General features: G+C 41.1%; 7 protein-coding genes across 22 annotated transcripts; 5 read left to right on the forward strand and 2 right to left on the reverse strand.

Annotated features, from left to right (window-relative positions):
- Nucleotides 1-507: 507 nt before the first annotated feature.
- ucp1 (uncoupling protein 1) lies at nt 508-86,767 on the forward strand. Of its 6 annotated transcripts, none has more exons than XM_060851297.1 (9): nt 509-924; nt 8,502-8,571; nt 73,731-73,855; nt 74,785-74,942; nt 75,147-75,363; nt 75,730-75,927; nt 76,852-76,953; nt 84,047-84,227; nt 86,386-86,762. In XM_060851297.1, exons 4-9 carry the CDS (start codon nt 74,817-74,819, stop codon nt 86,498-86,500), a joined length of 939 nt encoding a protein of 312 aa, XP_060707280.1. In that variant the 5' UTR covers nt 509-924; nt 8,502-8,571; nt 73,731-73,855; nt 74,785-74,816; the 3' UTR covers nt 86,501-86,762. The 6 variants fall into 6 exon arrangements, with proteins under 6 accessions (XP_060707283.1, XP_060707280.1, XP_060707281.1 ...); XM_060851298.1 differs by having other exon boundaries at nt 8,502-8,546; nt 73,725-73,855; XM_060851300.1 differs by lacking the exon at nt 73,731-73,855 and having other exon boundaries at nt 508-924; nt 8,502-8,546.
- On the forward strand, nt 48,723-49,457 carry LOC132833287 (basic salivary proline-rich protein 3-like). The gene has a single exon (XM_060851451.1). The coding sequence runs from the start codon at nt 48,723-48,725 to the stop codon at nt 49,455-49,457; it is 735 nt and encodes a 244-aa protein (XP_060707434.1).
- Nucleotides 86,768-105,731: 18,964 nt separating the features above from the next.
- elmod2 (ELMO/CED-12 domain containing 2) lies at nt 105,732-134,339 on the reverse strand. 6 transcript variants are annotated; one of them, XM_060851378.1, is made up of 9 exons: nt 134,255-134,339; nt 131,193-131,340; nt 127,103-127,131; nt 122,938-123,035; nt 115,875-116,004; nt 114,929-115,062; nt 113,964-114,032; nt 109,821-109,954; nt 105,732-107,443 (listed from the first exon to the last, which is right to left on the reverse strand). In XM_060851378.1, the coding sequence occupies exons 2-9, from the start codon at nt 131,335-131,337 to the stop codon at nt 107,292-107,294; spliced, it is 891 nt and encodes a 296-aa protein (XP_060707361.1). In that variant the 5' UTR covers nt 131,338-131,340; nt 134,255-134,339; the 3' UTR covers nt 105,732-107,291. The 6 variants fall into 6 exon arrangements, with proteins under 6 accessions (XP_060707361.1, XP_060707362.1, XP_060707360.1 ...); XM_060851379.1 differs by lacking the exon at nt 134,255-134,339 and adding an exon at nt 134,198-134,223; XM_060851377.1 differs by lacking the exon at nt 134,255-134,339 and adding an exon at nt 133,931-134,223.
- A 269-nt stretch (nt 134,340-134,608) lies between these two features.
- LOC132833415 (zinc finger protein 214-like) lies at nt 134,609-139,777 on the forward strand. 2 transcript variants are annotated; one of them, XM_060851659.1, is made up of 2 exons: nt 134,609-134,665; nt 138,727-139,777. In XM_060851659.1, exon 2 carries the CDS (start codon nt 138,910-138,912, stop codon nt 139,666-139,668), a length of 759 nt encoding a protein of 252 aa, XP_060707642.1. In that variant the 5' UTR covers nt 134,609-134,665; nt 138,727-138,909; the 3' UTR covers nt 139,669-139,777. The 2 variants fall into 2 exon arrangements, 1 of the variants encoding a protein (XP_060707642.1); XR_009647078.1 differs by having other exon boundaries at nt 134,636-135,076.
- A 25,350-nt stretch (nt 139,778-165,127) lies between these two features.
- On the forward strand, nt 165,128-409,645 carry LOC132833376 (alpha-1,3-mannosyl-glycoprotein 4-beta-N-acetylglucosaminyltransferase B-like). The gene is made up of 15 exons (XM_060851600.1): nt 165,128-165,911; nt 242,443-242,631; nt 279,624-279,764; nt 302,193-302,326; nt 317,203-317,249; nt 318,672-318,785; nt 328,209-328,284; nt 365,428-365,542; nt 371,651-371,781; nt 386,341-386,448; nt 393,763-393,956; nt 396,397-396,475; nt 397,159-397,246; nt 406,462-406,574; nt 408,970-409,645. The coding sequence occupies exons 1-15, from the start codon at nt 165,821-165,823 to the stop codon at nt 408,991-408,993; spliced, it is 1,644 nt and encodes a 547-aa protein (XP_060707583.1). The 5' UTR covers nt 165,128-165,820; the 3' UTR covers nt 408,994-409,645.
- A 24,046-nt stretch (nt 409,646-433,691) lies between these two features.
- LOC132833456 (calnexin-like) lies at nt 433,692-501,146 on the forward strand. Of its 3 annotated transcripts, none has more exons than XM_060851766.1 (15): nt 433,692-433,759; nt 442,640-442,811; nt 444,117-444,190; nt 444,333-444,391; nt 450,250-450,391; nt 455,498-455,579; nt 474,520-474,712; nt 477,271-477,460; nt 477,644-477,757; nt 478,200-478,356; nt 480,118-480,333; nt 482,931-483,050; nt 485,395-485,521; nt 493,117-493,232; nt 499,934-501,146. In XM_060851766.1, exons 2-15 carry the CDS (start codon nt 442,653-442,655, stop codon nt 500,012-500,014), a joined length of 1,830 nt encoding a protein of 609 aa, XP_060707749.1. In that variant the 5' UTR covers nt 433,692-433,759; nt 442,640-442,652; the 3' UTR covers nt 500,015-501,146. The 3 variants fall into 3 exon arrangements, with proteins under 3 accessions (XP_060707749.1, XP_060707748.1, XP_060707750.1); XM_060851765.1 differs by lacking the exon at nt 433,692-433,759 and adding an exon at nt 433,776-433,915; XM_060851767.1 differs by lacking the exon at nt 433,692-433,759 and adding an exon at nt 433,925-433,997.
- A 30,156-nt stretch (nt 501,147-531,302) lies between these two features.
- Nucleotides 531,303-540,181, reverse strand: LOC132833352 (short coiled-coil protein). Of its 3 annotated transcripts, none has more exons than XM_060851548.1 (4): nt 539,999-540,181; nt 535,103-535,174; nt 532,338-532,421; nt 531,303-532,011 (listed from the first exon to the last, which is right to left on the reverse strand). In XM_060851548.1, the coding sequence occupies exons 1-4, from the start codon at nt 540,063-540,065 to the stop codon at nt 531,869-531,871; spliced, it is 366 nt and encodes a 121-aa protein (XP_060707531.1). In that variant the 5' UTR covers nt 540,066-540,181; the 3' UTR covers nt 531,303-531,868. The 3 variants fall into 3 exon arrangements, with proteins under 3 accessions (XP_060707531.1, XP_060707532.1, XP_060707533.1); XM_060851549.1 differs by lacking the exon at nt 539,999-540,181 and adding an exon at nt 539,025-539,130; XM_060851550.1 differs by lacking the exon at nt 539,999-540,181 and adding an exon at nt 538,834-538,920.
- Nucleotides 540,182-576,716: the final 36,535 nt, after the last annotated feature.

Here is a 576,716-nt window from a genome sequence, read left to right on the forward strand (position 1 = left end):
TCCCTTAGAGGCCATGGCCAATTCAGCAGTGATCCATATTTCCATGCAGGAAAGGGAAGTTCTAAGTTTTGGTATTACATCTGTTTTAGGCCCTTATGTGACACAACTGAGTTAAATTTCAACCTCAATGACTTTGTTTATTTCAAAACAATTTCGATAAAATGCTGCAAGATATATGAAGGACTGATTCACTACTGCTGATTATTATATTGTGAATAGTAGCATCTCCCTGATGAATACAGGGAGATCATGTGTTGTACTAGACCAAGGAGAGGCTATGACTGATGCTTGGTCTTTGCTGACTTTAACTAATCTGTTCAGGGTGTGGCAAAAAACAACCAAGGTTTCTATTCCTGTTTTGCGTACAATAGTTCATCCCCTATTTCCTCTTCACTTTTTAATGAATCCTCATGTAGATATTGGGCAAAAAAACATCTGATTTGGCGTTGAGTCTCTTTACAAGTTCCACAATCTCCCAGCACACCCCATGTAACTTCATACAATTTACAGGACTTCACTGAGGAAATGGGGAAAAGGTATTGTTGGTGGAAGTGTTCCTAGCAACAGTCAATACTCTTCAGGAAAAGGATTAAAAAGAGGGCATTGGAGGAAGAGTTGAAGGATACAACAAACATCTTGGTTTCTAGGATCGAAGGATTGAATATAAGACTGGCTCCCAGCTCCGATTAATCAGTCATTGATTTGGGATTGAGTGACAGAACAGAAGGGTTACTGCTTGTGGTCTTTGCCCAATGATACTGGGAGAGAGAGAGGGAGCCACTGCTCCTAGTTCCTACACTTCAACCCCATATAGATAGGTGGAAGTAGAGGAAGTGAAGAAGGGTGGAAAAATACCCCTGATCCAACATTACTTGAAAGCAATAATCTCCCATCATGCTATCAAGAGATTGGTGAAACTCATAGGTAAGTAAAGCTAAATGAATTAGATTGGATGTGGCATTCCTGGCTTGCTTCTGTGATTTCTATGTAAAAATTATGTCAGCGTACATTTTCATCCGCCATTGCTGTTTGTCCAATAGTTCTCCCACAAATGTCCATGGCAATATATCGGGGCAAAAACAGAAAGTCAGAACTCCCATCAATTACAACTGCAGTTGCAATATGCAAACGATAAACTATTGCAGACCAATTCAGTCAAATGGCCGTGTTGATAACAGATTGCCAATGTCTCACTTAGCTGGATCTGACAACAAATGACTGCAAACTCAGTCACAACCTCCTATCATATGATCTTTATTAGTGTAGTAAGATGAGGTCAACAGTCCTCAGACTAAACAGTAACAGTCTTTATTAAAGATATTTGTTAACAAAGTGTAGCAAGATAGGGCATTGTCTGAAACCCTTAGACTCCAGTTCCATATGATCTGAGGTCACATTGCTTCCTTTTGCACATGCTCAGCAGCTTTGCTTGAAAGAGACTGTATAATTAACCCTTTACACCACAAGTAGTGAATCTTGCCGTTGATAAATTGTAACATAAATAATTTGTTTATTGTTCACTGAGTAAGACGGAACAATTAAGATTTGTGTTTAATCAGTCAATTCTCAGTTGTTACTTCCTAATCCAAAAGCTTTCTAAAAGCTTACCAAAAATTCAAGGCTTAGCTCTTATTGATTTTTAGAGGGTGACATGTTCTCCAATGCACTTTATTGGTATTCAGAGTATGTTGAGGCACCATAATGAGGTAATGTGAATGATTCAATGTACAATCTTCCTGCTTCATTGCATTTGTAAAATTCTTCTCTCAGTCATTTATTTCTCTGTGCATCCCTACAGTGTCATCAGTTTATTTTTAACTCCATGACATCAGCATTGTTCAATCAAAAGGCACTCAGCTGGATTCCATTGTGAATTATTGCAGCTCATTCAACTGGCTGTGACTGCTGTTGAAAATGTTTTAATATTACGGAATGTTTGAAAATGAATTTAATATTAAACTTTACTTAGAAACATCTATATAACTGAAAATATAAGGTAGAATTTTATTGGTCCCCAAATGGCAGGATACGGACACAAATGGAGGTTGCTGGTAAAATTACAGGTAGCTAGCCTGGGACAGCTCCTCACACAATCCTACCCTCAGACATTTCCCAGCGGTGGCCCACAAGTGTAATCACCAGCCTGAGGACTTTTTTAATCTAATGGGACTGCCAGTATTTCCCAGTGTGGAACCATCTTCAGGCCATTGGCAGTCCACCAGTTTCTTGGAGGTATGTTCCTGAGACTGTCCAGGGTCATCACAGGTTGGGATCACCATGTGTCCCACAGGACTATGAACAAGAAAGTAGGCAGTCCTTATAGACCCCTCCCTCCCAACTTGGTCACACCCTAAAGTGGTTTGTCTTGTGATCAGCAGGGTTTTCACTGGCCATCCGAATTTGAATTTGTTCTTACCTGCTACAACGACACCTCCATCGTGATGGCAGTATAGTGGCTAAGTGTTAGCACTGCTGCCTCACAGCATCCGGGTCCAGATTCAATCCTACCCTTGAGTTGGAGAGACAGATAGAAGTGATGAGGAATTTGCAACAGCATCAGGATGTGATGGATGGCAGTGGGAAGGTCTCCGATACAGTCACATAGATGGGTTAACTCCAGGAAGGGTAAGAGAGGTAGGCAGCTAGTGCAGGAGTCTTTTGTGGATATACCCATTTCAGACAGGTATGCTGTTTGGGAAAATGTAGAGGGTGATGAATTCTCAGGGGAATGTAGCACGAACAGCCAAGACTGACTGGCTCCAATGCAATGAGGGGTACATCGCCTTCCAAGGGATCAATTGTGTTAGGGATTCTGTAGTCAGAGGTACAGACAGATGTTTCTGTGGCCAGCAGAGCAAAAGCAGAATGGTGTGTTGTTTGCCTGATGCCAGGATCAAGGTTGTCTCAGAGAGGGTGCAGAATGTTCTCACAGGGGAGAGGGGCCAGCAGGAGGTCATTGTCCACATTGGAACCAACAATATAGGAAGGGAAAAGGTTGAGATTCTGAAGGAAGATTACAGAGAGTTAGGCAGAAATTTAAAAAGGACGTCCTCAAGGGTAGTAATATCTGGATTACTCCCAGTGCTACGAGCTAATGAGGGCAGGAATAGGAGGATAGAGCAGATGAATGCGTGGCTGAGGAGCTGGTATATGGGAGAAGGATTCACATTTTTGGATCAATGGAATCTCTTTTGGGGTAGAAGTGACCTGTACAAGAAGGACGGATTGCACCTAAATTGGAAGGGGACTAATATACTGGCAGGGAACTGCTTGGGAGAATTTAAACTAGTAAGGTGGGGTGAGTCCCAGGGAGACGGTGAGGAAAGAGATCAATCTGAGACTGGTACAGTTGAGAACAGAAGTGAGTCAAACAGTCAGGGCAGGCAGGGACAAGGTAGGACTAATAAATTAAACTGCATTTATTTCAATGCAAGGGGCCTAACAGGAAGGCAGATGAACTCAGGGCATGGTTAGGAACATGGGACAGGGATATCATAGCAATTACGGAAACATGGCTCAGGGATGGGCAGCTGCAAATGTGTTGCTGGTTAAAGCACAGCAGGTCAGGCATCATCAAGGAACAGGAAATTCAACGTTTCGGGCATAAGCCCTTCATCAAGAATGAGGAAAGTGTGTCCAGCAGGCTAAGATAAAAGGTAGGGAGGAGGGACTTGGGGGAGGGGTGATGGAGATGTGATAGATGGAAGGAGGTCAAGGTGAGGGTGATAGGTCAAAGTGGGGTGGGGGCGGAGAGGTCAGGAAGAAGATTGCAGGTTAGGAGGGCGGTGCTGAGTTCGAGGGAATCGACTGAGACAAGGTGGGGGGAGGGGAAATGAGGAAACTGGAGAAATCTGAGTTCATCCCTGGTGGTTGGAGGGCTCCCAGGCGGAAGATGAGGCGCTCTTCCTCCAACCGTCGTGTTGTTATGTTCTGGTGATGGAGGAGTCCAAGGACCTGCATGTCCTTGGTGGAGTGGGAGGGGGAGTTAAAGTGTTGAGCCATGGGGTGGTTGGTCCGGGCGTCCCAGAGGTGTTCCCTAAAGCGTTCCGCAAGTAAGTGGCCCGTCTCCCCAATATAGAGGAGGTCACATCGGGTGCAGCGGATGCAATAGATGATGTGTGTGAAGGTGCAGGTGAATTTGTGGCGGATATGGAAGGATCCTTTGGGGCCTTGGAGAGAGGTAAGGGAGAAGGTGTGGGCGCAAGTTTTGCATTTCCTGCGGTTGCAGGGGAAGGTGCCGGGAGTGGAGGTTGGGTTGGTGGGGGGGTGTGGACCTGACGAGGGAGTCACGGAGAGAGTGGTCTTTTTGGAACGCTGATAGGGGAGGGGAGGGAAATATATCCCTGGTGGTGGGGTCCGTTTGGAGGTGGCGGAAATGACGGCTGATGATACGCTGTATACGGAGGTTGGTGGGGTGGTAGGTGAGAACCAGTGGGGTTCTGTCCTGGTGGCGGTTGGAGGGGCAGGGCTCAAGGGCGGAGGAGCGGGAAGTCGAGGAGATGCGGTGGAGGGCATCGTCAATCACGTCTGGGGGGAATCTGCGGTCTTTGAAGAAGGAGGCCATCTGGGCTGTACGATATTGGAACTGGTCCTCCTGGGAGCAGATGCCCTGGAGACGAAGGAATTGGGAATATGGGATGGCGTTTTTACAGGGGGTAGGGTGGGAGGAGGTGTAGTCTAGGTAGCTGTGGGAGTCAGTCGGTTTATAGTAGATGTCTGTGTTGATTCGGTCGCCCGAGATAGAAATGGAAAGGTCTAGGAAGGGGAGGGAGGAGTCTGAGATGGTCCATGTGAATTTGAGGTCAGGGTGGAAGGTGTTGGTAAAGTGGATGAACTGTTCAACCTCCTCGTGGGAGCACGAGGCAGCGCCAATGCAGTCATCGATGTAGCGGAGGAAAAGGTGGGGGTGGTGCCAGTGTAGTTGCGGAAGATGGACTGTTCCACATATCCTACGAAGAGACAGGCATAGCTGGGGCCCATGCGGGTGCCCATGGCTACTCCTTTAATTTGGAGGAAGTGGGCGGATTGGAAAAAAAAGTTGTTCAGGGTGAGGACCAGTTCAGTCAGTCGAAAGAGGGTGTCGGTGGAAGGGTACTGGTTGGTATGGCGGGAAAGGAAGAAGCGGAGGGCTTTGAGTCTTCATGATGGGGGATGGAGGTGTACAGGGACTGGATGTCCATTGTGAAGATAAGGCATTGGGGACCGGGGAAGCGAAAATCATGGAGGAGGTGGAGGGCGTGGGTGGTGTCCCGAACGTAGGTGAGGAGTTCTTGGACTAAGGGGGACAGAACCGTGTTGAGGTACGCGGAGATGAGTTCGGTGGGGCAGGAGCAGGCTGAGACAATGGGTCGGCCGGGGCAGTCAGGTTTGTGGATTTTGGGCAGGAGGTAGAAACGGGTGGTGTGGGGGTGTGGGACTATAAGGTTGGAGGCGGTGGATGGGAGACCCCCTGAGGTGATGAGGTTATGGATGGACGGTTCTGTCCCCATATCAGGAGGGCAAAAAGGGGACATGAGCTAACATTGGCAAATAGAATTAAGGAGAATCCATAGGGTTTTTACAAATACATCAAGAACAAAAGGGTAACTAGGAGAGAATAGGGCCCCTCAAAGATCAGCAAGGCGGCCTTTGTGTGGAACCACAGAAAATGGGGGAGATACTAAATAAATATTTTGCAACAGTATTTACTGGAAAAGGATATGGAAGATATAGACTGTTGGGAAATAGATGGTGACATCTTGCAAAATGTCCAGATTACAGAGGAGGAAGTGCTGGATGTTTTGAAATGGTTAAAGGTGGATAAATCCCCAGGACCTGATCAGGTGTACCCGAGAACTCTGTGGGAAGCTAGAGAAGTGATTGCTGGGCCTCTTGCTGAGATATTTGTATCATCGATAGTCACAGGTGAGGTGCAGGAAGACTGGAGGTTGGCAAATGTGGTGCCACTGTTTAAGAAGAACGGTAAGGACAAGCCAGGGAACTATAGACCGGTGAGTCTGACCTTAGTGGTGGGCAAGTTGTTGGAGGGAATCCTGAGGGACAGGATGTACATGTATTTGGAAAGGCAAGGACTGATTCGGGATAGTCAACATGGCTTTGTGCGTGGGAAATCATGTCTCACAAACTTGATTGAATTTTTTGAAGAAGTAACAAAGAAGATTGATGAGGGCAAAGTGGTTGATGAGTGGCAGAGGGCAGAGTGGCTAATCAGTCTCCCATGGGGAACCTTGTTGAACACCTTGCTGAGTCCATATAGATCACATCTAGATTAGATTACTTAATCTAATCTAGATGTGATCTATATGGACTCAGTAAGGTGTTCAACAAGGTTCCCCATGGGAGACTGATTAGCAAGGTTAGACCTCATGGAATAAAGGGAGAACTAGCCATTTGGATACAGAACTGGCTCAAAGGTAGAAGACAGAGAGTGGTGGTGGAGGGTTGTTTTTCAGACTGGAGGCCTGTGACCAGTGGAGTACCACAAGGATTGGTGCTGGGTCCTCTACTTTTTGTCATTTACATAAATGATTTGGATGCGATATTAAGAGGCACAGTTAGTAAGTTTGCAGATGACACCAAAATTGGGGGTGTAGTGGACAGCGAAGAGGATTACCTCCGATTACAACAGGATCTGGACCAGATGGGCCAATGGGCTGAGAAGTGGCAGATGGAGTTTAATTCAGATAAATGCGAGGTGCTGCATTTTGGGAAAGCAAACCTTAGCAGGACTTATACACTTAATGGTAAGGTCCTGGGGAGTGTTGCTGAGCAAAGAAACTTTGGAGTGCAGGTTCATAGCTCCTTGAAAGTGGAATTGCAGGTAGATAGGATAGTGAAGAAGGTGTTTGGTATATTTTCCTTTATTGGTCAGAGTATTGAGAACAGGAGTTGGGAGGTCATGTTGTGGCTGTACAGGACATTGGTTAGGCCACTGTTGGAATATTGCATGCAATTCTGGTCACCTTCCTATCGGAAAGATGTTGTGAAACTTGAAAGGGTTCAGAAAAGATTTACAAGGATGTTGCCAGGGTTGGAGGATCTAAGCTACAGGGAGAGGCTGAACAGGCTGGGGCTGTTTTCCCTGGAGCGTCGGAGACTGAGGGGTGACCTTATAGAGGTTTACAAAATTATGAGGGGCATGGATAGGATAAGTAGACAAAGTCTTTTCTCTGGGATTGGGGAGTCCAGAACTAGAGAGCATAGGTATAGGGTGAGAGGGGTAAGATAAAAAAGAGACCTAAGGGGCAACATTTTCACACAGAGGGTGGTATATGTATGGAATGGGCTGCCAGAGGATATATTGGAGGCTGGTACAATTGCAACATTTAAGGGGCATTTGGATGGGTATATGAATAGGAAGGGTTTGGAGGGACATGGGCCGGGTGCTGGCATGTAGGACTAGATTGGGTTGGGATATCTGGTCGGTGTGGACAAGTTGGACCAAAAGTTCTGTTTCCATGCTGTACATCTCTGTGACCCTATGATTGTGTAGAGTTTTTCCATTCTTTCTGTATCCGTGTGGGTTTGCTCCTGTAGTCCAAAAATATATAGGTTAGGTGGATTGGCCACGCCAAATTGGCCATACTGCCCAGGGATGTGTAGGTTAAGTAGATTAGCCATGGTGTATGCAGAATTACAGGGATAAGGTATGGGCATGGGATGCTCTTCAGATGGTCAGTGTGGACTCAATGGACCAAATCGCCTGCTTTCACACTGCAGGGATTCTATGATGGTTCCAACATCTTCCCATGGCTTCAGGGTTCTCAGCCCTCTGATTCAGCCTGCACCATCAGAATAGTGGGCACACATGATCCAATGAGGAGGCTGTCTGTGGTAAAGTTATTGAGCTGGTCTCACTGCCAGTAAGGGCAATCTCACAACCTCAGTTCATTCTGATATCAGGGTCCAAAGCCTTCCCGTCTCTGGAATCTGCTACATGTCACAATTAAAAGTGGTCATACATTGATATACCAAAACAATCTTAGCAATACCTTTTCAAATTGCTGCTTAGTCATTAAAATCATTGCAGATTGGTTACCACTGCTTGCTTTCCACATCTCAATGAATTTCCAGTTTCTATAATAGGTTGTTGATCAAATGATTATCTAGTAAATTAAGTATTTAATTTAAAAAAGCCTAATGCACATTTCAATTTATTAAATAGTTAGGAAAAAACACATCAACAATCATAAACCACACAAAGTGCCTGACCATTCTCTTTTCATCATTATCAGGTAGGAGCCATCTTAAAACTTATTAAATTGCTCAATTTTCTGCAAATGTGTTGAGCAGTCATCATGATTATGCACTAAGGCAGGAAGAAGAGATATGACAAGTTATTGGCCAATTTACTTTATTCTCCTGTTAGCTTTGCAAAACTTATATCCCACCCTTCATTGCCTTGTGAATTTCATTAAGTTGTTCTATTTTCATGTTAGTTGTCCGTTTGACTGTTGTAATTAACAAAGTGAATATCCTTTTAACAATGTGCTTGGTTTCAGTGACTATCAATGAACCTCTCTGACACAGAAAGTGAACAGCTAAAGGTACGGAATCAGCTTCCTTCATATTGTGAGTGTTGTTGGAGTAAAACAGTGAGTGGGAGAGAGACAATAACGGGTTCAAAGTGGAACGATCACAGAGGTATTAGGCAGGATAGCGAGTGGAGTACCAAAGGAAGGAAATGGACCAGTTAGGTGAGAATAAGGACTGGGGTTTCCAGGCTGATCAGTTGAGCTGAGCACTGATGGAGCCAAGTGGGGCTGCAAGTGAAGTATGGGTGGCATTCTTTGTATAGTACAAATGCATTTGCAGATGGAATAGTCTCCCGCCGTTCATCAAAATCATGGCTAATTCAATTGTAACTTCAAATCCGCATTCCTGCCTACCCTGATAACCTTTCACCTCCGTGTATATCAAGAATATATTTCCCTCTGTCTTAACATACTCAAGGTCACCACACCACTTTTCAGGAAGAAATCCAAAACATATGACCCTCTGAGAGAACAAAATGCACCACATCTCTGTTTTGAATGGATGACGCGTATTTTAAAATAGTGACCTCTAGTTCTCGATTTTCCCTATCCATTCTGTCAAGGTTCCATTGGATCTTATTTGTTTCTTCCTGCTCTTTAAAACTTTAGTGGATACAGGCCTATTCTATTTGACCTTTCCTTGTAGCACAATCCATCCATTCCGGGTATTCATCCAATAAACCTTCTCTGACTGCATACTGTATCTTTCATTGAACTGTGCATAGCCTCATTGGTCTCATCCAAATCATTTATAAATTGTAAAATTGAGATCTCAGCATCCTTTACTGTGACATATCTCTTATTACAACTTTCCAACCTGAAAAAGACCCATTTGGATTACTCTCTGCTTCCTATTAGCCAAACAATCTGTGACAATATACTATTAGCACCACTAACCCATGAGCTTTTATTTTCCACAATAACCCTGGATGTGGCAACTACTCAAATACCTTCTGGAAATTTAAGTCCTCTACACCAAACAATTGTTCCATATTCACAGCGTCTCATCTTCTTCAAAGAACTCCAATAGTTTGGTCAAACATTGAGTCAAAGAGTCACAGCATGGAAACAGACCCTTCGGTCCAACCAGTCCATGCCAAACATAATCCCAAACTAAACTAGACCCATCTGGCCATGTCCCTCAAAACCTTTCCTATTTGTGTACTTATCCAAATGTTTTTAAACATTGTAATTGTGCTCTCATCCACACTTCCTCAGGAAGTTCATTCCACGTTGAACTACCCTCTGCGTAAAAAAATTGCCACTCATTTCTTTATAAAAATCTCTCTCCTCACACCTTAAAAATGTACCCCCTAGTTGTGAAATTAACCATCCTAGGGAAAAGACTCTGTTTGATGCCAAACTAGTGGGATCACCCCTGAATCAAGGGAGCTTTGGAAAATTAAAATCAATGCATCAACTATCTCACTTCTTTTAGGACCCTAGGATGGAGTATATTAGGATTCTTTTCCATCTGCAGCTCCAGCAATTTAATCAGTGCCACTAATTTATTCAGGACCATTTCTCTGATCATTGTGGTTTTCACGATTTCTTCCCTTCTTTCCATTTCCAGATTTATTGCTGCTTCTGAGCGATTATGAGGGATAATACAAAATTACTGTTTCATTCGCCATTTCCTTATGTTCTATTATAAATTCCCCAGTCTCATTTTGATATTCTACCTAGGGACACCTTTGCTATGAGATCATTAATTAATCCTATTTCATTGCACAATACTGGGTTGAGTTAAGCATGCTCTCTGGTTGGCTCTAGAACATGCAGTTCTAAGAAAATGTCCAGAAAACATTCCATGAAACTCTCATCTGGACTACTTTTCTCCACTTAACTTTTTCAGTCTATGCGCAGATCAAAATCTCACATGATAATTGCCCTGTTATCCACACAAGCTCTCATGTTTCTTTCTTTATGCACAGCCCTACCCTGTGGTCACTATTTGTACACCACTCCACAAGGGATATCTTGCATTTATCTTTTTTCATTTCTAGCCAAACTGTTTCCACACCTTGACTCCCTAAACATAGATTATCAGTCTCAATTATCATTAACAAACAGAGCCACCAATTCCTGGTTCCCCATAATTCCTAGATGTTCTGTACCCTTGAAGATTCCAGTCTTCAGTTATGTCCTTGCAATGGCCACCAGTTTGTATCTATTCATTTCTATTCGCATTCTGAGCTCATCTGTTTTATTTTGAATGCTACATGCACTCAGATAATCTTTAGTTTTATTCTTTTACTGTATTTGTAAATTCTAGACAAAGTTGTTGGTTGACTCTTACTGTGATCCTCTCCGTCCCTTTTTGTCACAGTTTGCTTATCATTTGTCATGTTAAAATCTTTTAGATTAGATTAGATTACTTACTGTGTGGAAACAGGCCCTTCGGCCCAACAAGTCCACACCGACCCGCCGATGCGCAACCCACCCATACCCCTACATTTACCCCTTACCTAACACTACGGGCAATTTAGCATGGCCAATTCACCTGACCCGCACATCTTTGGACTGTGGGAGGAAACTGGAGCACCCGGAGGAAACCCACGCAGACACAGGGAGAATGTGCAAACTCCACACAGTCAGTTGCCTGAGTCGGGAATTGTACCCGGGTCTCTGGCACTGTGAGGCAGCAGTGCTAACCACTGTGCCACCGTGACCTCGATTTATAGGAGTGCTGTTGATTTTGGTTATCAATGTGCCAAACTTATTGCATTTTGACCAAAAAGCAGACATAACAACAAGGTTAATGCAACAACCCAATTGGGCAAGGGAAAGGGCAAAACTAAAGGCCAAAGAAACATTGAGATTAGACAAGAGACACTTGCAGGATGGTTTAAAACTTTCTTAACTATCAGCTTTATGTATAAACTAGCATAATGTTCACCTTGACATAACTCTTAGTTCAACATGAACATCATCTCAGGAGATCTGTTGCTCTTATATACAAAGAAAGGCAGTCGAACCCCCATAATGACAATACACAGAAAAGACCAGTTTGTCTTTACTTTGAAGTCAAGATGTTGATCACGATGGATGAAAGGAAATCTAGTTGTTAAACCACATGAGTAGAAATTAACACATTTTATAAATGCTGAGATGCTGAAATACTGCTTGTGGTATTTGTGAGCCACAATGAGAAATTCTTGGTGAATTTCCAACAATTTGAAATTGCATTCAATGATAAGGGTGCTAATTTCTCGTTTTCAATGTGTTGATTGCTGTGTGGTATATTCCATGTGCATGGATAAAAAAAAAGCTGTATTTCAAAATGTAGGTAAAAATATTAGCTCCAAATTAGCAGTAAGGTAGTAGGCATCATTATTGCATGTAATTGACAGCCACTTTTCACATTCACTTATATGAAGGTAAATGTGACATTTATTGATACACTTTTTCCTTAAAGAGTGCATATAGTATTTTTTGAACACGGATCAAAATAGATATTACAGAGTGACAGATTTGTCATGTCCTTAAAATACTTATCAATTATTCTCATTCTTAGGGTTAATGAAAATGTTAGCCTTGTTCAATCATGAGTAACTGAGCTATTTATAGTTTTCTAAATCATCATTGCTGCTGAACAGTCACATCAGCCCTGAAAAAGATTAAAATGTGGAATGAGAATTCCCAAAGAACATTTGTAAATTAGATTTATTAAAAACATTTTTTAAATTTAGAGTTGCATTCTTTCACCGAACCTCATGACAATGTTTCCACTCATCAGTTCATTTTCTGTGCAACTGTTGAAACTTAATTTATGTTCAAATTTTATTGTCTCCTACTTTGCTGTCTGAGAGAATTCTTCAATCTGACTTGCTGATCAGCCCACATCAAACTATACAGTCTTAGAGTCATCCAGCACAGAGTGGATCCATTGGTTCAACACGTCCATGCCAACCAGGAGTCCCAAACCTAACCAGTTCCATTTGCCTGAGTTTGGCCCATATCTCTCTAAATCTTTCCTGTTCATGTATCTTTACAAATGTCTTTTAAATGTTGTAACTGTACCTGCATCTATCACTGGCGGTTCATTCCACACACGAACCACCTTCTGTGTGAAAAGGTTGGCCCTCAGATCCCTGTTCAATCTTTCTCCTCTCACTTAAAACTATAACCTCTAGTTTTGAACTCTATTACCCTGGGAAAAGACACTTGCCCTTCACCTTAACTATGTCCCTCATGATTTTATAAACTTCTACCTGGTGACTCCTCAACCTCCTACGTTTCAGGGATAAAAGTTCCAGTCTATCCAGCCTCTCCTTACAATTCAAACCTCCAGTCCTTGTCAATCCTTTCTGTGCACTTTCCAATTTGATAATACCCTATTTTACAAGGTGACCTATTTAACTCTTCAAAATTAATGTGATCCCATATTCCAGCAGATAAAAATAGCAATAAACAAGCTATAGCAAATAGCAATAGGAACATTCAGTATAAGAAATAGTATACAAGATTTTTAAAAATGTTTCAATTTTATGAATTCATAAAGATTGTAGTCAAACTCTACACAAGACTCAGTAAAGCCCCTTTGCCCACACACACACACACACACACACACACACACACACACACACACACACACACACACACACACACACACACAACGTACCAGCCCTCTTCCAAATCATCATCCCTGTTACATACTCAGTCACTCTGCAGCCCCTCTCCTCACACGCAAACAGTCACCAGCCCCTTTGTACAAAACCTCGTTCTGCAAACTTACACAGCATTATCTCTCTTTCTCACACATGCTCCGCAGCTTCCTTACCCAATACTCCCTGCCTTGCTCTGCGCCCTAGACCCTAGCCCACTCCACCACACCTCCACCATCCCAAACCCAACATCTAGTTTGGCAATCTCACACTCCCTCAACCCCTGGTCTCATTCCACTGAGCCCTATATAGCAATTATGCCACCCCTCATTTGGCCCCTGGTCTCACTATCCCACTATGTTGGACCAGCATTTTCACTGTTGAGGCCCTCCAAACCCATCCTTGCAGTGTCCTTCCCCCAGCCTTGCTGCCCCATCTGCCAAGCAGCTCTACCTGCTGAGCCTTGGCCCCACCAGTTTCACATTAACATCCTCCTCCAACAACACTCCCAATTCTATGAACACAAAAGTCTTTGTGCCTGTATGCACCCTAGCCTGCCTTAGTGCTCCCATATAGCACTACCTCAGTGGCTGCAGCATGGTTGGTGGAAGCCTCTTGCTTTTTATTAGATGAGGCCGTGGATGGCCTTGAGAGATGTCCTCCAGGAGCTCTAGGTAGTTACACTCTGGGTTAGGTGTCTGAGATGGAACATCTAGGGCAGTGGCAAATTTGTAATGGCTGGGGAAGGAAAGACAACATGAGAGAATGGAGCAGGTTCCATTGAGCTTCTGCCACTGCCTCTGGCTTGCACATCAGTAATGTGGCAGAGAATAATATTGCTGCTGAACTTCAGTGAGATCCTGCATGCCCTTCGTGCTGCACAAATCAAAAGCTACAAGATGGGGTGATGTCATGGATCACCTGATCTCTGACTGATGCTTTCACTGCCACACCAGTACCTGAAGAAGCACCAGACACAGTCTCAGTGATGGCTCTGTAAGTGCTGCTGTAGAGTTGGCCATCACTTTTATGCAGAAAAGGATGAATTTCAAACTCCATGCAACACCCTGTGCCCTATTGGAACTGGGCCTTTCAAATGGTCTTCAACTGTGATTGAAGCTGCCTTTCAGGATCATGAATGCACAAGGCATCTCCATGTGCACTGCCATCAATGCTCTCTTTTGGGCGACTCTACTAACTTGCAATTGCTGCCACAGAGCCCATCTGCCATCTCATCCTCTGGGGAGCTGGACAGGAAGTATTCTTTCCCTTTGACCTTGCTGTAGCCCAAGCACCATGTGCAGTTCCTGACGCTGAGCTGCATGCTGTGCCAGCAGCTGAGCTGTTAGCTGCAAATGTCAGATCATGTGGCGTTGCACCATTGATCATGACTGGCATAAGGTTCCTCTCCCTCTTCCTCCTGAGGGCTCTGCAGCAGAAAGCAAACAGGAGTGTGGAGGGATGAGGGAAGTGGGTGGATGGTAAAGCAAGAGATCCACAGTCACACAAACTAAGCTGGTACATAATTCCAGATATCAGGTTGAGAGTGAGAAAGGAGTTGAGTAAGGGCATAAAACAGGGGCAGGTAACTGTCACAAATACTCTCAGTGATCCTGGATGCTGTGGATTCTGTAGCAGTGAGCTCAATGAGACAGAGCAGCTCCTGTGCCCAGCTTAGTAGATGGCATTGTGCCTACCCCTACAGATTCTCTGCTCCTTCCTGTCAGGGCCACCTTGACTTTCAAGAGTAAGAACAGAATGTTAGCTAGGAGAAAGTGAGGATTGCAGATACTGGAGATCAGAGTCAAGAGTGTGGTGCTGGAAAAGCACAGCAGCTCAGGTAGCATCCGAGGAACAGGAGAATCAATGTTCCAGGCTTAAGTTTCCTGATGAAAGGCTTATGCCTGAAATGTCGATTCTCCTGCTCCTCAGATGCTGCCTGACCTGCTGTGCTTTTCCAGCACCACACTCTTGACTCTGATCTCCAGCATCTGCAGTTGTCACTTTCTCCTCCCTGAGAACAGAATGTTACATTGTGTTTGGGGGATGTGCCTGCCCTCACTAACCAGTTGGTCTGTGCGGATTGTGAGAAGTGAGCAAAGTGAACGAATGTGAATATTAGGCATGAGTTGCTGCATAGTTAATTCAGTAGCTGGAGTTTGGTGCATTGAGCAGTGTGAGATGTTAGTAGTTTTATGAGTATGAGAAGGAATGTGATGATGCACTTATGACTTTCACCACATAAGTAAGGTCATCAAACTTCTTCCTCTGTTGCTGTGAGGTTCTTGGGTCCTGACTGTACGCATTGACCTCCCTGGTCATCCCTTCTCTTTGGATCCTTCTGCTTGATACTAATGTGTCTCTCAGGAAAACTGGGACCTCTCTCTCTCCTCTCATGTTCCATTTCCCTTGTGCAGCAACAGCAAGCAGTAGTAGTCTCCTAGAAGGATGCAGAGAAATATCCTTTTGGAGACTAGCTGGAACATGTGATAAGTTCAAACATCCTTAGGTCACCCGTTGACTGTGCAGCTGGTTAGTAGAAGAGGTCACACCAAGATGCACATTGAAATCATTTTAATGAGGAGGCTGCACAGAATTTGCGTACTGCCTGCCCAATTGGACTGGATATTGGTAGGTTGTGACTCATGATGCTCTCGTCCAAACTCAGAAGCAGCCTAATTTTTAACCCATTATGTTGCATTTCCTAACAGGCACCACAGGATTGTGTAAAAATATCATGACCAGGCCCGGGATGCTTTTAGAAGATGAGTATGGACCACCAGGCTATTGAAAACTGATGAACATTTACTAACTATTTACACTAGCTACAGAGACATAGAAATATAGAAAATAGATACAGGAGGAGGCCATTCAGCCCTTCAAACCTGCACCAGAATTCAATATGTTCATGGCTCACTATGCAATCTCAGTATCCCGCTTTCTCTCCATACCCCAATTCCTTTAGCAACAAGAGCCACGTCAGTTCCCTCTTGAATATATCTAATAAACTGACCCCAACAACTTCTCGTGGGAGAGAATTCCACAGGTTCAAAACTCTGAAGAAATTCTTCCTCATCTCAGTCCTGAATGGCTCACCCCTTATTCTTAGATTGTGACTCCTAGTTCTGGACTTCCCAACATCAGGAACATTATTCCCTCATCTGGCCTGTCCGATACCTCCAGGATTCTATATGTTTCTACGAGATCCCCTCTCATTCTTTTAAATTCCAGTGAGTACAATGGTTCAGTAGAGCTTCATTAGAACTTTCTTCACTCAAATCCATGTGACCTGACATCACACTCAGGAGAGACTATGTTGTCCTTGCTGCTACGTTGATCCTCCTCCATCTGTTAAATCAGCCAGCCTGTTTGCTGGGCCATTCTATCAGTTGATTGCTTAGTCCTCTTTGTTTGATCACTTGCTGGCTAGTCCATCCACTTGCTCATCTCCCCCACTAGCCTTGCAGTTCTTACGGCAACATGGTGACCTCAGTGTTCTCCAGTGAAGCACTGTCCTTAATTGATTTAAAATACAACAGAAAATACTGGAAATGTTCAGCAGATCAGCAGCATTTGTGGAGAGAGAAACACAGCTAATATTTTAGGCCATTGGCCATTTTATTAGCCTTTAACTGATTTTGTTGACTGAATCCCAGGTCTTTATTCAATTGAGATTGCCGATATATAAAGGAATTTCTGATTATTGCATGCTATTTAGTTAACTTTGTCAACTTTCTTCCCAGTTGGTTTAATTAATTTGCCGCATCATTACCACATTCTTGAATAAATTTGTTTGGTGGAGCCAGTCAAGTCAATAGAAATAAAAATTGGTTTACTGACAGACTCACTATTGCCTAATTAACTCGATCATATAGAGTCACGTTTTAACCTCACCTGTACAATTAGTTCCAGTTAAATATTCAAATCTCTGAAATCACACATTGTTCAGAGGGTATTGGCCCACCAGTATGTGTGGAGGCTATATGCAACAACAACAACTTACATTTGTAGAATCCCCTGACAATGATAAGACATCCCGAGGCATTTCATAGGACAGTTCTCAAACAAGATTTGATACTGAAACGCAGAAGGTGATATTAGGACAGGTGACCAAATTCTTGCTCAGAGGAGGACCTTAAAGGAATCGTTGTAGAAGGTTTTAAGATAATAAAAGGCTGAGAAGCTAGCAGGGATAGCCACTTACGCTGTATTGATTAAAATCAGAGATGCTTGCAAGATAAGAATTGGATAGTTATAGATGTCTTGGAGGATTGTAGACTGGATAACGCTACAGAGCTCAAAAAGGGTGAGGCCATAGAGTGATTTGAAAAAAAAATTGGAATTTTAAAATTAAGTTACGGCCAGATCTGGAGCTAGTAAACATAAGGTGGATCGAACTTTGAGCATATAGGCAGTAGAGTTTTATTTGATATTTATTTATTTGATAGACCACAGAATAGTACAGCACAGTACAGGCCCTTCAGCCCATGATATTTTGCCGGCCTTTTATCCTACTCTAAGATCAAACTAACTTACATATCCTTCATTTTACTATCATCCATGTGCCTGTCCAAGAGTTGCTGAAATGTCCGTAATGTATCTGACTCTACTACCACCACTGGCAGTTCCATGTACCCACCACTCTCTGTGTAAAGAACTGACCTCTGACATCTCCCCTAAATTTTCCTCCAATCACCTTAAAATTATGATAGCCTCGTGATAGCCATTTCTGCCCTGGGAAAAAAGTCTCTGGACTATACTCTCTATCTTTGCCTCCCATCATCTTGTACACCTCTATTTAGTCACTTCTCATCCTTCTTCGTTCCAATGAGAAAAGCCTTAGCTCCCTCAATCTTTCTTCATAAGACATGCCCTCCAGCCCAGGCAGCATCTGGGTAAATCTCCACTGTACCCTTTCTAAAGCTTCCACATCCTTCCTATAATGAGGCAGTCAGAACTGAACACAATATTCCAAGTGTGGTCTAACCAGGGCTCTATACAGCTACAGCATAGCCTCGCAGCTCTTAAACACAATCCCTCTGCTAATGAAAGCCAACACACCATACACCTTATTAACAACTCTTTCAGCTTGGTTGGCAACTGTGAAGGATCAATAGACATGGACCCTAAGATCCCTCTGTTCCTCCACACTGCCAAGAATCCTGCATTTAACCCTGAATTCTGCGTTCAAATTCAACCTTTCAAAATGAATCACTTCACACTTTTCCAGGTCGAACTCCATCTACCACTTACCAGCCCAGTTCTGCATCCTATCAATGTCCCGTTGCAACCTACAACAGCCCTCCACGCTATCCACCACTCCACCAAACTTCGTGCAATTGGCAAACTTACTAACCCACCCTTCCACTTCATCATCCAAGTCATTTATAAAAATCACAAAGAGCAGAGGTCCCAGAACAGATCCCTGCAGAACACCACTGGTCACCAAGCTCCAGGCTGAATATGGCCTAATTTCCAAATACTACCATCCTCTGTCTTCTATGGACCAACCAATTCTGTATTCAGACAGCTAAGTTTACCTGTATCCCATGCCTCCTTACTTTCTGAATGAGGCTACAATGAGGAACTTTATCAAAGGCCTTGCTAAAATCTGCACACCAGATCTCTGCTCTACCTTCATTAACGTGTTTTGTCACACTGTCAAAGAATCCAATATGGCTTGTGAGGCATGACCTTCCCCTTACAAAGCCTTGCTGACTGTCTCTAATCAGACTATGGTTTTCCAAGTAATCATAAATCCTGTCTCTCAGAATCCTCTCCAATAATTTGCTCACCACAGACATAAGACTAACTGATCTGTAATTCTCAGGATTATCCCTAATCCCTTTCTTGAACAAGGGAATAACATTTGCCACCTTCCAATCATCTGGAACTACTCCAGTGGACAGTGAGGACACAAAGATCATTGCCAAATGTGCAGCAATCTCTTTCCTCACTTCCTGTCATAACCTAGGGTATATCCCCTCTGGCCCAGAGGATTTATCTATCCTTATGTTTATCAACATTTTCAGTACATCCTCCTTCTTAACATCAACCTGTTCAAACATATCAGCTTGTTTCATAAGGTCTGCACAAACAACAAGGTCCCTCTCAGCAGAGAATACTGAAGCAAAGTATTCATTAAGGACCTCCCCTACCTCCTCCGACTCCAGGCACAAGTTCCCTCCACTATCCCTGATCGGCCCTCCCCTCACTCTGGCCATTCTCTTGCTCCTCATGTAACTGTAGAATGCCTTAGGGTTTTCCTTAATCCTACCCGCTAAAGCTTTTTCATGCCCCTTCAAGTTCTACTATGTCCATTCTTCAGTTCCTTCCTGGCTACCTTGTAACCCTCTAGAACCCTGTCTGATCCTTGCAAATGTCTTTTTGCTTATGTTACTGTTAAATGAATGTAGAATTTAGGGTGATACTAGAAATTTTACTTATGCTAGGATAACTTGAACTGATCATAAATCATCATTATCTAATGTGGTGAGTACATCATGCTTCTATTGATAAATTAGGCAGGAGCTTCAACTTAAATTCTGGGTATGTCCATTCCCTTCACTCTTATGTATCAAAGTGATTCTTGGACTTGAAGGTTAATGAGTACAATGATGTGTGCTGTTCATGTATCCATGGCTCTAATTTCCCTGTCTTTATGGCAATACCATCAACCCACATCGTCCACTAACACTTGTCCAAGGAATGTTTGGGTTACAATAATAGAACTAATCAGATGACCATATCGATGTCAGTATGAGTGCTGTGCATGACTTTGATTCACTTGTTATTTTGCACTTTGTGCCACTGATTCATTTTGAAACCTTTTGTTGTTGGCGCAGCAATTTACCAATTCCCTATTTTGACCAACTAAAGTAAAAATGAGTTCATGCCTGTGTGAAAATAGCATGCACAGAAACAAAGAATGAACATATTAATGTAAACCTTTACAAATCCTCTAGAAGGGAATGTCAATGGTATTTAAACATCCCAATCCCTAACATTGCTGATACCAAGTAATAAACAGAGTATTGCTTGACAGAACCAAAGGAGTAAAGGTTTTGTCAAATAAATAATTTTTAACGGAGTCACAGAGGCAATATGAGAACTGATGACCAAAAGAGAAATAAAGGAAACAGGAATAAACACAAAGTGGAACTATCTCATGGGAAAGGCAACATTTGACAATTTAGCCTTATTCTTTAATAAAGTAGGAGGGTATTTGTGAAAGTATACAGATGACATATTGCTTAGCTCTGAACTTTTCCATGGGCCCAATCAAAACAAAGTCCCTTCAGTGTGAAGCTGGTGGCTGCAAACATAAGACAGCTCTCCGTTACAAAAATTCTAAAGGAAAACACTTAAATCGCCTTTCTCAATCAAGTAAAACTCTCTGACTCTCACAGCTGATTGATTCAGGAGATGGCTATCAGGACAAGGCTTTGATGTTTGTGGGTGATGATTTGCAGCCCTCTGATTGTGTGCAAGAGGAAAGGTATGATTGATTTTCCAGCTCCTCCACATCCCGGTCCTCATGTGTGCTCAAGGAGTAGGCAGAGACACTGACAGATACAGCAACGGTGTGCAAGGCAGCAGAGCACTGCCACAGGAAATTCAATAACATTATCAAACCAGAGAAGGTAAGATACACAGCAAACTCTCCCTTTCTTCACTGTCCACTGAAACTGTGTGACCCAGAGGTAAAACAGACGGATCCGTGATCTTTCAGCAAAACCACCCAAAACACTTGGATGAGTTGAGTGGAGAATGAGTCAGAACTCCCTCTGGAACTGATGGATTAAGCATCACCATGACCACAATGGAGGCTCAGGTGGGGTGGGGGAGATGTTGGTTCAGAACCAGTGGGAATACCTATCCTTTTCCTATTTATAAATTGTTCAGACCAGGCCAGAGGAAAGTTGTCAGCATCCTATCCCACTATATGGGGCTTCACAACACTTCACAAACGCAGCCATTCTGACCTTTGTATTTTTTCCATACAGGTATCATGTATTAGATAAGATTAGATGACTTACAGTGTGGAAACAGGCTCTTCGGCCCAACAAGTCCACACCGACCTGCCGAAGCGCAACCCATCCAGCCCCATTCCCCTACATTTACCCCTGCCCCTAACACTACGGGCAATTTAGCGTGGTCAATTCACCTAACCTGCACATTTTTGGACTGTGGGAGGAAACCGGAGCACCCGGAGGAAACCCACGGAGACACAGGGAGAATGTGCAAACTCGACACAGTCAATCGCCTGAGGGAGGAATTGAACCCGGGTCTCTGGCACTCTGAGTGCAGCAGTGCTCACCGCTGTGCCACCATGCTGCCCACAAAGGTGTAGGTGAAAGCGGGTGGAGATAGGGAGGAAGACAGGTGTAAGGTGCATTGTTTCTCTGTGTGTTCCACTGATCTTACATCAAAGTTATGTCAGAATCAGGATAAATCTTGTAAATGTTCCAGGCCTCTGCCAAACAGCGGGTTACTCTCTTTAAGGTTTTCTGTCTGTCCCAACTTCCTGGAAAGGTGTAGTGAGAAATCTGAATAATTGTTTCGTTCTTGGCTCTAAAATACCTGTACTCGTTTATTTTTATTGGCACAAGCTTTATAACGACTGGTTAATTATTGTATGCAGGGAAACATTGTCTGAAAAATATATGTGTGATTAGGGCAATTTTCAATGCCAACTAACTGTGCCAGAAAATGGAGTAATGCAGGTCAAGTTGTCTATTCTATTATCTTTCGATCTCAACTGTGTACAGGAGGCTGGGTAGATCAGAAATCACCCCTGGCCTGCTCTTTAATGCTCTCTGGCTGTTGGTCCTAGCTGGTACAGATGACACATAGCCATCTTAAACAATTATAATTAGTGCCTTGGCAGCAAAGTATCTTTATATAAGGCAGATGATCTTTTGAGTAACAACAAAATAACCTTTTTCAATGATCCCGTGATGAATGGTAAATTGAAATTGTCATGCTCGGAGTGTTGTAACTTGTTCTTCTTAAGTTTACATTCTGATGTTGCATGATCATATTGAGATCTGTGTTGAGCTGATCCTTAATTTGCTCTGATGCGCCACCTGCTGTCTCATAAAGAATTGCTGTGAAGATGCTGGTGTTGGACTGGGGTGGACAAAGTTAAAAATCACACAACACCAGCTTATAGACGGACATGTTTATTTGGAAGCACTAGCTTTCGGAACACTGCTCCTTCATCAGATGGTTGTGGTGTATAAGATCGTAAGACACTGAATTTATAGCAAAAGTTTACAGTGTGATGTAACTGAAATTGCATCTTGACAAAGACCTGGATTGTTTGTTATGTCTCTCATCTTTTAGAATGAACTGAAACCAACATGATAATTCTAAAAGATGAGAGACTGAACAAATAATCTAGGTCTTTTTCAATATATAATTTCAGCTACATCATACTGTAAACTTCTGCTATAAATCAATGTCTTACGATCTTATACTTCACAACCATCTGATGAAGGAGCAGCGCTCTGAAAACCAGTGCTTCCAAGGAAACCTGTTGGACTACAACCTGGTGTTGTGTGATTTTTAACTCCATAAAGAATTGACAGGTATCATGCATTTGATAGGATGTGATTCAGAATTTGATTATATGATTTTTAATGGCACTAAGGATTTGAAAGATGATTCATGACCTTGTTGCAAAATTATCATTGCATATCAAAAGTAAATTATTAGATGAATTGGAGATGTTTCAATCACATGACAAAGCTCTAGAGGTAACACGGTGGATCAGTGGTTAGCACTGCTGCCTCACAGCGCCAGGGACCTGGGTTTGATTCCAGCCTCAGGCGACTGTCTGTGTGGAGTTTGCACATTCTCCCTGTGTCTGTGTGGGTTTCCTCCAGGTGCTCTGGTTTCCTCCCACAGTCCAAAGATGTGCAAGTCAGGTGAATTGGCCATGCTAAATTGCCCGTAGTGTTAAGTGCATTAGTCAGAGGGAAATGGGTCTGGGTGGGTTACTCTTCAGAAGTTCAGTGTGAACTTGTTGGGCCAAAGGGCCTATTTCCACACTGTAGGGAATCTAATCTAATCATTGTACGATTTGCAAATGAACAATTATCCCCAATATTTGAAGATAATCAAATGTGAAACCATAGCTGGCATTCCTTTCAATTCTTCATTCTGAAGGGTATATGTATAGCTTTCCCTCCAAAGATCTAGCTTGGGAAACATACTTACTGTAAAGAACACGGGGCGGCACGGTGGCACAGTGGTTAGCACTGCTGCCTCACAGCGCCTGTAGACCCGGGTTCAATTCCCGACTCAAGCGACTGACTGTGTGGAGTTTGCACGTTCTCCCCGTGTCTGCGTGGGTTTCCTCCGGGTGCTCCGGTTTCCTCCCACAGTAACAAAGATGTGCGGGTCAGGTGAATTGGCCAAGCTAAATTGCCCGTAGTGTTAGGTAGGGGGTAAATGTAGGGGTATGGGTGGGTTGCGCTTCGGCGGGTCGGTGTGGACTTGTTGGGCCGAAGGGCCTGTTTCCACACTGTAAGTCTAATCTAATCTAATCTAAACACATCAAAGATCAAGCTAGATGTATCTTATAAAGCCAGGACTGTCAAGTTTTTAGCTTTTCAGACATATGATGTGATTTAGGCTGGGACATTACATTTAAGTTACAATACTTTGTTAAAATTTTGCTTGCAACTAAAATTGAAGAAGGAATGAAATACATAATTAACTTGAAAGGATGGAATTTGGAACAATGTCTGTCTTCAAATATTGGAGGGAGTTGTTTAGCCTTTCATGTCAATAATTGTGGATTTTTGTGTCAGCATTTTGTTAAGGATTCCATATCTATGGGACAATAAGGGTGTGATTCATGATGTTATTAAATGGCGAACCACCTGGTTAAACCCGGGACAAAAAAAAAGAGACAGTGGTATAACTGTTGCATTTCATGTCCAGAAGCAGGAAATAGGCAAGTTCTTGGTCAAGTGGGAAGTTCTGCTGAAGGGCAAATCAAGGCCTATCCACTTGAAGATTATTGACCAATGATATGACAGGCCGGGTCTCATCAATAATAGCATTGATTAAACTAAAACATTATTTAGCAAGTTAACCATATTATTGTTGACCAGTCTCAACTTCTTAAACTATAGAATTTAAATTGAAATAAAATGAGATTTCCTGTAAGCATCATTTCATGTGTCAACTTAACAACTGGGAAAGAAATTAAAGTAGCAAAACTTACTTTTCTTCCTCTTGTTGAATTGTTAATCAATTTGACCTCCATGATCACCATTTCTCTGAATTGGCCCAATCAGATACCAACATGCAAGTTCACCTTGGCTTTCCAAAACTTTTACCTGATAGATAACGACAATCCAGTACTGTAAGAATGCCCTCTACAAACAGATCATCTCAATGCAGTCATAATTCATGAAATTCAAACCACACCCACTGTGGTGAAATAGATTGATGCAATCAATGGAGTCAACAATCTCAAATGGTTGTACTCAGACTGCTTTGACACAATCAGCAATTTAAATGACAATGCAATAATGCATCTTCAGGATAATGCAAAGCCATTCATTGATCCTTAAAGGAATGCAGCATATGCGTTCAGGAGAAGCTACAAATGGAACTGACTGAGATGGAGTGACATAGTATCACTCAGAAGGCTGATGGTCATACAGATTGGTGCAGCTCCATGACTTACATCTTAAAGAAAGACAACACACAATACCGTGCTTTTCACTTCCATTCAAACTTTCACTTAAGAATTGTCCACATAAAATATAGGTACTGGAAGAGTTAAATCCTTGATTTTCTGGAGTGAGGTTCTTTTGCAAAATGTTGCTATCCTCACAATATTTATGATGCTTTTCAGATGGTATTGTGTCTGATGGTTACTATTTGGGCAGTGCGTTAGTATGTGCAATGACTGAGGAGAAGGTAGAAGTTGAGTCATGTTCAAACCAAAAGCAGTACGTTTCTCATCCTGCAAAACACATGCACCTAGGCCTTTCTTGTGACTTTCCCGGCATCATGACGTTGCAGTAAAAAAAAGGTTTTGTTGACAAGACCTGCAAAGAAGACTCAAGAGTACTAGTGGTTATCTTGCCAAACACAATGAACATCCTTCTTGAGCAAATCTCTCGGAGAACATAGAGCACTACAGGAACAAGCCCTTCGAAGCACCATGTGTGTGCTGACAATGATGTCATTCTAAACTAATCCCATCTGCCTGCACATGGTCTGTATTCTTCAAATCCTTGTTTGTTCCTGTCTAACTGCCTCTTAAACATTGTGACCATATCTGCTCCAATCACCTCCCTGGCAATGGGTTCCTCCCACCCTTTGCATAAAAAAAGCTTTACTCACACATCTCCTTTAAATTTCCCCTCTCAACTATTTTTTTGTTCACAGGTTGAGGGCTACATTGACTAGGTAAGCATTTATTACTCATCTTAGAGGGCAATTAAGAGTCAACCATATTGCTGTGGGTCTGGAGTCACATGTAGTTCAGACCAGGTAAAGATAGTGGTGCTATGGCCATACATGTAGCTCTATTTAACAATTTAAAACCAAAAGACACCCACTAAATAAGAGCTTATCACAGCAAATGTATGAGCTGTAGGTATTAACACGTACTAACAGCCTTCGCTACTTTTTGAAAATAGGACTTACTACTCCTGTGATAGAATCTTCTTATCACACATATTTACAGGAAACAAGAAGAAATGTATTCTTAAAAAGATTATACAGAAAGCACCCTGTTTTGTTCCCCTGGGATTGTGTTAGTAAGAAAATTGAACAGACCTTTGAAGCATTTGCCAAACATTCGTCAACAGACTAGCAGTTGAAAACTATATTGTTCACCGAACAGCTTCTAATCAGAGTCGAGAGTGTGGTGCTGGAGAAACATAGGTCAGGCAGCATCCAAGGAGCAGGAGAATCGACGTTTCAGACATTCCCAATGAAGTGCTTATGCTCAAAACGCCGATGGAGCAGGAGAATTGACTTTTTGGGCATCAGCACTTCATCGGGAATGTCTGAAACGTCGACTCTCCTGCTCCTTGGATGCTGCCTGACCTATGTTTTTCCAGCACCACTCTCTTGACTCTGATCTCCAGTATCTCCAGTCCTCAATTTCTCCTAGCTTCTAAACAGATATTGTTGTGTGTCCGAGTAGCTAATTTTGTCACCTTTAATTTATTGTAGCAATGTTAAATCTGATTTAGGTTGTCCTTGTATATTGATAATTGAGCACTAGAGGGCCACCTGATGGTTGGTTGGCTGGCTGGTTTGCTGCCAACAGTGTGGGTACATTTCCTGCACCAGCTGAGGTTTAATTATATTAGATTAGATTACTTACAGTGTGGAAACAGGCCCTTCATTCCCACAAATCTATCCCTCCGAAGAGCAACCCACCCAGACTCATTCCCCTACATTTACTCCTTCACCTAACACTATGGGCAATTTAGCATGGCCAATTCACCTAACGTGCACATCTTTGGACTGTGGGAGGAAACCAGAGCACCCAGAGGGAACCCACGCAGACACAGGGAGAATGTGCAAACTCCACACAGACAGTTACCTGAGGCAGGAATTGAACCCGGGTCTCTGGCACTGTGAGGCAGCAGTGCTAGCCACTGTGCCACCGTGCCGCTACCCTTGTCTAAGACATGGTGACCCTAAGGTTTAACCAACCATCTATCTCTAACAAGAGAGCAGCTGTATGGTCTGGTAAGACTATGGCAAACTTACCTTCACGACAAATGCATTCCTGAGTCTTTGTTCACATTGAGAGAGAATGGCCAAATTTTTGCAAACTGTGGTAAAGGAGCAATGTTTACAATTTACCTCATTGGCATTTTCTCACAAAAACTAAACCTAATCCGGCCTCTGATTCAATGTGATAGCACCCTCCCTCTTTGGGAGGGTGTGTGTGTGTGTGTGTGTGTGTGTGTGTGTGTGTGTGTGTGTGTGTGTGTGTGTGTGTGTGTGTGTGTGTGTGTGTGTGTGTGTGTGTGTGTGTGTTTCTCTTAGCTTATCAGTTGAAAGAATGCAACATCGAAACAAGGAATTTTTTGAACATTAATCTCGTTTCTCTTTCCACAGGAGCTGTTGGGTATTTCCAATATTTTGTCCCTTTATCTGAACTCCCTCAGCCAACATCCATTCCTGAGCCAACACCTAGTAAATGGTGATCTGGCTATTTATTCCATCACCATGTCTGATTTTCACCATTATCCACAAGTGAATAGTGATTACACATTAAAACTACTTTGCTGGTTGTAAAGTGTTTTAGAATATCCTGAGACCATTAAAGATACTATAAACTTGAAATTCTAAACATTTGTTGTCAATTAAGTCTCGGTATGAATAATAGAAACTGAAAGTGTGGACGATTGGACATATTCAAAACAATCCTCTGTTACTCTTAAAGGCTTTAAATGGAGGGGTTGGTGAACACGTGGAATATCCACATGGAACCTTTTCTTATATTTTTGGATGATGTAACTAGGTAGAAGGATGGGTCCTTGGGGAATTCCTTAGCGATGGCAGGGTGAGGGAGCAGGAGGTGAAGTTATGTCAAGAATGTTTGGCTCGGCAATTATAGAAGCAGGTAACCACAATTCCACTCAGCTGAATGATAGGGGTAGGTATTGAAGGAGGAGAATGTAGTTATCAATGTCGAAGACTGAAGGGAGGATGTACTCAGAACACAAGTGTGGTTTTCATAAAGTGCAATTTTGTTCTACTTCAAATTTACAACCATTCCAGTGTAAGTCCGGACCAGTGCAAGATAAATTTTGAAATGTATAAAGCATACATAAATACAAACATACAAATGAGGAGCAAGAGAAGGCCTTTTGGCCTCCTAAACATGCTTCTCCATATGATGAGGTCATCATTCATACGATTATGGTCACAACTTTACTGTCCTGTTCATACCAAATGAAACCCTGTACACCTTTTCTCTTTGACTGTCTTGTCAATCAAGAAGCTATCAAATTCAGCCTTAGAAATATTCAATGACAAACAAAGCAAGGGGATAATAATGAACAGTAGGACTCTGGGAAGCACCAAGGATCACAGAGACCTTGATGTGCACGTCCATTAGTCCCTTAAGGTAGCATAATGGTAGAGTGAATGTGAATCAGCACTCTGATGAACACATTCCATTTGCCTGAATGGGTGCAGCTCTAACAACACTCGAGAGTGTTGAAAAACTGGTATGTTCACTATAAGTGGACAACTTGGTAAGGAGCGTGTGAACAGTTGCACTAGTACTGTATCAAATTGCAACTGGATAATGAAAAGGAGGATGGGGTGGCATGTATTTTGGGCAGATGCCATAACTGAAAATGTGTTGCTGGAAAAGCGCAGCAGGTCAGCCCTGTCAATGTTGAAAGTTATCCTTATGCTTCAGGCTCACTTATGATGTGTGTATATTAAAATGAATAATGTCAGGAGCACAAATTTCCCTTTCCTTGCTATAAAGCACCTTGCTATTCATTGCCTATGATCTTTCACACATTTGAAATAAAACTAATTTCTGCAGCATTGTGTTAAACCTGATTTCATCATTCATCTACGAGCACATTACTGGATAAGAGTAAGCATTGAATTATTAATGGCTGTTCCTAACTGCTAATCCTTCGCTCTGTATGCTGCAGGAGAATTCTGAATTCTTTTAATGGACGCTCGGGCAAAACTCTGAGAGTAGTGCCTGCTGCACAATGAATCGCTTACAAATCTGGGGCAAGACAGTTCATTGGTTTGCATTTCATGCCCTACATGAAATGTGTACAGTTCACAGTAAAATTACTGCAAGATGTACATGGAAATACTGAAAAGCTCCCTATGTAAATCAAAGCCTATCAAGATCCAACTATTCTAGTTCAATTCATTTATTGGCAAATTATTTTTCTGGAATTAGAAAGACCAATTTTTCTTTGTCACTTCAAACTCCTGCTATTCTAACCTTGCTCTGACAAAGAGTCCATTGTGTGGATAATGCCACTTAATTTTCTCTAATTTAATGAATGGTTAGGAGGGGTTAAGGGAAGAGAGGAGATTCAGGCTACAGTCTGACCCAAGGCAATCATCTTGCCTAGACAGGGCTGATGGGAACTGTGAAGCCTTGTTTATGGAGTCACTCCATAATTTATGGTTTAGAGCCAAAGAGATAAGTAAAATTGGGATTGTAAGTTGAGTTTCCCACTTGCAAGTAGTACTGCATGCAAGACAATTTGACCCTTCATTGATGTCTGAACTATGAGGCGAACAGTTGGAAGTAGTCTGTACAATGAGTTAATCAAACCTGAGCCAGCAATTAATGTGTGACCAATAGCCTCAAAAATATTTGAAAGGATTGTCACTCCTGGTCTTGAAAAGAGACAGAAGAGAGAGATATTAAAATGCAGCTTACATTCCTATGATCAGCTATGAGCAAACCAGATGCTGAGAATTCTTGATGTGGACGTCAGAGCCATTTCATGGAGACGTCAGCTTTATGCTGTCTGCAAAGAACCTTCAAGTTACTCACCATGTAGCAGCATCTCAGGGCACGATATGTGGGCACACTTCATCCATGGACATTGGCATCTAATTATTGCCAACCTCTCAGGATCATTGTGGCACCGCTCCAGTTCACCTGCAAGATGTTTAGGAAGTTGAGATCTGCATTTCAGCGATTAACATTAAAAGGCTGCTGCGAGGACACTTTGCATGTGGTGCAGACATGCACCGAGCTCACCGATTAGACCAGGCTGAATTCTAGGGCTGCTCACTTGCTGTCTTAATGATGGCACAGTTCATGGCTACCTGGGTGAGTGTGTAACATGCAAATAGACATGTCTCAGAGAGTAGTCGTCAGTGAACTTCATGGAGTAGAGTATACCAGAGTAGGTTATATTTGTCATTTCTACCATATACAATTGATACAGTAAAAAACTAGACAGCATTCCTCCAGGACCAAGGTGCTACATGGACAGCACAAACTACACAATCATACAAAGCACGGTATAAAGTGTATAAGAAGTCAAATCACGCTAATTACAGTGTAATAAAAGAATGATAATTAATAGACATTGTTCTAGTAGCAATTCAAAGTTGTGCAAAGAATTTCAAATGGAAAAGAGTCCGATCACACAGTGTTAAGGAATCTGATGGCTTGGGGGAAGAAACTGTTCACAGTCTGACTGTGAGAGACCAAATGCTCCGGTATCTTCTCTCAGATGGCAGGAAGGAGAAGAGTTTGAGTGAGGAGGTGTGTGGGGTCTTCCATAATGCTCTTAGTCTTTCGGATGCAGCGTGTGGTGTAAATGTCTGTAATGGAGGGAAGAGAGACCCTAATGATCTTCTCAGCTGTCCTCACTATCCGTTGCATGGTCTTACCATCCAAGACGGGTGCAATTCCCGAACCAGGCAGTGATGCAGCAGCTCAGGGTACTCTCAATGAACCCTCCGTAGAATGTGGTAAGGATGAGAAGTGAGAGGGGGCTTCTCTCAATCTACCCAGAAAGTAAAGATGCTACTGAGCTTTCTTCACTGTGGAGCTCGTGTTGAGAGACCAGGTGAGATTCTCTGCCAGATCCACGCCAAATTTGGTGCTCTTCACGATCTCCATGGGAGAGCCGCCAATGTCCAGCGGTAAGTGGTCACTCCATGCCCTCCTGAAGTCAACCACCAACTCTTTCATTTTGTCCACTTTCAGAGACAGGTTGTTTAGTCATTGAGACAGGACGCTGAATATTTCCTCAGCTTGGGGACAATGGTAATGGCCTTGAAGCACATTGGAACTATGGTGCAGCTCAGGGAGGTGGGGATCTGTCAATAAGGGGCTGCCAGTACAATAAGTCAAAGGCAGTTTCCGATACCAGTCCAGGGGATTAGCCATGGTCAGGCATTCAGTGGGGGTGCTCTCAGTCGGGAGCTCCGTATCTTTGCAGCTTAGGGTATGGGTCATCATGGCCAGTTCTGTGTCTCCATAGTGGCCAGTCAGGAGAGTAGCACTAATATTGTCAAGGAGATTATCATAAAAACCTTGTGCTTCAGCCTTTAAGGATGGAAGTCTGCCCTGCTTACCTGGTCAGGCCTGAATGTGATTGAACTACTCTCGCAAGTCATGCAGTTCAAATAGGAATGAAAATAAATGCTGGCCTTGCTGTTAGAATTCAACAAAACCCTCTGACCCAGTAATATACAAAATGCTTTCTTTTGTAGTTTTCTTTAACGATAGTAGCTGTGAGTATAAATAGATTCTGAGAATCCTGAAGAATGTGCTGTTAGATGGTATAGTTTGTCAGTAAATCCTGCTGAATGGGATCAATGCAAGAGTCACAGAATACACTATTGGCCTTTAAGCCACACTATTAGTAGTCACTCTGCTTTAATGAACTACTGTTAGCCTTTTAACTATCTTTTTCTTTATTCGCTGAGCTACATTTGAAATCCCTATGTTTACAATCTGGCTTATTAATGTTCGTGCTCCTGTTAAGTAATGACTCAATGTAAGCAATATTGTTGGGTAAATGTGATTGATTTTCACTCATCACTGGGCATTCTGATAGAAGCTTGAAGCTCACAACATGTTTGGTAGTTTTGGGTCAGGTGAGATAAAGAAATGTTAAAAATTTTACAGGTGACCCCAGCCAACCTCCAAACTACTTTCAATGGAGACAGGACAGGGCGTGAGAGCAGTCTGCTCCAAGGAGTTGCATTGATTGTTTAGATATTGTAATGACGTTACGTGCATAATGTCTCCTGCCCAGGTTAAATTTCATCTTGAACAGATGGATTTCCTCAGTTTCAAGAATATAAATAGGCTAAGGATGATGAAGCCAAAACATAATTGCTGGAGAAACTCAGCAGATCTGGCAGCATGTGTGGAGGGAAAGCAGACTTAAGTTCCGAGTCAAGTGACCATTCTTCAGAACTGTCCTTCTTTCTGCTTTCTCCCCACAGTTGCTGGCAGAGCTGCTGAGTTTCTCCAGCAATTTCTGATTTTTGTTTTGTTTTAGATTTCCAACATCTGCAGTTTTTTTCTTCAACGTTAGGTAAAGGATGATGATGATGACTGCTGGCTTCAGCAGGATGGAGACAAAGAATGCTAATCAGGTACCGACATTCAATTTAGTGGGATGTCTACACCTCAATTTCCCACTATTTTGCAAACAGTGTAGCCCCACATCCCTACATCACCATCATCAAACATGTTCCCAACCACCGCATGTCTCATCATTCCAGTCTCCAATATGAACAGCTATGTGTCACCTGTGAGGAGTGCCAAAAAAAGTCCAAGTGAGGAGGATCGTCCATCTCCTCCTGGATAAAGGTGGAACAATAAGGGCCTCTGCCAAATTTACTATTTTGCTGTTGGCCCAGACAATGTTTTCTACCCAGAGTTAAAGACCAAAATCTACTCAAGTATGGGTAACAGATTCAAAGCACTGGTTTGAAACCCTGGGGAGACATCCCAGTGTTCTGGCCGATACTTACCTTAATCAATGACACTAAAAATAATAGTTATCTGGTCTTTACCACATCGCTGTTTGTGAACTTGCTGTGTACAACTTGGTCACTATGTTGACTACAGGTTTCCTATGTTACAGTAGTGATTATACTTTGTAAGTACTTTGTTGGCTGTAACTTTCAGAAACCATATGTTACACCATACAGATGAAAATCTTTCTTAATTTTAAACCATGTCTTTCAGAAAATTTAAATTATTTCAAGGTAACTTTTTTCTTACATGATTTCAGGGCCAGATTGAGAACTCCAGATATGAATTTTTTGGTGTTTATTTTTGAAATGGTTATATTTGTCCTATATCAGATCAATTTAGTGGGTGGCACGGTGGCACAGTGGCTAGCACTGCTGTCTCACAGTACCTGAGATCTGGGTTCAATTCCTGACTCAGGTGACTGACTGTGTGGAGTTTGCACGTTCTCCCCATATCTGCGTGGGTTTCCTCCCACAGTCCAAAGATGTGTGGGTCAGGTGAATTGGCCATGCTAAATTGCCTGTAGTGTTAGGTAAGGGGTAAATGTAGGGGTATGGGTGGGTTGCGCGTCGGTGTGGACTTGTTGGGCCGAAGGGCCTGTTTCCACACTGTAAGTAATCTAATTTAGCCTCAATTTTAACTTGCAGTAGAGTCACGCATGAGAGATACTGTCTGATTTTAGCTCGCTTTCTTCACCAAAGCCATGTTTCGAAGACAAAGGATTAATGACATCACCTTCCAAACTCCTGTCCCACATCTCTCGACCGTAATGTAAATCACATGGTCAACAGGAAGGTCGGGATTAGGGGAGAAGGTAAACTGGAAATGGTGGATGTTGAAGCACCAGTGACTGGCAGCTTGTGGTTTGGCGAGAGTGTTACCATCAATTCCCCTCTCTGCTCTTTTTGCTACTTTAATCGACTCATTCAGACATGTTATGACACACCTCTGGTAAGCTGGGACTTGAACCTGAATGTTCTTGTCCAAAGATAAGGACACTACTACTCTGCCACAAAAGTCCTTTCTCTACTCTTTGAAATGAGCAATAATGGTTCAGGCAACTCCCAGTGGGGCTGAGGTTTAAGGCCTATCTAATTACTAGTGGTAGAGGATCAACCACTATTGAGTCACAACGAGAGTAGGGAATTTTCTTAGCAATATTAAAATGCTTATTGCATTACAGCAAAAGAAACAACTTTCATTAAGTTAGACATAATTATCAGACAGTCAGGAGCCAGAGATGACAAGTCTCCAACCAAACATTATTGTATGGATGTTATTGTGTGGTCAGACTGCGTTTGTTTACTCTGGGGCAGAAGAGATTGAGAGGGGACATGAATGAATTGTATAAAATTATGAGGGGCATAGATAGGGTAGACAGAAAGAAACCTTTCCTCTTGATGGAGGGATTAATAATGAGGGGTATAGACTTAAGGTAAGGGGCAGAAAATTTACCAGATGGTGTAAGGAAAAATGTTTTCACTCAGAGGATGGCAAAAATCTGGAACTCATGACTTGTAAAGGTGGTAGAGGCAGTAATTCTCAGAACAATTAAAGATTTAGATGTACAGTTGCAAAGTTAGGGCATAAAAGGCCATGACCAAATGCTGGAAGATGGGATTAGAATGGGTATGGTTTTGACTGGCTGTGGGCCGAATGGCCTCTTTCTGTCCTGTAAATCTCTATGACTTTATGATCAGACTGGATGGAGTCCAATGCAATCTTTACCATTAAACTATTCAGAACCATTACTTTATACAACATGACAATTGTGAATCCTGGTCAGATTCTGGTCCTGATAAGTATATATACATGAAGGACATTTGTATTATTAATTGAAGTGGACAGAACTGTACTTTGAGTAAAGCAAATTCAACACAATTTGCAAAACATAGAACTGACAAGAACCAGTCACATCTGGTTCTCTCAGAAACACAGTAAATAAGTACGCTCTGTCTTTTTCAACAACACCGATCAATAAAATCTTACAGAATGTATTCCCTGACCTTTAGGTTAAATTCTTATCGATCGACACTCACAATGGAAGCAAAAATGTAGTTTACATACACTTATACTAAACTTGAAGTCCAAAAAGACATGTGTTCCAGAACTTGCTGCTCCCCCAGCCAAGCTCTTCCAGTACGGTTACAACATTGGCATCTACCTGACGATGTGGAAAATTGCCCAAGTATGTCCAGGACATTAAAAAAAGCTGGACAAATCCAACCAGACCAGTTATTGCCCCATCAATGTACTCTTGACCATCAGTAAGGTGATGGAAGGTGTCATCAACAGTGCTGTCAAGCAGCACCTGCTCAGCAATAACCTGCTCAGTGACGCCCAGTTTGGGTTCCACCAGGGCCACTCAGCTCCTGACCTCTAACAGCCTTGGTACAAACACGAACAAAAGAGCGGAATTCTAAAGGTGAGGTGTAAGTGGCTGCTCTTGACATCAAGGTGGCTTTCAACCAAGTATGTCATCAAGGAGCCCTAGCAAAACTGGAATCAATGGCTATCAAGGGGCAAACTCTCCAGTGGTTGGAGTCCTTCCTGGCACATATGAAGCTGGTCATTGCTGATTGAGGTCAGTCGTCTCAGCTCGAGGGCATCTCTGCAGGAATTCCTTAGAATAGTGTCCTGGGCCCAATCATCTTCAGATGCTTCATCAATGATCTTCACTCCATCATAAGATCAGAATTCATTCATAAGATCACCATTCATAACTCCTCAGAAAATGAAGCGGTTCAAATGCAATAAGATCTGGACAATTTCCAGGCTTGGGCTTACTTGTGGCATGCCATACAAACGCCAGGCATAATCAATAAGAGATAATCTAACTACTGCCTCTTGTTATCACCACTACTAATAATCTGGGGACTTATCATTGACCAGAAACTCAACTGGACTCATCACATAAACACAACGGCTGCAAATGAGCAATTGTGATAGGGGACTGTCTAGTCAGAGGCATAGACAGATGTTTCTGTGGCCGACAGTGAGAAATCAGAATGGTGTATTGTCTCCCTGATGTCAGAATCAAGGATATCTTGGAGAGAGTGTGGAATGTTCTCAAAGAGGAGAGGGACCAGAATGATGTCATTGTCCAATTTGGAACTAACAACATAGGAAGGAAAAAGGTGAGATTCTGAAGGGAGAATATAAGAAGTTAGGCAGGAATTTAAAAAGGAGGTCCTCGAAGGTAGTAATATCTGGATTACTCCCAGCGCTGCAAGTTAGTGAGGGTAGGAACAGGAGGATGGAGCAGATGAATGCGTGGCTGAGGAGCTGGAGCAGGGGAAAAGGGTTCACATTTTTGGATCATTGGAATCTCTTCTGGGATAGGAGTGTCCTGCATATGAAGGACAGATTGTATCTATATTGGAAATGGACTAATATACTGCAGGGACATTTTTTCGAGCTCGGGAGGATTTAAACTAATACAGTGGGGGAGTGGGGCCCAGGAAGATATTTAAGAAAAAGGGATCAGTCTGAGACTGGATAGTTGGGAAAAGGAGCAAATCAAACAGTTAGGGACGGGGACAAGGCAGAGAACAAAGTAGAACTGCTATATTTAACTGCATTTATTTCAATGCAAGAGGCCTAACAGGGAAGGCAGATGAACTCAGGGCATCAGACTGGGATGTCATAGCAATTACAGAAACATGGTTCAGGGATGGGCTGGACTGGCAGCTTAATGTTCCAGGATAGAAATGCGATGGGAAGGATAGAAAGGGGAGCAAGAGAGGAGGGTGAGTGGTGTTTTTGATAAGGGATAGCATTACTGCTGTACTTATGAAGGATATTCCTGGTAATATGACCAGGGAAGTTATTTGGGTGGAACTGAGAAATAAGAAAGGGATGATCAAATTATTGGGATTGTACTATGGTATCCCCACCCCACCCCCCGCCCCCGCCCCACAATATTCAGAGGGAAATGGAGAAACAAATTTGTCAGAAGCTATCTGTAAGAATAATAGGATGATTATGGTAGGGGATTTTAACTTTCCAAACATAGACTGTGACTGCCATAGTGTTCAGGGTTTAGACGGAGAGGAATTTGTTAAGTGTGCACAAGAAAATTTTCTGATTCAGTGTGTGGATGTACTGACAGAAGGTGCAAAACCTGACCTACTCTTGGGAAATAAGGCCGGGCAGGTGACTGGGGTGTCAGTAGGAGAGCATTTGAGTCTAGCAACCATATAGAAATATAGCAATATAGAACATATACAGCACAGTGCAGGCCCTTCGGCCCTCAGTATTACGCTGACCTGAGGAACCGATCTGAAGCCCGTCTAACCTACACTATTCCATTTTCATCCAAATATTTATCCGAAGACCATTTAAATGCCCTTAAAGTTGGTGAGTCTACCAGTTTTGCAGGCAGTGTTCCACACCCCACCTACTCTGTGAGGAAAGAAACTACCTCTGACATCTGCTCAATATCTATCACCCCTCAATTTAAAGCTATGTCCCCTCATGCTAGCCATCACTGAGGAAAAAGGCTCTCACTTTCTACCCCATCTAACCCTCTGATTATCTTATATGTCTCAGTTAAGTCACCTCTCAACCTTCTTCTCTCTAACAAAACAGCCTCAAGTCCCTCAGCCTTTCCTCATAAGACCTTCCCACCATACTAGACAGCATCCTAGTAAATCACCTCTGAACCCTTTCCAAAGCTTCCACATCCTTCTTATAATGCTGTGACCAGAACTGTACTCCAAGTGTGGCTGCACCAGAGTTTTGTACAGCTGCAACATGACCTCATAGCTCTGAAACTCAATCCCTCCACCAATAAAAGCTAACACACCATATGCCTCCTAACAATCCTATCAACCTGGGTGGCAACTTTCAGGAATCTATGTATATGGACACCGAGATCTCTCTGCTCATCTATGCTACCAAGAATCTTACTATTACCCCAGTACTCAGTATTCCTGTTGCTCCATCCAAAGTGAATCAGCTCTCACTTTTCCACATTAAACTCTAGTTGTCACCTCTCGGCACAACTCTGCAGCTTATCTATGTCCCTCTGTAACCTGCAACATCCTTCTGCACTCTCCACAACTGCATCGACCTTAGTGTCATCTGCAAATTTACTAATCCATCCTTCTACGCCCTTACCCAGGTCATTTATAAAAATGAAAAACAGCAGTGGCCATAAAACAGATCCTTGCAGTAAACCACTGGTAACTGAATTCCAGGATGAACATTTCCCATCAACCACCACCCTATGTCTTCTTTCAGCTAGCCAATTTCTGATCCAAACTATCAAATCACCCTCAATCCCATGCTTCTGAATTTTCAGCAATAGTTTCCATAATTCTATTAGTTTTAAAATAGTGATGAAAAAGAATAGACCGGATCTAAAAATTAAAGGTCTAAAATGGAGGAAGGCCAACTTTGACAGTATTAGGCAGGAACGTTCAAAAGTTGATTGGGAGCAGATGTTCACAGGTAAAGGGTGGCTGCAAAATAGGAAACCTTCAAAAATGAGATAATAAGTGTACAGAGACAATATGTTCCTTTAGGGTGAAAGACAAGGCTAGTAGGGAATGCAGGATGACTAGACAAATTGAGGTTTTGATCAAGAAAAAGAAGGAAGTATATGTCAGGTATAGACAGCAGAGATTGAGTGAATCCTTAGAAGATTATAAAGGCAGTAGGAATATACTTTAGAGTGAAATCAGGAGGGCATAAAGGGGACATGAGATAGCTTTGGCAAATAAGGTTAAGGAGAATCCAAAGGGATTTTAGAAATACATTAAGGACAAAAGGGCAACTAGGGAGAGAATAGGGCTCTTCAAAGATCAGCAAGGTGACCTATGTGTGGAACTACAGCAAATGGGGAGATATTAAACAGGTAGTTTGCATCAGTGTTTACTGTGGGGAAGGACAATGGAAGATATAGAATGTGGGGAAATAGATGGTGACATCTTGAAAAATGTATATATTACAGAGTAGGAGGTGCTGGATGTCTTAAAACACATAAACGTGGATAAATCCCCAAGATCTAATGAAGTGACCCTAGAACTCTGTGACAAGCTAGGGAAGTGATTGCTAGGCTCTTGCTGAGATATTTGCATCATCAATAGTCACAGGTGAGGTGCTGGAAGATTGGAGGTTGGCTAATGTGTTGCCACTATTTAATAAAGGTGGTAAAAGCAAGGGCACTGTAGACCAGTGAGCCTGACATTGGTGGTGGGAAAATTGTTGGAGGGCATCCTGAGGGACAAGATTTACATGCATTTGAAAAGGCAAAGTTAGATTACGTGGAATACAGTGAGAGCTAACCATTTGGATACAGAACTGGTTTGAAGGTAGAAGATAGAGGGTGGTGGCGGAGGGTTGCTTTTCAGACCCAAGGCCTGTGAACAACAGTGTGCCACAAGGATCGGTGCTGAGTCCATTTTTGTCATTTATATTAAATTATTTTGTCATTTATATTAAATTATTTGGTTGTGAACGTAGGCGATATGGTTAGTATGTTTGCAGATGACACCAAAATTGGAGGTGTAGTGGACAGTGAAGAAGGTTACCTCAGAGTACAATGGGATCTTGATCAGGTGGGCCAATGGACCGAGGAGTGGCAGATGGAGCTTAATTTAGATAAATGCAAGGTACTGCATTTTGACAAGGTAAGTCAGAGCAGGATTTATACTCTTAATGGTAAGGTACTGGGGAATGTTGCTGAACAAAGAGATCTTGGAGTGCAGGTTCATAGCTCCTTGAAAGTGGAGTTGCAGGTTGACAGGATAGTGTAGAAGGCATTTGGTATGTTTTCCTTTATTGATCAGAGTATTGAGTGTAGGAGTTGGGAAATCATGTTGCAGCTGTACAGGACTTTGGTTAGGTCACTTTGGAATATTGCATGCAGTTCTGGTCTCCTTCCCATAGGAAGGATGTTATGTACCTTGACAGAGTTCAGAAAAGATTTACAAGGATGTTGTCAGAGTTGGAGGATTTGAGCTATAGGGAGAAGCTGAATAGGCTGGTACTGTTTTCCCTGGTACATTGGAGGCTGATGGGATGACCTTACAGAGGTTTATTCAATCATGAGGGACATGGATAGGTTAAATAGACATGGTCTTTTCTCTGGGTTGCGGGGGTCCAGGAGTATTGGGTATAATATTTGATTAGATTCCCTACCATGCGGAAACAGGCCCTTCGGCCCAACATGTCCACACCGACCCTCTGAAGAGGGTTTAGGATGAAAGGGGGAAGATTTAAAAGGGACTTAAGGGGCAACTTTTTCACACTAGGGTGGTGCATGTATGGAATGAGCTGCCAGAGGAAGTGGTAGAAGCTGGTACAATTACAACATTTAAGAGGTATCTGGATGGATATATGAATAGGAAAGATTGAGAGGGATATGGGCCAAGTGCTGGCAAATGGGACCAGATTAATTTAGGATATTTGATCAGCGTGGATGAGTTGGACCGGACGGTCTATTTCCGTGTTGTACATCTCTATGACTTTATGACTCTAAAAGTAGGTCAGAGGATAGGAATACTGTGGCAAACAACTCATCACCTGACTCCTCAAAGCCTGTCCTCCATCTACAAGGCACAACTCAGGATTGTGATGGAATACTCCCTACTTGCCTTGATGGGTCTAACTCCAGCAACACTCGAAGCTTGACACCATCCGGGACAAAGCAGCCCGCTTGATTGGCACCACATCCACAAGCATCTACTCCCTCCACCAACAAAGCTCAGTCGCAGCAGTGTGCACTATCTACAAGCTGCACTGCAGAAACTCACCAAAGCTTCTCACACACCTTCCAAACCCATGATTACTTCCATCACGAAGGACAAGGGCAGCAGATACATGGGAACACCATCACCTGCAAGTTCTCCTTCAAGCCACTCACCATCCTGACTTGGAAATACATCGCCCTTCCTTCACTGTCGCTGGGCCAAAATTCTGGAATGGCATTGTGGGACGACCCACAGTAGATGGCTTGCCACAGATCCAGAAGGCAGCTCACCACCACCCTCTCAAGTGCAACTCGAGACAGGCAATAAATACTGACCAGCCAGTGACACCCACATCCCACCAAAACACATTTTTTAAAATGTCTGCTTTGGGCAAAACTAATGATCTAGGCAAAACTGCACTCAAGGAGTGTGCTAATTTTCACAAGCCTTGGCTCTCAAATTTATTTCCACTCAAATTTACTTGTATGTCACCAAACGTAAATTGATTTCTTTGCCTGTTTGCCAGGAACTCATTTAAAGCACAAGAAGGCAATTTTCAGGAGCAGGCCATTTAGCCCTTCGAGTCTGTACTGTCATTCAGTATGATCATAGCTGATCATAGAACATAGAACATTACAGCGCAGTACAGACCCTTCGGCCCTCAGTGTTGCATCTACCTGTGAAGCCATTCAAAAACCCATCTAACCTACACTATTCCATTTTCATCCATATGTTTATCCAATGAACATTTAAATGTTTATCATATGTTTAACATATGTTTATCCAATGAACATTTAAATGCCCTTAATGTTGGCAAGTCTACTACTGATGCAGGCTGGGCATTCCACGCCCCAACTACTCTCTGAGTAAAGAAACTAGCTCTGACATCTGTCCTATATCTACCACCCCTCAATTTAAAACTATGCCCCCTCATGCTAGCCACCACCATCTGAGGAAAAAGGCTCTCACTGTCCACCCTATCTAACCCTCTGATCATCCTGTATGCCTCTATTAAGTCACCTCTTAACCTTTTTCTGTCTAACAATAACAGCCTCAAGTCCCTCAGCCTTTCCTCATAAGACCTTCCCTCCATACCAGGCAGCAGCCTGGTAAATCTCCTCTGAACCCTTTCCAAAGCTTCCACATTCTTCCTATAATGTTGTGACCAGAACTGTATGTAATACTCCAAATGCAGCTGCACCAGAGTTTTCTACAGCCTCAACATGGCCTCGTGGCTCCGAAACTCAATTCCTCTAACAATAAAAGCTAACACACGGTACATCTTTCTAATAATCCAAACAATCTGGCTGACAACTTTCAGGGATCTATGCACATCGACACCAAGATCTCTCTGCTCAACCATACTACCAAGAATCTTACCATTAGCCCAGTACTCTGTATTCCTGTTGGTCCTTCCAAAGTGAATCACCTCCACTTTTCTGCTTTAAAGTCCATTTGCCACCACCCAGCCCAGCTCTGCAGCTTATCTATGTCCCTCTGTAACCTGCAACATCCTTCTGCACTGTCCACAACTCCACCGACCTCAATGTCATCCACAGATTTACTAATCCATCCTCCTCATCCAGGTCATTTATAAAAATGATAAACAGCCACGGCCCCAAAACAGACCCTTGTGGTACATCACTAGAAACTGAACTCCAGGATGAACATTTCCCATCAACCACCACCCTTTGCCTTCTTAGAGCTAGCCAATATCTGATCCAAACAGCTCAATAAACCTCAATCCCATTCCTCCATAGCCTAACTTGGGGAACCTTATCAAATGCTTTACTGAAATACATCACATCAACTGCCTTACTCTCATCTACCTGTTTGGTCACTTTTTCAAAGAACTCAATAAGGTTTGTGAGGCACGACCTACCCTTCACAAAACCATGTTGATGATCCCTAATCAAATTATTCATTTCTAGATGATTATAAATCCTATCTCTTATAATCCTTTCCAAAACTTTGCCTACAACAGAAGTAAGGCTTACTGGTCTATAATTAGTAGGATTGCCTCTACTCCTCTTCTTGAACAAGGGGACAACATGTGCCCTCCGCTAGTCTTCAGGCACTATTCCTTTAGACAATGACAACATAAAGATCAAAGCCAAAAACTCTGCAATCTCCACCCTAGCTTCCCAGAAAATACTAGGATAAATCCCTTCTGGCTCAGGGCACTTTTCTATTTTCACATTTTCCGGAATTGCTAACACCTCTTCCCTATGAATCTCAATCCCATCTAGTCTGTTCGCCTGTATCTCAGTACTCTCCTAGACAACATTGTCTTTTTCCTGTGCAAATACTGACAAAAAATATTCAGTTACCTCTTTGGACTCCACGCACAACTTCCCACTACTGTCCTTGACTGGATCACGCAGCTCAATGCCATATTCCCATTTTCCCCGGATAACCTTGATGCCTTTTTGCCGTTGTTGCTTTCGTTGTTAAAAGATTGATGGCATAATAGATAGTGAAAAGGTTTTCTAAGATTACAAAGGGATCTTAGTCATATGGGTCAATGGGCTGAAAAATGACCGATCAAGTTCAATCTGGACAAGTGCGAGGTATCACATTTTGATACAACAAATAAGGTAGGGCCTTGGGTAGTGCTGTAGAACAGAGGGACCTAGGGGTTGAGGAACATAATTCGTGGTAATTTGTATCACATATAGACATGGTGGTTGAAAAGACATTTGGCACGTTTGCCTTCATTGCTCAGTCCTTTGAGTATAGGAGTTGGGAAGTCATGTTGCGGCTATACGGGACATTTGTGAGGCCTCTTTTGGAATACTGTATCCTGTTCTGGTCACCCAGTTACAGGAAGGATATTATTAAGCTGGAGAGGGTTCGGAAGTGATTTTACAGGATGTTGCTGGGTGTAGAAGGTTTGAGCTATAAAACAAGTCTGGATGGGCTGGGACTCTCTTCAGTGGACCCACAATGCTGTTCGAGAGGAAGTTCCTGTATTTTGACCCTGCGATGCTGGAAGAAAAAGCGATTTATTTCCTAGTCAACATGGCGAGTATTTTGGTGGAGCACTTGCAGCTGGTTGTGTTTTCAAAAGTAGCTGCTGCCCCTGTGCTTCTAGATGGTAGTGGCCATTAGTTTTAAAGATTCTTTCTAAAAAGCCTTGGTGAAATTCTGTACTGCCTGTCTTGTAGATGACACACAGTGAGTCAGTGATGGAGGGAGTGGGTGTTTGAGAATGTGGTGTCAATCAAGTGGGGCTGCCTCATCCTGAAATGCATACCTGAAGCATTGTTGGAGCTGCACTCATTCAGGTGACTGGGGAGTATTCTATCACACTCCTGACTTGTAGATGAATAATGGGCTTCGGGTAATCAGGTGATGAGGTGCAGAATTCCTAGACACTGACCTGCTTTTGTAGTCACTGTATTTGTATAGCAGGTCCAGTTGAGCTTTGGTCAATGGTAACCCCCTGAATTTTGATAATGGTGGATTCAGTGATGGTACATTGTGCAATAATCCTGGCCACTGACCTTAAAATGGACAGAAGGTCATTGATAGTTGGGTTTAGGGCACCACCATGAAAAACTCCTGCAGAGATGCTCTGGGGTTGAGATGACTGACAACCACATCCATTTTCTTTGTGCAAGTTATGAGTCCAACCAGCAGAAAGTCTGTCCCCTGATTCCCATTGACTCCAGCTTTTCTGGGATTCCTTGATGCAACACTCAGTCAAATGCATCCGTAGTGTCAAGGGCAGTCATTCTCACCTCACCTCTGGACTTTAGTTCTTTTGTCCATTGTTTGAGCCAAGTAATGAAGTCAGGAACTGTATGACCCTGACAAAACCCAGACTGAACCTGAGTGATCAAGTTATTGCTCAGTAAATGCTACTTGACAGTACTGTTGATAATTTCTTCTATCATGAGTAGCCTGATGGTAAATGGCAGTTTGGGTTTGTTCTAACTTGTATGTATTGGACATTGTCCATTTTCCACATTATTGGCTAGATGTCAGTATTGTAACTGTGCTGGAATAGCTTGGCTTGGGGAATGGCATGTTCCTGAGCATAGGTTTTCAGTACTATTGCTGGAATGTTGTCATGGCCCATAGTCTTTGCAGTATTCAGTGCCTCCAACCATTTCTGGATATCAGGTGGAGTGAATTGAATCAGCTGAAGACTGGTAGCTGTAATACTTGAGGCCTCCGGAGGGTCACCCACTGGCACTGCTGGCTGAAGATCATTGTAAATACTTGAACCTTATCTTTGTACTGATATGCTCGGCTACAAATGGGATATTTGTGGAACTTCCTTCTCCAGTGAGTTGTTTAATTGTTCACCACCATTCATGACTGTTTGTGGTTGGGTTGCAGGAATTAGTTCTGTTTTTTTCTTGCAGAACTGGTTAATTGGTTAACCCCATGCATCACCTTTTGCTTATGGTGTTTGGCATACATGTCATTCTATGTTGTGGCTTCACCTTCTTTATAAGTATATCTGATACAACCCCTGGCATATCGTCTTGCTGTCTTCATTGAACCAGACTGATCCCCTGACTTGATGATAATTTTAGAGTGAGGATTGGCCATGAGGTTGCAGATTGTGATTGAATATTATTATAACGCTGATGGCTGACAGTGCCTCATAGATGCCCAGTCTTGCGTAGCTAAATCTGTTTGAAATTTGTCCCATTGCAATAATAGCACAAAATGCAGTAAAGGGTATCCTCAATGTGAAGAAAGAACGCTGTCTCCACAAGGACCTCTATTATTAGGGTTAATTACTCACAAATCTAATGACCAATTAAGTTAAATTAAATAATCTGTCAGCCAATCAAAAGATGACAAGACACCATTAGATGTTGAGATGGAAGATGTTGAAATTCTTTAGAGAATAAAATTCAATTTCCAGACTTAGACTGCAGAATGAAATACGTCTTTTCATGAAACTGCAATCTTTTGGATCTGATGAGTATGCTTTTGTCTCTGGAAACATTAATCTAGTACGAGAAAAAGACAGTGAATTTTAGATACATGCTGCACTATGTATAAAGACTAAGCAGTTTAATTGTAAGAATGAATAATTTTTATACACTTGGAATTTAATTGACTTTACAATAACTTCAGTAAGTCTGCAATAATATATATTTGTCTTTGAATGAAGTTTCTGTTTGAATAAAATTTCTTTGAATTTATGAACTGAATATTTTTGTCCCCTTTTGAATCAAACATGCTAGTTCAAAATTGAGAATTAGAACTAATTGCTGGTCAAATGGATTAATTCCAACTGGGCATCCTGTTAGACAAGACAAACACTGCGACCAATTTAAATGTATTGGAAACACAAAGGTGTTGGTGAGGTAGAATTAGCCTGCATAAGGTTTCTGAAGTTAATCTCTCACATAATTATTGCAAGAACATTATGTGGATAAGAAATAAGAGAAGACCAAGGAAAGATCTTTGGGAGACTCCAGAAGTATTGGGTTGGAAGCAGAAAGAGAAACCATTGCAAGGGGAAGGTGGGGTTGGACATGGAGCAGTATCTTACAAAAGGGTCAAGAGTAGGCTTGTTGAAAATGAATCTGATGATTGAAAATTTAAAGGAAAGTAGGGCATTACCAGAGGAGATGAGACTGCTTGTAACCTGGTTAACATGGAGGAGAATAAGTGGAGAATTAGGTTGTCAGTAACTTAGTAGGTATAGAAGTCAAGAAAGTTGGCTTTTGTGGATATAGATGAGCTTGGAGAGGGCATGAGGGTTGATAGAAGAGAAACTAGAGAAATATACAAATTTAGGGTGAGGCAAAAAAGAACCTGGAGGCACCTTTGTTTTAGATTTAGATTACTTACTTACAATGTGGAAACAGGCCCTTCGGCCCAACAAGTCCACACCGGCCCTCCAAAGACCAACCTACCCAGACCCATTTCCCTACATTTATCCCTTCACCTAACACTATAAGCAATTTAGCATGGTCAATACACCTAACCCGCACATTTTTGGACTGTGGGAGGAAACCGGAGCACCCGGAGGAAACCCACGCAAACACAGAGAGAATGTGCAAACTCCACACAGTCAGTTGCCTGAGGCGGGAATTGAACCCGGATCTCTGGCTGTTTTGCTGGACAAAGGAATGCCAGGATATAAGAAATGATCTGGCAGAAGCAGTTAAATAGTAGTTTCAATCTTGGAGACAGTCAATTAGCTCTGAGCAGAGGCTGTCAGAGGTGCAAGCAAAAAGGCAGGAGAAACGAGTTTATGCAGGGGATTTGCAATGAAGAAGAAACACTGGGATTTATCTTTGCATTTCAGGAAGATTTTGAAATACTGAGCAGTTTTGACAAAGGTAAGCAGGACTAACCAGTGTTCTTCGTCATAACAAAACTAGTTACCATAAGTATTCAAATCCTTGACTCCTTATATAAGTGGAAATGATGTATCAGGGGTATAAAAAAACCCTGGAGAGAATAAGAGTTTTACTGGAGGCACAAAAATGTTGAGGTGAGTTTGTAACTAAGCAATTTGGAAGATATAGAACTATTGTAGTGAATAGAGAGCCAAAAGGCTGTGCAGGTGGAAATTTGAAAGTGCTGTTAGTAATGACCAGGGTAAGATATGTCTCCAAGATCAAATGGAACTGGGTTGGATTGGGAAGAGAGATGTGAGTAATGAGCGATGCAGGGAGTGATTTGAGATTACTCTAACTGTAAATGAGAGGATTAGAATAAAGATTCTGTGTGAGATAGTATGTTCGCGGGAACACCTGCAAAAGTATGCCACCCTGTCTTATTCTACCCTACACTTAGTCGTCTATCACCCTGAGCACACTGATTTAACTTAGTCACTGGTGCACCACCTCAAAAATAATATTCTCATCCTTGTGTTTAGGCATACCTCATGATTCCAATTTTTAAAATATTTCTGTAACCTGTTTCAAAACTTTGAAATTGTGCTGTGACTATTTAGTATTTTATGCATCTTTCATACCTTATGGTGGCTGTTTCTGCAGTAATTTCATTGATAGCTGCTAGAATTTGTTCCTTAAACCTCCTACCTCATTTCACCGGGGCCCTCAGTAAACCTTTGGCCAAAATGCGTTGCTGCTAATATCCAATTATTTTGCTGTGCTTCAATTTTTGTCCAATTACACCTGTGTGAAGTTTTTTGTTACCTTCTGCAATGCTAGGAGGTACTACATTAAGTAAATGCAAGCTGTGACTGAAATCATTTTTAAAGTGGAGGTGTTTATCTATATTTTTACTCAGAAGCCGAAATCCCATGATGGCAGTACTGCACAATCCCAGTCGAGTGAACTTTCAAAGGAATTTACTTTGACATTACTTTTGTGCAAAACAGCCTTGATCTGCAACGCAAATATTGAGCAATAAATTGCTATTTCCAAAAGGCTGACACACAGTAGCCTCCATCAACAAACACTTTCCATCAGATATGATGCAGTTCTTCAGAGTTTACTTTGAACACTTGTTGCAAATTTGAAGAAGTAAGTATGCAGAGTTAAATTAATTAAAAATATCACAGTCTTATTTTTATCCATGTATGAAAAGGCAGCAGAGAAAATGAAAAGCCTGATCAAGTTTTTTTGAGAAAGAGGAACTTTGGTATATTCTGGTCAACAAAGGAAAACTAAATCACCGCACAGAGTAATGAAATGGAGGAGGGAGGAACTGCTTCAGTGTTCTCCCTCATGGATAATAAGATCTGGTACAAAATCGTCTTGTTTAAGAATCACAGGAGTGTTATTGCACAAACGGAGGCCATTTGGCCCATCTTGCCTTCATCCCAATTTCCTGATACTTTTCCCCATTTCCTTGCACATTATTTATATCAAAATGATCATCCAATTCCCTCTTGGATGCCTCAGTTGACTCTGCCGTCACCACACTTGTAGGCAGCGTATTCCATATACGAACTACTCACTGAGTGAAACTCTCTTCCTCACTTCATCTTTTCTAGATTACTTTAAATCTATGCCCTCTTGTTGTCATCAAATACCTACAGTATAGAAACAGGTCATTTGACCCAACAAGTCCACGTAACCTTCTGAAGAGTATCCAACCCAGACCCATTCCTCTACCCTATTACTTTACATTTCCCCTGACTAATGCACCTAACCTATACATCCTTGAAAACTACGAGCAATTTACCATGGCCAACTCACCTAACCAGCACATCATTGGATTGTGAGAGGAAATCGGAGCATCTGGAGGTAAACCACACAGACAAAGGGAGAACGTGCAAACTCCACACAGACGGTTGCCCGAAGCTGGAATCGAACCCAGGTCCCTGGTGCTGTGAGGCAGCAATACTAACCACTGAGTTACCCTGTCCTTATCCCATTCACAAGTCCTCCCTATCTACTCTATCCAGCCCACTCATAAGCTTGAAAACATGTGTCAGATTTCCTCCTGGCCTCCTTCACTCCCTGGAGGACAGTCCCAGCCTCCTTCACTCCATGGAGGACAGTCCCAGTTTCCTTCACTCCATGGAGGACAGTCCCAGTCTCCTCCTCTCCATGGAGGACAGTCCCAGTTTCCTTCACTCCATGGAGGACAGTCCCAGTCTCCTCCTCTCCATGGAGGACAGTCCCAGTTTCCTTCACTCCCTGGAGGACAGTCCCAGTTTCCTTCACTCCCTGGAGGACAGTCCCAGCCTCCTTCACTCCCTGGAGGACAGTCCCAGCCTCCTTCACTCCCTGGAGGACAGTCCCAGTCTCCTCCTCTCCATGGAGGACAGTCCCAGTTTCCTTCACTCCATGGAGGACAGTCCCAGTCTCCTCCTCTCCATGGAGGACAGTCCCAGTTTCCTTCACTCCATGGAGGACAGTCCCAGTCTCCTCCTCTCCATGGAGGACAGTCCCAGTCTCCTCCTCTCCATGGAGGACAGTCCCAGTTTCCTTCACTCCATGGAGGACAGTCCCAGTCTCCTCCTCTCCATGGAGGACAGTCCCAGCCTCCTTCACTCCATGGAGGACAGTCCCAGTCTCCTCCTCTCCATGGAGGACAGTCCCAGCCTCCTTCTCTACCTGGAGGACAGTCCCAGTCTCCTCCTCTCCATGGAGGACAGTCCCAGCCTCCTTCACTCCATGGAGTACAGTCCCAGCCTCCTTGTCTCTCTGGAGGATGAACCTAACTTGTTCAATGTATTCTTATAACTGAACTTTCTCATTCCTGAAACCATTGTTGTAAACCATGTCTGCACTTTTTCCTATGCATTCACATCCTTTGTACAATGTGGGTACTTAGATCTGTAGATAATACTCCAACTGAGCTCTAATAAGTGTCTTCTGTAGAAGTCTGGGAATTGTGCTTCATAGCAATGAAAAGGGGCAAATAAAATGGAACCTGGATCTGTCAATTTGCACCACAGTCATAGAAAAAAATGCAAATTATGTTTTGAAGGTAAACGTACCTCTACTTGACTTTGTTCTGGGTAGGGAATGCTGTCAGTTTGGGTAGCAGGTAAAAAGAAGCAAATAATATGAATGATTAAAGGAAACCAACAGGAATCTGCAAACTTCCAAATTTGATGAGAACATATTTGTTAATGAGTGAGAAACATGCCTCTCCATTAGCTGCAAGGGATTCCTGGGACAGCCATGAGTCAGACATAGTTCAGCTAACCTGAGCCATTATCACACTCAACCTTCATAGTGACCTGCTATGAATGTTGTCCTTCCATCTCAACATTCAACTTCTCACAATCTGCTGTCTCTCAGATCATCGCACCAGTAGATCACCATCTGACAAGGTTGGAGCTCTCCTTTTAATCCTCCAACCTTTTAAACAAAAATCCAAGAAACACTTTTTTTTAATCAAATTAATTTCCTTTTCAACGTTATCAACAATGATAATAGCTAATATGACTGGTAAAATTTGACTAAGATGTTAACATGCATAACCAGAATTCCAATTTGTTAATGTGTGCTAGGCTTATCATTTCCCTCGGGGTTGTAAATTTCTCATTTTGAGCCACACTTCAGGGGTTTTATCCAGGGCTGTGCTGAGGCAATGCTTTATTCCAAATGGGACATGAAATGGAGGTCCCATCTGCCTGTTCTAAATTTTCAGGGTGATGTTTCACTGTGGGCGGCACGGTGGCCTCACAGCACCTGAGACCTGGGTTCAATTCCCGACTCAGGTGACTGACTGTGTGGAGTTTGCACGTTCTCCCTGTGTCTGCGTGGGTTTCCTCCGGGTGCTCCAGTTTCCTCCCACAGTCCAAAGATGTGCAGGTCAGGTGAACTGGCCATGATAAATTGCCCGTAGTGTTAGGTAAGGGGTAAATGTAGGGGTATGGGTGGGTTGCGCTTCGGCGGGTCGGTGTGGACTTGTTGGGCCGAAGGGCCTGTTTCCACACTGTAAGTCTAATCTAATCTTGTGGCACTGTTTAAACAGAAAGGAGTAGGGCAATTCTCTGAGTGTCTGAAGGGCTTATGCTCGAAACGTCGAATTCTCTATTCCTGAGTTGCTGCCTGGCCTGCTGTGCTTTGACCAGCAACACATTTGCAGCTGTGATCTCCAGCAACTGCAGACCTCATTTTTTACTCGTTAACACTTACCCACATATCATCTGAACTGACTAGGCGTCCTGAGAATGTTGCTGAAATTATCTATGTAACGGGCAACTTTAAAAATATTTAATTGTGTGAAGTGTTTTGAACTGTTTGGATGTGATAAGCCTTTATACAAATGCAAGTGATACATATATATAAGTCAATTATCTATGTGGAATCAAATTGCATTCAAGTATATAGCTCAATAATGTTTTACATGTGTTCAAGAAGAATAATATCCTTGTCCAGTCTATCTTCTTAAAGTGCTCTGAAATCTTAAACCACTGGTAATGTTTCCTATGGCGAGAGACAGCTTTGGAGAAGAGGAAGATTGTATTTCTGTCTTGTTGCACACTATAGACATACAATGAACCAAGTTATCAACTTAAAATTTCATACTTTCCCCAACATCCAAATCACATTAGAACATAGAACAATACAGCGCAGAACAGGTCTGTCGGCCCTTGATGTTGCGCCAACCTGTGAACTAATCTAAGTCCATCCCCCTACACTATCCCATCATTACCCATGTGCTTATCTAAGGATTGTTTAAATCTCCCTAATTACATTGGCAGGCAGGGCATTCCACACCCTTATGACTCTCTGAGTAAAGAACCTACCTCTGACATCTGTCTTAAATCTATCACCCTTCAATTTGTAGCTATGCCCCCTCGTACAAGCTGACATTATCATCCTAGGAAAAAGACTTTCACTGTCTACCCTAACTAATCGTCTGATCATCTTGTTCATCTCTATCAAATCCCCTCTTAGCCTTCTTCTTTCCAATGAGAACAGACCCAAGTCTCTCAGCCTTTCCTCATAAGACCTTCCCTCCAGAGCAGGCAACATCCTGGTAAATCTCCTCTGCACCTTTCCCAATGCTTCCACATCCTTCCTATAATGGGGCGGCCAGAACTGTACACAATACTCCAAGTGTGGCTGCATTGGCGTTTTGTATAGGTGCAGCATGACATTACGGCTCAGGAACTCAATCTCTCTACTAATAACACCCAACATACCGTATGCCTTCTTAACAGCATTATCAACCTAGGTGGCAACTTTCAGGGATCTATGTACATAGACTCCAAGATCCCTCTGCATATTCTTCCCAAAGGGAATCACCTCACATTTATCGACATTGAACTCTATTTGCCACCTCTCAGCTCAGTTCTGCAGTTTATCCAAGTTCCCCCTGCAACCTGCAACATTCTTCCACATTGTCCACTACTCCACCGATTTTAGTGTCATCTGCAAACATACTAACCCATCCACCTATGCCTACATCTGAGTCATTTGTAAAAATGACAAACAGCAGTGGGTCCCAAAACAGACCCTTGTGGCGCACCACTAGTAACTGGACTCCAGACTGAATATTTTCCATCAACCATCACTCGCTGCCTTCTTACAGAAAGCTAGTTTCTAGTCCAAACTGCTAAATCACGCTTAATCCCATGCCTCTGCATTTTATCCAACAGCCTACCATGTGGAACCTTATCAAAAGCCTTGTTGAAGCCCATGTACATCACGTCAACTGCCCTACCCTCATCCACATGCTTAGCCACCTCCTCAAAAAACTCAATGAGATTTGTGAGACATGACCTGCCTTTGAAGAAACCATGTTGACTGTCTGCAATCAAATTGTTGCTTGCGAGATTATTATAAATCCTATCTCTCATAATCCTTTCCAAAACTGTTCCTACAGCAGATGCAAGGCTCACTGGTCTATAATTACTTGGGTCATCTCTACTGCCCTTCTTGTACAAGAGCACAACATTTGCAATCCTTCAGTCCTCTGGTTCTAAGCCTGGAGACAATGATGACTCAAAGGTCAAAGCCAAAGCCTCCAACACCTCCTTCCTAACTTCCCGGAGAATCCTCAGATAAATCCCATCCGGCCCAGAGGATTTATCTACTTTCGCTTATCCTAGAATTGAGAACACCTCTTCCTTACTAACCTCAATCCTTTCTAGTCTAATAGCTCTCATCTCATTCTTCTCCTCTACAAGATTCTCCTTTCCCTGAGTGAAAACTGATGAGAAATATTCATTTATCATCTGTCCGATCTCCAAACGGTCCACACACAACTTCCTACTCCTGTCTTTGACTGGCCCTATTCCTACCTTAGTCATCCTTTTATTCCTCACATACTTGTAGACTATGAATCTATAATACCAAAAGCTGTTGGAGAAATAAGATTCCAGAACAGTTTTCTTTCTATTGTTGTGTAGAAGGAATATAATTACAGAATAATTCCCTGGTTGTGACTTATTGTTACATTTCAAAAAGTAAACTTCAGATTCTCGTTAAAGCAGAACACTATCAGTTACTTCTAAGTTGGATTCCACAGCTGATTACATAGTAGGAGAGAGATTTAATATCTTTATTAAAATATATTGCATAATTAAATTAAAATTGTATTACATGCTTTGTAACTATTATATATACCATTTGTTATCATCTTTTATGACATGGACCATTTCTTATCAATAAGAATCATTAATTATGTAATTAAATATGGTGTCTGGTGCAGAACTTTACCACTACTGTTGTGAAGGAGAAAGTGAGGACTGCAGATGCTGGAGATCAGAGCTGAAAATGTGTTGCTGGAAAAGTGCAGGAGGTCAGGCAGCATCCAAGGAACAGGAGATTTGACGTTTATGCCCGAAACGTCGAATTTCCTGTTCCTTGGATGCTGCCTGACTTGCTGCATTTTTCCAGCAACACATTTTCAGCTCACTACTGTTGTGAAAGCAACATAGCTCTGGACATTATTTTATATTTTAAAAGTACACTTTATTCATAAAGTCATCTGTAAGTACATACAAATGTTCTAAGTCAGTTCTATACAGTCTTTACAGAAAACAAAAAGCAAACAGGGCGGTACGGTGGCTCAGTGGTTAGCACTGCTGCCTCACAGTGCCAGGGACCCAGGTTCAATTCCTGCCATTGGCAAATTTCTGTGTGGAGTTTGCACATTCTCCCCGTGTCTGCGTGGGTTTCCTCCCACAGTCCAAAGATGTGCAGGTCAGGTGAATTGGCCATGCTAAATTGCCCATAGTGCTAGGTGCATTAGTCAGAGGGAAATGGGTCTGGGTGGGTTACTCTTCGGAGGGTCAGTGTGGACTTGTTGGGCTGAAGGGCCTGTTTCCATACTTAGCGAATCTAATCTACTCTACAAAGTGGCACCTATAAAAAATTCATTTCTTCCCCCACTTTTACGTTCAATAGATCAGGTTTCTGAAGTGTCTTTTTTTGAAGGTAGATTATTGTGACCTAGAATCCCCTACAGGAGATCCCAGCTAGATGAGACAGGGGAGCCCACACTCTACTTTCATAGAACACAAGTACCCTGCTAGATAAAACAAATTCCTGTATTCAGTGGCTGTAACTCTGACTGCCTGCTTGCTGAGTCTGGTTCCTAGTGCCTTTACAATATCTGACCTACACAATTTCGTTGATGAGTAGAAATGCTTGCTCTGTTTATTATGGGGTATAGTTTGATACATTATATGAAATCAGAATTAGACTTGGATTGGTCTATGCATCTCAAATGCTTTGGAAGCAGCTTCACACGTGAAAAAGATAGTTGATTGAGGCACTGGAGGATAGCAAGCAACCTGGGAATCATCATAACATAGTTTGAGTTGGTGCTTTCAGATGGAAGGGGAAAGGAGATGTTTTCCCATCAACTTCTTGTAATTGCACACTTCTGGAGCAGATATGACTTGAACTTAGACCTCCAAACTCAAAGGTAGGGTCACTACCAGCACTACAAGAGCCCTTGGAAAGGAAATATATTTTCTAATCGACTTGTTCAGAGGTGTTATAATGCATCCCTCCAGCAGGTGGGACTTGAACCTAGTTCAGAGGTAGGGACACTACCACTCAAATGCCCTTAAAAGGGTAAAGGAAGCCAAGGCAGCATTGTTCATAAAATTATTGTTGGTGAATGAACTCCTTTTGTCCACTGATTCAGACACCTCTCACTTCATTAAATATAAATCTGCAGTTTCTAGGATTATAAATTCTGAGTCTATTCTTCAAAACTTCCGAATAGCTGGGTATTATTTTGAAATTCCATGCAAGACATCCACCTTCTACACCACCACTGATCTTTATGATATTTCATGAGTCTTATTGTTGTCCTTTTTGTACTAAAGACCTGATCTTTTATATTGTATTTGATAATAATGCATTAATAGTGGTAAAAGAACCTCTTTAGGAACAAATCATAAAAGCTCTAATTTTTAACAGTCCAAGCTTCTCTCTTCCACTCTGCTCCTTTGCCTTTCCTTATTTCTTATTGCACATCATCCTTCCTCTATATAGGGTCACCTAATTACGAGCAGTTAATTGCGAATGACTTTCCAAAAATCATTGGCTCGATTGTAAATATTTTATTGTGCGAGCAAATATTGTAGGTTCAAATCTCACTCAAGAATTTGGACAGTGCACTGAAAACCCAATTATTATGTGCGATATACTTTGCAACATTTCAGAGAGATATAAAAAGATGCTACATAACTGGGGCGGCATGGTGGCTCAGTGATTAGCACTGCTACCTCACAGCACCAGGGACTTTGGTTTGATTCCTGCCTTGGGTGACTGTCTGTGTGGAGTTTGCACATTCTCCCAGTGTCTGTGTGAATTTCCTCTCACAATCTGAAAGATGTGCAGGTTAGTTGAATTGGCAATGCCCATGGTGTTAGTCAGGGGTAAATGCAGGGGATGGGTTACGCTTTGGAGGGTTGGTATGGACTTGATGGGCCAAAGGGCCTGTTTCCATACTGTAGGTAATCTAATAACTGCAATTCTTTTCCTCTAGTATAGTACCTCCCCAAGAAAATTTATTTGGCAGTGAATGATTTAACATGCTATCAGAAAGAATTGTATATCTTGATTTGAGAATATTTATAATACCGAGTCAGTGCTATTGGCATTTTAAAAAAAATACTATTAACGAAGGTTACATTGCAACATACTAGTTGAATCAGGCATCGGCATTCTATTTATTGGTGCCCTCTACTTAGTAACTTCCTGAGGGCCAGTGGGAGAAACCTTACTGGCCTGGATTTCCCTCTGAAGCACTGGATATTTTGCTGTAGTTTTGGGATGATAGGTAAAGTGAAACAAGTACAGAAAATGCTGGAGAAACACAGCAAGTCTGGCAGCATCCATGGTGAGAAGTAAAGTTAACACTTCACCTCGAGCATGACTTTATTTCAGAACTGAAAGGTGTTCAAAAGTGATCTTTTTTAATATTTTTGATTTGGCAGAGGAAGAACAAGGGGTAGATGGTGTACAGGCCCAGTGCAAAAGACAGAAGAATTGTTAACGTTGGTGAAAGAGAAAAGGAGATGTAAAATCGGTGTAAATTAAGACGTGAAAGGGAAAGAGTGTTCTACCAAGAGTAAAGAAAATAAGAGGACTAGGAAGAGGATGATGGGTAGGGAGACGTGGTTGGGAGAGATAATGTTAGAAAAATAGAGAAGAGACATTATGCAGTCAGTTTCTGACATTACAGAATTCAATATTGAATCTCAAGGCTATAAAGTGCCGAAGTGCAAAATGGGGTTTTGTTCCTTGAGCTTGTTGTTGTGTGAGAAAGGAGTGGAGGCTCCGAAAGCCTGTGGTTTCAAATACACCTCCTGGACCATAACCCAGTGTTATGTGATTTTTGAATTGGTATTTGGAACATTGCATTAGGTCCAGGACAGAAACATTAGCATGACAGCAAGGTGGTTTATTAAAATGGCAACCAATTGGAAGGTCAGAGTCATTCTTATATATAGAGCAGAGCTGTTCCAAAATGCAGGTCACCCAATCTATATTTGGTCTCATCGGTGTAAAGGAGACCACATTGAGAGCAGAGGATAAAATGGACTAAAGTGAAAGAAATACAAGTGAAATGCTGCTTCACCAGGAAGATATGCTTGGGGCCTTAGGCAGTGGGAAAGCACGAGGGTGAATGGGCAAATGTTACATCTTCAGCGATTGCATGGGAAGCTGTAATAAGGGTGAGAAAGTGTTAGGAATGATGGAGGAGTCGATCAGGATGTCACAGAAGGGATGGTCCCTGCAAAATGCTGACAGTGGATAGGCGCGGAAGAGATGTTTTGGTCGTAACATCCTGCTGGAGGTGGCAGAAATGGCAAAGGATAATCTTTGAATGCGGTGACTAAAATTAAGTATAGTGAAGCAGGAATGGGTTGAAATGATGGTTCTGCCAGAGCAGACCAGTTTGTGGATTTTGTGGGAGGTGGTAGAAGTGGGTTGTACAAGGTTTGGGGGAGACTGTGGAAGATAGATCTCCACAGGAGGTGCATTCTGCAAACTACAGCCTGATGTTCAGTGGTTGGATCACGATCCATGGGAAAATTGGAGGAAATGATTGAGATTTGGCACTCAGCCTGTACAAGGTAGAGATCGCCAAGTGCTGTAAAGTGAAATGTATTATTTAAGGCTGCTTGTTGAAGTCTGCCATAAAAGCTACGATCCCTACATTTAAAGTTGGCATTTGAACCGATGAATATTTTATAATTACTGCTATGTTTAATTTATTTTACTTTTATCTCTCATCCATCACATCCAATTGAAAATGCTAAAACTGAATTCAGTTTGCACAGAAGCCAGCAAAAAGCCTTTCGCCTCAGCTGCAGACTGCACAGGCTGATCCTCTTGCATATTGTTGCAATATTTCTAACATAGATCTTCATAACCATTTCTGAAACCTTTGTGCTGGTCACAAATTGAACGTAGATCAGAGTTCATGTTAGCCATTGCCAGATAACTGATACCTGCAATGCAATATAATCTAACACAACAAAGCAATTACTGACTGAATGTGATGACAGGGCACTTATTCATCAGTTGAAACTGCTTTTGATAGATTGCCTCATCACTGAATATCTTTGATCTTCATCTTGGATCTAACTTGCTGCAACCAGAATGTACAATGCAATGTTTAGCCTTCCAGTAGTACCATTAAAAATCTTAGAGAAAATAAAGCATCCTTGTTTGTCATAATAAAACATGTTTTTTAAAAATCTGTTTTTAGCTTTATGCCAAGCAAGAATGTAGTGATTTAATGCTGCTTTTTCATCATTGTCTCAATATCTCCCTGATAGCATGGACCCCAAAGCCGCACAAAGTTTACAGCATCTCTACAGTACCGAAGCAGATGATTGGCCTATCGACCCTTTGAATCGCATCCCACCCAGGTCCTCGCCCTTAATCTCTCCTTGTAACCCTGCATTTCCTATGATTAATCTACCAAGCCTGCACACTATGGGCAATTTAGCATGACTAATCCACCTAACCTGCACACCTTTAGACTGTAGGAGGAAACCAGAGCACCCCAAGGGAACCCACGCAGACACAAGGAGAATGTGCAAATAGACAGTCACCCAAGGGTGGAATTGAACCCAGGACCCTGGTGCTGTGAGGCAGCAGTGCTAATCACTGAGCCACTGTGCTGCATAATGAAGGACTGCTGTTTTTGCCTGGTTCTGGACTTTTTCGCATGTTAGGCAAACGTGATGACCACTACACGACAGTTCTTCAACTTTACGATTTTATATAGATTAAGCCCTGAGAATTTGTGTGGTTTACCATTGCCTTTGGACTTTTACCTGAAGTATTATTCTGAAACTAAAAAAAAGGTCTTTATGAATTTACAGGCTTGAAACCACTGATTGATTTTTTTCCCAAATGACTGAGATATATTCTAAGGCATTGAAATCACAGTCAAAGACGAGTGAACATTTGTACTCCTGTACCTTCCATGTTCCAAAGCCATTGAAGTGGAGGCAGCATCACCCACCAGACAATTGCTATGAAAGAGTATGAACAGGGTTCATTTCCTACCTATTTCCTACCAGACAATCAACCTGGTATACAATTGGGTGGGGATGAATCATTAAACAAATGACTTGGACAGTGGACTCTGGCTGTAAAAGAATTTTGTCTAGATATGACCTAATGGTTTTACCTAGGATCTACAGTTGGACCTCATGATACACTAGCAATATTTAGGTTAACTAAGAAATTGCATATAGATGGCAAGATGACAACCTAGCTAAAGCATTTTGTGTTTTTAAGTACTTGTTTTTTTCTCTCTGTAGTCCAGGACAAGCAAATGGGATACAGGAGGAAAAAGATCCCTGTGTAGATATTTATCTCTCCAAATTTTGAATTATTTTTGGACTCTCCAAATGCACAAACATTTTTACAAATTCTTGAACCAACAAACTGCTATCTTGCAAATAAAGTATGAATCATCTTTAACATCTTTAAATTGATACTGAAATCATGAAAACAGCCAAACCCAGTTACTGAAATTCAAACGCCATACATCCGGTTACTGTACTGAATGTTAAATTACTTATTCCATTCTCCCACTCTGTAACGTGTGTGTGTGTGTGTGTGTGTGTGTGTGTGTGTGTGTAAAACTGGGTTAGGTCCAGCAAATCTAATTGTCTTTACATTTTGCAAAACAAAACTCAAAGAAACATCTTTCTGCTTTTCTCAATACACAAACAATTAATCACTGAATTAACAAGGAACAGGAAGAGAGGACATGTTTCCCCTCCTTACCTAATCATAAAAAAACTTTTGCTTTAAAACTTAATAATCTATTTTTTTCTCATGCTGAACTACTTGAAATATGGCCCTTAATATTTTGTCTATCTAAGCTTGATATCGCCCTACTTTCCCATATCATTTAATTTTCCCTCATCAAAACGTAAATTTTTTAATCTAAATGACTGACTGTGAATCGCACCTGCCATTTTGTTGCCCATTCTACCATCCAACATACCTGCAGTTTCCTATGCTCCTCAATTTTATTCAGTGTACCTTCAATTTCAATACTATCTGCAAATTTGGATCCCTATTCTTCTTAACTGAGAAAATTATCGATACAGAAGTGAACATAAATGATCCTAGAACAGAATCTATTTGTAGTATTATAGAAATGATAACTCCTACTCTCCTTCTCGCCAGTTTTTAATACAAATATCTAACTCTTGTCATTTCATAACCCTTAATTTTATACAATTTTGTGCATTTTTTCTTTCTTGTTATTGTTTTCCTTCATCATTTTGTTTCCTGGAGCTGATTAACTTTCAGCAGCAAATTAGATTCTCCTTCAGGTCTACAAATATGTTGCTGGATTGAAATAAGAACAAAAAGGTTTATCAGGGACTAACAAATGTGGATACAATGAATCTTGAATTGTTTTCTGTGTATCTAATGTTAACCCCGGACTCAAATTTATAAATTAATCCGTATCTGAACATATCAGCTCAGGCCCAATCTGCTGTCTCTAGTTTGTGTAATATTAGGCAAAAATTGCACCATCTGCAATTCAAACAAAAAGGTGAACTTCTGTAATGCCCTTAATGTAACAAAATACCGCGAAGTGTTAGGCAAGAAAATAATCAGTCAAAATGGGATCCGGAACCACATAAGAAGATAATTAGTAGTGATCAGAAAAGTAGATTTCAAATATTATCTTAAACAAGACAGAATGGAACTGAGGCAGAAAGATTTGGAGAGGGAAAAAAATCCAGTGCTTGGAATTTAAAACAACCAGAATGCTAGTGCTGGAGTGAAGAAAGTTACGCAAGAGACATGACTGTACAGGGCATTGGTGAGGCCACTTTTGAAATACAATAGCGGCTCGATATACGAACGACTCCGTTCATGGTTTATGAACAGGATTGTATGTAAAATTTTGCTTCGACGTACGTACGAAATTCAAGGTACGAAGGCAAAAGGTCCGTGTGCGACCACGTGGTTTCATTGTTCTGCTTTGCTACGTGCTTGTTGAACACAAAAGCTCTCGGGCCCCGCGTGATCTCACTTAGTTCGTCTTTGGCACGTGCGCTGGGAACAGCCATCCAAGCATTCTTATGCTATCCGAACAATGGGAAAAATTGATTCAGTTCACGAACCGGGTCCCAGAACGGATTAAATTCGTAAGTCGAGGCGCAACTGTACTGTGTTCCCTGCTATAGGAAAGGCGTTGATAAAAGGTTCAGAAGAAAGTTTACATGCATGTTGCTGGTGTCAAAGGATTTGAGCTATCGGAGGAGGCTGAATAAACTGGGGCTATTTTCTCTGGAGTGTCAGACCCTGAGAGGCATATAAAATTTAAAATCTGATTGAAGATTTGTAGCTCGGGTATCCGTTGTTGTGGTTCTGCTCGCCGAGCTGGAAGTTTTTGCTGCAAACGTTTCGTTCCCTGCATAGGGAACATCATCAGTGCTGTTGGAGCCTCGTGTGAAGCGCTGCTTTGATGCGCATTCATCCCCAAACTCCATCAACAGACACATTGACCTGGACACCATATACAAATCACTGCAGCTGAAACTGACACCCGGAAGCGGCAAGAACAAACCAATATAAATACCGGAAGAAACATCAAAGCAGCGCTTCACACGAGGCTCCAACAGCACTGATGATGTTCCCTAGCCAGGGAACGAAACGTTTGCAGCAAAAACTTCCAGCTCGGCGAGCAGAACCACAACAAAGGCATATAAAATCATGCGGGGCATGAATTGGGTGAATAGTCAAGGTCTTTCTCCCAGAGTAGGGAAGCCAAGACTAGAGGCTATAGGTTTAAGATGAGAAGGGAAAGGTTTAAAAGGGACCCAAGGGGTAACGTTTGCATGCAGAGGATGGTGTGTATATGGACTGAGCTGCCAGATGAGGTGCTGGAGGCTGGTACAATTACAACATTTAAAAGGCATCTGGATCAGTATATGAATAGGAAGGACTTAGATGGACTTGGGTTAAATGCTGACAAATGGGACTAGATTAATTTAGGATATTTGCTTGGCACGGAAGACTTGGACTGAGGGATCAATTTCTGTGTTGTATAACTCTTTGATTCTATAATTGGAGCAACATGAAGTTCTTGGAACTCTACTAGGCTGGAAGGAACTACAAGGAGGGTTGACGCCTTAGGGGACCGAGCACAAGCTTAGACTATTATCGGATTCACCTCTGGATGGGTGGAGATGGGCAATATTACAGGAAGGGTATTACGCAGTCAAAAAGATGGCCAGGCAACTTAGTTCATACAAGTCACTTTGTACAGTCTGATTCAATCTCAAACTGAGGCCAGGGAATGAGATTGAACAGGTTGGGAAGAAACATCGTTTGTGGCAGGCAATATTTTGAAGAGAGAGGGCTCTTCTCATTTGGTGAAAGGTTCCCAAACATGCAGCTTTCATGTGACTAGATTCTTCCATGGAACAGTCATTATATTGGACAATTTGTAATACATGTATGTATCATGCAAGTAGCAAGGACAGTGTTTTCAGAGGGCAATAGTCTGATCGCTTTTCTTGTGGAGGGGAAATGTTAAGTGGATAGAGTGATAGAATTCACAGTGAAAGTATACAGCACAACAGATGGCACTAGGAGAATATCTGAATTAAGAATTTTAAAACTAATGCCGAGGTAAATATATGGAGTTCAGGACATTGGCCTGATTGAAGATACTAGCCAAGAAGAAATAGTAATTCTAGAGCTGGTGGTGAAGTGAAACTAATGATACGTTTGATTAACCTGTAGATTGTTGAAAAAGTAGACAGACACAGGACAGAAGAGAAATTCCACAGTTTTGGGACATTGGAAAGAACAAGCCACATTGGAAGATGATGTGTGGTTCTGATAAAGATATACGGAGGAGAAGGTGTATGGAGGATGGAGTATTAGCTAGAAGAAGAAAGGAACATGCTGAAAGTGGTGCATCTGCCACATTGCCTAGTAGTGTACGACAGGCTAGACATTTTCTATTTACAGACAGCAAAACAAAATTATGGCGACACAGCAATATCCAGAACTGCTTCACTTCTGGCTCCCTTATCTTCTCAAAATTAGCAACACAGGCAATTTGCAAAGTGATTGCTGAAATTGTGTAAACTGTGCAAAGAACATTCAAACTGGTTAATGTGTAATCCTGATAAAACTCAACTTTAATACTCAAGTCCCATTATCAATTATTGTGAATGATTTGTCCTCACAGGTTCCTATTGGCTTTGGTAAGACAGTTTTAATGTTAAACTTCCACAATATTAGGTCACAATGAGCTAAAGATCACTGACAGAAGTGAAACAGGATGGATTTTAGAAGTCAGTCTCTTCCAATCTTAATCACATTTCCAATCCTGAAAGATGAGAAGGGAAAGGTTTAAAAGGGACCCAAGGGGTAACTTTTCCATGCAGAGGATGGTGTGTGTATGGACTGAGCTGCCAGATGCTGGAGGTTGGTACAATTACAACATTTAAAAGGAATCTGGATCATTATATGAATAGGAAGGACTTAGATGGACTTGGGTTAAATAATGCAGGTATTTATGTATCTACCCAGTTATAACACAAGCTAGAGTGAGGAAGGTGGAATCAAGAAATATCATCAAACTAATGCTGCCAAGCAGCAGACATTTGTTTTCCAGTTAAAGATTGAGAGATTTCTGAAAACAAAACTCTGTTTCAACATTGATACCTTCATAACAGCATGATTTGGAGATGCCGGAGTTGGACTGGGGTGTACAAAGTTAAAAATCACACAACACCAGATTATAGTCCAACAGGTTTATTTGGAAGCACTAGCTTTCAGTCGCCACTCCTTCATCAAGTGATTGTGGAGAATAAGATTATGAGACACAGAATTTATAGCAAAAGTTTACTGTGTGATGTAACTGAAATAATATATTGAAAAAGACCTATAATTCAGTGGGGGAAAGATGCATATACAGGGTGACTACTTTGCAGAACATCTATGTTCTGTCCACAAAAGAGACCCTGAACTTTTAATTGTCGAAATGCTTAGTGATGCCATGTCCCAAACTTATTTCAATGTATCAAATGCTAAGTCACCTTTTTCTCCTACCCTTTGGTCTCAATCTTGGGAATCAGCAAGACCTCTCAAACAATTGAATTCTCTTTTGGAGTTCTGATAGGCCTCAGAACTCATGTTCCAGTCTTTCATACCATAACACACCCATTGCTGCCAAAGCCCTTGTCATCCCCTCCACAATTATTGTTAAGCTCTTTGGCCCCTTCTCACAAACCACTGTAGTGTATCACATAATCCCAACCAAATCTCTGTAAAGCCTGGCTTTAAAAGAATGCAATAAGGACTAAATGCACATTAAGTAATATCGTGTGCCAGTAATAAGCATAAAATAAAACCAGTCATTTATAGTTTTCATTGAAAAATTGAGACTTCTAAAATTTAGCCTTCAAACTTTAAGCAATGATTCTATAACATGATATAAATATAGCGATTGTAATGAAGTCAGCAGCTGGACATAATAAAATATGGGTTCCCTAATTGGGGCTGTTAATCTAGTCCAATCAGGGAACCTGGCTGACAGATATAAAGAGTACTGTCAGAGATACTGCCAGTCTGAAAGCTGACTCTGAAGAGGCAGTATTAAATGCAAGGACTGTCCATGAATAAATAAAGGGTGACTTGGTGACAGGGCACCGATCTCTGTAGAGTTATTTCAATAAGACAATCAGAAACTGGACACGTTCACTTGCTGTAAAACACTGTCTCTAGCACATGCACATTATATAACACAGTAATCATTATACAAGAACATACTCTGACTTAATGTAAGCATCAACACAATGATATACTAATATTTTAATGAAACCTTTAAGGTGCACACATTCATATTTGAGAAAAGTAGAAGTTTGGAACATGCAGTCAAACTTTTTAGCTTCTTTATGGAAAGCTCTCTGAGCCAAGGGGAGACAGAGAGTTAAATCACCTAATGTCATGTTGAAATATCAATCTCATCCCATCCTCTTATGGGTTTCCTCAGACCAGGATCCAAGGCCAACTTGGAAATGATGGGAAACTAATTAAGGCAAGGAACATATTCTTTTACTCTTGATGTTGTCTTAGCAAGGGCACTGGTTTCAGGACCTTTAAGAAACTTACCAGTCACCAATGCACAGTGAAAAGAGCTTTCTCAGAAACACTAAGAAGCTGGGGAATCTTTCATTAGTGAAACTGAAGAACTCCAATCATGGTCAGGAGAGAGGCTGCTGTTTGAAGCACTTTTCACACAGAATACTATTACCACTTAAAGGCGATTGCTATCTTCTTTGAAGGAACCTGTATAGTACTTTCAGCCGTGGTTCCCTGTTGCCGTCATGGCATGGGATTATGAAACTGCACCTTGCATTTGAGACAAGGGGTAAGGACAGCACCAGCTGCAGCAACAATATCACCGGCTGCTTCCTCCTCAGTTGTACGCCATTCCTCTGGACTTGGTCCAACTGGAAGGAGGAAAGAGTCCCAACCGCTCAGTCTACAAGCAGAGGATAAGCTTTCCTGACAGGAGATTACCAATGCCAATCCCATAGAAATTTGATTTAGTATTTCTGAAGTTCAACAATTTACCAAGGCTCGTTTTGTAGATGTAACTTGTAACTGTGCACAATGAGTAATACATTTAAGCCTTTATTAACTAAAAACAGGGCCATGGTTCTGAATCTATAAAAAAAAACCACAAGATACAATCTAAAGAAGTACCTTAATTCCTCTACTATGTTTACTAAAATAACAGATGGAAGTGTGTTTGAATTTATGTAGTAGTCAAGGATAGAGCCTAACAGGCATGTGAAGCTAATCACACTAAGATTTTGAAATCATGGTGGTGTACTTTTACTGACAAATTATTATTATATGATATATACATAATCTCAGTAATGAAAGAGACAGATATTTCAAATGCAAGAAGGATTGTTATATTATATTGTCAGAAACCATGTCAAATGTCAAAACTAAGTGTGTCATGCCATCTAACTTACTTTGGTTTGGCAAGCATCAAGTTTTTTCAGTTCTGTTTTAAAGATCAACATTAACAAAATACAGGTGAGAGGTGACCTTACTTCAGAAAACTTAAAACTTAATTTGGATCTATTATAGGTCTCTGCCTTTTAGTCCATGCTGTGTAATGACTCAAAAACTAATTGACATCTGGTAAAATACTACAATACAATGTGAAAGTTGAAAAATAAATTTAGGAGTTTGTACATGTGGTAAAATATGGGGCAGAAGTATCTTGATTGATCTTGTTGACTCTACTTTTCTTAAATGGTAATGGTTATACCATCATTGAACAACATTTGAAGCTTTGAGAATTAAAGCAAAGTACAAAACGTCAGAATGAAAGATGAAAAGTAACAGGATTGCTGAATCATAAGTGAGGAATCAAAAAGAGATTTGATTCGTCATCCTTAAGAACAAGACTACTCAGATTAAGATCTGGTTTAATCTTGTATGATTGAAGTTTTTGGCTTGGTTTGTGAAATAAAATGGCTAAAAGTTGTCTGTTCCCATAATGCTTTCAGGATTAATTTTTCAATGCACAATTGATCTGTTAATGTGATTCCTCAGTTTGGGAAAACTGTAGGATATGTAATCTATCAGTGTTTACTGCTAGCCTGGAAAAATGGTTGGCTCAGACAATGTTGAGGTAAGAAATTAAACTATGGAAGAACATAATGATAACAAATAGACATCTTTTGCTTTGAAGGGAACACTTGTTTTTTCTTAGAGCTTTTGTTCATAATATCACTTTGTATGGCACAGTCAATTCTTACTGTCAAAACTTCATGACAACCAGACTATATACACGAAAGTGGGTACTGCGGTTGCTGGAGATTGGTGTCAAGATTAGAATGGTGCTGGAAAAGCACAGCAGGTCAGGCAGCATCTGAGGAGCAGGAAAGTCGACGTTTCAGGCAAAAGTCCTTCATTCGTGATGAAAGGTTTTTGCCTAAAATGTCAATTTTCCTGCTCCTTGGATGCTGCCTGACAGACTACATAGACCTCAAGTTATTCTTAACAAATTGTAGAGAGAGTCAGGATTACAAAGGAATAATGGCAAAGTTAAACCTGTATCAAGGGAAAGTTGACACAGTTAAATAATTTATTTCCTTTACTGGACTTGATACCAAATGAATAAAAAAATGGTTGTAAACCACCATTTGGTATTAGGATTAAACTTGTTCAATGTCACACTGTGAGTATCATATTTCGTTACAAGATCAACATTTTAAAAAGTTAGCTACTTAAAACGGTGTGCTTCTGATCTAAAGCTTAAATTGGCCAGCACTTTCTAATTTGTATTGTTTCATTGACAAAAACTGATTAAGCTTTGTGTGAAGCAAGTTTGAATTTACTGATCAAAATTGATGACACTTGAAGACAGAACTGAGAAATTGTTGTTAATTGGGTTTTATACTAATCGTTAAATGCTTTGAATTGATATACATGACTTATTAGTGGGCGGTTAAAGTTCATAATAACTTCACATTGACTGAAAACTCTGAGAACAGTCAACAATCCTATGCAAATGAGTTCTTCTTTCAACTTGTTGCTCATGTTTCCCATGTCGAAATCAATTACTTTATATTAGATTCCCTGGAGTATGGAAACAAGCTGACAAGTCCACACTGACCCTCCAAAGAGTAACCTACCCAGACCCATTTCCCTATATTTACCCCTAACTAATGCACCTAAAACTACGGGCAATTTAGCATGGCCAAGTCACCTGACCTGCACATCTTTGGACTTTGGAAGGAAACCCACACAGACACAGGGAGAATGTGCAAACTCCACACAGATAGTCACATGAGGCAAGGATCGAACCCAGGTCACTGGCACTGTGACACAGCAGTGCTAACCACTGAGTCATAATGCCACCCTTTATGCTTAGTCACATTAAAATTAAAGTATTAGGCAGCTCATCCATATGTTTCAATGTTACATTTGATTTGAACTGAACTTGGAATCAGAATTTATTTTAGAAAAACACTTTTATTCAATTCTGTGTAAAACAAATCTCATTCAACTCTAATTATTTGCTCATATTTTATCTGGGAAATGTAATCAGTATGGCAACAGTGTTTTGTGCCATTGTTTGTGATAAACGGAAAATATGTATTCTAAAACTTTGTTTTTATTAAGTAAATTGATTTAAAATATAGAACGGGGAACCAGATGTTGGTAGATTTGTGCATATGATAAACAGCAATTGTTTTGGAATCAGAACTTTGAATTGTTTTCCCAATAACAAATGATCTTACAGGATATTTCCACTCCAATTATAATTGAGCATTATTTTTTGATGGTAGTCAACTGAAGAAACTATTTGGAGCAAAAAATTAAAAGCAGTGTGCTCCTTTTTTTCTGTTGATTTGGCATCTACAATATTCCTATTCCTTGGATGCTGCCTAACCTGCTGTGCTTTAACCAGCAACACATTTTCAACTGTGATCTCCAGCATCTGCAGACCTCATTTTTTACCCGAATATTTCTACTGTGTCTTTTTTACTATGCAGCCCAGCAGGTTGCATTTCATCTCTGATCTGCGAAAATATAGCCCTTCAACTTAAACTATGTGATAACTTTCAACAATCATATGCAAATGAGTTCTTCTTTCAACTTGTTGCTCATGTTTCCCATGTTAAAGTCCATCACTTTATATTAGATTCCCTAGAGTATGGAAACAAGCTGACAAGTCCACAGCGACCCTCCAAAGGGTAACCTACCCAGACCCATTTCCCTATATTTACCCCTGACTAATTTTAATGTGACTAAAATTCCAGCGGTGTTATGAGATTGACTGGTGATTACATCAGGATAGCCATCGATCATATTGGCATTAAGAAGCCCGATCAAACTTTGTCAATGAAAATCAGGTGGAAACTATCCATACGTTGAAGTCAGCATTCCCTCTCATTTTCTTATCAGCTGAGCAGGCCTGCAAGATCTGGAAGTTAATGTTACAGTTGGTGTGCTGATGCACACATACCTGCATAGTTTAGAGAGAACATTGGTTAGAGTCAAACCTAGCACAAAAGAAGATGTTCAATGACCTTATTTAGATGCATTTAATTAAAACTTCAAATAAACCAACACAAATGATCGAACTCAAAAATGAAATTCTTAACACACTATACAGAAATATAAATCAAACTTTTAACTTTAGAACTCAAGATTCCAAATGGGAATAATCAAATGTCATAAACCTTCTTACCATCAGTGATCCTATCTTCAACATAAGGTCAGCTGTGAAGATCTTTGCAAATGATTCCACAGCATTCATTACCATTTGGAACACCAAAGATAATAACACAGTCCATTCCAGGTCATTATTCAAACATAGGATGTTATTGGTAAATAACATTTGTGCTAGACAAGTGGCAAACAATGACCATCTCCAATAACAGAGATTTTAAACAATTTCCCCCAATACTCAGTTGCATTACCGTAGTTGAATCTAGCATGTATCTGTTACTGTTATTATTCTAAGTGGTAGAAATTGTGTGTTGGTAAGAGTTGAAAAGTTGGAAAGTTGCTGCACTGTATATGGAACACACTGCTGTCACTCAATATATCTGTTGGAGAGAGTGAATATTTAAAGTGATGGATAGGGTGCCAACTAAGTTGACTGCTTTGTCCTGAATGCTGTTGAGCTGAGTGTTGTTGAAGTTGCATTCATCCAAGCAAGTGGAAAATATCTCAACAGGTTTCTGATTTTATGCTTTGCAAATGATTGGTAGTCTTTGAGAAGTACAGAACTACAGAATTCCCAGCTATCGTTGCTATTGTATTTATACCACCAGACCAGTTTACTTATCAACAATAAGCCCCCAGAATGGAGAAAAAGAGGAGGAGAGGGGACCTAATTGTGGTATACAAGATAATGAGAAGCATAGATAGAGTCGATAGCCAGAGACTATTTCCCAGGGCAGAAATGACTAACACGAGGGGTCATAGTTTTAAGCTGGTTGGAGGAAAGTATAGAGGGGATGTCAGAGGCGGGTTCTTTTACAGAGAGTTGTGAGAGCATTGAATGCGTTGCCAGCAGCAGTTGTGGAAGCAAGGTCATTGAGGACATTTAAGAAACTACTGGACATGCATATGGTCACAGAAATTTGAGGGTGCATACATGAGGATCAATGGTCGGCACAACATCGTGGGCTGAAGGGCCTGTTCTGTGTTGTACTGTTCTATGTTCTAATGTTGATGGTGTGGAAATCAATGACGGCAATGCCAATGAATGCCAAGGATGTTTAGTTATATTTTCTCTTTTTAATGATGAAGCAGATAGAATGGCACTAGAGAAATTCAAATTGGAGATGGTGAATTTTTAAAAATTCATTCATGGGATGAGGATGCCGCTGGCTAAGTCCATCCCTATTTGCCCAAAGGGCAGTTGACAATCAAACACATTATTATGGATCTGGATGGCAGTCTCCTTCCCTCAAGGACATGAGTGAACTTACAGTTGGCAGTGGTTTCATGGTCACCAATAGATTCTTAATCATAGATTTTTTTTTTAACTGAATTTGATTTCATCATCTGTCGTGGTGGGATTTGAACCTTGGCCCCCGGATCATTGCCTGCTTCCCTGGACATACATGATTAGAGACAAGAAAAAACTGCAGCTACTGGAATCCAAAGTAGGCAGGGAGGTGGATGGAAGAACACAGCAAGCCAGGCAGCATCAGGAGGTGGAGAAGTTGACGTTTCAGGTGTAACCCTTCTTCAGGACTGGGGGTGGGTGTAATAGATGCTGCAGATAAAGGGGGTGGACGGGGCAGGGTGGTGAAGTAAGGATAGGTGAAGACAGGCAGAGGGTATGACCTGATTGGTCAATGGGAGGAATGTATCTGGTAGGTGGCTGGGAGGGGTGAAGGGAGGGGGAAGGGCTGGGAAGGGAGTCACGGGATGAAGAAGGAGGTTATTTGAAATTAGAGAACTCAATATTGAGTCCTCTGGGCTGTAGGCTGCCTCGGTGGAAGATGAGGTGTTGTTCATCCAATTTGGGTTTGGTTCGTTGTGGCAATGGAGGAAGCCAAGGAAGGTCATGTCGGAATGGGAGTAGGAAGGGGAATTAAAATTGTGGTGACTGAGAGGTCCGGTCAGCTTCTACAGGCCTGGCTAAGATGCTCGGTGAACCATTCCCTAAGTTTACGTTCAGTCTCCCGACTGTAGAGAAGACCACATCAGGAGCACCTGATGCAGTAAACTAGGCTGTAGGAGAGGCAGGTGAACCTCTATCTCACATGGGAGGACTGTTTGGAGGTGAGGGTAGTGGTGTAACATCAGGTTTTGCATCTTTTTCGGTTGCAGGGGAAGGTACCTGATGGGGAGGAGTGGGGCAAACCAAGGACTGTCGAAGGGATGGGGAGGGGAAGATGTTCTTGGTGGTGGAGTCTATTTGGAGTTGGCGGAAGGGTTTAAGGGTGATGCGGTAGATACAGAGACTGGTGAGGTGGTAGGTGAGGACAAGGGGGACTCTGTTTTTATTGCATTTGAGGGGGGGGGTTAAAGCATTGGAGCAGGAAATGGAGGTGAGGCGGCAGAGGGCTGTTTGGATGATGGAGGGGGGAAAAGCAAGTTGTTCAATTGGTGGCCATCTAGGATAGTTTGGAATGGAATGTCTCTTTGTCCAAACAGATGCAGCAGAGGCAGAAGAATTGGGAGAACAGGATGGAGTTCTTCAGGATATTTGGTGGGAGGAGGTGTATTCCAGTTTGTTATGGGAGTCTGTAGGTTTGTAGTAAACGTCCATCCGGTGACTGTCTCTGGAAATGGAAATGGAGAGGCCAAGAAAGGGGAGGGAGGTATCCAAGTTGGACCAAGTGAACTTGAAGGCGGGGTGGAAGTTGTGGGTGAAGCTGATGAACTGTTCCAGTTCAGCCTGGGTGCAGGACGCTGCACTGCTGCAGTCATCAATATAATGGTGGAAGAGTTGGGGCACAATGCCTATGTAGGTATTGAAAAGGGATTGTTCAACATAGTCGACAAAGAGGCAGGCGTAGCTGGGGCCCAGTCAGGAGCCCATGGACATCCCCTGGATTTGGAGGAAATGGGAGAAGTTAAAGGAAAAGTTATTAAGAGTGGGGACCAGTTCAACGAGGTAGAGGAGGGTATTGGTGGAGGGGGACTGGATGGGTCTGTTGGAGAGGAAGAAGCAGAGGGCCAGGTCACCATCCTTGTATGTTATGGATGCATAATAGGACTGCACATCCATCATGAAGTTAAAGCTCTGGGGTCCAGGAAACTGGAAGTTACTTAAGAGATGGAGGGCATGGTTGGTGTTGCGGATGTTGGTGGGAAGTACCTGAACCAAGGGGGAGAAGATGGAATCGAGGTTGGACAAGATACATTTGGTGGTGCAGGAGCACGCTGAGACGATGGGTCAGCCGAGGTAGCTGGACTTGTGGGTCTTGAAGAGCACGTAGAACCGGGCAGTGCGGGGCTGGGGAGTTTGGTGGCAGTGGAGGGGAGATCACCAGAGGCAATAAGAGCATTGACAGTGCGAGTGAGTTTAGAATGATGGGTCCCTAGATATACAGGGAGAAAGTGAGGACTGGAGACTGTCTCTGGAAATGGAAATGGAGAGGCCAAGAATGGGGAGGGAGGTATCCGAGTTGGACCAACTCGGTCCCTAGATATACAGTCCAGCAATAGGCCATCATCTCCTCTTTAAAATAGAATTTCAACCAAAGAGAGAGGGAGTTTAAACTAAACTAGTTTAGAGTTGAGGAGCGGAATCTGACTGGATCCCTTGAGGACACTCCTAGTTAAGATTTGAGGGATGAAGCAACTCGGTTTGATGAAGCAGAGATGGAAACCATTTTAAAAATCTTTTCGAGCAATTAACATTAATAAATGAACGGTAGTAAAACTGAATGACGTGGCTTCAAGTCAGGTTTAAAACATCAGCTTTGCCATCTGCTTTTTGCAAACAACACGTTATTTCATATCAATGGCACCTTTTGAATCTGGGGGGGAAATCAGCAGGATAGCCCACTTCGGTGGGTTATTATTAACACCATTTGAAGTGTCTGCATTTCCAGCAGAATTGTCCACTGCAAGCAATGTTTGCGTTGGACCGCCCTTCACAAACACTGGGCTCTTCTTTAACCCTGAGGACAGTGGCCTCGCCCAGTATCAAGGTTCCCTCTCTGTCATTGGCTGTCTTGGGCCGGGCCTCCTGGATCTCTGCTTGGTTATTGGCTGTCTTGGGCCGGGCCTCCGGGATCACTCCATTACTATTGGCTTTCCCGGTTCAAAGTCGGTCAGGCGGAGTGGGAGGAAGAGGCGACCGGGCGTGAAACCAATGCACAAAAGCATATCGTTCCCCAATTGCATAACAAACTACATAATGATACTTTTTTTTGCATCTTTTTTCTTCTTGATGACTTCCTACGTGTTGTATTTTTCTCGTTGCAACTCAATTGTACAGCTGGGACAATTCCAATGACTGACAAAAGGACCATAAAAATTAAGATAACAAAATTCTGTCTTAGTGCCCTGTAAAGTTCAGTTGTTGAGAGAAATTGACAGCAGCACTTTTTTGTCGCTTGTGAAAGTCTAACAGATTAAACACCTATCCCACCTTTTACAAGATGTTGAGCAACTGCAAAGTCTTCCCACTTCGATTTGTTTTGGGTTCTCGTTTTCAATAGCAATGCTTCACAGTAAATATTTACAGATAACGTAAAACCCATAAACGAATTCATAACATCCTCATCTTTGTACGTCATTTAGCGGCTCCAAAATCCCTCTTTTCTGCTGGAGATGTGTTTTTTTTCTGGGTCACTTAGGTAAACAAAGGTGAAGGTTAGAGTTGCACATTTTAGCCGAGCTTCTCGCTTATTCGATGGAACGTTGCCACACATTTAAACTGAGGTGGTGCTGATAAGGGTAATCTGCCCACACTTCCTACCTTGGAACGCCCAGTTCTTGCTGCACTTTGGTTGTCTCACCCGAACCTGTCTTAGTTATAGACCAACACCCAGAGGGGCAAAGCCGTGGTCATTTTAAAGGAACAGCAGTTGGTCGACATGGGCGAAGAATTCCTCGGGGGATTACTCTTCACTGTGCAGTGCGAGAAAGCACCAATCCGTTGAAGGTAATGGTGAGCCATTTGAAAGTATTGATCAGAAATCTCCAACGTTTGTTGTTATTGCTTGTACTGGAATTAGAAGGATTGAACTGTGGACTTACCGCACTTCTCACAGGGACGATCGTTATATTTTGTCACAAATTCCAGTTACGTTTTAACCAATGACTAAGTAACTTGTACATGAAGACATCCTTCTGACTTAGGTACAAACGTTCCTGAATTTAATGATGTTCCTTGTTATTATTCAATGAGCAAGTTTCAGGCCGGATTCTCATTCTCTGCTGATCTCAGATTGTTGTAGGGAAGACGGTGGTGAATTGACAATGTCACTGGATGTAGGTCCAGGCTAATGCCTTAAGGGTCGCCTATAGTGCAGTGGTAGTATCCCAACCTCTGAACTAGTTTCAAGTCCCTCCATACTCCATTTTAAAAAGAAACATTGTGTTGTGTTTACAGAGGGACCTGGTCAATGAACTCTATTCCGTGAGTGCCTGCAGTGGAGAATTTATACACGGAGAGATGTTGGTAATGACTAAAACAGGCTTTGGGGTGATGCTGCACTTGGTTGAATAGCGTTGACTGGGTGTGAAGGAGAAAGTTAATAGTGTGGAACCAGGCTCCAACATTTTACTTCTAGGCCAAGAAACGGAGGTGGGAGTGGGGTCGTGGATAGAATATCTTGATGAAGAAAAGCTGATGCTGGTGAATTCCATGGGCTAATAAGCAGAGCTGGTGTTTGCCATCAATTTACCAGGATTTAAAAGATGGAAGTAAAATGGCGAGGTGCAGTGTGAAATAGAATAGTTAGGTGTCATGAATGTAAAAAGTCAATTTGTAACAATGTACCAATAATACACACACATCAGGATCATCAAAGCAACGCAGGGTAACCTGAATAGCATTGTCAACAATATGATTCCGCTATTTCTTTCTAGCACTTTGCAAAGTTTGACGGTCTGTGTTGAGGATGGTGGGCCTACAACCTTCAAGCATTCCAGTGACTCCTGGTGTGCAGATCCTGAGTGCTGGCATGGCAGCTTGCTTTGCTGACCTCATCACATTTCCCCTGGATACGTCTAAAGTCAGATTACAGGTAACGGGCGGGGAGGGAACAATCCGCTTTTTTTAAATTAAAAGAAGTAAACTTTGAAGTATATCTGCACGTTTGGTGAAAAGATTCGTTGCATGCGATTAAATTATTTTGCATGTTAAGAAATTTTGCATAAATAAAATAAATCAGAACATGCGTCCGTTTTGCTCTCATGCTTTAACTCACACACACTTGCACCTGGTTTAGATTCAAGGCGAAGCCACACGATCCTCAGAAGTCGGAGTTCCCAAAAGTATCAAATACCGCGGCGTCTGGGGGACAATCGGCACCATCGTCAGAACTGAAGGGCCCAGGAGTTTATACAATGGATTAATTGCCGGCCTCCAGAGACAGATGATCTTCGCTTCAATAAGAATCGGACTCTATGACTCTGTAAAACAACTTTATACCGGACAGGATGGTAGTACGTACCCATTGGCAGGAGGAACTGTTATTTAAAATGCATATTTTTCAGCGCACAAATCAATGCACGAACTGGGGACTAGGAGACAGTTAACACAATGAATATATTCAGAAGGCAGTTGTAGACATTAGCTTAGAATTCAGTGTACAGTAATAGAAGGAATGCAGTACCGTGTTTTGTATCTTTTGACAAGTTTAATGATTTTTTTATAGTAAGGTATGGATTATAGACAAGTGAAAGTTATGTTTCTTGTTGAATAACACAAATATTTTTACCATAAACAGTTTGGAACAAAAGATGTTTTCATATATATTACGGTCTAGGTGTAATAGCGTATGTGAAATAATGATAAATCCTTTCCTTCAGATACCGGTATGGTTGTCCGCCTGTTGGCAGGATGTACTACAGGAGCACTCGCTGTGCTAGTGGCTCAACCGACCGATGTGGTTAAAGTTCGTTTCCAGGCACAAGTGAACCTCAGGGGTGTTACAAAGAGATACCATGGCACACTTCAGGCATATAAATCAATCGCCAGAGAAGAAGGAATTCGAGGACTGTGGAAAGGTACAAGTTTGTGTGTAACATCTCTTCATGGCCCAGATCTTATGATCTCTGATCATATCCCAAAAATATGCAATAATTGCCCAGGGGGTTGGAACTTGCAGTGGGCAATTAAGCAGTGTCTGGTACCCTTCTTTGGAGACTGAAGAGTCAGCCAGTAGGATTAAAACCAATTCTAATTCCTTGGTAACTATTAATCTGGCGTACCCCCTCCCCGCATCACACACACAATGAGCCAGCACTCTCAGCTAACACCCAAACACCATCACTGGGTAGGCACTCAATCCCACCCCTCACACCCTGCAAACAGTCAAGCACCTCACCCAACCACATTCCTCCTGCCATCATCTCACCCATCTTGGCTCCGGACCCACTGATCTACAAGTTGTACTGCCTCGGGCACTTGGCACCTGCCACCTTAGCCTGTGAAAAATCCATCTGCCAATGTAATCTCACACCCGCCTGACACACCTTGCACCCTACACTGTCACCAGTCCTTCACTCTACCCCCTCACCCAGCTGCTGCCTTAGTTCCTTAGCTTCCTGTTTGTTACACTACACCCTAGCTGATGTGCCTCCCTAACTGCACAGTTGGTATTCTACTCCATCACCACTTGGCTCCTTGCACCTTAACCCTTTACCCAATGGCTACACTATTCCCTTCTGCCACTCAGCTTACACACATTTTTTCAGGAACTATCAAAGAGGGTTTGGAAACTTTTAAAAATTTTACTGAGTGAAAGGTGGGAGCTGTTGTTGTGGAAACAGGGCCTGTTCTCTGCAAAGATCCACTCTGATGCTACCTGCCTGTTTTGCAGAATCACTTCCATTGTGGTGGATCCTGCATCGTAAGTCCAGTTGGAAAAATCCTGGAAAAGGAATGCATTTCTATTACATTAATCATGCCTTGTTTGTCTCTGTTTTTAGGAACTTTACCCAATATTGCTCGAAATGCCATCGTCAACTGTTCAGAACTTGTAACCTATGACATCATTAAAGAGGCCATTTTGAGGGAAAATCTGTTGACAGGTGGGCTAACACCTTCTTGGAAAATTTTATTCCAGATCCTCTTTTTGTTGTTTTTGCTGCATTCTGTACAAAGACAAGAAAGTGCCCTCTTTGTGTTACACTGTAAGTAGCTGTGCCTTAAGCAAACTGAATCAAGCTGGAAGTGTTGGTGTAGATTTCTTGCTGTTGCCTACTTTTAGCTGCAAAGTGGGTATCATGTCGATATCTTGTCATAATAAAAACACTTGAGTGCAAAATGAGGAAGCTAGGAAGTAATTTTTGTTACTGTCATAGTGTGAAATCCATGTGGCATTCTGCTGCGTTAAGTCAACCAGATTCCAGTTTATATTTTGGATTTGAATTTAACAAAAAGAATGATATGGAAGAATCAGCAGAGCGCTGACAGAAATGAACAATAAAGGCTGCAAAAATCCTAGCAGATTGAAAGAAAATGTCAGAAAAGAGGGTCAAAGCATACTCATTTTCTTTGTTGTGAGTTAGTATCAGTGCTCAGTCCACATGAATCTTATGTTGTGCTCTGCATATAGCAAGGGAACTTTTAGCATAATTTACAGGACCATACTGAGCGAGGTGGTTGCACAGTGCTTGTGTCTCTGGACTTATCTAGGTGCCATAGGTCAATGCTCTAGGGACATGGGTTTGAAACCTGCCACAGCAGATAGTGAAATATAAATGCAATAAATAAATGTGGAATTAAAAACTAGTATAAGGAACCTTGATGTCATTGTTGACTATTGTAAAAACCCTGTTCACTGATGCCCTTCGGGAATAGAAGCCTAGCACCCTTACCTGGTTTGGCCAACATGTGATTCTACAGCAATGTGATTGATTCGTCTATGCCCACTGAAATGGCCCAGCAAACCATTCAATTGTATCTAACTGCTGCAAAGTGTAAGAAAAGCGATGAAATCAGACAGAAAAATCAGAATCTGTTGAGGTACTAGAGACAACACTGGCAAGTACACCATGTTGGCCCACAAAGTCCTCCTTATTAACATCTGGGGCCTTATGTTAATGTTGCAAGAACTATCTCAGGCAACTGTCTGACATTGTAATATTTATGGAATTTTATGTTACAAATAACCTCCCAGACACCATCATCACTATCCCTGGGTATGCATTGTCCCACCACCAGGGCAACCGTGCAGAGATGGCAACACAGCGGTATATAGTTAAGAGGAACTTGCCCTGGGAATTCTGAATATTGGCGGTGGACCTGAAGAAATTTTGTGACATCAGGTCAAGCATGGATAAAGAGACCTGCTGAGATCCATTACCATCTAAAGTCATAGCAACTAGATTGAGTCCACACTAGGCGGCGAGGGAACAAACAAGAGTGAAAAATTGATTGACCTCAATTTCATCAATTACAGATGCATCTGTCTATTACATTCTTGATGGGAGACAATGTCCCATCTTCAGATTGAAGATACCCTCCATCTTGTTGTGTGACACTAGAACTGCACAAAATGGGAGAAATTTTGAACCAATCTAGCAATTCAGAACTAGGGTGACCAGAACAGGATACAGTATTCACCAGGGTCTCACCAGGGATTTGTTGAGCTGTAGCAAAACCTTGTAGCTCTTAAACTCAATTCCCCGGTTAATGAAAGCCAAATTACCATATGCTTTCTTAACAACCCTATCCACTTGGTGGCAACTTTGAGGGATCTATGTACTTGAACACCAAGTTCTGTTCCTCCATACTGCCAAGAATCCTGTCTTTAATCCTATATTCAGCATTCGAGTTTGACCTTCCAAAATGCATCACTTCGCATTTATCCAGGTTGAACTCCATCTGCCATTTCTCAGCCTAGCTCTGCATCCAATCTATGTCATGCTGCAGCCTGCAACAGCCCATAGAATGCAGGACTACTTGCATGTTCAACAGTGGAAGCCAAATGCTACAGACATTGCTCAGTGATCTTGCAACCAACGGATCAGATCTAAGGCAATGCAGTCCTGCCACAGTACATCTCTATGACTCTATGACAACTAGACAAATAACAGGAAGCGGAAACTCCACAAATATTTCTGTCTTCACTGATAGACGAGTCCAGCACATCAAAATGAAACACGAGACTGAAATATCCTTCTTCAGCCAGAAGTGACAGCTGGTGATCTATCTCAGCCTCCTCCTCTAGTCCTTAGCATCACAGATACCAGTCTTCAGCCAATTTGGTTCAGTCCACATGGTATCGGATTGGTATCAACAAAGAGCTGAAGGCACTGGATACTGAAAAGACAAAGGGCCCTGCTGATACACTGGCAGTAATACTGAAGTCTTGTGCTTTGGAACTAACCATGCCCTTAATCACACCCCAAGGTGTATAGGAAGGCAGCTCACCCACACCTTTCCAAGGATAATTAGGGATAGATCATAAGTCAAGGCCTCCCACATCCAGTGAAAAAAAAGTTGTCTTGCCCTTTGGTGGGGGCAAGACAGAGGAGTGTATATTTTTAGCAGTGAAAAAGACATGGAAATTCAAGTTTATTCTGATTCTTAAAATAGTAGATTAGCATGGATAACACTGAATGAAATTACCTAACTCCCTATTTACTTCTAACTTTTTACTGTCTTATTTGTGTTTGACATTTACTCCATTTTCACATTGCTGCAATTATCAAATTTATTCAGTATTTATATACGCAACAAAATAAATCCCGACTCAGGCAACTGACTGTGTGGAGTCTCCACGTTCTCCCCATGTCTGCGTGGGTTTCCTCCGGGTGCTCCGGTTTCCTCTCACAGTCCAAAGATGTGTGGGTCAGGTGAATTGGTCGTGCTAAATTGCCTGTAGTGTTAGGTAATGGGTAAATGTAGGGGTATGGGTGGGTTGTGCTTCGGTGGGTCGATGTGGACTTGTTGGGCCGAAGGGCCTGTTTCCACACTGTAAGTAATCCAATCTAAAATATTATAACAACATTACCAGCCAGCTTCCCTGGCTATCACTAATATCACGTACTAATGTGCTGGCTGGAGTCAAACAAATAATATTTAGAATCATAGAGATATACAGCACAGAAATAGACCCTTTGGGCCAACTCATCCATACTGACCAGATATTCTAAATTAATCTAGTCTCATTTGCCAGCATTTGATCCATATCCCTCTAAACCCTTCTTAACCATATACCCTTCAGATGCCTTTTAAATGTTGTAATTGTACCAGCCTCCACCATTTCCTCTGGCAGCTCATTCCAAACACACACCACTGTTTGCGTGAAAAAGTTGCCACTAGGTCTCTTTTAAACCTTTCTTCTCTCACCTTTATTTTATGCCTTCTAGTTCTGGACTCCCCTCCCTCTCCCCAAAGGAAAATACCTTGTTTATTTATCCTATCCATGCCCCCCATGACTTTACAAAACCTCTATAAGGTCATCCCTCAGCCTCCGACACTTCAGAGAAAACAGCCCCAGTCTATTCAACTTCTCCTTATAGCTCAGATCCTCCAACCTTGAAATCAATTCTGAAACCTTTCAATTTTCACAACACCCTTCTTATAGTAGATCAGAATTACATGCACTATTCCAATAGTGGCCTAACCAAAGTCTTGGACAGCTGCAACATGACCTCCCAACTCCTATACTCAGTGTAATGACCAATAAAAGTAAGCAAACCAAACACCTTCTTCATTGCCCTTTCTATGTGCGACTGCACTTACAAGGAAATATGAACCTGCACTGCCAGATCTCTTTGTTCAGCAACACTCCCCAGGACCGTACTATTAAGTGCATAAGTGTCAAAGAGTGTGGTGCTGGAAAAGCACAGCCAGTCAGGCAGCATCCGAGGAGCACGAGAATCAACCACTTTGGGCATAAGCCTTTCCTTTCCTGCTCCTCGGATGGTGCCTGATTGGCTGTGCTTTTCCAGCACCACATTCTTTGACTCCGATCTCCAGCATCTGCAGTCCTCACTTTCTCCTCATTAAGTGTATAAATCCTGCTCTGATTTGCCTTTCCAAAATGCAGCATCTGACATTTTTCTAAATTAAACTCCATCTACCACTCCTCAGCTATTGGCCCATCTGATCAAGATCCCATTCTACTCTGAGGTAGCCTTCTTCATTGTCTACTACACTGCCAATTTTGGTGTCATCTGCAAACTTACAAAACATATTTCCTCTGTTCACATCCAAATGGTTTATATAAATGAAGCAAAGCAATAGACCCAGCACCGATCCTTGTGGCACACCACTGGTCACAGGCCTGCAACACCTCCTACCTTCGTCTGTCTTCTACCTTGGAACCAGTTCTGTATCCAAATAGCTAGTTCTCCCTGTATTCTATGTGAGCTAACCTTGCTAACCAGTCTACCATGAGGAACTTTGTCGAATGCCTTACTGAAGTCCATACAGATCACGTCCACCACTCTGTCCTCGTCAATCCTCTTTTTGTTACTTCTTCAAAAAACTCAATTAAGTTAGTGACTTCCCACACACAAAGCCATGTTGACTATCTCTAATTAGTCCTTGCCTTTCCAAATACATGTAAATCCTGTCCCTCACGATTCGCTGCAAAAACTTGCTCACCATTTGATGTCTCACCGGTCTATAATTCCTTGGCTTGTCCTTAGCACTTTTCTTGGCACCACATTAGCCAATCTCCAGTCTTCCGGCACCTCACCTGTGACTATCGATGATACAGATATCTCAGCAAGGGGCCCAGCAATCACTTCTCTAGCTTCCCACAGAGTTCAAGGGTACACCTGATCAGCTCCCGGGATTTATCCACTTTTATGCATTTTAAGACATCGCACCTCCTCCTCTGTAAAATGAACATTTTTCAAGATGTCTCTATTTATTTCCCCATGTTCTCTATCTTCCATATCTTTCTCCACAGTAAGCACTGATGCAAAATACTCTTAGTATCTCCCCCATCTCCTGTGGTTCCATGCATGCGTTGCCTTGCTGATCTCTAAGGAGCCCTGTTCTCTCCCTAGTTTCCCTTCTGTCCTTAATGTATTTATAAAATCCCTTTGGATTCTCCTTAACCATATTTGCTAAAGTTATCTCATGTCCTTTTTTTGCTCTCCTGATTTCCCTCTTAAGTATACTCCTACTGCTTTTATACGCTTCTCAGGATTCCCTTGATTTCTACTGTCAAGTTAACATCAGGTACAGACATGTGACTAAAAATCTCACATTGAGATAGGACTGATGTTGATTCACATGACTTTCAGAGATATGTCTTTCAAATAAAAAAACTTCCTGTTTAAATATATATGGTTGGCTCTTGTAAGCATGCATGATTTCTGGAATGTTACCAGATCAACAAATCTTGATGCACAGTGAGACTAAGAGAAACAAAGAATAAACCGGAAATCTTTTTCTCCCCTTATGTTTTACATTATTAATATTTAGGTTTCTCCTATTATTTTAAGTTTGTGTATAAAATTATTCAGGACTGAATAATGCCAACTTTCATTTCATTAAGCTTCTGCAACAAAACACAGAACTTAGTCAGAGACTTTGATTTAGCACATCGTAAAGGCACACATTTTCACTATGCTAAATTTAATCCGGAAAGTTGTTGTGGTTCTGTTCGCCGAACTGGGAATTTGTGTTGCAAACGTTTCGTCCCCTGTCTAGATGACATCCTCAGTGCTTGGGAGCCTCCTGTGAAGCGCTTCTGTGATGTTTCCTCCAGCATTTGTAGTGGCTTGTCTCTGCCGCTTCCGGTTGTCAGTTCCAGCTGTCCGCTGCAGTGGCCGGTTTATTGGGTCCAGGTCGATGTGTTTGTTGATAGAATCTGTGGATGAGTGCCATGCCTCCATGAATTCCCTGGCTGTTCTCTGTTTGGCTTGCCCTATAATAGTGGTGTTGTCCCAGTCGAATTCATGCTGCTTGTCATCTGCGTGTGTGGCTACTAAGGAAAGCTGGTCGTGTCGTTTCGTGGCTAGTTAGTGTTCATGGATGTGGAACTTTAGCTGTCTTCCTGTTTGTCCTGTGTAATGTTTTGTGCAGTCCTTGCATGGGATTTTGTACACGACATTGGTTTTGCTCATTCTGGGTATTGGGTCCTTCGTTCTGGTGAGTTGTTGTCTGAGAGTGGCTGTTGGTTTGTGTGCGGTTATGAGTCCTAGTGGTCGCAGTAGACTGGCTGTCAGTTCGGAAATGCTCCTGATGTATGGTAGTGTGGCTAGTCCTTTGGGTTGCGGCATGCCCTCATTCTGTTGTCTTTCCCTTAGGCATCTGTTGATGAAATTGCACGGGTATCCGTTTTTGGCGCGCAATTTCATCAACAGATGCCTAAGGGAAAGACAACAGAACGAGGACATGCCGCAACCCAAAGGACTAGCCACACTACCATACATCAGGAGCATTTCCGAACTGACAGCCAGACTACTGTGACCACTAGGACTCATAACAGCACACAAACCAACAGCCACTCTCAGACAACTCACCAGAATGAAGGACCCGATACCCAGCATGAGCAAAACCAATGTAGTGTACAAAATCCCATGCAAGGACTGCACAAAACACTACATAGGACAAACAGGAAGACAGCTAACGGTCTGCATCCATGAACACCAACTAGCCACGAAACGACACGACCAGCTATCCTTAGTAGCCACACACGCAGATGACAAGCAACATGAATTCGACTGGGACAACACTACTATTATAGGGCAAGCCAAACAGAGAACAGCCAGGGAATTCATGGAGGCATGGCACTCATCCACAGATTCTATCAACAAACACATCAACCTAGACCCAATATACCGGCCACTGCAGCGGACAGCTGGAACTGACAACCGGAAGCGGCAGAGACAAGCCACTATAAATGCCGGAGGAAACATCACAGAAGCGCTTCACAGGAGGCTCCCAAGCACTGAGGATGTCACCTAGAAAGGGGACGAAACGTTTGCAACACAAATTCCCAGCTCGGCGAACAGAACCACAACAACGAGCACCCGAGCTACAAATCTTCTCCCAAACTTTGTTAATCCAGAAAGCTTGATACCCCATCCAGATATACAACACCATAGTATACTCTTCCTTACACAGAAGGTACAAGTTGATTATAATCTCGTGTCTTCACTTTAACGGATGCAAACTCGAAAACTGATCAGAATTTGTTCTAATTTGTAGATAACTTTCCGTGCCACTTCCTCTCAGCCTTTGGTGCAGGGTTTTGTGCAACAGTAGCAGCTTCTCCTGTTGATGTGGTAAAGACGAGGTACATGAACTCTGCTCCTGGACACTACAAGAGTGCACTCAATTGTGCTTGGAAAATGCTGAGTAATGAAGGACCAACAGCTTTTTACAAAGGGTAAATTAATTTAATTCAGTTTAATTAACAGAAAAGTATATAAGACTATAAGACATAGGAGCAGAAATGAAGCCATTCAGTCCATCAAATCTACTCCACCATTCAGTCATGGCTGATGAGTTTCTCAGAAGAAAGTGAGGACTGCAGGTACTGAGATCAGAGCTGAAAAAGTGTTGCTGGAAAAGCGCAGCAGGTCAGGCAGCATCCAAAGAGCAGGAGAATCGACGTTTCGGGCATGAGCCCTTCTTCCTCATTCCTGAAGAAGGGCTCATGCCCGAAACGTCGATTCTCCTGCTTCTTGGATGCTGCCTGACCTGCTGCGCTTTTCCAGCAACACTTTTTCAGCTCTGATAAGTTTCCTCAACCCCATTCTCCAACTTTGTCCCCGTAAGCTTTGATGCCGTTGACAACGAGGAAGGTATCTGTATCAGTTTATCAATGACCTGGCCTTGACTGGTTTCTGTTGCAGTGAAGTCCATAGATTCACCACTCTTGGCTGAAGAAGTTTCATCTTATCTCCATTCTAAAAGATATTCCCTTTACTCTAAGGCTGTGCTCTCGGGTTCTAGTCTCTCCTACCAATGGAAACTTCTTCCCAACATTCACTCTGTCCAGGCCATTCAGTATTCTGTAAGTTTCAATTAGATCCCCCCTCATCCTTCTAAACTCCATCGAGTATAGACCCAGAGTCCTCAAACATTCATCTTACATTAAACGTCCTATATCTACATTTAATTGGTGTTTTGCTTTATCTATTGATTTTCTCCCCATGCTTCCTTACTGGAGTCAGTTTCTTAGGATCACATAGCTACTCAGTCTCAACTGATGATTCAAACAAGGGACATTGTAGCTGAACTTGGTTCTGATGCATGGTTGTAGTAGTCACAGGTGGGTAGGTTCAGGAGTAAGAAACCTGGCTAATCTCTCCCAGACTAGCGGTCATACTGACACCCAGTTGCACTAATATCCCTGTTGGCCCAGCTGAAATAAACAAGTTCAGTATAGACCAAGGATCAAAACCAAGGATATTTTGGCTCAACTACTCACCAGCTTACATAATTGAGAAATCAGGAATATATTTACATATTAAAGATTCATACTGGTATTAAGCAGAGCAGGAGATATTTCAAATCTAGAAAATCCCACTAGTCTTGCCAAAGTTCAGAATCTTAGCATGATGCTCAATAATATTAGCATGATCACGTACATGAATGAGAAACAATAAGCATCAAGTACCAAACCTCTCTTCAGCCCCCTAACGTATCATAGTATATGTCTAGCTATTGTTTTTTCTATTGTATAGAATCATAGAGTCATACAGCACGGAACCAGACCGTTCAGTTCAATTTGTCCGTGCCAACCAGATTTCTCATACTAAACTAGTCCCATTTGCCTCCATTTGGCCTATATTCCTCTAAACCTTTCCTATTCATGTACCTTCCAAGTGTCTTTTAAATATTGTAATTGTACCTGCATCTACCACTTTCTCTGGCAGTTGATTCCACAAATACACCACTCTCTATGTAAAAACATTGTCCCTCAGGTCCTTTTTAAATCTTTCCCCTCTCATCTTACATACCCTCTAGCTTTAGACTCTACTACCCTAGGAAAAGAAATCTTTGCAGTTGACATTATCTCTGCCCCTAATGACATTATAAACCTCTGTAAGGTTACCCCTCAACTTCCCAGCCAATCCAATCTGTCCTTGTAACTCAAACCGTAACATACTTGTAAATCTTTCCTGAACCCTTTCCAATTTAATAATATCTTTCCTATAGCAGGGCGACCAGAAATGAATGCAATAGTCCAAAAGTGGCCTCACCAATATCATGCGCAGTCACAACATGATGTCCCAACTCCTACACAATGCTCTGACCAATGAAGGCAAGTGTGCCAGATGCCGTCTTCACCACCCTGTCTACCTGTAACACCACTTTCAAGGAACGATGCACCTGAACCCAACGGTCTCGCTGTCCAATTTCTCAGAGGTTCTTGACTGAATCCACATTCTCTAATCAGATCACTGTGGCTTTTAGTTTAACTCGAAGTTCTTAAAATGCAACTTAGTTAACCTGTAACAGTAATATAACTGTTGTTTTCTTCTTCCACCATGTCTTAAACATTCTGGACTCACTATCAGTGTTCATTTCTATTGTAGGTTTTTTCCCTCTTATCTGCGCCTTGGCAGCTGGAATGTGATAATGTTTGTGACATATGAGCAGCTGCAAAGGGCAATGATGATAGTCAAACAAAGTTATGATCGTGCTGCATGATTCCTCGGAACACATTACTCCAAATCATAGAATGATTTCCCTACACTGCTGAGTCTGCGTTAATGACATAAGAACTGATGCCATAAACATGAATTTTCAACAAGGGATTCCTTTTTAAAAATACTATTTGGTATGAAATGAGGCTCTTTGGTCAACATGCCTTTGGTTTAATTCAATTGCATTTAAAAATCTGCTGATATTTGTTTATGGACATTTTGTAAAACACATAGGGTAAATATTTTTGGACAGTATATGAACAATCAAAATAAAGCACTTTATATTCACAGGAAAACAATCAATAATGTACTATGGAGTTTGCTTTTTAAAAATATGCTACAGAGCAACATGCATTGTGTTCCTTAAGAATGTACAAGGAGACACTGATGTAGAAATTTGATCACACTTCATCTGTTCTACAGAAACATATTGATTGTCTAAGGGTCCAATACAGTGGATGGTATGTCTGGATCATTCTGCACCAGATGTCTGCTGCCTATCCGATTGCAATGGGCTGTCACCGCATCCAGGTTATACACTGAAAGAAATCGGAAGCCTCAATGCAATTAGAGTATTATTCTTAGTACAGGAGCATTCCATGAAATTGGTTTTCCCCAGTGCCTGACATATCACATTAACAGGCACAAAGGACTGTACTACAACACTATTAAAACGACTAAGCAATTCCTTACAGATACACAACCTCTTTTTCCCAGTTATTTTTTCCATTCTACAAGTTAATTTTGGTGCCTTGCAATAAATTTGAGAGGGTGTTTGACTGCAATGTTTTATTGTGCTCATAGGTGGTCCATATATGTTTCGGGGATGTATCATTGGAGAAAATGAGGCCATATCCAAAATCTTCAGTGGGCTCATCTCATATTTAAAGAACAATATTTCAGGTGGCTTCACTTTACCAAGAAGGCTGTCACCGATTATGTTACTTCCTGCAGCTAAACTAGAATCAGAGAATGGGGAGCAGTGTTCCGAGCTATGAAGATAATTGCAGTCCTTAAGCTCAGAGCCTCAGGCTCACTAGATGTTGTAGCAAATGATCATCAGATTAGTTTGCTATACAGCAGACATAAAAATGGGTCTAGCCTTTTCTGATCACTGAATATTGATCTGATCACTGAATAGAACATAGTGTTTTATGTTCTACACATCCATCTACAAGAAGGAAGGGAGCATGTCACTGGCTTTCTTGTAAGTGACTTAGAGAATGTGGTTGGTATGATGGAATATTTTAGATATATACAAATTGCAAGATGTTGGGAAATGAGGGTTGCAATTATGCGGAGAGCACTCAGTGCAGTTTATTTTGTATGTTGAAAATAATTTAGGAGCAGGAGTAAACATTCAGCCTTTTTAGCCTGTTCCACCTTTCTATTAAATTTGGCAGTTCTGTATCTGAACTCAAGTTACCTTGGCCCTTCAGCCTTAATATCGTTGCCAAACAAAAATCAACTTCAATTTTGAAGTAGTCAATGAACCAACTGCACTTGGGAACATTCAGACAACTGCTGTCCCATGTGACGTGTTTTTTCAACATCAGGTTTGGACAGAATATCTATAATTTAAAAGCTATCCTTCCTTGTTCAGGACGCACTCACAAGAGGAAATAATTTCACTCTATCAAAACCTTTAATTATTTTAAACTTGTTAACTACATGATCCCCAACCATAAATAGAGAAGGGAATGTAAACTTAGTCTGGATAATTTGTCCCCTCAATGTGACAGTATGTGATGTAGTATTATGGTCAATATGCACAGGAACCTTCCAAGGCTGAAGTATCCTTCCTGAGACATGGTGCCAGGAATTGAACACAATACACCCCATAGTCCAATCAGAGTTCTGTGGCATAAATTCCTAGTCTGTTGTTTGAGTATCCTTGAGATAAAGGCCAAGGATCAACTAACCTTTTAAATTATATTCTTGTTCAATAACTTGTAGCATTTCCTGTGCTTGTATTTCTAAAGTTCTTTGCTCTGGCACAGTAACTATCTTTCCATTAAACAGAAAGTACTCTGATTCATAGATTCATACAACCCTATGGCCAATCAAGTCTGCACCAACATAACTACCACTAAAAGTGTGCCAATCCCAATGTCCTGCATTTGTCCCATACCCTTGAATGTTATGATATTTGAAGTGCTCATTCAAATATCTTTTAAAGATTGTAAGGTTTCCGGCCTCCACTACCTTCCCAGGCATTGGAGTCCGGATTCCCACCACCTGCTGAGTGAAAAGGTTTTTTTTTCAAATATCCTCAATCTCCTGTCTCTTAAAGCTAAAGCTGTACCCTCTTGTGATTGACTGCTCAACTGAGGGGAATAGCTGCCCTCTATTCATCTGTCTGTACCCCTCATAATCCTACACATCTTAATCATGGCCCCCCTCAGTCTTCTCTGCTCTAAAGAAGCTGTGATGTGGAGGAGCTGGTGTTGGACTGGGGTGGACAAATACCTGATGAAGGAACAATGCTCCAAAAGCTAGTACTTCCAAATAAACATGATATTACATTATTTTTTTCTTTTTTAAATTTTTTACAAAATTATAAAATTACAATAAAAATAGCACAACCATCTTATAGTATAACAACAATAACAATAAGTTAACTACTATACAAAACAAATTTTTAAAAATCAAAAAATTCACCCATACTACAATTCAATAAATAATTAAACAAAATAACTGTACAAGAAGGGTAGTAGGGATATTCCGTGTAACTACAGATCAGTGAGCCCGACGTCGGTGGTGGGAAAGTCGCTGGAGAAGGTACTGAGGGTTAGGATCTATTTATATTTAGAAAAGAATGGGCTTATCAGTGATAGGCAACATGGTTTTGTGTGAGGGAGATTGTGCCTTACCAACTTAATAGAGTTCTTCGAGGAAATGACCAAGTTGATAGATGGAAGAAGGGTTGTTGATGTCATATACATGGACTTTAGTAAGGCGTTTGATAAGGTTCCCCATGGTAGACTAATGGAGAAAGTGAAGTCACATGTGTGCAGGGCGTCCTAGCTAAGTGGATAAAGAACAACAGGAGACAGAGAGTAGTAGTTGAAGGGAGTTTCTTGAAATGGTGAAAGGTGACCAGTGGTGTTCCACAGGGGTCAGTGTTGGGCCATTGTTGTTTGTGATATACATAAATGATCTGGAAGAGGACACTGTTGGTATGATCAGCAAGTTTGCAGATGATACAGATTGGTGGAGTAGCAGAAAGCATAAGAGACTGTCAGAGAATACAGGAGGATATAGATAGACTGGAGAGTTGGTGAAAAGCTGGCAGATGGTTTTTAATCCAGGCAAATGTAAGGTGATGGATTTAGGCAAGACTAATTCTAGAGCGAATTATACAATGAACAGAAGAGCCTTGGGAAAAGTTGATGGGCAGAGAGATCTGGGAATGCAGGTCCATTGTACCCTGAAGGTTACTGCACAGGTGGATAGTGGTCAAGAAGGCAAATAGTATGCTTGCCTTCATTGGACAGGGTATTGAGTATAAGAGCTGACAAGTCATGTTAAAATTGTACAAGACATTGGTTCGGCCGCATTTAGAATACTGTGTACAGTTCTGGTTGCCACATTACCAAAAGGATGTGGACGCTTTGGAGAGGGTGCAGAGAAGGTTTACGAGGATGTTGCCTGGTATGGAAGGTGCTAGCTATGAAGAAAGGTTCAGTAGATTAGGTTTATTTTCATTAGAAAAAAGGAGATTGAGGGGAGACCTGATTGAGGTATACAAAATCTTGAAAGGTTTAGATAGAGTGGCTAGAGACAAGCTTTTTCCCAGGGTGAAGGATTCAATAATGAGAGGTCACGCTTTCAAAGTGAGAGGTGGAAAGTTTAAGGGGGATACATGCAGCAAGTACTTCACACAGAGGGTGGTGGGCGTTTGGAACGCGTTGCCAGCAGAGGTGGTAGAGGCAGGCACGGTAGATTCGTTTAAGATGCGTCTGGATAAATGCATGAGTAGGTGGGAAGTAGAGGGATACAGATGCCTAGGAATTAACCGACAGGTTTAGACAGTACACTTTGATTGGCTCAGGCTTGGAGGGCCGAAGGGCCTGTTCCTGGGCTGTAAATTTTCTTTGTTCTAAAATAAGTTGAATTAAGTTAGGTTGAATTAAATTCAATTACACCACTCAGTGCAACTCCACCGAAGCCCCCCATAATCATTTGCAGACCCGTATTTATTCAGGATTCTTCCTCTTGGGGTCCCTTGCCGCCAGACTTAGTCTTTGTGGCTATACAAAGTCCCTAATCAATATGGTCGACAACTCTGCATGTATATAGTTCAAAAAGGGCCACCATGTCTTATGAAAAAGTTCTGTTGTCTGGTGCACCATACTTGTAAGGAAGTCTCAGGTGACATGTTCCATAACTAACCTGTGCCATCCAGCCATGCCTGGCGGATTTTCCGAGATCCAGCTCATCAGAATGTTCTTCCTCGCACAATATGTAAGAATATTAAGCAGTTTCTTCCTATACTTATCTAAAGAAGGTAGATTTGGCAGGCCCAAGAAGTGGGATACCAGATCTACCTTGTCTTCTGTTCCAAAGATCGCCTCCAAAACATTTGCTATAGCGGTCCATTACCTGAGAAGCTTGTGGCATGATCACAAGCAATAGGTGAGAGTACTGATACCTATTTTGCATTTGGGATGCACAATGTTCCTTCTTTAAATTTCACAAGCCACTCTGGGGCCAATTAGGCCCTATGGAGAACCTTCAGTTGCACATAGCCTGCGTTCTATTACAGATCAAAATCTATCTCACATTTTCCCAAATGACCTCCCATACCTCTGACAAGATCTCCACTCTCAATTCTTGAGTCCCACAGAGAAGTTCAATGTCCTTTGAGATACTGCCTCTCAGTAAACGGTAGAGGGTACTAATCGTGAAAATACATGTGGACTGAAGTACTCTCCTCTCCCCATCAGACTTATAAGGATTAACTAATAGTGCGGTCTATTTCTCTATAAAGTCCCTAATCTGAAAATAACGATAAAGGTCCCTACTGAACAATTCATATTTTTGGCTCAGCAAGTTGAAAGACATCATGATCCCCCCTGAAATAAGTCGCCAAACAAGAGACTCTGAGACGCCCCTAAAACCAGAATCCATTAATCCTGGCTGAAATCCTGGCATTCCTACTGTGGGAGTAAGAAGGGAAGTTTCATATAAATTACCTTCACTTTGTCACATCATTCTCCACACTTTAACCGATGTTAATGACCATCGGGTTTCTACAATGCTCCATGACAGTCCTCATCTTGGCCATAAACAGCAAAGTAATAAGGGGACATTTTGCCTGGGAGGCCTCAACGTCCAGCTATATTGACCTTGAGTCCTGACAAGCCCAATCATTCACGTAGGATAATAGGGAACTTATTTGATATCTCTTGAAATCTGGGAAGTCTCCCCTGCCCACCCTCCCCCCATCCCCTGTGGAAGATGCCGTTTAGCAAGCTGAATAAGAGTCACCCGCAGCACCAGATGAAAGAACCAAGCCCATCGTTAAGTCTCCACAACGTTTGCCTAGGTAGCATCAGAGGGAGCATTCACATGGGATATAATAAGCGAGGAAAAACATTCATTTCAACCAGAGGCACTCTACCCAGGCAAGATATTGGTAGAACCTCGTAACGTTGAAGGTCCTATCTTCTTAAGCAAATGCCCAAAATTAGCTTTATATAATTTATCAAAGGCAGGAGTAATAAAAATGCCTAAATATAGACAACCTCCCAGTGACCACCTGAAATGGAATCAGATTCCACCTTTAAGATCAGGTACTCTCACAAGACCCCCCCACAGGCATGGCCTAAGATTTCTTAAAGTTGATTTTATACCCCAAGAAAGAGCTGAATAAATTAATATTTTGTATTAAACAAGGCACAGATACTGTCAGGTTAGATAGAAAAAGAAGTATATTATCTGCATAAAGAGCGATTTTACACCCCCCTGATTCCACCTCCGGGGCAACTCTATCGGGGTCATTCTGGATAGACCTCTGGCACACCTGGACCACGTTCAACACCCTTATAAATGTTGTTAGAGGACCTACAACCCCCAAAAAACCTGCCTGGTCCTCCTTTACAATAGAGGGCAATACCTTCTCCAAACTCAGTGCTAGCATTTTCAACACAATTTTTATATCCATGTTTAGCAGTGAGAAAGGTCTGTATGAGGCACAGGCCTCTTGAGAATAAGGGAAGTATTAGCTTCTCTTAGAGAGGACAGGAGGCAGTCCTTACTGTATGAATAATTGTACATGTCTAACATTGGCCTGGCCAACATATTTATAAGTTCCCTATAAACCTTGCTCTGAAATCCATCTGGGCCAGGTGCTTTGGCGCTTCAGAGATGCCTTGCTGCCTCCTGTATCTCTTGCATTGTCAGTGGGGCATTCAAAAGGGATGCCTGCTCCAAAGTTACACCTGGAAGGTCCAAGCTGTTAAAAAAAAAAGCACTCCATCTTTGCCAACCTGTCCTCACCAATCTCCAATCGATACAATTCAGGAAAATTTCCTAAAAGCCACGTTAATCTTTTTGGAATCACAAGAAAGACTATCAGTATCCTCTCTAATAGATGTGATAGACTGGGGGCTGCTCTTCTTCCTGGCCAGGTATCTACCCAGCTTATCACCATACTTGAATAGCCTTGGTTTTACGAAGGAGATCTCTGTCTTTGTTGTCTGAAGAGCTGTAATTCGCTGTAGCTTGGTCATAGACGGCCTGTCAAAGCATGCTGTCTCAACTGCTTCAACTGGGCCTCAAGCATACGTTGCTGCTCTCCTCTCTGTCACTGCTGGGTCGCCAGCTAAGAAATAATTATATCCCTTGCATAGGCCTTGGCAGTCTCCAAGAGCACCGATGGATTATTGGCCATACCCAAATTAATATCCAAAAAGTTTTGAACTCCCATGAAAAGCATTCCGTAAATGTGCTGTCCTTCAGGAGGAAAGGATCCATGTTCCAATTCCACAAGCCTGTCCCATTACCTCTGACCTTAACTTCCAAATACGCTACAGCATGGTCAGAAATGGCCATGCTCCCAAATCTACAGGACAATACTGAATCCAAAAAGGCCAGTGGAGCAAAAAGATATATCAATCCTTGCGTGGGTTAGAAAGGTAAAGTCCCTACCCTCAGCGTGAAGGCATCTCCACACATCCACCAGCCCCAAATCCCCACACAAGTCCACCAGTTGTGTGCATTGCAGGGAGGTGTCTGGGAGACCCTTGGGATCCAGTCCACCTTGGGGTCCAATAAGATGATTGAAGTCTCCCCCTATAATTGGTGGTGTATTCCAAGGGCCATTAACCTGGAATGTGCATTCATTAAAAGCTTAGGGGGGTGTTCCTGGGAGTAATAAACATTCAAAATACCATACTCTTCTCCGTGTATTAGAGAATTGAGGATCACAAACTGCCCATATTCATCCTGATCTCTTCTGAATAGGTATAGCTACTCCTCTGCTTTTAGAATTAAAAAATGTGGTCAAACCCTCCCTGCTGTATCTTTAACTGCTCCTTATCATCTATATGTGTTTCTAGCAACAGAGTGACATCAACCCTCCTTTCTCTAAGACTCAAAAGTATTTTCTTTCTCTTAAATCGGTGAGAGACACTTCTTACCAGGTGCACCAGTTAAATGAGCAACTGGCCATAGCCATCTGAAACAATCCGTGACCCCACACGAGGAAGAACCCTATTCATAACACACTGAGTGGAAACAGTAAAAGATTAATTAAGTCTAAAACATACAACTACAATAACTACCAAAGTAGATTTTTTGTCATTTACATAAATGATTTGGATGTGAGCATAAGAGGTACAGTTATAAGTTTACAGATTCCACCAAAATTGGAGGTGTAATGGACAGCGAAGAAGGTTACCTCAGATTACAAGGGGATCTTGATCAGATGGGCCAATGCGCCGAGGAGCGGCAGGTGGAGTTTAATTTAGATAAATGCAAGGTGCTGCATTTTGGGAAAGCAAATCTTAGCAGGACTTATACACTTAATGGTAAGGTTCTAGGGAGTGTTGCTAAACAAAGAGACTTTGGAGTGCAGGTTCATAGCTCCTTGAAAGTGGAGTTGCAGGTAGATAGGATAGTGAAGGCGGCGTTTGGTATGCTTTCCTTTATTGGTCAGAGTATTGAGTACAGGAGTTGGGACATCATGTTGCGGCTGTACAGGACATTGGTTAGGCTACTGTTGGAATATTGCGTGCAATTCTGGTTTCCTTCCTATCGGAAAGATATTGTGAAACTTGAAAGTGTTCAGAAAAGATTTACAAAGATGTTGCCAGGGTTGGAGGAATTGAACAATAGGGAGAGGCTGAACAGGCTGGGCCTGTTTTCCCTGGAGTTTCAGGAGTTGAGGGGTGACCTTATAGAGGTTTACAAAATTATGAGGGGCATGGATAGGATAAATATACAAAGTCTTTTCCCTGGGGTCGGGGAGTCCAGAACTAGAGGGCGTAGGTTTAGGGTGAGAGGGGAAAGATATAAAAGAGACCTCAGGGGCAACATTTTCACGCAGAGGGTGGTACGTGTATGGAATGAGCTGCCAGAGGAAGTGGTGGAGGCTGGTAAAATTGCAACATTTAAAAGGCATTTGGATGGGTATGTGAATAGGAAGGGTTTGGAGGGATATGGGCTGGGTGCTGGCAGGTGGGATTAGATTGGGTTGGGATATCTGGTTGGCATGGACAGGTTGGACTGAAGGGTCTGTTTCCATGCTGTACATCTCTATGACTTCTAAAAACTACTTCAGTAAACCAACACAAAACACAGGTAATAGGAGACTTTCCCACTTGCCCATAGGGGACACTCACACTACCCACTAATACCTCCATGGCTCCTTCTAGTTGAAGCGGTGCCCCAATCCAGGCAAAACAAAAGTAAATAATTCATTTATCTTATAAACAAGGAAATTAGAAGTGGGCATTCAACCCATCCCACCCAAACATTTAAATCAGTAAAAAAACTGGGGTCAAAGAAAACCCACCCAAACCAAGAAAAAGAAAAGAGGGAATAATAAAAAATGAAAGAGGGGAAAAATGACCCCCATATATTAAAGGAGCAAAACCAGGTAAACAAAGTAAACAACAGAGAAAACAAAGGAAACATGTTTGTCCATACTACTTGAACCAGCCAGACCATTATAGAGTGTCCAGGAAGTCCTTTGCCTTTTCTAATGAGTCAGAAATATGCATGGGCCCTCCGTGGCTGAAACACGACACTGTTAGGTCTCTCAGCCTCTTTACTTCAAAGGTCTTCATCTTGCAGATTACAGCTGCAGAAAAGTCCTGAAAGAACATAATTTCCAATCCCTTGTAGATCAGGGCCAGTGGATCCTTCCCCATTGTGCTGGAAGCTTTCAATACCATTTGCTCGTCTCTATAATACTGAAACTGAACTAGGTCTGGGTGAGGGTGCTGGTCCGATCAGAGCCTGCGTGCCGCGACCCAGTGAGCCCGCTCGACTTGGTACCCAGTTTCCAGTCCCAAGAACTGCGAAAACCATTGGTCAAAGAAGCTGACTGGCCGATCCCCTTCCTCTCATGCCGGCTGCCCAATAATGCGGAGATCTTTCCTTCAACCTTGATTTTCGAGGTCGTCGACCTGTTCCACTAAGGCCCGTACTTGTTTATCCAGGGCCGGGATATGACACTGAGGATTCTGCCGTGGTCTCCGATGCTTGACCTTCTGCACATGCTACCCGAGGTGCTGGATCTCCTGTTCATGCTTTTGCAGCATGCATGGCCGAGATTGGATCCAGCCCAGTCCGGGTCCCCTTCATCACTGATTCGATCTTCTCTTGGAGTTTAATGTGCAGGCTCTGATGTGCAGGTAAGTTCAAAGCAGCTTCCACAGAGATCAATGCTGTAGCTGCATGCGTGCCCGTCACTGCAGGTGGATGCCCTGCTTTTTGCGATCCACACAACTATTTTCCTTTGATCATCTTCCCTGATCACTAAAAATAATGTACACAGATTCAGGGGACTTAAAACTGATGTTTACAATAATGGCTAGTAAAGGGAAGGTAAAGACACCACTTTGCCTGGGTTGACCTATCAGATAGCAAGGCAGACCTATCAGATCGTCACCATCTTGAAATACCCCTGGTGTGATTTTTAATGCTGCTCTAAAGAAAACAATCAAAGCCTATCTAGTTTCATCTTATAGCTCAACTTTTCCATCCCAGGAAACTGTGGTGAACCTCCTCTTTACCCCCTCCAGTGCTATCACATCCTTCCCATAGTGAGGTGATTAGAACTGCACATAGTACTCCAGCTGTGGCCTAACCAACACTGTACAACTCCAGCATTACCTCTTTGATCCTATACTGTATCCCAAGTGTCCCATATGCTTTCTTTAGCAGCCTATTCACATGCTCTGATTTCAGAGCTCTGTGAATTATTACCCAAGAACACTCTGTTTCTCTAAGCTACTCAAGTGTCCTGCCATTCATGAAATATTCCCGCATCTTGTTCTTTTCTTCCAAAGTGCATTGCCTTGCTCTTATCAGGGTTAAATATCATCTACCACTAGTCTGCCCATCTGACCAATCCATCCAAATCTTCCTGTAACCTACAAACATCATCTTCGCTATTAAACTCTCTGCCAACCTTGGGGTCAGTTGCAAATTTGTTTAACATTCCCCCCACATTTTCATCTGTATCATTTATGTATATAACAAACTAAAAGGGTCACATCACTGATCCTTGTGGTACACTGCTGGACATTGGGCCTCTAGTGACTCAAACAGTTATCTATCTCATATTACAACACCAGAACCCTGATCCATCTTGCCAAGTTTCCCTGAATTCTGTGTAGTTTAAACTTTTAGTTTCCCATGTGAGACTTTGTCAAAACCTTTGCTTAAATCTATTAAAACTACATCAACTGAACTTCTCTCATCGACACACTTGATTACATTTTCAAAACATTCTAACAAAGGTATGACCTCCCTCTGACAAAACCATTCTATCTAATTAACCCATACCATTCCAAGTGGGTATTAATTCGCTCCCTTCAGAATTTTCTCCTCCCTACCACTGACATAAGACTCACTGGACTGTAACTTCTTTCTTAAAAAGTGGAACCACATTAGCTGTCCTCCAGTCCTCCGGCCAGAGAAGAATTAAAGATTTGCATCAGAGCCTCTGCAATTTCCTGCCTTGTTTCTGCAGCAGCCTGGGATGCAATTCACCCAGGACTGGGGATTTGTCTGTTTTGAAGCCCAACAGAACCTCCAGTACACATTTCACATGTCAAACTGTGCAAATTCCTCACAGTTTCTTTTCCTGAATTCCATAGCTACACTCTCCTTTTCCAGAGTGAAGACTATAGAGAAGTACTCATTCAACACCATTCCAATATCCCGTAATTCCACACACCGGTTTCTCCCTTGGACCTCAATTGGCCTTAGTCTTTCCCTGGTTAATCTCTTCCCTTTCATGTATTATTAAACTAATTTAGGATCCTCTCTAATCCTGTTTGCAGGTCGTTTTTGATTATCCCTTTTTGATCTTCTAATTTGCTTTTTTAAGATCTCTCCTGCACTTACTGTATTCCTCTGGGGCCACGGATGCAATGTATGATTTCACAATTCTTATCAAATTTGTCTGCGCATATAAAAATGATCAGATAGTCCTGGATCTCCCCCAAGAGTTACCATGAAATACTTGTTTAATGTATATGACTTACCCTTTACAAACCTATGAGGATTCTCTGATCAATTCATATTTGTCCAAGAGCTCAAGCACTCTGTCACCTAGCAACATTATTCAATAACTTCCCCACAGTAAACATTAGAATAATTTCCTAGTTTAAAACTTCTAATTTATGTAGCATCTTTAATGTGTTAAAAGTATTATTAAAAGAAAATTTGACACTGTTCCACTAATAAATAATTATAGACATGGCTGAAACTAGGTCAGATAGATTGTTTTTAAGGAATATTTTGGAAGATGTGGAGAGGGGAAAGCATAGTTTAAAGAGGGAGTTCCAGAACTCAAGGGCCAGGTGCAGGCACCTATAGAGTTCTAAATGAAATCCAGAATGCACAGGAGTCCAGAATGGGAGCAACACAGACATTTCAGAAATGTTCAGGCTGATGGAGATTAGATTAAAGCTAGTAAGTTCCTCCCTGCATTTCCAGATTTTTCCTTGTTTCTGGTGCTCTAGTTTCACCTTCCACTGTTCAGTTTTGTCATATTACTGTTAGTTAGCTGTTCACTTAAATTGTCAACTAATTCAGATGTATTATTAATTGTTAAATATAAAATGACCTGTTCCCCTGTTGGCTCAAGAACCTGTTCAAACAAATTGCAGGCATATACAAGAAATTTGACATCTTTTTGCATCTCCCAATTAATGTGAAAATTAATGTTATCCATTAGAGACAGAGCTGTGAAGAAGACATTGGCTGCAGGAGTGTGAAGGGAAGCAGGAGAGTTTGTTAACAATAGTAAAGAGAGCAATTGATGGGTAGCATATTTTGTTTGACAATGCTTGCGATGCGAGTTAATGATATATTGCTGTTTGGGAACTTTCAATGTAGGGGAATGGTATCTAGCTTAAAGTTTGATCTTAATTTCTATGCAGTGCATGTTAAGGAGGGAAGATGGGACAGAATTTCCCCTCCTAAGAACAAAGACATTTGTTAAGAATGAAAAATCAGAATCTCAATGTTGAGAAAACAATGTCTGATTTTCTTCTTAAGCTTCAAGTGGTGACTTCAGAATCTTGCTATTGAGCAGACACCACGTTACTTCAATGCAGTTTGGTCTTATTATTAGCCCAACCTACTTCATTGATGTTGTTACCAAATGTCTCCTTCCTTGAGAAGGCAGACTAGTGGTTCCCAAACTGTTCAATATCAAGTCACTCTTGAGACAAACAGTTCCACAGTACACCCATTTTTCTTTTCCAACTGAATTGATTGCTCATAAACATCACAATTAAATGCATTTACTATGGTTACAGACTTCTAGAACGGTTTGCAAAAGAGTGCATATAACAAGCTAAAGGAGGATCAAAAGCATTGGTATTTTAAATCTGGGAAAAAATACACCATCTCCAACTGCGAGCACAGACATATTTCCAAAACCAATTGCTGAAGGAAGTCTCAATTTACTCATCTCAATTTACTTGGTGCCATTGCAGCGTTTGCCAAATTCCATCTTCAAATGAAACATTCAGGTAAGGGCAAATGGCGACTTCTGTCCATGAAAATCCAAAGGTCACATAGCTTGCATTACACTGTCTCTGAACAGTTCTTACTTTATTTCTTTGGGTTCAGATGTTTCATCAACTGGATTAGCAGATGTGGAAGTGCTGGCGTTGGACTGGGGTGGACAAAGTTAAAAATCACAATACCAGGTTATCGTCCAACAGGTTTATTTGCAAGTACAAGCACTGCTCCTTTGTCAGGTAGCTAGTGGGACAGGATCATAGGACACAGAATTTATGGTAAAAGATCAAAGCGTCATACAACTGATATGATGTATTGAACAAACCTAGATTGCTGTTAAGTCTTTAATCACTTAGAATGGGCTACAGATTTTAATTCATTATGTAAATCCCAGAACTTCTTTCAAGTCACATTCCCATGATAACTTAAGGTTTTATAAAAAAAAGTGACATCAACAAGATTAGAGAAAAAAAACAAAGTATAGACCAAAGCTCAGAGATTACAGTTCCAATCTAATTAAAGATTTTCATTGAGAAAAATTAACCAAAATGCGAACGTTGGCTGAACAAAATTGCAAAATGCTCCACAATGAATCAATGCAGATAAAAAGACCAATGTTTGGAATTTTTGTCAAGGAAAAAAGGGTGTTAATACTGTTACCTCTTTTGAAGGAACCATTAAAAGTGAGGTTTACCAGACTTTATCAAAGTACAAAAAGAAACTCAATTGTGTTGCAGGTAGATAGGATAGTAAAGGAGGCGTCTGGGATGCTTTCCTTTATTGGTCAGAGTATTGAGTACAGGAGATGGAAGGACATGTTGCAGCTGTACAGGACATTGGTTAGGCTAATTTTAGAATATTGTTCGCAATTCTGGTCTCCTTTCTATCGGAAAGATGTCGCAAAACTTGAAAGGGTTCAGAAAAGATTTACAAGGATGTTGAAGGGTTGGAAGATTTGAGCTATAGGGAGAGCTATAGGCTAGGGTTGTTTTCCCTGGAGAATAGGAGGCTAAGGGGTGACCTTACAGAGGTCTATAAAATGAGGGGCATGGATAGGATAAATAGACAAAGCCTCTTCCCTGGGGTGGAGGAATTCAGAACTAGAGGGCATAGGTTTAGGGTGAGAGGGGAAAGATTTAAGAGAGACCTAAGGAGCAACATTTTCATGCAGAGGGTGGTACGTGTAGGGAATGAGCTGCCAGAGGAAATGGTGGAGGCTAGTTCCTTTGCAACATCTGGATGGGATATGGCCAGGAGTTGGCAGATGGGACTAGATTCGATTGGGACATCTGGGCATGGATGAGTTGGACCGAATAGTTTGTTTCCATGCTGTACCTCTCTGACTCTGACTTATGTAGTGAGTATTCCAGACTGGAGGAAAAAAAAGTACTCCAGGTTAACATATTAAAACTATACTATGACAGGGTGGACATTCAGGACGTTATATGCATTTACAATGGTGCGAACAAATAGGGAGTAAAATAAAAATAATCAATGATTTGAGAAGGAATCACATTGAAAATTCTGGAGTTAATCCTCCATTAATTAGATTGGAGAATAGAGTAGAGTAATGTGTCATAGAGATATAGAGCACGGAAACAGACCCTTCAGTCCAACTTGTCCATGCCGCCCAAATATCCTAAACTAAACTAGTTCCATTTGTCAGCACTTGGTCCATATCGCTCTATCCCTCCTTCCCATTAAAACACCCATCCAGATATCTTTTAAATGTCATAATTGTACCAGCCTTTGGCAGCTCATTCCATACGCACACCACCCTCTGCATGAAAAAGTTGCTCTTTATGCCCCTTTTAAATCTTTCCCCTCTCACTCTAAACCTATGCCCTCTAGTTCTGGACTTCCCCACCCCACGGGAAAGACCTTGGTTCTCAAAATGTAAGATCAAATATTGTGCTGTCAAAACCCATGAAAGTGACTTATTAAAATTAATACAGATTCTCAAATTAATCTGTGTAAAAAGGCCAGGAAAACATCTTTGGCTAAGATCATATTAGACCATAAAGCAACATTCTTGCTGACTCAATGCAAACATTAGCCTAAGTATAGAGATAAATTCATGATTGTAAGTAACATTATTGATCTAATTCACAGTGGTTAGAGCTTACTTACCTATGGTGATGTCAAATTTAAATGAATCACAATGATTATGAATTATCACAAAGTCATTGTGGGAAATTTGAACTTATACACAATTTCTGAATTGGAAGACTGTATTGAGCAGATTTGACAAATCACATTTGGTTACAATATCAACTTGTGAAAGGGATCGACAAATGGCACTCATCGATGCAGCCAAAGAAACATCAGAATTTGTCAGTCCAAATAGAATTTAACAAGGTAAAGTCATGCCATTTGGAGTGAAAATTGAATCAGCACATTTTCAATGATTAACCAAAGATATTGGTGATTGGTTATGTTCAGCTAAACCTGGGAGGAATATTTAAACAAATTGTTTGATCTCTTACAAAGAGCCAAATTGATTTTGAACTTGGTCAAAACTGAATTTGCCAAATCGAAATGTAACTTACCTGGTTCACATTATGGGAGCTGAAAATGTGTTGCTGGAAAAGTGCAGCAGGTCAGGCAGCATCCAAGGAGCAGGAGAGTAGACGTTTCGGGCATGAGCCCTTCTTCAGGAATCACATTATGGGACAAAACCAAATAGCATTTAGAGAAACAAAAAGATGATCTATCTTGGAGTTGCCCTTGCTCAAGGAAAATCAATTAATTTTGTGCGTCACCTATGATCCTCAGTACCGCATCTTAAATGTTCATACCAGGTAACCTGGGAGCTGCCATGATCCCAAGATCCTGGCGAACTCTGATGTTACCTCTTCATTTCAAGGGCCAGATGCCTTAGAAGGCTGGTTACTCAGAGTCAAGTGTTAGGGACCAAACCTAAGCCTAAAAAATGTATTGAGGTAGTCTGGACCCGAATGTTTTACTTTAAAAGGTAAGTGTAAGGCTTTGTGCCTCAGATACAATTTGATTGGTCAAACTACATGACTTTATGCAAAACACACTTTATTCTTACACAAGTTAAAATACAGAGAAAATAAAAAGAACTGGCTTAACTATAACTATCAAAATGCCTAACTATGTATATAATACTAAGCAGCTGTTCCAATATAGTAACATCCCATAAACACACACATGGCAAAGGCAAATTTAGTAAAGCAGATAATCTCATATGCAACTCTAGAGCAGGAAGAGAACCTTCGCTTTTAGCTGTAAGAGAGAGGGGGAAAAAAGCTTCCACATTCAGCTTCAAGACCTCAGAAACTGCAGAAAGCTATAACTAAAAATCCTGATTCTGAGAGTGAGAGACTCCACCCATTCAGACTGCTCCTACTGTTTCAACTTTTTACAAAAAACCCTGGGCTTCACAACCATGAGGTTTATTCTTTAACTTTGAGCAGACTGCTTGTCACCTATATCTCATTAAAGAAAAAGAACAAAATACACTTTTTAAAGCAATAGTACTGGTACACAAGGGCTTGGCTGATGACTATGTTACAGCAACCCCCTGACTAAGGACACAATTTGCCCATTTTTCTACCAGGGCGACAGTGCAGCAGATAATAGACTTCCTAAATAGGGAGGTTCCAATGCTGGGATTGGTCAGGGAAGGCCTTATAGACCAGAGAGATGTGCTGCATAATTCTAAAATGCTGTGCTCTGCACAACTGGAGCTGGCAAAAAGAGGAAATAATGGATGAAGAGCTGGAAGAGAGCAACAGTCTTCTGGTGAGGACGGTGAGGACATTGCGCTAGGTTCAAGGGTGGGGGTGTGGGGAGAGAATATCCCTTCTGCATGGCAGTGAAACATAGCATCAGAATCAAGCAACCAGTCAGGACTTAATTGGCTTGGATACAGTAAGGACTGCAGATGCTGGAAGCCAGAGTCAATAGATATGAAGCTGGAAAAACACAACAGGTCAGACAGCAGACGAGCAACTAAATCAACATTTTAGGCCGAAACCCTTCATTCAATAGATACGAGATGGATATAGTCATCATTCATTGATGTAAATTTGTTGGTGTTCTAAACCAGCCTGCTTGATCCTAGGAGCCAATTCCGTTGTTTGTATTTTTACTTTGCTTTCGCTGTTGTTGAGAAACGTTAACACTTTGAACCGTTTCAATGCTTCCAACACATGATGCTCCCAAACTGAATGCTTCATCGAGCAATAGGAAATAAATAGCAATCCCTTCCATAGGCTTCTAACATAACATGGCACTGCAGACAGGTAGCTGTACAGCTTGATTCTTGAAACTGCGGTTACATTAACCGTCAGACAGGTGATGAAGTAGCTAGCAGTTTGAACAAAGTATCTTCTGCGTAAACCAAGTGCTGTCAAACTTATTTTTATTTCCCTCCCTTTACATGTAGCATAAAGGCCTTTTCATGGCTGGCTGTGATTGCCCTGGTGCATAACTGGGATTTTAAACACAGCATCAGCAGAAATCCTGAAAAGTCCCAAAAGTGACACTGGTGCGTGCATTATAGCACAAGCATGCCACCATATAAGCACAGTGCATACATAATGAGGTGAAGAGTAAAATTGCATGAGATAACACGTGGAGAGAAATCATGTATGAAATGTTGCACAATTGACCTGGTCAAGTTTTGGTAAAATTCAACCCAATGTATCTGCAGGAGCAGTAATATCACCTGCAAATTCACCTGCACCTCCACACACATCATTTACTGCATCCGCTGCACCCGATGTGGCCTCTTCTACATTGGAAAGACAGGCTGCCTACTTGCGGAATGTTTCAGAGAACATCTCTGGGACACCCGCACCAACCAACCCAACCACCCCGTGGCTGAACACTTTAACTCTCCCTCCCACTCCCACTCCGCCAAGGACATGCAGGTCCTTGGCCTCCTCCATCGCCTGACAATGGCAACACGATATCTGGAGAAATGCGGAAGATGAGGTGCTCTAGGAACCCTCCAACCACAAGGGATGAATGCAGATTTCTCCAGCTTCCTCATTCCCCCTCCCCCCACCTTATCTCAGTCCCAACCCTCGGACTCAGCACTGCCTTCTTGACCTGCAATCTTCTTCCCAACCTCTCTGCCCCCACCCCCTCTCCGGCCTATCACCCTCACCTTAACCTCCTTCCACCTATCGCATTCCCAACACCCCTTCCCCAAGTCCCTCCTCCCTACCTTTTATCTTAGCCTGCTTGGCACACCTTCCTCATTCCTGAAGAAGGGCTTATGCCCGAAATGTTGATTCTCCTGCTCCTTGGATGCTGCCTGACCTGCTGCGCTTTTCCAGCAACACATTTTTCAGCTCTGATCTCCGGCATCTCCAGTCCTCAGTTTCTCCCAGTAATATCAGCTATATGCTAGACCACATTAATTCAGAAAATCAAAATAGACATTAACCATTCCTGTGCTGCCCCACTGAAAATTCACAAGAAATAGCAACTTGATCTGGCCACCTGAACTGCATTAGGTCAATAGCTCAGTGGCCATTCTCTAACAGACTCAGGTCTTCATGTGGTACAAATGTAGGAAGGAGATGTGGTGGCTGAAAGGTACAATGTTATAATGAAATCTGAAGAATTGATGATTTGATTAGATTAGATTCCCTACAGTGTAGAAACATGCCCTTCAGCCCAACAAGTCCACACCGACGCACCGAAGAGTAACCCAACTAAACCCATTTCCCTCTGATTAATGCACTTAACACTGTGGGATATTTAACATGGCCAATTCACCTGACCGGCACATCTCTGGACTGTGGGAGGAAACCCACGCAGACACAGGGAGAATGTGCAAACTCCACACAGGCAGTCACCAGAAGCTGGAATCAAACCTGGGACCCTGATGCTGTGAGGCAAACAGCAGACATGAATAGAGAGAAATTATGGGAATGTTCATGGATCTTCAAGCATGCTTTCCATGAAAAGCTGTTCACTTGAGTCAGTAACTGGTGCAAAATTGATTTTACATCTATGGTATTTAATGGTTTTAATGTAGCAACATTCCTCTGTGTAGACATACAATAGACTTAAAGATTAAATACTCAGTTGATCTTTCTTAAAAATACATACAAGAAGCATTTAATTGTTTCAGTTTTATACTATTTATTCAGCAAAAAGTTCATAAAATAAAGCTTCATCTCTCCCCCCACCCCCACCCATCTCACCCCCATTCTTAAATGGAAAGCCAACCAGTAGAAATCTATATAAACTTCAAACATTATAGCATACCTTTCTGGAAAAAAAGCATTTCACCAGTAAACTTCGCGACTTTCAGCTACAAATATTTTATCCAGAATAATCGGTAATAAATATAAAACTTTTCACTGTTGCTCATACAATAGAGGGATCATCAATAAAAAGCTGAAATGGTGCATGGAAAAACACTTGCGTTGCTATCCTGAGCGAGATGAGGCTCATTTTCCCTTGTGCCTCTTCAAATACTGTAGTGACCGTAACACTAAATTCTAGAATTTTTCAATAATCTGCCTTTAATCAATTTTTTTTTGGTAGAGTTAATTTTTCACTATGAAATATGACAGTGTGGCACATTACAATGCATGTGATAGTAATAGCTAGTTAATATTTAACAAAAGCACTCGAAGATTAAAAAGTGCGTAGCTCAAGAGATCCTCAGCTTAAATGTACCTGCAAGATTGTCAACAATTTGTCGTCATTAACAAGTTCCATGAAATTGACAGCCTATGGTGTTCTTTGGGGTAGATTATCTTGAGATTTACTACGAAAATAAAATTTAGAATTATTTTTATAACACAAGGCTTTTGTGAGTATACATTGTTAATTTAGAACTTTTTGGCATTTACTGTAGTCAGATTGAAACAGATTATCCCTGGAAAATTTAATAGAAATTAATCATCCATTAATGGTAAACACGTGGAATATCCTGGTGGTATAAAACAATAAGTGCCCATGAAACTCAGTAGGTCTGGCAGCATCTGTGAAAAGCAAAACAGTTATCATCGAGTCCAATGTGATCCTTTGAAATTCTGAACAGTCATACTGGTCTCGAAATATTCAGTTTGTTTCTTATTATGGTGGGGAGATTACAGTCTGGTAATCACTCAAAAGAACCCCATTTGCTATTTAACTTCAGTATGCTAAAAGCCAAAGTGCTGATTTGAATATTTGCCAATATGTTTATGAAACTACATGTCTTAGTAGGAGCAAGAACAAAGTGCAGTGAAAAACGTTAAAGGAAGAAACTCATTTCAAATGTTGTGGTCCAAATGGAAAATTTGAGTCAAATTTCACACACTTTGAATAGTTCCTTTCATAACAAAGCACCATTTCAATTACTGCTTTGTGGATGTCACAAAATAAGTTATCCAAATTTATGCCAAACACCGTGCAACCAGAAACAATTTGATGACACATTTATACTGAAAGTGGATTCATCCTGAATTTCAGTCACATAATGTTTTTAATCAGTTGCTATATACAAGTTAAAAATCTATTGAAAAATCACAGATCCACTGCATAAACTCATATCTTGCAATTAATTCCAAGTGCTACTTTATAGTCTTAATGTAAATTACTGTCTACTTTTTGAAGTTCAAGGTAAGCAATGCTTTCGGATCTTGTAAAAGCCGTTTCACCCTTTCATGAAATTGCTCTCTGTACTGATTGAATTCCATGATGCTGGATGGTCCCTCCTTGAACCAGAACTGATCAAACTCATACAATAGATAACCTAAAACAAAAAGAAAACTATTATTCAAGAAAACTGGCTGCATTGCATAATGCTTCTCTTCTACCCTGTACACCAATTTCAACCTAAAACACTATGCTCTCACTTACATTTCTAACCACTTGTCCATTATAATCTGCCCATAAACATGCATAAACTTGTTTTGCTTTGTAATCTGCATTCAGCATTTGAAAGAAGTAAAATAAGAGTTTAGGAGATATATGGACTTCAAAGAAAATGGAAATATTAATTATGGGCCGGGTGCTGGCAGTGGGACTAGATTGGGTTGGGCCATCTGGACGGCATGGACAGGTTGGACCGAAGGGTCTGTTTCCATGCTGTACATCTCCATGACTCTGTGACTCTATGTATCACTGCGGGAAAGGGAAGAAATTCGAGTTTAATCCAGCCACCTAGATTACTTCAACATTTTACATTTATATAGTACTTATGATGTAATAAAAAGTCCCAAGGCACAACATACTGACTTATAGTGTAAAATATCATGAGTAAACTGTTAAATTCCCACAGAGGTGGTATAATTTTTGGAATGTATACAAGTCAAGCCATATATCCTGTAATCGCTTTTCTAATAGCATCATCAAAATAGTTACAGCAACAATATTGGAATAAAACCCTGAAGAATTACGTTACACTTTTTACTACATTTAAAAAAAAGACAAACAAAACTGCCCATGAATTTGATTTAAGAATGCATTAACAACTACCAAATGATAATTATACAAATGCTGCAGATATTGCACAATAGATTTAAAAGATCCAGTAAATTGGCAGCCACACTCAAAACTGCTAAAATCACATAACTAAAATAGTAGAAAGAAAACCCTCATTTATGACAAAGCTAAAAAGTTAGGAAGTAATTTGCAATACAAACAACTTGCACTTTTTTTTGACTAGAAGACGCTAACTTCATCTGTAGTGAACAAATCGAGAATGGCATGTGGGCTGAAGGCCTGTAATTTTACAAAGGGACTACCCAAAGTCCTTCAACATAAAACAGTTAGATCTTTCATGGAAATGGTTTTCCTTCTTGAAAATATGCACATCACAGGAAGGACAAAACCTTTGTTTATTCCTAATTTACCGAGAAAGTGACAATGAAACACTTTCATGAAATGCTGCAGTGAATGTGGTGTAGATATATATAAGGCAATTTGTTTTCTCCTGCTGCAAATTGGTACAGTTGAATGGTTTGTTATGCCTTTTCAAATGATAGCTGCTGTGAATCTAGAGTCACATGTGACTGCTTAATAATGGGAGTTTGCCCTGTCTCAGACTTTCATGAACCAGATGGGTTTTTAATATGGTAATTTCTTGGTTAAATTAGTATTTTATTCTAGATTTTTTAAATATGAATTAAATTGCATGCAAATTTGCCTCACTGCTGTGGTGAGGTTTGAACTGATGTCTCCAAAGTATTGGCTGAACCTCTGGATTACAAGCGCAGAAACATTACCATACATTACCATCACCATCCCTCCAAGTTATTGCAATAATAGATTCTAAAAATGATAAGGCATACATTACATACAAACTATCCAAGTTTAGTCAAACAAATCTGCATTTTGACATCAAATAACTTCAGGTAAAATGTGAGCAACATTAGGCAAAGAAAGACACCTTCAATCACAGCTGGTAAAATAACCACGTAAAACGTTGCATTTCATAAGAAAATAAAAAAGAACAGAAACTATAGCTTTTTCAAAATATTTAGTCTCCCAAATGTGATTTAAAATCTGAATGAAAGACCTGATGAAAAATGTATGATGACAATTTAAGTCTATCACATTTGTTGTCATTGCAAGGAATTAAGTTTGTGATCTTCATGCAGTAAATTACCAAATTCAGCTATGCAATTTTATGAGAATGATCCAGATAAGGATTGGTGAATAAACTACTTTGCTAAGGGAAAAAGACTAAATTTAATCTCAGATGTACAAACAACATTGTGATTTGCACATTCTTGCCCTAAGAATTGGGAAATACAAATGTTCAGTTCTTCATCTGTTACTAAGGTTTGTCGGAAGGTATCAAAAGCATGATGCATTTGGCAAATGCATAGTAAATCTAAAAGCAATATGCTGCAGTCAGATATATGATATGGATAGAAATATATCTCTCAACAGTCAGTCATGTTATGTTACATTACTATACACTGTCAGATACATTACGTTTGCTTGAAATTACTATGTTAATAACAGATTTAAATTAACAGGGCATTATTTAATTTCAAATAGTTCACATCTATTTAGAGATGCACCATTGACATCTATGAAAATACTCACAGTAACGCTGCAAACAAAACATTCTTGAAAGAAATAAGCATTAAATGTGGTAGGAAACAATCGAAAGTACGTACAATAAAACTGATGGAAATGTTGCAACTGTGGAGCTCCAGGAACCAGGTTGTAAAAATGACTCTTCAGTAAGCCACTCTTCATCATACTGTAAGCCATTTCAGTAAGATTTATTCCAACTATAGCATAAGAATATCTGGAAGCACAACATTACATAGCTTTAGCTGTAAAATCAATTTAAATACCTGTACTTTTTTTTTTAAAAGGTTGCAAAGAAAAATATTCTTAAATGCTGGTATGATATCCAATTTAAAAAATCACTTTCTGCACAAAGTTAGAGTGAGAAAGGCTAACTATTAAAAGATCTTTTTGGTGTTCTGATGAAAAGTGATCAACCTGAACCATTTAACTCTGCTTCTCTATCCATAGGTGCTGCTATACTGCTGATCATTTCAGTATTTCCTGTTTTATTTCATATTGTAAAGGAGACTTTTTTAAATCTCAGTTTCATTAGTATACTTGCTATTGTTTGGAGACCTTGTATTAAATTTAAACATGTATGCTGAGTAGCTCTGTTTAAACACTGATTGATAGGAAAATAGGCCTTAAGTTATTTCATGTTCTAGCAAAACAAGTTGATTTGCTTTTGCAATCAATGGAATTAAACAAATTAAGTCAGAATGATGACAATTTTACTATACTAAGTTTCCAAGTTGAAGGAAATATTTACAAAAAAGTAAATTTCTTTCTTTAAAAGTTTGGTCCAAATCTTCTGATTTCTTCCAATCGCAATTGGGCACAATGTTATCCAGTTAGCTTTTCAGGATCCATTCCAATAGTAGTACAGTAAGGACAGTATAACGGTAGCTGAAAGAACTTTTGTCGAGGACTCTTCCATTGAGGTAGTATCGGCTGCAGTTAGAAACAGGAGAGGAGAGGTCAAACTGCTGGGAGTTTTTTTTTTAAAAACAGGCCTCCGCAGCGTTCCAGGGATGTGGAGGAGAGGATCGGCAAAACAATTCTGGGTAGGAGTGAAAGGAACAGGGTGATCATTATGGGGGACTTTAACTTCCCCAACATTTATAGCATTTCCATTCACTCTACTACGTCGGACGGATCAGTTTTTGTCCAACGTTTGGAGGGTTTCCTGACACAGTATGTCAAAGGGCTGACAAGAGGGGAGGCCACACAGGATCTGGTGCTTGGTAATGAACCAGGACAAAGTGTTTGATTTAGTGGTAGGTAAGCACTTTGGAGAAAGCGACCATAATTCGGTTACGTTTAGTTTAGCGATGGAAAGGGATCGGCACATGCGACACAGCGAGAGTTATCGATGGGGGAAGGGCAATTATAATACAATTAGGCAAGACTTAGGATGCATAAAATGGGGTAGCAAATGCAGGGGATGGGGACAATTGAAATGCAGAGTTGATTAAAGGAACAGATATTGCATAGCCTTGATAGGTATTTCCCTGTCAGGCAGGTAGTGATAAGGTAAGGGAACCGTGGCTTACTACAGAAATTGCATCTCTTGTTAAGTGGAAGGAGGAGACTTGTGTGACAATGAAACGAGATGGTTCAGATGAGGCGATGGAGAGTTACAGATCAGCTAAGAAGGATTTAAAAGGAGAGTTAAGAGGAGCAAAGAGAGGACATGAGCAGTCTTTTGCAGGTAGAATAAAGGAGAACCCTAAGACTTTCTACAGGTATGTGAGGAATAAAAGGATGACTAGAGTAGGCATACGGCCAGTCAAGACAGAAGTTGAAAGTTGAGTGTGGACCCTGTGGAGATCAGACAAGTGCTAAACAAATATTTCTCATTGGTTTTCACTCAGGGAAAGGAGAATATGGTAGAGGAGAAGAAGGAGTTACGAGATATTAGACTAGAAAGGATTCAGGTTAATAAGGAGGTGTCATCAATCCTAGGAGGAGTGAAAGTAGACAAATCCTCTGGGCCGGATGGGATTTATCAGAGGATCCTCTAGGAAGTTAGGGAGGAGATGTTGGAGCCTTTGGCTTTGATCTTTGAGCCATCATTGTCTACAGGTTTAATACCAGAGGACTGGAGGATTGCAAATGTTGTGCCCTTGTTCAAGAAGGACTGTAGAGATGACCCAGGTAATTATAGACCAGTGAGCCTTGCATCTGTTGTAGGAAAAGTTCTGGAAAGGACTATGAGAGATAAGATTTATAATCATCTCGCAAGCAATAATTTGATTGCAGACAGTCAACATGGTTTCATCAAGGACAGGTCATGTCTCTCAAACCTCCGAGTTTTTTTGAGAAGGTGACCAAGCATGTGGATGAGATTAGGACAGTTGACGTGGTGTACATGGACTTCAGTAAGGCCTTTGGTAAGGTTCCACATGGTAGGCTGTTGGAGAACATGCAGAGGCATGGGATTAAGGGTGATTTCGCAGTTTAGATTAGAAACCGGCTTTCTGTAAGGAGGCAGCAAGTGGTGGTTGATGGAAAATATTCAGCCTGGAGTCCGGTTACTCGTGGCGTGCCACAAGGATCTGTTTTGGGACCACTTCTGTTGTCATTTTTATAAATGACTTAGACACAGACATCGGTGAATGGGTTAGTAAGTTTGCAGATGACACTAAAGTTGGTGGAGTGGTGGACAGTGTGGAAGAATGTTGCAGGTTGCAGGGGGACTTGGATAAACTGCAGAATTGGGCTGAGAGGTGGCAAATAGAGTTCAATGCAGATAAATGAGAGGTGATTCACTTTGGGAAGAATAAAGGCAGAATACTGGGTCAATGGAAAGATTCTTGGTAGTGAGGATGTGCAGAGGGATCTTGGAGTCCATGTACATAAATCCCTGAAAGTTGCCACCCAGGTTGATTGTGCTGTTAAGAAAGCATATGATTGTTATGTTTTATTGGTACAAGGACTAAGTTCCAGAGCCATAATGTCATGCTGCAACTATACAAAATGGCAGTGCGGCCACATTTGGAGTATTGAGTACAGTTCTGGCCGCCCCATTACAGGAAGGATGTGGAAGCATTGGAAAAGGAGCAGAGGAGATTTACCAGGATGTTGCTTGGTCTGGAGGGAAGGTCTTTGAGGAAAGGTTGAGAGACTTGATCAGTTCTCATTGGAATGAAGGAGGCTAAGAAGGGATTTGATAGAGACATACAAGATGATCAGAGGATTAGATAGGGTAGAAGTGAAAGTGTTTTTCCTAGGATGATGACATCAGCTTGTCTGAGGGGGCATAGCTCCAAATTAAGGGGGAATAGATTTAAGACAGATGTCAGAGACAGGTTCTTTACTCAGAGTGATAAGGGTATGGAATGCCCTGCCTGCCAGCAACATTAATGAGATTTAACAATCCTTGGATTAGCACATGGATGACGATGGGATAGTGTAGGGGGATGGGCTTGGATTAGTTCAAAGGTTGGTGCAACATTGAGGGCCGACAGACCTGGTTCTGCGCTGTATTGTTCTATGTAAACCATAGAAGTGGCCTTGGCATAAATTGACACAGAAATCATGTCCCTTTTAATGGCAATAACGGGCGTATTGCACAGTGGCTTTAAAACTGTGGAATTACAAGAGAAAGGTAACGGTGAGTGGGGGGGCTAGTGGGCCCAGTGGTACCAGTGGGGTTAGATGCAGGATGTTTAGTAAGTAGCCAACAGAGTAGATGAGTCACATATAGCAACTTATCTGGCATTCGATGCGGAGGGTCGGCTTTCAGTAAGTCAGGTGTTTATTGGGGGGGGGGGGGGAGCTGATCTGGTTTGAGAAGGATTAAGGAAAGTGATCAAGGGGAAAACTGGATGGCAAGTCAGGGGTTCATTTTCATAGCTAATCAAGAGGAGGAACAGGTTTTAATTCCTTTATTTTTTCCTGGCTAACCATCAAGTTGGAACCCTCCAAAGTTTCTGAGGAGCCCAGATGCTCAGAGATTACACTGACAATTACATAGATCTTTAGATCTGGGTCATTATGTCCATCCTGGCTTTCACTTGAGAACATACCAAAAACATTTCAAAATCATACTCATTTTAAAAATTAGAGTATTTAGTGCACTTTATTTTAAAAAGTGCCGTTCACTTAAAATGTTTACAAGTAATCAGTGCTGTGAGCTTCCATTTTAGATTCTTAGATTGATTTTCCTTATTAATATGAAAATGAGAATTTAAACAGCTCTCAAAAAGATGCTATTGTGCAAACAACATACTTTCACTTACCCTATTTTGGGATGATTTGAACGTGAAAGAGTCTGGCGAGCTACTTTGGTGTAATGTTCCCCAAAGAACCTAAACATTTAATGACAAGTTAAAAATCAGACCTGCCATTAAGAATCAAAATTTGAGTTTCATTTTTCTTCCTATTAAACAACACCTTGCACATCAGAAGAGGTAGCACAAGGGTAAATCCCACTTTAAACAGTTTTGACATCAGAACAAATCACATAAAATTTGCCTTTCCCACATTTATCAAAGGCAATGAATGTACCAGATACTTTAAAAATAGACATGGAGGAGAATAAATAACTCTTCAAATTAAAAATTCTACTACTCCTTGCATCTCAGAAAGAAAGCATCCACCTTTCCAACAACAGATAGTTCCATAAACTGAGTTTCAGTTGAAGTACTTTTACAACAACAAAAAAATGTATTTAATGGCAAAAGATGAATAAGTGTACCCTAAATGTATTTATGAATTCACCCCAAGAACTATACACAATAATGATTTAGAATCACTAATTTAACAATGTCTGTGTCTTCTTGCGGTGCGGGTCTTACACCTTCTAAAATTCCAGGATTAAAACAGGTGGTCAGTGGGATTGTAGGACCAACGGGAAAGGCAGTAACATGCCCACATTTTAGCCACACCCACAGTCTCAGTTCATGTTGCATACAAAAGGTTAGCACTGGGACAATGACTGTTTAATTACTAAAGGAAAAACTGAATAGTTTTAAATAGAATCTATTCCAAGACATAACTTAAAAAATATTAAATGATCAGGTGCCTGCCGAAGTGGACAAACTGACATCATTCTTCTTGTACATAAAGTTGCAAGGCCTACTTTGCAAGCCAATCATTTCAACACATAGAACACAGATCACAGCATAGCATGTTAAGATGGAAGGGGCTATTTGATAAGTGTTTTTTTTTTAAAATGCTGATCAGATCCTATACAAAGACTTACACAAGGTTGTGTAACCCCAGCATTCCCATGCCTCTGAAGTCAGTTTTAGGATCTTCACCTTGGAACCCAATGTCACCCCATTGCTTGGTAATTCTCGACTTCAAGTGTACATGGGGCATCATCAACTGCCACAGCTAAACATTTCGAAAGAAATAAGAAAATAGCAAATGAGACAATACACTAAACAATGAAACTACAACTGGCACACTCCTTTGTACAAACTGTAATTTTTTTTTAAATGGAGGGATCTAAATAGATTAGCTTCTGTTTTACAGTTGACTAGTTATGGATGACAACAGAACAGTTCCAGGGTAACATTTATTCAACCATACCAGGCACAGCAAAAGTTTTGTTCAACTTGTTAACATTTTTAAAAAACAAATTGTTGCTTTTCATCCAAAAGGAAGTCAAGTTACTTCATGCTCACTGGTGCAAGGGAAAGAAAATTTGTGAAAATACAAATGACAGTAACTATTAAGAACATAATCCCGAAGTAAACGAGCCATGCTTCAGTTAAATTTGCTTCAAATAATGTGCTTCATATTAGTAACTATTAACTTAAAAAACGTTTTGAAAAATGTTTCCACTCTTCACTTTGCACCCATTGCAATAATTTCAATATACATAATATAGTCTTTATGCACAAATAAGCAAAATGTAACAACGTTTGTATCAGCAACACAGGACAGAAGGAGGCAATTCACAATGACAGACCACCACTTCAAAGATTCCTGGGTTAGCCTCAGCTGTGCTTAACCTTGAATTTGTGGTGAGACTAGAGGGGTAATGACGACAAACTGTGGAAGTTCGCCATTGAGGATCCTCTAAAAAGAACAATATCACTTATATTATCCTTTACCTTCCCAAAAGGAATCTTTAAGTATTGCAGTCAAACAAGGCAAAGTTGCCTGAGTAAATAGTGAGATTGAAAATTCAATAAACATACCTTCAATAGCATATCTTCATGTTGCTTGTTTGAAGATTCAAACGGTTGCTTCCGTAGGTACTCGACATCAGCAAAGAGTTTTTTAAAGCCAGAGATTTGAAGCAAGCAAATCTGTAAATTTATCTTGAAGCTAAAGAAAACATCCAAAAAGGAATATTAGCCTGTCATGAAAATTAAATTGACTCGACTCAACTATTAGCAAGAGCAATCAAAAAGCTTTATTAATTTTTTTTAACCTCTGCATTGCAGAGGGACCACATGCACTTGACAAAAATGCCTTGTGCAAGGGCCCTGAGCATAATTCAGATATTTGTCTTATACTGTTTCTTATCATGCTCTCAAGGACAAGGACTGTGAAGATTTGAGTTGATATTCTTTTCGTTCCCTTATCGTGGTCATACTGTTCTTATATTCTTCTCTTCTTGAATGTTTACAAAGTTCCGCAGAGACAAGCTGTCCCTCGCCTGCAGGCTTCAGCAAAGTTGCAAAGTGTCAGAAAGTTTTAAATTTAGTCAAGCATTGTCTTACAGATTTCAGAGTAAATGGATTTCAGAATACATGTTAATTTTGTTAATTTTCCATTACATAGCCTTTAAATGGTTTTTAAACACAAGAGCTTGTGTTTCAACGCCCCAACTAATTTCACAAAGGAATTGAAAGAGTAACAAATCATTTAAATCAGTTGCACTAGTATTTTTGACAGCAAGCTTGAATTTGAGGAGTTTTTGAAGTCAAATTCACTTTTCATCTGACCCAAATTGCAATGTCAGGAAATGTCACAAGTGGAAGTTAACAATGAAAAGACTAAAGATGCACTGTGTCATTACTACCGTTACGCAATAAGCCAAAATAGCTGGCAATAGCAAAATCAATTCATCTAACAAATCTGACTGTTCACTTTTTCGGAATTCTAAGAAGTTAAGCTTGGTTCAGTAAGTTGTAACTTGGCTTTTAAACAGCGATCTGAGTAGTAACTATGGGTGAACAGCCTGGCAATGAAAAATATGTGGAATGTTGCTATAAATTGAGATTGTTTCTAACTCCTCAACTCAGAATACTTTCCTGATTTATCATCAGATCTTCCTAAAGTGAATGTTTTAAAACCAACTTTTTAAATTAAGGTTATTTTATATCTCAGCTTCTATTTTCATATTTCATGAATTCACCAAATTTTACTTCTCAGAGTAAATCTTTAAAAAGTGATTTGAATTTAGCTCTAATTTCCAGCTTGGTTGTCTCCAAGAATCCTTCAGATTGACTGGTTGCTTGCAGTTTGATGACATCACTGTAGCTTCAATGCTGGCAATTATTAATAAATGTGACAAACAATTGTATGTTAAGAGGGATAACATTCTCACTACAGAAATTGTTGGATCTCAAAAGAGATTCCGCAAAGGAAATGGCAAATATCCATATATAGTCCTCTACTATTCAAGTAAATCTGGGCTCTACAGTGCCAAGGAGAATACATTGTTCCTGAGATGTAATACCAGATCTGAACTCAATACTACCGATGGAATCGAACCAAAACTTGGCATAATTATAATAGCTTCTATCCAATTGGATTCAACTTTCTCAAGATAAAAAATTAACACTATTTTCTTTTCCATCATATTTTGGGCTTGCCCAGCAGTTTATTGATTTACGCACAGGGACTTCAAGAAATATTTATTCTTTCAATTTATAGCTTCTTACCATTTAGAATACTCTGCTCCAAATTTCTTAGGTTCAAACTGGATGACTTCATGTTTCCATATACTAACTTCCACATCTAATGTTTTGTCCAATCACAAGCTATCAATGTCACATTGCAACTTTCTGCTCTCATCTATACTACTTGCCATGACAATCAACTCAGTGCCAGAACACTTGCATAACTTCAGGATAGTGAGGGCAGCATTTGGAATGCTTGCATTTATCTGTCAGTGTATTGAGTGTAGGGCTTGGGAGGTCATGCTGCAGTTGTACAGTTCATTGGTTAGGCTACTTTTTGAATACATTGTGCAATTCTGGTCTCCCTTCTATTGGAAGGATGTTATTGAAAGGGCTCAGAAAAGATTTACAAGGACATTGCCAGGAGGGTTTGAACTACAGGAAGAGGCTCAATAGGCGAGGGCTATTTTTCCAGGAGCATCAGAGGTTGAGGGGTGTTTATAAAATCATGAGGGGTATGGATGAGGAGAGGCCCAGGGTAAAGGACTCCAAATCTAGAGAGCATAAGTTTAAGGTGGTGGGAGAAAGCTTTAAAAGGGGCCTAAGGGGCAACCTTTTCACACAGAGGGTGGTACCTGTATGGAATGAGCTGTCAGATGAAGTGGAGAAGCTGGTATAATGTCAACATTTAAAATAAATCTGGATGGATATATGAATTGAAATGGTTTAGAGGGATATGGACCAAATGCTGGTAAATGGGACTAGATTAATTTAGGGTATCTGCTCAACATGGACGAGTTGGTCAGAAGGGTCTGCTGCACAACTATGACTTTACTTGGACTACTGCGGCAGATTGTGGAATTTAAATTTAAAAATCTGGAAGTAAAAGTCTAATGATTTTTTTTTAATAACAATCATCTAGTTCACTTATGGCTTTAGGGAAGAAAATCTACTTATCTAGAGTCATATAGCATGGAAACAAAGTCAAACAGATTTCCTCAACTGAACGAGTCCCATTTGCCTTTATTTGGCCCAGATCTCTCCGAACCTTTTCTATACTGAGTGGATGGTCCATTTTGGCCTCAGAGATCCCCACTGTCAAGGGTGTCAGTCTTCAACTAATTTGATTCACTCTGATATCAGGAAATGGTTGAAGACGGTGAATGCTGCAAGGGTTTTGGGCCCTGACAACATTCGAAAATAGTATTGAAAACTCGTGCTCCAGAACTTGCTCCAACCCTAGACAAACCATTCTAGTACAGTTTCAGTACCGCCATCTCGCTGTCAATATGAAAAATAGTCTAGATATGTTCTACACAAAAGGAAAGGCAAATTAAACCCTACAGCACCTGTATATTTTCAATCATCAGTCAGCTGATGGAAGGGATCATAACAGCGCTATGAAACAGCAGTTACACACCCATACCTGTTCATTAATGCTCCGTTTGCATTTTGCAAGGGCTACTTAATTCTTACCACATAATATCCTTGGTTCAAGCATGCACAATAGAGCTAAACTCCACAGGGAATGTGAGAATGACTGCCCTTAACACCAGGGCCACATATGATCAAGCATGGCATCAAGAAGTCCCAGATACTTGAGTCAATGAGAATTGGGGAAAACTCTGCTGGTTGGAATCATACCTAGCACAAAAGATGACTGTGGCCATTGTAAGTCAGTCATTTCCAGGGTGACTCTGCAGGTAACAGGGTAATGCCCTCAATCAGGACACCTTCACCTATTTCATCAATTGCCTTTCCTTAAGTTAGAAGTGGGGATGCTCGCTGGTACCTGCACGTTAGTATCATTCAGGACTCCTCATATACTGAAACACTACATGTCCAAAGGCAGCAATACCTGAACAATATGCAAGTTTAGGCTGACAAATGGCAAGTACCAAGCAATGACCATCGCCAAGAAAGAATCAAACCATCATCCTTTGACATTCAATGGCATCAACATTTCTGAATTTCCAAGTACCAATATCCTGAAGGTTACCATTAACTAGAAACTAACTGAACAGTCTTTCAAATACTGTGACCTGAAGAGCAGATCAGAGGCTAGGAATCCTGCAAATAACTCACCACCTGATTTCCCCAAAGGCTGTCCATGACCAGTTAGGCACAAATCAGGATAAAGAGAAGTTCTATCAACATTAAAGAAGCTTGACATCATTCAGAACAAAACAAAAATTACTGGTTACGTTCAGCAGGTCTGGCAGCATTAGTGGAGAGAAATCAGTGTTAATATTTTGGGTCCAGTGATTCTTCTTCAGAACGGATGGTAGCTAGGAAAGGATGGTTTTAATACAGGGGGGTTGGAGAGCAAACAATAGAAGGGATAGAGACCAAAGAAAGGAAAACATCTGGACAGACAAAGGAATGGTTAAAGGTCAGTCTGGGGAATGAATAGCTACTAATGAGGCTATGAGTGGCTGACAATGCGTAGGGTCTGATAGCATCCCATGTGATGACAAGACGTGGTGGTATGTGGGGGTGAAGGAAAGCTTGGGGGAAAGTTTAACTTTGAATGTTAACTGATTTCTTTCCATAAATGTTGCTAGACCTGCTGAGATTCTCCAGTAATTTCTGTTTTTGTTTCATACTGACATCTGCAGTTCTTCTGTTTTTTTTGTCTATCATTCAGAACAAAGCACCTTATCCACAAACATTCACTCCAACATTGATGCACAGCAGCAGCAGTATGCACCATCTGCAGTATTCATTGCAGAAAGGCTTCTCTGACAAACCCATGGTCATTAACACCCAGCAGGACAAGGGCAACAGATTAACCTTCAAAGTTCCCTCCAAATCAATCACCATACAGACCTGGAAATACATTACCATATATACACTGTCATGGTGCCAACGTTCTGGAGATCTCTCCCTAACAGGACTATGGGCATTGTCACAAAACTGGCTTCTTTTTTCTAAAAGCTGTAACTTATCTCAAGGATACTACGTCCTTGGTTTGTTTCGGAGGAGTAATAAACAGTTCTTGGTGCCAATTAGTCTGGTATGGCACAGAGATTAAAGGGTATTGAGAGGCTTTTTTGTTTATATGTAAGCAGATCAGACTTCAGGCCAAAGTGGTCATGTTTTAGATGTGAGTTGGATAATGAAAGGGGAATGGTCAGCTCTCCAGCTGAGCAGGTCAGTTCAGTCCAGAACTAGTTGGGAGTTCAACAATGAGCTGTGTGGAAACAAACTCTCTCTCTCTCCCTTCTACCTTCAACTTATAAGCATCTGTTCCATTCGTTTATACTGGTTTCTAAGGGGGTTTGCTTATTGGGACTGTTGCGTGCATTCGGAACAGTATAATTAAGTCTAGTTTGGATAGATGAAGTTCTGTAGGCGTTCTTTATCCTGTTCTTTGTATTTCATTGTGTAACTTTGTGCATAAAGTTTTGTCTGTTTTTAACCTAGTAGCCAATGTCGCTAACTTACTCTGGGTAATTTTCACTGTAAATTTACCGAAACAAATTGCAATGTTATGGCCTCGACTGCCTGCTTAAGAATCTTTTGAGTAGTCTAGCCTAGTCCATTACAGCATACCTAACCAAAATGGATCACAATGGTTCAAGTAGACAGGCTCATCACCACTTTCTCAATTAGAGATGGGCAATAAATCCTGGCCAAGCAAGCAAAGCACACATGCACAATGCATAAAAATAGCTTGCCAATATGAATACAAACCTACTCGTCTCATCCTCTGCACATTACTTTATCAATGATGCCTTACTCATGTCAAATGGTTGACTATTACAACATGCATTCTTAATTCTGTTAACAGTTTGTTATAAAAATTTTCCAAATGAATTCTGAAAATTCACACAAATAATATCCATAGATTTTCCCTCATTTGCCATGTTTTCTTCTCAAAGAAATAAAGTGCAACTAATTTTGTTGGTCAGGACTCTCCCTTTGAGCCCACATTGTACTAATCAAATAGAGCCACACTTGCCTAATTGCTAGGTCACTGTCCCTAATTACTGGTTCTCATTACTTTCCCACAACACGTTAAACTAATAGGTTGAGTTTCCTCGTGACTCATCCCACAACTGTACTGCTATGTAGAGAAATTGTGAATCTCTTGCAAAAACTAGATAGGTCAAAAACTCAGCATAGTTAACATATACTCCAAGGAGCCACATACTTTGACTCTTTCTCCTCCCCATCAAATACCACAGGCAGGGATGATGCCCAAGAGCTGGCGCTCTTTGGTGTCCAACCGCCTGTTAATGAATACTGTTCCCAGATGGCACAGTAACCATCATGTTCAGCGCATTATTTAAAATCAAGAGTAAATTAAAAGTTTGGTTGAATATACTGGAGCTCATTAACTGCAACAAAGTTTGTTATTGCATTAACCTTAACTTCATACTTAAATAAGGTGGCTTGGACAAGCACTGATATTAAAATATCTGAAGTTGAAATGGGAATGAAACTCTTCAGAAAACAACCCAATTCAGGTTTCACAAACTTTAAGAGAATCAGGTCCATTGTTATTTCTGACTTACATATGCCAGGGTTCATTCAGAATAAGGTTTACTTCAGAAGTGGAAACACCTGAAGTATTAATGTTTATTTTATTCTAATTCTGACTGTGTTAAAATAGTAAAATTTTAGGTCTGAGGAAATGGCAGGTGCACTACAATTGGTCTTGGTGCCTGTATTAGAGAGAGAAGATTGGATAAATTTTCATTGCTATCCAGTAATATGTGCAGCATTAGGATGTCAGATAAGCAGTTTTGTAACGTTCTCACGGCCAAATTATTTACTTTCAGTCACCACCTAGGTTCACATAATGAACAGCCACTTGGGTAATGTGTGGACAATAATCAGCATCCAAGCAATCGTACCTCAAATAATCAACTTTACAAGAGGTATTGGTAAATAGATAAATGAATGCAATAAAGCTGAGTAAATGCACATGCAGCCTATTCCTAAACTATATGCTCCATCCTTGCTTTGAGAAGTTACTCATCTTTAGTGAGGGCATTACAATGCAGCAATTAAGAAGAGCTAAAAGAGAAACAAAATCCCCACTCCTCAGTCTTAGCCGGTGACTACTGCTGAAAAATATGCATGTGGGTATTGTTTGGACTCACATATAAAGAAGTTGTTGGAAATGTCATTAGGTGAGGGAGTGTCTGTGAGGACAGAAACAGAGTTAATGTTTTGCTCAAAAGGTCACTATCCCGAAACATTAACGTGCTCTCTCCACAAATGCTGCCTGACTTAGAGTATTTCTAACGTATAAACTTCTGTTTATATTTCAGATTTCCAGCATCTGCCTAGCAACTTCTGAGCCTTTACATGTACAAAGATCCAACAGAACAGTAAAGAGTTTAAAAGTAGTAAAACAAAACAACGACCACAATATTTCAAGAATATAACACATACTTACTCTGGATCTTTCTGAATGGAAATCTTTTTTATTTCCATAATGTCCTGAATGCTGTTCTCCACATTTTCCACACTACCATCCACTGATGTCTTCAAAACCTAAACAAGAAACAATTAATGGAAACAAAATATTAGTTAGGACTAAATTATTAGAGTAAACATTGTTAATGTCTTTGGGAAATAAGCATTCAGAATTTAAATGTCAATGTTGGTGCAAATTAAAATGTGCTACTACACCTGTTCCTCTATTCAGTTACTCATTTCTGAGAAAACAACAATTATTTAACTCAGTAGAAAGATATTCCCATGGACGGCAAAAGCACCAGTGTAAACTGCAAAGTAAAATTTACTCAAATATGTTGCGCCCTGCTTCATCTTACCTTTGATTATAGTGGCCTATTGATAGGACGAGTCATAGAGATGTACAGCATGGAAACAGACCCTTCGGTCCAACCCGTCCATGCTGATCAGATATCCCAACCCAATCTAGTCCCACTGGCCCATATCCCTCCAATCCCTTCCTATTCATATACCCATCCAAATGCCTCTTAAATGTTGCAATTGTACCAGCCTTCACCACTTCCTCTGGCAGCTCATTCCAATTGTACCATCCTCTGACTGAAAAAGTTGCCCCTTAGGTCTCTTTTATATCTTTCCCCTCTCACCCTAAACCTATGTCCTCTAGTTCTGGACTCCCCAACCCCAGGGAAAAGACTTTGTCTATTTATCCTATCCATGCCCCTCAATTTTGTAAACCTCTGCAAGGTCACCCCTCAGCCTCTGACGCACCAGGGAAAACCGCCCCAGCCTGTTCAGCCTCTCCCTGTAGCTCAGATCCTCCAACCCTGGCAACATCCTTGAAAGGGTTCAGAAAAGATTTACAAGTTTCACAACATCTTTCCGATAGGAAGGAGACCAGAATTGCACGCAATATTCCAACAGTGGCCTAACCAATTTCCTGTACAGCAGCGACATGATATCCCAATACCTGTACTCAATACTCTGACCAATAAAGGAAAGCATACCAAATGCCTTCTTCACTATCCTATCTACCTGCAACTCCACTTTCAAGGAGCTATTAACCTGCACTTTACCAAAATGTTACTAAGGAATTATGATTACAGTGTTGAGAAAACATAACTTTTCTTTCCTGAAATACTGTTATCTATTGCATAACTTATTGAACATTACTGATGTAATCCTAAACGATGGTAATACTGGATAAGTTAGATCATAGAGGAAAACATGACTTGACAGTGCAAGTTTTAATTTTACAGTTTTGTAGCAGTGGCAGTCAGTCATTGAACATACTGATCCAGTAAAGAACTTAAGTAAATTGTGCGAAGTAAAATATAGCAAGCAAATAAGCTGATGACCATTCTGGAAGATCTTAACATAAACAGCAAAAAGATTCAACCCTTTTCCCAGCAATATCCTTGACAGACACACTTGCTGTGAAATCTCTCAGTTAACTCAGTTATGATTTCTTAACTAAATTGCAAGCATTTCCTTTTGGTGACTTTCTACACATTTATCAGATGTGATTATCTCCATATAGTCTCTTCTGAAGATACAAGATAGTGGCTATTTCACTGTCTTTTCCAAACTGAAATTTAAGTGAAAAACTGTTTAATCTGCTAAACAGGTTGAAGACTTGTTTCCAACTCTGAATGTCTGGATGACCACTAACTAAAATGCCTCCCTGCAGTTCTGAATTGGTTCTTCTCAATTGAAATCTGATTGTGGTCCTGGTCTGCTTTTCTGTATATCATTACAGTTCAACTTCGCAAAATAAAAACATTAACTAACTTGCCAGGTAATTTAACTACTCAAAACTAACTTTGACCTCTTAAAACTAATAACCTTCACAAAACTAAAAATAAAAAAATCCACATACTTCAACTTTAAAACTCAAACTTTCAAATGATAATAACAAATGGGATCACAACACTCAGATGAAGCTATTGCCAATTTTCTTCTCCCAATCCCTCCTATTAAAGGCATACAGCATAGAAAGAGGCCCTTCAGTCCAGCATGTCTATGCCATCCAACAGCACCAAACTACACTAATTGCACTTCCCCTGCACCTTGGCCCATAGCTTACTTTTGTCTTGGCATTTTAAGTACTCATCCAGGTGCAATGCTGCAAGAGTACTTGCATCACACCTCTCAGGCAGTGCTTTCCATATTTCCACCCTCTAAGTGAAAACATGTTTCCTCAGATCTCCTCAAAACCACCTGCTCCTCACCTTAAACATGTCTACCTTGGAGAACAGATTCCCATGATTTACCCCATCTCTGCTCCTCAATTTAATTTATCTCAATCAGATACTCCGTCAGCCACCTCTGCTCCAGGGAAAGAAAACCTCAGTCTATTCATTCCCTCCATATAACCAAGACTTTCCATCATTGACAACATTTCCCTTGTACCCTGTCCAGTGCAATCAAATCTTGATAGTGAGGTGACCAAAACTGCAAACAGAATTCCATCTGGGCTACCCACTGTTTTATAAAGTTGTAACAAGCTTCCCTGCTCTCACATTCTATACTTCAGCTAGTGAAGGTTAACATCCTGTTTGCCTTCTTCACTATATTGTCTACCTGTGCTGACACCTTCAGGGATCTATGGACTTGTACACCACAGTCTCTTTGTTCCTCAGTACTCCCTAGGAGCCTACCAATCATGGCGTATATCTGACCCTATTTAGACCTCGTAAAATTCATCACCTCACACTCATCAGGATTGAGTTCCATTTACTATTGCTCTGCCAAATTTAATCAGATGATTAATATCAGACTGCAGTCTGAGACCATCTTCCTCACCAATTTTTGTATCATCTGCGAACTTATTAATTATACCTCCAATATTCACATCCAAGTCATTAATGTATATAACAAATAGCAAGGGTCCCAGCATCAATGTCTGTGGTAGACCACAGGTCAGAAGCTTCCTATTACAAAAACAACCCTCTATCACCCTTTGCATCCTGTTTGCCAACTTGCCTTGGATCCCATGGGCTCTTATCTTTGAACAAGCCTTCTATGATGGATCTTGTCAAAGGCCTTACTGAAGCCCATGTAAACCAAATCAACTGCACTACACTCATATTCAAACACCTTTTCAAAAAACTCAATAATTTAGACAGAAAGGATCTCCCACTCACTATCCCAGATCAAATCCTGCCTTTCCAAGGATTGATTAATCCTGACTTTCAGATTTTTTTCAATAATTTCCCTACCATGATGTCAGATAAACTCGTCTGTATTAACCTGGCCTATCCTTGCTGCCCTTCTTGAATAAAGGAACTATATTAGCCATTTTCCAGTCATCTAGCACTTCACTCATGATCAGAAAAGTATTAAATATTTTCACTAGGGTTCTGAGAATGTCTTGCCTTGCCTCCTATTGCAGACTGGGAACCATCTCATCATGCCCTAGGGATTTATGCAATTGGATGCCTGCTAAAGCAACTAATAGTTCTTACAATTTTATCATGCTGTAGAACCTCACCATTCCAACTGAAATTTTCAGAGACAGTATTTTTCCTCCTTGGTGAATACAGATGAGAAATATTAATTTAAGATCTCACCTACATCCTCTGGTTTCACACACAGATTGCACTTTTGGTAGTTAATAGACACCACTCTTTCCCTGGTAATCCTATTGCTCTTAATATACTTATAAAATGCCTACACTGCGCTTAAAGTAGTATCTGTAACATTTTAACGTACTGGATTACTTCGAGCGCTACTTCATTTCGATCATCGGCTACTTCTGGCTGAATAACTTTGAGATTGTACTATATTGAGGTAACCAGTCATGTAAATCTTTAGGTATATTCCTTTAACAAAGCAGAGTTGCCTTCATGCTGAAGTGTGCACCTCTCACACAGCAGCTGAAGCAAAGACCATACTTTACTAGCAGTGTTTTAACTATCACATTCCAGTGTGAAGACAAATTTCACGCAGTTTGGCTTTTGAAATTAAACAGACATGGGGGAATAGAACAGGAGAGCTAAAACACAGGAAAAAAATTCTTGAGAGTAGATCAGATAACTATGAAGAAAAATCAGTATTCTTGTGACTCAAGCCCAGTACATCAGTAATTAAGAACAATCGATTTTATCAAGCAGTAAAAGAGAAACAATAAAGTGAATCTTACTTACTTCATTTTTGGATGATTTCAAAGAATATTCTATTTGAAAGAAATGATAAATTTAGCTTTTAAGTTAAATCAGATTTTATCAGATTTTCAGGAAATATGTTTAAAGTATGAATGCAAAACAAGTATATTAAGACAGATATAAAACGTGTACAGATGAACAATTGTTTTAATTGTTATAACTTTATAATCATAATTGCATTAAAATATGAAAATATTTTTTATCTGCAAGTTATGGTGTTAACAATATTAACTATAAATAAAGTTCTATGCATTATATGAAGAGAGTCTGGATGAAAATCTAGATAACATGGACCAGTCTTGAATTCATACCAGATAAAATTCTACAATTATCAATAACAAAATTGTGGAGTAAGTGAGATATAAATTAATGTATGGTTTTAGTCAAAGAATTTATGGAAATATTCAGTTGCACAAAGTGGATAAAAATAAAGTGAAGAACAAAAAATAATCTTATCATACATAGAGTTCTAGTTAAATCCAACTTAGCACATTGCTTGCAGACCCTGTAATCCACAATTGAAAAAGATACAAAAAACGAGAGATTAAAAGATTAGAGAATGATCTGGGACTTTTCCCTAGTGTAGGGGAACTCAAAACTAGCAGGCATATTTTTAAACTAAGAGGAGAAAGATTTAAAAGGAACCGGAGGAGCAATTCTTTTTCACAGAGGGTGCTTCATATGTGGAATGAACTGCCACAAAGTGGCAGATGCAGGTACAGTTAAAACACTTAAAAGACATGACAGATTTTTTTTTGTTTCAGCAGCAGGAAAAGTGGGAGCATTGACCAGGGCTGACAGGAAGGTGAATCACTGACTTAAAAACTTACCTCGTGAATAGGCGGAGTGCACACGGGATAGCTGACTAAGTGAGGAATTTGCTAATGCTGTTTTGGAGGGTTTAAACTAATTCGCAGGGGAATGTCAACTTAAATTTTAGTCCCAGTGTTCAGGATATTGAGAGTAGCGAGGTCAGAAATAAGGTTTCAACGTCGCAAGAGTTCACCAGCAAGCAGGAAGATGATTTGAAGTGTGTCTACTTCAATGCTAGGAGCATCTGCAAAAATGTGGGTGAACTTGCAGCATCTGGGACTTTGATGTTGTGGCCATTTCAGAGACATGGATAGAGCAAGGACAGGAATGGTCGTTACAGGTTCCGGGATTTAGATGTTACAGTAAGAACAGAGAAGATGGTAAAAGGGGGATGGGGGTGTGGCATTGTTAGTCAAAGACTGTATTACAGTGGCAGAAAGGACGTTTGAGGACTTGTCGACTGAGGTAGTATGGGCTGAGGTTAGAAACAGTAAGAGAGGTCACCCTGTTGGGAGTTTTCTATAGGCCTCCATATACTTCCAGAAATGTAGAGAAAAGGACAGCAAAGATAATTCTGGATAAAATTCTGAGTAACAGGGTAGATGTTATGAGGGGCTTTAGTATTTCCAGTCAATATTTGGAAAGTTAATAGTTATTGTCCAACATGTGCAGGGTGGTTTCCTGACACAGGATGTAGACAAGCCAGTAAGAGACAAAGCCACATTGGATTTGGTACTGGGTAATGAACCTGACTAGGTGTTAGATTTGGAGGTAGGTGAGCACTTTGGTGATAGTGACCCCAATTCGGTTACGTTTTCTTTAGCGAAGGAAATGGACAGGTAAATACCGCAGGGCAAGAGTTGTAGCTGGGGGAAAGGCAATTACGTTGCGATTAGGCAAGATTTAGCATGCATACGATGGGGAAGGAAATTGATCGGGATGGACACAATTGAAATGTGGAGCTTATTCAAGGTACAGCTACTACGTGTTGTTGATAAGTATGTAACTGTCAGGCAGGGAGAAGGTGATCAAGCAAGGGAGACATGGTTTACTAAAGAAGTTGAATCTCTTGTCAAGAGGAAGGAGGCGGCTTATGTTAGGATGAGACATGAAGACTTAATTAGGGTGCTTGAGAGTTACAAGTTAGCCAGAAAAGACCTAAAGAGAGAGCTGAGAAGTGCCAGGAGGGGACATGAGAAGTTGTTGGCAGATAGAATGAAAGAAAACTCTAAAGCTTCCTACAGGTATATCAGAAATAAAAGAATGACTGCAGAAAGATTAGGGCCAACAAGTATAGCAGTGGGAAGTTATGCGTGGAGTCCAAGGAGAGAGGGGAAGCGCTAAATGAAGATTTTTCATCAATATTCACACAGGTAAAAGACAATGTTGTCAAGGAGAGTACAGAGATACAGGCTATTAGATTAGACAGAATCGAGGTTTACAATGAGGAGGTGTTAGCATTTCTGGAAAGTATCAAAATAGATAAGTCCCCAGGCTGGATGGGATTTATCCTAGGATTCTCTGGAAAGCCAGGGAAGAGATTGCAGAGCCGTTGACTTTGATCTTTATGCGATCATCGTCTACAGGAATAGTGCCTGAAGACTGGAAGATAGCAAATGTTGTCCCTTGTTCAAGAAAGGGAGTAGAGACAAACCTGGTAGTTATAGACCAGTAAACCTTACTCTGGTTGTGGGTAATGTGTTGGAAAAGGTTATAAGAGATAAGATTTATAATCATCTAGAGGGATAGTCAACATGGCTTTGTGAAGTGTAGGTCATGCCTCACAAACTTTATTGAGTTCTTTGAGATGGTGATCAAATAGGTGGACGGTCAATGTGGTGTATATGAATTTCAGTAAGGTGTTTGAGAAGGTTCCCCACGTTGGCTATTGCAGAAAATATGGTGGTATAGGATTGAGGGTGATTTAGCGGTTAGGATTTGGAAATTGGCTAGCTGTAAGACGACAGAGGGTGGTGGTTGATGGGAAATGTTCATCCTGGAGTTCAGTTTCCAGCAGTGTACTACTGTTTGCATTTTTATAAATGATCTGGTGAGGCATAGAAGGATGAGTTAGTAAGTTTGCGGATGATGCTAAGGTCGGTCGAGTTGTGGATAGTGTAGAAGGATGCTGTAGGTTACAGAGGGACATAGATAAGCGGCAGAGCGGGGCTGAGAGGTGGCAAATGGAATTTAATGTGAAAAAGTGCGAGCTGATACACTTTGGAAGGAGTTACAGGAATAAAGAGTACTGGGCTAAAGGTAAGATTCTTGGTAGTGTGGATGAGCAGAGATAGTTCTGTGTCCATGTGCATAGATCCCTGAAAGTTGTCACCCAGGTTGACAGAGTTATTAAAAAGGCATACAGTGTGTTAACTTTTATTGGAAAAGGAATGAGTTTCAGAGCGACAAGGTCACGCTGCAGCTGTACTAAACTCTGGCTCGGCCACACTTGAGTATTGCATACAGTTCTGGTCACTGCATTATAGGAAGGATGTGGAGGCTTTGGAAAGAGCTCAGAGGAGATTTACTAGGATGTTGCCAGGTATGGAGGAAAGATCTTATGAGGAAAGGCTGAGGGACTGGAGGTTGTTTTCATTAAAGAAAGTTGAGACATGTAAGATAATCAGAGGGTTAGACAGGATTGACAGCGAGAGCCTTGTTTCTCGGATGGTGATGGCCAGCACGAAGGGACAGAACTTTAAATTGAGGGGTGATAGATATAGGACAGATGTCAGAGGTAGTTTCTTTATTCATAGAGTAGGGGCATGGAACGCACAGCCTGCAACAGTAGTAGACTTGCTAACTTTCAGGGCATTTAACTGGTCACTGGATAAACATATGGATGAAAACAGAATAGTGTAGGATAGTAGGCTTCAGATTGTTGCACCGACCTGTGGAACTCTCGAGGACCGAAGGGCCTGTACTGCATTGCGATGTTTTTTGTTCTATTAACAGAAAAGATTTAGAGGGATATGGGCCAAATGCAGGCAAATGGGACTAGTTTAGTTTGGGAACCTTGGTCAGCTTGGTGCATTGGATTCAAGGGTCTGTTTCCACGCTGTATGACAATGACTCTATAAAATCAAGGGGAAATATTACAGAGTTTGTCCAAAACAATAATAAAAGGATCAGGCAGACTAATGGTCCTAGATGCCAGTCATAAGCCTAGAACATTGCGCACTTTTTTATTGTTATGGTATCAATGTGTATTAGTGGATGCCCTACTTATAATTCAGAAATAGCTTTCCTCACTGCTCACCTATTTTCATTGTTCGCTCTGCTCCTTGAACAGTACTGGCACAAATACGTTGCAGTTCACATCTTCCAGTAAGCTTTCTTAAAATCCACTTCATCCAAGACCTCAGAAGAGTGCTGTACAGGTAATTCCAAATCAAACTAATCATATTCTGGTGAGAAAAAGAAAGATGCTCTCACTAAATGTGATTCACGTTAAGAGCTAACCCGCTTTAAGTTTAAGACCCTTCCAAGTCAAAACTATCCAAAATCAATTCCCATATTAATAAAAGCTACCACTCAGTTACTCCCTCTCAATCATGGAGCACAGGTGGTAGGAATGATTACAAACTCAAATCACAGATGTAAAAGGACAGAGTGCTTGGAATATCAACCATCCTAATAATTTTCACATTTAATATTTCCATTTTGTTTTGCTTTATGGCAAAATAACAAACCCTATTGCAAAAAAATGCATTTATAACAAGGGATCAAGTAACTAAAACTCACCATCGCAAACAAAATAGAAGTTCCTAATGTGACCATGATCTATGCTGGGTTTTGACAATACACTGCACTAAAATTTAAAGCAGAAATCTTAACGGGAACAAAACTAATGAAGCCATTCAAATCTCAGGACTTGCTTGCTGCTGGTACTGTAAACAGCAAAGTAATAGTGGGAGCTGAAAGATGGTCCAGAAAATTGGTTGGTACACAAAATAGATTTGATAAATTACATACAATGCCTTTTTTGTTCCAAATTATCTATTCTCAAAAATTAGTTTTACTACTCAAGTTGAGAGAGTAAGTCAAATTACATTCCTACTGCAAAATGCTCGAATGGCACGGTAACATACATTTGTTAGACAAGGTCATTTCTGGTCACCTTTGTCATTTGTCACTCAACATCCTCTCATCTACTATTTATGTCTTTGAAAATAATTCACCCCAAGTCAGTTATAACCGCACTTTAAAATGCCTAACTGGCCAGTTTCCATTCATTGTTGTTATGATCCTGGATGATACCAAATTTATGATCTGCTAAAAACCAATAACTTTTCTAAAAAGTAGAAAAATTTCAGATCTCAAACACTTAGTAACAGAATAAAGCCACAAGGATCCACTGTTTTCAAACAAATTAAATAAACTTGATGCTATAAAAAGTTAAAATAGCTGCACAACACACAATGTGTGATTTGGAGATGCCTCTTTGGAGAGGCATCGCCAAATCATGACTACTATCGACAACACTAACTGCCAGCTTAAGCCACAATCACCTGATGAAGCAGCAGTACTCCGAAAGCTAGTGTGCTTCTAATTAAACCTGCTGGACTATAACCTGGTGTTGTGAGATTTTTAAACACAATATATATGATATATACTCTTAACAACCAGACCTAGCCTGAAGTAAATGAGGGGAGACAGACAGTTGTCAAAGCCCTCCATGAAGCACATCAAATTGCAAATGTGGTCAAGACAGATTCCACATTTTTTTTAGCATCCCCTAGCTATTAGTGACACAGTCACCAAATTTCATTAAAAACATTTTCGCCTTTACAAAGAATTCCAATTCATCACTTTTAATGCTCTGGCTTTAAGTCTTCCTTAAAAGCCATTCCATCAGAGTACATCGATGACCACTCACACCTAGGTGGTTTAATCTCTTCTACTGGATGCCCAGAATTGCACTACAGCATCAATTCTAGCTCTTTCCAAGACAGTTTGCTTCATTAAGCTAACAAAACCTCCGTGGTCTCTCTCAACTGCATGAATCAAATAGTGCTTGTGGCTTCTTGACCCTAATCTCACATTAACTTCCATAGGCTTCTCCTGCCATAACTGCTTGGAGTCTAACAGCAACGCTCATGCTGCCTCAAGCCATTTCATTACCTCAGCACTCTCCCAGGAAAAGCACACCTAGTTAACCTGAAATCTAAAATATGCCAAGTCCATCCATCTCCATGACAACATAGCTTGTTCTGAGCTAATTGGTGCTTCAGCCCGAGGAGTTTCCTGAATATATCTGAATTAATTTAAAAACTCTCAGGTAAAAAAACTGCTCCTATGTTCCATGGTCACACCTCTTCAGAGAATCACTGTGGACTTGATAGGCCAAATGGCTTATTTCTACACTGGAGGGATTCTTTGATATTAACATGGAATGAAGGAACAAAGATTGGGTTATATTTATCCTTCATTCCTTCACTCATATTTGATTTGGTGAGCTACTATTTTTTTCAGACAGCGATTTACAATGCACAATATTGAGAGAAAGCAGAGTGTGCAAAAGTAACAACTAAAGAACCATGTGCTGTTGAAGCAGCACATTCACTATAGCTGACTCAGCGCTATACACCATTGTAATAACAGCAAAATAGACAAGGCAGCGTCCACACCATGCAGCATTCAATTATACTGAACTACCCTGGGTTTTAAAAGAAACTCTTAAAAGCTCTGCAATGCACTCCCTAGCGTTCTGCTGCAAACCTAACAGAGGTGTTTACTAATTGAACGTGAGTCATAAATTATGCTGAACGTCAAGTTAGCTTCTCGATCAACCTACACTTCTGTAATAGAAGGCCTTAGTGGAAGTAAACCATATCGGCTTTTTGCACCCAACTTAATAAACAAAACTCGGAAATAGGTTGAAAGTCAAAATAAATCAATGAAAAAACTTTGAGATGGAAAATATACTTCGAAAAACAAAATAATGTAAAGCCACGAGCAAGTGCGCGAGTCCGAGGTTACCAATAAACACGGCACCTCCATCCCACTTCTGTGCAGCATAACAAGTGGGAAAGGAAGTAAAAGATGCAGCCACTTGACTGAAGGCCGAGTGGTTCTCAATAAGAGCCCCCATAATGGAGCAAACAGAGCGGGGATTAACCAGGCAGAGAGGCAGCAACAAGTGGCCGGCCCTGGTTCCGCTGCTGGACACTCTCCGGAGAGGTGAACCGAGAGCCACTCAGTCCTCCCGCCTTAAGGCAGAAGCCTCCACATCCCTCAGCTGTACCGAGGAACTTTACTCACACCGTCACCGCTCAAAAGGAATGCTTTCCCCCCTCCCTCCCCCGCGCGATGATTCACCGTCACCAGGCCAACGGCCACAGGAAACGCGTCACCGCCCACCCTGCTCCACGAGGTGGGGCATCAAAGGCATGCAGTCGGCGGCGGCGCTGTCAACTACGGCGCGAGGCTGGTCGGAGCTCTGCGAAGGCGGGGCCGTGCGGTAAGGGGCGGGGAAATCTGAGTGTGGGCGGGCACAAGTACGTGCGGTCGAGGGGCAGGGCAGAGGTACGTATGGGCGGGACTGAGGGCGCATAGGTACGTATGAGCGGGACTGGGGGGGAGCATAGGTACGTGTGGGCGGGACTGAGGGGGGGTGGGGTCACACGGAGGCGATTGGCTAACTACCATGAACGCGCTCGCGTGCTGTGGTGACGCTATCGTGCTCGAGGAGCTCCCTAGTTGGGGTCGGCGAGTGGAGAGGTCGCTTGGGTAAAAATAAACCGTCTTTTACTGAACTCAATGATAATCGTTTTGCTTGAGTTGTAGGGATTGGAAGAACGAAAGCAGCGAGCCATGCTTGGAGGAAAAGAGCCTTTGAAGCAGATTTGAATGATAATTGTTCGTGAAACAGGGAACTGTGGTGTGCTCGGGTTAAATACATGGGTGGCCCTTTGGTCATAACATTATTCAATCTGTACACTAAACAAACATTTAAAAATTGGATTGTGAAATATTAAATACGAGCAACAAAAGCAGTACTTAACAGACAAGAAAAACCTTCAGATGCAGGAATCCAAAGTAGATAACCTGGAGGCTGGAAGAACACAGAGCCTGGCAGCATCAGGAGATGGAAAACTCAACAAAATATTACTTGCAGAATCAGAAGAGGCCCCACAAAATGTAGGTTAACTAAACTCTATATATTTTGTCAGGTCGCACAACATCAGGTTATATTCCAACACCTTCCCTCCGCTTCCCATAAAGACTGTTCCCTCCGCAAGTACCCCATTGGGTCCACACCCCCTAACAACCCACCTTCCCCTTCTTGTCCTGGCACCTTTTGCTGCCACTACAGGAATTGCAAAACCTGTGTCCAAACCTCCCAACGTTTCCCTCCCCGCCATCCAAGGCCCCAAAGGAGCTGTCCACATACATCAAAGTTTCACCTGCACTTCCACATGTCGTTTCCGGTATCCATTGCTCCCGGTGCGGTCTCTACATTGGGGAGACAGGACGCCTACATACAGAACGCTTCAGAAAACATCGGGACACTCACACCAAGCCCCATAGCCGAACACTTCAACTCCCCTCTCACTCTGCTAAGGACATGCAGGTCCTGGGCCTCTTCCATCGCCACTCCTTTACCACTGGACACCTCGATGGGACCCTCCAACCCCATGGCATCAATGTGGATTTCACCAGTTTCCTCATTTCCCCTCCCTCTACCTTACCCCAGTTCAAAGCTTCCAGCTCCGAACTTTCCTCATGACCCGCCCATCTGTCCATCTTCCTTCACACCTATCCGCTCCACCCTCCCCTCCAACCTATCACCTTTACCACATCTCCATCCATCTAATGCACTCTCAGCTACCTTCACCCCCAGCCCCATCCCTCTCCCATTTATCTCCCCACCCCTGAGGCTCCCAGCCTCATTCCTGATGAAGGGTTTTGCCCGAAATGTCAATTTTTCCTGCTGCTCGGATGCTGCCTAACCTGCTGAGCTTTTCCATCACCACACTCTTGACTCAAATCTCCAGCATCTGCAGTACTCACTTTTGCCTTATATTCCAATAGGTATGTTTGAAATCACACAAGCTTTCAGAGCATAGCCTCTTCATCAGGTGCAGGCCACCTCAGTCCAACACCAGCACCTCCACATCGTTGCTATATATTTTGAATGTAGATTGAGCATGAACAATAACAGTAAAAAGTTATTTAGTTTGGAAGGGAGAACAAAAGAACAGGATATTCAGGGTGTGACAGGGTAAATGCAGAGAGAATGTTTCCCTTCATGGGACGGTCTAGGGTTAGAGGGCATAGTCTCAGAATAAAGGGCACCAGTTTGAGACTCAGACAAGGAGGAATTTGTTCCTTTAAAGCGTCTTTCGAGCTCCTTGCTACATAGAGCTATGGGGATACAGTCTTTGTACATATTTAATAGATAAAATAGATCCTTGATCAGTAAGGGAATCCAGAGTTACAGGAAAACAGCATAAAAGTGGACGAGGTTAAAAATCACACAACACCAGGTTATAGTCCAACAGGTTTATTTGGAAGCACTAGCTTTTGGAGTGCTGCTCCTTCATCAGGTGGTTGTGGCCATTTCCTATTGAATGGTGAAGGAGCCAAAAATTATATTCCGATTTCTATTAAGAACATTCTGTTCCTTTTTCTTGTGGTCTTAAGATGCAGATGAGTTGTCCAAGTTAATATAGAGATGGCCAGAAGTAATTTTATGAAGAAGAACAATATGTTACAAAGAAACTCAAGCTTGTAGCAAGGAAAAAAATACTTATGCTATATTTTATCCACTTTCCTGTATGCCTCAGATATCTGAACATAAAATGTGGAAGAAGATTGGCACCTATGAAATCTGAACACTAAAACAGTTTTTTGTCTCTAAAAATGTACATCCATAGCTAGCCCATAAGACAAATTAAGACGTATTTGAAATTGCAAGAAAGTGATAAATTTTATTTTAAAGTGATATCCAAAACAAAATTCATTATTTTATTCAATTGCTTATAATTGCAAAGATGGATCCATTCTAATGACAAAGTTGAGGTCAGCAAAAATGGGGATTGATCTAGGTGATGATGAATTTTGTAGATGAGCTGCAATGCAAGTGTGAGGATGGTACAAGACAGACGAGTCTGGCATGCCATGACAACAGAAGTACAGGGGTACCTTCACCCTCCTGTGCTTCACACTCTGTCCTGATGGCTAGAGCCTAGAATCCCTGCTGCATCTGGAAATGACATTCGCGGCAGAATTACTGCTGATCATAACATCTTATCCAATTTTAAATTTCAACCTAGAATTGTTTTTTTTTAAGATTGTTAGGAAGTTTCAAAACTTGATAAAATTCAACTAATTCACGTAGTGTTAATAGGATCTGAACATAACTGTTACTACTCAATAGATGATTTATTATATGTGTAGAATTAATACTAATAAGAACTTAGGAAATATCTTTGTTCAGTAAGATAGAAGTTGCTTTGTACATAAATGTGCACCATCAATACCAATAAGATTGAAAACCCTAGATTGAAAACCCTACTTCTTCAGTTCCATTTATTGGCAAGATTAGATAGGTGGAGTGAAATGTAAGGAGTGCAGTTGGGGCTCGGGTCCAATTTATCTTGAAGTGGGGAAGGCTTGGTGTCCATGGGGCATAGGAATAGGGGATTCATTAGTGATTTATGGGTTTCAATTTAATAACAATCCAGCAATTAGAACAGACTTTAATTCCTCTAACTTATTTTGGGTAATTAAGCAAGAAACCCTCCAAAAGGTTTGGATTGAGATGGGACTTTTCAGAAGCTTCCAAACAGTAGGCAATTGCCCATCAGAAATTTCATATTTTGGTGCAGTACGTGGGGAATCAGATGTATTGGAAATTCCATATGGTCCTTCAGGGCAAATCCAGTCCATGCTGTTGCTATGACTATCCTCCCTGTGTAGAAAGTGAGGACTGCAGATACTAAAGTACCAGAGTTGACATATGTGGTGCTGGAAAAACACAGCAGGCCAGGCAGCATCCGAGGAGCAGGAGAATCGACGTTTCGGGCACAACCCCTTCTTCCTGTCTTCCCTGTGGGCCAACGTCTGCTCAATCACTGAACAAGGATCCTTTGCACATACATGTGTAGATATACAATAATTCATATAATTTTAAGAGGAACTTTAAACAGAACACTTATAATATTAAACCTCGATGAAGGTAATTTATACATTGCCTGCAAAGGTAGAATTTCTCTCATGATCCCCTTTGTGCTCTTGATGCTTGGTGCCACTCCTCGATTTCATGTTATTTCATTCCATGCCACAACAGCCAATCAGCAAATGTTTATTATTTACAGGATTATTATTATTTATAACAGCCAATCATTGCACTGAAAAGGTCTCCCATTGAAACCTATTTTTAAAATAAATACAATATCAAGTACCGGATCTTTTACCACAAATATTGGCATTAATCATTTTACACTTCTTTTGTTTGTCACATTTCCATTTTTAAAAAGTCTATTTTTTTCACATTGCTTCTTCATATTTTGGGCATTTAAACTTACTTAGTATGTCTTTCAGAAACATAATAAGGGAAAGTTGAATTATACAAATGCCAGGAATCAAAATGTAAAAAGGAACAAAAATAGAGTGGTTGTCATTTTTACAGAGGTCAGTATGCAGCAAAGCATATTGTAACAACTGTAGGCAGTGCACCACAGGGCAATTGCACAGCCATCATGTACCAGGAAGCAGGAGAAGAGAATTTCATAAATTTCGGTACTTAGACTGAAAATGATAGTTTTTGTAAACTCCTTTTACAGGGGTTACGCGACTCTTCAGAACCTGAATGCCATCAGCCTTTGAATGTGAAAAAAGTATTTCAACTAACCATGCAATCTGAAAATGCATCATGCCAATCATAGCAGAAAGGAATACATGTGTAGTATGTGTGGGTCAGTCTTCAACTGATTATAAGTCTTGGAGAAGGACAACGCAACCCCAATATGGAGAAACCATGGAAATGTGAATATTGTGGGAAGAGATTCAGTTACCCATCCCAGATAGAAAATCATCGACGCAGTCACACTGGGGAGAGACCATTCAGCTGTTTGGCTTGTGGGGAAGAATTTACACAGAGATCCAGCCTTTTGACACACCAACGAATTCACACTGGAGAGAGACCATTTACCTGTTGCGACTGTGGGAAAGGTTTTACTCAATCAGCCAGCCTTCGGAGACACCAGCGAGTTCATACTGGTAAAACTCCATATACCTGTTCTGTATGTGGAAAGGGATTCACCCAGTCAGCCAACTTTCAGAGACACCGACGAATTCATACTGGAGAGAAGCCTTTCACCTGCTCAGCATGTGGCAAAGGCTTCATTCAGTCATTTGAGCTTCTGACACACCAGCAAGTTCACACAGAGGAGAGACCTTTTCATTGCTCTGAATGTCAGAAGTGCTTTAAAAGTATAAAGCAACTTCTGGCCCATCAGCGCACTCACACTGGGGAGAGGCCGTTCACTTGCTCAGTCTGTGGGAAGGGATTCACTCGTTCATCCACCTTGCTGACACACCAGCAGGTTCACACTGGGGAGAAGACATTTATCTGCTCTGAGTGTGGAAAGGGATGCATTACTTCATCCCACCTACTGATACATCAGCGAGTTCACAGTGGGGAGAGGCCATTCACCTGTTTAGCCTGTGGGAAGGGATTCATTCAGTCATCACACCTGCAGAAACACCAGAGACTTCACAAGTAATTGCAGGACATGAACTCCCCTGTTAATGCTGCTGCTGATCACATCCAGGACTGTTTTAATAAGAGTTTCTCAATAACCCTTATAAATTAAATATTAATTTAAATATAACTGTGGTTAACGCATACCAAAATTTGTAATGTTTGACTGTTTGTGCATGGTCTTTTTTGTTATGTAAAACAAAATCAGTTAATTGACGTTTCGCAGATCTTCAATTGGCTCTTCTCCCTCACATCGTGAACTCAGTTCCTATTCAGTGTTGGAAGGGAGAAGATTCTGTTTATTTTCTGAAGGAATTATGCTTTGACAATTTTAAGAATCTACTTTTACCATTGGAGTAATTCTTTTTCTCAACACAAAGTTCTTACTTCATGCTGTTTGGAGGAAAGAGCAATATTTGTGAAACATCATTGTCATTGTTATGTTTGATCAAAGATTTGGTGTATGCTCAGTAGTGAGGATCTTCAGTGGAAATATAATTGACAAGGGATCCACAACCAAAAATTGTGCTAGCTACCTCAAATGCATGGTATGGTTTTTCGATGGGAGACAACTCTGAGCTGTCTGTTACAGGCAAAACTTGCCATTGCATGGAAGTAACAGAAACAGATGTGCTGAGGCTGCAATGTAATCTTAGGGACTGGGTCTGACGAGGAAGATGGGGGCTATGAAAGAAGGATCGTAAATTTTGTCAAAGGGACAACAGAAGTAACCATGTCGCGGAAATAACTTCTGGAGCTGGTGGGATCATTGCAGAGATTTTGACACTATTGGACTCTGGCTTAATTGAGGTAAAAATCATATTGCTGCTGACAAGTAGTATCAGGTGGACATGAAACTTGAAATGTGCGGGTTATGTTTGGTTCAGCAGGTCAGTTTTATAAGCATTACTTTGAATTAATGAAGCATAACATTTGCTGTTTCAATTTTCTGCCTATCAGTGTTGAGAGAATGTTTCTAAATCTTCTCCACTTGGCTACTGAAAATAAAAAAAAATGTACTGGAAAATTTGTTTTTCCTCCTGCCTGGAAGTTCCAGTAAAAGAAATACCTGTCGAGTTATATGTGCAAGCCTTATATATGGAGGAAACTATGAAAATTGAAATAATGACATGTCGTGACTGTGTACAGAATGAAACTTTCATATCGAAGCAGATATAACAGAAGTGATACTGTCTTGAATGAATGAAAGAACTCACGCTATCAATTCAAGCATTCATATTGTGAAGTCAGAAACTAACTATTGATTCTGTAATTGCCTGTACTGATAACAGTTAAGAAGTATAATGGCTGCTGCTTCCTTGGGTTTCAGAAGCATGCTTAGATTGTTATATAATTTAAAAAAGTACAAAAATCAAGGACCAACCAACGTCAGTGAACAAGGGAACAGGTAAATTTGGAGATGCTACCTTCAAACAAGAAGGAAAATGCTGAGGAAGAGCTGTGGAACCATGTCAGATAAAATGAAAATGCGCATATGAACTTGTGTTCAAAGAAATGCCCAACAAAAGCTTCACATAACTTGAGTCAACGTGTGTCAGTCAAAGAGAATTTGGGGAAACATCATTCATCCTACTGGAAAAATGCTGCTAGATGTGAAGTAGAAGTTTGTCAAAAATAAATTGCTCAAATTAGAATGAAAAAAATTACAGAAATGTAATGCATGTTGGAGCAGAAAAATCATGATGCAGAATATCTGTGTAAGTGATTTTATGATATCAAAGATATTTCACAAAGTTACGTTCAAGTTTTCTATTAGTTTTCTATGAATAATTCTTAGTTGTGCAAAGTATTGTTATATATCACTATGGATACTATAATACTTCATGCTCAAAGTTCCCATTAGTATTAGTTATGCGCATGTATGCATGAAGCATTTTTGAATAATATAGTAAAAGTCAATTTAAAAATTCTAATTTTGCAACATTGAAAAATTACAATAAGTTTGAAAAACATTTCAAAAATTTAAAATTGAAATTTAATGGAGCGAATCTTCCAGTCAGCAACCGGCTTATGTGATTCTTGCTGACAGCAAGAAAAGACAGTTATGAATTACAAACTTTTGGTAACTGCAGTTGTAATCCAGACCTGGGTGCAGCAGGGCTCACAGAATTTAGGTGCCAGGACAGAAGAATGTGGAGTGCGGAAGAGGTGAGGTAACATCCCTTTTCCCTTTCCCACAGCAACTGTGTGTACTGTTCAATGATATATGCCACAAAGTGAGAAATTTAAGGATGCAAGTGTATAAGTTTGGGGGTGTGGGAGGCAAGAGTGGGTAGTCAGGTTGGAATGGTAATTAGGGATGGGGACGTTTGATAAATGGAAGTGGTGTGAACTCTGTTATTAATGACTGATCTATGCCAGGACTTTCCAGTGAATTATTTGAGTAAATATTCATGTTGGTAGTACTTAACAAAACCAAAACATCCAGTACAAAATTAAATATTGGGGAAATTTTCATTGGGACCGTAAAGCTATGTTTATTTGTTATGGACCAGAACAGATCCCCTCAAAACATTGAGAAAGTAGCCCAAAACCTAACTTTGTTAGTTGTTTTAAGCAGGTGTAATGTGAGGAAGGATGCAGCTGGTCAAACCATTTAGTTTTAAACAAAACAGGATTTATTTATAGGATTACCAGATGAAACACAAATAAACTAGAACAGAATAAAAAATAACTTAAATTATCCAAAACGCAACAGACTATCCCAATTTAGTGACGCTGTTCCCAACACTTGCAACAATGCACATAAACACCTCTTGGCACAAAAGGCAAAATCAAATGCAGGGTCTTCAAGGAGAGAAGTCAGGGGGGAAGGTGGGTCAGCATGGACCTGCTTCTCTTGGGTCCAGCAGCTTCACAATTGACTGACTGCCAAAAAAAATCAAACCCGAGAATAGCTGAGCTGGGAGAATTGGCCAGTCCCCTTTCATTGTACAAGTGTTTTGTTTTAAAATCATGAAAGCCTTTTGCCTGAGGGAGTATCTGTTAGCTGTAATCAAATTGGCCCTAAAACCCATCTAAGCCAGACTTTTCGGAATCACTGCTTTTATGAACTCTCTGGAAAAAAAACAAGGACAACAGAACCTTGTTAAAGGAGCAACATCGTCACACAATCTTCTCAGGCAGTTAGTACATATGCCACCTTAGGGCTACCATCAGATTCAGATGTACAACAGCATACGTACATCTTAAAGTACATTCCTGTTGGTATCTGCAGATGAGACCTTTTAAGTTACCATGCCTTCCAGGACTTTGCAACTCCCAGCATCTCTCCTAAACTATTACAGATGTCATTACTCTAACTAGTAATGTTAGTTATTATATTTTGGATTAAATTGACCCCAGTATCTCATATAAGTTGCCCCTACACAACCCAAAACTTTAAGTCCAATGCCTCCAAAAATCACCACTAATAACATGACCCCCATCCTGAATATTTCACCAACAGTTCAAATTCAGAGTCACTTCAGAAATTTCTTCCCAAACCAAATTTGCATATTTCATAGATTCTGTTCCCCTCCAACATAATAATTTTCCTACAGATTAGTGAGAGACAATATCTTTTTTATCCAAATAGTAATTCTTACACAACTTGCATGTCAAAGCACGTACAAGCTGTCTTCATGTTGGTGCATGCATGAAATTCCTAATTAGGCAATCGCTGCAATCTGACAGAATATCCATTAGGGCAACAAAGCTCCATTGAGCAATCATTTAGGGGGAGAAAAAGCACAGGTGATGTCAAGAGAACAGCTCCTGATCAGAACAGCAGGTACAGAAGATCTTCCTGTACACATGAAGGTACATTGTTGAATCACAGTCAATGGGAAATCAATGCATTAACAGAAACTTTAACATTATTAGTTTCAATGAAACATGTTTGGAAAAGGTTACACTTTATTAAATAAGACATAACTGGGTTTTAATGGTGTATAACATTCCTAATTAAACAGCACCCCTGCCACAAAGTGAATTTTAATTTTGTAAAATTTCTCCCTCACTAAGAACGTTCTCATTTGTTTGAAAGCTTGATGTTTTGGTTTCATCTTAATTTTAAGATAAATTTATTTTAATACTTTAAGTTTGAATTTATGGAGAATGGTAATTAGTGTTTCCAACATCCCTTATTTGCTTCAATGTGGTAGGCTGCTTGCCCTGCTTGAAACACCAGAGTTTACACCACATTTTAACTTCCACCTAGAAAGGGGCAATACATGTTGTCAAGCACTTGCTACATCTTCGCAGGCAGTTTTCAAGGACAGTGGTGATCACACTTTCTTCGCTGCTGACCAAAGATCATTGCCCAGAATTTGCTGTCCAATTTGTGCTGCACTTTTGCAAACTGCTATACATTGTTATCTCAGTGACAGACTTGCAATTCACATTCATGTAAATGATGGTTGTGTGGAGTATAGAGCAACCAAAAGGAGAGCAGGTAGAGTTTAATACCTAGTGTAGGCTGCAAAGACCGAATTAAAAACCTGAAGGTACCATGTTTACAACTATATGGGCTTTTCTTGGGAACAGGTCCAGGTCAATGGCCCCCATCGTAATCCAATTGTTTCAGGATGTGTTAGGGTCTGGTCAGACTGCCAGGACACCACACAGTCGGGTCAGGTAAGGTAAGGTTGGCTTGAGGCAAATCTTCAGGATATTGCTGCACTGGCTGGCCTCTCCCAGCTCTCTGTGCCATCTTCACTTCATCCTTAACCTGTCGCTTCAGGAGGTTGGGCTAGCGAGCAACCCAGGACCAGGCTCAGCCTCTGGTCCAGGATATGCCTCCAACATCCAGACACTGCTGGTTGTCACTACCACAAACTTCACTTCTACTCACTCATGGTAACAATTGATAATTACTGGAAGATGAGTGTTTACTAGTCCTCTCTGCCATCCTACAACAGAACACGGTCTCCAGTCGTCTTGGACTTACTTTGTCATTGGGTCCAAACCTCACTCTGTCATGGTGTACAATGATCACCCCATGTTAAAAGAATCTATGTGCAGGTATCTTCTATCCCAACCCGTCTCTGCATGCTCACCATAAACCCACACAAATTAATTTTAGAATCTTGAAGGTCAGGACCCTAGTGGACCAGAGCATCTCACCCATTTTCAGATTTTCATCATTGAAGTTTTATTTTAGTTTTTCTTTCTGTGTCTTATCACTCTCTATTAATGCTATTTTTCTTTCCCTACAGTACTTTGAATAATCTATTATACTCTTCCTGGTTTAGACTCAGTAGGGAATCTTCAGTCTGTTTGGCATTTCTACCTTATAATTGCCTACCTTATTTGAATGTTACATTGCAAGTGAAGGTATTGGACTTTTCTGTTCTCTGCAATTATCATGACATGAGAATGTGAAAAGTGTAATTTACTGCCTACACCATCTGTTCTGACCACAAAATCTGGGCTTGTAGCCAAACATATATCAGCATTTATGTATGTATTTATAATATATGGGTATGCATATATTTGATGCTGATCTCTCCCATCTTTAGTAGTTTTCCTGACTCTGTTTTATCCTGGGTGGTTTTTTTTGCGGTTATGAAAGTTTGGAATATACCTGATGACTTTTAGGCAGCTGATTTTAGGGATCTATAGTGACTGACTTAATACTGTACATCTATCTTTGGTAGCGAAGTGGCAACTTTTAAGTTAAGACGACATTAATTTAGATACATGTGAGATGTTGCATTTTGGGAAAGCAAATCTTAGCAGGACTTATACACTGAATGGTAAGGTCCTAGGAAGTGGTGCTGAACGAAGAGACCTTGAAGTGTAGGTTCATAGCTCCTTCAAAGTAGAGTCGCAGGTAGTGAAGAAGGCGTTTGGAAGTTTTTCCTTTAATGGTCAGAGCATTGAGTACAGGAGTTGGGAGGTCATGTTGCTGCTGTACAGGGCGATGGTTAGGCCACTTTTGGAATATCACTTGCAATTCTGGTCTCCTTCCTATCAGAAGAATGTTGTGAAACTTGAAAGAGTTGCCAGGGTCGGAGAATTTGAGCTAGAGGGAGAGGCTGAATAGGCTGGGATGTTTCCCTGGGGTTTTGGAGGCTGAGGGGTGACCTTATAGAGATTTATAAAATCATGAGGGGCATGGATAGGAGTATTAGACAAGGTTTTTTTTCCCTGGGATTGGAGAGTCGAGAACTCGAGGGCGTAGGTTAGGATGAGAAGGGAAAAATATAAAAGGGACCTAAGGGACAGTGCATCATCCTCCGCCATTTCCGTCACCTACAAACAGACCCCACCACCAGAGATATATTTCCCTTCTCACTCCATCTGCTTTTCATAAAGATCATTCCCTTCGCAACTCTCGTCATGTCCATGTGCTCCACCAACCCACTTCCCCTGCCATTGCAGGAATTCCAAAACCTGTGCCTACACCACCTCACCCCCACCATCATACAAGCCCCAAAGAAGCCTTCCACATCCATCAAGAGTTTTATCTGCACCTCCACACGTCATTTACCGAATATATGTTAATGATATAGAAGATGTTATCAGCAATAACATTAGCAAATTTGCTGATGATACAAAGCTGGGTGGCAGGGTGAAATGTGATGAGGATGTTAGGAGATTACAGGGTGACCAGGACAGGTTAGGTGAGTGGGCAGATGCATAGCAGATGAAGTTTAATGTGGATAAATGTATGGTTATCCACTTTGATGGCAAGAACAGGAAGGCAGATTACTACCTCAATGGAATTAATTTAGGAAAAGGGGCAGTATAGAGAGATCTGGGTGTTCTTGTACACCAGTCAATGAAGGCAAGCATGCAGGTACAGCAGGTAGTGAAGAAGGCTAATAGCATGCTGGCTTTCATAACAAGAGGGATTGAGTATAGAAGCAAAGAGGTGCTTCTGCAGCTGTACAGGGTCATGGTGAGACCACACCTGGAGTACTGTGTGCAGTTCTGGTCTCCAAATTTGAGGAAAAACATTCTGGCTATTGAGGGAGTGCAGCGTAAGTTCACGAGGTCAATTCCTGGAATGGAGGGATTACCTTACACTGAAAGACTGAAGCGACTAGGCTTGTATACCCTTGAGTTTAGAAGACTGAGAGGGGATATGATTGAGACATATAAGATTATGAAAGGATTGGACACTCTGGCAGCAGGAAACATGTTTCCGCTGATGGGTGAGTGCCGAACCAAAGGACACAGCTTAAAAATATGGGGCAGACCATTTAGGACAGAGATGAGGAGAAACTTCTTCACCCAGAGAGTGGTGGCTGTGTGGAATGCTCTGCCCCAGAGGGCAGTGGAGCCCCAGTCTCTGGATCATTTAAGAAAGAGTTGGATAGAGATCTCAAAGATAGTGGAATCAAGGGTTATGGAGATAAGGCAGGAAGCGGATACTGATTAGGAATGATCAGCCATTATCATATTGAATGGCGGTGCAGGCTCGAAGGGCTGAATGGCCTACTCCTGCACCTATTGTCTATTGTCTATGTAGTCTCCTGTACATTGGGGAGACAGGATGCCTGCTTGCAGAGCACTTCAGAGAGCATCTCTGGGACACCTGCACCACCAACCCCATGGCTGAACATTTCAACTCCCCTTCCCACTCTGCCAAGTACATGCAGGTCCTGGGCCTCCTCCATTGTCACACCCTAACCACCTGACGCCTGGAGGAGGAATGCCTCAACTTTTGCCTTGGGACCCTCCAACCCCAGGGCATCAATGTGGACTTCACCAGTTTCCTCATTTCTCTTCCCCCCCATCTTATCCTGGTTCTAACCTTCCAGCTCAGTACTGCCCTCATGACCTGTGCATCTTCCTTCCCACCTATCCGCTCCGCCCTTCTCTTTGACCTATCACCATTACCCCACCTCCATCTACCTATCGTACTATAAGCTACCTTCCACCATCCCCCCTAGCTCCACCTTCCTCCCATTTATCTCTCCACCCCCTCGACTCACGAGCCTCATTCCTGAGGAAGGGCTCTTGCCTGAAATGTCGATTCTCCTGCTTCTTGGATGCTGCCTGACCTGCTGTGCTTTTCCAGTACCACACTCTCAACTCTGATCTCCAGCATCTGCGGTCCTCACTTTCTCCTAGCCAGCATTTATTGCCCATTCCAAATTGTCCTCGAGAAGATGGTGGTGAGCCTTTTTCTTGAACCACTGCAGTCCTTGGGGTGTAAGTACACGCACAGTTCTGTCAGGAAAGGACCTTCAGAATCTGAGAAAATTAGACAAAATAGATTTGAGTTAATTATAGGCTAAATGCTATTCTTAATGCCCAATTTTGGCCTTAGCAAAAAAAAAAGCAACTGTGATGATGGTGCTGAATTGGAGATTCAGGGGCTTGGAATGCTCTTGTCAATTTCACACAGGATTCACTCCATGTTCATTGCAGTCTGTGATGCCACCTAGTGGACCCTGAAAAGTACAATATTGTTGATGTAATGGTGGAGTGGTGGAGGGAGAATAAAGAAAGTTGTATAGTGAGGCCACAAGCATGAGATGAGTCATGCAGACAACTACCTAGAGGTTATGAAGTGGGGAGAGTGAGGTTTAGAAAACTGTACGGTAATTGTTGATGCACTTGGTGTTTTTTCATATGCGTATATCTCAAACCACAGGAGAAACATTACCAGTGATGCCTTTATAGAATTCTCCAAATGCAGTGACAAAAAAAAGGTCCAACAGCAGAAAATCTACATATTCCTGACACAAGACTCCCAAAACAACTCCTTTACCCAAGAGTTCACTTGTGGCAGGAGATTCACAGGAGGATGGGGTAAATGCTTTAGCAATGTCACAAACCATCCCTGAAGAAGTCAAGCATGTGAGTCTCTGACTTGTACTGACTGAAAGAGTAGGTTCATTTCAGAAAGCACCAAACATTGCAGGATTTCATGCAGAGATGGACTGTAGGCATTGGAGAGAACACGCAAACCTCCAAACAATTTAACTACTTGATCCTTAAAGTACCACCTACCTCACATGAAAGAGTGTGCAGTTCACATAGCAGATTTGTCAGCCAACTTAGAACTCACTGAACCGGATGTAACAATAGACAATAGGTGTAGGAGTAGGCCATTCTGCCCTTTGAGGCAGCATCACCATTCATTATGATCATGGCTGATCATCCTCAATCTGTCTCCTGTTCCTGCCTTATCCCCATTTTTTGTTTTTGAGGAGGCATACTCTCAGATCCCCCAAAAAATGTTTGCATAAAGAAAGGTCATGGAGTAAATGGTAGTTTCACAGGACTAGTAATCAAGAACTCCGGTCTAATGTCCTGAGGACGTGGGGTTGAATCCTACAAGACAGGTGGTGAAATTTCAATAAAGGTTTGTGCGAAGATTTGTAGCTCGGGTGCTCGTTGTTGTGGTTCTGTTCGCTGAGCTGGAAGTTTTTGTTGCAAACGTTTCGTCCCCTGGCTAGGAGACATCATCAGTGCTCTGGAGCCTACATGAACATCAACTAGCCACGAAACGACACGACCAGCTATCCCTAGTAGCCACACACTCAGACAACAAGCAACATAAATTCGACTGGGAAAACACTACTATCATAGGGCAAGCCAGACAGAGAACAGCCAGGGAATTCCTAGAGGCATGGCATTCATCCACAAACTCCATCAACAAACACATCAACCTGGACCCAATATACCAACCACTACAGCGGACAGCTGAAACTGACACCCGGAAGCGGCAAGGACAGACCACTATAAATACCGGAAGAAACATCAAAGAAGTGCTTCGCAGGAGGCTCCAGAGCACTGATGATGTCTCCTAGCCAGGGGACGAAACATTTGCAACAAAAACTTCCAGCTCGGCAAACAGAACCACAACAAATTTCAATAAAAGCTAGGCTAATAGCAAACTTGTAGCTACTGTTGATTACGATTAAAAACCCATCTAGTTCACTAATGTCTTTTTCATTGCAGAAATATACTTTATTCATTAAAAATATGTATATGCACAGGTACCATAGCAGTTCTGTTACAGTCTTTGCATATAAGAAAAAACAAAATGGAATTTGACATTCTTTGCAGTTGCAAAACCCCCCACCAACCCAACCTCCACTCCCGGCACCTTCCCCTGCAATGCAGGAAATGTAAAACTTGCGCCCACACCTCCTCCCTCACTTCCCTCCAAGGCCCCAAGGGATCCTTCCATATCCGCCACAAGTTCACCTGTACCTCCACACACATCATCTATTACATCCGCTGCACCCGATGTGGCCTCCTCTATATTGTGGAGACGGGCCGCTTACTTGCAGAATGCTTCAGAGAATACCTCAGGGACGCCTGGACCAACCAACCCAACCACCCCGTGGCTCAACACTTTAACTCTTCTACCGAGGACATGCAGGTCCTTGGACTCCTCCACCAGCAGAACATAACAACACGACGGCTGGAGGAGGAGCGCCTCATCTTCCACCTGGGAACCCTCCAACCACAAGGAATGAACTCAGATTTCTCCAGTTTCCTCATTTCCCCTCCCCCCACCTTGTCTCAGTCGGTTCCCTCAACTCAGCACCGCCCTCCTAACCTGCAATCTTCTTCCTGACCTCTCCGCCCCCACCCCACTCCGGCCTATCACCCTCACCTTGACCTCCTTCCACCTATCCCACCTCCATCGCCCCTCCCCCTAGTCCCTCCTCCCTACCTTTTATCTTAGCCTGCTTGGCACACTCTCCTCATTCCTGATGAAGGGCTTATGCCCAAAACGTCGAATTTCCTATTCCTTGGATGCTGCCTAACCTGCTGTGCTTTAACCAGCAACATATTTTCAGCAAGGCATTTCCTACTCAATCTCGACACTTTTTGCATACATTTTGAGGCCAAGTGAGGTTCTGATAACTGAACAGATCATCATTGTACTTTGGCAGAAAGATCTTAGACAGTGGATGGGAAATCTGCCATTCTTATCAGGTCTCGCTTACATGTGACTCCAGAGCTACGGCTACGTGGTTGGATTTTAACACTCTGGATATTTAGAGGTGCAATGAATGTAGATCCAATAAGTTGTGTCTGTAACTCATTAACAAATAATAAAAATGGACAAAGTGCATATTTGGATATCTACATGCATCTTTTCTAAACATTGTGATGGGAATCCATGAATATCATGAAGATTTAATTTAATTTGTTCAAATTGTGATTCATAATTTTATGGTTTTTTTAACATCTTAATTTGAAACAAAGCTTAAGAAAGGGACCAACAGCTGTGTTAACAAATTTATGGTACAGACTTCACTGAAAGCTGCCCACAGATGTTTTCAGGCTTTTGCGAAGATACCTGTTGTGGATTCAATGACCTATGCAGGGTTGGTGACAGCAAAATTTCAAATCGATTAAAGAATCCTCACTTTTTTAAAAAGCATCAATCCCATTTGTAGCAGCAGAGAGTCTCCAGGCATGACCTGATAAGAAACACCTAATTAGCAACCTGCCTCCAGGATCACTATTCTAATCTGGCCGAAGAGGCAGGAATCACCAGCCAAAAGTTAAGGTGGCTGGTAGTGTTCATTGTGACAGTGGTGAGTGTTGCTGAATAGGGAGCAAGTATTCCATGACCATTAACTTTAATGATTAATTCAATGATAAAAGAAATATGGAACTGATGGCATCTGAAGACTTCTGTTTAACCTAAGTTCTCTCCTGGACAGTAGACACAATGAGAGAACATTACAATGTCAGACCAGTGCCCACAATGATCCAAGTCTTGTTTTCACCATGTAAAGGTTGGATTAGCTGTAACTGTCAGAACACTGAGAAATTCCACTGTACTTTTACCTTTTGTAAACTGCTGGTAGATGGAAGCTTCAAGAGTCCTGTTTGTCCTTAAAAACACTAGATTATCTGGTGATAAGGCTCCAGTTGCATTCTCTCCATTGCTGGATGGGTTCCTGACATTGCAGTCAGTCCATTTCCATGGAAAGCAAACAAAGGCAAGACCACATTTGCAAAGGAGATTGACGAATTCTCTTCAGATTTTTGTTGGTCACTAACTCTCTGCATACTTTCAAAAGAACAGGAAAGTTCCCTCAGTCAGATGTGAGTTAGACTGAAATCATGTTCAGAAAGTGAAAAAGAAATTGAAAAGTCAAGATGATGTCTTGAGTATGTAATTAAAAGGCAAGTATCCAACTTAATGACTTTATGTAGATTTCAGTGCAGTCTCCAGTGAAGTAGACTCTGTAGAGGATCAGAACAAGGTGGATCAAAACTGCTTAATTTCTATGTGCAACCGCACTTGTGAATGGATTGGAAGTTTTTGTCCAAATTACTCCATAATAAGAATAAACACACCATTATTTTCTTTGAAAAAAAGCAGGCGTCTAGCTTTGCTGTATATGGGGCAAAGATCTCCAAATCAGATACATATTAAGCCTGAAATTTTCCAGTTAAAAGCATGAGACACATATAAAACAGACAATGCCAGTAAGAAAAATCATGTAGATTTAAGTAAATGATGACCATAGGAATGGATCATGTTCATTAAAGCAGATAAATGCCCAATGTCATACATGCAAATACTTAAAAGTGCCTCTGTGGTCTGACGTATGCTCTACCTGTCCTTTTTATTGGCATGCATTATGCATCGTTCTTGGTTAAAAGGTAATTGAATTACATTCTCTCCTAATACTGCTGAAATGTCCGCTTCCCTCTTAGCCCAGACTTTCCTAAATTGGTTACCTGGTCTGTATAGACCTAACTAATCAGAGGTAGCGTGCACACGTGAATGCTGTAGTCGGCCTTAGTACTGGCATCCGAGGGAAGAATCAATAGTAATTCAATTGCCTGATTTGTTGTTCTGTAATGCTTGCTGGAAATGCACATGTTGCTTTGAGTCCACAGCCAAATCGTGTCTCTCTGTATGTTGATCAGGTAGACCTAAGGGCCGAGTCCATGCTTGGTCTCACCTGATCTCCAAATACAAACTCTTAAAGTCTTTTGCCAAAAATGAGGAACATTGCTATGCAATAATTCCTCACAGCTCAAGCAAAATTGACATACCACACAAACTGAACTATAAGGTGTTAAATAATCCTATGGATTTTTACTCTTTTTCGATAAAACACCCAACCCACATACGAATATTCTGAAACTGTATCCTTCTATTTGCTAGATATCTTAGTGAGTGTAAAGATATGAAACACAGAAGTTATACCTACATCATCAGTCCAGAGTTTTTGCTATATCTTTCAGTTGGCTCATGCTACTTGGATCAATAATTCCTGGAAGTCAGGTTCTTCTTCCACATCATTAATGCTCAGCATTGAAGTTGTAATTATGTTTTGCGAGTAAGATTAGCATAAAAGAACTACTAGATGTTTACATTTGCACACAATGGAAAATCAAGGCGGCCTTGTAGAATAATCAAGCCTCTTCGACAATTTGATATTCCATCATGCCCAGCACTGGAGTGATGCTATTGGAGGAGCATAAACACTGTGCAATCAATCCCAAGTAAAAGGTGGCCTGTTTGTATTAAGGCCACCTGTGCCACCAAGATGATGAATTTTTGACTGTGGGTGACTTCAAAACAATACATCGTCTACATTAATGTAAAGGAGCATGGAGGAAGCTGTAAGTGCCTTTGCCAAAGACCCTTAAATTGTGAGCAGTCAATAACCTTGAAGAAAGCTACCCAAAAGAAAGGAAATGACATCACTTGGTGCTTTTTGGAAACTTGGCTGATGGTGAGAAAGGTATTACCTGTGAGATCTGTTTTGTATGCCTGGTCTGTCTGTGCTACCGCACGCTGCCCTTAAAGTGGGGGTGGAGGATACAGACTATCATCCATGTCCTGCTGGAATGTGCCTTTGCAAAGAAAGTCTGGAGAAAGATGCAAGGCTTCGGTTGAGCTTCATCTTGAGCAGCCTCCGTGACACAGGACTCTGTGCTGTATGGGCTGTTCCCCAAGAAGCACCGAGACAAACATCAACTGTGCCTGGAGGACCATCAACTTGGTGAAAGACGCTCTTTGATCTACCCAAAACTTGTTGGTCTTCCAGAACAAGGAGTTAACCCTGACTAAATGTTGCTGTTCCAGGGTCCAGGACTATGCGCTGAGGGATGCAGTAAAGCTTGGGGCTGCCAAGGCAAAGAGGGGAAAAACCAATGTCTGAGGAAATACCATTATCTGAGGCCTTTTTGCCAAAGTCAAATGGGGCTCTGTTCAGTTATCAGGTGCCTCAGTTATACATAGATATAATATTATTCAAATAAAGATGCATTTGGTTTGTTTATTGGATAGAATCAAACTCCAATGTTTGTTTTCTTCATATACAGAACCAAGCTGCTTTAATAAATTTGTATGTGTATATATACTTTTATGAATAAAGTATATTGTTGAAATTAAAAAAAAAACAAAAGCAAGGGGTTGACCTTGACCGAGTATTGCAGACTGGCACATTCCAGGTTGAGGGCTGTGTTGAGGGATGCACGGAAAGTTGGGGCAGCTGCCACCAAAGTGCAGTGGGGAAAGACCACCCTCTTTCTGCCGGAGTACAATGGGGGTTCTTTTAGTTATTGCATCCTCCTGATGCCTCAAATATATGTAAAAATATTCTTGTACAATTAAGAAATGACTGTCAGATAGAGCTAAACTCCAATGGTTGTTTCTTCATATGCTGCTATACAGAATTGAACTACTTTAGTGACAAAAATATTAAAATATTTTTACGGATAAAGTATATTTTTGAAATTTAAAAAAAACCCAAAAGGATTTAGCAGACTCTGTGATATTGATTTCCGTTATTACTATGTCAATGCCATGCTGGCGCTGTCCATGGAGAACATTTGGCATCCAACAACAGCAAAGACAAAGCAGCCAAACAAAGTGAGGAATTTTTGCAGAAAATCTGGAAGTTCTTTCTTTTTAATCAATTTACAGAGTGTATGAGAACAACTAGGTCAAGCACAGGTTAGGTTAGATATTAAAATATCATTAGCATTTATTTGTTTTAAGGTTATTTTTAAAATATGGAGTTTTTATAATGAAATATAAGGAATGGTATTCCATATTTCTAAGGTTGGTTTTTCAGGGTCGGTGAGGTTGTTTATAAATAGAACATAGAACATTACAGCACAGTACAGGCTCTTTAGCCCTCACTGTTGCGCTGATCTGTGGAACCAATCTGAAGCCTATCTATCCTACACTATTCCATTTTCATCCATATGCCTATCCAATGACCACATAAATGCTCTTAAAGTTGGCGAGTCTACTACTGTTGCAGGCAATGTGTTCCACACCCCTACTACTCCATGTTCTATGTACTCGCTGAGTAAAGAAACTACCTTTGTCATCTGTCCTATATCTATCACCCCTTAATTTAAAGCTATGTCCCCTCATGCTAGCCATCGTCATCAAATGAAAAAGACTCTCATTGTCCAGCCTATCTAACACTCTGATTACCTTGTCAAGATTACTCAATCTTACAGACATCAACCCACCTTCACTCCAGAGAAAGCAGGTTCAGCCTAATCAATCCTCAGATGACACTAAAATAGGTTGTATTGTGGAATGAGGAAGGCATTTGAACAAATACATGGGTAAGAAAGGTTTAGAAGGATATGGGCCCGAGTGCAAGGAAATGGGGTTAGCGCGGATGGATATTTTATTGGCATGGACCAGTTTGGGCTGAAGGGCCTGTCTACGTGCCGTAGGACTCTATGACAAACCACTCATTCCAGATATCAATCTCATAACCCTCCTCCAATTCACCTCCATTGCTTTTACATTCTTTCTTCCTCAAGTATCTTGATCAAATGGATCAATGGGCTGAAAAATTGCAGATGCAGTTCAATTTGAATAAATACGAGGTATTGCATTTTAGTACAACTGACAATGGTAGGATTTATTTAATTAATGGTAAGACCTTGGATAGTGTTGTAGAACAGAGGGAACTAGGGGCTTAGATACAAAAGTCTTTGAAGTTTGTGTCACATATAGGCAGGCTGGTTAAAAAGTTGTTTGGCATACTTGCCTTCATTGCTCAGTCTTTTGAGTACAGGAGCTGGGAAATCATGTTGAGGTTGTACAGGTCATTGATGAGGACTCTTCTGGAATACTGTGTCCAGTTAGAACATAGAACAGTACAGCACAGAACAGGCCCTTTAGCCCACGATGTTGTGCCGACCATTGATCCTTATGTAAGGTAAACCTAATGTACGAACCCTCAACTTTCTGTGACCATATGCATGTCCAACAGTCTCTTAAATATCACCAATGACCTCGCTTCCACAACTGCTGCTAGCAACGCATTCCATGCACTCTCAATTCTCTGCCTCCGACATCCCCTCTATACTTTCCGCCAAACAACTTAAAACTATGACCCCTCGTGTTAACAATTTCTGCCCTAGGAAAAAGTCTCTGGCTATCAACTCTATCTATGCCTCTCATCATCTTGTACACCTCAATTAGGTCCCCTCTCTTCCTTCTTTTTTTTCAATGAACAAGTCCGGGCTCAGTCAACTTCTCTTCATAAGATAAGCCCTCCATTCCAGGCAACTTCCTGATAAACCTCCTCTGAACCCTCTCCAAAACATCCACATCTTTCCTATAATAGGGCGACCTGAACTGGACACAGTATTCCAAGTGCGGTCTAACCAAAGTTTTATAGAGCTGCAACAGGATCTCACGGCTCTTAAACTCAATCCCCCTGTAAATGAAAGCCAAAACACCATATGCTTTCTTAAAAACCCTGTCCACTTGGGTGGCAATTTTAAGGGATCTATGTACCTGCACACCAAGATCCTGCTGTTCCTCCACAGTGCCAAGAATCCTGTCTTTAATCCTGTACTCAACTTTCAAATTCAACCTTCCAAAATGCATCACTTCGCATTTATCCAGGTTGAACTCCATCTGCCACCTCTCAGCCCATCTCTGCATCCTGTCAATGTCACGCTTCAGCCTACAATAGTCCTCTATATTGTCAACAACACCTCCCAACCTTTGTGTCATCTGCAAACTTGCTAACCCATCCTTCAATCTCCTCATCCAAGTCATTAATAAAAAAAGAGTAGAGGCCCAAGAACAGAGACCTATGGAATACCACTCACCTCTGACTTCCAGGCAGAATATTTTCCTTCCACTACCACTCGCTGTCTTCCGTCGACCAGCCAATTCAGTATCCAGACAGCTAAATTTCCCTGTATCCCATTCCTCCTGACCTTCTGAACGAGCCTACCATGGGGAACCTTATGAAATGCCTTGGTGAAGTCCATATACACCACATCCACCACTCGACCCTCATCAACTTGTCTAGTAACATCCTCAAAGAACAGTTCTGGCCATCCAGTTAAACAAAAGATATTGGGAGAGGCTTCAGAAGAGATTCACCAGAATGTTGTCAGGTATGGAAGGTCTGAGTTATAAAGAAAGGCTGGATAGGCTTGGACCTTTTTCACTGGAGGGTAGGAGGTTGAGAGGCAACCTTATAGGAGTCTATAAAATAAGGAAGGGTATAGATAGAATTAATGGTAATTTTCTTTTCCCCAGGATATGGGATTTCAAGACAAGAGAGACACATTTTAAGATGAGAGGAGACAGATTTAAAAAGGACATGGGGGCAATGTCTTTCTTAAAACATAGGGTGGTTCGTGTGTGGAATGAACTTTCTGAAGATTTGGGTACAATTACAATGTTTAAAATACATTTGTATAAATACATGAATAGAAAATGTTTGGAGGAATATGGGGCAGGAGTAGGCAAGGTGGGACTAAGGTAGGATTATGTTCAGCATGGACTGATTGGACCAAAGGCTCTGTTTCCATGCTATATGACTCTATGACTCCATAAAGACAACAAAACTGCAGTCTCATCAAAGCTCTCATCTGTCTAATGAAGGAGAATATCCTTATTTTTTACATGCAATTACTGTTGCAATATGGTATGGTATTCCATTAGCCTCCTTCATTACTTGCTGTAATAACTTTGTCACTCCTGCATGTGAACACAGATCACTTTGTAATTCAGAATTCTGCAGTTATTGTCCACTTAAATAATACTCTGCTTTTTTAAATTCTGCCTGTCACAGTGAACAGCTTTACATTTTCCCAAATAATACTTCATCTGCCAGAATTTTGCTCATCCACTCAACCTCTGTTTGCATAAGTTTAGGGTGAGGGGGCAAGATTTAAGATTTAAGGGGCAACTTTTTCACAGAAAAGGGTGATGCATGTATGGAGTGACCTGCTCGAGGAAGTGGTGGAGGCTGGTACAATTACAACATTTTAAAAAGGCATCTGGACGGGTAAATGGGACTGGATTAATTTAGTTTATCTGGTTGGCAAGGATGAGTTGGACCGAAGGGCCTGATTCTGTACTGTACATCTCTGTGACTCTATAAAGATGTAACATCTCTGAATTTCAGTTTATATAATAGTCAGGAAACGGAATAATACATGTGTGTGTTTTGGGATCTTTCAAATTCAAATCTACATTTAGATAGCTTTTTATTGTTTTTGTATTTGTGCACAGTAGATTTCTGGCTCGTGTAATTACATTTCAGTTAATGGTCACCAAATTAACTAAAACAAAAAAAACTTAGCAATCAAAATTTTGTTCTGGGATCTGACTTGTCAAGCAGTACCATCGGCTAGAATCATAACATATAATAATCCAGAGATTATTACCCTAGATGCCCTGTTCTTCAATTTGGTGTTTCTTTGCTAGTCATTTCCTTTCCTCAGTCTTTGGTACCAATATGATCTTCCTCCTACTCCCATGTTCCTGTCCAACCTTGAACGAATGTCAACCCTGGCACAAGGCAGTAAATGTTTCTTTTGCTTTTCTTCTTTGTTTACATAGCTTCCTGTTCCAAAATGTCACAGTCAGTTAGTTAGTCGATCCTGCAGCCATGAATCTCATCCAAACAAACAGAAGTAACCTCAAACCTGTTGGATAATTGCAAAAAACTAAGGCTCCAGCACTCTTACCCTGAGTCCCCCTTTCTGTCATACTTTTAGTTACCCTTAACACTGACCACATCAGAATACCCCACTTTATGAATGTGACCACATTCTAGGACAATCTATCCCTCCTTCCCTTATATGCCTCACATCGCCAAGGACCTAAGTTCAATTTTACCCTTGGGAGATTGTCTGTGTGGAGTTTGCACATTCTCCCCATGTCTGCGTGCTCTAGTTTCCTCTTACAGTCCAAAGATATGCAGTTTAGGTGGTTTGTCCATTCTAAATTGCTTATAGTGTCCAGGGATTTGTAGGTTAGGTGGATGAGCCATGGGAAATGCAGGGTTACAAGGATAGAGTAGGTCTGGGTGGGATGCTCTTTCGAAAGTCGGTGAGTATTGATGGGTCAAATGGCCTGCTTCCACACTGTAGGGATTCTTATTGGTTGTAGTGATTGTAATTCAGCATCCAGCTCAAATTCTAAGGTGAAGCAGCTCGAGTTTTATATACCTTACTTAGATTTATTTGTCCTGAATCACACTGGCTTCTAGGAGCTCCCGCAGATTGCAGCTGTGACACATTACCAATTCTGCTATTCTTAACGTGTTTTAATTAATTACGTATTTAATTATTTTCCATAATCCAGTAGTAGACTTTTGTGTCACAACAGAGTTGTGATGTTATATACAGACTGTAGTGCTGGAAATGAAGACCAACAGGAGATGGTAGAGCAGTTTATGAAAAAGAAACATGGATAAGGAAGGAAAATTAAAATAACTGGTGGGCTCCAATGGTTACAATGAAGTGCATTAAAAAAAAGGAGCAAAGGCTTGGACTATAATCTTCCAAATGTTAATGTTGATTTGGTAGTGATGTCAGAGGATGGTCAGGGTTGACGACATAATGCCGTAAATGCAAAAAAAAGGAAATAAAGCAATAAAACAGGGAACTACAGAATAATTGGTCAAAACACTGATCATGAATAAGCTTCTGGCCACATAGATTCACAGGTCACCCAGAACATTGGGGGTTAATTAAGAAAAGCTGGCTTGGATTTGTCTGTTTAAACTGGCACTTGAAAAGAATAACTGAGTTCTCCAAGGTGATAATACTAAAACCATATTTCAAAATAAGGTATTTCATTGGCTCCCAAGCTAATGGAATGTATTGCTAAAGGAAAGGCAGTGGGCATGGCAGATAATAATAAATAACATCATACACAAATGAAAACTCAAACTTCAGACGAAAATCAACCATGGTGGCTTAGCACACTTAAGAGTTGTACTTTGTTCAACAAGCCCTAGCTTTAACATTTTTTTTAACTTAAATGAGAATAGAGCTTAAAATATCAAGGTTAAAGCAAAATTACTAGTCCTGTGCTAACTGCACCTGCAACAGCCATACCGTGTGGAGACAGGACAAGCATCTCCAATAGAAACTTTACTGTTTCTGTATTTAGCTACACACATGCAGAGACCAGAAGTTGTTATCGACAGTACATAATCTTGATTATTGACTTGATCATTGACTATTTTTCCCTAATTACAAAGGCAAATTCCAAGTCTACCATAATGGATTCTAATTTCCTTCTCAGCATTTAGCAATAAGGCTTTGCTTATTGTCACTGGATATGCTCTCTAAAAAATGAAGAATGTTCAGTAAATATCTTGCTTTTTCAAAATGTTCTCTTCCTAAAACAATAAACAAAATTGTCTTTGACTCAAATAGTCTATGTTTTGCATGTTCATTTTATTTCAAAACAGATTTGGATCATTATCTTGAGAGATAACAGTAGTCAGAACAAGGGAAATGTGCACATGTGGATGTTCAGGTGCTGTTTACCTCCATCCCCTCTTACCCGCCCATTGATTGTTTCAATTTAACTTAAGTTCATTTAATGGCCTTGTTAATTATTAAACAAATAACTTTTAGGTCAGTTAGTACGCTGATAAAATGTATAAATATGTACAAATAAAACAATGGTAATTTTAGGCCTGGCGAAGCATCAACACCAATCTCCTATGAAATGGAGACCTGCGCCCATCTACCACTATGGGGTGTTTGCAAGAACCCAGGTGCCTCTTCACAGAATGCAAAGGCAAAACCACAGATTGAGATTCAAATGTTCTCTGATATTAAATCTCCTAATCTCCTGTTTTTCAGCATGAGAGAAGGTGATCAACCACTTACGGGAATTACTACAAGCAACATGAAAAGGTGTTGGAGTGTGACAATTGGCTTCACTGCTCATGAGCTTGAGAAATAATAGCAGTCAGAACAAGGGAATGTGCATGTGTGATTGTCATGTATGACCTGTACTGGGTGAGTATAGCTGTTAAGATGTCTTGCACTACCTTAATAGAACCTTAGTAAGTTTGTATCTGCAGTACTGTATACAGTTTTGATCCCCTTACCTTATAAAGGATGTATGTGTCACAGATGGGTGTAATGGAGGTTCACCAGATTAATCCCTCGGATGGCAAGACTGCCCTGTGAGATTGAGGAGACTGAGCCTATATTCATGAGTGTTTAGAAGAATAAAAGGTGATGCAACTAAAACTTATGGTTCCCCTCCTTGGATTAGATTCCCTACAATATGGAAACAGGCCCTTCGGCCCAACAAGTCCACTCCGACCCTCTGAAGAGTAACCCATCCAGACCTATTCTGTTTGATTGATGCACCTAACACTATGGGCAATTTAGCATGGCCAATTCACCTAACTTGCACATCTTTGTACTGTGGGAGGAAACCCACACAGACACAGGGAGAATGTGCAAACTCCACAGAGACAGTTGCCCGAAGTTGCAATCAAACCTGGGACCCTGGTGCTGTGAGGCAGCAGTGCTAGCCACTGAGCCACCATGCTGCCCAATTAGTTTAGATTCCCTACAGTGTGGAAACAGGCCCTTCGGCCCAACAAGTCTGCACCGACTCTCCGAAGAGCAACCCACCCAGACCCATTCCCCTACAACTAACACTATGGACAATTTAGCATGGCCAATTCACCTAACCTGCACATCTTTGGATTGTGGGAGGAAACTCACGCAGACACGGGGAGAATGTGCAAACTCCCCACAGACAGTCGCCCGAGGTGGGAATTGAACCCGGGTCCCTGACGCTGTGAGGCAGTAGTGCTAACCACTGTACTGCCCTCCTTGTGGAGTTGAGGATCAGGGAACACAATTTCAGAGTCAGGGGCAAGTTATTTAGGACTGAGAGGAAGAGGAACCTCTTCACTCAGAGGGTACTGAATCTTTGGAATTTTCTACCCTGGATGGTTTTTGAACCTTAGCCATTGCATTTGTTCAATGCAGAATCTGCTTGATTTCTAGGTATCAAAGAAAACTAAGGGATAGTAAATGATCAGCCATGATTTTGAATGGTGGAGTAGGCACAAGAGGTTGAATGGCTTATTCCTCCTTTACTGTTCAACCATAGTAGTACTCACAATTGTATATATCACACCACTGACTTCTCACAAAGACTACCTGTCCATATTGTCAACATAATTGCTGTTGCTGTGAAACCATAATTTTGTTAACTATTACTGGAAGGAATTGTTTACTTTCCCTTGTAGTGTCACCTTTGATTTTCTTTGTAAATGTAAAATACCTTTTGTCATTTTAATAAACATTAATGCATTAATTCCAACACTTTTTAATGTAACATAACACATTTCCAAGGTATACTTTTTTAATATAAATTTGCTACAAGTAACCTAAATAAATTGTTAAAAGGTTTCACCCCAGGGATTTAACACAATCTGAGCTTGACACTACAGGACAGTACTCACTGAGCAATTTTGTACACTGCTCTGATTGTCACCGTAACTGCAGGGAATGTACTCACTGCCTATGTAGTGTTGCATCTGTTGGAGATGCTGTTTTTGTACTGGAGGATAAATTGTCTGCTGGCTCTGCTAGTCTTAAACGTTTCCATGGCACTGTTGCAAAGACTAAAGGAGTTCTCCCCAGTGTGGTAGCCAATATTTATCCAGCAGTCAGGAGCACAAAACAAGATTATCTGATCACCATGAGATTGCTGCCTCGGAGCCTCCCATGTACCAATGGGCTGTACAGTTTCCTACTTTACAGTAGTTCAAAAGTTTGCATGTAAAGTGCTTGGAGATAATCTGAGGCTTGTATAAATTCAGAAGTGATATATTTGACTCAGTAAAGGGTTGATTTCGCTCAGTTAGCTGGATTTCTTGTTTAATTCCTATTACCACCTGCGGTTGTCATGAAATTCTCCTTCTCTGACCCTCAGGTCTAATGGTCCGATAAGATTACAGCTACTTCACCTTTATCCAACGCCAAGCAATAACTTTCTCTTCTAACCTGTTGATTATTTCCTCCACATTTTAATTAATAATATCTTCAGCATTGTATTTATTTTTTAAAACCACAATATCCCTGTAAGTTCTTTAGAACTACTGTGGGGTCAGAAAGAAAATGCAAATCAATCTTTCTGGTACCAAAACACATCTCAGTAGGAAGGTAGGGAAAACATTCAAACACCAAATGTACCTGGGAGATGTCAACTTAAAAGTGATATATAGACAAAACACTCAATGTTAGAAATTTGAAACAAACAAAAACTCAGTAGATCTAGTAGCATTTTGTGAAGAGAGAAACAGAGTCAACATTTTAAGTCTGGTATGACTTGTTTTTCAGAACAAAACAACTCTTTTTCTTTCCACTGATGCTAACAGAGCTGCTGAGTTTCTGCAGCATTCACTGTGTTTGTATTACAAATGTGAACTGGTTGGGCAGCATTTTAAAAACCCTTTTCATGCAAAGCAGGCACCATTGTGTAAGTTGGTATCGATTGTCCATCCCTAATTGCCCAAGGGCAGTTAAGAATTGAGTACATTGCAAAGGATTTGGAGTCACAAGTAAGCCAGCAGATATCCTACTCTGAAGGATTTTAGAAAATCAGACTTCTGTTTTTTTAAAGAACAATTGACAGTGGTTACACGGCCACTATGAAGCTAGCTCTACATTCTAGTCTTTCTTACTGTTTGGGTGAATTCAAATTTCACCATGATATGGGGTTTGAACTCATGTCCCTAAAACATTTTGCTGGGCTTGGACACAACGGTGGCTCAGGGGTTAGCACTGCTGCCTCACAGTGCAAGGGCCCCGGGTTTGTTACTAGCCTTGGGTAGCTGTCAATGTAGAGTTTGTATGTCATTCCCATGTCTGTGTGAGTTTCCTCCCACAGTCCAAAGATGTGCAGGTTAGGTGGGTTGGGAATGCTGTCGTGTCCAAGATGTGCAGGCTAGCCAAGGTAAATTGGGGTTCCGGGGATAGGGTGGGGTACTATTCGAGGTCGGTGCGGACTGGATGGGCTGAATGGCCTCTTGCCGCATTTTACGGATGCTATGATTCTATGCTTGGCTAGCTTTAGTGACATTACCACTGCTACCAGGTCCCCCTCCTCTGCATTTGACATAAACTGAATTATGTTGCGTTGGCAAATCCGAATTCCTCATCGTGTTATTTCTGCTGCCAGTGAACACGTTCATTCAGCAATAGAGGCAGCGAGGACCACAACTGATAGGATCATTTTGTTGCGTTTTAAAAAAAACATGAAACAGGTGTAAATTAACTGTGTGCCCACAAACTCTATATAAGGGCTCTTGTGGGGCTGTGGTACTGACCCGACCTTTGACCCCCTACTCCGGAGATGTGTCATAATATTTCTGAACAGATTGGTTGGAAAAATACGTCCACAGAAACATCGTGGGAATTAACCATAAATTGCTGTAGAAGTCTACCTTCTCATCAGCTGCGACAAACGTTGCACTACAGAAGGATGCCACTAGATGGGTTGAAATTAATTTCATCCCTACTCATAAGTAGATATTTTAACGTTCAGAAGCATCTACTGACAGTATTTGGGTCAGCTCCTCACTCGATCAAAAAGCTCACCCCTGTAACTGCCATAGTAAGTATAAGAATAGAGATACCCAAGAAAACATCTTTCCTAAATAATTTAAGTATTCAAATGTAACATAAAATCATCACTTTCACAAATTCCGTGAGTTATTTTTATCGTCGTTATAATCGCAAGCACATCACAATTAAAAATACAAAAATGACCAATGTACACATTAGTTTTGCAACAGGAATTGAAAGATTGTGTAAAGGAATGGGCCGAATAAAATTCGTGCAGCTAAAGACAGCAGACCACTTTTGGTTAATGCTTTATTTTGTGATTGGCATTGTTGGAAAATGAGGGGCAGAAAGTAAAAATAGAAAACAGATCTAGGGTAGAGCGAAGGAACAATATCTGAAAAAGCTGTAAGCAGCTGCACCACAACAATACACAGGGAGGAAAGCTCAAAATACACATACAAGGACCAAACCTCACCAGCGTATACACACAGGGAACAAACCTCACATTCACACAAAGGGAGCAAACTCTAATATAAGCACAGGCAGTAAACCCCAAAATACACACAAGCAACAAACCTCACATTTACACATACACACGGAGTAAACCCTACAAACACAAAGGACAAACCCGACGTCTCCATAGAGCAATGCCTGAGATCCGCTCAGGGGCAACACGCGGAGACACACAGGAAGAACGGTATCCGAGATCGAAACACCCGGGAAGCAACACCTGAGTAACACAAGAGTGCAGCCCCTGTTGATGTCTGAGAGAGAAGTGAAAGAAAATAAAGGAACTGGATGCGTGTGTGCGAGAGGGGAGACCAGCTGCTTCAGCGACAACAACTCAAGAGGAAGGAAGGGTAGTGGCGGTCAGGGCGGAGACCCACGGGGTTAATAACAGAGACTCGTTGAAACCATGACAATCGTCTGAGCTGAGAGAGACATTCGGTAGGGACTAAGCCAGGGATCTCTGAGCGTGTCATTGAACTCAGCAGCAACTCAAAGAGGGGAGCTGCCGGAGAAGAAAGAGATAGAAAAAAAATGATTGGGGAAATCCCGGAAGAGAAAAGAGTGGAGATTAATTAAAAACGTAAATCCGGGAAAGGGAACTTTTGAACAAGCTGACAACTGCACGCATGAAGGAAGAGAGAGAATACATTTCCAAGGTGGAACAGTGCTCACATTAGATTCTGTGGCAGTGGACAATAGCTGAAGATTGAGTGAGAGGAGCAAATCAAAAGCAGGACTCTTGGAGAGAGAGAGAGAGACAGTGCTGACCTGGATTAATCTCACAAAGCCCTGACCTCAAACGACACGATACCCAGCACCAGCAAACACCTGTCCGCTTTGTCATCTCTTTCTGACATGAGATGAAGTTCAGGAATGAACGTATTTTAACAGTGCTCGTCCTGGGTACATTTCTTTCTATGTCCTGGTTCGTCGCCCGGCTGAATATGCAAGGTATGTGTGGCATTTCTGTCTGGACACTACAGTGACTAACCGGTAGCAGGTTGAAGTTGCTCCCCTGTAGAATCGGGACGCTACTTGACTGTAGTTGGTACTCTTTGTTTTGGAGTGAGGAACAACTCTTCTATCCTGCATATTTATTTTACGTGTTTCTGGAATCACAAACGTTTCTGGAATCGCAAACCCGCCAATATTCATTGATTCAGATAGTAATAAGCGAAGAGCCCAGATTAAAAAAATGCTGAGTTTAAATAAACATCGTTGGAATTACACTTCTCAGGGAAAGAGTTTGACTTTTTTTCCGACCAAAAACTTTATAAAATTTTTAAACTAAAAAGGCCATTACAATACATCGAACTTGAATATTATGGAAAATGCAATAAAACAAAACTTTTCATGTACAATTTGTATTGAGTGGAACATGCTGTATAACTTTTGATATTGGCAATTTTCATTCCTTGTCGAGCGTACAGACCAAAGTTTCCAGTCCCTTGATATACAATGGTGGAAACACCTCAGGCAGTGACCTTATTATTAGGTTGGATTTACATTGCCTGCTTTGAAAATTCAAACTTGTTTTGAAAATTGGCCCCAAATATCTTAGGTCTCTGTGCCTTCTACTCTTCAAAGTCATGATTGTGTACTGTTGTGTTCACTTGAGTGAATTACATCAGCATGAAGTCAAGCCATCAACAATTTCGTTAGACCAGATTGAGTGTAGGTCCTAAGTGTTATTATTTCTCTCCCTCTAGGTGTACTGCTCATGTTTTCCACTAACCATCTGCCTTTTTTAAAAATTGTGAATTGCCTATCCTCAGGGACATAGTTAATGCTTTCAATAATTTGAGTAAGAGTTACACTTTTTCATGCAAAAACTGCTTTGCATTGGAGATTAATACTCTATAGCCATCTGATTGAAGTCTAATGAATAAATGACCGAATATTTCTACATAGATGGAATGCCAGAAGTTTGAAATCTATTCCACATGTAATAACTGATACTTTGTCAATTGTTCCCTTTAAACCTGAGATTGGTAAACTTCTGTTCAGTGACATAGAGCCAAATGCAGATTCATGTTTAACTCAAAGATCAATCATTGTCTTATTGAATATAAACAGACCTGAGGGTCTATTGCTGTGTCTATGTGAGATTTTGTTTGAATTTGGATTGGATCAGGATTTTTGGGGCCATATTTTCAAATAATGCAAAATGGGTTAATTTTAACATGTTGATAATTAAAACAATGTGTATTCACAAACATTTATGTTAGAAAAGTGAAGGCAGTATAATGCAAATGGCATTTCTATTCTTCCAAAACATGTAATGAAAAGTGACAGTTTTCGTGCTCAATAAATGTCTCTTTGATAGGCATGAATAGTTTGGTCAGGATGATTTGGCATCCTGTAATTTGCTAAAGTTACACAAAGAGAAACAAGAGTAGACAAATCAGGTTCAGCAAGATTAGTCAGATTTTTAACAGAAGGAGAAAGAAGCTGCAAAGTCATAGCTAAATCCAAAAGCAGAATGTAAGAGAGTACGTAGGAATATGGGAACAACCCCTCAAGGCTCTTCACCATTCAATGAGATCAAGGCTAATCCGTGGCCTAATTCCATTTACTTGCCTTTAACACACATCCCTTAATACCATTGCTTAACAAATATTGATCTATCTCAGATTTTAAATTAACAACTGATCTAGCATTCACTGCCATTTGTGAAAGAGAGTTTCAATTGTCTACTACCAAGTGAGTAGAATTCTCTCCTGAATTATCTGGTCCTAATTCTTAGGCTCTGCCTAGTTCTGAAGAAGGGCTTATGCCCAAAACATCGAATCTCCTGTTCCTTGGATGCTGCCTGACCTGCTGCGCTTTTCCAGCAACACATTTTCAGCTCTGCCTAGTTCTACAATGCCCAACTAGTGGGAATAGAATAGTACACTATAATAATAGACCCTTCGGCACCATACCTATGCTGACCATGGTGTCATTCCAAATTAATTCCATCTGCCTGCACATGAACGATTTCCTTATTCCCTGTCTGTAAATTGTTTATCTTTTTCTACTTCACCTTTTCCTGTTAATACCTTGAAGACTTCCCCAATCTATTTTGAGTTGAAATCTTCCATGATTCCATGCTAGCTCTTCCAGATTAATTCAAAAGTTTCAAGATGTTCAGTTACCTCATCGATGATTATTGATTCCAAAAATTACCCCACCACAGATATTAGACAAACTGGTCTATGATTTCCTGGTTGTCCTCCTTTTTTTGTCCTCCTTAAAAAGCAAAGCAATGTGAAATTTTCCAAACCAGTGGGACAACCCCTGTGTCTAGGGACCTCTGAAAGATTATAGTTAGGGCATTTACAATGTGCTCTTCCTTTAATACCCTCAGGTGAAAACTGTCAGGTCCTACAGATCTGTCACTCTTTAATTCCATTAATTTCCTCATTACCAATATTTTACTTCTATTAATTTTATTCAATTCCTTTCTGTGATCCACTATTAATTTCCTTGTGACTTTCAGCAAGGTATCTTCCTTTCTTACTGTAAATATTGAGGTGAAATAATTATTCAACATTTCTGCCATTTCCCCATAGTCTTTGATATTTCCAGTTCCCACATTCAGTCTTTAGTGGACCAACATTGCTCCCGACAACCTGCTTTCAATTTATGTAGCTGTAAAATTTCTTGTTGTTGATTTTGATGTCCTTTGCAAGTTTCCTCACGTAATCCCTTTTCGTAGCTCTTATAAGCTGCTTTGTGGCCCTTTACTGTTCTTTGTATCTTTCCCATTCAGCTGGAACTGTGCTTTTTTTTCATTTTGTAAACCTTTTTTAGTTGTTTTTTTATGCTGTCTCTTTATCTCTTTAGCTATCCAAGCCAATGCCTTTTTTTTGTGAAGCAGAGCTTTTCTTCCTCATGGGTATAAACTCAATTTTTATTGCATTAAATGTTTCTTTCAACATGCTCCATTGCTTTTCAGTTGTTTTATCCATTAGCAGATTTTCACAGTTTATTGTGGACAGTTACTCTCATCCCATTAAAATAGGCCTTGCCTAAACTTTAGTAGCTGGTTTGTGCTTTTCACTTTCAAATGCTACATTGAACTCACTCATGTTATGATCGCTATTTGACAAATATTTATGCACGATTAGGTCACTAATTAAATCTGGCGCATTACTCGTTACTAAATCCAATATTGCTTGTCCCTTGCAATATGGCCATATTGCAAAAGGAAACTATCTCTGACACACTCCAGAAATTTACTACCTTTCTGATAGTTGCTTGTCCGCCTCTTCCAATCTATGTTAAAGTTAAAATCTTCCATTAATTGTACTTTTGCTTTGCTATATACTTGCCTTAATTTCTGCGGTCATACAACTAGCACTTCAGAGCCGCTACCAGGGTTCTGTACACAACACATGTTCTGGTTTTAAATCTTCCCCATTCCTCAGTTCCTCTTTTTTTTCACTAAATGCTTTACCCTTATAATATCCTCAATCACCATTGAAGTTTTTTTTCTAATCAGTAAGACTACTTCACATTCTCTGCAATTTTCTCTGTCTGTCCTTTAAACCGTATAAGCCTGTATGTTCATTTCCCAGTCCCAACCATCCTGCAGCCATGTCTCAGTAATGGCTACTATCTCCAGTTTGAAATTGTGCCAATGGCTCATTTCACTTATTCCTTACACTCTGTATTTAGAATATAGAACATAGAACTTTACATCCTTCCTATAATGCGGTGACCAGAACTGCACGCAATATTCCTGGTGCGGCCTTACCAGTGTCTTGTACAGCTGAAATATGACCTCATGGCTCCAAAATTCAATCCCCCTACCAATAAATGCTAACACATCATATGCCTTCTTAACAACCCTATCAACCTGGGTGGCAACTTTTAGGGATTTATGTACCTGGACACAGAGATCTCTCTGTTCATCTACACCGCCAATAATTTTACCATTAACCCAGTACTCTGCATTCCTGTTATTTCTTCCAAAGTAAACTACCTCACACCTTTCTGCATTAAACTCCATTTGCTGTTACTTAGCCTAGCTCTGCAGCTTATCTATGTCCCTTTGTAACCCACAACATCCTTCGGCACTGTCTACAACTCTGTCTGTCTTAGTGTTATCTGCAAATTTACTATACCATCCTTCTACACCCACATCCAGATCATTTATAAAAATGACAAACAGCAGTGGCCCCAAAACAGATCCTTGTGGCACACCACTCATAACTGAGCTCCAGGATGAACATTTCCCCTCAATCACCACCTTCTTTCAGCTAGCCATTTTCTGATCCAAACTGCTAAATCATCTTCAATCCGCAAACTCCTTATTTTGTGCAATAGCCTACCATGTGGAACCTTATCAAATGCCTTACTGAAGTCCACATACACCACATTAACCACCTTACCTTCATCCACCTGTTTTGTCACCTTCGCGAAGAACTCAATAAGGTTAGTGAGGCATGACTTACCCTTCACAAAGCCGTGTTGACTATCCCTAATCAAATTATTCCTTTCCAGATGATTATAAATCCTATCTCTTATAAGCTTTTCCAACACCTTACCCACTACGAAAATAACTCCCCTTCTTTGTGTGCAGCATTCTTATTTGGGCTGTAAACTGCAACCGTTCCTCAGCACTCATGCTTTGTTTGCCTATTTATTATTTCTTTATTTCCAATTTAATCAATGCACTTCTTATAGTTTTGCCATTACCTGCTGTACCTGAAGTATGATTCCTGACTGTTTCTTTACACTCTGTCATGTTATTTAATTTTGAGACCTTATTAATTGCAACCCCACCGCTTTTCCAGAGCCCTCCCTGCCTAGGTAAAAGTCCTTGTGACCACCCTACTTAGTATTTCTACAAAGATATTGGTTCCAGATTGGTTCAGGTGAAGCCTGTCCCAATGACACAATGCATTCCTGTCCCATTACTGATACCAGTGTCCCATGAAATGGAACCTCCCTTTCCCACACCTTTCCTTTAGCATTGTGTTTACTTACCAATTTTTAAAATCTGTATGCCAATTTGCAAGTGGCTCTTGTAGTAGTCCAGCGATTATAACATTTGAGGTTCTGCTTTTTAATTTTGTTCCTAATTCCTGATATTCCCCAAACAGGATTTCTTGCCTCTGTTGTCCACCCCAAAATGGACCACAATAATTGAATTGTTCTCCCTTCCATTCCAATATCCTTTCACGCCTATTTGAGATGTCCCTTACCTTGGCACCAAGCAGGCAATGCACCATGTGAGAGACTTGGTCCTCTTACAAAGAGTACAAAGAGTCCCCTTCTTTTTCTGGCTTGGTTGAACCTTCTACTTCCTAAATTCCCTGCATATCCTATTTTAGTTTGCCTACAGTACCCCTAATTATAGAATCTCCTAACTTTTTTTGCTCACCATGCTTTTGAATGGCCTCTTATTGATCTAGAGAAAAGTATGCTTGCTATTTTTGTATTATGTAAAGTAAGTTATAATCATTTAATTCAGTGAGCCCAGTTGTATATGAAAACAAAATACTGCAGATGCTGAAAATCTGAAAAAAGCACAGAAAATGTTGGTGAAACTCAGCAGGTGTGACAGGATCTGTGGAGAGAGAGAAAAACAAAGTTAACATTTCAAGATCAGTATACACCTCTTCTTCAGAACTGAAAGAGTTGGAAAAGTGTTTTTCTTTAATTACCTATGACAGAAACACAGGAAGGGAAAAGGGAATGGCTGATGTAAAGGCCCAGTACAAACACAAAGGATTGTTAATGTTGGTGAAAAACAAAAAGTGATACGTAAAATGGTGTCAGTTGAGGTTTTTAAGGGAGAGAATGTGTCCATTCTACTGAGAACAAAGTAAACAAGATCTTGTGGTGGGATGGGGGAGAGAATAATGGGGAAGAAAGATGGACAACAGACAGCATTTCATCAGTCTCTGAGGTTACACAATTCAATATCAAATCCTGGAGGCTGTAAAGTGTTTCATCAGAAAATTGGGTATTTGGTCTTCCAGCTTGCATTGTACTTAACAGTACAGAAAGAAGCCATTTGGCCCATCAAGTCTACATTGACCCTCTGGAGAGCATCCCACCCAGACCCAGGCTTCCACTTATCCCTGTAACCTACATTTCAAATGGCTAATCCACCTAGCCTACACAACCCTCGACACTATGGGATAACTTAGCATGGCCAATCCACCTAACCTGCATATCTTTGGACTGTGGGAAGAAACCCAGCAGAAACCCATGCAGAGATGGGGAGAACGTCTGTGTGGAGTTTGCACAGTCATCCAAGGCTAGAATCAAACCCAGGTCTCTTGTATTGTGAGGCAGCAGTGTGCAACACTGAGCCACCATGCAGGCTCAAGATAAAACGTTAGCATCAGAGCAAGGAAGTTCATTGAACTGGCTAACAACTGTTAGACCAGGGTCAGTCCTATGGACAGAGAAGAGACATTCTACAAAGCAGTCACTCAGTCTGCATTTGGTCTTGCCAATATAAAGGAGACCATAATGTGAATAGTAAATAAAGGTGACTAGATTAAAGAAATACATATGAAATGCTGCTTTAACTGGAAGGTATGTTTGAGCAATGAGGAGACAAGTGGATGAGTGTTACATCTTCTGCAATGGCATGTGAGGATGCTGTCGGGGAATGAGGAAGTGTAAGAAATGGACCAAGGTGTAACAATGCCCTCTCCCCCAGCTTTATCTAATTTATGTCTTGTTTGCTTCGTTCTTAGTAGAGTCGATACACGGTCTCTCTTTTTATACCTTAATTTACACCCATTTTACAGCTCTGAAGCCAACATCAGCAACCCAGTGTTTTGGGCCCCCACACCAGCTGCTCCCTTTGCTCCTCCTCTGCCTCTGTCAAAAACATTGACCAAAATACTTTCTATCCCATTTCAGCTCTGATGACGAGTCATACTGGATTTGAAACAGCATCTCCACAGATGCTGCCAGTTCTACTGAGTTTCTCCAGCAGTCACGGTGTCTCAGCCAAATTAAAAATATTCTTATGTGATTGCTTACTTTGAAGCAAAGCAGCTCAAGAAAGACCACATGATACTTCATTTCAGTATACCATTGAAAAGCCTGAAGAAGTAAATAATTAAAATGCATAAAAATTAAGTTCACATCATACTGTGATAATAGTGTCAAATGTACGGAGTACATTGCTCTATAGTTAAATAGTGGTCACTTGGAGTACTCTCAAAAACATAAAGCACAATTCATTTTCCTACACTGTGGTACTTTGGAGAGTATTGAGAAAATACCCTATACTTGTAATAGTGGTTTTGGAGGTTAATTGGAGAGCACCGTAATGCATTGAGCTGCTGATTGTACAGATAAAGGCTACATTTGCCTGGATTGGCACTCTGCCAATACATTAAAATGAAGTAAAATTCAGAATCACTACATTCTGCAAAATTTAAAACTCAACTTGTCTTGCCACATAAACACAATGGCCACAAGTGTAAGTCAGAGGATAGGAATACTGTGGCGAGTAACTCACCTCCAGACTTCCCAGAGCCTATCCACCATCTATAAGGCACAAGTCAGGATCGATAGAAAACTCCCACTTGTCTGGATAGATGCAGATCCAAACACAAACGCTTGACACCATTCAGAACAAAGCAGCCCACTTGATTGGCACTACGTCTGCAAATATTCACTCCTTCCACACTGTGATTATGCTACTCCTTTAACAAGATTATATTGTCCTTGGCATTTTTTTCAGGGAGGTCGTAATAGCAGCGATTCTGAAAAGCTTAGGTTTGAAAGGTCTTAGGCCAATTTGATCACAGCTAACAGACACTGCCTCAGGCAAAAGGCTTTCAAGTTTTAAAAAACTCTGGTACAATGAAAGGGGTGTGGCTAGTTCTCCCAGCTCAGCTTTTCTTTGGTTTGTTTTTTTTATATATAGCAATCTGGCTGTTCATTGAAAGCAGTCAGTTTGAGGCTGCTGGTCCAAGAAACAGTGACATAGAAGAAGGTGTTGCATACTGAATGCCTCTGCCAACTCTTTCTCTCTCTCTCTCTCTTTCTTTCTTTCTTTCTTTCTCCTGTAAGACCCTGTATTTGATTTTATCTTTTTTGCCAAGCAGTGTTGCTGGAGATTGTTGCAAGTATTTGGAACAGCATCATTAAGTTGGGATAATCTGTTGTGTTTTTGGATAGATTAGACTTACAGTGTGGAAACAGGCCCTTCGGCCCAACAAGTCCACACCCTCCCGCCGAAGCGCAACCCACCCATACCCTTACATTTACCCCTTACCTAACACTACGGGCAATTTAGCATGGCCAATTCACCTGATCCGCACATCTTTGTGACTGTGGGAGGAAACCGGAGCACCCGGAGGAAACCCACGCAGACACGGGGAGAACGTGCAAACTCCACACAGTCAGTCGCCTGAGTCGGGAATTGAACCCAGGTCGCTGGTGCTGTGAGGCAGCAGTGCTAACCACTGTGCCACCGTGCCGCCCAAAAGTTAAGTTATTCTGTATTCTGTTCTCTTTTGTTTGTGTTTTATTCAGTAATCTTGCAAAAAACTCTGATTTGTTTAAAACTAAGTGGTCAGGCCAGCTGCGTCACTCCTGGACTATCCACGTTACACCTGCTTAAAACAACTAGCAAAGCTAGGGACTGGGCTACTTTCTTGAGGGGGTCTGGCATGGTCCATAACACACCACTGATGTTCAGTAGCAGCACTGTGCACTATCTACAAGATGCACTGTAGAACTTCACCAAAGATCATTAGCTAGCACCTTCCAAACCCACAATCACTTCCGTTTAGAAGGAGAAAGGCAGCAAATACATGAGAACACCACCACCTGTAAGTTCCCCACCAAGACACTCACCATCCTGATTTGGAAATATATCACCATTTCTTCATTGTCGCTGGGTCAAAATCCTATATTTCCTCTCTCATGCCATTGTGGGTCAGTCTACAGTATATGGACTGCAGCAAATAGTAATGGCCAATAAATGCTGGCCAGCCAATGATGCCCATGTCCCACAAATGAATTTTTAAAAATTGCAAGTGTGTATTTACTATTTTGTTACATATTCCCACAGAAGAAAACTTCACCCTGCTATTCAAAGGGATTGATTGGCTATATAATGCACCAAAGTGATATTGCTATTAAATATCTAAGTATCAAGATGGACAAATATTACTCAGAATCTTGTGCATTCAGCTTTGCTTAAATGCAGGTGACCTGCACTTATCTGCAAAATAGTCCCCTCCTTCCAAAAAAAAAGTATTACATAGATTTTTCTCAATTTCATGTGGGTAATAATCTGGCAGGATAACGAGAAGTGTAAAATAAACGCAAACTGTGAAGGAAAAATAGGTAGAAAAAATAGACCCAAACATTTTCTATTGTCCTAGTGGTTTAGTTTGGCCCCTGCTCCAAGACTACTGGATCCTTTTCCAAAACAGAAATCACAACAAAACCAAGAATAAAATTTCAATGTTAGGTCACAAGATAGAAAAAAAATGGCAAAAGGATTCTATAAATGATGCAGTCTTTTTACTCATTAAGAAGCTTCCTCATCTCTGTAGAGTAACATGCCCAGAACTTTGGCCCATGATTGCATGAGTTACCTTTAAGATATGCAGAACAATGCTGTCTTCTTGTTTCAGTAATGAGATAAATATTAAGCACATGTTTGTATAGATTTCCTTGCCAGGAAAGGTCTCCAAAATGTCCAGTGAGGGTAAGAAAGAAGAATGATTCTGATGAAAGGTCAGCAACCTGAGAAATTAAAGCCAACAAGAGACCTGTGTTGCATCTCCTGAAGAAATCTTCTCAGATCTTTTGCCACTTGAATAGTTTTGGGGCACCAGTGGGCTGTACCCTGGAATTAAACCCTAGGGGCAGAGATTCTGCTTCCCAGGAGCTTTTGATTCATCAGAGGCTGTCAGCTTCAACCTCTGCAGTACCTCAGAGGAAATCATAGCTTCAGCTGGAACTGCAGCCTGGAATTGCTAAGGAGTTCCAGAGATGAGAATTGCAACAGCCCTGGCCTGTATCCACATCTTGATCAGGTATCAAGGGACCTTCTGCCATCTCCTGATCCTTTAAGTAAACAGGAGCCAGCATAAGGCCATATGTCTGCAGGTGAGCTTGCACATGTTTTATTCAGTGTTCTTTAAGGCTGGGGCCTCCACTGGCAGCAAGTTGGGGATGTTGACCATAGAACCTTCCCGTCCAGACTTGAATTCTTTTCGAGGCTGGAAGGTGGCAGGGTTAAATTATGCTATCAACCTGCCAATTAAATGCCCTTCCTGCTAACCTGCCTCATCACTTCTGTTGCTGCTTGATATGTTGAATATTTCCACGATTTATTTTTGGTTTTGTTTCTGGTTCTCTTGATTTTAGTTCTGCTTTGAAGGGTATCTAAATACCATCACTTTTGTTCTACATTAGACATTAGCTACATCTGAGTAGATTTCTACTGCACAGTTTAACCACAAGGTAGTCAACCTTGGTTTTCTGAAACTGTGTAAAACTGGGAATAGCAAGTTTCTCCAGCATTTTGTTTCCATTCCAGTTAATTTGCTCTCCTGAGTTTATTATTACATAAAGTGAAGATTTACCCCAAAATATATTCACTTGATGCTGAAGGGACGATAGATATCCTCCCACTTTTGTAAATTCTGCTTCTCTGTAACTTTCCTGACAAAACTCTTGAATGAGGATCTATTTAGATCATGATACCTCCATAGTGGGTTCATCAGCATCTTATTAGGTATTCATTAACTAAGTTTACTTAAGCTTAACTTCATTGAATCTAATCCATTGCAACCAGGCTGTTGTAATTAACTTATGACTACTAAGAATGTCACAAATTGACAGTATTCGTTTGGCAGGATTCTCCATATTCCAGGTGGGAGAGTTATCACTAAAGCCCTTTGTGAATTCGACACACAATTTAAAAGGACAGTCACTTAGGAGCTTGATCATTACTTGACCCATTGGGGTGAAAAGTACCAAATCTTTCACTGTCACTTTGAGTTTTTTTTTGTGTCTATGATGATGGATAGAGGAGCATTTAGTGATAGCTCTTGAAGCGGTTTACAGGATCACAGAAGTGTAATAGAGCAGAATGAGACCATTGTGCCCAATGTGTCTCTTCAAATGAGCATTAATACCAACTTTTTCCTCATACCCTTGCCCAGTATTTCTATCCAAATAATCATTCAATGCCTTCTTCAATGCCTCAATTGAACCCTCAGCCGCATTCATAACCCTAACTACTCACTGTGTGAAAAGGCTTTTCATATCTCACATTTGCAAAGCACTTTAAGTCTGCAACCTTTGGTTCATGGTCCTTTTTTGAACAGAAACTGTTTCTCTCTATTTACTTTCTCTAGCACATTTGTGTTCTCTTCTTGATGTTTCAAATTAGGGACCTTTCACAAGTAAAATGAACATGTTCACCACTACACTGGAGAAGTGTATTTCTTCTTATTCTTCACCCAGAAGTACTAATCACACACAGCTGAGTGACTTTCCCAACACCTACATCAGCATGTCTTTTGTAAACTACTAACCACCACCATCTCCAATTTATTATTTTTCAAATCATCAATTTTTTTGTTCTGATTTAACCTATTTTTCCCAATCATCCTGTTCATAGATGTTTTTAGACATCTCTGGAGCAAATGAGATTTGAACCCAGGTCTCTCGGTCCAGAGTCGGGACATTACCACTGCCCCACAAGAGTTCTTCAGTTACATAGATATTGAAATAATCTGTATTGTCCTGATCTTGAGTCATGGCTGTAGCAACAAATTGGCACAAAGCCAGAAGAAATGGGTAAACCCAAAGTCTGTTAACTTTGTGCTATTTCTGTGGGTGTTCTGAAAACTCTCCATCAGAATTCTTGCAGAATTTCAAGGTAAAATATTTAGTTGTTACATATGAGAGAAGTGGAGCAGCAGATCTTTGTGAATGTTCCCCCTTTGTATAGTCAGGGTTAATAACAATTAACATTGGATCCAACAGTCCAAAAATAGATGAAGAATGTAACTCTTGTGTTTTCGCTTTTTACCTTGTCCTCAGATTGGATAGGTAAAAACAATGACTGCAGATGCTGGAAACCAGATTCTGGATTAGTGGTGCTGGACGAGCACAGCAGTTCAGGCAGCATCCAGCGAGTAGCGAAATCAACGTTTCAGGCAAAAGCCCTTCATCAGGAATTAAGGCAGTGAGCTGGAAGCATGGAGAGATAAGCTAGAGGGGGGGTGGTGTGGGGAGAGAGTAGCATAGAGTACAATGTTGAAAATGTGTTGCTGGTTAAAGCACAGCAGGTCAGGCTGTATCCAAGGAATAGGAAATTCGACGTTTCGGGCATAAGCCCTTCATCAGGAAACGTCGAATTTCCTATTCCTTGGATGCTGCCTGACCTGCTGTGCTTTAACCAGCAACACATTTTCAACTGTGATCTCCAGCATCTGCAGACCTCATTTTTTACTCATAGAGTACAATGGGTGAGTGGGGGAGGAGAGGAAAGTGATAGGTCAGGGAGGAGAGGGTGGAGTGGATAGGTGGAAAAGAAGATAGGCAGGTAGGACAAGTCATGGTGACAGTGCTGAGCTGGAAGTTTGAAACTAGGATGAGGTGGGGGAAGGGGAAATGAGGAAGCTGTTGAAGTCCACATTGATGCCCTGGGATTGAAGTGTTCCGAGGCGGAAGATGAGGCGTTCTTCCTCCAGGCGTCTGGTGGTGAGGGAGCGGCGGTGAAGGAGGCCCAGGACCTCCATGTCATCGGCAGAGTGGGAGGGGGAGTTGAAATGTTGGACCACGGGGCGGTCTGGTTGATTGGTGTGGGTATCTCGGAGATGTTCCCTAAAGTGCTCAGCTAGGACGCGTCCAGTCTCCCCAATGTAGAGGAGACCGCATCGGGAGCAACGGATACAATAAATGATATTAGTGGATGTGCAGGTGAAACTTTGATGAATGTGGAAGGCTCCTTTAGGGCCTTGGATAGAGGTGAGGGAGCAGGTATGGGCACAGGTTTTATAGTTCCTGCGGTGGCAGGGGAAAGTGCCAGGATGGGAGGGTGGGTCATAGGGGGGCATGGACCTGACCAGGTAGTCACGGAGGGAACGGTCTTTGCGGAAGGCGAAAAGGGGTGGGGAGGGAAATATATCCCTGGTGGTGGGGTCTTTTTGGATGTGGCGGAAATGTCGACGGATGATTTGGTTTATGCGAAGGTTGGTAGGGTGGAAGGTGAGCACCAGGGGCGTTCTGTCCTTGTTACGGTTGGAGGGATGTGGTCTGAGGGCGGAGGTGCGGGATGTGGATGAGATGCGTTGGAGGGCAGCCAGCAAGAAGCCAACAAGGTGTTTCAGAAGAAACAGGATTGGAAACACACAGCCTGCATGCGTCAGGAACTTTAAGATGAAGGATGAAAAGGAATGGCTTGTGACTAGGTCTAAATGAAAAGGTTGGTCAGGCCAGCCCAAGAAATCACAATATCCTGAAAAACAGGGTCCAGAATTAGGATGAGTTGGCATAAGACTGAGTGCAAGCACAAGGAAGGGATAAAGAGAAGATAGCACCAAGTGTTTTGTGATCATGGATTTGATTTCATTCATATTTCTGCAAAAGCAAAGTTTCACCCCACCCCCCCTCTAGCTTATCTCTCCATGCTTCCAGCTCACTGCCTTTATTCCTGATGAAGGGCTTTTGCCCGAAACGTCGATTTCGCTGCTTGTTGGATGCTGCCTGAACTGCTGTGCTCTTCCAGCACCACTGATCCAGACTCAGATTGGATAGTCCATTGAATCTGCAGAGTCATTTTTGGTTTACTTAGGTGCAGAATAACATGTCTCACCTCAGAATGTTTAAATGTTTTAAATGATCAAAATATGTTTGGAAGCTCAGGCATCCCAAAGTACTTTACAAACTACAAAGAATTTTTGAGATGTTGTAATACTGATAGGATTAATTAAAAACTGGTTTTGATCTCATTTTTCCTGTTTCTCTCTGTTGTTGATTGCACCCACCTTTTTGGAGCACAGAAGTGTAGAAACTAGGAGCATGAGTAGGCCATTCAGCCCTTCAGGACTTCTCCACCATTCAGTATGATCATGCTAATGCCATGTCCCTGAGTTTTCTCCATATCGTTTGATACCTTTTAATATCTAAAAAATGATTGATCTCTTTCTTGAATATATTTAACAACTTGACTTCCACAACTATCTGTGGCAGACAATTCCATAGGTTCACTATACTTTGAGAGAGAAAATGTGGCCTCATTTCAGTCCTAAATGGCCTCGCCTATATCCTGTGCCCCATGATTCTCGATGCCCCAACCAGAAACACATCCTTCCTGCATCTAATCTGTCCAGCCCTGTTTAGACTTTTATACGGTTCAATCATATTCCCTCACATACTTCTAAATCCAATCTCTTCTAGACCTAGCTAAACCAATTTTCCTCCTAGGACAATCATACAGTCCCCAGCATTGGCCTAGTGAACTCAGTCTACGACAAGTATATCCTTTCTTATGTAGGATGACCAAAACGGCAGGTAATACTTGAAGTGTAGTCTCACCAAGGCCCTTTTCATTTTGTCATCCCAACTAATTCTCATTTCATCCACTGGCTCAGATTTTCTCTTTTAGGCATAGTAGATCCTTCAGCTTTTGTGCAGGTTCATGTCTCCTGAAGCCCTCCGTATATGAGGATGCCAACACACCAGGCTGTATGAGCTGCTGCTCATGATGACAGTTCCTGCCACGTCCTCGTTAGGTGCAGAAAATGACACTTATTTAGCACTTCCTGGTCTGACTAGAAGAGTGTCCTGTAGTTAACAGGATTTTGATTTGCATGTTGGCAGGTGGTTCAGGTTGCATTATTACAGAGACTTTGAGGACAATAAGATGCTTGATCTCACTCTTTCAAGATTCAAAGCTGTTTTGTTAAGTGTCATAGAGGTGGTGCTTATCTCACTCCTCACCATTAACCTTTTCAGATCCATGTACACCAAGCTCTTGTACTGATTCTGCTAGAGAATATCGGATCCACATCTGCTATTGCGGCTGTATCCCAGACACCCCTTAGGATAGACTCATATTCATATAGAACAGAAACAGACCCTTCAACATAACTCATCCATGCCAACCCAGGTTTCCTAAACTGACCTATTGTCTAATTTACCTGCATTTACTCCACATCCCTTTAAACCTTTCCTATTCATGTATCTGTCCAAATGCCTTTTAAATGTTGTAATTGTACTTGAATCTGCCACTTCTTCTGACAGTTCATTCTATACATGCACCACCCTCTGTGTGAACAAGCTGCTCCTCAGGTTCCTTTAAATTGTGTTTCAAAATTGCGGGTGGGGTGCGAATGAGGGTGTGCTGTGCTTTGCCTAAAGCGTGTTCTTGAGAGGAATGTTAATATCTGGTGGAAGCCCATCTTCCTTAAGTGCTCCCTGACTCTCATTTCTCCCATCCCATTCTGCTTTTCTTCCTTCTGTGTGACAGTGGCACATAAGAATATGATCATTGAAAATGTTATACCTGCTTGTGATAACTATGATGGAAAAATAGCAGCATGAAAATTGCATAGTTGCACAGTGTCACAAGCAGTCAGATTTGTCAGCCAAATGTGAACAAAACAAAATAATTGCACAATGTTATCTCAAGCTGTGAAAATACCCTTTGAAATTTTATGCAGTCTTCAGGCTCACAAACTACCAATGGCTGAGCCTTGTAATTCTCAATGTGCATAGCCTGACTACTTTGCAAGTGCAAAATCAGGAAGATCGAAGCTGCAGTGCCTTTGGCCTTCATTATCATATGTGTTAATGAGACCACGAGAGACTGAGCAGGTTTGACCTAGAAAACACTAGGGAATTTTAAAGGTTCAAGTTTGGAAAACTAGCATAAATAACTTCTGTTTAACGTTGCTGCCGCAAAGGTAAGTGTTCCCAACAAGGCACTGAAATTCTGCCAAGTTTCCAAGTTGGGCAGCACGGTGGCTCAGCGATTAACACTGCTGCCTCACAGCACCAGGGACCCGAGTTCAATTCCAGCCTCAGGCAACTATCTGTGTGATGTTTGCACATTCTCCCCTTATCTGCATGGGTTTCCTTCTACAGTCCAAAGATATGCAGGATAGGTGAATTGGCCATGCTAAATTGTTCATATTGTTCAGGGATGTGTAGGCTAAAGTTATTAGTCAGGGGAAATGTAGAGTAGTAGGGGTTGGGGAATGGGTCTGGATGGGATACTCTTAGGAGGGTCGATGTGGACTTGTTATGCCAAATGGCCTGTTTCCACACGATTTGGAGATGCCGGTGTTGGACTGGGGTGTACAAAGTTAAAAATCACACAACACCAGGTTATAGTCCAACAGGTTTAATTGGAAGCACACTAGCTTTCAGAGTGTCGCTTCGAAAGCTAGTGCTTCCAATTAAACCTGTTGGACTATAATCTGGTGTTGTGTGCTTTTTTAACTCTGTTTCCACATGGTAGGGATTCTATGATTCTACTGTCTGCAATCTATTTGCATTAACGTCTATCTTCTGTAGCTAATCCGTTGTCTGACTGATGTAAATTAAAGGCAGAACTGTTTATATTCTGATACACTAGGATCAGGGTATCTGATAGCTCATGGAACCCTGGAAGTCGAGATCTTCATCCATGACTGGGTCCCTGTTTAGAAGTCAGCATGATTCCTGATTAACAGGCTTGATCAGTCAGTTGGTGATGGAGGCTAGCAGAGAAGGCTGAAAGATCAGATTGGCTTGGTCTTGAATCTGTGACAAGGCAGTATCCAATTCAAAGTAATACTACAGTGGTGATACCGATGTGATGTCAACATCATATTCCAACTCTGCACGCATTTCCCTGTCTTAACCCTGTCCATCTCAATTGATGTTAATCAGATTGAAAGGTCTCCCTGATGCTATTTGAAGGGATCATAAACAACAGTATAGTATTTAAGTGACTGGAGCAAAGCTGGTGAAAGACTGCTGATCTCCAGTTGAGATTATCTCTGACTTTGGTGAATATTCTCAAGTAGGTTCAGCAGGTAATCAGGAGGGTTACTGGAATCTTGGTCCTTATTTTAAGGATGTTACAGTACTCTGTAGAGCAGGGAAGTCTTACTGCAACTTTACAAGATACTGGCGAGACCACATCTGAAGTACTGAGTCGTTTTGGTCCCCTTATTTAAGGAAAGGTATTATTTTGTTGGAGACAGCTTAGAGAAGATTCATTAGGATGATCCCAGTATGGAGGGATTGTCTTATGAGCAAAGGCTCAGCAGGTTTGGACTTTTCTCACTGAAGTTTAGAAGAATGAGAGGAGGTGATCTCACTGAAATGTGTAGAATTCTTGAAGAGCTTGACAGGGTAAATCTTGAAAAGATGTTTCTTCTCTGGAGAGAGTCTAGGATCAGAGGACATTGTCTCAGAATAAAGAGGTGCCAATTTAAGACAGATGAGGAAGAATTTTGTGTCTCAGAGGATTGAGTGTCTTTGAAACTCCTTGCTACCGAAAGCTGTGGGGGAAGAGGCCTGTGCCTGTTTAAGGTTGAGATGGATAGATTCTTGATCAATACGCAAATCAAAGGTTATGAGGAAAGGGCAGGTCAGTGGACATGAAGAATGTTGGATCAGCCAGAATTTTATGGAATGGTGAGTGGGCTTGAGGGGCTGGATAGCTAACTTCTTTTACTATTTCTTATAGTGTTATAGTCTTACCTTTGAGCCTATATGACCTCAGTCTACAGCTCAGTTGGTGGGGATCAGGGCTGAGAGGCAGCAGCAAGAACATTGGCAGAGTGGCATGGATGAGAGTAGGAATGCTGCTATCATGGCAGAAAATAACAGGCCTGTTTCATGGAGCTACCACCACTGTCCCAGGTTAGTGCCTCAGCAATCCTGATGCACTGTTGTAGAAGAGAGGAAGGGTTTGTGTGTTACTTTGGAAGCTGGTGTGAAAAGTAGCATCCAGCTTCCAATTAAGCAACATTCTTGTAGATCTAACCCCATAAAGTTGGTATAGGTTCAAAATGAAATTGAATGCGTGACCCAAGACAACATAATCAAAGTGAGTTGCAGTGACTGGAGTTCACCCATAGTAATAGTGCCAAAACCAGATGGTACCCATTGGTTGTGTGTAGATTATTGAAAAGTCATTGCAATTACAAAGTCTGATTTATATCAATTCCACACTTGGAAGATTGTATTGAGAAGGTGGGATAAGAAGCCCAATTCCTGATGAAGGGCTTGTGCCCGAAACATCGAATTTCCTGTTCCTTGGATGCTGCCTGACCTGCTGCGCTTTAACCAGCAACACATTTTCAGCTCTGATCTCCAGCATCTGCAGACCTCACTTTTTACTCTAAGTAACTTATATTCCTAAATTGGAGTTTTGCAGAGGATACTGATCTTTATCTGAAACAGCAAAGACAATTTCAGCTTTCATAACAATAAATGGACTGTATCAACTTAAAGTCATGTCATTTGATATGAAAAATGTACCAGCCACATTTCAAAGACTAACCAATAAAGTTATTTCTGGATTATCCAATTGTGTGGTATTCATTGGCGACTTGGTGAGTTTTAGTCACACGTGGAAGGATCATTTGTAGCACTTATTGGGATTATTTGATCAACTTTTCAAGGTAGACTTGGTGATAAATATGACTAAGAATGAATTTGCCAAAGCTCAATTCACGTTCCTGGGCCCTTTTATTGGACATGGACAGGTGGACCCATGGAATGTGAAAACAAAGGTAATTGGAGACTTACCCATACCATTGACAAAGAGAGCAGTGCTACATTCCTGGGATTCATTGGGTTTTATCGGAAATTCATGCCAAATTTTAGCAATGTGGCTGTTCCACTCACTGACTTATTGAAGAAGTGCAGAAAATTTCAGTGGGTGAAGGAATGTCAGAAGGCATTTGACAGTTTGAAAGCTGTGTTAACCACTGCCCCAGTATTAGTCACACATAACTATGTAAAGTCATTCAATTATGATACGATACAAGGCCTTTGATATGAGTGATATAGGTGTTGGTACTGTGTTCTTACAAGATGATAATGAAAGATAGAAAGACCTATTGAATATTTCATCAACAGAAATATTCCACAATTGAGGAGACCTTGTGCTTGGAGTTGGCATTACAACATTTTAAAATTTATATTGCCAGTAATGTGACTGAGACAATTATATTAGATTACTTACAATGTGGAAACAGGCCCTTCGGCCCAACAAGTCTACACCGACCCACCGAAGCGCAACCCACCCATACCCCTATACCTAACACTAGGGGCAATTTATCATGGCCAATTCACCTAACCTGCACATCTTTGGACTGTGGGAGGAAACAGGAGCACCGGGAGGAAACTCACGCAGACACGGGGAGAATGTGCAAACTCCACACAGTGAGTCGCCTGAGGCGGGAATTGAACCCGGATCTCTGGCGCTGTGAGGCAGCAGTGCTAACCACTGTGACGCCCACATTGATCATAACCCATTAAAGTTTTTGGAGAAATTTAAGAACAAAAATTCCAGACTGTTTAGATGTAGCTTATTATTGTACCCATTAAGTTTGAAAATTATACACATGGTAGGACAGGAAAATATAATTGTTGATGCGTTGTCAAGACTGGAATGAAGAAGGATGGAGGCATTCGGTGGCAGGAGTAAACAGACTGAAATAGAATGTAATAGTGAACGTTTATATGCCTAGAGGCAATGTAATATATATGTTGTAGTGTACTAACAGTAAGACTAAGGCGTTTAAAATAAAGCCATATTTGTATATTGATGGTTCTTTTCTTAAGGAGGAGGTGTGATGATGATGTCCTTGGTTTTTTTGAAGAAAGATCCTAAAGGCAGAGGTGCTGAAGAATCTAATTTAGAGGAGTGGCCAATTCTCTCAGTTCAGGTTTTTCTACTTTGCTTTTTGCTGTAGTGGTTACAAGATATGTGAGTCTAGGGGAATTCCAGGTTGAAAGTTGAGTAAAGAATTCCTCTGACTTTCTTCTGAAATCTCTCTCTTGGATGCTGTTCCCTCCTGCCTGTAAGAATCTGTTTGAATTTAAAAGCAAATTACTGCGGATGCTGGAATCTGAAACCAAAAGAGAAAATGCTGGAAAATCTCAGCAGGTCTGGCAGCATCAATAAGGAGAGAAAAGAGCTGACGGTTTTGAGTCTAACTGAGTTAAAGCAAAAAAAGGGAGAAATTGGGAGGTATTTATACTAGGCTGAGAGAAGGTGAGTCATGGCTCCAGAAGCAAAGGTAGCAATAAAGAGGTGATAATGACAGTACATGGAGAGATTATAGGGAGATTAGAAGCTGTGAATGACCAAGGCTGAAGCCAGTGCTGTGTGACAAAATATGTGGGGGATGGGGGGAGGGGTGAAACAGAGGCAAAATGGAAAACAGGGGAGAAGGGTAGCAAAGGGGGAAAGAGGAGAGGGAAAGAAAAAGGTGATGAGAGAGTGGAGAGCGAGAGAAAGAGAGTCAAGAAATAAGAGGTACAGAACAGTGAAAAAAATAAATTAAATAAATGAAATTAAATTACGGAGCAGAATGAAAACAGAGGGGTCGAGATAGGATAATCAACTGAAATTGTTGAATTCAGTGTTAAGACCAGCAGGCTGTGATGTGTCTAGTTGGAAGATGAGATGCTGTTCCTCCAGTTTGCGTTGAGCTTCACTGGAACATTGCAGCAGGCCAAGGACAGACATGTGGGCATGGGAACAGGATTGTGTGTTGAAGTGGCAAGCCATGGGAAGGTCCGGGACCTGACTGCGTACAGACCCAAGGTGCTCAGCAAAGCCATCACCCAGTCGGCATTTTGTGTCTCCGATATAGAGGCGACCACATTGGGAGCAACGAATGCAATAAACCAAATTGAAAGAGGTACAAGTGAAATGCTGCTTAATCTGAAATGAGTGTTTGGAGCCTTGGTTGGTGAGCATGGAAGAGGTTGCATCAGGACATTATTCAAAAGGGCCACAACACACTGCAGCACACCTGAACTACAAAAAGAGGAAGAACACCTATACAAGGTATTCATCAAAAACGGATACCCACGCAATTTCATGAACAGATGCCTCAGGGAAAGACAACGAAATGAGGACATGCCACAACCCAAAGGACTGGCCACACTCCCATACATCAGGAGCATTTCTGAACTGACAGCCAGACTGCTGCGACCACTAGGACTCATAACAGCACACAAACCAACAGCCACTCTCAGACAACAACTCACCAGGACAAAGGACCCGATACCCAGCATGAGCAAAACCAACGTGGTTTACAAAATCCCATGCAAGGACTGCACAAAACACTACATAGGACAAACAGGAAGACAGCTAACAACCCGCATCCATGAACACCAACTGGCCACGAAATGACACGACCAGCTATCCCTAGTAGCCATACACTCAGAAGACAAACAACATGAATTCGATTGGGACAAAACCACCATTACAGGACAGGCCAAACAGAGAACAGCCAGGGAATTCCTAGAAGCATGGCACTCATCCACGAATTCGATCAACAGACACATCGACATAGACCCTATATACTGGCCACTGCAGCGGACAGCTACTGACAACCGGAAGCGGCAGATTCAAACCAGTATAAATGCCGGAGGAATCAGCACAGAAGTGCTTCACAGGAGGCTCCCAAGCACTGAAGATGTCACCTAGAAGGGGGACGAAACGTTTGCAAGAAAAACTTCCAGCTCGGCGAACAGAACCACAACAACGAGCACCCGAGCTACAAATCTTCTCACAAACTTTTATAAGTGTAATTTCATTGAGAGGATGCAAAGAAACTGAGCAAACACTGAAGTTAAGGTTGTATTAATACTTGGATCGAGTGGGGAAGTTTCAATGTAAATTGTGCCACAGAGTGCTTGATGTTTAAAATTTTTGGTTTGTTAAAATACTGGTTCACAAAATCCTTTTAGGTAACTGTTTTGCCTTGTTTGAATCAGGATCTCGATTCAGTGTGTTTTGTGGGTTGTGTAGTGGGACAGATTTTATTTTTACATTGAAATTGTATAACATTACATCCTTTTTAAAATGATCAAACTTGTAACCTTAAAACAAATTGAGTGCCTTGAGCCCTGATTTGTTTGAAATTCCACAATGTTTTAAACAAAAAACAGTTAGGTTAGTGGTCATGCTTTAGCCAGCTGAGATTATTGTATTAAAATATCTTTACTGCTGTGTTTTTAATGCAGAGTGTTCACAAAAACAGTGCATTTTGAGTTTAATGTTTTGTTAAGATTCAAGAGAACATCAGAACTTGAGGCTGAGCTGTTTAAATTCTGTTAATTATTGTTAAGACTTCATTGGCCCCCTTCATATTGCAAATTGGAATGTTGACCTCTACCAAAATTGCTACTCTAATTCCGACTGTTTTATTTGCAAAGTTTCATTTGGAGAACATATTTTAAAATGTTCAACATTTGTTTCCCACAAACATTTGAGATTTAAATCTGAACTGAAACTGCCTCTTCAATTGCGAAAGCGCAGGAAACATTTTATTGTTTTCTTGCTGTTCCAGACTTTTGGAATACTTACCCTGACAGCATTTACATTAGCAAAGTATCAATTTATTAAAGGAAAATAATTTTTGAATAACCTGAATGAGATACCGGATTTTAGGACCATTGATTGTTGTTTATAATTGCCTGAATTGTTCAAGCAGTACAATTTAGTAGTTTATGAATTGTATAAAACTTGATAGTATCATAGATAGTGAACAGAGTAACAGACTTCAAGAATTCAAAGAATGTTGAAATAGGCAAATACAATTTAGTGTTGTTAAATGTGTGACTATCTTCGTACTGATACCCACCTTGGCAAGGAAGGAATGAGAGAAGAAATGCAAAGATGCTTTCAGCAGCTAACATTGTCTCTAGAGTTTCTCCATTCACAGGTAAAGCATACCTTCGCACCACCACCCACCCCTCCACAACCTGATCCAACAGATTCAATCAGGGATGACATCCTGCTCCTCAGATGCCACCTGACCTGCTGTGCTCTTCCAGCACCACATTCTCGACTCTGATCTCCAGCATCTGCAGTCCTCACTTTCATCTATAAACACAAGTCAAGTGTAAAGTGGAATACCCAGATGGATGTACCCTCACCACTGACGTAGCTCGACACTGTCCAAGCCAAAGCAGCCTGCTTAATCCATATCCAACTACATCAAACTATGTGTCTATGCCATTTCGACTGCAGTGGTTTAGAAAGGTGGCTCAGCACCCATCTGGAGGGCAATTATCACCTGAGCAATAAACTTGCCAGCATCCCAACGATGAATAAAATATAAAAACCTACTTGCAGCACAATGAACAGTTGCACATTAACCATATATTGATCCCCATGCCTGTTTTTGGGGTTATCAGACTTAACCTCTTCATTTGTCACAGTGCTATTAATCTATTTAATTCAAGAAATCTTGCAGAGCCAAAGGACATTCTGTACTATTTCGAAGGAACTCATTAAAAGAATAAGAATTTTATTCACTCCAGCACACTACATTATTCTTTAATTTGTACATAATGTATTAATTCTGTTCACAGTTTATGGGAGCAAGTTTTCACACTGTGTGTGAGAAAAGTATGTGGTCACAGCCTGATTCATACATGTTCTTTGTAACTTTACAACATAAATATGCTTATTTGAATTATAAAATGGAATTCAGTTAATTCAACACTATCTATTTCATTAAACTGCTGTAACTTCTAAGGTTTTCATAAAATCTATTTTATCTCTCATAATTAAAATTCTTCTCGGACTAAGCCTCATTCTCTGCAACTGGATCCTCAGTTTCCTGACCTAAAAGCCGCAATCAATGAAGATTTGGGACAATATTTCATCCTCACTAACACTCAACACTGAAGTGCCCCAGGGGTGTGTTCTCAGCCCCCTTCTGTACTCACTGTATACCTATGACTGTGTCACCAAATACCTGACTAATGCTTTTTACAAGCTTGCTGATGACACCACCATAGTCTATTGAATCTCAGATGGCGACAAAGCAGACTACAGATGGGAGGTGGAAGACCTGGAAAAATGGTGCACTGAGAACAACCTAGCTCTCAATGCCAGCAAAACCAAGAAACTCATTATTGACTTTTGGTGGGATGTTACTCATGCCCCCCTACTCATTAACAGCACAGAGGTGGAATGAGTGGAGTGTGTCAAGCTCCTGGGAGTGGCAATCCATAACAAGCTTTCTTGGACTTTCATGTGGACGCACTGGTTACAAAGGCCCAATAACGTCTCTTCTTTCTCAGCAGCTGAGGAAATTTGGCATGATGGCGAATACCCTTGCCAACCTGTGTAGGTGCGCCATCAAGAGCATTCTGCCTGGACGTGTCACTACCTGGTAAGGCAACTGCACCATTCAAGATCGGAGACAGTTACAGACAGTGGTGAACTCGGCCCAGGCAATCACAAAGGCCAACCTCCCATCTATAGAATTCATCTACCACGTCCACTGTCAAGGAAAGGCCGCCAGCATTCTCAAAGATCCATCTCATCCTGGCATTGTTTTTCTACAACCTCTACCATCAGGGAGGAGGTACAGAAGCCTGAACACATGCACCAGCCAGTTTCATAACAGTTTCTACCCTACTGTTGTTAGAATACTGAATGGACTCTCAAACTCTTAGCATTCGCCTGTCCTGTGCTTTTGTTTATGCCGCTGTTTACAAATTATTTACTATCTATGCACTTAACTCTGATCTGCCTGTATAGCTCACAAGACAAAGCTTTTCACTGTGCCTTGGTATACGTGACAATATATTCAATTCAATTCGCCCCACTGGCTATGCCAGCACCTATTTCCCACATCTAGTTGCCCTTGAGAATGTGGGCATGAGCTATTTTCTTGAACTGCTGCAGTCTATTTGGTGTTGGTACATTCACAATCCCTTCAGGGAAGGAGTTCCATGATTTTAACCTAGCGACACTGAAGGAAGGTGATATATTTTCAAGTGAGAATGATGAGTGACTTGGAGGGGAACTTGCAGGCGCTGGTGTTCCCATGTGTCTGCTGCCCTTATCCTTCCTGATGGTAGTGATTGTGAGTTTAGAAGATGCTGTCTAAATAGCAATTTTACATACAGGTTGTAGACTGGAGCTGTGGATAATGATTAATAGAAGTTCCAATTTCCTTCCAACACATGTCTGTCTAGGAATTTCTCTTCTGCTTTTACGGCCAGTCTTTGTACATGTTAGAAGGATTTACAAGTCGATACTTAATCTGTTTGGCTGCATTGTTAACACACATTCCCTTACCCATCAAGTCGTGAAATGGGACTGCACCCTTGCGTATGGCTCAGAGGCAGGATTCAATACATTGAATCACAAGACTTCCTTCCTTCCTTCTTTGTTTACTTTTTTGTTAAATTTTCAGTTTAAAGACTTATAATTATGAATAATTGAGAAACAAGTAAAATGAGATGCCATTGTTCATTCTTTGCCATAAGATTAAAAGTCTCTCTTCCCATTTTACCTCTAGTTCTCTGAAAGATATAAATGAAAGGCAATGGTTTATGATGATGAACTTTTATATTCATTTTACATGTTACAGTGCAGTATGCAATAAGTACTTTCATTATTGGGGTGAATCTTTAAGAATACCTACCCAGAGAACGGAGTATGCTCAGTCATGGAGTAAGTTAAATATAGATATCAATAGGTTTTTGGAGATGAATGACATTAAGCAATATGGAGGTAATGTGAGAAAAAGGCATGAAGGAGATGATCAACCACAGTCTAGAAAGGCAAGGCATATTTAAAGGGCTGAATAGCCTACTGCTGTTCCCATGTTCTTAAAATGGAATGTATTGTAACTGTACCCCAAATTTCCTTATCTGATTCAACTGAATGCCTATGTATCCCTGGCCAGAATCCAACATAGGTTATAAGAAAATGGCAAGGATGCATTTGTGATTCCGAGATTTCCAGTCAGCTTTGTAAGAGGCAAAAGCCTCCACCCACTCCTTAAAAGGCCAATAATGTGAGGGACACCACAGTATTTGTTTTGGAGTTGTCATCCCCTCATCAATCAAGGCCCGAGTTGGGACTGGAGACTAATATTCAGGGTGGAATAATGATCTCCATAGTCTCAAGTGACTGCCACAGAGAGGGAGACAACTCTGGATTGGGAAAAAAAAATGTTGCTTTGGCAACGATTGAATGACTAGGATCTTGCATGTAAAGGCCACAATGACCCCTTCCAATTGCAGGCTTGTGCTGAAATTTTGGGTCCATTGATCATATATATTTCATTGGTTATGGGTGCTTGATGGTACTCCAATTAGCCTAGCAGATTGGTGCTAGAGGATCTACTATTGGCAATTTTATCATAACTGCTGAGATTAATTTTACGTGTTACAGTTCAGCATGCAATAAGTACTTTCATTTTTTATGGTATATCTTTAAGAATACCTTCCTAGAGAACTGTGTATACTCAATCATTGAGTAAGTTGGCACAGTGGCTCAGTGGTTAACACTGCTGCCTCACAGCGCCAGGGACTCAGGTTCGATTCCTGCCTTGAGCCATGATCTCTCCATGCCTGCATGGGTTTCCTCCGGGTGTTCCAGTTTCCTCCCACAATCCAAAGATGTGCATGTCAGGTGAATTGGCCATGCTAACTTGCTCATAGTGTTGGGTGCATTAGTCGGGGTAAATGTAGGGTAGGGGAATGGGTCAGTGTGGACTTGTTGGGTTAAATGGCCTGTTTCCACACTGTAGGTAATCTAATCTAATTCACTTGGCTTTTAGGGATTCTTGATTCCTTTCAGTTACTTTAAAAAAGCAACTTGTTGGATGTCTTAAAATGTTTGATAAGTGATCATTGAATTATATGGTGCATGTCTTGTAAATTCCTTTTCCCAAATACTCATTCATCCGTTCCCATTTAGATGCATCTAACCACGAACTAGGCTCACTTCCATACAACCACCCATCAACTGGACATTTACAATGTTCTCTGTTACTTTAAGCAGCACATTCAGAATCACCAAATAAATAACTGTGGTTACTTTTTAACATGGTGTGATTGAAATATTGACAGATCTTTAGTGTGGCCACATTTTGTGATAAAATTGTTGTTAGCAATTCTGAAGGCTGCGAGAGAGAAAAAGTGACAATTTTAAAACAGAAAGCCTCAATGCAAAGACATGAACCAGAGTTTACGGTATGAGAGAGGTTTGTTCTGAGTGGTACTCCAGGATCTCTTTCAAAATACATAGTAGCTGATCTTCCCCAAAGATGATGATAGCCAGGGTCAGTATTTGCACAGAGCTTGCAGTAACTGAGCATATACATCTGAGCATATACATTCTTTCGTCAGCTGACAAGGTAATTGTATTGTGGTTTGAGGTTGTTAAAAAATATACTCTCTATAAACCTGTTCACATGTGCTGCTCACCCTTGATAAGCAATCTCAAACTGTAATCAGAAAGTTGAGGACTTACATGACTAAGTGAGATTTCCTTTCTTTGGCATTTGTTTCAAGCCAGTAAGACTGCTCCACAATTTTTTCTCACTAACATTTTGTATAAGGTGTACACTATCTCACAATGCCTGTACAATATTCAATAAGTATTTTTTTTATTCTTTCACAGGATGCGAATGACGTACCAATGACCTACTTGCTGCTCACCCTAATTGCCTGTAAACATGTTACTTTCAGTACACCCCATATAGGTTTCGCAAATTGAATCCCCTATCCACTTTCTCCAAAGCAGCCAATATCACAGTAAAATAAAGTATTTTTTAACGACTATTTTCTCAGCTCACGAAATGAAACAACATTTTTCTTTTCCATCCTGAAAAGATTAGGAATCCAGCCATATTAGAACATCAGTCTGGAAAATTGATGTGTGAAGCACTCTAAAGTTGACTAACTTCATATTTAGGTGTTGGATCAGCTAAGAATGGGCACTTAACATACATAAAATCTGATGAAATGCCTTTTAATGTTTTACTTGTTTTGAAGTCATTCTTGACTTCAGCGTGTTTCATCATTGTATTTAAATCCAGTATTTGGCTTTAACGCGATGTTAGTTGTAGAATGCGAACCTTCCTTACCTGTTCTGGTGATAATGTGATTCCAGCCCCATTGTGGCTATTGCACTATTTTCTTATAACGCAAGATTGCATGAGAACGAAAAATCATGTTATACCAGAACCACCTCTACTTAAAGTTGGCAATTGTTGTACCCTGAGTCCATAACTAGTTCTGCTGGACAGTCAACTTCACAATTACTTTGTCTCTTCTTTTCGATGTAACATTATCTTTTAATTATGACCTAGTATGAGAAAGAAGGGTGTAACCATCTCTTAGAAGGATTGTTGATTTAAAGTTTCTTCAGATTACTCTGTTCAATATTTTATCATCTATACTTAATGACTCAATAAGCTTGATTTTTAATTTTAAGTTGTACAACAATTTTTGAGAGGATTTGTAGCCCAGGTTGAGGTTCAGGTTGTAAGTTTGCTCACTGAGCTGGCAGGTTTGTTTTCAGGTGTTTCATCACCATGCTAGGTAACATCAGTGAGCCTCCGGTGAAACGCTGGTGTTCTGTCCCGCTCTCTATTTATGTGCCTTGGTCTCTTAAGGTGGGTGATATCATTTCCGATACTTTTTCTCGGAGGTTGGTATATAGGGTCCAAGTTGTTTATTTATTGATGGAGTTCCAGTTTGAATGCCAGGCCATTAGAAATTCAATGTGTGTCTCTGTTTAACCTGTCCTAGGATATGTGTTGTCCCAGTTGAAGTGGTGTCCTTCTTCATCTGTATTTAAAGATACTAGTGATAGTGGGTCATGTCTTTTGGTGGCTAGTTGGTGTTCATGTATCCTGGTGGCTAGTTTTCTGTCTGACTGTCCAATGTAGTATTTGTTACAGTCCTTGCATGGTATTTTGTAAATGACATTCATTTTGCTGGTTGGTATAGGATCCTTTAGGTTCATCAGTAGCTGTTTCAGTGTGTTGGCAGCTTTGTGGGCTACCATGATGCCATGGGGTTGAAGTAACCTTGTAGTCATCTCCAAGATGTCTTTGATGTATGATAGTGTGGCTAGAGTTTCTAGGCATGTTGTGTCTATTTGTTTGGGTTTGTTGTTTTTAAGAATTGGTGGGCTACCTGTTCTTCTTGAATATGCTGTATAGGTATTTTTCTTCTGCTTGTAGTTCCTGGGTGCTGCAGAGTATTGTAGCCAATTTAAATAATGTCCTGATGCAGCTCCATTTGTGGTGTTGGGATGATTGCTTCTGTAGTTGAGTATTTGGTTTGTGTGTATTGCTTTCCTGTAGATGCTGGTCTGCATTAACTGTTTATTCCATTGTGACATCTAGGGTGGAGAGTCTGTTGTTGTTCTCCTCCTCTTTTATGAAATTTATGCCAATAAGGATGTTGTAGGTTTCCTCTATTTTGTTCCATTTTGTGATGACAAAGGTCTCATCTACGTAGTAGACCCAAAGTTCAGATTGAATCATGAGGCTGGCTGTTTGTTCAAGTCTCTGCATTACTGCGTCTGCTAAGAAGCTTGATACTGGTGATCCCATGGGTGTTCTGTTGATTTATTTGTCGGTCTTGTCATTGAAGGTGAAGTGGGTAGTGAGGCACAGGTCTATTAACTTGAGGATGCTGTCCTTGCTGTTGGAATTGGTGCTGTCAGGTGTTTGTGTCCTTGGTTTATCTCGTAGTGCGGTCAGTGCTTCTTTGGCCAGATTGATGTTAATTGATGAGAATAGGGCGTTTACGTCAAAGGAGACCATTATTTTGTCCTTTTCTATCTTCGTGTCTTTGATATTCAGGAATTCTAGCTGTGGAGTTGGGTCTATCATCACCTGTTGGTGGGTGTCAGTATCTGGCAGAAGTGAGTTCACCTTTTCAATGTACTGCTTTGTTTTGGATGGCGGTCATACACCCTTTCTCTGCAGGTAGGATTATGAGGTTTTTGTCTTTTCTGAGTCCTTCTAGGGCTTTCCTTTCCTGTGTGTTGAGAATGTCTCCTTCCTGCTTAGTGTTGGTGCACCTGTCTGTCTGATGGTCTGGTGGGTTTCTTCTGTGAGTCCATTGTCTTTCTGCTAAGAAGCCCTTTTTGTCCATATCTCTGTAGTTGTAGTTCATCCCTCTTACTAGGACAGCCTTTTCTGTGTCTAGCCACCAAAAGACATGACCCACTATCATTAATATCCTTACATACAGACGAAGGACAACACATCCATCTTAGGACAAGTTAAACAGAGAATTCTTAGAGGCCTGGCAGTCAAACCAGAACTCCATTAATACACAGATTGATTCGGACCCCATTTACGAACCTCTGAAAAAAAGAACCAGAAATGATATCACTCACGGTAAGAGACCAAGTCACATAAATAGAAAGCCGGACAGAACACCAGTGCTTCATCGGAGACTTACCATGCATAGTGACAAAACACCTGAAAACAAACCTGCCAGTTTAGTGAGTAAACTTACAACCTTAAATTGTACTTTAACCTTTATTAACAGCAATTTCTCAAATTCCACACTACTACCACATGAGAAATAATGGAGATGCCCAAAGGATTTCTTCATAATATCAATAAAATGTTACAAATCTGTTTTTGAATTTTTCAAACTATTTTTCAATAAGAAGGTGGATCTCATTGAAACAAAAGAAGCCTGGAAGTCTTTTTCTGAAACATTTGCATTGTTTTCCTTTTGCATTTCCTGTGGTTTCAGGAACAGTGCTCTCTGAAATGTCAAAGGTAAAGTCACTAGAGACCCACTTTCCCTGGCCAATATCCCTCTAAACCCTTCCAGTCAGAGACCCTTCCAGATGCCTTGTAAATGTTGCAATTTTATCTATCTCCACCTACCTCTGGCAGTTCATTCCACACATGCATCACCCTCTATGTGAAAGGTTAGCCCTCAGGTCCTTTTTAAACAAAAACCAAAATTGTTGGAAAAGCTCAGCTGGTCTGGCAGCATCTGTGGAAAGAAATCAGAGTTATGTTTCGGGTCCAGTGACCCTTCTTCAGAACTCCGCAGATGTAAATGGGCAGGAACTGGTCAAGGGGAGGAAAAACGGTGTTGAAATAGGAAGAGATGAGTTCTGTGTAGCAGAAATCTTTCCTCTTCCAAATGTTTTAAATTTACCTTTTAGATCTTTTAAATCTTTCCCCTCTCACCTCTAATTTTGGACCTCACCCACCCTAGGAAAAAGATTGGCTATTCACCCTATCCATGCCCCTTGTGATTTTATATGTCTCTATCAGGTCACCTCTCAGCCACTGATACTCCAGGGGAAAAAGCCCCAGCCTGTTTATCCTATCCCTATAGCTCTAATCCTTCAGTCCTGGCAACATCCACGTAAATCTTTTCTGTGCCCTCTCCAGTTTAATATCCTCCAATGGAAGTGTGACTAGAATTGAACGCAGTATTCTAAAAATGACCTAACAAATGTCTTGTATAGCCATAATATGGCATCCCAACTGCTATATTCAATGCTATCACCAGTGAAATCAAGTGTGCCAAATGCCTTGTTCTGTTCGGAATGAGTCTAGTAAGAGACAACTGGTAGTGGTCACCACGCTTTAGGCAAGGTTGAGAAGATGGGATATGCATTGTAATCTCAGCAGAGACAAAAACTAAAACCACACTGTTATCATCACTTTGCACTGCAAACCAACCAACCAGCCAACTGAGCTAATTGGCATTACCCAACATAAAAATGATTTGTGTTGATTGATCTACACTCCCACGAATGTGATTAAGAGAGCTGAACAGCCAACTTTGATATGCAACAGTTACTAAGGAAAGCAAATGGAATGTAGACCTTCACTGCAGGTGGATCTGAGTACAGAAGTAAATATGTCTTATGGGAATTGTATAGACTTTTGGTGAGACCTCACCTGTGTACAAAGTTTGGTGGTTCTTATCCAAGGAAGAATATAGTTGCCATTGAGAAACTGCAATAGAGGTCCATCCGCACAAGTGTGAAACATTTTAGGAGCTCAAATACAAGAGGAAAGTATACTGTAAATGGCCAAACCCTTAGGAGCATTGACATACAGAGCGTTCTTGGGGTCCAAGTCCATAGTTCCGTGAAAGTGGCTATGCCCGTAGTAAAGAAGGCAAGCTAGCCTCCATCGGTCAGGACATTGAGAATATAATTGGAATGTCATGGTACAGTTGTATAGGACTTTGGGCAGGCCACATTTAGAGTAGTATACGCAGTTGTGGTTGCCGCACTACAGAAATGATGTGGAGGTTTGAGAGGGTCCAGAATAAGTTTACCAGGATGATGCCTGGATTGAAGTGTATTAGCCTTAAGGAGACGTTGGACGAATTTGAATTGTTTTTGCTCAAGTGTCTGAGGAGCGAAAGTATATAAAATTACAAGAGGCATGGATCGGTTGGATAGTTGGAGTCTCTTTCCCAGGGTGGAAATGTCAAATACTAGGGGGCGTAGGTTTAAGGCGAGAGGGAAAAGTTTCAAGGAGATGTGTGAGGCAAGTCTTTCTCAGAGGTTGGTAGATGGTTTGAATGAACTGTCAGGGAAAGTAGTAGAAGCAGATATATTTACAAACTTTAAGAGGTATTTAGACAGACACATGAACAGGCAAGGAATAGAGAGATATACACCATATGCAGGCAGATGGGATTATTTTATAATAGCATCATGGTCAGCACAGACAGGGTAGGCCAAAGGGCCTATTCCTTGTGCTGTACTGTTCTATGTGTGTGTTCTATTCATTGTTCACAATATTTTCTTCTCTATATTGGGTAGACAAAGTACAGGCTGGGTGACCACTTTGCAGAACATCTACATTCTGTCTGTAAAGATGATTTTGTTTCCTGTTGCCTGCCACTTCAATACACCACCATGTTCCCATGCAAACATTTCAGCCTCAGGCCTGCTGCGGTGCTCCAGCAAAACTCATCTCAAGCTGCAGGAACAACATCTCATATGCCGAGGTACCCTATAGCATTGAGGTTTAACAAGTTCAAAGTTGCACGTCCCTTCATTACCCCTCCTCTCCCCAAATCCACCCCCCCCTCTACCCCAGCTCCCATTATGCATTGTTTGATCTCAGCACAGCCAAGCTGTTTTCAACCGTTCCTATTTCATGTTAACACCACACCCTAGCATTTATTTTTTCTCTCTCTCTCTCCCCCCTCTATTCATTCCTGCACCCCTCCCTCACACATCAAAATGCACCCTATGTCATCAAAGATTTCATCCGTTCCCAGTCATTTTCATTCTGATGAAGGGTTACTGAGCTTGGAATACTAATTCTGTTTTCTCTTTACGGATGCTACCAGACCTGCTGAGTTTATCTAACACATTCTGTTTTAGTTTCAGATTTCCAGCATCTGCAGTTCTTTGTTTTGTTACACCAACATAGTACATTGAATAAATTGAATTTGCTTGCCATATTGACTTGCATCTATCACCTGTTTGTTATATATGTGTGCAGCACCTTATGCTGTTAGTTACGAGCTAGTGCAAACAAAAATAGAGGCAGTGGTAACCTTGGCACACAATGCCAGTGCTATATTTATGTCACACGTTGGTGGAAGATATGCATGATTCAGATGATAGCAACTGGTTCCTGCTAATCCTGAATAAGCCAAGGCAGTTGGCTTGATGAGGAAGGTACGCTAAGGTCTGCAAACACAATCTGCTGCTTCCTGACCTCTGTTGCTTACTTTACTTGAGCCAAATATTACTTCAAATGATGAAATGCTGTTTCTGCATCCCTGTGAAACAAAATGGCCATAGAATAGTAAAAGAAGTAAACTAATTGTCACAAAGACTCCTTAATGGCAAACAGACAATACAAATAGCCTGAACATCAAACTATATTGCTCTTTAGATGCCTGATGTAGACTACAATCTTCTAGAAACTGTGGCTAATCCCTTCATTTTGGTGGCTGTTTGAACCAGCAATGTGTTGGCATAAATGCTGGAAAAATATATTTGTTGAAAAAAATGTAACTTTAAAGTAATTAATTACATTACTGGCGAATTATCTGATGCTTCCCATTCAAAGACCTTGCTTGGAAATTTGGCTTGAGGGGTAAAAGGGTGAGATGGATTTCTGCCCTCTTACTGCAAAACTGCTGTACACAAGCAATGACAGTCAACTCTTAGGGGCTTATGAGAAGATTGTATTTTGTTCCTATCATAGCAAATCATAACACCAGCAATAACTCCCCCTCTGAAGTAACTACCGACACATTTTCTCCCCAAAACCAACCAATAATAAGTATGACAAGTTAACACCCAACTCCAATTCTCCAACATTCTCATGAACACCCAGTCTCCACTGATTTGAGGCTTGCAGCTCCTGAAACGTTCTTTAACATTGTAGCTTGATGACCCTGAGCTTAGTTTATTACATGGGGAATTACTTTCAATTTGTGTTGATATAAGCTATGCAGGATCCAAATTTGTATCCTATTCATGACAGTTTTGCATGTTTGTAGCAAGATTTTAACTTCTTATGTGGCTTATTCCTGCCTGGAATGCTGGGTTAAAATCTGCCTACAGACATTTGTGAAGACTATTATGATGTACCATCTGATAGTCTGGGTACAACACAATGACTGCTTGAAATGGCACTTCTGAAAAGTTATGATGTTGGCTAGGCAGGGTCTTTCCTGAATCTGCATTGATAGCCATTATTAAAGTTATTATTGTGCATGACATATTTTACATCTGATATTAGATCCAATCACTTAACATGGGATTAAAGAAGGAATTATTGGTCTACAATCACCTAAGTCAACTTCGTTTATGGAAAAATGGCAACCGAGTTCCCATATTTGGTACCTTTTCAGAGGTACTTCTGTGAACCTGAATGCACAGGCCACAGAAGGAGTATCAGAACATTTCTTTTGAGTAACATACCTCTGGATCAGAATAGGAGTGTGCATTTTATTGATCCTATTGGATGTGTTTCTGCTTGTTTTAACAGCAATAGTAATGAGGTGGGAGCAGTGTTGAGTAAAGTGTGATGGTGAGATGGGAGGAACCCAAGGCAGTCATGGTGGAATTAGCCTTAAGACAATCTAATATAATAAAGCACAGGAACAGGCCCTTCGTCCCACCCAGGCTACACCGATTCCCAAGTTTTATTTTGACTGACTACTTCTTGCTGATGTTCAGTATCTATCTTTCTGTCCATGTTCATGTGTCTATCAAGATATGCCATAAACATTGCTAATATGCCTACATCCCCCACCTCCACTGGCATTGCATTGCATTCCAAGTGCTCACCACTACCTGTGAGAAAGTTTTTGCCTGCACTTCTCCCCTAAATTTTCTCCCTCTCCCCTTAAATTTGTGCTGTCTTGTAGTTGACCTTTCCACCCTTGGAAAAAGCCTCTGACTATCCACCCTATCTATGTCTCTCAATTTTGTATCTCTATCAGGTCACCTCTCAGCCTCTATCTTTACAGTGATAATAATCCAAGTTTGCCCAACCTCTCCTCAAAACTGAAACCCTCCAGATCAGGCAACATCCTGGCAAACCTTCTCTGCACCTTCTTCAAAGCATCCATGTCCTTCTGGTAGTGTGGCAATCAGAACTGCATGCAAAATTCCAAATGTGGCCTAACTAAAGTTTTATATACCTATGCTAACTTTTATATTTGATTCCCTAGCCAATGAAGACAAGCATACTGTATGCCTTCTTGACACCTTATCCACCCGTGTTGCCACCTACAGGGATCTGTGGACCTGTATACCTATGCATAAACTAAGTATACAATGGTATTTAACCAATGGCAAAATTTTCACTCATCTGGTGAGAATTTTCCTCCAACAGGATGTTCTACTTGATGCAGGTTTTTGTATGAGGCACTTCATGTTTTATTTCATTAATGTAAGAAACTGGGTGTAATTTCTGTGTTATTGAAGAATCCAACAGATATTCATAACATATTCTGTTAAACAGAGTCAAAAAATCAAATTTTTTTTTTCATTGCACTCCTCATCTGGACAAGGAGACAAGAAACAAATCTGAAAGAAAGTGACAACAATTTATATAGAATGGGAAGAGGATACTGATTGGTTGGGTCATCATTGACATGGATTTACATCAAGAACAGTTAATTGTCAATCTCAGTTCTCAGACAAGTAATTGCCTCATTGGGGTTTTCCATGGGAATACAGCAGAGACTTGCTGTTTGCATGACTTTTGTTTAGTTTTCCACGGTAAAGATGCAATGGACATAGGACATTCCTCTTGCCTACGTAAAACAGTTCCTGAGTATTAATATGCATAGCTTCGTGCACATGCAAAAGCATCATGTTGCAAGTTCAACTAATGATCTTAAATTGATTTCTGGTGTAATTCTTAGTACAAAGTAGGTTAGTTAAAGGATAATTTCTGACAGCAGAATCACCATTAAAGGTGGATACATTGTTCTTAAGTTTGCAAATATTGGCAGATTCAACATGATCGTGTTTCTTGCTCCATTTACATGGGTAGAGGCCGAGCGTATTCAACCTGCCTGTGTGCACAAGCCTCAGAATAGTATTCCAGCAGGATTATATTGGTTACATTAATAGAAAGGTTTTCAACACAGGACTGTGAATTCTGTTGTTGAAAGATAAGTTGAATTTATGTACAACAAGAACAAATGCATCAACTATGCTCAAATGTCTTTCCTGCTAATCTCTGTTCATGTTAAAATGTGGTATTTTATTTCCCCCCAACCTTTTCAGAAAATGTAGAATTGCCAAACACCAGAAAGCAAAATTACCAGTGACAGTCTTGGTTTATATTTTTTGTGTGGGATGGGGGATGGTAGAGTGGTAAGAACAATAAACTTTTGATTTGTACTACTGTTATAAGTTATTTTGTGTGTGAGGATGCTGTAGAACTAGAATGGGGAACCGGGTTTCTTTTTATCTTGTGACCTCAGTTGTGGTTTTACCGCTTGATAATCGGATAATCACAGGGACAGCCATGGCATCTGTTGCTGTACGCCCTCACAGTTGACTCATCATCAATTGAGACTCTGCAGTAAGTGCACTACATGCAAAAAAAATTATATTGCTTTTTTTGGCCTTTTGGTTAATATTTAAGTCATCCATCTAACAGCCACTTTGTAACCTATCAGAGATTTTATAAAGAATTAAAATAGTTTAATTTTCTATACTCTTAAAAATGAGAGAGAGTAGCCAAGCAGGCTAAGATAAAAGGTAGGGAGGAGGGACTTGGGGGAGGGGCGATGGAGGTGGGATAGGTGGAAGGAGGTCAAGGCGAGGGTGATAGGCCGGAGTGGGGTGGGGGCGGAGAGGTCAGGAAGGAGATTGCAGGTTAGGAGGGCGGTGCTGAGTTGAGGGAACCGACTGAGACAAGGTGGGGGGAGGGGAAAATGAGGAAACTGGAGAAATCTGAATTCATACCTTGTGATTGGAGGGTTCCCAGGCGGAAGATGAGGCGCTCCTCCTCCAGCCGTCGTGTTGTTATGTTCTGCCGTTGGAGGAGTCCAAGGACCTGCATGTCCTCGGTGGAGTGGGAGGGAGAGTTAACACTTCTACCGAGGACATGCAGGTCCTTGGACTCCTCCACCGGCAGAACATAACAACACGACTGGCTGGAGGAGGAGCGCCTCATCCTCCACCTGGGAACCCTCCAACCACAAGGTATGAATTCAGATTTCTCCAGTTTCCTCATTTCCCCTCCCCCCACCTTGTCTCAGTCGGTTCCCTCAACTCAGCACCGCCCTCCTAACCTGCAATCTCCTTCCTGACCTCTCCGCCCCCACCCCACTCCGGCCTATCACCCTCACCTTGACCTCCTTCCACCTATCCCACCTCCATCGCCCCTCCCCCAAGTCCCTCCTCCCTACCTTTTATCTTAGCCTGCTTGGCTACTCTCTCTCATTCCTGATGAAGGGCTTATGCTCGAAACGTCGAATTCCCTATTCCTGAGATGCTGCCTGGCCTGCTGTGCTTTGACCAGCAACACATTTTCAGCTGTGATCTCCAGCATCTGCAGACCTCATTTTATACTCTTAAAAATACAGGTTCAGCGATTATGTCCAAAACCCTGCTTCAGCAAAATGGTGGTTGAAAACTGGAACTCTCTCATTCAAAAACTGGTTGTGGTGAGGTCAAATGAAAATTTAAGAACTGCAATTTCCCAATTTTTGTGAGCCAAACATTTTAAGGGATACAGACATGGAGTTAATTTTCAAATCAGCCCTTGTTTAATTGAATGGTCAAATCGCGGGGTCGAATAACATGCACTTGTTTTTAATAAACTTTCCTTTTTTCCACTAGAAAATACCTATTAGCTTTAAGTTGTCATGCTTATTTGCATTTTACATACTTAATATAATATATAATATTCTCAGGTTGTATACCCAACCTTTCAAATCTGCCAACAAGCCTTCCAATCTAGTCTCCAACCCCACTACAGTATTGGAGCAACTCTATTCGAAATGACTAACTACATCCTTCGTGATTGTGATCATAGTGCATTATTCCATCTTATTGTTCCTACACATACTCATGTACAGTTGACTGCACCACTTTCCTCCAATACATCTCCTCTGATGTTCAGCTAGGTGGGTTTTCCCATCATTTCTCATCTTATTGCTGTCCCTTGAATACATCACCTCAAAACATGACATCAAGTTTCACACAGCAAGCTAAATATCATTTATACATGTCAGCACCACTCTCCAATTCTGTTCAGAGTTGTCCAAAATGAGCAATATTTCCTCTGACTAAATGATTGAGAGACATTGTCTTTGATATGCCACAAACTCTGTTCCCTAACCATTGATGCTGAACGAAGCAACTTTGCTGCTTATTTGAGTCTGAACTTAACTTCTGGCTCCATCTCCCTTTGTGACAATAAAAGCTGATTTGTACCTCAGTAAAATTTCTCAAATCCATATATATTGCATTTAATTTCATTCTGAAATCTTCTCCTATGTTACCTTCAACTGGATTTGACTGACTAGTTCAATTTCTTCTGACTAGTTTCCCATCTTCCACCTCTAACTTTATTCAAAACTGTGTTGCTCATATTCTAACTTCCATCAAGTTCTGTTCCAGTGTGCTCACTGATCTGCAATGACTCCTATAATATTTGTGGGACAGAAACAATAATGTCTCAGTGAGAAACATTTAGCGCTACAATTGTTCAAGCAATTAACTTGAATTCCTTTATTATCTCTTTCTAGCAGATTCCATTTGTTGCCCCATCTGTGTATGTTATCCTTAGACTAAATGCACAATGCAATGTTCTATATACATCAGTCTACTATCACAAATTATTTTAAAATTCTTACCTTTGTTTTTAAGTCAGTCCATGACTTCACCTCTCATTATCTTTCTAACACCTTCCAATTAAAGATCTGTTTGAGAACTCCAACTGATTCTTTTAGCCTCTAGTATATCCACCAATTCCTTTGTCCCAAAATTGGCTGATGCTACTTTGTGTTTGAGGCACTAACATCAAAATTCCTCCCACAAATCCCACTAGCTCTGTGTCTCTGTCACCTCCATTAACATGCTCCTTAAAATCACTTTCTTTGAACAGGTATTTCATCACACTTTGTAAAATCTCTGTCTTTGGTTCAGTGCCAAATTATATCTGATTACTTTCCTATGAAGCACCTTGGGATATTTTGCAACTTTATAGGTATTATATAAATGCAAGTTCTTATCGTAAATGTTATTGGTTGATTTGGCAAGCTCTCAATGATTATTTATATATATATATATCAGTGGTTAGCACTGCTGCCTTACAGCACCAGGGTCCCAGGTTCAATTCCAGCATCAGGCAACTGTCTGTGTGGAGTTTGCACATTCTCCCCATGTCTGCATGGGTTTCTTCTGGGTGCTATGGTTTCCTCCCACAGTCCAAAGATGTGCCGGTCAGGTGAATTGGCTATGCTAAATTGCCCATTGTGTTAGGTGCATTGGTCAGAGGGAAATGCATCTGGGTGGGTTACTTTTCGGAAGACTGGTTGGGCCAAGGGGCCTGTTTCCATGCTGTAGGGTATCTAGTCTAATCTAATATAGTAAAGGGCCCTGTAATTATATTACAACTGTGGCGATGTTGTAAAAAATAATTTCAGTGTATTTTGAAGAAGCCAAATTGGATTGATCATGTAAACATGTGAGCTGTAATTAGCTAAGAATTCAATTTAGAACCTTCCTGATTTCAGCACCACACCCAATTGTACATTAAGCATTTGAGGATGATTCATAACTAGTGGTTATTCAGTTAATCTCCACTGAAAAAGCATACTGGAACACATGCAAGCAATCCATTATTCCAAATACTATGAGGGTGGCTCAGTGGTTAGCACTGCTGCGTCACAGCACCAGGGATCCAGGTGCTCCAGTTTCCCCCCACAATCCAAAGATGTGCAGGTTAGGTGAATTGGCCATGCAAAATTGACCATAGTATTCAGGGATGTGTAGGTCAGGTGCATTAATCAAGGGTAAATGTAGGGTCATAGGGTCTGGGTTACTCTTTGGAAGGTCAGTGTGGACTTGTTGGGTCAAATGGCCTGTTTCCACACTAGGGATTTGACGAAATCTATGTTGACATTTGACTGAGGGAAACCAGCAATGTGTAGAACTTTTTTAATACAAATTTTCCATTAGATTCCAAGATTCCTGCAGGAGTGAACCTATATGATTTGTCTGGTCCTGTTTGCAGTTCACCAGTGAGTCCTGCTACCAATAGTACAATTGGCGATCCCAAGTTAAAGCAAGATTGGGTTTGGTTGGACAAATATTATACATATTAAATGACTATTTCACTAATATATAATTTTGGTGTCACCTTGAAACCATATCCCAATCCTTAATGGCTATCTTCAGTTCAGGAGGGCTAAGGAATTTGAGGGAAGAGCATTAAAAAAAAAATCAACTTATACAATGTTATGATTCATTTAATAGCAACTGGACCAAATTGGCTCTTTGGATGCATTTAAAGTTGCCAAACAAAGTTGATGCACAAATGTTTATATATTTGTCACATAATGGAATGTGTACTTATCGGGAAATGTTGTGTCTCTTGCAAAACTTCACAGTTTCTCTTCCCATGATAAAATAAATTGATTTGCAACCACTTATTTACAATCAATTATTTTCACTGAAACAATACCTCTTTATTTGTGATTGGACTGTGTAGTACAAATTTGTTATTAACCTATACACTAGTGCAGTGTTTGAAAAACAAAATAGGATATTAATCATGTGCAGGTTTAATGGTTTGGCACTTATGATTCAAAGTTTTACATGCTACGAATGTACATCAGGGATGTGGGCTTGAAGGATAAACCAAATTTGCAGCTTGCAGCATTTTTCTTACAGCTTGTGCACCATTGCAAACAATTGCGTGAATTGTGAATTGGAGTTGCAAACCCAAGACCATTATGTTTTCCTGTTGTGCACAGCTTTACCTTCGGAATGTAAGGATGTGAAAATAAGATTAAATGTTTGGAATTTGAGGGGAAAGAAAAGTACACAAAAGGAGATAAAAGGTGGAAAGCTATAAAGGACAGGCACTGTCTCAGGCTATACTGTGCAACTTGGCCCTAGCAAAATTTGAGTGTAAACATTTCATCTTTTTTTTACCATTTATGTTCTTCCAACCCACTTCCTTCACAGTTTCAACAGATTGCTTCATTATTTGGAAAATTCTGACTTGCACTTGTTCCATTGATATAAACTTTACACCTGGATGCCTGATTCAGTGACCCAAGTTAAATAGAGCTCTGTAATTAAATGTTTCTGTTGATTATCAAAAGCTTTTGACATTTAGAGTTAGATGTCTCCAATGTCAGTGCATACTTGTACTTGCACAATTCACATATGCCGTGATTTTGCATATTTCCTGTATGGTAGAATTTTTAGCTTCTTCCAAAAATGAAATGAGTTTTTAACCATTATATTCATTATGCAAGACACCACTGTCATATCTCTACCTGTAGTCTGATTGCTTAATATCGATCCTTTCATGGCAATTGCATGCAATGAACAGCCTTCCCTACCTTGTGCAGCTTCATTTTTCACATTTGAGACTAAACAGTATATACTCATGTTGTTTTACAGTGCTCTGTATATGCAACATACCAAACATCCATAGCCTCTGTGCTTACTGATCTATATTGACTCGCAGTCCATTATTACCTCAATTTTAAATTCCAGTCCTTAGATTCAAATCCTTGAATGACCTCACCCTCCATGACTGCGTATCAACTCCCACCTCAACAATTCTCTCTGAAATCTCTGTTTCTTCTTCTTTAGTCTTTTGAGCTTCCTGTATTCCCTCCAGACTCCCTGGGTAGCCAACTAAGACAAAAGATCTGAACTTCCTTTGAAACTTTCACTCCTGTCCATCTCCCATTCTTCGATTAAGGTGTTCTTCACAACCTACTGCATGCCAAAATATAAATTATAGGTCCAAATATTTCCTCCTTTAGCTCAGTTCGCTGTCTGATTATATTTTTGTGAAATGCCTTGGGCTGTTTACAGTATTAATGGTATCATACAAATGCACATTGCCGTTGTCATCCTCACCCAAATATCTTTGCTGCCACCCAGCGTAAGACTGATATTTCCCTTCCAAAGTTCAGGGAAACTAAAAGCCAATTCTTGCCCTTTCATTGCCACTTGAGCTGAGGTAAGGTCCTCCAGCAGAGACAAGGGTGAATCAAAACACACTCCCCAACTCTTCATAACTCTGATTTGTGTCACATTGACCCATTGAGTAACGGGGGGAGTTCCCAAATATATTCATTGAATTTGCACTCAACATAGTTTTAGAAGCTCAAGATTCTCATGTAAATCTGAGAACTAAATTGATTCAGTTGATAGAATATGCAGAAAGTCAGAGAGATGTACACGGAAACAGACCCTTCGGTCCAACTCATCCGTGCCAACCAGATATCCTTACCTAATCTAGTCCCACTTGCCAGCACCCAGCCCTTATCCCTCCAAACCCTACCTATTCATATATCCATCCAGGTGCCTTTTAAATGTTGCACTTGTACTAGCCTCCACCACTTCCCCTAGCAGTTCATTCCATACAGGTACCACCCTCTGTGTGAAAAAGTTGCCCTTTAGGTCTTTTCTTTATCTTTCCACTCTCACCCTAAACCTATGCCCTCTAGTTCTGGACTCTCTTACCCCAGGGAAAAGACTTGGTCTATTTATCCTATCCATGCCCCTCATGATTTTATAAACCTCTATAAGGTCACCCCTTAGCCTCCGACGCTCCAGGGAAAACAATCCCAGCTGATTCAACCTTTCCCTATAGCTCAAACCCTGCAACCCTGGCAACATCCTTGTGAATCTTTTCTGAACTCTGTCAAGTTTCACAACATCCTTCTGATAAGAAGGAGACCAGAATTGCATGCAATATTCCAAAAGTGGCCTAACTAATATTCTGTATAGCCACAACATCACCTCCCAATTCCTGTACTCAATACTCTGACCAATAAAGGAAAGCATACCAAATGCCTTCTTCATTATCCTATCTACCTGTGACTGCACTTTCAAGGAGCTATTAACCTTCAGTACAGGTCTCTTTGTTCAGATCTACCTGGGCTACAGAGTTGACAAGACCATTGTACCGTTGGAAGATAAAGTGAGGGTGATTAAAAGTGCCCTGGCTCCCACATCTGTACCGAAGCTTAGGTCTTTTCTTGGGCTGGTGAATTCTCCCAGAAAATTTATACATAACCTGGCCTCCATCCTGTCACCTTTGCATTAACTTCTAGAAAAAGGCCAGCCTTGGAAGTTGTCACATAACCAAGCCATAGTTTTCAGAGAAGTGAAAAAACAGCTATATCCTTTATGGTATTGGCACACTATAATCCTAAGCGAGATCTGGTATTGGCATATAATGCCTCCCTGCATCACACTGGGATAGTGTTGGTATGTAAGTGGCCTAATAGAGAGGAATGCGTATAATTACAAGTTGAAACACCACCCGGGAGGCCAAGTAACCTATGCGGACACACTCAGCTGCCTCCTGCTGGCAGATACACCACCAGTGATACTCTCACTGATAGAATCCATAATACTTTTAAATTTTCTGGACACACATCCAGTCACAGCTGAAAATATCAGATGTTGGATGCCGAGAGATCCAGTCCTGGCAAAACTGAAACTAGTGGACATCACAGAATAGGGGACATCAAAGGGCCATCACAACCAGAAATGAAACCTTTTTAGACCCGTGGAGAATAGCATACTATTATGGGGAGCAAGAGTCACTGCCAGATACTGACTGAACTCCAATAGGGTCATTGAGGGGTTTCCAAAATGAAGATGTTGCCTATAGGTTATGTCTGGTGGCCAGAATTGGATGCAGAAATAGCCACATTGGTGGGGCAGTGCCCAGAGTGCTGACAAGGACAAAAATTATCACCAGCAGCTCCCCTACATTTGTGAGAATGGCTGGGTAAATGCTGGCCTCAGTTACATGTCGACTATGCATGTCCTTTCATAGGCTCAATGTGCTTGGTCATTGTGGACATCCACTCAAAATGGTTGGACGTGCTTAAAGTTCATTCGTCAACCCTGGGTTGATAAAAACTGTGATAGAAAAACTGTGCACATCTTTTGCAATAAGCAGACTCTGGGAGTGCTGGTCACAGATAACAGACCATCGTTTACCAGCAGGGAATTTGAGTATTTCCTAACGTCTGCAACATATAAGGACAGCTCTATACCATCCATCATCCAATGGTCTGAGAGAACAGCAGTCAAAACTTCAAAAAAACGGCTTATAGCTTCACTTGACACCAAATTGCCCTGTTCCTATTTGATTGTAGGACCACCCCTCATGAAAATACAGGGATAGCTCCAGTAGAGTTGTTAATGGGGAATGTATACATTATCTCTATAGCTACCTACTTTGATATGTTAGGATGCAAACTATTAGGCCCATGGGATATAATGGCCTTAGATCCATGAGTGTCCTCAATACTTCTCCCTAATCATAGGTATTGTACTTGTCACTTTTGCCCTTTGATAATTAAGTATTTTTGGAATCATACCAATATCCTCTACCTGATGACTGAGCAAAGTATTCAGCTGTTCTGCAATTTGCTGATTCGCCATTATTATCTCTCTGACCTCAGTCTCAAAGAAGCTTATGTTCACTTTGGCCACTCCCTACTTTTTCAGATATTTAGATAAGTTCTTACTTTCTGTTTGGATATTATTGAGTTTATTCTCAAAGTTTATTTTCTACCTCTTTATTTTAATTTGGTAATCTTTTTTGTTTTTTAAAACTGTCACAAGCTTACCATTCATCTTTGATTAGATTAGATTCCTTACAGTGCGGAAACAGGCCCTTCGGCCCAACCAGTCCACACCAACCCTCCGAAGAGTAACCTACCCAGACCCATTTCCCTCTGACTAATGCATCTAGCACTGTGGGCAATTTAGCATGGCCAAATCACCTGACCTGTACATCTATGGACTGTGTGAGGAAATCCACGCAGACACGGGGAGAATGTGCAAACTCCACACAGACAGTCACCTAAGGCTGGAATCAAACCTGGAACCTTGGTGCTGTGAGGCAGCAGTGCTAACCACTGAGCCACCGTGCTGCCCCTAAAGAGTATCCCACCCAAACCCACTACTCTGCATTTACCCCTGACGAATGCACATAACCTACACATCCCTAAACACTATGGGCAATTTTATAGGCCAACTCACCAAAGTTGCAAATCTTTGGATTACGGGAAGAAACCGGAGCACCCACAGTAAACCCACACAGATACAGGGATAATGTGCAAACTCCACACAGACAGTTGTCCAAGGCTGGAATCAAACCCTGGTCTATGGTGCTGTGAGGCAGCAGTGCTAACCACTGAGCCATTGTGCAATGGTGTAAGTTTCCTCTTTCTACTGCATTTATTGCTTTCTTTAATTACCTCTGAGCTGTTTCTCTGCTTAATTTTCTCGCCATGTTCATCACTTTTGATTCACACATTTCCTATCTCCTCAGTTCTGATCTGTTGATGGTATAATTTGAGCCTGTTAATGACATGTGCTATCCACATTGTGACATATAGAAGTGTGCGCAGAATGATAGTGACATTGCAGTCATAAGAATTCTCCTACTGTTAATGTTAGATGGAGCCTTAATTGTTGAAGACAAAGGAGATCTATGGGCTACCCATTTTTATTTATTTATAAATCACACATATGTAACCCAGCAAAATTATCTGTGTTAAAATGTACCTTGTGATAGTACTGATTTGTTCCTTTTATAGGTTATCTTTCTCTTCCAAACAAAATCACAGAGGTGTAGCACACTTTCCCTTTGTGAAGCCTTCTGTCTAACTGGTGTTTGTTTACAGTGAGTAGTGTGGGCAGAATGAGAGAAACTTGAGTGATGCCTTTATCATGATTGAGCAGAAATTGTTACTCAGTAAATAAGGAAGTGATTTTAAAATGACTCAATTCAGATTGTGTGATTAATTTGTGATACTTTCAGCACAAAGTAAGTGCACGTTATGCCTTGTAAGCAATGAGCTGCACCATTAATTGTGTATTTGTCAAAAGAAAAATCTGCAGGCATAAAAATGTAGCAAGTGAGATTCAGGGATACTGTTCTGACTTAGATTGCAGTGGTGATGCTCCAAGAACTGTCAACGGTGAAAGAATAGAGTATTCAGAATATGTACTGTGTTTTTAAAATTTATTCACAGCATGACAGCATCACTGGCTACAAATGTGTTGCTGGTCAAAGCACAGCAGGCCAGGCAGCATCTCAGGAATAGAGAATTCGACGTTTCGAGCATAAGCCCTTCATCAGGAATAAGAGAGAGAGAGAGAGCCAAGCAGGCTAAGATAAAGGGTAGGGAGGAGGGACTAGGGGGAGGGGCGATGGAGGTGGGATAGGTGGAAGGAGGTCAAGGTGAGGGTGATAGGCCGGAGTGGGGTGGGGGCGGAGAGGTCAGGAAGAGGATTGCAGGTTAGGAGGGCGGTGCTGAGTTGAGGGAACCGACTGAGACAAGGTGGGGGGAGGGGAAATGAGGAAACTGGAGAAATCTGAATTCATACCTTGTGGTTGAAGGGTTCCCAGGCGGAACATACCTTGTGGTTGAAGGGTTCCCAGGCGGAACATACCTTGTGGTTGCATCACTGGCTAAACCAGCAGTTATTGCTCATCCTAATTGCGCAGAGGGCAGTTTCAGAGTCAACCACATTGCCGTGGGTCTGGAATCATATGTAGGCCAGACCAGGTAGGGACAGCAATTTCCTTCCATAAAGGACATTAGTGGGTGAGATGAATTTTTCCTGACAATTAGCAACAGATTCATGGTCATCATTAGACTCTTCATTCAGATTTTCTTTTTATTGAATTAATATTCTACCATAAAACAAACGAGGGCAGGACTTATATAATTTATGGTAGGGCTCTGGAAACTACTGTAGGACAGAGAGAGCTAGGAGTTCGGGTATATAATTCTTTGAACAGGTAGACAGGGTGGTGAAGAAGGCATTTTGCACACTTGCCTTTATTGCTCAGACCTCTGTTGACATTGTTCAGGCCTCTTCTGGAATACTGTGTGCAGTTCTTATCAACTCGACTATAAGGAAGGATATTACTAAATTGGAGAGGGTTCAGAAAAGATTTGCCAGGATGTTGCTGGATATGGAGGGATTGAATTATAAAAGTAGACTGGGACATTTTTCACAGGAGCATAGGAGGTTGAGGGGTGACCGTGAGAATGTGTATTGGTTATGAGCAGGTAGGGAAAGAGTTATGTTTTGAGTTTTGTGAAACAAGTGGTTCAGCTGAGCAGCAGATAAAAACTTGCAATTAACAATGGGGTGCTGGTGGCAAGGGTAGTGGGTTAACAAGGTGGAAAATCATTCATAATGCAGAGCCATTTAACAATATTGGAAGCATTCAGTATGTAATTGGTGAAAAATATTCATTATGTGAAGCCAGTTAAGGTTAAGAACGTTCATTGTGTAACGGCTTAACCTTTATGTTGATGATCGCTGATTGTAACGGTCACCCAATCAATACGTACGTTGCCTTAACTGGATGCTCCTCCCTGTAAAATTACTATATAATTAATTAAGAAACTGCTATTCCAGAGAAGACTGTGAACTCATGTCTCTGTGCACGTGGGTAATCGTTCTCTCTCCCTCCAGGGCCCAGAATAAAGATGAAGGGAGTAAAGCTATATTGTGTCTCTGAGCATTTTGTTTTGACTGAGGGGAGAACAGGACGACAACCGTACAGAGGTTTATAAAATCACAAGGGTCATAGATAAGGTGAACAGTAAAGTGTTTTCCCAAAGCTGAGGCGTTCAAAACAAGGGGCCATGTTTTTAAGGTGAGAGGAGAAAGTTTTAAAAAGGACACAAGGGGCAATCTTACACAGACAGTAGTTTGTGTGTAGAATGAACTGCCAGAGGAAGTGGTGCATGCAGGTTCAGTTACAACATTTAAAAGACATTTGGATAAGTACATGACTAGGAAAAGTTTGGAGGGAAATGAGCTAAATGAAGGCAAGTGGGACTAGTTTAGTTTGGGAACATGTCGGGGTGGATGAATTGGACTGAAGGATCTGTTTCCATATTGTAAAACATTAGACTCTTATCTGCCATGGCGGTTTTGAGCCCCCCCCAGAACATTAGTTTGATTAGATTAGATTAGATTAGATTACTTACAGTGTGGAAACAGGCCCTTCGGCCCAACAAGTCCACACCGACCCGCCGAAGCGCAACCCACCCATACCCCTACATATACCCCTTACCTAACACTACGGGCAATTTAGCATGGCCGTCTCTGGATTAACAGTCCAGAGATAATACCATGAGGCTATTACCTCCCCTTGTTACTTATTTTTTCTTTTAAGGATTTTGCAATGAGACACTGCATTTAAGTTATAGTTAGGCAGAATAATTGGATAAAAACGAGATCACATAGCGGGAACAAGGTGCCGTGTGTTTTAATTCAAACTGATTTAAATTGAGGATGTATATTACCAACAATGCAGTGAGTAGTGCATTACCACAAGTAGTGAACATAGTATATAGTGAGATGCTACAAACAATAGTCAGATATATAGAACAAATGGAGAAAATGCTGGAGATACCAAGCAGGTCTGGCAGCATCTGTGGACAGAGAAGAGTCAGACTGGACTTGAAATGTTAACTCTGTTTCTTTCTCCACAGATGCTGCAGAAATGTAGATTCATTAAAAATAAACTTCCTGATGTGGTAAAGGTGGTTAAGGGAAGAAATGTTAGAAAGCAGGTGAGGTAAAATCTCCTATCTTATGGTTGGACCTTTAACAACTGACTGAACAAGGAATACAAACAATGAAATTGCACATAATGTATCACTTCCTTGCTAAATGATTGCTATGAACTTCCTAGCAAGGCCAGTCTCACTGACACATGGTAAGCTGGGCACAAAGACCATAAGGCATGGTGAGTAACGCTTACTTTCTTTTCCAGGTTTGCCACATAGCTTTCGGTTAAACATGGAGCTAGATTGATGGTAGCAATCAGAGCTGAAAATGTTGTGGTTCTGTTCGCCGAGCTGGAAGTTTTTGCTGCAAACGTTTCGTTCCCTGGCTAGGAGGCTCCAATAGCACTGATGATGTTCCCTAGCCAGGGAACGAAATGTTTGCAGCAAAAACTTCCAGCTCGGCGAACAGAACCACAACAACGGACACCCGAGCTACAAATCTTCAACCAGACTTTAGAGCTGAAAATGTGCTTATGCCCGAAACGTCGATTCTCCTGCTCCTTGGATGCTGCCTGACCTGCTGCGCTTTTCCAGCAACACATTTTCAGCTCTGATCTCCAGCATCTGCAGTCCTCACTTTCTCCTCGGTAGCAATCAGAGGTCAACGTAAAGAATGCACAAAAGGTTGGAAGGAATGAAAAAGAATCTGTGAGTAGCAGGCAGGGAGACAATAGGTGAGAGGATTTTCAGAGGGAGGGATGGGCCAAAGTTAGAATTTTAAATTGGAGGCTTGGTGCAAATTAAATTAACTCAGTAAGGAGAGTATAGGTGAGCAAGACTTGTGTTCTTTCTTCTGTTCTTGTCTGAAAAAGAGACCAGTGATGAATTGTCCATTAAACATATCTAAGATAAGGTGCTATATAAATGCAAATTATTTATTCTACAATCAAAGTAACATATTATTCCTCAATGCTGACATTTCAAAAGCATTCACAGAGTATGAAACACTCCATTACCTCAGATAAAACCTTCCTGTAGGTCATGTTGTTTTCCTGTTATACAAATTGTTTTTTTCCTGTGTGCACTTGAGTACAAGCATGCTAAATGCAAGTAAAACAAAAATTGAAGGCTTTATTTATGTACTTAAAGGATGTTTGGATCTAGGTTTGTTTGATAAAATACATAGATACAATTTTTTTTAAAATGCTAGCAATGGAAACAAAATCTCTGAAAGTACTCTAGAGAATGAGGCAAAATACGATGGGTTGAATCTTAAGATCTTTGGGTCAAGTCCAAGTTGTGTTGAAGTTTTTCGAGGGGTTTTCTTTGTCACAAGGTCTAGTGAGTTTTCTCGCCCAACCTGGCCTCATTATTTTCCTGGTATCCCTCATGTCTGATTTCTGCCTCATCTTAGCAGCACCATATGTCACCACTTAGTGGATAATCCAGAATTCACCAGCATCACTGTACCATTTGCAAATTGTGCACCTGGACAAGTGCTGTCAGTATGAAGGTACCCTGCAATGTTCCTGACATTAATATGGACATGGAAGACAGAAAGAAATTGGTGCCCCATTGTATGGCAGGGGTATGGGTGGAAGAGATACTGACAAGGGATTGTACTGTACCTCAGGACGAGCAATGGACCAGCATTGTTCTAGTTACTGCTGAAAATGTGTTGCTGGTTAAAGCACAGCAGGTCAGGCAGCATCCAAGGAACAGGAAATTCGACGTTTCAGGCCAGACCCCTTCATCAGGAATCCCTGCAGCATTGCAGGATGTAGGCAAATATCCTTCTCCATTCCACCAGGGTATGTGCCACCACTTTGTCTCCAATACCTCACACTCACTCTATCTCTGCTCTTGCACCCACCTCCCACCAAGGTTCATGTTCTGATATTCTCACCATTGCCTGTGACATCTTCCTTCATACTCTCACTCACTCCAACCCCCAACACTGCATGCACTCTGTGCTGCCAACTCACAGGCTCACACCACTTCTACATCTACTAGTAGTTGTGGCTGCAAGGGCCTGATGAAGGGCCTTATGCCCGAAACGTTGATTCCCCTGCTCCTCGGATGCTGCGTCACCTGCTATGCTTTTCTAGTATCACACTCTCTGCTCTCCAGCATTTGCACTCCTCACCTTCTCTTTGTAGTGGCACTGCAATCCACTTTCAATTTCTGTTGTATCTGCCTTACTGTCTTTCCAGGAGACTAGTCAGATCAGTGGTAGCAGCCGTTCTATTAGGTTCCCACTCTTTATGAGTAGAGAATCCTGTCTTAGACCACTGTGAGCAGAGCCTCAACTGGTATCAGAGACTGCTTCAACTTACTGTGCCTAGATCCCCTTCATGAAGGCTGTATCCCCATGACTTGACTGGAGACTGCTAACAACTGTGACAATCATCCTGGTTTTACTTCTGGGAAAAAAGCAAGGCTAGACAGAAGTGTTGTGAGCCTGGTATTATGGAAGTTATTCTGGCAATTATGTAGTTAACTTAGTATTGCTATGTATGCCTGGGATCATGTTACAGGATTCCAGTAACAGATAATGGTAGTGCTTTGTGATAGGTTAATTAAATCACTGGGAGATGAGCTAATGCTGAAGATGATAGTGTTGTAATGTGATAGATTAAGTGTGATGGAGGGAACCAGTGTGGCTGACGATGATTAATTTAGAAAGGCAAAGCGAGCCAGCATGATTGGCTATGCTAATATCCCATAAAAGCGGGACCAACAAATTGTATAAACTGAAGAAGAACAAAGAGCTTGGGAGGAGTCAGGGAACACATTTTGCTGGCTCCCACAGCTTTGATTTTGCAAGATTAAAGTTTAATTTCGTGAAGGATTTTTTTATGTTGCCTGGTAAATTTTGATAGAACATTGAATAATTCTTTCACAACAGTAACTGTAGCTGAGAGTGCAAAGTTCAAAAAAGGCAAGACAAGGCATTGCAATGTAGGACCAAAGTGAATAGCACTATGTCAGAGTGAAGAAACTGGAAATATAAGCTGGTCCAGTCCATGAGCTGGGTATGTGCGTCTGAGTGCAAAGTGTAATACTGCAGATTTACGGTGGTGAACAATTGCAGAACAATTGCAGCCCGTGATGCAGCATTGAAATACAAAAGTGCTCTGTAAGTGGATTGGAGATGTGCTCTGAGGTTGACATTTATCAGATGCCAATGTCTGTGAGTTGAGAATATGAGATGTCCAAAAGTGAGAGGAGTAGAAATTTTGGGGGAGAGGGGTTGAAGGGGCTGGAAAGATGAATGAATTGAAGATCGTAAAGATCAGATATTTTAAAAAATTTTAAACATAAGGATGTAAATTTTAACTGCAGTCACCGTGGGTTTTGCCAGGATTTTTGCTGTGGATTTTAGACCCTGAGCTTGGGACTAGAGCCTGGGAGCCAAGCTTCTACACTCACCATTCTATTGTGGATGGTGAGTGTTACATCATGTCTCTCAGCTAGTATGCACTAGTCCTTTAAGATTCATGTTGATGCTATCTTCACTGAATCATAGCAGGAATCTGATTGTACAAAGATCTCAGCGTCCATCTTACTGGGACCACTTGCCGCATGACATGCTACAGATGGTCACTGACTTACTCAGTACTAGCCCAGTCAAAAAAGTGCCTGCAATTGTAACATATATTGTAGTGGTTCTGTTCGCCAACATGGAAGTTTTGGTTGCAAACGTTTCGTCCCCTGGCTAGGAGACATCATCAGTGCTCTGGAGCCTCCTGCGAAGCGCTTCTTTGATGTTTCTTCCGGCATTTATAGTGGTCTGTTCTTGCCGCTTCCGGGTGTCAGTTTCAGCTGTCCGCTGTAGTGATTGGTATATTGGGTCCAGGTCGATGTGTCTGTTGATGGAGTTTGTGGATGAATGCCATGCCTCTAGGAATTCCCTGGCTGTTCTCTGTCTGGCTTGCCCTATGATAGTAGTGTTTTCCCAGTCGAATTCATGTTGCTTGTTGTCTGAGTGTGTGGCTACTAGGGATAGCTGGTCGTGTCGTTTCGTGGCTAGTTGGTGTTCATGTATGCGGATTGTTAGCTGTCTTCCTGTTTGTCCTATATAGTGTTTTGTGCAGTCCTTGCATGGTATTTTATAAACTACATTAGTTTTGCTCATGTTGGGTATCGGGTCCTTTGTTCTAGTAAGTTGTTGTCTGAGCGTGGCTGTTCGTTTGTGTGCCGTTATGAGTCCTAGGGGTCGCAGTAGTCTGGCTGTCAGTTCTGAAACGCTCCTGATGTATGGTAGTGTGGCTAGTCCTTTTGGTTGTGGCATGTCCTCGTTCCGTGGTCTATCTCTTAGGCATCTGTTGATAGTTATCTGTTGATATCAACAGATGCCTAAGAGATAGACCACGGAACGAGGACATGCCACAACCAAAAGGACTAGCCACACTACCATACATCAGGAGCGTTTCAGAACTGACAGCCAGACTACTGCGACCCTTAGGACTCATAACGGCACACAAACCAACAGCCACGCTCAGACAACAACTTACTAGAACAAAGGAGCCAATACCCAACATGAGCAAAACTAATGTAGTTTATAAAATACCATGCAAGGACTGCACAAAACACTATATAGGACAAACAGGAAGACAGCTAACAATCCGCATACATGAACACCAACTAGCCACGAAACAACACGACCAGCTATCCCTAGTAGCCACACCCTCAGACAACAAGCAACATGAATTCGACTGGGAAAACACTACTATCATAGGGCAAGCCAGACAGAGAACAGCCAGGGAATTCCTAGAGGCATGGCATTCATCCACAACCTCCATCAACAGACACATCGACCTGGACCCAATATACCAATCACTACAGCGGACAGCTGAAACTGACACCCGGAAGCGGCAAGGACAGACCACTATAAATGCCGGAAGAAACATCAAAGAAGCGCTTCGCAGGAGGCTCCAGAGCACTGATGATGTCTCCTAGCTAGGGGACGAAACGTTTGCAACCAAAACTTCCAGCTCGGCGAACAGAACCACTACAACAAGCACCAGAGCTACAAATCTTCGCACAAACTTTGTAACATATATTGATACCAGGAGCTGTAATGAACATCTATTGAATCTTTCAGTATTATGCTGCTCTTATGGAAGCCAACATAAGTGTCACCTCATCAGGTCCAAATACCTAGCTGAAGATAAAGAGCTCATCCATCTGTTAATAACACGTTGTGAGGGCAGAACAGATCAGGGCAAACGTCGATTGTTGTTTATAAAAGAAATGACTTCCAGATTCCAGTTCTCGCCTCAATGAGTGAGCTTCCAATGTTGCTGACTCAGAGGGCCAACACCTTCAGCCACTAGAAAAGGTGGGGTCTGTGGATTTAGATCAAAGGCACCTCAAAATGGAGGCACCCTTGGAGACAAAGGTATTGATTAAAATTTCAGAGGAACCAAGTGGGCAGACCCCTCAGTTTATAGAGTCAAGGAAAATTACTGCACATTATGTCATCACCAGTCTGAATATGAGCTGTCCAGCCTATTCTCACCTTCCAGCAAATTCCAGTGAGTTTTCCTGCTGTGTAAGGAACATGAACTGTAATGGAGAGATTTAAATCTGATGTTGCTGGAAAGATGAGATAAATTTGGGAGGTGACAACAGCAAGGATCCGAAAGAGAAAGGGATGTAGGAATTAAAGTGATCAGTTATAACACTGATATGGTTTTTGATGACGGTCACCATCTTTCTGGGGAAAGTGAAAAATTGATAATGTTACTTGCATTGAGGTCAGTACACAATTTTAGTTGTTCAGCAATTTAATGCAATAAAATTAAGAGAATTAAAACTTGGTCTTTGAGAAGGCAAGGGGTGAGATAGGAATGCCAGAAAAAGCAGAAATCAGTGCAGGCCCCATGGAATTTCGGCACCAGTCCTTACTGAATTTTTCTATTTACAGTGTTTCAGTTACTTTTTCATCCATCTGCATATTTCATTGCAGGTTCCTTGATGACTCGATGAATGAATGCAATGTTAAAGCAAGGCCTGGCCTATTTTTTAAGGTGGTTGTAAAATAAGCGATGATCTGATTTGACCGAAATAAGAAATTTGCAGTGGAGTGTAAACGTAGGCCAGGAGTGAACATGGTTTCTGGTGGTGATGGTAGAAGGTGAGACCAGTAGGTTGGGTGCAGAGTGCAAGTATCCTGATTTCAAAGGGTTCTGTTATATCAGTAGCAATGAAGGGATCAGGTGTGATGGATTATTATGCACTACCTAATAATGTAATATGTGACAATGACTTTCATTCAGTGGATATTTTCCACTACCTCACTGCATTCTCCTGGATAGAATGCTGAGATGCAGGTGCTTGTAAACATCCAGTGTAGAATTCAAATGTTCATATGTCATTGCCCTAGACAGGCAATTCAAATCTAGTTAGTGTTTATTAGACATGCACATACAGAAACACACATGAGCCTCCTGAGGCTCTGGTATGCATACAAATTGACAGAGTTGCTTCTGTGTTTAGTCTCTGAATAGGCGCCTTGACTCCTTGGATGAGCTCTCTATTCCACCACTCTCCTCTGTGCTGTGGCCCGTAGCTGATGAAAAAGCAGCAACTTCTGCTGTTTTCTTCCTGGTTTTAGTGGTGTTGCACCTCTTGCTTTTTATCAGAGGTGTGAGATGAAGTGTTACAAGCTGCTCCTGTGCCATGCTGAAGGCTAACAACAAGGAAGTGTAACTGCAGGTGAATGAAGAACAAGGCCAGTGGAGTGATCTAACAGAACTGGAATCTTATCGGAGTCTGAATGACCTAGGATGTGGAGGGATTTGTGGCAGAATCGTGCAGAAATCCAGTGAGGCCTATCTTGATGTCAAGAGCTACTTGCTCTGCATCTTTTATTCATCTGCCCAGTGGCAAGACAAGTTTCTCACTGAGCAGTGGTGTCTGATTCCTGATGAAGGGCTTATGCCCGAAACGTCGAATTTCCTATTCCTTGGATGCTGCCTGACCTGCTGTGCTTTAACCAGCAACGCATTTTCAACTCTTTTCAATTAATGTTGATTGTTGATCTTTACACACTTATTGATGGTGCAACTCACCTCATTAATATTCATTATCCAGTCTTGCTGAATGATCTTAAACTAGACACTAATAAAGCTCAATGTGGAGTAGGAGCCTGGTGACTTCAGTTGGCTGCTGTCTGCGAGGAACCTGCATGTCGCTCAGGGCACAATCTGGACACATCATACAGGCCTCATCTACAGACACCGACATCCGGCATTTTCCAACCTGTCAGAATCCTCAAGGCTTCTCTTCGATCCACTTGCAGGAGGCACAGAACATGCATTGTACTGGCAACAGTTAGTGAAAGGCTACTGCAAGGCCACTTTACTCTCAGGGACAGATATTCTTCTAAGAGTATGAAGGCCTCATGGGGAATATCAGCAAGGCTGCCTCCTACACCAGCTCAGACATTGAAACCTCAGTGGGAATGTCATGTTTAGAAGATTTGAAAGTACCAGCTGGTCAGGCAATTCACTAGGTCAGTAACTGGCTGAGGACGAAATGTCTCAGGCTACTGGCCTCCGAAGATCCAGCTACCTGCTCAGTCCCAGGCAGGAGAGGACCCTGCTGTGTTGGGATTCGGGGACTTTGTACAAATGCACTTTAGAGGAAGAGGAGTGGCCGACAGCAGGCAATGGCTGTCATTGCTGCAACAGTGCAGCTACACAATTGGAGACCTAGTTGCCCCAAGTGTAGAATTGCCTGGCCTCCTCCATGGACAATTTGACAGCTGCCATGGAGAACTGCAACCAGTACCCTCAGGATCAACCAGGTTTCACTGCTTCACCCAGCTATTGGTCCTCTTGACATTTCCTCAAGATGACAGGATAGTGCCAAGAGGAACCCAGCTGAAGGATGAACTATGTCCCTCAGAGGTCCTCCCTCATGACACTCTAAAGGTGACTGGGTCCTCCATCTCACTCTGGCTAGCCCCTCCCAGCCTTGCAGATTGAAGCAGAGGAGAGTCCACAAATCACTGGCAGGATGACCCTCAGAATGTCTGGGTTATCTACACACAAGTGTCACCAGGACACACAAATAAATCTCTCGAACCAATAAACTCTTTGGCTGTGCAGGTTTCATTCACCCCAACTGCAGAACCCGGGACAAGACTTGGACATGGTGGGAGGGATATTTGCATGATTATTCATTTTTGGATAAATGTGCTTGTCTTTGTACTGATCCAATTTGTTTGAGTACAGGTCATTCTGCTATAATGCGAATTTTGTTAATGTGATTGATGAATAAGGGGCAACTGTTTCTATAATGCGAACTTTTAAGATGTGTGTTGGCTGTAATGTCATTACACCGCCAATGCTTCATGCACTGTTTCTAAAGCGCAATTTTTCTATAATGCGGGGTTGCACAAGAACATGAACCATTGCGTTATAGAAGAAATACCCGTATCTGTGTAGCTCTGAACTGTGCCAACATGATATTGAACTTCATTTCTCTATAGAATGTACCAGGGATCTGTTTATGCTGAGAACTTGCTGCAGCACGTGAAAACAAGATGAACATGGCCTTCACAAAATAAGTTTTGCTGACACCATTACCCCTCATGATCATACACCCCTATTCTTTCCTTGGCCTCTGTGTGCAAAAATGTTGGTGTGAATGAGGTGTTTGTCATTGTTTAGGAGAGGGAACTGTACAATACAAAAGGAGACACAGCGTTAAGATCATCAAGGATTAGGCACACCGCAGGTCTGTGTCTTGTACAGTACTGTTCTGGTTGCAATGTTCTTTTTTTCTAAAAGCCTCACACCAATGCCTCACGCTTACCCTGCCCACTCTGGGTGTGGCCACAGCATCTTCAATTTCTAACACGTTGGAAGGTAACAATGAAAGCTTTTCACCCAGTGGCTTCCAACCTCCACCTCTACATGTTGGTGAGGCTTCAAACATCCAGATGAGCCTCAGCATGTCCCTTCTTGATCGTCCTTCTCGTAATCCCAAAGGCATCTCCCCAGGTTCCCGTCCACATGAGCTTGTAACTGCTCACTATATATAGCCCCAACTCCTGGTATACGAGGTGACGTATACTTTGCTCTTTGCTCAAGGTGCCCCAGACTTTGGATGAAGCCATCTCCTACATTCGCCTGTTCCCATCCATGTTTTATGGTATATACCCCCCCTTACAAATAATGTTGCCCCCTTCAAAATGGCCAGTATCCGCTCCTTTAGCCTACAGCCCCAATCTCCAAGAGGTGGCTTCTGGCAGAGCCAATTGTTTCTCTGCAGAGGCCATGGACATTCCACCAAAAAGCTCTATCCAACTGACACTAACTTTTATTTGGCTAAGATTCAGTCCCACTGGTTTAGCACTGACAAGTGCTGTGAACAGTAGCCTCTCTAGTAGCCATGCTACACCTCTTCACTCACCAAAGGCTTCCATGCTTGCCAGTTACAATAAAGAAATATTCCTTGCTGTACCCTTGCCATGGTGACCCTGATGTATTAAACTAAAATTTATTGTCTCTTAGAATATTTAAATGCCTTTTATGACAGACATTCCCTGACCACTTCAAGCACAGCTGGATAAAAGCCAGAAGAGGGTGGGATCCTTGACCAAATGTCACTTGAGGAGATTTACTGTCTGCACACACACAAATCTACCTCCTGGGATAAATTCCCTGAGAGATAAGAGTGCAATCTGTTGATCCAAGGCTGCCTTTGTTTCTTAACTTTGATAGTATAATTTGTTACTTCTTTTCTATTTTTTGCCTTTTCATTTCCTTAGCAATTAGTTTGCTGTGTATTCAGGGTTGCCTTGTAACCAAAGGGGATTTGTTGAGCTGGTGAACTCAATAAACTCTTCTATTTGCACCATCAGCTTTGTTTCTTGATTTTAGTTAGAAGGATACAGCGCAGTACAGGCCCTTCGGCCCTCGATGTTGCGCCGACCGAGTCCTACCTAACCTATACTAGCCCAATAACTTCCAAATGCCTATCCAATGCCCGCTTAAATGAACATAAAGAAGGAGAGTTCACCACTGATACGGGCAGGGCATTCCATGAACTCACAACCCGCTGTGTGAAGAATCTACCCCTAACATCTGTCCTATACCTACCACCCCTTAATTTAAAGCTATGTCCCCTAGTAACACCTGACTCCATTAGCGGTAAAAGGTTCTTAGTATCTACCCTATCTAAACCCCTAATCATCTTATACACTTCTATCAGATCTCCCCTAAACCTTCTCTTCTCCAATGAGAACAACCCCAAGTGCCTCAGCCTTTCCTCATACGATCTTCCTACCATTCCAGGCAACATCCTGGTAAACCTCCTCTGCACTCGTTCTAAAGCTTCCACATCCTTCCTATAGTATGGCGACCAAAACTGCACACAATACTCCAGATGAGGCCTCACCAGAGTCTTATACAACTGCAACATGACCTCAGGACTCCGGAACTCAATTCCTCTGCCAATAAAGCCCAGTACACCATATGCCTTCCTCACAGCACTATTTACCTGGGTGGCAACCTTCTGAGATCTCTGTACATAGACACCAAGATCCCTCTGCTCATCCACACTACCAAGTAGCCTACCATTAGCCCAGTAATCCATCATCTTGTTATTCCTACCAAAGTGAACGACTTCGCACTTAGCTACATTGAATTCCATTTGCCACATTTCCGCCCAGCTCTGCAACTTATCTATATCCCGCTGTAACCTACCACTTCCTTCCTCACTATCCACAACTCCACCGACTTTCGTGTCATCCGCAAACTTGCTTACCCAGCTTTCAAGTCCTTCCTCTAGATCATTTATAAAGATAACAAAAAGCAATGGTCCCAAAACAGATCCTTGTGGTACACCGCTAGATCCTAGTTGAATAGCATCTTGAATTTCAGTTGGTATTAATCCAAATCTCAGTGAAAAATATAATACTTTCCTCCCAAGTTTCATCAATTAATTATTTTGTTTTTGTTTTTGGGTGGGACTTACCAAGGTTAGAGATGTTAATTCAGAATAATAAAAATATTTCTAATTTTCTATGTCTATTTTCAACATCAAGCAATACAAGTTCTAGTAAAACAATTTTTTTTTGATTAATCACTGTTGACCAGACCTTTGGACTAACTCAGCCACTCATCTGTAAGCATGCTGGAATATGTTATATCTGATTGAGAGGGCAGAACTGCTCTCTGTTTAATTTCTCATCCAAAAGAAAGTATTTACAACTATGCAGATCTCCCTCAATATTATATTGTAACCATATCCTGGATCATGTATTCAAATCCTGAAGATGACTGAATTTATAAGATTAGATTCCCTACAGTGTGGAAACAGGCCCTTCAGCCCAACCAGTGCACACCGACCCTCCAAAGAGTAACCTACCCAGACCAATTTCCCTCTGACTAATGCATCTAGCGCTATGGACAATTTACCTGAGCTGCACATCTTTGTACTGTGGAAGGAAAACCACACAGACACAGGGAGAATATGCAAACTCCACACAGTCACCCGAGGCTAGAATTGAACCTGGGACCCTGGTGGTGTGAGGCAGCAGCGCTAACCACTGAGCTACCTTGATTTATAGCTTGGAAGAAGCTGTTGAGTGCAGACTGATCATTAATACGTGAATCTGATTTAGATTACTTACAGTGTGGAAACAGGCCCTTCAGCCCAACAAGTCCACACCACCCCTTCGAAGACCCATTCCCCTACATATACCCCTTCACCTAACACTACGGGCAATTTAGCATGGCCAGTTCACCTAACCTGCACATCTTTGGACTGTGGGAGGAAACCAGAACTCCCAGAGGAAACTCACGCAGACACGAGGAGAATGTGCAAACCCGGGTGGGAATTGAACCCAGGTCTCTGGCGTTGTGAGGCAGCAGTGCAAACCACTGTGCCACCATGAATTGGCCATGCTAAATTACCCATAGTGTTAGGTGAAGGGGTAAATGTAGGGGAATGGATCTGGGTGGGTTGCTCTTCAGAGGGTCGGTGTGGACTTGTTGTGGACTGTATTTATCTGGTGCTGTGAAGCAGCAAGGTTCACTGATGTATGCAATCGATTTCAGACTGAAATCTATGTGTTTGAAAACCATGTCTTATTCTAGGCATTTTGCATTCACATAGAGCAATGAGAGAATAATTTTCCTCTATTTTTCTTTAAAGGTGGGAATAGTGGATCAAAAAAACATTAGTTTCAGTGCAAAAATTATTGCAGCACTGAAGCTTGAAAAGTGATGAATAAAACGAAAACTATACAGTAAGGTTCCGCGTACCTGGTGCTCTGGGTACGGGGTTTACAAACTGGACAGGTGGAACACTATTGTAGCTGGTACCAAAATGACATCTTGGAAATAATCAGCTGTCAGTAGGATGGCGAGATCTTACACCACAAGGACAAATTTTGTTAAAATGGACTTTCTCTTGCAAAATTTTCAACAAAGTTTATTTTTAGATATAATAATGGAAGTAACCCCCGAGAATATTAAATAGTGGGAACATTTCACTTACGTAATCTTTCACATTGGTACATGCTCAGAATAGGTAGTTGATATTATTGAATATCCTGAACTTTTATTGGTGCAGTTACAATCCTTTATCCATAGGTAAAGCAAATATATTCTTTATTAAAGATTTTTGCCATGGGATAATTTCAATATCCTACAGTCATATAGCATGGATCAGACCCTTGGGTTCAACTGGTCTATGTCGACCATGTTCCCAAACTAAACTAGTCCCACCCGCCTGCTCCATTCAAACGTTTCCTATTCATGTACTTATCCAAGTATCTTTTAAACATCATAACTGTATGTGAACCCACCATGTCCTCTGACGGTTCATTCCACATAATAATCACACTGTGTAAAAATAAATTGTCCTTCATGTCCTTGTTAAATCTTTCTCCTGTCACCACAATAATATGCCCCTGGGTTTGAACAGCCCCACCTGGTGATTTTATAAACTTCCCTAAGGTCACACGTCAAAAAGTATAAGCCTATTTTTATGGCTCAAACTCTCAATTGCAGGCAATATCCTGACAAATCTTTTCTGAACCCTCTCCAGTTTAATCATATCTTTCCTATAACAGCGCAACCAGAACCAGGACATTGTACTCCAGAAGACATAAATATGTACATATACATGTGACATCACCACAGGAAATGATGTCACCAACCCAAGGAAACATAAACACATAAATAGAAAGTGGATCATTAACGCCAGTGCTTCACTGGAGGCTCACTGATGGGGTTACCTAGTATGGTGATGAAACGTCTGAAGACGAACCTTCCAGCTCAGTGAGCAAACTTCTATTCATAGTGTACATATACGTTAACCATTTTCATTAAATTGCACCATGGCTACTTTTTATATCACTTTGCATTTACATAGCATTTTTCACAATGACCAGGCATGTCAAAGTGCGGACCAATAGCGAAATACATTTAAAGTGTAGTTACTGTTGTAAAGTAGGAATAATGGCAACCAATGTATGCACAACAGCTTTTACAAACAGTAACAACGGATAAATTTTTGTGGTGTCAATCGAAGGATGAATATTGGCAGAAATCAAGGAGAACTCTCTTGCTTTGTTCAGAGTTGTGCTTTGTAATATTTTGCATGCACCTGAGAAGGCAGATGGTGGCCTGGTTTCAACATTTTATCTGAAAGAAAGTGCTTTCAACTGTACAGACTCCTTTTGCACTGTCTGTCTATGTTGTCAGCCTTTATTTTGGGTGGAGTTGGATTTCAGCCTGGAACTCAGTCTCAGAGGCAAGAATGCTACCAATTGAGCCATGATCCACATTGTTTTGTGGACATGGGCGAGACTCTCTGATGGTTTGTTGCCTCCCGGGTGCCAGGGTCCGAGACGTCTCGGACCGTGTCTTCAGAATCCTTAAGGGGGAGGGTGTGCAGCCAGAAGTCGTGGTACACATTGGCACCAACGACATAGGTAGGAAGAGGGGTGGGGAGGTCTTTCAAGAGCTCAGGGAGTTAGGCTGGAAGCTAAAAGTTAGGACAGACAGAGTCGTCATCTCTGGGTTGTTGCCGGTGCCACGTGACAGTGAGGCAAGGAATAGGGAGAGAGTGCAGTTGAACACGTGGCTGCAAGGATGGTGTAGGAGGGAGGGCTTCAGGTATTTGGACAATTGGACTGCAACAGGACAGGTTGCACCTGAACCAGAAGGGCACCAATATCCTGGGGGGTAGGTTTGCTAGCACTCTTCGGGAGTGTTTAACCTAATTTGGCAGGGGGATGGGATCCGGACTTGTAGTCCAGCAAGTAAGCTAGCTGTTTGTCAGGATGTCCAAGAATGTAGGGAGGCTGTGGAGAAGGTAGCACTGACAGGGAATACTTGCGGACACAGAGATGGGCTCAAGTGCATATACTTCAACGCAAGGAGTATCAGAAATAAGGTGGGTGAACTTAAGGCGTGGATCGGTACCTGGGACTACGATGTTGTGGCCATCACGGAAACGTGGATAGATGAGGGACAGGAATGGTTGTTGGAGGTTCCTGGTTACAGATGTTTCAGTAAGATTAGGGAAGGTGGTAAAAAAGGAGGGGGGTGGCATTGCTAATTAGAAATGGTATAACGGCTGCAGAAAAGAAGTTTGAGGGGGATCTGCCTTTGGAAGTAGTATGGGCTGAAGTCAGAAATAGGAAAGGTGCAGTCACCTTGTTGGGTGTTTACTATAGGCCCCCCAATAGCAGCAGAGATGTGGAGAAACAGATTGGGAAACAGATTTTGGAAAGGTGCAGAAACCACAGGGTCGTAGTCATGGGCGACTTCAACTTCCCAAATATTGATTGGAAGCTCTTTAGATCAAGTAGATTGGATGGGGCGGTGTTTGTGCAGTGTGTCCAGGAAGCTTTTCTAACTCAGTATGTAGATTGTCCAACCAGAGGGGAGGCCATATTGGATTTGGTACTCGGTAATGAACCGGGACAAGTGATGGGCTTGTTAGTGGGTGAACATTTTGGTGATGCTGACCACAATTCTGTGACTTTCACCTTGGTTATGGAGAGAGATAGGTGCGCATGACAGGGTAGATTCTACAATTGGGGGAAGGGAAATTACGATGCTGTAAGACAGGATTTGAGGAGCATAAGTTGGGAGCATAGGCTGTCAGGGAAGGATGTGGTGGAAATGTGGAACTTTTCCAAGGAGCAGATACGACGTGTCCTTGATATGTATGTACCTATCAGGCAGGAAAGAAATGGTCGTATGAGGGAGCCTTGGTTGACGAAGGAGGTTGAATGTCTAGTAAAGAGGAAGAAGGAGGCTTACATAAGGTTGAGGAAACAGGGTTCAGACAGGGCAGTGGAGGGATACAGGATAGCCAGAAGGGACCTGAAGAACATAGAACATAGAACATAGAAAAATACAGCACAGTACAGGCCCTTCGGCCCTCGATGTTGCGCCGACCAAATCCTACCTAACCTACACTAGCCCAATAACTTCCATATGCCTATCCAATGCCCGCTTAAATGACCATAAAGAGGGAGAGTTCACCACTGCTACTGGCAGGGCATTCCATGAACTCACAACCCGCTGCGTAAAGAATCTACCCCTAACATCTGTCCTATACCTACCACCCCTTAATTTAAAGCTGTGTCCCCTAGTAACAGCTGACTCCATTAGCGGTAAAAGGTTCTCAGTGTCTACCCTATCTAAACCCCTAATCATCTTATACACCTCTATCAAATCTCCCCTAAACCTTCTTTTCTCCAATGAGAACAGGCCCAAGGGCCTCAGCCTTTCCTCATACGATCTTCCTACCATGCCAGGCAACATCCTGGTAAACCTCCTCTGCACTCGTTCCAATGCCTCCACACCCTTCCTATAGTATGGCGACCAAAACTGCACACAATACTCCAGATGAGGCCGCACCAGAGTCTTATACAACTGCAACATGACCTCAGGACTCCGGAACTCAATTCCTCTACCAATAAAGCCCAGTACACCATATGCCTTCCTCACAGCACTATTTACCTGGGTGGCAACTTTCAGAGATCTGTGTACATGGACACCAAGATCCCTCTGCTCATCCACACTACCAAGTAGGCTACCATTAGCCCAGTAATCCATCTTCTTGTTACTCCTACCAAAGTGAATGACTTCACACTTAGCTACATTGAATTCCATCTGCCACCTTTCTGCCCAGCTCTGCAACCTATCTATATCCCGCTGTAACCTGCCACATGCTTCTTCACTGTCCACAACTCCACCGACCTTTGTGTCATCCGCAAACTTGCTCACCCAGCTTTCAAGCCCCTCCTCTAGATCATTTATAAAGATGACAAACAGCAACGGTCCCAAAACAGATCCCTGTGGTACACCGCTAGTAACTGCACTCCAAGATGAACCTAGTCCATCAACTACTACCCTGTGTCTCCTTCCAGCCAGCCAATTCCTAATCCAAACCTCTAATGCACCCTCAATGCCATACCTCCATAGTTTTTGCATTAGCCTACCATGGGGTACCTTATCGAACGCCTTGCTAAAATCCATATACATCACATCTACTGCTTTACCCTCATCCACCTCCTTAGTCACCTTCTCAAAGAACTCAATAAGGTTTGTGAGGCACGACTTGCCCTTCACAAAACCATGCTGACTATCCTTGATCACATTATTCCTATCCAGATGTTCATAAATCTTATCCCTTACAATTCTCTCTAAGACTTTGCCCACAACAGAAGTGAGACTCACTGGCCTATAGTTACTCGGGCTGTCCCTACTCCCCTTCTTGAACAAGGGGACCACATTCGCTATCCTCCAGTCTTCTGGTACTATTCCCGTTGACAATGACGACATAAAAATCAAGGCCAATGGCTCAGCTATCTCTTCCCTAGCTTCCCAGAGGATCCTAGGGTAAATGCCATCAGGCCCAGGAGACTTATCTATTTTCATCCTTTCCAGTATTCCCAAAACCTCCTCCCTACATACTTCAAGGCCATCCATTCTAATCACTTGTGACTCAATATTCACACCAGCAACAGAGTCCCGTTCCTGAGTGAATACTGACGAAAAGTATTGATTTAGTGTCTCACCAATCTCCTCCGCCTCCACGCACAACTTCCCACTACTATCCTTGACTGGACCGATACCTACCCTAGTCATCCTTTTATTCCTGACATACCTATAGAAAGCCTTTGGGTTTTCCCTAATCCTACCAACTAAGGACTTTTCATGTCCCCTTCTCGCTGCTCTTAGCTCTCTCTTCAGATCCTTCCTGGCTACCTTATAACTCTCAATCGCCCCAACTGAACCTTCACGCCTCATCCTTACATAGGCCGCCCTCTTCCCTTTCACAAGGGATTCCAATTCCCTATTAAACCACGGCTCCCTCACAAGACCCTTTACTCCCTGCCTGACTGGTACATACTTATCAAGGACACTCAATACGTGTTCCTTGAACAATCTCCACATATCATTAGTGTTCTTCTCCTGAAGCCTGTTTTTCCAATCCACGCATCCTAAGTCATGCCTCACCGCATCATAATTTCCCTGTCCCCAGCTATAGCTCTTGCCCTGCAGTGCACACTTATCCCTCTCCATCACTAAAGTAAAAGTCACCGAGTTGTGGTCACTGTCCCCGAAGTGCTCACCTACCTCCAAGTCTAACACCTGGCCTGGTTCATTACCTAGAACCAAATCCAGTATAGCCTCACCTCTTGTTGGCCTGTCTACATATTGTGTCAGGAAACCCTCCTGCACACATTGGACAAACACCAACCCATTTAATGAACTCGAGCTATAGATTTCCCAGTCAATATCTGGGAAGTTAAAGTCCCCCATAACAACCACCCTGCTACTTTCACTCTTCTCCTGAATCATCCTCGCAATACTATCCTCTACTTCTCTCGGACTATTGGGAGGCCTGTAGAAAACACCTAACAGGGTGACCTCACCTTTCCTATTTCTAACCTCAGCCCAAACTACCTCATATGGCAAGTCTTCCTCCATCGTCCTTTCCACCGCTGTAATGCTATCCTTGACAAGCAATGCCACACCTCCCCCTCTTTTACCCCCATGTCTGACCCTACTAAAACATTTAAACCCTGGAACCTGCAACAGCCATTCCTGTCCCTGTTCTACCCACGTCTCTGTAATGGCCACAACATCGAAGTCCCAGGTACAAACCCACGCTGCAAGTTCACCTACCTTATTTCTTATACTTCTGGCATTGAAGTATGCACACTTCAAGCCACCTTTCTGTTTACAGGCACCCTCCTTCGAAATCGATGCCTTGTTCCTAACCTCCCTACACTCAAGGTCCTGTACCCTGAAGCTACAGTCCAGGTTCCCATGCCCCTGCAGAGTTAGTTTAAACCCTCCCAAAGAGCACTAGCAAACCTCCCCCCAAGGATACTGGTGCCCCTCAGGTTCGGGTGTAGACCATCCTGTTTATAGAGGTCCCACCTTCCCCAGAAAGAACCCCAGTTGTCCAGAAACCGGAATCCCTCCCTCCTGCACCATGCCTGTAGCCACGCATTTAACTGCTCTCTCTCCCTATTCCTTGACTCTCTATCACGTGGCACGGGTAACAAACCAGAGACAACAACTCTGTTTGTTCTAGCTCTGAGCTTCCAACCTAGCTCCCTGAAAGCCTGCCTGACATCCTCACCCCTCTTCCTACCTATGTCGTTGGTGCCAACGTGGACCACGATCTGGGGCTGCTCCCCCTCCCCCTTAAGGACCCGGAAAACACGATCAGAGACATCACGTACCCTTGCACCTGGGAGGCAACATACCAATCGTGAGTCTCTGTCGCCCCCACAAAACCGCCTATCTGTACCCCTCACTATTGAGTCCCCAAGAACTATCGCTCTACCTTTCTCCACCCTTCCCTTCTGAGCAACGGGGCCAGGCTCCGTGCCAGAGGCCTGAACCTCGTTGCTTACCCCCGATAAGCCATCCCCCCCACAAGTATCCAAAACGGTATACTTGTTCTTGAGGGGAATGACCACAGAGGGTCCCTGCACTGGCTGGTTCCTCCCACTCCCCCTCACTGTCACCCATCTGTCTATAACTTTCGGTGTAACTACTTCCCTAAAGCTCTGATCTATGATGAAGGGCTTATGCTCGAAACGTCGAATTCTCTATTCCTGAGATGCTGCCTGGCCTGCTGAGCTTTGACCAGCAACACATTTGCAGCTGTGATCTCCAGCATCTGCAGACCTCATTTTTTACTATGGATGCACTTCTTGCAAGTGTAATCAGCAGGGATGCTAATGGCTTCCCTCACCTCATACATGTTGCAAGAGGAACATTGCACTGCCTGCACTACCATCCCTCTAAAAAGTAAGCTTTAAAACTAAATCTAAAGAAACAAACAAGCAAAATGCAGCACTTACCTGCTTGCCACAACGGGTCTTATTATTAGGTTAGAGGAGGAGGGCGGGTGGGAGGCTCTACCCCTGTAGTGCCTCGGGTTCCTCGCCTGCGCGCTTATATAAGAAAAAAACCCTACCCAGGTAACCTAGCGCGGCACCAGCTTCCGGGTCCGCTAGGCGCTTAAAAAAAACTTTAAAACTTTTAGCTGTTTGAAAAAAAACACGAACTGGACTTACCCCGCGACTTCAAAAACACCACCAGACAGCCGTTACTTGGTCCACCGAGAGAGTGGATTAGGAGAGCTAAGAGAGGGCATGAAAAATCCTTGGCGGATAGGATCAAGGATAACCCCAAGGCATTTTATGCGGATGTGAGAAACATGAGAATGACGAGAACAAGGGTAGGTCCGATCAAGGACAGTAGTGGAAGATTGTGTATTGAGTCAGAAGAGATAGGAGAGGTCTTGAATGAGTACTTTTCTTCAGTATTTACGAACGAGAGGGACCGTATTGTTGGAGAGGAGAGTGTGAAACGGACTGGTAAGCTAGAAGAGATACTTGTTAGGAAGGAAGATGTGTTGGACATTTTGAACAACTTGAGGATAGACAAGTCCCCCGGGCCTGACGGGATATATCCTAGGATTATGTGGGAAGCAAGAGAGGAAATTGCAGTATCGTTGGCAATGATCTTTTCGTCTTCACTGTCAATGGGGGTGGTACCAGGGGACTGGAGAGTAGCGAATGTTGTGCCCCTGTTCAAAAAAGGGAATAGGGATAACCCCGGGAATTACAGGCCAGTTAGTCTTACTTCTGTGGTAGGCAAAGTAATGGAAAGGGTACTGAGGGATAGGATTTATGAGTATCTGGAAAGACATTGCTTGATTAGGGACAGCCAGCACGGATTTGTGAGGGGTATGTTTCCTTACAAGTCTTATTGAATTCTTTGAGGAGGTGACCAAGCATGTGGATGAGGGTAGAGCAGTGGATGTAGTGTACATGGATTTTAGTAAGGCATTTGATAAGGTTCCCCATGGTAGGCTTATGCGGAAAGTCAGGAGGCATGGGATAGAGGGAAATTTGGCCAATTGGATAGAAAACTGGCTAACCGGTCGAAGTCAGAGAGTGGTGGTAGATGGTAAATATTCAGCCTGGAGCCCAGTTACAAGTGGAGTTCCGCAGGGATCAGTTCTGGGTCCTCTGCTGTTTGTAATTTTTTATTAATGACTTGGATGAGGAATTCGAAGGGTGGGTCAGTAAATTTGCAGATGATACGAAGATTGGTGGAGTTGTGGACAGTGAGGAGGGCTGTTGTCGGCTGCAAAGGGACTTAGATATGATGCAGAGCTGGGCTGAGGAGTGGCAGATGGAGTTCAACCCTGCCAAGTGTGAGGTTGTCCATTTTGGAAGAACAAATAAGAATGCGGAATACAGGGTTAACGGTAGGGTTCTTAGTCAGGTGGAGGAGCAGAGGGATCTTGGGGTCTATGTACATAGATCTTTGAAAGTTACCACTCAGGTGGATAGAGCTTGTAAGAAGGCCTACGGTGTATTAGCGTTCATTAGCAGAGGGATTGAATTCAAGAGTCGTGAAGTGATGTTGCAGCTGTACAGGACTTTGGTTAGGCCACATTTGGAGTACTGTGTGCAGTTCTGGTCGCCTCACTTTAGGAAAGATGTGGAAGCTTTGGAGAGGGTGCAGAGAAGATTTACCAGGATGTTGCCTGGAATGGAGAATAGGTCGTACGAGGACAGGTTGAGAGTTCTCGGCTTTTTCTCGTTGGAACGGCGAAGGATGAGGGGTGACCTGATAGAGGTTTATAAGGTGATCAGAGGAATAGATAGAGTAGACAGTCAGAAACTTTTTCGCCGGGTACATCAGAGTGTTACAAGGGGACATAAATTTAAGGTGAAGGGTGGAAGGTATAGGGGAGATGTCAGGGGTGGGTTCTTTACCCAGAGAGTGGTGGGGGCATGGAATGCGCTGCCCGTGGGAGTGGTAGAGTCAGAATCATTGGCGACCTTTAAGCGGCAATTGGATAGGTACATGGATGGGTGCTTAATCTAGGATAGATGTTTGGCACAACATCGTGGGCCGAAGGGCCTGTTCTGTGCTGTATTGTTCTATGTTCTATGTTCTATGATTCGTGATTCATGTTTAATAGGGTGACGCAAACGATAATGAGTCAGCAGTTTTCTTTACACCTCTCCCAGTTTTTATTACCACTGTAATCAATATCTTGTCTAACATCTCAAAACACTTCACAAACAATGTATTCCTTTTGATATAGAAACATAGAAACTAGGAACAGGAACAGCTTAATAGACCATAAGATCCTGCTCTGCTGTTATGTACAATTATGGCTGATCTTCTATTTTGACTCCATATTCCCATTTTCTATCCAACCCATTGATGCCTTTAGTATCTAAAAAATGACCAGTCCCTTTCTCAAATATATTCAGTCACCTGGGTTTCTGTGATGCAAATTAGTCAACTTCTCCTTCTATAATAGATCTGCCTTCCCTGGTATCAGCCTATGAAGCTTCACTGCACTCCTACTATGGTAAATATACCCTTTCTTAGGTAGTGAGATCAAAACTACACACAGTATTCCAGGTACAGTCTCACCAAGGCCTTTTATAAACGCAATAAGGCATCATTACATCTGAACTCTAATCTTCTTACAATGAAGGCCAACATACCATCTGCCTGCTGTCATAAAGCTGATCCTTTTTTCTAAAAGCTGTTCTTTTTCTCAAGGATACTGTGTCCTTGATTTTTTTTCAGAGCGGTTGTAAAATAGTCCTGGCTCCAAATTGGCTGGGTTTGGTCAGAGGTAAAAGGGTATTAAGAGGTCTCTTTGATTATACATCAATAGATGAGACTTTAGGCCAAAGCTTTTATTGTTTAGAAGTGACCTGTATAATGAAAGGGGAGTGGCCGGTTCTGGAAACTGAAGTTAAGGTATGATCTGTTCAGCTGTGGAGCTGTGTGGAAACAGGCTGCTAAACTCTGTCTCCTTCTGCCCTTCTAACTTTGACCTGTAAGCTTTTGTCTCATTTTTACTCTGTTTAAGGGGTTTGTTTATTTGGGACTGCTGTGTATATTTGGAACAGCATAATTAAGTCTAGTTTGGACAGACTAAGTTCTGTAGGTGTTCTTTATTCTGTCCTTTGTGTTTGTGTTTCATTCCATAATTTTGTGAATACATTTTTGTCTGTTTTAAAACCTGGTAGTCAACCTAGCTAACTCAAACGGCTAATTCTCACTGGACAGAAACCAAATTGCAAAGTTATGGTCTGGGCTGCCTGTTTCAGAATGTTTTGAGTGGTCTGGCGTAATTCATAACACTCCCTAATTACTTATTGCATCTTCCTGTTTATTTCACTGGTATGCAAGGACATTCAGATCCCTTTGTACACCCACGCTTTCATATATCACCATGTAAATAATACTTTACCATTCTATTTTTCACACTGGAGTGTATAAATGTACATTTATCCATGTTTACTGCATATGCCATATATTAGCCCACAGACTCGATTTGTCTTGGTTATGCTGAAGCTTCCTGACATTCTCCTGACCATTCACAATCCCTGGCATTAGGGAAACAACATACTGTCCTGGAGTCACTTTTAGAGCCACAGAAAAGTTGTCTGTTCCCCATAATAATGAATCCCCTCTCACTATGGTGCTGTCACTCTCCTTCCTCCCCTACCAGCTCACCACCACCACCACAACCACGGTGCCCCCCCCCCCCCCCCCCCCACACGTGTCCATACAGCAGGACTACCCATGGTGTCATAGACCTGACTACCACTACTATTCAGTGAGAAGTCATCTCTTCCAATCGTCTCCAAAATGCTGTAACGATTAGAGACAGCCACAGGGCTTCCTGCACTACCTGTGTTCCTCTAGTCTGCTGGCATGTGATGTTTGGGTATTGTTATGCAAAATTATTGTGTCAAACATTTTGCATTGGCAAAATCCTATATGTAGCCATGAGTAATGAATATTAGCCTGTTATTCTGACCATTAATATTACGTCCAATTTTCTCAGTAAACTGTATACTTGCACAACCATCAAGCAACCCTAAAAATACTGTGCAGGCTGATTAAAGTTACTGTATGCCTGGCCATGCAAAATAAAAGGAGCCCTTACAGGGAAATGGTGAGGCTACACGCAGCAGAAAAAAATACATTGATTAGTTTTAAAAAGAAATGCACAGACCTTGCCAAAATGTTCACAAGACAACTTTATGGCAATTGCATACAGCCCTATGTTTTATGTGAATTTCCAGATTGGTCCTTTTTGCATTATTATCCTATTTTATTAGAATAGGACAAAGGCACAGTGGCTCAGTGGTTAGCATTGCTGCCTTACAGTGCCAGGGACCCAGGTTTGATTCTAGCCTTAGACAACTGTCTGTGTGGAGTTTGTACATTCTCCATGTATCTGTGTGGGTTTCCTCCTGCAGTCCAGGTAGAATTAGCCATGCTAAATTGCCTGTAGAGTTAGGTGCATTAGTCAGAGGAAAATGGGTTGGGGTGGTTTGCTTCTTGGAAGGTCGGTGTGGACTTGTTAGGCTGAAGGGCCTGTTTCCACACTGTAGAGGAATCTAATCTAAAATCATTACTTTTCTACTAGTAACTGGAAAAACCACAGACTTGTTTTATTTGTTCACAAATAAGGGTTCTGGCTTACCGCCACTTCTCATGGGTATTTATGTCTGAATAATAAAAGCTAGCTTAGTCAGCGATGCCCAAATCCTCACGAACAAATTTGAAAGATCATAGGAACAGCATTAAACCAAGTTTTCCATTCAATAGATTGTGGCTGATTATTATCAGAACTCTATTTACCCTCCTTGGTTTCATACCGCTTAGTAAATTTGCCCATCAGAAATCTGTTAATTCAGTTTTGAAATTATTGAAAATATCAATTTAGAGTTCTCTCAAGCGTGACATGTATATATAATTCAATGTTGCAATAAATGAAAATCACCTGTAATTGATCAGCAGTGGTTACTTGACAAAGTTTTGTTTTCTGTATTTAACTGAACCCATAGCTATGGCCGTACTCGTCAAAGCGCAGAATTGCATGTTTTTTCATCTAGATTGTCGAAATTTATTTGAAACTTTTTCCAGTGGCTATTTCTCATATTTTGTCCTTACACCATTTCCTGATGTGTGGTGTGCCCATGTCTATAATTTTACTATAAGTCGTTAACAATGCCTACAGTCTAGAAACAATTACATTCCATAGAATGTTCTTTCAGAAACAAAAGGTGACAAAATAAAATACCAACAACCACCATGGAAAATTTAATTAGTGTTCCACCATTGGGGATTTTTGTAAAATCAGGGCTTCTGCTATAACTGGAGATCAGAAAAGGCAGCTTGGGTCCATTCCTTCAGGATAAATTTCCTTGTGTTGCATTTGGACAGTAGCTATGGATGAAAATGCATTGGTGAGATTCTGCAAATTGAGATTGCTAATTTTTCAGCTCAAGTGTTTGACAAAATGTTGGCGTACATAATCACTCATTGTATCAAACATTCAATGATAGCTTTATTAATAATGAAGGACCATGACTGTGAAAAGACACTTTAATAGCATGTTTGTGAACAATAACCTCTTAACTGAACTGCTGAAATCCAAAACCATAATAATGTTGCACACTATGACATGGAATGTCTTCTGAGGAAGATGCATTTCAATTTCAGCCACCTAGCATAAGATGATCTCTGAAACTCATTTTGTTTGTTCAGGAAACAGCATGATGGGCAAGGGATTATACTATGGAATAGTAAGATAGAATGGCTGTAAAATTGGGCTCTATCCAGACCATTGTTATCTGTCACAAAAGCTAGAGTCACAAAATTGGTGGATGACCTCTCCCCAGCCAGTTCTGCCATGCCTTTCATAGCATACAGTGTTTTGGAAAGGAACTAGTGCAGGTATGCCGTGCATGCACCAGAAGCATGCAGAGTAGGTAGATCAAAAATTTGCCACTGAACATTTGTTCGGCTCCTTGGAGATGACTTTCGGCTAATTGAAGGACCATGTCGCTTTTCCAGGGATTCAGAATTCCCAATGTTACTTGGAGCTATCAGTTTAATCCAGGAGACTCTGAGTTGCAAAGCAATGAGGAAATGTACTGCACCGTTCATTTTTAAAAACCTATTCTTTCATGGAGATTGGCTGTGCTAGATAAACCAGGATTATTTGTCCAGCCCTGAAAGGCTCTTGAGAAGCTGGTGGTGAACTGCAGACACTACTTCTGGAGCGGTTATATTCAATGATCCAGTTTCCACTGCTTGCTGGGAAAGAGAGTCTATCAACCTACTGAGAGATCATGTAAAACAGACATTACCAAATCAACTCTCCCAATTTTCATTTCATCTGAATTCACTCCGGTATGGTGTTACAATGTGGAGGTCAATCACCTCTGCTAATGAAATCTAACACCCCAGAAAAGCTCACCTTACCTCGTAATCTGCTGAAAGTATGAGTGAGTGAAATAAAATCCCTGATTTCCACTGCTTAAAGAAAGCTACAAATTTATTTTCCTAATTCTAACAGTGAACATTAAACAAAAGCTATTAACAAATCCTCGCCCTTTTTTCTTAACTAATAACTATCTGACCCCAACTCTATAAAAATGCTGCCCCAATAACACAATTATTAAACATTAAATTAACTTAATCTCTCAAAGTCCATGCAGTCTCATATGCAGTCTTCCTTCTTGTCTTCCAAATCTGCTGTCTTCTCCCTGGAACGTCGTCTTACTTTTTACAGCGGGTGGCTTTGTATAAAATATCTTGGTACCTTTAATAGATTATGCTTTCTGAGAGATTTCTTTTGAGATGTCATGTGCTCTCATGTTCAATGGGTAGTTAGCTCTGACTCATTTTCAAAATGCCCTTGCCTTTTTATACCCCCAATATTGTACCCTCCCATTGGCTCGTTGTTGTCAATACAGGTTGTTCTGCTATAACGCAGCAATTGCGTTCCTCTGCAAGCCCGTGCTATAGGAGATCACTATACCCATTTAGTAGAAAGTTTGCAATATCCAATCACTGTCCACAATTCATCAATTGTGTTATAGCCAATTTGTTTTAATGAAACGTGTGTTATACCAGAGTGACCTGTACAATAAATTCAAATTCAATTGTATTTTGGTAACCTGGTCATAATTTAAATGAATTGGTTAAATTCAAATCCAGTTGCTTTAACATCAAAACACAACCCCAAGCTGATTGTTACGTATTATCTATTCTCACTCAGCACTCTTTCCACCAGTCATCCAATCACAGACACATCCTCTCAGAATCTCTCAGCTTAGAAAAGGCACCTCTCTCTTAAAGTGACCATACACTCTTTTGACTTTATAACAATAGTACCAGGACGGGTGTTAAATGGGCTGTTAACTCAAGATCACCCATTTTACTTTCACACTTTTTTATTCCAATTCACTTTTACCCATGCTTCCTAAGGAACAGTGATTACACTTTAAAAGTACCTCATAGTCTGTAAAACATTGGAAGCACCCTGAAGCCAAGAAAGGTGTTATTTAAATGCAAGCATTTATTTTTATGTTATCAAAATTCAAATGAGGCTGAACTGGGGAGATGATTTGGGTATGCTGCCATTTCTACCAAATGCTTGGTGGTCTCCCCTGTAACTCTATCCCAGCACCACCTGCTGCCAGCTGCCTTGCCCTCATGCCAAGACCAAACCTGCAGAGTCCCATTGGTACAGACTAATTTTGTGAAATTTTACAGCCCCATCCAACCCACACTAAAACACATCTCGCTTCAAAAGTCAGAATGGAAATGTGATAAACGGAAAATAAAGTCATTAATTTGAAATGCAGAGGTATTACAGTAGCCTTTCTTATTTTTTTCAGAAGGTGATTATGAAATGATTGCGCATCAACAAGAACTTTTGGAACTGGGTAACAGAATGCATAAGGCCGAAAAAGAAAGTCTGAAACATTCGGAGGAATTGAAACTTGTCTTGAACAAGATAAAGCAAAAAATAGCTGTGGAGAAAAAGACACTGAATAATACATCTAGGAATTTCTCCAATTTTTCAGGTAAAATTCATAAGACATGCTTATTTCCTATTTGTTGCATATTAAGTGCTAAATGACATTAGTTTGATTTTGCAAAGTTTCTACACTGGGAAAAGGATGTGATAATGATATTATTCCAACCTGTTCACCTAAAGACTGAGGCTTTTGCAACAAATAACTACAAAGTCAAAGAGTTACAGAAGGCAAAGGCAAAATGCTGGAGACTGAAATATCAGGAAATGGTGGAACTGACCAGAAGGCCAACTGTACCACTTTAGATTGTTCGCATTCTGCTGTAGATACTGAATCTGTTAGTGTCCTCAACATTTCTGATTGTAGTTCAAGAGGTAATTACACTTGTTTCTAGAACATGTTGAGTCCTAGTTGGGCAACACCTTGATTTTAAATTTCTCACCCTTGTTTTTGAACTCCTGCATGGCTTAGTGAATTCCAATCTTTGTCCTGCTCCTGTGAAGCACTTCAGGGAGAAAAACTACCCAAGGAGTGCCATTTAAAATAACATCTTGTTATTTTGTTTCAACCACTTCCTGCGATAACGAGTTCTTGTATTCAGATAATACTAGCATTCCCACCCTAGATAATGGAAAACCATTGACTGAGCTTTCTTTTTATCATTATTCCACAAATCCTACAGGAAAATGTTTGTGAAGCTTTGAGTACATTCAGCCTCAGTTCAATAAGAATTTCTAGGTAGGCAATGTGAATGCATTGGTGGTCATCTTTCAAGTGGGCAGCACGGTGGCACAGCGGTTAGCACTGCTGCCTCACAGCGCCAGAGACCTGGGTTCAATTCCCGCCTCAGGCGACTAACTGTGTGGAGTTTGCACGTTCTTCCCGTGTCTGCGTGGGTTTCCTCCGGGTGCTCCGGTTTCCTCCCACAGTCCAAAGATGTGCATGTTGCCCGTAGTGTTAGATTAGGGGTATGGGTGGGTTGCGCTTCGGTGGGTTGGTGTGGACTTGTTGGGCCGAATGGCCTGTTTCCACACTGTAAGTAATCTAATCTAATCTAAGATTCTACCGACTCTGGAGCAATTCCTAAGGATTGGAGGGTAGCTAATGCAACCCCCAACGATTACAAAAAACAGATGGAGAGAAAACAGGGAAATATAGACCAGTTAGCCTGACATTAATAATAGGAAAAAATACTGGAGTCCATCGTGAAAGATTTAGTAGCACAGTACTTGGAACACAGTGACAGGATCAGACAAAATCAGCATGGACTGAAACATTTGACAAGTCTACTGGAACTTTTCAGGCACGTAACTGGTAGAGTTGACAAGGAGAAGCCAGTGGGTGTGATTTGCTTGGATGTTAAGAAGGCTTTTGATAAGTTCCAAAAGAGAGATTAACATGTAAAATTGAAGTGTGTAGAATTGGGGGTAATGTATTGACATGGGTAAAGAACTAGTTGGCAAACAAGAAACCAAGGGAAAGAATAAATAGGTAATTTTCCAAGTGACAGGCATTGACTAGGGGTATACCGCAGGAATCAGGACTTGGATGCCAGTTATTCGCAATATATATTACTGATTTAGGTAGGGTGACTAAATTTAATATCTCCAAGTTTACAGATGACATAAAGCTCTGTTGGAGGGTGAACTGAGGAGATTGCAGAGGTATTTCAATACGTTTTGGATAAGCTGAGTGAATGGGAAAATTCATGACAGGTTAAGTATAATGTGGAATAAGTGTGAGGTCATCGACTTCTGTAGCAAAAACAGGAATGCAGATTATTAACAAAATGATGATAGATTGCAACAAGACCTGAGTAGCCTTGAACAGTCACTGAAAGTTCCACACAATAAGCATGTAGGTGCAGCAGTCAAGAAGGTGAAAAGGCAAATTGTCCAATGGCCTAAGAAAGACCCTAACAATTGGGAACAGGAGTAGGCTGTTCAATTCCTTTAGCCTGCTTCATTATTGAGTCGGATCGTGGCTGATCTGATCTTCCTCATGTCCACTTTCCTGCACTTTCTGTGTAATATATTGAGAGGATTCGAATACAGGAGCAGGGATGTCCTGCTGCACTTGTACAGGGCCTTCGCGAGACCACACCTGGAGTATTGTGTGGATTTTTGGTCTCCTCATCTGAGGAAGGATGTTCTGGCCATGGAGGGAGTGCAATGAAAATTTGCCAGACTGATTCCTGGAATGGCAGAATTGATATACAAAGAGAGACTGGATCAGTTAGGACTACAAACTTGTAAGGAGATCTCAGCTATCTGTAAGAATAATAGGGTAGTTATGGTAGGGGATTTTAACTTTCCAAACATCGACTGGGACTGCCATAATGTTAAAGGTTTAGATGGAGAGGAATTTCTTAAGTGCGTACAAAACAATTTTCTGATTCAATATGTGGACGTACCTACTAGAGAAGGTGCAAAACGTGACCTACTCTTGGGAAATAAGGCAGGGCAGGTGACTGAGGTGTCAGTAGGGGAGCACTTTGGAGCCATCGACCATAATTCTATTCGTTTTAAGATAGTAATGGAAAAGGATAGACCAGATCTAAAAGTTGAAGTTCTAATTTGGAGAAAGGACAATTTTGACAGTTTTAGGCAAGAACTTTTGAAAGTGATTGGAGGCAGATGTTCACAGGTAAAGGGACGGCTGGAAAATGGGAAGCCTTCAGAAATGAGATAACAAGAATCCAGAGAAAGTATATTCCTGTCAGGGTGAAAGGGAAGGCTGGTAGGTATGGGGAATGCTGGATGACTAAGGAAATTGAAGGTTTGATTAAGAAAAAGAAGGAAGCATATGTCAGGTACAGACAGGATAGATCGAGTGAATCCTTAGAAGACTATAAAGAAAGTAGGAGTATACTTAAGAGGGAAATCAGGAGGGCAAAACGGGGACATGAGATAGCTTTGGCAAATAGAATTAAGGAGAATCCAAAGAGTTTTTACAAATATATTAATGACAAAAGGGTAACAAGAGAGAGAATAGGGCCCCTCAAAGATCAGCAAAGCGCCTTTGTGTGGAGCCACAGAAAATGGGGGAGATACTAAATGAATATTTTTCATCAGTATTTACTGTGGAAAAGGATATGGAAGATATAGACTGTAGGTAACTAGATGGTGACATCTTGCAAAATGTCCAGATTACAGATGAGGAAGTGCTGGATGTCTTGAAACGGTTAAAGGTGGATAAATCCCCAGGACCTGATCAGGTGTACCCGAGAACTCTGTGGGAAGCTAGAGAAGTGATTACTGGACCTCTTGCTGAGATAATTGAATCATCGATAGTCACAGGTGAGGTGACGGAAGACTGGAGTTTGGCAAACGTGGTGCCACTGTTTAAGAAAGGCAGTAAAGATAAGCCAGGGAACTATAGACCAGTGAGCCTGACCTCGGTGGTGGGCAAGTTGTTGGAGAGAATCCTGAGGGACAGGATGTACATGTATTTGGAAAGGCAAGGACTGATTCGGGATAGTCAGCATGGTTTTGTGCGTGGGAAATCATGTCTCACAAACTTAATTGAGTTTTTGAAGAAGTAACAAAGAAGGCTGCTGAGGGCAGAGCAGTAGATGTGATCTATATGGACTTCAGTAAGGCGTTCGACAAGGTTCCTCATGGGAGACTGATTAGCAAGCTTAGATCTCATGGAATACATGGAGAACTAGCCGTTTGGATACAGAATTGGCTCAAAGGTAGAAGACAGAGGGTGGTGGTGAAGGGTTGTTTTTTCAGACTGGAGGTCTGTGACCAGTGGAATGCCACAGGATCAATACTGGGCCCTCTACTTTTTGTCATTTACAAAAATGATTTGGATGCGAGCATAAGAGGTACAGTTAGTAAGTTTGCAGATGACACCAAAATTGGAGGTGTAGTAGACAACGAAGAGGGTTACCTCAGATTACAACAGGATCTGGACCACATGGGCCAATGGGTTGAGAAGTGGCAATTGGAGTTTAATTCAGATAAATGTGAAGTGCTGCATTTTGGGAAAGCAAATCTTAGCAGGACTTATAGGGAGTGTTGCTGAACAAAGAGACCTTGGAGTGCTGGTTCATAGCTCTTTGAAAGTGGAGGTAGATAGGATAGTGAAGAAGGCGTTTGGTATGCTTTCCTTTATTGGTCAGAGTATTGAATACAGGAGTTGGGAGGTCATGTTGCGGCTGTACAGGACATTGGTTAGGCCAGTGTTGGAATATTGTGTGTAATTCTGGTCTCCTTCCTATCAGAAAAATGTTGTGAAACTTGAAAGGATTCAGAAAAGATTTACAAGGATGTTGCCAGGGTTGGAGGATCTGAGCTACAGGGAGAGACTGAACAGGCTGGGGCTGTTCTCCCTGGCGTGTCGGAGGATGAGGGGTAACCTTACAGAGGTTTACAAAAATATGACGGGCATGGATAGGATAAATAGACAAAGTCTTTTCCCTGGGGTCGGGGAGTCTAGAACTAAAGGGCATAGGTTTAGGGTGAGAGGGGAAAGATATAAAAGAGATCTAAGGGGCAACTTTTTCATGCAGAGGGTGGTACAATTGGAATGAGCTGCCAACAGAAGTGGTGGAGGCTGGTGCAATTGCAACATTTAAGAGGCATTTGGGTGGGTATATGATTAGGAAGGGTTTGGAGGGATATGGGCCAGGTGCTGGCAAGTGGTACTAGATTGGGTTGGGATATCTGGTCGGCAGGGACAGTTTGGACCGAAGGGTCTGTTTCTATGCTGTACATCTCTATGACTCTATGTACACTGGAGTTTAGAAAAATGAGGGTGTGAATCTCATGGAAATCTATGCATTCTAACAGGATGAGACAGGGTAAACATGGAAGGATGTTTCTGATGACTGGGGTGTCCAGATTCAAGGGTCACTGTCCAAGGATACAGGGTAGGCCATTTAGGACTAAGATGAGGAGAAATGTCTTCACCCAGAGGAATTCTGAGTTTAAGCCAAAGCATTGAGTGTTTTCAAGAAGGAGTTAGAAATAGATCTTAGTGCGAAAGGGATCAAAGTGAGAAAGCAGGAACATAGTACAGAATCGAAAAGTGTGGCACTGGAAAAGCACAGCAGGTCAGGCAACATCCAAAGAGCAGGAGAGTTCATTTCAGGCATAAAGCCCATTATCAGGAAAGAGTTGTACAGAGTATTTGATCAGCCATGATCACACTGAATGGTGAAACAGGCTCAAAGGGCCAAATGGCCTGGTCCTGCTCCTAATTTCTACATTGAAATATAGTGAGGAATTTATAACATTGGGACTCACATAGACAAACACCTATACCCTCAGGAAAATTAGTTATAAAAAAATTTATTTGTGTAATGCCTTTTCTCAATTTTAAGCTGTCTCAAAATATTCATGGCTGATTAACCAATGCTTTAAACTAGGAAAGTGGCAAAGGTCCACAAACAACCACAAAATAAATGACTAATTACACTATTTTAGAAAGTTATTTAATGGTTAATTGATCATTAAGGCATTAGGAGAATACCACTGCTCTTTTTGAATGGCATCTTGAGGAAAATAGAAAGATTTTCATTTAAATAGTGCCTAACATAACCACCAAGAAGTCTCAAAGTACTCTACAGGTAATGAAGTACTTCTGAAGTGTAATACTCCTGTAGTGTTGGAAGCGTGGCAGTCAATTTACCTGTACCAAGCTCCTAAAGTCATAGAAGTATTAATGATGGGATAATCTATTTCTTTTAAGAATGTTAACAATTATTGACCAAAGCACCACATTCCTGCCCTTGTTTAAAATAGTTCCATGAGATCTTACACATCCACCTGAATGGGCAGATGGTGTTTTGGTTGAACACCTCATCTCACACCCACAGTGCTGCACAGGTGTGCGACTCCAGGTATTTGTGCTCAGGTTTTGGAGCCAGGCTTGAACTCGGAACCCTGTAATGGAAGAGCAAGACTGCTACCAACTGAACTAAGGCATCTGCTTAAGTCAGTAGATGACATCACAGTTTAACATGCCAACCAAAACACTGTGCCTCTAATGATAAACACACACTCGGAGTTACTGAAATGAAATATTAATTTAGGTTCAGAACTTATGTCCTGGCATAGAGCTTGAACTCAGCCTTTCTGACACAGGGGCAAGAGTGCTACTGTTGAAATCAGGTTGGCACCTGGATCCTAATTTGGGGCGGCACGGTGGCACAGTGGTTAGCACTGCTGCTTCACAGCGCCAGGGACCTGGGTTCAATTCCCACCTCAGGCGACTGACTGTGTGGAGTTTGCACGTTCTCCCCGTGTCTGCGTGGGTTTCCTCCGGGTGCTCCGGTTTCCTCCCACCGTCATAAAGATGTGCGGGTTAGGTGAATTGGCCATGCTAAATTGCCCGTAGTGTTAGGTAAGGGGTATGGGTGGGTTGCGCTTCGGCGGGTCGGTGTGGACTTGTTGGGCCGAAGGGCCTGTTTCCACACTGTAAATCTAATCTAATCAAAAAAAAAAACCGGATGAGAGCATACACTGATATAAATAATGCTAAAGTTCTATTGCTGCATAGCTTTCATCCAGATTTCAGCTGGACAGTGTGTTTTTCATTCAAACATTTATTTGTAATAGAAACTGGACAGGACCCACTTGGTTTTATTGGGTCTTTGGTGATGTTTTTGGCAGTTTTCCTTTCGTTCTGGCATTGTATGATTTCCAGCAAGATATTAAAACTATTTGGGTTATGTTATTGGGTACAAAATGAAGAAGCATTGAAATGAGGTTCAGTGGAACTAGCAAAGGGAGGGATGGTCCATCCAGCTAGATAAAAAAATCTATATATAAAGTAGAGAAGGAGATGGTCCAAATGACAAAAAAAATTACCTTGAAACAAGGGCAGAACTGGGAAAATGCTTGAATGTAGAATCATACCATGTGCGAGGAGATTAGATGCTCTATTGAACCTGCGTGGGCTCATTGAAGGAGCTGTCTAATTAATTGCACTCCTTCTGCTCCTTCCCTATAATCATTCAAATTAATCCAAAAGAAAATGTCAACAATTCAATGAGGAGGCAGTGATACTGCATGTTACACCTATTGGAAAGAGCTGACCAAGAATGAAGGGTCAGGAACACTCATAAAAGACTGGGCGGTGGTGGGGGAATGATGGCATATTAAAATTAATAGGCTCTTCTGTTGGTTGGCAATTTATTTTTAGAAGTTTTCTTCTAAGCTGTGTTGACTACTCCAATTTTATTGCAGATAGACATGATACTCTACCAAATGGCAGTGCTGAGGATTTCCATCTACATCGAAGATTTAACTCGTTCCTTCAATAATCAAACTTTTACCTCAATTTTTATATGCACAATTTCAAAAGCACAATGAGCTACACAAAACTGGTTGCAAACCAAGCATAAAATTGTCATCAGTCACCAGTGACAGCATGGATAATCCTAAAGGCTGTAAAGGTGCTTCAGTAAGTTCCTTAATTTACACTTACCACAAATATTTAGGTTTCAATATATTCCCTGAAATAGTTAATAGTCAAGGAACAAATCACTTCCAAAAATTGGTTTGTCAAGAAATGCATCAGAGGTAGAATTGGCTCCTTCTATTGTGAACTGTGAAAGAATTGACAAGTATTTGAAACATTTTTACAAAGTTACCTTCTGTAAACAGAAATTTGATTCCTGCCCTTCCCTGCTGTATACTGAAAACACTTGCTGCATTAATAAGTTATATTTAACTATAAAGATGAGTCAAAGTTGCTGCACATATAGCTAGGGAGACATCTGAGGTGACCTGCTTAAGCATAAGGCTAAAATTAGGTAGAAACCAAAAGAACTGTGGGTGCTGTAAATCAGAAGCGAAGATGGGAACTGCTGGAAAAGCTCAGCCAAACTGGCAACTCCAGTTCTGAGGAAGGGTCACTCAACCCAAAACGTTAACTCTGATTTATCTTCACAGATGCTGCCGGACCTGCTGAGCTTTTGCAGCGATTTCTGTTTTTGTTTAAACTTAAGTAGACGTAGCCAGTCTGGGAGGGTGGATACCGGGTGCTTCATGGATGCCACCAGTGGCTCCTTTTGAAGGAATTTTCTTCACTTTCATTATCCAGGCCCAAATTAAACCTTAAAGCTTAAAGCATATCTCACAAATACCAATTAGCAACATGATATGTTTGATTCAATCAATATTCTTTCAGGCAATCATCTGCTGGCCATAGCTACAGTGATGACTTGTGTTTGGCTGGGAAAATGGAGTCTCCATAAGAAACTGTCTTATTTTTCTTTCATGTTTGGCCTGTTTAGTTTGGTTTCCCAAAAAGACTATTTTGTATAGTGAACAGCCATCCAGCACTGGGAAGATTGTTCCTAATAGAGCTGTAAGTAATTAACTGGCTCCACTAAAGCATTCTAGCATTTGTTTTTGCTTCACAAATAGGCTTGGAGATCCTCTCAACCACCGACTTAAAAGTGGATTACTGTGCAGTTCGATTGGGTCAAATCTTTATATTATAATAATTTTTAAAAGTCTGAAATTAAGAGTCTAGTGATGACTATAAAACCATTGTCAATTGTGTGAGAAACCCATCTAGTTCACTAATACCCTTTAGGGAAGGAAACTGCCATTCTTACCATCTGGACTTTATATGACTCTAGATTCATAACAATGTTAACTGCCCTGTGGGGTGGGCAAAGACTGGCTTATCTAGTGACACCCTCATTCCATAAATAAATAATAAATTATTTGTTTAGTTAAAGACTCTTAGCCTCATTTGACAGCTTTGGATTTGGAAAACCTATTTAAGCAATCTTGACCTGTACATTACGTTGTGAATCCCAATTTGATTATCCTTCTGCAGGTGTATATATTGCAGAAATGAAGGCAATACATTTCTAGGAGACCTAGCTCATAACGGAGCACCGAAGGAATTGCAGATCCTTCTGCAGCCACCCAGGGTGAAAGTCCTAAATAGTTTAATTGAATACCTTACTAGATTCATAAGGTGGCTATAGTTTATCACAGAAGCAGGAGTATCTGACTAATTTCCAGTACGATTCTTCCCTTTATGCCATCCTCCAATGTTAACACAAGCTTACTGCACAATTTCTGGTCAAGTCAACATTTGGTACATTTGCTGGGTGGAAGTCTCAACCTAGCACATTTCTGATGGTAGGTCATGGTTCTCAGATCTCCTCAAAATACCAAAGTAAAGAAACCCATATACGACATTTGTCAAAATATATGGTGCTAGAAAAGCACAGCCGGTCAGGCAGCATCCAAAGAGCAGGAGAATCAATGTTTCGACCATAGGCTCTTCATCACGAATGTCAAATGGCAACCGTTTTGAGTTGGGAATGGTGTCACTAATGTAGAAAGCAGTATGACTCTTAGTATAGGGTTAAGCCATACTGTTGACAGTAGTCGCAATGGGAGGCATTAATAGTTGCCACCTTTTAACCAGCCCACGCTAAAAATGGGATTTTGAGAATGTTCAAGATTTGGGATGAAGGAAAATCACATACGTTGTGCCCACATTATTTTATGAAATGCTCCTTCTTCTTGCCTTTGTTACAGACCAGGCCAGACCCCCCTCAAAATATTTTAAGAAGGTGGCCTCGACCCTAACGTTTTCTTATTTTAAAGGCAGATGTGAAGTGGATATTCCACATGTGATTCAGCTGGTCAAACCACTTGGCTTAAAGGGAGACAAAATTTGTTTAAAAGGTACAGTTGAAACATGAATAAAAGAAAATGGAATTTAGAATAACTTTACTGAGAAACGTAACCGACTTGATGCAGCAGCTATTACTCATTAACTGTTGCAGTACAGTAACATCCTATATACGCACCCCTTGGCAAAAAGGCAAATTCAAACACAGATTCTTACAGGCAGGAGGGAACAATATCCAAAGAGAGATTTCAGTAGAAAGTTAGAGGAGATTTTTTACTGAAGCTTGTAACTCCCCTGAACATTCGTATTGTGACTACCACAGCTAAAACAAATTAGAAAAAATCCGAACTGGGAGAAGTGGCCACTCCCTTTCCATTGTTGAACTAGACTGTTTGGCACCTCTGACTTTACAACCTTTCTTCAAAAGCACCAGGGACATAATAACCTTTTTAAAGTGGCAGCATTGTCACACGTAATACTGTCTTTTTTGCTTTCTGTACAATGAAAAATAGGTCACCATTTCATAAAGGCCAAGGTCTCAAAATTCAAAGAGTCAACTTTACTGGCAATGGTATAGCAAGGTTGAATTCCTGAAAGTCATAGGATAGGTCATTACTAAAATCAGGATGGGCAAACCATGCAGAGGACTTTCAGAAACCCAAAACCCCTTATTGTCAGTGGGAATGAGGGTGGTTTCAGGCTGTTCTGCAATGCAGGCTGAAAGTAAATTTTTATTTCAGCTCCTAAAGTAATTCAAAGCTATGATTTTAAAAGTATTGAAACTCTTTGCAGTTGAAAAGTGGACATTTGGAATTTACCAGTAAAAAATGAGGTCTGCAGATGCTGGAGATCACACCTGGTGTTGCTGGTCAAAGCACAGCAGGCCAGGCAGCATCTCAGGAATAGAGAATTCGACGTTTCGAGCATAAGCCCTTCATCAGGAATGAGAGAGAGTAGCCAAGCAGGCTAAGATAAAAGGTAGGGAGGAGGGACTTGGGGGAGGGGCGATGGAGGTGGGATAGGTGGAAGGAGGTCAAGGTGAGGGTGATAGGCCGGAGTGGGGTGGGGGCGGAGAGGTCAGGAAGAAGATTGCAGGTTAGGAGGGCGGTGCTGAGTTGAGGGAACCGACTGAGACAAGGTGGGGGGAGGGGAAATGAGGAAACTGGAGAAATCTGAATTCATACCTTGTGGTTGGAGGGTTCCCAGGCGGAAGATGAGGCGCTCCTCCTCCAGCCGTCGTGTTGTTATGTTCTGCCGGTGGAGGAGTCCAAGGACCTGCATGTCCTCGGTGGAGTGGGAGGGAGAGTTAAAGTGTTGAGCCACGGGGTGGTTGGGTTGGTTGGTCCGGGCATCCCTGAGGTGTTCTCTGAAGCGTTCCGCAAGTAAGCGGCCTGTCTCACCAATATAGAGGAGGCCACATCGGGTGCAGCGGATGCAATAGATGATGTGTGTGGAGGTACAGGTGAACTTGTGGCGGATATGGAAGGATCCCTTGGGGCCTTGGAGGGAAGTGAGTGTGGAGGTGTGGGCGCAAGTTTTACATTTCCTGCGGTTGCAGGGGAAGGTGCCGGGGGTGGAGGTTGGGTTGGTGGGGGGTGTGGATCTGACGAGGGAGTCACGAAGGGAGTGGTCCTTCCCCCTCACTCTCTTGAGGAAATTGGTAAGATTGGATGCCAGCAAGCGTAAATACAAACTATTCAGCTATTCTCATAGAGTCATATAGCACGGGAACAACCCCTTTGGTCTAACCGGTCCAACCAGTCCATGCCGAACATAATCCCAAACTAAATAGTCCCACCTGCCTGCTCCTGACCCATATCCTTCTAAAACTTTCCTATTCATGTAATTATCCAAATGTCTTTTAAATGTTGTAATTGTACTCACACCCATCACTTCTGCAGAAGGTTCATTCCACACTTGAACCACCCTCTTGCCTCTTATGTCTTTTTACATAGCTCTTCTTTCACCTTAAAATAAACCCTCTCACCTTGAAATTCTTCATCTTAGGGAAAAGACAACTACCATCAACTCTATCTATACCTCTTATTATTTTATAAACTTCTACCATGTCACCTCTCAACCTCCTACCCTCCATTGAATAAAGTCCCAGACTATCCAGCTTTTCTTTATGGACTGTGATGGATGCTGAACAAATTTTAGGAGGAGATAGGACGATTTTTTAAATTTGCAGTGAGTTAAGGGGCTATGTGAAACAGGCAGGAAACTGGAGTCGAAGCCAAGATAAGATCAGCCATGATAAGTATTAATGGCGCAACAGGCTCAAGTGGCTGAATTCCCTATTTCTGCTGCTAGTTCTTATATTCTTTTGTCAAGTTGCTGCTTTATGCCTGAGCACTATTTCACTATTTTCATCCTTCTGTTAGCCCCTGTACAGACCCAAGTTTCAGCAATTGTCAGTAAATTCTACACACTCCTTTTTATCAATCTGTAAGTAATAAATTGGACTGCACAACACCTAAGGACCAGTTAATTACTGAAAATCAAGGTTATTTATATGTTGAAATGGCTCTATAGGCATTTTAACTGGGAGCTGACTGGAGCAGCCAATCAGGCTGAAGCAGAATACTGCTGGTAAGAATTAAGAAAAAAGGGGCCTTTTCAGGCAGTAAAATATTTCCATTGTGAGGCCAGAGAGGCGAGAGTACAGGATACAGGAGCTCCCATAGATGAGGCGGTGACATAATGGTAATATCACTGGACTAATAATCCAGAGGCTCCAGACTAATGTTCCAGAAACTTTTGCTTTTATTCACTTGTGGGGTGTGAGTGCTGCTGACTGGGCCAGCATTTATTGCTTATCCCCAATTGCCCTTGAGAAAGTAGTGATGAGCTGCCTTCTTTATCTGCAGCCCATGTGTCGTAGATAGACCTATAATGTCCTTAGGGAGGGAATTCCAGGATTTTGACCCAACAACAGTCAAAGGAATGGCAAAATACTTCAAGTCAGGATGGTGAGTGGCTTTGAGAGGATCTTGTAGGTGCTGCTGTTCCCATGTATCTGGAGTCCTTATCTTTCTAGATGAAAGTGGTCTTGTGTTTGAAATGAGCAGTCGAAGGATATTTGGCAAATTTCTGCACTGCATCTTGTAGAAAGTACATACTGCTTCTATTGAGCATTGGCGATGGAGGAAATGAATGTAGCGCCAGACGAGTGGGCTTGCTTTGTCCTGGATGGTGTCAGTTTCTTGAATGCTGTTGGAGCTGTTCTTGCAACCACTTTATTTATGGTGAGTCCAATTGAGTTTCAGGTTTGTGGTAATCTCCAGGATATTGATAGTGGGGGATTCAGTGATGGTAACATAACTGAATGTCAAGGGGCAGTGGTTAGATTGTCTCTTACCTGGTACTTGTGTGGTGCAAATGTTGCATGGGTTTGAAACCCACCGTGGCAGATGATGAAATTAGAATTCAATAAAGTCTGGAATTAAATGCTAATCCACTTGTGACTATGTTGTGAAAGCTCATTTAGTTCTTTAATGTTCTTTAGGAAAGGAAACCTAGCTTCCTTACGTGGTCTGGCCGACACAAGACTCAGTACCTCACAGGCCAGGGATCCGGGTTCAGTTCCACTCTCGGGCAGCTGTCTGTGTTGAGTTTACACATTCTCTCTTTGTCTGCTTGCATTTTCTCTGGGTGCTCAGGTTTCCTCCCAGTGTCCAAAGATGTGCAGTTTAGGTGGATTGGCTGTGCTAAATTGCCACCAGTATCCAGGAATTTGCAGGCTAGGTGGATTAGCCATGCAGGGTTACAGGATAGAGTAGGGTGATGTGTCTGGGTGAGATGCTCTTCGGAGAGTTGTCGTGGATGTGATGGACCGAATCACCAGCTTCCACACTATAGGGATTCTGTGATTCTATGAAAAGTGGTGGACTTGTAACTGCCCTCTGAAATGGCCTAGCAAATCACATTGTTCCAGCACAGTTAGGGATAGGCAGAAAACCCATATCCCATGGAAGGAGACCAAAAAAAATTGTGGTCTCCCTTAATCCATTCCATCCTGCCACCATTTTTTCCTCAGTAGACACCCTAAACCTATTTATGTGAACTTATCAGGAAGATCTGATGTTCCCCTGCCACTTTGTATTCATTCAATGCAGGCAGTGGATAGGTATCATGTTCAATGAAAGTTTCTGCTAAGCTAGAAATTAACTTTTATGCAAAGGTAGGTTAGTAATTTAGTGAGTTTGCAATTATTGTATAGATAGGATTTGATACCAGAAACCTTTGCAGGACAGTGATCGTGCATAGACACAGAGAGAGACAGAGAGACCCAGCCTCTCCTGATGGCTGAAATCCTGCAACCCTAGCAACATCCTTGTAAATGTTTTCTGAACCATTTCAAATTTCACAACATCTTTGCGATATTAGGGAGAGACCAGAATTGAATGCAATATTTAAAAAGTGGCCCAAACAATGTCCTATACAATTTCAACGTGATCTTCCAACTCCATTACTCAATGCAATAAAGACAAGCTAATATAATAAAACCATCAGTAGCCACGAGACAAATTTGGAAGAACAGATCAGGCCACCTAGCCCAGTGAGATAGTCTTATGGAAGAATATTTGCCAAAGCAAGTTCAGAAAAGATGCATGTAGTTATGAAAGACTCCATCGAGTTAAAACAATATGATCAAAACATTACATAGCCGAGAGTTCATACTGTTGCATGATATTCTTTGCTTCATATTTGGCATCAAAGTTGGAAAGGAATCATACCAATCCAACTTAGAAATAAATTACTATTCCTTCATTATTACTTGGCAAATACCTTGGAACTGCTTACCCAAAAGTGCTGTGGGGCTACCTTCATCACATTGACTGGAGCAGTTCACCACCAGCTCATATAGGGCAATAACTGCTGGCTTTGCAAATGATGCCTACATCCCATGATCTTATGAAAATAATATTAACGATGAAAGCATGTTAGTAATAGTGTAGGTAGCAGCACAGTCTTGAGAACAATGGAGTTACTGTTAGATTGTGGTAGCAGCAGATTCTTTAACAATCGATTGGTGATTGAAGAATGAGACAGTAACATCAGGCAGTAACATACTCTTCAACAGTACACTAAATAGTATTATACCTAGCACTGGTACACTTGACACTTAACAGGCTATTTAGCACAGTCAGTGAGTTCACTTTGTCTGTGATACAATTGTAATAGTTAACTTCACAGCAATACGTTTAGAAGTAAAATCAAAGCAGAACAATTTATCAGTTCAAAATGTGGTTATCATGACTTTTTTTAACCTTTGCTCTCATTGGTGTTCGGGTCTGTTGACACCAATGCAAGTTTCGTACAGCCAATCTCCCTGTGCAATTCTGTATTTCTGTTTTCCTTATAAAGTTCAGAATCAGAAACAAATACCCATGAAACATCTATTGGTTTGGATAGCCTGCAATTTCCGACAGGAATCCTTGCATATTGATTTCTCATGTTAATGTTGGCTTCTATCATTATGTTAGTTGAGGAACCGTGGGGAGGAGATGAGCGTTATCCATTTCAGATTGCTGTCATGATAAGATGACTAATGTTATAAAAATAGAAAGTGCTGGAAAAACTGAGCAGGTCTGGCAGCATCCGTTGTCAGAGAAAGAGAGTTAAACTTTTGATGCAGGTATTACTAGGAGGTGTTAATGGCAGAATATAGGTCGGTTCTGTTTCTTTCAATGGATGTGAATATCACTGGCGTAGCCAACATTTTTTGTTGACCAGTCCTAATTACCATTAAACTGAAGGGTTGCTAGACCTCCTTAAAGACCAGTTAGTAGACAATGGTGTTGCTGTTGAACTGGAGTAGATTTCCTTCCTTAAAAGACATTAGTGAATCAGATGGGCTTTCAGCAATCAATGGTAGTTGACATGGTCACCATCACTGAGACTGGGTTTATTGACTGAATTCAAGTTCAACCAGCTTCAGTACTGGGATTTAGTCAGGAATTTTCAATCTAAAACCCTTGCAGTGATGTAAATTAATAGTTCTAAAGTAAATTCCTAGTTCCAAGTAACACAAATTTACCAATCTATATGTATTTCATTCTCCAAATAAAAATCACTTCCTACTTCCTTTAAAATCAAAACCAAACTAATGCCTTTCGACGCTTGCTCACACTTTTGTAAAACTCACACAATACAAATACACTCACATTATCACTCCAGGAGGCCCTCAGTCACTGAAATTGTGAGCAGAGCAATGTCACCATTACCTTTCTGTTAAATAATATAGCCAGCAGTATTTGTCATTTTATTTGTAATCAGCAGTTAGAAAATACAAGAAAATGCAAGATGTCGTCATTTAACAAATGCAGTAACGACATATTGTGTGCGATTTATGACCTTTTCAACTGTAACATTTCACTTTATGCTTATGTGCTTGTTCTCCTCTGTTGACAGCCACACCATTAATGAAAACTATTTATCAAACATTGGACCTTTTAGTTTTATAATTGGAAATTAAAGAGAACTAATTGAGATACCATGATGGTAAAGAATGTGGCTGGATTCACCACCATAGAGAATGCTTTGGTTGACCATGATAGCATGCCACTGAGGGCATGGTTCTCTCATTATATTCATATTTAACATCAGCTTTGGCTTAGCTAGGACACAGGTAATGGGTGTGTCCTTGTGCTTTCCATTGAACTTTCTGAGGGTAAAACTACTAACATTTACAAGGTGAGAAAAATTATTTCTTACTGTTAAAGTATCCTTTCCCTAAAACTGAAACTATCTTCAGGTTTTATTGTGCAGTTGACCTCATGCCTAATATATTACATACAATAGCTTTCTTTTCATGTTGCTCAGTGCCTCAGTTAACAAGGTTACCTAGTACCTGCACACTTCTGATAGAGGCATAATTGTAAAATGGATGTCCTTATTACTGAGTCTAATGTGTGCAAATATTTTTGGGATGCCCATGATTAGAGTATCCCACCATCCCTTATAAAGTTGATGGCAGAAGTTTGCATCTTTCAGAATCATTGGATCCCTACAGTGTGGAAGCAGGCCATTTGGCCCATTGAGAGAAAGTGGCAACTGTAGATGCTGGAGATCAGAGTCAAAAAGCATGCTGCTGGAAAAGCACAGCAGGTCAGACAGCATCCAAGGAGCAGGAGAGTTGACATTTTACGCATAAGCCCTTCATTGGCAATGTGGGAGTACGGCCCAAAGGGGCCAAGAGATAAATAGGACCGGGGTGGGGCAGTGGAGAAGGTAACAAGGAATGCGATAGGTAGATGCAGGTGGAGGGTGATGGTGATTGGTCGGATCAGACAATGTAGAGGAGACCATGTCAAAAGTATTGGACAGAGTAGATGAGGTATTTGGATGTGCAGGAAAATCTTTGCTGGATGTGGACGATCCTTTTGGGTCTTGGAAGCTGAGGGGCGAGATGTAGGCACAGGTTTTACACCTCTTTCGGCGGCAAGGGAAGGTGCAGACATGGAGAGTGGGTTGGTGGGGTGCATGCACCTAATGAGGGCATCACAGAGGGAATGGTCTCTACGAAGTGCTCATAGGAGTGGGGAGAGAAATATATTTCTGGTGGTGGGGTCTGACTGTAAGTGGCAGAAATGGTGGAGGATGATGCATTTTATCTGGAAATTGGTGGGGTGGAAGGTGTGGACCAGGGGTTCCTTTCTTGTTACAGTTGGAGGGTAGGATTTGAGGGCGGAAGTGTGGGAAGTGGAGCAGATGGACTGGAGGGCATTATTGACCACATAGCTTGTGGAGGAGGGTGGAATTGTGGTCCTTGAAGTAGGAGGCCATCTGGAATGTTCTAGAGTGGAATTGCTCCCATCTGTCCATCTTCCTTCCCACCTATCACCATCAACCCCCACATGCATCTACCAATTGCCTTCCTAGCTACCTTCTCCCCCAGCTGCACCCCCTCCTATTTGTCTCTTAGCCCCCTTGGGCCCACCACCCCACATTCCTGATGAAGGGCTAATGCCTGAAACATCAACTCTCCACCTCAGATGCTGCCTGTCCACAATGACCCTCCAAAGAGCATTCCACCCAGACCCACCCCTCCCACCCTATCTCTGTAACCCTGCAATCCACCAAGCTTGAACATCCATGGATACTATGGGTAATTTATCATGGCCAATCCACCTAACTTGCACAATTTTGGACTATGGACTATGGGAGGAAGCCGGAGTACCCAAAGGAAACTCATGCAGACATGGGAAGAATGTGCAAACTCAACACAGGAGGTTGGAATTGAACCAAGGTCTCTGGCACTGTGAGGCAGCAGCGTTAACCATTGGGCCGTGATACTTCCCTTGCCTAAAGCCTACACAGGGTCCTGGATTTTTGTTCCAGGATCACAGACGCAGAGTGAGGACATTTCCTGTTTTCATAAACACAGCAAGGGTGAAAAGGGCCTGGAAATTCTGTTTTTTATTCTGGAATGGTGGGGTCCAGCTGGGTGACCTTAGAACAATAGTAGAGGAAGTTAGCTCAGTGGAAGGCCTGCCTCCATGCAGAGGGGCTGTATCAATATTTTTAAAAAACTTTTCAAAAAATCACTCATCCACCTTGATCTCCATATATTTAGCCAATGACCATTTAAATGCCCTTAAAGTCTACTACTGTTGCAGGCAGGGCTTTCCATGCCCTTACTAAGCTGTGAGTAAAGAACTTACCTCTGACATCTGTCCTATATCTATCACCCCTCAATTTAAAGATATGCCCCCTCGTGCTAGCCATCACCATCTGAGGAAAAAGGCTTTCACTGTTGACCCTATCTAATCCTCTGATCATCTTGTATGTCTCTATTAAGTCACCTCTTAACCTTCTCTTTAAAAAAAACAGCCTCAAGTCCTTCAGCCTTTCCTCATAAGACCATCCCTCTATACCAGGCAACATCCTGGTAAGTTTCCTCTACCAAGGTATCGTTACTTTCTTTACTTAAGGGTGGGACAGACTGTTAGTCTCATATATCTTCTTTCAGCCATCTTGTGTTTTAATGTTATGCTGGGCTATTCTTATTGTCAGCCATTTAGTGTGGGCAGACATAGGCCACTTTATTGGTCATGTCTTCAACTACCAACCTTATCAATGCAAATTGGATTTGACTGTCTTTGTGACTACAGTCACTTTCTAATTGTCTACATGTAGTTTAACTGAAATGTCTGATTTTGGAACCAATACTACAGGAGAATTCAGATTACTCTGTCTTGGTTCGATCAATTTATTTCCCAATATGTATTAAATTTTCTATTATTCTGTCCTGTTTTTCTGGTTTTAATCAATATGAGTTTTGTTATATTGGGTCTGAATCACCGATATTTGCATCCTGTTCAGCTAATGTGGTACATCCAATTGTATACTTAAAAATGTCTTTACATTTTCTGAGCAATCTCATACATCTCTTTATTGATCTTACTCCAGATGCAAAAATACCATGAATAGTTCTCCAATATCACTGATTTTGTAAACCTAATAGTAGGAAGTTCACTTTGAGAATTGTCAATTTCTCTTTGACTCTTATTCTTATTTCTCATGTCCACCCCCTACTACATTCAATACTTGATACTGTACATCATCGGCAGGTCTATGAGAAGGCCTCCACTTCTACATCAGCTCTCCACTCTTAAGATTATAACACTCTGGAATTGCTTCGGCCTGTACTTCAGTATGAACTGACTATGCTAGTTTATTTAATTCAGGATCTGCCTTTTGTGCTTCATTTATGGATATCATACTAAACACCTGGATTATCTTCACCTTTTATGAAAGCTTCAGCTATCCTTTCACTTGCTTGGGATGTCATATTAATCCTTATTGAAAAATGTTGTTTAGTCATTTCCCTGGTTACTACACATGAAGAAAAACCACCAGGAGTCTGTTCCTGTAATTGTTGTTTCTTGAACCTCCTTTGGCATTCTGTAGTAATGGACCAAACTATTACTTTTAGATAAAAACCGAAAGAACTGCAGATACTGAAAATCGGAAACGAAAACAGAAACTGCTGGAAAAGCTCAGCAGGTCTGGCAGCATCTGTGGAGAGAAATCAGTTAACATTTTGGATCCAGTGACCCTTCCTCAGAAGGACCCTTCCTCTGAGGAAAGGTGACTGGATCCAAAACATTAACTTTGATTTCTCTCCACAGATGCTGCCAGACCTGCTAAGTTTTCCAGCAATTTTTTGTTTTTGCCACTACTTTTATTCTTGCCAACTTGTTACCCAGAAGTAAGTCTACTTCCTCAAGCAGTACAGTTTTTTACAACACTGACAATTACTGCTCCTGATAACAAATCATGTCCCAGTTGTACATTATATAATGGAACTGGAATATATTCTGCACAAACCTCATTTATTAATCGCTCAGCTCCCATTGAATTCTCTGGAGGGAAAATCAAAGCTTTCTCCAGTAAAAGTGATCCTGTTCCACTGTATCTCTCATTATAGTTATAGGTTTAGCTATCTCACCTGAAGGAAAAATAATCACTTTTCCTTTTGACAAAAATCCTGCATACCTCCCATCTACCCCACATCCTACTTTACAAAGGACAGAATTCACCTCCAGCCATTTTGTTATAATTAGACCTTCGGCCTGCTCTATGCTGTTGACTTTTTGTGTTCCCTTCTCCAACTCATTTTTACTAATTCTTGGCAGTCCCATGGGCTTACCTTTCAACTTCCAACATTCCAAATGCTCATGGCCCAACTGATTACAACTGACGCAGTTAAACTTCTGAACTTCTCTTTCACCCTCAACCGTTTCCTCCTTAATCTTAGGAGGAGTCCTTGGGAAATTTCCTACTATCCCTGGCCAACTGCCTTCCTTTTGCTCTCCCTCTTTCTTTAGTACTCACATTTCTGGAATTACAGTAAAAAAAGGTTCATGAATCAGTTCATAAGCATTTGCCGTTTTAGCTGCTTGTCTTGCCATTGCTATATATCACCCTTCCACGTGTGTTCTGATTATAGAAGGTAAGGAAATTTTAAATGCTTCTAAAATAATAATTTCTCTGAGAGCATTGTAATTATTCTTAATCTTTAATGCTGTCATCCACCCATCAACATAATTTTATTTAACTCTCTCAATCTTAGTGTATGTTTGTCCAGGCTGTTTCTGTAAGTATCAAAACCTCTGCCTCTATTTCTGGGACCAATTCATAAGTGCTTAGAGTGACCTTTTCACCTAATAATTTCAAGAACACTCCCCTGATGAGGATTCATAAATCTCTTGCACTTCACTAATTAATTTACTTTGTATGGGCAAGGTCCAATCTGCTTTTGGCCTCCTGACTTGTATTGCTACTTTCTCAAACAACATCCAAAGTGCTTCCATGTCCTTCTCTTCAAATGTTGGCAAAGGCTGCACAATCTTATACATCTCTGAACTGAACTGTGGTTTATGACTAGAAATTTCCTCTTCCCACACCTTTGGTTTAACTTTCCTAAGCTGCAACATTTTCATTTTAAATTCTTGATCTTTCTCTTCATCTTCCCTTCTTTCCTGCTCTCTTTCTCTATTTTTCCTCCCTTCTTTCTTTTTCTTTTTTTGCCCTGTGGAATTCTAGTTTTTAAGTTCTGAATGTTTTTGGAATTCTCTCTCTCTAATATTCGCATTTCCAAAACTGCAAATTAAGGTTCACTGATTCATTTGATGTTCTGCCTGTACCACCAGGCCTCTCTGTTTCAATGAAGCCTGTTTCATTATTAAATCTATAAAATCTGCTTTCTTAGTTTTCTCTGGCAACTTTATTAGCAGTTTGCTGGATAACTCTACTCATTTAACTTTAGTTGCACACCCAACTGTATGAAAGAACCTTCTGTTACTTTCAAAAAATCTTCTTTAATTTCCAGTTTTATCTTAGGTCTGAACATAAATTGGGTGCTGATTACCCATTCTAGGTATCAAAAATCCAATTCCGGACCTACTGTCGGCGTTTCAAGTTCCTGGACCATTCTCCAGTTATGTTACAATATGGAGTCAGCCAGCCAAACTACCTCTGTCCTCGCAATACAGTAAAATTAAAACATCCAAAACCCTCAGAAATGGCCTACTATTTCCTTGCCAGATTTTTTGAATAACCAATCCTAGACTCTGCAAATAAACAAATTTGGACCCCGCGTCTGGGGCTTAAACAAAAGCCGTAGCAATTTGTTAACAATACAGTAATTTTAGCAGAGCAAAATTGAACAACAGTTATCTAGTTGTTATCTAAATCTGATAAATTTTGTTTTCAACCTCATTCACATGAAGACAGAACATAAACACAGTTAAGGAATAAACAAGTTGTTTTTTTGGTTGACTTTCTGAAGATGTCAATCAGGGTCACCTTTTTGCGCAGAGGAAGTCATTGATACTGTTGCGATACGGTGGTGGACCCACCTACTAATTAAACCAAACACACAGAAAAGCTCATCTCGTCTTCTAATCTGGTTAGGTATAAGTGACAGAGAACTACCAAATTCCATAACTTAACAAAAAATATCAATTTTATTCTTTAACTCTAAAGTGAACATTAAACAACAGCTATTTATAACTCTAAGCCTCCTTTCTCTTAAAGGTTTGTTATCTATCTCCCACTTTATAACGATATATTGATCCAATAAAGCCCCGATTAAATTTCCAGCAAGTCAGTTTTCAAAGCCAGAGAGTGGTTATCGTCCTGGTGTCGATCTTCCTTTGTTTGTAGATCTTCCCGGGTTGTCTTCAATCTTCTGCACATATTTTTCATATGAGAAAGGTACTTTTGACAAAGGGTATTTTTGGGCAGTCTGTCTGACAATGGCAGGTGGTATTCTTTTTGGCTAACTGTCCAAAGTGCCTGCTTTTTATACACCAACCATCAGATTGTCTCATTGGCTCAATGTTGTCAAAACAGTAAAATTCAAATTCGATCGGGTTTTAGTGTCTTTGGGCATAATTTATATTCTAACTGCTGTGAAAACAATTGAGATATCTTGGTTTCAGCCAAAGGATATATCTTAAAGTTACACCTTTCAATTCTCCAGTACACCTGTCACCTGCCACATGTCAGGTGCTTGCCAGCTTTCACTCTCTCTTTAAGGTACATACACACCTTCAACTTCATAACAATACTGTAACTTAGCTCCTATTCTCTGAACTTCCAAGAAATTATAATGGGAGGGCAAGGCAGGGAACTTTCAAATCATCATGATGTAGCATCAAGCTCCTTCTCACAAAAAAATGTTCAAAACCCCATTCAGACACTGTTCCCTCCCTGTCAGACAGAATATTTCCCCATAAGGTCCCAGTTACCATTCAACATCTGCTGGAACATACAATCTTTTCCAGACTGGTTGGGTCCAATACCCAGGTAATGACCTTGATAATGGCCAACATCCGCTCTCCGTTTAAACATTATTCTCTTATTCTCTTTGAGTCAAGAACCAACCTGCACTTAACTTCCAGGCCTAGCCTCACAAACAAACAATAGCTTGTTTGGTCTTTTTCTTTTAACAAATGCAAACTACTGCTCATTTTCTAAAAGCCATTTTCTGCTCATGCCTCCAAAACAAAATTGATAAAAGAATAAAATAAAAAATAATAACAAGTTGGTGAATGCTCTAACAAAGGAAGAAGACATTGGTCACAGGCCCATACCCTGCACAGGACCCAGGTAAGCAGGCTGATTACGGCCTGGCTATCCTATAGTGTTAATGCTCTATCTTTGCTGCACCTCCTTAGCACAGCTGCTAGTGAACAACTTTTCAACAAATACACTTTTGCACACAGCGAGAACCAAACATTAGGGACAAGGGACAAGCAAGGACTAAAGTGTCTCCAAGACCCAATGCCACGTGTATATGTTGTTCGCCCGCTCCCAGATGGTGAAATGGGCATTTTATCCTCTTATGAATAGGTGATGTGAAGATACTTTTAGCACTTACAAAGAGAAACTCACAACCACATCAAAGTTAAATACAGAAATATTTATGCACAAACTGAGAGATGTTATTTTGACTCATGTCGCCCAAGGTGCCCACAGCCCATTTTAATTTTGCATGCCCTCTCACACTGTCTTTGCGTACTCCCTAGTCCAACAGCTGGGTTGAAGGGAACCTGCTGGCCCTGGAAGATTGATGAGGTGACTCTGGGAGAATCTTGGGTATAGATGGACCAGACATGCCAACGTCAGTTTAATCCACCTTGGCTTCAATTTTCAAAGGTCAGAGGGGTCAGTCAGGATGGAGGTGGGAGGCTTTGCCCCTCTTCTTCCAAGAGGAGATTTCTGCAGGACCTCTGTGCAGTTCCACCTCTGGTTGGGTGTGTTCTGGTACTATCCCTTTTTCTTGTGAAGAAGGAACGACTGGACTGGAGTCAAAGTTGCCCATTCCTTTATCACTATGCTTTCAGTCCTAAGGACCATAGCTGGAGCGATAGAGTAGAGGTTTCTGTGCCTCTCCAGCAGACCCTGTCCCTGGAGACAACCAGATGGTTGCATATATCACAGCACTGTGGTAGCTTCTGAGCACTGGGGGCCATTCCTCCCACATTTCTGTCTGCTGTTCCTGTTTCTCCTGCGCATTCGGACAAAGTCCCTAATTACTGACAGCACAGGGTCTTCTGCTTGGGTCTGAGCAGGTCCCTGGTCTCTGTCAGTCGTCCCAGTGCCAATGGTCTGGGGCATTTCTTCCTGGGTCAGCTGTAGAGCTGTGAGGTGCTATTTACCCAAACTCTCTGTGCCTAACGTTCCTCTGAGGTGTCAGTGTTTTGGCTGATTGGGGGGCTGCAGGAAACGGCCTGGTTATTACTTTCTCTGGGGCCTCTATAATCTTGTCCTCATATGTCCAAGGCAGATCTTTTGCAGGAGCTGGGCCAATCAGAGAAAAAGTTGTGGCCACTGATTAGACGTGGTACACAATGATTGAGAGTGAGAACAATGTTAAAGTGAGAGCTGCAGTGGAAGGAAGAGTGGTACTTACTTGTTTGCTGGGATGTGAATGTTTGGGAATTCCCCTTCAGGAGTGATCTAACCATCTCCTGCAAGGCCAGGATTCTGTCCTCATAGAGGGCAGAATATGGTTGTCAGACAGCCTTCTACCCATACAGGCTCTGTCTGCCATGCCTGGAATGAGAGGAAAGGACGGAATGAGTGAGATTACAATGGGTGGCAAGGCTTAGCGCTGGTGCATGTACAGGAAAGGTGGCGAGGTATACTCAGTAACTGAGAAGGCAGAACAGAGAGCACGCAGGGTTAATGGTGTGGGTATAAATCAACTAGTTAACAGCAGTCTATATGGATTCAGAAAGAATCTGCCTGAGCAACCACTCCAACTTCTTTGAAGAAATGACAAGCCAAATCTATTATAAAGCTACACACCTTTGACAAAGTTACATCCAAAAGGTTATTAATAAATTTTTAGACATGTCTTGGCAATGGATAAGTAACTGCCTGAAGGTTGGGAGAGAACAAATATGCATAAACAGACCTCTGGCAAAGTGGGGATTTTTAGGTCTTGACGCTGAAGTAACTAAATCATTTTTCTGTACGAGCAGGATTCTGAAGTGCAATGGAAAATGGTCAAATTATCAGAAGATACCAACTGAGTGGGAAGAGAAGCGTTGTTTTGGAACAGTTCTCACGGAAGTGACAAAATGAATTGGGCACAGTATAAACATAATCGAAACAATTGGCAAACTAAATTAAACGCAGTCGACTATACAGTGCTAAAGTACGAAAAAAAACTTAATGTATATTCCATGAATTATGTTGAACAAGGGTGATCCCAGGTACTTTTCTGTGTACATCTGAACATATCCAAGTAATCCAGAGCAACAGTTGATAAAGCCATAAGGTCTTGAACTATATGTACAGCTAAAACAACAGAATACAAGTTAAAACAGATCATGAAAAAACTTGATGACCTGGGCACATCTAGAGTTCTTTACATGGTTCTGGTTGCTAAGATGTTTAGTGGTGACATTTTAGAATCTTTACCTAGTTAAATTCAGCAAGAATAAATTCCATTTTCATCTGTAATTATTCTGCTGCTATGAAAAGCCAATTACGTGGTTTTGGTGACTGATGAAATGATATAGTAATTATGTCAATTTGCTGTTCCAGACTAATGACGTGTATAATGATCCAACTTACCTAAAGAAGGAAGGTCAGAGATTTTCAGTTGTTGTTTGAAGTCAGTAATTAATAGTGTGACTGTCATCCCTCAGCTTTGCTTACATTATTGGTGAATACAAAGAATCTGTCAGGAACAACTTTGGGATCATAGACACTCCTTTCAAAAGTGGCAGCTACACCTCCTTCACATTGTAGCTTGTGTCTGAAGACAAGTTGACTGTCAGTGGCAATAGGAACATTGGAGCAGGACAAGGCTATTCAGTCCATCCAAAAAGGTGACACCTCAGCTCAGACAATGCATTAAAGGTGTGGGGTTAAAGTCTGTCTGTATTCCAATTCAGTCAGACTAGTTCTATTTCCAACATAGGAAGTTATAAAATAGTACCCGCACAACAATCGCCAGACACGGGTAAATACTCCCAGTCGGGGAACACTTTAGCGGTCAGAGCATTCGGTTTCGGATCTTCAGGTGACCATCCTCCAAGGTGGACTTTGGGATACGCAACAACACGGAGTGGCTGAGCAGAGGCTGATAGCCAAGTTCAGAATCGTTGGGGATAGACTCAACCGGGATCTTGAGTTCATACTGTACAGGTGACCCCACTAGCTATACACCCTCTCATATACACACACTCACACAGACCCTCTCTCATACACACACTCTCTCACATATACACACCCATACAGCCCCCACACTCACACCCACACACACATCCTCCTCCAAGCTTAAACGCCATTACATTTACACACATACTTTAACAAGCATGCACACATACAAACACACTGTCATACACACACACACACACACACACACACACACACACACACACACACACACACACACACACACACACACACACACACACTTATAAGTCTAAGAGGTGAATTTTCATGTAAAGAATTATATTTGCAGATTTATTGTATTTTGCTCAAAAAGTGCACAACCTGTAGGTAGTCAATCCATGTAATGTTTTATAAATTTCCACTTCAGAAATAGAAACAGGAAAGTATCAAGTATGGCTTCTGAACAACTCTACCTATCTATTCTATTGCCTTCAGGGATCTGTGGACATGCTCTTCAAAGTCACTCTGTGTCTTCATTTCTCAGACAGCCATCTTTCCTAATTTTGTCTTTATTAATTTCAGCCCTAAACTTCTTATGTTCCTTTCAGCTTTCTGCAATTCTAAGTGTCATTGGCTTTGTCTTTGACGTTCCTAGTGGCCTAGATTTGAGAGTTGCACTTTTTTTCTAAGTGGAACCCTCCCTATATCCTGTCTGAATACCTCCTCCTGTTCTAGCGTTGTCTTATCTACAATTAGCTGTTTTCATGCCACTCTGAGCAAATCATAGCCCAGCTACAGATCAACCAAAATAAAAGCTCTGAAAGCATTTCAATAATTCCACACCCTTTATAGCTTTAATCTGATTTTATCCCATTTAATATTAGGGTTGTTGAAATTCTGTTTTAAATATTATTATTGCTACCTATTTAACTTTTCTATCTCCTTCTATTACTGTTTGAGGATCTGTATTACTTTCCAAGAAGTGTTAAACCATTTCATTTGATCCTATTTACTGGCAGTTAATTCATGCACATCCCTTCAATATTATTTCACTGAAACTTGTAATCCTAACTTGAGAACTTCCCTTCTTGTTATCAAACCCAATAACACCCTTGATCACATTATGGTTTCTATTGCTCAGAGGTTCATCTTCTGTTAGAATGTTCTGGTTCGTTAGTCATGCTCAATCTGGTACACATTGTTTCTTTAGTGATCTTAAAACATGTTTCAAGATTCCTACCCTCAATGAATTATTAAATTTCATAGCACTTTATTATTTGATTGTCCTCCCAATGTGTGAATAGTATACTCCCCTAACGTAACCCACATTTTAAAACATATTTATTCACAGGATTGGGGGCTGATGGCTAACTCGCATGTGTTGCCCATCGATAATTAACATTGAGAAGATGATGGCAAAATATCTTTATGAACTGCTGAAGTCCATGGTGGGGTGTGAAATGATCATTTAGGGTTGGCAGAGGATTAGTGCAATGTTCGAAGATGTGTTTTTGTTAAGATAATTATTTCTCTAAGTGATTGTACAAAATTAATTAGCCCATTGTCTATTTTGCTGTGGTACCATAAACATTTGTAAGGAGGAATATTTTGTCAATAATCATTTTACTGCTGAAATCCCATTGGTAACATTGTTCAGTACTTAATGCAGCCTGTACTGTTGAGAAGTGTAGCATTCAGAGTAATTTAGTTAGGTGGGAACCAAAATGTTCGTTTCCTTATGTTGGGTTGAGTTGCAGAGATTAAGTTAATGGTAGATCAGGTTTCTCTCTATCCTGTGCATATTTACCCTTGTAATGCATTCATACGCCAAGAAGACTAATAATATTAAAATTATGTCCTACTTTCAAGATTACACCATCAGCACATGTGACTCTCATAACACCCAAGTTCACACTCATTTAAAGATGGACAACAGTCAGTGTTGTGTAATTATGTCTGAGGTTTGAAGTTTACTTTGTTAAATTCTACAAGGATGGTGAGCAGGAGAATGGCAACTTGCATGGAGTCAGGGGGAGTAGGCCATGGAGCGTGGAATAGGATCTGTAACATGGAGGAGTCGAAGAGGGTTACACGGGAGGACAGAGGATAGGGTCAAGAGCAGGACCATAGGTGTGACAGAGGAAAAGTTGTCAACACCAGAGGCTGCAACACAGCAGCACCAACAGGAGAGGCTGGTCAGGATGTAGTCATTTAGAGAAGCCATTACAAAAACAGGATGCAGATGTTAGAAAGGCAATGCCAGAGACTGCTGAGGCTGTCTCCATAAGGTGTCACCGAAATCTGTGGCATTGTGCAGTAAACTTGCTATTATTTTTTTAGATTAGATTAGATTACTTACAGTGTGGAAACAGGCCCTTCGGCCCAACAAGTCCACACCGACCTGCCGAAGCGCAACCCACCCATACCCCCACATTTACCCCTTTACCTAACATTATGGGCAATTTAGCATGGCCAATTAACCTGACCTGCACATCTTTGGACTGTGGGAGGAAACCGGAGCACCCGGAGGAAACCCACGCAGACACTGGGAGAATGTGCAAACTCCACACAGTCAGTTGCCTGAGTCAGGAATTGAACCCAGGTCTCTGGCGCTGTGAGGTAGCAGTGCTAATCACTGTGCCACCGTGCCGCCCACTAGGATTTCACCTCACTGGGATAGCATTGCTAAAAATCAGGCTCCACTAATCCTGGAGTCATCGCAAAAGTTAAAGATTTTAAGAAGTATGCAGAATTCTCCTATTTACTGGACTTGTAGACCCAGGTGAACAAGAAACATGGACCAGGTTTTTGTATTTCACAAGAATGACAATTTATTACAAATAAATATTCCTTATACACACATACAAATAGGCAATCTTCTCTTTGCTTTCACTTGGTTGCAGAAGGCACAGGGTGACTGGTTTGAACTTATAAAATAACGCTGACTTATCAATTAGAAGTCACAGCTTACAGCAACTACAGAAGGAAAAGTCGGTTAGTTTTCTTCAGGCTTCAGTTGGCTGGCACTACAGAGAACAGAAACAACTTGTGAGCCTGTGGAGACCTGATGGCTTCTCCCCATTCACCCACAGCCCCAACATGGGAACTAACCAACAACCATACAAGTTGCTGGCAGGGTAAAGCCCCCAATCTTGACAGTGGGCCACTAGCCCACAAAACTCGAAACGTCGAATTCTCTATTCCTGAGATGCTGCCTGGCCTGCTGTGCTTTGACCAGCAACACATTTGCAGCTGTGATCTCCAGCATCTGCAGACCTCATTTTTTACACAAAATAACCCACTCCAGCTAAATCTCCACAAAACAAACTATCCACCACTGCTTGAGCAAGTCCTTCTGCAAACAACATGCATTCATTTCCAAGGGAAATTTGTGACTCATGACTCATGAGGGCGGCACGGTGGCACAGTGGTTAGCATTGCTGCCTCACAGCGCCTGAGACCCGGGTTCAATTCCCGACTCAGGCGACTAACTGTGTGGAGTTTGCATGTTCTCCCCGTGTCTGCGTGGGTTTTCTCCGGGTGCTCCGGTTTCCTCCCACAGTCCAAAGATGTGCGGGTCAGGTGAATTGGCCATGCTAAATTGCCCGTAGTGTTAGGTAAGGGGTTAATGTAGGGGTATGGGTGGGTTGCGCTTCGGCAGGTCGGTGTGGACTTGTTGGGCCGAAGGGCCTGTTTCCACACTGTAAGTAATCTAAACCCTCACCTCCCAGACGTTTATCAGGTCCCAGCCAAAGCTGACAGCAGGATCCATCAATAAGTACTTGCTCCAAGTGCATGATTGCTCATGCCTCCAATGTACATCACTAACAATTTGAATTTTAAATGGAATTATGAGAAAATTGGTTCCCAACCATAAGACTATAAGCTATAGGAGCAGAATGAGGCCATTTAGTCCACTGAGTTTGCTCTACCATTGAGTCATGGCAAATGTGTTTGTCAACCTCATTTTTCTGCCTTCTCCATGTAAGCTTTGATCCACTTACTAATCAAGAACCTATCTACCTCTGTTTTAAATATATTCAATGACTTAGCCTCCATGGCCTTCTGTGGCTATAAATTCCACAGATTAACCACCCTCTGGCTGAAGAAGTTCCTCCTCATCTCCATTTCAGAGTCATCCTTTCATCCAGAGGCTGTGCTGTCAGTCTTAGTCTCTCCTCCTAGTGGAAATACCTTCTCCTCAACTCTCTATCCAGGCTGCTCAGTATTCTGTAAGCTTCAATGAGATCCCCTCTCAATCTCCATTGAGTATGGCCCCAGCGTTCTCAATCATTCTTAACAAGAGCAGAAGGGCTACGGGGAGAACGCTAGTAAGTGGAGTTGAAATGCCAATCAGCCATGATTGAATGGCGGAGTGGACTCGATGGGCCGAATGGCCTTACTTCCACTCCTATGTCTTATGGTCTTATGGTCTTAAGTGCAGCCTACTTCAGGTTCCACTCTTGGGAAGGCATGAGCACAGATAAACTGCCACCAGTTAATGTTCCTAAACTACAGACAGAAACCAAGCCTTCAAAAATCTGATTTCTAAAAGGAGAATTCTTTAAAAATTATTACATCTCAACAATGCAAGAAAGTTTAGCTTGACCCAAAAAGAATTAAGACTCAAGCTATATAATATCATGTCTTATCTGCTCCCTATTATGTCTGTAATTAAGTTTGGACTTTTTCAAAAGGCGACCAACAAGCTAATATATTGCAAATCTTCCTGTAATCGAATCATTATTTGGGGTTGGGCAGTCTAAATAATGTCAGTAATCTTTTTTAAATTCAACCTCTGGTAATCCAAAACAAGAGGCTATTACAGTGATAAAAGGAAGTAATACAAGAAGAAAACAAGTTAAATTACAAGGAAGTTCTCATTACTTAGTAAGATAAGGTAGATACAATCTGCTAACATCTATGAAGTTACAAAGAGATTGATGTTGAAGACATTTTGGGAGCCCTGAAGTTATCCAGCCCCACTTATGTTTTCCATTCGTCTCATATACATTAAATATTATTTTGAGAAATTAAACCTGCTGTTATGCCTATATGTCACTAGATTTCACTCTTCTCCTATGAAAAATTTCCTCCTATCAACATGCTAAAATATTCAGAATCAGTCAGCAATAGTAACCACGTTGTGATCGACTAAATCTAAGATAGCTACAACAGATAGATGTCTTGAGAGTCAAATGATAGTTATATAAACTTCTGACTGTAACAATTTGAATCTAAAAGGCCTGTTCTGCCAAAAAGCCTGTGAAAATAATGTTTTTCTCTGCGTGAACATGTTTTATTGCTTGGATTGATATCTCCCATTATTGCCATAATTACTCTTAGAGATATCTTGACTGAGTTAACTTTTCACAATTAAACTTGGGAAAATGCAAGGGTTCATCTGTGGCAAGGCATGGCCCCAGACCGCTCATCATTGCCAGCTGCAGTGATGCTTTATCTCTCCAAAAGTGGAAATGTACTTGTAATGCTTGGTGTTGAATTTGAGATGTCAAACTGCCACGATGTAGCCGGAGGTGATTAACAAAAACAGGTGCCTTGCAAGCCCTTGGTTAAAACCGTTCCAACACAGGAAGGAAACAGTTATGTCTTAGATTGTGCGACACAAATAGTCTGTCTTTTAAGATAAATGATACTTTCTGATTTGCACCTGAAGTCGTAAACACTTAGCAGCTAAGTGGTTTTTATATTAAAGAAAATGGAATGAAGGAAAGAATGAGAAGTCTTCCTTAATCAATGAGCTTTTGGGAGTCTTTTAGGCTGAGGACCATCATAGATACTATTGGTTCCTGACATCTGGGTCTCATGCAGTTGTACACAACCTCAAAGTACACTTGCTGGTTTACCTATGCCTGAAAGCCAGGAAGATCCTCAAAAACTAAAGGCAGCACAAGCAACTGGGAAAATTAAGAAGGAATTTAAATGCGGAATTAGGAAGGCTGAAAAGGATCATGAATTGTCTTTAGCAAACAGAGTCAAGGAGAATCCCAAGGCTTTTTATGCATATATTAGAAGAAAGGGGATAGCAAGGGAAAAAGTATGCCCACTCAAGGACAATGGAGGGTAGTTGTGTGTGGAGCCACAGGAAGTGGGAGAGATCTTAAATGAGCATTTTGTACTGGTATTCAAGGAGAAGGACATGAACTGCTGTTGAGGTCAGGGATGTGTGTGAATACTCCAGAGAATGTCAATGTATTGAAGGAGAATGTTTTGGGTGTCCTAAGTTGTAGTAAAGTAGACAAGGCCCCAGGGCTAGACGGATCTATCCCAGGTTACTACAAGAGGCAAGGGAAGCTGGGGCTTCAGCAAATACTTCACCAGCCTGACTGAATTTTTTGAAGAGGTGACAAACATAATTGATGAGGGAAGGGCTGTGAATATGGTTTATGTGGACTTTAGTAAGGTATTTGATAAAGTCTCACATGGCACATTTGTAAAAAAACTAAAATAACATGCAATTTGGGGTGGGCTGGCTAGATAGAGCTCCCTCACCACCGGACACCTGGAGGAAGAACACCTCATCTTCCTCCTCGGAACACTTCAACCCCAGGGCACCAATGTGGATTTCACCAGTTTCCTCATCTCTACTTCCCCATCTCACCCCAGCTTCAATCGTTCAGCTCAACACTGCCCTCATGACCTGTCCTACCTGCCTATCTTCCTTTCCACCTATCCACTCCACCCTCTTCTCTGACCTGTCACCTCCATCCCCACCCCCATTCACCTATTGTACTCTGTGCTACTTTCTCCCACCCCCACCCTCCACACCCCCTCTCATTTATCTCTCCACTCTGCAGGCACCCTGCCTCTATTCCTGATGAAGGGCTTTTGCTTGCTTTCATTGGCCGGGGCAGGGAGTATAAACCATGTTGCAGCTACATAAAACCGTTGTTAGGCCGCATTTGGAGTATTGTGTGCAGTTTTGGATGCAACACTACCAGAAAGACGAGGAAGCTTTGGAGAGAGTGCAAAGCAGGTTCACCAGGATGTTGCCTGGTCTCGAGGGCATTAGCTATGATGTAAGGTTAAAAAGACTAGGATTTTTTCACTAGAAAGATGGCAGCCGAGAGGAGACCTGATAGAGGTCTACAATTTTATGAGAGGCATAGATAGGATGGACAGTCAGAGGTTTTTTCCCAGGGTTGAAGTTTCAATTACAAGGGTGCGCATGTTCAAGGTGAGAGCGTGGAAGTTTAAGGGAGATGTGCGTTGGAAGTTTTTCATGCAGAGAGTGTTAGGAGCTGGAACGTGCTGCCAGAAGATCTGGTTGAAGGAGGAACATTGGTGAAACTTAAGAGGCAACTGGATGGTTACATGAATAGGGAGGGAACAGGAGGATATGGACCAAATAAGGGCAGAAGATTTGTTTTTTGATTTAGTTTGGGCACAATGATCAGCACAGTCTTGGAAGGCTGAACAACTTGTTCCTGTTCTGTACTTCTCTTTCGTTCTTTTGGATTCCTTTTCCATTCTGCAAAATGAGAACCAGCTTTGAACGTGTGCCAGGCAAGATTGACTTCCTTGTCAGAAATGAGCTTAACAAAGCAAGTGCTTCCATACAAACAGCATTGGCTGAAGAACTCAATTTGCCTGTCAATTATAGGCACAACTAAGACTACTGGTAATGAAATACTAGAAACCTTTGGGAATTGCAGACTGAGAAATAGGATGGCATTGTGCCTTATTTTCAGGCATAAAGCAGGCACCTTTGCAAACAATGGGCTAGATGACAGCACTCATTAAGAGCTGAAGTGCATTGCCAAACAGATTGGCTCAGGTTTTCTTTTGTGTAGCCATCAGTTTCATTTTTGCCTCCCCATCATTCCAAGGTACCATAGACTACCCTTCTATTAAATTGCATTAATTTGGCCTCTCACCTCAGCTAGCAACAGTCTGACTGGGAAGGAATTCTGTTTTATCAATGTACAACTATGGGCTGTGTATCATGCACTCAGTTTTCTGGCAGCTATCACAATTCATTTCCACTAGTCCTCTTTTCTCATCAAAGTACAAAGAAAATCTACAGCCCAGGAACAGGCACATTGGCCCTTCAAGCCCGAGCTGATTCAAATCCACTGTCTAAACCTATCACCCATTTCCTAAGGATCTGCATCCCTCTGCTCCCCCCCCAACTCATGCATCTGTCCAGACCCACCTTAAGTGGATTTACTCTACTGACTCTACTACCTCTGCTGGCAACGCATTCCAGGCACCTACCACCCTCTATGTAAAGTACTTTCTACGTATATCCCCCTTAAACTTTTTGCCTCTCACTTTGAAAGTGTGACCTCTCGTTATTGAATCCCTCACCCTGAGAAAAAGATTATCTCTATGCACCCTGTCTATACCCTTCATGATTTTGTCGACCTCAATCAGGTCCCCCCTCTACCTCTTTTTTTTAGTGAAAACAATCCTAAGCTACTCAACCTCTCTTCATAGCTAGCACCTTCTATACCAGGCAACATTCTTGTAAATCTTCTCTGCACCCTCTCCAAAGCATCCACATCCTTTTGGTAATGTGGCAACCAGAACTGTGCACATTATGCTAAATGGGGCCGAAGCAAAGTCTTGTACAATTTAAAATGACCTGCCAGCTCTTATACTCAATACCCTGTCCGATGAAGGCAAGCATACTATCTGCCTTCCTGACTATTCTATCCACCTGTGCAGCCACCTTCAGGGTACAATGGACCTGAACTCCCAGATCTCTCTACTCACCAACTTTTCCCACGGCTCTTCTGTTTACTGTATAGTTCGCTCTAGAATTAGACCTTCCAAAATGCATCCTTCCCCTTTACGGACGGCACGGTGGCTCAGTGTTTAGCACTGCTGCCTCACAGCACCAGGGACCTGGGTTCGATTCCAGCCTCCAGTCTGTATGGAGTTTGCACATTTTCCCCATGTCTGCGTGGATTTTCTCCAAGTGCTCCAGTTTCCTCCCACAATCCAAAGTTGTGCAGGTTATGATGGATTGGCCATACTAAATTGCTCATCGTGTTCATGAGTGTGTAGATGAGATGCATTAGTCAGGGGTAAATGTAGAGTAATAGGATAGTGGAATGGGTCTGGGTGAGTTACTCTTCGGAGGGTTAGTGTGGACCTGTTTCACAACTGTGGGGATTCTATGATGAACTCCATCTGCCACATCTCTGCCCAATTCTCCAGTTTATCTATATTCTTTGACAGTCCCCTATGCTTTATGCTAATCCAATAATCTTCATGTCTTCTGCAAACGTGCTGATCAGACCACCAATGCCCTTTTTCAGATCATTTATGGAAATCACAAACAACACGTGGCTCCAACACTGATCCCTGTTGAACACCTACTGGTCACCTTTCTCCATTTCGATAAACTCCCTTCAACTATTACTCTTTGTCTCCTGTTGGTCAACCAGTTCTTTATGAACCTAGCTAGGACACCCTGCACACCATGTGACTTCACTTTCTCCATTAATTTACCATGGTGAACCTTATCAAATACTTACTAAAGTCTATGTATATGTTGGTAAGGCACAATCTACCCCGCACAAAACCATGTTGCCTAATACTGATATGCCTATTCATTTCCAAATATAAATAGATTTTATCCATCAGTACCTTCTCCAGCAGCTTTCCCACCACTGATGTCAGGCCCATTGATCTGTGGTTACCTAGAATATCCCTACAACCCTTCTTGTACAAAGGGACAACATTAGCAATCCTCTAGTCCTCTGGCACTTCACCTGTGTTTAAGGATGCTACAAAAATATCTGTCAGAGCCCCAGCTATTTCCTCTCCCGCTTCCCTCAGCAACCTGGGATGGATCCCATCTGGACCTTGGTATTTGTCCATCTTAATGTCCTTTAGCCTACATCAGTGAACACTGATGCAAAGCAATCATTGAGAATCTAACCCATTTTCTCAGATTCGACACACAACCTTCCTTCCTTATCCTTTAGAGGAGCAACTCTTTCTCTAGTTACCCTTCTGCTTCTTATATATGAATAGAAGGCCTTGGAATTCTCCTTAAGTTGATGTTTTTGCAGGCTTGACTCCTCTCAGGAACCTGGGCACCAGTGTTACAACATGCCTAACCTGAGAGCAATGCTGCCTTAAGGATTGTCATTGGATAACTGCTATGTTCATATGAACATGTACATCACAACCAGAGATAGGCCACTCAAGCCTGCTCCACCATTCAGTAAGGTCATGGCTGATCAGATTACCTCACATTTGCATTTGGCAGCAATAACCTTTCACTCCTTGCTTATCAGGCCTCTATTCATACCTGCCTTAAGTAGTCATTTATGTTTAGCCTTTAGTGGCAAAAGTTAAAGTGCAGCAGTCAGAAGAAAGAACATACCCTTATGCCACATCTTTCACATTCCCAGGATATCTCAAAGCATTCCACAGCCAGTAGGTTGATTTTCAATCATAGTCATTCATCATTTCATACAGCAAGGTTGCTTATACAAAACATGAGGTGAATGATCAATTATTAATGGTTGAAGGAAAGCTGTTGGGCAAGGCATCAGGAAGACTTCTTGCGCTTGTCAAGTAGTGCAATGGGATTTCTTTTCATCCAAGTTAAATCAATGTACAGGCCTCAGGATGTATTAATGCAAATATAGCACCTCTATACAGGATTGAAGTCTCAGCCTACATAATGTACAGACAACCAGAGGCATGGTTTGACTGAAGTTGCTACGTTAAGCTGACATAGCTACTGCGATTTGTTAATACTCCCTTCATATTGGTATCCTTGATTTCAGATCTAATGAAGATGAAAGCATTGAACCTTACCAGAAAGCATAATGTTCAACAACCAAATATCTTCTATTACCTTCCTCATCTGATGTTGAATGAAAACAGCCTTCAACCAAAAGTAATGATAGGACAGGGCAGGACTGGAGGTAAGAAACAATCAAAAACATCTAAAACTGTTGCCTCAAATTCCTGAATTTAAACAAAGTACTCCCTTTAACGTGTTATATGAACGGTTACCTTAAATGGTTTTGTTTAAAGGTTCCACAGTATATTTCTCAAATCTTCTTGTAATACTTAACAACTGAGCAGCATTTGAAAACTGCCTCTCTTTTCTCAATAAATTTTAAAAGCAAGTTCTCTATCTTCATTCTATACATTCAAGTTTTTATTGCTACTTCCACCTAGACCAGGATAATCAAAACCTTGAACTTTTTTGAATGGCAGAAAGTGTAATTGCAATAAAGGAAACAAATAAAACCAAACATTTCCACACAGACAGTGCCTTTCCTGACGTCAGGTCATCCCAGAGCAATTTACATCCAATTAAGGCAGTGTAACCACTGTTGTAGGTAACACACCAATGAAATGAATTTTCAATATTTAGTTGGATGATAAATATCGTACAGTACTTGACTCAAGAGGTGGGGGTGGTGGGGGCAACGTCCTTACTCTTCTCCAAAATAGTGAGTTTATATCATGTACTTAACCCCTCAATCAAAGAATGGCACCTTGGCAGTGCAGCACCCTGCTATGTACTGCAACTAAAATGTCTCCCATGATTTTATTTTCATCTCCCTCAAGTTGGACTTGAATCCCTAACCATTGCACCCAAGGGCAGGAGTGCTGTCACTGAGTCACATTATACTGAGGTTGTCTTTCTTCAGGCCAAAGTAAGCACACAAATACAGCCAATTTGGGAAAGAAGCCCTTGGGGATTTCTTTCTCTGAACATCAATAGCCATGTTATAGAGGTGTATCTTTTCTTTTTGGCTGTGTCTATTTAGTTGAGTTTCATGGAGGCTTTTCACCATGAGACCCAATGAGATCTCTCGACATATTTTACCAAGCTCACCTCATTAACTACCTACCTCATTCCTATGGCTCATTCTTATGGGGTTCTAGTTCCACCGCACCACTCAGAAAAAATCCTGTCTAATCAGATAGCCTCTGAAAACTAGCATCTTTGGCACCTGCGCCACATTTCGAAAGCCTGATGTGCACCCGGACGAGCACTGGCATTCTGAAGTTGCCCTGCTCGGGGACTGTCTGTCATTCCAAAGATGTCGAAGAAGGGGAAATGTTGCAGGGATCTGGTGGATGGACTGGTGCAGAAGAATGGTGTCTGTTTCTGGGAGGACTGACTGGTAGAGGAGACTCACATCATCTGCCCCTGGCAGCCTTGTTATATTCATGGCCTGGGTCAATGCAGTCTCCATGGTTCAGAGAAATGTACAGCAGTGCAGCAGGAAAGTTGGTGATCTTTTCCACTCTGCCAGGATAAGTATCACTGACCTGTCTGTGCTACCTCACTCACCTTGTCTCAGCCACTGCTCCTACCTCCCCCACCAAGCTTGTCCACTCCCACTATTGCCTTTAACATCTTCCCTCACTCTCTTTTGACCTCCCTCAATCTCCTTCACCACTGACTGTGCTTTTGTCCTCTCTGCTGCCTACTCACTTTTCTGGGACGCCCCAACACCTTTTGTGCACCTCCACCAACACTAACAGTTGTGCCACTCACTTTCATCTCATTCAAACCACTCATTTCACTAATTCCTGGAGAAAACAGAGTTGAATAGGGCAAAAGAGCCAGGATCGTTGGATGGTTGTCTAACATGAGGCTCCTCACCCTGATGGAGTGTGTCTTTTCCTTTGTATCCAAGGACATACAGGCCCAACACCCTCAGGGTCTGCTGGAGAGGTGCACCATTGCTTCATCCATTGGTCCTCAGGACTGAAGGCATGGCAAGTGACAGAGGGACAGGAAACTTGGCTCTCGCTCTAGATATCCCTTCTTCAGAAAGAGAAAGGGCAATGCGAGTGGCTCCAGCTGCAGGAGGAACCAACATGTCCCTCAGAAGTCTCCTCTCAGGACTCTCCAGAGGTGGCCAGGCACTCTATCTTCATTTTCTGCAGCCCCTCCCTGAGCCTTAGAAGTTCAATCTGATGAGGGTCTGCTCAGCATAGCCTGAGATGTCCATCAGCTCTCGTAATTCTCATGCCAAACAGCCAGGGCCAACAGGCTCCACTGCTGAACAGGCTTCCTCTGTGCCACCTGTGGAACCAGAGACAGTATTAAGACACAGTGGGAGGGAAAGAAAGAGAAAAAACTTTCAAGGGTACTTTGGTGACACTGTCCACTATATACAAAGTATCACGTTTGCCTAAGTTTTGTTGGTTTGGCAATATACCTGTTTCAACCTCTGTGTAGCCAGAGCATAACCATGCCAGGATGCTGCCTAATGCCATGTCCATACAGAATATACCATTGATCGATGTCTATGTTGAGAGCTTATTGTACCATGTGGAAGAAAGATGAACAAGGGTAATCGTTCTGTTGGCACCATTGCCCTTCCTGACCAAGTGTTCCTATTCTTTCCTTGGCCTCTCTGTGTAAAAATACTGATGTGAATGAACTAGCCAGTAATGTCTAGGGCAGGGATCCAGTGCGTTAGGATCATCAAGGATTCGGGGGTCAGCAGGTATAGGCTCAGCATGGTTCTGTGTGTAGTACTCTCGCTGTCTAAAATACCTCATGTCATGGAGTTTGGCAACCTCCTCCATCATTATCCTCCCACTCTGGGTGTGGTCACAATTATGTGCTTCATATTGTGTAATTCCAGTTTCTAATTGTGATAGAAGGCTAGAGTGAACTTACTTCGGGCAGTGGTTCCCAGTCTCTGCCTCTATTCATGTGTGAGACCCCATGTATCCAGATACCCTTCTGAAAAGCCTTTACTGGGAAACCTGCCCCTCCCCCCCAGAAACTGGCACTAACATAAACAATAGCAAATTAGTAGGTGAAGTCAGAGTAACGACGAAAGTAATGAAGTCTAAATCAGGGTTACATTGCATGCAATGTATTCAGTTTTGATCCTCCTACTTGAGAACAGATGTAATTGTATTGAAGGCAGTTCAGAGGAAGTTCACTATATTGATTCCAGAGATGTGGGGCTTGTTTTATGAGAGGAGATTAAGCAGTTCATGTCTGTACTCTCTAGAGTTTAGAAGACTGAGAAGAGATCTAATTGAGATATATAAGATGCTAAAAGGAATTGACAAAGTAGACATAGAAAGGATGTTTCCCTTTACGGGGCAATTTAGAACAAGAGGTCATAGTTTTAAGATAAAAGGTAGCAGATTTAAAACAGAGAAATGGAGAAATTACTTCTCACAAAGGATCATGAATCTCAGGTATTCACTACCTCACAGTGTGGTCAATGCTTGAGGAGTAAGGAAGGCAAATGCAGTGTTGATATTTATTTCAAGAGGACTAGAATATAAAAGCAGGAATATACTTCTGAGGCTTTATAAGGCTCAGTCAGCCTATGTTTAGAATACTGTGAGCAACTTTGGGCGCTATATGTCAGGAAGGATACATAGACCTTGGAATGGGTCCAAAGCAGGTTCACGCGAGTGATCCTTGGAATGAAAGGCTTAACAAACAAGGAATGTTTGAGGACTCTGAGTCTATACTCAATGGAGTTTAGAAGGATGAGGGGGGAATCTATTTGAAACTTACAGAATACTGAAAGGCCTGGGTAGAGTGGACATTGATAAGATGTTTTCATTAACAGGAGAGACAAGGACCCAAGGGCACAGCTGTAGGATAAAGGCAAGACCCTTGTTAGTGACAAATAGAGAGAGAGAGAGAGAGAGCAGTAAAACTTTATTAATAGGGGCAGAGAGTACAAGGTTAAAAAGGTGATGTTGAACTTATAGAAAATACTTATTATACCTAAGCTTGAGTATTGTGTACAGTTCTGGGTGCCAGATTATAGGAAGGATGTGAATGCAGAAACAGATTACAAGAATAGTTCCAGGGGTGAGGAACTTCAGTTATGAGGATAGATTGAACAAGTTGGGACTATTCTGCTTGGGGAGAACAAGACTAAGAGATCTGTAAATATTTTCAAAATCCTGAATGAGCAGTATAGAGTATATAGGAATAATTGTTCCTGTTCATAAAAGGAACATAGAGTCATAGAGTTTGGTCCAACTCGTCCATGCCGACCAGATATCCTAATCTAATCTAGTCCCATTTGCCAGCACTTGGCCCATATCCCTCTAAACCTTTCCTATTCATATACCCATCAAAATATCTTTTAAATGGTGCACCAGCCTCCACCATTTCCTCTGGCAGCTCATTCCATACACACACCGTCCTCTGTGTGAAAACATTGGCCCTTAGATACCTTTTATATCTTTCCCCTCTCAACCTAAACCTATGCCCCCCAGTTCTGGACTCTCCCACCCCAGGGAACAAGAACAGGAGGGCATAGATTTAAAGTCTGCAAAAGTAGCCAGGGTGAACTCAGGAAAAGCTTTTTTATTCAGCAAGGAGATAGGTTATGCAATGTACAATCTGGGAATTGTGATGGAGGCAAGTTCATTTGAGGCATTCAAGGGAGCATTATATGGTTATTAGATATAAATATTGTCCAAGGGTACGGGGAGAAAGCAGGAGATAGGCAGGCACTCGTAGCTTATGTAGGCACAATGGGCTAAATGGTCTTATTCTGCACCTTAACATTTCTGTGGCTCTGTGATGAATTCCCTCTTGACTGACCACCAGGCAAGCTACTTAATTGTCTGATTGTGCTAATAGTGTGCATGGCTGAGCAAAGCATGGCTGGGATGCTGTGAGGGTGCAGTTAAGTGCTGAGTGAGTGAGTGCTAAGAGAGTATGTGAGCAGCCCTGAGATGCAGCCTGCTCTAATCCATGAGCTAAGTGTCTAGCCCTTTCTGCAGAGTGTCTTTCCAGCAGCTTTTTAACTCCAATTGCTCGTGTTTCCTGAAATGTGGGTCTCAACCTCCTAAATGTCCTGCAACTGAATCAGAGAATTGCCAAAAGGTTTGGTGATCATTGGATGCCAATGTCTATGGACAAGAGCAGCTGCTGCTCTTGAATCATTTCCTGGGATGCTAATGCAACATGGAGGCTCTTTGCAGCTAGCAGCAAGCTGAAGCCACCAAGTACCCGCTCTGACTTCCAGATCAAGAATTCTTGCCATCTAGTTTGCTTTATCTTGCTAGTAGGTAGGAGGCTGCATATTAAAGATATGAGATCTGCAGTTCATGAGATCTTAACCCCCCACCTTAATAGGCAAACCGAATCTCATCTCAAAGCCCAGAATGTAGTTTAAAGTGCAGAGAGTTGGTCTCAACCTCAAAATAGGCCTTGCTGAAATTCTCACATGATTCTGCGACACCTCTCACAATAGCCAATGTCATGGTGGCCCCGATAAGGTGAGATGTGAGCATACCCAAGCTCTTCTTTCTTGTGCACTCCCTTGCTAGCAGCTAAAGTGACTCAATATCAGGAGGTTTCAATCTGCTGAGCTGTGTTGATATCCAATGGTTCACTACTGCAATGTTAATGGACACACACACACACCCTTCACGTGACTGATCTTAAACCTTATACTCAAGTCCTCCTTCTGCTCCATACCCTTTATCCTGCAGAGTATGAGCATGTTTGCCATTGCCCCAAGACAGAAAATTTTCCATTTATTTGTATCACAACTTTCTCAGCTTGTAACAATTATGAAACATCTCTAAAGTGTCCTTACTATCATAGTGCAAGGACATTGCACCACATCAGGGAAGGATTAAGTACCTGGACATTTTGTTCCAGTGATAGTCACGCCTTTAAAATTAGGTCATTTTAAATTGGTCTGTGATCAGACACTGAAAGGTCAGACCATCGATGAAATAGATATGAGAACCCAGACTTCCAGTTAAAGAGCCTCAGCCCCTGAAATGGTCCAACAGTTTGAGATTCTTGTTAGCTGTGCAGATGAGTCTGGGGACTTGCAGGGAGAATGAGTAACTGACCACAGCATCTTGGTACAGGGAGGAACCCCCAGGGCGGATGTTGGAATGAGTCAGTTGAGTGGATGTTGTAATTCAGGGGATACAGGATTGGGGAGATAGGCCTTTAATTCAAAGAAAGGAACCATCGTGTCAAATCCCTCCCCATCCCTATATACACGCACACACACATATGCACACACACACACACACACGTGTGGATGCACAGGTGCCTTTATTCAAAGTTGAGATTTTTTAAAAAAATCTATACAAGACCGTAGTCCAACCATAGCTGGAATATTGTGAAAAGTTTTGGACCCCAAATCTAAGTAAAGATCTTTTGGCATTGGGGGGAGTCCAGAGGAGGTTCACTAAGCTGATATCAGAAATGGAGGGGTCTGCATTATGAGGAGAAGTTGAGTAGGTTGGGTCTGTACTCATTGGAATATCGAAGAATGAGGGACAGCCTTACTGAAACATTTGAGACTCTTAGGAGACTTGACAGGGTACATGCAGAAAGGTTGTTTCCCTTTGTGGGAGATTTGAGAAACAGAGGGTATAATCCAAAATAGGGGGTTGCCCGTTTAAAGCAGAAATAAGGAGGGGTTTCTTCTCCCAGAGCATAGTGAAGCTGTTACAATCATTACCACAGATGGCTATAAAGATTGCATTGTTAAGTATATTCAAGATAGTGATAGTCAGATTTTTAACCAATAAAGGAATCAAACGGAAAAAGCAGGAAAGTGGAGTTCAACATGACCAAATCAGCCATGATCTCACTGAATGGTGGAGCCGGTATCCCAACACCAAGTCACCCTTAATTAACATGTGCAGAGTTCTTAACACTGATACATCTCCCTCAGAGCCAGTACTTATAGCGAACAGACCTTCTGACATTTCTGTTTGTATCAGTCTGCCTAGGACTGCCTTATTGAACCAGATTAACAGTAACAATCAGGCAACTCAGACAGTGAGGTTAACCTAGCTAACCTACTTACAATCTCTGCAGACTCAGTGGACGAAATGGCCTTTCTCTACTCCTACAACTTATGGCCTTTAAACATGGCAGCCTTGAGTGCACACTCTTGCATTTGTCCTTCTTATTGGACAACCATTCATTCTCCCATCAATCAGACTCAAAATGACAATTTAATTGTTTCTTCTTTAGTTATGCATCAGCTCCTTGCTGATAAATAATTAACTTGATAGGAAACATAGAAAGTGTGTCTTAACTTCAGAAAACCTAAGAAAGCTGCTTGGCTTGCCATCTGAAATGATCCATTCCTTGTTTGATAACGCTCATGTCAGAAAAAAACGATGATGTAAATGGAAGAAAGAGCATGTTATAGATTGTAGAGTTGGCTAGTTGAATATAGTTTTAAAAGTTGCTTTGATTTTATTTTATTCCCACATCATTATGTTCACTTAGTGAGTGGAACACACAGTGCAGTAAGTACAGTACTAATCATGAAGGCCAAGAAGAACGTGACAGTGTATTCAAACTTTCAATGAACCTCAATAACACAGTTACAGCAGAAACAGGCCATTCAGTCCCTCAAACTTATTCCACTATTCAATTAAGTCATTATCAGATCAGTGGCGATCACATTTATTTTCATTAAATCTAAATCTTGCAACACCTTAAAATATCTATTCAGCTCAATCATAGTTGGAAGTCACAGTCATAAAACTTTATAGGATGAAACGAGCCCTTCAGCCCATTCTGTCCATGCTGCTTGAGTACAAGGTCTAGAATTCCATCAGTTCTCCTGTTGAAAGGAACACCTCCTCATTAACTTCTTTTACACTGGATTTAGTGAGATTTAAGTGCCAGTTTTGATACAGTATGGAGTCTGCTGAGCAAACTTGAAGCTTCAGACAGCTGAACAAGTTCCCTGTTCATAAAAATAGCATGTCAACCTCCATGATGGAGTGCAAACAGTTAGCCCAGGATTACAATTCTTCATCATTACTCATTAATCCCAAGTGGAAGGAGTGTATAAAACCTTGATTATAATTCAGAATACCCAATGAGAATGAGAAAGGGTTGAGTAAATTGTGAATTTACACACTGTTCAATTTTACTTTCATTTAAAGCCAACAGGGTATAAATTTTGCCAATGTGAGAAATGGGCTCTAAGCCCCACGGCTTAGGTTAAAACCAAGACATATGGATGCCCTCAGCAGGCAAGAAATTGGTGGTGGTGGCAGGGACACTGAAAATGAAATCAGCGCTGATTCTTTATCCTGGGATAGAGACTGTATCCTGACAGGTAAAACATTTGCTGACCATTAATATCTTTACTGTGAGAAAGATGTTAAAGCAACAGAAGTTTTGCCTTAAGAGAGCTGAAGTGCATTGTAAGGCATTTTAGCCACCAAGTGTTCCAAACAGGTGAGGGGTGGGATTCAGTTCCCCTCTTTTTAACTTTCTGTTGATCAGTCACAACAAATTTATAACGCAGTTAGCTGGGAAATGCCAGAGCCAATTACCATGCTTTACGTGAGTGAAAGATAAAGGAATGTTTTTACCCACTGACCTGAAGAAGAATAAAAATATGACATGAAACACATACACAAAGACAGGTAATGAATTTAAAAAGAAGGGGTGGGAAGTTATTTCAAAGGAATAGAAAAGCAGATGCAGTTGAAAGTTGTTAGGACCTTTGAGTTGAGAGTGTGAAACCTGAGTCCCCAGCTATTTAGCTGCTGTTGCCTTTCCTCATTTGTCGTGAAATACAAAGAAGTGAATGGTCATTTTCCCAATTTGCTTTTTTTTCCCTGGGTCAGTGTACTTTATTAGTTATTCAAATTGAGGGCAGATAGGTGACAGATTAATGTAAATGTCCTGAGCCATCAGTTTCAAGAGCTTTCCCCATCCTAAAGAAAAATCCCAACAACTTACTTCACCTATCTTGAATGTAGGATCAGCCATTTTCTGTAGTTACTGTGCAGTTGTCTTTCAATCTGGCATGTCAAAATTCTAGCGTTGTTTCAGTGCATGTATCTTCCAGGCTCTGCTTCTGACAAACTTACTTCATCCTACCCTTCAAGTTCCCTGTTTTGTGGGAAAATGTCTGCTGATGTGCTCAAAATGTTCTCTGTGAGCATGTGCATACAGTACCCCTGCCAGTGATGTCATTCTGTCCCATTCACTCAGATTTGTTGTGCTCTTTTGTGCACCTCCATGTTTTTACTGGCAGAGTGTTTGACAAAGGGTGCGCATAGACAACTTTCCACATGGATGATGTGAACCTTTCAGAGGTGTCAGGTGACACAAACTGTGTTGCTGTTCTGTGGCCTCTAAGACCCTCAGCCTGCACCATCCCATTCAAATCAATTCCTGAACTATTAATGTCTCCACTTTCACCCAGCCAGAGTTAGCATGATCCATTTGAATCTCTCCCTTCCGGAGCTCCCAGTCACTTCCCATTCATAATGGTCCCAATTTACCATTATAATTGCCACCATACTATCACCAATCCCTCCCCCAACAACCCAGGACAATGAAGACTATCCCTAGACTAGAGTTGCCCACCTACTAGGGCTAGAAAGTTGCTTCATGATAATCTCCTTAAACATTATTGATCAAGCCCCAAGACTGACAATAGCCCATCTCCCAGAGAGATTTTGTAAGATAGTCCTGCCTGACTGTGGCCCAGCCCTAGATTGATATCTCAACAACATGCTATCTGTAATGTCTGGACTGGCTGCACTTGACCTACAGGACTGATTGTGGCCAATTCTCAATTTGCAAAGACCTAGATTCCCAGATTCTGGTAGGTCCAAGCATCTGATTGACCATGGCTAATCCCTCTGGACTGGCAAAGGACAAGCTCTTTGACTGGCAGTACTTGTGACGATGAATGTAATTGCCCTTTACCCCACAAGGGACTGTTTGCCTTTGACTTTCACATGCCTGAAACACATTTGGTGTCTGACTGGAAGATTGACGGTTCAGTACTCCCCACCATCACAAGCTGCCTATCTTTCCCTCTGCACTAAAAACCAGCAAAAAATGCAGAGTAACTGGCAGCTTGTAACTAAACAGTAAAGACTCTGTGTGCCAAGAAAATAATGTGAGCCACATAGAAGTTGCAGCCTTTGAGTTGTATTGACTGTAATGAGGGCAGTCAGGTGGCCCTTATAAAATGGGAATACCCTGATTAGGACTGTAAATCTGTTCTAATCAGGGAGCCCTGGCTGACAGCAGAACAGGAATGTCAGACATTGTATGCATTCTGAGAGCTGGCTCTGAGTGTGCTGAATCAAAGTCAAGGACTCTCCACGTGTAAATAAAGGGTGACTCGGCGACAGGATACCAGCCTCAGTGGAGTTATTTCATAAATCACTGCTGAAGTCAGTGAACATGCATGAAGAAAGCAATGTGGAGTATACAGAGATGGCAGCCTTCCATTGGGAGATAAAGTGAGTTTGTGCTAAGAAAGCAAGCTAAGAGCCAAAGGTTGCAGGTTGTGCAGATGCATGAAGTACATTTGTCCCTCCATATAAACAATCTGATGGAAGCATGCAAGTCAAAGGAGTCCGTGAGCTCCAAACTAAAGTTTTGAAGGGTTGAAGTGGTATGTGAGTTGGTCTAAGAGCTGGCAGGCTGGTGGTTTTCTGAAACTGACATGTGGGCAAAGGGTTGAGGAGGATACTGGTCATGTTGCTGGCCATGAAAAAAACAGTTAGTGATATTCCAAATTACTTGTTTCTTAAGTTGGAAGCACGAGAAAACAAAAAAGATTAATGGTAAATTCCTGCCCAACACTGGCGTGGATGGATGGAAAATCTCCAATCTGCAGACACACTGCTGGAAAGGTAAGCAAAGGGCCATCTGATTTATGTAATCACATTTTAAAAGCTTGATATTTAATAAGCAATTTCATTCTCCATTAGGAGACAGCACATCCCATGACAGTACATATTGAAAAGACAGATCTAAGACTGCAAACTACTACATGTTTTAACTGGAAGCACAAAGTTGGAAAGTCCTGACCAATATTTATCCCTCAATCTCTACCCATTTCACTTTGAAGCTGTAAAGTAAATGAAGTAATGCTGCCAATGCAGGCCCAGAAATCTATCCATCATCTCTAAGAAGCCAATAGAAATATAACTGCTAGAGAAAGAGGCTCCTTCATGCAGACTGAAGGATTAACTGTATCAATGCTGCTGAGCATCTGCATAAGGAGCCATGTCTAAAAGGGGTCATGAAATAATTTTAGCGAGCAGAATTAAGGAGAATCCAAAGGCCTCTTATTTATATATGATGGCAGTTATCTAATGACAATCCTTGTGGCAGCATTGCTCACAGGTTAGGCATGTTGTAACATTCATGCCCAGGTTCCTGAAAGGAGTCAAGCCTCCAAAACAACATCTTAAGGAGAATCCCAAGGCCTTCTATTCATATATAAGAAGCAAGAGGGTAACTAGAGAAAGGGTTGCTCCTCTTAAGGATAAGGAAGGAAGGTTGTTTGTCGAACCTGAGAAAATGGGTGAGATTCTCAATAAGTACCTTGCAACAATTTTCACTGAAGAGAGAGATATGATGAATGTTGAGATTAGAGATAGAAATTTGTTTACTCTGGATCATGTTGACATGAGGAGGGAGGATGTGTTGGGTAGGCTAAAGGATATTTAGGTGGACAAATCCTCAGGACCGGATGGGATCTATCCCAGATTGCTGAGAGAGGTGAGAGAGGAAATAGCTGGGGTCCTGACAGATATCTTTGTAGCATCCTTAAACACAGGTGAAGTGCTGGAGGACTGGAAAGTTGCTTATGTTGTCCCCCTGTCCAAGATGGGTAGTAGGGATATTCCAGGTAACTGCAGACTAATGAGCTTGACATCAGTGGTGGGAAAGCTGCTGGAGAAGGCACTGAGGGATAAAACCTGTTTTTATTTAGAAAAGAATGGGCTTATCAGTGATAGGTAACATGGTTTTGTGCAGGAGGATCACGTCTTACCAACTTAGTAGAGTTATTTGAGGAAGTGACCAAGTTGATAGATGAAGGAAAGGCTGTTGATGTCATATGCATGGACTTTTATAAGGCACTTGATAGGATTCCCCATGGTAAACTAATGGAGAAAGGGAAGTCACATGTTGTGCATGGTGTTCTAGCTAAGTGGATAAAGGAGTGGTTGAGCAACAGGAGACATGGAGTAGTAGTTCAAGGGAGTTTCTTGAAATGGAGAAAGGTGACCAGTGCTGTTCCACAGGGGTCAGTGCTGGGGCCACTGTTGTTTGTGATATGATGATCCGGAAGAGGGCACTGTTGGTCTGATCAGCAAGTTTGCAGATGACACGAAGATTGATGGAGGAGCAGAAAGCATAGGGGACTGTCAAAGAGTACTGGACGATAGAGATAGACTGGAGAGTTGGATGAAGAAGTGGCAGATGGAGTTCAATCCAGGCAAATGTGAGGTGATGCATTTTGGGAATTCTCGTTCTCGAGTGAACTATACAGTAAACGGAAGAGCCTTGGGAAAAGTTGATGAGCAGAGGGATCTGGGAATTCAGGTCCATTGTACCCTGAAGATGACTGCACATGTTGGATAGAGTGGTCAAGAAGATGTATGGTATTCTTGCCTTTATCGGACAGGGCTATTGAGTTTAAGAGCTGCAGGTCACGTTAACATTGTAGAAGACTTTGCTTTGGCCACATTTAGAATACAGTGTACAGTTCTGGTCGCCACATTACCAAAAGGATGTGGACGCTTTGGAGAGGGTGCAGAGAAGGTTTATGAGGATGTTGTCTGTTATGAAAGGTGCTAGCTATGAAGAGAGGTTGAGTTGGTTAGGATTGTTTTCATTAGAAAAAAGGAGATTGAGGTCTACAAAATCATGAAGGATATAGACAGGGTGGATAGAGCTAAGCTTTTCCCAGGGTGAGGGATTCAATAACAAGAGGTTGCATGTTCAAGATGAGAGGAGAAAAGTTTAAGGGAAATACATGCAGAAAGTACTTCACACAGAGAGTGGTAGGTGCATGGAACACGTTGCCAGCAGAGGTGGCAGAGGCAGGCACAGTAGATTCATTTAAGGTGCATCTGGACAGATGCATGAGTCGGTGAGGATCAGAGGGATACAGATCCTTTGGAAATGGGCGATAGGTTTAGACAGTGGATTTGGATCGGCTCAGACTTGGAGGTCCGAAGGGACGTTTCCTTGGGCTGTAAATTTTCTTTGTTCTTTGTTTATCTAATCATATGGGACTGGAACTGGGAATGGAAAAAGACACTAGTGAAGACTTATTTTTCTATGCATATATATGTGCTAGTTTGTACTAGTCTTGTGTCCAGTTTTCATCTGTACCAAGCTCCCAGAAACTACAAGAGATACTTATACATAGTGGCAAGATGTGACCAGACCAAGAAAAAGTGTTGAATGACAGGGAGAAGCCTTAGGAGAATCCCAGCTGTGGAGAGCAGTGGGTAAAAGGTTTCAAGGCCAGTCCAGCAATCAGACTGGGGAGAGGTAAACCAGGAGGATAGCCCAGGAACTAACATGGACAGAACTGGAGAAACATCAGATCAGGGTGTGCAACAACCTCCACGCTACTTCGCCCTTGAGCCCCGCCCCTCCAACCGCCACCAAGACAGAACCCCACTGGTTCTCACCTACCACTCCACCAACCTCCATATACAGCGTATCATCCGCCATCATTTCCTCCACCTCCAAACGGACCCCACCACCAGGGATATATTTCCCTCCCCTCCCCTATCAGCGTTCCGAAAAGACCACTCTCTCCGTGACTCCCTTGTCAGGTCCATACCCCCCACCAACCCAACCTCCACTCCCGGCACCTTCCCCTACAACTGCAAGAAATGCAAAACTTGCGCCCACACCTCCTCCCTTACTTCTCTCCAAGGCCCCCAGGGATCCTTCCATATCTGCCACAAATTCACCTGCACCTCCACACACATCATCTATTGCATCCACTGCACCCGATGTGGCCTCCTCTATATTGGGGAGACAGGCTGCCTACTTGCGGAACGTTTCAGAGAACACCTCTGGGACACCCGGACCAACCAACCCAACCACCCCGTGGCTCAACACTTTAACTCCCCCTCCGACTCCACCAAGGACATGCAGGTCCTTGGACTCCTCCATCGCCAGACCATAACAACACGATGGTTGGAGGAAGAGCGCCTCATCTTCCGCCTGGGAACCCTCCAACCACAAGGGATGAACTTAGATTTCTCCAGTTTCCTCATTTCCCCTCCCCCCACCTTGTCTCAGTCAAATCCCTCGAACTCAGCACCACCCTCCTAACCTGCAATCTTCTTCCTGACCTCTCCGCTCCCACCCCACTCCGGCCTATCACCCTCACCTTGACCTCCTTCCACCTATCACATCTCCATCGCCCCTCCCCCAAGTCCCTCCTCCCTACCTTTTATCTTAGCCTGCTGGACACACTTTCCTCATTTCTGATGAAGGGCTTATGCCCGAAACGTCGAATTTCCTGTTCCTTGGATGCTGCCTGACCTGCTGCGCTTTTCCAGCAACACATTTTCAGCTCTGATCTCCAGCATCTACAGACTTCACTTTCTCCTACTTCACCCTAAAACCTTGCAAAAGGTAGACAGCCGCAGACAGTTCAAGCATAGCTGCTAGAGAGTAACCTATTTGAAACTATTCAGCTTTGAGCATTGAACATTGAGCATGCAGAGCTGAAAGAATTGAAAATGCACTGCAACTGCAAGCAGGGGAAAGACTCCTACTGTCAGCTTATCCATGGCTCCCCGTGGCAGTTCTAAGTCCCAAAGAGGGTAGGAATAATCTGCTTAAACTTCCGTTGGCAAACATAAGACAAAATCCTCAAAGCAAAGAAGTTCCACACAAATGGCACAAGCACCAAACCACCACCAAATGATAATATCATTTAGAATGAGAGCCAATACATCACATGAGAACCACAATGAATGTCCTTATGGACTTTAAATTCCGTCCAGGAGCTGGCATCACAGTTCTTTTTGTTGGGCATAAATAGCTTCAAATAAACAAAAAGCCACCCTAGAGCCTTCGTTCACCAAACGCCAAGGTCCAGGAGGAGCCAACCTAAAGTTAAAGGTCAGCTTCATGTCATCTTGAGATAGAAAGACTTACAAATCTCAGAGATGCTGGATTGAATTTTCTCAGCCTTTGAACATTGTGGGCTGTGGCAAGTCCGTTGGGAAAATGTGGTGAGATCAGAAAAATTCAGTTCTTAAGTTTGAGAAAAGAAGTTTGATTTTACACCCGAGGTTTCGAGGTTGAGATGAAAATCTCTCTCATGAGTAGTGAGCATCCTAATTGCTACATTTACACCTCATTAGTGCCTAATCATACCTCGTGTATGTTCAATTTCCTATTCTCCTGTGCAACAGAGACAAACTAAATGCTGACAATTCCCAACATGACAGTCAGAACTGGCTGCTCCAACTTGTTGCTTGCTCATCTGACGCTCCAGCTTGGGCAGCGCCCTAACACCTCAGGTTACACCCCATGAGCAGTGACTGCCTGTACACCCCAGTCAATAGAGGTTGGCTTCAGGCATGCAGCAGCCTTATATCACCATATCACATTTCAGACTAGCTTGGAATACAGTTTGCCCCTTTGCAGTGCACCAATACCTTTATACTGCACTGCTGCTGCAGGCCACTTCGCATACAGGGACAGTTAGCTGTCTCGTGCATTGGAACAGAATTCAGTGCAGGATTCTTAGCTTGCTGTTAGTTCTTATTCATTTTGCACCTACTTGGATATTTTCAGCATTTCTGCCTTGCCTTTTTGCTTATTCCTGTATGCTTCAGAACTTACAGGTTCACTGTACCTCTGCCATACCTTGCCACTTTGTATAGACACAAACCCAATCAGCTTGCCCTGTGATCAGTGAGAGGGAGGTGATATTTTGCTTTCCAACACCAAGCTATACTAATCCAAAGATGTGCGGGTCAGGTGAATTGGCCATGCTAAATTGCCCATAGTGTTAGGTGCATTAGTCAGGGGTAAATATAGGGTAGGGGAATGGGTCTGGGAGGATTACATTTTGGAGGGTTGGTGTGGGCTTGTTGGGCTGAATGGCCTGTTTCCACACTGTAGGAAATCTAATCTAATCAGTGCCATACTTGCAGCATGTGCCAGCAGCTTACATGGCAAACACATTACATGTCCTTCGACCAAATGGCTCTATTGCAAATTCCAAGGGGAGTGGCCTTCACTTGAGTCAAGGAGAAGGGTTGTCAGTCAGGGAATCTGAGCACAATAAATCGAGGACATTGTCTAATATCATCCAGGAGATTAAACGTGGTCAATCAGGCACTAGAGTGGGCAAGGTCAGGAGTTCTGTACCATTGCAGTCCAAAGAGTGGGCCACGGTCAATCCTGCAGTTGCAGTGCACCCAGACAGGGCATTAATAGCAAATCAATCAGGGCTGAACAGGATCAGTCAAGGGTCTGATTATTCATCAGTCAGGGCTGTCTAGCCAAGTTGGTCAGGGGTTGACCATGGTTAGCCCTGAGCGATGATGCGGTGTTATGCTGCGCTGTGTGTGAGGGAAAGAATAGCACTCCCTCAATATGGATTCTAATATGATGTGATGCTGAGGTTGGGTTGTTTGCTTGTGTTTTACAGCTGCAGTTACAATGTCTGTTGATCAGGCAAGTGATGATGTAAAGTAGCCGGATAACGTGCATATCTTGAACTTCTGAAGGATAGTATGATTGCACAACAATGTATGGCAGAGACACTAATGAAGATGCTCAGAGAATAAATTTTAAATGAATGGATCCTCAACCTTAAAAAAAACATGTTTGGGGGGCTTAGTAAAACCAGCCTGAAGACTATTTATGTAGATGTTGAGGGACACCAGTTGTAGGAGGATGTCAAAGTTATCGAGTTGTACAGTTCAAAACAGACACTTTGGTCCAACTCATCCATGCTGACCAGATGTCTAAATTAATCTAATCCCATTTGCCAGCACTTGACCCATATCCTTCGAAACCCTTCTCATGTGCAAGTAGAATGTAGAGATACAGATTTTTGCAAGACATAGATTAAGAAGTTCAATAGATTAGTGCTCTAACAGGAGCTATGGTGCATTTGTGTGAGGTGTTGTGTCATAATAACACAGATGTCAGTCTACATGGGACTGAGACCTGATAGAAGAAAGCACTGGGGAAGCCTTGCCTTATTATCCTACTGCAAAAAGTTTTAGTGTTAATTAATCTTATCAGTTTGCACTAGTCTTGTCTCCTGTCCTCTGTACCAGCTTCTCAGAAGCTACCAGTAATGTTTATACATTTCCTTTTGTTGTTGTAAACAGATTCAGCACACTAGCTGAATCGGGGCGGCACGGTGGCACAGTGGTTAGCACTGCTGCCTCACAGCGCCAGGGACCTGGGTTCAATTCCCGCCTCAGGCAACTGACTGTGTGGAGTTTGCACGTTCTCCCCGTGTCTGCGTGGGTTTCCTCTGGGTGCTCCGGTTTCCTCCCACAGTCCAAAGATGTGCGGGTCAGGTAAATTGGCCATGCTAAATTGCCTGTAGTGTTAGGTAAGGGGTATATGTAGGGGTATGGGTGGGTTGTCGCTTCGGCGGGTCAGTGTGGACTTGTTGGGCCGAAGGGCCTGTTTCCACACTGTAAGTAATCTAATCTAAACTAGCTGTTGGGGTAGGGACAGTTGCATATCCACAAATCTTATGCAAAAAGAGATGTTTCTGTAGTTCATCTTTTGTGCAGTGACACAGAAACCACATTTAGCATCAATAGAATTAATTGTATCTGAGAACTGTCTGTAACTTAAGTAGGGCCTTAAAGAAATCAAGGAAAGTAATATGGGAACCGATTGAAAATCCCAGAAAATGGATTAAAGTGCAACTTTGTGATTCAACAGCTTAACTGATGTATTTAGGTAGAAGGCATTGTTCCTCAGATTCTCTGATTTACTTCCGTTTGTTAAGTGCATGTCATGAATACTGTGATGGCTTGATAATACTCAGGGTGAGCATGATGATTTAAAATGGCCCTTTTCTAGAAACTGTGATCGCCCTGTCAGTCAGAGAATTTAAACTTTTCAGGCTTGTAATGACTGACTTGTTCTCATGGATTCTGAAAAATTATTCTTAATGCAGTATTAGTTTTAAACATACAAACTTATAATCATGGAGCCTATTTCAACATTAGAAACACAAATAAGGTTTGACAACTTTTCACTTATTATGACTTCTGCATTTTGAATGCTGTCTAAACATAACCCTTTGAAGCAGAGAAATCAGACAAGTGCTGAATGGGTGTCGGATTCTTTCTGTATCCAAGTACAAGGTCTTCACTATTGTTACTGCACCTATGTAAATGTTTCTCTTTCTCCACCACCAATTCTTAAGGCCTCTCGAAAGGAAATTGCTTACATAAATCCAAAATTCTTGGTAGGTTTATGCTGCAGATTCACAACCACTGGAGTCTTAAATTATTTCACACTGCCTGACCTTTGATGCCTGGTGCTCAACGTGACACAGCCATTCAATCCTGCTCCTCTTAATGTTCTTTACTCCCTGTAATAGTGAAGCCATGGATTGTCTGGCCACTACGGGAGTTGTCATAATTTGGAAAATATTGTAAATAAGGGAGGCAGTGATCTAATTCTCTTCAGCCAGACACACAAAAGAAGTCTTTATTTCCTTATTCTATGAATATATTTCTGTTTAAGTTTTACAAAATTAGTATATCAATGCTGGGTCTCCCACCCAGTCAAAATAAGTGGACTGACTAAAATGAGACTGAAGAAGATCAAATTTAACTTTTTTTATGATTAGAATGTGAAACAGTTTGAGGTACACATAAAATCAGCTTTTTTCTCCTGGAAGTGAGGTAGAACCAGCACTCTCCTAGTCTCGCCTGGAAAGCAGTGGAAGTATGAGCGATTTCCCTGTTAGACAAGCTGAATAATGCGGAATGAGAATTCCTAAATGACAAAGGAAAAAGCTTATTCCTGCCACTGAACAATAAACCTTAGGAAGGAGGGCTTAGTGAGTACAGCCTACACCTTTTACACTTTCAAAGTTGGAAGTCATACGACATCAGGTTATAGTTCAACAGGTTTATATGAAGTCACAAGCTTTTGGAGCACTGCTCCTTCATCAGATGAAGGAGCTTGATGAAGGAGCAGCACTTGGAAAGCTTGTGATTTCAAATAAATCTGTTAGACTAGAACCTGGTGTCATCTGACTTTGCCCACCACAGTCCAACACCAATGCCTTCACAACAAAAATTCAACCTAACCCCATATCTTTGAATGCTTCATTTCCCTCAATTTAACATTGAATAAGTTAAAAAGAGTATGCTGAACGTCATCTCTGAAACAAGTTGACTGTACCAAATTAGTTGGTCTCCCATTCATAAAGTTGGACTTAGTAGTAAGGCAGTTCAGAGATTTGGATGCAGGGTTCAGTGCTCCCAATGTTCCCACCATTCATTTTAATCATCAGAAGTTAGCAATTGTTCACCAAACATCAGATTTGTTGTTCCATCGAACAAATCTGACAAAATTTGTGTCTGTCCTAATTTCAGTTTTGTACAGCAAATTTCACTATAAACCTCTTGCACTTTATCAAGATCAATATTAATTCTAAAAAGACAATGTATCACTTCTGGATTCTTCACTGGGCTAGAATCTACAGGATGTTATTCAGAACCTGATTATCCATAGATTTATTATTTAGTCATCTATTTATCAAGCTAATAAAAAAATTATCCAAGAATAGTATGCCAATAGTACTGGTGCAACAATTTTCTTCCCTGTTGGATTAGATTCTATGAGCACTTTCTTCTGATTGATTCTTTTTTCAGTTCATTTATTCAGCAATCATAACGCCAAGTGTCTGTTCCACAAAAAGATTCCGGCACAAGCACATTGAAGTGGAAACATTTTATATAAAGATACAGCTGCCGCGGCATTTACCTCACTATATATTTCTTATGATAAATTCTAGCACATAGTCAGCACAGAAATACTTGCCATTGTGGAAACATTAATATCCCTATCTCAGCGTCCAGTTGCTGCAGTATTTTATCCATCCGGTGTACTACAACCTTGACAGTAAATGCATGCTCCATCACCAGGAGGCTGAATCACATGTACCTGCTTCCTCATCCACTGCTGAAACTCACGGCTGATCTCCAGTGTGAAGACTACATATACAAATGTACAGGTCAACCCTGGATTTATTGTTAAATTTGATCTTACTCTTCAATTTGTATTTACTCAGAACACCACCACCTATTCCTGCCTAATGTAACACAAAATTATTGAGGGCAAGCTTAATGAATTTCGGATATCTCTTTTGTAGAATCTGTGATCATGCTGTCAATCAGAGAATTTACATTTCTCAGCCTTGTAATGATTGACTTGTTTCCACTGAGTCTGGAAAAACTACTTGTTTCACAGTATTTATTTTAAACACAACTTTATACTCACGGAGTCTATTTGAACATTATACTCACGGAGTCTATTTCAACATTAGAAACACAAACAGGCTTTGACAACTTTTCATTTAATTGAACAAATCCATTGTTACTTCTTCTGTGTTTTGAATACTGTCTAACCATGACCCTTTGAAGCAATGAGAGATCAGACAAGTGCTGAATGGATGTCGGATATTTTCTGCCTCCAATGTGCAAGGCTAATGTTACAGCAACTATGTAAATGTTTTCTCCTTTTCATACCAATTTTTGAGGCCTCTCTAAAGGAAGTTGCTTGTGTAAATCCAAATTATTAGCAGGTTTACACTGTAGAATGACAACCATTAGAGTCTTAGTTTATTTCACACCGTCTGACCTTTGAGAGCGGTAGTGAGGAACCATAGATTCTCAACGGTTTAGGTTTAATTGAAGCCCAGTGCTCAAAGTGACACAGCTATTCAACCTGCTCCTCTTAATATTCCTTAATCCCTGTAACAGTGGAGTCACAGATTATTTTCATAACTGATTCTTCAATTATTAGAGAATCAATGGGAATAGCAGTCACAAACTTATTCTCCGATAGAGTCGTATAGTCATGCAGCATGGGAGCAGACCCTTCAGCCCAACCAGTTCATGCCGACCATAATCCCAAACTAACCTCTTCTGCGCATGGCCCATATCCCTCCAGAATTTCCTTTTCATGTATTTATCCAAATATCTTTTAAACATTGTAATTGTATCCACATCCACCACTTGCTCTGGACGTGCACCTCTCAATCTCCTATGTTCCAGTAAAAACATCCCAGCCTATCTTTATAACACAAACCTTCTGTGTCCGACAACATCCAGTGAGTTCCCAAACCTTTATCACAGATGTGCTTGTTTGGTACTCCAAAAACACACACAAGCTGGTGATGGATAATATCCATTTGCCATCATTCTCTATTCCAACATCATTTAAATATTTGAATAGATAAAAATGAAGAACAAAAAAGATATTGAATATCACACAGAAGGTGGTACGTGTATGGAATGAGCTGCCAGAGGAAGTGGTGGAGGCTGGTATAATTGCAACATTTAAGAGGCATTTGGATGGGTATGTGAATAGGAAGGGTTCGGAGGGATATGGGCCGGGTGCTGGCAGGTGGGACTAGATTGGGTTGGGATATCTGGTCGGCATGAATGGGTTGGACTGAAGGCTCTGTTTCCATGTTGTACATCTCTATGACTCTGTGGCTGTATGCTTAATATAATTTTCATGTTAGTTTCTACACTTCACTGCCCGTATTTGTCTTTGGCAAACCCCACTTTTTCCTCACAACTCCATAACCCAACCATATAACCTTCCAAGAGAGACAAAAAAGGAACAAACTAGGAAATGGTTACCAGTGGATTGCCCTGATATGAGGGCAAGGAAGTGGACAGGTGAGTAATTTCACAACATATGCTATCATCACTGCTCCAAGCTGTTCCAAGCATAGTTTGCTGCAATTTTTCAGTTGGGCTGTGGTTCCCCTTTGGGGATGGCTTGATGGCAGTTGCCTTGGATGGTCTTGAATGGGAGAAGCAGTGCTAGGGCCTGGGGGCAGGGGTTGTGAGTGCCCCAGGCAGACTTTGAAGATTTCTGCCTCTTGTCTGGTCATAGGTGCAACTACAGTCCAATCTGTCGAAGAGTTCCTCAGGAATTGGCCCTCAGGCATTCATAGCCTGACTACTGTTGTTAATTGGACTGCCGGCATATCTTCTGGTCACCATTTGGCCAATTTAGGTAAAATCAGTCAGGACCTGTATTTGGGACCTGATCCCATTAGCAGTTCTGGCCCAGAATGCAAAGCCTTTCCTGGGTGTCTGTTATCTCCAAATAAAAGGCAAAATTGTGTATAAATAGAGAACATTTTAAATTCTGAGTAGAATAAAAATTGAATTAACTCTTTCCATTAATTTCAGGCATGAAATTGTACATGTTACTTCTGTTCGAAACGTCAAATGGCCTTAAATCCCTCACCTGTACCATTTAACACTTGCCTAACTTGTTGTTAAATTTCTAGTTGCGATGTTCACTCCTTCACTCACCAGTTCTTTTCTCATTTTAGCCTTGCTGGTGATGGGTGTACCCACAGTAAAGAGAGAATCACAAACTTACCTGTTGGACACACTGAATTCCCTTATTTATGAGCTGTCTCCAGAGGAAAAGAAAAAATGTCTAATAATTATATTCATTGCTGAGGTCAGTCAAACTTTAAATTCTATTCCACCTCACAAAATGTTAATGTCAAAGTCATTTTCAAATGGACTAGTAAACTTTGTCATCATTAACTTTGAATATTCTTGAGATCTGCTAAACATTTTAAGTGTATTCTTGAAGTTGAAAATGAATTACTGTTGTTTGTCATGGATAAGCTCCATAACTGTGTGATAAATGGAACTTAAGAGAGGATAATCTGTTCGAACAGAGTTAATTAAAACACAGAGCAAGTGATTCTGATGAAATGGCTTCTCCTGAAACATTAATTCATCTTTGTTCTTTTCAGAAGATGCAGGGTATGAAAAAATAATCCAACAAACAAGGCATTCTGCAAAACATCTCATGGCATGATTTTTTTTGTGAAACCTTGTAGTAGACATAAAAGAATGTGTGTCTGCACAGGGGCTGGATTCATATCCCATTGGAAGTGGTAAAGCTTTTCTGCTTTCCCATATTACATTCCATTTTCATTTCTCCAAAATAGGTTTGCAGTGAATCTTGCTGGGAATCCTCTCAGATTGGAGAGTCTGAGAGGTCCTTAGGATAGTGTGAAGACGTTCACAGCACACAGATACAATTTATCTTTCCCTTTCCATTCCAACCTTGTGTTTTAGGCCTTAATACTACCTGGTTATAGCACTCTGGTAGCAGTCATGGTAACAATCAGAAAGCCTTGCTGCATACAACTATGCTCCTTTCTCTGTGCTATATTTCAGCACAAAGCTTGTTGGGGGGATTGGCTTGCATAGGAAAATACACCCATCCTTACCTCTCCAAAATATCCAGTATAAACAGATTTGATAGGCCCTGGAATATCACTTGTAGATCTTTGGAAAGCTCAGTGGAGCCCACTAGGGAACAGGCAATACTGGATTTAGTGGTGTGCATTGAGGCAGACTTGATAAGGGACCTTAAGCTGAAGGAACCTTAGGAGGCAGTGATCATAATATGATTGAATTTACTCAACAATTTGAGAGGGAGAAGATAGAATCAGAGGCAACGGTATTACAGCTGAATAAAGGCAACAACAAAGGCATGAGGGAGGAGTTCAGTATGATTGACTGGGAGAGGAGCCTAGCAAGAAAGACAGTGGGACAGCAATTGCAGGAGCTTCTGAGAGTAATTCAGGAGACACTGCAGAGATTCATCCCGAGGGAAAAGAAGCATGGTACAGAGACGATGAGGCAACCATGGCTGACTAGGAAGTCAGGAAAAGCAGAAAAGCAAAAGAGTAAACATATAATGTGGCGAAGGGCAGTGGGAAACCAGATTATTGGGAAGCTTACAAAGTTCAACAGAGCAACAAAACAAAAGAAATAAGGAGGGAGAAAATTAAATATGAGGGTAAGCTAGCAAGTAATATAAAGGAAGATTGTGAGAGTTTCTTTAGATATACAAAGTGCAAAAGAGAGGCAAAAGTGGACATAGGGTCACTGGAAAATATCGCTGAAGAGATAGTAGTGTGGAACAAGGAAATGGCTGAAGAACTGAATAATTGCTTCGTGTCAGTCTTCATGGTAGAAGACATGAGTAATATTCCAAAAATTCAAAAGAGTGAGGAGACATAGCTGAGCATGGTGGCCATCACCATGGAGAAGGTGCTAGAAAAACTGAATGGCCTGAAGGTGGTTAAATCATCTGGACCAGATGGACTATACCCCAAAGTTCGAAGGGAGATAACTGAAGAGATAGTGGAGGCATTAGTGGTGATCTTTCAGGAATTGCTGGAATCAGGGAGGTTCTCAGAGGACTGGCAAATCACTAATGTGACACTCCTATTTAAAAAGGGAGCAAGGCAAAAGTTGGAAAATTACAAACTGATCAGCCTAACCTTGGTCATGGATAAGATTCTGGAATCCATTGTGAAGCATAAGATTTCTGAATACATGGAAGTGTATGGTAAAACAGGGCAAAGTCAGCAGGTTTCATCAAGGGGAGGGTCATGCCTGATAAATCTGCTAGAATTCTTTGAGGAAGTAACGCGTAGGTTAGACCAAGGAGAGCTAAAGGATGTTATCTACCTGGATTTCAAGAAGGCTTTTGATAAGATGCCACTCAGGTGGCTATTGAATAAGTTAAGGGCCCATGGTGTCAGAGGCAAGGTGCTAGCATGGATAGAAGCTTGGCTGTCTGGCAGAAAGCAGAGAGTGGGGATAAAAGGTCCTTCTCAGGATAGCAGCCAGTGACAAGTGGTGTTCCGCAAGGCTCAGTGTCCGACCACATTATACATTAATTATATAGGTGAATGAACTGAAGGTATTCTGGCTAAGTTTGCAGATGGTATAAAGATAGATAGAAGGACAGGTAGCATTGAGGAGGCAGGGAGAGTAATGAAGGATATGGACAGGCTAGGAGAGTAGCAGATGGAGTACAACGTGGGAAAGTGTGAGGTCATGCACTTTGGTAGGAAGAAAGAGGCATGGGCTATTTTCTAAATGGGGAGAAAATTCAGAAATCTGAAGGGAAAAGAGACTTGGGAGGTCTAGTCCAGGATTCTCTCAAGGTAAACGAGTGATTGAGTCGGTAGTTAGAAGGCAAATGCAATTATGGCATTTATTTTGAAAGGACTTGAATATAAAAGCAGTGATGTATTTCTGAGTCTTTATAAGGTGCTGGTCAGAGCACATTTGGAGTATTTTGGGCAGGTTTGGGTCCCATATCTCAGGAAGGATGTATTGGCCCTGGAGTGTGTTCAGAAGAGACACATGAGAATGGTCCCAGGACTGAAAAGCTTAACATTCGAGGAACATTTGAGGACTCTGGGTTTCTACTTAATAGAGTCTAGAAGGATGAGAGGGGCTCTATTTGAAACATACAGAATACTTAATGACCTGGACAGTGTAGATGTTGGGAAGATGTTTCCATTAGTAGGAGAGACTAGGACCCAAGGGCATAGCCTTAGAGTAAAGGGAAGACCTTTTAGAACAGAGATGAGGAGAAACGTCTTCAGCCAGAGAGTGGTGTATCTATGGAATTTATTGCCACAGAAGACTGTGAAGGCCAGGTCAATGGGTATATTTAAGACCGAGATAGATAAATTCTTGAGTATTAAGGGGATCAAGGGAGAAAGTGGGAGAATGGTGTTGAGAAACTTATCAGCCATGATTGAATGGCAGCACAGACCTGATGGAAAATGGCTTAATTTCTGCTCCTTGTAATTTTTATTAATGACTTGGATGAGGAGATTGAAGGATGGGTTAGCAAGTTTGCAGACGACACAAAGGTTGGGAGGTGTTGTTGACAATATAGAGGACTGTTGTAGGCTGCAGCGTGACATTGACAGGATGCAGAGATGGGCTGAGAGGTGGCAGATGGAGTTCAACCTGGATAAATGTGAAGTGATGCATTTTGAAACGTCGAACTTGAAAGTTGAGTACAGGATTAAGGATAGGATTCTTGGCAGTATGGCGGAACAGCGGGATCTTGGTGTGCAGGAATATAGGTCCCTTAAAATTGCCACCCAAGTGGACAGGGTTGTGAAGAAAGCATATGGTGTTTTGGCTTTCATTAACAGGGGAATTGAGTTTAAGAGCCGTGAGATCTTGTTGCAGCTCTATAAAACTTTGGTTAGACCGCACTTGGAATACTGTGCCCAGTTCTGGTCGCCCTATTATAGGAGAGATGTGGATGCTTAGGAGAGGGTTCAGAGGAGGTTTACCAGTTTGCTGCCTGGAATGGAGGGCTTATCTTATGAAGAGTGGTTCACTGAGCTCAGGCTTTTTTAATTGGACAAAAGAAGGAAGAGAGGGGACCTAATTGAGGTGTCCAAGATAATAAGAGGCATAGATGGAGTTGATAGCCAATGACTTTTTCCCAGGGCAGAAATTGTTAACACGCGGGGTCATAGTTTAAGCTGTTTGGCGGAAAGTATAGAGGGGATGTCAGAGGCGGGTTCTTTATGCAGAGAGTTGTGAGAGCATGAAATATGTTGCCAGCAGCAGTTGTGGAAGCGAGGTCATTGGGGATATTTAAGAGACTGCTAGACATGCATGGTCACAGAAATTTGAGGGTTCGTACATTAGGTTTACCTTACATGAGGATCAATGGTCGGCACAACATCGTGGGCTGAAGGGCCAGTTCTGTGCTGTACTGTTCTATGGTCTATGTCCTATGTCTTACGCTCTCATAAATCTGTCAAAATAAATGAACAGTACTTGAAATCTATTTTTAAAAAAACTATTGTCTTCAGAAGCTCATAAGCTTGTCAAATCAAACATGCATATGTTCCTCTGATGTTGTGTAATCAAAACTGGCCTTTCCTGTGTCGATGAAAATTGCTAGTGTTAGAAAGGAGGGTGGAAATCCTGGATCCAGGTCTTGAGTGCCATTCCCAAAGTCCATTCAACACACTTTGCTCCATATCAGGACAGGAAAATCTAGCACCAGAAATTCCCTTCTCTGGTCACTGTCTCCATTTCCTCCAGAGGGCACAGCTTGCTGGTGTCCTGGCCAGTCAAGGAAACATAGCTTCCCTCCTGTGTACTCAGTCTCATGTGCTGCATCTGTGAATGAGAGTCCTCTGTCTGTCCCAGTGCTCCATTCCCTTCTCTCCAGTTTTAAGACTAGGGACTGATTTTAAAACAGTTTAGTGTCAATATTGGGGAGTTTCACTGAGGGCTTTTCTCCATAAGCCTGAGCGAATCATCTCACCTATTCTTCACAGCTCATCTCACTTGTTACGCACTATGCCTCAATTGTGCTACAATTGCTCAACAATGGCAGACATACTCAATACTGCCAGGATCTCCTGGGATTCCTGGTACCATTTTTAGACTCTAGCCATGAAGCGGTTCAAGTACTACCAACCAAAACCTGCCCTTCACTCTGCTCATAGTGGGAGGGAAAAGAAAAAGATATGTCTCTGAGTTGAATTGATTGAATTGAATTTATTGTCACGTGTACTGAGGCACAGTGAAAAGCTTTGTCCTGTGAGCAATACAGGCAGATCACTTAGTTAAGTAGCATAGATAGTAAATAATAGGTAAACAGCAGCAAAAACAAAAACACAGGTACAGGCAAATGTTAAGAGTTTGTGAGTCCATTCGGTATTCGAACAACAGTTGGGTAGAAACTGTTGCGAAACCAGCTGGTCTGTGTGTTCAGGCTTCTGTACCTTCTCCCCGATGATAGAGGCTGTAGAAAAACATTATCAAGGTGGGATGGAGCTTTAAGCCGGCTTTGAGGATTGGAGGAGCTTTAAACCTGTGAGTTTAGATAAAACAGAGTTATTAGTAATTTTTAAAAGCATGCTATTAATTTAAAGAGTGTAGAATGATTGTAGGAAACAGGAAACCTAGATCTGCATGCCGAAGCTTGCAAAGAGTCGACCATATCACTGCCATCTTGCAGGCACATAGGTGGCATGGCTGACATTTTATCACAAATACAAGTGCACATTTGTAAATCCATTGCTATTTTACATCATCAACTATCTAATCCAACAGTCATTGTAATTGTAATTATGAGAACCAAATTACCCAGGCTACCTGTTTTTAGTACCATTTCGTCTTCCCTCATGTACTGGAGAAATAGTCTTTCCCTAAGACTCAGTGTAGCCTAACATTTTCATTTTGGTCAATGTAATAGCATTCCATACTGGAAAGCCTTTAAATGGTTGAATATGTTCACTTTTATTCAGCAACAGCAAAAGTGAAGAAAGAAAAAAAAAATCTGTTTGCTTCAGGGAATAGGCAGGGACTGTTTGCCTTTTGACAAATTTACGGTCAGTTTGTGATCATTGCACCCAGCTCACATGAACTGGAATAGCGAGTCAATGAGGTCCTGTCTGATTTGTTGTCATGATGCTGCAGCAGTGCATTATGGAAAAGGTGATGTTCCTCCTGTTCAGTGGCCTCATCTTCCTCCTCAGAAGACCGCTACCGCTTTCCCAGGTCTTCAACTTCCATTATACATCTCCTCTATGCCTCCTCTAAATGTGCAGAGCACAGCTTGTAAGGGTCATGGAGAACATTCTGTCTGGAGTATCCTGCAGCAATCTCTCTAACTAATCCAATTAGCAGAACCTCATCATCAGGAGGCCTATCATCTGCTTCCTGATGACCTGGGTGGAAGAAATGGCTTCATGGTATCTATGCCTGACCCTCAGTTGGCAGGTTGTGTAATGGAGTCCTTCTCTGGGGCTGAGGAGAAGCGGTGAGATCTATTACAAATTGTACTGATAACTGTCTTGAACTATTTGTGGATTGAAGATTGTGAGATCCCACATATGCGTCGATGGATCTTTGGAAGCAGTTGTTGCATAAAAGTTCAGCATAGCTGTCAAATTAACTGTCATGGGGATGGTGTGGCCAGCCAATCTTTCCAGTTAAAGATCCTGCTTTTATAGTTGGCAGAGTTTGGTGAAAATGTCCCAGGACAACCTCACTTTGTATCGACACTGCACCTTGTTCATGTGAAGGAAATGATACTGAAGGCAATAGACACTGAGCCTCCTGTATCTCCTGCACATCTCGAGGGGGATCTTCAACTGCAATTTCTTCATATGGAGACCATTTGGCATCTTCTGGAGGTTGTTGCTGGTCCTGAGTTTGTTGATGCATCTCAACTTCTCTTTGTATTTGATATGTCATGGCTACGAATAACAAGTCCTGCTCTGGCCAGGTAACAGTTCCAATGAATAAATTTGGGTGATATCAGAAAAAGAACAGGTCCATAGTAATGTAGGCAGTCAGAATTTGCACAACACACAAATGGTGGTTTAGCATAGTCCCCTATGCAGCGTGACATCGAGCACTCTGACTAAGAGGCCTATGGAATGGCTCTCCATGGACTTTTGAAGACTGCAGCACTGGCCATGCTATCCAAAAACAGACAGAGTTTGTAAGTGCTGTATGATTATCAATACCTTGTACCTCACCCCACTGCCCAAATCATGCAAGAAAAGGAGCATTGCATTTAAGAGCATGTTGATGAATATATGGAAACTCAATTCAGATGGATTCAACAGGGATAGTGAGGACAAAGGTAATGTGGAACCCATCTGTACTGAGTTTCCATGCATTCTCACCTACCTTTTCTTTTAGAAATTAATCTCCCAACATTACCCCTAAGCCCTGAACCCCCAGCTTATCTATGTTAAACATTGTGCCATTCTGTCACCTGATGAAGCTAGAGTGGTTGTGACTGTTAATGACCCCTTCCCCAAAATGACTCATGTCCTCCCATGACCTGTAATCTCCCACATCACAATCCCCACAATCCCCACAATTGCCTTTGCCAAATCCCATGATGATCTCCTCGACTTTCACTGAGCTGACCCCCATGACGAACCATTAAAAACCCACTGACAGACTTGGATGGATAGCCCTAACTGATGACCCCTCTCTGACGTACTATGAATCCCAGGGCTGGTTGTACTGGATCTGCACGACTGTCTGTAGTCCACTGCCTGGAGTGAAGTTGTTCAGATTTTCTGGCCTTGACTGCTTCAAGCAGTCAACTCATCGTATCCAAGCCCTGAACTGATATCAGAGGCTGGTTTGTTTAGATGGAAACTACTGCCATTAGACATTGAGTAAAGATCCTATGGTTGAAACCCATGCAGTGTGCTTGCTGCATGTGCTGAGACTGGCAGATGGTGCAGATGAAAAATTGATGTTGGACAGTGCCATACATAAACATGTCCACTCCCTTGACTAATGACCTGCTGACAGCATGCCAAACTGCCATGTTTTATGTCTACACTAAGTGGCAAGGCAAGACAGAAGTACTGTATGCCTCCTTATTCAGAACTGAAAGGCTAAGTGCATGGCAAGGCAGAGATACTGTAAACATCCAAGTGAGTGAGTACAAAGACACCAAGCGAGGAGCCTTGAGATGCACCTTGGATCAATCCATGATCTCAGTGCTTGTCCCTGTATGCTAAGTATCCTGGCAGCAGCGTTAGAATGAAAGGAGTCATCATTCTCCAGCATTGAAGTGGAGAACTGTATTGTAAGTACGGTCAGAAATGTACAATGAGCATCCAAAGAGGCTGGTATGTGTCTGATGCCAATTGCCATGGACAGTGGAGGTGACTGGGTATTGTAGCAAGTGGTTCTGCCCAAGGAGCATACCCTGAGAGGTTGGTACCTGCTGTCCAAGTTAGAGGTCTGGAGAGGCATATAGCAAGCTGAATTCACAAGCTCGAACTCTGACTTTTGTGTTGGCAATTGATATCATCTGGTGTGAGAGAACAGAAAACTACATATTAATGAGGTAGTATGTAAATAGGCTTCTCACCATTCATCTGTGTTCAAAACCTGTTGCCGAATCAAAATATTTTTCTCTTGGCGTTCAAAATCAAATCTTTCCAAATTGATTCCTTGTTGCACCCATTGTTCTGGGCTGGGGAGATTCTGTTCTCCCATTCTACAGCAGCCTTGTATCATTAATTCCCCAGTAGTAAGAAGAAAGGATTGGATGCTGAAACACTTGCTCTCCAAATGTATTGAAAGGTCCCTTATTAAATGTAACAGCCAGCTGGTAATGCAGAGTGTGCTTGGCTGTACACAGGAATCATTCAAGTGATGACAAAATGCAAAGTTTGCATTCATCAATTATAATGGGCATGAAAACAGGTGTAAATAAATATTTTGTCCTTTCCACTTTGGTTTTGTATCCCATAAAGCTGAACAATTTCAAACCTGCTTCACTCAACCTCGAATGGTTACTTCTTGCTCAACCCCATTGACCTAACTACTCCACTGTCCAACCCCTTTAAGTTTACCAAGCGGACTATTGTGACTTTTAATTTCTTTACTTCATTTTCAGATTCTTCCGTTGGCCTCATTCATTCCCTACGTCTCTACAAACCCCACCCCAGCCCTATATCTCTCTGAGATGTATGCAGTGTTTTAGTTCTGGCGAGTTGCACATCCCTGATTTCAGTTGTTCTAAAATTTTCAGCCCAACCTTTAGCTGGATAGGCCCTAGGATTCTTTGCTTAAGACCCAATGCTTCTCTTTAAAAACACTTGTTAAAACCGACCTCTTTGGTCAAGTGTTTGGCAATGTCCTGAATGTCTCCCCATGTGGCTCAGTGTCAATGTTTCAACTTTAAAGACGCTTGCTAATTTTGAGTTGCTATTGTGTTACTCAATTTTTAAAAAATTAAACATTTAAACAGTACTTATCTGAATGATTTAAATCAGCTAATTATAAAACATGCACTCTTGGTGAGTAGCATCATGATTCCATGAGAATAATCCATCATGAGTTCTGACACTGTTGTGATGATAGGAGTGAAATCTGTGTAAGGTTCCTATGGAATAATTTATAGAAATGACAGACCTGTTTCTAGGATTTGCATTGTTCACAGTACAGCATTAAATTCGGACGCCTTATGTTCTGCTGCATTCATTCTCAAATTAACATTCTAAGCATATCTCAAGGCAGCAAAGGCAGGAAGTGTAATATAGCTATCAAACAATAATAAAAAAAACACACTTGCAGGTTCTAAAGTTCAATCTGTACAATTTGTTCAAGGTTATACAAGGGCAATATTTAATACAACTAGATAAAAGAGTGTGACATTGATTCAGAACTACATGAAGAGTGCATAAAGAATTCTCATTCTTATGTTGATATCTGCGTATCTTCAGCTACTGCTCTGAAACTATTGAAACTAACAGGAAAAACTGACTTATTCACACTCCAGTAATGGAATCACATTTCTGCTTTAAAATGCAACTTACAAGTTTTCTTTGCTGAAGTAACAACAAAGATTTATTAGGGCAGTGCGGTTGATTTGTGTCTGTGAAGTTTCAAAAGGAGTTGATAAAGTACCATATATTTGAAGTGTTAGCAAAATGGAAGTCCATGGGATCAAATGGATAGCAGCAGTGCCAATATGAAATTCGTAATGAAAGCAGAGTTGTGGTAGTCAACAATTGATTTTCAGACTGAGAGACAGTACGGTATGTGATGATCCCACCAAGGGCTGCCTGGAGCACTCCACTGGTATGATATTTTCATCATCCCCCATTCCGCCAACCTCCATTCTCATGTCAGTGGAGATTGAAAGTTCAGCTCACGGAGTACAAAAGGCAGAATGTTTGACTGAACTTTTATAAATGACTGGCTATGGGCTTGAACTGGAGTCTTTTGCCCAATCCTGAGCACAGTGGTTTAGAAAGGTGTCAAAGCTTTGCAGCGAATGCAAAGGCAATTCACTAGAACGCTACTGGAGATGAAGGCAATAAATGTCGATTATGTGGAGAGATTAGAGAATCTGGAGTGGTTATTAGAGCAGAGAAGGTGAAAGAAAGATTTAATAGATGTGGTGAACATTGAGTGATTTCAGATAATGTCAGGATGGAGAAACTATGCTCTGGGGTTGATCTGTAACTAGTGGTCATAAATTTAATGTAATTGGCAAAAGAAGCAGGCAAGATATGGAGAAGTACTTTTACATAGCAGATTGTTATGATCTGAAATGCAATGTCTGAAGGGGTGGTAAAAGCAGATTCGATCATAACTTGCAAAAAGTATAAGTATTTAAGGAAGAAAGAAACATCACAAAGCTATTGGAAAGAGCAGGAATGTGGGGCTAAATGGACTAATTTCAAAGAACCAGCAGAGGAATGACTGAATCGAATTCCTTCTGTGCTATACCTTTCCATGATTGTAAATAATAAAGTTGAAAAATAAACTACTTTTATGCATTAAGAATGGTTTCTAAGTTGCTTGCTATTTCTGCAGCTCAGTGTTCTGCAGTAATTTGCCAGCAGCAAAACTCCACTTCTGTTTTCTTCACAGCTTGAAAGTTAACCCATAGAGGTGAATAGGATGGAAGCATATTATAAAACATACCTGATTTTCATTCTCTGAAGTAAACAGGATGAAAATTGGATAGGACAAATGATTCACTTGCACAGATCACCACTCAAGGAGTGAAGACAATTTCCGACCCCATCAGTTAATACACTGAGTAATATTTATGTAGCACCTTTAACTTAATGAAATGTGGAAAAATGCTTCCCAGGGTAGAATCTTGTTGAAACATTGAGAGTGTCAATACTTGAGGCTGGAGGGCTGATGACAGTCACATGTTGCCTTTAGACAGAGAAATAGACAGACAGAAACACACACACACATCACAAGGAATCATTAGACCATGTATTGTCCGTCAGGGAATGGCAAACACAGCGCTTGGATGTCTCGGTGCTTCCCACTGAACTTGGTCACAGGTCATAGGTGAATAATTCTGGGGTTCTATGTGTTGATTGTAAAGGAGGGTGCAAGGGAGCTGTATGCAGGCAGGAGGGAGATTGCAGCCAAAGGCGTTAGGTGAGTCAAGGCTGGGGCTGGGGCAATGGAAAAGTAGAAGCTCATGTAGAGATGGAGATCAGGACAGTGACAGGGAGAAACTCTAGGTGTATATGGTGTGGGTAAATCATCATCAAAGAGCATGGCAGGTCAAGGAAGGGAGGCCACCATGAGGGGAATGTGGAGAACCACTAGCTTGGGAGCAAGGGAGACAGCTGGAGGCTGGGATGGGTGGGAATGCACTGTCGGGATAATGTGGGGTGTAAGGGGATATGGAGGCTTCAGGTAGCAAGAGGAGTACACCAGGTGACTAGGCACAGGTTGATGCTGACAGTGTCCACCATGAATTGGATTTGATGCCCCATCACCAGCCATTCTCTAGGTGCAAAATTGAACTGGAAAATGGCTGTGACAATGTCCAGGAGGTGGTGTTCCTGTCTGATGGGCAAAAGCAAAGGTCTCACATCTGCTGAATATTAGGATGCATACCTTTGCAAACTCCATTTCATTTGCAACCACTTCTTCGTCCATTTGCAGTGCATGTGGAATGAATGTGCCGAGGATTTAAATGTAGATTAAAGGTGATGTGCACATTGCTGTTAGTGTTTGCAAACCTAACATTGTAATTTCAATGATGCAGAAGTTAGCAACAATGACATAAAATCAGACAAATGCTGGGTAAAAGCATCCCATCAGTTGGGAAACTTTTAAGGGTGCTGTAAAAATAATGTCACTAGACCACAGAGCTGCTATCTCATTAGAGAGAGATGATGATGGTGGTTTAACCTAAAGATCACCATGCCTCAGGAAAGGGGTGAGGTTGAGAAGGAGAGTCCTTCATGGTAAACTCATTTGATGCGGGAATTGAACCCACGCTGTTAGTATCACTCTGCATTACATACAGGTGATTGAGTTAACCTATACCCTAAAGTGGGTGCACCAGGAGGAAAGGAATATCGCTTCATCATTTTGCATTTTAGGATGCTACTGGACCCTACTGAATGCAATAAAAAGTTGAATGATGTTGGTCTGTGCAGAACAGGTTGGAGAGCAGTGGGCACTTCCATATTGATGTACAGTATTATGTTGGCACGCCATACTCACCAAGCTCATGGCTCATGCTGCCACCAGCATCATGATAAAACATGCAACTCTGCTGTTTGGATTGCCCTAGGGAAGCCCTTTGATGTAGGTCACAGTGGTGCTGGAAAAGCACAGCAGGTCAGGCAGCATCCGAGGAGCAGAAAAATCAACGTTTCGGGCAAAAGCCCTTCGTCAGGAATTCAGCCCTATTTTTGATGAAGAGCTTTTGCCCGAAACGTTGATTTTCCTGCTCCTCAGATGCTGCCTGACCTGCTGTGCTTTTCCAGCACCACTCTGATCTAAACTTTGGTGTCCAGCATCTGCAGTCCTCACTTTTGCCTAAGCCCTTTGATGTAGTCCAGACAAAGTGTGCTACATCATCCTGGCGCTCTGTACTCTGAACATTTGGAGCAAGCAACCAGTTGATGCTATAGAACCTGAGAAGCTGGGAGAAATAGAGCAGTTTTCCAAGGAGGAGAATGAGACCATTTTGGAGGGGGAAGCTGTCCTTGTGCATGACATAACTCAGTTGTGTGCATGCTGCAAGCCAGAAAGAAGCTGGACCGACATCTGATTCCAGTAGATAGAGCTGGGTGCAGCATGAACCCTAGAATAATTGCGGGACAAATATCAACTTCTATTCATTTGGTTTGCATTCATAAATTTTGCTGGCTGTAAATAAAAGCTCGTCTTTGGAATTGTCTGATTCTTGCCATTGAGTGATGTTCCCCTTCTGAAGACTTACAACTTGTCACTGTCCAACTTGCCACTTACTGGATATTGCTGAAAGACTGGCATCCCTTGCATCTATGCCATCTTTAAAAGGTTTAGCAATCAAAAAGCTGACAGTCCATCACACGTCACAATCCTGTTCTCTTGTCCCAGTCACTGTTTGACTCCCAGTCAACTTATTTTACTTGTCCTCAGCTACATCTCAACTAACCACCCTCTCTTCTAAGTCACCACTACTCTGTCCCCAGTGCCTACTGAAGAAGGATTGTAATGTGTGATGGACTGTCAGCTTTTTGACTGCTAAGTCATTATGTTACTATTGAGAGCAATGTCAGATTGTCAATGCTTGTCTGGGTGTACAGTGGCCTTTTAAAGATGGCATAGATGCAAGGGATGCCAGACTTTTGGCAATATCCAGTAAGTAGCAAGTTGTTTTGGGAATGGCACATAATAAGATGGGCTGGAATCAGATAAGATGGACATCAAAGGGACAGCACATGTATTTAAAGACTTTGGCAAAAAAATTTCACTGTACTTTGCAGTGAAAAACCCTCAGGTACACTTGACACAATTGGCACTTAGCCAAAAAATATAAAATTTGACGTATAGATTTACGAATTATTTTTTAAAGTATTTTAGCGAGATGATGGAGTATTTTAGTGAGATGATGGAGAAGGGGAATCCATGGCTTAGGCAACTGCAGGTATGGCCAAAGTTGGAGCACTTAAAATTGGGGGATACTGGAGTGACCAGAAATGGTTGCCTCAGTTATCTTAGAGGCTGGTGGAGATTACAGAAATGGGCAAGGACTGGGCCATGGACAGCTTGCTTGACTGGAAGCCAGTATTGGTCAAAGAACACAGGGAGGTGGATAAATCTGACTTAGTGTGAGGCAGACAAAGAGGTTTGAATGACCTCAATGACCAGAGTGTAAAATGTGAGGGAACAATCAAGCATGTATTGGAATAGTCAAATCAAGTGATGGTAACTCATTAATGAGGGTTTCTGCAGCCTATGAGCTGAAATAGGGGTGAAGTTGGGCAATATTACATAGGTGGAAATAGCCAATCTTAATGATGGTATGAATGTACAAAGTTGGACGTTGATTGCATAGTTTTATCTTGCCTGTGCATCTGTGTTCCTGATAATATCTCTGCAGCTCTATCCCTTATCAACACAAATCAGGATTGGTGCAACCAGAATTTTTAGACTGTAGGATATTTGTTGTCTTGTGTACCAATTAAAATCACTTTAGTGCAGTACTGCACTTTGACCTTTAATGCATGTTTAGCTGGAACATTTGTCAAACTGATATAATTCTATTATCATGTTTACTTATTCAACAAGATAAAGATTAAGCATGGTCAATGTTCGAGCACTTAAATTTCAGATCTAGGATCAAATCTAGTTTAGACTGATGGGATAAAAATCTCTTTACTATAAAGATTTTAAATGAGCACAACCTGGTCATAGTTGCCCCAAAGGATGATATTTTTTGGAGACAGGGATAAAGTTAAATTGTTAAGACAGAGAGTAATTCTGCAAGACTAGTTCCATAGACTAGTGAAGTGCTACACTTGCACAGAAATTGGGCAATAGTTCTTTCCTGTTACCTTAGGAATTAAATTTTGCATCTCTCTCTTATACAGAAACAATTAATATTAATACCACACAATAAAAAAAACTGTACTCCAGTAATCATATAATATTAAAGTGAACAAAGAAGTCATGAAATATTGATGGGTTAAATTATATTCTTCTGTTTTTGGTCTACAGGTGGAAGAAGATTATGTAAATAAGCTGGTAGAAAATTTACAAAACACGTAAGTTTGAAGTCAACTAGTTGATAATGAATAAAAATTGGAGCAATGGCTCATGGTGCCAAGTTGCAAATTGATTGCCATTCTTACTGAGCTGCAATCAGATCATGACACAATAAAGAGCTGTAGAGCAGAGGACAGGAGGAGAGGACTATCCCTAGAGCCCATGCTGAAAGCAAGTTTCTAATGGTGGTGGCAGAGGCCCTGGCTGAGTTAGGACGAGGAAGCCACTCATCACTGTTTACACAATGAGCTTAGGAGGCTAAGACAAACTAACACAAAGTGAAAAACCAATTAAACATGGACCGTATCTGTGTTGGTGGTGGGGGCCCTCCCACAGATCATGGATACCTGAAAATCATGGACAGTGTGCCAGCAATGCCTGAGGACAAGACAGTTTACACGACTGGATTAATTTCAGATTTTCCACTCACAGCTTGGCATTTTGTCTGGAGCACATATTGGTAATTGGCTCATATTAAATTCCTTTTCCTGCTATGCTAATGGAAGAGTTGACTCCAGACTGAAAATGCAAGAGGTTACAGGTCTTTGGCATTTTTGGGACGGGGTAAAGGATTAAAACTGTTTTGCCCATTTGTGTATGGAATTGCTTTGAAATGAAACCCAAGCAAAATTAGCAAATACAACTGCGAGAGGTTATGCCTGGACTAGCATCAGGCAGACAGAAAATTACAATTTCGACTTTTTAGCTTGCTGATTAGCATAAACCACCTTAGACCTTTTCGGTTATTCGAACTTCAATTTCCAAGTGAATGTTATATGAATTCTGCCACTATCTTATAATAATAAATGCAATTCTTTAAGGAGTTTCTGACCATAAGAATATTGAACAGTACTTCACATTTTGTATGATATAATGTTAACATTGCATTAAGGGATACTAGGAATTAAAGCTTTTAAATATCTTTTGTGAGAAATTTATTTTTCATGATGTTAGTAAGTGTGTTAAGGAGGCCTTATGGCATACCCTGTCTCTGGGTCAGAAGCTCTGGTCTTGATAGTCATGGAACGATCTTCACTACGTGGCCAATAGATCAGCCTATATATTCTTCTAATATGCCTGAGGACAGACTGTACGAATGGGAATTTCCTGGGCAGCAATAGATAATGGCAACCCACTGAAATACTTTGTCAAACATAATCATGAACTCAGTGTAAGTCCATGGTTGTAAGATGGTCCCTCAGACTGTATACTGAACAGAAAGAGGAATAATGTTAACCTAAATGGTTGTAATAAATCAGCTGTTAAATTTGCATTGATCTCTAATATTGCATAATGTAATTTCAACAGCCAAGAGTGTGAAACCAAGTTACATTTGCAAGTTGCCAGAAAATCAATAGTGTTCTCTTCATAGGTTTGTCCTATAAATTGATAATTCTGCATTATTGACATGCTACCCTTAGGTACTCCAATGAAATACAATCAGGGCTTCTTGAGATCATCTCTCCTTCTGCTGATTTTTATCCTGACCTCTCAAATCTGAAGGAAACATTTGGAGATACCCAACAGAGAGTAAGGTAACTATTTGTATGAATTTTAAAGTTGCCTACTAATATATATTCTTGAAAAAAAGCCATTCGACAGATGTTGCAACACAACTGAATTAAGTTCTGGGAGGGATCTCTATATCCAAAGCCTCCATTACATTTTCCACTTTGACCATCATCACATCTTCATACAGGGTGTATTGCAGATGGCAATGTTTTTGTCCATGTAAAACTTGTAAATGTTCGACGTCTAAGGCCATGATATTTGACTCTTTAGTGTCTGTTACTTTATTCATATGAATGCAATTTTGCCTCCAAAACTTACATTCACATAACACACTTGCATTTTGTTGAGAACACTGTCAGATTGTTTGTGAGTAAAGGTAATCAATGTGGATGCTGGATGTGTTTGAATATTTCTAAATAATTCAATTAACAATAACTACCAACATAGTCTCCATTTGCTTTATCATTTTCTCTTCAATACCAAGATAAATGCTAATGATTCAAATGTGGTTTGCTATAGTTACCACCCACCTTCAAGAACCACCTCTAAATTGGATTTATCAAATTGGACCATGATCTAGATCTGTCACCACCAGATGTTTGATGAGTTTCAAGAATTCTCAGCTAAAACATGTTGGAGGTTGTATCCCAGTTGCATAGATTTGAAATAATATTTTAAATTCTATCCCAGGTTTAATTTCTAGCTGGATAGGTGACTTTGCCTTTATCTGGTGATAAAACACACATGAATAAGGGCTGATTTTTAAAAAAATCATTCTGTTTTCATTCCTATAAAGATAGGATCATAACAGTCCTCGCCTCCTATTGATAAGTCAGAATACAGGAAGCTTTATTTGAATTCACATTTTATCTGAACTGGAACTACCTGACACAACCTAAAAGGTCTCCTGATGCACAGATCTCAGAGGAGTGGTAGAAATGGGTCAAGACAATTGTTTCTCCAGAAACATTGCGGATCCTCAGCCAATGCTGGATCATAAGTCAGGAGTATAGTCTGGTAATGGTTATTGATAACATTCCAATCCTACCATAGATGGTCATGCTTCTACCAATATTTGACGAACAAAATTAAGTTATTCACAATATCTGTTTTAAAGTTGGACAATTAAATTCAGATTTTTCATCAATTAGAGTCAAAGAGCTGTAGAGCATGAAAACAGACCCTTCGGTCTGACTTGTCTGCGCCGATCAGATCTAGTCCCATTTGCCAGCAATTCCATGTTAATGAAAGCCTCTGTTTTTGAGCTGTACCACTTCAGTGATGATAAAATTGTAACTACAGCCAGTGAGCAATGCCTTACTTCATCATTTATCCCCTGCAAAGGTAGCAAAATTGAGCAGGAAGGTAAGGCTGTCATTAAGTTAATTATCTGAATGTAGAGAGATTCTGGATTAGTGGTGCTGGAAGAGCACAGCAGTTCAGGCAGCATCCAAGGAGCAGCGAAATGGGAGAGAGTTGATTTATTCTGTCTTATCCCTTGTAAAAATGTCCAATTTTACTGTTAATTTTTTGGTTATATATTGTTTTATATATATAAATTTAGCTAAAACAAAAATCTGATGTGACTGCAATGTTCATGTTAGTATCTGCAGCTTTTATTTTATGGGTTCAGTCTCTGGAGTATTATAATGGCAGGCATGTGTCCAATGAGGTTAGCATGGCCCATTGTAGTGAAGCAGTGTGGAGGGCATGGAATGTTTCTGTGCATCAAGAGCCTCTTAATAATAAGAGAAGCACCAAACCAATAGGTGCTAAAGTAGAGGTCCAGTGGAAGTTATCTACACATGCCCATTTTGTTTTGTTTTCCTGCACTTTACCCTCAAAAGCATAAATACTTCACCACTGCTTTTCACCTTCATCATTGAAGGTATTAATGGTTCATAGCCACAAAAGCTGTCCTTTTTGTTCTCATGCTTACTTTTCTGTCCAAGGTCTGCAACAGTATTCCGCTGAAGCCCAATGCAAACAATAGAAACACTGCCTAAATTCTTTTGTTTAGGCACTTTACAACCTTCTGGATCCAACGTTGAGTATATTTCCACCCCAGCCCAGTGTGCGTACTTGGAATGGTTTTGCTTTTAGGGGAGCTGGCATACATTTTGATTTCAACATTCCTACTCAAGATTGATGGGTAGAATGTTGTAGAGGTTTGAATAACATGGGCAATGCAGGATTTGTGGCACAATAGGACAAAAGGTCGAGAGGGGCTATCTTGGCTTGAGCATATTGCTCCATTTTTCATGTGTTCGACAAGTGGCAAATCAACTAGCTCATAGTGAGTTGCTAATTAAGGTGGATTATTGCTTGATAAATATAGAAAGAAGGAAAATAGGAGTAGGCTATTTGGCCCTTTGAGCCTGTTTCACCATTCTATACGATCATAGCTACCTTATTCCTGCTTTCACCTATATCTTAGCAAGCTGAACAAACTTTGTTAATGTTCAGATTTCTATTTTACTAAACTCAAAACAACATAGACATCAACAAAACATAATAGGAAAACTAGACTGGGTACTTGGCAGATTCAGCTCACCACTTGCTCTGAAGGACCTCCATGTTGCATAGGATCAAACTGCATCACAGGACATGATGGACGGGGCCCTTATTGATGGACATTGGCATCCAGCATTTGCCAAACTTTCACAATCACCATGGCACCTCTCTAATACAATGGCAAGGCATTCTGGAAGCATAGACTAGCCCTGCTGGGTGCACTAGCATCTAGCATTGAAAGGCTGCAACAAGGACACTTTTCACACAGCGAGCAGAGTTCCAGCTCATAAATAGACCAGGCTGCATCTCGCTTGCTCTCTATTACACAATCATTCAGTGCCTAGGTGCATCATTGCAGTATCTTTGCCATTCTGTTATCAAGGAGCAAATTAAAATTTGACAGAAAGAGTTTTTTCAACAGTAATGGTGAGCACAACAACTAACTTGATTTGTTGCAAAAATCCATCATGAATGTCCTTGAGGGAAAGAAATTGACCAAAATTACCTTGTCTGATCTACATGTGACTTCAAGCATGAAGTAATGTAGTTTAAACTGAATTGCCTTCTGACAGGGCCTAACAAACTGTCCAATCAATGGTAATTAGGGATGGACAACAAAAAGGCAGCACCCACATAGAGTCAGAGACCCATATCATTTTTGCAAAACAGAAAGAGACCCATGAACTCATTGTATCTGCACTGGCCAACATACGTCCATCTGTTCTATTGCTACTTTCTAGTGTTTCATCTGAACAGCTCTTAAATGTCTTCAGGGTTCCAGTCTTTATCCCACTCTTTAAGACAGTGAGTTCCAGATACCAACAACTCTCTGGGTGAAATGTTTTTCTCAAATAGAGTCATAGAGTCATAGAGATGTACAACATGAAAACAGACCCTTCAGTCCAACCTGTCCATGCCAACCAGCTATCCCAACCCAATCTAGTTCCACCTGCCAGCACCTGGTCCACATCCCTCCAAACCCTTCCTATTCATATACACATCCAAATGCCTCTTAAATGTTGCAATTGTACCAGCCTCCACTGCTTCCTCTGGCAGTTCATTCCATACACGTACCACTCTCTGCGTGAAAAAGTTGCCCCTTAGGTTTCTTTTATATCTTTCCCCTCTCACCCTAAACCTATGCCCTCTAGTTCTGGACTTCCTGACCACAGGGAAAAGACTTTGTCTATTTATCCTATCCATGCCCCTCATAATTTTGTAAACCTCTATAAGGTCACCCCTCAGCCTCCAATGCTCCAGGGAAAACAGCCCCAGCCTGTTCAACCTTTCCCTATAGCTCAAATCCTCCAACCCTGGCAACATCCTTGTAAATCTTTTCTGAACCCTTTCAAGTTTCACAACATCTTCCCGATAGGAAGGAGACCAGAATTGCATGCAATATTCCAACAGTAGCCTAACCAATGTCTAGTACAGCCACACATGACCTCCCAACGCCTGTACTCAATACTCTGACCAATAAAGGAAAGCATACTAAACACCTTCTTCACTATCCTATCTACTTGCAACTCCACTTTCAAGGACCTATGAACCTGCACTCCAAGGTCTCTTTGTTCAGCAACACTCCCTAGGATGCTACCATTAAGTGTATAAGTCCTGCTAAGATTTGCTTTCCCAAAATGCAGCACCTTGCATTTATCAGAATTAAACTCCATCTGCCACTTCTCAGCCCATTGGCCCACCTGGTCAAGATCCTGTTGTAATCTGAGGTAACCCTCTTTGCTGTCCACTATACCTCCAATTTTAGTGTCATCTGCAAACTTACTAACTGTACCTCTTATGCTCGCATCCAAATCATTTATGTAAATGACAAAAAGTAGTGGACCCAGTACTGATCCTTATGGCACTCCACTGGTCACAGGCCTCCAGTCTGAAAAACAACCCTCCAACACCACCCTCTGTCTTCTACTTTTGAGCCAGTTCTATATTCAAATGGCTAGTTCTCCCAGTATTCTGTGAGATCTAACCTTGCTAATCAGTCTCCCATGGGGAACCTTGTCGAACACCTTACTGAAGATCTTCTCCTATCGTAGAATAAAAAGAATGCATGAGTATTATGCTCTATTTGAAGTAACTGGAAGGTAAACATTCTGCTATTGTGGACTTGTCCACTTTATATTTTATATTTTTCTGACAAAGGAAGTTCTTGAAAGCAAATAGACAGCACTTTTTACATAAAGGTGGAGCTGATCTGACAATTGATCCTCCAAGCTGGTCACTTTTCCACTTCAGGTATCCCAGATGTGCACCAAGTAGAATGGAAGCCTGTCTTTCCTATGCAATTAACTGGCCTTCTCCTGAATTCATAGGCACCAATGACACCTTATCACGTATGCTAGCATGGCTCCTCTATTTCTTATAGAATTTCATCCCTCAGTTTATATTGATTGTTTGACCCTGAAGAATTCCAGCTTTACCCTGGTGGATGCAAAATCTTTTAAAATCCACTTTCATCGTCAATTTTTCTTTTCTACATCTCTTCCCATTTACTTGGGAGACTCTAAGAAGGTAATGATCTTAAACCACTTCATCTAACTTATTATTTTCTTTGAGATTGTGATTAAAATAGATTGTTGGGGGTAGGACCATGTATGTCTAACATACTTTGGATTTCAGTATAGCCTTTGATATAGTTCCTTTGAAGATGTTCAGACTGAAAGTAAGGGAAACTGAAATTAGTTGAAATAATTTGAATAGGATATGTAATTGTTGACCAATAGAAAACTAGAGGTTAATGCTCCATTTATTATCATCAATCTGAGGTAATATGACTAGCATGGTCACATAGGGGTCTGTTACAGGACCTTGTTCAATATCTTTATGGATTATCTGAAGTGAGAAGTCATATACAGAACAGTTAAATGTATAGACCATACTAAGTTAATAAAGTTGAAGAGGATAAACAACAGGAAAACTTGAATATACCTGAAAATTGAGCAGACAGGCAGCAGATGAATTTAATCTACTTGAACAGAAACCAATATAGGGAAGGAGCATCAATTAAATGGGAAAGATAGCAATAGGCAATGAAAATGAAACAGATCTGAGGATCCTGATTAATAATATTTTGAAACTATTAATGCACATGTTCCAAGCAAGGCTGGAGGAGTGTACTGTCACTCTAATCCTACTATTCCATGGTTGACAACACGAAGTTAGAAATAAATTTCAGCAAGAGTTAATGATAGCAAAATTCTTTATCTATATCAGGTTTTAAATAACAGGTTTCTTAATTAACATAATTATTGGCTTTTTATCTAAACAAAATGTTCAAAACATACTTAATATAAATACAATATTTGATTGACGTGCAATCGGTCACACGGATACGCAGCCTTTTCCAGGTGAAAAGAGGGAAATAAAACAGATTCCTCTGAAGAGATTTAATTTCTGGGAAAAAAAAACATACTTTGGCTAATGGATTATTCTTGAATGTAAAATATAAAATGTAGGATGTTCTGGAAACATTTGCTCTGATGTTCTGGCACATCAGGTAAAATCACGAATCATGCATGGTTATCTATGAAGTGTGGCAGATGCAGATTGCTTAGCAAATACAATCTTACGATGTTATTTCAATTGCTATTTTGAAAGAACAAATAGGTTTCACCATGAACAGATTTGGAGGGCTTTCTGTTCAGAAATGGGAGATATCAGCTTTCCTCCCTCCCTCAGCCAGCCTTCCTCCACTCAGCTTTATTTTAGCAGAATTCCCTCCAACACATTTAAATCTCAGTGAGATTCCCTTCAGCTCAGCTAGTTCATTCCAAGCTTCCCTCAAACTCAGTTTGTTATCTGCAGGCTTTCTTCCAATTCACCTTGATAAAATAAATCAACATTCAAAAACAACCCCAGCAAGGTCAACAGCAAACTAAACTGCTACCACCTGTCATGTGATTTCTAGGGAGCATTGTTAAAACAAAAAATCTATCTAAAGTCCACAATGAACTTAATAGGTCTTGAGGCCTATTTTATATAAACCACTCCAGATAGGTCTACAAACCTGGAAATAAATATCTTTTTCCATGATCATTCAAAATTTATATACTCGAAGTAATATTAAATATAAAATGTAGTTTCAAAGATGAAAATAACATATTAAAATAATATTAAACTGAAACACTGAGTAAATCCTGTCACTTTATTGATCACTTGAATAATACTGTGTATAGTTCTAGTCACCAAAATACAAAAACCTTGGAACTATTGAAAGGATACGGAACAGGAATTAAGAGATTATATTAAGAGCTGTTATGTAAATTGAGCATATTGTCAATAGTAAGGAGAATGTTGAGTAGTGATTCCTGTTTTTAAAAATCTAGATAATGTAGACCATTGCTATGTTGTGACTCAAACCTCTCATTTCAATGGCAGCATTCCCACCAGTAGCCTCCACTGATTAACATAATGAATGATGTGCCGTTATGAAGGCAAGTGCCTGTGTCACATTTCTTAGTTGCCTGCCATTGTGGAAGACCTTGACTGAAGCCAGTAACTATGCCCATTAGCACTCTTTGTAAAGGCCTCAGCCTCAAAGTGAGCCTGACCTAATTCGGATGGTTATGTTTTATGATGAACCATTGCTCTGCCAGACTGTAGATATGGGAAATCCTAGGCTGGTGCACCAACTCTGTCTTTCTTTCCTGTGCTATTGACCTTGTTTATACTGGATAGTGGCTCCACCTTTTACAGAGCTCTGTGGAAACCCCTGAAGCATGTTAAGCCAAATTTGGATTATGCCATTTTTATAACGCAAGTGTTGGAAGTGCAATAGCAGGATCATTAAGTTGCAACACTGTGATACTTTTGTTAAACTATTATCTGGAAAATGTCATCAAAATAACTTGACTAAGTTTTGGAGCATTTCACAAACCAAGATTGAACTAAATCTTGTATGATTTCCATGTGTATTCAAAACGCAATACTCTTAAGCAGCTTGAAGTAATTCTATTTGATTTTGACTATGCTTAAGAAGTTACCAGTTATCACAAAAGAGGTAGTGTTGGGCGAGCTAATGGAGCAAGAGGCAGACCAGTCTCCTGGCCCTGATGGAATGCATCCTTGGGTACTAAAAGAGATGGTGGGAGAAATAACAAATGCACTTGTGGCAATTTTCCAAAGTTTGCTGGACTCTGGGACAGTTTTAGCAGATTAGAAAACAGCAAACATGATGCCACTGTTTAAAAAAGCAAGTAAACTAAAGACGAGGAATTATAGACTGGTTAGCTTAACTTCTGTAGTGGGGAAAGTACTTGAATCTACCATCAAGGAAAAAATAGCAAGACATCTAGATAGAAATTGTCCAGTTAGACAGACGCAGCATAAGTCCATGAAAATCAGGTCATGCTTAACTAATTTATTGGAATTCTATGAAGTCATTACAAGTGCAGTGGACAAAGGGGACTCAGTAGATGTGGCGTATCTAGATTTCCAGAAGGCATTTGACAAGGAACCACACAAATGGCTGCTACATAGATGAAGGTGTACGGCATTATTACCAATGTATTAGCATGGATAGAGGATTGGTTAATGTTATGGATGAGACTAGACACCCTCAAAACATTATAAGAAGGTAGCCCAGAACCTAACGTTTCTAGTTGTTTTAAATAGATGTAAGGTGAATAACCCAGGAGCAATGCAGCTGGTCAAACCACTTGGTTTTAAACAAAACAGAATTTATTTACTCACAAACAAATTAAAACCAAATTTAGAATAACAACAATTATTTGAAAACCCAACTAATGTGAAAACACAACTCAACAAAGAGCTGTTCAGATTTTCTGCAACATAACACACTCCTTGGCAATAAGGTAAACTTAAATACAGGTTCTTACAGAAGAGAGAGAAAGAAAGGATCAGCATGGAGCTGTTTCTTTGGGTCCCCAACTAAAAACTAACCTAAAAGTAGAAAAAACCCTGAACTGGGAGAACTGGCCACTCCCCTTTCATTGTACAAGTGTTTTAAAAAAAAACCTGTAAGCCTTTTCTGATTATTGATTTAAGTAGCGTGTTAGCCATTGTTAAAGTAGCCAGTTCTATATATTTCAGCACTTCTACGTTTATGACCCTTCTCGGGTATAAAAAAAGCCAAGGACAGAATAACCTTGTTAAAGGAGCAGCATCATCACACCTCCCCCCTTAAAAGAAATGAACCATCAATATCCAAAGATGGCTTCATTTTAAAAGCTCTTAATCTTACATTGTTAGTACCCTACAACACATACACATTGTATTGACCATTACAATGTAAACATGCAGTACTACATTCTAGGTCAGTCTGTTTACTCCTGCTACCAAATGTCTCAGTTTTACATCCAAATCTCAACAATGTGTCAGCAATCACATTTTTTCATCCTGCCACACGCACAGTTTTCAAATTGAATGGCTATAACAACAAGTTCCATCTAAACAGTCTGGAATTTGTGTCCTTAAATTTCTCCACAAATTTATGATCAGTGTATATGATTGTCTCAATACGTTACTGATAACATAAACATTGAAATAATGTAACGTCAACACTAAGCTGAAAGTCTCCTTTTCAACTGTCGAATATTTCTGTTGATGAACATTCAATTTCCTGGAGAAATATGTGATAGGTCTTTTCTGCCTTCCTGTTGTCTTCCTGTAAGAGCACAGCACCGACACCCACGACACCCACATCACTTGCATAAATAGCTACCTTGAACGGCTTTGTGTATTATGTGTGGCTAATACTGGGTCAGTGGTTAACACAATTTTCAGGTTATACATAAATACATGCACCACACTTCAATTAACCAGAAATGATTGCTAAACCAAAATGATTTGGGTATCAAAGTTACCTGAACCTGTTTTCATTTTCTGATGTAGAGTCTTTTGTAATCCAAATGTGCTGACAATTTCAATGATTTTTATATGAACATTTCTGCTTTCAGGTGGAGAACAAAGCAGAATTTGGACTACAGTTTTTTAATGATGTATGCTCAAGCCAAAGGAGTATTCTATTTACAGGTATAGTAGTAGGAACATTATGTTACATCATTTTTGTAGATAAATTTGGTCCCTCAAAGAAATCAATTGCACGATATGGTATCTAATATTCCATTTTCCACTAATTAGTCAGCTCATGGGTCTTAGACATTAGCATTTAATCACTTTCAACTGCAATAACTGCAACTTCTGGAGAATATCAGCTTATAATAACTGCAGTGAAGATTGTCAGTTTGAAACTTCATCTGGATCTATTGTGTGGCTTGTTTTTTAATGGAAACAGTTTGAAAGATCCCAAAGACAGAGTTCAGAGAATGGAAATTAATTAAAGCAATAACAGGCCCATACCATACCTCTTCATTCTTTATGTAAATTATGAAAAGAGCAAAGAAATTAAAACATAACTTAAAACCTTATCAGAAGGTTGACACCAATTTATTCAATCAAGTTGAATATGCATCATCACTTTTTTTCGCACTTAATTTGTGGAAGGATGAATTGCCAATTTTGTTCAAGTATTTTCTCACTGGAGGTCTTGTGGTGTAGTAAGGGTATGGAATGCTTTGCCTGCAACGGTAGTGATTTGTCATATTTAAGTGCATTTAAGTCGTCATTGGACAGGCAAATGGACGTACATGGACTAGTGTAGTGGGATGAGCTTCAGATTAGTATGACAGGGTGGCGCAACATCAAGGGCCGAAGAGCCTATACTGCACTGTAATGTTCTATGGTGCAGTGAGTGATGTCTCTGCCTCTGAACCAGGAGCTGTGGAGTTGAATCTCACCCGTGGGCTTGATGGCCAAAGAAATTATGTTCATAAAGTGGTCACACAGGTTTGAGGATCCATCTGTGAATCCTTCTAGCACATCCAGTAACAGGCTGTAAAGGTGAGACAGATTCCTGGTCAGACATGTGATGAGGGAGGTTGGAGCCTCTACTATCTCCATCCAGAGCTCCAAGCGACATTCAACTGGCATGTAAAAGTTTGTTTTGCCTCAGCAACTCAGACTCCTTTAGTGCATTCTTGCCAAGTAAATATTGTTTAGAAAATAAGATTTGATAGAGCAGAATACAAATTATAAACACCAGTCCAGATTAGTTGGACGAATAGTCTATTTCTCTCATATAAAATGTTATACAATTTGAGGAGTCAGTACAGTAGTCTTGTGATTATGCTACTCACCAAATACACCACGATCTAAAAATTCAAATCGTTGCAAATCAAATTCAACAAATTTGCAATGATGGGTACCAGCAGCAGGAAAATAAATTACCTACTGCTCACTCATATCTTTCAAAGTTTGTCACCTATATTCAGTCTAGCCTGTGTGTAACTGCAATCTGGTTATCCCTTCATATGCTTGCAACACCTTCAATATGGAAGACAAACACTGTCACCTTCTCAAGGCATTTAGGGATGTGGGAAACACTGTTCTGAGTGGAAAAAAAAGAACAAAACATTAAGAAAAAGCTGTACTGAAACATTTTATGATGGGAAAATCTACTTTATACTTATTCCTACTTATTTACATTTATCACTTTGAAAGAAAAATCAACATTCAAATCAAAACAGTTGTTCTTAACTTTTGTTAAGTCTTTTATTTAAAAAAAGCATGTTCCACAATTTCACGTCAATTCATTCAGGCAAATCAAGTTGAATATATTGAATATTCATAAGCAGTATTTTGTTTTTGCTTTATTGAGGGAGGGTGGGATTATCAATTTTTGTCCAAGCATTTTCTCACTGGAGGTCTAGTGGTACAATGGGTAATATCACTGCCTCTGAGTCAAAAGCTCGAGATTTTTTGAGTCGATGGCCAAGGAAGGTGATTTCTTAATGCATGTCAACCAGTTGAGGATTCACCTATAAATTCTTTCAATATTTGCCAATGGTAGATTGTAAAGGCGAGGCAGGTTCCTGAGTGTCCTCTGATGAAGACATTTGGAATTCGTTACCATCATTTTCCATAGTTCTAGAACAAACTGTAAATGCAAACAGTATGTTGCCAGAGCAGCTTCGAATCTCCTCAGAGATCTTGTGTCACAGAGGTAGTATCCCTGCCTCTGAGCTAGCATATCTGAATTTGAATCCAATCTGGATTTGATAGCCAAAGAAGGTGTACATGTTGCACATCAACTTCCTATAAGCATTTGAAACTGTTGTTGAACAGAGTTGTCAACATTTGAGCAAATTTAGGAATAAAAGGAATTGAAGGAACATATCTATGAAATTGGCTGAGTGTTAGAAAATAGAGAAAAGTGGCTATTTTCTAACTTTTCAGGCTGGAGAAAGGTGAATTTCCCAGGGGTTTGTGTTTGGTTACCTAAGCTTTTCCTGACACATATCAATGATTATACATCTTGGTATACATGGTGCAATGTCAAAGCCTCTGGTTGATACCCAATTTGAAAGAAATCGTGAACTGTGAGGACAATAATGTAGACTTGGGTAAATTACTGGAATGGGCACACACGTGGCAGATGAAGTTCAATGTGGAGAAATGTAAAATGATTCAAATCAGGAGGAAGAAAACAGAGAGGCAGCTCAAAATAAATAGTCCAGTTCTAGTGGATGTTCAGGAGCAAACAGACCTGCGTGCACGTATGCATGTAAATCATCGGAGGTGACAGTACACATTGAACAAAAAATTGATAAAACATGCAGTATTTTGTGCTTTATTATTAGGGGTGTGGAGTAAAGAGCATGGAGGCTATGTTGAACCCATTTGAGAAAATTGTGATGGATGTAAAGGGTGAGAGTGTACATAAAATTATTGAACATAGAACATAGAACAATAAAGCGCAGAACAGGCCCTTTGGCCCTCGATGCTGCGCCAACTTGTGAACTATTCTCAGCTCGTCCCCCCTACACTATCCCATCATTATCCATGTGCTTATCCATCAAAATTGTTCTCGGGATGAGGACCATCAATTCTAAAGATTGTCTGTAGAAGATGGAACTGTATTTCTTGGAGAAAAGAATGCTAGAGATGATTTGATAGAGGGATTCAAAATCATGAAGGCTCTGGACTTCGTACATAGGGAGAAATTATTCCCAAGCACACATGGATTGAGAGTTGTATTGTACAAATTTAAAATAATTGGGAAGAGAAACAAGTGTAATATTAGAGAACAACATTTTGAAACGGTGATTGGTTAATGTCTAGATTGCACTGACTGAGTGTATGGTGGAGTACCTTCAATCAAGGTATTCAAGAGGGAATTAGACTGTTACCTGAGAAGAAGAAATGTGCTGGGTTACAGAGAGAAAGCAGAACCTAGGCACCAGGTTTCAATCCCAGCTTAGGGGGCATGTATGGGGCTCTGCAAACCTGACCCAGGAAAATTAGTCCAAGAGGTTCTGGGGTGATGGAGTTTCCTGGGAGGTGTGCCACGCAACCTCAGAACAAGTGCAGAGTCTGCCAACTGCAGATGTGAACTGGGCACAAGGTCTACCTCTACCATTGTGTTGAAGATTTATTAAAACTAAAAACCAAAACTAACTCTGACCCTTATATCACCTCCCTCCCTCTCATACACACTCCCATGCCACATCACTGCTAACCCATGCCACCTCATACTCCATGCCACACTAAGCCCCTCTATCCATCCCTAGAATCCCACCTCTTGTTACGACACTGGGTAAACATCCCCATGGCCTAATTTAAACCTGCAACACAGAAATGATTTAACCTGTGCTATAATCTGTTAAAATTCGAGGCCAAGAGCTATCTCTAAAGTCACTATTTAAAGTACAAAAAAATTAAGAACTTTATTCGTTAAGTCTAACATAGAATATTAACTAACAACTATTTACATCCTTTCTCTAACCTTACTTTTACTTTCCCTTCTACAATACTGGACCAATAAAACTCCCGATTAAGATTTACCAAAAAAATTCAAACTTCAAAACCAGCCAGGTGTCGAATCTTCTCTTTGTATCTTCCTCTGTCTTCTTTTCTTCTTCTTCGGGATTTCTGTTTCACAGGTCATTGATAGATAAAGGTACCTTTAAGAGAGCTATTCTCCAGGCAGTCTGCATACGTTGGTGGCTTGAGTTGAGCGTGTATTGCTGGAAAAGCACAGCAGGTCAGGCAGCATCCGAGGAGCGGGAGAATCGATGTTTCGGGCTGAAGCCCTTCATCAGGAAGGGGATCCACTCCCTTCCGCCACTCCCTCACCACCCAACGTCTGGAGGAAGCACGCCTCATCTTCTGCCTCAGAACACTTCAACTCCAGGGCATCAATGTGGACTTCACCAGTTTCCTCATTTCCCCTCCCCCCCACCTCACCCCAGTTCCAACCTTCCAGCTCAGCACCATCCTCATGACCTGTCCTACCTGCCCATCTACCTTCCCATCTATCCACTCCACCCTCCTCTCTGACCTATCACCTTCATCCCCACCCCCATCCATCTATTGTACTCTTTGCTACCTTCTCCCCAGCCCCTCCCCCCTCCCATTTATCTCTCCACCCGGGAGGCTCCCTGCCTTCAGTCCTGATGAAGGGCTTTTGCCCGAAACGTTGATTTTCCTGCTCCATCAAGGCAGGAGTATTTGCTTTAGCTTCTTATACTGCACAGATAATATTAGATTGTACTGAAGTAAGTGGGTCGGAACAGGAAGCAGTGTGTATAATGATGACAGTCTCCAAGCTCTATAAAATGTTCACACTTCATTCGGAAAGCAGTTCTAGCTCTGCAGATTTATGAGGACACCCTACTGGAAAAAGATGATTCTATGTAATATTGCCATTTTAAAAATGCTACATAGACAAATAGGTAAGTTGTTAAAAAGCTTCTACTGAGATTATTATTGTGGCTATTGTTTAACTTGAAGTTTGTGAGAAACTGTAGCTGAAGGGAGATGGAGATGAAATTGAGAGAATCCACAGGAGCTGTGTGTTTATATTGAATAAGCAAACTCTCACCTTGCAAATGTTTTAATGGTGCCTCTCCAAAGAATTTAAATGTTACTCACTGCCCTGATAAGCTCACGTACTTCAAATCACAAATAGTTGCGCACTTTATAAAAATAAGTACATCTACTCCATTGATGCCATTGATGCAGCCAAGGGAGGTGGTGGCTGTTGTGAGTTGATGTGGTCTGTTGAATAAATGTATGTTCTTCCTTTTGTTGTTTGATTTCTGGTGAACAGCTTTGCAAGCTGGTTTTCCAGTTGCTCTGCAAGGTGTGGTGCTGTCTATTCCTCACTGCCTCATGCTGATTGATCATCTAACATTACGCTTTGTATATGAAAAAGAAATGAACAAATTATAACAGGTATACTGTTTTGGATACTGTTTGGGGAGATGGCTCACCAGGGGAAGGCAGCAGTAGCCAGGTTCATGGCACCATGGCTGGCTCTGCTGTACAGAAGGGCAGGAAAAAGAGTGGAAAAGCTAAAGTCATATGGGATTCAACTGTAAGGAGAGCAGAAAGGCAGTTCTTTAGTCAAAAACAAGACTCCTAAATGGTATGTTGCTTCCCAAGTGCACGGGTCAGGGATGTTACAGATCAGCTGCAGAACATTCTGAAGGGGGAAGGTGAATAGCCAGCTGTTGTTGTGCACGATATAGGTAATAAATGAGATGAGGTCCTACAAGCAGAATTTAGGGAGTTCGGAGCCAAGTTAAAAAGTAGGACCTCAGACATAGTAATCTCAGGATTGCTACCAGCGCCACGTAGTAGTCAGAGTAGATGAAAGAATAGGCAGGATGAATGAGTGGCTTGAGAGGTAATGTAGGAGGGAGGGGTTCATACTTTTTGGACATTGGGACCAGTTCTGGGGAAATGGCACTATTACAAATCAGATAGTCGACACCTGGGCAGCACTGGAACCAATGTCCAAGGGAGTGCTTTTGCTAACGCTGTTGGAGAGGCTTTAAACTGATGTGGCAGGGGGATGGGAACCAAATGAGGAGATTAGTGGACAGTAAAGGAGTAGTAACTAAAGCCCATAAGAAACTAGATAATGAAGTCAGTGTGCCTAAGGGGAAGAGTGGGCAGGGAGCAGATGATGAATACAAAGGGACTGGTGGTCTGAGGTACATTTGTTTTAATGCAAGAAGTATAGTAGGTAAGGCAGATGAACTTAGGGCTTGGATTAGTAACTTGGAGTATGATGTTATTACTATTACTGAGACTTGGTTGAGGGAAGGTCAAGATTGGCAACTAAATAAGCCAGAATATTGATGCTTCAGGATAGGGATAGAGAGGGAGGTAAAAAGGGTGGAGGAGTTGTATTACTGGTCAGAGAGGATATCATAGCTGTGCTGAAGGAGTGCACTATGGAGGACTTGAGCAGTGAGGCAATATGGGCAGAGCTCTGAAATAGGAAGGGTGCGGTAACAATGTTGGGGCTGTACTCAGGCCTCCCAACTGTGAGCATGAGATAAAGGTACAAATATGTAGATAGATTATGAAAAGATGTTGGAGCAATAGGGTTGTGGTGATGGGAGATTTTAATTTACACAACATAGACTGGGATCCACTTCATGATCGATGTTTAGATGGAGCAGAATTTGTAAGGAGCATCCAGGAGGGTTTTATAGAACAGTGTGTAAAAATTCCAACACGGGAAGGGGCCATACTGGATCTGGTGATGGGGAATGAGCCCAGCCAGGTGGTTGAAGTTTCAGTAGTTGATAACTTTGGGAATAGTGATCACAATTCCGTAAGTTTTAGAACTTTCATGGACAAGGATAAGAGTAGTCCTAAAGGAAGAGTGCTAAATTGGGGGAGGGCCAACTGTACCCAAATTTGACAGGTCCTGGGGAATGTAGATTGGGAGCAACTGTTTGAGGGTAAATCCACATTTGATATGTGGGAGACTTTTAAAGAGAGGTTGATTAGAGAGCAGGACAGACATGTCCTGTGAAAATTAGGGATAGAAATAGCAAGATTAGGGACCATGGATAACAGGTGAAATTGTGAGACTAACTAAGAGGAAAAAGGAAGCATATATAAGGTCTAAGCAACTGAAAACAGATGAAGCTTTGGAAGAATATCTGGAAAGTAGGAGCAATCCGAAACAAGGAATTAAGAGGGCGAAAAGGGGTCATGAAATATCTTTGGCAAACAGGGTTAAGGAAAATCCCGAAGCCTTTTATTCATCTTTCAGGAGCAAGAGGGTACCAAGAGAAAGGGTGAGCCAACTCATGGACAAAGGAGGAAAGTTATGCGTGGAGTCAGAGAAAATGGGTGAGATTCGTAATGCGTACTTTGCAATAGTACTCACTGAGGAGAGGGACATGACTGATGTTGAGGTTAGAGATAGATGTTTGATTACTCTAGATCAAGTCTGCAAAAGGAGGGAGGAACTGTTAGGTATTCTAAAAAGCATTAAGGTGGACAAGTCCCCAGGTCCAAATGGAATCTATCCCAGGTTACTGAGGGACGCGAGAGAGGAAATAGCTGGGGCCTTAACAGATATCTTTGCAGCATCCTTGAACACAGGTGAGATCCCAGAGGACTGGAAAATTGATAATGTTGTCCCCTTATTTAAGAATGGTAGCAAGGATAATCCAGGTAATTATAGACCGGTAAGACTGACATCGATTATAGAAAAGCTGCTGGACAAGATACTGAGGGATAGGATCTATTTGCATTTGGAAGAAAATGGGCTTATCAGTGATAGGCAGCATGGTTTTGTGCAGGGAAGGTCATGTCTTCCCAACTTCATAGAATTCTTTGAGGAAGTGACAAAGTTAATTGATGATGGAAGGGTTGTAGTTGTCATATACATGGACTTCAGTAAGGTGTTTGATAAGGTTCCCCATGAGAGGTGGTTGGAGCAAGTGAAATTTTATGGGGTCTGGGATGTATTAGTTAGATGGATATAGAATTGGCTGGGTAACAGGAGACAGAGAGTAATAGATTAGATTACTTACAGTGTGGAAACAGGCCCTTCGGCCCAACAAGTCCACACCGACCCGCCGAAGCGCAACCCACCCATACCCTTACATTACCCCTTACCTAGCACTACGGGCAATTTAGCATGGCCAATTCACCTGACCCGCACATCTTTGGACTGTGGGAGGAAACCGGAGCACCCGGAGGAAACCCACGCAGACACAGGGAGAACGTGCAAACTCCACACAGTCAGTCGCCTGAGTCGGGAATTGAACCCGGGTCTACAGGCGCTGTGAGGCAGCAGTGCTAGCCACTGTGCCACCGTGCCGCCCTTTGCACCTCCTTTGCACCTCTCTAAAGCACCCACATCCTTCTGATAATGCATCATCTTGCATTTGCCTGGGCTGAGCTCCATCTCCCATTTCTCCACCCAATTCTCTATACTATCTATATTCTGATGCAGTGGAAGGGAGTTTCTCAAAATGGAGACCTGTGACCATGGTGTTCCACAGGGATCCATGCTGGGACCACTGTTGATTGTGATATACATAAATGATTTGGAAGAAGGTATAGGTGGCCTGATTAGCAAGTTTCTGATGACACCAAGATTAGTGGAGCAGCAGATAGTGAAAGACGGTCAGAGAATGCATCAGAATATAGATAGTATAGAGAGTTGGGTGGAGAAATGGGAGATGGAGCTCAGCCCAGGCAAATGCAAGATGATGCATTATCAGAAGGATGTGGGTGCTTTAGAGAGGTGCAAAGGTGGTTCACCAGGATGTTGCCTGGTATGGAGGATGCTAGCTATGAAGAGAGGTTGAGTAGATTCTAATTATTTTCATTAGAAAGACGGAGATTGGGGGGAACCTGATTGAGGTCTACAAAATCATGAGAGGTATAGACAGGATGGGTAGCAAGAAGCTTTTTCCCAGAGTAGGGGACTCAATTACTAGGGGTCATGAGCTCAAAGTGAGAGGGGAAAGGTTTAAGGGAAATATGCGTGGCAAGTTCTTTACACAGAGGGTGGTGAATGCCCAGAATGAGTTGCCCAGTGGAGGTTGTAGAGGCGGGCATAATAGCGTCATTTGAGATGTATCTAGATGGATACATGAATGGGCAGGGAGCAGAGGGATATGGATCCTTGGAAAATAGGTGATAGGTTTAGATAAAGGATCTGGATTGGTGCAGGCTGGGAGGGCCGAAAGGCCTGTTCTTGTGCTGTAACTTTCTTTGTTCTTTTGTTCTTTGTGTGAACAGATATGCACTGTGATTGTACCACTGAGGGCTTTCTTTTGAAACTCTTATGTTATCTCCTCTCGAAGTTGCTAATCTAGATTGAAGGCAATCTGTAAGGGAACCCAATGAGACAAAATAAGTCTGTATTCCTTGCTCAACGTAGCCATTGGCCCTGCTTAGTCATAGAGTTATAGAGACGTACAGCATGGAAGTAGACCCTTCAGTCCGATTCCTCCATGCCGACCAGATATCCTAACCTAATCTGTGCCATCTGCCAGTACTTGGCCCATATCCCTTGAAACCCTTCCTATTTATATCCCCATCCAGATGCCTTTTAAATGCTGAAATTTTACCAGCCTCCACCACTCTCTCTGGCAGCTCATTCCATACATGCACCACACTCTGTGTGAAAAAGTTGTCCCTTAGATCCCTTTTATATCTTCCCCCTCTCAAAACCTATGCCCTCTAGTTCTGGACTCCCCCACCCAGGGAACAGACTTTGTCTATTTATCTATCCATGCCACTCATGATTTATTAAACCTCCATAAGGTCACCCCTCAGCCTCCGACGCTCCAGGGAAAACAGCCCCAGCCTATTCAACCTCTCCCTATAGCTCAAATCCTCCAACCCTGGCAACATCTTTGTAAATCTTTTCTGAACCCTTTCAAGTTTCACAACATCCTTCCAATTGAAAGGAGACCAGAATTGCACGCAATGTTCCAAAAATGGCCTAATCAATGTCCTGTACATCTGCAACATGACCTCAACTCCTGTACTTAATGCTCTGATCGATAAAGGAAAGCATACCAAACACCTTCTCCACTATCCTACCTACCTGCGACTCCACTTTCAAGGAGCTATCAAGAACCCTGCATTCCAAGGTCTCTTTGTTTAGCAACACTCCCTAGGATCTTACTATTAAGTGTATAAGTCCTGCTAAGATTTGCTTTCCCAAAATGCAGCACCTCGCATTTATCTAAATTAAACTCCAACTCAACTCCTCAGCCCATTGGCCCATCTGATCAAGATCATGCTGTAATCTGAGGTAACCCCCTTCGCTATCAACTACACCTCCAATTTTGGTGTTATCTGCAAACTTACTAACAATACCTCCTATGTTCATATCCAAATCATTCATATAAATGACGAAAAGTAGTGGACCCAGCACCGATCCTTATGACACTCCATTGGTCACAGGCCTCCAGTCTGGAAAGCAGCCCTCCACCACCACCCTCTGTCTTCTACCTTCGAGCCATTTCTGTATCCAAATAGCTAGTTCTCCCTGTATTGCATGAGATCTAACCTTGCTAACCAGTCTCCCATGAGGAACCTTGTCAAATATCTTACTGAAGTCCATGTAGATCACGTCCACCACTCTGCCCTCATCAATCTTCTTTGTTACTTCTTCAAAAAACTCAATCAAGTTTGTGAGAATTGATTTCCTAACCACAAAGCCATGTTGACTATCCCTAATCAGTCCTTGCCTTTCCAAATACGTGTAAATCCTATCCTGCAGGATACCCTCCCTTGCCCATCACCAACATCAGGCTCACCACTCTATCATCCCCTGGCTTTTCCTTACCACTTTTCTAAAACAGTGGCACAGGTACACAATTCTTTATCTGAAACCATCGAGGCCAGCTGGTTTTCGAATTTTGGAATAAGTGACAGTTTCATGGTATAATAAAAAAAAATTACCAAACAGCAGACACACCTGTGAGTACTAAGAGCACTGAGATAGAATTGATGCCTATCAATGCTGGGCCATGCAGACTCGTCACATCTGAGTGATGTAGGTTGAGTGGGTGTGGAGTTGGGTTGACTGTTTGCACGCCAAACAACCTTGTTATGGCGAACAAAAACTTCACGAAAAATCTTCAGCTTTCGGGGTTTAGAGATGGTTTGCACCTTCTGTAGTAGGTACATCCACATACTGAATCAGAAAATCTTCTTGTAGACACTTAATAAATTCCTCTCCATCTACGGCAGTCTATGTTTGGAAACTTAAAATCCCCGACCATAACCACCCTATTATTCTTACAGATAACTGAAATCTCCTTACAAATTTATTTCTCAAAGCATGTTAGCAGGTCTATAATATAATCCCAATAAAGTGATCAACCCTTTCTTATTTCTCAGTTCCACCCAAATAACTTCCCTGGATGTATTCCCAGGAATATTCACCCTAAGTACAGCAGTAATGCTATCCTTTATGAAAAATGCCATGCCCCCTCCTCTCTTGACCCCTTTTCTGTCCTTCTTGTTGCATTTGTATCCTGGAATATTAAGCTGCCAGTCCTGCCCATTCCTGAGCCACGTTTCTGTAATTGCCGTGATATCCCAGTCCCATGTTACTAACCATGCCCTGAGTTCATCTGCCTTCCCTATTAAGCCTCTTTCATCAAAGTAAATGCAGTTTAATTTATCAGTCCTCCTCTGTTTTCTACTTTGTATCTGCCTGCCCTGACTGTTTGACTCGCTCCTTTTACCAACTGTACCAGTCTCAGATTCATCTCTATCCTCACTATCTCCCTGGGTCCCACCCCCATCTTACTAGTTTAAATCCTCCCAAGCAGCTCCAGCAAATCTCCCTGCCAGTATATTTGTTTTCTTCCAATTTAGATGCAAACCGTCCTTCTTGTACAGGTCACTTCTACCCCAGAAGAGATTCCAAAGATCCAAAAATGTGAATCCTTCTCCCCTTCACCAGCTCCTCAGCCACACATTCACCTGTTCTATACTCCTATGCCTACTCTCACGAGCTCGTAGTACCAGGAGTAATCCAGATATTACTACCCTCGAAGACCTCCTTTTTTAAATTCCTGCCTAAGTCTTTACATTCTCCCTCAGAATCTCATCCTTTTCCCTTCCAATGTCATTGGTTCCAATGTGTACAATGACCTCTGTTGGTCTCTCTCCCCTTTGAGAATATTCTGCACCCTCTCTGAGAAATCCTTGATTCTGGCACCAGGGAGACAACACACCATTCTGATTTTTCACTGCTGGTCACAGAAACATCTGTCTGTGCCTCTTACGAGAGAGTCCCCAAACACAATTGATCGCTTTGAACCCGACGTACCCCTCATTACATTAGAGCCTGTCTTGATACCAGAAACTTGGCTGTTCGTGCTACATTCCCCTGAAAGCCCATTACCCTCTTTCTAAACAGCACATTTGTTTGAAATGGGAATAGCCACAGAAGACTACCTGCAGTACCTCTTCTATCTTTCTTGGAGTTAACTCATCTATCTGAATGTATCTGCAGCTTTTCTCCCTTCCTGTAACTGCCATCCATCACACACCCCCGTTCTAGTAAATTCCTCATTGCCTCTAACTATCACTCCATCAATCCATTCAATCTGATAGGATTCACAATAAAAGACACTTCCTGCAGACATAATCCTCAGTAGCATGTAAACTCTTCCTAAACCCCCACATCTGACAAGAAGAGCAAATCACTCTATGAAAGGCCATCTTTGCTCAGTGTACAGATATCTCACAGAGAGAGAGAGAGATAGAGGGGGGGGACTGAAAGATGCCAGTCAGTGTACAGATATCTCCCTGAGAGAGAGAGAGGAGGGACTAAGAGACACCAGTCAGTGTACAGATATCTTGGTTAGAGACAAAAAAAACTGCAGATGCTCAAATCCAAAGTAGACTGACAGGAGGTTGGAAAAACACAGCAAGCCAGGCAGCATCAGGAGTTAGAGAAGTCAACGTTTCAAGTGTAACCCTTCTTGAATCTTGTGATTCCTCCAGTGACAGAATCTATGATTGGAGGAGCTGTGTAGGTATAGTGATGGTTTCTAATGGGCATTATGCAGGAGGTTTTCAGCTGTACTGAACAATTTGTGATGACACCTTCTGGGAGATCAAGGAAAAGAAGCAAAAAATAAAAGAACAGGAGGGAGTCTGCACTAGGAAAGAAACAGGAGCAGGCACTAGGGAGCTCACACTCAGCATTGTACCAGGCTAGACGCAGCTATCATCCATGTTTGCAGTACAAGCCACTCCCAGGGAACTTGAACTTCACTACCAGTGCGATAAATTCTGTGCCTTACAATTGTGTCCTCCGCAACCACCTGATGAAGGAGCGGTACTTCGAAAGCTAGTGCTTTCAATTAAACCTGTTGGACTATAACCTGGTATTGTGTGATTTGTACACCCCAGTTCAACACCGGCATCTCCAAATCTTCACCACCAATGATAATGATTATCTTGGACAAGGGAAGTGTGTGCTGAGTCATTGTAATAGATCTCTTCTAATTCAGGATTTATTGACTAATGAGGCAAGGGTATTGAGAAAAGCTCTTCCCAAACAACAAGATATATAACATTCAAACAGAATAAATTGGAGAATAAGGAATATTAATGCAAGTACAGCTGAGATACTTGGACTTTGAGGCCTCAATTGCTAGTAATTGAGGGTTGTATGGAGCCCATGAGCTATGTTTGGGGTATCCTGACTTACCTCCTTTTTTTGTTTGTCATTGACCTCTTATGCATTTGTTTATTAAGTTACTATCTGCTTTAGTGAAATGTAAGTCAACTTTTGTTGATTTTCTAGAGAAATATGTTCAGACTTTGTATGAATATCATCTGAGTGCCCAGCTATATGGATACATTTATCTAATATTCTCATGTTACTATGAGAATAGCTAGCTGCTCCCCTAGCCAGGTTGCAAAAACAAACTCCAGGATTTTGTCAGTTTTTAAGCTTTTTTATGAGAAATGTTAAGGCAGACATGCTTCTCTCAGACTGATAATCGGAGATCAATCCTGCAAAACTAGTAAACAAAAATATCCTTTCTGTGGGAAGTAGCTGTGAGTCTATGGGACTGTGTCAGCGTGTCTGGCTTGTGTTTAAACATTGCTGATAACTTGTGTTAATATTCCATGCTTGATGTTTTGAGATTTGCACTTTTTGCCATCATACACTTTCTAGTGAATCTCAACACTATGCAATTAATTTGTGAAGTATGAAAGTATGCAGAGTGACATTGATAGCTCCATTCTATTCACCAAGCCACTTGCCTGCTGTTGGCAGTTGCTCATATGAAAGTTCAGTAATGCTCATTTTCACTCTTCTGGAAGAAGAATAAAGAAACGCTGTGGCAACGCCATCACCAATAAACCACAAGTTGTTCTCTCTTTGGTTGCCTAATAGGCACAATGATAACCTATGGCACCATCAGGATGATGTAACAAAGAAAATCAACTCCGTAGTATAAACGCCAAAGAAAACTTATAAAATTAGAGTTAAAATCCTCCAAAACAGAACCACCAGTGGGGATTTGGCTGTAGGTATGGCTTATCTGAAGATCGATCCTAGAGGGAAGTCATAGTAATCCTTGAAATTAGTGTACTGGCTATACTGGAGCTCAATTTTGCAGTATACAAGATGGGTCAGAGCACTGTGTCTCATTCATCAGTTCTCTTGACTTTTTCTTCTGGTGGGCCCTGCCAACAAAGTTAATATTTTTCTTGTTGCATGCAATATCTCTATAGTGACACAGAGTCTTGGAAAATATTCACATAGTGTCAGGTTTCAGCAAACATCTGACTTAAGTATATCTTTTTGGTCAGCAGCATTCTGACATGTTTAAAACATAAGAATAAAAGAAATCTCAATTCAATGGGATAATGGTTCATCTTCTGCCTCAACTTTATTTCCATAACCTAAATGTTCAATTAGCCATGTTGGTATTGATTGGCGTGCAGGAATCTGGCTTGACAGATCATATTTTGGTTTTTAACAAATTGGCCCTGCACTGAAACATAAGTACCCAGATTGTATTTTAACAATGAAACAAATTTATTAACAAAGTAAATTAATATAAAATAGAATAATCCAGGCTATCCTCTTCTAATGTAAATTAATCTTTGTTAAATACACAGTAAAAGTATAATCCCATTAATCACAAAACATACTTTTATAAATCAAAGCGAAAAAAAGCTTTTGTAAGTATCCAAAAACACCATATACACAATACTCACACCAGAATCCTGCACCTATCAGGTCAGTTGGTTTAAGTCACTTTCAATATTTATACTAGAACTACAGGTAGCTCTTTCCTGGAGTTATCATACACCTACTTAAATATACTCAGCATTAAGTAACCACTTCAAGATTATGTCCCAACACTTCTGACCTGGGACTAACACTAAATCCTCACTCTGCAGTAACATGATCCACTATGTATCCTTATCTTCTCAGGAGCACAGGTCTGTACAGATATGCTATTCCAAGGACTTCATAGGATTACCCAAACCTGAAAAGTAAAAACTAGAAACAAAAGGCTTCCCTCTTTAAGCAATGAGTATTTTCCCTTGAAAAAACAAATTCCATAATTATCTGACAAACCTCAAAGCTCGATTATTTATGTTGCTAGATTGTAAAACAATCTGTGATAAACAAAATAATCCTTTGGTGATGCACACAAAATTATTCATTCTAATGTCTGCCCTCAAAATCTATTCTAAAATAAATCACCATAACTACAGGAAGTTAATTAATTCAGACACACCCACACACCAACCTCCAATAACATGTATGGTAAGTGACAATCTCATGCCAAAGAGAATTATACACTGCTTTTGGCACTCACTGGCAGATGACTAGCAGCAGCCAGCTGGTGTAGTAGCTGGACTGAAGATCCCTCTGTTAGTAAGTGCCCATTGTACAGTGTAATCATCTCCCTGCAGATAAAACCAAAACAGTTCTTCATGATCAAACTCCATGAAGAAGATATCTGGACCTTTCCAATTCACTGAAATATTTACAGTATTTTTAGTCCTTTGGTGTCAATTTCAAAATCAGAAAGTAACCACTTAGTCATTGATAAGTTGAACCTTTCAGGGTTTGATCAATAGTTTGTGAGAAGCCATTAGTATTAGCTCATAATGTCACTTTAAAACAGTCTCTTTATAACAGCTTTCCAATTTGTAAGTGCTTCCTGAACAATAAATTATGCATTCCTATGGGGGTATCATCAATTCATCGATTAAAGCAGGAGTGAGATAAAATACTTGCTGAGATTGTGTGGGTTGGTAAGGTGTGAACATGAGGTAGAAGGAGCTCCCAACTCTCGACAGACTGTACAAAAGCTCTCTGTGTAAGTGTACTGGACTTTGAGGCTGTTTTGGAGTTAATATTAGTTAATAATTCTCAATTTTATTTTACTTCTTATCATTATTACCACAATAATTCTGTGTTAGTATAGCACATCAGGTCACATATCTCAGAAAGTATTTCATGTATGTTGAACTATTTTAGAGTGTAATGACTATACTTAGGTCCTATACAGGTTATAGGAACAATTTGATTCTTCCCCAGTCCTTCCAAACTTTACAACACCCTGTCAGTGGGTCACAACCAACATTTTATTTCCTTATTGCACATAGCTGTCGCATTTTTCTACTGGAAAATGAAGAAGGCAAATACTAAGGCTTTATTGAGTGAATGAAAGAGGACTATTATTATTGTCTAAACCTGAGAAAGAATAATAAAAATGTGACATTAGACATATAGCCAAACCCAGGTGATATGTTTTAAAGGGAGAACCTTTGGTATAAGCAGAGAGAAATAGGCTATCAGTTTAAAAGTCATACAGTCTATGACTTTTAAACTGTGTAGCCTATTTCTCTCTGCTAATACCAAATGTCCTTAGACTATTTGAAGAGTTAGATTTTAAATCTGAGGCCATAGTTGTTGAATTGTTGACTTTTATCCTTGGCAGTGGTGAAGTTTATAGGTATCCTTGAATGCTCAGTAAATGCTTGGTTTTTGAATTTTTGGTTGCTAGCTGAAACTTGTCTGGGTCAGTAAGTTGGACAAAATGGGAGGAGCTCTTGTAGTTCAGTGGGATAGTGTCCTTATCTCTAGATTGAGAGACCTAGGTGCTAGTCACACCCTGCTCCAATAGTATGCAATTACATCTCTGAATGGGTTGATTAGAAAGTATCTGTTAAAAAGGTGGAAAATACTCCTCATCTTTCAGCAGACAGCATTACTAGAACATGTTAAGAGAAACCGGGATAAAGTGATTTCCAGTCTTTGCTGTTACCAATTTAAATATATTTCTCTTTGCTTTACTGCTTATAACAGCTACTGAAATGTGACTTTATGTATATTTGAGTTGAGCTCCACTGTCTTTCCAAGCTGAACAGTTGAAGACCATGTTCAGTACTGTATGTTTAATTTATCATATATCTATAAATTAGACAGGATATGTAAAATTCTTGATTCACCTCCAGAATTCCCAAAGAAGGCATAAGTCAGGAATGTGATAGGATACTTGCCATGTGCTTGGATGAGTGCAGCTCCAACAACATTCAAGAAGCTTGATACTATCCAGGAAAGAACAGTCTGCTTCATTGGCATCACATTCACAACATTCACTTCTCTACCACAGATCTCAGTAACAGCTGAGTGCATCATTGACAAAATGCACTAAGGAAATTCACCATAGTTCATTAGATAACACCTTACAAACTCATAACAACTACCATCTGGACAAGGGCAGCAGATATATAGAAACACCACCTCTCCAAGTCACTCACCATCCTGACTTGGAAATACATCACCATTCAGTCACTGTCATTGGGTCAAAATTCAGGAATTTGCCTTCCTGATAGTGGTTAGACTGCAGCAGTTCAAGAATACAGCTCATCACCATCTTCCCAAGGGGGAATTAGTGCTGGGGAACAAATGTTGGCCAGTCAATGAAGCCCACATTCCCTAAATGAATAGCAAAATGTTTTCTGATTTCATTGTCTTTAGCTAGAAATAGCAACTTCAGTGCAGTTGGTTTCATTAATCTCATTCTGGTCCCTTGGACTTGCCTCAATCTGTGGTCAAGTGATCACAGCAGTCATTTTAGATTAGTATTTGTTCTTCTTAAAAATAATGTTATTTCATGACAGTCTCAGATGTCAAAGTTCTTGGAAATTGGAAATTGAAAATCGATAGCCCATGTTTACCATTATTATAACTTAACAGCTATGTCCTTCACATTTTCCTTGAGCAGCAGTATTATAATTATTTGGTCTCCCACTTCAAGGAGGGTTGCAATTCAGCCCCCACTGCTCATAATTGTTGTTAGGATTATTAACTCACTATAAATGTTGGACTGTAAAATCCTAATGGATTAATCATAATTACTACCACTAGCTGACCCCACCACTTAAGAAACCTCACCTGAATTGGTCCTGAGGGTAAACTAAATTGTATTCCCTGTTTTTCAGGGATTCAGTGATGAATCTGACCTTCATAGGGATGATTCAAATTTAATTTTTGGTCTCAAACATAGAATCATTTTTCTGAGACACTGAGAGAATGGGGACAGGAAGTGAATAACTGACTGGATTACAGTTCTGTCTTTGATCAACCAACCAATCTGAATGATCTTAATTGCAACTCGTTCTTCTCTACTTTATGCTTATTGAGTAGTGACTTTAATGAACTATGCATCTTAAGTGCCTGAAATAGCAGTAAATTAGAATATCTGCAGCTACTCTTACACTTTCAGAAAATGCACAGCCTCATATAGCTTTCACAGAATTACTAAACACAGAGGTGATTATCAATACAAAGCAGCTTTAATCAAGATTGATAAGCCTAGTTAAATTACAAAATAATGAAAAATTAAAATCTATGCTACACAGGTACATTGCAATGATCATTTCCAACAAATGAGAGTCTAATCCTTGATATACAGTGGAGTAGCAATGCAGATAGTTGAATGAGCACATTGGCATTGTGTATGTAGGAACTTTGCTCAAAGGTGATAATTAGATATGTATAACTGGGTTGGTCTTGAGGCTTCAAAATCCTGCGTTGCATTTAGAACACACCCATGATGTAAACTCACTAAAATGGAATCAGTTCGGTAATGTAATTAACAAGGCTCCAAAACATGTAATAAATCTCTCTGTGTGTTCTCCACAGATGAGAAGTTTGTCCTCATGCAGAGTTTCAGTTTGGTATGCCTTTATCACACATCAAACATAAAGAGGTTTTTGCTGAGTTTGAACGTGTCTACTTCCAGTTAATGTGTCACTAGCCAGTGTCCACTAAAGATGATAAATCCTTGAAAGCCCTTGAAAGTGGATCTAATGCATGCATATTGCAGCATTTTGAATGACTTGTCTGACTTTCATATGTCATGTGAGTTTGCCTTGCAACATTATCATGACAATCTAGAAACAGTGTCCTCATATTCATTAGTATTCGTTGAATTTATTAAGTCCAACTCACACAATTGAACTGCTTTAGTAACATCATGTATGCCCAAGTAAATAGAGTTGCCACGTAATCCCAGCTAAGCCTTACACATGTCTTTATTGAGTTGCATGAGAAATTTGTGTTTGATTGTCACCCAACCTCTTGCCCCTTGCACTTTTCCAATAAATAGATGATACATGTGCTATTTTTTAATTAGCAGCTGCATGTAATAGTTTCCTTACATGTCTTCTGTTACGACACGGGGTAAACTCGTCTACTAATTTAAATCAGACACACAGAAAAGATCACCTTGTGCTATAATCTATTAAACTTTGAGTGGCAAAGAACTATCCCAAATATCACTATTTAAAGAAATGTTTAACGGTGTTATTCTTTAAGTCCAAGAGAGAACATTAGGCAACAACTGTTTACAAGTCCTTTCTCTTAAATCTATCTTTTATCTCCCACTCTACAATACTGGTCCAATTTTTTAAAAACCTGTTTAAGATTTGCAAAAAAAAGTCATGTTTGAAAACCAGCCAGTTGAGTCAGTTCTCCTTTGTAGATTTTCCTGGGTCATCTTTTCTTCGGTCTTCTGCTACACAATTTTTCTTATGGACAGGAGAGCTATTCTGGTAGCAGTCTGTTGGTACTTGGCTGCTCTTTGCTGTTCTAGCCAATGGTTCAAAATACCTGATCTTATATACCCCAAAACATTGGACCATCTCATTGGTTTGATGTCATCAAAACATTAAAATTCAAATTCAATTAGATTTTAGTATCTTGGGGCATAATTTAAACTGGCTGATTTTGAATTTGTTGTGTACCATGGCAACGCAGCTCCAGCTTTCTTTGCTTTTAAATTGTTCAGCACATTCTGTGCTTTTAGTCAGTCCTTGCTAGCTTTCACTCTCTTTTAAAGGTACAGTGCACACTTACATCTTCATAACACTTCACAAGCCTAAGCCTGCAGTCAAATCCACTTTAAAATGGAGCAGTTGAATTTTCCTTGATGTCTTGGTTGAGAAATCGGTTAGGGAGCTCTCTTTAACTATCTGCTACAAACCTACTTTCACTTTATATGTGTTGGATCTGAGTCATTTGTTCACCATGCCAGATTGTTGCTGAAATGGGGTGCATAAAAGCCATCTTGCTGGACAATGGATTAGATCACTTCTTGCTGTATGTTGTGCAGTTCTGAATGAATATAAGGCTGTAAATGTTGGTCCTGACAAATATCCAGTTTACTTCAAATTAACCTAAAAAAAGCAAGGTCTCCCAAAAGTGTGAGCTACAGATGGAGAACTGTTTAACACTGCTCCTATGCAGTCACAGCATAAATGGCATTCCCCACTGACAGGATACAAATAGGTAATATGACATATGAATTTCAGTGCCAGTATGATGCTCGATATGTAAGCCATACATCACAAAGATTGGGGGTGGATCATATCAAAAGCATTTCCCTTTGGCTGTTCATAACAGCAATGAACTCATCATATGCAACAGACCATGATTGCAAATCTCAAAAGTGCCCAACTTTGGATGTGGTTTTGCTATTGGACAACATTTGTTACACAATCCTGAGTGTGTGAAGAATTATACTGACAACGAATTTAGGATTATCAGTTCATCCTGCAGTTCAGCACGTTTAAGTGAATTGGAAGCTACGTATATTAATTCACACAGCCCTGTTCTTTGTAGACAGAGGAGAATGCACATACTTTTATGACCACAGATCATAATCCTGGATCACTACGAACATTTCAAACTTTTTCATTCTGGCATGTATATTTTAAGTAAGACTGCTACAGTGTCTGTGGACATAAATTCAGTAATTGCCTGGGAACAGAAACCTGGAATGTTATACCTGATGTCACGGAAACTTCAAACGAATGTACTTCAAAGGAGAACAATGCATTAATGAATGAACTGCAATCTCCTGAAAGTTATTTTTAATTATTTTGTGGGACGTGGGGCTTTGCAGGTTGGCCCAGCATTTATTGCTCACCCCTAATTGCCCTAGTTGATGGTCAGCTGCCTCCTTGAATGCAGTCCATGTACCTTAAGAAAACCCATAATGCCTTTGGGAAAGAAGTTCTAGGATTCTGACCCAAGGCCACTGAAGGGACAGCAATATTTTTCAATCAGAATAATGTGTAGCTTGGAGTGGAATTTGTCAGTGATGTTGTTTCCATCTCCTTGCTGTACCCTGTCCTTCTAGATGGCAGTAGTCATGGGTTTGGAAGGCATTGACTAAGAAGACTTGATGAATTTCTGCAGAGCACCTTGTAAGTGGTACATACTGCTGATAGTGAGCACCAGTGATCGAGGAATTGCATATTTGTGGATGCAATGTCAATTAGGCAGACCACATAGTCCCAGAAGGTTTCAAGCTATTTGAGTGTTGTTAAAGTTGCATTCACCCAAGCAAATGAGAAGTACTTCATCACACTGTTCACTTGTAGATATTGCTGCAAATGTCCTTCTGACCTATTCATGTAGCCATTTATATTCCTCGTCTAGTTTAGTTTCTGATCAATGGTAGCATCCGTAATATTGAAAGGAGGATATTCAGGAAAGGTTAAGTGATTAAATGTCAAGGGGCGATGGCTAGATTCTCTCCATTTGATGATACCATTGCCTGGCACTTGCCCCTTCTCAGCTTCAAACTGGATACTATTCAGATCTTGCTACATTTGGACATGGACTTCTGAAATATCTAAGGAATCATGAATGGTACTGAACATTGTGCAGACATCATCAAGGATCCTTACTTCTAACTTTACAAATGGAGAGAAAATCATTGATGAAGCAGCTGAAGATGATTGAGCCTAAGACACTACCCTGACAAACTCCTGCAGAGATGTCTTGGAGCTGAAATGACTGACCTCCAACAACCAAACCATCTTCCTTTGTGCTAGGCACGACTCCAACCAGTGGTGAGATTTTTATTGCCTGATTCCCTTTGACTCTAGTTTTGCTAGGGTGCCTCGATGCCACATTTAGCCAAAAGTAGTCTTGACGTCAAGAGCAGTCTCTCTTACCTGATGTTTGGAAATCAGCTCTTTTTTCTATGTTTGAACCAAGGCTATAATGAGCTCAGGAGCTGAGAAAACCTCTTGGAACCCAAAATGAGTGTACATGCTATTGTTAAAACAACTACTGCTTGATAGCACTAGTAACGATACTTACTATTACTTTCCTGATGATCATGAGTTGTCCCAAACTGTACATATACTGGGGAAAAGGTCAGCTGTCTAGCAATCGATACAGTTTGGGTCTTCCTCTTTTAAGCATACACCAAGAAAACAGGTTAAAAGCAGTTCAACGCTGGCGTGTATGCACTAGTGGAAGATGGTGTGCTAGTGAACTGAGAACTGATGTGTGCCTGTGGGCTATGTGGCTCACGTACCAGCTTGAGTACAAAAACTAGTGTGCTGTGAAAGTCATGATTAAAGAACCATCTACTAGTCACCCCTACATTGCTTTGAGTGACAGTAACCAACTAGCTAGCAAGCAGATCGTACAGAAATGGGACAAAAGGATTTCAATGAACCTGCAAAACCAAGAATCAGGATTTGCTTCATGAACAAAGTGACTAATCGGTCTGCTGCTACAGGTCATAGAAATGCGCTTTTGCAATTGCTAGCCTGTATAACTCCAGTTAGATGCGGAAGTGTTATGCTAATTATTCTATTGTTGCAAGATTGACACTTTGTTGTGCACGGTCAGTTTGACAGCAGGAAAACTGTGTTATACTTCAAATGAAAACAAATTATATGTGTGCATTTCACATACCTTCACAATCTCTTTTCATCTCTTCCATTTTGACTGAGTATCCCAAATTCTGTGTATTTTGTTCCCATTTTACAATATCTTTGTCAATAAAAGGCAAAAGCAGCTTAAAAGCAATTAATATCTATACTAATCCAAATGCTGCAGCGTTACACATTCTCTCAAGATCTATTCAGAAGGCAAAAAAAAGTCTCTCAGAAGCCTGCCAAGAGACTAATAATGTAGCCATGATGCAATAATAATAGCTGGCCATATGATCCTTCTGTGAAGAAATGAGATGCTTTTATTCCCTGTGCCCATTAAAGTATCTTCAGTTCCTCATGATAATTGTGGAGTTCTAAAGTTCAAAGTGTTTCAGGTTGCTCAGTTACAATCTTTATTCAACAGGGTTTTTGGCAAACAGACAAAAGAAAAATTTATAATATCAGATCTGACAACTGCTTTTAGCATCCTTATTCTTGGTTCATATAAAAAACACAAATGTATTTATGAAGCGTAATACTTCTACTTATTATTTATTACCAGAGTGTAACCTGACAAATGTTTGCTCTTTTTCTGCAGCATTTGAAGATTTTCCAGTAATCATCTCTTTTACCATTTAACAAGTATTTGAGATAGTACTCAAAATAAATAAACTAAACATTTAACAAGAAAATGAAGGTTGATTTTAAATGCTTGCAATGAGTGCTGTAGTTTAAGCATAGCTCGATTAAGACACTTCAATCAGCTATAACGTATCTCAGCATATGATTTGAATAATTCAATTTTAATTTTAGTAACAATATCATCTTTAACATCATCAATTATTGTAAATGCAGTAAATCAAAACATTTGTCATACTAAGTGGGTGAATATTGGCAAAACTGTAAAGAAAGAAAGTGTTATACAAAGATAAATTTGGTATTGTCAATACTCCACAATAAGATAAAAGAGCAGCTTGATCATATGGGGTGGGGTGGGGAGGAGAGGGGAGGGAAAGCTGCTTGAATTTCCCTCTCCATTTCTACAATACATTGTCCACTTACACATTTATTGCCTCCAATAATGTACTGATTATGAACACTGAATGAATTAGTTTCCCTAAAATAATTGCCTTGACGGGTCCTGTGTTTAGTTCCCCTTGAACCTTTTTTTATTGATGGCCTGCTTAACAATAAAAGGATTTCACTTCGCAGTATGTGCTGATAAAATGGTTCATTCCAGCTAAGTTACAGTGAATCGTCACTCCTATTAGTGATTTCAGCATGTTGTTGTATCCAAACCTGAAGCAGATGAACTCTTAAATTCTATACTCTTACTTTGGTCTTTATTATTTAAATAACATTTATCCAGTTTACTCTATATGTACTGTGGACAGGCATTGACTGTGCTAACAGCACAATTGAATAAGTCTGGAACAATTGAATAAGTCTGGGCTGAAGTTTCCCATATTAGCACAATTCCCTCTCCTTGATCATTATCACCATCTTTTCCTTTTTAACCCAATGTCTTGCATAATTTCATAAACCCTGTTATTTCTTTTAGAACATTTAATTGCATTAAAGGAAATCCCAAAGTCTTCTTTGTGACTATCAATAGTGAAAGAGTGGTGAAAAGAGGAGTAAAGCTGATTAGGGGACAAAAGGGTATTTACACAAAGAGCTTTTACCTGCAAGGGCACATGCTGCTGAGACAATAGTAGTTGAGGAACAAGCTCAGTCGCTAGAAGAATTTAAAATTGATGAGGAGAATGTATTGAGTTAAAGTTGAAAAGAACCGGGACTAGATGAAGTATGACCAAGAATAATGAAGGAAGTAAGAGTGAATTTGCGGAGGCTGTGCAAATTATCTTTCAATCTTCCACGAGTTTAGTATGGTGCCAGAATTGCAAAAAAGTTATAAAGATTGATTTGTCAGTTACATATCAGTCATTCTATCTGAAGTGGTGGGAAAACTTCCTGAAACAGTTATTGATAGAATTAATAGTCAATGGAAACATGTGGATTAATTTGATAATCAATGGAAGAGTCAGCATAGATTTGCTAATGGAAAATCATATCTAATTAACCTGCAGAAGTTCTTTCAAGAGGTGACTGAGAGGTTGATGAGAGGAAGACTATTTTTGTGATATACATGGACTTCCAAAAGGCACTTGATACAGTACCATATAACAGATTTGTGAGGAAATTAATAGGTCATAGAATAAATGAGAGCGTAGCAATATGGAAATAAAATTGGCTGAGGGATAGGAAATAGAGAGTAATAGTGTAAAACCAAAACAGAAATTGCTGGAGAGTAATAGTTAAAAGGTATTTGTCAGGCTGGAAGAAGCCTAAGGAATTTCCAGGGAATTCCACCAGGGTCATTATTGGGACTATTGCTTTACCGGGTAAATATAAGTGATATAGATCTTGGTGTGCAGGGGACAATTTCAAAGCATGCCAACAATGTTGTGGTTCTGCTCGCCGAGCTGGAAGTTTTTGCTGCAAACGTTTCGTTCCCTGGCTAGGGAACATCATCATGCTGTTGGAGCCTCGTGTGAAGCGCTGCTTTGATGTTTCTTCCGGTATTTATATTGGTTTGTTCTTGCCGCTTCCGGGTGTCAGTTTCAGCTGCAGTGATTTGTATGTGGGGTCCAGGTCGATGTGTCTGTTGATGGATGTTCTTGCCGTTTCCGGGTGTCAGTTTCAGCTGTAGTGGTTTGTATATGGTGTCCAGGTCAATGTGTCTGTTGATGGAGTTTGGGGATGAATGCCATGCTTCTAGGAATTCTCTGGCTGTTCTCTGTCTGGCTTGTCCTATGATAGTGGTGTTTTCCCAGTCAAATTCATGTTGCTGGTTGTCTGAGTGTATGGCTACTAGAGATGGCTGGTCGTGTCTTTTTGTGGCTAGCTGATGTTCATGGATGCGGATTGTTAGCTGTCTTCCTGTTTGTCCTATATAGTGTTTTGTGCAGTCCTTGCATGGTATTTTGTAAACTACGTTAGTTTGGCTCATGCTGGGTATTGGGTCCTTTGTTCTAGTGAGTTGTTGTCTGAGCGTGGATGTTGGCTTGTGTGCTGTTATGAGTCCTAAGGGTCGCAGTAGTCTGGCTGTCAGTTCTGAGACGTTCCTGACGTATGGTAGAGTGGCTAGTCCTTTTGGTTGTGGCATGTCCTCGTTCCTCGGTCTATCTCTTAGGCATCTGGTGATAAAGTTGCATGGGTATCCGTTTTTGGCGAATACCTTATATAGATGTTCCTCTTCCTCTTTTCGCAGTTCTGGTGTACTGCAGTGTGTTGTGGCCCTTTTGCACACTGCAGTACACCAGAACTGCGAAAAGAGGAAGAGGAACATCTATATAAGGTATTCGCCAAAAACGGATACCCACGCAACTTTATCACCAGATGCCTAAGAGATAGACCGAGGAACGAGGACATGCCACAACCAAAAGGACTAGCCACTCTACCATACGTCAGGAGCGTCTCAGAACTGACAGCCAGACTACTGCGACCCTTAGGACTCATAACAGCACACAAGCCAACATCCACGCTCAGACAACAACTCACTAGAACAAAGGACCCAATACCCAGCATGAGCCAAACTAACGTAGTTTACAAAATACCATGCAAGGACTGCACAAAACACTATATAGGACAAACAGGAAGACAGCTAACAATCCGCATCCATGAACATCAGCTAGCCACAAAAAGACACGACCAGCTATCTCTAGTAGCCATACACTCAGACAACCAGCAACATGAATTTGACTGGGAAAACACCACTATCATAGGACAAGCCAGACAGAGAACAGCCAGAGAATTCCTAGAAGCATGGCATTCATCCCCAAACTCCATCAACAGACACATTGACCTGGACACCATATACAAACCACTACAGCTGAAACTGACACCCGGAAACGGCAAGAACATCCATCAACAGACACATCGACCTGGACCCCACATACAAATCACTGCAGCTGAAACTGACACCCGGAAGCGGCAAGAACAAACCAATATAAATACCGGAAGAAACATCAAAGCTGCGCTTCACACGAGGCTCCAACAGCACTGATGATGTTCCCTAGCCAGGGAACGAAACGTTTGCAGCAAAAACTTCCAGCTCGGCGAGCAGAACCACAACAACGGATACCCGAGCTACAAATCTTCAATCAGATTTTAAATGCCAACAATACCAAACTTGATTCTGGATTAGAGGTGCTGGAAAAGCACAGCAGTTCAGGCAGCATCCGAGGAGCAATAAATTCAACGTTTCAGGCAAAAGCCCTTCATCAGGAATGCAGGCAGAGTGCCTGAAGGGTGGAGAGATAAATGAGAGGAGGATGGGAGTGGGGAGAAAGTAGCATAGAGTACAATAGGTGAGTGGATGGAGGGGATGAAGGTGCTAGGTTAGGGAGGAGGGTGGAGTAGACAGGTGGAAAAGAAGATAGGCAGGTAGGACAAGTCATGGGGACAGTGCTGAGCTGGAAGTTTGGAACTGGGGTGAGGTGGGGGAAGGGGAAATGAGGAAACTGTTGAAGTCTACGTTGATGCCCTGGGGTTGAAATACCAAACTTGAGACAATTGTACATTATGAGGAGGAATACATGGAACTTCAGAAGTACATTGACAAGTTGGTGAAGGGAGAGGATAAGTGGCAGATGAAGTTTAATGTGAAAAAGTATGAGGTGATACACCTTGGTATAAAGAACATGGAGAGACTGTATAAAATAAAAGGTACCATTCCAAAGGGTATGCAGGAACATCTAGACCTGGGTGTACATTTGCATAAATTGTGACCAATGTACACAGCTGTCAATAAAGCACTCCGTATTCTAGGGTTCATAAGTAGAGGTATAGAATACAACAGCAGGGAAGTTATAACAGATGCTGGTTAGACCCAGCTGGAGCATCATGTAAAGTTCTGGTCATCACAATCTAGAAAGCTATGAATGCATCGGTAAGAGTGCAAAACAGATTTACAAGAATGGTTCTGGGGATGTGACCCTTCAGTTATCAGGATAGATTAAAGAAGTTGGTATTGTTTTCTTTAGAGAGACAAAGACTAAGAGAAGATTTGTTAGAAGTTTTTAAAATCACGAGAAGTCTGGATAGTCAGAAACTGTTTCCACTCATAAATGGATTGAGACCAAAAGGCAGAATTTTATACTGGTTTGTCAGAAGTGAATGTGAGATGAGGTAAAACGTTTTCACTTGACGATGAATTAGGGTAAAGCATGCATTAATTGGATGTATAGTGGAGGTAGGTTCAATTGAGACATTCAAGACGGTTTTGGCTGATTGTTTCTATATAAGTAATGTGTAGGGTTTTGAGAGAAAGGCAAGATGTTGTCACTAAGTTAAAATGCTTTGGGAGCCTGTGCATACATAATAGGCTGAATGTAAAAGTGTAGCACTGGAAAAGCACAGCCGATCAGGCAGCATCCAAGGAGCAGGAGAGTCAACATTTCAAGTATAAGCACTTCATCAGGAATGCTGAGGAGCTTATGCTTGAAACGTCGACTCTCCTGCTCCTCAGATACTGCCTTCCTGGCTGTGCTTTTCCAGCACCACACTTTTAAACTTTGACCTCCAGCATCTGCAGTCCTTGCGGTCTCCTCCACAATAGGTTGAATAGCCTCCTTTTGCATCATTAAAATTCTGTGATGGTATTTTGAGTCGTGTCTAAAGCACCTGCTGACTATACCCAGATATTCTTGGAATCATTCCTTTATTATAGGTTTCCAATTCCTAGTAACATCGTCAGGGGTCCTCACTCCTGTTGGTTATGATTCTCCTTTGCACTTTCTGCCTGTACCTTGGTCTCTATTGAAATTGTGATTATTTATGTTGAATACTGTTGAATATCCTGTTTGAACGAGAAAGATTGCTGAGACTGAATGTTTTCCCAGAAATTGTTTAAAACTTTTGATATCTGTACCAAAAGCATATTTCTTTCTGAAAATTTAACTACATTTCATACTAGGAGTCTATCCATGTTCAACAGCTCAGCACAGTTTACTAATTTAAATCAATTATTGAGTTGAAAATAAACAAATAGATTATCTTCAATCTTGAATGTAGTTTACTAAATTCCATTGTAAAGTATTCGATGGAAAAACTGCCTACCTTTCTAACTTAATTAAAGTTCAACAAAGGCTCATAAGCATTTAACAAATCATCTTTCTTGTATGTTTTTTTTTACAAATGTTTGTGGACTGTCCAGACCTTCCTTGATGATCTAAAATGTGAATTTAGGTTGTTGTCAGAAGCAACATGTATATGTAGATTTTTATTAACCACAAAATGGTTTTTCAATTTAAAATAACATAACAAAATGGTTTTAGATTTTTTTTTGACACTTTGAACTTGAACTGATGCTTTGCTGAGTTGGTTGCATTTAGAGATAAGAGAAAAACAATGGAGTTTTCATAATATGAATCATAAGCCAGTGATTTGGTATTTGAGCTAACCTTGAACTAGCAAGCATGGGATGCATCAAACAATTTGTTTCTCAGGGAGTATCATTGGATTAGCCTGCTGTCAATCATGTCACCATATTACAGATGATTGGACTTTTCTTGTAATTAAGAACCCTTTCCCAGGAAATACCATTGGATTAACCTGATGTAAATCATGTCACCTTACTACATTTGATTGGTCTTTTTTGTAATTAAGGCTGTGCTGGCTCTTAAAAAAACTTATAAATAATATGTAATTTTCTAATGTAATTGCATAATTTTGCCAAATCGTCTTTCTTGTTTTTTTTTCACAAATGTTTGTGGACTATTGAAACCTTCCTCATTGACCAATTCTTGAGCAGGTAGCTCTAAGCATACTTTATATCTGATCCCACATCTAGTAGGAAGCAAACCTGCTGAGGTTAAACCTTATTTTTCCTTTTGTAAAAATGTAACCCATGTCCATAAAAGTGTTTAATTTTTCTATTAATCATAAGGTTCAGCTTCACAGAACATCCATGCGAAACTGTATCCAACATTTTACACCTGGCTTCAGCTATTCTTCTCAAAAGTAACAACCTTCTGACTGTAATGAACTTATCATATTCCTGTCTTCACCTCTTCAAAACCATGTCTGACAAAGAAAGGTGTTTTGTTTTCTAAAACCAAAAGAACTGTGGATGCTGTAAATCAGGAACAAAACTGGAAGTTACTGGAAAAGCTCAGCAGGTCTGGCAGCATCTATGAAGAAAAATCTGAGTTAACGTTTCAGGTCCAGTGACCCTTCCTTAAGACTTGCGGAGCTTTTCCAGCAACTTTTGTGTTTTAGTTTCTGTCTCACTGACTAATTTGAATCTGATTCGACATTGGTAGCAGAGATGGTTTTGAGTCAAATCACAGATGGTCAAATCGGATCTGGATCAGTCAGTGAGACAGAAACCAAGGCAGCTTTCTTTGGCAACAGAGCTTTTTTAGTTATAGAGTCTTTTAATCAACCTACTTAGACATTACTACACACCTCTGGAGGAACTCGAACCTGAACCTGGGTCTACTGGCTCAGATGGTAGGCACATCACTGCAGCGCTACAAGATCCCTTCATTGTACAGTCTTGCAGCTCCTCCACACATTAGTTCCATCTATTCCCTATTTATTGCTACCCAATATTTCATTAATCAAATAATCCCAATAACCTAAAGTATTGTGTGTATTCACAATAACCAAAGGTACCTTGAAAGCAATCTTAAAAGGTTCTCACACTTTTTAAATCTTTTTCATGTTCACATCTCATTTATTAGACTATCCAATTTATTTCTGTTCAAGTTAAAATTAAGATATTTGATTGTGAGCAAAGTTCTGAACATTGTTTATTTTATTTAAGGGCTACCTTATTTTACATTTAAAGGATGCACCTGAAAAGTTCTGTTCCTCCTCATCAAAGTGTAATATCAAGCCAACTATGTCTGCCAGTTCCATTTTAATTTAAGCAGGTTTAAAATTGATGTCCTCCTTCATTCCACATTTGTGCTGTGTCATCAGTTTTGTTTCTTTAGGATTCCAGATTGCCTTATCTGTAGACAAGAGGAACTTTATAAGTAATTGCTAGGCAAACTCAATTTGTTTCTGTTTGCCTAGCTTTTAAAAAAAAATACATCAGCCTTTACTCAAATATGGGAAACAATTAAGCACTATAATACAAGACAAACTGTCAATTTATTTGTAATTTGTCAACTAATATTCTATGAGACTCCATGTTATTTTGCTTCAGAAGTAAGGAGGCAGTACTGGCAAAGGTTGATTAAATTACATAATATGGCAGCAGAGGATTACAGAAGTCAATAAATTAATCTCAGAGAGTTTGATGACCAACAAATAATTTGAACCTTGGTTCTGCCTGTTATGAGTCATTTTGATTGCTCCTTGTAATTCAGATGGTATCATGAATGATGAAATAATAGTTCAAATAAAATATACCCTTTGGCTAAATTTTAAAAGGAAATACAGCCTTAATTGTTTCCTACATACTGCAAAGACCAAACAGTGCAAATGCTGAAAATCCAATATATAAAGAAATGTTGGATATGTTAGAAATACTCAGGAGGTCAGCCAGTATCAGTGGAGTGAGAAACAAAATTAAACTTTGGGTTGATAACTCTGAACAGCTCTCTGTAGATGTTGACTGGCCTGCTTACCAATCCAGCATTTCCTGTTTCTATTCTCTATATGAAAGCAAGATTTTTTTCAGAATATAAACAATGGACTTTTAGTTGCAACTTTTTAAAATTGTTGACAACTATTCAAATTTTGTAATGGTACAGCATAGTAGTCAATCATATATGTGTACACATAGAAAACACTATCCAAATTATCAAATCAGCATTGTAAAAGGATTACCACAAATATTTAAGTGCCAAACTCTGCTAAAAGCCATGAACTACCAAGTGTACTCTTGAACTGAAATAGCTTTAGATGCAGAGAGTATTTGGACCAGTGTATATAATCAATATTCAGTCCTGGTTTTTAAAATCATATATTTGCTCCCTTTACCTGTATATTTTTTCACAAATTATGTTCATACTCTTAATGGAAGCCACAGGATCCTGCCCGAAACATCAACTCTCCTCCTCCCCAGATCCTGCCTGACCTGCTGTGCTTTTCCCAGCGCCACACTTTATTGACTCTGACTCTCCAGCATCTGCAGTCCTCACTATCTCCTAATCACCTATGGTTTACCAACTGCAATTGAGTCCTCTAATTTTGGTGACACTGCGGTATCTCCACGGATTGTGTAATTACAGTGTTTCATGTTGACAAAATACAATTTCAATGTTTGTATATACCTTAGGTAAGGGCTGAGGCTAGGGAGGAGAGTCCTTCATGGTAGCCTCAGCATGGACTTTACAACTCTACAACTGAAACTGAAAATAAGGATTGTCGGGACCTTTATTAGAACGTAGACCATAGAACATTACAGCACAGTACAGGCCTTCAATGTTGCGCCGCCCTGTCTTACTAATCTGAAGCCCATCCATCTACACTATTCCATTTACATCCATATGCCTGTCCAATGAAGACTTAAATGAACTTAAACTTGGCGAAGTACTACCATTGCAGGCAGTGCATTCCATATCCTTATTACTCTCTGAGTAAAGAAACTACCTCTGACATCTGTCTTATACCTATCTCCTCTCACTTTAAAGCTGTGTCCCCTCGTGTTTGCCTTCCCCATGCTTGGAAAAAGGCTCTCCCTGTCCACCCTATCTGACCCTCTGATTATCTTGTACGTCTCTATTAAGTCACCTCTCAACCTTCTTCTCTCTAGCAAGAACAGCCTCAAGGCCCTTAGCCTTTCCTCCTAAGACATTCCCTCCATACCAGGCAACATCCAAGTGAATCTCCTCTGCATCCTCTCCAAAGCTTCCACAGCCTTCTTATAATGCGGTGATCAGAACTGTACACAATATTCCAAGTGTGGCCGCACCAGAGCTTTATACAGCTGCAGCATAAGCTCCTGGTTCCGGAACTCAATCCCTCTATTAATAAAGGCTAAAACACTGTATGCCTTCTTAACAACCCTGTAAATCTGGGTGACAATTTTCAGGGATCTGTGTACATGGACACCGAGATCCCTCTGCTCATCTGCACTCCCTAGAATCCTACCATTAGCCCAGTACTCTGCATTCCGATTACTCCGTCCAAAGTGTATCACCTCACACTTGTCCACATTAAATTCCATTTGCCACCTCTCAGCCCAGCTCTGCATCCTATCTATATCTCTCTGCAACCTACTACATCCTTCATCACTATCCACAACTCTACCTACCTTAGTGTCATCTGCAAATTTGCTAACCCACCCTTCTTGTTTAATCTTTATTTTCCTTTTTTTGTCAGGTCCTTTTGCCTCCCAGGGCAGGAGGGGCAGTGTTTGTGTTGTACTGTTAATGAAGTTCTGTGTCAGGATGTCTGCCTGTCTCTCATCTCTTTGTTTTTCACCCTCACCATCTCCCTGGCTCTGACCATCTCCCATAGCTAGAAAACACAAAGATTTTTCTAGAACCTGCCCAACATTCAATAGGATTGTGGCTGAGTGAACATTCCTCACCTTCACTTTCCTGCTCTTTCCCTGTAAGTCCTACTGATCAAGAATCATTCTATTATGGCCTTAAATGTACACAAGGCCTCTGCCCCCACAGTTCTCTCTGGCAAGGAGTTCCAAAGGCTCACACCACTCAGAGAAATTCCTCCTCATTTTCAGCTTTAAATTGGCGCTCCTTTATTCTGAGACGATGCCCTCTGGTCCTTTACCGTCTGATGCGGGGAAACATCCTCTCAGCATTTACCCTGTCAAGCCCCTTAAGAATGTTTCAATGAGATCACCTCTCATTCTTCTAAACTCCAATGAGTTGAGTTCCAAAATGTTTTACCTTTGCTCTTAAGGCAATCCCTCCACAGCAGGAATTATCCTGATTTCACTTCTAAATTGTCCAATACTAATTTGAAACATTAAGCCATCCTTTTCTGAATTCCTCACACAAGGACAGTTTCTGAAATTTATGAGAACTGGACAATTTCATTCTGCAGCAATGGTGTGATGATGTGGGTATGATCTCAATATGATCACATTAGTTGGCCACATTTGATCACATAATATATTGAGTGGGTAGAGCTCAATCCCATTTTCAATTGAGCCACTAATGGCTTGCTAATATTAACAGCCTAATCAACTGAAGCAACACATCAAGCTCAGCATGTGAAACATGCCAGGTGAGAACATCAGTTTTTTTCACGTTTAACATTAAAGGCAGATATAGAGGATATTGGCTCTGCACATGACTTCAGCAGGATACACTATGGATAGTCTAGAATCTTTGACATTATCTGAAGTCTTATGAATTATATTATCTGTAAACTGATAGCGTCTGGTAATATCTCATAATTGCAACATTATGCCCTATGGTATATGAGATTTATTATTTCTGTTGGCAATGTATCTACTAGTGAGCAAGAGAATAAGATAAAGGCGAGATAGGAGGCCAGATTAACATTGTTACAGTCACAGCCAGGTTATAGTTCAACAATTTTATTTGATAGCACTGGCTTTCGGAGCATTGCTCCTTCATTAACATAAGTATGGTCAAAGCAAGTGCATGCAGGAGCTCAATCTGTGGAATAAAGGTTGCATTAGCCAGAGAGGTAAAGATGGAACCGTACCCAGACAATTGAGTATATAGGGTAGACATGCAGATGAATAAGCGATGCAACCTTGAGGAGGCCTCAGTTTTCCAATGCGATTGTGTTAGTGTGTGTAATGGTGAATGTAGTTGTGTGTTTAGGATTGGTGTGGGGTGGGTGAGTGTGTTTGTGTGCGTGGGTGATAGTGTGTGTGTGTGTGTTTTTAGTGTGGGTGGCTGGTGAAGGAAGCATTCAGTGTTGGCTACACTGAAAGTCACAGTGGTTTTGAAAATTTTGATTCCATCTCATCCCAAGCCGCATATAGGTCCGAGTGCATTACCCAGCCTGCCATGCACCATTGTCCAAAAGTCTTTATATTATCAAGTTCAAACATACAGGGCAATTCATAACCTTCCCCACTGACTGCAATAGTCAGACACAAAGACCCAGAGGCTTTGCTGCCATGGTGGGATTTCACAGGGTGTGAGGCACAACTGATTATTCTCATGTAGCTATAGAGTACAGTGGGCTAGCCAAGGTATTCAATGACAAGACAACTCCCATTCAATCAACATATAATTCGTCTTCAACCTGCATGGAAGGAGCAGCCATGACTGCTATTTTCTCAGGAACTTGTAGGTGCCAGCGATGTTTATATGACCAGATGCATTTGAAGGATGATGACTGAGTAACCAGGAGTACCCATTGAAGCAGTGGCTGCAGACACCTGTCCAAATTCCAAGACTGATCCCAGTGCCAAAATAATTAGAAGGAGTTGGTGATATAGGGACTATCTAACTGGAGCAGTAGTCCAGAGTGGCAGGCTAATGTTCAATAGACAGTGGCTTGAATCTACCATGGCAGATGGAGAAATTTAAATTCAATAAAGTTTTGAAGTAAAAGCTAGAGGGCTGGTCAGAACAACTTGAAGAAATCTCATTGACTGAAAATCTACATAGCGGCCATTAGATGGCCAACTGGTTTCTTAAAGGTGCTGAAAGTTGATCATCCACACATCTACAACTGAGAAACTCCCATCCATTGCAACAGACCACAAACTTCAACTTTTCTGTACCTTTCATACTAAATTCATTTATCATTTTGAGACCTAAATGAATTACCCTCAACATTCTAAAGTCAAGACAATACAAACAAAATGTGTGGAACTTCCATAATTGGATCCCATGAACTCTTGATATAATTTTAATGAATCTTTTCTGTATACTGTCCAAAATCAGTTTACAGAATCTGTTGCCTTACTCCATGGCATTTTTCATGGTGTCAGGTATTTAGCTGAGCAGAAGCCAGTTAATACCCATCCAAATTAATACCCACTAAAAGGTCTCATCCAGATATCACTGGTGTTAGACCACAACAAGCCACCTTCCTATGTTTGTTTGCAGGTTTGTGTAACAACACCTCATTGAAAAGCATTCAGTGCCAAATCGAGGAAAATCAACTACTGGTATTGTTGTTAACACCTTCCTCCACAACCCCCTTTCTGCCATCACTTGTATGTCCTTGATCTGAGGCCTTGTGTGATGTAGAACCCCACTTGCATTGGCCTCATTGATTTCTACAGACGCATCGAAGTACTGATTAGCCAGCAGCTCTCAGCAGTCAGGATTTCCACCTCCATCACCAGGATGTTCGATACCCGAGGAATCCGAGATGGCGAAGTGACACAAGATGTGACAGATTTTAATTTTTGACATTTATTTGAAAACACAATACATTAAGAGCCAGGGTACCATAATATGAACCACAATGAATGTAATTAAAGCATATGCATTTCATACTACAAAATTGCACTGCTTGTATTTTGTTATCTATTTATTTTGTGTTCGGTAACTAACAACAAAGGCAACATGTATGAGAAAAAAGTAATAAAACTGCAGGTGCTATGGAAGCTAAAACATGTTTTGAAAATTTTATAATTGCTGAAAACTGGAATTATTTATGTTTTCAAAAATAAGAAGATGGATGCAAAAAAGTAGGAAGTCAAAAAATAGCTATTTGAATGTACATTTTGTGGTTTCAATCAGGAAATTGTTATATGTTGTACATACTCCCGGTTACAAAAGTATGTTGAAGGTGTTAAAGATCAGGGAATTAAGAGGTGCTGTCAAAAGCACACTTCCTGTGTTGCACCAGTGATGGATGGAGAGAATGCTTAAGATGACGGATATCGGGCAGGTGTCAGGTTAAGCAGCCAGAAAGTAAAGGCAAACAAATTACATTAGTTTTCTCCAGTAATATGCTGGTTAATTTTTCATGTGCAAATTTTCTTTGTGAACTATTTGATGAATTGTTGACATATCTACTTTTAAGTGTTGTTGGTTTAAAAATAATGTATTAGGCAATTAACCACCCAAGGAAATTAAAACACTCCATGTTTGCTTTAAATATATTACTCATTCCACGACAATAAACCGATGACTTGATTTTTTGTCTATGTAACAGTTGGAGGATGATATTATAGCAACACCCAACTACTTGCAAACTATGATGAACTTTGCAGAACAGCAACCTTCAGATGACTGGCTGACCTTGGAATTTTCGCAACTTGGATTTATTGGTAAGAGTGTTTGTAATCGTATTTTGCATTCACAAAATAAATTTTCATTTGAACAAATTTTTATGCAAGTGAACATATCCTGGAGAAGTACAAATCTATTAATGCCTTTTATTATAGATGACCTAAGATCAATACATGGTACTTTACAGAAGATTAATATTTAATGCACTTCACCAGACTAACATTTTTGAATCATCCTGTAAAGACCCTTTGTGTATTTAATTTTAAATAACTTAATTACAATTATAGTATAATACATTTGTACTCAGAAAATGCTTAAATGATCTTCAAAAAACTGCAACCTCTTTCAAGCACTGATAATTCTGCCAATATCTACTTTATTATATTTATATTAATGCACTGTCTTTCCTTCCATCCTGAGGGGTCTAATGCAGGTGAATCATTCATAGGCACTTGTCATTTTTTGGTCACCTAGCCAATGGTAATTCCTCATATGACAGTCAAGACAGTGTTGGTCAGCAAATCTACGAGCATGTCACAGCCAAGCTCAATAGTCCAACAAGTTTCCAAAAGACATTATTGAATATTAACCAGAAAATGTGAATTTAGTCTGATTTTAATCTTCACTATTCAGACTGTTAAGCCTATTTACAGCACTCCTCTATCTTCCCAGTTTATGTCAGCTAAATCAGCAGAGACCCATGTCAAGCCTGGTCCTTACAGTGCATCACTCATATTAGGTAATGCATAAATAACAAAGCACTGAGGGAACTTTTTCTTTATGCCATTTATAGTAATATTTTGGAACAAAGATTTTTTGAGAAGTCCCTTTCAGTTTGGATTTCGGTTGAAATTTGATTGATGTTTTGGTATTGATTTAGGCCTTTTTTTGCATAACAATGAAATTGAGTGTGATGAGATTAAGCACAAAGTGAATATTTCCATTACAATTATGTAACTCTGGGTTTTCTCAAAGTTATCTTAACACTGTTCAAAATTAACTGCATGGTGTAAATCCAAAGTACAATCAGCAAAAGCATTCTGTGTATTCATAACTTCAGGTATGAAGAATATTACCACTGAATTTTATCAATTTTCCTGCCTCTATACCAGCTAAGTCTATTCACCCTGCAAGTGTGCATCTCCAAGAAAGTTACACTAGCACAGTGACAGAGTATCCAAGGAATCCATATATAGAAACATAGAGATGTACAGCACGGAAACAGATCCTTCAGTCCAACTTGTCCATGCCGACCAGATATCCCAACCCAATCTAGTCCCATTTGCCAGCACTTGGTCCATATCCCTGTAAACCCTTCCTATTCATACACCTATCCAAATGCCTTTTAAATGTTGCAATTGTACCAGCCTCCACCACTTCCTCTGGCAGCTCATTCTATATGTGGACCACCCTCTGTGTAAAAAAGTTGCCCTTTGGGTCTCTTTTATATCTTTCCCCTCTCACTCTAAACCTATGTCCTCTAGTTCTGGACTCCCCCACCCCAGGGAAATGATTTTGTCAATTTACTCCATCCACATGTGTTAATTACAACCACCAACAAAGACTTTTTTTAACTACCAGTCACAACTGAGTTCCAATCTAGTAATTAAAACAACCTTGCATCGAAACACTCTGATCTTTGCTCATTCTTGAAATCAATTATAAATGACTGTTAACAGACAAGCTGGGACAAAGTTTGCAAACTTATTGCAGTCCTGTTCTGTTCTGTTGCTGAATGCCGTGAAGAAGGCTTCTATTTGCCATTCAACTGTAACCCTGACCCATCATCAAAGTCTGTGAGATAGTTACTAGCATAAAATGATCTATGTCTATGCCAATCATAGTGCTTCAGTATTGTATCTTGCAGTACCAAATACTGATGGCCTATAGTTGGGGAGAGAACAACCACAATTCCTCCCTTCAGTGCTGAATTTAAAGGTCTATTTACTTAGCAGTCAGAGACAATAAACCATTATTGGGTCTTTAATAAGAAGAGGCATTTGTGCTAATAAGATATAGTTTGCTACTTGATAAGAATACGTATATGTCTAGTTAGGCATAATTTCAAGAACTCTTAGGAGTCAGAGATGACACATCAGGACTTGTGTTAGACTTGTTTTTCCTTCACTCAAACATTGTATGACATCATCAGGTTCAGTAGAGCTTAATACAGCTTTAACATTCATTCTTAAAGAACCATTACGCTACACAAGACTAGAGGCATCCAGGCAATCTAACATCTTGCTACAGCAGTGAAGCAACAGTTTGAGGTAGTTAAAGACATTTTTTTAGAAAATGCAATTAAGTGTTAACTTTAAGTTGCATCTTAATGTATGGGAACAAGTACATGATCATCTTACCCACTTCCCAGTTGGAATTTCCCCACTTAAAACAATGGATAAAGATACTAACCTCACCCTGAAAAGCTGCTTCCTAAATGGATTTAAATCTCCTTCATGGTATTCCCAACATGGAGTTCACAAACAATATATCTAAAATTTTATTTATTTTTTAAAATTTGCAACAATGTAAATATCGCCCTTTTCTGGTTGCCTTGATATTTGAGTCCTATTGGATAGTTATGTTTGTAATCAAAAACACCGTCAAATCCATTGTTTAAATAGCACAAAGCAATGAAATTTTTCTGTGTGCATGAAGTTAAAGAAAAATCTCTTTCCTAAACATGCATTGGTTTATGAAAACTATATATTAATTTAATTATTTATATACTTCTGACACTGAATGTGTTTTTGTGTTTGCCATTGTCTTGAAAGAAAATGCTGTTATTAATGTTAGAAAGTCAAGCATAACCCCACGGGATTTCTGTGCTTTAAGACAAAAGAACTTTACTGTATTTTAGAGCTTGAAATTGCATTCAGTTTATGAAACCGTATCAGATTTCATTCATTTGTACAGTCTTAATAAGCTTGCAGCTTTTAAGGGGCTCATCATTATTGTCAGTCTGAGGAGATGAATGTTGATATTTGAGCCATGGTGATTATGTTTTCTTAGCTATTTAAATATTGTAAACTATTCTTAGTAAGCTGGATGTTGATTTGAAGATCTTAAAGATGTTGGTAACTTGATTATATCTGAATGTGAAGTAAAATTGGTATATGCTAGAGACAGAACAATTAAGAAATCACTGCCAATAGCATGCGGAATACATTCAAGGAAACATCAGCATTTAAGTGTAGCACTGACTCAAATATCCTGATCAGAGTTAGAAACCCTATTTCCATTCCTGATCAGACTAAATCTTACCCATATAGCTTTAAATTGCTTTTGCACTCAAGATTCCTGGACAGGGGCTTACTCATTAATCCAGGAATGAAGAGAATCAATATATAACCATGGCTCCTATTTGCAGCAGTCAGTCTGCCGTGTTCTGTAATTTAAATATCCTGCAACACAGCTTGCCACTTTGTCATCTAAGGAAAGTGGAATACTAGATATGGTTAGGCTAGATCAGAGTCAGGAGAAGTGATGTTAAACCTGGCATCAGGTGGATGTGGGCAGTGTCATCTGGCAGAATGTCAAGCCAGCATGCAGGATAGGTGGGTGAGAGGGGCTTGTCAGTTCCAGTGGCAGGGAATGCAGGGGGCCGAAGGGTGTCAGGTCTGAGGGATGGCCAGGGTTGTCAGGTCTGTCCAGGATGTGGGGGATATTTTCACATCTGGGTGGTTAGGCCAACAGGTTGGGGTTGTGATGTCTCATCTGGAGAGAGATGTCCAGTGCAGTGGCTTGGACGGTGATTTAAGGTTGCTAGGTTGGGGAGAGTGAACACGAAAACAAGACCTTCGGCCATCCAAGCCTGCGTTGACACATTTTGCCCTTCCGTACTAAAACTATCTTCATTTATAGAATCTGTATCTCTCCGTTGCCTTCCTATTCATGTATTCATCCAGGTGTTTCTTGGATGCTGCTACTGTATCTGTTTCCATCACCACCTCTAGCAGTGCGTTTGAGGCACTCACCACCCTTGTGTGAAAACCTTTCCTCGCATTTCTCTTTTAAATTTCTCCTCACACACTTTTTGAACTTATGTCCCTGAGTAATTTACCCTTCCACCCTGGGAAAATGCTTCATACATTCCACTCTATCCATGCCATTCACAGCCTTGTAAACTTTTATCAGGTTGCCCGTCAACCTCCTGCTTTCCAGTGAAAACAAACCCAGTCCATCCAGCCTTTCTTCATAGCTAAAATCCCCCATACCAGGCAACATCCTGGTAAACTTTTCTGTATCCTCTTGCATCCACATCCTTCTGATAGTGTGGTGACCATAACTGTATGCAACATTCCCACGTATGGCCTAACTAAAGTTCTATAAAGCTGCAGCATAACTTGCTTATCCTTCCAATACCATTACTCAACACCCTTTCCAATGAACACAAGCATGCCATAGCCATTTTTACTACCTTATCTACCTGTGTTGCCACCTTAGGTGATCTCTGTGAACCCGCACACCTAGATCCTTTTGCATATCAATACTCTTAAGAGTTCTGCCATTCACTATATAATTTCCACCTGTCCTTGACCTTCAAAGTGCATTGCCTCACATTTATCCAGATTAAACTGGACGACAATCCTCACTATCCACAACTCTACCAATCTTTGTATCGTCCAACTTACTAATTTGACCAATTAGGTCCCAGCACTGATCTCTGTGAAACACCATTTGTCACAATCCTCCATTCAGAAAAGCATGGTTGTACTGTTACCCTCTATCTCTTATGACTAAACCATTTCTGTATCCATCTTGCCAGCTCACCCCTGATGACACATGACTTCACCTTTTGCATCAGTCTGCCACGAGGGACCTTGTCAAAGGCTTTATTGAAGTCCATGTAGACAACATCAACTACTTTTCCCTCATCAATCATCTTCATCAGCTCCTCAAAAAATTCAATCAAATTAGTGAGATACGACTTCCCCCGCACAAAACCATGCTGTCTATTGCTAATAAGTCCATTTGCTTCTGAATACTTTTAGATCTTGTCCCTGAGAATCTTTGCCAACAATTTCCCTACCACCGACATGAGGCTGACAGACTTGTAATTTCCTGGATTATCCCTGCTATCCTTTAACAATGGAACTACTTTGGCTATTCTTCAGTCGTTTGGGACCTCACCAGTGGCCAAAGAGGATATAAAGATGCCTGTCAATGCTCAGCAATTTGTTATCATGCCTGGTCTAGGGATGGGTGATATCAGATTTAGGATTCAAGGCAGTGACACAATGTTGGGCCCTAGTTGTAGGGGATAGTATTGGCTGGAGTTTCTGGTTAGGGAGAATGGTGGTTAGAGATCAGGGTTCTGAGGGATGTAAGATTTTAAAGGTTGAGTAGGTTGTTTAATTTGAGTTGGGTATTCCATATAGTAGCTACCCAGAAGTCAGAGTAGATTTCCTTCGGAATCAGCTGCATCTCAAATTCTGCATGGTCCCGACGCGCGGCTACACTCTATGCTGTGGAATTGACTCTCTCGCCATCACAATATCTGAGTCATTGTTTATTTTTTTAAATGAACCTTTGTTTACTGAGTGCCTTAAACACACCGTGGATAACTTGTTTTCATGTACTCTCTATTTTTTGCATTTATTAATATACTATACTACCTTAATTGAATTGGGGCTCAATACTAGTCTGCAATAGACTATATTGACCAGTTGGTGCATTTCAGATGACCATGACTGCAATTTTCTTTCACAGTTAACTGTGTTGCAATTATCTATATATTTAGTGTGGTCTAAAAGAAGAAAATCCATTAAGTCATGCTAATTAAATTTGGATGACATTTTGAAAGGCTACTAAGTATCACAGTGCTGTCATGTTCACTGGAGAAGAATAACCAGAGGAACCTACACATTAGTTATATTGCAATCAATAAAACAGTATTTTTGTAGCAGTGATGTGCCTTGAAACACAGTTTGTCATCACACCCAAGGATTTAACAATCAGAAGAAACTCTTTTTAATTTTATTACATAATGAGTCCACTTTTATAAAATTATTGTACTCACATATTTTATCTGTTAAATTTTGCCAATATTTATGATCATGTCTCAACTAATATTGTAGAATCTCCCAATAAAGCATAGAGTGGAAAAGTAAAATTGTTTTCATTAATTTTTTACACTGTTTTAGGAAAGTTGTTCAAATCTCCTGATCTGACACTCGTCATAGAATTCATTATCATGTTCTACAAGGACAAGCCAATAGATTGGTTGCTGGATCACATATTGTGGGTGAAAGTATGCAATCCTGAGAAAGATACTGTAAGTTAATTTTTCATTCTTGGTAGCTCAAATACCAACAATGAAATCTGCAATAATCATCTGTTACTTCCTTTATATCTATTTCCATTTCAATTAAGCAATTAACTGAATATTAGAAGCTGAATAGTGCCATTGCTTTATGTTGAAAAAAATTAAGATTTATGGAAGATAGAATACATACTACTTCATGGTCGTGATGAAAAAGGCTGCACAGACAATAAATTCTTTAGTTTTAGAAAAATGGTTTTGCATATGGCATTAGTATGTTAAGTATCTACTATGGGGAACTTCTGTGGTGTCAATAGTAAATCATATGTTTGTTTGAATATTGATCAAATCAGTCTTCTTCACCATTCTTTATTCAGCCAACTCAATTTTCACTGGAAATTACAATTATTTTTGTTTTCCATTCAGCCATTTGCCTTTTACCTCTGGGTGGTGGTTCCAGGGAATCTCAAGCAATCCTTCAATACCAGACAAAGAAAACTATTCTCCATGTGTAAACAGGCTGTTGGACTGTGTAGAGTGAGACAACTGCGTCTATGCTGCCTTCATCCAAAGAATAAAATATCATGCCTCCTACCCAATGTGCATTTCAAGCAAGTGAAGTTCCCAAAGCACTTGTTAGGAGCACATTTGGCAAAATCTCTTAATGGCAGGAGCACCATCACACAAAACATTCCAGAGAAGATATCTACAGGGGATTTTGTGACAAATGAAAGGTCTTCCTAAACATTCACCAGCACATTGTTGATTCAGTTCTGGTTGATGTAATTTGATTGACGTTTGTTGATATACTAACATCTGAGAATTCAACCCGGTCAGATGGACAGAACAGTGGTAAATGGAATTCACCCGAGAAAAGTGTGAGGTAATGCAATCTGGGAGGACGAAAAAGGCAAACGATTATACTATAAATTAGGACCTCGGAAAGAACTGAAGATCAGAGAAATCTTGTTAAGCAGGTCCACAGAACCCTGAACGTAGCAGGACAGATAGATAAGGTGGTTAAGAAGGTATGTGGGATACTCACCTTTATTAGCAGTGGCATTGAATTCTAGAGGAAGGGGGTTATGTTGGTACTGTACAAAATGCTGTTTAGGCCACAACTGGAATACTGTGTGCAATTCTGCTCCCCATTCCATACCATTTGACTCCATTGCAGAATGAATCTTAACAACCGCACATCATACTATATAAGTTGTCTATTAGAATTTTGCTAACATCCTGTTTTCTGGTAGGATTTACAGAGCCTGCTTAGTCTAATGTGGCAAAGGAACACTACATGGTAGTCAAATGAAAGGAGGTTTTTGTTTTAAACAAGATGTAAATTAGTGCATAATGCAAGGTATATTAAAATGTTAGACATTATAGCCAGACACTATGAGGATGACCCAGTTGGTAGGTCTTGCTCCCTCAAGATCCTGACCTGTTCTCCCATCAAGCCCATGTGACATATTGGGTGTGCCAATTCTTTGGAATTAAGCCTGTCAGACCTCACATGCTCATACAATAGATAGTAGGATAGTAGGGTGCATTCAAGGGACCTCTGCCCTCCATGCCTATTTCTTTTTGCTTATTGGAGATCACCCTCTCTATCACTCCCTGCATACTCTTAAATTGAGAACTTACCACATTTATAAATGTGCTATCCTCAAAAGTCGATAGTCAGTTAATTCAGTTGGCTGGACAACTGGTTTGCAATGCAGGATGATGCTAACAGCATGCATTCATTCCTGCAGTGCCTGAGGTACCATGAAGAACTCTCCTTCTCAATATCTTCTCCTTGCCTGAGGTGTGGTGACCTTCAGGTTAAACCACCATCCAGTTGTCTCTCTCAAACGAGAAAGCAACCCTATGGTCTGGCAGGACAAGAGTGATTTTACCTATCCTCAAAAGTTCTCAACCTCATGGATTTGTTGCTGCTCAAGCTGCTGCAGTTGATGTCAGTTTTCATACACATGGTCATCCAGCATATGGGAAATTATCTGGAATTCCACCATGAAACAAGGTATGCTGTACAGAGGCCAGAGCTTCAACGTCATTCCTGCATTAGATACTAGAATGTACTTCATAGTAAAAAGACCCAGCGGCTGCTCACATCTCTTCTTCTGTTGTCACATAAATATAGGGAGGTTAAGCAAATGCTTAACTTTATTAAAACAAAAAGTATACTCTTTTTATTTCCAAGCTTCATGGGCTAACTTCCTGATTGGTCCTTAAAGCTAGAGCCTTGCAATTCAGAGGTAATAATATTGCTAGTTATTAAATTTCAGTTAAAGAAAAATAAATATTGCATTTTTGCATAAGTGGAATATGAACAAAACTTGAATTAATTACTCACAATCATATTGGGAGATTAATTGTACTAGGCAAGATCAAGATTCCAAAGTTTTAGCAAAGCATTGACAAAAATTGTTGTCTCACTCCAATGGCAAAGAAGTGTAGCTGTACGATACTAACAATAAAACTTATAAAACATCCCATTTTATCATTGACAATCTTCTGGTGCAAATACATTATTTATTGTACTTTCTGTCTAAATCCTTGGAATAATGAACTGCTGGCAAAGGAAGAATGGAATGTAAACAAAACACTGAAGCTTTAAAGTGTTGGATGCAGAAGATTGTGGGATTAGCTCTATATTACTGAAGTAGAATCATCTCCCAGACTTGTTTAGCTGTCTGCCAGGGCAGGAGTAATTTTCACCTTCTCTAATGGATATAACTTGGCCATGTTGTTAGAAAGAACTTCTAAGGTAGTCCTTAAAAGTAACTCTGTAAAGGAAGCTAAAAGATATGAAATGATGTTTACAATATCTGAGTTCCACAAGGTTTACTATGTGACTTCTTGAAAATGAAGAGTCAAATGTTGAGATAGGTTCTGGTTCACCTACTGTTTATGAAAAGTCAATTGACCATAGCGGAAGAAAGCAAGCCAAAGCTTTCGAGAGATTAGTCTTAATTGTGGATTGACTGATGCCGTTTCAGTGTATATTTAGATGTGTCAATTGAAGCAACAAATCTCCAAGATGTTGGTAGCAAAAAGAAAGATCTTACTTCTGATAAACTGCACAGATATTTTATAACAAAGTATTTTACAGGAACCTCAGGAAGTTCCATAAATCAGGATCGTTAACTTCTTTTTACACCCTGCAAGCTAAAGATCCAATCAAATACCTAAGTCTAAATAACTTTCCACCTCAAAATGAAGTTTGATTTGAAGATTTCATTCACTCCACAGCTGCCAGCATTATAACCTCAAAGACAGGAAGTCAACCCGATCATGAAATGTGTTCCCTTTTTAATCCTTTATGTTCAGACCCTTCGCCTAGTGGAGTAGTTTAATTGGGCAAATAGTTTGGTGGTTAACTAGTTTTACCACCTATTGTAAGAATAAGTTTGCCTCTATTAAATGAGTTATTTTGATTTTATTGAAGACATCTGGTGAAAATCTTTTTGCTCTACATAACAATATAACGGAAGCAAATTGACAATTTTAGTGATTAAATAAAACATTCACATTATGGTACAGCTGATGGGGTGATAGAACTTGATTGCTAGTGAACACCTCCCACCAATATCTGCCCTTTGTAGAAATGGGATACGGTGATGGTTGTTGTGGAGTCTCTCAAAAGTGGGCAATCTGTTTAGTTATTATATAGGTGGTGAGTTGAAAACCCCCCTTCCTCTGTGTCCATATAGCTAAGTATATCTATTATTTTACCTACCATTCAGAGTCCATTTGGACCAGTTGAATGGTGAGAAAAAGGAATATGACCAAAAACATGACTTTCAATCAAAATTGTATATAATTTGGGATATCATCATTATTAATAATAACCTCTTAGCATTCTCTCAGAACAAGCTAATTTGTGGTTGTACACCATTTCTACGTATAATGAGACATGATAAAAATTTCACATGACTAATCATAATGCAATTGAAACTTATTTAATAACATAAACATGACATATGTTAATAAGTGGTACCAATAGAATGTTACTTTTTATCCATAACTATCATTCCAATCTGAAAATGTAGTCCATGTGATATAGATTTTGAATTTCTCTGACAACTTCCATACCCTAAACCGTGCACCATTCTGTACTTCATCAGGGTATTGTTATTTCACATACATTGTGTATCAATCCAGACATTTGCTTTAAGTGTGGCTGCTGACTGTTACTACTTTAGATTATATGGCTACTGATTGACTTGATTCTCCTTGTTCTACAAAGAGCTACTTGCTACTGTATTAGCCTTACATAACCCACTCTGCCTTTGTATACAACTGATGTGTGGACATGTTGACATCATAATATTTATAATTAATATGGTGATTGTTCTATCTTCTGGTCCAGTCTTCACATTGCCAGTATTTTATGAATTCTCCTGCTGACTTAGTTCAACCTTGTTTTCTCTTATGAAGTGATTTGTTGCATAAACTGCCTTCTTGTTATCTTCTAGCTTTTTTATTGGATGCCAGGAAGTCGAAATTGAGATTCAAGGCTAGAATTCCCAATTGGCAAATGCCAATTGTGCATTTGGGTACAAGGAAATCTTATATGTTAACGATGTCACCAGTCACTCAGATATCTTTGTTACCCAAGTTTTATTCCCTCTTCAGTGGTGTGATTGACTAACTTTCAGTAGCCACTTGCAGTAATGCATTGTTTCATGAAAATTAGTTCTTCTTACTTCTTTAAACAAATAGAAGATGTTACATGTGATTCCCTGATTCTGGTAAGGAGCGTAGTTTGCATGAATGATGGTTGAGAAGTCATAAATCCATAGCCTTTTATTTTTATTCTTTAACTAAACTAACTGAGCAGAAATTCAGCATGTTTTAATTTTAAGTGCATCCCATCACCCAAATGCATTTGTGTAAATCAGTTAAAAGATTCATGAAACATCTTAACATTGATTTGCTTCTTTGAAAGATATTGACCTTCATACCATGTGTAATCCATAAGGAATTGCTACACTCATACATTGTAAATAAGGCTGCAGTGATTTTATTGTGATAGCACAGCAGCGATTAGGGATTTAAATATGAACAATATGCTTTGTGGAACAACTCTGTTCAAATGAGTTTCTTGAGTGTTCAATGCTTAGATCATCTTCTAAAGCCATACTAATGATGTTGTGATATGAGAATATGATCGATGAATATCGGGTGGGAGAAATATCCATTAGCAGTTTGCTGGTTTGGAGTCAACTTTATTCAGTGAAGGGTTGTCTTGTATCAAACACTCAATCAAAGTTTTAAAAATGAACATTATTATTATTTTCTATGATTTAACTGACTGCTAAAGACGTTAATCATAGAAAATGTTACAAATCTGTTTTAACTTTTACTAGATTACTAAGGTGTACTAAGTGTTTTGCTTGCATTACTAAACAACTGTCAAGAATGTGGCCTGATGAAGGGCTTTTGCCCAAAACATCAATTCTCCTGCTTGGATGCTGCCTGACCTGCTGTTCTTTTCCAGCACCACACTCTCGATCTGATCTCCAACATCTCCGGTCCTCCCTTTCTCCTTGCTAAACAACTGCCAAAGCTATTCTAAAATACAAAACTGATACGAGTTGAGATAAATTAAAATAGCTATTGAATTTGCAATGTGATTTAAAAAGAAATCAAAATAATAGAGGTAATTTATAACTGCATGAAAATGATAGACTGCCTTAGATCAAGACTGCAGTGATCATGCACTTTATGTGTATCAGGAAATGATCCCTGGGTCACTAATGTAACATAACAGTAGTCTGATTTCACTTAAGCCACACAAAAGGCAGGCAGCATCTGATAAAGAGGTGATATGTTGTGGCTTCAGACAGGAAGGAAGATGGTTAGAGAAACAAATGGATACACGTTCCAACTTTCAAAAACGCTGCAATAGAGACTAACAGTCGTTTTTTGGTCCCTCATTCAAAGATTCAATGCTGCACAAATCAAACAACATTTCAGGGAAGCACAGAAGTCAACTGAACTGAAAACCAGAAAAAAAGTAAGATTGCTTGTTGATGTGCTGCACAGACGGTCTGAATAATACTCATGTACTCTGAACCATGCCTTTTTTTTAATGTCTTGTCATACTTATATCTCTTCAAAGATTTAATTCCCTCTTCAGTGTTATGATTGACTTACTTTCAGTAGCCACTTGCAATAACACACTGTATATATATATAAATGCATTGTTGCATGAAAAATAGTTCTTCTAACTTCTTTATGTTATTAGTATTAATTCCAATTTCTGTCCAGCAGAGCCACTTATAAACCATTGAAAATAATCGATGCAATGTACTTGTAATTTTTATGCTATCTTTCCATTGATTGTGGCCTGTATGTTTTTGAAGAGTGAATCGACTGATCAGTCTTTTCTTAGGCACCATTGCTTCAAAAATATGTATGTCGTTTTAGTTTAGTTTTTCCTACCATCTGGGATTAAAAACTAGTCTCAGTAATGCAACCTAGGAAGTAATTTTTGATTCTCTAAAAATCTCATCTTGGTTAAGGGAAGGAAATCTGCTATTCTTATCTTGCTGAACCTCTAAGCACACAATTGACAACATCCCACACAAAACAGGGTAATTCTAAAATGTCCAATTACCTCTCATCAGCCTACTCTCAATTATCAGTCCATTGGCACTGGTGGAACTCAACTGAATGTCAATGACCTCATTATAGCTTAGGTTCAATAAGCTTAGCTCAAGAGATGAGGTAAGTGATTGTACTTTATATCACAGGAGCATTTGACCTAATGTGACATCAAGGTGCCTGAGCAAAACTGAAGTTGATGGGAATCAAGGGAAGAAATTATCCACTGTTTCAAGTCATAGTCAGCACAAGGGAAGATTGCTGTGCTTGTTGAAGGTCAATTGTCTCAGTCCCAGGACATTGCTATAGGAATTCCTCAGCATATAGTGTCATAGGTCCAACCATCTTCACCTGTGTCAAAAATAACTTTTCAGAAGGTGAGGAGTGGAGACGGGAGCAAAGTGCTGCAGATGATGGAATCTGAAGTAAAGACACAAAATGCTCAATAACTCTGCAGGTGTGGCAACATCTTTGGAGACAGAAACAGAGTTAATGTTGTGAAATCAATATGACTCTTCATTGGAACTGAAGGGAGCAAGAAAAGAGGTGGCTTTAATGCCGTGAAAAAAAGGGGAGGGGGTGGATAGGGTGGATGTGGAAGCACGTGAAACAGATAGAGGTGGTAAACCAGAGCAAAAAGCAAAGTTAGTGCTAATGGCAGTGAAGGAGATGTGTATGTTCAAAAGCTGTTGAACTCAGTGAAATAAAATAATGAACTGCAGATGCTGGAATTCTGAAAATAAAACAAAAACTTTGGAGGAAATCAACAGGTCTGGCAGCATCTGTGGAGAGTAAACAGAGTTCAATGAGTGACTAAGTTATATGCCAGAAATAGCTGCTCACAAACTTAAGCCCCTCCTCACACCTATTCTCCAGGTCTAACTTCGGGTTTAATCCTCCAAATGGAGTTGCAGTGAAAAAAGTTTGGAAGTGCTGCATTGAGGCATACTATGCAGAAAATGAGACCCATCTGCCCTACTGACCAATGAAAAGTGTGGAGAATGCAATGGCAGCAGGTACCCCCATAGTCAGTTATTTTGATGACTTTTTTGATATTACCAAAGTACTTCTTCACTCATTGATGCTTTTCTTGGATTCAGAAAAACCCTTTAGACACTATGGCCAGGAGTTTTACTTTCTAATTATGGTGGCAAGTGCCATAATGCAAAGGACACCGCCACAAATAGGATACCCCATAGGTTTCTCACACTTTCATTTCCAAGAATAGCAATATTTCAGCATACCTGATGCGCCCAACCAGGGCATCTTGAAAGGCAGAGATTGCTGGCAGCACAATATTGGTGAAGTATAGGTGCAAAGGACAAGATAGGTGACTTTTCTTTTCTGATTGTAGGGTGGAGGTTGTGGGGAGAGGGACATCAGTATGATGGCTTTCAGTGACCATACTGTCTACTCATTCCCCATTACTCCATTCCCCATCCATGCCCTGATCACATTCCTGAACGTGACACTAAGTTCTACCAGTCACACCTATTCTCTACTAGGAGCAGTGTTAATTGCAATGGAAGCGTGAAAAGGCCTTAATTGTTCTTAATTGGGGAAGCTTGAGCCTTAATTCTTATGGTAGCAGGAAGGCAGTAGGTACCCCCAGATGTCAGTCTATTCAATTTCCTCAAGAAATGAAGATTCCACCTTGTGACACTTTTTCCCAGAGCACAATCAGTAGGCCACAATTTTGTAACCTACAGACATGACTGTTCTCAAAATAATGAACCAATATTTCACTGATAGGAAAAAATAGAAGCAAGCAGCAAGATGTCCTTTCCTTTTATAAATAACTTCTCATATCATCTTTGCTTCAAACTCCATTACGACTTCAATTACAATTCTTAGAGTTACTAACATAAATCAGATTTAAACTTTTGAGAACAGAAAATACTGGATATACGCAGACATTTTAGGTGATATTTATGAAGATAGTTTATGTAGGGTTATTGTTTTGAAAATGTACAGCAAATATGTAAGGTTTATACATATATCTCTTTTATTTTTGAGATTGTATTTTGAACTCGTGGTATGTGGATATTGGTGTGCATGTGAGGGGGTTTAATGATTAACTTGTCAGTATTTCTAGTGCTGTATTTTTTGTAAAACCCAGTATTCAGTCGTGTGTAATGGGCTTTTTTTCTTGTAATGAGTTTATTTTATGCATTCCTGAAGGAGGGCTTATGCCCGAAACATTGATTCTCCTGCTCCTCGGATGCTGCCTGGTCTGCTGTGTTTTTCCAGCACCACATTTTTCAACTCTGGTCTCCAGCATCTGCAGTCCTCACTTTCTCCTAGTTTATTTTATGCACATACAGAGTAAACATTGAAAAGCGTTAGCTTGCTTTCAATTAGAATGATCAGGAATTTGTTTTTTGCTTGATCAGGGATTTGGTTTTTTCACCCATACCTTGGAAAGCCTTTGTTTTTTTTTAGTTTGCAGATATTCTGGTGGAAGTTAGATGCATAAAATAGTTTTTCTTGAAGAAAGTTAAGAACTGCCAAGAAATAGGTTAGTTCATTGCAGGGAGTTTAATTTGAAAGCTCAAAACCAAAAGTGCTAGATTAGAATCCTGAAGGGGTTATCTGAAATTGAGAAAGTCTAAATTCAGTTATATGAATATTCAAGGAAGAGGCTATCAAACACTCCAGTCTAGGAATTGAAAGAAACAGTTAAGTTAAACCTAGATGTGACAGAGAAGGGCTTTTCTCTGGTGTTTGAGTACTCTAAAGGAGTGCTGATGGGATAGGTGAAATATTGTATTTTATCTTGTATTATAAAATATTTAAATATCATTTGTAAACAGTTTGGTTTATTCTATTTTGTCTGCACTTCTTTTGCATAATAAATCTTTCGTATTATTAAAACCAAATCAGCAGCATTGCATGCTCATGTTTAAGTGAAAAAACACCTTTTTAAATGTTTAAGAAACAAAAATATGTTCTATTAAACCAGATTTCTGTCTGGATCTGACTTGTACAGCAATATTATCAGTAGGGGTCATAACACAACTATAAGCAGAGACTGTTGTTGAAAACTTAATTTTGTTTCCTTTTCCATGGTTGATGCCTGAAGGTTTCCACTTTTTCTCTTTTGATGTCTGGCGGTTGCAGCATTTTGCACTTCAAAAAGTTTGAGAACTGTTTCTTGTTCTGTTACTAGTACATTATTGATAAAATTTCACACATTTGTGATCCTGACTCAGATTTTTCTATTGGAAATAAATCTGACAGCTGACTTCCAATTAAGTGTTCCCAATGAAGAATATTGCTCATGAAGAAATAATTGAGAAACTACAAGTTAAAAGCTCCTGATTTTCTGTCAACGTCGTTAAGCAAATATTTTCCTGAGCAGCGTTTTTATTAAGCTCCAGTACTTGCCACCAGTGTCCAATTGAAGAGTCCACATTAATGAGGTGCAAAGCAGTATGAGTTCAATCCAGTTGCACATAGTTTGAATTGTTTTCTTCATTGAACTGGATGAAAAGCAACCCTTCACCAGCACCCTCTGTCTTCTACCTTTGAGCCAGTTCTGTCTCCAAATAGCTACTTCTCCCTCTATTCCATGTGATCAAACTTTGCTACCATGAGGAACCTTGTTGAATGCCTTACAGAAGACCACATAGATCACGTCCACCGTTCTGCTCTCATCAGTCCTCTTCATTACTACTTCAAAAATCTCAATCAACTTAGCGAGACACAATTTCCCATGTACAAAGTCACATTGACTATCCCTAATCAGTCCTTGCCTTTCCAAATATATGTAAATCCTGTCCCTCAAAATTCCCTCTAACAACTTGCCCATCACCAATGTCAGGCTCAGCAGTCTAGAGTTCCATGGAAGTCAGACTAGCTTCTTTGAACTAAAGATCAGTGATAGGTTTAGGACAATACTTAGGTGGATCAGTTAGCTATTTGAGATAATATTAAGTAACTAGGGGATAATGCTACCTACTTTAAGCAGACACATGAATTACTGTACTGGTGCCATTTCATCATGATAAAGATCTATGAAGTTAGTAAACTGAGGAAAAGCTGTGTGATGTGATTAACAGTATAAGGAACAAAGTAGGAGATGGTAGGTATTTGTAAGGTGATTGGTTTATTTAAAAGTGACAATCACAAATTGGCCATATATTACCTCACTAATCTGAGACTGATGGTGTATTGACCAGACATTAGCAAACCAGTTAGAGAGATGCCTCTGACCATGCACAGTTGCCAGCAAGAATTAATAAAAAGTTCAGAGAGTAATGAAAAGACTTAACACAGAAAGAAAACTTTAGACGACAGTAGAGAAGCAAGAGAATTGTGAGCTGGTGTCCCAAAGTGGATCAACTAAAACTAACTGCTTTTATTGAATATCACTGTTTTTGTACTTGTTTTGATAAACTTCAGAAATTCGGTAAAAGTTATAAAGTATACTTGTAACAGTATGACTGTAGTACTTCCTTGATACTGGATCTCTCAACTCAGCGTATAATTGTAACTGACTTTGGCAAGCTTCCCTTCATTGTTCAAGAGCATTGAGTGTAGGAATTGGGACATCATGTTGTGGCTTTACAAGACATTGGTGAGGCCACTTTTAGAATACTGCATGCAATTCCGGTCACCCTGCTATCAGAAGGATGTTGCTAAACTAGAAAGGGTACAGAAAAAAATTACAAGGATTTTGCTAGGATTGGAGGGTTTGAGTTATAAGGAGAAACTGGGCAAGCTGTGACTTTTTTCCCCTTGAATGTCGGAGGTGGAGGACTGACCTTTTAGAGGTTTATAAAATCATGAGAGGCATATATAAGGTGAATAGCTAAGGTCTTTTGTTTTAACCAAGGATAGGGGAGTATATAACTAGTGGGCACAGGTTTAAGCTGAGAGGTAAAGATTTAAAAGGGACCTGAGGGGTGTGGTTTTCACAGAGTCGTGTGTGTATGGAATAAGCTGCCAAAGGAATTGGTAAAGGTGAGTAAAATTGCAACATGTAAAAAACATTTGGACATGTACAGGAATAGGAAAGGTTAAGATGGATATGAGCCAAATGAGACTAGTTCAATTTAGAGTACCTGGTCAGCATGGATAAGTTGGACTGAAGGGCCTGCTTCCATGCTATATGACTCTATGAAAGTGAACCCCAAACATCTTACAGAATTTGGGCATAGATCTTTTGCTGTGCCCTGTGAACTTGACTTCAGGCATCTTTAATTATTTCATGTTCAGCTTGTTTAGCAGTTGCACCAGAACCTGATTGTGGTCAATAATGGCTTCTCCCATTGTATGCTCACATCCATAAGCTAGCAGATCATCCACTAGTGTGTTCACTCCGGGAAGCTAACTAGCTATCTCGTTATCTATTTTGATGCCCCTCTGGAGCCATTTAAATACCAAAGGCCATATGCAACCATCTGTATTTCTCAAAGGGCATCCAGAGTGTAGTTATAAAACTGCAGTTTTCATGCAGCTTTACTTTCCAGTAACCATCCTTCACACCTATGGATGTGATAACTTTGGCCCTTGGTCTCAAGCAAACTTCCCTTGATAGTTGGCATTGTGTAGTAAGATCCCTTCAGAGCTTTATCTAGAACCTTTGGGTCGATGCACACTCTCACCTTTCCACATAGTTTTACTGCTATGATTTTGCTAAGCCATTCTGTGGGAGTTTTTTTTTTAAAATTACTTTCTTCTTTACCAGTTCTTCCATCTGGTCTTTCAGCCTGAACTTGAGGGCACCTGGATCTTTCATGGCTGATTCTGAATTGGTTTCACAATCTCATCCACTTTGGGATGTCATTTTCCAGAAAGATATCCTAAAACTGTAAATACTTAAGCTTCTTGGATCCGTTCAACATGTTGAAAATCTTTTTTGGTCCATTGAGAGTTACCAGTTGAAGCTTCAGACTTGCTTTGCCTGAGATCAATGGCTTCTGTTGCTGTCCCTGATCTGAGACGCTAGATCTTGTTATTACATTGGGCTGTTAGAGCAATTTGCCCTCTCAGCACAAGTATATTGCCATTATATAGCCTCAACATTACTTTCAAGTTTGCATATTTAGCTTGCCAGTTTGAGCCACTCCATACAGGTCTGTGAAGGTCACAGTGCACAGGTGATGTAATGGAATGGGAGAAGCTAATAAACACTTTATTTTGGCCTGATATTCTCCTTTTACGGTCATCATCCTGACAGTCATAAACCATTAATCAGGTATTGATCTGAAGGAACAGATCATGTGTATGGCATACAGTAATTCGTCAGATTCTTCGGCTGATATCTTTCCACTGGCTGTATATACCTGCTGTTATGCTTTTTTCAAGCCAAACACATGAGAAAAATTATTTTGCTTCTTGTGGTGAGAATACTGCTTTTCCACGCTAGACATGACTGCTTTTCCTTTGTGATGCCCTCTGCAGTATGTGCATCATGGCCTTTGTCCATGAATGTTCTGCCCTTTGGATCTGGAATATCTATCAGTATAATGCAATGCCTAGTCATCAATATATTCCAGCAGTTAAAACTGTGAAAAGAAAACTGTGGATGCTGTCAGCCAGAACCAAAAACAGACATTGCTGGAAAACATTAGCAGGTCTGGCAGCATCTGTGGAGAGAAATCAGAGTTAATGTTTTTGGCTGAGTGACCGTTACTCAAACTGGAGGAACTCCCCAGTTCTGAGGAAGGGTCATTTGACCTGAAACATGAACTCTGATTTCTCTCCACAGGTGCTGCCAGACCTGCTGAGCTTTTCCGGCAATTTCTGTTTACGTTCTAACAGCTGATTTACAACCACAGCACTTGTTCACATTCAATACCTCTCCTGAAATAAGTTTTTCGTCTCTCAGTATACATGCTCTCACTGTGGGATTTCTTAATGCCTAATATAATCCTGACTTCAATTAGGTTGTCTTTTATTTGCCGAAATTCACAGTATTCTGTGAGCCATGATAATGAAGTCACATATTATTTAGTGGACTTCTTTTTAATCTTGGTCCCTCATAGTGAATATATGTCTTCATAAGTTACATTTACTTAACTTTGAAGGCATGCTTTGAAACCTATCAAAATCTCTACAATCTGTGTTTTATCTTCAGAGAGATTTAGGTTACAATCCATTTTACAACAGTCTCTCTCCAACTAAGCATGTAGCTGCTTCAGTTTAAGTAGATCTGTAATAATTTTCTAATTTAGCAAGTCTGTTTCATAGCACCTTTTGTTTTGGCCAGTCACTATGTCTTATCTAGTGCTTCAGCTGTGGCTTGCTTCGATGTTCCTTTTCAGAAACTTTCAGTGGCAGTTTTCACAGCTCTGAATAGTATCTGTGCTCCTTATGAGTAGCTTATCAGACAGCTCTTCAACTCTCTATCATAGCTGCACTCCAACACAATGTTATGAGCTAGCTCCAGTACCAATAGGCCTGTACTGAGTGCTCTAATGAACTGGGTGCGAGATAATTCTCTGAGGTGAGTGCCCCGTGATAAAGGTCACATAACTACAGCAGGCCTGGAGGCACATTGATATAGTATTGAATTTGTCTCAAATTCAAACCTCTCATTTTACACCTGATTTTGCACAAACTATTCAGAACACTTAAAACACTGTCAGAAACAATTCTATAATTGGCAGTATTAGAAGTGACAAATGGATGCTTTTTTAGCAGTTTTAAATGTGTGTCATTTAGGAGGCATTGATTGTTTTATGTGTGGATGAGAAAAGGGTGATATTTACAATCCACTGATACAAATATTCTGGAAATACTGATGCTTATTTCACTTCTGTATTTTAATGCTATACTGACAAAATAGGCATATAAGCTTCTCAACGCACAATTGCAGCTTTTAAAATGTCCTTTTTGTGAATCACATCCTTCATAGGCACAGCAAGGTAATTGATCAGCAAAGTAACGGTTTGAAGTCGCTTATTTCACGCAAGTCTAATGGTATACCATGTTTTCTGTTTCTTTCAGAAACACTGTGACAGACAGAAAGCTAATTTACGAATCCGTTACAAACCTTCCCTGTTTCAACATGTGGGAACTCATTCTTCATTAGTTGGGAAACTTCAGCCTCTGAAGGTAAACAGAAATTTCTGTGTAAGAGCTTGCTATAGCATATGTTCATGTGCATTAACTGCTTATGCTGTAGGTCATATTTCATATGATGGGATGCTGTTAACAAATGTTCTTATCAGTTCATTTGTAAAGCTACTCAACCAAGTCTTCAGTATTCTGTAAAAAATATCCATCCGCAATCCAAAGACAATCCGAGTTATTTTTCTCCATTTTTAATAACAGAACCAAATTTTACTTCTCACCATAATGAAATTCAATTTACCATATTCAATTCTATTTGATTCTGATTTAATTTAAAACTCTACTCTTCAGTTAATTTCATTTTTTGCTGTTTAGTTACATTTTGCAAAATACCTCCAACTAACAGGACTATTCATGAGAGAGCAAAAGTAATTTCATTGAATTTATTAGGATCACAGTTTTTAAAATCTTTCAAGAGAGGAATAAAAACTTGATTGGGGGAGGTTTACATAAAGCCCCTGTCTCCAGGGTGGGGGGTGGGGAGCAGTGGGTGCCTGGGATCGTGCAGTGAGGCAGTCCCTCAAAAGGTCAGAAAGTGTCTGCACATGCTCACTGTGTCCCCCACCATAAGGGAGGTGATCATGAAGGAATGATGGAGGGGGCAACTTGGGTAATGCTGATGCCTCTGAGCTAAGGACAGATTCTTATAGGGCCCTGAATGATCTTGTCTGTGGCAAGAAGTCTGGGAGAATCATATGCAAGGCCATTCTCAACATCAGAAGCAATAAGTTGCATTTTCCAACAGAGTTCAAAGTGACAACATTCTTGTTAGGGAGCATCCAGATGCCTATTGACAGGGATTATTGCTCATTATCATCCTCATTAACATGGAATATCAACTCATTAATATGCACGTTGCTATCATACCATGGAAGAGAATAACACTAGATGCTAAAAATTCCCGACATGAAAGTCAGACCAAGTACCTTCGTGGAATTTTTTACCTCTACCAAGTCAGCTGAATGGCACCATTTTAACATTTTTTCCAATGATGCAGAGCTAAGTGGAATCCATCACTGGAACTGTGAGGTGTATGGTCTCTGCAGCAAGTCACCACACGTTTCCCTCAACAATACTTCCCAGGCTCCAGTCAGGGCCAACCAGGATAAGAGCTGCATATTCATGGAAACGATCACTTAAATTTTGTATAAGTCACACACTTGATCTGACTTGGATAGATATTGCCATTCCTTCAGTATCTCTTGGTCAAAATCCTGGAATTATCCACCTAATACCACCATGGGAGTAAGAAAGGCTTTACAGTGCCTTTACCAACCCCATGGTATCTAGGATACTTCACCGCAAAATAGTATTGCTTGTCATGTTAAAAGAAAGTAAATACAGCAATCAGCTTATACAGGGTAAGATCAAAGAGCTGATGTGTGCCATGGAATCTTTTTACATCCCCCTGAGATAGTAAATAGTGTTTAATGTCTCATCCTCAATACTTTCTCAATGCTGCACAGAATGATCAGCTTACATTATGTGCTCAAGTCCCAGTGCTCAAACATGCTGAATGTGTCCTTATCAGAGGCAAGTCCTCCTTGGGATGAGTAAATGTGAGTCAGGGATGAGAGTGGTAGAGCATGAGCATTGGTAGGATATGGATGCTGCAGCAGAGATTGTTTGTGTGTGTGGGTAGGAGAGGAAGGGATGGGGTATCAGACGGACAGTGATGTCTCTTACCCTGGTGGAATGGAGAAGGTCAATGTCCTTTCGGCACTGCTGGGTATTTTACTGTATTATGGACACTACTTTGACACTTTGAGACAATATGGACTGCTGTGTAGATATGTAACATCCTGTACAGAGGTCAAATTACTCATCAAATAATAATATATTGAATTCTTCTTTGCTGAATATTAATTTAATGGTACAAAATGGACACAACTATACATATAATCTTCTGGTTCAGGATTATTAAAAAGGAATCAGTGGTGATGGAACTAGCGGCAGTGGAAACATGTTAATGCATGCTGTGTCCATGCTGAAAAATGCTAACAAACCACTGACTCCAACAGAGCTATTAGCCTTGCTTCTATCCTGAGGAACATAATGGAATCAATTATCAGAAACAAACTTGAGGATCACCTGTGATGTGAAGTGGCAAGATAGCTGATGAGCTGAAACTCTTGTGATGTGATACTTATGTGTGTTCCCCTAACATATATAAAAAAAATGACATGTTCATCATGTAGTACCTGTGCTGAAGAATTTAATGATCTTTTAATACAGCACCTAGAATCTGCATATGTATGCTATAACCCAGGCACTTAGGTGCCTGGGTCAAACTAAGCAATTCTGATATAAAAGTAGCATGCTTCCCTCTGTGTCATGCTACAAGCTGTAGAGTGAGACTTTTATTCCATTAGATCACATGCTATGATATGATGATGATACCAAGAGTATGTTTCTTAAACGTATATCACATAACTACTGTGTAACAGAACAACCTATACAAAGGTAATCTAGGTTTGACCATCAATATGGATTCAGAAGGGGAAGATCCCGGCTAACCAGTCTACTTGCCTTCTTTAAGGAAGTGACACCAAGTGGGTTGTGGTATGCCCTATGTCATGATGAGCCTAACTTATAAAAAATATTTTAATAAATATGAAAATCTTCCAAAAATGTCAATGTTGTGAGGAAAACAAGACCAGCTGAAGGAAGAAAGGAGGGTAATATTGAACATGATATGTCAGAGCTCAGTGCTGGAGCCTAGTTTACATATGCAATGTTTCTAATTTACATATATGATCTAGGTTAGAAAGTTTAATGCAAATTGGCTAAGTTTGCAAATGACACCAAACAAGATGGGTAAACACTCTCAGAGGCAGTTTGAAAAATATCAAGTGAGCTGGACAAAATATACAAGTAGACATAGCATTGGTAGATGACATTCAATGCAGATGGGTGTTAAATGCTGCACATATGTACGAAAAATAGACAGCTTTGTAGATAACATTAAGTTGGGGTAAGTTGTATAGCTGGTAGCAGGAAGTTCCAAATGGTCATGGACAACATAGTGGTGGATGCATGTTCAGTTTTGGAAAATATAGATTTAATCACTTTAGATGGAACAAAGAAACACCCAGATATTTTCTTGATTCGGATGGAGTCAAGAGTTGTCAAAACCAAAGAGATTTAAAGGTCGAAATTAGTGCACAGGTTCCAAAATATGATCAAACCATCTAATCGAATTGACCTCTATTTCAGGAGGATTGGAATATAAAAGTGAGGAAGTGATGCTTTAGATAAATGGAGTCTTGGTCTATCCCTATTTGTGGTGATGAGTTTAATTTTGGACACTATGCCTCAATAAAGAGTATAAATCTCTAAAGGCTGTAATCTCAAAATTAGAGCTAAATCAACTAGCGATGGAAATAAAAAAGTATTTTTCCACACAACACACATGGTCCTCCAAAATATCCTCTCCTAAGATTTTGGATGCTATGTCAATTGAAATTTACAAGAATTGAGATCGTCAGTTGGAACTGTAAGTTGCAATTGAAAATTGAACCTTGAACAACAGCTTGTTTTTTAAAATTGGGAATTGGCCTAGAAAGATAAAGCAGGTTGATTACTGCTCTAAGAACACTATAGATGAACTTGCACTGAGATGTCACTATGATCAGGGACTGGCAGCTGTTTGGATGTGGAATTGATCAATCAAGGGAGAGCAAGTGCTGGCCAGCCAACTACAGGTGTTTCTGGTATAATGCGCTGGTTGCATTCCTGTGCAACCTCACGTTATAGAAAATCATGCTGTAGGAGATTGCTATAGAAAATCACTACACCTGTGCAGTTGAAAGTTCGTGATATCTAACCAGCATTCACTATTCATCAGTCGCATTATAGCCAATTTGCATTGACGAAATACGAGTTATGCCAGAAATACCTGTACAGAGAATGTTAAAAGGAAAGGTAAATGAAAGAGGGAATAGGTTTGGCTGGGATATTTTGGTAGAAGGCGCTGTTCGTTTGGAAGCTGCAGGATGTTTTTTGGTTTTGCTTTCCCCTAGTTATTCTCCAGTTAGTGACTTGTTCGAAGTACTGAGGAAAGAACCCTGTCAGCAAGAAATAAGGAAAAGTCTCCGGAGGTCTCAGAAGCTATTTATATTGACCAGTTACTTCAGAATTTAAGCAAGAAACAATCCTAGCTATCTGTAATACAATCCATTCGATGTTGTGAAGGCTTCTTATTCACAGTTGAAATGATTATTGAACCGGCAACTTATGATTCTTTTATTTTCAAAATTTATCCCTTAACTGCGTCTGTTTGTTGGTTTGTGAGTAGAGGTTGTTGATTGAAGAAGACTGAGCTTTAATTTTATGTATTAATTCAGCTAGAGTTAAAGAATCTTATGACTGTGAATCTTTTGTTGATTGTTGATTGTTGACAAAACTAATCTGTTTCATTAATGTCCTTTAGGGAAGGAAACTGCCAACTTTACCTAGTCTGGCCTACATTTGACTCCAGACCCATTGCAATGTAGTTGACTCTTAACTGCCCTCTGGGCAATTAAGAACAGGCAATAAATACTGGCCAGCCAGTGATACTCTCATCCCAGAATGAATAAATAAATAATCCATTAATAGCGAGTCTGATTTGGTCTGGCTTGCTATCTCTGTGTCGTAACACAAGATTGTCAAAATTTGCTTTTTTTTAACAAGCTAGGGATATCAAAGGTTATGAAAATGAATCAATTAAGTTTAAGATACAGATCAACCATGATCTAACCAAATGGTTTAACAGGCTTCAAAATATAACTTTTATTTAGCTGTAGAGCAAAACTAGGGTGAAAACTTATAGGAGTCTGAGCAACATGAGCCATGGCGGGATCTGTGGCAGAATCAGATGAAATGCCCCACATGGCTGAGCTTGACATCGGGAGTATCTTGTTGCCCCTTTTACGCTTTTCACAAGCAGTGAATTCTCACTAGGCAGTGGTGAGTTGCCAAGCAAGGGGTATTATTGTTTGTTAAATGCCTTGCTAATCAACTCACCTCATACATTATTCAGCTTCTACCTTACCAAATGCGCCAAACAAGCTAGACATTGAGCAAACTTGACAAGGGAGATCAGAGCAGGTACCTGGTGAATTCAGCTTTCTGTTTGCTCCAAAACACTCCATGTTGGATACCACAAACCAATGTTTCAGGGCTTGCTCCATGGGCATAGGTCATATGCATTCCATGTCCATGGACATTTAGCATCTGATATGTGCCATTCTCTTCTGAACCCTCATGAGACATGTCCGGTCTACTTTACTGTGGGCTGCTTACCTCATGGAAGGAGCGGCAGGTATTAAGGAAGATGAAAATGAGTGGCACAGACAGGTGGGGAATGATTAGGCAGCCTAAAGGGAATGTAGTGTTAGTGATGTCAAGAATTTGGAATGGTGGCAGAGAGTGAGGGAAGATGTTTCAGGCATTAGTGAGAGGTGGGAGGTGGACATAGCAGCAGAGAAAATGTGAGGTATGAGAGAAATTGGTAGCACTTCACTGGAAGAGTGAAAAAGGTCTTCTACTTTCCTCCTTAATTGCTGTGCGTTTGTCCAAACAGCTAAGACTGCTTTAATCCAGTGGCAATCTCAAATAAGACTGGTATGGTTTGGTGTTGTAGCCTCCAGTGTTAGTCCTGAAGAAAAAGAAAGTCTTCCCTCTGCATTATCCCATCCCCCAGCACCTCCAGGTCCTTGCCTACAAAGCAAGGTGCCAATTTCCCCCATCTACCATGTACAGGGCAAATGTCAGGAACTGTGCAGGGTAGATCTGGGCTGACAGTTCTTGACTATGTGCACTATGGGCTTTTAAAGATGCTGACATCACAAAGGATGCTGGTAAATTCCACTGAGTGGTGAGTTGTTCTGGGAATGCGCCACATAAGCTGGAGCTAGAATCAGACATGACGGATGCCATAGAGGCTGGGTAAGTAGTTAATAGCTGGGTTTGATAAGATACAGTGAGAATACTCAGTGCTGTGTGAAATTTGCATATTCACCCTGTGACTGCGTGGGTTTCCTCCGGGTGCTCCGGCTTCCTCTTACAATCTAAAGATGTGCAGGTCAGGTGAATTGGCCAGGCTAAATTGTCCGTAGTGTTCAGGGATGTGTAGGTTGGGTGCATTAGTCAGGGGTAGGCGTAGGGTAGGGGAATGGGTCTGGGTGGGCTGCTCTTTGGAGGGTCGGTGTAGACTTATTGGGCCGAAGGGCCTGTTTCCACAATGTAGGGATTCTTATTCAACACCTAGATGGTGAAAGTCCACTCAAAATCCTTGACTCAAAACTTGGACTTAGCCAAAAAAAAACCTGAGTTCTACCCTATGGAACAGATTCATATTAGTGAAAGATAATTTTAGAGTTGATTTCCAGGAAGTCCCTCTTCAGATTAAGAATGATTAATACATGTATTAAATTCTTCGGTAATAGAGTTGGCAGCAAAAAACCTGAGATAATTTAAGAAATTATAGCATGAGATTGGGAGGATGAAGATTATTCTTGACAGATGTATCAAGATGGGATGATTAGCCTTTTTCATTTGTAATTACCTGTGACCTTGAAAGACTGACTGTTTTAGCAGATAATTAAAGACTTGCATTTTAGGCTACCCTGACAATCAAATGTGTCTGCTAATAACAAGTTTAAAGAAATGTAGAACTTGGAGCTTTAGCTCTAACTGAACTAGTTGTTTTGGCATAATACAATTTCAGAGTTGTAAAGTGTGGTGCTGGAGAAGCACAGCAGGTCAGGCAGTATCCAAGGAGCAGGACAGTTGATGCTTTGGGCATAAGCTAGAAGAAAGTGAGTTGCTGAAAACCTTACTGCGAAGCTCTTCCAAGAATGCCCACCTAGAAGAAATTCTCCTTCTTCCTCCACAAGGATCTCAGTTACTCTCTCCCACTGCACCCCCAGGTCATCTCCTTGGCCCTAAAGCTCCTTCCCAGCTATGTTCTCCCCAGCCAACCCCCACCCTCCTATTTATCTCTCAATACTCCCTTCCCCCCGACATTGCTGATGAAGGGCTTATGCCAGAAATGTTGACTGTCCTTCTTCTCAGATGCTGCCTGACCTGCTGTGCTTTTCCAGCACCACACCTTTCAACTCTGACTCTTTAGCATCTGCAGTGTCCACAATACAACTTCTGGATAGTAAAATAGTGCATTGCATATTTTCTGGTGCCATTTTGAAAAAAACTAGCATCTCCAGCTAGTTAATGTTTACCAGTTTTTTTGTGTTAATGTCTATTGCTTTTATATTTCAAGCCCTTATTCTAATGATTTTGTTTAAAATATAGGATAAAGATTTTAAGAAAGGATTGTTACACAAAGGACATACAAATCCGACTGCCGAATTGACGTATAGTTTGAAAATCTACCAACAACACAGTCTGGAAAAGGCCTACAAAGGGGATGATTTCTTCTGGGCATTTACTCCAATGGTAGGGGACTTCATCAAATTCAGATTCTATCAACCACTGAAAATTGAAAGGTTGGTATAAGAGTGCATCGATATTATTTGCTGCAGTCTAAATTACAAATAGATTTAACCCATGTTCACATTTTTATCAATTAATATTTTATCATTTCTTCTTTCAATGTAGTCTTGCCCTACTTGTAACTACCTCAGTTTGGATAAATTCCTTCAACTCAAGTATGGACCTATAAACATATGAATTAAGAGCATAAGAAAGGACATTTAGCTCTTCAAGTCTGCTATACCTTTCATTAAGATTGTGACTGATCTGTTGGTGTCCCAAATTTCACATTCCCATCTATTCCTTATCACCTTAGATTCTTGTTAGACAAGAGATTAGTCTCATTCTGTCCTAAAAATATTCAGTGACCTAATTTCCATCATCTTATGAGGCAGGAAGTTTCAAGTCTCACAACCATCAGAGAAGAAATAATTCCTCTCATCTCTGTCGTAAAAGGGTATCCCTTTTCAAACAATGTCCTCAAGTTCTGGACTTGCCCAAAAGAGAAAATATCTTTATTCTTACCATCTTGTCTGGACCATTCAGGATATAAACTTCAAACAAATTGCCCCTCATTCTTCTAAGTTCGAATGAAAACAAACCAGGCCTGCCCAATATTCCCTCATTAGACACTTCACTCATTCTAGATATCAAGCTAGTAAGCCTGCTCTTAACTGTCTCCAACAAATTTACATCCCTCCTTAATAAGACCAAAACTGCAGTTTTTGAAATGTGGTCTTACAAATGCCTTGTTTAAGTGAAGAATAACATTCTACTTTTATATTCAATTTCCCCTTGTTTTAAAAGAAAGCATTCCATGAGCTGCCTCAATTATTTATTGTACCTGCATGCTAACATGTTGTGACTTGTGCACCAGAACATTTAGATCCATCTGTACCGAGCTGTCATTCAGTATTTAAATAATACTGTTTCTTTATCCTTCCTGCTAAAGTGAACAAATTTCCATTTTTCCATACTATATTCTTATTTGCCAGGTTTTTGCGCACTCATTTAACTTATCCTTGTTTCATCTTCACAAAATATTTTTCTACGTATCTTTGTAACATAACTATATATGTAATTTTATATGTAATCTTTACTGGGTAAAAAGATGACATGGTAGTTGAAGTTCTAAAAAGTAAATGTTAAGCTGATGGTGTATATCTGTACTGGTGTGACAATATGTCGCAACATATTAGTGTACATTCATGCTCATGACTCCTCCTGTTAAATGTTAATTTTGTTATAACAAAGAGAACCACAGAAATATACAATCTGAAAGGAAACCAATTTAACAATAATTTTTGTGCAAGCGTTTTGGTACAGCAATCCAACACAAATCCCAAATGTCTCTTTTCTCGTGACCCTGCAACTATTCCTGCTTAAAATGTTTGCACTCTCTTCCCTTAAAATGTATAACGATCTCAACCCCATACTTTTATGTAATGATGTATTTCTTCTTCGAGTTGTAGAAAAAAAGACATGCACTCCTTTCCAGAGAACACATGAAATAAAAAAAAACAAGTGATTCATCAGCAGTATTCACAAACCTTTAAGCAGCAAGTTACAGCGCAATATTGTCTACATCTGTGGATAGGCTAAGCCTCCTCATTCAAAATTGTCACAATTAGGGAGTGGGAACAGGTGAACAGCCAAAAGCAGCATTCTGAAACGAGAGAAATGCATTGACTAAGTCACTGTTTAATGATGTCAGTCAGACTTTAATGCTATTTTAATTTGCCTGGTGCTGGCCTTGACATGGAAATACTATGTGAAGGACAATCAGGTCCAGTAATACAGGGGTGCGCTTGTATATTTCATTAAAGAAAGGTATGGGCCCAGGCTTCTGTCTATCAGTCAGTAATTGCCTACTCTCTGCACCACCCCACTGTCACTATCATTTACCTGATAGTGTGCAAACATTTTCACTGGCTTTCACCCAGCCACATTCTCCTGTTGATTGTTGCTGAGCTGGGCTCCACTCCTGCCCTTAGACCACAATTAAAATCAGAACCTAGAGTCAATCAAGAACTGGGCAAGTATAAGATTAATTTCTGAATAATTCAATAATCTGATCTTTCTGAAGGTTTTCTAGATTGATGCTGTTTTCATTGCTGTGTTTACTGTACCTACCTGTTCAAAATTAATTGGATAGGAAAAAGAAATAACAGCTGCCAATGAAAATGAGTCTTATTGTGTTCAGGGACACTGTTCATAAATGTTTATCAGGTTCATCTGTAATTCTTCTCTCCATTATTTTAGCAAATGCAGTAACTTATTTAAAATAAATGGATAAACACTTCATTATAGGCATGAAGAGAAGGCATTCAGAGAAAGAAGTTAGATGTTTGCATGCTAGCATCATATATTTTAACAGATCAAGCTTTGCATCAGGGAGCGATAATAAAAGTTTGTTTCATATGCTCCCTTATTTTGGCCTGCTTTGTTCCACAGATACCTCTTTAGAAGTGGCAATATGGAACATCCAGGAGATAAGTTTTTCAATACAACAGTGGAAATTCTACCAGTTGATGTAAGTTAATCTTTTACTAAAAGGTTTAGGCAATAAATCTGCATTCACAGCCACCAGACTATGGGGGAACACCATCACCTGCAAGTTCCCTCCAAGCTCCACCACATTCTGAACTGAGGAGAGGAGAGCATGTAAAATACAAGTGCTACCAGCCTACTGCTTTCCCACCTATCTTCAAGCTCTCCATAATGCAGTAGGTGCTTGGATGCAGGAGCTGCCTTTTGTGCATCAGGGGTGCTCTCCTCAAGATGTTACCACCACTTCTTTTCTTCCAACCTGACTCCAAAGCCAGCCACACTCCCAATTCCCTTATTTCCACCCCTGTATTCCCTCTTTGCCCTTAAAAGGAAATGACCTTTCTCTGGAATCCATTAAAGATCTGCACGTCTTTCCTGGCACTGCACACTTCTGTATTCTGGTGCTGCTGCAATGTCTAGAGTGACTAGTTAATCAGTCTGGCCAGCAGCTTTCAAAGGTGAGGTTTTGCCTAACTGACTGAAAATCATATTCTCTGCCTGTTTAGCCTACTGGCTGTAACTTATCGCTACCGGGTTGGCACTTTTTAAATGCATCAGCTGACATAGCTCAAGATGTCCTCAAAAGTGCAATTCTAAATTGGTTTCTTCAATTTTGTTAAAATAATTTCATCATAATGAATTGAATCTTCCTTTCTCTATTTTCAGAAATCTGAATTTGACAAGAATGTTTTGCACAACAATATAACAAAATATCTCAAATACCAAGAAACAGAAGACGGCTACTACAGAATAGGTAACCAGCTAATATTTTTCTGTAGCCAAATCCAATTTAAAAACATGGTTTAAAAATGTGCTTTGAAACAATATCTGGAAAAAAATGCGAGCTAAACATTGCTGTCAGGAAGGTTGGAAAACTAACATTTTACACTTTGTGTGATTTGTCCATTATAACAGACATATCTGAATTATTTTAAATGTGTCTGTGTTTGCAAAAATAATAGACAAAGCATTGTCATGTGAACATATTAAGCACTCATCTACTAATGCTGCAACAACATTTTCAAACTTTTTGTTCATATGATATGTTAGGAATTTTGAAAAAAACTACTACATTTCTTAACCAGATGTACATTCATGGTTCTTGTTTTATTAAGAAAGAAACTAACTGGGAAACAATTCCAACTAATGTCTACCTCTGATTTCATTTACATTTCCTGCAGCTTTGTTCATTACAAACACAAGGGCAAATTTTTCCATCTTTCCCGCCTGGTAAACCTGGCACGGCAGGTGTGGCATGCTCCATATCTGACTTTTTTTCTCTCCACTCTGCCAAAGCAATGCTTTAGGCCCAGCTGGTGTAGATGGAAATTTATCCTGTAGTGAGCACAGTTCAGCCATTCTGCTATAACGCAACAGTTGGGTTCTTTTGGAACCCTACGTTATAGAAAACCGCTACAGAAAATCACAGTGTAGAAGATTGCTAAACCCATTCAGTAGAAAGTTCACATTATCAAAACATTCTTCCCTAATTTGTCAATCATGTTGTAGCCAAATCGTGTTGATGATAAGCATGTTATACCAGAATGACCTGTTTGGGTGCTGGTTGTACTTCGATTATTTCATGGTAATTATCAAAACATTGGAACTAATTTTCGTTTTCAGGAGTGGATGGAAATCCAATAGGTTGCTCATAATATATTCCATTTGGATTTCCTTCCCAATGAGGTCAATGAAAATGAAAACTAATCAGTTTGGTAGCTGGGCAATTGGTTGCTACCTCACTGCTGACACTAGCATCTTTCCTTATATTTCTAGAAAGACTCTTCCTGGGTACATGTCTCATGCACAATAATAAATTAGTTGTTCATTATTTACAACCATTTTCAAATTATATTGGTACAAATTATAAGAAGAAAGATCTCTAAATAATTTTTCATAATTCTTCTTAAATTTCTCAACTTATAGCTTGTCACTGCTGGACAGATTGAGTTATGTGATGATGGGTCATAAAGATTATTAAGATTTTAAGTTTGTTCCTATCTGATCTCAATGAAAGCAGAAAATCAATGCATTACAATTGAAATCACTGCCTCTAACCTAAAAAGAAAAAGAAGTAAATGGAGCCTCTGATGCTAATTATACTCCGGTGATTCCTGCTATTGAGACACTAAAAATGTTAAAAATTTGTAATGGGAGACCCAAGATGGTGGCGGTTTGAGTGGTCTGCTGTGCTGGACTCTGTGCCATACCCCCAGGCAAGGTGGACCTTTACCCCCCTCATCAACCACCCCCAGGACAAAAAACTCCTAATACAAACTTGCTGAACATCTTAGATTAGATTACTTACAGTGTGGAAACAGGTCCTTCGGCCCAACAAGTCCACACCGACCTACCGAAGCGCAACCCCTTACCTAACACTATGGGCAATTTAGCATGGCCAATTCACCTGACCCGCACATCTTTGGACTGTGGGAGGAAACCCACGCAGACACAGGGAGAACGTGCAAACTCCACACAGTCAGTCGCCTGAAGTGGGAATTGAACCCGAGTCTCTGGTGCTGTGAGGCAGCAGTGATAACCACTGTGTCACCGTGCCGCCCACAATAGCTGCTAAAATTGTGGTGCGACAGCTGTAAGGCCAGAATGAAAGCAAATAAAGGAAAGGGGCCTAAAGGACTACAGCAGGCAGGGCACTCCCCAATTGCATTGGGAGTGCCTGCAGCCAGTGCTCAAACTCCCAGGGTGGCACCTTTGGATTGGCCAAACTCCAAGAAGAGGTTGAAGCAGCGATGGAAACACTATCTGCCATGCTGAAAAAGCATGAGCAGGAAATTCAATTGTTGGACTGAAGAGTAGAGACAGCGGAGGAGAGGGCCGTGGCATCAGAGACCTTGGCAGAGTCTTGGGAGGAAGGATCCAAACACTGGAAGAACAGGTTCGGGTTGTTCAGAAGCAAGTGGATGACCTGGAAAATAGAAATAGAAGGAAACCTTATGGCTTTTGGGTCTCCCGGAACATGAGGAAGGTGAGGGCCTCGTTGGCTTTCCTGGAGAAGTGGCCCCTGAAGTTCCTGGGGCTGGAGTTGGAGTCGGGCCTGTTGAATGTGGAGTGGACCCACTGGATCACAATGTGCAGGTCCAGGCCAGACCCGCGCCCCTGTGCAGTCCTAATGCAACTCCTGAATTATAAAGAAAAACAATGAGTGATCGAAACAGCAAGAAGACGGGGAAGAGATTCACAGGCTTTAATGTACAAAGGCTCAAGAATAATGTTTTTTCAGGACTTCTCAGGACCCCTGATTAAGGGCATTTAATGAAGTGAAGAGAAAATTAAGGGGCATGAACATTAATATTCCTTGAGGTACCCGCCCGTGTTGCATTTTGCTCATGGAGGGACGGTATATAATTTTAATTCGCAGAAAAGGCAAAGGACTTTGTGAATTCTCTGAATTAAAGAACTCGAGTTGGGGTGGGGGGTGGAGGGGGCATCGTTATGAACAATGGTATGGTTTTTTTTATTGCCCCGTTTTCCTCCTCTCTCCCCTTTTTTGTGGTTATCGGCTTTATACCTAAAGCCTTGATGTATAACTGAAATTATTTCATATATCGGTCGGTTGGCTATTATCTGAGGTGTTTTTTTTTACTGCTGTCCTTTTTGTTTTGGATTGGGGGTGGCTGTGGTTAAGATGTGTGGGGTGGTTGGGGGAATAACTGGTTTTCTTCATTTGTGAATTGCCTGGGGCTAGGGCATGGCCTTAGCTAGTGGGAGTTGGAATGGTACCAAGGATTGGGAGGCGTACCCCATAAGGGGCAAGGGGGGAGATCTCTAGTGAATTGGAGGTTATTTGGGTGTTTGCTTAAGTTAAATGTAGTGATTAGTTTTTTTAGTTGTAGTAGTTTTTACAGAAGTAGTTTTTAGACTTTATAGAGTAAAGTCTTTGTCGCTCGGCGTACCACCAATAAGCTTCCTCCGCTTGGGAAACTACGGGCTGCCCTGGATGACCATGGCTAGTGATTTGTTCAGGTGGTGCACTTGGAATGTAAAAGGGAGCCATTCTCCCATTAAAGGAAAGAAGGTGCTGTCAAGCCTTTGGAAGGAAAGGGTGGACATTGCTCTGCTGCAAGAGACGCATTTAACTGATAAGGAACATCTGAAACTGCAGCAGGGGCATATTACAGGGTAGTCTTCTCCTTTAACTCTGAGTAGAGGAGTGGCTATACTGGTAAGAAGGAACCTCCCTTTCCAGGTAACTAAGCAAATTACGGACAAAATGGACGGTTCATCATTCTTAAAGCTCTAATACATGGAGAAGGGTATGGCATCTTGAATGTGTACTGTCCCCTGGCGCACCCTCTTAAATTTCTAATTGATACAGTCACTAGATTCATGAGTCTTAGGGTGCGCTGCATGATCACAGAAGGGGGTTTTAATTGCCTCATAGATCCCAAGGTTGACAGGGTGCCAAGGGGTCCAGCAGGTACGTCCGCACAATCTAAGCAGTTGGTGGACTTACGTGAGGAGTTGGGATCAGTGGATGTGTGGAGGCATGTCCACCCTAACGGAAGAGACTTTATTTTCTATTCCAACTCACACGAGTGCCACATGCGAACTGACTTTTTTTTAATACCATCAGATTGATTGGACAGAACACTGGCATGTAAAATTGGGAATATAGCTGTCTCGGACCATGCGCCAATCAAGGGTGGCGGAACAGATTCAGGGCACTGGCGCATGGACCCATACCTGTTAAGGGATATCGAATTTGTTGAGTATGTTAAAAGAGAGTTCAGGGCCTTCTGGGATATCAACTCCGGTACGGCCAATAATCTGGCAATACTTTGAGAGGCCACTAAAGCATATTTACAAGGCCTTATCATTTCGTATTCAGTGACTAGAAGGAGGCAGAGGGAGGAGCAACAATAGATGCTGGAGGCCCAGCTGCAGATAACTGAGGAAGTATATTATAATAGGCCCTCTTTGGTCAAGCTGCAGCGGGTCACAGCCCTCTGGGCGGCTCTCAACTCATTGCACACACAGGTGCAAAAGAAGAGATCTCCTTCACTTAACAAAGACTGTTTGAATTTGGAGATAAGCCAGGTAGATACCTGGCACATCTGGCTAGGAGGAAAAAAGCTTCCCAATCTATTATGTCTGTTAGAGAGAAGGCTGGCACAGTTACCCGTAAATTGAAGAAGATCAATGTTAGATTTAGGGAATACTTTTTCCAGAGTTATATCAGTTGGAGTGAAACAAACATTGTGCAATGAGAATGCAGTCCTTTTTTGAGAACCTGGACCTCCCCAGTATAAACGCGGATCAGGCTTCCCTGTTGAATGCGCCTATGACGGGACAGGAAGTGCAGGAAGCAATAAAGTATCTCCAGGGTGGTAAAGCACTGAGGCCAGATGGATTCCCAAGTGAATTCTATAAGAAATTCATAAATGTGTTCGCGGAGCCACTTCTGGGGATGTATAGCTATTCATATACATAGGATTGTCTGCTGCCCTCTCTCAGGAAGGCTAATATTTCCATCATTCCCTCATTCGGGAATGACCCCAAAGGATATGCTTCATACAGACCAATTTCACTGTTGAATGTAAATTTTTAAATTTTATCCAAGATGTTGGCCCTGAGGTTGGAAAAGGTGTTGCCCATATTGTAAAATATTATCAGACTGGTTTTGTTAAGGACCGTAGTTCCTCCAATGATATCAGGAGAGTACTGAACATAGTGCAGGTATGCCAGCAAAAATTGATCCCGAGTTTGGAGTTCTCCCTAGATGCAGAAAAGGCGTTTGACCGGATAGAATGGCTGTACCTGTTTGGGATCCGACAGCACTTTGGTATGGGGGGAACCTTTGCTAGATGGGTGGCGGTATTATATCATGATCCAAAGGTGGCAGTCATCATAAGCGGCACTAAGTCAGATAACTTTAATATTGGGAGAGGTAGTCAGCACGGGTGTCCTCTTTCACCGCTGGCAATTGAGCTGTTAGCTGAAGCTGTCAGGAGGGATCCTGAAATAGTGGCGCCAAGGGTGGGAATGGGGGAGCATAAGATCACCCTATATGCTGATGATGTCCTTTTGTTCTTTGCCAATCTGGAGAAGTCCATTCCTCGATTGATTCAAACAATTAATTTATTTGGCGTTTTTCGGGCTACGGGATCAACTTTACGAAATCGGAAGCCATGCCAGTGGGGGATTAGTGGAGGTGCCTGATCTGAAGGATGGAATGCAGTTCCGTTTAGATGGTCATCAAAAGGTTTTTTTTGTATTTGGGAATTTTTATTACCTCTGCCTTCCACCAGCTATAAAAAGCTAACTATGTACAACTATCAGAGAGGATAAAACAGGATTTGCAGCAGTGGGAGGGATTACCATTATCATGGTTAGGCCGAATAGTCCTGATTAAAATGAATGTTCTTCCTTGCCTGTTGTACTCCGTGAGAATGCTCCTATTGTTGCTACCCAGCCAAGTGTTATGGAGGCTCAATCGTTGGCTAGATTCTTTTATTTGGTAACCCTTAATTAAATTTACCAAATTGCAGCTTTCACAGGGTGAGGGAGGGGTGATCTTCTGGACATGAAGAGATAGCAAATAAGTGCCCTGTTAGCATATGTTGGTGACTGGGTATGGACGATTTGGAGTCAATTTGGCTTGACGTTGAAGTTTCGCAGTCAAGATGTCCCCTGGTTAATCTATTATTTAAGGATAAGATGAAATCCATGACTGAGCAATGTAAGAATCCGATCATTTTAAATACTGTGAAAGCCTGGAAGATAATGAGGCAAGACGAGGGCAATTGGCTTAAGACCTCACCGTTTACCCCGTTGGTGGGAGCCCAAGGATTTAAACCTGGAGCAATGGACTCCGGCTTTAAGTTATGGGAGAATAAGGGAATCTCTTGTCTGGGAGATTTATTCAAGGGGGAGGTCTTGATATAATTTAACCAGCTAAGTCAGAAATATGGATTGTCGAATAGGGACCTTTTCTGTATTTTCAGATAAGCAATTACATACAGAGGAAAACCACGCTCCTGGCTCAGTTTACAAGTCAGACAAGCGCTCTTTCAGTTAGTACTTTGTATCATTTATAGAAAAGACGTGCCTTAGGGGACATGGAAAGACTGTAGGACGTGGAATCAAGAGCTAGGAGAGGATATCTCATTGGAGGTATATGGTAAGACATATGGGAAAATGTGAGGAAAATTTCAGTTTGTAATAGAGTGCAGGCCATGCAATTGAAGATTTTACACAGGGTTCATATGGTGCCAGAGAGGCTAGCTAAGTTTAAGAGAGGAACATCACCAGGTGTCCCAAATGTAACATTAGTGTAGGCACTCTCACACACTGCTACTGGTCATGTTGTAAGATCCAGAGATATTGAGTGCTATTGTAAGGGGCTGAAGCACATCCTGGAGATTGAAGTTAAAGTGGATCTGGTATTTCTTCTTCTGGGTTTGCCAAATTTGTCCTCTCTGAGGGAACATGGGAAGAGATTGTGTAACATTCTTACCCATTGTGTGAGGAAGAATATTTTAATGAATTGGACGTTGGAAAAATCCCCAGGTCTTATGGTGTGGCATAGGCAGGTGATGGAGTATCTCCCCCAAGATTACCTCACAAATATGGTGCACCAAAAAATGGAGCAGTTTTATAAGACATGGCAGCCCTTTTTAAATTATATTGATGCAGACTTATCAGCAAGATTAATTAGGGCTGTGGTATAGCCATGGGAATCAATCTGGGCGCTCGTGGGGCCCTCGGAGGGGGAGGTTGGGGGAAAAGAATATGGGTACAATGACTGATGCTCCCAGGGATGGGAGCTTCAGTGGAGGTGTAGTGAATAAAATAGAATAATGTAGTGAGATATAATTTAAGTTAATTTGAATTCAGTTTATTTTTAATTTAATTTGTAGTTTAGTTTAAGTAGATTCATTTGTTCTGATAGAATAGTAGGTAGTTCATTACTAATAGTATCGTAATATGACATTCTTGTACTGCCTCTACTCGCCTGAAAACAGAAGCTACTCAAACTAACTGGAAATTCAGTAGAAAATCTGAAAATTCTTCCTTTAGCCCTATTTTCTGACTTTGCCTAAACTAACGTGTAAATTCACTGTCTCTATTGCATTTATCATTCCATCTGAACACATCAAAACTAAACTGCTTTCTACTAATTTCCCTTTAAAATTTAATTCCTGCATTCAGTTTAAGGTAATTGAAAATGTCATAGACAAATTAAAGTAAAATGGAACATTTAAAAATGTTAGAACAAAATGTTGGTTGCATCAGGATGAATATACAACTTAGAAGGAGTGGCACGCCATTTGGGCCCACAAGCCTGCCCAACTAATTGCTAAGATTGTTGATTGTTTGTGGCTGAAAATGTGTTGCTGGAAAAGCGCAGCAGGTCAGGCCTTCTTCAGGAATCTTCATGCCTGAAACATCGACTCTCCTGCTCCTTGGATGCTGCCTGACCTGCTGCGCTTTTCCAGCAACACATTTTCAGCTCTGATCTCCAGCATCTGCAGTCCTCACTTTCTCCTAGATTGTTTGTGGCCTCAAACTTCACTTTCCTGGCTACCCCTTAACTAGTCAAGATTCTCTCAACCTCTGTCTTCAACATATTCAATTACACTGCCTCCACCACTCTCTAAGGAAGATAATTCTGCATTCTCTTAATCTTTCACGCCTTGCTCATTCAAGGGGAAACATTCTTTTAGCATCCATCCTGTCAAGTTCTCTCAGGATCTCGCATGGTTCAATGAGGTAATCTCATTGTTTGAAATGCCAATGGACATTGGCCCTATCTGTTCAACATTTTCTCCTCAGAGTCCCCATCCCAGGAATCAGTCCAGAAAACCTTTTCTAAACAATGTCTAATGCAATAATATCCTCTCTTAAATAAGGAGACAAGACTGTACATTGTACTGTAGGTGTGATCTGACAATTACCTTGTGCTATGTATAAAATACCACTTTTTATATTCTATTTCTCTTACAAAAAACAGCATTCCATTTACCTTCCTAATCATTTACTGTGCTTGCAATACATTTCTTTGTGATTCATGTACCAGGACACTCAGATCTGTACGTATCTCTAATGTGCAATCTCTATCCATTTAAATAATATTCCACTATTCTATTCTCCCTATCAAAGTAAACAAATTTACATTTTCCCACATTATACTTCATCTGCCAAATGTTTGCACACTCACTTAACTAACCTAACTAAAAGCCTATTAAAATGTCTTCTATCTTCTTCACAACTTACTTCCTTATATTTGTGCTGTTAACAAATTTAGAAACTATGCATTCAGTCCCTTATCAAATCAGTGATATATATTCTTGACTGTGAAGTCAGCAAGAGTAAATTTCAATGGCAGTGTGGCTGTTAAACAGACTGTCATGAGCAGACTTTTATAGATATCACTCGTCCAATACTGCTCACTTTGTGTGTTCATGTTAAAATTGAATTTTAACCTAGGTCTTAAGTAATATATACACAATTACCTGGAGGAAAGATTTTAACATATTCAAAACCTATTCATTAACAGAGATAAAATTAGGCAAATAAAAACTGTAATTTAACTGTAATTTAAATTCTGTAGCATTTAATTTTGTTGGAAAAATTCAAATATGTATCTTTCTTTGTTGAATACCATTTCTGTAGTATGGTTCTGTTTGAAGTGGACAATTGATCTATTATCACATATAAAATATAAAGGAAATCTTTCATTTTTTGTCAAATGTAATTTATTCAATTCAACTTGTTCATTCTTACTAGATGAACTATTCAAAACTCATTTATTGTGGCTTGCTTAAAACTACTCGAAAGATTTTTCTTATCTTTTCAGTGCTGGAGATGAAACTGGTGTCTAAATATGCAACTTTATTCAGTGTCACTAACATGTTCCAATTTAGTTATGTTTCTTCAGTTTAGTCTGTGGGTATATGTTTAGTTTGTTTTCTGCAAATTGTAATCTTGTTTCATTTACATGTTAAGGTGCATTTAGAAATGGAATTGCAGAAGGTGAAGTTGATGCATCGATCGGAAAAATTGAGGCCCTTCGACTATTTGTTCTTTCCGAGTCCCCTGTTTGGGTTTTACTGAGTGAGGTAATATTTCAGAAAGGACACAGCATCCTAAATTATTTTTTTCTTATAGAATTGCTTTAGGTTTCTGAATCCCAGGTCTTGCACACCTGACAGCACATCTTCAAAATAAAGTGTCCAAGCTAACCTTGTTCCAGCAGTAATGGAGACCAACTTTTCCATTGGTGTCTAGATTTGCCGACAGCGCTATCTCCACAATGAGTTAGTTTACTCTGTGGTGATCAAGGATAGACTTAATTGACAGATTTACAAGATATGAACCAAATAGGTTCTTCAACCTACCTGTGTTACAGCACCAAGTATTGGTCTAGTCTTGACTCAGAGCACCTTAATTTCATGTTAGTACTGTTCTTGAGGGAATATAGGTAGCCCACTTCTAGGATGGGAAGAAAATTCCTTATTGCACCGAAAAGCATCAAAGCATCCAATGTGGTGCCATGCAACACTTAAGAGTGAATCTTCTTCAGGGCATTGGGCCTTCAATTTTTAAAAAATCTCTAATGAAGATATTGCAGTTTTCATTTGGCAAAGAATTCCCCAGTTTTGTGAACCAACAGGAGAAGATCCACAAATGAAAAAAAACAGTTTTCATAGTAATTGGCAATATTTGCCCCATGCCCTCACTAGGGAATGCATTCTGAAATTTGTTCTGAATTCCATTTGCTAGCAGAATGCCCTGACTCTCTCTATAAAAGAAAACAGTGCCAGTGCACAAACACCAGACAGAACCCCAGAAATTTCTACAACTGTAGGAGATGTAAGGATGGTATATTCAGATTGCAAGAAGAGTCATGATCCTAAATAATAAAAAGTTGCCACACTTGTTATCAGTGAAATGAGATATATGCAAGGTGAAGACATCTTTATGAAGGAGTAACAGAATCATCTCCAAATGAAGCTTTGGTAATTATGCAGAAAAACATAATGCTGGCAAATGTCCAGATTGAGAATAATGTCAAAGCAATAATGATAGGATAGATGTGAAAGTAAGCTTATACCTTAGCTCAAGATCACTCAGGAGCTGTGAAACACTTTTTTTATGGCAGCTAACAGTTATCAGATGTTGTTTTGTGAGGGGAATACAAACTTCTCAAGTATCTGACAGTAAAGCGGCTCTGCCCGTATGAAGATGCAGGTCGTGGGAAACAGCTGGAGACCACCTACTGTGCAGGTGCAGCTTGAAAGCTTTCCAATCCTATCTTATCTTCCTCTTTCTTTCTTCTGAAAATGGAGGAATGGGAGTAGACCTGATAGTGGATTCATTTAATTTATAATTGGAATATAATAGAAGATTTAAAAAAGAGGTACTGTCAAATTCAGAAACATTCAACCTTACTTTGTAAATGTTATTTGCAGACTTGGGAGCTTGAAATGAAAGGAAATATATTACTGCGAGATCATTTCTATTCAATTTAAAGTCCTGGTAATTTAGTGTACTTCTAGTGAGCTCAATACCAAGTTTTCAGACTTTCTAAACAAATAGTTTCCCCTCTGCCATTTATAATGTATTACTGCATTGTATGTGGCATGGTTTGCTAAGTAAAATAGGAGGCAAGGGAAGAGAGTGGTAGCATTTCAATCCAGATCAATTGATAGGAACATTGACAGTCTGTAAAATAAATGCTACCTGTTCATTACAATAATTTGTGCATGCAGCCAATGCGGCACATTCGTTGACTTCTTACTCAGCAGGGGGAGTAAGGTAATCAGCAGTTCTTAAAGGGGAGATGAATTGCTGTGATACCTATCATTGAAATGGTTGAACATGGTGGAGAGAAGTCATCAAGTGTCTATAATGCTGCAGTAGAGATCATGGTGTAGGCAGTGGAGAGGAGAGTATACATTCATGATCCCCCAGGGGTCAGGAAACTTTTTTGTTTGCTGATGAGGTGAAAGGAGATCACTGAAGGGCTCACTACCAGGAATACAACACCCACATTTGGCATACAATGCTGCAAAAAGTTTTAGTTAAATCATTAAGTTTTCAGGATAAGAACATTGTTCAAATTCTTTCTTGTTACAACTGCACCACTCAACTGCATCCTGGTTAGTGTGCCTCTGCACCAAGCAAAGTTAACTCATGGCATTCAATGAGTTGGAGTTATGCATAATGTTAAGTGTGTTCTGCATGCAACATATACTCATCGACAAAATTATCCAGGTGCTTTGAATTCTGTCAGCAATGTAAATCCTAAACCAATTGCAAATGCTACCTCCTACATTAAAATGGTGAAGTTCGGACTTTTACTCCATATGCATGTATCGACTCTGACAATTTTGGTTCTTAGTGGGTTAAATTTCTGACTCAAATTCTTTAAATGGTAAGAGGTGAACAGAGTATGGATTTTCAGTAAAATTCACAAAATGCATTTTAACAATGTCTACAATGTTTTTGCAGATATTTATTAAGCCAGCTGCATAAATGCAAGCAAGAAATTCGGCTTCCCAGCAAAAGTGCAACTATTTCTAGTGCCTCTTCAATAAGGTTTGCCTGTTGGATTTCTTCAACAACGACACCACCTAGTGTGGTAAAATAAAAAGAACAATTGTTGAAAATCAACAAGGGACAGAGCTAATGTAAAAGATCACAGTGATGGAAAACTGCAGATGTGCAAACGTTTGAATAATCTTTGAGCAAAACAATTTAACTGTTTATTTATATAATAATTACATTTTTTTTACTGTCATCATGAAAATGAATAACAAAATGCCATTTTAATGAAAACTTCAGTGAAGTTGAATTATGGTGTTTATAAATACATACTTTGTGTAGAAACAAAATGTATGCTTGGTAACTTTATGTAATTGGTCCTAGGATAAATTATTTAAAATTACATCACATTAAGTCAATATGATAATGATCTCTTCTAATCACAAGCTAGACTTTATTTGTTGGGAGGGAGAAATTTTTTTTATATAAGTTTGGTTTAGCTCCTCCTTTCACAATGCTCTTTTCAACAAAGACAGTAACATGATTTGGATTGTAGCCCTTCGCAATGACATTCTATGTGCTGACAAGGTGTTCCTTGTCTTTTATAACTTCCAGAAATAAAGCATTCCACTGTTACATAAAACTTTGTTTTAAATTAAACTACCAAAGAATTCACAAAAAAAAAACACACTCATGAAGTTTGTTGTTTAAATGTTACTTAAAGCTAGGATCCATACTTGATACAGAAGTTCTACAGGTTTCAGTTAAGCAAAAAAAAGCTACTGAAGGTAGAGGACCTGAAACTCTGAGACTTCCGCCAAGAGAACTTCAGACCAAATAGTCCTGATATTCTAATCAAGGTCAGAAGTCCTACTCCTGTCCTTGATCACATTACAAATTACCCACTTAACTTGAGATTACTTCTGCACTGGAGATTCCCAGACAGGGACTTTCTGTTACGAACTAATACCAGAATCCATTGAATCCAGGAGAAAAGAAAATCTTTGTAGAAACCACTCCCTCTTTTGCAATGTTCAGTGTGACGTGTTTTGTCATTTAAATGTACATTGAAAAGTGAGGCCACTAGCTCACTCCTGACCTCTCATCACCCTTCTCCTAATCTTGTGCTGCTCAATGCAAGACTTCTCACTGCCCCTTTCACTAGTCTTCTCAAGACTGTTCAAGGTTGTTCACCAGCTTGCTTTCTGTCCCTCTAATCTTGTTGCCACCTGTCCTGACTCCTTACTGCCTCACTTGGCACTCCTCTCCCAAGCCCTCATTTACCATACAAAGAGTTGCAAGGGGTTGGGGACAGGTGACAGTCTTGAACTGGTAGAAGTTTGGGTCTCAGCAGAGGTGAGGTTGAGTGTAGGTTGTGAACAGGAACACTACAATGACTGCACTGTTGGGAGAAACTATACGTACTAGTGGGTTGAATTAAAGTTCCTGCGTCATGGCAGGAGTTAAGTGGTTAACCTTTTCAATACTGTAAAAGGTCTGGCAATTAATTACATTCAAGCTATCTTGTTGCTACAGCAACATTTTTTTCGTCTAAAATTCTATTTGGCTTGGATTTTATTAATATATGGAATACTGCTTTTTAATGCCATTTATCTTTTCTTTTCCTTTACAAGTTAGTCATAATCATACCATTATTTTTTGTTTAAGGTTATTATACCATTATGCTGTCAGAAAACGATGGCAGGGCATTTGGCTTAAACTTTGCAATAGCACTTTGTCATTGAAACATAGGCATGAGCTTCAAGACTTGCAACATAAATTCCTTCTGTATGCTTTCTCTGAGATGAGCATATAACATTTTACAGCCTTTCAAAGGATCAATTAAACATGTATAGTGAGGAAGAAAGCATGAAATTCACAATTAGAATTTCTTTGTGAGTACTCAACTTGTTGGTTTTTAAAAATATCTTTCACAAATACCCATTAATTTTGTATAGCAGCTGTTGATCTTCAGTTTGGTTATAAATGGTTAAATTTTAGTTTGTAACAAAACAGTTATTTGAGCGCATGATGGCAGTGGTAACATTATTGTCATCAGACAATGCATAAAGTCTTGAGGATATATTTTGGTCTCTAGATTAAGTAAAAGCAAAATTGCTCTAACAAACTTTAATTGGTTCATGTTGATTCACTAAAAGTGTGCTTTACATTTAAACAAAGCAACAATGTGTTCCATAGTCTGGAAGGTATAATATTGAAGTCAATAGTAAATCTGCCTATTTAGCAGTAGCAATTTATCAAACTGTCAACCAAAATATATGGCTGAATTCTCCTCTCATACCAAATTGAAGCTAAGCAAAGACAATGGTGGAGAATTGATGGAAAATGATTGTGGCGCCTCCTTCAGGCAGCATATCTTACCAAGGCATTCCTTTCCTACAACTCATCTACACAATCTGCATATTCATCCAGTACCCGCCACTCCCTCCACATTCACTGCGGAGAGAGGGGACCAGCAATTTTGTGTACGTTTTGTTAGGTACGCATTACTAGCAGTAACAGGGAAGTGGTAATTACAGGGCACTTGTGGAAAGGTTCTCTCTCATCATTGTGTAGCCAAGAATTATCCATGCCATCACAGGAACAGAATATTTCTTTTTTTTGGCTGCTCCATCCTCTTTGGGTGATACACTCACAATGCTCTGAAATGACAACAAAACTGCCTTCTTCTGTAGTGGCTGTATTCATTTTAACAACAGCAACCCCACGATGAATCCACCCTACATGTCAAATAATTGAAGAAAACGGGTCAGGTTTACAGCAGTCATATTGGTGGGTGGAAGAACTCCCATCTGCAATGGCACTGCTGGGAGAAAAATCCTGACTGTAATATCAACTTGGATATTTATCTGTTTACATTTTAAAGGACTTGTGCAAATTTTTGGCCTTTGTGTTGGTGGATTATATTTTTAATTTTGTAGTTAGGGATTGATAGAAATATCAAATTGAATATTTTAAAAAATGAAAAAAATAAAAGCAACCCGATACATCATTTTATTGATACTAATTATTTCTGTCACTTTCACTTATACACATTAAGGGCACGCATATTACTTCATCTAAAGATGGTATTATTAACATAAATATTTTGTTTAAAATGCTGAAGATTTCGCTTATGTTCTTGTGAACAGACCATTGCCATTAAGATATTCTGGGGAATCTTTGAAATCATCATGAAAACAGACGTGCAAATATTTGACACTTCTGAAAATTCCAATTTTCTTCATTTACCCTTCCTTTATTGATAAATATGGCTAGTGTAATTTGAGATTTGAACACATGAATGGTCAAAAGATCATGAGATAGGAATTCTTTATTCCACTGGCATCAGGTCAGGTCATTATAAACAGGAAAGGAAATTAAGAATAACAAGAAATTAGTTACACAACATGCATGTAATGACAGTGTGGATTACGCTGAATTGAGGAATTTCTTCATCTGTCTTCTCTCTCTTTCAGACTCCTTTTCACCAAAGGCACTCTTTTCCAAGGAGAGTCTCTTTGATTGTTTCAGCTGCCCTCCTTGACAGTCATCCAGAGAAGTGCACAGCTTCCTTGGTCAGTGTCCTTCATCACCAATGCAACCTTCTGCTGGAGGTCCCCTTACAAACTTCCATGATTGAAATATGCCATCCTGGCAAATGCATATAGCACACAGACATCTTGTGCTAAGCACATGGATGATTAATTGTACAATTACAACTAAAACATTTTGAGTCCACATTAATGGCAGCATTTTCTTTTTGTACCACCAATCAAGGCAAATTTATAAAGTTTGGGTGTTATCCAGCATTTGATCAAGAAGACCTTCACTGTCTCTTATCTGTACTAGCACCTTCCAAGCGAACCAGGTTATGTGGAGGATAATCCACATGAGTACCTAGGTCTGTTAGGATTCCAAGAGTCATATGATAGCGTCTGGCTCCCAATAAAATATGCCTTGTACATCTTTTCTCAATTTGTAACATTTACTGATTTTCTCAGCAAATCATGGAGTGTGGCAGCCAATTATGCATAGCCTTGTACAAACCCAGCTCACTCTCATCAGGAATAATGACTTCCTTAGTAACGAAGTGCCCCAGATATTATACTTCTGTCTGGAAATGTTGGCACATGTCTGGTTTGACTTTAGGGTTTAACTACAAAAAGCAGGCTTACACCCCATGTCTTGTCTTGCAAGGGTTTCCCCGAATATTGAACCGAAGATAAATATGTCACCCTACAGGGACTGGAAATTAAGACTGTCAAAAGCTTTATCCGGCACAGGCATGAAGATTGTAGGAGCACTACAGAACCAAAGCAGCATTCTTGTGTATTTGTAAAGTCCTCCAATGTCTGCTCCAAATGCCATTTTACAATATTTTGTTCATTGGTTCAATAGATAAGTGGTTATAACCTCAACCCTAGGTTGAGGGCAAGCATCTTTTGTTAGTCTTTGTGTTCCGTGCCCAGTAATCAGCACAGATTCTCAGTTTTCCATCTTTCTTCCTCACAAAGACTGTGAAGCATACATACTCAGATGACACCTTGCTTCATGGGTTTCTGCAGGCTATCCTCCCAATGATGATGTGGAATCCTTTGGCAAGGAAGCTTTATTGGACATTCACCTGTAGTCACTATCTTGTGGTTTACCAGGTCACAATATCAATTGTCATCTCTTTTTTTGCTGAAAGTCATCTCACACTTGAGAGTAGAAACAAGTTGCCTCTTCTGGGTATTCTCCTCTCGGTAACTGACCATTTTTGAAATCTGATTCGAAATGTCTGCTTCAGTTGCTGCACTATCCATGATAGTGGCAGATTTAAGGACACCACAGGCATTTTTGGTTGATAGGAAACATCTTTGCTGAAATTGGCAATCTGCAAGGGTACTGTACCCTCTTCTCAACAGTGATGATAGCAGTTCTTAGAGTTATATCAAGTGGGAGCTATACTATATGTGACATGCGACACTAGCAGAACCTGATGTCGAACAGTTGGAGATGGCTGCCATTATTATTCAAGAACAGTGATGGTGCAGATATTTGAAAGAACAACCAATTTCCTGCAACTTGAATAGTTCTTGGGTCCAATACAGGTTGACATACCTTGAGTGTGTGGAGTAAGGTCAAATACTTTTGTGCCCTGTCTGCCAAATATGTAGTGTGCATAGCAATCACCATACATGTTTTCCAAGGACCCACAGATAGCTTTTAATACATTCTATCTCAACATGACATGTGTTCTTAACTTTCATCCTTCCACTGGAGTACCAATCAGGTCACAAACCACTAGAGGTCCCAGGCTATTAAAAGTGTGATTGAGGACAGGCTGGAGAGCTCAATGTAGTCATGATAGGAGATGACCGCCCTCTGCAAAACATAACCCCAGATGAGGAAATAGGCATCAATCAGCTTGCACTCCTGTGCTAGATACTCATGGAAATACTGGTGAGTAGTAGTTGACATTTCCACTCCTATGTCAATTAGGCATGACACTTCTACATTCCCAATTTCACATTCACCATAGATCAAGTTCCTATGATTCTGCATAAGACTGAGCTCAGAGTTCTAAATAAGGCTTCCTGAAGGAACCATATGTCCATCTTGCTGTCAGTGGGAGGCCTAACTACTTTAATGCCTGTTGAGAAAGGAAGATCATTGCATTGGATGGGGTCTCTGTCCTCAACAATCACTTCTGCCAGGAACAATCTCATTGAAGTGCCCAGCTCTGTCACAATTTCAGTAAGCCTTTACAGCTTACCCTCAGCAGAATTGGCTGTGTAATGGATATATTTCCCTCCCCTCCCCTATCAGCCTTCCGCAAGGACCACTCCCTTCGTGACTCCCTCGTCAGATCCACACCCCCACCAACCCAACCTCCACCCCCGGCACCTTCCCCTGCAACCGCAGGAAATGTAAAACTTGCGCCCACACCTCCACACTCACTTCCCTCCAAGGCCCCAAGGGATCCTTCCATATCCGCCACAAGTTCACCTGTACCTCCACACACATCATCTATTGCATCCGCTGCACCTGATGTGGCCTCCTCTATATTGGTGAGACAGGCCGCTTACTTGCGGAACGCTTCAGAGAACACCTCCGGGCCGCCCGAACCAACCAACCCAATCACCCCGTGGCTCAACACTTTAACTCCCCCTCCCACTCCACCGAGGACATGCAGGTCCTTGGACTCCTCCACCGGCAGAACACAACTACATGACGGCTGGAGGAGGAGCGCCTCATCTTCCGCCTGGGAACCCTCCAACCACAAGGTATGAATTCAGATTTCTCCAGTTTCCTCATTTCCCCTCCCCCCACCTTGTCTCAGTCGGTTCCCTCAACTCAGCACCGCCCTCCTAACCTGCAATCCTCTTCCTGACCTCTCCGCCCCCACCCCACTCCGGCCTATCACCCTCACCTTGACCTCCTTCCACCTATCCCACCTCCATCGCCCCTCCCCCTAGTCCCTCCTCCCTACCTTTTATCTTAGCCTGCTTGGCTCTCTCTCTTATTCCTGATGAAGGGCTTATGCTCGAAACGTCGAATTCTCTATTCCTGAGATGCTACCTGGCCTGCTGTGCTTTGACCAGCAACACATTTGCAGCTGTGTAATGGACCAGACCAGACCCGCTCAAAATATTTTAAGAAGATAGTCTAGATCCTAATATTTTCTTATTTTTAAGACAAATGTAATGTACTCTGTTTTAGATGCAATTCAACTGGTCAGACTACTCTACATTAAACAAAACCTTATTTATTGAAATACTACAGCTAAAATACAATAAAAGAAATAATAACTTTAAAGAACAGCTCTATTGAAAAACGTAACAATAATAGATACAGTAACAATTACTAATTAACTTTTCCAATAGTCTCAAACATCCCATAAACATACCCTGTGGCAAAATTCAGAAAATAGATCAATCTCACAGGTAACTCCAACAATCCAGAAAGACAACCATCAAGAAAAACTCAGAGTAGTAGCCAGTCCAAACCTGTTGACACTTCAATAATTGATTAAAATAAAAGTTAAAAACAAACCTAGAAATCCTGATCTATGACAGCTGGATATAACTATCCAGGCTACCTCTATTGTTTCAACTTACCAAAGCCTCACAAGCTGTTTACCCTAACACAGATTGCTCGTCACCTCTTGTTCAATCTCTCTCTTAAAAGAAACCACGACAATGTACACCTCTTAAAGCTACAGCACTGTCACAGTAAGGCTTACTATGGAGATAGGGCAGCAAGGACAGGATCTGCAGTTGTTCTGAGCAATCTGGTCAGCTTGCCTCTTTAACCTATGGTCTACATTCCTGTCTACACTGATAGTCACCTCCCTGATACTAGCCTTTATCTTGTCTCAGGAGTCCAACTTTTCCCCAGGATCCATATATGTCACCCCACTCTTCAAAGAAAGATATTTTAAGTTTGTCACTGTTAATCCTCCTGAACTCAATTTGGATAGTCTCATTACTTCCTTGCTTCTGATAGTCAGTCCTGAATCCTGATCCAGGTCAATCGAAAAGAGAGATCCATGATAATAATGCAATCAAATAACTTCACCAGCACCGGGGCACGAAAACCAGATCTTTCCCTTCAGCTTGCTCATACACATAAAATGACTATGTTGTCCCCAAAAAGCCTAGTCAGTTCCCTTAAAGATCTGCAGACATCTTTGAACATCCACACATGTTCCCAATATTTCCTGATGAGTTTTCCCACAGACATTCTATCAGTCCCAAGCTCACTCGTATTGATTACCTGGATGCCACAAAACATCCGTATATCCTCAATCCAATTTTCAGTTGCCAAATCATTAGGTGTTCTGGTCTGCCGTCAAGTCTATCTAACTTCCTAATATCAGCAAGTAGAATATATGACCTGTAGTAATGCATCCTTCTTCAATAGCATCAAGGGAACACGAGAAGCATTTGCCTCAGTTTGGCCGAAAGGTCTGAATGCCTCTGCAAACACCTGGCCTCCAATGATTCTGCACCAGTTTCAGCTTCCCTCATGGCTACTACAAGTTTGAACTCCTCCACTATCCACTCCATCTAGGTCAACTGCCTTTCAATCTTGTTCACCATGACTTCCTACCTGTGCTGTGAAATCCTGCTGACTGTGCCAGAAATATAACATAAGACTTAAACACAAATGGCACAATGATCATTAAGCATGGTTTCTTTATTCCAGTGGCATCAGGTCATTATAAACAGGAAGGGAAGTTAAAGATAAATAAGGAACTATTTATACAATGTGCATGGAATGCCTGTGTGGATTACATTGGGTTGAGAGATGTCTTTGTCTACTTTCCCTTCCAATCAGCCCTCTCTCCACAAAATGCACTCTTGCATTTTCAATAAGACTGCTTCAGCTGCCCTCCCTCATAGTCACCACCTGCTGGTGGAGGCCTGAAAGAATTATGTAGTTCCCTTGTTCAGTGTTCTCCATCACTGTCACCACCTGTTGCTGTTACAATAGGATTAAATATGATTCTATAAATAGCAACAGTCCTTTGTAGCTCCCCTAAATATTTTTGCTTTATAAGTGAACAGTCAACTCTGAGAAGCTATTTTTCTGTGAAGGACATTAAAACCGAACCTGCCCTCAATGTTCATATGCACACATTTTCTAGAAGATACTAGGAAGTGACCAAGAATGAGAATTATAACTGGTTTGCCCTTGCAGCCCAGACATACTGAGGTCATTAATACTAGTCTCACTTGCTACTCTAGCTATAACTCCACCAAGGACTAGGATCAAACTTTGCATTCTTAGGACCTGTAAAGCTCAGTGACTTTATCCATTCAATTACTGGCCAAATTTGATCAGCATTTTGCTGATAGGTCCTTAAAATAGCAGGGAAATGTTTGGGGTGGCGGGCACCTGTAGTCTTGTCATCTTCCCGCGACTAAGCCATCCTGCCAGCGGCAAGGAAGGTGCCAGTCAATCCACCTGATTAGCCACAGTTAAAGGGCCACTTCCCAAAGCTTCAAATAACCTCTTTAGGGTTTTAATCAAACACTTTTGGTCTGGAACTTTAAAAAGAATATCCTTACACTGAGGTAAAAGTGAGGTCTGCAGATGCTGGAGATCAGAGCTGAAAATGTGTTGCTGAAAAAGCGCAGCAGGTCAGGCAGCATCCTGAAGAAGGGCTTATGCCCGAAACGTCGAATCTCCTGTTCCCTGGATGCTGACTGACCTGCTGCGCTTTTTCAGCAACACATTTTCAGCTCACACTGAAGTAACCTATTAACAGTGCTAAATTACCTACCTTTCTCTGAAGCTATTGTTTTACATGCACAGCTTCAACGACAAGTTTTGTAAACCTGCCAAATGGAAACTCAGAAGCTGTTTTTCAAGCTATGGGTGCTTCCCCTAATCAATAAGGAAAAGAATCAATCTTTGACTGTCTAAGCTGGAAGTCTAATGCACAATTGTTTGTTCCCTCATAAAATTCTCCCAATGTATACAAATTCGCATTAGCCTTCAAGAACTATCCCTTTCAGAATGTATTTTTTTAGAAGACATCACCATGGCTATAGAATCACTTACATATTAATCATTAGAAACTTTTAGATGCACAATCCAAAGCCACATACCATTCAATCAAATCTGAATTTTAATATAAATCCTATTGGATTATACATAGGTCACATACCATACATCACACAATGAAATAGGCATTGAAGAAAAATATTAAAAATAATTGAAATGTGGACTATAAAACAATTTGGGAAGGTATGCGTAGAAATAACTAAAGGTAATGGACAAAAGTAATACAAAATATGAAATAGATAATAGAATTTGAACCTATATTTCAAGAAGAACAGAACATAAAATGTGCAAACTATTCTATAATTATACAAGGCTCAGGTTAGATCAGATTTGGCATACTGTGTATAGTTCTGAATACTGTGCCTCACAGTATCTGTGATATATTGAAGGTTGTGCAGTGTAATTGCACCAAAACAATACAGTGAAGAAAGGGGTTAAACTAAGAGACAGGTTGCGTAGACTAAGTTTATATTTCACTAAGTACAAACAATGATCTAATTAGGTGTTCAAAAGAGTGAAAGGATTCAGTGGGCTACAAAATGGCATTCTATTTAATGGCAGAGTGCAGAACATGGAAGGATCAATTTGGAAATACAACTGGGCTGTTCAAAGACGTCAGGGTGCAACTATTCAACCAAAGAGTAGTAGAAATCTGGAATTCTCAGTCCCAAAAGGTGTTGGGCTAGTTCAACTGAAAATGTCATGACTTGTGATAATTTGTTGTTAGATATTAAAGGATAAAGAACCAAAGCTGATAAATAGAGTTAAAATACATATCAGCCATGTTCTAACTGAAAGACGGAGCAGGCTGTGGAGATTGAATTGCTTATTTTTATTCCTGTGCTACCTTAATGTTATTCATAGAAATTAAGCATAGTTTAGTTATGTTCTGCGTTAGAGAATTCAATTTCAGAAGTGTACTGTCGAAAGTTCATTTATTTTGAGATGATGGTAACATTTGAAACTTAGCTTAAAGTCTAAAAAGAAATAATTCTAAGTACAAAGAACACAATGTGGGTAAAACAGCTTTTTTTCCATGAAAATTCCCAGCCATTGAAATATGAAAATTGAACTTATATTTCGTTTTTTTAAAACATTGTTCTTAGTTTTTGGAGATAAATGGTGGTTTTGCCAGTTATTTCCCATCCTTAGTTGCCCTTTCAAAAGTGACATTGAAACTAATACCAAAAAGCAATAGCAATTCATGTATTGAAGATACTCTCCAAGTGCTATTATGCAGGAATTTTCAGGATTTTGAATCAATGCATATGAAAGTATGCCAATGACTGTCCATGTCACAACTGGGAAAAAATTGGGGGTGATAACACTCACAAGCAGCTGCTCCCCTGCTCCTTTCAGGTGATTTAGTTTGTGGTTTTGAGAAGTAGTCAAAGAAGGCATGCAAGCTGCTGAACAAGTGTTTTGTGCAGGTTGTACTAACTGCATCCATGACAAGCTAAGGAATTAAGTGCACAGTGTATCCTGGTGGTGTTGAGTTTCTTGGAACTACACTGATCCAAACAAATTGAACATATTCAATCACACTTTGAACATGTACTTTTGTAGGTGACAGGGTGTTTTAGAATTTCAAGAAGTAAGCCATGACTTAGGGTCACTAGGCCTTGTAATGTTGATATAACAAAATTGGTCCAGATAAGATTCTGATCAATGGTGACCCCTATGTTACCAATACTGGGATTAATGAAAGTCAAGGGGAGGTCTGTCAACCCACTCATTTAGAAATAGTCATAGCTCAGTACATATTTTGTTTTTTATCTGTACCAGTATGGATGTTGCCAGGTCTTTGGCACATGTGGGCATGAGAAGTTGCAAATAGAACACGACATAGTGCAATCATCAGCCAAGACATCTACACTTTATACTGGAAAATCACTAATAAAGTAGCAGAAGCTAGTTAGGTCAGGACACTGCTCTGACGAATTCCTGAAGCAATGGCCTGGGACAGAGATGATTAGTCTCCAACAATTATGAGTATCTTCATAATATTACACCAACTAGTGTTTTCCCTGAATACCGATTGACTTTGGTAAGACAAGACTTCCTCTTGCCATATTCAGTGGAATGCATTCATTGTCATCTTAGCTGAGGAATTCATGTCTTGTGTTCAGGCTGTCACATGTTCCGAAGCAAATTAATCCTGCTGAACCCACACTGCACATTGGTGAACAGGTATTCCTTGATACCATGTTCTGCAGCTCCCTTCGTTTGCTGATGCATGGGAGTAGGCTGATTGGATAGATTGAATTTACCCTGCTGTTTGTGAACAGAGCAAACTTGGGTAATTATCCAAATCATCAGGTAGAGTTTCAGTGTTCCAGCTCTGTTAGAACTGCTTGAGTCAAGGCACAACTACTTTTGGAACATGGATCTTCAATGCCACACTAGGAATTTGCTTGAATAGAGGGTACAGCAACTTAGGCACATAGATCTTCAGCTGTCCACTAGGAATATGCTTGGGTTTAGGCACAGCTACGTCTTGAGCATAGTTCTTCAGTGTTACACTGGGGACATTGAAGTGTCCCATAGCCTTTGTTCTATCCAGCACACTCAGCTGCTTCTTGATCTCAAATTCATCAAAATGTTTGTGATTGCATCAAAATGTTTGCAAATGCACCAGTTTCTTCCTTTGCACTCCTTGTGCCCTTTTGCTGGTCTTCAACATTCTTGGGGATAGACACAGTCATAGAATCTTGTCCTCTTATAAGTTGCTTAAATGTTTACAACCTATAAACCTGGTTATGGTTGCAACGCTGTGCCATGACCTATTGGTTATGGGATGACTTAACTCTTGAATATACCATGCTTGCTTTGCTGTATAGCAGGCTGTATAGCAATTGTTTTTGAGTTACTTCTTCACAAAGTATGTCATTTTCAGGTTCATCTGATGCCACTCTTACCATGTTCTCCTAAATCTCTGGGCAGGTTACCTGGTTTTATACTAAATGAGTAGAGAGGGATACATTAGGTCATGAAGTTACAGACTGTGATGGTATACTTGTGATTGCTGGACGCAAAGGTTTGAGCAATGAGATTTACTTTTAATCACTTAAAACAGGATAGTAGCCAAACCGGGACAGAAATCATACGTGTTAGTGCTGCTCCTGACCTGAGGCCTCGGCCTGAACTAAATAACAGTCCCCCCAACTCAAACACAGAGCCTCAGGCCCTGGTTATTGGCCTCTAATATAATCCCTCCCTGTCCACGTTCTGGTGACAATATAAAGTATAATGGAAGTTATTCTCACAATAAACGTAGAACTTTCACTCCACAATGACCATGCAATGGTCACTCTTATGAACGGGTCATGGAGAAACACTTCTGTGATTTGTGCTTGGTAAAGATAAATTCAAATACTGTAATGAGAATGTCTGCGGACACCCCCAAAACACATTCAGTATGCATGTGCAAAATGTTCACGTGCAGTACCCCTACCAGGATTGCCAGTGATTCATTCCATCCCATTCGCTTATATTTAATGTGCTTATTTGGGCACCGCTATATCTTTTTTTAACTGACAGGGCATTTTACCAAGTGCACAGGACTTATTACAGGTGCAAAGCAAAACTTCAGGAGACACAGCCTTAACTAATTCCTTGTATTTGTTCCCTCAGTAACTCTCGCAACCTTTGTCTGGCAGCTATGTCCTTCAGCATTCAGTCTAATCAGTGATGCTATTACCAGACACTCTTTGTAACGCACATGTAACTCCTCAACCCAGAGTTCACTTGCTATTCCAAGTGGAATTCAAAATGGAGGATTATTCATTCATCAGATGAAAGATGTAGGTGACAATCATAGGAAGATATCATTGTTCATTTTATTATGTAGACAAAATATCTAAATTCACTAAAATTCAGCTTGTACTTTCCAATTGATTCTTTCTGATATTTGGCACATAATTTGGAGGGTGCGTTGGACAAATAGGTGCAGGCATGGGTGCATCTTTGACACCCCATCAGCAGAATTTCAGAGATGCCAACATTATCAGCTGCTTCCTTTAATCTACTTCTATGCAGTGGGGCCCAGTGACAATGTTAGGCGTGTAGCACGAGATGTCCTCCTCATGGAGATGCCAGTGGGAACAAGTATCATAGGTATCTCAGTCCAAGCAAAGAGAAGTGAGTAAGCTGCTTCCACCTGATCTGATGCCGCAAGGAATAAAGTAAGTGCAAAGGAAGAGTAAGAAATGGGTCACTGAAATATGCACCACCTGAAAGTTTTATATTTTTTTGATTTTTCACCAGCATAAAATATTGAATCAAACAAGATATATAAATCTTTCTTTTATTAATAGGTACTAAGGAGTGAAAGAAATCAAGAATCCACAAACAATGGACAAATAGATGTACATTCTTCTTCAGCAGTAAATGTTGAAATGGTCCAGAAATGTCCTCAACAGAAATGCTCTCATGAGTTGTTTAAAGTGAACTCTGTACCATGCTTTTTAACCATGTTAGAAGGACTGGTCTGAATAATGCCTGGATCAGATGATTCCTAACATTGATGGCAATCCTGGTGGCTTCACTCTCGAGTTTAGAGATGTGTTGATCTAGGACAGAATTGTCTTCGAGTTACCCGGCTATCTGGAGGGCTATATTATGGAGCGTGCAGCAGATTACCACAATGCTTGAAACCTTACATTATCAAGGTCCTGCCTAAACAGTGGATTGCATCTTGAGAAATCCCAAGCCCCGCTCAATGATAGAGATTCTAATTCTTGTCAATGGTTCCCAAAAAGTGGTAAACAGCCATTTCTTTAAGCAAGATAAGACCATAAAACTATAAAATGTAGAGGCAAAATTAGACCATTAAGCTCACTGTGTCTGCTCCGCCATTCAATGAGATCATGATTCATTTGATCATCCTCAATTTCATTTACTTTTCTGTATAACCCTTAATGAATAAAAAATTGCTTAGCTCAATTTCAATGTGCACTTTTGCCATTTATATATCTAAAGAAACTTTTGCAACCTTTTCTAATATTACTGATTAGTTTACCCTCATATTTAAACATTGCCCTCCTTATTTTTTTCTTTGCTGTCCTCTGTTGGTCTTTGTAGGCTTCCCAATGCCCTTCACCACATTATATGCTTTCTCTTTTGCTTATGTGCTGCCCTTGACTTCACTTGTCAGTCATGTTTGCCTCATCCTCCTTTTACAATGCTTCTTTGTCCTCAGGATTAATGTTTGCTTCACCTTAAGCTCCCTTATCAAGTTTGCCTCATCGTACAACACCAAATTCAGAACTGCCTGTTCCCGAGTGGGCTTCACCATACCCTTCTCCAAAAAAAAACACCTCGTAGACATTCCACAAATTCCTTTTCTCATGATCCACTACCAACCTGATTTTCCAAGTCCACCTGCATATTGAAATTCCCCATGATCACAGTAAACTTGTCAGAGTTATGTACAGGCCTCTGACTGCTTGGAGGCCTGTACATAACTCCCATTATGGTGTTTTTTAAAAACCTTTGCGGCTCCTCAATTCTATCTACACAGATTCTACATCATCTGACCTTGTTTCCAGGAGTGTAGTCAGAGGGAAGAGCACACGGAGTAAATGAAACCAAACTGAAAAACAGACATCAAAGGAGAGCTGTGACCGTATTCCTGATGAAGGGCTTTTGCCCAAAATGTCGATTTTACTGCTCCTCGGATGCTGTCTGAACTGCTGTGCTTTTCCAGCACCACTCTACTCCAGAATCTGGTTTCCAGCATCTGCAGTCATTGTTTTTACCTGGTAGGAAATCTGTCTCAGATTTGAAAAAATGACACTCCAAAACTAACATAATTAACTAAACAGAATTAACTAACTAATCAATTAATTAATTGGGATGGCTGGACAGGTAATGTGCTGTGGCTATATAATGTGGGAGCTGGCTGATCCCATTGCGAGCTGCAGTGAACAAATCTGCAGCGAGTATTGGTTTTTGGAGGAACTTTGGCTCAGAATTGATGAGCTGGAGTCCATGCTTCAGACACTGTGGCACATATGGGAGGGGGACGAGTTACCTGGACACTTTATTCCAGGAGGCAGTCACACCTGGTAGTTTAAGTACCATAAATCTGGTCAGTGGCCAAGGAAAGCATGGTGTGTCTGCAAGCGAGGCAGGTAGAATGATCCTGCATTCAGGGATAGAGGAGCTTCAGCTCCTGACCTTGTCTAACAGGTACAAGGTGGCTGGCATGGTGGCACAGTGGTTAGCACTGCTGCCTCACGGTGCCAGAGACCTGGGTTCAATTCCTGCCTCAGGCAACTGTCTGTGTGGAATTTTCACATTCTCCCCGTGTCTGTGTGGGTTTCCTCCGACAGTCCAAAAATATGGACTTGTTGGGCAGAATGGCCTATTTCCACATTGTAAGTAATTTAAGCTACTTTCTTCCTGTGTGGATGAGGAACAGAGCTGTAGGGAGGATGAGCACCATATTACAGGAGGCCATAAAAGAGGGGGAGCAAAATGACGAAGTGGTAATTCTAGGAATGCTATAATTAGGGGAATAGCTAGTATCCTTTGTAAGGATTGATAGTCATGCATTATATGTTGCCTGCCCAGTGCCAAGAGTGCAGGACATCTCTGATAGGCTAGAAAGGATATTGGAGAGGGAGTGGGAGGATCCACTTGTTATTTGTCCCAACTTGGACCGTAACATGAGCAAGACTGGCAAAGAGGGCCTGTTTAGGGAGTATCAGGAACTAGGAATTAAATTAAAGAACAGGTCCTCAAGGGCTATAATCTCCAGATTACTGATTGAGCCATTTGCAAATTGGCATAGGGACATGAGAATAAGGGAAGTAAACAAGTGGCTAAAAAGAGTAGCATAGATAAGAGGTGTTCTGTTTCATTGGGCATTCGCATCAGCATTGGAACAGGAGAAATCTGAACTGAGCTGGGACAAGTGTTCTTGCGAAAAGGATAAATAGGGTGGTCAACAGGACTTTAAACTAGGAAGTGGGGGTTGGGGAGATGGGGAAAAAGGAAGGTTAAAACTCTAAGAAGTATAATAGCCAATGGGAAGCAAAGCAGCAAGTTAATGTTTGTGGGAGTGGATTCAACTGCATGGAAAAATATGAAAAAATACAAAGAAAGGAGAACACAGAAGAGTTTATTAAAGTCCCCAGCATACAAAATAGAACAGAGTGTTTGGAAAGAGTTAAGAATCAGTCTTTAAACTCACTGGACAAACGAATGACAATGAAAAAAGGGGGCAGTCAATGTAGGGCTGATGGTGTTGTATCTGAATGCACACAGTATAGGAAATAAAATAAATGAGCTTGTGGAGCAGATCGAAATTAGCAGGTATGATGTAGTGGGTATCGCAGAGATGTGGCTGCAAGGGGATCAGGACTGGGAGCTAAATGTCCAAGAATAAACATCCTATTGAAAAGCCAAGCAGGTGGCAGGGGGGTTATCTAAAAATCAATTAAAGAGCTCCATAGATTCACTATCCTCTGGGAGAAAAAAAATCCTTGACTTTGTTTTAAGCAGATGACTCCTTATACCAAGCCTTCTAAGAACTTTCTGTTTTTCATGAGATCTCTCATTTTCTTAAACTCCAGTGAAAATGAGCCCAGCCTACTCACCCTCTTCTAAAAAAAAATCCCTGCATACCTCGGATCAACCTTGTGAAACTTTCTCTGGACTGTTTCCAATGCCAGTATACCTCTCCTTGGATTATGGACTAGAACTGTTCCCAGTATTCCAGCCGTAGTCCAACTACAGCCTTGTTTAGCTTTTACATTGCATTCCCTTTGAAATAAACAATATTATTGAATTCAATTTATTGAAGTTCTGGAATTGAGAGTGTAATGGTGACCATGAAACCATTGTGGATTGTAGGAAATACTCATCTGGTTCACCAATATCCCTTCAGGAAGGAAACTGCCATCCTTACTTGGTCTGGCCTACATGTGACTCCGGACGCAGAGCAACAAATGCTGGCCTAGCTAGTGAGGCTCTCATTCCATGAATGAATACATAAAAATCCTATTTGCATTCCCTATTACCTGTCAAACTTGAATGTTTGCTTTCTGCGATTCATGCACTAGCACCCCAAATCCCTGAGATCTAGATTGCTGAAGTCTTTCCTCAGTTAAACAGTGTTCAGTTTTTCTATTCTTCCTGCCAAAATGCATTACTCACATTTTCCAACGTTATATTGCATGTGCCAAATTTTATCCCACTCACTTGACCTGCTTATATCCCCTCTGTAGATTCCTTGTCTCATCTTTAATATTTGCCTTATCACCTATTTTTGCATCATTGCAAACTTCTCAATAGTACCATCACTTCTAATAGCCTCAGCACTGAAATCTGTGGCACGCCACAACAGGTCACAATCTCTAAAATGCTCCTTTATCACAACTCTTTGTCCTCTATTACCTAGCTAATCCCCCATCCATGCTAATAAATTATCCTCAACACTATGGGTTATTACCTACTGGAATTCACCCACTTGGATTGTAGGTAGAATTAAGTGCTGTGACAACCTTGATTATCAAAGCATGAAGAATTTGTGACAAGTGTCAGGGAAGCAAAACAAACAAGCTGAAATTTCATTTTGTGGCCACAGACCAATTAAAAGTTCAAGGAGTAGAACCACTTCTTGTTGGTGAATCTCATTGGATGGTTACTTGGTGATTTGATGGCCATGTCAGTGTAATCAATAACACCTGCACACAGGTGAATCCAGCAATAGAGGCAAAAAGCCCAACTCTTTGTATCATCGAGTCCTTATCTATCTGGATGTGAACTTAGCATCCGGTTTTCACAACACTTATGATACAGGATGAAGGTTCATTGCTGATTCTTGTAAACAATCAGAGGATAAGCATGTCAAGGCTACAGCAAATTTTAAAGCTAGAGGAAGGCACAATAAGAGAGTTGTACCTTTCTGTTACACCGGTTCTTCAGCATTTTCAGGTAGTTCAATCTGTGGTAAAGCCTATGCTGACAGTATGGCCTCCATTACCACTCTCATTTCCCTCCTCATGCTTAGGGCTATGCATTTCCTGTTAAGCATGTTGCTCCTCAATTCCATTAGACACAAAAGCAAGACTACCATTGTGACCTGGTGCCTTCCTTGTGCTCAGGTAGGCTCTCAATTAAGAAAAACTGCATTTGGAAACCACTATCTCAAGCATTCAGACCAGGCATTAAGAGATAAGCACATATCTCCAGTCAGACATTTGCCCCTAACTCAAAAACAGAAATTGCTGGAAAATCTCAGCAGACCTGGAAGCAACTGTGGAGAGAAATCAGAGTTAACGTTTTGGATCCAATGATCCTTCTTCAGAACTTCTGAAGAAGGGTCAACCGACCAGAAACGTTAACTCTGATATCTCTCCACAGATGCTGCCAGATCTGCTGAGAATTTCCAGCCATTTGTTCTCATTTCAGATTTCCAGCATCCATAGTTCTTTAGGTTCCTTGTCCCTAACCTTTTGATATGAAAAACATGAGGACTGCAGATGCTGGAGATCACCTGACTTTCCCGTGGTTGTTTGGATGGCAGCTGTGGGATGATTTGGGACTGAGTGTGCAATTGGGATTTGTTAAACAAGTATCTAACATGCTAAAATTCATGGGGAATTGCACTGCAAAAAGGTCTCAAACATGCTTAGTTACTAAATAATTTCACTACATGAAATGGTTAATGTGAGCAGCAGAGTTTGACAACCTTTTATTCATCAAAACATTGACATATACCCCACACAGAACTAGACTTTAAAATAAATCAGGATAAAATTAAACACACTGGTACCTATCAGAAGGAGAAGGAGGTTAAATCTGGATTAAGAAAATTGATGGCCACGAAGAAACAGTGCTAAGTAAAAAATATTCACAGAGTTATATTAGGAAATTCCAGGATTTTGATCCAGTGGCAGTGAAAAAAGTGAGATAGTGTAGTAGTTCCAGTTAAGATAGTCTTTGACTTGTAGGGGAACTTGCAGCTAGGTGTTCCCATATGTCAGCTATCCTTGCTCTCCAATGTGGTAAAAGTTGGTGGTTTCGAAGGTGCCATTGGAAGAGACTCAGGAAGTTGCTGTATTGCATCATGTAGGTAGTATCTGCCGTGTCATTTGTGAAGGGAGTGAGTGCGGAAGGTGATGGATAAGGCACTGATCAAACAGTCTGCTTTGTTTGGCATGATGTGATTGGAGTTACATTCATCTGCACCAGTTATACTTCTGCTTTACAGTCATACTTGTAATTTATGCCTTGCAGATGATAGGAAAGCTTTTGTAAGTTAGGAGTGAGCTACTCATCAAAGTGCGTTTTATGTTAGTTTTCTTTGAATCTAATTCAAACTAATATTTACAAAATGTTTTCTAATTAAGTCATACGTGGATTACTTAACTGCGATGTTAACTTACCATGAAAGATTAAGTCTAATCAGGTAGCCCGAAAATGTCTGAAATAGTTGAAAATTGAGGATTTGGGCCCTAATGTGAAGTAGTGGTAGTATCCCTACTCCTGGATACTACTCCTGGAGGCCAGATTCAAGTCCCACCTGCTCCAGAGGTGTATAACAACATCTGAGAGGTTAATTAGAAAAATAAGTATAATATGATTGACTAACTAAGATAACGTTCTGGAAAATTTAATGGGATTAAAAGCCAAAAAAAAACAATTATCTGAATTGGTTGTCCTATAGGGAGGAGAAAGTGAGGACAGCAGATGTTAGAGATTAGAGTCTTGAGTGTGGTGCTGTAAAAGTAAAGCAGGTCAGGCAACATCTGACGAGCAGGAGAATCAACGTTTCGGGCATAAGCCCTTCATCAGAAATTAGGCTTGTAGGCTGGGGGAGCTGAGAGATAAATGGAAGAGGGGTGGGGCTGGAAGGTAGCTGGGAATGTGATAAGTAGATGAAGGTAGGGGGGAGAAAGGTGATAGGACGGGTGGTATGGATAGGTGGGAAGGAAGCTGGACAGGTCAAGAGGGCGGTGCCGAGTTGGAGGTTTGGGATTGGGATAAGGTAGGGAGAGGGAAAATGAAGAAACTGATGAAATCCAAACTGATCCCGTGTGGTCCGAAGGAGGAAGATGAGGTGTTCTTCCTCCAGGCATCGGGTGATTAGGCTTTGGCTATGGAGGAGGCTCAGGGCCTGCATGACTTTGGTGGAGTGGGAGGGGGAGTTAAAGTCTCCGGCCAAGGGGCAGTGGGTTTGGTTGGTGCGAATGTCCCAGAGATGTTCTCTGAAACAATCCACAAGTTGGCATCCTGTCTCCCCGATGTAGAGGAGACCACATCGGGTGCAATGGATATAGTAGAGGACGCGTATGGAAGTTCAGGTAAATTTCTGTCAGATGTGGAAGGCATCTTCGGGTCCTTGGAGGTGAGGGGAGAGGTTTTGGACGCAGGTTTTGCACTTCTTGCATTGGCAGGGGAAGGTGTCGGGAGTGGGGTGTGGGTTGGTGGGGTGGGGGGGCGTGGATCTGACAAGGGAGTCACCGAGGGAATGGTCTTTCCGAAATGCAGATAGAGGTGCGGAGGGAAATATATCCCTAGTGGTGGGGTCTGTTTGTAGGCAGCGGAAGTGACGGAGGATGATGTGAAGTATCTGGAGGTTGGTGGGATGGAAGGTGAAGACCAGGGTGGCTCTGTCCTTGTTGTGATTAGAAGGGTGGAGTTCAAGGGTGGATATGTGGGAAGTGGAAGAGATGTGCTGCAGGGCATCGTCGACCACAAGGAGAAATTGCAGTCTCTGAAGAAGGAGGCCATCTGGGATGTTCTATGGTGGTAAAGGTCATCCTAGGAGCAGATGTGGCGGAGGCGGAGGATTTGGGAATAGGGGATGGCATTTTTCAGGAGGCAGGGTGGGAGGAGGTATAGTCCAGGTAGTGTGGGAGTCGGTGGGTTTGTAGTAGATGTCCGTGGTTAGTCAGTCGGGAGATGAAGAGGTCCAGGAAAGGGAGGGAGGTGTCAGACATGGTCCAGATGAATTTGAGGTCAGGGTGGAAGGTGTTGGTGAATTTGATGAACTATTCAACTTCCTTGTGGGAGCACCATGTAGCGCCAATACAGTCAGTCATCGATGTAGTGGAAGAAAAGGTGGGGAATGGTGCCGGTGTAACTCTGGAAGATGGACTGTTACACATACTTAAGAAAGAGGCAGGCATAGCTGGGGTCCAACACAGGTGCCCATAGGTTCTTTGATTTGGAAGAAGTGGGAGGATTGAAAGGAGAAGTTGTTGAGGGTTTTGGCAAGATGTGATAGCTCGGTGAACAGAACCACAACAACGAGCACCCGAGCTACAAATCTTCGCACAAACCTTGAAGATGTGATAGTTAAAATAATTTACATGTCTCTTTTAAAAAATGTGTTTTCTGTTTTTGAAGTCTAACCAAGGAGGCTGCAGGGATAGTAGATGTATTGGTTATAATTTTTTAAAATTTCCTAGATTCTGAGAGAGTCACAGGGGATGGAAGGTAGTAAACCTATCATCTTTATCTAGTAATGCCAAATTAAGCAAACAGCAGTTAGTGTGAAAATGCAGGAATCCATTATTAAAGAGATAGTACCAAGTCATTTATAAAATCATAACATGATTAGGCAGAGTCAACACAGTTTTCTGAAAGGAAATTGTGTGAACAAATCTTTAAATTTTTGAGGGTTTAATTGGCAAGGAGAAAAAGAGGGGCAACTGCGGGTAGTGTACATTTTAACTTCCAAAGGCATTCAAAAAAGTGCTGCACAAAAGTTCATGGGGCTTGAGCGAATACATTAGCAATGGACTGAAGATTGGTTAAAGGATAGACAGTAGGAATAGACAAGTCACTTAAATTAACAGGATTGTATGACAGGACATATATTGGAGCCTCGGGTATTCATGGTCTATACGGATGACTTGAATGAAGCAAGTGAAAACACGCAGGTTTGTGGATGATACAAAGGCAGACAGGAAAGTAAAGTCTGGGGAGGATACAAGAAGTCTACAAAGGAAGATTGTCATGTTAAATGAGCTAACAAGAAGGTAGAAGATGAGCATAATGTAGGGAGATATGAGGTTATTCCACATGCCAAGCACAGAAAAACAGCTTTTATATTAAATTTTGAAAACCCATTAAATGTTGGTATGCAGAGGGATTTTGGCATCTTTGTACATACATACAGAAAGTTTACATGTAGTTGCAGCATGCAATTAGAAAGATAAAAGGTTTGTTGACTTTTATTACAAGGGTTGGAGTACAAGAAAGAAGTCTTGCTATAGTTGAGACTCCGTCAATGTTCAGTTTTGATACCATGCTCAAAGAAAAAACATACTGTACCTATACTTGATTAGACCAATTCCTGGGATGAGGGAATTGTCCTGAGGCTAGGCCTATATGCCTAGGGCTTGGAAGAATGAGTGAAGATCATCCTGACTCAAAGAAACAAAGGCAGGTCAGGGTAAATACTGGCTGGAAAATGTAGAATGAGAAATCAAGTCTCAGAATAAGAGTTCAGCTGTTTAGGACTGAGATGGGAAGATATTTCTTGATGCACAGGGTGGTGAATCTTTAGAACCCATCTTTGGGTGTGCTTGGCTGTCAAGTATTTTCAATCCACACATAAATATTTTAGAATGCAAGGAAACTCAAGGAACACAGGAATCATGGAAGTGGAGTGGAGGTAATCAATCAACTATGATTTTATTGAATAGAAGGGCAGGTTCACAGAATCAAATCGTCTACACTTGCTTCAGTTATGTTCTCATGCATGTTTCTCTATTACCTAAGCACTAATTATATTTCCTTGTTGATTCAATTATGAACCTTGTCTAATGAATTATGTTTTTCTGCTGTAACAATGAAATATGAACTGTGGCATGGTGGACAAAGTGGTTAGCACTGCTGCCTCACAGTACCAGGGTCCCAGGTTCAATTCCAGCATCAGGCAACTGTCTGTGAGGAGTTTGCACGTTCTCCCCGTGCCTGCATGTGTTTCCTCCATGCGCTCCGGTTTCCTCCCACAGTCCAAAGATGTGCAGGTTAGGTGAACTGGCCATGCTAAATTGCCCATAGTGTTAGGAGCATTAGTCAGAGGGAAATAGGTCTGGGTGGGTTACTCTTTAGTGGGTCAGTGTGGATTAGATTAGATTAGATTATGGGTGGGTGCAACCCACCCATACATTTACCCCTTACCTAACACTACAGGCAATTTAGCATGGCCAATTCACCTGACCCGCACATCTTTGGACTTTGGGAGGAGACCAGAGCACCCGGAGGAAACCCACGCAGACACGGGGAGAACGTGCAAACTCCACACAGTCAGTTGCCTGAGTCGGGAATTGAACCCGGGTCTCAGGCGCTGTGGGGCTGCAGTGCTAACCACTGTGCCACTCACCAATTGGTTGGGCTGAAAAGCCTGTTTCCACATTGTAAGGAATCTAATCTAATCTTATTCTGCTCCTCTTCTACTTTCTCCAAATGTACCCTTCTTGGTTGTTCAAGCCCTATGCTATACCCTCCCCACCTATTCTAATCCATCATGCACCCTCCCAGCTTGATTACAGTTACTGCCTGTGTCCCGTTTTTAACTCCCATCCACATTAGAGGTGTGCAATAATGTGTCTGAACAGGTCGATTGGAAAATAGTCTTTATGTCCCTCCAATCTCTGTCACATATTCTATGTATTGCCATCCCCTGTCCACATCATTAGATACTCTCCTCCGATTATTTACACCACTTCACACACTGTTAAAATATTACCTTTTTCCTTCCTGGTATTTATTCCGCTCCTTTCAGCTTACATACCACAATCTTCTCTTCCTATTTGAACCTTCATTTTTCAACCTGCCACTTGCTGTAATATGTCAGTCTGCTCCGTTACTCAAGCCCCCTCCTCCAAGTACTTAAGCCACTGAGCCTGAACGATGTGCGCAGGCGCCAAGCCTCGCTAACGGTTCCGAACGCTGGCTCAGTTTGAACAGTCGGGAAGGCGGGAGTGAAGCAGCGCTTGGTTTGGCCACACCCCCTTCTACAACAATTGCCATTGTCAGGGTGAGCAGGATCGCCCGAGCTCGAAGCTGGACAAGCGATACAAAGCCTCTGCCCCGCCCACTGCCGAACGGTTTGAATCCTGACGTTGCGAGGCGACGCTGTCTCCTGCTACCCCGGCGTCGGCACAGCGCATGCGCAGGCGACACTGGCGGTTATAAATGTGAGCCAGCGAAATAACGGGGAAGGAGGGTAAGTGAAGGGAGGTGAGGGAAACTGAGGGGGAAAAAAAAAAGGTTCTAGGCAGCCCGGCATTAGTCATTAGCGGGATTACGGATAACACCCTGTGTAAATAAAGAGGAGAAAATTTATTTACCCAAAGGAAATATTGAGAGAGGCGATCTTGAGGTAAGGAGTCTTTGCTGAGTATTTTCTGCAGCACATCCGCAGTTATTACATCTCCATTCATCACTGGACTGGACTGTACAAGGTACAATCTGTACAAAGTCTCATCATATTTAAGATCGCCTTTCTTAATGCATGTAGCTACGGGATATTTTCGTTGTAATGCAGCTAAATGTTCATGATATACACGTTTTTAACAATGTAGGTATTGACTACAGTTTTAATATTTATTATAGAAGCGTCACTGCACAGTTATTTAAATCTAAGGGTTTTTTTGAGTGAAGCTGATGGAACCCGTGGAAAAAACAGTGGATGTTAATGTTAGTAAATGTATTAGGATACAAACGTGCCTTTAGTTGTTTTAAGTAGATCTCCAATAGCGTATTGCCAAAGGCCTTAGGCCTCTTTATCCTGTATTTCATTTTTGAGCTTGTACACAGAAAGCAGTAAATACGAATTGTCTGGTATGTAATTAAGAAACCATTGCATAACAAATTTTGATCGTGTTGGTGATTAACTGCAGGTACAATAATTGATATTTACTCGAAGATTTACTTGCTAGTGACAATGATACAGTGATAATGGTATTGCCTATCAAATTGACTAAATTCATATGTCTGACATCATTGTACCAGTAAATTGGGAACTTGGTTATGATGATTGCTTTATATTCTTAATTTACACAATTGCTACTGTGATCTGTAAACAGAAAATGCTGGAAATATCCAGGAGATCTCATGCAGGATCTGAGGAAGGGGGTGGAGATGATGGTAGGACAGAGTGTTACTATTTCAAGTTAACTACAACACTCTTTATTTCTCTGCAGGATTTACTCTTCCTGCTTCAGCATCCATGTGTTTTGCCTTTGTGCTATTTTGATCTCCCAACATTGATCATCTTAAGTATTAACCTTAAGTTTCTAAGCAACCATTATTCTGGTTAATGTAATCGACATTCCAACTAGGTGTGGATGATGTAAAAACATTGTGCTTACAGTAATGCTTTTATTTGTAATTTCAAATACTTTTGGGGTATGAAATATTTGAAACTACTGATTAGATTCCTATGTACTAAGCAGCAAAGTACTTGTTTGTGTGCAATGCTAAGTGAATTTTTTTTTGTTTAGGCTATCTAATGTTAATTTGGTAGTTTCTTGGATGGTGCATTCAAAGAGTTGGTCATCCTTTTGTCAGTAAGAATTCAAGAGAGAAGATAGTAGGATAGTAATAAACAATTCCAGACTCTCAATCCAGTATTCAGCATTGGGAGTGACAGTACCTTAAATGTACAGTTCAAACCATTGCACAGGACACACCAACAAAGAGAATGGCAGTCATTTTAAGAAATAACATCGGGAAACTGGCAGGCATTTGGTTTTATCACCATTGATGAGTAAAGGATCTTCTGAATATGTTATAGTATATTTTGTAGATGGAGCCAAAAGTCTGGGTATGCATCATCATTTACCCAGAGAGGGCAAGTCTCTGGTCAGATTTCCATAGACTAGGGAAGAAGTTTAAGAAGTTAGACCTCAAAAGTTGCAAGATTGCCTCCTGTGACAAACATTAACAAAGAGGAGAAAAAAAAATGGGGAGAATCAATATCGATCTTGATGCATGGAGTATCAAAGAAGGCTTCAGGATCATAACACTGATCAGTTCTAAGGTAGGAAGCATCTATTCAACAGGATGGTTTGTGCTTCAGCACTCAGACTATTTTCTTCACCAGGAGGTTTACTAGCATAGTTGGGAAAGGTGTTAAATAAATTAGTCAAGAACTCTCTACCACTGTATAGAATTGGAAGAGAGGAATAAAGTGTATTGGTTTGTATTTGAGAAGGAAATAGCACCATATTTCATAGAAGCAGTGTAAAATATAATGGGAAGTTAAAATTCAATGTGGATAAGGGACAAATATTGTCATGGGGATAATATGTAATGACAATAGTGGAAATGTGGCTTAAAATGATAAGGATTGTATACTTAATATGCAAGAATATGAAGTGTTTAGAAACTATGAGAATAGAAAATATGAGAATAAAAAGAAGAGTAGGAGTGCCATTTGTGATGTGGGAAAGCAATGTGATAGTGGAAAGAGAGTGGTTTTCAGCAGAGAAGAACCACATCAATTTGGTTAGGATTGAGAAGCAAGAATAACATGCTGAGATTTTTCTGTAGATACTCTGAGAAAGTCAGTAGAGCAAATCTCCAGAAAAGTCAGGTGGGCAAGCACTGAAAAGTGTTGCATTTGGGAGACCTTAAATTACCCAACCATCATTTTGTTGATTATTTGAATAAAGGCGATGAAGTTCTGAAATGTGTTCAGTAGAACTCCAGTGATCAGTGTATTCAGTCCAAGAAGAATGCGTTACTAGATCTGATGCTGGGGATTGGAGGAGTCTAAGTGGAAGAGTGGTCATCATGTCATAAGATTTAGATTTCAAGTGGTGAAGAGAAAACATGGAGATAGAATGGTGAATGATAAGAAATTTAAAAAAAAAACTGGGAGCAAGAGTAGTCTGTATGGCCTGTCAAGCTTGGTTTATTGTTTAACACTTTTTTAAAATTAACCCATTCTGAGATGTTGTTACGTACCTGTGGAGCAGGTGGGACTATTACTCGCCATCATCCCCCTCCGTCACGATCAGTTCTCAGCAAAGGATTCACCTTCATCCCCCCTCCATCCACGCATCAATGAATTTAATACACGCCGTGACGTCGAACACTTCTTCTGCCTCTGCCTCTGAGCTTACTTTCACAATCAGGACTCCCACCCACTTTCCGAGCACCCCTTCACCCACCTCCAACACACTGTGTTCACATGGACACCCTGCACTGGCCTATTACCTGCCCTCAACCTCTTCATTTCCAACTGCTGCCGAGACATTAACCGCTTCAACCTGTCTACCCCTCCTCCCCCACTCCAACCTCTCACCCTCAACACTCAGCCCTCCAATCCCAACCTCCCATCAAGCCAGCAGATAAAGGGGGCGCAGTGGTAGTCTGGCGCATTGACCTCTACACCGCTGAAGCCAAACGCCAACTCGAGGACATCTCTTCCAACCGCCCCCTCAACCATGACCTCTCCCCCCCCCCCCCCCCCCCCCAATCACCAAACCATCATCTCCCAGATCATACAGAACCTCATCACCTCAGGAAATCTCCCACTCACAGCTTCCAACCTCATAGTCCGGGGACCCCACACTGCCCGGTTCTACCTCTTTCCCAAGATCCACAAGCCTGACCACTCTGGCCGACCCATTGTCTCAGCATGCTCCTGCCCCACTGAACTCATCTCTACCTACCTCGACACTGTCCTTTTCCCCCCTAGTCCAGGAACTCCCCACATATGTTCGAGACACCAACCACGCCTTCTACCTCCTCCAAGACTTCTGTTTCCCCGGCCCCCAATGCCTCATCTTCACCATGGATATCCAATCCCTCTACACCTCCATCCGCCATGACCAGGGCCTCCAAGCCTTCCATTTCTTCCTCTTCCCAATGTCCCCAACAGTACCCTTCCACTGACACGCTCATTCGTTTGGTCGAACTGGTCCTCACCTTAACAATTTCTCCTTCGAATCCTCCCACTTCCTCCAGACCAAAGGGGTAGCCATGGGCACACGTATGGGCCCCAGCTATGCCTGTCTCTTTGTTGGCTACATAGAACAGTCAATCTTCCGTAATTACACCGGCACCACTCCCCATCTCTTCCTCCGCTACATTGATGACTGCATTGGCGCCACCTCGTGCTCCCGCGAGGAGGTTGAGCAATTCATCAACTTCACCAATACAGTCCACCCTGACCTTAAATTCACCTCCATCCAAGGCCCTGAAGGAGCCTTCCACATCCATCAAAGTTTTACCTGCACATCCACTAATATCATTTATTGCATCCGTTGCTCCCGATGTGATTTCCTCTACATTGGGAAGACTAGAAGCCTCCTAGCAGAGCGCTTTAGGGAACATCTCCGGGACACCCGCACCAATCAACCACATTAGCCCTGTGGCCAACATTTCAACTCCCCTCCCACTCTGCCGAGGACGTGGAGGTCCTGGGCCTCCTTCACCACCGCTCCCTCACCACCAGACGCCTGGAGGAAGAATGCCTCATCTTCCGTCTCGGAACACTTCAACCCCAGGGCATCAATGTGGACTTCAACAGTTTCCTCATTTTCCCCTTCTCCCCCCCCCACCCTAGTTCCAAACTTCCAGCTCAGCACTGTCCACATGTCTTGTCCTACCTGCCTATCTTCTTTTCCACCTGTCCATTCCACCCTCCTCCCTGACCTATCACCTTCATCCCCTCCCCCACTCACCTATTGTACTCCATGCTACTTTCTCCCCACCCTCCACCCTCCTCTAGCTTATCTCTCCATGCTTCAGGCTCACTACCTTTATTCCTGATGAAGGGCTTTTGCCCGAAATGTCGATTTTGCTGCTTCTCGGATGCTGCCTGAACTGCTGTGCTCTTCCAGCACCACTAATCCAAAAACTTGAAATGAGGCCTCCTGGCTCAGGGGTAAGGGCGTTACCACTGCACCACAAGAGTCCTTTCAACAACACAGCTGAGCTTTGATTTCAACTCTGCATTTTCCTGCCTGCTGTCCATGCCTCTAGATTTCCTGAAATGAACATTTGTCCACCTGTGCATTAAATTAGTCCATGATCAATTCTGTATGGTAGGGAATTCCATAGGTTCACACTCCTTTTGAGTAAAGAAATATCTCTCCATCTCTGTGCTAATTGATCATCCATTAATTCATACAGTGTGGTTTCCACAATTAAAATCATACAGAATAGACCTTTGGTCCAACCAGTCCATGCCGAACTTAATCCCTAATCTAGTACCACCTGCTCCTTGCACATATCTCTCCAAACCTCTCTTATTCATGTGTCTATCTAAATGTTTTTAAATGTTGTAATTGTGCCTGCGTCCACTATTTTCTAAAAGTTCATTCAACATGCGTTTTTAAGAAAAAACAAATTTGTGTCAAGTCTTTTCTAAATCCCACCCCTCTCACCTTGAAAACATGCCCCCTAGTCTTGAAATCTTCCATCCTCAGGAAAAGACAACTGCTATTAACTCTATTTATACCTCTCATTACTTTATAAACTTCTATCAGATCACCTCTCAACTTCCTATGTCCCAATGAGAAAAGTCCCAATCTTTCTTTATGACTCAAACCTTCCATACCTAGCAACATCCTGGTAAATCTCTCCTGAGCCCTTTCCAGGTTGGTAATATCATTCTTATAGACCTGCTGAGCTTTTCCAGCACTTCCTATTTTTGTTTCTGTACTCCGTGTTGGTTGCTTGAGGAGCTCCAGCTCAGTTGATGAACACATCAGGGAGTGGGTAGGGTTACTTGGACACTATTTGAGATGGCAGTCACACCTCTTTGACTGAATTTGAAGTAATTAATCTCTGGTCAGGGACAGGTAGGTATGACTATGAGTGAAACAAATGGGATCCATGAGAGAATGCTACAGGACCCTCAGCCCTTGAGCTTGTCTAACGGGTTTGACATTCTTGCTCCCATGTGGGTGAGAGTGGGTACTGTGGAAAGGATGGTCAAACAGATCACAGCACTGTAGGACAGGGAGCCATTCAAGGATGGATGAAGTGTGTGGAGAAGAGAAATGGAGTTGAAATCAAGGATAGTATAGTCCAAGGGATAGATACTATCCTCTGTGGCTAGGGTTGAGTTGCTTAGGCGGTGTTGCTTTGTGGTATCCGGCTTCAGGATAACTCATCTGTTTCGCAGAGGAGCTTGGAGTTGGAAGGGAAAATCCAGTAGTCCACGTGGGTACCAACAATATAGTAGAAAGAGGAGAGAGGTTCTGTACAGAGAATATGAACAGCTGGGGGCTAAATTGAAAAGCAGAACTGAAAAGGTAAAAATGTCTGGATTACTAACTTAGCCATGAGCTCATTGGCAAAGGGTCTGCAAGGTAAGAGGTAATGCATGCCTCAAAAATTGGTATGGGAGCAATGGGTTTGAATTAATGGGACATTAGCAATAGTATTGGGGAAGGAGTGAGCTCTTCCAATGGGGCAGACTCCACCTGAATCCTACTGAGACCAGATTCTTAATGCACAAAGCATTTGGTATAAAGTAGACAAACTGACAGCACTAATAAAGGTAAATGAATATGATCTCGTAGCCATCACAGAAACGTGGTTGCAAGGAAATCGAAACTGAAAATTTAAAATTCATTTGAGCTTTCAAAGACAGAAGGAATGGAAATATTGGCAGGGTAGAAATGTGAGTAGGAGATGAAATGACATTTGTGAGAGACAATCTTGGCTCTGTGCTTTGGCGTCCATTTGGGGTATGTTTAAAAACAAAAGGAAGGGAAAGAAGAGTAGGAATAGTGTACAGAATCCCAACCAATAGCCACAGTGTAGGTAAGGCTGTAAGGAGCAAGTTAAAAAGGAATAGAGGAATAATTATGGGTGACTTTTAATCTTGCTAGTTTTGAGTTACCAAAATTAGAAAAGGTAGCAGTGACGATGAATTCATAGTGCTGTAGGGATAGTTTTGTAGAGCAATATGTTATTGAGCCAATCAGGGAGCATGCTATCTTCAATCTGGTAATGGGCATGAGGCAGACTTAAGAAATAACCTTGAAGTAAAATATCATCTAGGGAAATAATGAATGTAATATGATAAAATTTCATATTCAGTTTGAGAGTGAGAAATTTGTGTTGGAAGCAACTGTATAAACTCCAATGAAGGGAATTGGAATGAAATGAGGATAGAGTTAGCAAAAGTGAACTGGGTTGATAGATTAGCAGGAATGACAGTAAGCCAGCATTGGCAGATATTTAAGGAGATAATTCATTGCTGAGATATATTTTTGCTCAGAGTAAGGAGGAAAGATTCAAAGAAAGGGATAAACAAAGTATGACTAACAAAGGAAGTTAGGGAGAATTTTCTGTTGAAAGAAGCAGCATACAAGGAGGAATAGTCTGTGATAGACCTAAAGACTGGATAAATTCAGTCCAACAAAAGAGAACTAAATACCATTGTACTTCCTAAAGAAGTAGACTTAGACAAACTAATGAGGCTAAATACAAAGAAAATGCAGGATATTAGATTAGATTAGATTACTGAGTGTGGAAACAGGCCCTTCGGCCCAACAAGTACACACCGACCCGCCGAAGCACACCCACCCAGACCCATTCCCCTACATTTACCCCTGCACCTAACACTACGCGCAATTTAGCGTGGCCAATTTACCTAACCTGCACATTTTTGGACTATGGGAGGAAGCCAGAGCACCCGGAGGAAACTCACGCAGACACGGGAAATTACAGGCCAATTAGCCTATCAAATATTGTTGTAAAAGTATAATTCAAATAATAACAAAACATTTGGGTAATCTAACCAGGCAGAGTCAGCATAGCTTAATGAAAGGGAAATTTGTTTTTGACTAATTTATTAGAAGTTTTTTCAAGGAAGTATCAACTAGAGTTGAGAGAAGTGGGTTTTGTACTTGGACTTCCAGAAGGCATTCACTGAGATAGCTCATAAAAGTCAACTCAAGAGCTGATGGTGTTGAAGATAGTATGTTAGCATGGACATGGATAGGTAACAGTGAGGGAAAACAAAGGGTTCTTTTTCATGTCAGTGACCTGTGACTGTGGAGTTCCACTGGGATCAGTGCTGGGGTTGCAACTGTTTATAATACATGTTAATGACTTGGAGGAAGGAAGCCAAGGTATTATAGCCAAATTTGCAGATTATGCAAAATAAATGGAAGAGCAGCTTGAGAGGGATACAAACAGTTGAGATGTTGATAGGTTAAGTGGACAAAAAAATTTGCCAAATGTAATATGATGTGGGAATATGCAAAGTTGTTTATTCTTGGCAGGAAAACAAAAGAGCAGCATTATTTAAATTGCAGTTTTTTTCAATGTGAAGGTATTTGAGGGTGTATGTGAGAGTATATGAAACACAAAGCTAACACACAGGTGCAACAGGCAATTGGGAAGGCTAAAGGAATGTTGGCCCTTATTTTAATAAGTTGAAGTTTTGCTTTAAAAATGGTAGAGATGTCTTAATGCAACTGTACAAGATACTTGTGAGATCACATTTGAAATACTCTGAGCATTTTTAGTCCCCTTCTCTAAGGAAATTACTTTATCTTTAAAGGCAGTTCAGGGAAAGATCTGTGGATGACCTCTGGTATAGAGGGATTATTTTATGACCAAAGGTTAAACACAGCTCACAGAAGACTGGGAAGTTATCTCATTGAAACATATAAGCTTCTTAAAGGGTTGGAAAGGATAAGTGTTGACATGGTCTCCCCTTGTGGGAGAAGCTAGGACGAGAGGGTGTAGTCTCAGAATAAAGTGCCAATTCAGGACCTAGGTGAGGAATTTCTTCAGAAGGTTGAGTTTTTGGACCTTCTTTCCATGGAGAACAGTGAGGGTAAAATCTTTGTATATATTGAAGGCTCTTGATTGCCCTACTAATTTAAGAATCTATGGGGAAAGTGTGGAAAAGGGGATGTGAGGAATGTCAGATCAGCCATGATCCTGTTGAATGGTGGAGCAGGCTCAAGGAGCAAAATGGCCTTCTCCTTTTTTTTATTTCATATGGCCTTATGGGTATAGGGGATGCTGAAAAGTAGTTGGTTGTTCTGGAGAAGTGAAGAAAATTGCTACAGTTCTGCTCATCAACTGTATGTTCTCTTTTATGTCTGTACCTTCCTTGCAGATAAGGAATCAATATGAAGCTGAAATGGGAGCAGATTTTTCTTGGACTTTTGCTCGTATTAACCGTGGTCTGTGCTGAAAATGATGATAACGAAGCTGAGGTCGATGCCTTGGAGATGGAAGAAACTAGTACTGACAGTCAAACTAAGGATAGTAAACCTACTACAGTTCAGGTGAAGATTTATTTTGAATACATCACTAAAGGTGACACGTGAGATGTTTCAGTGGAAAAACATTCAAGCAGAATGAAAGTGAATGCATTTAAGGAAGTGGGAAATCAAGAATAGATGTGGAGTTCCAGTTATTAACAGAAAGCCATAGCTTTAATTTAATCTCTATCCTTCCTAATTTTCAGATAACTTGGGTAAATATTAAAAATATCCAGTCAGAGTTCGGAGTTAATAAAAACTGAATTCTACAGTTTATATATTTATTCTCCTGTTTATCATAAAGATAAAAACATTACTACAGATGCTGGAAATCTGAAACAAACACAGAAATTGCTGAAGAAACTCAACAGGTCTGATAGTCTGTGTAGAGAAAGAAAGAGTTGATGTTTCAAGTCAAATATTATTTTTCAGTGGAGTCCTATCAGCCACAAAATAATAACAGTTTCTCTCCACAGATGCTGCCAGACCTCCTGAGTTTCTCCAACATTTTAGTTCTTTTATCATAAAGATATGCAGAGAAACAGCAATATTTCATCATTGAGCAAGTAGAAGATGGCATGGCAAAATGCAGAATGGCTCAACAGTGAGCCTCCAATCTAATCTAAGAGTAACCTCCTCTATTGTGAAGTTTCTGTTTCTTGTATAGAGCTAAACAGCACCTTCAATCCAACTCTTCTGCACCGACAAGATATCCTAAACTGATTTTGTCCTACTTGCCAGCATTTGGCCCATTTGCCTCTCAACCCTTCCTATTCATGTCATTCATTGAGTACTCCCTTATCTTATTGCTTCTTCCAAAATGCAGCAGTACATTTTTAGTGTGGCAATGAGCATACTGTGACCTGAATTACTTTCCAAAAATTAGCAGAAAGAAGAGTTTCCCATCCCATCAGCCCAGACTAGGTTTCAGTCATAATTCCAAAGGGTTAAAATCTGTTTGAACACTTCACCCTCTACTCAAATCATTCATGATTTATTTTTTTCCACAATGAAACAAATCTGTATAGCATACAGATATCAGTCTTGAACTCTATCTAGGATGGGCAATTTGAGATTCAGAAGGTAATCTGGACCCAGCGTTTTACTGAATCTTCTGGAAAATTTGAAAACGTGTGCTCCTTAGTCAATGAAATAAACTATTTTTGAATAACCATATTACTTTCTGATTGGAAGATTAAAAAAAACATTGACCAAACTTGAACTTTATTTAAAGCATATTTCTAATATCAATGTAACCTTTGACTCTATACAATAAATAAAATCTTTCTTTATAACATACATGGTACTGAAATTCATCTAAATTTGCAGGTAGCGTACAAGACACCAGTACCCAGTAAGGAGGTATATTTTGCTGATACATTCGATCGTGGAAATTTAGATGGGTAAGAAGATCCTTTTTTTTTTGCTTCAAGATTAATAAGATGCAATTAATTTAATACACATCTTTTTGACATTGAATTAAAATTAACTTGGTGCAATAATCTTTCACTTTTATTTCCACTTTTATTTCCTTTCCCATTGAAGATGGGTTTTTTCCAAAACAAAGAAAGATGATGCGGATGAAGATATTGCAAAATATGATGGTAAGAATCGTTTAGACTGTTTGTAGGATTTGTCAATTAATGTAACTTTATTATTTAGTGTTGCAGGGATAGCTAAGTTCTACAGTGGATGGATGTGTAATCATGAGATTGCAATCTGTGGTTTTTAAAATGTTACTACTAACTGTTGAGACAATAACATAACACTTGCCTAACATATCTTGAATAGAATAGCCTGTTCCAAATGGAAGCCAGAGTAAACTGCATTAAACTGTTGACAAATTTTACTTAAGTTGGAAGGGCACAAAATTTATATAAATGAGGCCTAATATTCTAATTAATCCTGCTTCACTAATGAATTGTCATGCACCAGGTTGTGATAATGATTAATGCACTGTAACTGACAATATTCGAAAGAATGATTTTTTAAAAAATCAACTTTTAGTTGCCATAGACCTGTTTTGAATGATGTAGTGTTCTCTTGTGGTGTGCTGTGCTGCTAAAAGTTTGCATAAAAGGTTCCCATAGTGCATTGAAAGTATTTCATGTGATGTTTAGGTTGGCAAATTGCACTTGCCTTAAAAATTAGCACTTTAAATTGATAATGAAAAGTGGTGCCACTCTGTTGTTGCTTAGTTACTCTTTTGCCTCTGAGTCAATGTTATGGGTTCAAATACCATTTTAGAGCTTGAACACAGTATTATGGCTGTCACTCCTTTTTTTTTTGTAGTACTGAGGAAGCACTGCAGCGTCATAGATGCTGTGTTTAAGATGAAACCTTAAATCGAGGGATCTGTCACTTGGTTTTCTCCTGTCCATGGCAAATCCAAAATGGGCAAGAAAATAACTTCAAAATGAAAACACAAAATTGCTGCTGTTGGGTATTGTGAAGGTGTACCCTGTTGTATAAAATCAAGTAGATTTAAAAAAACAACTTAACATCTGGTCTTATGACCAGGTCACAATCCTCATTGTATAAATAATTCTTCTTTGTTTAGCTTTGAGTTTTTGTTCCATGAATTGTACACTGCTTAGTTTTTTTTAAATAGCAGAATGTATAAAATGTCTTAGCCTTTGCCCTGTCAAGCCCTCTAAGAGGCAGGTTTCTCTGAATGGAGAGTTTAGTTTAAATGGTGAAAACGATTTAAGTTTTGCTCAATGGCATTTGTCTGTTTTAATACAAAAAGATTTGGGGGCTTATTTGTGACACGGTGATGATTCCTATGGATTAGTAATTCAGATGTCAAGGCTAATGGGTTTGAATCTTTGTGGCAAGTGATGAAATTGGAATTAAATATGGTGATTGCACAAACCACAGTCACTAGAGTCTTTTAATTGCCTTTCAAGAAGGGCCAAGTGGATGATCAATTTTGGCTTCCTGCTGAGTTTGCCAGCATCACAGATGCTAGTTTTCAACCAATTCTATTCACTCCACATAATGTCAGGAAGTGGCTGAAGACACTGATATTGGGCCCCTACAACATTCTGGTAGTAGCACTAGAACCAACCATACCCCTAGCCAAACTATTCCAGTACAGTTACAACATTGGCATGTACCTGAGAATGTGGAAAATGGCTCAGGTATGAAATACACAAAAATCATGGCAAATCCAACCCAATCAATTGTTTCCCTTAAAGAATTAGCAAGTTCATGAAAGGAGTTGTCAACAATGCTATCAAGCATCACTTGCAAAGGAATAACCTGCTTGCCAATGCATCATTTGAATTCTGAGTCGAGAATATAGTGCTGGAAAAGCACAGCAGGTCAGGCAGCATCCGAAAAGCATTTTGGTATAAGCCCTTCTGCAGAGCACTCCGTTCCTGACCTCATGACCACGTTGGTCGACAAAAGAACTGAACACCCGAGATCAGGTGAGTGACTGTCCTTGACATCCAGGTAGCTTTTGAGTATGGCAACAAGGAGTGTGGATGAAACCGGAGTCTGTAAGAATCTGAGAAAAATCTACTGGTTGGAGTTATATTTAGCACAAAGGAAGATAGTTGTGGTTTTTGGAACTTAGTCATCTCAGCCCCACAATGTCATTGCAGGCATTCCTCAGGGAAGTGTCTTAGGCCCAACAGTCTTCAGCTACTTCATCAATGACCTCCTCCTCTCCAATATATGATCAAAAGTGTGAATCTTCCCTGATTAGACACCATTCAGCACTATTGTGACACTTCAGATGCTGATGTAGTCTGTCTATATGCATGACAGACTACATCATGACTTCCATGCTGATAAGTGGTGAATAACTTACAAGTACTGGAAAATGACCATCTCCGTGAAGAGAATCTAACTGATGATCAACAGCATTTACCAAACTGAAATTCTCATTGGCCAGAGACTGAATTGCACCAGCCATATAAATACATCGGCTATAACAGCGGATCAGAAGCTAGGAATTCTGTGGTGAGGATCTCTCCTGTCCCGCCAGTACTTGTCCATTTATCATCGACAAGGTACAAGCCAGGATTACTGTTGGCTGGTTCAGTGCAGTTCCAGCAACACTGAGGAAGCTTGTTAATATCCAAGACATGCTGCTTGACAGGCATTCCATTCATCATTTCAATGTTAAGACCTACCACCACTGATGCATAATGATAACAATGCATGCCATCTCCAAGATCTACAGCAATAGGTTAGCAAAACTCCTCTGACAGCCTTTCAAGCAAGAGAACTCCTCCACCTAGAAGGACAGACGTGATGCATGAAAACCTCAGTCAAGCCACATGTGATGCTGATTTAGAAGTAGATCACAATTTCTTCGCTGACACTGGATCAAAATCTTTTGTAACAGTACTGCGGTGTCCCTACACCCCAAGAACTGCATCAGCTCATGAATAGAGCTCACTACACCTTCTTTTTAAAAGGTAGGGATGTGCAATAAATGCTGGCCTAGCTGGTGACACTCCTTTCCAGTAACAAAATACACAGATGCAGTGAACAGTTAAGAATAAAAATAGTTCATTGTTATATATTTTGAGATTAGAGTGTGAAAGTAAGAAAATCTTGGTGTAATTATGGGGTTTTGGTGAGACCCCAGTGGAGACCTTTATGCTGTTTTGGTCCAAGGAAGAATCTTCATTCAATGGAAGAAATGTATTGAAGGCTCACTAAAATGATTCCAGGGATGAAGTGGTTGTTTAATGAGGGAAAAAGCATGCAAGTTCAAAGCACTGGTTGACCTTTATCTGTGGTCTGGCTGATATGTAGAAGTGTAGCATCATTTTCTTGCTTTTATACTCATGCCTTCTATTTATAAACCCAGGGATCCCATAAGCTGCCTTAACTACTATTTCAATTTGCCTGGCAACCTTCAGAGGATTATGATGTTGAACCTCAAGGTCCCTCTGCTCCTTTACTCCCCTCAAAGTTGTACCATTTGAGCCTTTATTGTCCGTGTGTTTTCTGCTGAAATGTATGACCCCTCATGTCTCTGCCTTTAAACTCATCTGTCAGATATTTCACCAACTTGTCAATTTCTCTCTGAAGTCACTCTGCATCATCCTCCTAATTCACTATTCTTCCTAGCTTAGTATTGTCTGCAAATTTAGAGATCATGTCCACAACACCATTATATACATTAGAAAAATGAAAGGGATCGGTAGGGAGCACCACTTTAAACTCCTCTCCTGTCTATGAAATGTCCATCTAGTGTGTGTAACCAACTACTTGCAATCACTGCTGCCAAGGATCCATCATTTCTAAATTGCTAACCAACTTGCCATGTGACATCATACTCAATGCTTTCTGAAATTCCAAATATACATCATCCACAAACTACCCACATCCAATGCCTGTGACACCTCAAAGAATCCCATAAAATTTGTCTGATGTGACCTGCCCTTGACAAAGACATGTTGACTGTCTAATATTTACTTATTTTTCTCTGTGTATATTTATTTTATCCTATATTATGACCTCCATCAGTTTTCCCACTATTGATGCCAAATTGACAGATCTGCAGTTTCCTGGATTATCCTTTGCCCCATTTTTAAACGACAGCAACACATTTGCAATCTTCCAATCCCCTGGAGCTAATCCTGTCCACCTCCACCCCAGCAATCCAGGATCTACCTCATCCAGGCTGATGACTTCTGTACTTGGGAGTGGTGACTTTTTTTAGCACCACTTTGTTATCTATCACTATGCTGCTCGGTTGCTTAACATTTTCAACTGGGCAATTGTCTCCATCTTCTAATTTGTTAATGACCGAAACAAAGTATTTACTTAGTAACTCTGCCATATCCTTTGCTTCAGTGAGCGCTTTATCCTGTTTGGTCCTTATAGATATAGAATATATATAATATAGATATATTCTTCTATCTTATACTATTAATGTTTTGAAGGACATGTTTTACAATTTATTTTAGCACAGTCTGCTTTTTGGTGTGCTTCCTCCTAGCCTTCCTTGCTTCAGCCTCAGCCTGTCTCCTCCATTTGAGATATGCTTCCTGATTTCTATTTCATTTGTATTATTCTGGTATGCGTCACATGTCTCTCTCTTCCTTTTCTCATCAAATTGTTAGTCATCCAGAACACTATAGCTTTGAATACCCCATAGTTATTTCTCATGGGTATGTACCTAGCTTGCATGCTATTCCTCTCTTTTGAAAATCTCCCATTTTTCATCTACTGTTTTACCATAAAAATGTATTTCCAGTCAACCTGCTCCAACGTTTACATGCCTAAAATCTGCCCTCTTCCAGTCTGGAATCTTAATCCTTGACTGTGTTTTATCCCTTTCCAACTTAGTGTTGAACCTTTTTGTATGATCGCTATTTCCCAAATGCTCTCCCACTGATATTTTCCATTAAGTCTGCCTTATTTTCTTGGACTAGGTCTAGTACTGCTTCCTCCCTGGTAGGATTGAAAATGTTCCAGAAAGTTCTCCTGCATACAGTGTAGGAATTTCTCCCCTTCTGTACTTGGAAGCTGAGGCCCATTAGTCAACCCACCATTCTGATTTACAAGTTTAAAATCCATCCTCACGACACTAGTTACTCTGTCAGGTAGGTGATTAGTTTCATTTCAGCTCAGGTAAAGCCCATCTCTTCTGAATAGCTTTCTCCTTTCCCAGAGTGATCCCACTATCTCCCCTCCATACCATCCCTCAAGCTACATATTTACCTCCCTGTTCTGCCTTTGTGTAAATGGTGAAGCTTGTGGCATAGGTAGTATTTCTGAGATTACTGCCCTGGAAGTCCTATGTTTCAGCCTCCTCCCTAACTCCTGAAATTGATCTTGAAAGTCCTCCAAGATATCCCTCCCTTGGGATTTGTTCCTATATGAAGCAAAACCCCCATGTTCATCCTGCTCTTTCTGGAAGTTTACCCAGCCTTTCACCAACATCCCAAACCCTTGCACCCAGGAGGTTCATGTGCACAAATGAGCAGTCTGATCGGGCTGAGGTTGTTTTTAAACTGTAATTAATATGGAAATTTGGGAAAGTACAGTTGATGTGGAAAATCTGCCTTTATTATCGAATAGTGAAGCATGTTTGAGTAACCCTTTTGATTACTGTTGCTTTTAATTCTTGTTTCTGGCCTTGATTGTGTAAACTGAGTGAAGAAAAAAAGATAAGTGGCCAGAAATTTCAAACTTGGTGTCTCTTCTCATGGGTGATCCAGAGAGAGGTTAAGGCAGGGAACTTCTAGTAAATCACCTGACGGTATGACTGCAACTTTCCTATGTTCTAAACCTTCGTATGCAAGTGCACCAGGGTTTAAAAGTTTAATTTACAGAATCCTCATCTATGAATTTGCATTTTATTAATTCGCCCTCAAATTAGATGGCACTCACAGTATGTAACTTGAGCCTACAACTGTTGAATGTGTTTCTAGTTGCATTTAATTTGCAATTATCCATTCTGCCAATGAGTTCCCATTTTCTTTTTTAGGAAAATGGGCAGTTGAGGAATTGATGGAAAACACAGTGCCTGGTGACAAAGGTTTGGTGCTGAAGTCAAAAGCAAAGCACCATGCAATCTCAGCTCCACTGAAGAAACCATTTTTGTTCAAAGCTGAACCTCTGATTGTCCAGTAAGTACACATTTGGTAATCTTGGAGAGGGAAATTAGCAATTAATTTATTAAGTCAATAATATAGTATTAAATATGTTTGGGCTATATTTGATTTTCATTCACACATATTGTAAAAGAATCATGAGATGAAACTCTTGTCAAGGTTTAGTTTTGTTGTTTTATCGGACCAAAATTGAAACAATATTGATTATGTAAAATTGCAAAAGAAAGTTGTAAGTATGTGTCTACTTAGAATAGTTTCTGTGCTCACTCGATCAATTGATTCACATTTTCCTGATGTTAGAAAAAAAGGACTGTGCTTTACTTTTGTGTATATCTTGTTTTGCCTTTAAGTTCCTAATGTGCAAATGCCAGAAATGTTAACACTTAAGCTATTTTAACATCTTGACAAAATATCATGACCCAATAAACTTACGTTAATGCATAACTTCTAAAATCAAGAATTGGCAAAACAGAATTGCTTTATCAGCATACTTCAGCAGAACACTTGCCTTATCAGCATACAAAGATTTAGATTTGTTCACTGTTCCAAGAATTTTTGTTTGCTTTTTTTTTCCAAAGATCTTGAAGTTGATTGCTGAAAAGTCTAATTCCCTATTGTTATAGCTTTATTACTGAAAATGCTATACTATACTAAAATATAGAAGTGTAATGAGATTTGGCAGAAGAGAAAATGTATAATTAATCATATTGACACTTCTATTTTTCTTAAATAAGTGTAAGTGCAGATTTGGCAATAAGCATGGTTCATGTGATCCCTATAGTGTGCACCCAGACTTGGTCATCAAATAAATCCTAGATTTCAGTGGGCAGTAACAAACAGCTGAAGAAGATGGTGATGAATATGTTAATGCTTAGAACTGGAACGAGGAGGACATCAGTGATAGTAAAATTGAATTGGAAAAACTAGAATGTAACAGAAATAGGGTTAGGCATGACTAATTGTGATAGCGGTCATGATTTGGAGATGCTGGTGTTGGACTGGGGTGTACAAAGTTAAAAATCACACAACACCAAGTTATAGTCCAACAGGTTTAATTGGAAGAACTAGCTTTCAGAGTGCTGCTCCTTCAGGTGGTTGTCAACCACCTGATGAAGGAGCAGCGCTCCAAAAGCCAGTGCTTCCAATTAAACCTGTTAGAAAAAATCACACAACACCAAGTTTAGTCCATGTGATAGAGGTGGGGAACAAAAATCTTGAGTGCCTTGTTTTCAATCAAGTCAAAAATCGCACAACACTGGTTTATGGCCAACAGGTTTATTTGAAGCCACAAGCTTTTGGAGCCCCACTCTTCCCTCAAGTAGCTAGTGAAAGAGAATACATCGGACACAGAAATTAAGTAAAAGATCAAAGGGTCATGTAAGTTATGCGAATGTATTGAACAGTACTCCATATCACCAACTCCTAATTTCCAGGCACCATCCTACAAGTTATCTGCTTTATCCTCGACCACAATGTCTTCATCTTCAACAACCAGTTCTTTATCCAGACACACTGAACAAACATGGGAACCAAATTTGCACCCCAAATGCCAACATTTTCATGCACAAATTCGAACAAGACTTTGTTGCACAGGATCTCCCAACAATGCTTTACACCAAATATATTGTTGCATTTCTGTTTTGCATCTGTAGTTTGGTTTTATTTTGGATGGCTGTGACACTGAACTTATTTAGGGAATGTGAAATAAAGAAGGCAGTGGACTGATTGCTTCTGGGCAAAATCTGTTTGTTTAACTACTAAAGTTAAGTATAATACAAGAAATAAAAGGCAAATGTAATAAAATAACGAAATTAACACAATTGTACAGAGGACAGTAATTTAAATACACTATCAAATTAAACAGGTTAAAACATTACAATTGTTGTTTAGCTTTGAGTAATCAGACACTTCCTTTAGGTTTCCTACACTTGGGGTACCCTGCACTGTTGCCACCTATCTTCGCCTCCCTGCTAGCTGGGTCAGAAATTTTGGAGTCTAGGGCGTTTCGGCTCCGTTTTAAACACTTTTAAAGTGCGTCCAGTTGGTTGGCTTTCTACTCTCTTGGATGTCCTTAGTTGCGATGATGCTCTTTGGTTTGCCTTCCTGGTTCAGCTTCTCAGTTTGGCTTCTGTGTCCCAAAGCTACTTGTTGGGACTAGAGCCTGTTTCTGCACAAGCTTAATGTTGGAAAAAACACTCTCTCCCAGATCAGGGCTAGCAGTTATGCAAACTGTGTGTCCCATTTTCTCCTCAAGTCTGTATTTATTACTGAGCTGTTCCTCCTCTCAGGGCTAAATGCGCCTCTTAATTACTGGATGAGGTATGAATGGTTCTCCGATTTTAAAGTGAATGAGTTTCCGATAGTTTTGAAGGTCCAGTATTTCTCTTGGATGAATGTATGTTGAAGTTGTACTGGAAGGCCTTCACATTCAAAGGCAAACAAGTTTACATGTAGTACAATGATGTGGAATGTTCAGTATCCCTGTCTGAGCAAACTGATTTAGAAGTTGAATAGTTTTGTATTTTTATAGGCTCCAGAATGTCTCGGTTATTTGCTCTGCAGGCTGGTGTTCATTGTCTTTAGCTGAGGTGTTTGTGGGGGGTCTTCCTTCAGCTTTACAAGCTAAACCTCTGTTTCAGACAGCTGCCCCTAAGCTTGTGTATTGCTTTAGTTAAAAGTGAGGTCTGCAGATGCTGGAGATCAGAGCTGAAAATGTGTTGCTGGTTAAAGCGCAGCAGGTCAGGCAGCATCCAAGGAACAGGAAATTCGACGTTTCGGACAAAAGCCCTTCATCAGGAATGTATTGTGTATTGCTTTGACTGTCTCAGCCAGAGAGCTCAGTGAATCTTCGTTCAAATGTGAATTCCACAAACTCCTGTGTCAAGGTCGAAGGGTTTTAGTCCAGGGTATGTGATGCGGATTTTTGCTCCACCTTAAACATTGATGACATTTTCTTCGTTTGGACTCATTGGTGAGGAATCACCTGAAACAGCTATATCGTGATGTCAACAAGTTTCATCCTATCATCAGACTTACTGTGGACTACTCTTTAGAATCTGTCTCATTCGTGGACACATGCATCTCCATCAAGGACGGACACCTCGGTATCTTATTCTACCACAAGCCTACAGAAAACCTTATGATGCTGCATTTCTCAAGCTTCTACCCTAAACATATATTAAAACAGTCAACAAACCAGCCCTACACATACACCAGATCCTTTCAGATGAGGGGGAATGCAACAGATGTTGAAGGATGCAGTCAAGGACGGGATGCGATGCTCAACTCATCAATTGCCAGTTCCGACACACCACAGTAAAAACAAAAAATCTAATGGCCTCCACAGAAGACACAGAGGATACGACAGATAGGATGCCCTTCGTCTAGTACTTCCTGGGAGTGGAGAGACTATACCGTATTCTTGGCAGCCTGCAACGCATTGACGATGAGCAATTTGCCAAGATCTTCTCACTTCTCACCTTCAAACGACTGCCAAACCTTAGACTATAGTTCGCAGCATACTACCCAGCTTTCAAGACAACTTTACCACAATACTTGTAAGGGAACCACTAAAGGCGTGTCAAAGCATTGACATGGAAACCACCACCACATGCAAGACAGATACTCATGTGACTCTACCAACACTGTCTATCTCATACACTGCAGGCAAGGATGCCCTGAGGAATGGTATATTGGCAAAACCACGCAGATGCAATGACCATGGACGAATGGATACCATGTAACAATCGCCAGACAGGAAAGATCCCTCCCACTGGGAGAACACTACAGCAGTCAAGGGCATTCAGCCTTTGATCTTTGGGTAAACGTCATCCAAAGCTGACTTAGGGTGACACAACGATGCTAAGTAAAGGCTAATAGCCAAGTTCGATAAAGATGAGCCTGCAACACAGCTTGCACACCCCCACCCCCATCCCAAAAACTTCCTCACTGCACACTTGGTCTTAAACCTATGTGGTGAATTCGCATTTGCTGAAATGTTATATTTTGTCCAAAAAGTGCATTATCTGCAAGTGCAAGTTCACCCCATAGATTTGAGAATGAATTTATAAAACACCACATCAGTTTACTTTCCAAAGTAGGAACTTATCTGTAGACCATCTCTTTCCAGGTTGAGATATAAAGACTTGAAACAAGCCCTCCAAACCTAAAGTGTGCTGCCTGACCTGAGATACCACCTTTTTATACTGAAAACCTTAAGTTATTTTGGAATATGACCTGAAGAAAAATTCTGGGATTTATATATTAATCAATCAAAACCTGCAATTCCATTCCAACTAATTAAAGACTTTAATAGGCATCTAGGTTTGTTCAGTGCATTCACATAAGTTGTCTGATCCTTTGGACTCAATTTATAAGTAAAAGCACAATGTATTCCCTCTCACTATCTACCTGGGGAAGGAGTGGGGCTCCCAACGCTTGTAATTTCAAATAAATCTGTTGGACTAAAACCTGGTGTCATGTGAATTTTGACTTTGTCCACCCCAATCCAACACCGGCACCTCCACATTTTGTCTTGAATATGCTTGAATATCCACTGTAATGTGGAAGAGTAAGGGTGACTTGATCTGAATTATTAAGGATATGTTGAGAGTCTTATCAGTAGATGTGAATAGCTGTTTCCTCATGGAAGAATCTAGAACTAGGGATGCAATCACTAATTTATGACAAATGAAGCAGCAAAAATGTCGGAGGATCAACAGTCTTGAAACTTGATGAAAGCAGTGCTTTTGGATATCTTTAAAATGGGGATAGATTGATTCTAGTAAATCATGGGGTTGAGAAGTTGAGTGGGCTGGAATTTGGATTTCAGGTTAGTCGCCTCAGTGATGGACCTTTTTTTAAATGGCGGACCTTGCCCGAGGGGCTGATTAGCCTCTCTATTAATGTTTTTGTAATGTTTTACTTTTTAAAAATTAGCTAGCTTGTAGTTTGGGATGAGCTTGCTTCAAAGCAAAGTTGAAAACGATTTATTTATTGAACAAAAGTGCTGGCCCACCCAAAATTAAGTTCTGATTAAATGTTTCTGGTTTAATAACCTGGTGAAACGTCAACCTTCGGGTCGGATTATATGCATGATGGTTCTATGTGCTTGTTTTCCAGGTATGAAGTGAACTTCCAAGCTGGCATTGACTGTGGTGGTGCATACCTAAAGTTGCTTTCGCATACGGACGACCTGAAGCTGGTAATTATTTGAGATCTGAAGCACTTCTTTTCTTCCCCATGCCTTGTATCAATGGTCATTCATACTGGAATAGCCTTCTGTTGTCACTTATTGAAGAGTGTGGTGCTAGAAAAACATAGCCAGTCAGGTAACATCCGAGGAGCAGGAGAATCAATGTTTCAAGCATCCGCTCTTCATCAGGAATGAGGAGGTGGCCCAAGGGTGCTGAGAAATAAAATGGGAGTGAGGTGGGGCTGGGGCGTGGAGGGGAGGTGTCTGGGGAAGGTAGCTGAGAATGCAATAGGTTGATTTCAGTTAGGGGGTGAAAGTGACAAGTCAGAGGAGGATGGAGCAGATAGATGGGAAGGAAGATGGACAGATCAAGAGGGCGGTGCTGAGTTGGAAGTTTGATTCTGGGATAAGGTGGGGGGGAGGGGTGGACAGTGGGATTAGAGTATGGAGGCATCATTGACCACATGGAAGGGAAAGTTGTCACCTTTTGTCCACCTATTCCTATAAGCCTAATTTAAAAAACTGTATCAATAAGATGCATGATTTTTTTTTGTCTGATTCTGTCATTAAAAACTCACCTGATGCGTGAACATCATTTTGTTGTTTTTTTTTGAAGACTGGCCATTCTTACCAGATCTGATTAATATTGTGAGCAATACATGCAGACTTTGACACTTTGCATTTTCAAAATAGTATTCAGTCAAGTTATCCGCTAAGGCACAGAAGGGACATGCACAATTGATACTGTATGAAATATTTGACACCCTTTCATGTTAGTTAGAAAAAAACACAGCTAATAGGTTTTTGTTTATTTTTGCTGAACCCATTTCTGCATTGCTGTTATTTGAAAATAGTATTGTTAATAATCCCTGCAGTTTTCCAAACGTCACCTCATCAGAGATGTATCTGTGTTTTATCAGGTGTTGTTTAACTCTTCTTCTTTAATGCTGACACTGTCATGATACTTTCTTTTCTTTTGCACTGACCTGGTAGATTCCTAATTGGCTAACATGGATAACACAGAGTAGAATCAGACTGAATCCTAAAAAGTTCAAAGGAGAATATAAAAAGAAGAGGCAAAGGGTCAGGGCAAGAATAGATTGGTTGCTAAGTAAAAGGGAGCCCGGAGGTTTTTCAGTTGTCCGAGTAGTGGTGGAGTTGGTTTGGCAAGAAAGTGGTGACCGGTGAAGAGAAAAGGCGTGGTTGAGATCCTGAATGAATACTCTTTATGAGCCTTTACCTAGAAAATGACTTTACCAAAAAAAAACAAAACTTTCAGGGTACTGAATGAGAAAACGAAGAGAGAGTGCAAGGATAATTTTTTTTTTGAAAACTTTGTGCGATGTGGGTATCACTGGCTAGGCCAGCATTTGCTGCCCATCCATTATTAAGTGTCACCCACACACTGAGAGTCTGGAGTGGAATAAGGGTGGTAGTTTCCTTTCTTAAAGGAGATTAATGAAGCAGATGGATTTTTCCAATCATTAACAATGGTCATGATTAGACCCCCCCCCCCCCCCCCCCCCCCCCCCCCACCAGCCCTGCTCCCATTCAAGATTCTCGTTGTTGAATTCAGATTCCACCACCAGGTGCCCAGAATATTACATGGGTCTCTGGATTGATCCAGTGATACCACTAGACCATCTCTTCACCTAAGAGGGGAGCTAAAAGTATGAATTAGATAGTTTTCACCAGTACCTAAATTGAGAAATCTGATCTGTTGTGATGATTCCTGAAGAAGCTGCAGATCATAATCTCTCGATTAGTCCTTGGGTGCGGGGGTGGTGTCAGAGGCCTTGAGGATTGCAAATGTTACACACCTTTTGCACCAAAGAGTGAAAGATAAACCTGGCAATATGAGGAACACAAGGAAAGTCCCTATTATCACCAAGTGCCTCATCTCAGCTGATGAATCTCCTCCATGTTAAACACCATTTGGAAGAAGCAGTGAGGATGGCAAGGGCACAAAAATGTGCTCATTGGGGACTTTAAAGTCCATCACCAATGTGGTTTGACTAAACTCATCCAGTCCTGATGGACATATGTGTTGCAGCCCCAGTCTAGCAAATCTTAAGAGAACCATTAAGAAGGAAGCACTTACTAGACCTTGTGCTCGTCAGGCAAACTGTTGCAGATGCATCTGCAAATGAGGATATAGGTAGTGACCACTGCACATGCCTTGTAAAAACAATGTCATCTGTCCACTAAGTACAGTCTCTATCTACTGTCATGCTAAAGGGTATAAATCAAGGGTATTTGAGGATGAAGGTGTAGGAGGGAATGCCAAAAATAGAATCGGGAATAAATTTAAGTAAGGTCAGCCTGGTGACACTGCAACCTGAGACAAGTTGCATGCCAAATCATGGGGGAAAAAAGATGACAGAGTTGAGGAATCCCATAGCAACATATCAGATCCCAGCTTCACAATCCTCCCACATATTGTCATGAATGGTGGTTGTCAATTAAACAACTAATGAGGAGAAAGCTCCACAAATATCCCACCCTTTGTGCTGGGGGAGCTCCACAATGGGGAATTCCCACTGGTACAATAAATGAGTTTGAATCATTTGCAACATCAAGAAACCGAAGGGCTGAGTAGATGATTCATCATGTCGTCTTTTTGCAGTCCCAAGTGTCACAAACCTCTGACAATTCAGCTCACTCCAAATGACATCTCAAAATTATTTGAAGGCACTGGATACTGGAAACACTGTATCCTGCCCACATCCTAGCAATAGTATTGAGTGGTCCACAGCTAACCACATCCTGGTCATGCTGTACCAGGACACCTACAGTGTTGGCATCTACCCAACTATGAAAAATTGTCCAGGAGTACCTGCTTAGAAAATGCAGGGTGAAATAACTCCATAGAGGTTGGTATACTGTCACCAAGACTCCCTTAATGGACACTGATCTAGCTTCTTCAGAGCCAGCTCTCAGAACTCTCCTTATCTGTTAGCCAGGGCACCCTGATTGGGGCCGTTAATCTGGTTCAATGAGAAAACTCATTCTATGAGCTCCACCTGGCTGACCTCCTTACATAAAATCCAATTCTGCTCATTTCTCCCACTTAAGATTAAGAAGTATGAGCAGGAGGCCATTCAAGCCTGCCCCACTCAGACCTGGTTGGTCTGGTTGTGGCCTTAACACCACTCCTGACAATTCCCCCATAACGTTTAACTCCCTCATTGACCAAAAATCTGAAAAATTAGAAATGGAGTTAGATAATTACCTAGCTCCTCTAGCTGTTTGTAAAGGAGGATTCCAGTGGCTAACGACATAATGAAAGAAGAAATTACTCCTCTTCAAAAATTGGAGAATATTTTACATTGTGGCCCCAAATTCTATATTTCCCCATGAGAAAAAATACCCTGTCAAGCCCACTCCATTCTGTTTGCTTCAGTCAGATCACCTTTCTTCTAATCTCTAATGAATGTTGGTTAACTTACACAACCTTTCATCGTGAAATAACTCTTACCCAGGAATCAGCATAAGTGAACCTTTGAATTCCTTCCAATGTAATCCAATGAATCTCGTTAGCTTCCTGTCAGTCATCTGCCAATTAATGCAAGGTGCAATGGTGCTAACAAGCAGCAGTTACACAACAATACTTTGTCTCTGTCTTCAATTAGGAGAACAATGAAGCTGTCATTCTAGTTAGAGAACAAGTTAGAAATATTAGATGAAATAAGCATAATGAGAAGGGAAGTACCGGACAGATGTCCTTGAAAGTGGATAAATCAGAAAGGAAGCCAGGGTGAAAAAATGTTTGTTCACAATAAATAAATCAATGGGAAATAGGAACAGGCAACTTGGCCCCTTGATCATGTTCTACCATTCAACAGATCATCGCTAATCTGACAATCCTCATTTCCATGTTCCTGCCCCTTCCCCCAACTCTTGATTTTCCCCTAAATATTTTTGTTGATTACAAAATCAAGTATAAATTATCTTTGTCCTGATTAGCTGTCAGTCAGGCACATTGATCATCTCAGTGATTTAATTCTGTAGTTACACATTTGTGACTGCTTGTGCAATAATAGAGCAGAGTAATCTGTACATTCTCTTCCTAATGAAGTTATCACATTGCTGTTTGTGAAATGAATCGGGACTTTCTCATCTTCATTTTCAGATGGATGTAAAAGTGAAATGTCTATACTAATAGAATTTTTCTTATGCTATTATTTTGTACAACTCTTATTTCTCTATTTGTCTATACATTATAATTTCCCTTTTGGATGACATTTTCTGTTTGTGTAAATTGCTTTTTTTAAATCAGAGTTTGAAATCTTGTAGACACTGGTGTTGCCTCGCCTCAGTTATAATGTGTTATGTTGAAGGAATATATCATGATACCATGATATTGAGGTGCAATTTCTTAAGATTTTCTGTTGATACACTACTGTAAAAACAAATGCAGGTTACATAGAGCTTTCAAGCAATGATGATTGTATATGTTGCCAAATTTTACAAGTTTTATATATTTGAAAGAAAATGATAGCAGCGCTCAGCGGGTTTGGTCCCATCTCTGGAGAGAGCATAACAGTTAACAGAACTGGCCTCTACCTCAATTTTCCCATCATTGTAGACCCTGTAAAATTATGTAGGTTATCAGGCTGTCTCTGACGCCCCACTACCAACCACTATCTTTTCCAAACAGTATTCTGTTTCAGAGTCTAGCCATCAAAGTCTCCATTGTCTCTCAGGATGTTGGTGGTGGAGCTTTGCAGGATCAGAGAGCAAGAGTTGACATCATAGCAAGTGCTCGATACCGAATATTGGAGTGTTAAAAGTAATATTGGCACTTACTCACCTGCGATTTATTCCAGGGTAAGCTAGAAACCATCCATGCACATCGCTGCATAAGGAAATCACGGAAATCATCCACTGTCAGGCTGACAAATAACTTGTTTGCACAGCTAATCTTGCAGAAAGGGTAGTTGACTTCAGAGCTATGACTGGATTTCTTTGGGTGCATAGGATCATAGACTGTATTCATGTGATCATCAAGGCTTACACAGGAAGTGGTGTGCTTCCTAAATGCTCAAGTCACCTGCACTATCCTAACAGTCAAGAGATGCATAGTTGGCCCATCTATACCTAATCTGTTGTTCTATTGACCACCTATCGCTAACACCTCTAGCTATTCGTTCTGAGGTGTGCTGACTCCTACAGTAATGCCTCCAGGACAGAATCACTGAATCCCTGTATCATTCCTCATAATAATAAAGCTTTTTCTTCTGAGCCTGCATTCATAAACACTTTTTTTTTCCCATCTCTCTCCAATATGTTGAAGATACTTTCAAAAATAAGCCCAATATCTTGCTGTTGGGTGCCACAATTTGTCCACTACCCTGAATTGGCTATCTCTTCCAAATAGCAGCCCTTCCAGTTTTGAAATGATTCTAGAGCAATGCCTGGTGAAACCCAGCGCAGTCTGAAGTCCAGGCCCAATATAGACTGGAGGCAAGGTGCCAGCTTGGACTGGGTTGGAAGACTGTGGTTCTGAAAATTTTTTCATCATAATTTACTCCTAATATGTGCAATGCTGGGCTTTTTACTTTTTTTTAGAACTAACTAAAGAAATTGTACCTAGGAACCTTTTGTACCTAAAAAAAAATGCTGTAAGCAGTGATTTATACACTCTTCACTATATTCGTTTCAGTTCACATGACAAGGTAATTCTAATGAAGTGACCAATTCTCAAAGCCAAATGTATGCCATGGATTAAAATATGTCAAACATCAGGTTTATCCAGTTGATTTTGATCAATTCAAGCCAATGTTTCAACCTTTCAGTGGATAATTTTACTCTTTGTCAGGATTCTAGGTAATCAAAGATGGAGGACAGGAAAACTTTCTGGCTTTACCAGGCTGCTCCTTTTTTCTTTTGAGATATTTTAGGTGTTGGAGGTGATTTCCTCTAATTCCAGAAGCAGCAAATACTGTTTTATATGCTGTTGCATTGTTTTAAAACTTTGAAGGGATAAAAAAAGTCAAAACAATGGCACTTTTAAAAGGGAGAGGTACAGACAAATGCAGCACATGGTGTGGTCAGTGCAGGAGAGAGAGAGAGAGAGAAAGAAACCCTCATTGCTAACTGACAGAGCAGTTACTGCCTTTGCTGTTGAATTCATGTATTGCTGGACTTTGGAGTGCATCTGGGAAAATTAACAAACAGTGAATTTCATAACTGATCATGGAGGAACCTGTTTGGGAGAGGTCACAGCACAGACAGATAAGTGAATAGTTTTAAGTGTGGCCTTGAGTCTGTGTTAGTGAATAGATTATGTTTTATTGAGATATGTCTCTTGATTAAACTGAAATATAAGCCATAAGTATTAAGTTAGCCTGGAGCAGTGTTTTGTAGAGGAATAATTTTCTGGGTCTTCAGATCGGAAGAAACGAAAATGGCTGTTATTGAATGATATGCTCTTCTACTTGGGAGTTAAGGGATCGTAAACGTGTTACTGAGGATTATGTCTGCAATAAATGCCATTGGTTTGCAAATTCTATCAGATCGAATGGCATGGTTAGAGTGACAGAGGCAATGAGGAATTTACAAGAACAAGGGGGGTCTGATGGGTGACAGTTATAGGAAGGGAGACTACAGTCACAGATGGGTTAATTCTAGAAAACGTAAGGAGTAGGAAGGTAGTGCAGGAGTCTTCCGTGGCTATCCCCATTTCAAACAAGTGTGCTGTTTTGGAAAATGTAAGGGGTGATGGATTCTCTGGGGAATGTAGCACGAACAGCCATGTTTTTGGTATTGAGATTGGCTCTAAAGTATTGAGGAGTATGTCTGGTTCCAAGAGGTGGATTTGCATTAGGGGATTCTCTAGTTTAAGGCACAGACTGATGTTTCTGTGACCAGCAGCAAAAAATCAGAATAGTGTTACTTCCCTGGTGCCAGGATCAAGGATGCCTCAGAGGGTGCAGAATGTTCTCAAGGGGGAGAGGGGCCAGCAGGAGATCATTGTACACATTGGAACCAACGACAGAAGGGAAAAGGTTGAGATTCTGCAGGGAGATTAGAGAGTTAAGCAGGAATTCTAAAAAGGAGGTCCTCTAGTAGTAATATCTGGATTACTCCCAGAGCTATGAGCTAGTGAGAATAGGAAAGGGAGGATCGAGCAGATGTATGCATGGCTGAGGAGCTGGTGCAGGAGAAAAGGGTTCTCACTTTGGATCATCGGAATTTCTTCTGGGGTAGAAGTGACCTGTACACAAAGGACAGATTGCATCTGAATTGGAAGGGGACTAATATACTGGCAGGGAGATTTGCTAGAGTTGCTCGGGAGGTTTTAAATTAGTAAGGTGGCCAGCGGTGGTGGGGGAGCCAGAGAGATGGTGAGGAAATAAATCAATCTGAGACTGGTTCAGCCGAGAAAAGAAATGAGCCAAATAGTCGGGGACAAAGCAGAGAATAAGGGAGGACTGATAAACTAAACCGCTCTTATTTCAATGCAAGGGGCCTAACTGGGAAGGCAGGAGAACGCAGGGCATGGTTAGGTACATGGTGCTGGGATATCATAGCAATTACAGAAACATGGCTCAGGGATGGACAGGACTGGCAGCTTAATGTTCCAGGATTCAAATGCTACATGCAGGACAGAAGAAAGGGAGGCGGGGGGGGGGGGGGGGTGGCATTTCTGATAAGGGATAACGTTACTGCTGTACTGAGGGAGGATATTCCCCGAAATACATCCAGGGAAGTTATTTGGTTGGAACTGAGATATGAAAGGGATGATCACCTTATTGGGATTGTGTTATAGACCTAATAGTCAGTGGGAAATTAACAAACAAATTTGTAAGGAGATCTGTTATCTGTAAGAATAGGGTGGTTATGGTAGGAGACTTTAACTTTCCAAACATAGACTGGGACTGCCATAGTGTTAAGGATTTAAAAGGAGTGTGTCCAAGAAAATTTTCTGTTTTTAGTATGTGGATGTACCTGACCTGGGAAATAAGGCAGCGCAGGTGACTGAGGTGTCAGTGAGGAAGCACTTTGGGGCCAGCGACCATAATTCTATTAGTTTTAAAATAGTGATGGAAAAGGATAGAACAGATTTAAAAGTTGAAGTTCTAAATTGGAGAAAGGGCAATTTTGATTGCCAATTTTAGGCAAGAACATTCAAAAGCTATTTGGGGGCAGATGTTCACAGGTAAAGGGATAGCTGGAAAATGGGAAGCCTTCAGAAATGACATAACGAGAGTGCAGAGCCATTATATTCCTGTTAGGGTGAAAGGAAGGGCTGGTAATTAGGGACATTAAACAACTGGGCATGCACATGGACAGCAGTGAATTGAGGGGTGCGTAGGTTAGGTTATTTTATTTTAGATTAGAAATAATCCTCGGCACACCCTTCGGCCCATGATGGCCTGTTCTATGCTGTACTTTTTCTATGTTCTGTGGTAAGTATAGAGAATGCTGGATGACTAAAGAGCTTGACGGTTTGGTTAAGAAAAAAGGCAGCATATGTCAAGTATAGATAGGATAGATCGGGTGAATCCTTAGAGTATAAAAGCAGTAGATGTATACTTAAGAGAAATCAGGAAGGTGAAAAGGGGACATGAGATAGCTTTGACAAATAGAGTTAAGGAGAATCCAAAGGGTGTTTACAAATACATTAAGGACAAAAGGGTAACTAGGGAGAGAACCGGGCCCCTCAAAGATCAGCAAGCTGGTGTTTATGTGGAACTGCAGGAGATGGGGGAGAATCTAAATGAGTATTTTGCATCAATGTTTACTGTGGGAAAGGACATGGAAGATACAGAATGTACGGAAATAGATGGTGACTTCTTGAAAAAATGTCCATATTACAGAGGAGGTGGTGCTGGATGTCTTGAAACACAAAGGTGGATAAATCCCCAGGACCTGATCAGGTGTACCCAAGAACTCTGGGAAGCTAGGGAAGTGATTACTGGGCCCCTTGCTGAGTTATCTGTATCATCGATAGCCACAGGTGAGGTGCCAGAAGACTGGAGGTTTGCTAAAATGGTGTCACTGTTTAAAAGAGGTGGTAAGGGTAAGTCAGGGAACTATAGACCAGTGAGCCTGACGTCAGTGGTAGGCAAGTTGTTGGAGGGAATCCTGAGGGGCAGGATGTACGTGTATTTGGAAAGGCAAGAACTGATTAAGAATAGTCAACATGCCTTTGTTCATGGGAAATCATGTCTCTCAAATCTGATCGTTACTTTTTCAAAAAATAACTCAGGATTGAGGGCAGAGTGGGAGATGTGATCTATGTGGACTTCAGTAAGGCATTCGACAAGGTTTCCCCATGGAGACTGGTTAGCAAGGTTAGACCTCCAGGAATGCAGGGAGAACTTGACATTTGGATATAGAACTAGCTCAAAGTTAGAAGACAGAGGATGGTGATTTTTCAGATTGGAGGCCTGTGACCAATGGAGTGTCACCAGGAATGGTGCTGGGTCCACTACTCTTCATTTATATAAATGATTTGGATGTGATCTTGAGGTATAACTACTAAGTTTGCAGATGACACCCAAATTGAAGGTGTAGTGGACAGCGAAGAAGGTTACCTCCGTTTACGATGAGATCTTGACCAGATGGTCCAATGGGCTGAGAAGTGGCAGATGGAGTTTAATTCGGATAAATGTGAGGTGCTGCATTTTGGGAAAGCAAATCTTAGCAGGACTTATACACTTAATGGTAAGATCCAAGGGAGTGGTGCTGATCAAAAAGACCTTGGGGTGCAGGTTCATAGCTCCTTGAAAGTGGAGTTGCAGGTAGATAGGATAGTGAAGAAGGCGTTTGGTAAGCTTTCCTTTATTGGTCAGAGTATTGAGTACATGAGTTGGGACATCATGTTACAGATGTGCAGGACATTGGTTAGACCACTTTGGACTACTGTGTGCAATTCTGGTCTCCTTCCTATTGGAAGAATGTTGTGAAGCCTCAGGTTAGAAAAGATTGACAAGGATGTTGCCAGGATTGGAGGATTTGAGCTATAGGGAGAGGCTGAACAGGCTAAGGCTGTTTTTCTCTGGAGCATCTGAGGCTGAGGGGTGACCTTATAGACGTTTATAAAATCATGAGGGGCATGGATACCGTAAATAGACAAGGTTTTTCCCTGGGGTTGGGGAGTCAAAACTAGAGTGCATAGGTTTAGGGTGAGGGGAAAGATATAAAAGGGACCTAAGGGACAACTTCTTCACGCGTTGGGTGGTGAGTGTGCGGAATGGGCTGCCAAAAGATGTGGTGGAGGCTGGTGCAATTGAACATTTAAAAGGCATTTGGATGGGTATATGAATAGGAAGGGTTTGGAGAGGTATGGGCCGAGTGCTGGCAGGTGGGACTAGATTGGGTTGGGATATCCGGTCAGCGTGGACGAGTTGGACCAAAGGGTCTTTTCAGTGCTGTACATCTGTGACTATGACTCTATGTTGCTGCTCTGTTTAAAATTCAGGGATATGAAATTCTGTACTTTGACATGTCTTTCTGACCACCGCCTCCCCTTTCTCCTTCGTCCTTTGCTTTACTTTGTACATAATCTGCAATGTTGTGTTCTGTTGTTAGTATGGATTTTGCCCTGTATTAAATGCACTGACTGCATTGAATGCTGAAATTCGGGGATGATTTTAGTCATTCCATACTAATGCATTAGTCTGTGTTTATCTTCCATAATCTTCAAAAACAAAGAAAAAGCTGTTTCTACCCACTTGAAGTCTAATAGTTTCACCCATTTGAAGAACCCTGGAAATATTTGCATTTAACTGCAGATAAGTGTTCTAAGTTTCCAGCCCTTCACACTGCAGCATCGAGTGTGATGTGTCCATGATTTGTTGTCTCTCAATTTCAGAGCTTTTTGACTCCACCCAATCTTACCCTTGACAATTACTTGCTAGTGTTGCAATTCCATCTACTTTTGTATCTTCCTCTTCCTGACTTAGTTGCTACATTATTCATGTATCCTGAAATTCTGGCAAAATGTGAAGTTACCAGTTATTTCAAACAAACTTTTTTGTGCCCTTTTGACCCAAGTGTCATGTCTGAAGAATACATTTGCATTATCATCTGATCCATTTACACTGAATTCTCATCTTGGATATTTAAAGTTATTCAGTCTAAATGTATTCAAACGTTGTGCTGGAATTTGCTGAAACAGAGCTTTTATACAAAAGCAGTTTAGTAACGCTTTCTCCTGCACTTTTTTGGCATGAGGGTTTTTGAGCTTATAGAATTACACAGTGATATCTGCATCTGTGCATGTCCAGAGCATCTGGAATCTTGAATGATGGAGGTAAATGTTTCTTCTTTTAAACGATGAAACTTAAGAACTGAAGTGCATGCATGTGCACGTGGATGCAAGCACGTGTACACACAAACACTCACAGCCCAAAAAAAACTGTTGCATTGAACCAAACGAATGCAATATCAGATTAAGCTTTGAAATAAAGAACAAAGAAAAGGCTCTGTTCAACAAGAGAAAAGATATCATTTTTGATGTTAATTAAAATGTCTAACAATTTGCGATCTAAAAGTGACTCCAGAAATTGTCGAAAGCCAGGCAATGAATGGAGGTCAGTAATAAATAGTGATATGAAAACTTGGGTGGGTTTGTTTTGTGCAAATGCAACAACTACATAAAACTCATGGGGTCTTTAGGAGTGAGTTTTTTTAGATGTGGTACAGTAGCTCAGTGGTTAGCCCTGCTGCCTCACAGCGCCAGTTTGCACATCCTCCCTGTGTCTGCGTGGGTTTCCTCTGGGTGCTCCGGTTTCTTCCCACAGTCCAAAGATATGCAGATTAGGTGAATTGGCTATGCTAAATTGCATAAAGTGTTAGGTGCATTAGTCAGGGGTAAACGTAGGAAATAGAGTCTGGGTGGGTTACTCTTTGGAAGGTCGGTGTGGATTTGTTGAGCCAAAGGGCCTGTTTCCACACTGCAGGGAATCTAATAAATGCTGATTTTTTGCAATGCCAACAGCAGTATGAACCATTCAGCAACTTAAAGCAATTTTATTTGCTCTCTTTCTTGTTACAAGTTGCTGTCCAACTTTCACACTAATGACATGTTGTTTCAAATGTTATTTTCAGCAAATTTTTATCTTTCCGGTTACCTCTATCACTTCTCTCACATACGCAATTGATTTAAGTTAATATTCCTGATGCATGTGCTATCTAATGTTACTACTCACTGAGGTAATGTGGAGTCATCACAAAAGTTAAAGTACATAAAATTCCCGAGATTACCTGTCTTTTCGACCCAAGTTGACCAGCATGAGCCAAGTTTCTTTAGAATGGTTACTATTTATTGCAAATAAATCAGTTCTATCCACCGGTAAATAATTATGAACTATGCCTGTCTAGTAGTTGCCATCCTGTGGCCCTCGACATTGGTCCTTCATAGAGAAGGTAATGAATTTTTAAATTCTTTTTTAAGATTAGATTCCCTACATTGCGGAAACAGGCCCTTCTGCCCAACAAGTCCACACCAACCCTCCGAAGAGTAACCCACCCAGACCCATTTCTCTCTGACTAATGCACCTAGTACTATGGGCAATTTACGATGGCCAATTCACCTGACCTGACATCTTTGGACTGTGGGAGGAAACCAGAGCACCCGGAGGAAACCCATGCAGACACTGGGAGAATGTGCAAACTCCACACAGACAGTCACCCAAGGCTGAAAATCAAACCTAGGACCCTGGTGCTGTGAGGCAGCAGTGCTAACCACTGAGCCACCGTGCCACCCACGAATAATCTCTCAAACTTCATACATGGTTTCAGCTTTTACCGCTCATATCCACTTCTCAAAATTACTTTGCTTAACCCTTTCATACTTGGTATGTCTTTGTCGAACCTATTTTCTTAAATTCCCAAAACCTTGGTTATGTGCATCAGGCATTAATTCATATGCAGCCAATATAGTTTTCTTTAGAGCATCATCATAATCCCAAGAAATATGATGCTGTGGCCATTATGGAGACTTGGATATCATGGGCAGGAATGGTTGTTAGATGTTCCGGAGTTTAGATGTTTCAAAAGGAATAGGGAGTGAGGTAAAAGAGGTCGGGGAGTGACATGGCTAATCAGGAAGAGCATAACAGCTGTGGAAAGGGAGGTCATCGAGGAGGGTTTGTCTACTGAACAGGAAAGGAGCAAATCGCCTTTATTGGGAGTTTTCTATAGACCTCAAAGTATAGCACTGAAAAAGCATAGTAGGTCAGGCAGCATCCGAGGAGCAGGAAAATCGACATTTTCGGCATAAGCCCTTCGTCATGGAGGTGGGGGTGGAAGGGGACTGAAAGATAAGTGGGTGGTAGGGTAGGGGTAAGCCCCTTGTCCCCTCCTATTTATCTCTCAGCACCCCCCCCCCCTCCCCCAACATCCCTAATGAAGGGCATATGCCCAAAACTTTGATTCTCCTGCTCCTCGGATGCTGCATGCCCTGTTGTGCTTTTCAGCACCACGCTTTCAACTCTGATCTCCAGCATCTACAGACCTCACTTTTTCTTCTAGTTTTCTATAGACCTCTTTCTCTCTCACCCTGCGCACCCAAACCCCCCACCCCCACTCACAGTAGCAACAGAGACACCGGAGGAACAGATTTAGAGGCAGATTTTGGAAAGGTACAGAAGTAACAGGGTTGTTGTCATGGTTAACTTCAACTTGCCTAATATTGATTGGAATCTCCTTAGTGTAAATAGTTTGGACAGAACAGATTTTGTCAGGTGTCCAGGAAGGATTCCTGACTCGATATGTAGATAGGCTGATTAGAGGAGAGACCATATTGGATTTGGTGTTTGTAAGTGAACCAGGTCAGGTGTCAAATCTTTTGGTGGAAGAGCATTTAGGTGATAAAGTCAGGGAGTTCTGATCACTATTATAATTGTGGAGAGGGATAGGAGCAGATGGTATGGGAAAGTACTTAATTGACGGAGGGGGAATTACAATCTTATTAGACAGGAACTGTGGAGTATAAATTGGGAGCAGATACTCTTAGGAAAATGCATGACAGAAACGAGGTTGTTTAAGGAGCAATTGCTCCCACTGAGGCAAGGAAGTGATGGTAGGGTGAAGGAACCTTGGATGACTAGATGTGGAACATCTGGTCAAGAAGGCAGAAGGAAGCTAGCTTAAGGTTGAGGAAGCGAAGATCAGGCAGGACTCTAGAGGATTACAAGGTCACCAGGAAGAAACTGGCTAGTAGAGGGCATGAAAAAGCCTTTGTGGATAGGATTAAGGAAAACCCCAAGGCATTCTGCACTTGCGTGAGGAACAAGAGGATGGTCAAAGTGAGGGTAGGGCTGATCAGGGATAGTGGAGGGAACTTGTGCTTGGTGTCAGAGGAGGTAGGGAGATCCTTATATATTTTGCTTCAGTATTCAGATAGTGAGCGGGACCTTGTTTTGCGAGAATAGAGTGAAATAAGCTGATATATTCAAACATGTTGATATTAAGGAGGAGGATGTACTGGAAATCTTGAAAAACGTGAGGATAAGTCTCCTGGGCCAGATGGGATATACACAAGGTTACTACAGGAATCAAGGGAACCTTTTGGCAATGATCTTTGTGCCCTCACAGTCCACTGGAATTGTACCAAATGATTGGAGGGTGGCAAAAGTCACTCTTGTTCAAGAAAGGCTCATTCAAAGTAAGGAGGCACGGGATACTGGGAAATTTGGATGCAAAGTTGGCTGGCCCATAGACAGAGGCTGGTACTAGATTCTAGAATAGAGTGGTGCTGGAAAAGCACAGCAGTTCAGACAGCATCCGAGGAGCAGTAAAAATGACGTTTCGGGAAAAAGCCCTTTTCAGGAATACGGGCAGAGAGCCTGAAGGATGGAGAGATAAATGAGAGGAGGGTGGGGTTGGGGAGAAAGTAGCATAGACCACAATAGGTGAGTGGGGGAGGGGATGAAGGTGATGTGGTGGGGGTGGGGGTTGGGGGGTTGGGGTGGGGAGAAGAGGGTGGAGTGGATAGGTGGTAAAGAAGAGGGGCAGGTAGGACAAATTATGGGGACAGTGCGGAGATGGAAGTTTGGAACTAGAGTGGGGGGGGGGAAGGGGAAATCAGGAAACTGTTGAAGTCCACATTGATGCCCTGGGGTTGAAGTGTTCTGAGGTGGAAGATGAGGCGTTCTTCCTCCAGGCGTCTGGTGGTGAGGGAGCGGCGGTGAAGGAGGCCCAGGACCCCCATGTCCTCGGCAGAGTGGGAGGGGGAATTGAAATGTTGGGCCACGGGACAGTGTGGTTGATTGGTGCGGGTGTCCCAGAGATGTTCCCTAAAGCGCTCTGCTAGGAGGCATCCAGTCTCCCAATGTAGAGGAGACCGCATCGGGAGCAACGGATACAATAAATGATATTGGTGGATGTGCAGGTAAAACTTTGGATGTGGAAGGCTCCTTTAGGGCCTTGGATGGAGGTGAGGGAGGAGGTGTGGGCGCAGGTTTTGCAATTCCTGCGGTGGTAGGGGAAGGTGCCAGGTTGGGAGGGTGGGTTGTTTGGGGGAGGGTGGACCTGACCAGGTACTATGCAAAGTATTCAGCCTGGAGCTTGGTGACCAGTGGTGTTCTGTGGGGATCTATTCTGGGACCTCTGCTCTTTGTGATTTTTATAATTAACTTGGATGAGGAAGTGGAAGGGTCGGTTTATAAGTTTGCCGATGACACAAAGTTTGTGGAATTGTGGATAGTGCTCTAGGTTGCAACGGGACATTGACAGGATGCAGGGCTGGGCTGAGAAGTGATAGATGGAGTTCAAACTGGGCAAGTGTGAAGTGATTCATTTTGGAAGGTCACATTTGGATGCAAGGTATTTGATAAGGTTCCCCATGGTAGGCTCATTTAAAGTAGGGTTAAAGGCAGGGTTCCTGGCAGTGTGGAGGAACAGAAGGATCTTGGGGTTCATGTCCATAGATCCCTTAAAGTTGGCACCAAATTTGTTAAAGTTGTTAAGAAGGTATATGGTGTGTTGGCTTTCATTAGCGGGTATTGAGTTTTAAGCTGAGGTTATGCTGAAGTTGTACAAAGGCCTGGTTAGACCACACTTGAAATATTTTGTTCAATTCTAGTCACCACATTATGGGAAGGATGTGGAAGCTTTCAAGATGGTGCAGAGGAGATTTCCCAGGATGCTGCCTGGACTGGAGGGGGTGTGTATTATGAAAAAAGGTTGAGGGAGCTGGAGCTTTCCTCATTGAAGCAATGAAGGATGAGAATTGACTTGTTAGAGGTGTACAAAATGGTGAGGAGCATATTGGATAGCGAGAGACTTTTTTTTCCCCAGGGTGAAAATGGCTATCACGAAGGAGCATAATTTTAAGGTGAGTAGAGGACAGATATCAGAGGTAGGTTCCTTTACACAGACAGCATTGGTAGTGGAGTCAGATACATTAGGGACATTTTAAGTGACTTAGGCGCGTGAATGATCGTGAAATGTAGTTTTGTTTGATGTTAAAGTAGGAAATAGGTAGGCACAACATCAAGGGCCAATGGGCCTGTACTGGATTGTACTGTTCTATGTTCTAAATCTCCTCTGACATGAGAACGTAAATTTCATGTGCTTTACCTATCAATTATTCTGTATGAGCAAAGCCCAGTCCTCCCAATTCCTCTTGTCTAGCCATTTTCTCAAATTACATGAAGAATCCCTCTACATACTTTTCCTGAAATTTCGATAGAGCCTGTCCAAATTTACTTCCTGGACCTCCAAATTATGTCAGATTATCCCTACCAAGGTCTGCATCAGCATCTGACGTTTATCAATTCATTTTAAACTTGCATTTAATTCCATTTCCCTTTGCTTATGTTTCACTGGTCGTCCTTTGCCTTTTTCTACCTTCTCTAGTTTCTCAAATTTCTCCCCATTCTTGAACTTCTTTCACTATGACTGACTTTTACGTGATTAAGAGCTTTCACCTCCTAGAGTACCTGATCTCTCTTGTATTTCCTCCTAAACCCAAGTGTCATGCCAATATCTTGACTAACTCTGCCACCTTTGTGCTGTCAGGCAATGCTACCTCCAGTTTACATGCCAAGCCACTCAGCCTGGTTTTTGAAAATTTCCTCCACCTGTTGTTTACCATATCACAAGCAAAATCTCTATCATTTTCAAATAAAAGTTGAAGAAGCCCTAAAATGTTGTTATTCCTCATTTGTTAGTGTTGGGAATTGGGTAATATTCCAGGAATATTCATTATAAATGTATTCAATCTCCCAAATTCTCTCCTTTTTAGACCCAAGTTAATAGAATACATGGACCAGGTTTCTGTACTTAACTGTAGCTGGAATCTGTTTATGATCATTATTATTGTTAAGTTATGAACTGTCAACCTGTAATTCTACTAATTCAAACTCCAATCTCTTTATAAAACTACATGCACACAGCACCCCCCCACCCCCCCCCCCCCCCCCCCAACTTCCCCACCAGACAGAACACAAAGACAGCAATCCAAATCCCTGTCCTATGGGGATTGCTGAGATGATCGTTAACAGCTTGCCAGATGCTCCTGCTCCTCCATTACCTGTCTACATGTGCTTTCTCTGATGTGAAGGAGACTCAAGAAGACTGGTTCACAACTTAGTGTCTGACTTGGTGGTTAAGAGCCACAGCGCATAGCAATGAGGAAAATAAACTGGCTGGCTTAAGGTGTTTTTTTTTAAAAACCCCGGCAGTGGAATGGACAGCTTCTTCCTTTTCAGATGTCTGATTTGTTTCTGACCAGATGTTCATTGCCACAAACTATTCAACTACAAAGCCAGTCCCGCAGTTGTTGCCAGACAGAGGGTCATTGTTCTCGATAACTAGTCACCATTCCACAGTTTGTCCCTTCCCCACCCAACCATAATTTAAAGAAAGAGCAATGTAAACAACATGTACAATGAATGTCAGGTAATTTGCTTTTAAAAAGTGCAGTAATGCTTTCCAAAACCTTTTGTTTGTTTCTTAAAGCAGTTCCTTTCCCGTTTCAGTTCACAATAAAAAGAACAGAAAAATAGTGATTTGTTCTTTACGCTCATTTCAGGATGAGCTGATATGGCTCACTAATCTGCACGATGTACAATTATCCAAGAGTCTTATTTCTTCCCTTTTTTTTAAGATCCAGCCGTACTGATATTTTTACTTGATAAAATAATCATATCTGAGATGCAAATCCTAGTCCACTGTTAATCTTGTCATTATTGTACTCTAGTGATTTATTTTGCCTTTGAACAAGATGAGAAGTTACAACCTTTTTAAGTTCTTAATTCTAAGATTGGTAAACCCATAATATGAAAGGTTCTATTTATTAGTAATGTTTACCAACTGTAAGCAATCAACTGGTGTCTTTTTGTAGATGCCAGTTTGGTCATGCTTCAATATAGCAGCAATTATTTTGTACTAAAATAGTATTGTTAAAAATTGTTTGTTTATTAAGTAAGAATTTTAAAGAGCTAGGTACCTACTTTGTTCCTAACAAAGTAAAGATCAGATTACTTCAATACTGGACTAAAACAGTAGCGACTCGATTTACGAACTTAATCCGTTCCGGGACCCGGTTCGCGAACCGAAAAGCTTGCGAACTGAATCAATTTCTTCCCATTGTTCGGATAGCATAAGAATGCTTGGACGGCTGTTCACAGTGCACGCGCCAAAGACGAACTGAATGAGATCACGTGGGGCCCGAGAGCTTTTGCGTTCAACAAGCGCGTAGCAAAGCAGAACAATGAAACCACGTGGTCGCACACGGGCTTTTTGCGTTTGTCCCTTCATTCGTACCTTGAATTTCGTACGTATGTTGAAGCAAAATTTTACGTACAATCCTGTTCGTAAACTGATTTGTTAGTGAATGGGGTCGTTTGTATGTTGAGGCACTACTGTATAATCTTCTGAAGGTGATCATCTCTGATCCAGTTGATGCCCTATGGTAGTCTGGAGATCAGTTTACAATGTTAATAGCCTCTAATACACTATATGTCAACACTTCTTCCTTCTCCAGGAAAACTTCTTCGACAAAACTCCTTACTCAATCATGTTTGGGCCAGATAAATGTGGTGAAGACTACAAACTGCACTTCATCTTCCGACACAAGAACCCCATAACTGGAGACTATGAAGAAAAGCATGCCAAACGCCCTGATGTTGATTTTAAAAAATTTTTCACTGACAAGGTCACACATTTGTACACTCTAGGTACTCTACAGTTTTGATGACTTGAACTAATTGTGTATCTTTTTACATGAGTATTTTTCACTATTATGTCTTTTATGTTCAAAAATTCAATCAGACTTCACAGAAAACATTTTAGAAGCTAGGTAACAAGGTGCTCAGACGTATGAGGGAAAAAGATTGAATGAATTTTGTTTTAGTTAATTGACTTTATTATCTTGAAAATCATAAATGAGCTGTTGCAGAGAGCATCTGCTTTCTTAGATTCATTAAGCTTTCATACACTGTCCTTTTAACTACCACATTTGGATTTTTCAGTCACGTGCTAAATGCTTTTGAGCAAGCAATCGTTCAGAATAATGTATAGCTGACCTTATGGCTGAAATTTCATATCGTGTTTGCTTTTTGGCTTCTGTAAATTATTCACTTTTGGCACTTACGGTGTATTTTTCAATACTTAGTTAATTAGATTTGTCAAAAGTTAAGAATATTTACACCAAAACGCAGCAGAGATTTTGAGTGGGGGTTTGTTGATTAATTATAATTCATGATAAATCGTAACTTGTTCATTGTGCATGCAATTCGGATTTTGAATCTTTCTCCAACATGAAACTTCATCTGTACACCATCTGAAATGTAGCTTGAAAGACACAACATTCAGTAAATTTCGCATGATAGATGATATTATTAAGAAATCTTGCTGTGACCTCCTTCCAATGCTTCCTTTTGCAAAGAAATGTTCTCCATAACAGAAAATGGAAAATAAAAACTGTGACAACTGTTCATATAATAGCCTAGCTTTTGGAAACACATTGAGTGGCTTTTGTGGCACAGTGGTAGTGTCCTTACCTCTGAACCAGGAGATCTGTGTTCTATCAGATGTTATTAAATTTTTTCTTGACTCTCTCTAATTAATCAGGATGTCGTCTGGACTAAAGGGTTTGAGTTCAAGGAGAGACTGGATAGGCCGGACTCTCTTCACAGGAGCATTGGTTGAGCGTGACATTATAGAGGGTGATAAAATCATGAGGGGTCTAGATTAGGTGAATAGCAAAGATCTTTTCATTAGGGTAGGAAAGTTCAAAACTAGGGAGCATAGGTTTAAGGTGAGCAGGGAAAGATTTAAAATGGACCCGAGGGGATAATTTTTCTCAGGTTGGTGCAATTATGGTTTGAATTGCCAGAGTAAGTAGTAATGCAGGTATAGTTGCAACATTAAAAAGACATTTGGACAGGTACATGAATAGGAAAGGTTAAGAGGAAATCTGGTCAGCATAAACGAATTAGACTGAGGGATACATTTCCATGCTGTATGACTCCAAGTCCTACCTGTTCCAGACATGTGTGATTAATAGTCGTGAACAGACTGGTTAAAAATATCTGGATATATGTTCTGACACCAAATTCATTTAATGCGTATCCAAATTTTCCAACAATTTAGTTTGTTAATCTACGATATTATAACTAATTACACTCCATAAGCTTCAGTGATCTCAACTGAATAGTTGAGACAGCTTGAAGTCATCTCCTGTGCCTGGGAGGCAAAAGGGCAGATCAAAGATAATTTTGCTTTGCGTCTTCCCTTGTAGCTAAGGCAACAAAATATCCACACACTTCAAAAATATCATGGTTTTGAATTTTTAATGCAAGGTGATGCATTTTGGAAGATCCAATTCAAGAGCGAGCTATACAGTAAATGGAAAAGTCCTGGGAAAAATTGATGTACAGGAAGATAAGGGTGTCCGTTGTTCCCTGAAGGTGGCAACGCAGGTCAATAGAGTGATCAAGAAGTCATACAGCATGTTTTCCTTCATCAGATGGGATATCGAGTATAAGAGTTGGCAGGTCATGTTAAAGTTGTATATGGTTTTGGTTCAGCCACATTTGGAATACTGTGTACAGTTCAGGTCGCCACATTCCCCAAAAGGATGTGGATGCTTTGGTGAGGGTGCATAGGAGGTTCAGTAGGATATTGACAGGATATGGAGGGCGTTTGCTATGAAGAGAGGTTGAGCTGATTAGGATTATTTTCATTAGAGAAACTGAGTTTGAGGGGGGACCTCCTGATTGAGGTCTACAAAATCATGAAAGGTATAGACAAGGTGGATAGCTAGAAGCTTTCTCCCCAGAGTGGGGGACTCGATTACTAAGGGTCATGAGCTCAAAGTGTGGGAAAAAGTTTAGGGGAGATATTCGTGGAAAGCTCTTTCCGCAGAGGGTGGTGGTAAAAGCAGGCACGATACCATCATTTTAAGACGAAATAGACAGATGCATGAATGGGCAGGGAGCAAAGGGATACAGATGCCTTAGAAATAGGCAACAGGTTTACATAGAGGATCTAGATCGGCACAGGCTTGGAGGGCCAAAGGGCCTGTTCTTGTGCTTTAATTGTCTTTGTTCTTAATTTGATATCTGCACCATGTAGTATTTTTAAAAAAATGTTAACTTGTGCACCTCCTATAATGTTAGTCCCTTTGCAAATGAGTCAGGCAGCTATGGAGAAGAATGTGTGCATGGAGAATGTTGTTGAATTTGCCTGGGCTATCAACTTTTTAAGTAAGTGTTTTTTTTTAAATTGACAGTGCTAAATCCAGATAACAGCTTTGAGATGCTGATTGACCAAACCATTGTTAGTAAAGGGAATTTGCTGGAAGATATGACTCCACCTGTTAATCCACCCAAAGAAATAGATGATCCTAATGACCGTAAACCTGAAGATTGGGATGAAAGACCAAAAATCTCTGACCCTGATGCACAGAAGCCTGAAGACTGGTGAGTAACATCTTGAGGAGAGGTTATGAAATGCTTTAAATTAAATGTTTAATTTGATATCTTTGGAATATATGGTGTCACAAAAAATCTTTCTGCATTTTCTCAATGCAGACTCGTATTATATATTTCATAATTTTGAATACTTCTTCAATTACAATTACAAACTAAAGGATCTTCTTTCAGGGATGAAGATGCTCCAGCAAAGATCGTTGATCCGGATGCTGTGAAACCAGAAGGCTGGCTGGATGATGAAGCAGAGTATGTCCCTGATCCCAGTGCAGAAAAACCAGAGGATTGGTAATTATTTTAATTTTGTTTGAGGATTATTAATTCTAATATGTAGATCGTGCATAACCTGATAGGAGAGGGGAGAAATGGAAGATATCTTGATTTTAGATGTGGTAGGTAACAAACATGCAGGCTGCAAAGATATGTACCAATTAAATATGTTCAACGAAATACTGACTTTTACTGGAAAGTGCATTCATAATCTAATTTTCTACTGCCTTTAGGATTCAAGGCATGGGTTAAATTTAATTCTGTGCTATGACCCTATATTCTCTGAGAAGAAAATGACAGATAAGTAACATCTGAGTAATGGTTAAGGTTTTTTGTACAACTCTTGATATACAATTTTCTTAAGTTTTCTTTAGTACTGTTACTTTTGTAATTTGAGCAAGAAAACACTTACGATACAATGTATGTAGGTAATGCAGTCAGAATCTAATTTCCTCTTCAGGGATGAAGAAATGGATGGTGAGTGGGAAGCTCCCCAAATTCCTAATCCCAAGTGTGAAACTGCTCCTGGGTGTGGTGTTTGGGAACCACCTATGATGAACAACCCGAGCTATAAAGGAAAATGGAAACCACCTATGATAGATAATCCAAACTACCAGGTATGCAATAAAACCTGGTTAATATATCATCAAGCTGGAAAGAGGAATTATTATGAAGCATCCTTTTACTTGGGCAGTATAACAGGAGGAAGTGAAGAACATTTGAACTAAGATACCGATGTATTAGGATGTCTGATATTTACACTAGGTGGCTGGTGGCATAATTGAGGCTTTAGCACCATTGATCATCATTGCAAAGCTTACAAGATGGAACAAATGTTTAATGAGTAAGATAAAAATATGGGAAATAACTAAATTTGACTGCTCGGGGTGAAACAGTAAATATCATTCGAATGCTGCAGCAAGGACAGTTTGTGTTCAGGGACATGCACCCATTTCATGGACAGACCAGGCTGTATCCACAGCTTGTTCACTTTCTGTCTTAGTGCTCGCTCACTGTGAGCCTTCCTGGATAATCATTGCATCCCTGCCTTGCCTTTTTGCACTTTAACCCTGAAGGCAGAGAAGGCTGGCTCTCAGTACTGTCTTATTGCCAAGCAAGAAACTTACTTTGGTTGTCAGCAGTCCTCTGCCAAGTCATGGAAAATAGGCTTTGTTTGGTGAGGACAACCTTCATTGTCAGTCTGAGGGCTTGTTCTAGGCCGCTTGGAGCAGTCAGAGTCAGGATAGACTCCTGAAGAGGTGAGAGGTCATGTGCCCAGCCACCCACTAACTGTCTAAACTCTTTCAGTCATGCTCTATATTTCATCCTGGAATGAAAGACACACAGATATTACCAGAGATGAAAGTTGGCGTCAGAGCTGTTTGTTCTGGTGGAGGTGGGCAATGCAAAGGACATGTAGGATTACAATGCATGCATATCAGGTTGGGTGGGCGAGAGCGAGCAAAGGAATATGCTACAGCAAAATGAGACTGATAGAGTATGAACCTTTGTGTGAGATGATTACAACAGCAGAAATAGTGAGAGCATCAAAAACAAAGTGTGCATTTATGCTAGCAGAGTGGAGAAGAGCATTGATCTCCCTACAATGCGGTAGATGGCTGATATGGCATAGTGGCAACTTCAGGCCAGCCTGACATGGTTTAATATCATGCCCATCATTACTGGTCCTGAGGTAAGAGAACATTCTGCCTGTGCACCACCTTATCCAACAAAACCTCCAGGTCTCTGCTTCAGAGTGGGGAGGCAAACTTTCCTTGTCAGGAACCACACATGGTAGCTGTAATTGCTTCTGATGTTATGATGACCTTTTTAAAAATTGTGCCAGCATTACAGATGGCAGTCAATCTTCAGATATTCTGGTGGTGGCAATTTTTTTGAGAATTGGGTAATGGTACAATGAGGCTAGAATCCGGCAAAAGGATACCATGGCAAAACGGTGGTGTATCTTTGTAAGATCAGCAAGCAAACTGGCTAGAACTTGCTGCAAGAAACTCCCTTACAAAAGGACCCTCAAAGAAGCTGACACAACCAAAACAAAAGTAAGGTTTTACCCTTTATTATATATGTATAGAGAGAAATTAACAGCATGAAAGAAAAGGGAACTAATATTTCTGAGTTTTCCATTCGAACAACTACTTTTAAAGTCTCCTAGTTCAGGTTGGAATTGCATCTGAAGCATGTGTAAAGCAAATTGGATTTCCTTCCTCCCTCCCTAAGCTTCTGCAGAAATAATGTGTTTCACTATTCTGAGGAACATAATGAAAAGAAGCCCACTATTAATACTGCAAAATAAGTTTGGAAGGAGAGGGAAGTGTATTTTCGATGGCCTTTATTTGTCTGTCTCCTTTTATATGCAGGGTGTATGGAATCCAAGGAAAATTGCAAATCCTAATTATTTTCAAGATTTAGAACCTTACAGAATGACTCCAATCGTTGCTGTTGGTCTAGAACTGTGGTCCATGTCTTCTGATATCTTGTTTGATAACTTTATCATCTGTACTGAGAAGGAAGTATCTGACCAGTGGGCAGCAGATGGCTGGAGGTTGAAGAAAATGGTAGCGACCGCAAATGAGGTATGAAACATCTCGATGTAATTAAAGAGGTATGTTTTACTTTGAAAAAATTAACTTGCTTCCTCTCCCATTTGTTTCTGTTTCTGGTAAGAAATGGTTATGGTTGGGTAACTGGTTTGGAGTTTACTGTATGTATTTGCTCAGATTCAGAGTGACAGGAGAACTTGGCCCTGTAGAATGCTCTTCACACAACATGTGGGGATTAAGGGACATTTCTAGTGTCCATGGTGACCATGTATGTAGAAAGTGCACTCAGCTGCAGGCCCTGATTTGCCACATGCACTAGCTGGAGCTGCAGGTGGACTTGCTATGATGCATCCATGATGCTGAGAATGTCATGGATGACACGTTTAGAGTTGGTTACAGATAAGGGCTACATAGACAGAAATGCATTAGATGACTACCTGGAGGACTAGTAAGCATGGACTGGCAGTGCAGGAGGCCTGTGGCCATTCCAGTCTCTGAGAGATATACCATTTAGGAAGCTGTTTGTTGGGGGCGGGTGATGGTGATGGAGGGTGGCCTCTTGGGAAAGAAGCAGCAGCAGCCAGGTTAGTGGCATCACAGTTGGCTCTGTTGAATAGCAGGGCGGATCGAAGTGTAGGCAAGCAGGAGTGATAGGGGAATGTATAATCGGGGACACTAGTGGGTGTTTCTGTGGTCATGAGTGCGAGTTCAAGGTGGTCTGTTGCCTCCTTGATGCAGGTCATTCTGAAGGGGAAAAGTGAACAGCCAGTGGTCATCGTCCATATTGGCATGATCAATATAGGCAGATAAGGTATTGCAAGGGTAATTTAGGGAGTTTAGGAAAGAAGTTGAAAATTGGGACCTCTAGGATTGTAGTCTTAAGCTTACTCCCTGTGCTAGTGAGTCCAGAAATGGTATGTTAATACAGATTAATGCATTACTGTAGAGCTAGTGTAGGAGGGAGGGCTTCAAGTATCTGGAATACTGGGATCTCTTCCAATACAACTAGGACATCTACAAAAGGAGAGGTTGCACATAAATTGGAGGGGCCCCAATATCCGTGCAGGGAGGTTTGTTAGTGCCATTCAGTAGGGTTTATTGTGAGGCAGGGGAGTGGGAAATGGAACAATAGGTCAGCATGTGGAGTGATTTGAGCAGAAGGTCCTTATTACTTAAAGTTTAACAAGAAGAACAGTCAGGGCCAGATTAATGAACATGGCGAGATTGGCAGTCTAACATGTATTTAATTTAATGCAAGGAGCATAACTGGTAAAGCTGATGAGCTTAAAGCTTAGATTAGTGCGTGGGACTCCTATGTGGTAGTCATTACAGAAACTTCCTTCAAAGATGGACAGGACAGAGATTTCAACGCTACAGGATTTAGATGTTTCAGGCAAGACTGAGAGGCAAGTAAAAAGGGTTGATAAATTGCATAACTGATTAAGGAGAATGTTACAGTTGTATTAAGGAGGACATCTTGGAAGGATCATCCAGTGAGGCCATTTTTTTAAAAAATGGTGCAATCGCTATGAATGGGTAATATGATAAGTCTGATGAAGGGTTCTGCCCAAAACGTCAACTCTCCTCCTCCTCAGATTCTAACTGACCTGCTGTGCTTTTTCCAGATCTAAAGTACCAACTCAACTCTTCTGCCATTTCTTTGTTCCCCGTAATAAATTCACCTGTTTCTGTCTTCAAGGATCCAATTTTAGTCTTAACCTTTTTTTTTTCTTTTTGCATACCTAAAAATGCCTTTACTATCCTCCTTTATATTTTTGGCTAGAGAGATTGTCTTCAGAGAATAATTTGAGTAGGTTGGGCCTGGTCTCATTGGCATTTAGAAGAATGAGAGGAACCTTTTATTGAAGTATACAAATTTTTTAGGAGACTTGACAGGGTGTAGAGAAATTGTTGTTTCTCATAGAGTCAAGTGCAATCTCAGAACCAGGGGTTGTCTGTATCCAGTGTCGAGGAGGGATTTCTTCTCTTGGAGACTAGTGAAACTATAGAGGTCTTTATTTCAGTCTTAAACATACATAACCCAGCCTCTGCAGTCCTGTGTCACTAACAGTTTTTAAACATTGAGGGAATCTGTGGTTACAAGGAAATGACAGGAAAGTGGGACATCTTATTCTGTGACAGAGACTTAATCGTCTATCTCTGCTCCCATGTTTTTATGGTGTTTTAAACTCAAAAATAGAAGTCCAATCTTAAAGCTTTTTTTTAATCCAATATGGTTTTACTATAATAATAACTATAAGAAATCAATTTGTATTTTAATTAAAATTTTAAGGGATTTATTTTCCCCATTTTTATGGGTTTCATTTTCCTTTGTTCCCTGTCCCATACAGCATATGTCTCCTGTTTCTTTCTCCTGTCTCCCAACATCCATTCTGCTGACAAGAATTTTAAGAACATTCTACTAATAAATCAATTTTAAAGCTAAATTTAATTCAAACTTAATTAATCTGACCATATCTCTTGATGCAATCAAACAAATTCTGTGTTTATTTCATGGTGTTGTTTGTCCATCATGTTGTTGAGATTTCCAGTACAGCAGAAGTCCTTGTGTGTATCAGAATGAAGATTATTTGACATCATTTATGAGGTTCATCCTTCTCTCTTTTCAGCCTGGTGTCTTGGGTCAGTTGACAATTGCTGCAGAAGAGCGTCCCTGGCTTTGGATTATTTACATCCTGACAGCTGTTTTACCTTTAGGGCTAATTGTACTGTTCTGCTGGCCAAGCAAGGTAAGAAAATGCATGAAAGGTTTACTTGATTTTTTTTAATCATTCTCTTCAGAGATGTTATTATACACCACCTGCAGAAAGTGAGACTTGACCCCTGAGCCTTCTGACTCAGAGTTAGGACACTACAACCACACCATAAAAGACCCCATTGTGCCTACTGTTACCTCACTGGTATTGATAGACATCACATGCTGGAAACCCATTTTTTTTCTCTTAAATTTTCTCATTGGTATGCTATTATGCATTTCTGGAGCAGCTGGGACTTGAAGTACAGTCACAATTATTTCACCAAGAGCAATGCATTTTCAAGTCAACCTGCCAGACATGCTATAGCACCTTTGGAATAGGTAGGACTTGAACTTGAGCTTTCAGTGGCTCTTTGAGTACTTGTCTATATTCAGCTTTATAGGTTATGATGCTCCCATCTTTGATCTCTGGATAATGCTGAATTTGGTCTGGGTACGGAAGTACTGATGCTGAATTTTATTGAGGCATCAGGGGCTTCAGTTGATAGTGGGATGAGATGGGCCTTCTCTCCCAGTATATAATTGTAGTGAAGATGTTCTAAATTTGAATACATCACCACCTTGTCAGTTTAAGTCATTTTTCTGCCTCTAAACTTGCTACCTCCAAGAGCAGAAAATTCACTGTCTGAGAAATTCTTCCCATTGAGTTTAAGGAAGAAATATCAGACCATGTTCCTACTGGGTAAAAAATGAGGTCTGCAGATGCTGGAAATCACAGCTAAAGATGTGTTGCTGGTTAAAGCACAGCAGGTTAGGCAGCATCCAAGGAATAGGAAATTCGACGTTTCGGGCATAAGCCCTTCATCAGGAATGAGGAGAGTGTGCCAAGCAGGCTAAGATAAAAGGTAGGGAGGAGGGACTTGGGGGAGGGGCGATAGAGATGTGATAGGTGGAAGGAGGTCAAGGTGAGGGTGATAGGCCGGAGTGGGGTGGGGGCGGAGAGGTCAGGAAGAAGATTGCAGGTTAGGAGGGCAGTGCTGAGTTGAGGGAACCGACTGAGACAAGGTGGGGGGAGGGGAAAATGAGGAAACTGGAGAAATCTGAGTTCATTCCTTGTGGTTGGAGGGTTCCCAGGCGGAAAATGAGGCGCTCCTCCTCCAGCCGTCGTGTTGTTATGTTCTGCCGGTGGAGGAGTCCAAGGACCTGCATGTCCTCGGTGGAGTGGGAGGGGGAGTTAAAGTGTTGAGCCACGGGGTGGTTTGGGTTGGTTGGTCCGGGCGTCCCAGAGGTGTTCTCTGAAGCGTTCCGCAAGTAGGCGGCCCGTCTCCCCAATATAGAGGAGGCCACATCGGGTGCAGTGGATGCAATAGATGATGTGTGTGGAGGTACAGGTGAACTTGTGGCGGATATGGAAAGATCCCTTGGGGCCTTGGAGGGAAGTGAGGGAGGAGGTGTGGGCGCAAGTTTTACATCTCCTGGCACCTTCCCCTGCAACCGCAGGAAATGTAAAACTTGCGCCCACACCTCCTCCCTCACTTCCCTCCAAGGCCCCAAGGGATCTTTCCATATCCGCCACAAGTTCACCTGTACCTCCACACACATCATCTATTGCATCCGCTGCACCCGATGTGGCCTCCTCTATATTGGGGAGACGGGCCGCCTACTTGCGGAACACTTCAGAGAACACCTCTGGGATGCTCGGACCAACCAACCCAAACCACCCCGTGGCTCAACACTTTAACTCTCCTTCCCACTCCACCAAGGACATGCAGGTCCTTGGACTCCTCCACCGGCAGAACATAACAACACGACAGCTGGAGGAGGAGTGCCTCATTTTCCGCCTGGGAACCCTCCAACCACAAGGAATGAACTCAGACTTCTCCAGTTTCCTCATTTTCCCCTCCCCCCACCTTGTCTCAGTCGGTTCCCTCAACTCAGCACCGCCCTCCTAACCTGCAACCATGTTCCCACTGCCAATTCTTTTTTAGAATCTTTTTCCTACTTATTCAGTTTGTTGGGAGTTTTTAATTCTATTATAGGTAGACAGGAGGTTTGCCAGTCCTCCTAAATTTTCTTGTGACCAAAGAACCAATAAAACAAATTTTGTTTTTTGTTTAATTATCTTTGAACACATTTCATCTGGTTAGCTATTTTTGCTGGTCAAAACTGATGTATGGTAAGGTGATTGGAAACAAAAAATCTTGCAATGAAACCCCCAGGAATATCTGTAATCGTGGTTGACAGCTCTGAAGTAGAAGGTATAGGAGGCAAAAATTACTGATGACTCTGAACTGGAATCTTCAAGAAATAGGTTTTTAAGATTGACCTTAATAACAGAAGAACTATGGAACTGTAAATAAATTTTACAATTCTTTTAGAAAACTGATGATGCAGCTGCTTATAAGAAAACAGATGCTGTACAGCCTGATGTCAGAGAAGAACTAAATCAGGAAGATGAGCAGGAAGACGTGATTGATGACAAGAAAGAATGTAATCTTGCAAAAGGTATAAGAACGGTATCTTGTCTTCTCTCTTTAAATTATTTGAAGGGGAATAATTTCTGAAAGGATTCCTAATACAAAATGTAGTCATAATGAACTGCTGGAATATTATAGAGGCTTAAATGATAAGGGCTAAGATGACAAATGTAACGCAGTCATGTGAGATTTATCTCAACATTAGGAACAACTCGCTGCATGTTTTAACTAAGTTCCAGGTGTTGAGGCTAGACAGTGGTGCATTATCTATTAAGTAGGATTATTGCTTATTAATGACTTTATTAACTGCGAATCACCTCATTGGTATACAGCTTTCTATCATACATTGCATTTCTATCATTGCTGCAAGCAAACTAAATGCTAAAGATTTCTAAATTGAAATTCAGCAGGTACTTGGTGGCTTTTAACTTTCTCCAAAGGGCTTCTATGTTGAGTACCAGGCACCAACTTCTCAAAGCAGACTTCAAACACTGATGATACACCCACAACACAGACATTAGCATCCACCATGTGACAGCATCAAAGAGCCCTCATGACACCTTCTAACCCATTTACAGTACATGCACCTGTAGGTGCAAAAGCAACCATCATTTGTAAGGCTGTAGCACGAATACTTTGCACTCAGAGACAAACACCAAGTTTATGAACTGGACAGACTGCATCTCCAACGTCAACTCGCTCTCTTGGCACCCACTGAGAATCATGGGATTTTACAGTAGAGGACGCCATTTGACCCATTTTATCTGTGCCGGCTCCTTTTGAGTCTACTTGGATACTCGCATCATCTCTGCCTTGGCTTGCCTTTTTGTACCTTATCCCCTCAGCTAGAAATACCTGGGTCTCGGAGTATTGCTGAACTACTGTTCTGTTTCGTACAATTACAAAGCCAGGAAGCTTATCGTTGTTGTCATCAGGCCTTGATCAAGTCAAGGAAGTTAACTTACTGTGACAGGAGGCTCTCAGTGAAAGCTAAGAGCAGCTTCCAAAACCAGTCAAGGGTTTGGCAACAGTCAGTCAGTCACTTGGGCTGGTCACAATCAAAATCCTCAAGTGTGGGGAATCAAATCTCCAGCAGCACACTCCCTGCTTTGACTCTTTCTGCCTTTATGGGGGCTTTTTCTCCTTAAATGAGAGAGGTAGGTATTAAGGGAGATGAAAGTAGTAGTGGCTTTGTATGAGCAGGGTAGTTAGTTAATGTGCTGAGATGCAGTAATGACTTTAACCCAGCGAAACTGACAGCCAAATAAATTAAAATTCACCTCACTGATCTATGTTTCCACTGCTTCTGTGTTGTGAGATTACTTGTTTCACGTTGATTCGTGATGAACAGCAACTTATTCTGGTTGAAGATTGGAAACAACAAAACTATTACCTTTGATTCACACCATTAATCTGTACCCATCCATGGCCATCATCTTAGATTGAAACAGATGACTCAACTTTGTTTTTTTGTTTGCAACTTGTACTTCCTATCCGAACTGACCTTCTGCTACAACTTAACTATTACAAAGGTCATTTCAGTATTATTTCCTGTCTTCACCCTTGCCTCAACTGAACTGCTACTGAATTTAACCTTATGGTATCTTTTTCCAATTTTTTCTCTTGTCTGTCTTTCAAACCCACACCCTCCTTCAACCTTAAACTCATCCAAAGCCCTTCTGCCATATCTGAACTCAAACCAAACCCTAATCATTAATTACACCTTTGCCAACAGAATTAGCTTTTTTTTAAAATAAAGCACTTTAAACTTAAAATTCTTATACCTGTAATCACCACGAGGCCTTGAATAACTCCCCCAGCTTCCCCCACCCAAAGGTCTTTGTGTTCCTCTATGTAATCATATGTGTCTCATGTTTGTTTAGCCCTAACATTGATGGCTGTACTTTCAGTGCTCCTGGTCCTACACTGGTATTCTCATCCTAAGCTTCCCTCCAACTGTATCTACATATATGGGCTCTGTTACCTAATTTTTTGTTCATTTTAAAATAATTTTGCAACTGTGAATGAATAGGTGTTGAGCCTTTTTAAAAACTTTTTTAATTATTGCAAATAAGTATGAAAGTTCCTAACTAAGAACAAAATCGTGGTTGTAGCAAAGAAGGAGGCCATTCAAGCTGGCTGTCCAGAAGAGCTAGTCAATATGTCCCACTGCATTTCCTCTTCCTGGTAATCCTGAGTTTTGTTTTGCTTCAGAATATTATTCAGTTCTCAAGGCTTCACTTGAACCTATGTCCACCATCTTGTGAATTCTAATGACAGGCTGTATAAAATCTTTTCCTCATCACCATCGCTTCTTTTGTCAGTCAGCTTAAATCAATGTCCAGTAATTCTTAAAGAAAAATAGATAAAAGGAAGTAGAAAACAGCACACAACATGTGAAAATGAAAATACTTTTATCTTATTGACTAGATAGTGAGTAGCTATTTATGGATTCCGGATCCAAAAACTATTCCACCTTCTGAAGATCTAGATCTTTAACTTTAACTTTGTTTCTCTGCTCACAGATTATAGCCAACCTGCTGGGTGTCTCCAGCAACTTCTTTCATTCAATCTCATGGTTTTTTTTTTGTAAATATATTTATTAGCAATTTTTTTAACTTTTCAATAATTTTATACGTTTGTAAAAAAACAATCGATCAAATATCAGTATAATAAGAAAAAAAACACATTATAATACAACTACTATCTACTAATTACTAACCTACTGTATAATACAAAGCAAACCCTAACACTGTACAAAGCAACACCAACAAAAAAAGCAAAAAAATATATAAAATACAGAACAGCTATGTTTGGTGCAAGGCTCCCAAACAAAGGAACGGGAGCATTGTATACATACCCGTATTAACTCGGGAGACCCCCCCCCCCCCCCCCCCCCCCCCCTCCAGGGCCCAGGGCTTGACAAATCTAATCATCGTGGTTAAACAAACACCCTAGTTAAGATAACTGATTAATCTGTATCCAAATAACTCAAGTAGGGCTGCCAGGTCTTATAAAAATTGTCTGTTGTGTGGTGCACCAGGTTTGTGAAAAAGTCCAAGGGAATGTGCTCCATAATTAATTTCTGCCATCCCAGCAAGCCCGGTGGGTTCTCAGACACCCAATTCATCAGAATATTCTTCAATGCACAGTGTGCAAGAATATTAAATCGATTCTTCCCATGCCCATCTAAAGATGGTAAATTCGGTAGACCTAAGAGGAGAGATATTGGGTTTACTTTGACTTCAGTCCTCAATACCCTCCCTATCTCTCCCGCCACAGCACTCCAATAAAGACGGAGCCTATGGCATGTCCAGAAGCAATGGGTAAGAGTACCTACACTTATTTTACATTTGGGGCACACTGAAGATGCCCCTTTTTTAAACTTTGCCAGACAGTCTGGTGCCAGATAAGCCCTGTGCAGAATTTTTAACTGCATAGCACATATCCTGTTACAGATTGAGATCTTTTGAGTATTCTGCCATATGTTCTCCCATGTTTCAGAAGAGATCTCCACTCCCAGCTCTTGCTCCCAGACCTCTCATAACTGGTTGATATCATGCCAGGTCCTGCTACCCAACAGGCGAAAGAGGGCACTAACCGAAAGGGTGCTTGTGGAACGTTGCAACATCCTCTCTCTATTGGGCTTAAAGGGCTTAGTGAAAAGCATAGTCGTCTTCTGGATGAAATCCCTAACCTGAAAAAAAAACGGAAAAGGTCTCTGCTGGGCAACCCGTATCTGCCCAGATACTCAAAAGATATCAAACATGTCTCCCAAACTAGAAAATCCTTTCACTGCCCATAGTTTGAACCCTGAGTCCATCCTTATAGGTTTTTTAAAATCTGGTAATTTGGTACTGGAGTATTTTGGATTTGGGCAATATAGCTGTGATTTGCTTTCACAGTTTTAATTAAGAACAGAGGAAATGTTGAACTGGGAAGAAGCAACTAAATAATTCCAAAATTCAAAAGATATCATGTCTCAGCTGTTTCTTCACAAATATAGGTCTGATTCCTGTTTTGAATTTGTCAGCTGATTCTGCCCCTATTATCCTTGAGGTATTGTAAAACGGTCCTGGCCAGTTCCAGATAAAAGGCATGCAGTAAAACAATCTTGGTATTTCAGCTATGCATTTTGTCTTCTCTTAGCTCATGTTTAGAATAAATTGTTTAAATGTCTCAGAATGAGAAGAATTTCAGAAACCTAAAGTATACTAATATCTGTGACAATGCTGTTACTTAAATAAATAATTTTTTTTTGTCCTGGTGGTTTTTTTACATGAGGCTATAAGGCAGACGCGCTTAGCAGTCTACCAGAACCACTAGAGTAAACAGCTTGGGAAGCCTTAATGTTTTTTGTTTAAAACAGACTGATTGGATGTGGCTAGCTCTGACAGATCAAGATTTCTGGGTTGTTAGTTTTAGCTTGAAGCAGAAGCTATTGGGGTCTCAACAGAGTTGGAAACTTCAATGAATGTTTCCTGGCTACTACTCTCTCTGAATTTTCTCCTGAATGAGAGAACTGCATGTGAGAGTCTGTCTGAATTTCCCTTTTTCCAAGGGGTGTATTTATGGGATGAAACCATATTGGAACAGTTATAGAGTCATAGGGATGTACAGGATGGAAACAGACCCTTCAATCCAACTCGTCCATGCCGACCAGATATCCCAAACCAATCTAGTCCTGCTTGCCAGCACCTGGCCCATATCCCTCCAAACCCTTCCTATTCATATACCCATCCAGATGCCTTTTTAAATGTTGCAATCGTACTAGTCTCCTCCACTTCCGCTGGCAGCACATTCCATACATGTATCACCCTCTGCGTGAAAATGTTGCCTCTTAGGTCTCCTTTATATCTTCCCCCTCACCTTAAACCAATGCCCTCTAGTTCTGGACTACTGCCATCTATCCACTTATCCTATCCATGCCCCTCATGATTTTATAAACCTCTGTAAGCTCACCCCTCAGCCTCCAATGCTCCAGGGAAAACCACCCCAGCCAATTCAATCTCTTCCTTAGCTCAAATCCTCCAACCCTGACAACATCTTTGTAAATCTTTTAGAGTCATAGAGTCCTGGAGATGTACAGCATGGAAATAGACCCTTCGGTCCAACCCGTCCATGCCGACCAGATATCCCAACCCAATCTAGTCCCACCTGCCAGCACCCAGCCCATATCCCTTCAAACCCTTCCTATTCATATACCCATCCAAATGCCTCTTAAATGTTGCAATTGTACCAGCCTCCCCTGGCAGCTCATTCCATGCACGTACCACACTCTGTGAAAAAGTTGCCCCTGAGGTCTCTTTTATATCTTTTCCTTCTCACCCTAAACCTATGCCCTGTAGTTCTGGACTCCCCGAGCCCCGGGAAAAGACTCTGTCCATTTATCCTATCCGTGCCCCTCATAATTTTGTAAACCTCTATAAGGTCACCCCTCAGCCTCTGACGCTCCAACAGCCCTAGCCTGTTCAGCCCTCTCCCTGTAGCTCAGATCCACCAACCTGGCAACATTCTTGTAAATCTTTTCTGAGCCCTTTCAAGTTTCACAACATCTTACTGATAGGAAAAAACCAGAATTGCAAGCAATATTCCAACAGTGGCCTAACCAATGTCCTATACAGCCGCAACATGACCTCCCAACTCCTATACTCAATACTTTGATCAATAAAGGAAGCATACCAAACGGTGTTCTTCACTATTCTATCCACCTGTGACTCCACTTTCAAGGATCTATGAACCTGCACTCCAAGGTCTCTTTGTTCAGCAACACTCTCTAGGACCTTACCATTAAGTGTATAAGTCCTGCTAAGATTTGCTTTCCCAAACTGCAGCACCTCTCATTTATCAGAACTAAACTCCACCTGCCACTTCTCAGCCCATTGGCCCATCTGGTCCAGATCCTGTTGTAATCTGAGGTAACCCTCTTCGCTGTCCACCACACCTCCAATTTTGGTGTCATCTGCAAACTTACTAACTGTACCTCTTATGCTCGCATCCAAATCATTTATGTAAATGACAAAAAGTAGAGGGCACAGCACCGATCCTTGTGGCGCTCCACTGGTCACGGGCCTCCAGTCTGAAAAACAACCCTCCCCACCACCTTCTGTCTTCTACCTTTTGATCCACTTCTGTATGCAAATAGCTTGTTCTCCCTGTATTCCATGAGATCTAACGTTGCTAATCAGTCTCCCTTGAGTAATCAGTAATACTTACTGTATCTATTGTCCTGTTAAGTTTTCCAATAGAGTTGTTAGTCTAAGTTCCTCTTCCTTCAGTTGTATTTTAGTTTTTAAATAAATGTGTTTTGCTTAACATAGAGTAGTTTGACCAATCACCCAGTCACATTGCATCTGGATCGAGCACCTCACGCTTGCCTTTAAGAATAAGAAAAATTTAGAGTCTAGATTATCTGCTTAAAATATTTTGAGGAGGTCCTGTCTAGTTCCTACACATCCCATCCTCATTTTAAGAGTTTTTTTTTCTCCTCCAGCGCAATTCTGACATTATTTGGAAATGATCGTTCTCAGTTCTTTTCTTTTTGTAGTTTTTATTTTCATGTGATTTGTTTGTTTGTGTATGTATGTACTTCATGAACTGGCTATGACCATTGAGCTTGTCCTGCCATTCAGACAGATCACAGCTGACTATGGTAACTCTATTCTCCCACCTTTGCTCTATATTCCCTGTTTCTCTGATTCGAAAGCTTCAATAGTCCTAAACTCAGCATTTTGCCAGATTAATAATACATGCTTCTACTATCCTTTTTTGGGAAAAAATGCTTCCTGATTTCACTGCTGTAAGGTATGGCTTTAATTTCAAGATAATACTCCCCTGCCTCTTGATTCTTCCACATGACAAAATAATTTTTGTCATTAGTCATAGAGTTGTGCAGCACAGAAACAGACCCTTCAGTCCAACTCATCCATGCCAACCAGATATCCTGAATTAATCTAGTCCCATTTGCAACCGCTTGGCCCATATCCGTCTAAATCCTCCTTATTCATGTACTCCTCCAGATTCCTTTTAAATGTTGTAATTGTACCAGCCTCCACCACTTTTTCTGGCAGCTCATTCCATAAATGCACCACCTTTTTATGTGAAAATGTTGCCCCTTCGGTCCCTTTTAAGTCTTTCCCCAGCTCTCCCTAACCCTAGATTTTCTGGCTCCCAGTTTTTGTTCCTGCATTGGCTGTGCAGAGGTGAAAGAGATCTTGGCTCTGCAAATGCCACTTAAAAATGATTACCTGCTGTTCTGGTTTTCAATCCAGTTGGGGCTAGATTTTTGCCTTGGGACTCCAACATTGTGGTTGATGTTGAACACTCTACTATACTCACGTACTGGCTAAGTGTATGCAACTACACATTGCCTAACCCCCTCAATCCTGGATTCATTCTTGTAAATCAGTATTATTCCTCCGTCCTTTTTTGATGTACGAAGTCTAAATGGAATGTAGCAGTTCAGATGGATTTTGTCCAAGAGACATAACTTTCTCCACTTCATACTCGGGGCATCGTGAGATAAAAACCAATATTTCATTAGTTTTTCAATGCATTTTGTATTATTTTTAGTAGATATTCATCATGCCTGTCTGCTGGTTTTTAAACTTTTTTTTAATGTAGAAAATGAGAAAGCAAGTGGAGATGATGAAAACATTGGAGAAGGCAGTCAAGAAGAGGACGACGATGAAGAGGAAGATGAAGAGGGCAGTAAGTCAAAATCAGCTTCAGAGGATGAGGTTAGTCATTGTTTCAATGAATGTTCTCATTTTAAGCATACTAGGCTTTGCATTAATAACTAAGTCTTTTTGTTTTAAATCTTTAGGCAAACTATAAAACTACTTGATTTTGTAGCTGTCTGTAGAGCACACTGAAGGAAATGTAGAATTGGATTCTTGCTCTCAACATGACCCAAGTCAGGAAGTTTCCTGATTCAACCTACATACATTGGTTAAAGGGTCCCCACTGGACCTAATTTTCACTCTGGGGGCATGAAGATAGGATAGGCTCAGAGCCATAGACTATGGGAGCAGTCCAGAGGTTACAGGATGGAGGTGCACTAAGACAGACTTGTTAGAAGGTCAACCTAAGTTTTCTGGGTCCCAATTTTTGTTTTTGCATCGGCTGTGCAGAGGTGGAAGAAATCTTTGCTATGTAAATGCCACTTTAAAAATGATTTGCTAGCTGTTCTGGTTTTCAGTCCAATTGGTGCTGGATTTTTGCCTGAGTGCTCCAGCATTGTGGTTGATCTTTAAAAGTAAAGATTCCTCCTTTATATATTGCTATGTGCACTTCTACATGAAAAATATAGCAAAGTTTCATAATTTGCCCCACCATGGTGCCTACATCAGTGACAGAAGTTATGTATAATTTTACTTCTTTAAAATTATTAAGACAAAGTCCACACAGTTCAGCTAACACCTCCTGAGCTCAGGGAAAGCCAGAACCTGCTTCTCGCTTGTTGGGAAATCTCAGGCAGGGTTGGAGCCATATCCAGCTTGTCCCAGTGTTGCCAATGTCAGAGGCCTCCTCCCTCACCTGCCACTCTGCACACTCTCTAAAGAAAAGAAAACCAAGAAATAAGACAGGAGCAAAAGCTGACTGGACTAGACTGCCCCTGGGCTCATTCCAGCTACTCCACTGCTGTCTTGATGAAGAATTCTTCCTGCTCACTCTCTCTCTTATCCCTAGACACCGCATCATCAAGGTGAAAGTGAAGATTGTAGATGCTGGAGATTAAAGTAGAGAGTGTGGTGTTGGAAAAGCAAACAGGTCAGGTCGCAACAGAGGAGCAGGAAAATCGCGTTTTGGGCAAAAGCCCTTCCTCTTTTGCCCGAAATATCGATTTTCCTGCTCCTCAGATGCTGCCTGACCTGCTGTTGTTTTCCAGCACCACAGTTTTGACTCTGCATCATCTGCTTATCTCACATACTCTCCATGCCATTCCAATGGTAATTTACCATCTGCCATGCCCCTTTATAGCCTATTCATTACCTACCCAACCTCTATGGCTTCTCTTATCCCATGCCAACTTAGTCCCCACAGCAAATAGTCCCAAAGAACACCTGACACATCCCCCAAAGGATATCTGACCCCTTACCCTGTAAGTACCTCAGCTCTCCAAAAGAATATGCTGGACTTCCAAAAGAAATGAACCAAGAACAGACGTGCACTTCCTTGATTTAATCTTCACACTCAAGGTTCCAAGTAAAGGGGACACCACAATCGAATTTCATTGGAGGAAGGCAAACATTTACATATCCAGCTGTTTCCAGAAACTCCAGACTGCCCCATTCTGGTTTCCACAAAAATGAGAAATATCAGGTTCAAGGGTGGGTCTTGGTTCCTATTTCTTTCTTGACTTTGGAAGGGCTTGTGATCTGAGTTATTCAATATCGGCAGTTGACAATTTGTAAGCAATTTTCAGAAAGTGTATTAAATTTGTTAAGCAGAGTTTTAGCAAAGATGCAGTATTCATTTAGACAAAGAAAATATTCAACTCCTAACAGATGAAAGCACATCGATCCTAAAATTGTTCTGCAGAATGGAGGGCCAAGGACAGCAGTTTTGAAGTGTTAGTGTTCATTGCTGATGCCTTGAAATCATTAGTGATAATTTTTGGTAGAACAGTTTTCACTTTTCAGCTGATGGGGTAAGCTAGAGAAGTGATTGTTGGGCCTCTTGCTGAGATATTTGTATCATCGATAGTCACAGGTGAGATGCCAGAAGACTGGAGGTTGGCAAACGTGGTGCCACTGTTTAAGAAGGGAACTATAAACCGGTGAGCCTGACCTCGGTGTTGGCAAGTTGTTGGAGGGAATCCTGAGGGACAGGATGTACATATATTTGGAAAGGCAAGGACTGATTCGGGATAGTCAACATGGCTTTGTGTGTGGGAAATCATGTCTCACAAACTTGATTGAGTTTTTTGAAGAAGTAACAGAGAGAATTGATGAGGGCAGAGCAGTGGATGTGATCTATGTGGACTTCAATAAGGCGTTCGACAAGGTTCCCCGTGGGAGACTGATTAGCAAGGTTAGATCTCATGGAATACAGGGAGAACTAGCCATTTCGATACAGAACTGGATCAAAGGTAGAAGACAGAGGGTGGTGGTGGAGTGTTGTTTTTTAGACTGGAGGCCTGTGACCAGTGGAGTGCCACAAAGATCGGTGCTGGGTCCTGTACTTTTTGTCATTTACAAAAATGATTTGGATGCGAGCGCAAGAGGTACAGTTATTAAGTTTGCAGATGACACCAAAATTGGAGGTGTAGTGGATAGCGAAGAGGGTACCTCAGATTACAACAGGATCAGGACCAGATGGGCCAATGGGCTAAGAAGTAGCAGATGGAGTTTAATTCCGATAAATGTGAGGTGCTGCATTTTGGGAAAGCAAATCTTAGCAGGGCTTATTACACTTATTGGTAAGACCCTAGGGAGTGTTGCTGAACAGAGACCTTGGAGTGCAGATTCATAGCTCCTTGAAAGTGGAGTCGCAGGTAGATAGGATAGTGAAGAAGGCATTTGGTATGCTTTCCTTTTATTGGTCAGAGTATTGAGTACAGGAGTTGGGAGGACATGTTGTGGCTGCACAGGACATTGGTTAGGTCACTGTTGGAATATTGCATGCAATTCTGGTCTCCTTCCTATCTGAAAGATGTTGTGAAACTTGAAAGGGTTCAGAAAAGATTTGCAAGGATGTTGCCAGGGTTGGTGGATTTGAGCTATAGGGAGAGGCTGAACAGGCTGGAGCTGATTTCTCTGGAGAACAGGGGGTGACCTTATAGAGGTTTACAAAATTGTGAGGGGCATGGATTGGATAAATGGACAAAGTCCTTTTCCTGGGTCAGGGAGTTCAGAACTAGAGGGCATAGGTGTAGGGTGAAAGTGGAAAGATATAAAAGAGACCTAAGAGGCAACTTTTTCATGCAGTGGGTGGTACGTGCATGGAATGAACTGCCAGAGGATGTGGTGGAGGCTGGTACAATTGCAACATTTAAGAGGCATTTGGATGAGTATATGAATAGGAAGGGTTTGGAGGGAAACAGGTCGTGTCCTAGCAGATGGGACTAGATTGGGTTGGGATATCTGGTTGGCTTGGACGGGTTGGACCGAAGGGTCTATTTCCATGCTGTACATCTCTTTGACTCTAAGGTGGTAGCTCATTCCCCTGGATCTCTCTCACTTTCATCTCCCCCCTCCCCCGCCAACACCTGTTGGCTTTCTTTTAATTTAGGAACTGCCAATCTATGTTGTTAATCACCTGTCTCAACCTTCTTTCCCAATGACCACAGCAGCTATTCATGATGCCAGTATGACCATTGTTCCCTTGTCTGTCCCCCTCAGAGGGTTAGTTTACCATTATAATACTTATAAGAACAAAAACTTCTTATTTTCCAAAGCAATGTACTGGAAATGGAGTACATAATGTGCCAGGTAAATGACAGTAGTTAAATAGGGTATCATGGCTTCCACCTATTGTGATTCTTCACTTATTTGTTTTCATATGCTAAAAATTTGGTAAGTTATTTATTGTGCATTTGCAGTTAAATGAACTCTCATGCTACACAGTAAGTACCAGTAAAACTCTGTTTCCAATAGTCCACCCTTGAGTAGGGAATATTGACTGCGCACAATTAATTCCTCATGAACCTGTTTATTTCTAAAGGACAAGTTCTGTTCCCTGATTCCTTGATTAAATATTACAGATAACATCTAAAATGACTAGAACAGAGCTCTAGGCAACTACTAATCACAAAGCCATCAACTACAAAATCCAGTTGATATTATATATTAAGTAATACCAGGCACGCTCTCCTCACTTTTGAACTACTTCTGTGTCTTTGTTCTTATAGACAATTTTGACCAGATGATTTTTCTGAGGCGCTGGTCTTACCTAAGATTAATTTTGAGGTTTAGAAACAAAGTGAGGGGTTGACCACTTGAGGCTTAAGTGCCTCAATCTGCATGAGAATATTACACTCAACACTGTGATATTATATAAGGTAGGTGTACGAGGAAGTAATGTATTGTCATCTCACTGGGTTGGCTTCCAAATGGGACAGCGAACTCCCCCTTATTTTATTTTTCCTCCTGTCAAGTTGTTGAATTTCTTTTATTTACTTTCAATCCACATTGGAACTATACTAGCATCCTTTTGAGAACTTTAGCTAGTTGTGGTACATTCAACTGCAGCGACAAATTATGCATGGATTTAAAAGATTCTCCAGCTTTTCCTTTACCTGTCCCCGTCTAGTGGATATTTAAGTATTTTCCCTCAATGTCTTTCATTGTCATAACACAAAATTATTTTAACTTTGTACTAGTACCCTTTCTCAACAGTACCAAATTGTTTTAAAGTCACTTTTTCTGTGTATTTTTTGGATGCCTTATCTTTAAAATATGTTTCCTTGCTCTTTGGGCCACAAGTAGCTATCCATGTCTGAGATCCATTCTTCAGTGTTTTTTAACCACGCATTCTCTCATGTTAGTTAATTTGGATATAACAGTTACTCTGTCGGATTACACCCGTATCCCAAAATCGTACAAAGCATTCTTATCTGTCAGATGATCTTTTCAAAAGATCAAAAGTTGTGGTAGGAGAGAGGAAGATATGCATAACCTTCCGACAAGGAACCCAATGTTTTGGATGGTGGCCAAATCCACTAATTCTTGTGCTTGTTGGACGAGCTAGTTTTAGAAGCTGTTAGAGTTCTCCCCCAGTCTCACTATATTCCTTACTATGTGCCGTGCCACCTCCATAGTCACTCACTATCAATCATGAGCAGACCTCAGGAGCCACTTGAAAATGCAAAAATGCTTCTAACAATCTAATACAGCTCTCAATCATATATATTAATAGTGGAAAAACTCTAATTCATGAAACGCAATCAAAGCTTTTAAAATCTCAAGTGGTTAACTTCTTTAAAAATAATTTTGTTCAAAACTTGCATGCTTTTTGAGTATAGGATTTCAAAACATTCAGATCATGACACTGATTTGATCTGCTACCCTTCTATAGTAGTTCCAGCTACTGCAAATGAATAAATTATTTTCTCCAAAGAAAATATGTCTACGTTTAAAGGGAATCAGATTTATAGCTTTTTCTCTAGCCATCTGCTTTACAAGATACCTTTTATTCACAACCATCTGCTGTGGAATTTGAAGTAAATAAAGTTGAGGTAGATCAGACTTGATTTAATAGGATGGCAGAGCCAGTTCAAAAGGCTGAACACTTACAACTATTCTAATGTATCAGCTACTTCTCTATTCAAGTCAACTTGGTATTGCAAAAAAATTGGCTTAATTCCATGATTGGCATGCATTAGAGGAGTGAGTTGAATGTAAGGAACTCCAATCAAATGCATTTCTTGTAGTTAAAATCCAGGTATTAATGTATCCATGATTTATGGGCCTGTAAATTGAAAAAGCATCCATTTGTATTTAGCTGCTTGATACAGATTGCAAGTTATAGTTGGTTTTCTGTTGCAGATGGATTAAGATTGAGCTCATGGGGGCTTTAGTGCGTGAAGAATACTTCCAGTATTGCCAAATAAGAGTTAGCCTTGATACTGGAAATATTCAGGTTTACTCACCTGAAATATCTGAAGAATAATATTTTATAGGATTTGAGTAGGTGGTTGTAACTTCTGATTATGATGGCCTTTTGTTTTTGTTCTGCGCTTCTGCTCCAACTGAATTGGTCTTTGATTTCTATATACGTTACATTACAGTACTATCTATTTAATTTCTTAAAAATAAATTGGAAACCAGATATATTTTGATGTATTATTGGTTTTGAAAACTGGAGCAATGCCTCATGAAGACATAAAGTAGATGCAGAAGCTAACGTAGTTAGCAGGAGGGGTTTGCTGACCTCTCTCCCTCCTGGCTTTGGTGAAGGCATATTTGACCTTGAGGCAAAGGTGAAATTATCTTTTGAAGGTGTACTAAATTGGGATTGTAAGGTTGAAATGAGAAATAATTTTGGATAAGGTGTTTATGGAAAACTTTAAGAATGAAACAAATGTAATAACACATCCTAACTTTGTTTACAAACTATATTGGCCAATATATGCTAATAAATAATGTATTTAAGCAGTGCTTACAGATGGCTTGTAAACTAATGAAGAAAGATTAGTCTGTTATAGATATTTTTTCTACATACTAGTTAAAATTAAACAAATAAGATGGAACCTCTCCTAATCCTGTCTCTATGTAACTTTAGATTTAATAGCTTGGATACATTCATGGAGAGTGTAACAGTGACAAACTGAACATGGTGCTATTTCAAAACAAACTTGGGGTATATTACTGATTCTGTTGCCAATGCTACTGTATGTTAAGCCTGGAGAAGATACGAAATACTCAAATTATGGCATCTCGGTGATAGAGAAAGACCTGTTCCTTTTGTAATAATAGGTTTTGCTTTTACTTTTCAGATGAAAGAAGCTGATGAAGGTGCTGGCTCAGGTGACTGTCCTACAAAACTGATCCGTAAGAAAAAAGTGAGAAAGGAGTAAATGTTTTAATAGTTAGTTATTGAATGGAGGCATTCTCACTTTTTCCTGGTGGGCATACCATCCTCTGTACTTCCTGACAGCATGTGGATTACTCAGCTTGTGGCTGAGCTGATAAATCAACCTCTATTCCAAGTACCTATCTAATCTTAGCCTCCATACTGTTCTTCCCTGCTTCATTTACAAGCCTCTTAGTCTTCCTGGCAAGAAAAATAAATCACTCTGAGGATGTTGATTTTTAACATTAGGCATATCAAAGTATGTCCTAACACCAAATGACCAGTTGTGAAGGCATCTTCTACTATTGCAAGGAAAGTTGTAGCAAATATTTGGTAACTTCTGTGAAACAACTGTTAACCAGGGTAAAAATACAAATGTTAGAAGATAAAAGCTAATTACAGTTATATGGTGATATTTGCATTGAAAGGGAAGAAGCATTGGCATATTTATGACACTGACTTTGATATTCTGTTCAAGTTTCTGCCCAGTATGAGGAGGGAGGGTGAAATCAGTGTGATAAAACACAATACTAAAGATAATTCCAATGTACATATATAAATTAATTGAAATGATGTACCTTTTAGCACAACTCCAGTTTTTTTTTCTCTCATTGGTGCCAGTGTTTTCTTCCCTAAATAGGTCTCTTATCAGATTGTATTGTAGCAAAACAAAAAGATGCACTGAATTTCTTTGTACATATTGTTCAGGTACACATAAAAGTTGTGTACTTTTTTTTGCCCTCTCCAAGTTTAGTACAAATAGCTGTATTGCATTTTAGGTTTACCACCAACTTAAAACATCTCATGATCTGCACTCCATACTGTCAAATTAACTGGGAGAATTTTTCTCATCCCTGATGGGATGTTTATCGTGTGCGTGTGTGTTTGATAAATTGTAATACAGTGCAGTGGCATTCCTAAGTCATCTTCTGTCTCAGTTTCATTATTATGAATGCAGAGGTGAATGATTTTACGAACCAATTGGCTGCAATTCAGGAGATGAATGGTGTGAAGTGTACTGAATTTTCTGGTGTTTTATAGTTTTAATGTTACTCTGGGTTCGCATAATCCCTGTTTACACTGATGTTTGCAAAATGTACAATTGCTCTTTGAAATAAATATTTAATATAATGGAAGTTTTTGTGTTGTCTACATATTAATTGCTCACCTATATAGAATGACTGACTTACATTTTGTGAATCTGGCATTGTGTAATAAGGAGCTGAGGCAGAAATTCATCTTGAATACAACTTTCAATATTTTATATGCATTTTTATTCCTTCCACATTTTATTGTTTTCAATCTGCATCCATTCCTTAATGCCTTGTTACAAAGTTTCCTTATATCTGACCAGTTAATGACTACCTTAAAAGTTGCATGTGGTTCATGTTAGGTAAGCAAAGGTTAATTTTACAAGTGCTGAAACAAACCTTCCTTAAAGTGATATAAAGTTATCCGATGCAACAGCGGTGAAGCTGGAGGTGTTGTTCATTACAAGATATTCTATTGAAACTCTTCAGATATTACATTGTGTGGAGGAGTTGACATTGAAACTATTTATAATGAGGACCTGATTTGACATCGTCAGAAGAAAACAGGCTTTTTTTTTCCCCCAGCAGTTTAACAAACATGTATGTTCCATTTCTTTTATTGGGTTTCCCTTGTTGCTTGTTTGCTCTTAATTTCTTCTGTAACTTAAATAGTTATCTCACTCTGTGTGCTGTTGCACACTACCTGTTAGGTGATAATCGCCATCGGCAAGGACACAAAATGAATGAGACAGCAATTTGGCACACTGCAAATTAATTGTTAATATCTCAGATTTTTCTCTTGCTGTCCCTTGTGTGAGCAAAACAGTGTTTGGGCCTTTTTAAGACCAAGAATTGCTTGCTGTTGCTGTGGGTCTGGAGTTGCATGTAGTCCAGACCAGGTAAGGCTGGCAAAGTTCCTTCCCGTTAGAGATTAAATGATCAATTGAGCCATTTACAATAATCATTGATTAGTTTCAAGGTGCTATTAGGAGAACTAGCTTTCAATTCTAGATTTTTATTAATAATCTTTTAATAATTTTATTAATAACCATCAATATGAAGCTGAAATCTTTTGAAAACTGAATGACCAGTCGGACCAACACACTAATGGAAGGAAAAAAAGGCAAACAATTTAAAAGTTATATATTTCACAATGTGGTTAAACTTATCCTTTAAATTACCAACCCGCCCCATAGCATAGAAAAACATTTTAATCTGCTGTAATAAATGTAGACTCATGCAGGTCAGCTGGCTGTTTGAGCTGTATTTTAAAAAGCAGCAGTTTCAAGATTTCTTGAATTAACTGCTGAGATTAATACATTTTATGAAGTATTATTCCTAATTTTTAAATTTCTGTTCTCAAACTTTGTACCATCTGTGGATGGAGGTTGCTTTTAGATCTGCCCGATGTGGCGGCCAAAACTCCTCTTTGGGAACATGAGCTTGGTATTCCTCTGACTTGTTTGTTCATTTTAAAAGCTCTTAATTGTTTGAATTTTTAAAAACAATTTCTATTAAGTCCCAACTGCAAACTAAAAGTAACTATTTGCCTATGCTATTGTGTAAAATAAAAACAAAAAGGTCAGTTTTCGTTTGGTATAGAAATAATATTTTTAAATGAGAAAATTTGGTGCACTTGTTCTGGATTATTAAAGGAATAGTGTTCATAAATACCAAAGAATATATCTACTTCACTGCTGTGTGATCAATCTATAGCAGTATTTATCTTACTAATTTAGGCCATGAACTCTGTTCTAATAACATAGGATTACCCTGCTTCACATTGTGAATTACTTTCTTTTTTGTCCTTTTGTTTGGAACTATTTGGTGGTCCTAAAAGTGTAAAATACCTGCAGATTAGTAACAATGTTTTGCTTTAATTAGAAAAGCATATATGCACATTATGACATGCCTCCTGAATAGGTGGTACTTGAACTCTGCTATTGTGCAATAAGATTCCTAAAGAAGCAGTTGTATTATAACACAGGAAGGCAGAAATGTTTAGCTAAACTGATCACTAAACCTTTCAATTCACTCATTTTAATTGTGTCCTTTTTTTATTCAAATAGATATGTGTATTATAAGCTGAATACTTCATCTGCTGTCATTGAAGGCAAGAATAAAACAGTAATTTTTTTTTGCCCATGCTCCTCCAGGTCTAGGAAATGATGAGAAGTATGCGAATGTATGGTGAGATTGTCAGCATCATTCTGGTTTTTTCTAGGGGGAAAAAAAATTCCAATTTTGCCCTTGGAGTTTCATGAAATTGTGAATCTCACTAATGTTATGACACAGGGATAACAAGCCAGACCAAATCTCTCACTCTAACAATGGATTTGCAACACTAAAATAAACCATGAAGCGGCAAGTCAAGGTGAGACTTTTTACAGCGTAGGTGGGGTTTCTGTAGTAGGATTTCAAGTCATTATCACTGCCTCAATATGATGAGACTGTATGGCAAGTTTGATTTTAACCCTACTGTGAATCCTTTTGCAAGGATGCCTGCCTTGAAGTTTTCCTCCTCTCTCTACAAGAATCTCTCTCAAGTCCCTCTCCCACTGCAACTCCCAGGTACTTTCTCCCCATCCCCACCCTCCTCTAGCTTATCTCTCCACACTTCAGGCTCTCTGCCTTTATTCCTGATGAAGGGCTTTTGCCTGAAACATCAATTTCGCTGCTCCTTGGATGCTGCCTGAACTGCTGTACTCTTCCAGCACCACTAACCAGAATCTGGTTTCCAGCATCTGCAGTCATTGTTTTTACCTAAATGGCAAGTTCCAAAGCCATGGATTTGGGGTGAATTGAGAACAATCACAATGATGATTGGAAGCAGAGGGAGGCTGAAAAATCATTGTGGTGCAGGGACGGTTACACAAAAGGGCTATAAAAAATGGACAATAATAGTTAGTCTCAGGTGGAGTCTGCAAGTCACTCAAAGATACACAGCTAAATTCTTACCATTTTTGCACTTAGCTATGCAATAACACAAAGTTGCTGCCAAAGCTTGCACAGTGGGTGGAGTAAGTAACAGGTATTTCATATTCAGGAACAGGGAACATTGTTTTGTATATGAGGCTATGCCAGGGGCTATTGAATTAATCACAAATGCATGTAGCTGTAATACTGTCCATTTCCAATCAAATTGGATCTTATTGAAGGGGCATTGTTTTGGTAATAACTACATAGTTTACTGCAAAAAGCAATCCTGACCATTCCATACTTCGTATCAGTTGGCCTCCTGTCATGTCAGGCATACAAATCCATGAAGACTTGAACTTGAGAGTCTCATGGCTTTGCAGTTTGCAAAGTAATGTGGTCGGCATCACTTTTATTACCATTCATTGGAACACAATACTTAAGTGATACCACATTCTCATAACTAATTACAACTAGTTAACCAGATCTGTGAGGTTCAAAGGTGGCTTTTCTTTTTGAATGGGATGTTTTGAGAATCGATACATGCCTGAACCTAACTCTCCCAAAGAAGTATCAGCACTTTGATTTACAACATGCAAATAAGTACATTTTCATCTGGAACAATTGCTTTGGCTCCTTGCATAAGCAAAGCCTTCATGCAATGTTTGAGGCCATTACATGTTGCTTCATTGTGATTGACGTGAGAGCATATTGTTGCTGAAATGCTGTTCTATTTTCAACATTCCCCACAGATTATCTGCTCATTGAGCTGGAACAGCACTGAGGACTCCTTGTGTTTTTACTGTCTGTGACAGCAGTGTTGAACAAGACATCAACTATAATGGTATAGCCATGCAGCCTACAATGAGAGAACCATAGTGAAGGTTCCCCAAAACGTGTCTGGAGAATGACTGGACTCCACATAATTTTCTAATCAACCTGTGCATAGACAATATTGCACACCTCTGGAGCAGGTGACATTTTGACATCTGAACCCAGGTCGCCTTTCTTAGAAATAGGAATACTAACACTCTACCACAAGAGGCCTATGGTAGGCATTGAGAGGAGTATAAATATTTTTAATCAACCCATTAGAATTAGATTCTAAATCGTGTGCACTCAGTACAGAAGTACATGAATATGGTGCAAACTGTACAATGTCTCCATTCCCAGTGCCATGTGTAGGTGCAAAATCTTAAGTACAAAGTGGAAAAATAAACAACGTTTAAAAATTAAACTTTACAGTCCTTCTTGGTACCAAGTAGAAAAGGAAAGAAATAAAGTTTTAAAATTCAACAGTTTTATGTATTTAACCACGCTGAGCTTGCACCCTCTACAAGGGCACGATATCCTCTGCTTTGGCCTGTTCTCTGGGTGACCTTGAGCTGCCTGCTCTTCCCACATTGAACTCAATCTCTTGACTGTCAAGTCCAATCCAGGCTTTCAGCTGCAGCCACATACAGGACCTATAGCCGACCACCAAAGTCCCCAGTGTGGGTCCCTAGTCTTTGCCATGCTCCAGACCCAATGAAGCAGTGATGCCATCACCACTGCGGCCTCCACTACCGAGCTGTCTCCAGAAAGCATGTAGTAAAAGCAAACAAACTGGCAAACTTTATTTTAAAATAAGCTAGTTAAGACTTCATATGACTAGGAAGGTGAGAATTGAATCTTGGGCCTCCTGGCTCAGCTGTAGGGACACTGCCAGTACACCACTAAAAGTGCCTGCCGATCCAAATATCCTGACTTCCCTGACATTACCTACAGTTGTCAGAGAACTAGTACAGTTAAAGACTGGGTGATATCATTTTTCGGGTTGTATGTTTGGTCACTGAACTGGGAGGTTTGTTTTCATGTTTTGTGATGTGATATCGCCCACCTTAACAGCCCAAGACACACAGATAGAAAGTGGGACGGAACATCTGCACTGCACCAGAGCATCACTGATGATGTTACTTAGTATGGTGACAAAACGTTTGAAAACAAGCCTTCCAGCTCAGCGAGCGAACTTACAACCTTTAACCTAGGAGAAGGTGAGGACTGCAGTTGCTGGAGATCAGAGTCAGAGTCTGGTACTGGAAAAGCACAGTCCGTCAGCATCTGAGGAGCAGGAAAATCAACATTTTCCCTTCATTATGCCTGAAACATCAATTCTCCTGGTCCTCAGATGCTGACTGACCTGCTGTGCTTTTCCAGCACCTCACTCTACAATCTTAATCTAGTCCCATTTGTCAGCACTTGGCCATTATCCCTCCAAACCCTTCATCTTCATGTCCCTATCCAGGTGCCTTTTAAATGTTATAATTGTACCAGTCTTCACCACTTCCTTCGGCAGTTCATTCCGTACACGTACCACCCTCTGCGTGAAAACATTGCCCTCCGGTCCCCTTTTAAACCTTTCTTCTTCCACCCTAAACCAATGTCCTCTAGTTCTGGACTCCCCCACCCCAGGGAAACGACATTTTGTATTTATCCTATCCATGCCCCTCAAGATTTTATAAACCTCTATAAGGTCACCCCTCAGACTCTGCTCCAGGGAAAACAGCCCCTGTCTACTCAGCCTCTCCCTATAGCTCAAATCCTCCAACCCTGGCAACGTCCTTGTAAATCCTTTCTGAACCTTTTCATGTTTCACAACATCTTTCCTATAGGAGGGAGACTAGAATTGTACACAATATTCCAAAAGTGGCCTCACCAATGTCATGTACAGCTGCAACATGTCCTCCCAACTCATTTACTCAATGCTCTGACTAATAAAAGAGTGCATACCAAATGTTCCTTTGTTATCCTATCTATCTGCAAATCCACTTCCAAGAAATTATGAACCTTCACTCCAAGGTTTCTTTGTTCAGCAACACTCCCCAGAACCTTACCATTAAGTATGTAAGTCCTGCCCTGATTTGCCTTTCCAAAATGCAACACCTGTTCTGATTGGCTTGCCTTCGTCATTCCTGTCATTCAATAAAATCTTCCTTTTCAAACTGTTTGAATGCTTCATATCTCCTGCCGTTCTCTCTTTCATTTCTCCTGCCGTTCTCTCTTTCAAGAATGAAACCATTGTATGTTCATAAAACTGTTGGGGAAGGGGTACAGTCATCCACCCAGAACATCAAATTGAACTAAGAAAAATTAGTTTCATGCATAACCTTGTATGTTAGAGCAACTTCTTGTCCTCAGCTGCAGCTTCTACAGGATTGGAGATCTGAAGCAGAGTGGAAGTGGATTGTCTCTGACAAGCTTGCCTGTTGTTCCTGGGACTGAGTGTGCATTTAGATGGTGTTATTACTAGCCAACAGCATTAAATCATCTGGGCCTAGAGCAAGTGTTTATCTGAAATTGCCTGTAACCTAGGGCATTTCTTCCTTGACCAACTATGGAGATGTGCCAGTGGTGTTCTTGCCATATTCTGCTCTCCAATCTAATGTAGAAGGCGAGCCCACCAAAGTGAAAGTCTCTGAACTGGTAGAGGCTGCAGGAGAAAACCTTGCTAGTGTTTCCTCGGAGGGATCTGCAGCCTTTTCCTTAGCGTTGGTGAAGAAGCTGGTAGGCTCAGGAGCTTCCCTCTTTGGGGCAGGTGTCATGTAGATGCCACTGTGTCTGAATAAGTCAAGAAAGTAATGGGATAGAAGCATGAGCAGTTTAAGAATAAGATAACAGCTGTGGTCAATGAGAGCAGCACAGCATCAGAACAAAGTATACTGGATAGGCTGAACATCGAGGATTCAGCGTACCCACACGAGCAGCTTCCATTCCCTCTAGCCAACTGGATATTCTTATCAGGCATGAGCTGAAAGTCAGCCGTTCTGCTGACTGACCTGGTCCTCTCTTTGCTTGAAAATTGTTTTCTCCTCGAGACAAAGGAGCAATTTAGTTTGTGGAAAGTGGATAGGAAATCAGGTGGGGGAAGTTTGTGCTTCCTACTCCTATTCCCTACATGCTTAGTTTGGAAGGATGAGGTAGGTGAGAGCTGTTGACTGGAGATACTGCCTGCACGTGGGAGAATTGTAGTCCATTAACCTCGGTGATGTTACTGTGCAGTGGCAGACTTCAAGTGAATGTGAGGTAGTAGCGAAGAAGTTGGTAGCATTCACCTTTGCAGAGTACATAAAATCACTGGCCTTCTTACAGCACTTGTAGGCTTTTTGCTTGGTTCAAGAAATGGCAATGTCTGGACCCACTATCTGGGTCCTAGTAGGCTGAGTCTGGTGGCATAGCCTCCTTTGCCAATCCACGGGAAAGAGGATTAACACCCACCCTATCCACCACTTAACCCCATTTTAAGGTTTGAAAAACTTCACCACACTTAAGTGAGAACAGAGAGAGATATGGAGGACAAGTGTCTGGCTGGTATAACTACACGATTGCCATTACTGCCTTAGAGCTTGCAACCCAAAGTTTCAACTCATGACCCCACTTGCGCTCCTGATTTCCACTTTGGGAAGTCCTGTCCTGTGGAGCAACACAGCATGAAGGGCAGTTTTGAAGTGGTGCACTGTTGGGATTTACACATGGCACTAGTGACAATAAGGTCCTGACAGCAATAAACACTTCTACCTCTCTTACCGTGTGATTGCATAAAATGGGCGTCATAAAACACGGCTGCATATTTAATGAGGTGAGCAGTGGAAGGTAGGGTGAGAAAAATCGAGTCATAATGGAATAGGAGCCATGAAACTTCCTGAAAGTAACAGCCTAAAATGGAAATATTCAACCCCAAGTTAGAAGTCAATCTTGAATAAGGTAAATGAGTTTAGGATGTGAATTCCAGACTGACAGCTGAATGCCGGGAAGGAGATTCCTCATTAAATCTTGTATCAAGGTTCAGCTCAAAATAATTTCAGTTAGATATTTTTCTAAGATTTGTGGTGCAAGAGGGCAACAAGTTAGTAACATTGCATAATTACGTGCACTGATTTGATTTTATAAGTCTTTTAGGATTACTTGACCAATTTTGTATTTTATCTTAATAGGTAAAAACATATTTGTACAGAGTAGGAACTGATTCTCACAACTGAATATAACAATTAGGTGTTTTCATGAAATATCAATAGTTGGCTGACAAATTATCACATTTCTTAAAGAGTTGAGACCTACAATGTAATGAAGGGTCACTGTATTAGTTCTCCTCACCTGGAGGAAGTTAATCATGTGTCACACTGGAATGATTGGGCACATTCTCCTCCCATAATTCTTGATATGTTGGTCTCTACCATCTTGACTCACTGGTACCACTATATTCCCCTATAAGCCTCCTTTCTAGGATTTGAGTGTAGAGTGTACTACCCCATTTCTATTCTCACTTTTCTCTTAAGTCCTTCATAGTTGATGCTTCCAAACTCTCCAGCACCAAGTTTAACACCTTATGTTCAGGTTTCAGTGCTGTGGGTTCAACAGAAATGCTCCATATCAAACTCACAACATGAAATGTTGATAAATGATTGCTTTGTATCCTTCTCAACCTGCTGCAATCTTTGACACTGACCACACCATCCTCGTCCAATGCTTTCTCCATCATCTATCATCTTGTTTGGTTCCATTCCTACCTATGCAATTCTAATCAAATAATTAGTTTCATTTTCCTCTCCTGCACTGTTAGCCAAGGGTCCTCCATGGACCAATTCTTGGCCCTTCTATTTCACATGTCCATGCTGTCCTCTGGTGATGGGAGTTCCAAGAACCATGACATCAGGCTCCACACACACATTGATGACATTCATTTCTCAACACCATTACTTTTAGCCCCTTCACTACTTCTGATTTGTCTTGCTGTTTGACAGACATCCAATACCAAGTGAGCCAAACTTTCCTCCAACACTGGGTTTCAACCTCTGCCACGGGTCATATTCCCTAGCTACTGAGCCCATCTGGTTTGCAACCTTGTTTGATTCTAAAATGAATTACAACTATATAGTCACACTGTTGCGAATACTGCCTTTTTCTACCCTTGTAATATTACAGGTCTGTGCCTTTGCTTTAACTCAGCCACTGCTGAAACCCTCTTTCAAACTTGTGTTACCTCTAAACTTGACTCTTCCACTCCATTGCTGGTCTACATCCTGTTTTCCCACCCTTCATTAACTTGAGCTCATCCAAAACTCTGTTCGTCAAACTTCATCCCCATCACCCCTGTGCTTCCTCACCCATGTTAGATCCCAGGCCGAGTAACACATTAATTTTAAAATTCTGATCTTTGTTTTTAAATCCTGCTGGATCCTAACACCTCCTGGTAACTTCTGTAATTTCTTCCAGTCCCACAATCCTGTGTCTGTGCACCTTCAGTCTGGGCCTCTTGCTCATCTACAAATTTAATTACTTCACCATCAGTAGCCAAGCATTAGCTGCCTAAGCCAAGGTTCCAAACCTGTGTAAAACATTCCAAAAATGCAGCAGTAGTTGCCATGGAGCTCCAACCAAATGCTATCAAAGTGTCAAGGCTCCTTTTAAATTGTTTTTCAATAGTAAGCAGAGTTAAACTGCCCAACCTTGCCCTGAACTGCCTCATGAGAAAGTAAGTGCTTTTTCTTTTAAAAAAAGGCTGCAGATGAATCAGTCCACCCCCACCCTACCCCACCACCACCACTGTCTGTTTGCTCAGCCAGCACTTGAAAACACCCTTCCTTTCCTTTTCTCCTCCACCACTACCCCCCCCCCCCCAAAACACTCATCCCTCCATAGGCATTTTTACCCACCATCACTCTTGGCAACGTTTGAGCACCAAAATATTCTCAACTGGACTTGGTTAATCCACTCCAAAATCCCTCTCCCTTTCTTCCTATATAGATCTCTTTAAAATCTGCCATTTTGTTCAAGAGCAGGAAACTAATTCTCATAATATTTTCTGATTAACTAATCATCCTATGAACCACCTCAGCCCATTTTGCCATTTTAAAAGTAAAGAGGCAACTTGGAAGACAAACTTGGTATTATTTAAACAGCAGGGTAAGTTCTAATGCTCTGGCCAACAATCCTCCATCATTATCATCATGTAAAATGAACAAATTTAGCTTGTTGCTTTTCTTTCTGCATGCAAACTGACTGCTGCATGTCCCATACTTCAAAATAAATTAACTTGGTCAAATATTTGTGAATCATGAGGAAAGGAAGGTAATTGTTCCGACCTTACTGAAAGAGGCAGAGGAATGTACTCCTTTAAGACATCAACATGTGCAACTATGGACACAATTTATTGAACTATTTATAATGGCCCTTGAGTAAATTTCCCCACATTAAAGTTTGCATCTTATTTTTATCCTGTGGTATCCTGCATTTGAGAGTTGATGAATTGCCTATTTCTAAGCTTTGGTTGATGTAATTCAGACCATTAAAGCAAAAAGGAGTAGATTTCAAGCCCACAATAGTCCTTGCTGTATAACAGCTAATATTCAGTTTCATCCATTTACTTACATTAAGAATGCAAAACAAGCCCCTTCATCATGCTGTCACATCACCCACTTCTAGTAGCCATGCAACAGACTGCCTGATTGTCAGCAGAGCTGGGAAATAGTTGCTGGCATTGGAAAATTTGCTATTGTGGGGTTTATGCAGTAGCAACTGGGAATAGGACTTTAGAGTTACAGTAGATCTAACCTCTCCAGATGTAATCTATAATGTCTAATCTTGGCCTCTACTGCATTAACTGTGGCAGAAATGCAGACCTGTATTTTATCGGCCCTCTTGAGAGGTGTTGGAAGAGGTGGCAAAATGGCAATGTCTCAATGGTGGGAATGGAGTAAACTAGCTAGTCAAAGCAAACCCTAATTAGTATCCTCTTCCCACCCCTGCACCCCACTGCCCTCTCACACATTCTCCTGCAATGATGGAAAGGGTGCCTTCCTTAATGGCCCACTCACATTTGGTTCTTCCTTTCCCCCTGCCCCTCCCCGTGGCAATAACCGGTGCCCAATCACTGGAGCCTGCCAGGCCTCAGCATCATGAAGCTTGCCTGGCCTTCAAAGATGTCTGAAGCTGGAGGAACTATCATCTTTCTGCTGCCTCGGGAACGCAACGCCCCTGCCACCCTCTACTTGTGCTGGCAGCTCTGAGAGCTAGGCCCCAATCTTCAATTGGACATCAGTCCCTGCTACAGCATCCGGACAATAAGATGTTACCCAGAATCCACTCATCCATTCAAGTGGTCTTGGGACACAGTTTTGATCCTGAAAACTTCTGATATAATTCTGGCTTGTTTCCTGAATCCCCCAGACGTTTTGCCTGCATTCAAAGTTCACTCCATCATCTTTTTTATCGTTTAAATCCCTACTGTGAAATAGCTTTCCGGTTCAATAAAAGAGGCAGTTTTTAAATCAAGTCAATTTATTTCATTAGGATTTTTTTGCTCTTATTCAACTGCAATACAACAGGGAAATCTCAAATTTTTTTTGTGAATTGTACTCTTTTGGAAAGACCCAGGGTAATTTACTAATTTAAAGTATTGTACTTCGGGGTGTAAATCGATAAAGATAGGTTAGACAGAAAAATAAAATGTTTCCTTACTTCTGCCACTTCTTGTTATCAAGGATTGACTGCAACACACATTATAGATACTCTCTTGTGGTATTCACAGAAATGTCTATACACCCACAAACCCTGGTATAAAATTACTCCTCCAAAATATCAGTCTTGATTTATATAAGAGCACAAACACATTAGCTTTCACTAACCATGCCACAGATATTTTCTATGATAGCAACGTGTTCAAAGATGTTTGAAATTGTCACAGTTCAAAATTTTCATGGGCTAAACAGCTAATATACCTGATGGATTACAAAGGTGTTGTGTAACTGCACTCTCCAGTACAGTCTTAATACAAAAGTGTTAGTTTTAGCACAGTGTTAGCACTTCTTATAAAACTAGATATGATCTATGAAGGATATAAGTTACATAATTGGCGTGTTAAAAGGGACAAAATGTGACTATTTGTAATATATTATTACATAGCACATAGGGTAAAAAAAAATGACATTTAAATAGTGCCTTCAGTATAAACGTTGCATAACACTTCCTGTATACGTTAAACTTATTGTCATCGTATTTACCAGCACATCTAACTGATCAGCTCAGTCGGTTTCAGTGTTCATTTGGTCACTCTTTTATATTGAAATGATGGTCCAGAAAGTAATCATTTTAAAAGATCATTGAATTTAAGCTCTTTAAAGCATCTTTCCAGAGGACATAAGAAATTACATGTGTACATTAGGTTTTGAGCAGAGCTATCAAATGCAATGTCTCAGAAACAACAAAGATTGTTTAAGATTCCAGTAAGCGGTCACACATTGCATAATTTAGGTTGTTGTATTCTACTCTTAAAAATAAGGTATCTACAAATCAACAAAAGGTAGATTTAGTGAAAGGACTGTAGCAGCAGTGTCCTCGGGCTAAGATGACTGCTCTTCAACCATAGTTTTAACAATAACTGCAGGATCCTGCACCCCAGCTTCAAAGTCAGAAGTTGAGCCTGTCCACAGTTGGGGGATTTGCCCTGCAACCATCTAGTAGCCATTGGATCATTAACTGGTTTGAGCTGGAATCTTCCATCCCTTTTGGAAACCAGATCTGTAACCAAGAGCTGGCAGCTGGCAGGCAACTCTCTTTCTCAACCAAATTCCCAAGTGGTGATGGCTGCTGTGACTGCAGGCAGCCATTTGCAGACAGAGCAGGGACCATGGAGCCCAGATGAAGGTGGATCCAGGCTGACAGGTCTTGCTGCAAGAGATTAAAAGGAAGAATGCCTTGAGGGAGTCTGTTACGGGCACAGCTTACCCATACCGGAGGCATCAGCACCACAAACTCCCTTCCACCCCAACTCAGCCATAAATAAAATCCCAGTGATACTTGGAAGTAGCCTTCAGATCCCTCAATTGTCCCATGGGGGAGCCAGATCCCTTCTCTAACACAATAATATACCAGCTGAATTGTGAGGTGAGAAAGTGATGACACAGTACTGTTGCCATGGTGCTGAATCTCACACTCCAACTCTCTGCCTGCCATCTTGTCCTGAAGGAGGCAGAGAATTCTAGATTGGATTCCCTACAGTGTGGAAACAGGCCCTTTGGCCCAACAGGTCCACATCGACACACCCAAACCCTTTTTCCCCCCTCTGACTAATGCACCTAATTGACAATTTAAGCATGGCCAATTCACCTAATCTGTGCATCTTGGGAGGAAACCAAGATGTACAAACTCCACACAGTCACCCGAGGCTGGAATCGAACCCGGGACCCTGATGCTGTGAGGCAACAGTGCTAACTACTGAGCCACCGTGCAGCCCCTGCATTGCCGCCCCCTAGCCTTTGTATAATTTATTGTTACACTTGAAGTGATTTATTTTTACTTGCTTCTGCTTTGATCCCTCCCCTCTCATTGCCTGCAGTCAAAACAAACTTTACCAAGTGGTTCTTTAAAATTTATCCTCTCGCCTTTTCAAATATATCTGGAACAGCAACCAAAAAAAATAATTTCGGTCAAAACTGTAAGCAGATTGAAAAGACACAAGACTGCAGGATTAGAAATTCGACCTAATGATACGAGAGAGTATATGAAGCGATTATTTTGTTTAAATAAAATACCCCAGAATGGGAGCTCCACAACTGATAAAATAATCATTGTGAGATATATCCATTGCTCCATACATTTAATCTTATTGTGGAATAAAACAGTCTACACAAAATCAATTATCACCTCATCTACCTTCAAAGAAATGTGGATCAGATTCCACCCAGATTGCAAGTGTTTCTTGAAGAAGTGCTGCTCTTTTATTCAATGTGTTTTTGTTGTGTCTTTTCTTCTGCTCACCATCATTGCATGTCTACACGCTTATGTTTCATGATATATTTACTAAGACTTGCTTTCACAGCCATTACTCATTGCTAGTAACTATCTCCAGCTCCAACTCATTCTGAGGATTACCATTTAATTTCCACACTTACAATTTCATTTATCATGTATACCCACAACATTTAATATCACTCTAAACACTGTTCACACTGCTTCCAGAGAAACTTGCTCTATCATCTGCCATGATATATATGTTCTTCTACTCTGTTCTATTTTCAACTTCTGCCTCATGCAGCATTTTAACAAATAAAATGTCTTGTTTGCTTTTCCAAACTTATTTGAAGAAAAGCTGGGCAACAGATTAGGTTAGATTACTTACAGCATGGGAACAGGCCCTTCGGCCCAACAAGTCCACACCGACCCGCCGAAGTGCAACCCATCCATTCCCCTACATTTACCCCTTACCTAACACTACAGGCAATTTAGCATGGCCAATTCACCTGACCCACACATCTTTGGACTGTGGGAGGAAACCAGAGCACCCGGTGGAAACCCACGCAGACACAGGGAGAATGTCGGGAATTGAACCCGGGTCTCAGGCGCTGTGAGACAGCAGTGCTAACCACTGTGCCACCGTGCCGCCCTTTAAACACGTTTATAGTCAGTGCTTTCTTAACAAATGGAGATAAACAAAGAGAGATAGGAACATGAGCAGGAGCGAAAAGAGAAATAAAGGTTCACCAAAGTTATGATCAACTATGCAAATTACCCATAAAAGAGGTGCTGCTATTGTTGGAGACCAATCATCTCTCAGCTGGGCAACTCTGCAGGAACATTCAGGGTAGATATTTTCCAAATCAACCTATCTAAAGAGGTTATGACACACCTCAGGAGAGAGTTGAACCTCTTGTTGGGTCTGGGTGTGATGCTCTTCGGAGGACTGGTTTGTACTCAATGGGCCGAATGGCTGTCTTTCACACTGTAGGGATTCTCTGATTTAGTTAGAGGCAATGAGGAGTTTACAAGATCAAAGAGGTGTGATGGAGGGCAGTTTCAGGAAGATGGAGACACTGCATTTACAGTCAGGTTGGCTGCTCGAAATGGTAGGAGAGGTAGCTAGGTGGTGCAGGAGTCTCCTGTGGCTCTCCATCTGAAATAAGTATGCTGATTGTGGGATCTTACAGAAACATAAAATAGATAAGACGAGAGGGAGAGAGGATGTTTGCACAGGTGGGTGAAACTAGGACAAGAGGGCATTGCCTCAAAATTAGGGGGAGCAGATTTGGGACCGAATTGAGGAGGAACTTATTCACCTGGAGGGTTGTGAATCTATGGAATTCACTGTCCAGTAAAGTAGTTGAGGCTTCCTCAGTAAATGCCTTTAAAGTTAAGATAGATACTTTTTTTGAACAGTAAAGGAATTAAGGGTGTTGGAGAGAGGACGGGCAAGTGGAGCTGACGCCGGGAAAAGATCAGCCGTGATCATATTGAATGGCAGAGCAGACTCGAAGGGTCAGATGGCCTACACCTGTCCCTAGTTCTTATGTTACATTCTTATGTTTTGGATGCTATAGTAAGGGGATAGCTTTTCAGAGGAGTATAGAGCTGACAGCCAGGTTTCTGGTATCATGACTAGCTCTACTGTAATAAGTCAGGGTCCAAGCATTTGATTGTAATAGGGGACTGTCTAATCTGTGGCACGGACAGATGTTTCTGCAGTTATCAGCAAGACATCAGCATGGTGTGTTGCCTCCCTGGTGCCAGGGAGGTAAACCCCAGTGACCTCCTGCACATTCTTCTGCAGGGGTGCAAAGGGAGGTGTGGGAACCAAAGCGATATTGACAAAAAAGAGATAATGAGACTGGTTCAATAGATAAGTCAGTCTCATAGGCAAGGTAAACAAGAGCATGACTGGGAACAAGGTAAAACTGATTAATTATACTGCATTTATTTCAATGCAAGAGGCCTGACAAGTAAGGCAGATGAACTTGGGACAGGTTGAGACCATGGGACTGGGATATCATATCTATTACAAAAACGTGACTCAGGGATGGACAGGACTAGCAACGTAATGTTCTGGGATATAGATGCTATAGGAAGGATAGAAAGGGAAGCAAGAGAGGAGGGGAGTGGCATTTTTGGTTAGGAAGAAGGTTACGGCTGTACTTAGGGAGGATATTCCTGGGAGATCATCCAGTGAAGTTATATGGGTGGAGCTTAAAAATAAGAAAGGTTGATTACCTTGTTGGGATATATTGTAGGCCCTCCAGTAGTCAGCAGAAAATTGAGAAGCAAATATGTAAGGAGATCTCAGATATCTGCAAGAAAAATAGGGGGTTATAATGATAGAGGATTTTAACTTTCCAAACATAGACTGGGACTGTCATCGTGCTAAGGGCTTGGATGGTGAGAAGTGTGTTAAGTGTGGATGAGAAAATTCTTTTATTCAATGTGTGGATGTACCTGAAAAAGGCTCAGCAGGTCAGGACTGGGGAGAAGGAAGGGAGTTGAGAAATAAATGGAGGGAAAGGGGGTGGGGCTAGGGGAAAGGTAGACAATAGGTGGTCGAAGATGGGGGGTGATAGTGACGGGTCCCACCCCAGTCGTGAAGAAGGTCCTGCCCAAAACATCAACTCTCTTGCTCCTTGGATGCTGCCTGACTCGTTGTGCCTTTTCTAGCACCACAGTTTATCAACTCTGAATTCTCCAGCATCTGCAGTCCCTATTGTCTCTTATGTGGATGGCTCTACTATAATAAGTCAGGGTCCAAGCATTTGATTGTAATAGGGGACTGTCTAATCTGTGGCACAGACAGATTTTTCTGCAGTTATCAGCAAGACATCAGCATGGTGTGTTGCCTCCCTGGTGTCAGGGAGGTAAACCCCAGTGACCTCCTGCACATTCAACTGCAGGGTTGGAAAGGGAGGTGTGGGAACCAAACTGATATTGAGAAAAAAGGCTGGGACTGGTTCAGTAGATAAGTCAGTCTCATAGTCTAGAGAAGGAGTAATACTTGGCCATCTGTTGAGAAATAAGGCAGGCAAGTGACTGAGGTGTCAGTGGGGAAGCACTTTGACGAAAGTGATCATAATTCTAGCAGTTTTAAATAGTTATGGAAAAGGATAGAACTGATAAAAAAAAATTTAAAGTTCTAAATTGGAACTAAAAGACCAATTTAGGTGGTTTAGAAAGGAACTTTCAAAAATTGATTGGGGGGAGGTTGTTCACCGGTAAAGGGATGGTTGGGAGGCCTTTAAAATTGAGATAATGAGAGCTCAGAGACAGTATGTTCCTAATAGTGTGAAGGGAAAGGCCGATAGGCGTGGGGAATGCTGGGTGACCAGAGGAATTGAGACTCTGGTCAAAAAAAAAGGAGGCAGATATCAAGTATAGTCAGCATGGATTGGGTGCATCCCTAGAACAGTATAAAGGCAGGAGGAGTATAGTTAAGAGGAAAATCAGGAAGATAAAAAGGGGACATGAGACAGCTTTGGCAAATAGAGCTAAGGAGAATCCAGAAGAATTCCATAAATATATTCAGGACAAAAGAGTACTTAGGGAGAGAATAAGGCCCCTTAATGATCAGTGTGGCCTTCAACATATGGAACCACAGGAGATGGGTGTGATACTAAACAAATATTTTGTATCAGTATTTACTGTGGAGAAGGATTTGGAAGCTAGGGAAGTTGGGGGAATGAATATTGATGTCTTGAAAAAGTTTATATAATTGGACATGCTGAAATCTTTAGATAAGTCCCTGGGACCTGATCAGGTGTTTCCCAGAACCTTTTGGGAAGCTAGGAAAGAGATTTGTCTCATTGACAGTCACGGGTGAGGTGCCAGAAGACTGAAGAGTGGCTAATACAATGTCATTATTTTTAAAAAAGGCTGTAAGGAAAAGCCAGAGGACTATAGACCAGCGAGCCTGACATCAATGGTGAGTCAGTTGTTGGAGGCAATTCTGATGGACAAGGCTTACATGCATTTGGAAAGCCAAGGACTGATTAGGGATAGTCAACATGCCTGTGTGTGGGAAATCAAGTCTCATTCATTTTAATGTTTGATGGAATGTTTAAGTTAAAGTAAAACCCTCTCCTGAGAGAAGTTATGAGCTTCATGTCCTTGATGGTTTGCAAGTGTAAAAAGAAAAAGAATGCTGAATGATTTTACAAAGCTTTTTTATTTGCATGATGATGGCGAAATGGTAGTTGCAATTTATTAATCTAGTTTATATGGCAGCTGTTTGGCTTCTGATTGATGTTTAATGTAAGTCTGATCAATCTGGCTACAAGCATATGGAAGTTTTTGGGAATGGGACTTTAAGTGAAATGACAGATATCAATGATGTAGGAAAGAAACACCAATTAGTTTTCTTCCATAGCAGGTATCCTATAACCACCAGTGAGAGTGGGGAGGTTCTGATCATAGCTATGTGCCCATCCGAGAATAATTATCAAATTGCTTTTGTTTTTCCCCATGGGTGCCACAGCAGGCATGAGTTTCTCGCAAATCTATTGCAGACAAAGTTGTCAGGTAGAGTCAAAATATCATATACACAAATGTGGAGTTGTCCCCTTAAAGGCAAGGTTTACATACAAACAGGAGTCAGAAATGTCTTGGGTAACTATCCTTTAGCTTTTATTTCAAAAATACACTTTATTCATAAAAAAAACTTTGTATATATATATATATATATATATATTGTCAGAAAAGTCATTCGGTTTTGTACAGTTGCATATCAAGTAAGGCAACAAAACATTGAACTTTGACTCCATGCAAAAAAACCGAAGATCTCTCTTACACACACATTAATAATATTTACTATATTTAAGGCATTAGGAGGGACTGATAATTGCATGGACCCCAATTTACCATCAGCAGGAAGCCCTCAGACAGTGGTCTTTCCCCTCTGGGCCTTGGCAGCACCTGCCCCAGGCTTTAGTGTGCAGCCCTCAGCACGTGGTCTGGGACCTTGGCATGTGCCAGTCTGCAACACTCGGTCAGGGTCAACGACTTGTTCTGGAAGACCAACAAATTCCGGGCAGACCAAAGAATGTCTTTCACCGAGCTGATGGTCCTCTAGGTGCAATTGATGTTTGGCTCGGTGTGTGTCTCGGGGAACAGACCAGAGAGCACAGAGTCCCATGTCATGGATCTGCTCAGGTCAAGCCTCAACAGAAACCATTGTGTCTTCCTCCAGACTTCCTTTGCAACGGCACATTCCAGAAGGAGATGTCTGACAGTCTCAACTCCACCCTGCCACCCACCCACTCACCATTAGCCACTTGTAAGTCTGCATGTCATGGCATAGACCGACCGGGCGTACATAAAGGATCTCTCAGGTAGTACCCTTCCATCATCAGCCAAGTGATGTGTTGGGGTGTGAGAAAGTTCTGGTAATGAGGAATTCTGCCAAATGTCTTTAACAGTCTGCTCAGAGAACCAGGCAACAGGATCCAGCCTCTCCTTTTACCTCAGGGTGTCTAGAACACTGTGTGCTGACTACTTCCTGATGGACTGATGGTCAAAAGTGTTTTCCTTGCAAATTTCTCGACAAAGCACAGGTGATAGGAAACGGTCCAACTACCCAGAGCGTTCCACAGCAGCAAGGCCAGTCCCATCCTTCACAAAACCGGAGGCAGATAGAACCTCAGTACATAGTGACACTTGGTGTTGGGGTCCTGAGGGTCTACGCACAGCTTGATGCAGCTGCACACAAGGTGGCCATCAAAGGTGGTTCTCCCCCCACCTTATCCAGAGATTTGAAAACGGAGCTCCTACAGACAGAATCTATCTTAGATTTCCAGATGAAATGGAAGATGGTTTGGGTAACTGAAACAGCACAGTTTTGGGGAATGGGCCAGACCTGCATCATGTACAACAGAGAGTGCCTCACACCCGATAACCAAGTTTTTACCCGCAATGGAGAGGGAGAAGTGCTTCCAAAAGACTAGTTTCTGCTTCACTTTGGCGATGTTCTCCTCCCAAGATTTTGTGCACACTCTGGCCTCTCTGATCCATATTCCCAGCACTTTCAGGTAATCTGTCCTAATAGTGAGGGGAATGAAGGATCAGTTGGTCCAGTTCCCTAAGAACATGACCTCATTCTTGCCTCGATTTACCTTGGCTCCCAAGACCAGTTCAAACTAGTTGCAGATGCTCATGAGTCTGCACGTTGACAGTGGATCTGGTCTGAAAACAGTGATGTCATCTGTGTACCGGGAGGCTTTAACCAGCTGGTCTCAGCGGCCTGGAATCATCACCCCCTCAGGCTCGCATCCTTCTCGATGGACTCAGCAAAGACTTTATTACAACACACAAACAACGCAAGAGGGGATGGGTAGCCCTGCCTGACACCTGATCTAATTCGCATGCTTTCTGAATCCCACCCACTGATAAAGACTGTGCTAGCGATGTTGGAATAGAGCAGTCGGATCCAATTGCGGATTTCCCCTCCCCCCCAAGCCAATTTTGGAGAGCATGTCTCACATGTACATGTGCAATATCCTTTCAAAAACCTTCTCCTGGTCCGGGCTGAAGAGGAAGGCTTTCACCCCACTCTCCCGCACGTACGTGTTCGTATCTGAGGAGCACGAGGCTCTCTGAGATCATCCTACCTGGTACAGCACAGAGCTCTGGTCTGAGATCAATGATCTTAAACAGGATTTTGGAAGTCTGCATTCAGCAATGATTATTGTTGCCAATTTCTAATTTCCTTCCTCTCCCCTTTCCGCTTGTGGATGAGGGTGATGGTACCTTTCCTCATGGATTCGCACATGGTACCTGCCAGAAGCATAGCGTCACGCATCTCCAAAGGTTCTGGCCAATCAAGTCCCACAGAGCTGAATACAACTCGGCCAGTAAGCCATGGCTTCTGGGAGTTTTATTCTTTTCTAAGGACTCAAGGGCCTTAGTCAGCTCATCCAAAGATAAAGACTGTTCCAGACTCTTAGCATACTGTTGTTTAAGACTTCCATGACAGTTGACAGGAATGACTGGTAGGCCACTCTGGTGTGTGGGCTGTCTCATACAGCCTGGCATAAAGGATTTGCTAATCCTCCATATGTCAAACTAAGATTACATTACGGAGCCATCTTCCTCCTTTATTCTACTCAGCACATAGTTCTCCCTGTGCACCTTCTGGAAGAAGAAACATGAGCACATCTCATCTTGCTCCACAGTGCAGATCCTGGACAGAGGCTTATCTTGGAGGCCTCCGAGACAGAGCAAGGCTTGCTGGCTCTTCTCCTGGAGGTCTTCCAAGACATTAACCTCCATCATCTACAGCAGGAATATGTTCTGCATGCTTTTCTGGAGTTTGGACAGTTTTGCCCACCTCTCTCTCACCTTCTGAACACCTTTGATATGCCTTAGCAACTAACTGGAATGTAAGGGTCATAGGCAAGTGGGTAGGCAGATGCCCTTCTCCACTCAGGATTAGCATCTTGTCTCAAGGGTGTTATGGTCTGTCTAAATGTCCAAATAGAATGCCTTTATTTGAAGTCGAGTTGGATCATATATTAAAATTATTTTCAAAATCACACCAAAGAAGTATAAATATCTTCTGCAGGGCAGGAAAATTAGACAATGGCTTCAAGCAACTGTAATTTTTAAAATAAATTGGACGTGACCTTGATGATTGGTAGGTTATTTATACAAATACCAGCCTATGATACTCAATTTAAATATAATTAGTTGAAATCTGTAACTTACATTCTTAAAATAGTTTTAATTATTGTGCTGTTCGATGAGCTCAGTCAGGACACCAGCAAATTACTGCATTTGAGCTGCTTGACCTCAGGGTAAAGGGGAAACTGCCGAGGTTTCCAGTCATAGTCACACTCATGATGGTTGCAGACAAAGACGTTGGTACGGATATTAGTAAATGCCTAAGCATAGATTTAATTGCCCAGTGTCTAAGCACTACTGTTTTGTGTGGCAAGAGCACTGGCAATGGGAGAAGTGTGTTCTGTCTTGAAAGGCTTACTGAATGGCTTGAACTGTCAAAAGGTGGGACTGGGAATGTTACTCAGTTTTACAGCAACACCCCAACTTGTATCCCCAACCCATACCAGTAGTTGTCATGTTAATAATAAAAGGTCTAATAATCAGTCCCTAATAATTAACTCTGTGGGACCTTATTCAAAGCAATAAAACATTTTATGTTGCAAGAAAGAAATTACGGCTACCCCACTAGTTTCTGATTATCTTTTCTCAGGCTTTTGCAGAGAAATTAGACAATACTTTCAGATTGCTTAATATTGCTCAGGAGTGATTAAAGTTACTTAATAGCCAAAACAGAAATAGATCAATTGGCACACTGCTCAGATTAAAATCACCTTGTAAAATATTTAAACTGATCTTATTAATGCGTATCAGCTAAATGAATAGTTTATTAAAATCATTTTGCATGGCTTTTAAAAATTAAAATGTATTAACATACAGGTTATGTCAATCAGATCAATGTAGTTGATTACATCAAGATACACAATGCTTAGATTTAAAAATCACTTACAACTGCTCTGAAAACCAATATGTTAAAAGCACTCAGATAGATCAAGTCACATGACAGTTTCATAAAGTGGCCTCTTACGTTTTGACTGAGAAGGAAGAATTGAGTGATTTTTTATGGCCCTTCCCCCATAGTCAAGACCTCTTTAGCTCTGCTACCAGTCACTAATCAATCACACCTATCTACGCTCAAACATTCATCCATGAGAAACTTTACACTGAACAGAATTCAAATAAACTTGGGCAGAAACTTGAACCACAAGCTCATTGGATAAGTAGTACCATTTCGAGCAAAGTTTGGACACAATTTCTCATTTGTACCCAAAACACAGATTTATCCCTAAATATTTAATCTCTCTAAACTGGGTAACCATCGAGTGGATTTGCCAAGTTATTGAGCTTTTAAAACAGCTGGTAATAACTGAATGTAAATATCTTAAACTTCATTCATTTGAGATAGGCAAGTCAGATATGTCTGTAAACCAAAGAACAGAAATCCTAGGTATACAAAATAGTATATATACACCAGCATAATACGTAAGACCATAAGAAATAAGAACAGGAGTAGGCCATTCAGCCCCTTGAGCCTGCTCTGCCATTCAAGATGATCATGGCTGATCTGACAATCCTTATGTCCACTTTCCTGCGCTTTTCCCATAACCTTTTCTTCACTTGCTGATCAGGACTCTCAGCCTTAATTATATAGAGGGATTCTACTCACAGGGCTATTATTGGCAAGGCACTCCAAAGACTCTCAATTCTTCGGGAGAATAAATTCCTTATCTCAGTCTTAAATTGGCACCCCCTAATTCTGAGACTATGCCCTTTGGTACTAGACTGCCTCATAAGTGGAAACATCCTCTCAGGATTTACCCTGTCAAGACTCTTAAGAATTTTTGGTATTTCAATGAGATCACCACTCGTTCTTCTAACCTCTAGTGAGCAGAGTCCCAATCCGTGAAGCCTTTTCTCATAAGTCAATCCCTCCATACCAGGAATCATCCTAGTGAACCATCATTAAACTGCTTCCAATGAAATTATATCTTTAGTTAAATAAGAGGACCAAAACTGTTCACTGGATCTCAAATGTAGTCTCACCAGCATTTTGTGCAGTTGCAGATTTCTCTCCTCTTGTACTCCAAACCCCTTGAAATAAGGGCCAACGTTCCAGGACCCTTCCTGATTACCTGCTGCACTTGTAGGTTTTGTGCACAAGTGTCCCCAAGTCATTTTGTGTCGCGGCTTCCTGCAGATATTCTTTGCTTAAACAATATTCTGTTCTTTTGTTTTCTGCCAAATGAAAAACTTGCTTTTTCCTAAATAATACTCCACTTGCCAACTTTCCCTGTTTACTTAGCCTATCAATGTCTCTTTGTAAACTGTTTATATGCCTCTTAATGTGCCTTGCCACATATTTTAGTGTTGCCTGCAAATCTGGTTACAGTACATTCACTTCCTTCCTCCAAGTCATTAATATTTATTGTAAATATTTGCAGTCCCAGCACTGATCCATCTGGAATACCATTGGCCACTGGTCACCAATCTGAAAAAGAACCTCTTATCCCCACTCACTCTTCTCTACTCGTGAGCACATTCTACACAAATTCCATTCATTGCCAATATACTACTTCCAACACTGTGGTGTCTTGTGACTTAACCTTTGTGAGGCACCTTGTCGAACACATTTTGGAAGTCCAATTACAACATATCTACTGACTCCACTGTATCCATTCTGGCTGAGACTCTCTCAAAAACACTAATAAATGAGTCAGACATGACTTCTTTTCAAGAAGCTATGCTGGCTCTGCTTGATTAGATTGTAATTTTCCAAACATTCTGCTATTACCTCCTCAATAATTGATTCCAATACTTTTCCGAGAACAAATGCTAGGCCATTCAGTTCCAAATGTTGCCCGTTATTCTTCCTTCCTTTTTCACTAGGAGGTGTCACATCAGTAATTTTTCAGTCCTCTACTATTTCACCAGAATCCAAGGATTGCAGGAAAGTTACAACCAATAAATGCATTTCTGTAGCTATGCTGTTTAGGGTCCTAGGATGCAAGCCATCAGGGTCAAGGGGTTTATCTGCCTTTAGCCCTGGTAGTTTGTCTAATACTGTTTCTTTAGTCATGGTGATGTACATAATTCATTAATACTAAAGAATACAGGAAGGAATATTTGAAATATCTTCCACCACAAAGACCAATGAAAAACATCTGCTTAACACTCCCCCATTTCCTAGTTCCCCAAACTGTCTCCCTGATTCATTTTAAGTGGACTATGTTCACTTTGATCTCCCTCTTTATGTATTTTAAAACATTCTTATTTCCAGTTTGTATGTACCTTGTTTGTTTGCTCTCGTAATTTATTTTCTTTATTAACATTTTGTCCTCCTTTGCTGGATTCTGAATTTATCCCCATCTTTGGCCTTTTTATATGCTTTTTTCTTTCAACTTAGTACTCTTCTCAACTTCCTTGGTTAGCCATAGTTGGCTTATCCCTCTGAGTCTGTCCTCATTATTGGGATGTATCTTTGCTTAGAGTCATGAATTATCTTCTTAAAATGTTTTCCCCTGCTTGCTTGCTGCTAATTTATCGTTCAGTTCATTTTAGTTAACTATCCTCATTTCACTGTAATTCCCTTTAAGTTACAGATGTTTCTGACAAGTTTTTCACTTTCTAACTAAATATTAAATTCTGGCATGATCACTACTTCCTCGGGGATTTTTACTGTAAGATCATTTCTTAAGTCTGCCACAGTACCCATTACCAGATCCAAGATAGTCTGCTCCCTGATTGGCTCCATGACATTTTACTCGAGGAAGCTATCCCTAATGCACTCTATTAATTGATGGTCATAAATACTCTTTCTGATTTGACCAGCCCAATCAGCATGAATATTAAAGTCATCCAAAATTATTGCTATGTCCTTTTTACATGCTCCAATTATTCGTTGATTTATAGACTTTTCCACAGATTGGCTACTGTTTGGGGGTTTGCACCATAGTCATACCAATTTCTTTTTCCCTTGCTTTGTTTGTTAAACATACCACTCCTCCCTCCCCCAAATGGACTAACAGTCATCTCTCACAACATGTCCATCCTTCCTGTGTCTCCAAAAGGTCAAATATCCCTGAATGTTAAGTTCCCAGATTTAATCTTTTAATTATCTCTCCATAATGGCTATATGATCATATGGCCATCAATTCATCTACCTTATTCCAAATGCTTCATGCATTAAGATTTAAAGCCTTTAAGCCTTGGTTCTAATATGATACTTCCTTTTATGGCCCCTTGGTACAATATGACAGTCACATGTTTTCATTCTAACCAACTCCAATGTTCTCAGCTTGAAGGCAGCTTCATGGTACTTTCTCTGATGTTTCATCAGGGCAATTTTCTCGTCAGGTTTATTTTTTAAAATTGGTGGTGTTTTGCCATTTCTTCCCACTCTCTGATCAGGATGGGAATGTAGAGCCCAAGTCTACCTCAGCTGAAATGGCAATCAAAGCAGCGCTGATGTCATTATTCAGTACCACACACTAGCCATCAAAAACAAACGTACCAGCCTCAATGTTCCACTTGTCTATACCTACTTCTATTTCATATGTACATAAAAAGTGATCCACAATCCCTACCAATACATCAAAAAGACAAACCTATAAACTCTCTCCAAATTTTGTGAAAAACCTATCTACCATCTTGATTTTAACCGATGTGTGTAATATTGGAAATATGATTACAGTTTGAGGCATAATGTACAAGGAAACAATCAAATTTACCCAAATAATTTCAACTTGGTGTTTGAACAATATGCAATGAAACATTTCCATGGAGGTCCGTGCAAACAAATTTCAAAATAAAAGTCCAATCAGCTAAGTCAACGTTGGTAAGAAAATCAGAAATTGCTGGTAAAGCTCAGCAGGTCTAGCAGCATCTGTGGAAAGAAATTGGGGTTAATATGGAGTCAATAACCCTTCCTCAGAACTCTCATAGTCTAGATCAATTGGACTTTGTACAATAGAATCAGGATATATCCTCTATCCATCTAAATTACCAGCATCTTCATTTCACCAAACACTCCAGAGAGAAAACATAAAACCTTCTCCAGTAAGGAGTGTGTGATTGGACCCTGTATGCCTAAGAATAGTTCAGGGCTTGGATTCTTCCTTTGTATAAAATAAAACAGTCATCTTCACTTTCGATTGAAAGCCTTTCATATCTCTAATCTACTCTCATGCACTCACAACAATGTCAACCTCTGGTCTCTTAATTGTAGTTACATTTACACAATCTGATCTATACTTTTTCCTGGAGTCCTTTTCAGACTCATTTTTACAAATTCAGAAACATCCTACGGATTTCCCTTTCAACTTTTAGCATCATGAAAAAGTGCATCCCACCTTGTTACAATGGAAACATCTTAGCCTCCAATTTTCATCTCCACCCTCAGTATTCTCTTTTCTGTTCCGAGAGACCAACCTTAGGGCACCCTCAGCTATCCATTCCTTACCTTTCAAAATTTGAGGGTGGCGAGAAAACGTTTTGATTTATAGATTAGCCGTTATTGCCACCCATCTAGCAGTTACAACACCTTGGTTCTTAACGAGTTCTTATTAAAGAAGAAAGCGGGTTTTTAAACTCTAATAACCTCCAAGAGCTTCATACATGGTTTCCCATTCTAACACTCGTATTCCACCTGTCACAATTACTTTGATTTTCTAAAATTTGAAATAGATGTGCTCAGGCTGTTTCCTTAAATTTTGAAACTTTTGCCTTTATGCCTCAGGCACTAACTTGTATGCAGCAAATATAAATTTGTTCACCAAATCCCAAGAAACCTCTGTTCACAGTGAAGAATAAATTCCCTGTGCTTTGCTTATGCAGAGTAAGTTGATAGATAATATCCAGTCCTCGTTTGCCAAGTTCATTTTGAGCTGTTTTCTCAAATGACATGAAGAACGCCTCAATATCTTTTTCCTCAAATTTTGGCACTGCTTGTGCAAACTTAACCATTTCCTTGCTGGGATTCAAATGACAAGCAAGATTCTCCCCACCAGAGCTGCATCAGCATTTGGCATCTCCCATTTCAATTGCACCATTTAAACCTTATAGTCACGCTCTGTCGCTTTCTGTCAATTCAATTTCCCTTTCCTTCCCTTTGGAATTCCATCTCCAGTTCTTTCATTTGTCTCCTCATTCAGTTATATTTAAAGCAGCTTGAGTATCATCCAGCTCAGGCATTTTACTACCTGAAGAATTCAGCTTTTGTATTTCCTGTGAACTCCTGCCAGGATAACACCTCATTTATTTTGGACCTTTCAGCTCAGACAGACAATGCTATCTCTAGTTTACCCACCAAGTCAATTAACTCCATTTTGAAAGCTTCTTTTAAACTACCAGTACAGAAAATCTTTTCCATTTCCAGTGTCACTTCTCAAATGCAGCACAGAAGCTACTGTTTTTCTTCACTTGTATTATTTAGCAATACCACACCCAAATCCTCATTATCTCTGTTTACAATCCAATCCAGATGAGCCCAAATTTTATTACAACTCCCTGGAATAGCAGGGGAAATTAAACACTGCTGTTTCAAGTCATCTCAAAAAGTTAAAGATTTTTAAAATATGCAAAGTTTCCCAATTTATTGGACTTTCAGACCCTATTTGTTAGAAAGTATGTTTCTATCCTGAACAAGAAATACAATTTACGAGTGATTAGATTCTAGCTACAGATCAACATCTATAAACCATCAGCATTTAGTACTAATTAAATCTCTAATTCCTAATACACACAAATAGGCAGGGAAACTAGATTATGGACAGATGGTAAAACTGGAAAGACAGTTCAGTAACATTTGGTCCCTGGTTGTTGCGGTTACAGAGATAATCCTTTTGACTCTGCTGCTGTAGTCATCTTCCTGTGATTCTTTCCTTCAGCTAGAAATACAAAAGTGGCTTGTTCCTTATAAAAGCAGAAGTATCCGATTTATCAGTTTTAAAACTGCAGTATACAACAACTGTTGCAAGAAAGACACATTGGTTTATTCCAGTTTACAGAGATTTGACTAAAGAGAACAGAGAGACTACTCTCTAGCTGGGGAACAACTGAACACCTCTCTTTCTTGAACCCGTTCCTAACTCCAAGCTGTTTTATACATGCGAACCAATCACACAGTTGTTGGCAGGCAAAAAGGTCTGTCACTAATAGCTGGTCACTAGCCCATAGACCAATCAGCTTCTTTTTGCCAGCAAAAGCTGCATCAATAAACCCTTCAGCTCCAAATCATCTGCAACTCTTCAATTAGTACTTGTTCAGATAGTTGTTTACCTGATGGCTGAAATTGATGTCTAGTTACTGAATTTCAATCCTGTTCCCACCCTTTCAAATACTAGGTTTTAAAATACTTCACTAATATCAGTTCCAACCTTTTAAAAAAAAACACAGAACAACACACTCCTTACAACCCCTACTGTTTTACCATCATGTACCACCAGTTTGTTACATGTCCCCAATTCAGAATGTGTGAACCTTACTGATTAATCTATTTCTGGTTTTCTCATTGAATTTTATTAAGGTAACAATGTTAGTTAAGCAAGACTTGCCATTGTGGGATCAATATTGCCTATGGTTTTAAAAATCTAAAAAATTAAAGTTTTCAATCTGCTGCATTGTTCCTACCATTGATGTTAAGATAACTAGTATACATTTAATTGGATATATCTAATGCCCCAAAGTGTAGGTATAGTACTTACAATCTGCCATGCAATTGTGCTTCTGCTATCTATTTCCTGGACGGGTGGATGCATTCTTTCCAGACAATGGGTTTTAGTTATGGTTTCATTTTATTTATATATAGAAAGGAAAAACATTTAAAGTGCATGCAGTTCATTTCTAATCTACGTCACAGCTTCCCAAGTAAATCCTTAAATGTGTAACATCCTGTGCGCTTATTCAAGGCATTGGTGTTGGAAGATGTTAAAAGATAGCAGGTTACATCCTGGAGTAAGAAAAATATTGGCTAGAATATGCAGCATCTCCTAATGCATTCATGGAACATGTCAATCTCTCATTTTCTTCTGTCTGAACTCCATCAGGTAAGAGGCATGCTCCTCCCTCCTGTTATAGAGTCAGAGATTTACAGCATGGAGAGACCCTTCAGTCCAACCTGTCCACGCCAACCAGATATCCCAACCCAATCTAGTTCCACCTGCCAGCACCCGGCCCATTTCCCTTGAAACCCTTCCCATTCATATACCCATCCAAATGCCTTTTAAATGTTGCAATTGTACCAGCCTCCACCACTTCCTCTGGCAGCTCATTCCATACACACACCTCCCTCTGCGTAAAAAAGTTGTCTCTTAGGTCTCTGTTATATCTTTTCCCCCCTCACCCTAAACCTATGCCCTCTAGTTCTGGACTCCCCGACCCCAGGGAAAAGACTGTCTATTTATCCTATCCATGCCCCTCAATTTTGTAATAAATCACTTCCTCCGACACAGCAACTAACAACCCACTAGTGGGGATGGAATCTTACAGGAGATCCCTAGAATTTCCCCTTCCCAACCAATTCATTGCTGTTCCTATCAGGATAATGCAGTGTGTACCAACTTCGAAGTGAAAAGTTTCAATTCTTCCCATTGTCCACGTAATGGATTGGATTTAGGCTGACAACAAAGGAATGACTAATAACCTATAAAGCTTACCAGCTACGATCAGCTCATTGGAAGACACTCATATTTCACGTCCTCAACCATGTCATGTCTCAGTCAAGATCTGTTCAATTCCCTCCACTGAACTAAGAAGCATCAGGAAGGTGGGGTGGGAAGACACTTTGCAAACGAGAGGTCGTTTCTTATTCAAGAACTTTCCAGAAGAATAGTCAGACTTGAAGTTAACCCTTGGCAAAAAATTGCAACAACAAAAAATCTTATATTTCTTGTGCCCATTTTTTGAATAAAGATAGTTCTATGAAATTATATGCTAAAAGCAGTATAAAGTTGAGACTGGACATGATACCAAAAAAAGGTACTGTATTAAATTGAATTCAGTTGGACAAAGTTTACAGTTACAAAAACTAATATTTTATTATAGCAAATACATAAAAATATAGGACAACAACTACATCACTGTACACACAGGCAGCATTTACATTTCAGCATATACAAAGTTTTAGACATACCCCTTTTACTAGTGTTACCATTACATTGCACTTTTTCCCCCTTAATCTAAATTATGCTTCATAACTCAATCAGGTTAAACTGGGGACAATATGGAATTGTGCTGAAGTCCCAGAACATTACGGAAGCTATAGCATGCCTTTATAGACTATACTCTCAAAATAAAGTCCAATGTGCATAATACTAATATACAAGTTTGAAGGATTACACTATAACATATTACTAAATGTAAACCTGTTAACAAGGGCAAGAACTATGCTCAATAAAGCTTCCTAAAATTTTGTCCTTGAAGGAATTCAGGTTAAAAGGAACAAACTTTAGAATGTATTAATCAACACTAGTCAAATTTAATTAGCCAAATGTTTTAAGAAATTGAAGCAGATGAAGATATTTTAAGACCGAGCATGTATATACAGTTTAAAATCTGATGATCAAATCAACTAGCTGTTACTTTCGTTTGCTTTTTGTGTCTGTTGTCTGGAAAACACTAGAAGCTGACATGAGGTTTTCTATATATTGCCCAAGGACTTGATTTTCAGACTTTAGTTTAAGGTTCTCTTCTTTTACAGCATCTACACGTGCAGACAGCTCTGTGCAAACAGAAGAAAATATATTAAGCCTCTTACTTGATCATTAGAACATAAATACAAAAAGTTGCAGCATCACCATTCAAAATCATACCAAATAGCTTAACCTGGCACAGAAATAAACATGGCCAATTCTACCCAGCTAGATTTTTGTTAAGAAGGAAAAGAAAGGTAAAAAGGTTTTTTTCGAAAGAGACAAACTTGACATTTATTTCAGAGAGGGCAGAATTAAGTGGTGATAACGTTTGAAGTAAACAGACATCTTACACTAAAAGCCAAAACCTATTCAAGTCTATCTTAATAGAAATTTTCATAGCAAATTAGCCTACCTTCTAAAGTGTGCTGAAGTTCCAACACTTGGTTAATCAGTCGTGTCTTCTCTTCTAATTCTACTTCATTCTCAGGGTTAATCACTGGAAATGATAAAATGGTTACACACATTCATAGATCAAAATCATGATTAAAAACATGAAGCAGATCCACAAAAAAAAGTCTGAAATTAAAAATATTTTCCTCTCCCTTTGAGTTGCTTTCTTTATAGCCTTCAGTTACAATAACTCAAAATTCCTGGTGGGGGTGGGAAGCAGATTAACCAACCCTCAAAATGCCCAGTGGTGATCAGATAAATCACTAGCATAAATGGAACAGAGAGAACTGGAGAAGCGCTCCTCCAGTCAGTGTTGGTCGTCTCTCGTATTTGCTGATTTGGTTCACTATTGACCCATCAACAAATTCGGAAGAAATATACCCAGTGACTGGAGTTAGGGTAAGAAGCAGAGTGCCAGCAGCCTGCAAGTGTACTAGGCCAGAGGGGAGACAGCGCAGCAGGGACAGAGGTTAGTAAGGTCAAGGCCTGGGTAGCAAGGCTGCAAAGTGAGGAACAGGGTCCTCAAAACAAAAACTGCAGCAAAGCAACAGCTGATACTTGTAATGGACACTGTCAAGTGGATAATAAAGTAGATTAATTTCATAAAGCCTTGCATTTAAAAGGTTATCTCAAAGCATCTCTCATGCTGTGAATTATTGGAGGCGAAGTGACTGTTCCAGCCAAACTTAACCATGCAGACCTCACCAATCAGCACAAAGTGCATTGATGGCGATGGCCTTGTGTATATTGGTTACTTTTGGAAAAAAAAGTTTTTGCCTAAGAACCTAATAGTTTCCTCGTGTTTTGGCTTAAGTTTAATAGAATGGTGACGGACGTTGTGGCTCTGTTCGCCGAGCTGGGAATTTGTGTTGCAAACGTTTTGTCCCCTGTCTAGGTGACATCCTCAGTGCTTGGGAGCCTCCTGTGAAGCGCTTCTGTGATCTTTCCTCCGGCATTCGTAGTGGTTTGAATCTGCCGCTTCCAGTTGTCAGTTCCAGCTGTCCACTGCAGTGGTCAGTATATTGGGTCCAGGTCGATGTGCTTATTGACTGAATCTGTGGAGGAGTGCCATTACTCTAGGAATTCCCTGGCTGTTCTGTTTGGCTTGTCCTATAATAATGGTGTTGTCCCAGTCAAACTCATGTTGCTTGTCATAGTTGAATTAGACTGGGACAACACCACTATTATAGGACAAGCCAAACAGAGAACAGCCAGGGAATTCCTAGAGGCATGACACTCATCCACAGATTCAGTCAATAAGCACACTGACCTGGACCCAATATACCGACCACTGCAATGGACAGCTGGAACTGACGACCAGAAGCGGCAGATTCAAACCACTATAAATGCCAGAAGAAAGATCACAGAAGCGCTTCACAGGAGGCTCCCAAGCACTGAGGATGTCACCTAGACAGGGGACGAAACATCTGCAACACAAATTCCCAGCTTGGCGAACAGAACCACAACAACGAGCACCCGAGCTGCAAATTTTCTCACAAAGTTTGAATGGTGATGGATCATATTGTTGAGTTCTTCTAATTCTGCTACAGACACAGAATATCCAAATACCCCATTCGTCAATACAAGTACAGCAGTATTGTTATTGATACATGGTTAAGTTATTTAATAATGAAGAGAACGAAAAGGGAGCCCTTTATATAATCAAGAAGAAATCTCAAAAGCAGAAAATATTTTGACTCTGCTTAGATGGTTTTCAAAGTTTCCTCATGATTGAAAGACCCACAATTCTCAGAATTGCTCCTTACATATTTACCCGTGCGCACCTACATTTCCAAATTCATGGAGAAAAAGAAACTGTTATTCATTTGCCTCATTAATAGGAGGGCCAAAGGGTGACCTTCACAAAACTGCAACTTATACAAGTCAAAACACTTCTTCACTGTGGCATTTTCACTTTAACTAGAATATTGGAGTACTGTAAAAATCAATTAACCCCATTAAAAAGATCATAATACAACCATGGCATCTACATACTATGTCACACAAGGTGTGGTCAAGTCATAACTTATTAAAAAAGACTTACACAGAAAAGTCTGTAAGCATGTTGTTGAGTGCAACAATCAAAACATAAATGATTCCTCAAGCTGCTTAGATAATCTTTCAATCCCTACATGTTATAATCTCCAATCACAATCTCTGACCTTCTTTATATCATACTTGGGCTCAGTGCCTATCGCACATCCAAGACTTTGTCATATAAAGAAATTTAATTTTCTGATGAAGGAGTCTATAAAGCTGCAAGCAAAACAATTTAAATTAGGATTCAGCATGGACATTCATGGTGACCACATTCATTCTCAATAATTCCAGGTGAAGTGCAGCCTAAGTTATACCTTTTCCTATTGAGAAAGGTAGAGCAAATTACCATGGGCTGCTCCCACACACATCTCAACAATCAGCTCCAGAATTCACTAACTAGCTGCCAGTTCAGAGATCACACTCAATCTCTCCATTCTGCCAGTAACTCCAGAGTCCAACCAGACTCCGGTCAAAGACTCAAGGCAACAAGTAGTAAAGATTTCCTGAGTGAAATCACATAACATCAACTCCAGTATGAATTTCTAAGACCCCAACCATATTTCATTATGATGCTTTGGTGAACAGAGCAGTAGCAAATGTTTCATTTTGGAAAGAAGAATCCAGAATCGAGATGACTGAAACGCACTTAAAGCCACAGCAGTTAATTCCATTTTTATAAAATCATACCTTCCATATCTGCATTCATCACGAACGGGTCACTGTCGAGTTTTAAATCAGATATGGTAGATCCAGAATCCACTAAACAAAAAGCAAAGTTATTTTTAGATCCAGGAAAAAAAAAACGCACTAAAAAGATAATTTTACATCAGTTCATTTCTCAGTTGATATTTATCCATTATGTAGTCCATTCAAAAGGAAGAGAAATCCCAGGTTTTATCCCTTGTCTGTTAGACTAGCTGCCCTCAGCCTAAAGCAGTGAGGAGACTGCTGTCACCCAATAACACCACTCACTTGAATTCAAGGGATGTTCACAATGGGAAACTAACTAGTAGAGTGAAAGTACCATTGCAAAACTTGTGGATGCAAGAACAGTGGGTGGGAAGGCAGGAGTCAAGGGTTAAAACAATGAAGTCAACACAGGAATACAGACACTTTAAAATCAATGGGCAAATAAAACTAGGCAGATGGAACATAATATGGGAAAATGTGCAGGAAGAGGGGCTGAATATTAATTTAATGGAGAAAAATCGCAGAATGCTGCAGAGGAGATTTGGGATCCTCAAACATGAATCACAAAAATAAACTACCAAAGTTCAACAGGTAATGGATATGGCAAAATGGTATTTTAGCCTTTAATTCAAATGGAATGGGGTATAAAATGTTTATGCCTTGCTAAAGCTATACAAAGCATTAGTTAGACTGCACACCGAATCCTGTTTTTAGCCCCCTTACCTAAAGGAAAAATATACTGGCATTGGAGGCAATTCAGAAAAGGATTTTCTTATGAGGACAGGCAGCACAGTTTGGATTTAGAGTTTAATAATGAGGATACCTCACCGAGAAATACAAGTGATCCTCAGTGGGCTTGACAGGGTAGACACAAAGAAGCGGTTTCTCATTATGGGAATGTTTAGAACCAGACGGTTGCCCAGTTTGAAAAGAAAAGATGAACAGGGATTTCTCCTCAGACTCTGCAATTCTTTGCTGTTGAGGCTGGATCATTAGGCACATGCAAGGCTTAGACAGGCAATTTAAATCAGCCAGGCAATCAAGATTTATGGGGAAAGGCAGGGGAAAGAAAATGGAGCAGAAGATTATCAGATCAGACGTGATCGCAATGAGTCGACTCGACCATTCAAAAGGGTCATCTGCTCCTAGGTTCATGATTCAACTAACAACTTCTCCTTACTGATCACCGTCTAGCAGCTCCTGCCAGTAAGGGAGGGCTTCAAGGCATTAATTGACAACTGGATTATTCCACTATGATGCCCTCTCAACACTAAAGTGCATGTCAGCAGTGCCTGTGCTCTAACCATGAAGACCACAGGCTGGGAACGTAAATGCCCTGCCACCCTCTGGAGGGGCTCATACTGTAACACATCAACACCTCCCAAAACAAAGTCACCTTACTGTAAAAGTATAAAACACTGGATCTTGCTTTTACAAAAGAAAAAGCAGCACTTTTCAAAACCAAGTAGAAAGCTGAAATCATACAATTGTTAAATCAATATCAATTTTTCACTCCACAGGGCTGGACTTTACCAGAAATTGGCAGCCAGTTTTCTCTCCATGTGACCTAACAACTCACAATAGCCCCAAACTTACTTCATTAATTATGAACCATGCCCCACATTGTCTGATGCTGGCCTGATTTTGTCATAGGTCCTTGTGACCCCTCCGATATTTTGGGATCTCTGCTTTCAGTGCTACCTTTAAAAGGCTGTCAAATGCTGGCAGCCCAACATTACGCTGTACGGTTTTGGACATGTGCCCCAGAGTTGACAGATAAAGGAAAACTGGCACTCCACTTTGCAGGATAGGGACGTGAAGCTGCCGGTGGATGGAGTGGTTTGGAGGAAGAACTCTATTCCCCCAAGGCTGGCAAACACAAGCCACAGTGCTAGGTCTTGCCAGCCTGGACAGAGGCTGCCTTGAGTCCTATTACAATATTCAAGGAAGGAAGAATGAATGAGAGGCCTGTACACAAGCCAACATTGCATATGCAGCACAGTAGGCATTTATGAGAAGACATTAAAAAAAATTAGTGCAGTATTTTAACACAAACTCATCCTATTGGCCTACTTAAATGTTTTGTGGATAAGCCCCAGTTGATTTAATTGTTCAAATGTATAACAAGATGATTTTTAACTACAAACACTGAGGAAACATGAAAATATCTGATTTGCTGAGAAAATGCATAATTCCTTCACTTAATTTGAACATGAAAATGAAGTATATTGAATAAATCTTAAATGTATTTTTCCACAAAATCCAAAACTGGAGAATGTTCAGAAGGAAGCTGCATTGGCAACTTCAATAACTTTCATAAATGTACAGGCAGAATATCAGTAGTGGACAAATGATTTACTTGCCCTGTATAATTATAAACTGTTTGCCTGGGACACTGCATCATAGGAGACCACAGGGAGAATGAAAGAGTCAAACGATAAAGTTTTGAATTGGGCATTAAAAATTTCAGAGGACCTTCAGCAATTTTTTTGCTTGCCGTTTTAATCCGCCAATCCCTTAACAAATATAGCTACAGCATACATCACTGCAGAATATCCATAGTGCTTCGAAGAAAATGCATTTCTTTTACCTGCGATCCTCAACCAGCACACTAACCATTACCACTCAGAACAGTATCAACTCAAATACAGAAGCTGACGGAATAGGTAATTCAACGCAGTCTGCTCCACCATTTAACAGGATCCCGGTTGGTCATTAAGTTCAGTGGGGCAGCATGGCAGCTCAGTGGCTAGCATTGCTGCCTCACAGCGCCAGGGGCCCGGGTTCGATTCCCACGTTGGGTGATGTCTGTGTAGAGTTTGCACATTCTCCCCATGTCTGCATGGGTTTTGTCCAGGTGCTCTGGTTTCCTCTCAGTCCAAAGATGTGCAGGTCAGGTGAACTGGCCATGCTAAACTGCCCATAGTATTAGGTGCATTAGTCAGAGGTAAATATAGGGTAGGGGAATGGGTCTGGGTGGATTACTCTTCGGAGGGTCGGTGTGGACTTGTTGGGCCCCGAGGGCCTGTTTCCTTATTGTATGGAATCTAAACAATCAATACCCAAATCCCACCCTGCACCACATCATTTTAGCCACAAGCTATGTCTACCTCATTCTTGAGAGCACAATGTTTTCACCTCAACTACGATGTGGTAGAGAGTTCCACAGACTTACCGCTCCCTGGCTGAAGAAATTTTTCACTTCAGTCCTGAAAAAAGGTTTACCCCTTATTCTCCAAAATGTGAGCCCCAGGTCCTGCCCCACCCCATCATCAGGGACATCTTCCTGTATCTATCCTGTCCACTTTTGAGCAGCAGTTGAATTTTGCTACTCGCCCCAGGAAATGAGGGGGAAATCTGTCCAAACGCAGTCAGTACCCTGGGTGAGATCAGCGACTGTAGCTCCCTAGACAGGGTAAAGCCTGGGGCCTTAACTAGGAGTCGCTTTACGTTTCAGTTAATAAACTGACCAAGGACCCAATTTCCAGGTTTTAGTCAAAATAAAAGTCAACCTCACCATGTGCTGAAACTTAATGGCAATAAGAGCAATATTATTTGGGGGGAGGGAGGGGGAAGAAGGTATAATGCACAGGGCCAGGACTTAAACTAAAGAAGGTTTGTAAAAAGGCAGACACGGTTTTGTTACATTGAAACCAGACACAGACACTGGGATACAGTGAGAGCGCAGCTCTAGTTGAAGCTGGGTCGCAGGTTTTCCCCTAACCCACCGTGTGGAAGGGGCTTTATTCGGATGTTTCCTCCCTTTCGGCAGGGTAAGGCCTAAAGTATCACCAGCTACCAGCATTTCTTTTTAAAAAAAAGCCTTTCGTTGTATTTGCAAAATAAAAGCTACTCGCGAGACCAATGTTGCTGCTACCTCCGGGTCCGGCCAGGCACTCCCCGGGAGTACAACACTTACCTCGTCTACACCAGGTACTCGGGGCTGGAGGGGTTTATTTTAAGAAAGGCGTTGGCAATGACATAGGTTGAGAAAGCGAGAGGGTGTTTCAGACAGACACTGAACTGAGCAGGACGGCCACAAGAGGGAGAATTGAACAAACCCCTGGAAGCCAAAGAAAAAGCCAACACACTGATCAGAGGCAGAAGAAATAGGTTTCCTGTTCACCAACACACACACATACAACCTTCTAAAAAAATATACTGACCACCTCTATGGTTTCATTGGAGACAAGGCACTTTTCTAAACTGCTCATGAAAAATTAGAACACTTTTTACAAAAAGAAAAAAAGTTAAATCCAACATTGCCACATTTCACTTGTTTAATGATTAACTGGGTGACACGTCAAGGCGAGAAATTCAGTTAAGTTTCTAAACCGTCGACATTGACTTTTCTACGTTCAAACCGCACTCGCTTCCCCAGCTAGAAATCACGAGGATAGGCAAATACACCCGGCCAATGCTGTCTGCAACATCCACAAGTAACTTTTGTCAAACTAGACTTTTTCTTTTCCAGCTTGGCAATTAGCTGCTTGAGTATAATCAAGATGGGATTTAAAAAAAAGGTGAAATCGTTGATTCGAGTCAAAAAGAGCATTCTTGTGTAGCTTTAGAGCCGCAAATACCTCTGACATCAACTGTCTGATCAACATTGGCTGAACTCAACGTGATCCACTTGTCTGCACCAATAGTTAGTGAAACCGCTGAAGAGAATAATGGTACAGGGTGTTTTTAACTCCTTAACGCTCAAACAATATTTGTATATTGTTTTGCGCCTACATCAAAAGATGCATCAACCCTTAATCTAAAGCAACAGCACTGCTTTTTTTAAAAAAAGCAAAGTCAAACATTCAATCCCATCAGAAAGAAAGGTCTCTACTCTTCTCCATTCCCTGTGCACTCTGAGTTACCAGTTAATCATTAACTCGACTTTACCCGAATCATCAGTTAAAGAAATGGTGGTGAACACGCTATCGTCTTCAGGACTCGCAGTTTGATCCATGCCCAACAGCAAAACAAAGTCCCGGTCACGACAGCGGAGTCAAAAATGACTTATTCAAGACGTGCCGGTCTTATTTCAACGGCATGGTTGCCCGGACTGAATAACTGAAACCTGAGCGGCTACCTTTCCCCCGACACCTGATCTGGGCATGGGGTTAGCTCTTCCGGAAATTGTTCTGAACAGAGCATAAAATTTAATGACTTTGGAAAAGGCTTGACTAAACAAGACAGTGCTCTCGGTATCCTCCCTCTGTTTATTCTCCTATCTTTAATTGGATAATAAATTAGTAATGCTTATTGTCCGAAGGGCGTCTTTCCATGTTGTAAAAACTCTGACTCACTCCATGACATTAATTCTGATAGATGGGAGGGGAAAGCTGCAGTTGTTTTGGCCTATGTCAGGACCAACAATTTAGGTGGAAAGAGGGAATGTGAGCAGCTCGAGGTTAAATTAAAAAGCAGAACCAAAAAGGTAATGATCTTCACATTACTACCTGAGCCACTAGCTAATTAAACAGAGTCAACAAGATGAAAGAGATAAACACATGGCTCAAAGCTTGGGGGGGGGGGGGAAATGGGTTTGAATTCATGGGACATTGGCACCAGGATTGGGGAAAGAGGGAGAGGTTCCACCTGAATCAGGCTTGGACCAGATTCCTGCATCTGCAGTTCTTTGGCTTTTTGGCAGAGGTGAGTGTAGTGGCCATTACTAAGGATAAGGTGCTGGCGAAGCCGAAAGGCCTGTAAGTTGATAGATCACCTGGACAACACCTCAGAGTTCTGAAGGAGATAGCTGATGAGATTGTGGAGGCACTGGAGTCAGGGAGGGTCCCAAATGACTGGAAAATGGCTCATATAACACTTCTGTTTTTGAAGGAAGGGAGGCAGATGACATGAATTTATAGGCTGGTTAGTCTGACTTTGGCATTGGTAAGATTTTGGAGTCCATTATTAAGGAAGAGATTGCAGCGTACATGGAACAACATGGTAAACTAAGGGTGAGTCAGCATAGCTTTTCAAGGGGAGGTCATGTCTGAAAAATCTCTTAGAATTGTGTGAGAAGGTAATGGGCAAGTTTGACAGGAGTTGCACAGGAGGCTACGGGATAAAACAAGGGCCCATGATGTTAAGGTCAAAGTACTGGAATGGTAAGAGGATTGGCTGACTGGCGAAAGGCAGAGATTAGGGATAAATGTGTCTTTTTCAGGATGGTAGCCAGTGACTAGTGGAGTTCTGCTAGTGCTGGCACTGGAACGATTCACATTCTACATTAACAATCCAAATGAAGTAACTGAGGGCAACTTTGCTAAGTTTGCAGATGATACAAAGACAGATAAAGGGACATGTAGTGAGGAAGCAGGGAGGCTACAGAAGGACTTGGACAGGCTAGGAAAGTGTGCACAGATGTGGCAGGTGAAGTACAATGTAAATTCACAAATCTGTAGTTCAAAGGGATTTAGGAGCCCTAGCTTACAATTGTTTTAAGATTAACATGCAAGTTCTGTTGGCAGTTAAGAAGGTAAATGCATTCATTTTGAGAGGGCTAGAATACAAGAGCAGGGATATACAGCTAAGACTGTATAAGACTCTGGTCAGACCACATTTGGAATCTTGTGAGCAGTGTACAAGAATGATCTGAAGGTTGAAGGGCTTGTCATATGAGGAGCAGTTGAGGACTTTAGGTCTGTACTCAGTGGAGTTTAGAAGGATGACAGGGGGGTCTCATTGAAACTTGCAGAATACTAAAAGGCCTGGACCTGGAGAAGATGTTTCCACCAGTAGGAGATACTAATACCTTAGGTAAAGTCTCAGGGTAAAGGCACAACCCTTTAGAAATAAGATGAGGAGGAATTTCTTCAGCCATGAGGAACACATTGCTATAGAAGACTAGGGACACCAAGTCATTAATTGTATAAAGACAGGGAGAGATAGGTTCTTGATCAGTAAAGGGATCAAAGATTATGGAAAGGAAGCAAAAGAATGAGGTTAAAAAACATATCAGCCATGACCAAATAGTGGAGCAGACTGACTGGGCCATATGGACTAATCAGGCAAGATGTTGGGATGGAGGGGTCAAAGTCAGAAGCAAATTCAGCCTGCAGTCCTGCTCCTATATTTTATGGTCATGAGCCACATCATTCCACAAATATTTAACTTCTGTGCTTTCAGATGTATTGGATATCTCCCATTTCTGAAATGATTCAACAGCATCTCCACTGGGATTTTATCCAGGTCTCCCAGGTCTTTACAACAAACTTGCACAGAGCTGCTAACTTCAGAGCCATCAGCTAACTCCATCAATGAATGTCTTCTCTTCTACTATGCAATCATTCCACATTTTTTTCAATGCTATCCTTAAAGGATTTATCTAGAGAGACATCCAATGATTGGTCTACACAACTTTGTTCAATGCGAATCACCACAATGTCAAATATTGTGATCTAACATCAGTAACAATCAACAAACTGTGATCTGAAAATGTCACAGATGGAGAGAAATTGTGCTTTATGTAATGGTCCTGGTCAGAAATTCCAAACTTCTTTCAGCCTCATATTTTCAAGCTACCTCCCTCCATCCGTTCATTATCAAAACATGGACAGCTCTCCTTTTAAGAATCGCTACCTTGTCAGAATGTCATGGACAAAAGGGTATTAGGGGTGATGTTAAATTATCATAACCATTTTAGGATTACAAAGGGAAAAGAAGAGTATTGTTTGTTTTATTCTTTCCCTTTTTACTACCAATTGAAGGGTGTGCCTTCAATTTTTCTTTGGATATAAGTTATAGAAAGAAACTCAGTGAAATTCGTTAATACAAAGTTAAAGGTATGGACTCTGGGGAACTTCTTTGCTATTCCATGCACATACACAAAAGCACACAAGGAATGAAAGACAAAAAGGACAAGAGATCAGACAGGTTAAAAGTTTTAGTAAATACACAGGTACAATAGTCACAGGGTCATAAAGTTGAACAGCACAGAAACAGACCCTCTGGTTCAACTCATCTATGCTGACCAATTATCCTAAATTAATCTAGTCCCATTTGCCAACATTTGGCCCATATCCCTCTAAACCCCTTCTTATTCGTGTACCCATCCAGTTGCCTTTTATATATATATTGTAATTGTACCAGCTTCCACCACTTCCTCTGGTGGCTCATTCCATACATGCAGCATCCTCTGCATGAAAAATCAGTCTTTTTAAAATCTTTCCCCTCTCACCTTAAACTACAAATCAGCTTACACGAGTTACAATGTTCAGGAGGTTATAGCCAATCCTTTTTCCCCTCAGTGAACTGGGTCCAAGTGGGCATATTTTCCCTTCTTGCAGGCAAAAAGAGTGTAGGTTTCTTTCCAACAAGGTACTTGGAGGGGTCAAAGTCAGTAGCAAACTCAGCCTGCAGTCCTGCCCTCCCTCTTAGATGTCAAATTGTAACAGACTTACCATCCCAAGATTGTATAGCTAAGAATTCAACAAGCTGATTTCAGACATGTAACAAAGATAGGCATTTCAGTGGTCCAATTGGAAGATTGTTAAGCTAACAATATAGCTTTATTTCCCACTGCATAGAGGCCGGTATCCTTTATTTACTTGTGCAGTCAGTTCCCTAAACTGAAGAGATTCTAAATCCCCTGTTAACATTCATCAGACTACTTAATGTTAATGACAGTCAACTTAATGTCAATTTGGTTAACAACCCCTATTCAGGACCTCGTGGTCAGTGAGGTCCACCTGGTTCTGATCACTACACCCCTCATCAGAGTTTTCATTGCAAGGTGATGAGCTTCCAGTAAAACCATTAATATTGTACAAATCTTGATGATTTTCTTCATCTACAAGGGGCTGGAAGCAGATGACTTGTCTCTAACTCCTTTGTGTTAGCTTTAGCTGAGGATTCTGGGGTTCCAAAGCCTCAGCCATTTTATGAGTCCATTTTTAAATGAAACAACATTTGAACCGCCAAATATAGTGGAGCCTACAATTTTCTTTGGTGTGTCTCTGCTATCTAGCCATGACAGCTTTTTTTTCTTGACTATCACCATTGCCTTAAGTTTTGTTCCATCAGGCATATACAACAGCACAATGATGAATCACCTCTTCAACTGTCTTCACTAGCACCATTTACTCTGCAATTTGGTATGGACTTCAATACCATGGATTCTCAAGCAGCTGCACAATTATTTCTCTGCTCTGCAATCTCAACAAATTTATGTTTTAACTAGGCCATGTCTCTACCATTCTTTTTTAGAGTTTAGGTTGTCATATCTGAGGGTGAAATTGGTGGAAATGCAATACTCACCCTTGAAATTGTATCCTTGACATCAAATGTTGAGGTGCACAGACATGAGGAGCTAAACAGTCATTTTCAAACATAAAGGTGCATTTGACTGCAGCAGTGAGTGAGTGGTAAATAAAAAATAGTTTGGATTCTTTGACCTAAAGGATAGGAGTCAACTTTTATTCAAGATCAACCATTACCTAAGTTTGTAGAGTATTAGCTCATGCTTTTCCAAATGTGATTTGATTTTGTTCCAAACTGTGACTGTCAACATTTCTCTATCATTGACATTAAGCTGACTGTAATTGCTGGATCAGTTTCATTTTTGTTTTTTAAACAGAGGTATAATATTTGCAAACCTGCTCTCCTCTGGCATAACCCCACTCTCCAAAGGGGATTGGGAAACTATGGACGTAAGATCCACAATTTCACCTTATGTTCTTTTGATGATGTTCCTATGGTGAATCACATCTGAACCGGATGACCTTAATACATTGTCAGCTACCAACCGCTTAAGTACTTCCTCCTTAACTTTTTTTTTGTTTGATCTTCTCCTTCATTGCTTCACAGGCAGAATTCTAGATGCTGTCCTTCTTGGTCCAACATCTGTCCAACTTTAACTTCCGCTTTGTTATTTTTATATTTATATGAAACATCCAGAGTCCCCTTTTATGTTAGCCAGTAAACTACTTTCATGCTCTCTCTTTACTTCTCTTACTGTTTCTTTTCTTGTTGGTCTGGAAAGACACCAATCACAAAGTTCTCCTGTACATTTTTCACAATTTCTCCCCACCTTTGCTCCTTACTCCAACCCAAACAATGTCACAGTATCATAAAATATATGGTCTAGAAGGAGGCTATTCAGGTATTAAATCTGCACCAACTCCATAGAAATCAATCCTGTTAGTTCCACTGACCTGTGCTTTCCACGTATCCATGCAATTTTCTTTCTTCTTCAAGCATTAATCCAGTTTCCTTTTGAAAGCTACAATTTGATCAATTTCCATCAGGCAATGCTTTCCACCACAGCTTACAAAGTTTTCCAGAATCAGAGTATTGCTGAAAAAAGACATGTGTTGCCAAAGAATTTTGACTTGCACATATCAGGACAGACCCAAGAATGCCAAATTTGAAACTGTCACAACAGTTCATCCATCATCTTTGTACATAGTCTGTCATCTGCCATGTGACTGGCAATTTCACCAAATGATCTAGATCCTTTTGAAATCTATTACTGGCTTCCTGACTGTTCACATTTCCAAGAGTTGTATCATGAGTAAATTTCAAAGCTGCCCTGTATCCTGAAATTCAATTAATTAACATATATCCAAAACAGCAGCAGCTTGAATAATAGACCCTCATAAAACACTGATCTGCCTGCCTCCTCTCCGAAAAAAAGACATTCACATGACTCCCTGTCAGACATTCTTTTTCCCCATGCCATAAATATGATGCAACCATCTCTTTTATTTACAATTTCCAAATTGACTAACAGGTCTACTTTCATTTACTTACATAACTGAACAAATTATGCCTCAGGGTTTGCATAGCTCAAGCAGAAAATTTGAACCAAAATTTTGTAATTTCTTTGCAGCACAATGTTGTCTGATATAATCAATGACCAAATACAAGCAGAAGTATGTTTACACTGCTTAAACTGCAAATGCAAATTTTACTCAAAAAGACAAGAATACTTCATGAGTGCTTTGACATAAAAAGCATCTACCACTACTCAATACAAAACTTGATAATCTTTCCTTGGAGTCTTTTACAATGGAAATATATGAAGTTTGTACATCTGAGGAGATTACTTTGGTACCCTGTTCCTGAAATATAAAGGTTGAATTCACTTTTCAATTAAAATGAGTAAATCTCATTCTAAATCAATACCATTGATGCATCTGTCAAATAATAAAAATCGCAGAGTCCTGTATCTATTACAGCTTTTAGACAGAAGTTTGCATTGAGATATAGATATACTGTGCAACTTAGAAACTGCTTCCCACTAACTCTGGAGTGAAGGCATTAGTCACTTGTACTAAGAATACAGTCTTGTTCTTATTTATTATAATTAAAAAGTCTAAGGCTCCTTGAACTATTTTGAAACTTGTCAGCTACTCCTGCCCCATTACTTAGGTTCAGCAAAAAGTTCAAGAGGGGTGTGGGTACCCCTGAGTTGTTGCAGCTTGCGTTCCTTAATTCCTGAATAATAACCTTGCTCATACAATTCTTTAATTCGGATTCATCTTAATAAATGTTCCAATTTTGCATTTCTCTGAGATATACCAAATGCACTTCTTGAGAGCAGGAAGATGCCACTTTTTCTAATTTTATGTGAAAGGGAAAATTGTCACAAATTGAAATGACATTGGGATTAAATACTTAGAGATAGATATTTTCTAAATAACCTGTTCAGAATAATATTACACACCTCTTGAGCATCTAGGATTTCGAGCTGGGCCGCCAGGTCCGGAAGTAAGGACAATACCTTTGCAATACTTTGTTACAGATAAAGTTAAAAATCACACAGCATCAGGTTATAATCCAATTGGTTTATTTGGAAGTACAAGCTTTCAGAGCGCTGCTCCTTCATCAGGTACCTAGTGGAGTAGGATCATAGGACACAGAATTTATAGCAAAAGATCATAGTGTCATATGGTTTTTAATTTGCAATCATGTGATTTTTAATTTTGTCCGCCCCAGTCCAACACTGGCGCCTCTACATCATTGTTACAGATAAACCAATTATTTTGCAATACTCCATGAAGAACACAAGGTGTCAGTAGATACAAAACTGAAAACTGAAAGAAACTAAGGCCCAATTTGTAACTTCAGGACAAACTTGTTGCTAAGGTAAGTTCGATGTTAGATCAATATCTACCTGTTACAACTAAAAGGAGGCCTGTGTTATCTTAACTTCTGCACCAAATTATAACCTCACTAGTGGGCCTGACCACTGACCTAGCTATCTGCTTCAGTTTACAATTTCTAACTGGTCATTTAAACCCTGTTTTGAAATATTGTTGTACTTCATTTTACAAAGTTTTGCCATAATGATCAATCCTGATCATTGTTTTGTCCCTAGTTCACACTCTTCACTGTTGCCATCAATCCAGAACTTGCCCATCTCAATTGCCACTCACCTCTCTTACTCAGAATCCACATAATGTTTAGGAACTCCATGTTTTTCAACTTGACTGCACAAGAGACTCACTAACTCTGTTGGACATGATAGTCTATAGGAGAGCATTAAGATCAGAAGTGGATCACCAAATCCTGCACTGATCTTGAAGGAGTGATTCTGCAAGATAGCAACAGAAGGTTCTTGTACCCCCTCATGAACCTCTATGAACCACACAAAGCTGAAGCTTGGCTACATCATGAAACAGTTGTCAACTGCCACTGTCCAGCCTCTCATTGCCGTACAAACACCAGTCCCTTTTCTTCTCCTTTTCGATCATTAGTCAAAACCCGCCGAAGCAGATATTACAGGGGAGGAGAATCCTTCAAAAATACATCATCATGTTCCCTCTCATACCCAAACACAAGCAGAGATTGACATCAAGGGCATGAACTGTTACACATGCAATGGGGAGGCCAGTGAAACCACTTACTTTGTTACTGGTCTTTGCCAGACTGTTTAACTCTGCCATTTTCTTTGTAACCCTGTTCCTGCACAATAAGAGGAGAGGTGTGATGACCATCCATACTCTGCTTCTGAAGGATCTCCCATTTATAAGGGCCACATTAGAAGTTGAATATTGCAGGAAGCCTTAATTGTGAAGGCTAGGAGGGGGAAGGAAAGCAAGAGAGGGCTGCTCCCCCCCCCCCCCCCCCCCCCCCACCACCATTCTTTGCTCTTCTCTGGTGGTTGTTATAACAGTAAAGGGCAGTAGGATAGTTTCACTCCCTGGGATGGATGGAAGGGGGCAGCAACTAAAGCTGAAAATGACTGACAAAAGGTTATGAGGCAGCGTGGAGCAGGAGAATAATCCCCAGGTCCTGCATACACTTTCGGAACAGATTTATTCATCCCTTTCGATCAGGGAAGGTGAGTGGCATACCTCTTTCTGGTGGTAACCATTACTCTTTGAATACCTCTGCATTATCCTGTACATTTTGCCTATGATCCATACATCATTCAGTCCTACACATCCCTTTCTGTCCATTTCCATTCAAAGGGCTGACTCTTACAATCACCTTTCTCCTTTAGCTATTTGTACCTAGCTATCAGGGTCCACTCCACAAATGTTTTCAATCCATCCTCAACACTCATTTCATTTCAAATACTCATAACTCTCTCAATGCAGGGGACGGGTGGATATAATTTCAATTACGTCGTGATGAAATGTATATAATACGTATTATTAACTTTGCATCTCAAAAATAGAGGAAACTGAATGTGGGCTAGCACTATGATAGTTTTCTTTATTCAAGGCCATTACTGAACAGTTTTTAAAAAATGAAAAAGAGCTGCAGATGATGGAAATCAGAAACAAGGGAAATTTTTGGGAAAACTCAGTAGGTCTGGCAGCATTTGTGGAGAGAAATCAGAGTTAACGTTTTGGATCCAGTGACCCTTCCTTTGAACAGTTCTGAGGAAACATCACTGGGACTCAATGTGTTAACTCTGCTTTCTCTCCACAGATGCTGCCAGATGTGCTGAGCTTTTCCAGCAATTTCTGGTTACATTCTGGAGCAGTAGCTGAAGTGCATCCAAGAAGACACAGGAGTAGGCAGAGCTCAGTGCTGATAATTTGGAAGATGTTTACAATTTCAGGTTTCTGATAGACAGCAAGCACTTTAACCGATTAGTTTGTTTGTGACTTTAGTTCAAAGAAAACTAGAGTTTATTCCAAAAGGGAAAAGGTTTTCTCTTAGCAGGGGAACCAAGTTTGGTTCAGTTCATTTAAAAAAACTAGTCACTTCAGCAGAAGTGAGTTGTAATTTGCGAAGATTCAAACTCAGAGGAGTTGAGATAGAAGATTTAAACTGTTAGAACTGGCAAAGTTTAGGCCATCAAAATTGTTAAAGGTGTCTTGCTATAAAACTCAAAGAGGAATCATAAAATTGACTTTACAGTTCAAGATAGAGAGACTGGAAGAAAACAGTAAAGTAGAAACTTTAAAGAGTTGAGATTGATGTTCAGTTTCTCTGGGTTAGAGTCTTTGTAATGGATGAGTCTTTGTAGTGGGTGGTACGGTGGCACAGTGGTTAGCACTGCTGCCACACAGCACCAGAGACCCGGGTTCAGTTCCTGCCTCGGGCGACTGACTGTGTGGAGTTTGCACATTCTCCCCGTGTCTGCGTGGGTTTCCTCCAGCTCCTCCGGTTTCCTCCCACAGTCCAAAAATGTGCAGGTTAGGTGAATTGGCCATGCTAAATTGCCCGTAGTGTTAGGCAAAGGGGTAAATGTAGGGGAATGGGTGTGGACTTGTTGGGCTGAAAGGCCTGTTTCACACTGTAAGCAATCTAATCAATAATCACAGAACCGCAGATGTGTTACGGAGCAGAAGGAGACCACTTCGTTCATTGAATTAAACAATCATCGTTACCAAATACCAGTCTCCTGCCTTTTGCCCCATACCCTTACACATCATTTCTAACCAATAACCATATACTGCTGCCTCGAATGCCCCAGTTGAACTTTCCTCCATTGCACTTCCAGGAAGAGCTTTCCAAACCATAACTACTTGCTGAGTCAAAATGTTTTTCCTAGCTTCACCCTTGCTTCTTTAGCAAATCACTTTAAATTAAGGCCCAACTTGTTCTTGTTCCTCTTACAATCTATCCAGCCTGCTCATGATGTTTGAGATTTCCACCAGAGCTCTTCTTAGTCTTCTTCTCTCCAAGGAGAACAGTCCCACTTCTTCAATTTGTCCTCGTTGCAAATATTCTTCATCCCTGGAACCATTCTTGGAAACCATGTCTACACTCTCTCACACGTGTTCACATCCTTCCTATAATATAGTGCTGAGAATTGTACACAATACCCTAGCTGAGATTTAATGAGTGCCTTTTACAAGTTCACCATCACTTCCTTGCTCTTGCCCCTACTAATGAAGCTGAGGATGCTGAGAAACAAGTTGAAACTTTGTTTTCATATCTGTGGATAGGTTATTTCTAACTTGAATAAAAATTGTTTGTTTTTTGATTTATTTCTTTTCTTTAATAAACTTATGTTTCTGAACCCTTTCAAGTTTCACAACATACTTCCAATCAAGGGAGACCAAAACTGCACACAATATTCCAAAATTGGTCTAATTGATTTTCTATACAGCCGCAATATGACTTCCCAAAATGCAGCACCTCACATTTATCTAAATTAAACTCCGTCTGCCACTCCTCAGCCTATTGGCCTATCTGATCTGGATCCCTTTATGCTCTGAGGTAATCTTCACTGTCTACTACACCTCCAATTTTGGTATCATCTGCAAACTTACTAACCATACCTCCTATGTTTACATCCAAATTATTTATATAAGTGATGAAAAGTAGAGGACCCAGCACCAATCTTTGTGGCAAACCTGCTTCCATGCTGTACACCTCTATGACAGTAATAGATTGAAAGCAAGATGCTTGTTTGATGATATTTTATCAGTTCCCTAAAGTTGTTATAACATCACTGAAGCCAAACACCTGAATTGGAAGGGACTAAAATACTGGCAGGGAAATTTACTAGAGTTGTTAAACTAGTAAAATGGGGGGAGTGGGACTTAGGGGAAATAGTGAGGAAAGAGATCAATCTGAGACTGATATAGTTGGGAAAAGGAGCGGGTCAAACAGATAGGGCAGGCAGGAACAAAGTAGGTCTGGTAAATTAAACTGCATTTATTTCAATGCAAGAGGCCTAACAGGGAAGGCAGATGAAGTCAAGGCATGGTTAGGAACATGGGACTGGGATATCAAAGCAATTACAGAAATGTCACTCAGGGATGGACAGGACTGGCAGCTTAATGTTCCAGGATACAAATACTATAGGAAGGATAGAAAAGGGGGCCAAGAGAGGAGGGATAGCATTATTGCTGTATTTAGGATATTCATGGGAATACATCTCGGGAAGTTATTTGGGTGGAACTGAGAAATAAGAGAGGGATGATCAACTTATTGAGATTGTATTGTAGACCCCCTTAATAGTAATCGGGAAGTTGAGAAACAAATTTGTAAGGGGATTTCAGTTATCTGTAAGAATAATAGGGTGGTTATGGTAGGGAATTTTAACTTTACAAATATAGATCAGCACTGCCATAGTATTAAGGGTTTCGATGGAGAGGAATTTGTTAAGTGTGTAGAAGAAACTTTTCTGATTTAGTATGTGGCTATACCTACCAGAGAATGTGCAAAACTTGACCTACTCTTGGGAAATAAGACAGGGCAGGTGACTGAGGTGTCAGTGGGGGAACACTTTGGAACAAGTGACCCATAACTTTGTTAGTTTTAAAATATTGTTGGAAAATGATAGACTTGATCTAAAAATTGAAATTCTAAAATTAAGGAAGGCCAATTTTGATAGTATTAGGCAAGAACTTTCAAAAGCTGATTGGAGGCAAATGTTCGTTGGTAAAAGGAATGACTGCAAAATGGGAAGCCTTCAAAAACGAGATAACAAGAGTCCAGAAACAGTATATTCCTGTTAGGGTGAAAGGAAAGACTGGTAGGTGTAGGGAATCATGGATAACTAGAGAAATTGAGGTTTTGGTTAAGAAAAAGATGGAAGCATATGTCAGGTATAGACAGGAGAGATTGAGTGACTACTTAGAAGAGTATAAAGGAAATGGGAGTATACTTGAGAGGGAAATCAGGAGGGCAAAAAGGGAACATGAGATAGCTTTGACCAATAGAGTTAAAGAGAATCCAAAGGATTTTTACAAATATATTAAGGACAAAAGGATAACTAGGGAAAGAACAGGACCCCTCAAAGATCAGCAAGGCAGCTTTTGTGTGGAACCACAGGAATGGAAGAGATACTCAATGAGTATTTTGCATCAGTATTTACTGTGGAAAAGGATATGAAGATATAGAATATGGGGAAATAGATGGTGACACCTTGAAAAATGTCCATATCACAGAGGAGGAAGCGCATGTCTTGAAACGCATTAAAATGGATAAATCCCCAGGACCTGATCAGGTGTACCCTAAATCTCTGTGGGAAGGTAGGGAAGTGATTACTGGGTCCCTTACTGAGATATTTGTATCATTGATAGTCACAGATGAGATGTCAGAAGACTGGAAGTTAGCTAACATGGTGCCACTCTTTAAGAAAGGTGGTAAGGAAAAGCCAAGGAACTAAAGACTGGTGAGCCTGATGTCTGTGGTGAGCAAGTTGTTGGAGGGAATCCTGAGGGATGTGATTTATATGTACTTGGAAAGACAAGGACTGATTAGGGATAGTCAACATGGCTTTGTGCGTGGGAAATCATGTCTCACAAACCTGATTGAATTTTTTGAAGATGTAACAAAGAGGATTGATGACAGCAGAGCAGTGGACATGATCTGTATGGACTTCAGTAAGGCGTTCGACAAATGCCCTCATGGAAGATTGGTTAGTAAGGTTAGATCTCATGGAATACAGGAGAACTTGCTATTTGGATAAAGAAGTGGCTCAGAGGTAGAAGACAGAGGGTGGTGGTGGAGGTTTGCTTTTCAGGCTGGGGGACCAGTGACCAGTGGTGTGCCACAAGAGTCGATGCTGGGTCCACTACATTTCATCATTTATATAAACAATTTGGATGTGAATATAAGAAGTATAGTCAATAAGTTTGCAGATGACACCAAAATTGGAGGTGTAATATCTAGCAAAGACATTTTCACTTTCTCCTAGTTGATTTTAACCTTAACACAAAGCCTCTTTCAAGGATGCCTACCTTGAAGAAGATCTCCTCAAGTCATTTCAAGGATCGCAGTAAATCTCTCTCTCACTGCACGCCCCCCCCCCACCACCACCACCACCCCCAATCATCTCCTCTGCCCTGAAGCTCTTCCACCTCATCCTGAAGCAGACTAGCTACCACAGTCATATCTCCTTCCTCAGTGCCTGTCTATGGAACTGATAGATCCCGCTCGGACTCCAGACTACATTCAGACCATTCAGATTGGTTGTCCCATTCAGGCATCCTGAACAGGACAACCAGTACCTACTACAAATCTAAAACCTGTGAAAACGGTTCTCCTTCCGGATCCTCCTCTGCACACTTGCAACCATGTGCCGCCACCTACTCTCCCTGTAGTCAGCACTGCCCCAGCTCAGGGCCACACTCTCCCAGGCCTGCAAAGGGCCTCTGCTGTTTTACATCCTCAGAAGAATTCATACAATCAACAAACGCTTTTTCTCCACCATATTGGACATAGAAGAACATAAGTTAAACAAACTTTCATGTACTTACCTCAATACACAGGATTTCTCACCCATTCCAGAAGCTTCTCTTGGCCTTTGGAAATGCTCAGACGCCATTAGCCACCACCGTCACGGTGAATGATGATGTCACTTTCCTGCACCCCACAGTCTGCAGTTCTCACTTTCTCCTAGTGAAGAAGGTTACCTCAGAGTACAACTTGATCTTGAACAGATGGGCCAGTGGGCTGAGGCGTGGCAGATAGATAAATGTGAGATGCTGCATTTTGGAAAAGCAAATCAGCGCAGGGCTGAAACACTTAATGGTAGCATCCTACGGAGTGTTGCTGAACAAAGAGACCTTGGTGTGCAGGTTCATAGCTCCTTGAGAGTGGAGTCGCAGGTAAATAGGATAGTGAAGAAGGCATTTGGTATGCTTTCCTTTATTGGACAGAGCATTGAGTATAGGAGCTGGGGATTCATGTTGCGGCTGTACAGGACATTGATTAGGCCACTTTTGGAATATTGTGTGCAATTCTGGTCTCCTTCCTATTGGAAGAATGTTGTGAAACCTGAAAGATTTCAGAAAAGATTTACAAGGATGTTGCCAGGGTTGGAGGATTTGAGCGATAAGGAGAGGAGAATAGGCTGGGACTGTTTTCCCTGGAGCGTCAGAGGCTGAGGGGTGACCTTATAGAGGTTTGTAAAATCATGAGGGGCATGGATAGGGTAAATAGACAAAGTATTTTCCCTGGGGTGGGGGTGGTGGGGGGGGAGTCGAGAACTAGAGGGCATAAGGTTAGGATGAGAGGGGGAAAAATTTAAAAGGGACTTAAGGGCAGCTTTTTCATGCAGAGGCTGACGTGTGTATAGAATGAGCTGCCAGAGGAGGTGGTGGAGACTGGTACAATTACAATATTTAAAAGGCTTCTGGATATTTATATAAATAGAAAGGGGTGAGATGGATCTGAGCCAAGTGCTGGCAAATGGGACTAGATTAGGTTAGGATATCTGGTCGGCATGGACTAATTGGACCAAAGGGTCTGTTTCCGTGTTGTACATTTCCATGATTTTGTGACTTGATAAAATCCTATTTTAGAAAGGAATGCTGTTCATCTGGGGAGCAAGATTGTAATTTAAGAAGGAACCACAAATGACTTTTTTTTGACTGTGATACAGCACATCTGTATATATCACTGTTCAACATCATCTTATGGCTTTTAATTAGAAAATCCAAGGGGTTGATTTGAATTCTTTATTAAGACTAATTAATCTAAGAATAAAATAGGGGATATCTGCATCAATTACTGTATAGCTGTGGGTGGAGGGCTCATTTGGTTGTTTGAAATCTCCACTCCAGCCGTACTGAAGACATTTCTTCACATTCATCATGTACTATTGGTCACCAGGTGGATAGGCAGTCAGTTTTCTGAAGTGGTTGCCAATAAGATAGGGTGGCAAGGTGGTTCAGTGGTTAGCACTTCTGCCTCACAGTGCCAGGGACTTGGGTTCGATTCCCACCTCGGGTGACTGTCTGTGTGACGTTTGCATGTTCTCCCTGTGCCTGGGTGGGTTTCTTCCCACAATCCAAAGATGTGGAGGTCAGGTGAATTGATCATGCTAAATTGCCCATAGCGTTAGGTGCATCAGTCAGGGGTAAATATAGGGTAGGGGAATGGGTCTGGGTGGTTTACTCTTTGGAGGGTCAATGTGGACTTGTTGGGCCGAAGGGCCTGTTTCCATGTTGTAGGGAATCAAATCTAATATATGCAGCTTTGAATGAACATGTTTCAGTGACTAATCACCACGTCAAATAAACAATAAAGTTAATCATATGGTCCATCAAGCCAGTTTTCATTCTGGAATTTTATTTGTCCAGTATTACCATTAACTTGGATCAGAACAAAAGGCAGAGAACCTTACAGACCTGCAGCTGCTGCCTTTAGTGTAGGATGGGGATTGATTCGATTAGTTGGCTAGACAGCTGATTTGAATATGAGTGATGCCAACAATGCAAGTTCAATTACCACACTGGCTGAGGTTCCAATAAAAGACTCTCTTTCTCATACCTCACCCGCCCTCCCCCAATCTGAGTGCTGTGGCCCTTATGTTAAATCAATCATCTCTCTGATGAGAGAGCAACATTATGGCAAACTTACCTTTAGTGTAGGAGGATGCCCTGGGCATTAGCAGAGGTGACATAGCCATTAAGCATCAATGATGGCCTACAGACCTGGTGACAGTATTTGCCACTTTGCATTTAGCTTTGATTCACATTGATTTGATGTCTGTACTAACTGAAGTGTTGTGGCACGCATTTGTTTCAAAGCCTTAACTGGTGTTAGCACTAACACATTTAATCTCTCACTAGTCCTTTAAGGAAGGTAAGGAACTGTTGTGAGAAGAGGTGGAGAAGCCTACAGAGAAGGGAGAGCACTCCTGAGGATGCACTGTCATGATTCTTGTGCATCTTCCTTTAGCGCATGTACACACATCTCTTTGGATTCAGCAGTTGTGATGGCAGGATCACCTCTGGGGTCATCCAGTAAAAGGGAACTTTTGGAGAAGCACTGGGTAATGTGTGTGTTTCTGTCAGCATTTCCAAACACTGCCTGTGCACTCAAAGGGTCCATTTCTAGCAACAGGACCTTGAGGTATTTACATTGCCATCCACCCCCATGAAAATAGTCCACTGTGAACATGAAGTTTGTTGTCTGGTGGGTGAGTGAGCTCATGCTGGCCCAGTAAAATAGCGTCCACACTCTGATTACCACTTTACTGAAGATAGAAGGAAGCTAAGTCTTCATGTTCAATGCTGAATGGAAATGCATTCATGCTCTTCAGCTGTTGGGTAGCAGGGATGAGCAGACAGGCCCTGAGAGGGAGAATGGAGAGAGACCCATGACAGTGTCAATTCTGGTCAAGGTATCAGTAACTTTCTCTCTCTTTCTCTCCACAGTTGTTGCCAGACACTGCTGAGTCTCTCCAGCATTTTCTGTGCTTGTTCCTGAACAGGCACACCTTTGTTAGTGTTTGACAGATCTTCAGGGGCTCTCCAAAGACCATCCTGTGCATCTCATCTATCAGAACAAGTAAATAAGCAGCACATCTCTGGTTTTGCTGAAATGCATGCACAGAAATTCCAGCGTGGAGGGGTATTAGGGAAGCAGATGAGGAAAATGTATTCGTTGATTAAAGGTATTCGCTTGGTTGTGCATACCAATAATTATATTTCTATGTTATTGTTTATTTCTGAAGAGGATCAAATCCAGTCAGAAAAGATGGTTGGCTGTGGCTCCTGGGGGAGGGTTACTGGTATTGGCTTTGCAGAATCAACACATAAGCCACTGGTAAGCTGCTACAAACAGCCAGTGGGTCTTGGTCCTCAGTGGGAGGCCTATCCAAAACGCGGAAGATCCAGGCGACATCCCCAGTCAGGGCAAAAATGGGATCTACATTCTAATTACACAGATTCGTCAGATGCTGCCACCAGGCAGTTAGCCTCTGAGGCTGCTGACCCACCTCCAAAAGGATTCCTTTCCCCTCCCACCTTGAAGTCCATGCAGCACCACAAAGCCTCCACCCTTCCTTGCCCACGTTAGTCATATATGCCCCTTTTTAAATGGAGGTGATGGCCTAGTGGTATTATCCCTGGACTGTTAATCATGTCCTAGGGACCTGGGTTCAAATGGTGGAATTTGATTTCAATTAAAATACGATCTGAAATTATGAGTCTATGATGACCATGTTGCTGATTGTTGGAGAAACCATCTGGTTCACTAATATCCTTTTGGGAAGGAAACAGACGACCTTATCTGGTCTGGCCTACTTGTACCTCCAGACCCAGTTGATTCCTAACTGCCCCATCTGCAATTAGAGATGGGCAATAAATTCTGACCCAACCAGCAGTAGCCTCATCTCAGGAATGAAATCCCTTATACTGCACAGTCAATAAGGATGCCACTAACTCTTTATCCTGCTCTACATCTACACATATCCCCTACATGCATCAATTGTTTGGCACATCCCTATAAACCCAGGCCTTCACTTTACTGCCATACTCATCTATTACTTCACCCTTCCAATGCCTCTTGCTATGGACTGATAAGCCGTGGACTCTGGGAGCCGATTTGTTATTGTTTAGGTTGATATGCCTCAGCAGCCAGTTTTTCTTGTGCCATTGTGTTGATACTTCAGAGATTTACCTGTCTTACTGCTTTCATATAAGAGCAGTACATCTTGGGAAAATTGTGACAAATTGGATTCCCAAAAAATTGAACCATATCAGGGCAAGTATAAGTCTACGCTGTTAACTAAAATACAAAATTAGTATTTGAAACTCATAAAATCAACCAAATGAGTTAAAACAATAAAACCTGAAATTAAATGCCTTCTCATCCACATTATAATACTGAGCCGTCTCTTAAAATCTTTCTGCTGTTGAATATTTATGGTTCTGAAATACTAGAGTGATTATAAGTTATTTACTGGAAATTGACGAACTGCTGGTTTAACACATTACTTCAGCCTTTTAGCCCCTGAAACATTTCCCGTGCATTATCATTTATGTCACTGATTGAAAATTATCAATGATTGGGCATGATATTGAGGTTTCAAAGCTGCTGTCATTACATGTGGGTTCAAAACTGCTGATGCAGCTCTGGTGCCTAAAAACATTGTTGAAATCGAAATTGTTGAGAACTTAATTCTGAAATTGCTGTGTCCACCAAAACACAATGTTCCAGCACAATTCAGTGAGGTGTCCTTTCAATGATCCATGTAATCTAATTAAGAAAAAGAGTGATAGCACAGGGCTTGTGAAAAATTAGACTGTCTCGGGCTTCAGATACCTTATACTGCTGCCCCTACAGTTTCACCCTGATTTCAGTGCTCTAAGGCTAGTAATGCCGACTGTGGCACTGCGGAATAATCAGGAGATGATTTTTCCTCACACTACCGAAGGTGCTGTGCCATTGCATGAGAGGATAATTGTCTGCCTCAGGTGATTGCAGAATCTGCACACTATCATTTATCTGGCCAGGAGTCAAGGAAACACGCAAGCTGCCAGTGCGGTCAAGCATTGCTATTACACATCTTCCCCTACTACCAAGGTCCGAAAGTGAAAGTGAAAATTGTGGCTTTAATACAGATATTCAGGCACAGTTATCTTGGTGCTACGACTGATGCCCTAGCTTTCATCACAGAACATAAACCAGACAGCATTCTAGAATCTCATCAGATACCAGCAACAAAACTATTTTGAATTGAGGCAATAATGTTTAATACGAATGAAGTGAAAGGAGAGACCTTTCCTGTCACTGTCCACACCCGCCTGTAAATCAACACATTCTGGATGTAGTGAATCAGGTGAAAATGTGCCCCAGTATGTCAGTGATGTTGATCATTCTTGCAATAGTAGCAGTGATTTTAGCAAATTTGTTAATTTCAATATCAAATCAAAGCTTTAAATAAATAAGTTCACCTTCTAGCCTAAGTGTTTGAGGATACGGAGTGAAGCTGAATACTGGCCTTTTTTGGTCCCCTTAAACAAAATGGAAAGAACCAAGTACAAGAGCAGAATCCTACCTTTCATTGACACAAGTTCCCTCCCACAGCATTATCGATCATACTGCATCAACATCATTATACTAAAGATTCACCTTCTATTCAGGTATTGCCTCAGTATATTTAACTTCCCAAGATATTACACATTTGGCCTGAATTTTCATCCCATTGATAAGTTTACAGACACAACATCCGCCAATGTGACATTGCCACTGGCATATACAATTACCCCTTACAACTCTCATCGGTCAAATAGGAGAGTTTGGAAATAAGAATTACACCCTTCACTGGGAAGAAGAAAAACATGAAACAACAATCACAATTCAAACTTACTTCCCAACACTATCCTCAAATCCATTGAAATTACGCTCCTTTCTCAAATCTTTAGTTTTCTACTTTGTTGATTCCTTCCGGGTTCTTCTCTAGGGATTGTGAAGACAATTTAGAACTACATTCTGAGTTGATGGTGATGACTATTTCACAAATCTGTGTGCACATGGTTTCAATCTAATCTCTTCTGGCTGGTAGCTGCATAAACATGAAAGATTTTATGCTTCAATAATTGACTTCTTCTGAATTGAGAATCCCCTACTAGGAGAGAAACTAAACTTGTTTGTGAACTAAACTTGCGACTCCTCTCAACTAAAACGCTGGTATTTTTTGAACCGATGAATTAATTATCATAATCCTCAAAGTATAAATATCTTATTTGATTAACATTCGAGGGATTCCCACAGGCACTTGATTACACTTATACATCCCCTCGGATACATTAGGTCTTTGTTCCAGAATGACTTTCTGAACTTTCTTCAAAAAACCCTCATAGCGATAATACAATTTAATTTCTTTAATAAAAACCAAATGACAACAATGATAATAATACATTTTACGCACCTTTCATTATATCACCTCTTCAAAAAAAAGATAATCCCTAAGTGATATTCTCATATCCTACCAAAAATCTCTTCTTTACACTATTTCTCTTGCACGGTACCAGGAATAATCTATTTTCATGAAACACACAATGAGCTTCATCTCAACAATATTTTATACAAGTCCATTTTTATCACAACATTCCGTTTCCTTCATGTGTGATCTTGACAAAGCATTGATGTCATTTTGATCTTGCCAACCACATGAATGATGTTTAAATGATGTAGCCGCCATATTAAGCTCCGACAAAATAAACCTAAATTTCTGACCCAAAATCTCTCCAAAAAAATTCAAGTATTATGGTATGAATGACCATCTCTTCAGAGTTGTTGGATATATAAATTGCAAAGTGATATATAGTCAACACAAGACTCTGAGCTGAATCTTACTTTTTGTTTGGCTAAATGTCAATTTTAACATGTTTCATGGAAAGTTTATCTCCATGAGATCTTGCAAGTTTATTTGCACTTGCCCAAACTCACCTTATTAACTACCTGACCTGTGTCAGTACAGCCCCTCCCAACGAAAGCTAACTCGATTCTACTATAGTTATAGAAAACAGAAGCAGGGCTTGTCATTCAGCTTTTTGAGCCTGCTACCCTATTTAATATGATCATGGTTGGTCATCCAGATCAGCTCAGTCCCCTACCGTTTGAATCGTTTAGCTCTAAGAACTGTATCTAACTCATTCTCCTCCTACCCTTCCCTGTAGAATTTGCTACTGCTCAGTTATCCCACAATAGAGTGGTGTCCACACCAGCAATGCACTCAGACAAGGACTGTCAGTCCATAGTTGCCCTGCACAGTTTGTGATGTTTGCCCCAGACTTGGCAATTAAGAAGGTTAGTGCCCTGTTTTGCAGACAGGCACCTAGAGGTCCTGTGGGTGAGGTGGTACATAGGAGGGAGTCCCCATTCTCCAGGACCAGCAAGGAGGCCACATCATCAGATCCTGCCCCTATGGTCCCAGTTTGCCACCTGACTCATTACAGTCTCAGCTTTCTGGAGGAATACCCAGCAGTGAAGAAAGAACGTTAATGACTGTCTCCAATTGGTCAGTGTAGGTGCCTGCATCTTCTTCCCTACGAGTTCAGACACATTCTATCTCCACCCACCATCCTCCAAGACCCGTGCTGTATGCCTCTCATTATTGTATACAATTCTCACCCACCGAAATCCTCCAGACTACTACCCTGCATAACTTCTGCACAGCCTACTCACTCACTCAGGATGCCTCACCACCTTTTCCCTTGTAGTACCACCCACATTTATCATACTTATTCACTCCCTTTCTGAACCTCTCACTGAAGGCTGCCTCCCTTGGCTTGACTGAGGACTGCTGACAAACAAGACAAACCCCCCCAGCTTTGAGTCTGCGCTAAATGGCAAGGCATGGAAGAAATGCTGTGAGATTGGTCTCTCTGACAGGAGAGCTGGTGGGGAAGGGCAGCTAGAAAAAAAACAAAGCAAGGTAATGCAGGGATGCTGTGAGTATGCAGTGAGGCTTGATTAGAGAGCAAGCGAACAGGCACAGCCTGCTCCAGTCTATGAACCAGGTTTCTTTCCACGCAAATCTTCCTTGCTGCAACATTTTAAAGCCTATTGCTAGTGCACAACAGACATGTATTTCCAAAGTGCAGGTACCCACGTCCCACAAGTGAATAAAAAAAGTAACAATTACAGCTGAAATTCAGGACAAACTCGTGTTAAAATCCACTTTTGCCAATATATCACAGAATTTCACATTCTGTCCAAGGCATGGGAAAATCTAAAATAGCCACATTTATCACTTTGTTCGGTACAATTTGATCTTGTCCCACAGCATAGTCCAGAAAAATCACTTTTGCTTTGGCAAATTCATTTTAATCAAGTTTTATGAGCAAACTGGCTCTTTGTAGTCAAGCGTTTCCAATGATGTAAGTGAATCAAGGAGGTGCCGTAGGGGTCCAGAGACAATGGTAGTTGTCAGTCAATGGCATCTGTAGATAGTGGGTGAGTGCAGCAGGTGGGCTGGAATGTGCCCTGAAATGTTGTTGCCCAAGGTAATTGTCTGGAGGAACAAGGCAGAAAACTGCAGTCGCCAGGTACCCATTCTGACTTTCCAGTCGGGAATTCTTGGCATCCAGTTTTCTCATGGCAGGTGGTAGGATAGGAAGCTGCTTGTTTATGAAGTGAGGTCTGCAGTTAATGAGGCTGATAATGAGCAACTTGGTGCTACCAGACTTGTAATCTCATCATGGTGCTCAACATTTAGTTGGAAAATGCAAATAGTCGCTCCCAACAAAGAGCAAGTTACTGGAATTCTCACACAATTCTCCACGATTTCATGCCCATTTTTCAGGCTCCCATGAGATTCTGCCCTCAGTGTCTTTTTCTCCATTATTGAATAATTCTGTTGACCAATTTGCCCAAAAGGTAACCAACAGGGCAATAATCCAAATGTCACCTTCACACAGTAAAATGGCACCAATATTGTCACTGGCATCAAGAGCCAGTTTGAATGGCTTCTCATAATTTGTAGCTGTTAAAACTGATGCAATTGTCGGAACAGCTTTTAAATAATCAAAGACATTCTGTTGAACATCAAAATGTCTAGGCATTCTTCAATAAATTTTTCAAAGTATGAGGTAAGGTGAGAGTGATAGGCCTTAACATCAAGGCTACATTGAGCTAGTATGGCATTACAGATCTCCAACAAAACTGAAATCAGTGAATATCTGGGGGCAAACTCATCACAGGCTGTTGTTACACCTGGCACATAGGAAGATGGTCATGGTTGTTGGAGGTTAGTCATCTCAGCTCCAGGACATCTCTGCAGGAGTCCCTCAGGGTAGCATCTGAGGCCTAACCGTCTTCAGCTGCTTCAGCTGTCATCCATTATAAAGTCAGAAGTGGGGATGTTTGCCAATGATTGCGTAATGTTCAGCACCATTCACAACTCCTCAGATACTGAAGCAGTCCATGTTCAAATGTAACAAGAGCTGAACAATATCCAGGTTTGGGCTGACAAGTGGCCAGTAACATTTGCACCATACAAATTCCAGGCAAAGACTGTCACCAATAAGAGATGCTCTAACCATCCCATCCCTGACATACAATGGTATTACCATCACCGAATCCTCCATTGTCATCATCCTGGGGGTTACATTGACTAGAAACTCAACTAGACTCACCACATAAACGTAATGACTACAAGTGCAGGTCAGTAGCTAGGAATACTACAGCAAGTAAGTCACCTCCTGTCTCCCTAAAGCCTGTCCACCATCTACAAGGCACAAGTCAGGATGGGTGCAGCTCCAACAACAAGAGAAAGTGAGGACTGCAGATGCTGAAGACCAGAGTTGAAAAATGTGGTGCTGGAAAAACATAGCAGGCCAGGCAGCATCTGAGGAGCAGGAGAATCGATGTTTTGGGCATAAGCCCTTCTTCAGGAATGAGGCTGGTGTGCCAAGTGGGCTGAATAAAAGGTAGGAGGGAGGGAATTTGGGGGAGGGGCACTGGGAATACGATAGGTGGAAGGAGGTGAGGGTGAGGGTGATAGGCTGGAGAGGGGGTGGGGGCAGAGAGGTCGGGAAGAAGATTGCAGGTCAAGAGGGCGGTGCTGAATCCGGGGGTTGGGACTGAGATAAGGTGGGGGGAGGGGAAATGAGGATCCTTCCATATCCGTCGCAAATTCACCTGCACCTCCATACACATCACTTACTGTATCCGCTGCACCCGATGTGGTCTCCTCTACATTGGGGAGACAGGCCGCCTACTTGCAGAACGTTTCAGGGAACACCTCTGGGACACCCGCACCAACCAACCCAACCACCCCGTGGCTCAACAATTTAACAGCCCCTTCCACTCCGGCAAGGACATGCAGGTCCTTGGCCTCCTCCATCACCAGACCCTGACCACACAACGCCTGGAGAAAGAGTGCCTCATCTTCCACCTAGGAACCCTCCAACCACACGGGATGAATGTAAATTTCTCCAGCTTCCTCATTTCCCCTCCCCCCAACTTATCTCAGTCCCAACCCCCGGATTGAGCACCGCCCTCTTGACCTGCAATCTTCTTCCCAACCTCTCTGCTCCCACCCCCTCTCCGGCCTATCACCCTCACCCTCACCTCCTTCCACCTATCGTATTCCCAGCGCCCCTCCCCCAAATTCCCTCTCCCCTACCTTTTATCTCAGCCCGCTTGGCACACCAGCCTCATTCCTGAAGAAGGGCTTATGCCCAAAACGTCGATTCTCCTGCTCATCGGATGCTGCCAGGCCTGCTGTATTTTTCCAGCACCACATTTTGCAGCTCCTACAACACTCAAGAAGCTTGACACCATTCAGGACAATCCATGTCCACAAGCATCCAATCCTTCCACCACTGAAGCTCACTAGCAGCACTATGTACTAACTTCAGAAAATCTCTAAAGGTCTTTAGAAAGTGCCTTCCAAACACATGACCGCTTCCATCTAGCAACTCAAGGGTAGCAGATACATGGGAACACCACCCTCCAAGCCACCCACCATGCTGAACTTGGAAATGTATCACCATTCCCTCACTGTCGCTGGGTCAAGACCCTGGAATTCCATCCCTAAGGGCATTGTGGGTCAACCTATAGCACAGGACTGCAGCGGTTTAAGAAGGCAGCTCACCACCACCACCTCAAGGGTAACTAGGGACGGGCAAAATGCTAGCACGGCCAGGGACACACATCCCACAAGTGAATAAAAAAAGTAACTATTACAGAAATTCAGATCAAACTTATCATAAATCTTCTTATGCCAATATATTACAGAATTTCACATTTTGTCCATGGCATGGGAAAATCCAAAATAGCGACATTTATCACTTTGTTAGGTACATTGTGATCACAGCGTAGTCCAGAAAAGTCATTTTTGCTTTTGGCAAATGCACTTCTATCATGTTTTATGAGCAATTCGGCCCTTTGTAGTTGATCAAATATTTCAATCGTGGTGTAATGTTATGGACCAGACCAGACCCCCTCAAAACATTTTAAAAAGGGAGTCCAGATCCTAACTTTTCCAGTTGTTTTCGGCAACTGGTAAAATGGATACACCAGGAGTGATGCAGCTGGTCAAACCATTCAGTTTTAAACAAAACAGAATTTATTTATAGACCACCAAATGAAGCACAAACAAAAGAAGACAGAATTTAGAATAACAAGGATTTGAAAACCCAACCAATGAGATATCCCCCACAACTTTACGAAGCGCTGTTCCAATTTCCTGCAACATCCCATAAACACAACCCTTGGCTAAAAGGTAAATTCAAACACAGGTTCTTAAAGGAGAGAGATGTCAGAGAGAGAGAGAGGATCAGCCAGGGATTATTTGCTGAAGCTCTTTTCACCTTAGCTGCTTTTCTGTCTCCTGCAATTTCTGACGACTAAAACTAAACCCAACAAGAAAAATGCCTGAACCAGGAGAACTAGCCACTCCCCTTTATTGCACAACTGTCTTGAAAGAAACCTAAAAGCCTTTCCCTGATTGGTGCCTACATCAGTATCTGTTAGCCATTAGCAAAGACCCCAAAGCCCAGACAAATCAGACCTCTGCCTTTTATAACCCCTCTTGAAAAAAAAATAAGGTTAACATTACCTTGTTAAAGGAGCAGGATCACCATAGTAAATATCCTACCCATGTGTGATTGAACACAAGTGAGATAACAATGTTAATCACAGTTACAGCACCCTTCAATAATTTTGCTGGTTCATCATTGGAAAGTTGCTGATACAGTTTTCTTTCCAAATGGCATGACAGTACAATGATAATGTTTATCCAGTGCTACTGCTCTGGCAGTCAGTCAAACTTGGCATAAGTCAATTTTGGTGATAAGTTGTGTGCGTCCAATTCTTTCAGTGAAGTCTTCAAGTTGTGGAATTGGATTCAAGTTTATGTTTTTCACCATTTTGACTTTGCAATAATTTATACAAAATATTTGTGACTCACCTGATTTTGACACCTTGATGGTACATTATCTCCAGCTCCTATGACTTAGTCCTATAATGTCATTTACTTCATTCCTGAAGAGCTTTTGCCCGAAACGTCGATTCTCCTGCTCCTCAGATGCTGCCTGACCTGCTGTGCTTTTCCAGCATCACACTCTCGACTCTGATCTCCAGCATCTGCAGTCCCCATTTTTGCCTCAACAATATCATTGTACATTATGAACTTGGCTTCTTCCCTTACTTAGAGTCATTGAGTTGTGCAGCTCGGAAACAGACCCTTCGATCCAACTCGTCCATGCCAACCAGATATCCAAAAATTAATCAAGTCCCATTTATGAGCACTTTGTCCATATCTCTCTAAACCCTTCCTATTCATGTACCCATCCAGATGTCTTTGAAATGTTGTAATTGTCCTAGCCATCACCACTTCCCCTGGCAGCTCATTCCACACTTGATCATTCTGAATTGAGACTATAATGATATCTTTTTTTAAGGTATCACATCTCCTACATTAACATCATGTATAGTCAAAGACATTTTTCTGGCATGTTCACACAAATTAATTATTGAGCTTACAATACCTTAAGCACTTTCATATTGTCCAATTTAATTTCAGAAGGATCAACTGCTAAACTTCTAATTTCTGATTAATTTTCCAATTGCTCTGATATTTTTATTTCACTCTCTATTTCTTAATATAAATAAACATTTATCTGTACTATTCCTTTAACATATTAACGTGACACACTTGCTGATTTTCCTTTCTACTGACTACCTTAAGTTTTTTTAACCTGATAAGATCCAGTGATTCTTGCTTTTAATAGTTCCTCAAAGAGCGGTAACATGAGGAACAATTTGGTCTGAATTTTAATAAACTTCAGCTAGGTGTCAATTTTTGGTGAGATTCATGGAACCTTTCTTTCCATGACCTTGAGTGAACTTTCTCTCTAACGTACCTCAGTAACAGTACAGCACACCTTCAATGGCCGCACTTGCACTATTGTCCCTCTCGCTAGGGGTGAGAGTAAACACCACTGACGGAAGCTGCTGGAATTCCTGACACCAGTACCATCCTTAAGCAGCAAGATAAGCACTGTCAGTCCAGCACTGCCTAACACAGTTTCTATTAATTTGTCAAAAGATGGCAAGCAAAGCTCCATATTTTGGCCATGGGGACCTGGAGGCCCGTGGATGAAGTGTTGGAGAGGAAAACCATCCTTTATCACAGAACTGACAGACGATACAGGTCTGGTCTAGTGCAATATCCAACAATGCCACAAGAAGATTAATGACCTCCTACACTCTGTGAGGCTAAGTCCCACCATATTCTCTCTGCTACTTCACACTCACTGTGTCTCTGTTATTGTAGTCAGCTCCCACCAAAGCCAGTGGTCTACCACTCTAACTATTGCATGCAATATCATCTCTCACACATTCTCATGCACTTCTGATTCTGAAGCTTGCACATCCTCTGTGCTTCCTACTCACTCAGTCAGGACACCTCACCACCTGAAATGATATGGTTTGGAATGCCTGTGGTGAGGGGCTTTGGACAACACAATTGATTGATGCGTAAGGTGCTCATTCAGCATTTTGTGATAATTGATATCATTCATCTGCAACATGTGGGTGTCTTTTTAATTTAATCACCCTTTGAAGAGCTCAGAATGCAAGAAAGAAGACTCCCCCCCCCCCCCCCCCCCCCCCCCATCAGAGAGTTAACCACTTACTCCACTTACTCAGCGTGTGGTAGCAGCTAATTTCATCTCCAGTGCAATTTGGATGCAGATGAAAGAAAGTGTCAGTTGTACTTCATGGAGTGAATCACAGGCAGTTCCAAAGATGTGCAGTCCAGGTGAATTGGCCATGTTAAATTGCCCATAGTGGTAGGTGCATTAGTCAGAGGGAAATGGGTTTGGGTGGGTTACTCTTCGGAGGGTCGGTGTGGACTTGTTGGGCCAAAGGGCCTGTTTCCACACTGTAGGGAATCTAATCTAATCTAATCTAATCAACCTCTTAATCTAGATGACCCCCCCACTAATCTTTCTTTCATTCTCGGCCGCCCACCCTATCAACCTCATTCGGGTTGCCTCTGATGTAAAGGAAGATTTTCATTTTCCCTGCTTTGCAGAGAATTGGGTAGTTCTGAGGTTCTGTTAGAGTCCTTGCTAATTTTTCGTTACTTCTATTTCATTCTTGTATCAATTTTGTTTTGAAGAAGTGAACTGTTAACTGTGAGCTAAAGATAACTTGTGGACTGTGGGTAACAGCTTGTTAAAAGGAAAACAGACCAAACCAGCTTTTTGCTTCTTTGTGAGGGCAGATCTGGAAGTTAATTGCCAATTGGTTCCTGATCAAAAGGTTCCTGAAAGTGTTTTGAGGAGGTGATGAAGATGATTGATGAGGAAAAAGCAGTTGGTGTTGTCGATGTGGACTTCAATAAACCTTTTGACAACGTCCCTCATGGCAGACTGGTACAAAAGGCAAAGTCACATAGTATCAGGGGCAAGCTGACAAGATGGATACAGAGCTGGCTTAGTCATAGTAGACAGAGGGTGGCAGTGGAAGGATGCTTTTCAGAATGGAGGGTTGTGTCTGGTGTTGTGCCACAGGGACCAGTGCTGGGATCTCTGCTGCTTGTGATCTACATAAATTATTTGGAGGACACCAGAACTGTACTAATTAGTAAGTTTGCGGACCTCACAAAGACTGATAGAGTTGCAGATAGTGAGGAGGATTGTCAGAGGATACAGCAGGATAAAGATCAGTTGGAGGCATGGGCAGAAAAATAGCAGATGGGGTTTAATCCGGATAAATGTGAGGTGATGCATTTTGAAAGGTCAAAGACAGGTGGAAATTACACAGTGAATGGCATAACCCTGAGGAGTATTGACATGTAAAAGGGTCTGGGTGTGCAGGTTCACAGATCACTGAACGTGGCAGGGCAGGTAGGTAAGGCAGTAAAAAAAGGCTTAAAGCATGTCTGCCTTCATTGGAAGGGGCATTAAGTATAAGGATTGACAAGTTATGCTGCAGTTTTATAGAACTTTTGTGAGGCCACACTTGGAATATTGCATACAGTTCTGGTCACTATGTTACCAAAAGGATGTGGATATTTTGGAGAGGCTACAAAAAAGGTGTAACAGGATGTTGCCTGGTATGGAGGATTTTAGCTTTGAAGAAAGGTTGGCCAGACTGGGTTTGTTTTCACTGGAACGCAGGAGGTTGAGGGATGAACTAATACAAGTTAAGAAGGTTGTGAATGGCATGGATAGAATGGAAATCATAAGGCTTTTTCCCATGGTGGAAGGGTTAATTACTAGGAGAACCAGGTTCAAGGTGCAAGATGGGACGTTTAAAAGAGATGTGTGAGGCAAGTTTTTCCCACAAAGTGTGGTGAGCGCCTGGAACCATTGCCAGAGGAGATGGTGGAAGCAGACACAATAGCAGCATTCAAGAACACCTGACAAAGGGAGTAGAGGGATATGGACCCTGTAAGTGAAGATAGTTTTAGCATGGATGGGCAAATTGTGGTGGCGCAGGTTTGGCGGGCTGAAGAGCCTGTTCCAGTGTTGTATTGCTCTTTGCTCTTTATCTGCCGGTGCTTCAGCACCTGGGAAGAGAATTGTGTTTAAATTGATACCAGAAATTAGCTATTAACAATGTCAGGAGAAAGTGAGGACTGCAGATGCTGGAGATCAGAGCTGAAAATGTGTTGCTGGAAAAACGCAGCAGGTCAGGCAGCACCCAAGGAGCAGGAGAATCGACGTTTCTTCAGATTCCTGAAGAAGGACTCATGCCCGAAACATCGATTCTCCTGCTCTTTGGATGCTGCCTGACCTGCTGGGCTTTTCCAGCAACACATTTTCAGCTCTGATCCCCAGCATCTGCAGTCCTCACTTTCTCCTAATTGGTTGTTCAAAGGTTTGCTCAGGAGCCATTGAGGTTAATTTTGAAGATTTTGGAGTTTTTAAGTTTACTGTATTTCAAATACAGAGATAGAAAGACTGACCTGGCATGGCTGCCTGTCTCTATATAATAACAATGCATTGAACATTCTGTCTCTCATGACCTTGACAGAAGCTCATTTATCTTTGAGATTGTCTGAGCACTCCCTCAGTAATGCACTGAAATCACAGTTCATAGCATGGTATGAGTTATGTAAGACAGGTAGCAGAGGGTCACAGTACAGGAACCCAACCTGTCAGGTACCTGTCTTCCACCATCTTTAGTTCAGAATGTTGTGTGACATGTCATTCATTCAATGGTTAAAACAAGCAGCTAGAAACCTGGTTTAATCTTACCATTGACTGGCTGGATTTCCTAGCACTCTGGAAACACAACAACTAAATAAAGATGGTAGCATCCGAAACAAACAGGTAATAGCTTTTTAAAGCTTTGATTAGTTCTCTTCAAAAGACTGTGACCCAGGAGTGGTGCAGCTCCCCTCAGCCAATCCATTGGGAAAACTTAACGTGCTGTTTGCCTGCTTCCCAGCAATCTGCCAAATACTCCTTGTGACTCACAGGCTTCCCTGATGGACTGCTGGAAAAATTACTAAAGTCTGTTAATCCATTAGTGCCTGCTGTGAATGGTCAGAGTCTCTCCCCTTTTTTTTCTTTCCTCACAAACCTCCTCTGCTGATAAGCATCCTGGTTCTAACCAATGGCCTATATCTTCTGCGGAACTTCAAGCAGCCAGTGTTGGGATTAACTGACTTACTGGCAGCATGGCCAGCTGGACAATTTTATGGGACAATAGCTTCCTTCGTGCCCACAGTTCATTGTTTTTGTTAATATATTTATTAGCAAATATTTTTAACTTTACAAACATATTGATTGTTTTTAAAATAATTTTATAACAAAGATCAGTATAATAAAAAGAAAAAAATACAAATTACAAATTACTACCTACAAACTACTAACCTACTCTATAATACAAAGCAAACCCTAACACTGTGCAAAGCAACACCAGAAAAAAAAAGAAAAGCAACAAAAAACAAAAAAAACACAAAATACAGAACAGCTATGCTCAGCGCAAAGTTACCAAACAAAGGAACGGGAGCATTGTATACATACCCGTATTAACTCAGGAGACCCTCTCCAGGGCCCAGGGCTTGACAAATCTAACCACCCTGGTTAAACAAACACCCTAGTTAAGATAACTGACAAATCTATATCCAAATAACTTAAGCAGGGCTGCCATGTCTTATAAAAATGGTCTGTTGTGTGGTGCACCAGGTTTGTGAAAAAGTCCAAGGGAATGTGCTCCATAATTAATTTCTGCCATCCTAACAAGCCCGGTGGGTTCTCAGACACATCAGAATATTCTTCCATGCACAGTGTGCAAGAATATTATATAGTTTCTTCCCATGCCCATCTAAAGATGTTTTTTTAAGGACAGTGAGCAATGTTTTGATGCTCCTAACCTAATCTCAGAATCAGCAGCTCCACTATTGGGTAAGGTGGGCATTACTGGGCAATTCGGAAACCTCACAACCTGGATAGGATTCAGGTAAAAGCCTTATAGGGCCAGAATTGAAATGACCCCACTGTTTAGAAGGGAAATCCAGTTCTTTCTTAGAGGTCACGGGCTTTTTACTGATACACTCTCACATTTCCTCTTGTCATTAATTCTTTTGCTTTCTTACATGCCAACAATGATTCATTGTTTTCCAAAGGAAGTTTGTTCTTTAATTAACAATTCTTTCAAATCCTAATTCTTCAATTTGATATATCAACAACCAGGGTCATCACATTTGTTCTTGAACTACTTAAACGTTCAGCTAAACATTAATCAAATTGTTTTAACTGCTATTCTTCAAAAAATCCATCCGAGTGTTGAACACTGCAGCCCAGAAGTTCCTCAGGTTCTAGTCCTGATTGTTAACTGGGATTATAACTATGTGGGCCTTTTAGTGCTGATCCCACAGAAGAGGCAGGGTCAATGGAAGACCGACTCAAACATGTACAAAAACATTTCTAGATTCTGCCTACATTATCATGGAATCCCTGCAGTGCAGAAGTAAGCCATTTGGGCCATTACGTCAACACCGACCCTCTGAAAAGCATCCCACCCAGACTTACCCCTTAACCCTATCCCTATAACCGTGCATTTCCCATGGCTCATCCACCTAGCTTGCATATCCCTGGACACTATGGACAGTTTAGCGGGGTTAATCAACCTTACCTCCACACCTCTGGACTGTGGGAGGAAAGTGAAGCACCTGGATAAACTCACATAGACAAGGGGAGAATATGCAAACTCCACACAGACAGTCACTGAAGGCTGGAGTCAAACCCAAGTCACTGGGAGTGTGAGGCAGCAGTGCTAACCACTGATACACCATGCCAATTATGCTCATTGAAACTGTGATAGTTTTTTTTTAATTGTTCTTGAGGTTGGGCCAGTTGCCCAAGCCCCAGAACCCGAAACTCAAGCTGGTAGTCCAACAGACCCCCGGGAATAGTGGTCAATTGGCACAATTACCTGTAAGACACACATTGCCCAGTGTCAGCTGTGCCTAAGTTGGTATCTCACTTTTGAAGGTTGTGGGATTCAAGAGCCACTGCAAAACGCCCACAACCGAGGCCAGCATTTCGAGGGGCTGCATGATAACTAGTGTTGGCCTTTGAATGGGATGCTCAACTAAAGTTCTGTCTGCCTTCTTGGGGTATTTCCGAAATTACCAACAGTGATAGCTCTTCCAAACATCTTTTATCAGCTACAATTAAATTTGGAATGTCTTGACGTTATGAGAAGCTCCATGTAATTGCAAACGTCTCTTTTCAATTTGGTCCTCTTTGGGCATTCCAGGCTATTTTTTGTTTAGACTGCTGCAAATGTGTTGCTGGTCAAAGCACAGCAGGTTAGGCAGCATCTCAGGAATAGAGAATTCGACGTTTCGAGCATAAGCCCTTCATCAGGAATAAGAGAGAGAGAGCCAAGCAGGCTGAGATAAAAGGTAGGGAGGAGGGACTAGGGGGAGGGGCGATGGAGGTGGGATAGGTGGAAGGAGGTCAAGGTGAGGGTGATAGGCCGGAGTGGGGTGGGGGCGGAGAGGTCAGGAAGAGGATTGCAGGTTAGGAGGGCGGTGCTGAGTTGAGGGAACCGACTGAGACAAGGTGGGGGGAGGGGAAATGAGGAAGCTGGAGAAATCTGAATTCATACCTTGTGGTTGGAGGGTTCCCAGGCGGAAGATGAGGCGCTCCTCCTCCAGCCGTCGTGTAGTTGTGTTCTGCCGGTGGAGGAGTCCAAGGACCTGCATGTCCTCGGTGGAGTGGGAGGGGGAGTTAAAGTGTTGAGCCACGGGGTGATTGGGTTGGTTGGTTCGGGCAGCCCAGAGGTGTTCTCTGAAGCGTTCCGCAAGTAAGCGGCCTGTCTCACCAATATAGAGGAGGCCACATCGGGTGCAGCGGATGCAATAGATGATGTGTGTGGAGGTACAGGTGAACTTGTGGCGGATATGGAAGGATCCCTTGGGGCCTTGGAGGGAAGTGAGTGTGGAGGTGTGGGCGCAAGTTTTACATTTCCTGCGGTTGCAGGGGAAGGTGCCGGGGGTGGAGGTTGGGTTGGTGGGGGGTGTGGATCTGACAAGGGAGTCACGAAGGGAGTGGTCCTTGCGGAACGCTGATAGGGGAGGGGAGGGAAATACATCCTTGGTGGTGGGGTCCGTTTGGAGGTGGCGGAAATGGCGGCGGATAATACGTTGTATGCGCAGGTTGGTGGGGTGGTAGGTGAGAACCAGTGGGGTTCTGTCTTGGTGGCGGTTGGAGGAGCGGGGCTCAAGGGCGGAGGAGCGGGAAGTGGAGGAGATGCGGTGGAGGGCATCGTCGATCACGTCTGGGGGGAATCTGCGGTCCTTGAAGAAGGAGGCCATCTGGGCTGTGCGGTGTTGGAATTGGTCCTCCTGGGAGCAGATGCGGCGGAGACGAAGGAATTGGGAATATGGGATGGCGTTTTTACAGGGGGCAGGGTGGGAGGAGGTGTAGTCCAGGTAGCTGTGGGAGTCAGTCGGTTTATAATAGATGTCTGTGTTGAGTCGGTCGCCCGAGATAGAAATGGAAAGGTCTAGGAAGGGGAGGGAGGAGTCTGAGACAGTCCAGGTGAATTTCAGGTCGGGATGGAAGGTGTTAGTAAAGTTGATGAACTGTTCAACCTCCTCGTGGGAGCACGAGGCAGCGCCGATACAGTCATCGATGTAGCGGAGGAAAAGGTGGGGGGTGGTGCCAGTGTAGTTGCGGAAGATGGACTGTTCCACATATCCTACGAAGAGGCAGGCATAGCTGGGGCCCATGCGGGTGCCCATGGCAACTCCTTTAGTTTGGAGGAAGTGGGAGGATTGAAAAGAGAAGTTATTCAGGGTGAGGACCAGTTCAGTCAGTCGAAGGAGGGTGTCAGTGGTAGGGTACTGGTTGGTGCGGCGGGAAAGGAAGAAGCGGAGGGCTTTGAGTCCTTCGTGATGGGGGATGGAGGTGTACAGGGACTGGATGTCCATAGTGAAAATAAGGCGTTGGGGACCGGGGAAGCGAAAATCCTGGAGGAGGTGGAGGGCGTGGGTGGTGTCCCGAACGTAGGTGGGGAGTTCTTGGACTAAAGGGGACAGGACCGTGTCGAGGTATTGGGAGATGAGTTCGGTGGGGCAGGAGCAGGCTGAGACAATGGGTCGGCCGGGGCAGGCAGGTTTGTGGATTTTGGGCAGGAGGTAGAAACGGGCGGTGCGGGGTTGTGGGACTATGAGGTTGGAGGCGGTGGATGGGAGATCCCCTGAGGTGATGAGGTCCTGGATGGTCTGGGAGATGATGGTTTGGTGGTGGGAGGTGGGGTCGTGGTCAAGGGGGCGATAAGAGGAGGCGTCCGCGAGCTGGCGTTTGGCTTCAGCGGTATACAGGTCAGTGCGCCAAACTACCACCGCGCCTCCCTTGTCTGTGGGTTTGATGGTGAGGTTGGGATTGGAGCGGAGGGAGTGGAGGGCTGCACGTTCTGAGGGTGAGAACTTTACTAACACCTTCCATCCCGACCTGAAATTCACCTGGACTGTCTCAGATTCCTCCCTCCCCTTCCTAGACCTTTCCATTTCTATCTCGGGCGACCGACTCAACACAGACATCTATTATAAACCGACTGACTCCCACAGCTACCTGGACTACACCTCCTCCCACCCTGCCCCCTGTAAAAACGCCATCCCATATTCCCAATTCCTTCGTCTCCGCCGCATCTGCTCCCAGGAGGACCAATTCCAACACCGCACAGCCCAGATGGCCTCCTTCTTCAAGGACCGCAGATTCCCCCCAGACGTGATCGACGATGCCCTCCACCGCATCTCCTCCACTTCCCGCTCCTCCGCCCTTGAGCCCCGCTCCTCCAACCGCCACCAAGACAGAACCCCACTGGTTCTCACCTACCACCCCACCAACCTGCGCATACAACGTATTATCCGCCGCCATTTCCGCCACCTCCAAACGGACCCCACCACCAAGGATATATTTCCCTCCCCTCCCCTATCAGCGTTCCGCAAGGACCACTCCCTTCGTGACTCCCTTGTCAGATCCACACCCCCCCACCAACCCAACCTCCACCCCCGGCACCTTCCCCTGCAACCGCAGGAAATGTAAAACTTGCGCCCACACCTCCACACTCACTTCCCTCCAAGGCCCCAAGGGATCCTTCCATATCCGCCACAAGTTCACCTGTACCTCCACACACATCATCTATTGCATCCGCTGCACCCGATGTGGCCTCCTCTATATTGGTGAGACAGGCCGCTTACTTGCGGAACGCTTCAGAGAACACCTCTGGGCCGCCCGAACCAACCAACCCAATCACCCCGTGGCTCAACACTTTAACTCCCCCTCCCACTCCACCGAGGACATGCAGGTCCTTGGACTCCTCCACCGGCAGAACACAACTACACGACGGCTGGAGGAGGAGCGCCTCATCTTCCACCTGGGAACCCTCCAACCACAAGGTATGAATTCAGATTTCTCCAGCTTCCTCATTTCCCCTCCCCCCACCTTGTCTCAGTCGGTTCCCTCAACTCAGCACCGCCCTCCTAACCTGCAATCCTCTTCCTGACCTCTCCGCCCCCACCCCACTCCGGCCTATCACCCTCACCTTGACCTCCTTCCACCTATCCCACCTCCATCGCCCCTCCCCCTAGTCCCTCCTCCCTACCTTTTATCTCAGCCTGCTTGGCTCTCTCTCTCTTATTCCTGATGAAGGGCTTATGCTCGAAACGTCGAATTCTCTATTCCTGAGATGCTGCCTAACCTGCTGTGCTTTGACCAGCAACACATTTGCAGCTGTGATCTCCAGCATCTGCAGACCTCATTTTTTACTCTTTGTTTAGACTGCCAATTGGATCCATAGATTCTTTTGCAGGGACCCATACATCTGCAATCTCTGAACATCCAAATCACCCAAATAATACAGGATCAGGAGTGGGAACAACGTGACAGTGCAATGTCAGACCACCATTCTTCATGCAGCTGACCAATGAAATCGGGGACCTTACAAGGCATTGAGAACGCTCCTATCAACAGAGTGAATCTGGCATAATCTTTTAGCAAACTGTTTTCCCAGACGTTCCCCCAAT

This window comes from Hemiscyllium ocellatum, chromosome 36 (assembly GCF_020745735.1).
Source record: "Hemiscyllium ocellatum isolate sHemOce1 chromosome 36, sHemOce1.pat.X.cur, whole genome shotgun sequence".
NCBI classification, from domain to species: domain Eukaryota; kingdom Metazoa; phylum Chordata; class Chondrichthyes; order Orectolobiformes; family Hemiscylliidae; genus Hemiscyllium; species Hemiscyllium ocellatum.

Coding starts and splice junctions, on each gene's coding strand:
- LOC132833287 (XM_060851451.1), top strand. CDS start 48,723: ATGTGTCAGATTTCCTCCTGGCCTCCTTCACTCCCTGGAGGACAGTCC.
- ucp1 (XM_060851300.1), top strand. CDS start 74,817: ATGGTGGGCCTACAACCTTCAAGCATTCCAGTGACTCCTGGTGTGCAG. Junction 76,954..84,046: donor GAGGGAAAATCTGTTGACAG/GTGGGCTAACAC, acceptor TCTAATTTGTAG/ATAACTTTCCGTGCCACTTC. Junction 84,228..86,385: donor CCAACAGCTTTTTACAAAGG/GTAAATTAATTT, acceptor TTTCTATTGTAG/GTTTTTTCCCTCTTATCTGC.
- elmod2 (XM_060851376.1), bottom strand. CDS start 133,954: ATGCTGCACAGAAGTGGGATGGAGGTGCCGTGTTTATTG. Junction 123,036..127,102: donor TGAAATCATCCAAAAATGAA/GTAAGTAAGATT, acceptor TTTCTTGTTTAG/GTTTTGAAGACATCAGTGGA. Junction 116,005..122,937: donor TCCATTCAGAAAGATCCAGA/GTAAGTATGTGT, acceptor TGTTTTCTTTAG/CTTCAAGATAAATTTACAGA.
- LOC132833415 (XM_060851659.1), top strand. CDS start 138,910: ATGGAGAAACCATGGAAATGTGAATATTGTGGGAAGAGATTCAGTTAC.
- LOC132833376 (XM_060851600.1), top strand. CDS start 165,821: ATGAAGTTCAGGAATGAACGTATTTTAACAGTGCTCGTCCTGGGTACA. Junction 371,782..386,340: donor GCAATCCTGAGAAAGATACT/GTAAGTTAATTT, acceptor TGTTTCTTTCAG/AAACACTGTGACAGACAGAA. Junction 396,476..397,158: donor TGGAAATTCTACCAGTTGAT/GTAAGTTAATCT, acceptor CTCTATTTTCAG/AAATCTGAATTTGACAAGAA.
- LOC132833456 (XM_060851766.1), top strand. CDS start 442,653: ATGAAGCTGAAATGGGAGCAGATTTTTCTTGGACTTTTGCTCGTATTA. Junction 480,334..482,930: donor TGGTAGCGACCGCAAATGAG/GTATGAAACATC, acceptor CTCTCTTTTCAG/CCTGGTGTCTTGGGTCAGTT. Junction 493,233..499,933: donor AATCAGCTTCAGAGGATGAG/GTTAGTCATTGT, acceptor TTTACTTTTCAG/ATGAAAGAAGCTGATGAAGG.
- LOC132833352 (XM_060851548.1), bottom strand. CDS start 540,065: ATGGATCAAACTGCGAGTCCTGAAGACGATAGCGTGTTCACCACCATT. Junction 532,422..535,102: donor GATGAATGCAGATATGGAAG/GTATGATTTTAT, acceptor TATCATTTCCAG/TGATTAACCCTGAGAATGAA. Junction 532,012..532,337: donor ACTTCAGCACACTTTAGAAG/GTAGGCTAATTT, acceptor CTGTTTGCACAG/AGCTGTCTGCACGTGTAGAT.